This window comes from Giraffa tippelskirchi, chromosome 4 (genome assembly GCF_054371585.1).
Source record: "Giraffa tippelskirchi isolate mGirTip1 chromosome 4, T2T-mGirTip1v1.2.pri, whole genome shotgun sequence".
NCBI lineage: Eukaryota > Metazoa > Chordata > Mammalia > Artiodactyla > Giraffidae > Giraffa > Giraffa tippelskirchi.
The window spans coordinates 147,599,197-148,092,693 of NC_137278.1; the positions used below are offsets into that span (position 1 = coordinate 147,599,197).

At 40.8% G+C, this 493,497-nt stretch overlaps 1 protein-coding gene, 2 long non-coding RNA genes and 1 other non-coding gene across 5 annotated transcripts; 2 read left to right on the plus strand and 2 right to left on the minus strand.

The window, feature by feature from the left end:
• Positions 1 to 14,273: 14,273 nt before the first annotated feature.
• HMGA2 (high mobility group AT-hook 2) lies at positions 14,274 to 160,996 on the minus strand. 2 transcript variants are annotated; one of them, XM_081588838.1, is made up of 6 exons: positions 159,843 to 160,996; positions 157,160 to 157,246; positions 146,759 to 146,809; positions 95,746 to 95,889; positions 30,418 to 30,450; positions 14,573 to 17,203 (listed from the first exon to the last, which is right to left on the minus strand). In XM_081588838.1, exons 1-6 carry the CDS (start codon positions 159,951 to 159,953, stop codon positions 17,156 to 17,158), a joined length of 474 nt encoding a protein of 157 aa, XP_081444964.1. In that variant the 5' UTR covers positions 159,954 to 160,996; the 3' UTR covers positions 14,573 to 17,155. The 2 variants fall into 2 exon arrangements, with proteins under 2 accessions (XP_081444965.1, XP_081444964.1); XM_081588839.1 differs by lacking the exon at positions 95,746 to 95,889 and having other exon boundaries at positions 14,274 to 17,203; positions 159,843 to 160,425.
• LOC145545118 (uncharacterized) lies at positions 159,768 to 380,770 on the plus strand. The gene is made up of 8 exons (XR_014081875.1): positions 159,768 to 160,060; positions 163,856 to 163,937; positions 167,768 to 167,844; positions 300,702 to 300,881; positions 302,959 to 303,069; positions 313,008 to 313,115; positions 377,511 to 377,671; positions 380,087 to 380,770. It is a non-coding gene; the product is annotated as an uncharacterized LOC145545118 (long non-coding RNA).
• Positions 220,834 to 220,905, plus strand: TRNAK-UUU (transfer RNA lysine (anticodon UUU)). The gene has a single exon. It is a non-coding gene; the product is annotated as a tRNA-Lys (tRNA).
• On the minus strand, positions 351,659 to 368,606 carry LOC145545117 (uncharacterized). Its single transcript, XR_014081874.1, has 6 exons — positions 368,227 to 368,606; positions 364,154 to 364,310; positions 361,992 to 362,354; positions 354,734 to 355,022; positions 353,326 to 353,467; positions 351,659 to 351,942 (listed from the first exon to the last, which is right to left on the minus strand). It is a non-coding gene; the product is annotated as an uncharacterized LOC145545117 (long non-coding RNA).
• Positions 380,771 to 493,497: the final 112,727 nt, after the last annotated feature.

Genomic DNA, 493,497 nt, shown 5'->3' on the forward strand with positions numbered 1-493,497 from the left:
CCAATACTTTGGCCACCTCATGCGAAGAGTTGACTCATTGGAAAAGACCCTAATGCTGGGAAGGATTGGGGGCAGGAGGAGAAGGGGACGACAGAGGATGAGATGGTTGGATGGCATCACCGACTCGATGGACATGAGTTTGGGTCAAGTCCGGGAGTTGGTGATGGATAGGGAGGCTGGGCATGCTGCAGTTCATGGGGTTGCAAAGAGTCAGACACGACTGAGCGACTGAACTGAACTGAACTGATTGTCGTTGTCTAATTTAGTAATGATGTGGTTAAAATGTAATCTCTAAGATATCACATTTTTGAAAAATTCTGTGCCGTCTTTTGTGACTAGTGTGGGATTGATTTGGATAAGTGTTGTATGTGTGCTTGACTAGAATGTGTATCTTCAATTTGGGGAGTACAGTTGCACGTTGCTGTAATTAGCATGTTGAATCTGCCATGCGAGGCCTGTAACAAAGATACAATTTAAAAGGTTTTTGGTAGGAGTAACTTCTTCTGTCCCTGGAGATAAATTCTGGAAATGGTGGTGTCTTTTTTGTAAACTGTGAAGTAATAGACAGTCCTGTTCTTGCTCTGGTCCCCAGATAACTATCTCTGATCAGTGACCAGCAGGAGATATCAATTAGTGCTTCAGTCTGTATTTAGGTGAGATTGAGTCTCCCTCTCCATGTGGTTGGCTGTGGTCTGCCTCGGTGGAGAGAGCTGGCTTCTGGATCCTAGTCTCTTCTCTCTTCCCACATCAGCTTCTTCTTCACCTTCTGCTCCATCTGTGCCTCCGATCTTAGCTAATGGCACCAGCATCCACTGCCTTGGTCAGAACTGGCCATTATACCTGACTCCTCTTTCCGTTTCCACTCTTATTTCTAACAAACACCAAGAGTCATCAACTCTCCTTTCGGAGTATCTCTCAAATTGGTCAGATTCTTTCTGTCTCTGCTGCCGCTGACTTTGTTCAAGCCATGTTTATCACTCTATCATTGCAACCACCTGCAAGCAGATCTTTGTCTCCATTTTGCCCCCTACTCAGTTCCTTCTCGGAGAAGGCAATGGCACCCCACTCCAGTACTCTTGCCTGGAAAATCCCATGGATGGAGGAGCCTGGTATGCTATAGTCCATGGGATCGCTAAGAGTCGGACACGACTGAGCGACTTCACTTCCACTTTTCCCTTTCACGCACTGGAGAAGGAAATGGCAACCGACTCCAGTATTCTTGCCTGGAGAATCCCAGGGACGGTGGAGCCTGGTGGGCTGCCGTCTATGGGGTCGCACAGAGTTGGACACGACTGAAGCGACTTAGCAGCAGCAGCAGCAGTTCCTTCTGATCACATCATGCTCTACTCATTCACTGGTTCTCTATCGGTCATAGAATAAACTTCAGAATTCTTAGCTTGGCTTACATGGCTCTTCTGACTCTGTTTTAAAAAAAATTCTCTCCAGAGTCTTCTGTGACCATTTCCCTCTTCTGAAAATAAACCTACACTCTAGCCATTCTTGCAGGTCCTCAAATATGCCATGCTATTCACCTTGAAACATAACGTATAGGACTTTATGTCTTTGAGACTGATGATATTTCTTAAGTTTACGTATCTCAACTCTGAAAGAGTGGAATGATGGAAAAAAGATTAACACACACACAAATACATGTACATATATACACACATATGTACATACATTTGTGTATACACAGCCATATATAATGTATATTTGGGATAAATTTTTGGAAACTGTACATAAATATATGCATGTATATGATTACCGTCTATGGGGTCGCACAGAGTCGGACACGACTGAAGCGACTTAGCAGCAGCAGCAGCAATCAATAAATGCTTTTAAAAATAGTATATGGATATCCAATTATAGACAACAGGTTAGACAATACATTAATATTCTCTTCTTCCCTAGATTCCATCAGAATCATAGTAATGTAAAAGTTATACATCCATGAGGACAAAAAGGATGATTGGAGTCAATAAAAAATAAGGTTTCCACACATTTCTGGAATACAGATTTAGCAAATTTAGCAGAACAGAAGAAGCAGCCTCTCTCACTGCACACAGAGGGACATATAGAAAAGAAAAATCAGATTTGCTCGAGGAATCCTGGAAAGACTTAGGATTCTCGATTTCCCAGTAGAGCAGTGGGTGGTATTTAGGCTTAGGGCTGAAAACAGGGTGATTATATGGGTCAGTGGCTTGCCATCCACTTGTTTGGGCGTAAAAATGCCAGCAATTTGGTTTCTATATTGAGGCTGGAAGTCAGAGGTGACTTCCCAGCAGACCTCAGGAGTCTCAAAAAAAAGACCTCCATATATCTGTGGTATGAAGAGTTAAAAAGATAAAATCAAGGAAATCTCCCAGAAAACAAAACTTTTAAAAAATACATTTAAAATATCCAAACAGCGTAGAGAATTAAACCTGCAGGACTAGCATGTGATCAACAGGGCATCCAAAAATAAAGAACAGAGAAAACAAAGGTGAAGAACTTGTCAACAATATAAGAAAAAATTCCAAGCATTAGAGTCAAATAATCAACTTCTTGGGCTTCCCAGGTGGTGCTAGTGGTAAAGAATCTGCGCTCGAGAGGCAGGTTCGATCCCTGCATCAGGAAAAATTCCCTGGAGTAGGAAATGGCAACCTGCTCCAGTATTCCTGCCTGGAGAATCCCATGGACAGAGAAGCCTGGCGAGCTACAGTCCTTTGAGTCCCAAAATAGTTGGACACGACTGAGTGACTGAGAACACACGCCTGTGCACACGCAACTTTTCCGTGAGGCATTCCTGGACCAACTCTTTAAAACTGTAGCCCCTCCACTTAGCCCCACCTTACTTAACTATTCTCCTTTGAATTTTTAACCACCTGGCATACAATATATTTAATTGTTTGTTCAACGTCTCTTCTCTTAGAACGTAAGCTACCCACAGGGAAAACATTTTGTTCACAGTGGCATCCTTGGGGCGTGCCTACTCAGTGCTTGGTACAGTCAGTATTCAATAATTATTTCTTGAGTGAATGAATGAGAGGATAACTCAAGATTTAAATCCTCCTTGTGGAAAGAAGTTAGTTGGTTGATAACATCTCAAATTGGTTTCACAATGAAATTATAGGTAAGCCTATAATTTATAAATATGAGACAGCCATCTGAAGCAATAACTAAAAGAGTTAAAAGCACTCAACAGCATCTGAGGAAAGGATGGGAGAGGAAGAGGGAGAACAGGCAAATCGTTGTTGATCTTCGTTATAAGTTTTTGAAAATTATTTGCTTTTTTCACCATGTGTCTGTAGTGTTTGTTTTTTAAAAGAGTGCATATATCTTAGGAAACATTTTTTATTTATTTACCGTAAACATGTATCAACAATAATAATAACTAACATTTATTGAGCACTTATTATATGCTAGGCATTGTGCAGAGATTTATATGGATTATTGAAGAAGGCATTACACATATCTGTTGTCATTTCACGCAAATTGAAAACATCTGGATTTAACATAAAAATAGAAAAAAACCCTCAATCCCCAAATATAAATATTTAGTAACCTAATCTCAATCGAATAAATTCTGCTTCTCAATCTTCATAACAAAGATACGAATTTGATATGCCTCATGTCTTTAAAATGCAAGAAAAAAGCATCATGCAATAATTTTTAAAAGTTTTTATTTAGTAGGAAATCCTTGTAGAACTGCAAAAGCACTTGTCAACAGGAACCATAGAAATTGAAAGAAAAATTGTGCATAAGCTCTTTTAGAGACATCTGTCTGTGTCATCTGCTGGCTTTCCCTCCACTCTTCTTTCCATTCCACATTTCTCTTTCAGTCTGTTCGTCTGAAATGTAAGTGAGCTTTGTTTCAGGAAATTTATGAGATTTTCACAACATGAAATGGCTTCTGACGGAGTCATTTCTGGGCCTCAGCTCTGATCTGCTTCCTCCCGTCTGCACCCAGGTATTCTGCTATGATGCCATCCATCACTAGCTCAGGAACACATGGAGACATTACCTCTGCAAATCATTCTTCATCATTCCAGAGGTGAAATCGAAACCTTGGTAGTTGTTTAAAAAAGATTATTTTAGCACAGTGCTGTCGTTTGGATGTTTCTGGTGTTTAGATTGTGCTCTGGATCTTTTGAGGGCTTCCTTGATGGCTCCTGGATCTTGTGGGAGCAGTCCCCTCCCACCCTTTCCCTTTTTCACTCGGCTAAACTCCTTCCCACCTCTCAGGCTTCAGTTGAGTGGTGCCCCTGGAGAAGCCTGTCTCAACAATGCCCCCACCCAATGGGGATCCTATACCTCCTGTGGATTCTGGCGGATCCCTCTGACTTTGACTTCATCATTGTTGCTGTCATTTATTTTCAGTCTCCACTGCTGGCCCTCAGGGTCCCTAGACACAGAGACTGAACTCTTTGTCTTGCCAGCCTCACCATACGACGTAGTGCCCTGGTACATAGAAGGTGCTCAATAACCACTTGATGAATGAACGAATAAATGAAGGAATGAAAGGCACTGTCACTGTGCACAATTCCACTTTAGTTTGCACATACTGTTTATGTATGGAAAATAATAACCAAAACAACTACGCAGCTGTGCTTAACAATTACTGAGTCAAAGGCTAATGAGTTAAATAATCTTGGCCTAAATCCACAAGTTAAGGGAACAAGAGATAGCGAGAGGGCTGTGCATATTTCCTGTGTTCTGTAGGAAATGAATATTTCCTAAGCTCTTTTCCTCTAGCAAGTTCCGAAGTTGAGAATGCACTATATAATTTTATAGCCTCATGAAAGAAAAAAAGTAAAAAACTTTCCAAATGGTTTGTGCTACATGCTATAACCTAGCCTCTTATTTATGGCTTGACAAATAGGTGAGAGAAAGTTGTTCTTTTTTCCTGTTTCTTCAGAGGCTTTGAATAATAGTTAACAAGACCACATTGAAAATTGAACTTACCTTATCACTCATGAGACCTGGTTCTGAATTATTTGACGTGAAAATGTCTTCAATACAGTCCCCTCCCGCTCCTATTCTCTCAGCTGAGGCTTAAGATCCTCTAGAGGCATCATAGTTACGTCATGCCTTTTCTATGGCTCTCTCCTGGACCAGACCTAATATGTGTGGAATGCCCTTTCAAATGACAGGAAAAAGTTGAAAGTGAACTTTAAAGGTGGTTCTAAAATTTTAATCTAAGGCTATTTGAAAGATGATTGTTTAAGATCATCATCTGACTATTGAGAAATTAGACAAGATTTCATTTTTTAGTTTCAGTATGTGACAGGTAAAGAAATAACAAATCAAAGAGAAAAACAGAAGAACAAAAATTTTCTACTTTGATGGCTTCTGTGTTTTATCTGCGATGCTAGGTTTTCAGTTTATGTAACTCTGAGGGGAAATGATAAATTAAGATACTATTAATAATACTTATGGGAGAATTTTCATTGATTTATATGAGATTAGCCTCTGGCTCAGTTTCTCTTTTCACATAGCAATTGTTTCTTTTGTAAGAAAAGTACTTTTGTTAAACAGAGTATATCTTTGACTTGAATGGTGTTCCAGAGACATATTTAGTTACAGATCCAACCAGTCCATCCTAAAGGAGATCAGTCCTGGGTGTTCATTGGAAGGACTGATGTTGAAGCTGAAACTCCAATACTTTGGGCACCTCATGCCAAGAGTTGCCTCATTGGAAAAGGCCCTAATGCTGGGTAGGATTGGGGGCGGGAGGAGAAGGGGACGACAGAGGGTGAGATGGCTGGATGGCATCACCGACTAGATGGATGTGGGTTTGGGTAGACTCCGGGAGTTACTGATGGACAGAGAGGCCTGGCATGCTGCGGTTCATGGGGTCGCAAAGAGTCGGACACAACTGAGCGACTGAACTGAACTGAACTGAAACAGAGTTTGTTCCAAAGCTATTATCAGAATAATAGCCACATTATCTTTCACTTATCTCTGGGAGATAATAAGTGATGTTTCATTTACCTTCTTTACTCACTCTACTTTGTTTGAAATGAAGTGAAAGCTGCTCAATTGTGTCCGTCTCTTTGCGACCCCATGGACTATACAGTCCATGGAATTCTCCAGGCCAGGATACTGGAGTGGGTAGCCTACCCCTTCTCCAGCGGATCTTCCCAACCCAGGAATTGAACCAGGGTCTCCTGGATTGCAGGCAGATTCTTTACCAGCTGAGCTATCAGGGAAGCCCTTCTACTTTGTTTACTAGACCCTAATAGGAATTGTATATTATTATTATTTATGTTTAATTTTGAATGACTATATTTTTATATTATCTTAAATTTAAGGAAGGACATATCTCCCACGATGTTTAACTTAAAGTTAAATTTATATTTATATATATTATTTATGTATGTATGTTATACATACACACACACACACACACCTGCAGTGACTGTGAAATAAACAAGTTATCTCATGAAACTCCACCGCTATGAGGTTGCTATTTTTCTATTTATTGGCTTCAGACTCTAGTAGGTTCTATTATCAGTACAGGAAGTTCCTTGTTTCTCTAACCTGGAAGCATAATTGGAAGCCGTGCACACATGAACTGTGGGAGGACCAGGAAGAGTCTCTCCTGACCCAGTACTATTTTCTTTATGGGCTCTTTTTCCAAATTCTCAGCACTTGGAACTAATTCCTTTGTGTTTAGATTTTATGGATATCCTAGAATTTTAAACCTAGAAAGAATATTAAAGATCTAGTCCAGCCAGCTTCCTCAGTCTATAGATAAGGAAACTGAAATTCAGAATTTCGTCCAAGGTTTCACACTCTGAGGGTGGTAGAACCACAAGAATCAAGGCCTTCTGAAGGTCATGTCTGCTGACTTTCACTGTGTTCATTCATTTCTTCACTTTATACACACACACACATACACACACACACACATTATTGGAGTATAATTGCTTTACCATTTCTTTACTCTTTAATTTATATCATAGTCAGGATTCTCCTGGGTAAAAGTGAGAAAAAACCAAATCTGATATTCTTCAAGTAAAGAAGAAACTTGATTAGCCTTTAGGCACAATAGGCTCAAATAATGTCTTCCACACTTGAACTTCCTCCAGATCTGGCCCCTGGTGTCCTCTGCATGGGTTTCATCCTCAGACAAGCCCATCTCATGCTGTGGCAACATGCCTTCCTGCTCCCCACCCTGTCCTCAGAAGTTACAGGCATCCATCCTACCAGCTTTAATTCCACCAGAGAAAGAGACTCATTTTACTAGTTAGTCTCAGAAAAGTGCTGATGTGAAATCTCATGGGTTTGCCTTGGATCATGTGTCTGAACCAATCAGAGGGTCAACATATATCAACTGGCCTAGCCTAAGTCACATGCTCTCTTCTGCCACCAGGGCAATCTCAGAGGCTGAGAGTGAAGGAGAAGAATTTCCTCCCCCCCCAGTTTAAAAATAAATAAAAAATGGAGTACTGTTGTCAGAGGAAAGTAAAATTGAGACTGAGTAGTTTAAGCAACCCCTGTCTCCTTCAAGTTCATACTGTGTCTGTGACATGGTGTTTGGTGTTTGTCTGGGAAGGAGCCGTTGTTAATTCACTTGCTTACCAGTTGGTTTTTTCAAAATGAACACACTGGCCCAAAGTTGAGCTGACAGAAATGGAGTGGAGGAAAGACTGTATTGGATGTGTTGAGGGAGAGATGGGGAGACCACAGGGGAGGGATATGGGGTACAGAACCCTGGGCAGGGGAGGAAAAATGAGGTCTGAATGAAGGTCAGCAGGGGCCCAGAGGACAGGAGAGAGCCAGGAAAGGCTCTGAGGGAGGCTGTGGGTCTCTACTGGGTTGTCTGCTCAGAGTCAGCTCCACTCACTGAACAGATAGCCCAATGGAGACATCGCATGGTTGATTCATCATGCAAATCAATGGGAGGGGCTGCTGTGCCAGGTGCTAGGCATGCAAATATGATGAGAGAGATCTTCCCTCACCCTCCGCCTGGGGCAAGTTACACAAAGCTTACTGACAATTGCAGGAATTGCTACCAGGAAGAAGTCCCGGAGTGTTCCAAGAGAATATACAGAAGACCTGACTGAGTGGAGAATGTGGGAAGGGAGAAAGGCCCCTAGAGTAATATTACAACTGAGACTTGGGCTAAGTCACTTTGCTATACAGCAGAAACTACCATAACATTGTAAAGCAACTATACTCTAAAAAATAAAAATAAATCAATAAACTGAGACTTGAAGAACAAGGAAGAGGTTTGCCAGGGTGGAAGAGGGTCCAAGAAAAAAGAATTCCAGGCAGAGGGTACCAGAGCCTGTGAGAGGGGTCTCAAAGTGATAGAAAAGAGAATGGTGCATCCCAAGCCTCCTAGGAAGGCTGGTGGAGTGAGGGTAGGGGGCACCAGGTGGGGAATGCTGGTGAGAGCTCAGGCTGGAGAAGGAAGCAGGAGCCAGATCATGTCACTTGATTCTGGCCATTGGAGAGATTTTGAATTTTACCTGCAAGCATTAGATTTGTGATGAGATTTGTGTTTTTAGAAAGATCACACTTACTGAGGATGGAAAAAGAATTGAGGCAGGCAGTGAGACTACATAGCAAGAGCGTAAAGAGGGGTTCAGGTCTTGGACTGTAGAAGTGGTAACAGAGATGGAGAGAAAGCAGCCACATTTAAGATGTATCTGAGGGACTTGCTTGGTGGTCTAGTGGTAAGGGGCTTCCCTAGTGGCTCAGCGGTAAAGAATCTGCCTACAATGCTGGAGATGGGGGTTTGATCCCTGGGTCAGGAAGATCCCCTGGAGGAGGACATGGAAACCCACTCCAGTATTCTTGCCTGGAGAATCCCCATGGACAGAGGAGCCTGGTGGGCTGCAGTCCACAGGGTCACAAAGAGTCAGACATGACTGAAGTGACAATTCTGTGCTTTCACTGCGAAGGCCTGGGTTTAATCCCTGGTAGGAATTAAGATCCCTCAAGCCACAAGTCATCATCAAAAAACAAAAGTGGTATTTGAATTTCTTTGTACTAGTAAGGTTTCTTCAGCAGTAGTTGGACAGGCAGTGCAATATACCTGTGGATTTGAGAAAGTTTCACATTTTCATTAGCTGGTTGAATTGCAGGTTTTATTTTCTGTGACACTATTAAATTGGCTGGAGATCGGGCTGAATATAATTGTTTTATGGCCAAATGTATCCCATTGTAATAAATAATGACCATATATCAGCCTGCCGACTGCCTGATTTAAGAGTACAAGGCCGCAGGGAAACTCTTTGAGTCTACAGATTTGGTGACCAAAGATAAAAGAATGAGACTTTAAACTCTGGTGGCCCCACAGAATGTCCTGGGTCCCACAGCCAGCTTGCTTACTACAGTTTAGAAAATCCTTGAAATCTGTTAGAGTTCATATACATAGACTCCAGAACTATATTCTTGGATTGATGAATGGGATGAATAGCTGAGTTCAGATAATCTGCAATGCTCAGTCGTGTCCAATTCTTTGCAACCACATGGACTGTAGCCTGCCAAACTCTTCTGTACATGGGGATTCTCCAGGCAAGAATCCTGGAGTGGGTTGCCATGCCCTCCTTCAGAGGATCTTCCCAACCCAGGGATCGAACCCAGGTCTCCTGCATTGCAGGCAGATTCTTTACCAGCTGAGCCACAAGGTAGGTCAAATTATGCCGTGATCAGAAATAGCAATATCTCAGTGCCTTGAAACAAGTTTTCTTTCTTGTTCCTTCTGGCAAAACCCACCGCCTGGTTGGCAACTCTAAGGATATCTCTCTTCCATTCATGTTGATAATAAAGTATGTGACTTTAGAGACCTTTACTCACATTAACCTCACCTCACTTTCTGGTTTTTCAGAGAGCATTGCTGGCTGTACCATGGAAACAAGCAACTGCTGTTTTCCCCTCTCCTAGATCTGTTTTCCCTTCTGGAAGTGCATTTGGGCTTTTCTTTGGGCCATCACAAATTTCATGTTTCACATGGGGCTGGCTCTTCTTCCTACCACCTACAGTTCAGTTATCAGGGAAAATTGCAAATGGAAAATCTCCTTATTTCCTCTTTCTGTCTTCTAGTATTCCACTAAGCCATCAGTTATTCTCAACTGGTCCAAGGAGAATAGTATCTTCAGGCAAAGGGGATTCTAAGTGGAGACAGAGGTCTATGGAAGAGGACTGGGCAGGGGAACATAGTGAGGTGGCCTGAAGAATGCCGATGAGTAGGTGAGGGGTAAAGACCGGCTGCAGAAGTGCATTTAGTGTAGTCTCATTAAGCAGGCAATCTTAAAGGAAATCAACCCTGAAAATTCACTGGAAGGACTGATGCAGAAGCTGAAGCTCCAATACTTTGGCCACCTGATGGGAAGAGCCAGCTCACTGGAAAAGACCCTGATTTGGGGAAAGACTGAGGGCAAGAGGAGAAGGGTACAACAGAGGGTGAGATGGTTGGATGGCATCACCAACTCACTGGATGTGAGTTTGAGCAAGCTCTGGGAGACAGTGAAGGACAGGGAAGCCTGGCATGCTGCAGTCCATGGCGTTGCAGCGTCAGACATGACTGAGCAACTGAACAACAACAACAACAACATTACGTAGGGGGCTACAGCTGGAGGCTGGGATCTGGAGGAAGAACTGGAATTGGGTGCTAAGATCTTGGAGCAAGAAGACCCCCACAAAGGTCCCTCCTCCAACATTGTGATCCTTCCAACCAAGAACAATGTCAGGAGTCTGGAGCAGCCAGGCCTGAGGGCTGGACTGAATGGCAGAAAGTTGAGTAACCCCACAAGCCAATGAAGCTGCAGGGCATCAAGGACCCCTAAAGTGAAAGTGAAAGTCACTCAGTCGTGTCCAACTCTTTGTGACCCCGAGGACTATACAGTCCATGGAATTCTCTAGGCCAGAATAATGGAGTGGGTAGCCATTCCCTTCTCCAGGGCGTCTTCCCAACCCAGGAATCAAACCCAGGTCTCTCGCATTGCAGGCAGATTCTTTACCAGCTGAGCCACAAAAGAAGCCCTAAGACCATTGCTGTAATGCAGGCAATTTGCATCTTGTTGATTTTTCAGGGGATGATTCTTTTAAGTAACCAAATCCATTGAGATCAAATACAATGCAAATTGCAATGGGGAAAAAGGAGTCTGTACCTATATTAATGATTTCCATGCATGGAATATACAACCAAAATGGGGTTGAAGACTTTGACATATTTTGGACAATGTCTGTGGATATTCTCGTGTGCAAAGATCAAATAGCCCCCTTGTAAAGGTGGTGATGACCAGGGACACAGGATGACAAGATATACCGTTGTTTTCCTCTAAGTTCTGGAGGAAAACATGCTGGTTTTATGCCCACCCTGCAGCCAGAGGCTGGATAACAGAAATAAGAACCAATCCTGTATAGCATCTTCTATGTGCTGAGTGTTTTTCAGCATTTCACCTATATTGACTTATTTAATCCTTACAATGATGCCTTTTTGTTTTTTTTGACCATGCTGCACAGCTTGTGGGATCTCTGTTCCTCAACCAGGGACTGAACCCAGGCCATGGCAGTGAAAGCACCAAGTCCTAACCAGGGCATCAGGGAACTTCCCCAACAAATGTTTTTAGATATATGCTGTTACTATTTCTGTTTAAAAATGAAAAAAATTGATCCCAAAATAGTTATGTGACTTGTGAACTAGTGACAGAGATAGGATTCAAACCCAGGCAGTCTAGGTCTAGAGTCTGCACCTCTTGCATCATATGGGGCAACGGGATGTCTTGTCCTGTGTCCCTGGTCATCACCACCTTTGCAAGTGGGTTGAACTACCTGCATCTTTTGGAGTGAAAGTGTTAGTCGCTCAGTTATGTCTGACTCTTTGTGACCCCATGGATTCTAGCCCGCCAGGCTCCTTTGTCCATGGGATTCTCCAGGCAAGAATACTGGAGTGTGTTGCTATTCCCTTCTCCAGGGGATCTTCCTGACCCAAGGATCAAACCTGGGTCTCCTGCACTGCGGGCAGAATCCTTACAGTCTGAGCCACCAGGGAAGCCCTCTTTCGGAGTGATGCTGTCTAAATGGCAACTCCCTTCCCTAGATTCCTCTATGACGTAGCTGACATGGCCTGCAGACCAGCAAATGCCAGTCAGTGATGTGGCTTGGGAGGTCACTGGAGTTTCCGGGATTTGGAATATTCAGGGAGGCGTTGTGGCTGTGTGTCACAGGGCTCTTCTTTGCTCTCTCCGGATTCTCAGAAGCAGCAGACCACTTGGGCTAGATCTGCATCTACTATCTTTCCTCCCACAGAAAGTTTCTTTCTACGTATGTACCCACCTCTCCCTGCATCCAGGTTCTGACATAGAAGCATTTTCAAATGTCGTTACTCCTTGTTTCTCAGAATATATGCCTAATCTAGGGTTGGGGCAGCCACAATACGGGTGGAATCCAAAAGTGAGAAAATAGTTAATCAGATGAGAGAAGGAAAGATGGGACTAACAGATCACAAGGGGTTGGTTCAAGTACAGTGGGAGGATTAGGGTGCTGGGAGGCTTGCAGGAGTGAGGCAGGATGACTCCTGGATGAATGGGGTGGAGGAGGTTATTAAGGTTGTGACTCGGGCCTGGAGGCAGAGGACAAGAATCACCTATTGTAAACCGGGGATGCTGTTTACTGACATGGGGGTTTTCCATAGGCTCTACTGGGACTTGGTACGGGAGTAGGACAGAGGCATGGCTGCCTTAGCGTGGATGGAGTCCCGAATGTACAGAATGAAGGGCGTGGGGACAGGGGTTTTACCTCAGCCATTCCCCACCTCCTCGAGGAAGAGAGCAGAGAGCCAAGTATTATAGATGGTGAAACTACCTCTGTTATTGCCTTTTGACTGTGCTCATTGGCCATGTGTATTTCCTATTTCACAAGTAGTTTTGATTCTTTTCAATTTCTCTTCCCCTTTTAGACCACATCTCTTAGATCTGAGAGTAATTGCTCAAGGATGACCTTGCCTAACTTTAAGAATTACCCCTGTTCAAGAAAACAATTAATCTTACACAAATAAAACTTGATAAGGAGCACATTCATGCTGCCCTGGTCTCTCTTGGGCTTCCCTTTTCTGAAGCTTCATTCACTAACCTGTAGTTTCAGCTTGCATCACATCCCACTGACTAGATTGCTACTTATTCTGTAGTACTGTTTTTATTGCTTCCCAGGCAGCTCAGACTGTAAAGAATCTGTCTGCAATGCAGGAGACCCAGGTTCGATCCCTGAGTCAGGAAGATGCCCTGGAGAAGGGAATGGCAACCCACTCCAGTATCCTTGCCTGGAGAATTTCATGGGCAGAGGAGCCTGGTGAGCTACAGTCCATGGAGTCGAAAAGAGTCAGACACCACTGAGCGACTAAATTTTTCTTAAAAACAGAAAACCTAAACCACTTACCATCCCCAAATTCACCAGAGCGGAGCACACCCAGACCTGTTAGAACATTCCCCTCCCCCTGCTTACGAAATGCTACCCCAGCTGAGACTCACTGTCCCTGAAGGCCCGGGATCCGTCTCTAATAGTGACACTATAGCCCTTTTGTGGGAGGACCTGCGATTTGTCTCTAACATTGGCAGCAAGTTCAAGATGCCTCCAGCCATTTTCAGGGTAACTCAGTAAGGTTCTCTTTACACAGCTCTCCCTGAGTCTAGCTCCCTCATGAGAAGTTTTGACTCTTTGTAGGCAGGAATGGGGCTTCCCAGGTAGCTCAGTGGTAAAGAATTTGCCTGCCAGTGCAGGAAACGTGGGTTTGACTCCTGCGTTTGGAAGATCTCCTGGAGAAGGAAATACTGGAGTGGGTTGCCATGCCGTCTTCCAAGGGATTTTCCCAACCCAGGGATTGAATCCAGGTCTCTCGCATTGCAGGTGGATTCTGTACCATCTGAGCTACCAGGGAAGTCCATGAACACTGGAGTGGGTAGCTTATCCCTTCTCCAAGGGATCTTCCTGACCCAGGAATTGAAACTGGGTCTCTTGCATTGCAAGATTTTTTACCAGCTGAGTTACCAAGAAAGCCCCAAAACCAAAATCCAAGAATGCTCAAGTTCCTTATATGAAATCACTTTATGCAGTCAGCTGTAGGGAATCCATGGGTGGTTGAATCTGTGGATTGGGAACCCTCGGAGAGCTGACTGTGCTTGAAGACTTTACGTTGGTGTGTGCAGAGGTGTGGGTGCACAGTGTGTAGGAGGTACAACAAAATGACTTGTGAATGTCTCTCTCCTTCACCTGTTTTGACCAAACTTTATTACTCATTTAATGGAGTCATGACAAAGAGGAGGAATCAAAACACAGGGGGATCACAGAGGCTGTTATGTTTATTGTGCAGAACAGACAGTGATAATCCACTAGAGAAATATTTTCAACAAGCAAGCGATTCAAAGTACAATCATAGACAGCAACTCTACATGAAGAACAAAGTTAGAAGACACTCAAAGAAACAGGGAGAAAGTCAACTGCAGTTCAACGTCTTGATACTTTTCTCCTGCAAACATACCTAACTTCAGAAATGGTAGAAAAGTTAAATGTCCAGTCTTACTTAGCCCGAGACCAACAACAGCAAAGAACAGTCCTATAAAATTTATCTCCCACAAAAATAAACTATATATATAAAAATTTTATGATGTTCTTACTGTTCCATTGGCCACAAGCTTTTTTTCAGTATGAAAAATGAGGTATACTGGGGCTTAAGAGGTAGTAGTGTGTTTTGATTGTACAACGTATAGGAAATAAGAGAGTAACTTCATCAGAGATGGAAATTGCTGGGTGTTCTGAGTTTGGCCAACATGAGCAATTGCTTCAGTTGCTGGCCAGTGAGGTTTCAAAAGACCCAACCCAAGACAAGGAGTGGGTTATCCAATTTTATGAGCCACTGTTTATTTGCTTATTAAATGCATAGTTAACAGTACTGTTGGGTTTTAATTCTCTCCATAGCTCCTTTGGTGATTCACAACAGTAAGCCCGTCTCAGAGAGGTATGTGGCCTTTGAAACGACCTCCCTGAAGCGGCTAGAAGAGAGATGGTTTTGAGTTTCATTTGGCATCAGTGCTAAAGCCAGACTGACACAAGCCGTCATGAGAAGCTACCTCTTGGCCCAGTTGATAATACCATGTTAAAAAGTCAGCACACTCACTAGGAGAGAAAGGAATAAAAACTCTACATAAGAAGCGTTTAAAATAAATCTGGTTGAGACATATTACAAAAGTCACATTTGTGTAAAATACATGAAAATATCTGTCAAGCATTTTCTCATAGTCAACTAATCTTCAAAACATATTTTTGATTGCATCATGCAAAAGCTGAGCTTGTTGCATCTCACCTACAAAGCTTCAAGTTTCTTTGAAGGTTGGCTTTATTTATTTGCAAAAAGTATGTAAAAACGTGTTCCTTTCTATCAAAAAAGCCTTTTACAAAAATAGTTTTGATGAGGGTTAGCTGCAGTCTGAAATATTTCAAACATTGACAAAAATGAATGCTGCAAGTAACAAGTTCATTCCTTTTGAAGTCTGGAGGTAGGTCTTTGCAAGTCAATTAGTCCATTTCCTTAAACAATTCATGTGAGGTACAAACTTGGAAGGTAATATTTAAACATTACAGTCAAATTTTGTGTGATGTGTAGTGTGATGGAGGAAAATTATCCTTAAGAACCTAGGAGCGACTTGGTTAAAAACAAAAATTCAAGTTACTGTAGAAAATCTAGCAGAGAAGCTGAAACAAGTATTTGTAAAAATTTTAATAAAAAAAAATCCCATAGAAAAATACATAGCCATGCTGAAACACAGTAAGGAGACTGCTTCTTTAACTGTAAATAAGTGGACAAAAAAGAACTGTAGGTGATTTGTATCACCTACCCATTGCGTTTTCTTTTCTTGCATTGGTTGTGTATAGCAGCATGTAATAAGTACTAAACTGTAAATTAATTGTAACATTCAGAGGTAGTATTGAGCAGTGGGTTTGTATTGCATCTCTGGCTAAAAGTGCAGTTTGAATGAAGAGGTGGTGAGCTGAGGTCAAGCACCTCATCCAACCATCCTATGTCAAAATGTATTACTTGACGTAACACATAAGCTTCATTTGAGGTAAGTGGTATTTAGGTCTTTCACGGAAACTGATAAACAATGAAGAGAGAGAGAGAGAGAGGAGAGAGAGCGCCTGCTTTTTTTTTTCGTTCTTTAAATTGTAGTATAAACTATAGCAAAAGAAATTTGGATTTCGCTCCTCCCACCTCATAATCCAGGTTAAATGCATTATTCTGTTGTACCTTTTCATTAAATTACAAAGAGGATAATTTTACTTGTCTAGGTTCCTTAAAAATGCTTTGAGGCTGACAAGTGTGATTTATTGCTAAATGGCATTTGCTCTGTAGGAAGTAGATTCTACCCGGATGAGGGTTCCTGAAAATAAAAAAACAAGGGCTGTGAGTAAATTTATCACTCCTGCAGATATGCGGTGGTATCCATAAATAAAGGAGTTGGCAATCAGAGTTTGCGTACTTCCCTTTTTGAAAAGTGAACATCACCTTTTCTGGTTTGTTAAGGTGGATGAAAGGATACATCAGCATTTCGTCTCATTTAGAAATAAAAGTAAAAATTAAAAAAAAATCATCAAGTAAGTGTCTACAAGGTTATATGAAAAAGAGAAGTAGTATCTAGTCCTATCTTTGGTGTTCTACACAGAAGCTTCACTACTGAGCGGGCTGGGTGGCGTCTGAGGCGGCCAGCGTTTCCCACCACGCCTGGCCTGGAGGAATGCCCAGTGTCACGTGGGTGACAGGTTTCTGGTTTGGATGCAGTGCAGTGATTGACTAAACCCGATTCAGAGGTTTTTTTTCTCATCCACCCAACTCCTGCTTATCAGATCCACAAACTATTAGTAGGTTAAGGAAAAAGAAAACAGTAATTAAAAGTTGCATTGTTAAAACTGTGTCCCCTGTGTTTACAGCAGTTTTTCACTAAACCTGGGACTGTGAAGGGATTACAAAGAAGGTGATTAATATAGTCCTTTTAAGGTTACGTGACTTCTCCCACCCCCACCCCCGCCCCGCCCCCGCCCCACCCCCCGACCCCCAACCCCAGATGAAAGTGGAAAGACCATGGCGATAGAGAGTAAGTGGTCACTGCAGTGTCTTCTCCCTTCAAAAGATTCAACTGCTGCTGAGGTAGAAATTGAATGTTGGCGCCCCCTAATCCTCTTCCGCAGACTCTTGTGAGGATGTCTCTTCAGTCTCCTCCTGGAACACACAAAGGGCACAACCATTACATTGTGTGGCCCGCTCTGACGAATGGTTCAGAAGTGACCTGTTTCTACAGCACGTTATGCCGGCTTCCAAAGAGGACGCGGATGACTGGCAAGCCCCTTGTTCCCAGGGCTTCTTAAACCATAATTGAGGAATCAAGGTGTTGTTTTTTCCCAGAGCCGTCAGTAGCCACTGTTGACTTAAGGCTGGACATCATGGCGGCTGCTCAGCAGATTCAATTGTCTGCCATCCAGAGAATGTCAGGCCCGTGTGAGCTTACTCACCAACGAGAGGGAAAAAGACATGGATAAATTTTTTTCCTGATGGCTCACCAGTCATCGGTTTTAAAAACTAGCAAATCAAGTGAAGGGGATCCATTCCTAAGGCACAAAGGAAATGTGTCCTGCAGACATCGGTAATCATAGCTGATGCTCTTAGGGTGCTTACTTGATGCTTTTAGGGACTGGCTGGTATTATTCCCATTTTACAGGTGAGAAAATCAAGGCGCAAGAACTCATATACCCAAAGCTGCAGGGCCAGGACAGCCAGGCTTTGGGCAGAGTCAGATGGCTGTTGGCACTCATGTGTGACCAAGATGCCACCACCACAGTGAGGGAGGCAGTATGAAGGCAGAGCCTGAGAAAGGGCTGCAAGAGCTGAGGACTCACTTCCTTTCCAAATGGATTTCCTCCTTGTATCATCTATTAAAGCACATTTTAAGACAATGACCACAGTCTGCCATTAACAGCTCAATCTCAATACTAAATCCACACCAACCAAACATTTAATGGTGGGCTGACCAAACAGAAAAAATCTAATATATATGTTTTTGCAGGGCCTTCTCTTCATAAATCTAATTCCCCCTTCTCTTGCCCTTTTTTGATTCCTTATGGCTCTGGAATTTGTTGGAGTTTCTGCAAGCTGGCTTGAGCTGTAAAGTTCTCTTTCCTTTTGCTTATTTAACAAATGTGCAGTACCTTTCAGGACATGGGTGGTAAAGCGGAGACAATAAACATTTCTGATAGAAGCGTCCTTAGTGACAGGATGATTTTTATCAAATGCTGTACACTGTCTCATAAGACGGCATGTGAAAAAGATCTGGGAGGAGAGGTAAACATTTACTCCTGCAGCAAACTTTAAGAATGGCCAGCTTAAAACAGCTTATACCAGTCTTCATACTTTAATAGATTTGATTTTCCACATGGCTTCATTTTGTCTGGGTGGCTAACTGACACAATTTATACCTCTCTTCCTTTCCCAGGTCACTACAGTACACCATTCAGTAACGCATGCCTTAAAGCTTGTCTGCATTATATGACCAAACTTCCATTCATTAGTGTTTGAAACACTTCAGCTGTGAAGGGAACTCCTAAATGCTACCATGTGTGACGCTTTTGCGTAAAAGCAGCTAAAGGGAGGGGAAAAAAACCCCCACATGAACGGGCACTCACAGGCTCACATGAATGCACACGCACTCACACACTGTATCCTGAGCTTTAATAGGCCACTGCTTATTGCAAACCCTTTGCAAAACGTTTCAAACATTCTCTTCCCTCCACCCAAGACTGAGGGAGCTGTAAATCCTGGGAATAAACACGCATACAAATGAATGGATTACAGCTTAAAAAATATAACCACTGCAGCATCAAGTCATGAGATTTCACACCGGTTTTGTTTAGTCTGCTTTGAGTTATGTAGGAAACGTGGAACGTTTGCAGCCACTTCCCCTCTGCTCCCACCGCCCAAACTGGGCTTCACATATTTAAGCAGCAGGTTTATACCTCTTGATAGGCAACAGGCCAGGATCCTGAGATTCTCCATATATGAAGTCCCGGCCACAAAGGAGGATGGAAGAGGATCAAAGCCACGGATGGACGCAAGAGAGATGAGCTAATGTTCAGCCGTCCTTTGACCTTGTCTTTACACTTAATATTTAAATTCCAGAAAGTCACTTAAGTTGTTCGGCAGATACACTCTTCAACCATCCCCAAAGGACTCACTTCTCATTAGGACAGGAGGTATGGACTTAGGTGACTACCCTGAAACAGACTACGGTGTACAAGCTGGCAGATAGATTTGATTGCTTCTTGCCCTCGTTAACAAATTAATAAAAGGCTGTTAAGTTGGAAGGCCCCTGGGGCCCCAGATCAAGGTGTAATTATTCTATTCCTAACTGATCAATTTTTCTAGACTATTTGGAAAAAGGTCTTCCAAATCCAGAAGGAAATCGAATTTTCAGGCCATGAACTTAGAAAGATCTTGCAGTAGATGGAATGTGATCAGCTTTTCAAAACATTCCCAGAAACTTTGCTTCATTTGAGCTCTTGTAGCTCCTGATTTGGAAGTGGTTTATTTAAATCCCTTAGACATAATTCAGCAGAAAATGATGGTCCCTCATCCTCATATTGTTTCCTTTACTTAATGGTTCTTAACACAACATGGAGAGTGGTTTTATTTCCATGGACACTGAAATGCCTCTGCCAGTACTGGGTTTCTAACCAGGATGCCAGAGGATGGGAGCCTCACTTGGTCAAACTTTGTGAGGTCATGTAGCTCTCACATGCTCAGGATGAAAGTTCTCACAAATGTTTGGTTTGTGGAGAGTTCTCTCTTCTTGGCATAGCCCTGACTGGCCAACCTCTAAAGGATGACATGGCTGCGAAGTGGATCGTGTTGGAGGTGCATGTGAGAGGTGGCAGCTCTCACCTCTGCAAACCCCAGTTCTCACCCTTCCAATAACTTGGCCTTTTGCTGTGACAGAAAGTATGTGTATAATTAAGAGAAGAAAAATCTTCAGTTTTTTTTTTTTTGGTTCCACAGTTCATTGACTGAATTGGGGCAGGTGATTCAATAGCAGATGGCAAAGTGAGGCTGGGAGAGAAGAATTCTTGCTTTCCTTCTCAGGAACCATCTGGGTCGTGGATGCATGAAGATGGAGTCAGAAGACTTCCCTGGTGGCACAGTGGATAAGAATCCACCCGCCAATACAGGGTACATGGGTTCAATCCCTGGTCCAGGGAGATTACACATGCTTCTGAGCAACTAAATCACAACTACTGAGCCCAAGCTCTAGAGTCACAACTCCTGAGCCTGTGTGCCACAACTACTGAAGCCTGTGTGTCTTAGAGCCAGTGTTCTGCAACAAGAGAAGCCACCACAATGAGAAGCCCTCGCACTGCAACTAGAGGAGCCTATGCTTGCCACAACTAGAGAAAGCCTGAGCTAAGCAACGGACACCCAGTATAGCCAAAAAAAAAAAAAAAGGATGGAGTCAGAAAATCCATGTTCAGCTGCTGACCAGACTTCACACAGGGCCCTTCTGTGGTGCAAAGAGTGGACAGGAACCAGTGATGAAAGGAAGACGCATCTGGTCCTGACATCCCCCAGGAATCTTATTTTCATAGCAGAGTAGCTGGTAGGAATCCCTGAGATTCAATTCTTCTAAGTAACTTAAAAGACACTGCCATTTGCTGTAGACAATAGATTGCAACTTGAAGTATTTATTTAAATTGCTTCATGTTCGCTGCATATGGCCAAAGGATCTTTGAGCTTGGGTAGCCCCCCAATGGCAGCTCTGAGGCAATACAGAGGTTGAAAGACTCGCCAGGCACTCTCCACATCTCATTAGGGGCTGGTTGGCAAGGTGGGAAAGCCAGGCAGCCGCAGTCTGGTCAAGGAGGCTTACTGTTGGAATGGTGCTTCAGGAATGTAGGATAAAAGGACTTTTCAAAGTGAAAGTGCACAGTGACATTTTTATGAGCACCAGCCAGTAAGGCCTCTAAACACTGAACAGCCCTCAGCCATCCACTCAGTTACCTTACAAAGACCACTGAGGCTGCACCACACGGGGGTGAAACACGTGGATTTTTTTTGGCAGAAAACTGAAGAGAGGGAAAAGAAAGTAGGCAGAGTTGGAGAACTATATTTTTATTATGACTGCTGGAAAAATTGCACTCATTTTGCCTTAAGTTTTTCTTTTGTTCCCCCCAAAAGGAATTTAATAAGTGTAACTCTTTCATTGCTTTCATTACGGTTGGGGGAAAAAACCCACTAAAACCTAGAAACACAGTTCTCACCTCTCCCCATTCTTTTGATTTTGTTCAGCATGATGCATATGGCATATACCCTTGGATGCACTTTTGCTCACTGATTCAAAAGGGGGAAGAAGACATCCCAATATATATCCTGATCCCCTCATGCTGGATGGAATTTTTCAATGTCTTAGGTGTTTAACCATAGATCTTACCACCACAGGCACGGGTGAGGGTGTGTGCTGGAGGAAGGTTTAAGGCAAGAGCTGAAGCTCTGGGTTTAATTTTCAGATGCAGACTAAACAGAAAATCTGCAGTGGAAAGGAGGCCAGCAAATTTTCAATGGAACTGAGAAATGGAAATACTCTCCCTGCAAATTGTAGGGGTGCTGTCACCATCATGCCCCTCTTTGTGTGTAGTAAGGAGGGCTAGTCACAGAAGTCCATGTCGCCTTTAATAAACCCTTATTTTTTCCCCCTTGGTTGCAAAGAATTTTGCGACTCTCTTATTAGAAAGTGCTGCAGGCTACAAATACATCTGTAATTTAAGCTATCTTGCTTGTAAACCAAACACCTAGTCTTCTAGAAAGAGTAGTTATGGTTTAGTGACATTCTTTTTGTCATCTTAGTATGTTCAGTTCCTTAAGGACTTGGAATGACACACTCAAGAGTTTTTCATGTTCGTGAATATCTCAAGCCAGTCCCACTAGAACAAAAATAATGGGTTCCCCTCCTCTGCAGCAGAGACCAGAAACCAAGTTTTCAAGTTCCATCTGCAGCTAAGTGACCCACGAGACCACAAATTGGACACTTTCTATTTCTTGGTCAGATATTTTAATTTAAAATGGATTGGGGCTGTTTAACTCCATGGAAAGTAATTATTTCCTTCAACTAGGAAAACTTTATATCACATTTAAAAAAAAAACGTGTTCAATGGAACCTACATAAACCCTATGATCTGGCAAGTGCAAGGCATTCTGGTGGAAATGTTTTTCAAAAGGAGGCTTTAGAAGTTGGGATATTTATGGTACCTTATCTTTTTATTAATTTTAGTCTTATGTATGTAAAAATATACAAGCATCTACCTTGCATGTGTTACCATCAACTTAATAAAAGTCAGTTTTAAGATCTTACTGCATGTTCAGGCGCTCAGTCGTGTCTGCCTCTTTTCAACCACATGGACTGTAGCCCACCAGGCTCCTCTGTCCATGGGATTTCCCAGGCAAGAATACTGGAGTGGGTTGTCATTTCCTTCTCTAGGGAATCTTCCCAACTCAGGGATTGACCTGTCTCCTGCATTGCAGGCGGATTCTTTACCACTGAGCCACCGGGGGAGCCCATTTAAAGTCTTACTGAGGGATGTTTACGGTAAAGAAGGTTGATCCTGGATATCAATGACCATGGGCACCAGCCCTAGCATTAATGTGTGTATAACTTGTGCCTTGTTCTCACTGTGTTACACAATAATGATAATACCCACCAGCAGGGTGTGAGAAAAAAATGTGACAACGAAATGGGAAAACTTTGAAAAAAGAGTAAAAATCCTGTAAGACTACAGTGTGGAGCTATGATGAGTAATTATAGCTACTCATTTTGTGTTTATTTCTTTATCTGTGGTTCAATGATAGATGGCTGTGAAAGAAAGGGAAAAAAACCTGTTACTAAAGAATGCCTCCCAAAGAAAACAAAATATGACATCTTAGATTTGTAATACACTCCTGTTTGTCTTGTGCATGCCTCTGATCAGAGTTCCATCACTGAAAATACTGCAAAGAGAGGTAACATTCATCTCTGGGATACAACGAATTCTTTTCTGGTATGGAAGACTATTTAAAAGTATCTTCAGAAGGGAATCACATTTTTCAGATAGACAATTCACTTTATATATAAACTAAATGCAAATTTTTGGGGCTTCCCTTCTGGCTCAGCTGGTAAAGAATCTGCCTGCAATGGAGGAGACCCTGGTTCGAGTCCTGGGTCAGGAAGATCCCCTGGAGAAGGGAAAGCTACCCACTCCAGTATTCTGGCCTAGAGAATTCCATGGATTGTAGAGTCCATGGAATTCCAAGAGTCGGACACGACTGAGTGACTTTCACACTCATTAACTGCAGATTTCAGGATCTTGTAAGTCATGATTTCTGAGGATCACAAGCTTCATCAATTTTCCATGCATGCATCCCAAGTTGCTTCAGTTGTGCTCGGCTCTTTGAGCCCCTATGAACTGTAGCCCTCCAGGCTCCTGTGTCCGGCAGTTTCTAATTCTTATTGAAGGAATGTCATGTTTAAAAAATAGTTAAAGATGCAGCAGAAAGATTTTTATGTGAAGGAACCCCTCAGGAAAAGGAAATTCATTTCAACATTTCCAAAACTACTGAGGAATGTTCTTCTTTTTATAAAGTAGTTTTAAAATGGATAGATTAAAGGCTGCTTAATGGTTTTATTCTGGATGTGTTTATTGATGGCTCAGATTAGCAGAAGCATTTTCTCTTTGTTTTCTATGTATATAAAATTGTTCATAATTTGTATTTGTTGCCAGGAAACAGAACACTTCTGAGTTTTAATCATTATTGCACCTAACAGTTTTTTATTATCCTGAGACAAGGACTTTTGCAGATGATTATGAAAATATCAATAATAACAGTAAGTTAAATAATTTTTCAGTAGAAACATTTCCGTGTCCAGCAAACATTCCCTCAATGTTAAAAAAGTTTCTTGGACAAATCAACATATTTCTATTCAAACATTAAGGATTTTCATAGAAAGATAGTGTTTTAAAGCCAGTTACTATTTATTCATATTAATTTGGGTTTGGATAATAAGAAGAAATCTTACATATTGAATAAATAATAGCTTTTTATACAACTCACATCAAAATGCATAGGAAAAGCACTCTGCAATGTGCAAAGGAAAGCAGACAGACATGGCCATTTTATTTTTAGCCTAATCCACAAGCTTTACCACATAGTTAAAGGCAATCATATTAAAAAAAACCCAAAAACTCTTATAGGAAATCTGTCAAGTTCAGAAACACTCAATTTTGCCTTTTGGAGTTTTATGTTGTGCCCCAAACTGAGTAATGTTCTTTCACTTCCGTTAGACGTTTATGTCATCTCTGTAAGACATCCCATGCCAAGAAACAGCTGACTTCATCTTGCCAATATTCCTTTTTAAAACTAAGCTAATGACTTCATATGTTTACAGTTGATGATCATTTTGATATGCTTCCTCTGCCCTACTCATGTGTTGTATCTCCTTGAGCTACTTTATTATAAGAGTTAAATGCTGCTTTCTACTTGGATCTCTTCTTTTTCCTTGACCTTTGCAATGTCAGAGGTCAGAGGTTAAACCAAAAATGTATTTCCTATACACAAAACAGTCCCACTCAGGGTGGGCTTTGATATAATTCTTTATGTTTTGCCAGTTGGTACCAAACATTTACTGGCCCACAAACTGTTTTACCAGCTTGAAAGAGCATAAGTTGGAAAACAAATAAATCAGTACTCTTTATGACTTAAGCGGCATAAATCACTATTCTCCCTGAGTGAGTAGAGAGTGACTCTTTTTTGCAAGTCTGATTTATGATGAACTATTTACTGCACTGGCCAAGATACCATGTAAAAGATGAGTGTTAGAGAACTCTCCCTTTTTCCTCCTTCTTCCTTTGTATGTCTAGACTAAAAGCCCCCAGTAAAAATGCCTTCTTTGAGAACAAGATGCTGACTGCAATTCATCAACCTGCTTGTCCCAAAGTGAAATCTCTCATTTTGCTCCAAACAATGTTTAGGTTGTCTGAAATATAAACATCCTTAAAACTGCCCTTGAAGTCTCTGTAAAAGCATTCAACTTCTTTTTTTTTTTTTTTAAGGGGGGGAAAATCCCATGATAACCAGGCTTAGATTTCTTTGCCCCAACACACACCACCCACAAATGATGTTACTCGCAGGTAAAAGCTCTATTTCGAAACAGAAAGCTTTGTTTCTAGTCTCTTAGAAACTGAAAACTTTCCAGTTCTCTCACTGGAAAGCTGAAAAGGAGCAGGTTTCTACCTGTCTTAATTGCTAGAGGTGTAGCTTGCCAGGGCTCTACAACAATGAGGAAATTGGGTTGAAAGGAAGGAGAACTTAGGATTTTTTTTAAAGCTGTTTTTATGTTCTGAGTAGGGCTCACGTGAGAAAAGAAATATCTGAATTATATATAAGGACTCACTTCTAGTTTCAGTTTAAAATCTTAAAAGGCGGAAATCAAGAAACAATAAGATAGCTAATAAATCAACAAAATCGTTTTAGAACTCTGAGATGGAGTGAGATTTTTCTTACGAAAATAAACACTTGAGAAACAAAGCCCCTTCTATCAATAATAATAACCCTATATGTTATAAGGTTTTCTTTATAAAAAGAACAACAGCAGCAACAAAACCTACCGATTTCTTACTCAATTGAGAATGTAATCCATGTGGCTGAGAAATTAACTGCTTTTTTAGCAATCAATTGCTAAAAAACGAGGAAATTAGCTAATTTCTTACTTTATCATTTTAAATGAAAATATAGAATTCTCCAGTAAGCTTAGTTTTCACTGGTTTTGGAACTTACAAATTTAATGCTAAATACTAGCGATTATAAATATTAGATGTTAAATATTAAATGTTAAATATTAGAGATTTTCCTTAGATTTTTAAGGTTATTAACTTTCCCATCAGGGTTACGTGACACACACTTGAGGTGTGCAGCTGATGGCACCTGGTGGACTTCCCAAGCACAAACCCCTGCAGAATGGTTTTCCTTAAATTTTTATTCCTCTCTTGATGTATGTACTTATATACACATATGCACATCTAAATTCTGAGATTTATCCTAATTCTGAATTTGGCTCCTTAGAATGAATTATGACATTCTTTAATCCATTTTCAAGAAGTTACATCCCCAAAGTTCTGAATTTAAGAAGAAGCAACAGTTAGAATCGGACACGAACAACAGACTGGTTCAAAATTGGGAAGGAGTATGACAAGGCTGTATATTGTCAGCCTGTTTATTTAACTTGAAACAGAGTACGTCATGTGAAATGCCAGGCTGGATGAATAACAAGCTGGAATCAAGACTGCCAGGAGAAATATCAACAACCTCAGATATGCAGATAATACTACTCTAACAGTAGAAAGCAAAGAGGAACTAGAGAGCCTCTTGATGACAGTGAAAGAGGAGAGTGAAAGAGCTTAAAACTCAACATGAAAAAAACTAAGATCATGGCATCTGGTCCCATCACTTCATGGCAAATAGACAGGGAAAAAGTAGAAACAGTGACATTTGTTCCTTGGGCTCCAAACTCACTGCGGACGGTAACTGCAGCCAGGAAATTAAGACATTTGCTCTTTGGAAGAAAAGCTATGACAAACCTAGTCAGCATATTAAAAAACAGAGACATCACTTTTCCGCCAAAGGTCCATCTAGTCAAAGCCATGGCTTTTCCAGTAGTCATGCATGTATGTGAGAGTTGGACCATAAGGAAGGCTGAGCGCCGAAGAATTGATGCTTTTGAACTGTGGCTTGAGAAGACTCTTGAGAGTCCCTTAGACTGCAAGATCAAACCAGTCAATCCTAAAAGAAATCAACCCTGAATATATTCATTGGAAGGACTGATGCTGAAGCTGAAGCTCCAATACTTTGGCTACCTAATGTGAAGAGCTGACTCAGTGGAAAAGACCCTGATGTTGGGAAAAAGTGAGGACAGGAGGAGAAGGAGGTGACAGCGGATGAGATGGTTGGATGGCATCGCCAACTCAATGGACTTGAGTTTGAGCAAACTCGAGGAGATAGTAAAGGACAGGGAAGCCTGGCGTGCTGCAGTCCATGGGGTCGCAGAGACTTGGACATGACTTAGTGACTGAACAATGACAACAAGCATTTGATGGCATTAGGATACTTTAGAAGAGAGTCTTTGTAACTCCATACACAAGGAATTACATACAAGCCAAGTGCTTTAGTCCTAATGATAGTATGTAGAAATCACCATAAAATTTTCCCCTTGTTAAAAAAATTCTTTATTTTAAAAAGATGCAGTGAAAACACTTGAGGTAAAAAAAGATAGTAGTTTTGAACTAATTAGACCTTGGATATTTTTGAGAATACAAATCTCTAGAAATGAAAAGCCGACCATCCAAAAATAAGTCAGAATGTAATAATATTCCCTGGAATTTATACAACTCTTAAAATGTTCTTTGGAGTACATGAAGATGCACTGTTATTTTCCCAGTTCATAGATGGATATGTAGGGAATGGAGACATTAATTCATCCATTGACAGGATCAGAAAGCAAAACCTAGGCCTCCTTATACACTGCTGAGTTCTTTTCTTGGATGTAAAATATTTAATTGTGCTAAAACTTTTGCCACCTCAAAACAGGATCTGAATGTAACCCCTTGAAGTAGTGTTGATAGAAAGGATATGAGCCTGAGTTAATCCAGACTGCCACATGGGAAAGCCATCCAGGAGGGTATTTTGACGGAAACAGATGGAAAAGAAAGAGATTCTTTTGAATGTGGTGTAAAATTTACATTATCCTCCACAAACTTCCGTGTAGTCCCCATGTTTATATAACTCATCACTGTGTCCTTAAGACAATATAGATTAGGAAGCCCAATGTGCTCATGTTCTTTTTTCTGAGTCTAAACTCTCTTTTCAAGGGCAAATATGGAGCATGGTCTGTAAGACAGCAAGACTGATCAGTGAGGACCAACCCAATCCCTCTGTGATTTCTTTGATATTCCTGATTCTCCTGGGACAAAAATGTCTGCTGTCACTTACATCATTTCTTGGTGTATTACTGCCCAATCTGTAATCAGTTTCAGCCACGTGGATAGCCTCCACCAATGATTTACCTGTCTCTGCCTCTTTACTTTTGAATATGCCATTCATCTCATCGAAAACATCTTCTATTCTTTCCCTAAAGAATAATCTATGTCTTCATTTTCCCTTCTGCAACTAAACAATAACAAGATCAAAACTCTTCCGAGGATCATCCCCTTAGGCAACACAGGGCATCCCACTCATTCATCTGTGTCACGCCATGCCTCATATAGACTCGCATTGTGCACTTATTTGCTCAACAAATGTTCAAATGTCTTCTCAAGTGTGTTCACTGAGTATCTTCATCCATGGCTCTACATTAGACTCACTTGAGGAGTTCATAAAATATTAATGCGTGGGTTTCCAGGCCAAATAATCAGTATCACTGAAGGGTGGGGCCAGCGGTATGCAGGTAAAAGTTCAATAACTTGCTCTCCAGTAAAATAAAGTCCTGACTTGTTGTATATATCAATTTCCATGGTGTAACTACTCCTACCAAAATGGATTTCAAGTCACCTACTTGACATCACTAAATATAGAATTTGGAAGAGATACAATTGCCTCACAAGGGCTGGCTCCAGCATACACCACTGGGTAGGGTTCAGGATGTACACACATTTATAGTTGTCTGTCCTTCAGTGTCCGAGGAGGGCTGATTCCAGGATTTGCCTTAGATACTCAAGTCCTATAGGTGGTCCTCACTCCACATTCGTGATTTTACATCCACCAATTAAACCAACTATGGATCATGTGGTACTGTAGTAATTAGTGAAAAAAAAAAAAATCCCTGTTTAAGTTGACCATCACAATTCAAACTCATGTTGTTCAAGGGTCAACTGCATATATTAATATATACAACTGGATATACATAATTATATTAATAGTATCTGTAGGTGATTCCAATATGCAGCCAAGGCTAAGACCCTCTGAACTAGATTACTCATTTCTCATATGCAGCGACTGTGTTTTGTTTGCCTTATCTTGCCTACAACCCCAAGAATAGAGACTGAATCAAAGCTTTAACAGACCACCTAAGATTATTAACCTGTCATTCACAGCCCATGATATAACAGTGAACACAGCAATGTACTTTGACCCCAGTGCACAGAATTATAAATTCATTTTCTCTTGATTTCCCTACTAATGAAGGATGAGAGGATAATATATTTGGGATCTCCTCTTAAAAATGTCAAGTTTTTGTTATATTTTGCTCTGTTTAATATTGCTTAGAAACATCGTGTGCTTATTTTTAGTGTCCCCTACCACTCTTGGCTTTTAGGAAAGGGAACAGCTATGATTACGATTTTTTTTCCATGGAAACTCTGTTTTTATTTTAAAGCACATGTGTAATTATTCAGATACACTTTCCCTGTATGCTTATATTTGTTTAGAAGCTTCAATTCCCTTTTAAGCTGCATTTGCAAAGAACAGTAGATACAGGAGATTGTCTTTCCCATGCAAACCAACACTATCCCAAGAGAACAGGGTGAGAGCTACATTTTTAGAGAACTGAGAACTGGGAAAAGATCCTACAGATAAATTATATGAAAGATCTACAAAGAACTTGGTAACCTGTAACACTGCTTAATAACTTACTTCGGTAGGTTCTGCATGATACACCTAGGTCTCCTGTGCATCTCTTTCAACCCCAAAAGGGAGAACAGCAAGACATTTTTATATTTTAATTTATTATTCAAGACATACTTTCTCAATAAACATGATTCTTATGCTTCTAAGTACAGATTATAATTGGGATAAGGAACTCCAGGCATATGGAACAAGAGAAGTAAAGACGGTTCCTAATTTTGATGCTACCAAAGACTTCAGAGACTCATTTAGCTAAGATTGGAGAGTTCATCAATAGCAAAATTAGTATAACAATTTCTCAATTTCCAAGACTTCTTTGGGGGGAATAAGTCAATGAACAGATATGTTTCCAGTCATGGATCACGATATACTTTGCAGCTAATAAGTCCTGTATTGAGTCAATGGGATGTGGATAGTTAGATGGAAAGGACAAAATTTGATGTTTAAGTATGGGCGAAACACTTCAGAAGATTAAGTATTTCTTTTATACGAGGCACTAAAAGGGTTTATTTTTAAAAGTATTTTTATTTGCTTTGTATACTTTAGGTCTTGATGTCTTTCAGAATTTTTGAAAACCTCAGACTCTATATTCTTGACTATGTCTGAAGGATACAACCAGTTTTCAAGAACACTACAATGCTGACATAATAAAAACTAGGGAAAGACTAAATAAAGGTTATTTGGGGTCATATTTTTTTGGTCTTATTTTTTACATTAATTTGGAGAAAAAAATCACAATGACTGTCTCTTACCTGAGCAGGCTTCTTCTGAACAACTTGTTGAGGCTAAGAAAGAAAAGAAAAAAAAAAAAGAACTGTTATAATTTAAAAGGAAACACACACAGTGAGAATAATTAAGTATACATGTTTTAAATACTGACATTTGTTTGCAAAGATGAAAGTTTCTTCAAGGTTCAAATGGTTTCTTTCAGGCTACAGTATGTTTAAAACAATTCCCAACTAAGGTCTGTAATACATAGCAGTTACATCAAAATAAACTTGCTATTCTATTCACTTTGTTTTAGCTAGCATATCACAAAACTTAGGAAGTGAAAGGGCTTAATTTTTTTACAATTTTGTTTAAAAAAAACTCAGCTTTATTGAGATATAATTTATATACCATAAAACTCACCCATATGAAGTGTATACATCTAAGTTTTTTAGTATAGTCTGAAGGTAGTACAAGTATCACCACTATCCAACTTTAGAACATTTCACCTCTTGGGAAAGAAACCCATCCATTATCGCCCACTCCCATTCCCTCTTCCCCCTCTAGCCAACCTCCAGTCCCCAGTCCATTACTAATCTACTTTCTGTCTCTGCATTTGTGTTGTGTGTTCAGTCATATCTGACTCTTTGCAACCCTACAGACTGTAGCCCATCAGCCTCTTCTGTCCATGGGATTTCCCAGGCAAGAATACTGGAGTAGGTTGCCATTTCCTTCTCCAAGGCACCTTCCTGACCCAAGGAAGGAACCTGCATCTCTGCATTGGCAGGCGGATTCTTTATCATTAGGGCCACCTATAACTTTGCCTACTCTGGACATGTCATGTAAATATACAGTCTTTTGTATGTTTTGTAATCATACAATATATGGTCTTCTTTCACTTAAAATGTTTTCTAGGATTATTCATGCTATAGCATGTATCAGTAATTCATTCCTTTTTAATAATTTTATTTATTTACCTATCTTTTGGTGGTGTAGCTTGTGGGATCTTAGTTCCCTGGCCAGGGAGTGAACCTGTGCTTCCTGAACTAGAATCACGGAGTCTTAACCACTGGTCCACGAGGGAAGCCCCAGTAATTCATTTCTTTTTATTGACAAATAACATTCCCTTGTATGGATATATTTTGTTTACACATCCATCAGTTCATGGACATCTGGGTTGTTTCCAACTTTTGGCTATCATGAATGATGCTACTATGAACATTCACGTATGAGTTTTCGTGTGTACAAGTTTTTATTTTGCTTAAGTATACAGCTGGGAGTGGCATTTCTGGGTCATAGAGGTTAACTGTTAAACTTTTTAAACAGCTGTCAGATAGTTTTCCAAAGCAGCCTCATCATTTTATAGTCTCACCAGCAATGTAGGAAGATTCCAATTGCTCCCCATACATACCCACACTTGCTATTGTCTTTTTACATTCTGCTGGTGTGAAGGTGAATGTCATTGTGGTTCTGATTTGAATATTCCTAATGGCTGAAAATGTTGACCATCTTTAATGTACCTTTTGGCCATTTGTATATCTTCTTTAGAGAAATGTCTATTCAAATCTTTAAAAACTGTATTTGTCTATTCATTATTGAGTTATAAGAGTTCTTCATATGTTCTGGATACAAGTTCCTTATCAGAGTCTGATGTGCAATTTTTTTCCCATTCTGTGGGTTCATTTGCTTTCTTGACGGTACCATTTGCAGAATATTTTGTCATATCTGTATCTGCATATCTCTATCATCTCTATTTAATTCTGGATGTAGTGTAAAGTCCTCCCTTTTGAGTGAACTATCTGAGCAAACTGTTTTCTGTCCAGCCTAAGTTAGCTGTCCAATATTTAGCATATTAGAAAAACATTTAAGTTATTCTTTGTTGCTGTAAAAGGTGGATCTGAAGCCCATTTTTCTTGCGGGGTGCACCTTGGGGCATGCAGGATCTTAGTTCTCTGACCAGGGATTGAACCTGTGCCCCCTGCATTGAGAACATGGAGTCTTAACCACTGGAGCACCAGGGAAGTCCCATGAAGCCGCAAATTTTTAATGAATTACTTCCAGTACTTACTCTCATGTTTGAATATAAGCCTTATTTATTTACTCTATCTAGGCTTCCCAGGTGGTGCTAGTGGTAAAGAACCTGCCTGCCACTGTAGAAGACATAAGAGATGTGGGTTCCATCCCTGGATCAGGAAGATCCCCTGGAGGAGGGCATGGCAACCCACCCCAGTATTCTTGGTTGGAGAACCCCATGGACAGAGGAGACTGGCAGGCTTCAGTCCACAGGGTCTCAAAGAGTAGGACATGACTGAAGCGACTTAGCATGCACACACACACATCACTGAGATTTGCAAATACAACTGAACCATCACTCTGATGTGGGCAATGACATGCTTTTGTGGTACAAATGAAAGAAAGAAACTTGCTACAGTTCTCCCAGATAACAGAAGTTAAGGTAAATCCACTCTTATCGTGAAGGGGTAGAACTTCTATTCATTTTCCTTCCTTTCAGTGATGGTGTGATGTCTTACTGCTGCTGTAGTAGACATGTTTTATAAAAAAAAACACAACACACAACAGAGCTTTTATTTTTGTAGATGAACATGATAAAAACAAAAGAAAGGCAAAATACTTTTGTTTACTGGAAAAAAAAAAACCCAAAAGTTCTTCCCTCTGACTTAAAATCACACACAGTAGAGATGACATCATAAAAGCCCGGTTCTGAGATGATGTTTTCTCCAGGTGGAATCCAACCGAGAATGATTAGGACTTCTTTCCCTCTTAGGATTCAAGAATACTCTCTGAGCGCTCAGAGAGTATTCATTTCAAAAGAGTCATTTATAAGAACAGACCACTTTTCTTCCTCCCCTTTTTTTCCCCTGCTGATTACACCTGTACACATGTTTACTCCCAAATCGTTTCAAATCCCCACACATTCTTGCAGGCTGACTGGTTCCTCCTGCTCAGAAGTCCCCCTCCCTTTTTGGCTGAGGAGCCCGCATTCATGTGACTCCTGCACACTGTGGGGCTCAATGAAATCCTCTGAAAGGGCTGCCAGCTCGCCCAATTTTCCATGAATTAGGTCCTGACACTTCAATGAGGGGAAAGACAATGTCTGAAACCCTGCCAGCCCTGGCTCCCGGCCTAGTCCGTGTCACAGAACTTCTTCCAGCTGCCCTTCCACACAGCACTTCATACTTTTCAGACCACCAAACAAACAGACCCTTGAGGACTTTCAATGGTGGTTGGGGCTATGGCTGCCGGGATGTCTGCCCAGCCTCTGGCACCCAATGGCTCCAGACTGCACTGATGTTTTCCGTTGTTGTTATTTTGTTTTGTTTTTTATTTTTATGAATGGCTTTGGTAGAAAATGCAGACGGAAGCACAATACTACGGCCATTCATAAAAAGCGAGAGGAAACAAACTGCTGTCTAGAAATCTTCGGGGACACCGAACAAACTGCAAATCTCTTATCTTCCTTGGGGCACCTACTAGCTTAAATACCTAGAAACCAGTTGCCCCTTAGGGTTCTTGTCATTGAAACCACAGTCGACCACTATATTTCAACAAAAACTGACTAATATCAACTGTGCACATGGACCTGGAATGTGGTTGGCAGTATATTTCCCTGCACCTTAATAAGTGAGTAATATTTTGCACGTGCATTTCCTGTATAGAAGCTAAAATCCTGTTTTAAACATCAGCATCATTGTGACTGGAAGGACCCAGGACCTGTTATTTTCATTCGCTCAGAGGGAAACTAAGGCAGAGGGAATTTAATTAACTCCCCTGAGATCATGTTCTAAAGCTACAACAACCGGGGTTTCCTAATTCTCTTAATCCCCTGTATAATGCTCTGAGGAAACCTGTTCTCAACCTTTTCTTTTAAACAAGAAAAGTCAAATCTGATTCAACCCAGGAGGAGAAGCTATTATTTCATGACTTTGGTTCCCACTTCCAGATTCACTCTGCTCTTTGGGATCTCTCGGGATTCCACATGCCACCACAGCAGGGAAGGCTCCTGGTTTAGTCAGCAGGGCCAGCTCTGACTCTCCTAGGCTACTGATGGAGAGTGAACCCTGGGGGAAGACTCAGTCCCACAAGGTCCAGCTGCTCCCCCTCCCCACTTGGAGATTCTTCCATCATTACCTACTGCGGAGGGTCTGAGGACATCTCTCTTATAGGTGTGTGCTATTGAACAGATAGCAAAGCCCTCCAAGTTGCTGATTTAGATAGTTCTGATGGTTCCACTTCTAGTTTAAGTCTGTCCATGTGGGGAAGTTTACACAGTTTAGGCGCTCTGCAGACCTGGCAAGTCAACTGTGCCTTGCACTGAGATTCTGAGTTCCTTATAAGATGGTTACACCTTTCAAATAGTTTGTAATGAAACTCTCTCATGCCACAGTGGCATTTTAACTTCTGAAATACAATTGGTGGAAGAGAGCTTCCTCCCAGAACAAAAGAATATCAACAACAAAGGACTTTGAAGAAATGCTTTGAATTAAGTTAATGTTAAATAAAACTGTGAAGACAATTAAAAAACCCATCGACTGAATGAATCATAAAAAGATTAAGAAGGGCACTCTCTAACCACGGGGACGTCAATATGCAGTTTTCTGCAGGTTAAACCTTACATTCGACTAGCGCAGCCAAATTGAAAGTACAACCTTTAAGCAAATAAATTCTATTGTTAAAGTCTGTAAATAGCTTAGGAGACAGCATGCTGAACTAGATCGTGCAAAGAATGTGAAAAAGGAAAGAACCTATTTTTGGATTTCTGAGATCATACAGCAAACCAGTATTTCTCCAAATGAAAGGGAAAAAATGATTGAATTCTTAATGTCCACAGAGTATTTTGGCTTTTAAGATTTTGTAAAAAGACACTGGTATAGGAAATTTATTTCAACATAATTAAGGGGCTCTCCAGTCCTCCTGAGAATCCAGTCTATGGTTCCAGGGAGTCTAGGTATTTTAAAGCTGATGCCTAGGCTGCTAAGCCACCCCTTCTAGTAGGTATTGAAAGAAAATCCTTCATAATAAAGAACCTGAACATTAGTAGTTCATTTCAATACTAACCTAAACATTAAATGAAAAGAAGCTTGAATTGGGCTTAACATCTTGATAGTTTAAAAAATGAGGTACAATGTTTAGTAAAGTAAGGATGATTATTATGCAAAGGGTTTTAAGTTGACCTTTGGAAGAAAATAGTCCTTTACTGGATCTCCGTGCAGATGGGTCTTTGGTTTTATGTAAGTAGCAAACTTTTAATCTGATTATATTCTTTGTTTTATTGCCAGCTAGCAATAGATGGTTTTGCCCACTGGCTTTTAAAATCATAAGACCATTGTTCAGTTAAGAGGTACTTCTGTTCCCTAGTACATACTTTTTTTTCACGTTGACCCTTCTTTCATTCTCATAGCAGTACAGGGCAAGACAGATCCATCCCCTAGCTATTTACTAAAAAAGAATTTTAAAACCCTCAATTCTTTTGTGAGACATGAAAGGCCCCTAAAATATTAACTCTTCTCATTTCTAAATGAAAGTTACATTTTAGGGGCCTTTCACATCTCACAAAATAACAGCTCACAGGATAGGCTCAGTTATTTAAAATTTTTAATTAAATATGGTATCCCGCTAAAAAAGACATTTGTTTTTAAACTTCCCAAAGAGTCCTTTATGGCTTAATTGAAATAGAGGCGCTTATGATTATGTTTGTAACCACACAAGTGCAATCAGATTCACCTTCTGCCTGAGGTAACGTCTTATTGTCGTTTCATCCCTAAGAAGTCCAAGGACTGTAACCTCCACCCCAACTCCCCACCCCCTGCCCAGCTCCTCTGTCCATGGGATTTCCCGGGCAAAAATACTGGAGTGAGTTGCCATTTCCTTCTCCAGGGGGTCTTCACAACCCAAGAATCAAACCTGCGTCCTCTGCATTGGCAGGTGTATTCTTTACCAATGAGCTTCCAGGGAAGCCCATGGTGGCTTTCAGTTCAATTTAAAAATGAATGGTCAGGACTTCCCTAGTGGTCCAGTGGTTAAGACTCTGCACCTTCATTGTAGGGGGCGTGGGCTCAGTCTCTGGTTAGGGAACTATTATTCTGCATGGCACGGCCAAAAATAGATAAATAAAAGCAAATTTAAAAAGGAATAGTCAACTCTCAATGACATCACTATAGGGACGTTGAGTTCAGAGTATTCTCTAACATCAAGTGGTCAAAAAGTTATTTGATTTACCTAAGGAATCACCTTGGGCTTCCCTGGTGGCTCAGACGGTAAAGAATCTGCCTGTAATGCGCGAGACCTGGGTTCGATCCCTGGGTTGGGAAGATCCCCTGGAGGAGGACATGGCAACCCATTCTTATATTCTTGCCTGGAGAATCCCCATGGACAGAGGAGCCTGGTGAGCTACAGTCCATGGGGTTGCAAAGAGTCAGACACGGCAGAGAGATTAAGCACTCAAGGAATGTTTCTGTTAATTAGATAGGACGATGTGTCTGAAGTTTGAAGAATTTCAGATCAAATGTTGGTTCAACAATGTGAGGATGAAACTCAGCTGTAGCTATACAAATCCCTTGCCTAATGAATGTGTTAGTCGCTTAGTTGTGTCCAACCCTTTGCGACTCAATGGAGCCTACCAGGCTCCTCTGTTCATGGAATTCTCTAGGTAAGAATACTGGAGTGGGTTGCCATTCCCTTCTCCAGAGGATCTTCCCTACGCAGGAATCGAACCTTGGTCTACCTGCATTGCAGGTAGATTCTTTACCATCTGAACCACCAGGGAAGTTCTGCCTATTGCATATACCACTCTTATTGGGCTGAGAGTCTTTCTGTATTAACAGCTTCTTCAAGCTGAGAAGGATCCTGCCTCCTAGTGGTGCTGCTGCTGCTGCTAAGTCGCTTCAGTCGTGTCTGACTCTGTGCAACCCATAGTCGGCAGCCCACCAGGCTCCCCCGTCCCTGGGATTCTCCAGGCAACAACACTGGAGTGGGTTGCCATTTCCTTCTCCAGTGCATGAAAGTGAAAAGTGAAAGTGAAGTTGCTTAGTCGTGTCCGACTCTTCGCGACCCCATGGACTGCAGCCTACCAGGCTCCTCCGTCCATGGGATTTTCCAGGCAAGAGTACTGAAGTGGTGTGCCATTGCCTTCTCCGCTCCTAGTGGTGGGAGGCCTTCATAAAGGAGAAAATATCCACCATAATTAAATAGTTAACATCAATTTTTCTTCAGCTCAGAAGAAGCCTAGGTTGGATCACAACTTCTATGACTTGTCCCTCCCGTGTGCATTCAGATGTGACGGTGCAACGTATATACACATGTAGCCCCGAATGGTTACAATTTGACAGTAACATCTGGCCCTTAGGATGTAAAGGAGATTTTGTAGTTCTCTGTACAAAGTCTCCTAACAAGTGATAAATCTACGGGGAGTTTTGGCAAAATCTCTGGAATTTTTGCTTGGTATTGGGGGGAAGGGGAGGTGTTCTTTATTTTCCACTCTACTTGGCTTTACTCTTGGACTTAATGCAAAAGACAAAAGTAAGCATCATTTCAAAAGTATTTATTGGATTATTATAGCAAAGTGCCCTCACTGCAGCTGGCCTTGTTTAATCTGTTCAAGGATGAGAACAGTCACAATCTGCTCTAGTTAGTGTTTATTAACATCAGCCTGTGTGTGTATGGCAATGAGCCACTGAAGTTCTCATGAAAACAGATTTGGGAGCTAATACTGTGGAGTTTTTGGTACCTTTCTGACTTCTGGTACCTTTCTGGTACCCTCAGAATGGAGGAGAAAGATCAATGAGGAATTCTTTAAAAACCTCAGTGTCCTGATTAGTTGTAAAAGCCAACCTTTTACAATTTGACCTGATGAAGTTATTCACTGGCTTATCAAATTTGAGTTGATACATGATCAAGTATACATCAGATGGGGACTGGGTATACAAAATGAATAAGAAATGTTTCCTAGTCTCAAGAATCCTACAGTCTAACTGGGAGACACATGAGGAAATAGATATTAAGAGTATAATGTGCATTTTAGATTAATTTCTCCTATGTTCAATGCAATCAAACATAGAGAAGCATGTTCATCAAATTATAAAAAAGGATAATTATAAGAAAGAAGAGCTATTTTCCCTTCTAATGGGGAACATGAGAAAGCAGAGGTAAGTTCACTGAAGAAAAGAAAACACAAGAAATTTGAAGACTTGATGTAGAGTTAAAATATCATTTATCTCTATCACAAAAAACACAGATAGAAGTAAATTTTCTTTGCTTTCAGTTTGGAAAGTTAAAGATTAGAATTAAGTTTTAAAAAATCAGAAAACAAAACAAAAATGCAGCCATGGCGGGAGTGTTGTTAAAATTATGACTAATTTTTAAATGATACTTTGGTATGCTCCTGAGTTACAGCATTTAACAAGCATTGTTATCTTAGAGAAGATGGCTGCACTTTGGGGATATAAAGCATTCTGAAGTAGACAGTTACACACAGGTGGGGTAAAGGAATACATTGTCTCAAGAGTCAACTTTTCATTTCAGTTTTTACAATTCTCCAAGATTTGGGGGGAAGAATTCATCCTTACACAAAGGAGCTGAGTAAAAATTGCAAGGTTAGTGTTGCTTCACGGAAAAAGAATTACTCTTGTTTCAGACCTATTTCCTCATCACATAATATTTTTAGATAGAAACACTATGTATTTTTTAAAGATGCAAATTATTTATTTATTCTCTTTACATATTTCTTTTTTCTCTCTATAACCATTCACAAAGCTAGTACACTTTGCAAATGCACACATGGCTAACAGCACCAAAGGAAAATGAATAAATATGTGAAACATTATGCTGTTGGCTTTTGACAAATCAAACACATGTGCATAGATGCTATGGACTAAGTTCAAACTTTAGTTAATGTCAACTTTAGCCTGACAGTTCAAGACTAATGTTCAATAATGGATAACGTAGACATCTATGAGATAATGGAAATTAAAGTGTAAACTATAGGATTGTGTTGTGTGTTTGTGTTAGTTGCTCAGTCGTGTCTGACTCTTTGTGAGGAGATGATCAATAATTCATACTCCAAATCTGTTGGAGACATACTTGAAAGTCTACTTAAGACACAACGTCTTAACATTTGACAGATTATTCAGAGTGATTATATGAAATTGGATTTGGACTTGATGAACTAGAGACACAATTTTTCATATCACATGTAATACCTTTTCTTGTGTGTTTGTCCATGTGCATAGGATAGAAATCATGCGACTTTTAAGTAGTTCTAATTACTTTTATTTTAATGAGAGAGATTTAGAATCAATACTCAGAAACTTTCTTTGATACTGAGAACATCTGTTGGGGTTGTAGGATAAAACATTTAAAAATGGTTTACCACTACTATATATAAAATAGGTAACTAATAAGGACCTACTATGTAGCACAGGGAACTCTTCTCAATATTCTGTAATGACCTATATGGGAAAAGGATCTAAAAAACACTGGCTATATGTCTATGCATAACTGATTCACTTTGCTGTACAGCAAAAACTGACACAACATTGTAAATCAACCATACTCCAATAAAATTTTTTAAAAAATGGTTTTACAAAATGATTTGAGGAGCCAGCATTTCCCAGCAGCTATACTAGTTACACATGGAAACTGAATTTAAAAAGCTGAATCATGATTTTAGGCATTTCCTTTCCTTAAGGAAAGAGTCTGTAAATTTATTTGTAATCTCTCATGCTCTCAAGGACTACAAAGGGATAGTTTATGGGTTGAGAGCTCTACGATACTTAACTGAGTCATATCTCTCCTAGAACCCTAATTTAGCAGTATTTTCTTGGCATTAGCCTGGGGCTGACTTTAGCAGTTGAGTTGTTTTCCTTGGAGGAAGTTTAATATTCAATCCGAGAAATGTTAACTATTCCCGAACATTAGCTTAAATCCTTTCACGTTTTAAACCGTTGTAGAAGTGAGCTCTCTTTCTTTCACATTCTCACACTTCCAGAGTGTACCCAGCACACCCGTCTTTCCAGAGAATACCTTCTTCCTGGATCCTCCCTGGAGGTTTTCTCTGGATTCATGTCCCTTTTTTCAGGATCCGTAAATTAAAATGTCTCCTTTCCTTCTTCAGAAAAACCTCGCATTTCACTGGGCTTGTCTCCAAAGTCTCTATTTGAAACTTAAGGGAGTTTCAGGCAACCAACCTCCTAAACTACCTAACGCAGCTCAACTGCTATACAACAGATGAGCCTAGCATCGGTACACTGTCATCCTAAAAACTATGTATTTGTTTTGACTGTTCTAGAAATGTCTCTCCGAACTTTGTTTCATGATCATACCCACTGAGTCAAACTTTCTTTCATTACAATTCAGGGTAAGGTGATACGATGCTGCACTTTCTATTTCAATTGATCATCGAGATCATATATTGATCACAATAACAAAAATACTGCATTTTACAAAGTGATTTAATGTGTACTGTCTGATTTACTCCACAACAGCCATCTGCGGAAAAGTACTGCTGTTCAGATTTATACATGAGGAAGTAGAACCCTAGAGACACTCAGTGACTTACAAGGGATTACAAGGCCAGCACATAATGAAGCCACAACTGTAATGCAGGTCACGTGGTTCCAGATCTTTTGCTCTTTCTATCATCCCACGCTGCTGCAGCAATATGCTTATTCTGTGCTTCTTTTCTTATTAAAAATCAGTGCTATAAGCAACCATCTTCTATCATCCATAAAAAGAGCATATGTTTAAAAAGATCATAAGAACCTAGCTTTCTGGGGCTATGACTTCACTGAGAAGAAAAATGATCAAATAAGAGGAAAAACTGAATTTTAATGTAACAATATTAAAAGATCTTAGTTCAAAAGAACGCTTCTAATGTTCTTAAAGGAGAAGTCAGTATCAGAAAACTACTTTCAGTTCTGAAAAGTTTTGTCAAAAGTCTCAAGATGTTTTAGAAATATAAATAGCAGCTTGTTTCTCACTAGATTTCTATAAAAGTTGAAATCCTGCCCTGCTATTCATATGTATATATGTGTACATAAATATATATACCTAAACTCATGTATATATATATATATACTTTCCTTTATCCTTTTATTTCCTTTATTCTCTTTGAAAAGTTTATGGAAAAAAAATTCAGGCAAAACTGTGAAGGCTTCTGTGATAAGTGCTAATAAATTACTTTTGCTTTTTTTGCCCTTGTTTATCACATGCTCTATTATGTGATGGTGTTAAAAACGTAAGCTATAAATTCCATGGTGTCTATGATATAGGAAATAATAGACACAGTTCCTGTCTCTATGGTACTTAACAACTTCATGTATTATTATCCGTGAGCAAAATGTGAGGAAGAATAAAGATGCCTACTTCCCATCAGATGCCATACTGGTCCTTCCATCCAGCTCCTCATGTATATCATCAGACAGCTCTCCTCATCCCTTGTGGCTTTCTTTCTTTTTAATATTTATATTTATTTATTTTTAATTGGAGTATAATTGCTTTCAATATTGTGTTTCTGCCATACAGCAGCATGAATCAGCCATAGGTATATGTATGTCCCTTCTCTCTTGAACCTCCTCCCTGTGGCTTTCTGCTCAAGAAATCTCCCTTTAATCCCCTGTCCTGCATGGTCTCTGCATTCACTGGCGGGTGCTTTTGTGCATGCGTTCATTTCTTTGGAATGTGACCACCCATGACACGTATTTTTTACCCATGATATATGTAAATACACATTGCCATACAGAAGGAGTCATTTAAAACACTCCATTTAAAGCTGCATATAGATGAATAATATTTATATATATTTACATTAAAGCACAATTACTAGTCAAAGCTATGGTGACCATACATGCTCCAACCTCAGAGACGTGTATCCGCAAACGCTAAGCAGATCACACCACCAATGGAAAATTCCCAGGGAAATTGCCCACCCACCTGACTCAGCTCCTAGCATACTTCCTGTCTTCTGCATGGAGTCAACCTTCAAAAAAGGTTTTTGACTGATTTCTATGCCTTCTCATGGCCTGGGGGAGGTCCTCCTTCCTCTTCTAGCTTCTCTTCCTCAGGTGGTGGTGATAACCTTTCACAGATCTCATAAAAGAATGCTAGAGAAATGCAGATTCCTGACTCCACTCCTAGATTCAGGACGGATTTAGTAACCTGTTTCATAAATAAGCAACATGGTCCTCTGGCTGGTACTCTGAGAAATATCATCATGGAAAAAGAATGGTTAAACTACAATGCTTCCCTCCAACAAGGCTCCTACAAGGTAGTTGACATGAAAGAGGTTTTTTTTCATGGATCCAAGAAATAAGAGGAGAGGGACATGGATACGTTTTTAAAAACATGAAAAGACACATTAAATACGACTTTATACCCCTGTAGATCAGCGTATGTGGGGAAGGGTAACAGAAACTTCAACAATCTATAAAAATGTAGATAATGAATTCTGATGAACCTCGAGTATTCTGGCAAAGAAAATTCTTCTTGTATGCTTTTGAATACAATAGGGGATTTAACCTGCTGAATTAACTCAACTGTCTTTCTAAGGATTAAAAAAAAGTGTTTTTTGAGGAGCATCAGTTTTAAAGTCTTTATTAGATTTGTTACAATATTTCTTCTGCTTTTACACTTTGCTATTTTGGCCCTGAGGTCTGGGGGATTGTAGCTCCCCCACCAGGGATTGAACCCGTGTCCTTTGCATTGGAAGGTGAAGTCTTAACCGCTGGACCACCAGGGAAGTCCCAAGGATGTTATCATATGAACAGAAAGCCTGGAGATGATGCCGCTTCAGAACTGGTTAATTTAGCAGGTTAAATTCAGTCGGTAAAATCCTTGGGCCATCAGGTTCTTTCTAACCTTCTGCTCTGCCACCTTATGTTTGTTCTCAGTGTATCTCCCCCAGAGTTACAAGACCAGTATGACTGTTCCTGGTGGCACTTTCAGGAAAGTCGATGTCTCCAGGAGGAGAGACAGTCTCTTTCCTGTGGTCCCAAGCAGACTGTTCTTCTCTCCTCCTGCCAGAGGAATGGAATCGCCCACCAGCTCTGACAAATCAGACTTACCCCTGAGTAAGGAAAAGGGTCACTGTGAACAGAGGAAAGGAGGGAATGGATCTACAATAGCAATCAGATGGCTTTGAGTATTTTACTCTTCCCCATGCTTTTCTCTTTGTCTGAGCGCTGGCAAGAAGTGCCCTCTTGACTCCAAAATCAGCTGCACAAGATTTTTCTTTGCCCTGTTTGTCCTACTCTAGTACATAAAAAGCTTTTGTCTTTGTCAAGCCTTTTCACAGGAGACAGAAGAAGAACAGGCCTCTTTGTAGACTGTACACATTGCAGTTTTACGATTATTATAGAGACGGTCGTAGGTGGTTTTTGCTTTCCCAGCCTGTTTGGAATTTGCCTTTGGTGAATCCAGATCTGAGTTCATTTCATCGTGGACCAAAGGGTGTAAGCTGTTCCTGACGGCCAATTAATGAGTGTGCCGTGCTGCCTAAAAACCAGCTGCAACTCATTGGTCATGTCCAAAAGGGATTCCAGCGATGGGGAGGAAATAACACACAGGAGCTTCTGCCCATATTCTGGGAGCTGACTAAATGTTGACTGACTTTTAACGAGAGTCAACCAGAGTACTGCCTGGCTGAACTGAAGGAGAGCAGAACCCGGGCTGGGGTTCTTGTGGGTGTGCTGGGGGCCTTCGGCTGCATGCTTATAACTTACTCTTTGTTGCATGCTGCTCTTCCACCTCCTGTCACTTCAGCAGGGGAGTGCACCTACTCGGTGAAGGCGTTGTCTCTATAAATGAGACGCTCGTCTCTCTGTAGGACAGTGGGATTCAGGTCTTGGCTCTAGATAATACATATTTTGATATGTCTGGGCTTATTGCCAGATCCGTGTGTGTATCTCTGATCTTAGGAGGGACTGTTGGTGGTAGCAGTTTTTTTTTCTTTTTTAAATAAAGGAAGTATGTTTGTAAGGTGCTATCTTTGATTGTAGTTGCTGTTTTCAGGATGTGGAAGCTGCTTTGGAATACTCCAGAGGCAGCTCTTTGGCCTTGAGAAATTCTCCCCCAAGGAACTCTATATACTTTGTCAAGGTTTGGAGGTGACGTCTTGGTACCCTACAGAGTTTTAGTCCCTACACACACACACACACATACACACACACGCACGCATGCAAAGGAAGTTTAAGGCAGTGGTGGAGAAGAAACTTTAGCACCAGAAAGGCCTTTGAAATCAGGTCTAGACCAGTCATGCACAATCCCTGTGACTTGGTAGCAATTTAAACCTCAATTTCCTAATTTTGTCTAATGTGGATACCTCTACTGGGTTGTTGTGGTGATTAAAACTGATTAATGTCTCTAAAATGCATGGCACAACTGCTGGCTGTAAAAACTTCATAAACATTATTTAATAGCACTAGGCGGGTGGGGGTGGTGTAGTAGTAATAGTAACAGCAAAGGCAGCAGCAGTAGCAGCCCTCCTGGCTTGTGATTCGAATTGTTCAACATCAAAGAACTGGGTTTCACTCTGGTGAATGATTACCGGATTCTCTGCAATATAAATTTAAAACCCCTCATCTCTGATTTGCCAATGTGTCACTTTTGTGACCTTCAAGATTCCGGTTTCGGCGGCACAGGAGTATGCATGGCAACCAGAATAGGATTTTTTATGTGCTTTGTTCACCTAACTTGCACAGGACAATGGCAATTTCCTTTGTATTGTGTGATGCAGAGTTCATTGGCATACATTTTACAAAGATGTTATCTAGCCCGATTTCCTTCTTTCAGCTCTCTCCTGGCTATTTAAAGCACTTGATTTGTGGATAGAGATGTCTTCCCCCGACATTCTTATAAGGCCAAAAAAAAAAAAAAAGAATGGAACAAAAGATTTACAGAGAGAAGCAAAGAACACATGCAGTCACAATATTAACAAGCAACCATTACTTAATGGTAAAACAGCTTAATAATAGTGGCTTGCAAGTTACATCTGACCCCCAGATCCCATTTGTTGAATGGATCGAGCTATGTGGACATTAAAGCTACATGTGTTATGCATGTATGAGAATTCCCTGTAGCTTTTTTTCATAATATTACTGTAATACGATGCTGCATCAAGAATGCAGCGCCTAAAGCACTTAACTGCACCCCTGCAAGATATCACAGCTTAAAGTACTTCCCTTGTTCTCCTGTCTTCAAAACACCCTGGGCTGCTGGGAAAGAGAGCTAGGCTTTAAAATGTACTATTGTCAGGGATTTCTTTTGAGAGGAACCTATATTTTATTAAATTTAATTAATGACTACCAATGAAGCAGGGCAAAGGCTAATAGAGTTTCACCAAGAGAACGCACTGGTCATAGCAAACACCCTCTTCCAACAACACAAGAGAAGACTCTACAGATGGACATCACGAGATGGCCAACATCGAAATCATACTGATTATATTCTTTGCAGCCAAAGACGGAGAAGCTCTATACAGTTAGCAAAAACAAGACGGGGAGCTGACTGTGGCTCAGATCATGAACTCCTTATTGTCAAATTCAGACTTGAAGAAAGTGGGGAAAAACCACTAGACCATTCAGGTATGACCTAAATCAAATCCCTTATGATTATACAGTGGAAGTGAGAAATAGGTTTCTAAGGCACTAAATCTGATAGACAGAGTGCCTGAAGAATTACGGACAGAGGTTCGTGACATTGTACAGGAGACAGATATCAAGACCATCCCCAAGAAAAAGAAATGCAAAAAAGCAAACTGGCTGTCTGAGGAGGCCTTACAAATAGCTGTGAAAAGAAGAGAGGTGAAAACCAAAGGAAAAAAGGAAAGATATACCCGCTTGAATGCAGAGTTCCAAAGAATAGCAAGGAGAGATAAGAAAGCCTTCCTCAGTGATCAGTGCAAAGAAATAGACGAAAATAATAGAATGGGAAAGAGTAGAGAGCTCTTCCAGAAAATTAGAGATACCAAGGGAACATTTCATGCAAAGATGGGCTCAATAAAGGACAGAAATGATATGGACCTAACAGAAGCAGAAGATATTAAGAAGAGGTGGTAAGAATACACAGAAGAACCGTACAAAAAAGATCTTCACGATCCAGATAATCATGACGGTGTGATCACTCTCCTAGAGACAGACATCCTGGAATGTGAAGTCAAGTGGGCCTTAGGAAGCATCACTACAAACAAAGCTAGTGGAGGTGATGGAATTCCAGTTGAGTTATTTCAAATCCTATAAGATGATGCTGTGAAAGTGCTGCACTCAATATGCCAGCAAATGTGGAAAACTCAGCAGTGGCCACGGGACTAGAAAAGGTCAGCTTTCATTCCAATCCCAAAGAAAGGCAATCAATTCCAAAGAATGCTCAAACTACCGGACAATTGCACTCATCTCACACGCTAGTAAAGTAATGCTCAAAATTCTCCAAGCCAGGCTTCAGCAATACATGAACCGTGAACTTCCAGATGTTCAGCTGGTTTTAGAAAAGGTAGAAGAACCAGAGATCAAATTGCTAACATCTGTTGGATCATTGAAAAAGCAAGAGAGTTCCAGAAAAACATCTACTTCTGCTTTATTGACTATGCCAAAGCCTTTGACTGTGTGGATCACAACAAACTGTGTAAAATTCTGAAAGAGATGGGAATACCAGACCACCTGACCTGCCTCCTGAGAAATCTGTATGCAGGTCAGGAAGCAACAGTTAGAACTGGACATGGAAAAACAGACTGGTTCCAAATCGGGAAAGGAGTACATCAAGGCTGTATACTGTAACCCTGTTTATTTAATTTATATGCAGAGAATATCATGAGAAACGCTGGGCTGGAAGAAGCACAAGCTGGAATCAAGATTGCCAGGAGAAATATCAATAACCTCAGATATGCAGATGACACCACACTTATGGAAGAAAGTGAAGAAGAACTAAAGAGCCTCTTGATGAAAGTGAAAGAGGAGAGTGAAAAAGCTGGCTTAAAGCTCAACATTCAGAAAACTAAGATCATGGCATCTGATCCCATCACTTCATGGGAAATAGATGGGGAAACAGCGGAAACAGTGAGAGACTTTATTTTTGGGGGGTTCAAAATCACTGCAGATGGTAACTGTAGCCATGAAATGAAAAGACGTTTACTCCTTGGAAGGAAAGTTATGACCAACCTAGACAGCATATTAAAAAGCAGAGACATTATTTTGCCAACAAAGGTCCGTCTAGTCAAGGCTATAGTTTTTCCAGTAGTCGTGCATGGATGTGAGAGTTGGACTATAAAGAAAGCTGAGTGCCGAAGAATTGATGCTTTTGAACTGTGGTGTTGGAGAAGACTCTTGAGAGTCCCTTGGACTGCAAGGAGATCCAACCAGTCCATCCTAAAGGAGATCAGTCCTGGGTGTTCATTGGAAGGACTGATGTTGAAACTGAAACTCCAATACTTTGGCCACCTGATGTGAAGAGCTGACTCATTTGAAAAGACCCTGATGCTGGGAAAGATTGAGGGCAGGAGGAGAAGGGGACGACAGAGGATGAGATGGTTGGATGGCATCACCAACTCAATGGACATGAGTTTGGGTAAACTCTGGGAGTTGGTGATGGACAGGGAGGCCTGGTGTGCTGCAGTCCCTGGGATTGCAAAGAGTCGGACACGACTGAGCAACTGAACTCAACTGAACTGAACCAATTAGGCTGCAGGATTAAAAAAATAAAAGTATTTTCTTCAAAAATTACCTCCCTCCAATAATAACTTTCAGCAAGTTATAAAATTAGAATTTCAAAAAAGCAAACTTAATTCTCCTTTTTCAAAGTTATATGTTGCTTGCAACCTGCCTCTAGAATGCTTAGGCTGTTAAAGAGTCAGGAGATAGACTTCTGTTTAAGATACAACAGCATTTATTCACATTATGTCTGCATGAGTGTTGCAGTCAGAAAAAAAACCCAAATCAATCAGATGCCCTTAGGCTATAATGATCATGTATATCACATTGACATTATGCACTTATTTCTATCAAAGAGATTTCATTTATTCAACAAAATTTCAAGTAGCTTACTTTGAGCTAAGCTATTCCTGGGTCGGGAAAATCCCCTGGAGAAGGGATAGGCTACCCACTCCAGTATTCTTGGGCTTCCTTTGTGGCTCAGCTGGTAAAGAATCTGCCTATAATGTGGGAAACCTGGGTTCGATCCTTGGGTTGGGAAGATCCCCTGGAGAAGGGAAAGGCCAGCCACTCCAGTATTCTGGCCTGGAGAATTCCATGGAGTGTATAGTCCATGGGGATGCAAAGAGTCAGACACGACTGAGTGACTTTCACTTTCACTTTCTACTTTGGGCTAAGATGACTAACAGACTATTCTCAAACAACTGTTAAGCAAGCATCTAAAAGATGACATTCGACTACATGTTGACTCCTCAGCAACGCTTTTAATGGTTCTAATAATTGATAATATTCCCTGTATAAATATGATCTTAAAATCAAGCTAAGTTTCCAACCCACTGTTTGACATCAACAGAATGCAGAGCTGATGTGAAAGTGTGGCTATGTACACAATCTAATTTTCCTAACGTTTTTCCCCTCAAAGACTCAACAACTACAGTATCTTCAGGATGCTAAGCTGTGCATACTCTTGAGAGGTCCCTGCTACTAGCCAGCAGTCAAGCCTCTGCTTCTAGCTCTGGGGACAGGGGTAAATGAAAGTGGAATTCTACAGTACTACTTATGTTTAAAGGACAAACATTAAGGAAAGTTTAAAAAAGATGTCTAGCCCGGTATTGTGTCTGGTGAGGTGAGTATCATCTTCTGATAAAGGTGACAATAATAAAGGAACAAGCTTCTGTGGAGCTCTGCAAAGGTCTTTCCTATATATCACTATGTTTATGAGGACTGACCAGTGGACCTTGGGTCCCCAAGGTAACCCACGCAGCTAATAATGGATGAAACAGACACTGAAATCTATGCTATTCTATTCCAAAAGGCACACTTTGCCTCCAGGTTACATAGTATAGGAGTGTAATGATGACAAAGTATTTGGACAAATAGAATTCATTTCCCAAAATATCCTGGCCCCAATTCTCAAAGTGGTGAGGAATGTTCCTCTGTCACATCCCGAGAATAGACTTAGCCCACAGGGGACAGAGGCCCAGGGAATAAACAGGCATGTTGGTATCTGTGATGTGTGCTGAGGATGCCAAAACCCCAGATGTTTTGAAGGGCAGTGGCAAAGAAAAGTTCATTATTGACTGTAGCTGTTACAATAACTGTTTTTTAAGAAGTGAGGAAATCATTGGAGGAGATGGCTGCCTTAGGATTCTACAGACAATAGTCTTGTCATAGTGTCCAGAGTCCGGTAGATGCACAGATTTCTTCCGATTTCATCAGAAAGTGGTTGCTTTCATGTTTGGAGTACTTTGCAAACATGGAACAGGGCACCATCAGTCTGGTGGGGAACACAACCACTCCTACATACCAATCTTATGTACAATCATATAACCATCCCCAGTCTCAGCTAGTACTGTGCTTGGTCCTACACCCAAAACGACGTTTGTTGAACTGAATCTACCCTTCTAACTACCTACTGAGCTTGTTTATTCATCCTTTCTTTTTGTTCCTTCAACACACTGAGTGCCTTCTAGGACTAGAGTGGCACATAGTTTGTTTCATACTCAAGAAATGAGAAAGGAAGAAAGGATGAAAGAACATGATCTTTGCCACTTAACAAGTCTAGTGATGCCTATGACAATAACTTAATGTCATCAAAAAACACCTGGAATTTCATCCAGTGCATTTATATATGTAGCCAGAGACACACATACCATATCCAATAGCCAGATTTTCATATATGACATTATCAAAATTTCAAGTTAATAATTTAAAGGTGTTAATGTTCAACTATCTGGAGAATTAACACTTTCTGAGAGTCCAAAGATTAGCTGAACTTTTATAGTCTCTGGTTTTAACTGCAGCTCTCACTTCTTTCTTCTGGGAAAGAGTCAGGCAGTAACAATCAATGTGAACCTTCAATGAAATCTAAGTAAGTCTCTTGCTTCACACTTCTTAAGAAGAAAACGGAGATTTCTTGCAGTCAAAAACCTGGACCATGAAGCCAAACTGTGCCACAAACTGAAGGACAGAGGTAACTATTTAAACCAGCTAAATTTATTAGTTTAAGCTACTTAAAGAACTCCAATGTCTTGAACTTGATAAATATCCCAGTCCTCCATTGGTTGCAGTGATTTGGCCTCGAGTCACCAATAGGTCCACCCATTCAGAATTTTTAGGAGGAAAAGAATACAAATGCCTGATCAGCAATATATATGCTGAAACTATCGTGCATATTTGGACACACAAAGCTTTGTATATGTATCAGTCTGCCTACACACGTATGTGCACATACATACATATATCTATAAACTTTGTTAGCTCCTGGATTTCATTCTTGTTGTGCTTGATAAACAAAGAAGTTATAACCATATAAAGGATATTTATAGGAGTGAGAACCTCTTAAGTCTTTCAACATTGGATCGCTTTACGTGGTTGTAAGATGATGGTTTCAGGAGGGAGTAAAGAAGGAAATTCCAAAATGTGAATGGTATTTAAACCTCTTAAATTTTTTTCTTCAAAGGCAAAGAAAAAAAATAAAATTAAGTTTTCCTTATTCAACAAGATGGCACACAGAAGGGCTGCTGGGCAGCAAAATAACTAAAAGTAATATAAAGATCTAGTGACTTGAATCCCTTTCATGAAATATGTGAGTTAAAAAAATTCTAATAACCATAAAACAATTTTGTCTTTGATGCTGAACAAAACACAAGCTTGAAATTTAGTGCTGCTGAGCAAATGAATGAAAAATACAGATGTCTTGACCTTCAATTCAACTCAGATTCACCATCTGAACAGTTCCACGCCTAACTCTTTGTACAACTGACTAAATGTATCACAGCGTTAGTTAACAGCAAAGGTTTAAAGCAAAACTTAAAAGTACGTATTTTCCCTTCTTAAAAAAAAAATCTCAATGAGTTAGTAAATTCAGCTTTGCCATAGCCCTTCTCTTGTCCTCCATGAATTCAAACCTTAAAATAACCTATAAAAGCAAAACACATTACGTCTTTTGCTGGTGAAGTATTCCAGTCTAATGTTTTCAAATTAACTAAGAAACTGTTTTACTTAAAATGGAGGACTTCGATGCTATTTTAATTTTCCAAAGTCAGCACATAATACCAATTTCCCTGAAGGTCAAACACAATATATTAAGGAAATACCACCTGCTACTTAGAGCTTCCATAGGAAATTTGCATTTCCACATTGTAATGTATTATTTAGGGGAGGAAATGACAACCTACTTCATGGTCTCCCATGTGCTTCATGGTCTCCCAAAGCACAGTCTCCCATCCCTGCAAAGAGGCAGACAAAAAGAAAGAAGTCCAGTGTCCCTTTTCCCACTGACTCTTTATGGAAATTAAAAATTCAGTAGGCGAAAGCAAAAAGCATGTGTTGAAAGATGTCAGGCCCACCCAAACTCTCTCTTCTGTTTCTATTAAAGCCAGGCTTGCTTTGCCAGCCCACTTGAATAGGGCTAGTTCTGCAGAGGGGGAGGGGATGGGCCCTGGGCACATTTTTCAGTCTTCTGTAAACAATTCTTGAAGGAATAAGGTGGTGGTCATGGCTGTGCCCTTTAACTGGCCTCTGAGAGTGAGAGGGAGCACATGGAGAAGGTCTTTTCAAAGTGCAACAGACCTTTTCTACAGTGTTATTTACAAGCCAAACAAGGTTGAAGATAGATTACTTCCTCCTGTCCAGATCACAGAGAAAAAGCATTTTGCTTAGGTATATGATATACATTACAGAACAAAGACACTGCAGAAAGTATCTCCTCTTATTTTATTGGTCACACTGTGAGGCATATGGGATCCTAGTTCCCCAACCAGGAAATCAAACCTTTGTTCCCTGCACTGGAAGCACAGAGTCCTAACCACTGGACCGCCAGGGAAGTCTCAAAAGCATCTCCACTTATAAGCATTCAAATATATTGAGGTGTCCAATATATTTTACTCTGAAAGTACTTCATGACTTTTTAGCTTTTCTTGAGGGTATCATTTCTTTCCTCTTCCCTCTCATCCTTTTCTATCTTTTACAGCTTCCCTCTCTGTATGGTTCTTATCATCATTTACAAAATCCTGCTATTCCCTGCCGTATACCCCATACTTATGTGTATGGTAGTTAAAGAAACCTATATCTTGATGCATTAGACAAATTTGTTAAATGGATCAGTGATTGGATCTGGGCAAAGGCAAACAACTGGTTTGATCAATTGTTTTTTCCCATTGAGTTTACTATCCTCTTTAAAGTACAGAGTTATTTTCAGTTGAATTTAGTTAAAATTCAGTAAAGGTGTATTCTTTGAAGTTACTGATGTATGGTACTTGAAGAACTGATGTAAGGTTTACTGGGTTGTCTACCTGTGAAAATTAACTACTTAAATATGTACATCTTCAGAAAAAAATCAAGTTGGTAAGTTTTTTTTTTAACTTTTAAAACAAAGGTGAGCTTGTAGAGGTCTTTAAAATTAGCAAGAGCTTCCTTTGATCTTCAGAAATGAAATTATTTAAATTGTGTGGTCACAATGCATACAGCTCAAAAAATCACATGTGTTAAAGATACAATGCTGCAATACAAGAATGGAAAACAGAGGTAGTTTTGCTGTTGAGAGAAATGGTTCAACACACTGGCTGAAAGGATATCTAGTCTTTATCTAAGAAGTGGTTTTGAGAGCAGAGGAAGGCAGAATTCACTTACATGAACGTAGATACAATATCCAAACACCTATACAAAACCTTGGTCAATTCCTTGAATATTTTAGTTCAGAATCTGAGAGTCTGCTGTGCACAGACTGCGGTAAAATGGTGAAAAGGTTATATATAAAATGGAACTCTCAAAGGAAATAAAAAAAGAAAACTGGATTGTTTAGTTTGAAGGGGATGGGGATGCTGTCTTAGGGATGTGTACATAGCATAGGAACAAATAAGTCTCTCTCTTCCATAAGCGTAAACCAGGAAATACTGGCTTCTAACTCATTTCTAGCTTCTAACTGGCTATGAGTTCTTGGATCAGTCTCTTGAACGTCTTAGGTTTCCACTGTCTCCATCTTAAATGTCAAATGTCACTATTCTATAAAACAAAGAACTGTTATGTCTTTGCCTTCTTTGAAGCTGAAATAATGACCATCCACGTTGGTCTATAACCCTGCCACTTAAAAGTGAAGGAATGTCTTTTCCAGTGTGGTTAATACATCTGGCAGCAAAAAGGAACCCCCAACAGAGGTAGAATGAGAAGTCAAAAGGCAGACAGTTTCTGGTGAAGGAGCAATTCAACTTTTCAGAAAGTTGTGATTCCTTCCTAGAGCCTGGCATGATCGCAGATTGTAGCTCAGAGAATTACATTTCAGAAAATGCTCTTCGTTTTCCTACCACGAAGGGAAAACACTCAGTTCCTACAAGTAAAGCAATTAATAGGCACCTGTGACCATCCTGCTTGGAGAAAGAAAGAGGCCATTTTGTGCAAACCATGCAGGGCTGAAACTCAGGCTAGTTTGAAAATGGTGTTAAGTTGTGCTTTTAAAATGAGTGATAAAACTCCCATGTGTTGAAAGAAGGCCACAAAACACTGCAACTCTTCCCTTTACCCAAAAAGAAGAAGGAGAAGGAAAATTCAGGCCTTTGCCTAGAAGGATGCCATAGCACACTCTCCCCTCAGACACTTCAGCAGCAAGAAGAACCCTGTGTATTTCACAGTTAACCATGATCCACAGAGCCAGGAAGAAGATTAAATACAAGAACACTCTTTTCTTTTGTTGAATGAATACAGGGATGCTTCTAGAATTGGAGGTTGCATTTTTCTTGCCACACAGCTCCGTGGGAGCTGCGTGTGTGTTGGGAAACAGCTGAAGGGGAGCCTCTTGCTGAATGTTTCGTGGGACAAGGGGGGCATTTCAGAGCTTCCTGCTGCTGCTGGTGATCCTGCTAACCTTGCCTCCGTGATCTCAGCAGTTAATGAGACTGTAAACCGGCTTCTGAACTGATTGAACGCACGTTTAAAGGGCAAAAGAAAATGGTAGTTGTCTAATGATCGAAAAAAAAGAAGTGAAAGAACAAAGGATTTTAAAAGAAAATTGCTGAACATCAAAGTTGTTTTATTTTCATGTTTAAATCAACATACATGTTGATGCACACGGCTTTCAGGCTGAAACAGAACTTCACTGCACTGCTGTGCTCAGGGGGAAAATATTACTTTAAAAACTCAACTTTGTAAATCGGCCTTGAAATCCTCTGCTCCACCCCTCCTCCTCCCAGGAATTAATTCCACAGAGACAAAGTTAAACACATAATTTGTAAAACTATTGGGAAGTACACTTCTGGTTCCTCAGTAACCGAGAGTAGTTGCCAGATACAGATAAATCTTCACCCGGAGTAGAAGCCCCACACTGTTTAGAAAACAGTCCCTCGACTTTGCCACTGTTGAAACTGACTGAAGGCTCAAACCACCACGGGCAGCATGGTGCTTGTTCTCACACATGGCTTTTAGGGGTGGAGTTCACACTTTTTCAAAAATCAGTGGCGTCCCTAATACAGACAGTGATGTAGTGGAAATTTTGATTGTCTTGGGTCTGTGTCCCTGAGAGCAGACGCTTTCATTCATTTTGCTCTAAGCAGGTGTGTAATGTGAAGAGAGGAGGTGTTGATAAGAGAACCCTGGGAGTTGGTACTATATTATCCTCTGTAATTTCTTCCCAAAATAGACTTAATGGAAAGAGGATGCATAAAATACCCTCTCCTCAAAGGAAGCACTCCCCAATACAACAGAAGCAGTCATTCTAAAAACAGCTTTATGGCTCTTCAGTCAATAGCTCTATTTTCTCCCCTTTCACAACTTCCTTCCTTCTGCTATGTAAGGATGCATGTGTGGACATAACACATTCTCATCCCTGAACATGCCACCGAAAATGCCCCCATGATCCGCATCCTCCCACTCACTGAAAATTTAAATCATTATTTGAGGTGATTTAACCTGAGAACTTTCAAATGCTTTTGATTTAATTTCACTTTTTTGCTACAAATCTGATGGTGAAGAACCATTTATCAGCTTCGGGTGAAATTCAGTTCAAGGAGCAATTACTAAGCGCTCAACTATGAAGCCTTGTGTGGGACTCAAAGACAAATAAGGGCCCATGAAATAAGATGAGCTGCAAGCAGTGCACTTCCCTAAAGATAAAGATGGCCCGAGGAACAGAACAGAATTCTGGCATCCAGAGAGCTGATTATCCATCCTAATCACACCCCTAATTGCAAGTCGGATTACTTTCCAAGGTCTCTGAAATGAAATTTCCTTGCTCTACCTGCGATGTTTTCCTTAGCTATACTTCATAAGCTAGAGGACTATTTCTTCCTGCTCATTTGAGCCAATCAAATCCTCATTAGAATAGAAGCAGTCCAACAGCTGAGTTGCGTGTCAGATTTTTTCATATTTGGAAGATGTTCCCCCTTCAGTGAAAAAAGGTCTTAAGTGGTGGTAAGATTCTCAGGCTATCACTTGGGTAACAGAAGTCTACAACCTAACATGTAGCACATTTGTAATAGAAATGATAGAAAAATACTTTTGAGCTATTCATAATTAATTGAAAGAGTTAAGCAAAAGTTCCTAAGAAAGAATTTTGAAATTCGTCTCGGAACCTGACATTCGAGGAATACCAGATTTTAATAAAAGACGGTGGATGGAAACTTTTGAGGAGGGTCTGAATGGGAGCTTCTAGGCATTTTCAAGGGTTGGAGATTAATGGCATTCTTTCTTTATTCTATTAAATTTTACCTCAAAACATATGGTTGCTCTCTCTCTTCTTTGATACATGTATTGCCTGGGCCACGCTAGCAATATGGAAAATGGTAGAAGAGACGTGGTGAAAGTGGGAAGGCATGCTCTGCGAGAACTTGGAAGAGGTGGAAGAGAGAAGAAAAGGGAAAGTAAACTGATTACTTGTGTGCATGAAAATATATATATGAGGACGTTATCTTGAGATGTGAAGAACCTCTGAACCACACATTATTCTAGTGCACAGCAAAGTACTCTTCAGAAGACCTCACAGATATTGTTACTTCGAGTGACCTTCAAGGTGTGTGTGTGTGTGTGTGTGTGTGTGTGTGTGTGTGTGTGTGTTTTGGGAGGCTGAGCCAAGACACAGGACAACTGGCATCTGTAACCACAAGCCATTTACAAAATTTGAGCACCTGCCTTATATTCAATCTACAGCCCAGAAATTAACATGTTGGAGAAATTGGAGAGTATCTGCAGAGACAACAAAGACAACAATGAGATCAGAATCCGGTTAGATGAAGAAGTATGAAAATAATTTTATTTGATTTGAAGTGAAGGATCTAAAGCCTCGCTTCAGTAACATGCAGGAGAGTAGGAAGTAGGCAAAGCTTTCCATGCCCCAAATAAACCATGACAAAAGGAAGAGGAGAAATTTTAAATAACAGGAGGAGAAATTTTAGTTACTATCAAGTAGTACGTTCCCAGGCAGGCTGAGGTTTCCACTGGGGAAAGATTTCTTAGGGGTGTGAAAGTTTGGCATCTTTGATCAGACAGCCTCCAGAGCTCCCATTTGATGCCATAAAATGGCACTTCTACTTATTCTCAGTTCTCCCTGGCTCTGGGAACCTACGGAGCTTAAGATATTCACCAGGCAAGTCACACAGTCTTCAGTATCATAACATATTTTGTTTGCCTAGTTCAGGGCTAGGAGCTGGCACCAGGAGCCCACCATGGTACCAGCTTATTCTTTGAAAGCAAGGAACTGGGGGTGACCTGTCTAATACAGGGAAGCCCATTGTGGGTGAAGTTTTCCTTCATCAAAGAACCCTTCCTCCCACACACAGTCTTGGAACATCAATCTGTATAAATGATAAGGTCAGAGGTGCTCTGGTTGGGAAGAAAGCACCCAGAATCTTGTCCTCTTGTTCCCCAAAGAGCTTCCTATAAATAATGGCTGTAGGGAATTTTTCCTTCTCTTTTACTGGACCCAGATTTAAAATTAAGTCAGCCAGAGGAGCAAGCCACCCTTCTTCAGGGCACACCAGTTACTGAGGAGGAGCAGTTCCCCCTTGATCCATAACTATGGTCAGACCCTTCCCAAGCCCACGTGGTTAGCAAGAGGAGAACTGGATCTAAAATACACATTTTGCAAAATCTTTTACATTTTTCTTGTGTTTTTCCCTTTTCTCTATCATTTCCTACTATATTTTAGTAGACCTTTGATGTTTTTGAGGATTTGGCAAACCCCCAAATTCAGTCTCTAAATTTGGGAATCCAGGAAATATTGTGTTCAGGTTTGGAGATTGCTCCTAAATATGGATTCCTATTGAGAGGCAAGCCTTTCCTGTGGGAGAGGTGAACTCCCTTTCTAACTTTTACCCAGGAGTCATCCCTCACGTGATGGTTAGTTTCTCAAAGAAACTGAAACAATTGCTTAGTCTCCTAAAGAGAATGACTAGGCTTCCTCTGTGGCTCATATGGTAATGAATATGCTTACAATGCAGGAGACTTGGGTTCGATCCCTGAGTCAGGAAGATCCCTGGGAGAAGGGAATGGAAACCCACTTCAGTATTCTTGTCTGGAGAATTCCATGGACAGAGAAGCCTGGTGGGCTACAGTCCATGGAGTCACAAAGAGCCTAACACGACTGAACAACTAACTAACACTTTCTCTTTAAAAGAGAATGACTACGTAAACTCCAATTAGGAAATAACCAGGTCGCATTGCCATGGAGCTCTTGGCAATGTGTTGGCTCCCTTCATCCACAGACTGAGTGGTTTTCTCCCCAACACCAGCTTCCAGGAGCCAGAATTTAACTCTGTGCCTAAGAAAAATGGCAAACCACTCAGTATCATGGATCTCACAGACCACCTCTGGTCACAGAAAACTTGGGTTATCTGAGGTCCATCGTGTTCCTTTTACAGCTGATTGAAGTAAAACAAGGTCATGTTAAATAAGGCCATAAATAAACAGAGCAGATCTGAACACCACCCGGTGAAATTTTTTGGTCCTATTTTGTCGTTTATATACATATTCTACCACTTATTTGATTTTACGACATGTCTTTCACTGGTGTTGATGAAGTCTCAGACATTTTAATTCTCATCAATTTAATGGAAAGTAATAAAACATGTCACACCTTTCCACATTGGTCTCTGTCTTTCCAGGGTTGGGAAAACAGCTGATTCACATACATGTGGAAGAATTATTGCATTAGCTTTTGATATCATGTTTAGTTTCTGTTTTGTACATTTTATTTCACCTGCAAAGTTCTGCATTCAAGATGCCAGTCCTTATCAATGAAAGCACCTCCAGAGCTGTCAACTTCCTCTTTGCTTCTAAAGCTGGGAATTAACTGACTATAGGTGCCTGTCTCCCGCAGTCCAGCTCAAGGCTCCTCCACAGTCTTAAGAAAGTCTGACAAAAGTGGAAATAGAAAAGTTGATCAGCACATATTTGGCTTTCCAATATGTGGACCACTATCATCTCCTTATCTGATATCTAGCCCAATTTACCTGAACTTCCTTTGGGGCCAGGAGTCCATGGGCTACTACTGTACTTATTATGTACTGTCATACTGTCTTATGTGTCACTTAACAAGCATACCACAACCTCGAGCGTTTATATCTCTCTGACTAACGAAGACTGGCCATTGTTCTTCTCAGGGCGCCAGTCTATATTTTTATAGTGCTGTCTGTCTTCCATGTTTGGGATTTAGCAAGTCTGCGCTGCATACTGTTCCCACAGAGATGTGGGCTGTAAAATTCATGAGGTCTGATAAACGTTCTTATCTGATATTCATCCATTTTCTGTGGGAACGTTCTATCAGATGAACCAAGACTGTCTAGACCTCCTTTTTCTTTCTTATTCTGAGAGATTTACCAGAGCAGTACCCCTTCCCTCCTAAAAACACATTTTTTTAAGTGAAAGATTCTTTAAATTCTGAGGTATTCACAATTTTCAAAAGTTTCACACATGATTTCATACAATCCCATAATAACCCTTTTTTACAATCCCCTACCCCTACCTTGCATCTCTCCTCTCCCCTATCTTCACTGGGAACCACCAGTTTCTCCTCCATATCTTTGAGTTTGACTTTTTGTTTTATTCACTACCTTGTTGTATTTTTTAGATTCCACATATAAGTGATACTATACGTCTTTCTGATTTATTTCACTTAGCATAATACATACCCTCCATGTCCATCTATGTTGCTTCAAATGACAAAGTTTCTTTCTTTTTAATGGTTGAATAGTATTTCAGCGTGTGTGCGTGTGTGTGTGTGTGTGTCTCTCTCTCTATATATCACATCTTCTTTATCCATTCCTCTGTTGATGGACGCTTAGATTGCTTCCATATTTTGGCTATTCTAAGTGCTCCTATGAATACTGCGGTGCATGCATCTTTTCAAAGCAGTGTTTTCATTTTTTCCAGATATATACTCAGAAGTGGAATTGCTGGGTCATACAGTAGTTTTACACTTTTTTACATCTAGAGGCACTTTGTTACGGTTGACCCACTGGTATTTCTTGCTCCATAGTATCACTGACATCACCCCCAAAAGCAGGAATGGCTACCAGGAAACAGGTACCAACAACCCTTACAGATTTAATAAAAATGTAAAATCAGAGCATTTTCAACAGTCTCTTCTTTGCCCTTATAGGAGCACTGGTGATACAGCACTCTCAAGTTACATATGGATGCCATTCCCAAGACTATTTCTAGACTCTCCAGCCTTCTGATATTTATCAACACTTCCATCTTGATCTCCACCAAAAGGCAAATTTTATTTCTTTTTATTAAAGTTTGACAAAAATATATGCAGATATTTTTGAATGATAAGAAAACTACATTTTTTTATGCTTTCAAAGCCACTTTCTCATTCAGATCCTTGTTGCACACAAATTGGTAGAAAATTAAAAAGCTGATGTTTTCCAGGTGTTGGGATTCTTTAAAGGAGAGCTTGTGGACTAACTATGGAGGCATTTCCCAGGTTCAAAATTAATAAACCACCTCCACCAAATTTTCTCACCAGCCCGTGCTTATGTTTCCCACGTGTACACTCTACGTCAACATGCCTGAGCTCTCTTTGTAAGTCTCCCTATCACAGACTTACATGGACACTTCATTTTCCTCTAGAACAACACAGTCTTTAAAATTCATCTGCAAATACTTACAGGTATTCTTATGGAAACAGAACAAAAATTGGAATGAGGGAGGAGAGAGAACCATATTTCAAATCCTTTAGGCAGGTGTGTCCTCATTTTGCTAAGATTAAGAAGGAAGCTTGTATGGTGGGCTCGGAAGGTCATTTCACAAGCAATGTACATTCTTTTAGAGGAAGAAGTTGGGGTAAATGGTTTAGAAAATCCAAGTTAAAAAGTCAACTGTGAATGGAGAAGGGGGGTTTTAGTTTGATTTATCAGAATTGGAGGTTTCATATGTAAAATAGATAACAGACAAAGGCCTACTGTACAGCACAGAGAACTATACTCAATATTTCATCATAACCTACAAGGGAAAAGGGGCTTCCCAGGTGGCATTAGTGGTAAAGAACCTGCCCACCAATGCAAGAGACATAAGAGACGCGAGTTCGATCTCTGGGTTGGGAAGATCCCCTGAAGGAGGCTTGGCAACTCACTCCGGTATTCTTGCCTGGAGAATCCCATGGACAGAAGAACCTGACCAGCTATGGTTTATAGGGTCGCAAAGAGTCAGACATGACTGAAGTGACTTAGCACAAAGGAAAAGAATGTGAAAAAGAGAAAAAAATATATATATACACATATACAAAACTAAATCACTTTGCTGTACACCTGAAACTAACACAACATTGTAAATCAACTATACTTCAAAAAAAAGGTTTCCCTTGATTAAATTTCTCAATAATTACACACTTGTAGGAATGACTGAAAATGTGCCTCTCTTTCTTTCAATCTGGCATTAAGTGTGGAATAAATATTATACTGTATTAGGTACCAAAGAGATAGACAAAAGAAGTTTCTATCTCTGCCAAGAGGCTTAAATTTCCATCTGAGGGACAAGATGAATGTTTGGGAAACAGCTAGAGATACAAATTAAAGGCCAAATCCCTACATTTAAGTTGTTGACCTCTCCAACTTCACATTCCAGGAATCCCCTGGTCATCTTTGCTCACCACCCCTGTCTTCTCCTTTCCTCCTCGGAGATACCTCTCTTTTCTTTCTCAACTCCTCTCCTCCCTTCTGCCTGTCTATGTGTTACGCCTGTCAATGACTTTATAGGCACTGTTGAGTACTATGCTATTATCCTCTTTTATGGGAAAAAACCCATGATTACCTATATCTGTTTCTTTGACTGATTCATTTGTTCACTCACTTCCTTATTCACTTAAAATGATCAGACCCAGATTCTGCCCCAAGTTTGCCTCTTTCCATCAGTCTGAGCTTTTGTTCATCCCATTTATGAGCCATCAAACACCGAGGCACTTGACTGAGCTTCTTACCCGTGTCCCAGTTCTAGGGGTCCAGTCAACGAGTCAACTTCCAGAGGAGACTTCCCAACCTCCCCGTGGAGTCAGCAGCATAGGATCCAGGCCATGGGACTCCCAAACATCTCCGCTTGCTTCTTTCTTCTCTGACTCCCTCCTCCTCCCTCCACCCAGCATTACTTAGTGTCCCCAGAGCTCAGCCCCAGGGTTCCTGGCTCTTCTCTTTCTTCTGTGCTCACTCCCTTGAAGCACCCACATGGCTGCAATCAGAACCTATACTCAGAGGAGCCGAAGATCTCCATCTCTGGCCCTCACCTTTCACTTTCTCTTTAGTCCCTTATTTCCCAATGAATACAAAATACACAGACTAGACAGTTCATGGCTATCTAAAGCCAACACATCAAAACCAGACTGCATGATCTCTTTTCCCAAAGCCTGGCTGCTGGCCACCTTCCCACCAGCAAGAAAAGCACTGTGTCCCCAGCTCCTCAGATCTATCTTCCACCAGCCTGCTCTGCATTCATGGTCTCCTCTGCCCAGCTCTCTTCCCTCAAGTCTTCTACTGAGCCCTACTAACTCTTTTTCTGTAGTATTTCCTCAGATCCCATCCCTCACCACTATTTTCCCCACCAAAGAACTATTCTAGGCCTTAACTATCTCAGAGTAAAAATACATATGTATTAACACACTCAGAGAAATAATAAACAGGCAAACTTCTCAGGGTACCCTGCACAGCCTGAAACAGATCAGGAATGGTTTCCATCCCATGTTTTCTAGTGATTTACAGAGCATGAAAGAAATGCTTCCAGCTGAAGTTATATGAATATCTATTAGATTTTTCTATTTACTTAACTCAATGGTTGTTTTATTGTTATGTTCCCAGGCAGGCACTGGCCAAACAGGCATGTTAGAAATAAATGAAGAAAAATGAAGGCAAGGCAAATTTAATAATGGCATTCCCAAGCATATCCATCACAGGACTTATCTGCAGTACAGTACATCACGCTGTCAGGAAAGTGTGTCTCTGCTTTCTCATTTCTTAATTTGATTCCCCCCCCTCCTCCCTTTTTGCACTAAAGTTTTCTTCTACCTTCTTGAGATGAATTTAAGAAGAACCAATAGTTACTGCATATGAGAACAGGCTGGCTGAGACTTATAACTTCACCAGAACTGGTTTGAGTAAGCTTTGGAAAATTTAATTGTCCACTGCACCTCCTTATTATTCTATGCAGCACTTACACGAAGTTGAAAACCTGACAGAAAAGGATCTTCCCTGCTAAGGGAGAGAACAGAGGACCCCTCTCAGAACCTCTGAACTCCCATTTCCTGTGAAAGTTACCAGTGTGTGGATTATGAAGTCTCTTGGTGAGCCCTCCCCTTTGCCTTCCCATTAATTTGGCTTAGGCCATTTTAGATGCTCATTAGAGTCCTCTCCAGAAGAGCAATGGAGAAGAGGCAGAAACAACACTGTAAGGAATGGACTATATTGATTTTGCCAATTTGCTTTTAAAAAGAATCTGTGAATAGAGTGTTGAAAATATTAGGAACATCTATTCGGCTTAATCCCAAATTGCCTATAATTTAAACACAAAGAGTAACTCCACACAAAGTAAAGCCCGGGCAGGTATTCAAAAGTGCATGTAAAGAAGCAGCTAGAACCAGTAGAAGTAACTGGGGCAAATCTGAAGCAGGGAATGAAATGTTAGTATACACCGTATCGAGAATAATAGCTATAGGAAAAGGAGAAGGCCAATGGAATGAGAAAGGAAGGTTAATGTTGGATGACATCAAAGAAACAAAGCCAGTATGTCGTGAGCATCTGCCTTCTGACATTAAGCCACACCAGAGCCAGCACTCTGGTTTCTACACAAAGGTTAAATCTGTACTAGTGTGCCCAAAGTTCAGTCCGCCCTCCACCCCTCAGGCCATCCTTCCAGGCATGGCATTGTTGTGCCTGCTAAGAATGGATGCCTTTTTATAATTTGCACAAGGGTGCCACACGGAACAGCAGTGAAACTGCATCCTGGGATTCACGCAGCTCTCAGGTGGAAACCCAGGAATGAGTAACTCAGTTCTGAAATGATCTGAAGGACATCTGACAGGTCCTGTGTTGGAGAGAGCTGCTAAGAAGCCACACAGAGCTAACCTGGGAAACTCTTCAAGGTGAAATGAAGTCAAGAGCTATCCTAGACTCCTCCAACAGATTAAAGGCAGGAGGAGAAGGGGACATCAGAGGACAGGAAGGTTGGATGGCATCACCGACTCCATGGAGATAAGTTTGAGCAACCTCCGGGAGATGGCAAAGGACAGGGAAGCGTGGCGTGCTGCAGTCCCTGAGGTCACAAAGAGTCGGACATGACCGAGCAACAAAAATGCCAATTCAGTCGTTTTGAGGGTATTGTTTCCTTGAGATGTTCTCTTTTCAGAGCTGATTCTTGGATGTAATTGTCCATGTAGATACAGTATCAGAGGGCATATGGAAATGCCATGAATACCTCGCAGGAAATCTAGTGATGAAACAGTATGATGGGGGGAAAATCAATGTCGTAGGGGATGAGTAAGTAGAATTATTTCAAATTCTATTTAATTCCAGGCTCCAAACTAGTAGGAAATAAGTGTCCTGACATAGAGGAGAGTCACAGGGAGAGGGGACTCATATTTATCAGAGCACTGATTATACACTAGAAACATTATTTGCATCATCAATTCTGAAAGGCATTGTGTGACATAGGCCCGTTAACCCTCCTGATAAATGAGAAAACTGCAGTTCAGACAAGGTAGGTACTCCGAGTCACACGGCCCAGATTCAAACTCAGGTCTAACTACAAAACCCATATTCTTTCTCTTCTTTTTAAACATTTATTTGGCTGCATTGGGTCTTAGCTGTGGCACGTGGGCTTAGTTGCCCTGTGGCATGTAGGATCTGAGGTCCCTGACCAGGGATCGAGCCCACATCTCCTGCATTGGAAGGCAAGACTCTTAACCTCTGGACCACCAGGGAAGTCCCAAACCCCATATTCTTTCAATCACACCATGATACTTACTAAAAGGCTGAACAATATATCTGATGAGAAAAAGTGAAAGGAAGCTCTAGAACTCATGCTTGACAAAAAACACTGAAAAGTGAGATCACCTTACTGAAGTAACGTCTAGGAAGGGTGGACCTAAAGGATGGTAGTCAGCTCTTTTGAAACTTATTCTGAAGAAACAAGAATAGGAAATGGGCTTCCACTGCAACACGAAGGAAAGTTTCCTTCTCAGACGGTTGCATGTAATGGAGTTTAGTGGCTAAGGAACATTGTGGAATCTTCTTCCTGTGCAGAAGTCAAGATGACTGACTCCAGGGAGAAGATGAAAAGTGAGGTTTGCTTAAAATAAAGGAAACCACTGACGGAACTCACCAGGGAGAAGGAAGAGAAGAAAAGCTGCCACTGAATAGCACGCTACAAAACAGCACAAAATGGCAGAAGGAAGGGAGGAAGAAATGTTGGATGTGGAACAAACAGAAAACAAAACAATCATGCTGACAAATAGTGGAAACACTTTGGTTTCAATAAGGTCTTTGTGGAACCACGTCCTATAGCCTCCCCTTCTCTGAAAGTGTTTCAAGCAATATAGGTTTTAATCTGAATGGAAGAATTTAAGTGTGGTCCTGCCTCAAAGCAGAAATACATAAGTGCTAAATGACCACATTAGGGGCTTTGGCAATCCTCAAAGCAGCTTATTTTTTTTTTTTTAATCTTATATTTATATGGATCTAACGGTGGTGCTAGTGGTAAAGAACCCCCCTGCCAATGTAAGAGATGGAAAAGATGAGGGTTCGATCCCAGGGTCAGGAAGATCCCCTGGAGGAGGCAACCCACTCTAGTATTCTTGCCTGGAGAATCCTATGGACAGAAGAGCCTGGAGGGCTACAGTCCATAGGGTTGCACAGAGTTGGACACAACTAAAGCGACTTAGCACACACGTAGTAGTAATCTCATTCTAGAAAATAGAATGCTCCATTTACTTTTCAAATTCAAGTATATTAGGCTTTATCATTCTATGACAATGTTTATTTTTAGAGTTGTGAAAACTGTGGCCCAGAGAGTTAAGGGACTTATCTAGTTAATAACCAACAGAGCTAAGACTCGACTTTAAGTCTCTGAATGAATCCCCAATCCAGGATTCTTTCCAGAATCTTAACCTGCAGTTTCAACCACATTCTGAGGGCTGGCTGTCAACTATACCATCTCAGGTTGTTCCCTTAACTTTGATGTGAATCACTTGTAAACTCTAGAGATTGCTTGCAAGGGTGGCAGGAGAATTGCTGAAAAACACTGATCATTCAGATTAAGAGAACAATAAAAAGGATTCATGTGTCTAGGATACCCACGCCCTTCTACAGACTTGTTGAGGAAACCAGATTCCTCATGGTTCTAGAGAATGGGAAGCATTAAGCTTTTGTTCTTCTCTTTTTTTTCCTTTGGAAAGGAGAAAGGAATCCCACCATACACCGTGTGGTATGTGGGATCTCAGTTCCACAACCAAGGATCCAACCTGCGCCCCCATACTGGAGGCTCAGAGTCTTATCTACTGGACTGGCAGGGTAGTCCCTAAGCTTTTGTTCTCTATGTTGTTGGAAGTCCAATCTGAAGCCTGAACCCAGAGAACATTCTTTCCATTTGTTTATTCACCCATTTATCCAAAATTAAAACAGAGGAGGTCATCGTTTTTCTTTTATTGCAGCTCTGAAAAATTTTAAAGTAGGATGTTCTCTGGAGAAGTAAATGACAAAATATAAAAAATACGTCAAGTTCACTTTAACATTTAGAAAAGTTTTCATTGTTTACCAAAATAATATGGAGAAATTTTTAAAAAATTAAAAATATTTATTATTTGCTTTAAGAATCATTTTGGGAAATGTGCTAATAAGAATTGCAATTATTGATTGTTTTGAGATTATAAAGAGAACATAAACAGGAAAGCTAATGGGAAGAAAATACAGTTATAGATAATGAATTTGAAGAGAGCTATGGTTTCTAAGTCAGGAAGCATGGTCTAAAGCCATGATTTATACTAGATACTTCATATAATATAGTATCTATTACTGGAAATATATCCAGATCCACAGAGAGCAGAATTTGGCATAGAGATGCTACCATAATATAACCTCATTCCCGTTGGGACATGCTTGTAAAACAATTTCAAGCATGAAATCACTGATAAATAAAGAGCTCAAGGTGATCCCACATCTTGGATAATTAGCAAGACGGAGCCTTCTCCATGTATGGTGTTATTTCTATAAAGATGCTCTGGGTTTTAAGGAAGTTGGAGAAGCTACAGCATAAGGGGTCCACATACTACAAGTATGACAGAGACGGAAAGGGTCTCAAATGAAACTGTCCGATATCATGAAAATTCAAATGACCCAGTGCTCATCAGGAGGTTCAGTGTTAGGCATAAGCTGTGCTGGTGGAATTGACCATGCTACAGAGAAAGAGATAACTTAGAGCCTCTCACCCAGCCCTGCTTCCTGTGTCCTAATCTCACTGTCATCACACAGTTTTCCCTGGAGCTCTGCCAAGCAGTGTGCCAACAGAGAAGCAGCTTTGCAGAGCAGACGATGTGGACAGTAACTACTCAGTCACCTGCTTCCGGGAAAGGTTGAAAGCATATTAAGGTTTTTAGAAGCCGGATCCTCCCAACAACCAGCCCCATTATTAAGCTATCCTTTCATCTAAAACTGACTTTAGAGTCAAGTGATAGTGTGTCTGCTACACCAACCTTTGAATATCTGTTTTTCTAACAACAAAACCCAGCTCTTTCCCAGACCCAACATTTGAGCACAGAGGCATTTTCTAAACTTGCTCGTGCCTTAAGCTTGTTAATATAACTTATCATAGTATTCCAAGTGATCTGGAGTCTTCCAAGATCATAGAGTCTTATGTTGAAGTAAAGAGTTGAGTTTCTATTAGATATACATCAGCTTTTAGGACTAGACAATGTCTGTCATTCATGTCATTCCCTGGTGGCTCAGATGGTGAAGAATCTGCCTGCAATGTGGGAGACCTGGGTCTGATCCCTGGGTCGAGATGATCCCCTGGAGGAGGGCATGGCAACCCACTCCAGTACTCTTGCCTGGAGAATCCCATGGACAGAGGAGCCTGGCAGGCTACAGTCTATTGGGTCACAAAGAGTCGGACACAACTGAGCAACTAAGCACACAATATCTGTCATACTTCTGAAGCCTTGTTTCTTGATGTTATTATTTATAAGGTTATCATTCATAAGGATCCATGGTTGCGGAGTCTGGCGGGGGGATCGTAAGGAATAAACTGCAGTGGGGTTTGGGATCTACGAAAGATGGAAAATCAGATCTCTTAACTACCTAGCAATCAGTGGCTACTAATTGCTAGTTGTTAAGTCTATACAGTTCAAAACTTGAGTTGATTTTGCCCTCTGAATTCAGTCAATTCATGGGACAAAGGGCACTTAGTTTTTTTTGTTAAGGAAAGGGGAAGCATGTAAGAAAACCAAAAGAAATGGAGGTGCGCATTTCAGTTTAAGTTGGAAAGTGTTCCGAGAACTCATAAGGAGCTATTGTAAAAAGGGAAAAAGGAGGGAACTGTAAAAAAGTATCCCAGGATCCAGAACCCCAAGTTCCTATCTGAAGACATCCATGGAAAATCAGAGTCCGCAGAAGCGGGGCAGAGAGAGATGCATATAGCTACAAAGGAAAAACAACAGTATTTATGTAGAATTATCAATACAAGTGTTTATATCCATGCCTATCTTACTGAGTAATCAATAAAGTTGCAATGACAGTATCTATTTTATAGGAGTCAAGACTGAGTAAGATATCAAGATTGTTAAGTAAGATATAAAAGATTTAACACAGTACTTGAGTAAGTGGTAACTATTGTTCATAATTGTAATATCTGACATCTAGAAAGAATATGTGGATTACTGGACAAAAAAGAAAAAGATTGGAAGAAAGTAGCTCTTCCTAGTAATGGAGATCTGTTTAATGTGAATGGTAAGACAATGACTGAATTAAAAGATTACACAGAGCCCCCACCTCCCCCTGGGGGCAGGAAAGGAGCGGGGGGGGGGGGGGGGGTGTTTCCAGCTGTGGTATCCCACGGATAAGTGCTCAAGGCCAGACTGTGAGCTGAGTATGACTGAATGTAAGAACCATCTGGGGCACAAAGAAGGGAGGGGCTAGGAGCCAATCTTTAGAGCTTTGCTCTTAGTTCAGTTCAGTCCCTCAGTCGTGTCCGACTCTTTGCGACCCCATGAATTGCAGTACGCCAGGCCTCTCTGTCCATCGCCAACTCCCAGAGTCTACCCAAACCCATGTTCATTGAGTCGGTGATGCCATCCAACCATCTCATCCTCTGTCGTCCCCTTCTCCTCCTGCCCCCAATCCTACCCAGCATTAGGGTCTTTTCCAATGAGTCAACCCTTTGCATGAGGTGCCCAAAGAATTGGAGTTTCAGCTTCAACATCAGACCTTCCAATGAACACCCAGGATTGATCTCTTTTAGGATGGATTGATTGGATCTCCTTGCAGTCCAAGGGACTCTCAAGAGTCTTCTCCAACACCACAGCTCAAAAGCATCAATTTTGCGGCGCTCAGCTTTCTTCACCATCCAACTCTCACATCCATACATGACCACTGGAAAAACCATAGCCTTGACTAGATGGAACTTTGTTGGCAAAGTAATGTCTCTGCTTTTAAATATGCTATCTAGGTTGGCCATAACCTTCCTGCCAAGGAGTAAGCGTCTTTTAATTTCATGGCTGCAGTCACCATCAGCAGTGATTCTGGAGCCCAAAAAAATAAAGTCTGACACTGTTCCACTGTTTCCCCATCTATTTCCCATGGAGTGATGGGACCAGATGCCATGATCTTAGTTTTCTGAACGTTGAGCTTTAAGCCAACTTTTTCACTCTCCTCCTTCACCTTCATCAAGAGGCTCTTTAGTTCTTCTTCACTCTCTGCCATAAGGGTGATGTCATCCGCATATCTGAGGTTATTGATATTTCTCCCGGCAATCTTGATTCCAGCTTTGCTCTTAGCGTCTCTAATCTTCCCTTCCTCCTTCCTTCTCTGTTTCTCTCGCTCCTTTCTGCCTCTCTACATCTTCTCATCCTCTTTTGTAGTATTAACTTTACCCCATCTCTCCTTTTTTTGTTCTAGTGAAACATCCAAGACAATATGCATGCAGCAATCTCACATCCTGGGCTTCCCAGGTGGTGCTAGTGATAAAGAACCCACCTGCCAATGCAGGGGGCAGAAGAGACATGGGTTCGACCCCTGGGTTGGGAAGATCTCCTGAAGGAGGAAAATGGCAGTCCACTCCAGTGTTCTTGCCTGAAAAATCCCATGGACAGAGAAACCTGGTAAGCTACAGTCCACGCAGTCGCAAAGATGAGGACAGGACTGAAGTGACTTAGCAAGCATGGACACAATCTCACATATTAGGACCGAACGGTCCCAAAGGGGTGACCACAGGGCACCAGAGAGGCCAGTCAGGGAGTCACTGAAGATGTGAATGCAACAGGAAGGCCAGAGCTTACTCTACTGGCATATCTGGGTGGGTACGTGTTCCTGCCACATGGTGAGGTCTAACATCTTGGTCCTGTAAGCAGAGTATAAAATTATATGCAATAGATATATGAATATGGGGTTTATGTTTCCATAACCCTGCCCATAGATGTTCTACTCCTAAATTCTTGTCTATGTAGGCAAAATAGAGACATGACATCAGGCTTGAAGCATGGTGATTTGGTTAAATTAGGTCTAGGACTCCTAATTTTGTCATTATTCATTTTTTTGGTAGGGGAGGGGCTGTTTCTAAATCGATTTATTCAGATAATGGCATCTCTTCCCTATATCACCAAATCAGGTACAGCTTCAATGCCACTGCCTTTAGATAGTTTTCATTTTCAAGTTAACCTGAGAAAATAAAAGGATTTTTGAACTTGTTTTCCACATGAATGCAAAATTCAAGATATGCTTATAAAAAGATTAAACAGAAATTAGGGATGCTAAGTATTCTATATTACAGGAACAAACAAAAGTTTGTTTTTTTTTTTAAGGCAATCCATAGTTTAAATTTCCTGCCTGCTGGGCATGTTACACCTTACATCCTCTTAAATTCCACAGGTAATATAATTTATATTAAATGGGACAGGTCCCAGCAGAAATTTGTACAGGCGCCAGGCAAAACAATTACTTTGATGTGCTCTTTGGAAAGTACTGCAGCTCTTAGGTACAGGGTTTACATGCAAACAAATACTAGAAGACTTAGATGTACTCTCTGCTATTAAAATTATTAAACTGCTAACATGTAATTATTGACCACAATACACAAACAAAGCTAATCTATTCACATTTTTAAAAAAATTAATCAACAGTTAAAAGTAAGAAAAATTAAAGTCAGACAGTCTAATTGTTTGCTAAGCTACAGTTTCCTAGAAAAGCAAAGCAAAACAAATCCTCTGCCAGCGGATGTGTTCAGAACTAAACCTTTTTAAGATGACGGCAGGATATATGTTGTAAATGCAATTACAGTGGAATTCAGGTGGGGCCAAAGTACATCAAGATTACAGTTCTGTAACAAAAAGCCTTTTGCTGTAGTTTGATCACATGCAGGAAGTCCTCAACCTACACAACAGTTGAGTTCCAAAAGTCTGTTTGTAAATCGACTATCTGGAAAGCAGAATAAACTTCCTTACTGAAATCATGATGGGTAAAAACAGGAGTATTTATTAAGTTCCCATAAGATGCCAAGGGAATTCTAAAGATGAAAGTCTCTTCAAGGCAGAGATAGATGCATAATCAAACAGCTACAATGTAGTGACCCTGAGCTGTAGGAAATGCTGTGGATGAGCCAAGAGAGGACCATCTAATGCCACTTCCCAGAAACAATGGCGATCAGAGTCACTTCACAGTGAGAATGCAAAGAGGGAAAGAGTAAAGAGGACAATGGACAGGAAAGAAGAAGAGATGTGGAGTAGGGAAATATGTAGAGGCCAAGAGAATAAGACTTTAACAAGATGAGGAGAAGTATAGGAAAATATGAGCAAGAAGTTACACAGAATAGAACAGACTTAAGAACAATACTACAACGGTGTGTGAGATAAATCAAGTTGAGAGGATGAGTTCATGGCTCAGGCCAACAGTTTTCTGGTTCTGTTCTTGAGCGGGGAGAAGAAGGCCAGGTCATATATAGCTGTCACTGGTATGTAACGACTGTTTCAAAGTCAGGCATAGGCAAGTCAGAGTGCCTTTTATACTGGACCATAATTCATCATAAAAATCAGGTAAGATCTCACAAATGTATTTATAGCAAGTCTTAGGCAAATTCTTGGTCCACTTGATTGTCTTAACTGACCTTTCTCCTCCACAAGGAGAGAATGTAGTTTCTTCTAAATGCTTAATTTTAAGACTATATAGTTATCGCTATGGTCTGAATGTGTGCCCCCAAATACATATACTGAAATCCTAACCCTCAGAGTAGTGGTTTGAGGAGGGAGGCCTTTGTGGGGTGACTAGGTCATGAGCAGAGCTCTTAGGAATTAGTGCTTAGAGGCCCCAGGGACTTGCCTGGTGGTCCAGTGGTTAAGAATCCACCTTGTAATGCAGGGGATGTGGGTTCAATCCCTGGTTAAGGAACTAAGATCCGATAGGCTATGAAGCAACAAAGCCTGAGCACCGGAGCTGCAACTAGAGAGTTGGTGCACTGCAACGAAGATTCTGTGGGCCGCAACTAAGGTGTGACACAGTTAAATAAATTTAAAAAATAAATCAATAAAAAATAAAAGAGGGCCCAGATTTGGCTTGCCTCTTCCACCACGGGAACATACAGAGGGCTCTCACCCAACCATGCTGGCACCCTGATCTGAGACTTCCAACCTCCGGATCTGTGAGAAAGAAATGTCTGATGTTTATAATCGACCCAGTCTGTGGTATTGTGTCATATCAGTACAAACAAGATTAAGACAGACACAGTGTCCATTTAATTTAAAGGAGTAAAAACTGAGAAATTTAGTGTCAAGAGGCAGTCAAGCTACATTTGTGAAGACTGAGAAGCTGTGGTAGAAGCTGAAAGGGAATGCCAAAATGGAACGTAGGTCACAGCGGTAGTCCATACCACTCAGGCGCAGTAGGAGGGCTGGAAATGATGTCGGAAACCCAATGACATCATGGCTCTCCAGTGCAGCTGCCTAATCCCATGTCTACCACGTCCCAGAACCACTCAGCCACAACAGGATTGTTACCTAGAAACATCCCTACTGGAAAAATTAAGTGCTTGTCCAGTAATTTCCCGTTAATGACCAATTTCCCAAATGTTGGCTTGTGTATCTCCCAAGGGGTCACTCTATCTTTCAGCTCCCTATTCCCAAACTGCTGTCATTAACCAAGAACTCCCCAAAGGACAGGCCTTCCAGGTGCTTCCAAAGAGGGGCACAGACTCCTCTTTGAATCTCTCCATCATTTTCCCTCCTGCTCGTTAATCGTTGAATGATCTAATATTACACAAATGCTGAGAGGCCCAGAACACTCAGCACAAGACTCCATCAGAGGACTTCATTGAAGTGAACAGTTCACATGCTTGGTTTCCATCGTCTTCAGCCTCGGGGACCGCCAATTCACCACTGGAACAAGTTGCTTACGTGGCATGGGTGTGGCATGTTGTAGATGAGCAGCAATTTTGAATGAAACCCAGCTTAAAAAGGTACTGATCTTTAATGTTTGTAGCAATTATACCACTATATTTAATGGTGAGCCTCTAGAATGACTAGGGGTTCCTGGTGGCTCTCAGTGGTAAAGAATTCGCCAGCAATGCAGGAGACCCATGTTCAACCCTTGGGTCGGGAAGATCCCCTGGAGAAGGAAATGGCAACCCACTCCAGTATTCTTGCCTGGAAAATACCATGGACCGAGGAGTCTGATGAGCTACAGTCCATGGGGGCAAAAAGAGTTGGAGACGATTTAGCGACTGAGCACCAGCATGACTAGAATGACTACTAAGACTCTAACAGCAGCTCCTGTGCATCTAAAACCTACAGGCATGCTATTCTGCCCTCAAAGAACTTACAATCTAAAAAAAGAACAATAAAAGAAAACTCAAAACCCTTCCCCCATAGGACTTAGTGTTCAGCATCATTTATTCTTAACCTCTTTCATTTTGATCCTCCTCTTTAATGGCCTCCACCCCTCTGACCAGTACCACCGATTCTGATCAGCGCAAAAACAAAGATATCCCCGCCCCCAACATTCTGCGACAGTTTGAGTTCTAAATGTTGAGGGTGGGGAAGACTCCAGAATCTCCTTTTTGCTCCAGTAGGGGAAGCAAAAACCACATACCACTGAGGCTTCTGCTTAGCTTTTCCCTCCTAAAGCCATGGAGCCCACAGAGAAACACAAAGATGTACATAAACACTTATTAATGAATATTGCTGGGCTACTGGATCCACTTCTGTAGAAATCACCCTTCACGGGCTCTCGTGTAAAATGGCAACACATCTGTACACCTACAAGATGCTGTCGCACAGGCACTGACCCCCCCCCACCCCCCATGACCCCTCCCAGTCCCCCTCACCTCTCTCACAAGACTTCCAGAGAACCTCCCCCTCCGGCCATTGTTCCATGTGACCTCATGGCAACTTCCCGAAGTGAGTTTAGCTGCAGGCTGATGTCTAAAAGTTCAGGCACTATAAAAACTGGTTTATTGGATGCAAAAGAGAATTAGGACTTCAAAGACTCTTACTCTGTCAAATTAAATTAACATCTGGAACAGCAACTAAGCTATGATTGGTATTCATAGCATCAGCTCTTTAGTAAGGCTCTGGCTGGTTTTTAATGCAGCCTGTTCACTTGTTTTAAGTGAACTACTGCTGATCCACTCTGGTTACTCTGAAGAGTATTTAATGACGTGGGAAATGCTCACAGTATACTGTGAAGTGTAAAAAGCCGAACACAAATTATAGGTAAAGTATCATCCAAAATTTCTAAGTAAGATTGTCTTCATATTACATTTGATTTTTTAAAAACAATTCTTTCCTTTGTCTCTGAAAGAATTATACCAAAATATTAATGCTGACTCCCTCTGGAGAGTTAAGATTAAGGGGCAATTTTTATTTGATTTCTTGTACTTTTATGAATTATCCAAAATTTTTTTAAAAAATGCTACTTTAATTTAAACAGAAAAAAGAATATATGTGTTCAAAATACATTTTTAAAGAAAAGTATTTCTTATGTAAGAAGAAACATGCAAAAAATAGTGACACGTACAGAGACAAGCATTTACATGTACATTATTGCTTTGTGTGGCTATTTTCAGAGCAAGTGTAGTCAAGGACTCATCTGACTGTGATAACAGCAGCATCCAGGCGCAGCACAAGTTTTGATATGAAGTATTTTATTTACCTTTTTGTTAATTTTTCTTCTATTCCTCAACCTAGAAAAAAGTAATGATGAACAAGCAAAGTGATAGACGAGTGGTAAGATTTTTCTTTTTCTTTTCCGCTGAAAAAGGAATTGGTTTCAAAAGCTAGTGAAAGGACATGGAAGAAGCTTGATAAAAAACCTGATAAAGAATCAGTGGGCTGAAGCTGAAGAAACAGAAAATATCCAACCATTTTTGTCTTATAAAAACATCAGTTTCATCTGGTTTAACTGGAAATATCAACATCACTAATTCTACATAATAATAAATACTCTTTTAGTATTTATCCTTATTCCCTAGTCATAAAAACACACGTATGTATTTAAGAGATAAAGTCAATTTGTTAGAACCTCCCCAAATAATCAGAAAGCCAAACCTCTAAGAAAAAACAGAGGACATGTGCTGCAGAATCTGATATAAATGATTATCTGTTTAACTGCAAATTTTAATTTTTGCAAAAAATGCTGTCTCACTCCTCAGTTTGCCTCATCAAAAACTCACTAGGCTATAGAATTATACATACACTACATGCTTAAGAGTTTTAAAGTAAGTAGTCAAACTAGCAGGCAATGTAATCCCCCAAATATCCAAACAATTGTTTGAACTGATTAATAAACAATATCATTCAGAATCATCAGACCAACCAATGATTCTTGGGCATATAGGAATCATTCTCTGTGTACCTTGCTTTATTCATTTACAAAATAGCAAAACTACCTGGAAGACTGCAACAAAAAATACAGTTAAGGAACTATTGCTAAGGAACCGAGGGTCAGGAGTGGCTTGCAATGTCATCTTAATTTGGGATGCTTTCTACTGTGGAAAAAATAGGATATGCCATAATTATTTGAAAGAGATTACCTGATAATTGTACCATGCTTGATATCAGAAGCAGTTTTAAAGTGAATTGCTCTGCAGCTTGCAACTGTTAGATAAGTTTTTAATCTAGAAGCAGATATAGTGATTGCAAAGCTTTGATCACTCAGCCAAAGGACAGCAATGGGTGGAAGCAGTAAATCCAGATTCAAGTCCCAGACAGTGACCTTGGAAAAAAATCTCCCCAACCTCCCTAGCCCAGAGTTCCCTATAACATGAAACTAATGATTTATCTGTTGGATTAAGCGGTGCTTTGCAAATTACCCGACACATTCAAGATATTATAATTACTACTCATGATAATCACAATGGGATATGTTTGGTTTTGTTATTTACTCTTCCTGGCAGATCTAACACCACCTCCCTCAAATGAAACATATCCCCTTTTCTTGTACCAGGAAATCAAGCTGCTCTAGGCAGTTAACGCGAATGTCAATTTGTCAGCGTAAGTTTTGTCTCACTCCAGCTATAGAAATGAACGTTATCTGTTTTCTGCTAATTATGCACAGAAGTCTGCATTGCGCCAGTCTAGCAGGCAGAGGACGTGGCGGAACTTTGGGTTCAGACATTCTGTGATTTAATCCGTAGTCATTTTCAAGGTGGAGAAGCACTAGGCCCACCGATGCAGTGTTTGACAGGGCTGTCAGAAACATTTTGCTAACATTTGACCTATATAAATATTCACTGTGACACTTCGAACCTGTTCTATTCGCTCCTTTTTACAGGGACTGCTCCGACCCCCCCACCCCCAGCCCACGTCTCAGTCTGCTCCTGTGACCACAGTCTTTCCAACTTTCACCAGAAAGAATCCCTTCCCACCCACACAGATCACTTTTCTGTGTTCTTCAGTATTTCTCCAAAGTTTCCTAACAGATTGTAATTTATATCGCCTCCAACTGATGACTTAAACCAATTAATAATCATAATTTAAAAGACCAACAATCCTACATTCCTCCTCATTTCCTAGGGTACACTGACTACTTCTACATTCAACAGTTTCCCAGGCATTTCTTTAGTGAAGTGTTCCAAGTTTCAGCCTTTCTCATCTGCAAAGCCATGGTTCCAAACTGTGTGTTTTGTGGAAAAGATATAAATAAAAAAATCCAGATCAATATACAGGGAGATATAAAGCAAGTAAAGGGAGACAGTATTTCCAGTGACGTCGCATGTCCTGATGTTTATTTCTTTAAAAAATATATATGTATACATGTATATCTTGGATCAGTATTTATAAATAACATATTCTCTCTTGTTTTATATCACACCTCAGTGTGATACACAACCTGGTTTATCTGATCATTTTACTTTAAACAATTGAGATATAAAATATTGGGTTAATGCTTGGAAAGTAGCACATTGACGGAGAGTGAGGGAGGAGAAATTGCATCAGACCACACTGTGAGCAGAATAACTGTATCCTGTGGCATCAGTGGGGCAAAGACTTGGTTGTTATCAGAGATAAACAGCAAGATCAAAATATGGTTCCCCACTTTCCTCTCCACCAAAAAGTTATCTCCAGACTCTGTCTCCTGTTCCATGTTCTCATTCCTGGGCAGCTGTTTTCTCACGCTGTGCTATCTACGGTAGAAAATGAATCTGGTCATCCAGCAGTCACTTGGTTTTATCCTCTCACTTGTTGAAAAGCATTTCCCCAGGATCTGTGGGTGTTCAGTAATGATGTAAGAAAGAATATATTTTGTATTTGTTTTGTGTTATTTCTTAGGGCCTCAGGGTAAAAACCTTTTCAGAAAAGATAGAGAATTTCTCAATCAGGAAGACCCGAACTCAAACCTCATCTCCAACAAATTTTGTGTAAAATGTCTCATTTTGGTGTAAAATGTAGATATCAGAACCTAGATCACAGAATTTATTAAAATATTAGTTTTGAGGAATGTGCCTGCTACAGAATACTGCACAAAACTGATGGTCAATAGTGTTGACTTAGTGTTACCAGTTTATGGAAAACAAATTCAGATGAACATCGGCCTTCAGAAGTTCACATCAATTCTCCTTAAGACACTGAGACTGGTTTTTTAATTTTCCTATGTATTTGGAATGGAAGAAATATCTTTCAAGTGGGATGATCCGTATTGTGAACACACATTTGAGCTTGACCTAGAGAACAAGGACCAAGTTTCCGTGGACAAAGTCTGGCACCTAATTGGTTTTCAAAAAAGAAACTGAAATTTAAAAAAAGTTTATATACATCATCAATTTTTACTATTCTTGAAACACTATTCTATGGGCCTAACATAAAAGACTTAGTTTACTGAAATAGTTAAGTGCATTTCAGATATAAGTATTGATTACATTTTCAAAGATTAAATAGGTTCATGGTGATAGCTTTATTCCCCAAGGTGCGTGTGTGTGTGCGCGCGCGCGCGCGTGTGACTTTTCCTTCTGTTTGAAAGTTCCACAGGCATCCTCGAAATGACAAGGACCTAAAAATAGGACTCAAGAGAAATTTGTGGAGGATTTATGGATTCGGGTCATAAAGCTTCTATTGTCTTCCATTATCTAGTAAATGGTTAACACCAGGCCTTCCAGGTGAAAAAACTGTGTGCACATTTACATTTACACAAGTTGATTGTAAATTTTGTGATATGAAAAAATGTATTGCAAACAATCTCAAATAATGATAATGAGACATATAATACTCTATTTGTTAATTCTAAACACCTGTAACTGTGGGTTGACTTGCTATTTCTTACAAAATTCATAATCACTTTTTATAATTTTATCACCGAATATAGTGTCACAAAATCATGCTACAAAGGCATGCTTGATTCCTATTCAATTTAGCAAAGAAAGAGCCATGCTGTTAACAAATGCAGTTCCAACACAAATATAGGTTGATATTTTCATTTATATTAACAAGTAAGACCAAAGTGAAACAATGAAGTCAGAACTTCACTCAATCATCAATAATGTGAGTAATTTCTTTGCTGAATTAGATAATAGTTTCTGAAGAGTTGAAGAACATTTCCTCTTTTTTTTCTCTATTCACAATGAAGGCTACAGACACAGCATGATTAAATCTAATCTGAACTGTTAAAATGTTGTCAATAATCGTATCTGAAATCTAGACAATCATCAAAACAATATGTCAAGCTCTATTTGTAGCATTTTTCAGTTTCTGTAACATAAATGTTCCCACTATGGTCAGTTTCAAACTACCACACTGTGTCATCAATGAATGTAGGGTTGGAAGAGAAGCATGCATTACATACTATTTTCTCCTGATGAATACAATAAACATAAATAACCTCAAGTGCATAAATAATAGTAAAGTCCAGTAAAAACTTGGAAATAATGATCTTTGCGTATTAACTTTCTTTTTAATATATTTCATTATATGTGTACATACCTTAACTTTTTTATAACTGTTGTGTGTAACAACCATCCCACAAAATTCCTGAAAATTTAATAATCTGCTTCAACTGAGCACACCACAAAATCTCCCTTAATTGCTCTGGCTAGTGTGTGGATTTATCCAGCTTTATCTGTGAGCAGGTGGAATTTAGTGAGTCTTCAGAAACGACTGGAGCTTCTGATACAAAAATGGGGCGGATTTTGAAAGCCATAAAATTGTGACCGTGTTCTCTGTGACCTGCTCTGGGCACTTATTACAGTTCACAGAGTTGGTCAGTCTCCTCTGACACTGCTGGTCCTTGACTGGCAGCTGATGTGATTTCACTGTGGTAACGTTAATGCCATGCGTCTGATTCCTACCTGAACTGTGCACGAGATTCTTGTCTGATAAGTTCTGATCTCCAGTGCTTGGCTATGCTCTGAACAAGGAACAGATTCTATCCAGTTTGATAACACCCTGCGAAGGAATCTTGAGAAGAGTCGGAGCCTATCTTGGGCACAGAAATGAATCCCTGGAATCGTAGTGTGAGAAATGCTAAGCCATTTCACAACCGAAGGTCTAGTATTTTCACAGCGAAATCTCACTATATAAAATGTGAAATACAGTAAAGCTCTACTAAAGAAGGCAGAGACTGACATTTACTGTTCTTTCTATCATATTCAGAGGTAATAGTGAGTGAAATAACCCGAAGGGAATTCAATTCAAATCATTTTCATTGTCAACAGAGCAAGTATGACCTAATTTGCTACCAGGAATTAGTAAAATAATCTAAATTGCATATGTAACAAAATCTACAATGGTGAAATAATTATTTTGTAAGTTGGAGTTTTGGAAAACTCGAAATAGCCAGATGACTGAGACAAAGGTTTTCTCCTTTCCTTGGATAGTAATATTATTTATTTATCATTTTATTGAGGTCCCCACATAGCTGCCTCAATGTCTGACTTTGTGAGAAGCTGAAAAACCCAAGTATCAGGAAATGAGCTACTTTGATGGCAAAAATGTTGAAGGGAGATGTGATCATTCATGATGGATCTAGAAATGCCAGCTTTCCTAAGATTCAGTGGGGTGCTTATAAATTACAATGAAAACTATCCAGAGATTAAAAAGTCTCCAATTCTCATCATAAAAATAACACAATCTGGGAAATAATCACTTTCCTCCCCAGAATTACAGAATTCTAAAGGCTACAGACCGTGGTAAAATGTCTAGAATGTAGAGAATTTGCTATAGATAGTGAATTAGGCTTTTTCCTCAATAAGCATTCAAAACTTGGCCAGAACGCTTCCATTTAATTCCCCAGACCAGAATTCTTCTCATCCAGAGATAAAGTTGATTCAAGCCCTCACCCCCCTCTACTTAAACCTTTTGCAATTCAGAAAATATCTTGCGATTATCACATCATAAGGCAGATTTTCCCAAGTGTGTGTGTCTTGTGATGATAAGGAAGAAAGCCAATGAAATAATGGGGTGAATTCTGAAGCAGGGGAAAGAAGGATATGAGCCACTAGTGGGGGGAGGGGACAGTTAAATGTAGGTACTATAGAGAATAAATAAACATTGAAAAGGACTTGCTCCCCAACATGTCATAAACTAAAATCTATGAAACACAGATATTTGGAAACATTTGGATATTTGACCAAATTGTTAGATTTTCATCTGTTTGGAAGCATGAGTTATAAATGAATGGACAAGAGGGCAGACGGGGAAGAACATAGCCACTGCAGTTTGCCCGATGTAGTTGGAATCTGGCTCCATTACCCTCTAACACTGTTGCCACACTGAGCCTCAGGTTCCTCACCTGTAAAGTGGGACTAATCATAACACAAGCTTTGCAGAGTTTGCTCAGAGGATTAAGGATAATGTGAATCAAGTGCTTGACACAGTTGGTGCTCAAAATATAGCCACTATGGCTGGGACCTTAGTAGATATAAATGAAATTTACACCCTTAAAGTACGTTGACTATATTCAACAACCATATATGTAAAACCACAGAATATTAAATAAGATAAAAACTCATGAAGCTTCCTTTAAAAAAAAAGAAAAACTTTTTGGCTATACCATATGGCATGCCGGATCTTAGTTCCTCGACTGAACCTGCGCCCCGTGCAGTGGAAGTGTGGAGTCTTAGCCATTGGACTGCGAAAGAAGCCTCTCATGAAGCTTTCTTTATGGAAAAAAATAAAAATTCCTAGTTAGCCTTTTGGGAACTGGTGTGATGGGGCTCAGCAGGCAACACCAGCCATTGTAGGTTTCTGTTGAGACTTGGAAGCTCCACCTTGGAACAGTTGCAAAAGTCACTGAAAACAGATTTGAACACTGGTTTATGATTTCAATAGATTATATTGAACTGACTGTAACAAATGCATGCATGCTCAGTTGCGTCCAACTCTTTGCGACCCCATGGACTGTAGCCTACCAGGCTCCTCTGTCCATGGGATTCTCCAGGCAAGAATACTGGAGTGGGCTGCCATTTCCTCCTGCAGGGGCTCTTCCCAACCCAGGGATCAAACCTATGTCTCCTGGCCTGCACTGGCAGGCAGATCCTTTACCACTATGTCACTTAAGAAGCCCAAATAGCAGTAATTGAAAAAAAACCTGAAAGAAAATGAATAAAACACTGATCTCCCACAGATAATGATTCTCTATCCTGCTGTACAGGCTGGCAAACTTTTTCCCTACTTGAACTACAGCACCTGTATATTAAAAAACTTACTAAGGGAGGGATCTTTGGGGGCTATGAAACAGCATGACCATACCTTAGCTAGAAAGCAGCCTAATATGTTTGTTATCTAGTAGGAACTGAGGCTCATAATGGAACACTCACAGTTAACCAGGACACAGCAGAATTAAAGAAGACATAAATGGTTTGTGGAAACATGCAACTTGTCCTTTTCTATGGATGAATCATTTAACTTTCTTATTTCTTTAGAAGAAGCGGTAAGCATCGTTCCTTACCTACCAACCCTGGTCCTAACGTCCCTTTTTAATTTTATTTTTTAATTTATTTTTTATTTTTTTGGCCTTATCACATGGCATGGAGAATCTTAGTTCCCCGACCAGGACTGAACCCAGGCCCCCTGTAGGGGTAGAGCAGAGTCATAACTAGTGGACTACATCTTTCCTTCTGAATTTTAAAACACTGTTCAATGCACTTCCTCACTCTGTGCTCTCCCTCGCCATTCTTTTTTTGTCCTTTTTCCTGGGCCCCAGTATGAAACCAGAATATAAGACAATGTGTTGAAAATAAACAGGATATCTCTATTAGGATGCCTAAATTTCTACTTATTCCCGAGTTACATCACAAAGATTACCATTCAAAATAAGACAGTATTTTTTTCCCTGAAAGCTTATAAAATGATGTAGATAATATCACTGCACGTTCTCTAGCTCATGATGTCAGTCTCTTTTCATCAAAAACCAGTGTCGTGTCACCTAAAACAAATCTGATCCGTGCTTTTCACTTCTGTACTATTTCAAGAATCAGGTTTCCACGAACCAGTTCTACATTCCTCTTAGAAGCAAACAGGAAACTGCCCTAAAAAGCATGACACTGACAACAGGTTAGAGGTGTAACGTGTATCAGGCAGAGCAGCCACATGGAGTCAGATTCTCACTTTAAGTGTTGGTTCCCACAGCCTCATTCATCACAAATCCCAGGACTTAAATGCCAGCGTGTAAGAAAGATCTCTAAACCATATTCTTCATGCAGTGTTCCTCCAATGTTTAATCAATTAGGAAAACACAGACCTCCCCGCAGGCTGCGGGGCTACTGCAGATCAGTTTATAGAACTATCTTACATCCAACAAAGACCTGTAGCTGGCCATTGACTGGTGAGCAACAGCTAAGGTCAGAAGATCTTCTAGAAATGGCCCTGCTGCACACAGACAGAAATGTACATTCATAAAAAGAAAGGAAAGGAAAAGACTAAGAGGAAGGAGGAAAAAAAATGGAGAAAGAGGGAGAAAGCAGTACACCTCCGACAAGAGCGGCTTTGTGACCCCTCTGGTAATGTTACCCAGTTTTGTTTATCATGAAAAGATCCCATTAATGCCTCAGCCCCATCAAACAGCAGATCAAGTCCATGAATGGCACCTATCAGAGCCCAGGGTAAATCCAATGATTAGAGGGAATTCGCCAAAGGGCCTTTGTAGCTGAGAAAAATGCCTACTCCAGAGAGGAATGCAGAAAATTCCTGGGAGTACAGGCCTTCCTTTGTTGGCAGTCTGGCGGTATTCTGGAGCAAATAAAGGGACAAAAATGGGACCTTAGATGCAATGAACATTTGAAGAAAATGTTTTTCAAAGACCTCCTTGAAACATTCCTTCAAAAAAAAAAACACCCTCAAACTATCACTCTGATAAAGATGAACTACAGAACTTCTTCCCAAACCACCATTTTATAGGATTGCATAACCTTGGAGATTCTCAACAGGAATAGTGTTTTCGTTAGATCTCCTTTGTCCTGCTGAGTTTCCCGGTTAAACAGTAAGTCCAAGTTAAAACTTGACAGATAAGAAAACACACACATTCCCTCACTCCCCCTCAAATTGACTGACAGAATCCACTGAGATTTAGCATAACATAAAAGCATCGGGCAAGGAAAGAGGAGAACACAGAATACTGAATCAAGGGTATTAACCAAACTCAGACCGCAGCAAAACATACAGGATAATGCTGAGTTATCACAATTGTCAAAACATGCGGACAACCAACCAGAAAGAAAATCCACCAGGAAGGCTAAATAGGATGAAGAAGGGACACTAAGGCACGAGCACCCAGACATCAGTAATTCTCCTTTATTCTGTACACAGCAGCAAAATTTTACTGAAAACCCCCTAACAAACTAAAGGATGCAAAAATTACAACATTGTAAGCGTTGTTGCTACTCTTCAATAGCCTGGATCTACCAGAGCGGACAGAAGGAATGCAAAGCTGACAATTCTTTGAGCAAATTTTCCTGGAGAAAACAGAATCTTAGGGTTTTGTTCGGTGCAAAGAAGCTGGCCTAAGAGAAAGTGGACCTGAACCTTAGGTACACTTGAGGTAGGCATCAGGCAGGCATTTGGTGCAGCTGAATTTCTCATTTTTCTAAGAAGGTTTTTCCCCCGCTTCTTCAGGCCCAAACAATTTTAATGACTTTTCTGCACAATGTGCCCCTAAGTGTAATACTTTTCCTCATAAATCTTGTTATATTTTATGCTCCATTTTAACATTTTCTGGGTTGAGGGAGGAGCAAAGTAATAATCATGTAATTCTAGTTGAAGGTTTTCCTCCCTTTTCTCCTGGGCTGAGATCTAATAAAATATTAATTATTTGCATCTTTGGAGAGCCATTTACTAACATTTTTCAAAACTGTAGTAAGGTGGTTGCAAAGGTGGTATCTTTATTGCTTTGCAAATGTTATTCATTATTATTATTTGTTTTAAATGCCATTTTACTGGTACCAGTGGATTTGCATTATAAAGCTTGTATCAGGATGCTATTTGGGGTAGACACAACAAATCTGAGCCTTTGGATTGTGTTTTTCCATCCTCACTTCTGTTTGTCTATGTAACTATATAAAACACTTTCCCCAGACTTCCCCTCCAAATAATTGAGCACACATAATTGTAGGGTTATTGCATCACTGTTTATGACACACTCTGTGCTTTCTAAGAGTTACTGCAAAAAGTCTCTACCTTAGGGTGTACTCCCATAACGTTTATACATCTGTGCACCAAAGGGGAGAGGTCAATTTTACTTTTGCATCATTAAATATACAGTTTTGCAAGCACTAATGAATACAATAATTTCTCAATGTACATGATGGCTTGAAAAACAACTGGCATACTCTCCTGATGCATTTTGCAAATTTCCTCCCACGTCTGGACTGAAAACACTCTATTATTAGAGTTCTTATGAATAAAATGCTTCATCTCGCCAATGAAGAAAAAAAAAAAGATCCATTTGAAGAAATATCCAGAACAGATATAAATTTGAGCACAGAACCAGATAAACTCTAACGACCCTGATTCAGGATTCCCTATAAATGGAGTGTACCTCTTCACCACTGTAGAGTTCTCTGAAATCTTGCCAAATGCATAAATCCTGGAAACATCTTCTAAAAGATAAGAATGAGCTTGGAAAATAGATCATCAAAGAAGTATGCAGGGCCTATAAAATAAACCACACACATACACACACAATTTTCATTTACCAGATCCTCTTTCACAAATCTAGCAGATGGTGGAGTTTTAAAACTCAGTTTTTCAAAAGGCAATCTGGCTTTCTATTTAAACCATAATCTTCAGTATGTTTAAAAAAAATGCAGTGGATATAATACAAACACCAGGAGCACATAACTATGGTCACGTTAAGTTGGCCAAAGGTAAAGAAGCAAAATGAATAAGAATTGGAAGTTCAAAAAATATCACAATTGTTGGCTCTGTAACTTTATACTCTTCCATATCATTTCTTCATGGCATTACAATTTTTTTTTTTAAAGTGAATTAAAGGACTTCCCTGGTGGCTCAGTGGTACAGAATCCGCCTGCCAATGCAGGAGACACAGGTTTGATCCCTGATCCAGGAAGATTCCACTTGCCAGGAGCAACTAAGCCTGTCATGCACCACAACTACTGAGCCCACATGCCCTAGAGCCCATGTCCTACAACAAGAGAAGCCACTGCAGTGAGAAGCCCGAGCACTGCAACTAGAGCAACGAAGACTCAGCAGAGAAAAAAATAAAATTTTTATAAGTAAAATAAAAATATCTGTAGCAATTTTCAATTTCAGCTAGTGGTGTATTTAAGTACTCTGGGCAAAAACAATGATAACACAATGCTGAGGAAGGGCACTCTAGACTCTAAATGGAGGCAGACATCAATCAGTCTTGCTTTTTAGACTTCTTGCTTAGAAGACTCAAACCATTCTAACATCTTTCCGTATTGATCCCAGTCCCCCCTCTGAAATCCAGCCAGTTAAACTGTCTGCCACTTAGTTGCTTAACACTTGAAATCATAGCTCTGATTCAGTTCTTTGTCATCAGGGACTGTGGTTCAGCTGTAAACCATGAAGGTGCAGATAGAACAGAAGCGGGTTCTAACGAGCCGTCGCTCTGAGATCTACAATGTTCAAAGGACATTGAATATTGTAAGGACAAAGAGCTCAAAGAAGGAGGTAGTTGCAAAAACAAATTCTGTTCTGTATCTCTTTGTAAGTACTAAAATACAGAACCTAAGTGGACTCAACCCTTCTCTTTTTCTTTCACACTTAACACGTGCTCTCTGGAAGAAAACGACGTCACGTCGGAGATATTAAAAAATGATAACAGAAGAGGTATTTCTTCTTTGCAAAGGTACGTCTGGCCAGTCCTCAGACAATGTGAGGTTCTGAAGTGCCCTGTCCTGGCAGATCTCATTGTGAGAGTAAATGCCTGGGCTCTCAGGCTTAACCACACAGGGCAGGAAGAGACGGTGGACGGGGCTGTGAAGAGAATGCGGCCCTTAAAGGTCCTCCTGTACTAACAGCAATTAGAGAGTGAAGCTGTAATTTCAGCCCTCCTTCCTTCACATTGGACCTTGTCTCCCCGTCTCCAGGAAATGGGGGCCAAGTTAGTGGGGCATGACTATAATAGGGATCTGTGACTACAGCGGGGTAGCCATCAGTATAAATCTGTCATAGACACACTCGCAGAGGAAGAGGGACTTCCATACACTGCAGCCTTTACACTTTTTGATGCAGATACAGATTTATGGCACACGGGAAGCAGAAAGCCTTTGAGCCAAAGGGGCCCTGTGAATCAAGGCCATTTTGTAGGTTTCCGCCGCCCGAAAAAGCTACACATTTATAATTGTGCTTGGAGTCAGCCCCCCTCCAGCCCCAGGAGGCAGCAGCATTTGGTTGAAATAAAACGGAGGACTTTTCCCAACAGCTGGCCAGCTCCAGTTTTAAGTTTTAACAACAGGATGAATGAATTGAGGACGGCTGAAGGGATCAAAAAGCATTATGCCAGACCTTTTTTTTTTTTTAAAGACCCTTCCCCACCACCACCCCGCCCCATCCCCGCCCCGACTACGCTGTTCCCATGTATCAGATTCATTCAGAGACGATGAACTCTACTTTGAAGAGTTCCCTCCCATTGTTCAGCCGACACAGATGACTCTTTCACCAACATACTCAGAAATGATCCAGCGGAGACCGTGAGGAAATGTCTTAAAAAAAAAAGTTTCCGGCAAGAAAAAGAGAGGAAAAAAAAAAAAAACAGTCAGCTAGAAGTAAATTAAAAACCAGCCCGGAGTTGGTGTTAATTAATTAAAAACACAATTTCAAAGCATCCTTAATAGAAGACTTCCTCCCTGCAGCCAGTATCTGATTCAGGGAGTGACTCAAGTAATAAAATCACAGTTGGGACGACTCTCGTGGTACTGGCAGGCCAAGTTCAATATTTTCCCTATGAGGCATGCCTGTACTATAAAAAGAATGCGATGTTTGAAAATGAGTGTCTCTGCTCTCCGTACGCTGGCATTAAAATCCTCTCCTAGCCCTCTTGCCACACTTCGCGAGTACAGTATGAATCACAATCATGTGGCGAGCACCTCCTTGCCAAATTCTTTCCTGCTGCTACCACGGTGCGTTCCCTCTCAGGCTCCTGCCAGCAGCCCCTGTCTCCCAGCCAAGAGCATCAGGGCGAGAGCCGATGGAGAGCCAGGGCACTCTACTCCGCAACCAGGACACAAGGAGGCACATTCTTGTACAACTCAGGATTGCTGAATGGAACGAGTGGGCAGGAGGGTACAAAAGTCAGCAGAGGGACACAAAGCGAAGAAGCTGGAGAGCATGGATGCCTCAAGAGTACAGCCTCTGTGACAGGTGTGGGGCTGGGCACTTTAAATTCACACTGTCAAGGAATACTCCTGAGATACGATTGCACATTATCAGGGGTGAGGAAGCAAGAGACCCATGGGGATCAGAGAAGTGGCTTCCGGGGTTTCATAGCCAAGGAAGGCCAAGCTTAGGCTGGAGCCCAGCCTAGCGGTCCTGCCTCTGCCCTCTCTACTCTGATTCTGCAGCCCATATGTGGAGGAGCCAGAAACTACTCTTCTGCCGTCTTGAGCTTTTAAATGTTTAAGCCACTCTCTTAACTATACAGTCCCTAGTTTCTATAGTGTTAGTCGCTCAGTTGCGTCCAACTCTTTGCGACCCCATAGACTGTAATCTACCACTGTTCCCTAAATGAACACAGTGCCACTTTCAACCACATGTTTTATTAAAGTATGCATCAGCCAGATTAACATCCATCGAACCAACCTTCACAGCTATGGCCACAGAACCACCACCCCCTCAAGCCCAACAGTCATCTCCAAATTCTGCTCTAGGGTCACAGAGGGAACTGGGAGAGAGCAAGGAGAAAAACATTATTATAGCTCAACATCATGAATCACTACTGATGGAACCACCTAAAGTTTATCCCCTACTTACATCTGCATTTCTTTGTGTTCATTCATTGTTGTGGTTAACTACAGATTAATTGCCTTGCCAGTTTTCTGGCTAAATCTTCCATGAACCTAGCAAGGCTTGGCCTCTAAGAGGCAGAAACAGATTGTGAAACCAGGAAACTTCCTGCTGTAACAGTGCTTCTAAATGGGCTGTTAGGTATAAGGGTGAGCACCTCAGTGCTCTGTGATGGCCCAGATGGGTGGGATTGGGGGTGTGGGGGTTGAGCGGAAGGTCCAGGAGGGAGGGTATATATGTATATATGTAGCTGATTGGCTTCACTGTACAGCAGAAACTGACAACATTGAAAACTAACTATACTAAATGAAACAATACAGGGTTGGAAGAAGTTTCTATGCTTTGCATTAAAGACAACTTGTCCCAATGGCTGGGAAGAGGAAGACATGGAAGAGGCAGCAGAGGAAGGAGAGAAAGGCCCAATTCACATCCAAGAGTCTATAGGAGAAGCAGAAAGCGGTCCTTTCAATCTCATCCTAATCCAAGAAGGACAGCCCTCCCTGGAGTTATGGTCTACCCGAAAGCACAGTGGGAGTGGGCAACGTGGATGTTCGTAGCCCAACTAGCTAGCTAGTCTGAGTAGGTAGTATAATAAGGCTGTTAAAGAAAGATTTTCATCTTAAGAAATATAATATTTAGAATAATGCCAGGTGACAGTCTTACTCTTTGTGGCATTGGCCAAATTCCAGGAATCTATTAATGAAAGATTAAGTAGGAATTTAAAAGGACTCCAAACCAAGACCTATTAATCAGCCCATTCCTTATTTACTAATAATTAATTATGTATATATTATGTCTCAGGCATTGTGTTAAGGCCTGGACATACAAAGATAAAATAAACATGCTCTCTGTCCTACTGGAGTTGAACAGAGTGGGATAATACAATGTTTTAAGTGCTATACTTCAACAGTGGCCTGTACTTAGTAACTACTAACTTTGCAGCATAATAATTTCCAAGATTTGGCCAACTCTCACCTTGCTTAGTGTTTTTGCTGATAAAATCAACCTAGAGGAATTTGTATGATTTTGTGCTACTTAATTACTCTGTGAGTTGGTGATGTTGTTGTTGTATGGATCCATTTTTGTAGTAATTGTGGAAGAAATAAAATGAGTAAGAATTGGGGGGAGAGAGCCTGGATTTTCTTCAGTGGAGAAGACAGAAGAATTTTTCAGAGTAATAGAAGAAAATAGGTGGTCAAATAGGATAGCTCTGAAGCCATCCTGTTTTGCCTGGCTCTATCACTTATTCATCAATATTCAACTGTTGAATTCTCCAGTAGGTTACTTTACCAATCTGTGCCTTGATTTCTTCATCAGCAAAAAGGGGATGATAATAGTACCACTTCATTGAATTGTACTATTATCTGAATGGATGGTGGTTCATAGGGTAAAGTATCTGCTTGCAATGCAGGCGACACAGGTTTGATTCTAGGTCGGGAAGATCCTTTGGAAAAGGGAGTGGCTACCCACTCCAGTAGAATCCCATGAACAAAGGAGTCTGGCAGGCTATATATAGTCCATGGGGTTGCAAAGTCAGACACGACTGAGTGACTAAGCACACACACACAATCACCTACCTATGTACATATTTAAAGTCCTACTCTGATTCATTCACCATTCTGCAAAGCTGAAATATTCTGTCCTACACTTCTTTGGCTTCGTGTACTGGGTTTTCAGGTAGCATTCTTGGAATGGAAACTCTTTAAAGTACTCATCTCTTTTTATCTGTGTGTATTGATAGTTATTTACTACTCATGTTTTGGGCTGGCGAAAAGTTACAGCTTATTAAAAAACCCAAACAAACTTTTTGGCCAACCCAACAGGTATAGAACAGGTTGTCGGAACATCTCTAGCGCATCTAAGATTATTTTGTTGGGAAAGAGAAGGAACAAATGCCAGTTAACAAGGCAGCTTGTAGTGCACTGAGGATTGTTTGATCTGTTGAAAGAAAAGCCCTTTTTCCTTCTTGGAACTTGAGGGGGAAAAGAAAAAAACAATGGTGATACTGTATTAATTACAACAATAAATCTTACCAAAATCCAAATTAAAGAAGCCTTAAATTTCTAATTGAGATACTGGAGTTTATGTAACAAGAATAATAAAAAAAAAGTTTAGGAGATTAAAATGGGCACATTTAATATTTCTTTTAAGAAATGTTTAATACTTTGGCTATTTTGGTGTAGACTGGAGTAGGGTGCCAGTAGAATTCAGTAGTATAATAAAACAAGATATCAAGTGTGTAGTCCTTGCTAGTATGCACGTGGAGGGCAGCTCACCACTGGTAGAAAGAACACAGACTCTGAAGTCAGATAAGCTGGGCTGAGTGCATCTCTAAAGGAATGTTGGTCCATGGTTCCTTGAGTCATCTTTGCTAAAAATTGTGTGAGATAATTTGATCCAAATGTCTAGTGCTCTGAGACACTCTATATATACTGGTGAAAAAATCAATGAGTGAAAGATGTAAACAACATATTATTCAGTGTTTTCTTTTTATGAAAATAATCTGTGCCTCCCTAACTCATGCATGACATCTTATGCCCCTAAACCATTATGGAAAATGTTATTAATAACCTCAGAAAAAACAACTACTATTTCTAGTAGTCTTTGTGAAGGGGTGTATGTATGTGTCTGTGTAAGTGGGAGAGATCAAGAAGCAGCCATCCAAAAGTCAAAAAATGCCTTGTGGGGGTCAAATGCAAGGAAGGCACAATTAAAATAATAAATTAAAAAAAATTTTTTTTGAAGCTTATCTGTATCAGGTTGTATTGTGTATATATCTTACTAGAGAGGCCCCAGGGATTAAACTCCAGGAAATCTTCACTGTTCAATTATTTTAATTATAAAAGTTAAGATCTGCCTATGGTTCTTAAAAACTTTTAGAACTGCACAGAGTCCAAGTATAAAATATCTTTCTTAATATTCTTCCATAGGGTGATTCACTGGAACTCCACCTTTAAAAAGAAAAGTTAAGATTTTCATTGCTTTCATTGAGCTGGCCTTAGAAGATGTCATCAAACTTCCGTTTTTGGAACTCCCCACTAAAATAACACTGATTGCACAGGGACCATTTGTGTAATGAGCTCTTTATAGAAAAGGCATCACTTAAATCGCCAAATAAATAGCGTGAGGTAATTGGCCTTCTATAATTCTGGGCCATGAGAAACAGGCATTACTTTCTAAATGAGCTCAAAGTCATTAAAAATCACAAGAATTGCACAACCTGACCTATTGGTCAAGAGAGTCTTTGCTTACTTATTAAGGGGTACAGGAGGAAGGCAGTGCATGAAACAGGAAATGAGGAATTCAATGGACTGTGCCTTCAAAAAGCGAGAATGTGTTCCAGATAAGGCAGAGAGTGAAAGTGACCACTGCCAGTTGGCTCTTGGTTGGCAAACTGAGAAGCTCAGTCTGGAAATTTTACTAGAATTCAATGGTATGCCCTGGTTGGATATCTGCCTCCTTCCCCAAATACCTCTGTGTTGTCTTCTAGCCAATGCGCTTCTCAGCAATTCCCTGCAAGAATGATGACTCAAAAGAAACCCCCCATCAGGAGGAGGAAACAGGGACTAAGGATGCCAGAGAATCTTTAACCTTCAGTGAACCGTCAGCTTGAAAACAGTTTGAATTCCTTGCAGCATTGTAACTCATAAAAAACCGCACTCGTTCTAGTCAATGAATCATTTTTAAGAATGGTAACAACAGAGTAACAAAGATATTTACATAAGCCAAGTTTAAGTTGTCTGATCTTTTAACCCAGTAATTCGGTTTTTTTAAAAGACATTTTCATAGTATAGATATTTGATATCATCAGGTCAAATTTTAAGATAATTTTGAAAATGCGGCTCTCAATTTATAATCAATAGTTACAATACAAATCTTTACATATCATTGTTGTGATTATTATTTGAAGCAAGAAATTATTTGAGGTGGTGGCCTTGACATTATTTTTTAACAAGGAAATTGGGTTATTTAAAGTGTACTGTGTGTGTGTGCGTGCGTGCGTGCGTGCTCAGCCGTGTCTGACTCTTTGTGACTCCATGGACTGTAGCCCATCAGCCTCCTCTGTCCATGGGATCTTTCCAGGCAAGAATACTGGAGTGGGTTGCCATTTCCTCCTCCAGGAGACCTTTCCGACTAAGGGATTGAACCTGCGTCTCCTCCGTTGGCAGGAGGAGTCTTTACCACTGAGCCACCTGGGAAGCCCAGAGTGTACTGTAAGGTACATGAATGCTTCTGCTGCCTCAAAGAAAACTTTGTTCCAACATGTTATTTATTCCCAGGGACTGTACACATTCCAGATGACATCACCAGGGCTGCTAGTGCAGAAGAAAATAAGCAAATGAGACACACATTGGCTCATGTGGCAAATCACCGGGTTTGCAAAATGGAAAAGAACAAAAACGGGGAGGGAAAACATTTTGTTTTCAATCTACAAGGATATTAATAAAACTCAAACCCAGCATTCTGTGGCTACATTTCCCAGGAAGAGGAGTCTTTTCTGGCCAAAAGAACATAACAACAAACTTTTGTATCTGAGAAATATGTATCTCATGATGTCATTTAAAAACCCACTATTTACCATGACTAGGACCGAAAACATGTTTCTTTGAAACTTGGACACCAAGAAAAAAATTGAGGGCAAATTATACCTAAAATAATCTGCAGTTCAGAGTAAATCAATTCAATGAGTGTAATTTGATGCATTATATGTCACAGTTTAAAGTCAAAAGCTGCTCTAGATAAAATTCGAAGGATAAAATAAACAGTAAGTCACCACTTACTAAAGAGAGGATGAAGTAAATGAAATATGAAAGTTTCTTAAGAGCCCTTCTAAGTAAATGCAATTTATAGACATCAGTGAGAAATGAAAAAAGCAAACTTTATAACACTGAATACCAATTAAAAATAGAATAAGCTGAAGGCTCATTATGATTGAAAACTTAATGGATATAATTATTAGCAAATTTGTTGGGAAATCATCAATGATTAAAAGTATTAGTTAACACTGTGTGTCAGGAACAATCTGGAGCACTTTACAAAATTAACTCATTTAATGCTCTTAACAATCTATTATAATAATATGATGATCCCATTACAATTCCCATTTTGTGGCTGAAGTAATTAAGGCTCAGAGAGCTTAAGAAAATTGTCCAAGGCCACACAGGTAGTGATTATTAGCACATAGTAATCTCGATGAGGCTAACCAGCAAAATTTCAAAGATACCGATAAATATTGAGAACTTGGAGGCATAATTCCACTAGAACATAAAAATTTTTGATAGAGAAATTTCCCTTAGTAAAGTAATAATGCTGAGATATCCAGATGGCTTACCTTGGGGATATAAGTTATTATAATATGCATAAACACAGTCTTTCTTGAAATAAAGGCCAGCACAAATAAAGTGTACCATTTGCTTCTGACAACAAAAGGAGATACACCAGTGCATTGATACTTATCAGGATTAAACAATTAAACTTATCAGGATCAACTGGGCAGGCATAATTTCGTAAAAATGTTCCTTTTTCCTTAGAGTCACTGGGCTTGCACATATATCAAAATACCACATGACAGTTTTTCCCAGTTTTTAATCCCTTTCTGAATTCTGTAACTTGAAAGACACATATATACCAAAAAAGAAAAAAAAAAAAAAAGAAAGAAAGGCAACTGTTCCTTTGATTTTAATAGGGTAGAATTTATTTGGAAAGTAAGATTCCTTATTATAAACTGTACCTCTTTCTGGAAACATTTAGAATTTTGAAAGAAATAGCCTTGGCAAGAATGTAGTACAGTCCTAAATTTACAGGGGAAAAAAAAAACGGTGGGCCATAGAGATTCAGGTTAGAAGTAAGGTTACCATTAAGAGGAAAGCAGGGCATGCCACACTGGCTAAGCTAAGAGCACAGGAGCGTTTACTAGCTGCGTGATCATGGGTGAGTTCTTTAACTTCTTCAAGCCTCACTTTTCTCATCGCAAAACAGGGAAATATTTCCTGGGGCTGTTGTGGAAATGAAGTGTGATTACAAATACAGTGTGCTTTTGCACAATACCCGACACGCCAATGCGGACTCAGTACATGGTCACTGTTCTTATATTGTGATCCCTAACCGATTCCTAACCAGCTGGTATCAGAACTTGATGTAAAGCACTTTGGGAATTAAGTGTTGTTAGAAGTGAAGGGAAGCTGGTTCCTAATTCCTTCCTTACACCTGGGCCTAAGGGGGCAAAATCATCTATCATTAGTCTTTTCTGCAAAATGCAGTATTATTCACCACTTCCTCCCTTCTTTTACCCCTAGAGCAATTCCTCAGCTTTTAGGAAGCATTTTTCAGTCAGAATGTAACTTCGAAGCCGACTATTCTAAACTCTCAGTCAGGAAGGTTCAGAATTGGCTTTCACAAAGGGGATAAACCCTGCATTCAGGAAGTCTGCTGCTGCTGCTGCTGCTGCTAAGTCGTTTCAGTCATGTCCGACTCTGTGCAACCCCATAGACAGCAGCCCACCAGGCTCCCCTGTCCCTGGGATTCTCTAGGCAAGAACAATGGAGTGGGTTGCCATTTCCTTCTCCATTGCATGAAAGTGAAAAGTGAAAGTGAAGTCGCTCAGTCGTGTCCGAATCTTCGAGACCCCACCGACTGCAGCCTACCAGGCTTCTCCATCCATGGGATTTTCCAGGCAAGAGTACTGGAGTGGGGTGCCATCGCCTTCTCTGTTCAGGAAGTCTGACCGGCAACAATTCCAGGGCTCTCACATTACCCGCTTCCTCCTCGTTATTACAGTTGGGCTCTTCCTGGAAGGGGGAGTCTGCTGTTTGATTAAACATTCCAATCACATCAACACTGAGCAAAATCACAAAATCAGCCTGGTCTTAATCAAATGTGCTTACCTCTCCTCGGGAAAGGCCTTCAAATTATAAAACATTTCACAGGTCAGATATGTAGGAACAATTCCCTATCTCTCTTTCCTGCTTCAGTGGCATCTCAAGTCCCCAATCATAGGAGACCAGCCAACGTGTACTGAGCACTTCCTAATGGGCAGGCACGCCACCAAGTGCTTTTGCTTACACTTCCTCATTTAATTTTCAGAGCGACTCGTAGGGGGAGGGAGGGTCTAGTCTCATCCCCATTTTACAGATGAGATGACTGAGGTCAGGGAGACTAAGTAAGTTGTCCAGGGCTACACTGTCAACCCCAGAGCTACTAAAATCCAACAGCGGTGTGGATAGGTCCTCAGGAGACCTGGTTCAGCCACTGCCCAGATATTGCTACTTTCTCTCTTGGCCTCAGTTTCCCCTCTTGGAGACGATGTGGCCACTCTGAAAGTTCCCTTCTAGCCTGACATTCCACAGCCTGCTGCTGCTGCTGGCGGGCTTCTTTGTTTCCACGCTCAGCTGCTCTGGCCGGGGCCTCCCCCGGCTCTGCCCTGTTTTGTTTTTGCTGCTGGACCTACTACAGACGCACTCCTGGCAGCGCAGCCCGGAGCACAGCCGAGGAGGCTTCCTCTTTCGCTCAGTTCCTGGCCGCTTTAGTATGAACAGAAAAGGTGGGCAGGGGCCAACTGGCAGAAGCCACAGAAATAGCAGCACATGATTCTCCTACGAGCAGCAGAAAGGTCGGCACGCAGGACCCCGCCATCTGCTGAGCTCTCTCATTGACTAAGGTTGCTCTTGGCACGCAGAGCCACCTGGGGTTTCCACGCTCGTTTCCCTCCGGTCAGAGTAGACAGCTTTGTTGATAGACAACTTGGAGGGGATGCTGCGTGGTCCCGTGCTAGCAACCAGCCAGGGACAGGAGATGGACAGCTTTAACTGCAAAGCCACACAGGAACACCCCCCTGCCACACGCACACACATCTGAATCTCTCATTCTGCAGACTGCAACCTCCTGGGGAGGTCCTCCCTGGGTCCAGGCCACCTCTGAGCACATAGGAAAAGGTGTGCAGTTCAAGGATGTGTAAGCGGCAGTGACTCAGTCACCCCAGTACTGGTGGGAAAGGCGGGTTCCCCGGATTAGCAGGCTCCCTCCACCGGCACCGCGTCCTCATTAGCTATTGCCTGCAGGGATTGCATGCTGGGCTGTCTGCAGCACAGTTTCTCCTCTCCCCGTCATCCTCCCCCACTCTCTCCCTCTCTCTCTCTCTTTGAGTCTAGGACAATACTCAGGCCAGGACAGTTCCAGTCATAACTGGATCTTTCCATGACTTGGTAGCACACAGGAGGATTTGCTGGAGTGGTGTTTTGTTTTGTTTTGTTTCACTACTATTAAGCAAGATTGCTTCATAATCCTTTAAGTGTTTTGTAGCCAAGTTTTATTTACATATCCTGGCCAGCAAGCACGTGATTAACCCAAGGATGTCACGGAGGGAAGGCAAATGCTACATCTGAACAAAATCGGATGCCGTTTCGGTGAGGAGACAGACACAGCTGAGCTGTCCAAAGGAACAACCGTCTCTCGGGCCAACACTACACAAAACTCTCCGAGCCTGGAGACCCTCAGGGACCAGAAGGAGCTGCTGAGGTAGGGGCTCAGATGCACGTGATTCTGATTCCAATTCCTCTCTCTTTCTTTCACTCTCTCCACTCTGGGGGCACAGTGTTAGGAAAGCCGGATGCCCAAAGCATCTAATACATGTGAATGGTGGTAAGCTGTCTGTCCGTTTATCACAAGGATACTCTTATGACGTGGGGTCTTCCTACAATGTACACACCACCTAGAAAACAAGCTGCACTGGCGTTGACAGGAAGGAATTCTTTCAATCAATGTTTATGGAGTGGCTTGATGTGAAAGAATCATGCTAGGAACAATCAAAGAGCTTTTCATATCTTTTACCCCATGATAAAGATAATTAGAGCTGGTTATGACCATTCTTATTTCTCAAAAATATATCCAGTGATCAGTCTACCAGAAGGTTAAGTGGATGCTGATTTATCAGTGAAATTTTTTAACAAGTAAAAGAAACTTAAAAGAAACTTAAACCCTGGGACCTAGATTCCTTGGTCTCTTCACTAATGAGAAATCCTTAAACATTAAAATAAGCATTTCCCAGGAGGTATTAATGAGGTCTTGACTCTATATAGTCTGTGTGTGCGAGCATGCTCAGTCGCATTAGATTCTTTGTGACTTCCATGGACTGAAGCCCACCAGGCTCCACTGACCATGGGGTTTTCCAGGGACGAATCCTGGAGTGGGTTACATTTCCTACTCCAGAGGATCTTTCTGACCCAGGGATCAAATCCACATCTCCTGCGTCTCTTGCAGTGGCAGGAGGATTCTTTACCACTGAGCCATCTCAGAAACAGCAACCTCCTATTTCTAACTGTCATCCCTCCACACTGCCTAGATAATGCAACTTTAAAACAAGTAATTTATCATCTCTGATTATACATTTTATTATCTTTAATACAAAGGGACTGTGTTAAGGATTTTTAATTTCTCATCTAGCTTAAAAACCATGTATTTGTTTAATGAAAGACTATTAACACTGTTAACGGCTGTTTTTATTTTAACCTTTAAATACAAAGGCTGCATAGCACAAAAAAAGATCATGTTGCCATAACCTCCTAGAGAAATATTTTTGCAAAAATTTCCTTGCTCTTCTTGGAAGAAAAAAATATCACGCCATCAGGCTCTGTGAATGAGAAGATGCCAGTGATACAGGGCAGAAGATAGTGGTTTTATTTGTTTGCTCCTAACGGGCAGGGCTCTGAAGGCACTAGGTTCTTCCCCGTGGAAAATGTGTTTGCCTCTAATATTCTCTCTTGTGATCGGGAGTCCATGTCAAAGGTTTGTGAATGGATTTTAGAATGTGCAAGTGGCACCTCCCATCGTTAGCTGTCTACATTTTTTTATAACCACTTGCATACTTTTGGTCAACCACTGTAAAATAAACAGTCCTTCCCAAATGTTTTTGTTTTCTTTGACAGCACAGCAATAATTCACTTGGAATGCTGTAGAATAGAAGAGCACTTTAATGCTGTTCTAAGGCTGGCTTTTTATGATTTCTATTCATCAAGTTGTTTTTAAGTTAAAAGATGCCAGAATGAAAAGAGCCTAAAAGAGCATAGTCTGGAGATGTACTAGGCTTATCTCGTCTCTTCCTATCCCTTCAAAACATACATATGTACCATATACGTGATAATCACACATGCGCACATGCATAAATTGATGTGTATACACATATTCAAAACAGATATGAAAAACAATATTCATCGAAAGCGTTGGCTGTTTTTGCTTTTGCACTTGTACTTTTGTTTCATGCTTGAAAAGTATAATATCTCAGTGAAGGTTTGGATTTGTGTTCATGAAAATGAAGGTGGAAATTAATATTTACTCCTGCCTAGAAAATGTTTTAGGAAAAAATGTCCCTAACACACTCTTGGTTTATTTGGTTAAATACTTTTAATCTCTTTTCTCCAGACACGCACATACTAAAGAAAGAGTTTAGAAGAAATAAATAGTTTGGCCAAGAGAGCTTTCTTTTCTTTTTTGAGGGGCTGGGAGGATGATCATCTCAGATGTATGTAGCAGAATAAGATATATATCTGTGTGTCAAAATGGAAGGATGGGAGTTAACTTGAGAATGGTGCAGTTTCTGTGTACCACCATATGGATTAGCTTTATATGGGACAACTCTGGAGGTAACCAATCGGAGATTGGGCAGCGATCTATTTTCATCTTAACCATCTTCTTCTCTGAGAAACCTGTTCCTACTCTGCACACCACGGCTCTTCAACTGTGATCTATGACAAGCATGGGTAAGTCTTGTGTTGAGGTGAATTTCAGAGGCGGGGAGTTTATCAGCTGAGCCATCTTACCTGCATTCTTTGCAAATGATTTGAGCCCTGGAAGCCGGGCCTAGCTTTGGGCTTCTCCAGCAGAGAGCAGTGAAACACTGTCAATAAACTTAATTCTGGAAGCCAGAGTAGCTTCTGAGCTAAGAGAAAAGGCAGAAGCAGAACTGGCAGGCTCATCAGATTGTAAGGAATGGGAGGATCTGGGCTTGTAGATTTTCAAAGCTGGATGTGTGTTAGAGGTTTGATGCCGATGTGGACAGCATTGCATATATTTAGACATTTAAATATTAGTCAAAAAATAGCACTTCAGAGCAAGACAGATGACCCACACACAATGTGTATGCCTTCCAAAACTAGTCTCTCACTTTAATCATGCAATCACTGTATTATCATACATTTATTAGGTCACTTCCATTTGCATTCAGTATTATCACAATGTCAACCTTCAGTCTTATTCTCTGACCACCTACCTTGGCAGTTCTTCTAGCATTCCTTGTTCACACCACAGTAATTGCCTGGCAAATCAAGTGCCAGAAGGAGTTTGTACACACGCATTCTACAGGAAACGTGGTTGCAAGAGCCGTTTTAAGAAGCTGTGGCTCCAGTTCAACATGAGGTTCCTAGTGGGGATGTGTGAATGATGCTTCCAGGTGAAGGGATTTACGACAGGACCCATGAACTTGTTAACAGTACCACACAAAAATGCTCAACTCCCTGGACACCAGCCCTTGGCTGGGGTGCGAATTGGTTCTTCTCCTTTCAATCAACAAAAGCTGATGACAGAGAATATTAGTGAATGGACTGTGTTTGTGCTAAGCTGCTCTCAAAGAAAACCTCTGTTTTCACACAGGAAGTATGAGCACTAAGGATCCCACGAGGTGGTTTATATGATCTGACCTGTTACTTTTCTTGGATAAAAAGAAGTTTAATCCATTCTATGTTTTCTGAAGCAAAGTTATCAGAGAGATTATTCTGCAAAGATCTTAAAAAAATAAAAATAAAAACAGCAGGCAGATCATGCATTTGCTCTGTGGAAACAGGAGGTAATATCCTGTGTATACATCAGTGGCTCTATGAGTTGCTATTCTAAAACGTTCTACTCTCTTCAAGTGCTGGCCTCAGATGGCAGCCTGTGCAGGCTGCCAAAATACTAAGTGAGGCATGGGGCGCTACACATCAAAGGGGAGAGGTCGGCATGGCAGCACGCCTGAAAAACACGCTCTACAAAGGATGAACTTCGAAGAGACCGGCTCACATCAAAAGTCACCGCGTGTTTTACATTCCCCAGTGCCCAGGGTCATTTTACCTTCCACTGGCAGCTCTTCTTAGCCAGTCTAGCTCCCATTTCTGGAAGGAAAACTCTCTCTTCTTCTTTACTCCTCCTGAAGCCCCTCTCCCGTCCCATCCCAGCAAAAAAGAGACACCTCACAACCAGAAAACGACTTCCGGGGTGCACCCAGAGCTGCACACCTCAGGGTGAGGCTTCCTGGGGCAGGAGAAGGCGGCGAGGCAGCTCTGCTTGGGAAAGTGTGCAGCCTTGCTGCTCCACGTCAACGTTCCACCCCCTCGGCCTTTCCCAAGGTCTCAGTGAGAAAATTCTTTTTTTTTCTTTTTCTTTTTTTTTTGGTTCTTATCAGTTCAAACAAGAACAATGAATTCCTCAAGCCCACAAGAATGTGACAAGGTGTCAACAAAGCCGACCAGGAAGGTGATGTATGGCCCGTGAGCTGCAGCTCCCATAAATCACATCACAAACCAGAGCTACAAAGAACGAGCCTTGCAAGTGGAGTGCAAAGGGCCAGCTCCCTGCACCCTCCAACAGGCACCCCCACACCCCACCTCTCCCACTGGCCTCGCTGGAGCACACCTGTCACCCCTACACCAACAAACTGGCCTACTCAAGGGTTAAGTTCTTTTCCTTCTGTGGCCAACACGGCTCGTACATGGGGAGCACTGTATAATTTAATGTGCTTCAGAGACATGGGTTGATATGGCTTTGTTGAGGGCTGTCTGGAAAGTTCGACGTGAACCCCCAACTTCAAAGGTTTATAAATGACAAAAGTATTTGTTCTTCAGTTGAAATTTGATTTAGAAAGTTTGGCTTTGGTGGTGAAATGATTTTATGGTTTTCAAAAATCAAATGTCAGGAATGGTTTTGCCTGCTTTGTAAATGATACAAAGAGAAATTGAGAATTACCCAGATAGCATCCTTTTTTGGGTCCCTAGGATGTGGCTTTCTTGAAAGAAAAACTAGACGTATAATTGTATACAGATCAAAATTAGGAGAGGAATGGGACTATTTGACATTGCCTTCTGCAAAGTAACTTATTGGCAAATAAAGAATTATCAAAGAAGATATTTTCCATCACTTTTTAAACATATCTGATTTATATTTGACACCATGATTTGGGAGTGAGTATACTAATGGGCTTCCCTGGTGGCTCAGACTGTAAAGAATCTGCCTGTAATGCAGTGGGAGACCTGGGTTCAATCCCTGGATTGAGAAGATCTCCTGGAGGAGGGCATGGCGATCCACTCCATATTCTTGCCTAGAGAATCCCCATGGACAGAAGAGGCTGGTGGGCTACAGTCCATGGGTCGAAAAGAGTTGGACACGGCTAAGCAACTAAGCACAGCACGGCACATCTCCTGAAAATATTTAAATACAATATTTGATGAATTTTGAGGAAAATTCATAGAATTCATTCTATGAAAAACATTTTACAGAGTTTCTGTTTTATGGGGGGGGGGAAGTGTCTTAAATACATACTTAATCAACAGACCAGCTCAGCTAAGGTGAATTATTTATAAACATGTATTAAAATGATCTATAGTTGCTACATTCTTATACAGCAAGTAGTTTAGGGAAAAAAGAAAGAATTTCTAAAGGAACAGTGTTATTGAAAAACATGAAGAAATTATAAAAGAATAAACGGAGGCCAGGGGCAGCCTAGTTGAACCATAGTTCTATCGCTTCCGTCCAACCATTTTTTAAAAATCAAAGCGTTTAAAAATAGCTGGAGTGGTGATGAGCTCTTTCTCTGCTGACTAACCTTGCTCATTTCTTAAGACAGTGAAAATAATTCAAAAGAAAAGCAAATTTTAAAAAAGAAAGTCACTGCTATCACACTGGTAGTTCCACCTCAGAGAGAATGGACTTATAACTGAAATAAGCCTTGGTATTTTAAAAAAAAACAAAACGTACTGTGATTTAAATAAGGAATTCTCTGCAAGCCAGTGTGATGGTTGAAATAATAAACTGAGGTTGTTATAAATGACGTGGTCTTCGAGATTATGTCAATAGGTCAACTTGGAATAATACCATTTACTCATTTAAGAACATACAGCTACTCAATTACATAATGTCCATCTGGTATTACTGTCAATAAGACAACCAAAGAAGGCATGGGCTGAGCCACTCTCAATGTGTCTTCCAAGATGAGAATGGAGAAGTGAAAATTCAGTTTGGAGCTACTTTGGAATAATTACCTGCTGCATAAACCCTATTAGATATAAACATTCCTTTTTATTTTTACACATGTATAGTTTTGAAAAAGTGAAACTCACTATGGCAATAGCATCAAGCTCCATGGTACTTCTACAAGACTATTACTGGGGAAAATCCTCTTTCTGGTTGAATAAAGAGAGAAGAGAAGACAGGAGTACATGCAGACCTGTGAGATTCCAATTTGCTTGCACCGGAGAAACTTGAAGAAAGAGCTACACCTGCTTCAAAATGTGGTTATTTCCCTAAGATGGAGCTCCAAACCGGAAAAGGCGAAGAAGAGGGCCCTGGGGATGACCATTTGAAATCTCTAATATTTAAGCATACTTGTGAAAATATTAGGGGCTTCCCAGGTGGCGCTAGTAGTAATGAACCTGCCTGCCAATGCAGGAAATGTAAGAGACTGGGGTTCAATCCCTGGGTCGGGAAGATCCCCTGTTGGAGGAAATGGCAATCCACTCCAGTATTCTTGCCTGGAGAATCCCATGGACAGAGGAGCCTGACGGACTACAGTCTATGGTGTCGCAAAGAGTCGGAAATGACTGAAGGGACTTAGCATGCATGCACATGAAAATATTAACCTTTCTATACAGAAAAATATATGAATTAGAAAAATAGATGAATTAGAACATGATCATCCATTCTTTTTTTTTAAATATACTTTGCTAAGCCATAAGGAAGTTCCATGGGTAGATCTGGGCAGCCTGGTAGGTATCATGAATTGGCAAAGATCGAGTGTACACAGGTTACCTGTATTCCACTCCAATGAAGCTAGTGAGGCACCTGGAATCACCCTAAACCTCCTTCTGAAAAAGACTAAAACAACTTCTAGAAGGAACCACATCTTTAGTTGTTTTCCTTCCTATTGGAAACCTACACTTTGTTGTCTGAAACAATTTGTTTCCATTGAAAAGACAACAGTTAAAATTTCCTGAATATTTGCCTCATGTCGTTAAAGACTTTACACTTTCACCCAATGTGTCTCAGCAAGACTGACAAAGCCTTCAGTGAAGCAGCAGACTTTACAGAGCTTTAAATTATATACATTTTTATATATTTGTTACTTATATGCTTTATGTATACACTTATTATTCACATTATATATTTATTAATTTTGATTTCCAACTTGTAAAATAAAAATAAGCTTTATCTGAGATCTATGAAAAGTATTAAGGATAAATTCTTACTCTTATGTACAACTGCTGCTGCTGCTGCTGCTGCTGCTAAGTCGCTTCAGTCGTGTCCGACTCTGTGAACCCCATAGACGGCAGCCCACCAGGCTCCGCCGTCCCTGGGATTCTCCAGGCAAGAACACAGGAGTGGGTTGCCGTTTCCTTCTCCAGTGCATGAAAGGGAAAAGTGAAAGTGAAGTCGCTCAGTCGTGTCCGACTCTTAGGGACCCCATGGACTGCACCCTACCAGGCTTCACTGTCCATGGGATTTTCCAGGCAAGAGTACTGGAGTGGGGTGCCATTGCCTTCTCCAAAACTAGCTAGTGTCAAAAATAGACCAAGACCCGACTCCAGGTAAATGCAAAAAGTGAAGAAAGGACAATTGAAAAATTATTACAAATTTGCTCTGTCCCATTGTCACTTCATTCACTAAGCAAATACTTATTAAACACCCACTGTGTGCACAGAGCTATAGTAAGGTGTTATTGGTGTTTAGTCACTAAGTCGTGTGTGGCTCTTTCGAGACCCCATGGACTATAGCCCATCAGGCTCCTCTGTCCATGGAATTTCCCCAGGCAAGAATACTGGAGTGGGTTGCCATTTCCTTCTCCAGGATACAAAATGGAATCTCATTTATTATTTGCCATTAATTGGCTTACTTTAAACTGCCTTATATTATTACTTATCTTTTTATGTATATGATTTTTGAGTTCTATAAAGTAGGGACCATATGTTTAACCCCACAGGTTAACCCCATGAAGTCCTTTGTCTTTTTTTTTTGTTTCTGTTTTTGGCTGCCCTGCTCGGCATGTGGGATCTTAGTCCCCTGACCAGGGATTGAACCCGTACCCCCTATATTGAGAGCTCGGAATCTTAACCACTGGACCACTAGGGAAGCCCCTAAAGTCCCCTGTGTTTATTATTGGGCTTACAATGATAATTTCCTGAGGATGACTATAATAAAATATAACTTAGTAATGTTATAATGCTGATATTTAAATATATATGTACATATACATATATTTCATATTACACATACACACATACTTTATATGACTAATTAGACACTAACTTTCTACCAAGCTCTGTCTGTATCAGTATGAGAAATTAAACTTTAATGTATGTGACTCACTAATAATTACATTAGAAGTCTCTCCTCATCTCTTTCACTCTGGTCTGTTTAAATAAATACCAATCTTCCCACACCTGACTTCTAGAGTGACTGTATATAGCCACATACACTCAGCCTAGATTCAATACAAATTAAATATTAAGAGAAGGAAATAAACCTTTTCTGCTGATAACTGGCCTACTTGGATTTCATAGCACCATTCATTTCTAACATGCCTGGTAAATAACAGCATCCAGAGGACATGGTGTAGGTTCTGACATACAGGTTGGACACTTTCATTTCTTGGATGCTTTTTATGAGATAGATTGTGTGCTATGAACTGAAAATACAGTGTGGAAGGAGACATAGTCTTCTGTGTGAAAAAGTGTAAACAAACAATTATAGTACACTGTGAACTGTGTTCTCCTCAGGAAGTGTGCAAAACTCCTATGATGGCAAAGAAGAGGGGATAGTCATTTCGGGAGAGGGAGAACCATATTTGAACTGGGGTTTGGGAGATGTGTGAGATTTGTCCAGACGGAGACAAAGGTAAAGAATACAACAATCAGAGCGGAGGCGTGAAAGAACCAATAGAGGTTTCAGAAAGACTAGTCTTTCCGTACTAATGGGGCGAAGATTACAACCAGAAGATGATAAGAGGCACGATGAGAAACTAAGCCTAATGCCAGAAGCAACTTAAGAAATTTAAACTTTTGCCCTTGGGTGAATGGAAGCCATTGAAGGCATTTGGTCTTGGAGACAGAGCTTGCGGGAGTATTGAGGGTGGTGGAGACAGAGGACTAGAGTCAGCGGGAGAAACTAGCAGGAGACCAGTGCAAAGAGTTCAAGGGAGGGATGATGAGGGCCTGAACAAAGGAAGCAGCAGTGAGAATGGAGGAAAAGAAAACTCAAAACATATAGCATGGTAAATAAATGATAGGACTCTGTGAGTGTTGAAAATGCAGAAAGAAGGGAGTTCAGGGTGATCGGATGAGTGATGGCACACTCACGATAGCTATGGATACAGTCCTCGAAATGGAGGTAATAACCGAAACATAGATGTCAGGAGTCAACTCAGAACAGACACACCGATGAAACACAGTGGGTTTCACTTATCTCCCTGGAGACGAGAAATGTGGGAAGGGCAGGTAGAAAGAGAAGCGCCTAGCAGCTCCAAGGAGCTTTCAGAAAAAAAGAGAGCAAATGTCAGGACTAGATTTTGTTCTGGGAACCAAGGAGAGTGTGAATCAGGGAAGAATGGTCAAAGCCCAGATCATTCAAAAAAGACATCAGGATGAGGACCGAGATGCATCCCTGGGATTTGGCAGCCAGGAAGTTCCTGATGACCTGAAGTCGAGTGCTTTCCGTGGGATGAAAGGAATGGAAGCCAGATCACATTTGCCTCAGGGGTAAATGACAGACCTGACAAGGTGGGAATATTTTTCGCTTTGGGTCCTGTTGCCTCCTTGATATTTCAGAATGGCTTCAGCCTTAGGCCCTGAAAGCCCAGAAAGTGATGATGCTGAGAAGTGCAAACAAAACTGCAGAGCACAGATGGCATTAACACCCCTAACAGGAAGGTGAAATATATTGTTCATAATCCAAGGTTATTCCACTATCCCTGAGCCTTTTTGAGGAAAACTACCCGGGTAAGTCACTGGCAGAGACCACTGGAAGAGGTTTTCAAGAGATCCTAAAGGGCTTCCCCAGTGGTTCAGTGGTAAAGAATTTGCCTGCCCGTGCAGGAGACATGGGTTTGATCCCTGATCTGGGAAGATCCCCCATGCTGCGGAGCAACTAAGCCCGTGTGTCCCAACTATTGAGCCTGTGCTCTAGAGCCCGCAAGCCGCAACTACTAAGTCCATGTGCTGTAACTACTGCAGCCCGTGGGCCCTGGAGCCTGTGCTCTACAATGAAAGAGGCCACTGCAATGAGAAGCCAGCACACGGTTACTAGAGAGCAGCCCCGGCTTGCTGCAACTAGAGAAAACCTCGTGCAGCAACAAAGACCCAGTAGAGCCAAAAAATAAAAATTAAAAAGAAAGAGATCCTAAGAAGCTCATTTGACATTGTTCTGTGGAACTGACAGCCTGAGTGTGAACTAAAAATGGGATATGATTAGAAAAGGAATGCAGCTCTCTAACCTAAAGAGAAAACCATACTTTCAGGATCCCCATAGAAAAGGGATATACTAATGGATAAAACATATTCTACCTCATTATTCTTTAGCTTTGCAAATCTAGATATATATATAGAACATTCAGGATTCTCAAGAGAAGGAGGGGGAAAAAAAATCTAAAGGCAAAGGTAAAGGTTTCTTGCTTCTAATGAACTTAAACTCATTTTCCATTTGCACAGAAAAGGAAGAAAGCCATATAAATGGATTAAGAAGGCCAGAAAGACACAGTCCAGCCAGGGTTAGCAAACTTTTTCATGAAGGGCCAGAGAGTAAATATTTTAGACTTTGCAGGCCAGGTGGTCTCTGTGACAACTGTTGAACTCTGCCACTGCAGTGAGAAAGTAGTCAGAGACAGGACACAGGATGTGAACAAGTAAGAGGAACTGTATCCCAATAAAACTTGGTTTCTGTATAATGAAACTTGGTTTCTGTACCTTACTTGATTTTCACGTCTCAACATATTACCATTATTCCTTTTTTCAATTATTTAAAAATATATAAACTATTCTTTAAAAAAAATTAATTTGACTGCACTGGGTCTTAGGGCTTCTCAGGTGGCACTTGTGGTATAGAATCTGGCTGTCAGTGCAGGAGATGCAAGAGACATGGGTTCGATCCCTGGGTTGGGAAGCTCCCCTGGAGATGGAAATGACAACCTGCTCCAGTATTATTGCCTGGGAAATGCCATGGATAGAGGAGCCTGGTGGGCTACACTCCATGGGGTTGCAAAGAGTCAGATATGACTGAGAGACTGAGAAAACCGGTCTTAGTTGCTGTGTGTGGGGTCTAGTTCCCAGACTAGGGGTCGAACCTGGGCCCCCTGCACTGGGAGCTTGGAGTCTTAGCAACTGGACCACCAGGCGAGTCTTAAACCAGTCTTGGACTGCAGGTCACGCAAAAACAGGCGATGGGCTGGATTTGGACCGTGATTCACTGTTGACTCCAGTGCTAGAAAACCCTCATCCAGGTCAACCTCTTCCATCAGCCTAGATTTAGTGAATTCAAATTTATGTGTATGGAACCCACTGATCTGTAGATACCATGGAATTTATCTATTTGACAATTTACAGAAACTTGGTTTTCAGAAGTCCCAAAGTCTTTCTCACTGTGGCCCTGGGTTAAGCATTCACCTTGATGCTGAGTGCAAATTACAGTGAAGTTAGGGGCTCTGCATTCAATTCTTCATCTGTCCACCAAGTATTCACGAAGTAATAATGGTTTCTGCAGAGCTTGGGAGATATTAAACAAAGCAAAAACGCAGTCCAAATCCTCCAAAGCCTACATCTACTGGTGACAACAGACTCATGTATTGAAATAGTGATACAATAAATTCAATCAAGTTCACAGGAAGTAAAGGGAAGGGTCTCATTGCTAATATTTAGACCAGACTGGCTAGAAGGAGGTAAATCCTTTCAAGTTAATCAAAGCACGTGATTACCAGCTCCTGGCGTTAGAAAACTATAAGAATCATCTTATAAAATGCTGTGTGTGTGCTTAGTCGTTCAGTGGTGTCCAACTCTTTGCGACCCCATGGACTGCAGCCTGCCAGGCTCTTCTGTCCATGGGTATTCTCCAGGGAAGAATATTGGAGTGGGTTGCCATGCCCTCCTCCAAGGGATCTTCCCAACTCAGGGATCGAACCTAGGTCTCCCACATTGCAGGTAGATTCTTTATCATCTGATCCACCAGGGAAGCCCATATAAAATGTTAATCACCTGTATTTTAAATACCTCTTTTTAAAAATGATGTCTTAAAGGAAATGATTGTAGCAAATAATTTTAATGCATTGGTCATGAGACGATCTATGGTTATTGATATAGGCTTCTGACTGACTTTCTTTCTGAATCAAATCAGATGTATCAGTCATTCTCTTATGCTGAAGTCTTTAATAGCTTCCCATTTCCTATGATGCCTGATCTCCATGGGCATGCAGGGCATGGCCTTCATGACCTATATTATCACTTAGGCTTATTGTCTTCCTTCCCACACTATGGCCCTAATTTATACCATCCCATACAAACTATCTGCTCTCACTTGAACATGCCCTACACTTCCCTGCCCTCATTGATTTGTTCCTTCTTTTCACACAGCATGGAAGTCTCTCTCTAGGAACTTCATCTTCCAGCCATCCTATTAAAATCCCATATACTCTTTAGGGCTCAGCTTGAAGTGCCATTTATCTTCTTGATAAAACTTTCCTTATTTTACCTAGTTGGAATATAGGCCTCATTGATCTTTGTTTATGATTTACATCTTGGCAAAATTATTTACAAAATACCTACTTTATAAGGCTCTTAGAAAGCTATAATAGTAAAGCAAGATAATGTTTGCAATGCACTTAGCATAGCTCCTGGCTCATAACTGGAGTTCCAAATAGAAGTTTCAAGTGTATGCATATCTACCCTTAGATTTTAAGTTCTTAACGCTAAGGACCATATTTTATTTACTTACAAACCTATTAAGTGCTCAATAAATGTTTATTAAATCTAATTGGAATATGAGCACCACATTTTTGCAAAGCATAACCAATACGTTTAATATGAAAGCCAAGTACAAGAGAGACTGAAAATTATAAGATTTTCATATTTTCCTAATTGGGTTGGCCACATAGTGTTGAAAAATCATGGGTTTGTGAGTATGATAGATCTGGATTCTAGACTTATTTTGTTACTCCCTAACTTTTGCCAACATCCATTGGATCACAGAAAAAGCAAGAGAATTCCAGAAAAATATCTACTTCTGCTTTATTGATTATGCTAAAGCCTTTGACTATGTGGATCACACAAACTGTGGAAAATTCTTAAAGAGATGGGAATACAAGACAACCTTACCTGCCTCCTGAGAAACCTGTATGCAGGTCAAGAAGCAACGCTGAGAACCGGACATGGAACAACAGACTGGTTCCAAATCCGGAAAGGAGTACGTCAAGGCTATATATTGTCATCCTGTTTATTTAATTTATATGCAGAGTGTAGTGTTAGTCACTCAGTCTTGTTCAACTCTTTGCGACCCCAGGGACTGTAGCCCACCAGGATCCTCTGTCCATGGAATTCTCCAGGCAAGAATGCTGGAGTGGGTTGCCATTTCCTTCTCCATTATATGCAGAGTACATCATGTGAAATGTCAGGTTGGATGAAGCACAAGCTGGAATCAAGATTGCCAGGAGAAATATCAATAACCTCAGATATGCAGATGACACCACCCTTGTGGCAGAAAGTGAACAGGAACTAAAGAGCCTTTCGATGAAAGTGAAAGAGGAGAGTGAAAAAACTGGCTTAAAAACTCAACATTCAAAAAACCAAGATCATGACATCCCGTCCCATCACTTCATGGCAAATAGATGGGGAAACAGTGACAGACTTTATTTTCATGGGCTCCAAAATCACTGCAGATGGTGATTGTAGCCATGAAATTCAAAGACGCTTGCTTCTTAGAAGAAAAGCTATGACCAACCTAAAAAGTAAAATAAAGTGAAGTCGCTCAGTCGTGTCCAACTCTTTGCGACCCCATGGACTGTAGCCTACCAGGTTTCTCCGTCCATGGGATTTTCCAGGCAAGAGTACTGGAGTGGGTTGCCATTTTCTTCTCCAACCAGTATATTAAAAAGCAGAGACATTACTTTGCTGGCAAAGGTCTGTCTAGTCAAAGCTATGGTTTTTCTAGTAGTCATGTATGGATGGGAGAGTTGGATCTTAAAGCTGAGCATCGAAGAATTGATGCTTTTGAACTGTGGTGTTGGAGAAGACTCTTGAGAGTCCCTTGGACTGCAAGGAGATCCAACCAGTCCATCCTAAAGGAGATCAGTCCTGGGTGTTCACTGGAAGGACTGATGCTAAAGCTGAAACTCCAATACTTTGGCCACCTGACGCGAAGAGCTGACTCCTTAGAAAAGACCCTGATGCTGGGAAAGATCGAGGGCAGGAGGAGAAGGGGATGACAGAGGATGAGATGGCTGGATGGCATCACTGACTCAATGGACATGAGTTTTATTAGCAAGCTCCGGGAGTTGGTGAAGGCCAGGGAAGCCTGGCATGCTGCAGTCCATGGGGTCGCAAAGAGTTGGACACAACTGAGAGACAGAACTGAACTGTAATTTTCCGAAAATCAGTTTCATTTATAAAATTATGTCAATAAGGTACCCTTTGAAGGTTTATTCTGAGGCTTCTAGAATATAACCTGATATTTGGGAGTCATTTAATAAGTATAGATTATGAATATTAAGTGGGATTATGTTTAGATGCCCCATTTCCATTACTTACATTCAGAAAAGATGCTCAAATAGTATATATATACCAGAATGAAATGTGAACTGTATTTCTTGACCATTCTTGTTTTTAAATTGAAGTATAGTTGATTTACGAAGCTGTTAGTTTCTGGTATACAGCAGAATTAAATATATATATAAAATATTATATATATATATGCATATATAAAATAATGAATATATTCATATATATGAAAATTCATTTCCATATTCTTTTCCATTATGGTATATTATAGGATATTGAATACAGTTCCCTGTGCTATACTGTAGGGCCTTGTTGTTTATCTGTTTTATATATAGTAGCTTGTATCTGCTAATCCCAAACACCTAATTTATCCCACTCTGACCCCTTTCCCCTTTGGTAACCATAAGTATGTTGTTATGTCTGTGAGTCTGTTCCTATTTTGTAAACAAGTTCATTTGTATCATATTTTAGATTCCGCATATAAGTGATATCATATGGTATTTGTCTTTCCTTCTCTGACTTACTTCACTTCATATAATAATCTCTAGTGAAAGTTGCTGAGTCGTGTCTGACTCCTTGTGACCCCCATGGACTTGTAGCCTGCCAGGCTCCTTTGTCCATGGGATTATCCAGGCAAGAATACTGGCGCGGGTAGCCTTTCCCTTTTCCAGGGGACCTTCCCAACCCAAGGATCAAACCCAGGTCAACCACATTGTGGGCAGATTCTTTACCGTCTGAGCCACCAGGGAAGCCCATGATAATCTCTAGGTCCATCCATATTGCTACAAATGGCATCATTTCATTCTTTTTTATGGCTGAAAGGCTGAGTAACATCCCATTGTATATACACACCACATCTTCTTTATCCATTTGTCTGTAAATGAACATTTAGGTTGCTTCCATGTCTTGGATATTGTAAGTAGTGCTGCTATAAACACTGGGGTGCGTGTATCCTTTCAAAATAAGAGTTTGATTATTCTTTCTTAAATACAGAAATGGAACAGGAATCTCTAGCCCATTTTATAGGAAGGAATGGTGCAGTGAGGGTAGTTTACTATGATTGCCGAGGAGTTACCCCATTGACAGAAGGTAACTTCAACTTCTCCCCAGTTACGTCAGCCGATAGCGAGAGAGAAGCGTGGACTACAATGTCAGGTTAGACTTGAGGATCAATCAACTTATCAGATGAAACTTCAAAAGCTATGATAACTATCATCTGCTGGGTAGGGTCCCTGAAATACAACCGTTGGTGTTTCATTTTCTAGTCACTGCTGTCATCTTTCTCAGTTGCTCTGTGATCTACCATGTTCCTCCTCTGGTCTTGCTCTGATTTATGTATAGATCCATGATGACAGTAGCAGCAGTACCCTATTTCAATTGATAAATATATATATATAGCCAAACTAAACTGGCCTAGGGAACTCTACACAAAAACGAGTCAAAGTCTACTTGGTAGTGAATTGAGTTCAGCAGGATTGTTAGAAAACAGTTAACAGTTTTCTAGACTCATTTTAGTGAACCATTTCATCAGCTGAGTGTTTTGCAAAGGTTTCTGCCTCTTTGATTAAGGAAGTGTAGCAGCTTACTGGGCTTCCCTGGTGGTTCAGTGGTAAAGAATCCGCCTGCCAGTGCAGGAGATGAGGGTTCAATCCATGGGTGGGGAAAATCCCTTGAAGAAGGAAATGGCAACCCACTCCAGTATGCTTGCCTAGGAAATCCCATGGACAGAGGAGACAGGAGGACTACAGTCCATGGGGTCACAAAGAGTTGGACACAACTTAGCAACTAAACAACAACAACAATAAAGCAGCTTACTAATGTCAATCTCTTAAAATATATGGAACAGGAAATCAATGGTAATCTATTAGACCAACTTGTACACAATGTGTTGGTGGTTTGGGACAGCACTGGCACTTAAAATACGATAGTATCTGTAGTTTGAGTTTTGGCACAAATTCTTGATTTAATTTTTAATATCCAAATGCCATGATTCCATTATTTTATCAAGAATAACCAAAAAAGGGAGACTTCCCTGGCGGTCCAGTGGTTAAGACTCTGTGCTTCCAATGCAGGAGTGGGGAACTAAGATCCCACATGCCTCACGGTGCGGTCAAATTGAAAAAAAAAGAAGAACCAATAAAGTTTTAAAAAAAAGAATAACCAATAAAACCCACTAATCACCTAGCTGATAGCATTAAGACTAATATAGATTAATTAAAACTAATCTATGGGATGCTAACATTCCCATAGATTCTAATGAAGATTCAGGTAAAAGAGCTAGGTGAGAACATGTAAGACCAGTACTACCTGGGTTTTTTCCTGATGTATCACCATTCCATAAACTATCATTTAAGATGTACTGAATTAGATAAGAACCATGGAGAAAATAGTAAAAAAAAAAAAAAAATTCTTGCTTCGATTTTTCTCCATCTTCAAGGTAAAGGGTGCTTGGGGCCCAATGGATGCAACATTGCCTCAGTTCTCCCTTTTCTGTTTCACATTCCGACACAGCCAAGACTGGAACGTAATCGGACACCTCCCTGATGCTAGTGGACTGCTTCCAGGATGATAATTTTGTTTTCATTCTTCATGTGCTCTGTAAAACCACCTACTGCTAGAGAGGCTCTTTGACATGTTCTTCACTCTAAGAACAAATGAAAATGGCATTTTGAAAAAAAAAAAAAATGAAGCCAGAACAAAGAAGTCAGAAACATGATACTGAGAAGTCAGGCACTTATCTGCACTGCAAGTGACTCAAAGAACTTAGCAATTTAACTTAGCAATTTAACCACCAGTTTTCTCCTGAGACTTGACTGTCACAAGAGATCCTTACATTTCCGATGGCATTCAACAGAATTCTCTCCCCTTTCAGTGAGGCCAGCGGCAGAAGGTTACTGGATATTTGTTCTTTCTCAGACTCAGAGATTCCTTTGTGAGCAATGTTGGACGAAGAAAGAGCTCGAAAGGGAGTGGACATAGGAAGACAAAAGGGACAGGACTACAGGTGCCTGTGACATTTGTTTCCATTTTGTGCTGTGGCCGGTGGCAGAGCAGAAGGCCAGTCTTTCATGGATTTAGCAACATGGCGCCCAAGTCCCTCATTCCAGCTCTTGGTAACCATTGCTATAGAGTAACAAGGGACCTCAGGGTACATATAAGAAAGAGATACCACATTCTTAACCTCCAGGTGGTTCCAGTCTTCTTCAGGTGACAAGTTTTATGTATGTTAACTCCAATCTTTTCCTCACTTCCTCCAAAACTCCACCCAAAATTCTCCTGCAGGGAGCCTTACTGACCAATTGCTCACGCCTCAACTCTGTGTTCCCTACAAGACTCATATCCTCCCCTTTTACACAACTGAAACTTGGCAGAAGTGTTCTTTAGTCAATTCCTGTGTGCTCAGGCCAACTGATTTGTCAGTATCACGAGGATAGGGTTTTGGTCTTCTCTTTCCTTTGTGTCTGTTCACAGTAATTAGTTCTGTAGCTTAAGCATAATAAACACTCACTGGCCAGCCAATTCCAACTCCTCCTGCTCAGCTACCATTCCGAGTGTTCTGAGTCCTGGCTCTCCCCAGAAGAGATTAAGTTCCTAGAGGTTCCTCTTCCTGAGAAGATCTCAAGGTTTTCATGCTACCTTTGTTTCCCAAAGCATAGATGTTCTCAACAGAGGAACATGTTCTCAACTTACAAAATATACAACCAATGATGAAGTCCATAACATCACAAGATTTCAGAGGAAGAAATTGGAAAAGAATTCAGTGCCTGGGGGGCTAGACCTCTGTTCATCATCAAAACAGGACAAGTCACTTCTTCTACACAGTTCATGCCATCCACTACCTCAGGAGCACCAGCTAAGAACAACAGCAGGTCCTAATTCACAGTGTCCATATTTTGTTGTTGTTGTTATATGAGCTAGTAATTCAACCCACAACTAAGGAATCAGCTGCACCTCATTTTACCTCTTTCTTCACATATTCTGTTTCCTCCTCTACTGTGTGCTTCTGCAGTGTGTAGAAACCAGAAAACCAGAACTGAGTTCTCCTTTCCCATCCCTACACACATACTTTCTGTCTCTCTCATTTCTACAGGAAAAACAGCAGCAGAAAGAACAATCTGACTCAGATGGGTTTAAGGGGCACAAGGCCAAGCACTGCTGATACATGTGGTCTACATCTCAGCTAAGCGCCAGTGTGATTTTGCTTTCTGAGTTAGTACTGCTAAGAAGAAGAAGGACTATTTTTAATAATGACTGCTTTGATTGCTTTCTTAAATCTGTGCTGAAAAATCAAAGGTGGGCTAAGGTGGGAGAGGTAATCTTTACTATATTTTAAAGCTTACAAACAGTCACATAGGTATCACAAGAATAGACAGAGTGAATCCTGTCACCTTTTTTCTGCCTCTTACAATACCTCCAACAAATCCTTGGGTATTCTGACTATTGCATTCTTCATAATCCAAGGGATAAGAAAAATAAAGTTGAATGCTCAGGAAGCCCCTTCTAACCCCCCACCCCTCATCCCCATCTGCTGTTAATGCCACTCAGGCCAGCAGATCTACCAGCTGTGATTCTAGCTTCGTCTCACTCGGGGCTTTAAGGTCACATAGCACCTCCTCCATAATGCCCACCCAGATTGCCCCATCTAAAGCAGTCTCCCCCACTCCTCTATTACATGAACATGGTTCACCTCTACCCACGACTTTCATCACTGCAAGAAATGATCATCTTTATTCTTGAGTAACCAGGCCACTGTTCATAGTCCCTCTTTAGAATGTAAGATCCATGAGAGCAGGGGCCTTGAAGTGCTCACCAGTGTATCCTCAATATCTGGCACTGTGCCCAGGATTAGCACTGATGTGAGAAAGGTGAGCTGAATGAGCAAATAGCTCTCCTTAGGGATGATTCTTGGTTTCCATTCTTTCTTATACATTTACGAACTTTTTTTCTCTTCAACCTAGAGGCCTGCCCTCCTTGCACACAAATCAATTATAAGTAAATCTGATATGATTCCCTAGAATTCACACATTTGATGCTCCATCATTTTAACCATAATGACAGTTTGAGTATTATTGAAAAAGAGATGAGGACCCAGATGCTTAGTGTCTTCCCATCTTGGCAATGAGGAAATGGAAAAATGCCACTCTGGTGCATTCCACATTGTATTTCCATTCAAACAGGAAAACTTTAGCAAGGACTAACTTAGATTTAAATTTACTATAACTATTTTAAAACAGCAGCCATAATATTTTCAGTGCATTCACACTTCATTTATATAGAGTGCTTTCATTTCTACTTATAAATGTTTAGTATAAAATAAATTGACATGTACACACTGCTATATTTAAAATAAAATGCCTTTCCATGAAAAAAAAAGTTCTCCATCAGAAAATCAAGCAAAAATACACTAATGCGCAAAAAAAACTGAAGTGAATAAAATACATCCCACTATTTCTGATCCCAGTTAAATGACCTAAGAAATAAATGCCACTGACAATTTTATGCTGGTGCTCAAGTGGCCAGTGCACATGCAAACAAAAGCACATCTACTATGTGTGTTAAATGCAAACACCATAGAATCATTTGCAGGGTATCCTAGGGAAAAAAGAGGATATACAAACATTATAATATTAATGTCATTATTTTAAAGCATTTTTCTAGTATGCCAAATATTTCCCTGTACTTAAAAAAATGAACATTGCTATTAAGGTAACAAATCTAGTGATCTCTGCCAAGTGCAGGGTGAACATGAGCTACCTACAAAATATACAACCAATGATGAAGTCCATAACATCACAGAAGATTTCAGAGGCGCAAGAAAAAGCTATTATTTTCCTAATAATCATAATTCTGTTGCTAGCTATGGAATTTTTGACTTTGGAGCACTATTCAATTAAATTAACCCGTGAGTCAAAAATTATCATCTTGGCTGCTATGTGGTATTCTTCAAATCTAAAATCCCTTGCTTAAGTTTGCTTTTCTGAAAACCACTTACCTACCTCTCTGGGGTGTTACAGGAACCCAGAGTCAAAGTATGGCCAGCTAACAGCACAATGGGAATGGGCTCGACTTAGTTACCATGGATACCTCAGACATAAAGGATTCTTATTGGAGGTATTCATCAGCAAGTACTAGCACAAAATCCCACATGCTGCCTGGACCTAAATATGGTCATAAATGTTTACTGTGCATACATAAGACCCATGGAACTAAGACTGCAGAGCTGTGGTGGGGGAAACCGTGTTTCTTTCCTTCAGTGGATTTGAGTATCCCATTTTCCATCTGGAGAAGTGAGTTTTGTTTTGCAATTAGCTCTACAGAATAGAGCCTTTCTGTTGCATTACTGAAACTGTTCAGCCAGTCTTAGATGCAAAGTCTACTACATGTCAGAGAGACTGCAGTGGGCACGGATCCTGGCATCCTGACCCTTATGAACCTATTCATGTGAAAACCCTTCAGACCTTTTCTTGTGAATGAGTCCCAAATCACAACTCAGCTCCTCATCATCTGATCTGTGCAAAGGATATCTATCATCTTGGCGGGCCGTTTTTTTTTGTGTGTGTGTGTGTGTGTGTGTGTCTTTGAAATCTAATGATCCTGAAAGCTAAGGCTGTCAGTTTAATCAACAACACCCCAGGGACATTTCTCTCTTCTTTACATTCACATCTACCTCAGAAAGGAAGGTGCAATCAACTGCTGGGGCCAGGACTTGCACTTGTGCCCATTTTGCTCAACAGTATCAGTAAACCAACAAAACCGCTTCATTCTGCAAAGCTAATTGCACAAGAGAACTTTAACTTTTCCAGATGGAAAAACGGATGTCACAGATAGGAGTTAATGATCTGGCCCCCAAAAGGATTCTCCTTGGTCTCATTCCCTTGCTGTCTTTGAGCGCTGATAGCATCATCAGGATGCAGGGCTCACTGCTGTCTGTGGTGTGCTTATTCCAGTGAGCCTGTGGAGAACTTGAAGACCATGAACTGAGCTTGTGAGAGGAAGAGGCCAGGGAATCATACAGATGTCCTGTGCATGGTGTGACCACTGGGCCACAAACCATCCCTAGCAGCCTATTTCATCTCCTTTGTGTGTAATGCTCCCATATTCCCCTTCTTCTCCACTTTCTGCATCACCTTTTTTTTTCCATCACTTTTCTTTTTCCACGTTTTCTAGTGATCTTTAGCCACAGCCACGGCTTCACCTACTACCACAAATAGCCCTCGTATCTTTATCTGTGGCTCAGCTTCCTTTCTCAAACGTCATCCATACATAACAAGGATATGATTATTTCATCTCTACTTGGAACTTATCTAAACCCGTTCTTCTCCTTCCTGGGGCTTTTTTCTCTTAGCTATGGGCATATGGCCACCCTCCAAGAAGCACTGGATTCATGCTTCTCTAGTCCTTTACACTTACTACCTTCTAAATGTTTGAAGCACATGAGATTTCTAACAACCGGCTTCTGTTTTGTACAACCAGAAGATTAACTATTTGAAAACAGTATTTTAAATGCACTTTCAGGAATAGTTTTTCTTCACTTCTCGTATAACATAAAAATGTGAAAGTACTTCAAATACTTAAGGCTATTGGTAGTCATGGTGGTGCTGGGCTCTCCAGGTGGCTCAGTGGTAAAGAATTTGCCTGCCAATGCAAGAGACGCAAGTTCAATCCCTGAGTCAGGAAGATCACCTGGTGTAGGAAATGGCAACCTGCTCCAGTAATCTTGCCTGGAAAATTCCATGGATAGAGGAGCCTGGCAGGCTACAGACCATGGGGTTGCAAAGAGTCAGACATGACTGACTTGGATACCACGTGGTTGCGATACTGATTGTGGGAAGCAGGGAGAGAAGTGGGTAGAGAAAAAGCCATTTTCTATTGTTTGAAGTTGTACAGGGTGTGCATATGTGTTTTGGTAAGTTTCTTGTAAGAGTCTGAGAAAAAGTAAACATATCCAATGCTTATTCTTTTGTTACCACCCTGTAAAATCTAAAGTCTCATTGTGCAGTTAGGAACATGCCAATGCATAAATAGATTTTTAAAATGTTGATTAATTGAATTTTAAAGAATTGTCTATTCAGAAAATAGTTGCAATATTTCTTTACTAAATTTACTCTTAAGATTTTATCATTTTGTTTACCATGAACATATAAGGTGCTTAAATATACAGAACATCTAGACAGTCAAAAGGTACAAACTTCCAGTGATAAGTCATGAGCATGTACTTACAGCATAGCAATTATAGTTAATGATAGATGTTAACTAGATTTATTATGGTGATCCTTTTGCAATATACACCAACATTGAATCATTATGCTATACACTTGAAACTAATATAATGTTATATGTCAACTGTACCTTTAAAAATTACAATATAATTTTTAAAAAGAAAACTAGTTTATTTTCTAAATTCGGTGTACCATATATATATATAGAAAAAGGATTAAAAACAATAAGTATATTCACATATAAGTTTTACCACATGCAACTTTCTTTTTTCTGTCCCAATCAACAAGTGTTACTTCTTCAAATGATCTTTATAAAAGTCACTCAGAAACACATTTTTTCTGGTTTTTATTTGGAGGAAAATTCCCCCAAACAGACACAGCTCTTTCCAGAAGTGCAGAAGAGTATGCCACCATGTTATCAATCTTGTTTGGCAGTTTCATCTTAGACTGTGTCCCTGAACTAAACTTAGCAAGATTTTCTACATTTTGTTATCTTTGCAGGTATTTTTCTGACATCTGCTTTTAAGTCTACTCTATTTTTTAATCTCACTGAACGCAGTGGTAGAGCTAACGTCACTTGTGTTTATGTCTCTAAGTATTGGATCCAAGAGATTAACAGCAGCAGTAATTCCTTTGAGTACTATAATTAATGACATAAACTGTGGAAATACTTGGAAAAAAAAAAAGCTTCCAATTACACAGTTTTAAGAAATCATCTTTTGGGAATGACCTAAGTAGCCCAGCCATACGCATTTTAAATTTTATTCAACAAATATGTATTAAGCAACTACTGTATACCCCTGTCCTGGGTTTTAAAGAAAATGCAAAACACGTGGTACCTCTTCTCAAAGAGTTTATAAAACTGCTAAACAAAGATGGTAACTATTCAAAAAGTCTCAGTACAAAGGAAAATGGATCATGCTTTAAGCAAGGCACTAACAATGTATGTTCATATTCAGGGATGAGACAGCCCACTTCTGACCAGGAGAGTCAGGGGTTACTTCATAAAAGAGTGGTGTCTAGACTGGATGTGGAAGGCTGGAGAAGATTTTCAGCAGCTGGACATGGGAGAAAGAGATTCCAGTCAAAGTGAAGGTGAGAAAGTGTCTGCCTTGTTCGTGGAATAGGAAGCTTATTCACTTGGCTACACGTATGTGAGGAAAAAAACAGAGCTCAATAGTTCTATTTATGAGACTTGAAAAATTTATAATTGATTCAGAAGCTATTGGCAGTTTCCAAACAGAGGAATGACCTGATAGAGAAGTGACATGAAAGAAAAATCTGGAAGTAACCTAAGAGCACAAATGCAACAAGATTAGGAGAGGTACAAAGTGCATGCATATGTGCGTAAGTATAAAATTTAGGCAGACTGTAGGCAGGGGGATTATAGGATTTACCCTCCCAAGCTGGACACCTTGGAGACTGGCAGGGGTGCTACTGGTAGTTACACTGGAACAGGAGGCATAAACTGAAACTGTACTGAAAAAAAACCATGACATACAATCACCTTAATTCTGAGGCACTAGTGTGGTATTTTAAGAGGTAATGGTGTTATACCTTATAAACTACCTCATTTAAAACAGTTTGAAAATTTCCAACCCTTTTATAAATAAAATCACACTCTTTTGTAATACCTCCCATCTCAAAGCCACAAAGTCCTTCAGGAAAATCCACAAATGGCTTACTCAGAGTTAATGCTGGATCATGAGCTGTCTGTTCCCGATAACACAGAAAACTCTGGTTCTTTCTACTCTGTAAGCCCTTCAAGAAGATGAAGTGGACTGTTTTCTTTTTTAAACCAATTTTTGGCTGCACCACGAGGCATGTGGGATGTTAGTTCCTCAACCAGGTATTGAACCCACACCCCTTGTAGTAGAAGTGTAGTGTTTCAACCACTGTACAATAAAGAAAGTCCCTGGACTATGTTTTCTTGGTCTCTATACTTCCTCTAGGTCTATGCACAGAGGCTTCCATATAACAGCTACTCGATTTTGTCATATCAAACTAGGCAAGAGACCAAAGGCAGAATATGGCAAAGTTGAAGTTGAAGGGCATTAAGGTCTCCTCCAGGGGAAAAAGGCAGAATAGAATTGATATGCAGAGTACATCATGAGAAATGCTGGACTGGATGACGCACAAGCTGGAATCAAGATTGCTGGGAGAAATATCAATAACCTCAGATATGCAGATGACACCACACTTATGGCAGAAAGTGAAGAAGAACTAAAGAGCCTCTTGATGAAAGTGAAAGAATAGAGTGAAAATGTTGGCTTAAAACTCAACATTCAGAATACGAAGATCATGGCATCTGATCCCATCACTTCATGGCAAATAGATAGGGAAACAATGGAAACAGTGACAGATTTTATTTGGGGGGGCTCCAAAATCACTACAGATGGTAACTGCAGCCATGAAATTAAAAGATGCTTGCTCCTTGGAAGAAATGTTATGACCAACCTAGACAGCATATTAAAAAGCAGAGACATTACTTTGCAAACAAAGGTCCGTCTAGTCAAAGCTATGGTTTTTCCAGTAGTCACGTATGGATGTGAGAGTTGGGACTATAAAGAAAGCTGAGTGGTGACGAATTGATGCTTTTGAACTGTGGTGTTGGAGAAGACTCTTGAGAGTCCCTTGGACTGCAAGGAGACCCAACCAGTCCATCCTAAAGGAAATCAATCCTGAATATTCATTGGAAGGACTGATGCTGAAGCTGAAACTCCAATACTTTGGCCACCTGATGTGAAGAACCGACTCATTTGAAAAGACCCTGATGCTGGGAAAGATTGAAGGTGGGAGGAGAAGGGGATGACAGAGGATGAGATGGTTGGATGGCATCACCAACTCAATGGACGTGAGTTTGAGTAAGCTCCGGGAGTTGGTGAGGGACAGGGAAGCCTGGCGTGCTGCGGTCCCTGGAGTCGCAAAAAGTTGGACACGACTGAGCGACTGAACTAAACTGAACTGAAGGTAAAAAGGACAGATAATGGAGGCAAGGCAAAGATATAATGGATCCAAGATGACTGCACGGACCAATAAAGTAGTCACTAGCCATGTGAAAGTATCTAAACTTCAATTAGTTAAAATAAAACCAAATACTTAATTCTTCAAATGCACCAGCTACATTTCAATTGCTCAAGCAGCCACATGTGGCTAGTGACTTCCATATTGGATGGCATAAATACAGAACACTAACATGTCCATCAATGCAGAATGTTCTATTGGGCATTGCTGCTCCAGAAGAACTGGGAGAATCCTAGCACCTTCGACAAAAATGAAAGAAAGCAGAGGTATAGTCAGAGAGGCAAAGCGGCATCTAAGCTTTCTGCAGATGGCAAAAGTTGAGGAGATGGAGAGAGAAGCAGAATCGGGAGACGTAAAGACCTTTGACAAAGTACGCTCAAGAAAGTCTGAGCACAAATGAGTCTACCAACATGAACAATGACTTGTAGGCTGCAAGCAAATTTGAAGAAGTGGGACAGGAAATTGAGGGCCAAATAGGACAGGACTTCTTAGCTTGATTCCTATTGCTTTTAGTGCACATCTGTGTCCTGCAATATTTCAAAGTCCCCACTGAGCCTGGCCTACATCGGAGGTTTGATAAACACAGAGAGTCACTAATAGGTGAGACAGGTAAAAATGGCCCACAGGCTCACGCCTGCATGAGGCTGTCCACATTTCTCCACCAGGACAAGGATGGCAATATTCCAGGATTGTTCAGGTTTTCCCTTTTATAACTTTTAAGAACGTTTCTAGGTTGGCTCTGCTAATAATTAAGATGAAAAACAATGCCAGATGATTAAGATCAGAAGGAAAAATACAAAAAATGCTACTTTTTAAAAAGCAGCATTTTGACACTTTGGCTTCATTTTAAGAGTTTTTTGTGTGTTTTTTGTATTATAGGGTTTCCCATAGTTGCAATATTTAATATACATTTTTAAAAAACCCTGCAGTGCTATGCATTGTTGTCTCATGGATTCACTATGGGAAAGTATAAATATAAGGCTGTCTCTTATAAAAATGACAGCAAAAAAAAAAAAAATCAAAGCAGCACAGCAAATTATTACAGGGCTTAAAATTTTTTCTTTCAGGGTTTCATTCTAAAAGAAAAAGTATTATCACAAAAATGGAAAATGAACTCTTATTTTTTTTCCTTTCAGCCCATGTGTGAAACCTGAATATTATTTGAAGTTGATAACAGAAACTGATGTTTTCAAATATGTCAGTGAAACACAACACTTTGAAGCCTTGAACCAATGTAGAAATTAAGGAGTCAATTTTTTTTTTTTGAGCTGGAAAGGTAGAGAACTATAACTCCAGTTATAAAACATACGGAATACTAAAGGATGATTCAAACAGTCTGACTTACTATTGTATGTATACACAGTCATTTTCTCGAATTAGTACATACCATTGGAAACTGCATCAACCCATAAAAGTAACTCATACGCCTATTATGTTTTTCCATTTTAAGCTTGTAATAGCAGTAACGACCTCAGCAAAAGACATTTCCTCGGAATTAATGGCTGGCTGGGAGGCAGAGCCAAGGGCCACTGGTTCCTCCCAGCTGGTCATTAATCCTCAGGAAATGCCTGCACCTCCATCATTATTGCTAAAGCACCATTATAGAAAATTCTCACAGTTCTAATATATGGAAATTTGAGGCTATTTTGCAAGCCCATGGTATTCATGTTAGTTAATAGGCCACCACTGAGCACAGAGGACGTAATTATCAAAACGACAGAAGGGAAAATGTTGTTCTCTTAGGTCTGTAAGATTATAGGAAATGGGGACTAGCCTTATGGGAAGAAGTCGATTTGAAGCTAAAAGACATTAATTTAAAGAGAGATTTGGAATCACATATATAAAAGTTAATAAAAGACACGGCATACATTCCCATTAGTTGCTTTAAAAAAGACTTTTTGAAAAACGTACAAATTAAGGTTATATGGACATTTCCTCCCAGATCGATCAAATAATGCTAAAGAGAATGAGGTCAGGAAGAATGTTTATGAACACAAATGACTGTATTCAACAAGGGAAGTTCAGGAGAATGCACACAGTGGAGAGTGCTGACCACAGGTAGGATTTCTTTCTTTTTAATTTCTACTTAAAAATTGTACACACACCATGAAATACTTCGTAGCACACATTCTGTTCTAGACTTTATTACCACAAAATAATTTTTCAAAAATTTGTTTTTTGCTTTTATTTTTTTAAATCTTAGCTAGAGGCTTTAGCCGGAGAAGGCAATGGCACCCCACTCCAGTACTCTTGCCTGGAAAATCCCATGGACGGAGGAGCCTGGTAGGCTACAGTCCATGGGGTCGCTAAGAGTCGCTAAGAGTCAGATACGACTGAGCAACTTTACTTTCACTTTTCCCTTTAATGGACTGGAGAAGGAAATGGCAACCCACTCCAGTATTCTTGCCTGGAGAATCCCAGGGATGGCAGAGCCTGGTGGGCTGCCGTCTATGGGGTCACATAGAGTTGGACATGACTGAAGCAACTTAGCAGCAGTAGCAGCAGAGGCTTTAGCACATGCAAACAAGCATCTAACAACTGAAGATAAGACTAAAGTACTACACAAATACAGTGCTAATGTTCTGTGACACAGTTTTCAATTCTTTACAAAAACTTTTACTGGCTTCCAGGCTGAACTGAAAATTAGGTGTTTTCAAGTCTATTCATTCCCTCCTTTAAATAAACAGGACCCAACAAATGGTTTCAAAGTGGGGAATTAATCCAATAATCACACCCAAAACAGTCTATAAATCTTTTTAATGTGTTATTGTAACAAACTACAAATATTGGATATGATGCTTTACACTTAATGAAACTCACTACAGTTCTGTTGGTGTGTTACAAAGCCTGCCTGGTTCTAAATACGGTTTGGAATCTAAGTAGACCTATTATGGATTGAACTGTGATCCCCTTCAAAGATGCTGAAGTTCTAACCCTTTGTGCATCTATGAATGTGACCTTATTTGGAAACAGGATCTTTGTATATGTGATCAAGTTAAGCTGGGGTCATTAGGGTGGGCCATAATCAAAGATGGGGCTTCCCCAATGGCGCTAGTAGTAAAGAAACCACCTGCCAATGCAGGAGACCTACGAGACTCCAGTTCTACCCCTGGGTCGGAAGATTCCCTGGAGGAGGGTATGGCAACCCACTTCAGTATTCTTGCCTGGAGAATCCCATGGACAGAGGAGCCTGGCGGGCAAAGAGTTGAATACGGCTGAAGCAACTTAAACACAACACAATCAAAGATGACTGGTGTTCTTTTAAGAGAAGAGACATGGGAACACACAGGAAGACAACAGAAGGAGAGATGGAGTGGTGCAGCTAGAAGTCAAGAACATCAAGAGTTCCCAGTAGCACCAGAAGCCAAGGAAATGGTATGGAACACACTGTCTCCTAGAGCCTTCAGATAGAGCATGGCTCTACCGACACCTTGATTTTGGACTTTTGGTTTCTAGAATCATTAGAGCATAAATTTCTGTTGTGTTAAGGCACCGAGGTTCACGCTCCTTTGTCACGGCAGCCCTAGAAAACGAACACAGGACCTGAAGGAAGAGGTGGCGCCATAGGCCTGTCAACACTACAAATGGAAAACCAAGACAAGACTGGTGGGGTGACAGGAAGCTGCTCCCTGCGGTGAAAAAGCAATGGACTAGGAATCAGGAAACCTGGTTTTTGTCCCAGCTAACGAGGTTGTATGACCCTGAGCTGGACACTTAATTGTTCTCAGCTTTCATACTGTCACCTGCAGAACATGAGAGAATTCAATTATTTAATCTCTAAGTCTAGGGTTACTGACGGGCAGATAAAGCAGCACACAGACCGACATTTTCATACTTACAAAAATCACTCTTCTGGCATTGCTTTGACAAGGTCTCAGTGACAGACAACAGGACACAGAAAGGAGAACCGCTGGCTCTCATTTGCCACTTCCACGGTCACACCAGCGGTTTTGGCCACATTTATTTGGATCAAGTTAGGTCCAAAGAAGTTTGCTATGGAAGTAATGGTAGCCTGTCCTGATACTCTTTTATAACACTTTCTTTTTAATATGTAGTTTTTCTGTCTTTCCAAGATTTTCAAAATGTCTCCATCTGATTCAAAAGTAAGCCTGTGTTTAGACAAGATGATTGTTACCATCCAAAATAAAGGATGTCACTTGCAAACCATGATTTTTTAATTTTACTTTGCCAATAGGAAAAGTACTCATCCAGAGAGGAAAATAAGCACTTTATATGCTGTGACTTAGTTGGGATTTAGGATCCAATAGGACAGTGGCAATAAATACAGTACATGTGTTCTCTTAATGGTTGCCTGTGATCAGATTTACAGCTTTTTGCTCATTGGTTTTCATGTCCAAACATCACCATCATCACCATAAATTCTGGTCATCTAATCAAACACTCAGATTCCAGGAGTGACTAGTGGAACATAACAGACCTTCATCATTCAGAAATTTTCATATTTACAGTTGGAGCCATTTGCAAATCCAGTTTTTCTCAGATTGGAGTATAGGATACTTAGCTGGTGAGGCAGCCTGTCCATCTGCCTACTGATTGCATCTCAGTTTAGCTTTGCTCTGTGTGTGTGTGTGTGTGTGTGTGTGTGACAGGTGCAATCTGTTTTAAAATTAGGGAATGTAATGCTATTGTGGGGCTTCCTAGGTGGGCACAGTGGTAAAGAATCTGCCTGCAATGCAAAAGACCTGGGTTCGAGCCCTGGGTTAGGAAGATCCCCTGGAGAAGGAAATGGCTACCCATTCCAGTATTCTTGCTTGGAGAATTCCATGGACAGAGGAGCCTGGTGGGCTATAGTCCATGGGGTCACAAAGAGTTGGACATGACTGAGCACACACGCGTGCACACACACACACACCTTATTGTGGCATTCTCAAATGTATATGTTCCTAAAGGTCTCACGATAATGGGATTCTACTATAGTTCATTCTAGGGACTGGGCCAGATAGCCAAAGCGCAATTAACAGGACATTTCCCCCAGTGAATATCTGTCCTCACGGACATCTAAAATCTGTGTGAAGCAAGGTTCTGGGGGTGGGTGGGGGGAAGCATTTATCCACAACCTCAGGTCTCTGGAGACAGGTTTCAGTATATCCCACTAGGGCAAACAGGTACTCACATCAGCCTGTTGTTTGTGGCCTGGGGAAAAGCAGGTGTGTTACACTCCTAGGCCAACTCTCTGCTTCCTGGCCTCTGAAATTGGCAGAACTCTTAATACAGTACAAAAGCGTAAGTTACTCCAGGCAAGTAGTTAGCTGTGTGCCAAGCCCACCTATGATTCTGTCTGGGCCAGCCAGCCCTTTCTAATGAGGGAATGTGAAAGAGTAACTACACAGCCACAGACAGGAGCCACGGGCCAGATTTCCACTCTCCACCTCCCTACAGTCACACAGAGTTCCTGTGTGTTTAGAAGAGAAGACACATCTTCATGTCTGTCATCACCGGATGTGCTGAAAACTCTCAAGCAACTGACAGTCTTCAGAAAGAATACCTCTGGTGGTGGATACAGGAATCTACACAGGTAGTAAAACTGTACAGAGCTGAAAAAACACACATACACACACAAATGTGTTCACACAGAACTGGAGAAATCTGAATATGATGGGGGTGGGGGAATGTATATTGTACTATAGTTTCACAAAATGCCACCACTGAGGGGGAAATGCGATAACCTGAGAAAGGAATTTTTCTGTATAATTTCTTGTAACTGCATGTGAATCTGAAATTAAAGTTAAACTAAAAAGAAAAATAAAAATATATTTTCTAAAATTTAAGGTCAAGGAGGAAAAAAGAAAAGGGGTCTAATTTTTCTACCCAGAGAAAGAGCAAGAAAGAAATTTTTTATTTTAAAAATATATATAAAGGTGTAAAGCTGTCAAAAGCTTCCTTTCTAGTTTGATATTTCCCCTATTTAGAAATTTGGAAGCAATGTGGGGGGCCTTCCTTCTGACCTTTTTTTTGGGGGGAGCAGAGTGAGGTCAGAAAAATGCAGAACACCAAGTGTCTCAAAACATGTACCCCTATCAGCTATTTTTCATTCTGAATGCTTTCAAATGTCACAATATTATACATAGTTTATCAATTTTGCATTAAGCTAACACTCATTAATCCCATAAGAGGTCTTTTTATGATTCATGAGAAGCCGCGCTGTAAACCAGTGCAGCCGCCTTCTTAGACTTACATTCCCTCAAACTGCCTCGGCGTTCTCCATGGATTTTAACTGGGGAGTCAAATGCTATGGTGGTGTTCTCAAATTTGGATATTCCTATTTGAGATCCAGGGAGAGACAGGAAAAGTAGCTAAATTTATTGAGCGCTCACGATGTGCCAAGCACTGTGTATTGAGCTGCCGAGACCAGGAAGGGTGGGACCCGTGTGTGGTGAGGGTACAGGCTCATGCCCCAGACATGACATCACACCAGCACTCTGCCTACTCAGAATCACTGACTTTGGAGGCCAGAAACGATTACATGATTCAATGGCTAAGGTCACAGACAGCCATGGCAGAAAGGACTCCAGGAAGGCAGCATGTACAAATCCGAAAAGGACAGTTGGATCACTGTGGCTAGTTTTCTTAGACTCTCGAGTCATTTAAGTAATCAACAGGGATATTTAACCAAATTCCATTCTCTACTACTCAAACTTAAGCACATTCAGTTCCATAATTAAACCTGACACCAAACTGAATTGAGGTAACAAAACAAAAAGATGAACCCAAATATGGGGAAAAGCTTTTGATTCTACAAACTCTTAACTGTATATTCAATAGATTTAAAAAAATGAAACCAACAAAACATGTAAATATTTACTTAAATGTGGCTACGTCCTCTACTGCCCAGGTTCCCTCCAACCTCCAAGATCACTGAGATTCTGAGCAGTCCCAGAAGTCCTAAAGTTCTCTTCTTACTCAGATGTGTTTGACCACACCATTCTTCTGTTCGGAACTTCGCAGTGGCTATCTTAAGTCTCAGAATCCTCTCCATCACTGTCCATTGCTGCAGAGATCTCTGCTGCTCATTTCCCCCCTCCTGGGTCATGTCATCTCTTTATTACACCTGGCCCTGTCTTTATGCACCTAATTCTGCTTGTTGATTCAGCCTCTCTGTACACAAACTCAAGCCCTGTAATGTTGGAACTGTTTTAATATGTGTCTGTCGTACATCTTTGTCAGTTGTCAGTTTTAGCCTTCCAACCATAAGAGCTGATGAAAGTGAAAACAGAAAAAGAGTAAATGCCCTGTAATTGCTATGCAGGATAAGGGTGAGGCTGAGTTCAGAGACCTGTGTTTTAAAAGTTACATAAATAACAAGACCAATTTCTTTCACCCTATTGTAAAGTATTAAATTTTACTTGCTGATTACACTTACTGCTATCATTTTATGATTGTGTGGTGCTTGGTGACTTATAAATGACTTCTTTTATCCTCACTCCAATCCAGTGAGGAAGGCACAGATGATAGAATTATCATCCCCATCTTACATATGAGCAAACAGACTCAAGGATGTTAAGTGACTTGTCCAAGGTCATACAGCTAGAAATTCATTAAGCTGGAAAAGAAGTCAGAGAGGCTGTTCATTGCAAATCTAGTGTTCCACTACCATACCATCTGAAGTCTTGTTTAGAACCATGGTTGTGTGTGTGCATGCTTAGTCATGTCTGCCCCATGTCTGTCTCTTTATGACCCCATGGTCTACAGCCTGCCAGGCTCCTCTGACCATGGAATTTTTCAGGCAAGAAATACTGGAGGGGGTTGCCATTACCTCCTCCAGAGCATCTTCCCAACCAGGGATCAAAGCCCCCACTCCTGTGTCTCTTGCTTTGGCAGGCAGATTCTTTACCACCAAGCCACCTGGGAAACACAGAACCATGATCAGTGGGTTGGAAAAAGGAACACTGTCAGAAAGAGCTGGGGATGTTATTACACAAAAAGAAAAAGCTGACAATAAAATTTCACAGATTTTAACAATAACAATACAAGATACCACATTTTGAGGCTTTACCAGGAATGGGACATGTTAGCTAAAACTGCAAGGGAAGAATGATCAGCCTCACTTTACAAAAGAAGAAATTCAGGATCAGAGAGGTAACAACGGCCTAAGGTTAGTAAGAGATAAGGCCCAGACTCAAACCCAAATCTGTTAGGACCCAACATGTGCACACTTTCTACTACTCCAAGTAGGAAGGTTTATTTTGAAAAAGGACATACCAGATGTTCTCTATCACCATTAGGAACAAGACAAGAGGAAATGAACTGAAAACCGTATAAGGAGAAATTTAGGTTGAACGTCTTAAGACCTTCCTGTCACAGGCGGAGTAATTATACTTGCACGCCATTACCAAGGGTACTCAAGCAATCTCCTTTCTAGATGGTTTTTTCACATACGTAAGTTCTCCCAAAGAGACCTTCATGATTGTAAGGAAATCAGTCTAAACATTTTCTCAAAAAATTCATGAGAGGATAAAACCACAAAATAGGACACCTAAATTTTCATGCAGATTCAAAAAGCCGTGCTTGCCTTATGGATATAAAATGTCAGCTTCTCACATGGGGGTCTAAAATCTTATCATAACATATTACTTAAAACAATAGCAAATAATAGTACTGAATACACACCATATTTTAATAATCTCAGGCAGAAAATTCTCTATTCATTAAAAAAAAAAAAATTGTCAGTCACAAGGGAATTCTTCATACAGTGACCATGTATGGCCAAGTTCTCTCACACTATACAATCTATATATTAATAGGATGTATGCAATTAATAGGAAACCATGTGTTGCCAATGAGTATGATATGAATGAGTTCCCTGTGAATACTAAGGAATCCTTGAGAGGTTTTGAAAATGCAAGTAAGGTAATAGAGAAATTTTGTTCCTATAATTTCTAAAAAGGGTCCCAATTGATCTCCACTGAGATTAGGGATTTAACAGCAAAGCAGACTGGTTATGCATTAGACAAAGTTGCTGTTTTTCTGCTTATAATATTATAGAGTTCAAACAATTCTGTGTAGCTCATCAGCTGCCTAAATACCATGCAAACAACACACAAAATCCTAAGCCTGGCTGATTCATTGGTCAATTTTAATGCCTACAAAAGAAGTAGATTACCACTGGAGGAAGAGCATAACCAAATAAAAATACAGGCTTAATAAACCATTGTTTTGGTTTGATAGCCTGGAAATGAGCACTCTAAATGACAAATCCAAATGGAAAGTCAGTAAACTCTATACCACTTCTCTGAAAAGAATTATAGGGAAGTGAATTAGGGTTGGGAATGAGTTCATTTTCATCCAATCCATATGGGAAATACATGGTCCAAAGATAAGAAAGGAGATGGAAGGATGTAAAAATCAAACATAACCTACTCCTAGAAGAGAAATGGAAAATTGAGTAAGAACGCAGGAGAATGAAATGTTGTGGGATTTCATAAGTGGTATGAAAAGTTCAGTGGTATGAAAAGCACTACTCACCGAATGCCAGTCTCTCAAGAGAATGGGGGGTCCACAGAGATGGTCATTTGTACTTGCAGTTCCACCCCAGATCTATCAACTGAGAGTGAGCCAAGTCTGCAAATGCTTCATCAAAATACATTAGGGAATTTGTGTGTGTGTGCTCAGCCATGTCTGATTCTTTGCAACCCTGTGGACTGTAGCCCGCCAGGCTCCTCTTTCCATGGGATTTCCTAGGCAAGATAGTAGAGTGGGTTATCATTTCCTACTCCAGGGGATCTTCCTGACCCAGGGATCAAACCTGAGTTTCTTCTGCCTGCATTGGCAGGTGGCTTCTTTACCACTATACCACCTGGGAAGTCCATTAGGGAATTTAAAGACCATTAAAGTTGGGCTATCTGAGAGGACAATGGCAGGAAAGAAAGTATATTTTCTTACTGACATTCTGTAATGAAGAAATTAGATTCTGGGATCAACTTCACTGGGGGATATACGTCTTCTCTGATATCAGAATCATTTGAAACAGGGAATGATAAAAGACTGCAAAACAAATGGTATTTGATATAGAATAGTATCAGCTATAATCTTTACAATTCCCTGCCCCTCCATACCGCCCTGGGTGTTGGTGCTTCCTGCAATAGGGTGCTCCCTCAAGACTGAAAATATTTGGATTGTCTAGAAACTTGGCCGACCTGCACTTCCTTTATTGGTAATGTTAATGCTTAAACTTCTAAGTTATGTGACATTGCTACCTATGTTATTCCGACTGTGAAGTCTTTATCCCTACAGTGATGTAAACCTAGGGTGTTAGATTTCCCCCCAATGAATCCCTAGCTATAAACCCCACTGCTTTATGTGTCACTTTAAGTGCTTCAAAATAGCCTTAAAAGAAGTCAAAGAAACAAATAGTTATTAACTGATTCGCCTCATCTTTATTTGCAGGTTAGTACTAAAAATCAGGAGAGAAGGAAATGGGAGACAGACAATGAAAATGAGTTCATGTAGAAAAAAAATCAGAAACTATCTTTGAAAATTATCTTGTGACGCTTTGCCAATAAAGCTCTTTTCTGTTTTTCTGATGATCCAAAGCTGTGACAAAAAATTCTTTTAAGGTACAGTGCCAGAGTCTATTTTGGAAAGCAGAATGCTATTTCCAGGGGTGAGCAAATGGAAACATTAATATAGAGCAAGGCGTTCAAAGTCTGCATTGGGCCTGGCTGATAGTGGCTCACAGCGTACTTCTTAAGTGGAAAGGCATAGGCTGGAATTCAAAATCATTATAAACACTGCTTTGATGCCTACAGGTTGTACTTTTAACCCTTGTGTGGGCTCTCCAAAAATACAAATCCTCTGATTAGAGAAGGAACTCAATTCAAATCCACATTTATTACTGGAAACAAAAACTGAAAGGCAATGCTTTATGCACACTAATTAAATACTATCATTCTGTTCACCAGACATTTATTAACTCTTGCTATGGACCTGAAACTAAGTAACATCTATGTTTATGATCCATTGAGTGCTTGTCTCTTGATGAATAAAAATTTTTGAAGGCTTCTCATTTAATTCTTACAAAACAATCCTAAGGGATGAGAACTATTATTAACCTCTGTTTTGCACACAGGGAGACTGGGCTGGTGACAATGAGCAACTTGCCTTGATAAGCTGATAAAGGGAACCAGGCAGTCTGAGCTCTTAATCACTTTGCTGAATTCCTTCCTATGTCCTAGGTGCTGAGGGTAAAAAGATAACTACAATGTGCTCTCTACCCTCCCAGAGCTAATTTTTAAACACAAATGGTAGCACGATTCTGAAACATTAAAATAGATGATCAAGTTGTTTTACCACCTAGCGATCTTTAAATTATTTGATAAATATAAATTAAATTCTTTTTGCAAGAACAAAGAGAGAAAACAAGATGAATATATGCTAGAATGGTGGCTCAAGAGGATTACTCTGGTCTTTCTGTTTCCCTTTATCCTTTTCTTTTTGGAGCCTGTATCTGACTATTTAATACCTATCTTTTTTATTGTTGTTGTTTAGTTGCTAAGTTGTGTCCGACTTTTTTGCGACCCCATGGACTGAAGCCTGCCAGGCTGCTCTGTCCATGGGATTTCCCAGGCAAGAATGCTGGAGTGGGTTATCATTTCCTTTTCCAGGGAATCTTCCCGACCCACAGACTGAACCCAAGTGTCCTTGCAATAGCACGCGAATTCTTTAGCACTGAGCCACCAGGGAAGCCCATCTATTGTTTTAAGCCTAACTTAACTAAATATAGGCTTCTCAGCTATTAACTTCTCAGCTAATGCCGCTCCAGTATTCTTTCCTGGAAAATCCCATGGACAGAGGAGCCTGGCGACTATAGTCCAAGGGTTCACAAAGAGTCAGACACGACTGAGTACACATGTAACTAAATATAATTGAACTATTTTAATAAATCATATATCTGATATTAGCCTGGATATTTGCTGTGGTGATAATGAGAGAATATAACTCTAAGCCCACCAGTACAACTAATTCACAAATTATATACATATGGTTAAGTTCAAAGCAACATAATCACTTCTATGGAAGGTCTCTTTGATTCTAAAGAGCTCAAAATATTTGAAATCTGGGCTTTAATTTACCACATGACATCTGAAGCACAGAGTAGTGATCTAACGAGCTGGCATCAGGTTTCCTATTTGGTTGTGAGCACCCCAAAGGCAGCCTCCACCTATTTTGTTGATCTCTACATTCCTAGGACCTAGCACAACCCTTGATCCATAATATTGCCAGAAGACTTTGTTAGACAAACGGAAAGTCATAAAATCAAAAGGTCTCAGAACTGAAGCCCTAGGGTTTAAATGGTCTAGCCAAGAAAGACACAAGCTAACAAACAAGTGAACCAAAGTGCTTAAGTTTCTTCTCTATCCACACTGTCTGTCTTACATGCTGAGCTTTCTGCACAATATTATGTTCAAAGAGACACTCGAAGTGCATTTTTTGGCTTAATACAGTGAAACCACAGCACAATGTGATGACATGGCTTCCCTTGGTCATAGAGATAGGGTGAGCTCTATGATCTTTTAACATCCCAACAGGGTGCCTTCTGCTTCATAAGGCAATCTCTATTTGTCAGAATTTAAACAACTGTCATTCCCCAACCTGCCTCTAATCCAACAGTGCACTTCCCAGGTGGTGCTAGTGGTGAAGAACCTGCCTGCCAATGTAAGAGATACAAGAGATGCAGGTTCGATTCCTGAGTTGGGAAGATCCCCTGGAGAAGGAAATGGCAATCCACTCCAGTATTCTTGCCTGAAAAACCCCATGGAGAGAGGAGCCTGGCAGGATACAGTTCATAAGGTCGCAAAATGCAAGAGTAGACAGTCCAATTCCTCTGTATTTGAACAGGGACAAAGCCTTGCTAAACCAAACCTGATCTGCAGCCACTGATCAATACTAAGGAAAAACAAAAAAGAGACTTCACTTCCAACAGCATTCTGAAAAAGATATTTTACTTCTAAAATTATAAGAATGAAAATTTATTATAAAGTTTTATAAATGTATTATAAGAATGAATAATGAATAAAAAAAAATTTCAAAGTTATGGCTGCACTGAATTTACCTCTGTGGACAGGGTTTGGGGGTGGCTTGGATGTATCAAATTGACAGGTAATCTGAAAACCATATGTCTGTCATTACTCCCAGCCTCCTTCCCACCAAGCCTTTTACCAGAGTTGAACTCTGTTCCCAGGCCTTCCCCTCATCTGGTGGAGGCGCTAATGAGCAGTGAAATGGCCAAAGGGCAGGCAGCAGAGGGGAGCAGGAAAAACATCACAAAAAAGGAACAGGAGGCTGAACCTTCTACAAAATCAACAATCAGTCCCTGGATAATAGTGTTGGAGGTAGCAATAAAGGTTTTTATATTTTGCAACTCAAAATGCTTGACAGTCATTAATTATGGATAGACCATTCCTATCAGGTACTTAGATGGGAGAAAAAGTGTTGAGTACATTTAGCAACCTGCCCAAAGGTACATAGCTCATCAAAACCGTCTTTACCTATGTTCAGAAAAGAAACAGTAGATTTGATTAAATCCCACTAGATTGAAATTTTGCCAAAAATAGTGAAATATTTGTGTCAAATATGGAAGAGTTTAGAATCAAGAACTCCTTGGTTAAAAAAACCCTTAAAAACAGATTCCACTCTTTAAAAGAGAACAAAAACGTTCTCTTGACATATGGAGTAATATTTTTACCTATCTTACCTTGTTGAAAAAATATATATGGCATATTAGTGTCATTTATACACGACAGGAGGGTTTCCAGTGTTTTAGAAATATTTACTGCCATTCATAAAAACTCAGATTTGGGGAAACATAAGTAAATATGGTATGGTAGTATGGATAAAGTCTTTAATACATTTAATACATTTACTGTCATATAAAATGGTCACTGAATTTCATAGCACCTGCCATTTAATTAGAGTGAAACTGAGATTACTACCTTGGCCACGATTTTACTGATCTGATTATTTGGGTAGAGAAATGAGACATTTATTCTAACTGCCTCCTGTCTATAATCTGCCACTCAGCCACAACTGGATAACATATTCTTCCTGGATCATAGTTTAATAAAACCACATGGCCACTGTGGTAGAATCATTTGAGCAGTAGACCCGAAGGTCAATGTCTGAATAATCCTGAATGGTCAGCATCTGGTAGAAGCCGGTCATGCCAAACTGAACTGGATGACCAAGTAGAGCTGGTTATCAATCTCTTTGTTAAAAATATCATTAACTGAAAAATTAAGAATAGGACTTCAATACTGAAACAAGCAAAAAAGAGACTGGATCAGAATACTAATGATCAAATCCAATTCTTCCATTCTGAGCATGATTTATTTATTAGTGTTTTCATTATTTAATCTTGTAATTTAAAATAAGCATTTTAGGGAATTTTGCAATAAGTTGTTTAAAAAGAAAGTTAACTTAAATCACTTTCCCCCACAGAGTGCTGTTATGGTTTGCCAAAAAAAAAAGAAAATTCCATTTTTATTACAAAAGATTTCAAAGAAAGTAGTTTCAGAAAATATAGTTTACCAATACTGAACACATTATAAGCATCAGAAAATCTGTATTATAATTACTGAGCATATGTCAAAAATTCATGTGTTTTAGAGGAAGCATCTCTAGGTTTTTAAAGCATGTTGTTTTCACATGTTCAAATGAAAAATGGTTTTATCTTCGTGTACTCCATTAATAGATGGTTTTTGATGTTCTATCAAAGTCATTTCTTTCCCTCAGTAAAATGTTACAATTATCTGCAATATGCATTATTGGATATTTCTTTCTAACCATAGAAGAAATATTTTCAGTTTAAACAAGCATGTATTAAATTACAAGTGGCTAAAAGTTAAAAAAAAGTAACAAACATCTGGAGGGAAAAAATAATGGAAATGAAAACCCAATGTTTTCAACAGTAGAATTCCAGGTTCTTCAATACATCAATGCTTGGAATCTTTAGAAGAAATTCAAAGAGTTTCAATCAGTCTAGTTGTAATAGGTTTTATTCTGATTTAGTTCCTCCCACTTGATTTTAAAATCATAATTTAAGTTTCTAGATTTCTACAAACTCAGAAAAACAAAAAGTTCTTGCTGCCTATCTAGAATGCTTGACTAACAAATGAAATTACATCACTTTCTCGTGATCACAAGTTCTTTTATAAAAGAAAGACAACTGTCTCTCAAAAGAGATGGAATGGAAATGCATACTTTTAAATCAACATACTGCACACACCCCATTACCAAAAGAAGAGAATCAGCAATCTGAGCAAACAGCTGGCGTTTGTTAGTAACTTTTTAGTGACCAACTGAAGTTAAGCTTCAGCATCTGGTACTTGGGTCAATTTCTAGGTCAATTTCAGTATCTCCAGAATGATTTTTTTTCCCTTTACAAACCATTAATTCATATTGGGGAGTATTTCCCTCCCGTTGTTAATTTCCTTTCTCATAAAGATACTCTGAAAACAAAACACCTAAAAACATCCCTGGTTCCCACTGATTTATTCTCTATTATTTGGTCCTCACTTCTTTTCCTCCAGAAGCACTAGCTGCTTCACAAAACAACATCTGGATGGAGCATTTCATACACAAGGTTAACATCTTTATTACTGCCATGTATTCTTGAGTCTTAGCTTCACTCTCCAAAACTTTTGCCAAATATTTTCCATCACTAAATCAGTTGTGTGATGGGCTCCTTTCTAAGGCCAAAATGGAGAAATACAAATAAATATGAAATGCCTAGTTTCAACTGGCAAAAGGATTGACCAACAGATATCTAAATAGGTTCTAAGAAGCCAGAACAGCTCTGCATGTTCAAATTTATGAACAACATATGAGATCAAACCTCTAGATCAGCAGGCTTATAAGCTGCAATTTAAATTATTTTCCTTAGCTATAAATAGATGTAAAATGTAACTTAGTATTATTTATAAGCTATTCTTAAACTTGATGATATTCAGCAGATATATTAAAGACCTAATGATACCACCAAGGGTACTTGGTGAGTTTGATACATAATTGTCACCTCACTCCATGTGTAATTATAGGCAGCTATAAGTAATTAGGGTTTAGGCTGTCTGTAATATCTACATGAAAGTGTAGAGTGGAATTAATAACAATGTCAAACATTTATTGAGTACTTACTATATGCCAGAACTTCTATTAAGCCCTTTGCATCAATACCCTATTTAATCCTCACACAACTCTACAAGAAATGTACCACTCTTGCGATCTTTTTAAAGAGGAGGAAACTGGACCTTTAAAACTGAAAAGAAAACTACCACATGACCCAGCAATCCCACTCCTGGGTATTTATCAAAAAAATAAAAAATAAATGAAAACACTAATTCAAAAAGATACATGTAACCCAATGTTCACGGCAGCATTATTTACAATAGTCAAGATATGGAAGCAACCTAAGTGCCCATCAACAGACAAATGGATTAAGAAGATGTGATATATATAAAATGATGGAATATTACTCAGCCATAAAAAAGAAAGAAAATTTTGCAGGTTATTGCATTAAGTGGAATAGGGAAAGAGACAAAAGACAAACACTGTATGATATCACTTACATGTGTAATCTAAAAAATAAAACTAGTGAATACAACAAAAAAGAAATAAGACTAATACACATAGAGAATAGGGGTTCCTAGTGGGGAGAGGGTATGGGGGAGGGGCAAGAGAAGGGTAGGAGATTAAGAGGTACAAAATACTATGAATAAAACAACCTACAAAGATAGACAGTACAACATAGGGAATACAGCCAATATTTTATGATAACTATAAGTGAAACATAACCTTTAAAAATTGTGAATCAGCATGTTATATACTTGAAACAATTAAAATAATTACCTAAAATTAAATACTCTTTTAAATTAGAAGATTAGTTAATTAAATATTTAAAATAATCTTTAAAGTGTTTTTTAAAAGGTCATGTAATTTGCTCAAAATTCCAGTGAGTCAAGTGATGGACCAGAATTTGAACCCAAGCCACCTGAATCCCAGAGAAGGAAATGGCAACCCACTCCAGTACTCTTGCCTAGAGAATCCTGTGGACAGAGGAGCCTGGTGGGCTGCTGTCCATGGGGTTGCATAGAGTCGGACACGACTGAAGTGACTTAGCATGCATGCATGCGTTGGAGAAGGCAATGGCAACCCACTCCAGTATTCTTGCCTGGAGAATCCCAGGGATGGAGGAGCCTGGTGGGCTGCCGTCTATGGGGGTCGCACAGAGTCGGACATGACTGAAGCGACTTAGCAGCAGCAGCAGCAGCACCTGAATCCAAATCCTGAGCTCCTGACTCAAGAGAGCAGTAGAAAAGTCAGGTCCCACTTTTCTCTCTTTCCTTTACCTCTCACTTCCTCCATACCCTAAAGATGTGAAAATCCAAAGCAGCTCATCAGAATAATGGATCTGAAATCTGATTCAAACTCAGAAAAAAAAGAAGGCAAAGGGGAATAAGGTAAACAGAATAAGTGAGCTTAAACAAAGTCTAGCTAGTTGTCACTGGATTAGTCAACATTCCATCCCCTGAAGAGGCAAGACTGGCACAAATTCCGCTTCTACAGCTACATACTTTGGTTAATCAAGTCTGGAGTAACCTACCAAGTACTGATTCCAATCACATTGGATGAGAGGGTTACACTGTAGATACCTTCTTCCAGGCCTGTTACAGGACACTATAAAATGTACAAGACTTCTTTTTAAAAGCTAAAGAACTTTCAAAACAAAACAAATGAGAAGAATAAAAGTGGAGCAATTTGGCTTTTAGGTCCTGTACCTAGTAAATCCTGTCAGTTCAAAAACATAGCTCTAATACAGGGAAATCAGTGAATGACACTGTTGGAAAAAATTGAGCTTACTATAAAGTACAAGGCTTATTTCCTATGGAAAATGCAATAATTTATTTCTTTAGTACAAGCTCTCCAGTGAAGAATGCCCTTGAACTGAATGCCTTGCTGTGACCGGCCGTGCACACTCTACCCAACAGAATATATATGAGCAAAGAGGAAACACGCTGTCGAGAAAAAAAAATACACAATTTCCTTCTATTTCCTTTTCTAAGTAGAACAACTCTTCTTTGGGGAACAAATCAGGGTCTTGTAACAATTCACTACACAATATTTTCCATTCTCACAGCCAGTAAAAATCAGAAACCAGGAAGGGTCAATGAGGATGACCCAGTTATTCCCAGAAAGGCAAGGGCTTTTGTGGTGGGCGCTTCACATGGGCTCCTTATCCAGCCTGAATATCAGGTGCCTGGAATCCAGATCTCCCTCAAATAAGCAAGAATCCATTGAGAAAATAAAAACATATAGGTCCTTTAATTATTACATATTTTATTCCAGCTTGGCCGAAACACTGGCTGTGTGAGAATGAGTAGTGGGAAATAAAGGGAGGTGGGTATAAACTGTGGGGACTTCAAAGAGCTAGCGAAGGTTGTAATCAGTTCACTGGCCAGCTGTGGATCCAGAAGGAGTTTCCATGATGATCAGTGATGTGAGTATACCCTATGCAGGTTAACTGGAAAACACAGGAGAGCCGAAGGTAGAAAAGGTGAAAGGTAGGAAGGCTTTTCACTTTCCTGCATTGGAGAAGGAAATGGCAACCCACTCCAGTGTTCTTGCCTGGAGAACCCCAGGGACGGGGGAGCCTGGTGGGCTGCCGTCTATGGGGTCGCGCAGAGTCGGACACGACTGAAGCGACTTAGCAGCAGCAGCAGGAAGGCCAGTTAAGAGGCAAGATATGGAACTTAAGAGTCCATCGACAGATGAGTGCCTGAAGGAGATGTGGCAGACACAGACAATGGAATATTATTCAGCCAGAGAGAGAAAGAAGTCCTGCTATCTGTATGGATGGACCTTGAAGACATTATGCTAAGTGAAGAAAGTCTGATATTGTTTGTGTGGAATCCAAAAATGCTAAATTTATAAAAGGCAGTAGAATAGTGGTTGCCAGAGGCTGGGAGAAGGTACAGGGGTAATGAGGAAATATTGGTCAAAGGGTGCAAACATCCAGTAATAAGTTCTGGAGATCCAGTGTTGTGATTGGAGTTCATAGTACAGTAATATGGGCTTCCCTGGTGGCTCAATGAGAAAGAACTCACCTGCTAATGCAGGAGATGCTGGTTTGATCCCTGGGTTGGGAAGATACCCTGGAGAAGGAAATGGCAACCCACTCCAGTATTCTTGCCTGGAGAATCCCCATGGACAGAGGATAAGACTGAGCAACTAAACAACAACAACAACAATGACAATCTAGTATTATATACTTGAAAGTTGCTAACAGAAAAGATCTTAGATAGTCTCACCACAAAAAAAGAAATGGTAATTATGTAAGATGATGGAGGTGTTAACTAATGCCACTGGGGTAATTAGTTTGCAAAAGATAAGTCAAATTAACATGTTGTATTCCTTAAACTTACGAAAGGTCAAATGTCAATTGTTGTTGCTGTTCAGTTGCTTAGTCCTGTCTGACTCTTTGCGACCCCATAAACTACAGCGAGCCAGGCTTGCTTCCCTGTCCTGTACTATCTCCTGGAGTCTGCTCAAACTCTGGTCCATTGAGTCAGTGATGCCATCCAAACATCTCATAATCCTCTGTGGTCCCCTTTTCCTCCTGCCTTCAATCTCTCCCAGCATTAGGGTCTTTTCTAATGAGTTACCTCTTCGCATCAGGTGGCCAAAGTATTGGAGCTTCAGCTTCAGCACCAGTCCTTTCAATAAATATTCAGGGTTGATTTCATTTAGGATTGACTGGTTTGATCTTCTTGCTGTCCAAGGGATTCTCAAGTGTCTTTTCCAGCATCATAGTTTGAAAGCATCAATTATATCTAAATAAAGCTGGGTTGGGGCTTTATTTAGATAGAAGCTGTGTGCTGGCTAAACCTCGTTGTATTTGCTTACAATGCATTTCATTTCATTCTAGCAACATTAATCTCATTATTTCAAACCACTTATCTATTTCCTATTTTGTTGCCTATAAGAAAGTTTACACAGGTTTTCCTTATTGATGAGTTCAATCAGATATATTCCATTGATGCCCTTTTAGTTCCGATGCTTAGAAAATGGCAAACCTATATTCTCCATGCTATAGCCAAGGCATCTTTTTGAAACTCAATCTGGTCATTTCACCTCCATGAGCAAAATCATTCAAGCAAATAAATAAAATGTATATGATTTTTTAAACTCTTCCTTAATTTAGTGAGCAAAGTTTCCATCCACCTGTCCAGTCTCATCTCCCACCTGCACCCTTTGATCCCTCTGACCCAGTCACACTGGTTTTTCACCCCTATTCAATGTATTCCGTCCAGCCACAGGGCGTTTGCAAGTACTACTTCCTCTGTCTAAGGTATATTTCAGCTGGTTAGTCACTACATATCCCCAAGACCACAGCCAAGGATCACCTCAGAAAAGTGACTCCTGGTCTCCCTGACAGCGATCACATCATGACTGCACCCCCTGAGAGCACCCTTATTGCTCCTTCCCAGCACTGAGCACAGATGGCAAAGTTACAATTGTTTGCATAACTCTTCAACTAATCACAGCTTCCTCCATCAGGGACAGAGTCTGTTGTTGTTACCATTGCATCCCCTGGAAGAAAGTCAATGAATATTTGTTGAATGGAAGAAAAAATAAAAAATAAAATGGCAGATCTATATTTGATATGTATGCCAACACCAGCTTACTCAATAGTGTGCTCACTAGTATAATGGAATAGCACTTTTTGACATCTAAGTCAAAAAAGGCTTGGGACTTCCTGGGTGGTCCAGTGGTTAAGACTTTGCCTTCCAATGCAGGGGGTGTGGGTTTGATCCCTAGATGGGGAGCTAAGATCCCACATGCCTTGTGGCCAAAAAACCAAAACTTAAAACAGAAGCAATATTGTTACAAATTCAGTAAGACTCTAAAAATGGTCCACATCAAAAAAAAAAAAAATCTTAAAAGGAAAAAAAGGCCTTGCTTGCAGCTTTCTCCTCACTGGGGAGAACATGCTCTCTGGAAGGCCAGAGTGCATGTTAGAAGATTGACTACCTACCCTGAGACCACCAAGGCGGAAAGGCTATGTGTGTGGATGCTCCAGAGGACACTCTCAGATGCATCCAGACCTTAAGCCAATTCTGCAAAAGCACCAGCCCTGTGAGTGAAGATACTTCCAGATTCTACCCAAACCATGAAAGGTACCCCCTACACACACATCTGGATTCTCTTGAGTTCTCCCAGCTGAAGCCCCAGACATCCTGAATCAGAAACAAGTCTTTCTGTTTCTGTTGTGCCCTATCCATATTCCTGACACAAAGAATCCATGAGGTTTTTTTTTTCTTTCTACATTATTAAGTTTTGGGGTGGTTGATGAAACAGTAATAGGTAACTGGAACCATATGTCTAACAAGAGAGGTAATAAACCCACTGGTTATGGAGCCCACACCTGGAATATGATACTAAGTTTTGGGTGACATATTACACAAGACAAAGAAAACAAGCATACTCAGAAGAGAATAAGAAGAATGTTTCTTTATAGGGAAGAGCTAAAAGGCTTGGATATATTCAAACTAGAAAAGAGAACAAAGAGTATATATGTTAATTGCCTTCAACTATCTGAAGAGCTATCACAAGTAAAAGTAACAACAATTACTCTGTATATTCCCAGGAGAGAGGCCTAGGAACAGTGAATGGAAGTTACAGGGAGTCAGTTGGAAGTATTTTCTAATGTCCAGAGCTTTCCAGGAAAGAAGAGGCAGCCTTAAGAGGACAGGAGTTTCCTAACATGAAAAGTAATTGAGCTGAGTCTAGATGATCACCACCTGGTGGGTTGGTTTGCAGAGAATTCATTTCTGGACCAGAGGGTTTTGAATGAAATGCTCCTACTTTAAGTTTATCCTGCAACACTGAGATGTTTTTAATCTAAAGATCATCCCCATTTCCTTGTGCTAAGAAATCTAATCCTAATACATGTTGAGCAGAGGGGAAAAAATACAAGAAGATGAATAAACTGAACGAAAGGCAATACCAAAGTATAAATAGAAAGGGATGCAGAATTCTTGATGGGAGAGGAACGGCAAACGAACAGGAAAACGCAATCCAGCAGGGCAGCAAAGTAACTTTGGGAAAAAATGAAGCAGGAAGATGGAACCACAGAAAAGAGAAAGGGAAGGCTAAAGGTCCCATCATAAAGGATCCTGGGTAGGGAAGATGCCTTCATCTTTCTTGAGAAATGGTTTTATTCGTTTTGAGACTTGTCTCCTCTGTCACTGGGAAAGACAGACCAGAAGAGCAAGGTAATGTAGCAGTATAAACAACAAGCTTCAAGCGGTAAAATTAGCAAAGCCACCCCATGTGGCTTAGCTAGTAAAGAATCTGCCGGCTAATGCAGGAAGCACGATTTCAATCCCTGGGTCAGGAAGAGAGTTGTCATTTAGATGACATCACTCCAAACGAGGGCTTCCCTGGTGGCTCAACAGTAAAGAACAGGCCTGTAATGCAGGAGACCTGGGTTCGATCTAAAATCCCATGAACAGAGGAGCCTGGTGAGTTACAGTCCATGGAGTTGCAAAGAGTTGAGCACAACTTAGCGACTGAGTATGCACTTTCAGCCATCAGTGAATTTCTGACCTCAAAAAGATACAGGATCTGTGTGCCTGTGCAGTCAAGTAAGCTTGAATGGAAGCCACTGTCAGTAGGTAAAAATGACCACTAAGGGAAGCAAGAAAAACTGGAGATTAAAACCTGGTTTCCTAACAAAGTCAATGTGAAAAGGAAAACACAAACCACCTAGAAAATGAGATATGTCCAAAGCCAAGTCATCCAGGAAATAGTAACAATAAGAAATGAAAAGAAAGAGGTAAAAAGTTATCTCATACACACATTTCATCTGAATTTTATCACCATTTGTAATCAACTTCCAACATTTCATAATACCTTTTAACCTTAGGTACTCAACCCAGGGAACAAGTCATCTCATTGTTACGCATTTGAAGGAAGAGTGGAGACTCTTTTCATGTTGATAAGAGGTAGAAAAAGGAGACACTCCCAGGAAAGAAAAGTGTTTTGAGTAAACTCCTGGAGCCTGAGGCTAAGGAATGGTGGTAATTTGTTGCTTGCCTTAACCCTTTCAAAGATTCATCAAACCAGAATTCAGAAATTAATGTAATTGATAAAATGAAATTTACTGTTCAATGCAGGGAGCTCAAATCTGGTGCTCTGTGATAACCTAGAGGGGTGGGATGGGGTGGGAGGTGGGAGGGAGCTTCAGGAGGGAGGGAACATATATATAGATAAGGTTGATTCATGTTATGGTAGGAATCAACACAATATTATAAAGCAATTATCCTCCAATTGAAAATAAATAAACAACAACAACAAAAAGAACCCAGAAATTTTTCATTACAAAAAAAGAACACAAATTTTATCTTATTACTCACCCATTTCCTAGGTCTGCCTCTTGGCCGTTTTTCTCCAGTGGCTTCTGCTTTCTGCAAAATGAAAAAGGAAGTCACATCGTTTCCTACCTGACATTTCTTGTAAGTGCTGCACCCATTCCATGTAAGAATGTTCTGGTTTGCAGATGAGGTATTGACATTGATTTAACAATCTCAGTCTTCTTGAAGGCTCATCTCCGTTTTTCATTCCATGATGCAAAGAGAGATCTAGGCAACCCTCACCCTAAGAGACTCTCCTGGAATGATCTCTGAAATGCATGAAAATGCTTTTAAAAAGCCATTTTGCAGTAGTTCCCCGGTCATCTAGTGGTTGGGGTTCCAGGCTTTCACTGCCTGGGTCTGGGTTCAATCCCTGCTTAAGACAGTACAAGAGATCAAGAGAACAAGAGAACAAGGATTGAACAAGGTAGAGATCCCATAAGCTGCACGGTGCAGCCAAAAAAAAAAAGCCATTTTATCCTTATTTCTGTCTGTAATAAAAAAAGGAATCCCCACATATCCATAATTATGTAAAGTAAGATTTAAAAAAAATGTTTCTTAAATGATTTTCTTTCCATAGCAAAGCTAAAATTATGAAAATTAGCACTATATATTACTGTACAATTTACAAAGTACTTCTACATTACAAAGTACATTGTTAATCAAAAGCAAATCTAAATGTGAGTGAAAATATATAGGCTTCTAAATCAAAGAAACAAATATTAGCACACCTCTACATAGTTCATTTCCTATTCTTTGCCTCAAACAATCACCTGTCTATCACTTCACCCAAAGCATAAAAAGCAAAATAAGCTAGCAGAAATCATCAATGTTTATCTCTGAGATAGAAACTAGGGATGCTAAAAATAATAATTAATAAGATGTGTATATTATTAACAATTTCATACTCAACACAGACGTGACATGAATATATTTCTAACCACCTTGAGAGTTTGTTTCATTGCTTTGCTTCACAGAAGATTTTTCTGGTATCACATCTATTTCTTCCCTTTTGAGTAAGATTTTAATACCATAAAGTAATTTCTCTGTTTATCACCCCTACTGTAATCCTGAAGTTCACCAACACACACCCATCATATACTCCTTCTATAAAAATACATTTATATTTTCATTTCCAGAGTAAAAAAAAACTTAGTACATACTCTTCTGTGTATGAGAATCTTCTCAAGGCTCTATAAACACAAAAATACAGGTCACCTGAGCCAGGATAACTTGTTTTACATTTTACTTCTGTTACCTGCGTTAGCAGACAGTAAGTATTTAGTACAATGATACTACAATTTCCTATTGTATAGTATCTGTCTACACTGTCAGATTGACTCTTTCTCTCTTCAATCTGCCTGGTAAAAACAAATGGAGGTAGATGATAGATACAAAGATACACAGGTACATAGGCAAAGTAAGACTTTTACATCACAAGAATTTTCACCAAATCTTCTTGACCTGGCATTAATCTAACAGGTTCCGTGAATTAACCGACACTTCATATGATTATAATGTTAGTGCATATTTATCAAGTATTCAAAGTACCCTAGGCACTAGGCCAAGTCATTCGCATGTGTTACTTTAATCTTTACAACAGCTGTATAGGCAGCTATTGTTATTTCTTATTTTGCAATGAGCAATTAAGTCTTCAATAGACAAGGTGAATAACCCAGTACACACACAGAGCAGACTTGAACCCAGTTCTGCTGGACTCTGAAGTCCAGACTCTTACTCTCCTAACAATGCTACCTTCCTTTAGTATTTATATATTTGCTACTGTAAAAAGACATCTTAGTTAACTGAAATTGTCACTGATTCAGCTCCAGCTAAGCCTCAGATTTGGGCACTCTGAATCATAGTAGTAGGGGTTACTACTTTGAATGGTTCCACAAAGGAATCATTTCTTGTCAGGGACTGGTAGCCTTGTCTTACCTTCAGTCAGAAGGGCATGCGTTAAGTGAAAACTAGAAGCGTCCAGCAAACCACACCTTCTTTCTGAGTGTTGTCTCCGAGAGAGGGAGGAACACAGACTCCGCTCTGGAAAGCTAAGGCTCAAATCTCTGCTCTGCCATGTTGGCTTTATGACTTTGGGCAGGTCCCTGAAAACCTTAATTTGGGTTCAGGTGTGAAATGGAGATAATGCCTCCAGTGAGAAGTGACTTTGCCGCCATAAAGGAGGTGCTCAATAAACGTTCTTTCACTCCTAATGCGATGGAACTCTTAAAGGGCAAGCTTCCCTTCAAGTTAGTCCAATCTCATAGAAGGTTCAGTCAATGCAAATATTCCATTACATCCATCTGTCACCTTAAGAATGAGGCTTTTAAGAAACCCTCTGGTTGGTACATTGTGAGTTATAGGAGTACAAAATTCCCTAATACAGAAGCAGTGTCTGATTTAATCTTTAGGGGCGACTGTAAGATTGCACAGTTTACTCAGTAGTAAATTATACAAACATGGAAGATAGAAATCCTTTTTAATGGGCCTGCGGATGGTAGGTGGGGTTGAGAGCAGGAGTCTGCTGAGATCTTAAAGGCTAATGGCGCTTCTATGCTAGGCTTTTCTATACGGTGGTTATGCTCCCAGATCCATGATGTGATCTGGGTGTATCTAAAATCTGTTGAAGAGGGTTGTTTTCTAAAAGGGTTTCACTACATTTCAGAGTTAGAGAAAGCAAATCTCTCATAGAGTGAGAAAGCCCAGCAAAGGAGACTTTACACCAAGCTTCCCATTTACAAAAAGTCTCTTCAAAAATAAAATTTGCACCATTAACTGAAGGGCAAAGTATTCTGATTATCACTTGGACTTGTTAAAAGTGAACTTGCTCCTTGGTCTTGGGGCCAGTATTACGTGTAAGCTGAAACCCTCTTCTGAGACGACATCTAGAAGAAGCACATTAGCTGTGCTGTGGCGGCGATCTGGGAGGTTTTCATTGTTCCTTAAAACCCACATTATTTAATCATTCTGATCAAACTTCACAAAGCCTGTAAAACCAGTTAGGATTTTCATTTGTAAACCAGCATAGATCCAGGAATTTTACATATTGGAAAACACTGGCTCTAACTTTTTTTTTTCCTGTGTTTAATGCTCTTCAGGATATTATTTTTCAATAGAAAACAAACAAAACATTTCGGAGGCCTGTTTTGTTTTTAATACATCAACATATGCAATACTGTGGAAGTGTATATTTTGGTTTTCCTTTGCCAGACTGGAATTTGGTTCCACGCTACAAACCCATGTATAATTCAGACAATAACTTACTCTAAATACTTAACTGCTTATCTCAGAGTGGGTGAGAGGGTGGGAATTCTGCATTTGTAAGAACTGAATTTCAGACTATTATCAGCACCATTACACTAATATTTGCAACTGTCATATTTTAGAAACGTTATTCCCTCCTGACTTGTCTTCATTCATATTTTTGCTTTTTCAAAAAAGTTCAGAACTGTAGATTCATGAGGGTTGGGAAGAACGTTAAGTAGCAAATGTAATTATTTCTGCCCCTAAGAAGTTCTGGTACTCCAGGTTCTTCAATGTATTAGCACTAAAAAATTAATTAAGAAAGGAAACTCATCTAGCAAATAGAACTCTTGAACTTGTAAAGAGTGCTTAGCATTAGTGTCTGGTGCATAAGATGTGCTCACTACATATTTATTGCATGAAGGAAGGATGGAAAGTAACTCTGGTATTTATATCACCTGTGTGTCTTGTTTCCCTCTTGCCATCAGAATTCTACCACTTGGTAGGGCTTTAGAAGACATTTCATCCACCCCCTTCATTTAACAGATAAAAAAAAAACTTCTGGATGTGCCATGATCTTCAAAGGCACAGCCTTCTGGTTTACTTGGGGGCCAGAAATTTGTGAGGATGGGTTGCAGTGGGCCCATACTTCCAATCCCTTTATAAGCTTGTACAGAACTGCCCAGCAAAGGTTTCTCAAAACCTAACTTCCAACCTATGTTTCTGGTTACTGGAGAAAACATAATCTACCTTGTAGCAAATATTTTACAAGATATTTAACAGCACATAATATGGAATGATCATAAGTTTTAGAATTAGATTTGAACTCAAATCCAGATGCTCCCATTTACGATAGCTGAACATTATTAGACATGTCAGTTTACATCTCTGAATCAGTTTTCTCGTTTGTGAAATGAAGACCACAATGCCTACATCAGAAGATTAACAGAGCTAAGGTATATGTAAGGTAAGGCCGATAAAAGTTAAAGCACTAGGTAGAAAAGTGTTAGTTGCTCAGTCGTGTCCAACTCTGCGATCCTGTGGACTGTAGCCGCCAGGCTCCTCTATCCATGGGATTCTCCAGGCAAGAATACTCGAGTGGGTAAACCAATGTAATTTCTTAATTCCCTCCATATTTTAAAATGTTACTCTTAAAAAGAATACCTCCCTGGGACTTCCCTGGGGGTCCAGTTTTAAGACTCCATGCTCCAACTGCAGGGGGCACAGGTTTGACTTTTGGTGAGGAACTAAGATCAAGATCTCACACACCCAAATGAAAGGCCAAAAAGTAGAAAAACAACAAAAAACCACCCTCCCAATTCTGTAAGTTTCCAAAGTAATGAGTGATTTTCCGAGCATTGTCTTACTCATGTAGGGCAGCTATTACTAACCCCCTAACTGGGCGATTAAGCAATCTATCCATGTGTTTAAGTGGTGGAATTGAGACCCCATCTGATTTCAAGGCAATAAAAGGTCTGTTCTTTTGGGAGACAGTCCCATATAAAGTAGCCTTGGGGAAATGTAGGGCTTTCCTGGTGGCTCAGATGGTAAAGAATCTGTCTGCAATGCAGGAGGACCCAGATTCGATCCCCAGGGGAAATCAAATAAAACAAAAATGAAAACAAACTTCCAGAGTGGGAATCAAATGAGTAGTTAAGACTAAAATATTTCTGAGTTTCCTATAAAGACATAGGCAAAAACTGAGACTGGGAACCAAGCGCATTATCTACTTCTGACTTCTGGGTCAGATTTAGATAGCTATTAATCTTTTTGTTATTCTAAATGTTCACAGCATACTGTGATAATGCATGGAAGTCAGAATGCCCCTACTCCAAATCAGTCAGCGAGTCTATACACAAACACACAAAAGATCTAGAGAAACTATCAGCTTAGTGGTACCCTGCTTTGTTTTCATGTATTTTTACATATATATGTATATATGACTAAGACCGACAGACTTAAGAGCAAATGGAACCACCTAAAAAAGTATAGAAAGTCACATTTATTTCTTTTAGTAGTTCTTTCTTTTTTTTTTTTTTTGTTTTTATTTCTTTTAGTAGTTCTTTCAAAAATACAGTGTAAATCAATGTGCTGTGGTAATCAAAATCCACTGGACTAACTGTCACACTAAATGATAAGTAATTCTCACTCAACCTTTATGCTAATCTAGTTCGATGAGTTTCCAAACTGTACGTGCAACCATTTTTAGTCTTAAAAAAAATTATAATCTTTCCATCAGTACATATTTTCGAAGAGGAAATAAAAGTGAATTCTATCATCCATTGTAGTTCATGCTCATTTTCCCCAAGGAAGTCCTTGTTGTCAACTCCCATGTCATTATTTACACATGCCTGTCTTCACTTATACAAATACAAAATTAAAGCCAAGGCCAAAATGACAGGAAAAGCTATTTTCAAAGTTTAGGATTCTCCTCTTTAAATGGTTCTTTCTTCCTCTTTTGTAATCAGAGAAATCAATAGCAACGATATGAGAGTTCACAGGGGTGACCTTCCAAGCAAACTGTTCCTTACGTTATCCTGGAGAAAAAAAATGGCTGTGACTGCTCCTTGCTGAATCAATTAGAAGACGCCATTCAGCAATGTTCAGTAGATTTAAGCAATATAGAATAATAAAGCAGCAGCCTAAAATGGAATCTGTTCTCCATTTACCTTTTTCTCCTGGTTGGCAGAACAAAAACTCAGAGCTGAACATTTCAGAATTAAGGATAGTAAAATTCATTGTTCCACCCTTGTGCCAAGCTATATGGCTCCCAAGTGAGTTCTGGAAACTGCAGAAAGTCAGGTAACAAGATAAGATAGGTCTCAATGATTTAACTAACATAAAATGCTCTTCAGCACCCATCTAGTCTTTAAAAAGAACTGAAAAGGAAACAGAATACCAATCTGGAGTGTTCTCTTGAGCAAAATGATCTGTTGAGACCTTGAGATAAAAATGAGCCAGAGTTGGAGGTCAGTCAAAGTAATGAGAGGCTTTCGATGAACAAGTTCAGAATGATAACTGCCAAAGAAAGAGATTTCTGGGTCCCCTAAAGTAAAGTGACTTCAGAAAACAACTCAAATGCATTTGAATTGTCCATATTTGGATCATAATCTACGATGATTCAAAGGCATTGTGAAAGAGAATTTACTGATACATTAAGGCTCCGTCGTCCTCTCTGGCAAAGTGAAGTGAAAAAAAGGAGTCAACTGTTTTACCTAAACAGTCTAAAATACTAAGATATTGGAGACAACAACTGGGCTTTACGTAATTCCACCTGACTGGACTCATCTATATCCTTGAGCCCTGAGTCGCAGTGGAAATTGCTTGCCTATAAAAACACAGAGGAATTCAAATTAAATCATATTAGTAACATGGAAGCTATAGGCTGGAATTCTATGACAACTTCCAATACCGTCTTTCCCTGACTTAACCTATAATGATGCTTTTGGTTCCTGTCTTCAGTTGGACCTACTATATCCTGCAAAAAAATCATTCCCTCACTCAGCATCTATGCTTGAACATTTGTCTGAAATGATGAGGAAACCCCATTCTTTCCTCCTAAAATATCTGTGCATAGTGTTATTAATCATTTGTGAAAAATCAACCACTTTTCGAGGAAGGAACATGATTAGAAAAGGAACAATTTTTTTATTTCTTTACAGTATCCAATTCATATCAGGTTTTCTTTGTATAGGCAAATGGAAAATATAAACCAAGTGTTTGTCTGAATACATTATTTGAAGTACCCTTAACCTAGACTCTATTTTCATTTTGTGCTTTTTCTCTTCACTACACCTAAAGTCAAAGGAGGTTCAGGAATGTCTATGATATGAAGGAAGGCTATCTCACACCTGAGATCTATTTTATGTGCAGTTCTTTCAATTAAGTTTAATTCAATCTCAGAAATTTTTTTTTTTTCCTGTAAGTACCTGAAAGACAATTGGCTTGAGACTTACAGATGACTTTGACTTCTAAGAAACCCCTCCAGTGTTCTTTTATGATTAAAAAGCCACAACAAAAACCCTAAACTAAAGGATATTATATCTTTCTACTTTCCAAACATGAGAAATATGAAAATGCAAAGTATTTTCATCTAGCACAAACAGGAGAGGAAAACAAAATAAAACAAAAAGGAAATTAAGAGGCAACTGGTGACAGGTATATCTCAAACTAACACATAAATAAAAGGGTCAAGACACACACACATGCATACTCACACGAATAAATTATTTATTCAGGAAAACATTAACTTCTGATCTTTTATTAAGATAACAATATGACTCTGGTTCAGGGATGAATTTTGAGCACTCAGACTGGTGCTCTTGGGAATAACTAGAATTTCTACATAAATCCATGAGAACTTGTCATGATGGACTAGAAGCAAAGTCAAGAATAGTTACATTCTCTTCCAAAAGTTCGAAGCATAACAAATTGTGTTTTCATAAATGTTTGTTTTTTGTATTACACAAATCAATTTTATATTGAATATGGCCTGAAATTAAAGTGATAGCTAATTTAGTAGTCCTCCACTTGGTCTTGCAACTTTCCGCATGCATTGTCAAGTTTCACATTGCTAATTTTCCAACAAGCAGTTTTGTTTTCAAATGCCCCAAGGCCAGTTACTGAGTCCAAACACAAACTTTGTAAGTAAAGAAATTTCGAGCAGCAAGAAAATTTAAACATACAGCATCATCAGGATCCCAGTGTACATTGCATCTTCTCTAATTTTAGAGCTCTGTTCTCTTATATACTTACCAGTCTTTGTTATATATTTTCCATTATGATGAGCCTTGGTTTGCAGAATTCCCAATATATTAATGACAGAAGACTTCTCACCCCTACCCTGGTCAGTCTAGCAGGGTATGTTTATCTTACATGATATGAACAATGTAACTTTTTCCAAAAAAATTTGCTTTTCAAAGTCCTAACAAAAATACATTTTGTTAGAATGCAATATATGTTTGACAAAAAATGTTTGATAATCATATTTATATAAGGTAAAAGCAAACTCAATAAATACTGATCTGAAACCGAAAATACCTTAAGTTTACTCATGCCATGAATAATTCATCAATGTCATTCATTATTTTATGAAGTATTATCTTTTCCAAATGAAGCGTAATTTATAAAACTGAAGAACTATAACAGTCATGTTCTGAGCAAAAATATTTATCCAGTTTTATTAGAAAGGGAACTTTTATAACAGAAGCGTGTGAAATAATTTTGTCTGGAAGAATGAAAGATTTCAGAGAAACCTTTCCTTGGGAAAAAGAAAGCCTACTTCTGGTTTGGAAGTTGTAATGTTATGTGCATACACATGAAGAATTATCAGAAAGATGAGTAGCCTAAGGGTCATTTATAAACACCTATCACCAAAGTAACTAAAAATAAGTTACACCTTACTTGGGAAGAGACCAACTTTCTGTTATTTTGCTTTAGGTGGTAAATTAGGCACAAGTCTCAGTTTTCCTTTTGTCAATATAAGATTTTGTTAGTCAGTGGCAAACTTTTCAAAATGAAGAAAAGGTGATAGAAGCATATTTTTACTCATTCAGAAAATGTAATACAGTAAAATCTGAGAGGTAATTTTCCCTTTTTTGTATTAAATTTTAAATAATTTATTTATGATGAGATTTTCAGATTTTTTTTCCTGGCAAATGTTATAATGATGCATTTTTCAGGGCAATTACATCATAGTTTAAATGTCTGTCAGCTAGCTACCAAGATATTCCTTTGCCATTCCATTAGAGTCAAACTAAGATAAAATTAACTTCCGCAACAACAACAACAAAACTTCTTTGGTAAATTAGCCCTTTTTATTTAATTTAATAAAGCAGGTAAAAAAACCCAAAGTATTCATGTTAGTAATACAAGATTACATACTGTCATTTTTAAATGACAATTTAAACTACTTCAAAGTGTATTGATTAAATATCATTAAATCTTCACTCTGAGAAGCAATTATATTTAAGTATATTAGAAATCTGCTCTTTCAACTCTGTTCAAGACTTAAAACAGACAAGAACTCACAGTTGCTCCCTAAATAACTTTATATGTATCCCTGGTTGCTATGGTAGTTTACAACACTGAAAACTATCAAATATAATATGGTTAGTGCTCACAGTCATAGAGAAAACCACACAAAACATTAATTCCCCAAAGATGAGCATATAGTTATTCTTAACAAATACTGTACATGGTATACTCAAATCTACTATAAAGATACATCAAAATTGACTTCTGAATTTTGAACCTTTGTTTTTAACAAGTATACAAACCTACAAATAAAATACAGAAACGTTTTTCTGATTTATTTGTAAAGCTTAAAAATTTTGATTTTTGTCTTCACCTTCCCTTCTCTGTGTATGCACTGATCCTGAGATATTTCTTCTTTGTGAGTTCAAATACCATCAAACATGAAGTTTTTAAACTGCAATTTAAAATTTATAAAGAAAAACAATGGAAGTTACACTTGGTTGGGTTCTGTTCTGCCCCAAAATGTACATTAAATGAGTCAAACGTTTTAAAAATTTCTCATTGTCCTATTCAGAACATTTCTGTATCACCTGAGATGGAAAGGCTTTTGAGAGACGATGATATATTATATTGCAGGTTGATGGCAAACAAGCAAAATATTTTATCAGCACATTTAAAGCTGTAAAATTTGTGAATTTCCCCCCCCAAATTCTATAATTGAATTTACTTCTAATTATCATCTATTTGGCAAAGTCCTTAAGAGTGGGATTTGGTTTTCCAGTAATCACGTAAATAAGCACAAAGTAAATTAATCTTTATTATTTAAGCAAATTGCAAAAACTTCACCGCCAAACAAATCAATACTTTTTTTTTTTAACTGTTTCACAGCTGGTGCAAATCTTTTTTTTTTTTTTTTGGTGCAAATCTTATTTATTCCCCTACTTCCCCCTCCCATCTCCGTTTTAAGTTTCTTATTATTTGGTGATTGTTTAAAAACAACCCCAAGCAGCTTCATGAACTTTTTATGCTAAGTATATGCTTGGAAATCTCACCAATAGTAAATGTGGGAAATGAGTCTTGGGTTACCCACTTGGGAGAAATCCTTAGGTGTGGATCTAGAACGGGAAAATTACAGGGAGGTTCCTGTGGGTGTTGAGAAAGTTGGGAGGACTTAAGAAATCTCACCTTTTGAGCTGCTTTGGAGGGACTCTTGTTTTTGCTGCCTTTGGGTCTTCCCCTTGGTCTCTTAGGAGAGGGCTCACCGGTTGGCTCCTAGTTTCGAGGGAAAAAAAAATGCTGTTGTGGCAAGAATGTCTGAAAGAAATTGACCCCGACTCTATATTTTCTGCCTGTGCTGCTCAACAGAACTGTTGGAACACATTCAGTTCAAGCACAAATGGATGATGCTGGTACAGAGTTTACAGAAAGGGGAAATAACTATACTTTTAATCCAGGGATTAAAAGAGGAAATTCTATTTTGCATATGAAAACTAGATTCTATTTCAACCAGAGAAAGGTAACAAAGGCTGACAAGGTTGCATGTTCCAGAAAGAAAGTTATACATCCTTAAAGTGCAAAATATGCAAGGTTGTGTATTTGGCAACTCAGAGAAATAATAAGCATTTTATACAAATACTACTCTCCATTGTACTACCATTTTAAACAACAGAAATATGAAGCTAACATCATAAATATTTCAACAATCTCCCATACTGAAAAGGTGGCTTTTGATCATTCTGTATATCTGCATTGTAAGTCAATTATGACTCAGTCAACACATTGAGTGAAATATTGGAGCAATTATCCAACTTATTCAACTTAAAATAACTCCATTCCTCCTAAAATTTCCAAATAATTAGGGTAACTCCGTTGTGGAAGGCTTTGCTTGAATTATCTAGATAATTGCTTCAGTTCTTCACTTCCCTTTGGAGATGCAGGCATGGTTTCCAGTCTACATTTAAATATCTTTTGGTAAAAATAAGCATTGTTTTCAAAATTTTCTTTTGGGAAAACCCTTATGGGGGTGGACCGAAGGAAACTAAAAGGGGTGGGGGGGGGTGGTAGTGAGGAGGAATGCAAGTGTCTGGGAAGAAGAAATTGAAGCTATCAATAGGTTTAGCAAAACTTTTAATGGCTTCTATGCCAAGTAGTAAATACTCAAGTGGTTAAGAGAATGCGATGATTAATATTCCAGATCCTAAATATTTATCCAGTGAATCATCAATTTACATTTCATTCAGATTCGGTGATTAAATGAGACTAATTAGCTTAAAATGCATTAAAGTCTTCAAAGAAAATTCGCATCCTATTTAGACAATCTGGGAAAGGGTTCCTGCAAGCTTCTGTGGGACCACTAGCGCCAGTGGGCACATCCGGAGAAACATCGGAGACACATTTTTCTTTCTTTGTGAACTCCGCCTTAATTCAAAGGTAAAACCTTCAATCACCTCCAGACCCCGCTGCAATTTTATTTGGATTATTTTTCGGAGGTGGGGGGCAATTAGCAGAGTTTGAGAAAGCTGGGTGGCGGGTGGGAAACAAGGGCGGGGGGAAGGGCAGTGACTTCCTGGGAGGTGTAAAACAGGATCCTAACGCGGTGTAAAGTGTCGCTCGGGCAGAGCGGGAAAACTCTGGGGCCTCTAGATTGGCTTGTTTCCTTTGATGATTTCAAAAAGGTACAACAGCTTTTCTAAAACGCACTGGCAAGCAAACATTATTCGGTTTCCCTACCTTGCTCTAGGTAACTATGGGACTCTAGGATTATTTTCTACTCGGCCTATTTGCCCTGAAAGAAGCGCTTTAAAGCTAAAGAACGTAGAAGTAGTTTTAAAGCCCGCGGAAGCGGAGTTTAAATGTTCTCAATAGACAAGTCCCGCTCGAGCCCTACCCGCGAAGGCTTGGAAATTGCCGCGAACAAAACCCCTCCGCCCTGGGCTCTGCGCGCAGCTCTGCAAGCGCCGGCTGCACGCTTAATTGGTTGCATCCGCAGACAAAACCCTCCACTCGGCGGGGTCCCGGGCGCCCCTCGATCGTCCTCTCCCAGCCCCCAGCCACTCGTTCTGGAGGGGCACATTTAATGTCTGCAGCGCTGAGGCGCGGGATCCGGAGGCAAAAGGGGGACTGGGCGCCTGGCGAGGAAGTGACCCTAGCTACCGTGCACCCTCTTGGATACTACTTTCCACTGCGCCCTTAGCCAAACTAGTTAATCCCGTCCCGTGGGGACGCAGGATCTCCTGCAGCCCCTTTCCTGGGACACCTCAGTAGCGGCGGCTGCAGGTCGGACGCCGCGCCGTATTTAAAGAGCCCTAACAGAACCGGGCGGGCCCACGAGTTCTTTGTCGGGAGGGCGCGAGTCTCAGGCCACCGAGAACTTGGGGAGGGCGCCAAGGGGGCGGCTGCGGCGCGCCAGTTCCCGGCCAGCGAGCAGCCCGGGTTGGCGGGAGAAAGCCTCCGGCCCCCAAGACTTCAGCCCCTCCAACCCTGACCCGCCAGAGGACCCCTGTCTCCCGGGCCATTGTAAAGCGACTAGGAAAGTGCTTGGCGAGTCCCGGTTTGTCGGACCCGGCCGTTTCCCGTCACCAGGAGACACCGCGCCACTCGGGCCGGGCACAATAGCGAAAGTCCGAGGACGCTTCGCCCGACCCCACCTCCTGCCCGCACCCGGCCGCCCGCCGTGGCTCCCACCTCCCGGCCGGGAGGGGAGCGGGGCTCAGCCGCGCACTCGCGCCGCGGATTCTGCAGCCCGCCCCCGCGGCGGCGTGCGGCGGCCGCGGCGCCTGGACTCCCGCGCTAGGGTTGCCGCGCGTCGCGGGGCCCTCGCGGAGGTAGCGGAGGTGGGCTGCTGCCCCCACCCCGCCCGCGTACTGACTTGCTGCTGCTTCCTGGGTCGGCCGCGTCCTCTCTTCTGAGGCGCCGGGGCGGCAGGTTGTCCCTGGGCTGAAGTGGACGGCTGCCCGGCGCCTTCACCGCGTGCGCTCATCCTGCCTCCCGCCGCCGCTACCGCTGCCGCCGCCGCTCCTACCGCCGCTGCAGCCGCTTCGCCTCTGCCGCCCCGAATCAGCCCGGCACCTTTCGGGAGATTGCGAGGTAGGGCTGGAGAATGAGGCGGGGTGGGCGAGAGCTGGCGTGCGGCGAGGGCTGCTGCTGCTTAGGCTGCCGCCGCTGCCACCATCAACACCGGACGTACAGCGGCTGCCAAAAAGAGAGAAGAGGGGAGGAGGAGGAGGAGAGAAGGAGGCGCTGCTGGTGGCGGCGGCAGCGGTGGGTGGGTGCCGGAGGTGGAGGTGGCGGTGGAGGTGGAGGTAGTGAGAGGAGGAGGAAAGCGAAGGAGAAGGAAAAGAGGAATTGAAGTTGGGAGGCTCCCCTCTCAGTTTGGGATCAGAAGTTGCGGTCACCGGGAGCACTTCGGAAGCGGCTTGGAAAGGGAAGAGACTTGGAGTGAATTGTGTCCCTTGAAATGTTAGGCGGGGAAAGAATTCCTCCTCCTCTTCCCCCCCGCTCCGCGCTCGCAGAGCAAGAAAGAGAAAGAGAGAGAAAACAAATAGCGCCTTGGGCAGTCGGAAAGCGAAGGGAGGATGGGGAGATTCTGCGGGGATCCGGTTGGGCACTGGGTGCAGGCAGGGGACGGAGCGGTGGGTGGCACCGTTCCTTCCCGGGTGGCGGGAGCGGGCGGCAGCGGCACCGGAGAGTCGGAGGGGGACGGGCTGATTGCTCCTGCGTCCTGCACCAAACGCGCGCTGCCCAGGCTGGAAGTTTTCTGAGTTTGTACCCCAGGATTCGAGCGGGTTGAGTGTGTGTGTGCTTGGGGAGGGGGCGGCGAGATGGGGGGAGTGCCCACCTCTAATCGTGGGCGGATAAAGGGGAGGGGGCTGCGCTGGAGGAAAAGTATGAGGAGGAGGGAGGCCAGGCAGACCGCCGAGCCAAGGCGCCTGGCCGCGGGCCAGAGGCAGTGTTCGAAATACAACTGCCTCCGCGGCGGCGGCGCCCGGGTGCCACCCGGAGCCCCGCTCACGTGCTCCCGCCTCACGGCGGGGTTAAAGGGACAGGCCGGGAATCCCGGGCCGGCTCTCCCCCGGCCTAGCCCCGCCCGCCGCCCGAGGTCGCTCCTGGGCGGCTGTCCTAGAAAGGCGCGGGAATGTGGCTGCCCCGGAGCCGCGTTTAGGGGCTTGGCCTTTACCTGCACCTCCACGATGCGGAGCCAACACTCTGCAGGAAGCGTCTGGCTGCACGCGCGGCAGAGTTCTAGTTTCCTGGGAGTGGGGATCAAATGAAGGGGAGTAGGAACAGGCCCCCGCAGCCCTGCTCTGCGTCGGAATGCCCTCCTCGCAGATTGCACGACCCATCGAGAATGCGCGCGCGCGCGTACACACACACAGAGACTTGCTCGCAGATCCACACACGTGCACTTAGATACACGTGCACACTCCCACAGACACATGCAGGCATAAACACATGTAAACAAACACGCGCGCACTTATATGCACACACGCAGGCAGAAACACATGCACATTCGCACACATGCACACTTGCAAACAATGTGCACACAGGCACACGAGCGCACCAGCCTCCACTGAGTGTTTTTCTCCGGGAAGGGCTAGAGGCGGGCGAAATCTCCCTTCGACTGGCTCTATGTATCCGGCTTCCAGTGCTTGCAGGGTAGAGGAGTTGCCTAACGAGGGGACCTCATGCTTCCTAACTCCACAACTGCGCCAACTGTCCAACTCTCTCTTCAGTTTACCTCGATTTAACCTTCTCCCTAGGAACTCCCTTTCTGCCAAGTCCTAATTTTATAGCCTGGGCTGTTTCTGAGTTATGTGAACACCATAATGACCCCAGTCCGTTTTGAAAAAGGTGGAGTACATTTAAAAATGTACCTCTTTTCATCCTTGAATAACAAAAAACTCTGAAAAAATTAGGTTCAGATTTTCACACATCACACCCAAAATTATTTTGGGCCAATTCCAAAATAAAAACTTTTACCCGAGGAAGATTTTTTTCTTTCCCCAAAATACAGACCACCGTGGAATTAAAAAACGCCTACTTTACAGCCCTATGTAGGGAGTTAGGCACCGCCAGGTTCCTCTGTGCCTGTGGAGGAGGCGCGTGTAAATGTCTGCTTCTGGCGCGGCGGCGCTGATTGGTCCGCGTTGCCATTTTAAATCCATTTCCAGCTGCCCTTTGCAGAGCTGGGACACTTAGCTGCATATTGAGTGCCCTGAAGAAACCCAGGGTTTCTCCTGAGTCTGGGAACGCTTAACTGTGATGCCCCCATCCCTCCGGATGGAGCCCGGCAGCTGACTGGGGAGGGAGGGGTCTAACAGGAACCTAAGATTTTCTGCCAGGGCTTGGCTGAAAGATGGTATCTTTATCAAAGAGATTGAAATTTCATGTCCTAACGATTGCAGTGACATTTCCTAACTGCCAAGTTTGCACGTATTTTAATGTGATCACATTCACACAGTGGTGTGCAGTTTACATACACATACAAAATGGGCTTCTGGGGTTTTTTTGCTTGGACTAGAGATAAAATTCTGAGGATCAATGTAGGAGAAATCACCGAAGATTTCAGCCAGCCAGTTATAAAGTTGGGTACATCATATCCTTGGATTAAAAAATAATAAACAGAACGGGCAAGGAAGGGATTCCAGAATTTTATTTTTGCATTAATCCTTGACTCTAAGAACAGCACAGAAAAAGAAATGGGGGTGAGAACCACTTATTTTTGGACCATTGTCACTTTGCTATCAGACTCTTTGACCCCATTTGAATTTATAATCAGAAGGATAGGACACAAATATTGCATGTAGCAGTTTTATATATTTTCATTCCTGGAAGCTATACTTACCTTTTTTCCAGTTTCTATATGTTTTCTGTCCTCATTTCTCAACTGAGAGGATTTTAGGATAAATCGGAGATTTTAGGATAAAATCTCTGAGAGTTCTTCCAACTCTAATAGACTTTTTAAATGCATCATATCTTGTTCTCTAATTGTGTCTTGTCTGTAAATTGGAAGTAAATTTCATGGGGAAGGTAGTATTTCTAACACCTGTTTTTTGCACCACTTGTATGTAGGTAGTATTTAGTTCATAATAGACTTTTGTTCATAATAGACATACTAATTTAGTATTTTACAAATGTGCCACAGGATGAGAAAAGCATTACATATATTAAAATATCTTCAAAATTATTCAGAATAATCAAAATTATTCTGATTAAAAGAAAATGCATCTATGATGAAGGTATTGAAGTTCTCACATTGTACTTTATCAAATATTTATCCTTTAACATATCCATAAGTTAAAGAATGATTAAAGGATTTTCTCAGATTATAACTGATTGAATTAATCCTGTATGTATTTTATACATAATTAACCAGAGATTTGTTAAAAAAGATACTTTGGAAATAAATCTATATAGGGTCACAGAAAAAATTGTAATTAATATTTATTGAATATGATGTATAGCATATATTCACACACATACATACATATATATATACACACATATACATATGTTCAGTATATAGAAGATCAGTATAGCACAGGGCAAACACATATTTCTGAAAAATACTTCCAGTGTTTTAACATGAACTTATTTGCACTGCTCAAACTCACAGTTCTAGTGATCATACCTTTTAAAAGATGTTTAGTATTTAATGAAATGTGAGAATGATAATTTCTGAGAGTTTTCCTACAGTATCACCAAGAAAGAATATACACTACTAAGTTAGCATTTTGATGGGAGTGGGTGAGGTGGTGGTTTGGATAGGCTTTCAAGTCCTGTAGACAGAGGATCACCAAACAAAATTAATTTGTTCCCTTGTTCACTTAACAAATGTATGTTGAATTGGTTTGGCAGTAATCTCACCTCTCATTCTCTCAGGACCCAGGAATTTAATTCATTCATAACTGGAGAGACGCTGTGAAAACAGCTAGGTGCTCATTTAAAATCTATTTACCTGCTGGTAAGTCTCTCATTTACTCTTATAAATACTTATTCTTTTCTGTCCAATACATAGGTCCTTCAACAAGCATTTATTGAATACCTAAAAGTGTGAGGATTCTCAAAGCATTCTTTAGTCAAAAGTCACAGAAGTGGAACAGAGGTGGCATAGTTTCATTTCCATGGCTCATCTGTTAACATTATAGCGTCAGCTCCAGTCTTGGTCTTGGTATACTATCCAGCAGCTCTTAAGTCAGATATAGGAATGGTTACCACCCTGGGGTGGGCTTTCCCAGTGCCTTAGTCATAAAGAATCTGTCTGCAACGCTGGAGGTGCAGGAGATGCGGCTTCAATCCCTAGGTCGGGAAAATCCACCAGAGGAGGAAATGGCAACCCACTCCAGGATTCTTGCTGGGAAAATAGCATGGATAGAGGAGCCTGGTGGGCTACAGTCCATAGGGTCACAAAGAGTTGGACCCTGGTATATGTGCTGTGTATAACTGATGTATAATTTGATGGCTTTTACTCCCAATATTAGATTTTGTTAGATGGTACGGTTGACCAGTGGGAATTTGCTGTATGATGCAGGGAGCTCAAACCTGGTGCTCAGTGACAGCTTAGATAGAAGGGTGGGATACATTGTAAGATGGGAGGGAGGTTAAAGAGGGAGAGGATATATGTATTCCTATGGCTGATTCATGTTGATAGATGACAGAAACTAACAACATTGTAAAACAATTGTCCTGCAATTAAAAAAAAAAAGATAAATTATCCTAACTAGCATGACCTTATCATATGTGTACTTTTAAAGCAGAGCATGTTCTCTAGCTAATTTTAGGGAAGGAAGTTAGAGATTTAGAGCTCAAGAATGATTTGACTGTCCATTACCTGTTCAGATATGGAGAGGACACATCACAAGGCAAGCAGGGGACCTCTAAGAGCTGAGGGCAGCTTCAAGCTAACAGCCAGCCAAGAAACGGGGACCTCCTTTGTAAAACCACTAGGAGCTGAATTCTGCCAGCAAGAATGAGCTTGGAAGTGAATCTTCTCCAGAGCCTTCAGTGAGAACTAAGGGGACACCCTGATTCCATCCTTGTGATACCCACTACCCAGCAGATAACCCAGCTCTACCTGCTTTCTGACCTACAAAACTATGAGCTAATAAGTGGGTATTTTAATGATCTGTAAAGTCATTAAGTTCTTGGTGAATTATTGTGCAGCAACAGAAAACCAATATAGGAGGGATCAGGTCAGGTAAACTTCCCTTTCCTTCCTCCATCCCATGGATTGCTTCAAAAAACACACAATTACACACAATTACTCATACAGTTTCTTCATTTATTTAGTTCTTTCATATCTTTTGTAAGAGTTTTGTAACTTTTTTCATGTAGATCTTATACATATTTTGTTAGATTTATACAAAAATATTTCGTTTTGCTGGAGGCTTGCTAATATGAATGGTAAAATGGCTTTCATTTCAAATTCCACTTGTTCACTGCTGGTATGTAAGAAAGAGATTGGCTTTTGTATAACAACCTTGTTTCTACAACCTTGCTATAGTCACTTACTAGTTCCTGGAAATTTTTTTGTTGATTGTTTTGGATTTTCTTCATAATCACATTATCTGTGAAAAAAAACTGTTCCTAATCTGTATGCTTTTAATTTATTTTTTTGTTGTTGTTTTATTGCTTTAGCAATCCACCAGCTACATTTTAGGTTTTCTTACCCCAGTACTAGTTCTCCAGAAGTTTCTGCTCTGGGAAGTTATTATTCTCTATATTCACCCATCCCTCCAATTTTTGAGGTGGTGATTTGCCATGTGATCTTATGCATCTAAGAAGAATTTTTTTCTTTAGTTTGTTCAGCTTTTTACTGGTTAGGATGGAATAGTAACTTATAAGCTCCTTACATGCCAGATCAGAAATTGATACTTCCTAAAACTTGCTTTTAAATACTCAGAATAGAGAAAGTAATAATCTCACTATGTTTTGCCCTTGTCAGTATACATCAGGAAAATTGTATTTAGTTCTAGACATTGTGTTTTAAGTGAGATTTTGACAAATAACTTACGACCCTAGTTGGTTTTCCCAATAAGTCATACAAAGACCATTTGAAGGAAATGAGGTTTTTAACCTGAAGAAAGACTTGTGGCAATATGATCACCATCATAAAGTACTGTGAGAAAGTAACTTGAGATATATTCCTTACTGCTTCAAGTGGAAGAAAGATGGGTCATCAGATTTCCTCCAAATATGATATAGAACTTTCTAAACTTAGAGTTGTTTGAAAACACATTTTATAATCTTATTGCATAGTCAGTGAATTTCCAGATATGGAGATATTTAGGCAAGAGACTTAGCAACTAAGCAGAGACACTGTAAGGGTGTTTGGTGTAGGAGGTGAGATTAGAGAAATTGTTTTCACTCCTGAAGATCAGAACCCTTCTTCAAGTGAAAGCCTACTGAAGGCTTTTCAGTATATCCCCATTCCTGGCAAGACTGATAGCACTCCCCAGGACACAGCTTTAAAATACTGGCTTAGGGAGGTGGGAGGGGGGTTCAGGATGGGGAACACATATAAACCCGTGGCTGATTCATGTCAATGTATGGCAAAAACCACTACAATATTGTAAAATAATTAGCCCCCAACTAAAATAAATGAATTTATTAAAATAAATAAATAAATAAATAAAAGGAAAAAACCCCAAAATACTGGCTTAGAAGATAACTGTCACTTCTATTCCAACTCATAATGTTAAAAAACCTGTTACAAATGAATATTTGCCGATGTAGGATTTGTGTCTTTGATACCTAAGAAAAAGTATTGGGAGAAAACAAGACTTACCATCAGAAAACTTTTAAATAAAAACAAAGTCCCCTATTATATATGTATCATAGATGAGTTGCATATTTTCATATGCATTTATCATAGATGTATATTATCATAGATGAATTTGTATATTTAAATATAACAACTATGTTATCACCAAAGGGAAATTTTAGTCTATGCCATCACCTTCATAAATTTTTATAAAGTGTACCATTATAATAATTTAGTAACTGGTGTCTATTATAACAGTAATCAGTAGTAATAAATGGTAACAAAAGTGAGTGATAGAACACCCATTTGGCACCAAGCTTTGTTTCAGGTGCTTTGGGGAGGAAGGTAGAGTTCAAGGAGGAATATTAAAGAAAGAGAGAAAAACAAAAATAAATCAGACATAGGTGTACATTCAAACTTCAAAGAATTTACAAACTGGCCAGAGTTGCATGTACATAAGTCACTATAATTTAGAGCAGAATAAAGATACTAACTCTCAAGTATGTGCTGAGTAAGTTCCAGGGAAGAAGAGATTTCCATGGTGTGGGAATTAAGAGAGGCTACTTGGAAGCAGTGGTGTTTGAGATGGCCTGGAAGGACAGCTAGACACGGAAGTGGGAGGAAAGGGATTTCAAGCAAAGGGAAGATTATGGGAAATGTAACTGAAATGCAATCCTGAAGCACCAAGAGAGGTTTTACTGCGTTAGTCAGGGGCCAGCTGGAAACAATTCATTGCAGATGGTTTTTTTGAAGGCACTGGACTGCAGGGGCCACATATAGAGACTGGACAGAGTTATAATAGCAAACAAGGAATATTGAGGCCTCCAGACACCAGCAATGTTTGGGAGCCATTATCACCCGAGGAAGTAGCATTAAGGACCCTACAAAGAGTTGGAGCCCTGGGAGAGGGCTGTCCCATGGGAGCTGAGGTTGGGAGGCTTGTGACCACTGCCAGAGGAGAGGCACCAAAGCAGAGAGTGGACGTGAAGAAATACCCTGACTTCTTTTTCCTTCTGCTCTGCTTATGCCAGTGCCTCCGTGGCCAAACTCAACAAAAAGCCAACAAGCAAGGGACCCTGGATGACAAGCCACCAACATCAGCCTCCAGGTAGGTGGGACACAAACAGGGCTGAGAAGGACAAAGAATGGAAACTGGGTGAGTAGGTGGTTGAGAGAGCAAAGAATAACTGTGAGATGAAAGGTTAGAAGTTTAGAGAGCATTTAGGAAATCTTAATTACCACATTGGCTCGGATGGTAAAAGCATCCCCCTACAATGCGGGAGAGCCGGGTTTGATCCCTGGGTCGGGAAGATCCCCCGGAGAAGGAAATGGCAACCCACTCCAGTACTCTTGCCTGGAAAATCCCATGGATGGATGGAGGAGCCTGGTAGACTACAGTCCATGGGGTCACAAAGAGTTGGACACAACTGAGAGACTTCACTTTCACTTTCAATTACCACATTAAAAAATTTCTAAATTATTTGGTAGTCCATGTGGAGACACTGATGCCTGATTATCAGAGGGTAACATAATATTCCAGAAGTGGGCAGGCCAGGTGAGGCTGAACTTCGTGATGGTGTCAGTGTTCCATGTTCCCCCTTCCATTCTGCACCCCGAGTCTTAGCAGGTGGCTTTCATCTATGGTCATCTCATGGTTAAAATATAGCCGTTTCACTTCTAGTCTCACATCCATGTCCTAGGTAACAGCAATGAGAAGAAAATGACAATGAAACCAAAGTTTCCCAGAAATTCACAGTAGACTTTTATCCCACGGTGAACCTCAACTACAAAATGAGAGGGGCTGGGGAAAAAGCACATTGCTACTCTGAATCAAATCAGGTTTTTTTTGTTTTTTGTTTTTCTAAGAAAGAAGAAGAAATATTGGGTGGAAGCTAGCAGCATTTGATACAAAAGAGAAGAACGCATGATGGGAGTTGGGTGCTCTAATTCATAATTATTTGAGCTTCTGGTAACTCCTATTTGGGTGGTGTTGTCTAGATGGAGAGGTTGGAAGGAGGAGTTATTTGGTTAACAAAAAGGGTTTCAGCGATTTGAGACATAGTTAAATTTAATGACAGCAACATGTTACACGTAATAGCTAACCCATGTTAGAAAACAAGAAAGAGGATAGAACTGGAGATAGAGACTTGAGTGGTAGAGTAGACTGGATTATTGTTCCCAGCTTTTTACTTCTATACTTAGTAAACTTATACACTTGTACCCTTTGCCATTGCAAGCCAAGTTTACTCACCAGCTCCACTAAAGTTGGGTTTGGAGACATGGATTTTTTTGATAATGGTTTGAGAGAACCATTGAGAACTTGTGCCTGTTTTAGGTCACAGGGTATTTCTGTTTGCTGTTTGAGAGTCTGAGCTCCCTTATGAGAAGAGAACTCTCTGGTTCTAGGATAAGGACTCATGAAATGGATCGGAACCAATGCCCAGCCAAGCCCAACAGAGCCACAGTCAATGCACACACGTTAAAGGGAGAAATAGATGCTTGTAGTTAAAGCCACGGAAGTTTGAGGTTGTTTTTATTATGTGATGCTATTGTAGTAGAAGCCTAATTAATACATGTAGTCATTCTCAAATACACAAGAACATAATGGGAACTGCTTCTTCTTTCCTAAGACCATGATCAAAAAGACAGACAAAACGAGTTTTGGCAAGGATATAGGCACTCATACATTGCTGGTGGGGATGTAAATAGGTAGAACCTCATTGGAGAAGTCTGGCAATTCCTCAAAATGTTAAAAAGTAGAATTATCATATGATCTAGTAATTCCACTCCTAGATATATTACCAAAAACTTATGTGCAAATGTGGAGAGCAACATTATTCACAAACCAAAAAGCAGAAACAGCACAAATGTCCCATCAGCTGATGAATGGATACATAAAATGTGGTCTATCCATCTAAAGGAATATTACTCAGCAATGAAAATGAGTGACATACTGACATGTGCAATGGTGTCCTTGAAAAAATTATGTTCACTGAAAGAAGCTGGAGCCAGAAGGTCACATGTTGTATAAGTTCATTTATATTAAACTTCCAGAATAGGTAAATCTATTGAGACAGAAAATAGATGTGTGAGTTGTAGAGGATGGGGAGGAGCATGAGGAATGACTGCTAATGGGTAAGGGCCGTCTTTTGGGAGTGATAAAAATACTCTAAAATCAATTGTAGTGATGGTTTTGCAACTCTCTGAACATACTAAATAGCAGCGACTTGGGTACTGTTAATGGATGAATTGCGTGATATGGTTTAAGACAAAGAACAAAGAGCAGAGCCACAAACCTGCCAATAAGACACATGCTGAGCTGAAAGCCACAAACCAGTGACACTCTCTCACCTGATCTGACTGTAACAGTGGTATCTGTGGTTGAGAAGGCTGGTCTGGGACTAGTAGGTTCAATCTTTGCCAGACAAACAGATACTCCATCTGGGGCACTAACTTGCTAATGGAGGAAAAAGTCAGATATTCATGGTTTCATTAGCACCATGATGTTCTCACCCAGCTGGTTTCAAGCTCTATAAAAAATGTTTTCTGTAATAATGTGCATAAGCTATAATTGGATAAAATCTGAGTGTAGAACATTCAAACAACTCAGGAAGATTTGGAAGAAAATGTGAAAGTGTGACAGTCCTTCTTTACCAGCCTACCAACCTTACATATTCTCTGGAGGTAATCTCTAGAAACAATTGATATACTATAACTTTCTAGTCCCTTGTTCTAAGCATTTATTAAATATATAGATAAGTATGTACTTCCCTAGTGACTTAGTGGTAACAAATCTGCCTGCCAGCGCAGGAGACACAGATTTGATCCCTGGGTTGGAAGATCTCCTGGAAAAGGAAATGGCAGGCCATTCCAGTGTTCTTGCCTGGATAATCCCATGGACAGAGCAGCCTGGGGGGCTACAGTCCATGGGGTCACAAAGAGTCAGACTTGTTTTAACGATTAAACAAAAACAACAGTAGGTTTTTGCATAAATTGGACCGTACTAAGCACATTTTACTGAAATTTTCTTTTAAAAAACTTAAATGTGTCCTGAAGATCTTTCCATGCATTTTGATCAGCTGTATAGTATTTTTCTATAGTATGACTATACCATAGCTTGATTATCTATTCCCCTATTGGAAACTGTTAGATTGTTCCCAATGTACTGCTATTACAAAGTAATGATAACAGAGTTCTTGATACATAAATCTTGATCATGAGTTTGATTTTTTTTCTGCAGTGTAATTTTTTAAAGTTACATTTCTGAGTTGAAGAGAATGCACATTTTAAATTTCAAGTCACTTTGAAAAAAATTAACAGAAACTTTTTTTTTCCAAATAAGCCTTTACATGGAAGCTCAGTATGTAGAAAGTTAGGAGAGAGAATGGGTTGATCTTGGGCAGGAAAGCAGCACTCTGAAGCTTTCACCCCTCAGCCTCACTCTCAGTCTCTGGCTTTCTCTGCACCAAGGCACCTTTATGGAACCCTAGGGTTCCACAGACAACAGATTGGAAACCATTACTTTGGTCAACTGAGTTGACATATAATATTTCAGAATGTAAGGGTGGATTTCAAATGTGATTCTTTTTATAACGAGTTAATTCCAAATCGAAAGAGTGTTAGCTACCTATAAGAGTAGTGTATGATTTTATGTCAACCAACTGGACCGTTGTCAACCAGGATGACTTTTAAAAGCAGTGGAGTTTCAGAGTTTCTAGAGAGGAGAGACTTGGGGGAGATATGCTGGTTGGTAAAAGTGACTGGATCCTGCTGCTGAATTCACTTTGCAAGCTGCTTCCCTAAGGTGGCTTTGGGGAGCTGAGGGTGTTGTTCAGTAACTCAGTCGTGTCCAACTCCATGACCCCATGGAAGGCAGCACACCAGGCTCCCCTGTCCTTCACCATCTCCCAGAGCTTGCTCAAACCCATGTTCAATTGAGTGAGTTGATGCCATCCAACCATCCCGTCCTCTGTCGTCCCCTTCTCTTCCTGCCTTCAATCTGTCCCAGCATCAGGACCTTTTCTAATGAGTCTGCTCTTTGCATCAGGTAGCCAAAGTATTGGAGCTTCAGCTTCAACATCAGTCCTAATGAATATTAAGGATTGATTTCCTTTAGGATTGACTGGTTTGATCTCCTTGAAGTCCAATGGACTCTCAAGAGTTGTCTCCAACACCGAAGTTCAAAAGCATCAATTCTTCAGTGTATAGCCTTCTTTATGGTCCAACTCTCACATCCATACATGACTACTGGAAAAACCATGGCTTTGACTATATGGACCTTTGGGGAATTGAGGGTGAGTGGTAGAATAAAGTTACTCCCTTCAAGCTACCACTTGGCTTGACCATATCATTAAATGTTTCATAAATCAAAATGAGATGTCAGGAAGATGGGATGATTCAGATGCTAGATTTTATACATTTTTATTACCTATGGTTTTGTGTTAAATCCCAGGCTTAGAAATATGAGCTTTGAGAATGCTTATATTACCATCAGCTAAAGGAATACATCTGGATAGCAATAAGTCTTTTGCAGTCCGACACAAAACACGAGGTGATGTTACCTAATTCTAATGAAATCTTTAGAAAATGAAATTCAAGAGCATACAATACTTTCATAGCAACTTCCTTTCAAATACACCAGCATCATTTAGCTTGGAAATCATCAGGAAGATCTACAACTTACAGTCTTCAACTCCATTTTATAGGGAAGAAAAGGAGAGCTAGTTAAAGCTGCCTGGTTGAGGCACTTCTCTCTGAAGCTGAAGTCTGGCCGGTATTTGAGAAAGCAAAATAAAATAAAACCCGCAAATTCAAAAGCATCTTATTCCCAATCCTTGTCACAACCTCGCTGAGAGCAGAGGCTGTGTCTTTTTACATTGTGTGGCCCTTGCACAAGGTTCAATAAATCTTTGATAAATGAATGAAAAAAATGCTTGATCACCACCAAATCTGAAAGGAGAAAGTACATAATTAAAACGTTCTGACCTCCCAAAAGCTGTTCTTAATAAAGGCACAGCTCTTTTAAGAAGTAAACCAGTTCTTTAACATTAAAAAAAAAACACAAAAACCCTTATAAAATTCTCAAATACTACAGAAAGATATAAAATTCCACTCTCCAGAGGTAATGTCTGTTAATAGTGTCTGGATAGTTCTTAAATGTTTTATGTATTTGTGAGTATGTGTCGAGAACACCTCTTGCCCTTCTTGGCCACACAAGGTGAGCATCCTCTCCGGGTGCTTTGGGAATCCCCACTTAATACTTAATGACACACAGCTTGCCTCTCAATATAGAAGCTAAAAATGCCAGATTTTTTTTTTTTTTCTGGCATCTCTTACAGCAGAGATATAAACACACATTCTAACCTCCATCACCTAGCCCCCTGTGGGCTATGCTGTCCTTAGTCGCTCAGTCGTGTCCTCGAACCCCTGGACTGTAACCTGCCGGGTTTCTCTGTCCATGGATTCTCCAGGCAAGAATATTGAAGTGGGTTGCCATGCTCTCCTCCAGGGGATCTTCCCAACCCAGGGAGCGAACCCAGGTGTCCCGCGTTGCAGGAGGATTCTTTGCCGTCTGAGTCACCAGGAAAGCCCAGTTTCTAGACTTTAGAAATTAAGGACTCAAAGAGCAAGAACCACAAGGAAGCCCCGCTGATGAGGACAGGGGTGGTGGCCACAGTCAGCAGTGGGAAGTGGCACTGGGTTCATGGCAGGACAGCAGCCCCACTCAGGATTTCCCAGGGCAGCTGTGCAGTATGGTCACTGTGTTTAACTGGACCCTGTAGGTCACAGCTGGTCCTGCCAAACGAGTACGTCATGTTTGTGCCTTGCCCAGATCTCACCAGATCCCCTTTTACTGTTTTGTGTGCTTCTCTTTCCCAGCATCTTAAGGTGCTTTCATTCTGAAAGCAGCACCTACATTCCCCGTGGCTCCTAGATTAGCTTTGCCAGAAGGCACAGAAAGCTAGAAGTTCTCCGAAGTTGCCTTCCTGGGTAACAGCTCTTATCCAGTGACTTGGAGGTGCAGAGCTGGAAAGGCCAGACCCTAGACCTTGGGTTGGGGCCATACTGAGGTATAACTTCTGCTACAGTGTTTCTCTGTGGGATCAGGCTGTAGCTACCCTGGGGACCATCACTGGAGACTGCACCTTTGCTGGGCTTTCTCCTGTTCCCTGTCCTGCTTCCCCCACTGCCTAACAGGCATCTCCCAGCATCATTTAATAAGTCAGTTCAGTTCAGTTCAGTCGCTCAGTCGTGTCCGACTCCTTGCGACCCCATGAACCACAGCATGCCAGGCCTCCCTGTCTATCACCAACTCCCGGAGTTTATCCAAACTCATGTCCATTGAGTTGGTGATGCCATCTAACCATCTCATCCTCTGTCTTCCCCTTCTCCTCCTGCCTTCAATCTTTCCCAACATTAGGGTCTTTTCAAATGAGTCAGCTCTTCGCATCAGGTGGCCAACATATTGGAGTTTCAGCTTCAACATCAGTCCTTCCAATGAACACCCAGGACTGATCTCCTTTAGGATGAACTGGTTGGATCTCCTTGTTGTCCAAGGGACTCTCAGGAGTCTTCTCCAACACCACAGTTCAAAAACACCAATTCTTCTGTGCTCAGCTTTGTTTATAGTCCAACTCTCACATCCATACATGACTACTGGAAAAACCATAGACTTGACTAGACGGACCTTTGTTAACAAAGTAATGTCAATAAGTCACTAGTGTACAAATCTTTCAGGGTCCTCTTTTTAGCAGTCTGACACAAGATAGCCAACTTCCTGGAGATTCTGAACCAGTTGAAACCTTTTGAAAATATTTTTCCTTTCCACCTAAATTAGCTTGGGATGGCTTCTCTTGGCTGCAATTCAGTACAGATAGATACAGGCACGTGTATATGTACATATGTTAAAATACATGTAAAGTGTTAGTCACTCAGTGACTAACTGAGTGGACTATAGCTCACCAGGCTCCTCTGTCCATGGAATCCTCCAGGCAAGAATACTGGAGTGGGTCACCATGCCCTCTTCCAGGGGATCTTCCCAACCCAGGGATTGAACCCAGGTCTCCTGCATTGCAGGCAGATTCTTTACCCTCTGAGCCACCAGGGAAGCTTTTAACAAAAATTGAGTCATAAAAATATTTTACATTCTGAGTCTTTGCTTTTTGTAATAGCTACTTATTTATTTTTATGTCCATTTTTACCATCTCTGCAGTCTACCTTTATAAAGATTTCATTCTTGCCCCCTTTCTAATGGTTCCTTGAATTTCTCATCAATCTAGTTTGGGTGGAATTGCACCCCCCACCCAAGTTTCAGCGTTAATCTATACTTGGCTTAAAACAGTCAGCAAATTCCTCAGAACTGAGTTTGGTTCATGGGATAATCACAAGACAAAACCTGGCAAATCAGGACAACAAATTCTGGAACTTTTGTCTGAGACTTTTGTTCCAACTGTATTTCCCCCACCCTGAATTGAGCAAGAAATAAGTACCTCAACTCACAGCTATAGGCAGCCTTTTGAGGATTAGAAAGGGGCAGCCTGCTAGGACCTGAGGTCAATATAATGGCAATAGAGTGAAGAAATGGAGAGAGGAACACATTTTTTGAGTCTTGGATAATGTTTTGCCTGAATGACTGTTCATTTGTACAACCAAATATATTTCCTGTTTTGTTTGAGATGGTTTAGATCAGGCTTTCTGTGCTTTTCACCTTGTAGGTCTGTCATGAGCTTAAATGATTTAATACAGTGGTCCCTAACATTTTTGCCACCAGGGACTGGTTTCATGGAAGACAGTTTTTCCACAGACAAGGTGTGGGGTGGGGATGGTTTCAGGATGATTCAAGGGTATAGTATTTATTATGCCTCCACAGATCTGACAGGAGGTGGAGCTCAGGCAATAATGCAAGTGATGGGGAGCGGCTGTAAATGCAGGTGAAACTTGGCTCATTCGCCTACCACTGACCTTCTACTGTGCAGCCCGATTCCTAACAGGCCACAGACCAGTGCTGGTCCATCACCTGGGGGCTGGGGACCCCTGGTTTAGTATAGGTAAAATGCTTAATATCGTGCCTGTACATGGCACCCACTAGATTATGGTTGCAGAATTATTAGGCATAGTCCATCATGCATGATTCAGAAATCTTCAGTTTATCTTGTTTGTCTCTGATGCTCACTGCAGCTTTTATTCCATTCCCCATTTCTGTGTGACTCTAAATGCTCTTTAGTAGTCCCACTACTTCCTTACCTCCACTTTCTTCCCATTTTCCTGTCCTCCCCCTCATCATTTTGTCTTTCTCATCTTCTCTCCCTTCTGGGGATGCAGAGTTTAGAATCAGAGAGAGAAACTCTGGAAGGTGATGAGAATGCTTTCTGTGCTTGTTTAAGCTGGATCTCTTTGTCTTGTACTCAAGTTAATTTATCTCTCTTCCCTCTTGGTACCTAGAGTCATGATAGTCCAAAGCCTTTGTTTTTAATAAACAAAGAAGCATCAAGTTAACTTCATGTTTTACCACACTATCTGGGAAAGCATGCAAGGGCTCCCATACTCCCTGAAAAGACATCTAGTATAAAGGCAGATCACTTTTCCTTTTGTTAAAAAAATTTTTTTTAACTTGAATTATTATTATTATTATTTTACTTTTTGGCCATGCTGCATGGCATGTGGGATCTTAGTTCCTCGGCCAGGGACCAAACCCGCACCCCCTGCAGTGAAAGCCCAGAGTCACAACCACTGGACCGCCAGGGAAGTCCTGTTCACTCGTTCTCTTAATCCAGTTATTTACCAAGGACTCTATATTACACTATTTTACACTTTATTCTGTATTTTCCTTTTCAGATCAATCTTCCCATTAAGTATTTATAATGTGTAAGTCTTCCTCTTTGTTCAGATTGAACAGCCATGTAGTACAAGGAAAAAAAAATCAGTGAGGTGTTTGGATGGCTTCACAGTATAGACAACTGAATTTTTAGTGGCTTGGCATCAGAAGTTTAGGATAGAATTTCTTTTGTGGCGAAGTCTTAGCCTTAAAATGTACATTTCTCCAAGAAAGACAAAAAAAATGACATTAATACTGATATGGCAAAACATCCTTTTATGAATACAGTACAGTCATGACTATGAATTTGATTTCTCTTGGAACATGTAATGTACACAGACATTTTAAGTGGGAACATTCCAGTTTAAATTTTAATGCAGGATAAAGATATAGAATGATTCACAGGACAAGTATTTTTCTCATGAAGAACTAACTACTTATGATTCAAATTTATTTTTCCCTGTTTGTTTTTCCAGATCATTATTTCAATTATTTAATGTTTGGCTTCTTATTTTTAATCTACTCGTCATTTATCTGCTCATCTATGCAGTCAAAAATTAACTGGAGTGTCTGCTATGTACAAAGCAGTGTGCTAGGGGATGATCAGGGGATGAGAAGGGAACAAAAGTGAGTAAGTCCCCTCCACTCAAGGGCTTACAGTTGATTAGGAGCAGATCCAGCATACAAATAATTGTAAAAAATAATAGAAAGAGACTAAACATGGGGCAGGGAGAGAGAAGATGCACAAGCCAAATAAGGAATGGTTCATCAAAGAGGAACGTAAAGAAGCATGGTGCCTATGTTTGATCTGCATTATTCATCTAGAAGGCTCTACGAAAAGGAGCGGTGGCAGGTGAGGGCAGAGACCTAGACTAGGCCACACCTAAGCATTTAATGGTTGACAAAAGCCTAAGTTTATGTATGGAGACTCAAAGGATCCAGTCTTGGGGGTGTTTTAATTTGGCTGGGGGTTTCATCTTGCAGATCTGTTCATAATGGAACACAAATGCTTACAAATCAGAGGCACTATAATTGATGATGTGTCAGATATTTAATTTTTCTTAGATAACCTACAGTTTCACCAATGTTGGTGCACCACTACCTGAAATTTTTGCTTACATAAACATTGGGGCTGACAGAGAACCAGGAGAGCAAGCCTGAAACCCAAGTTAATAGCCACAAATTTAGCCCCTCTGTGGAACCAGGGATTCTAAACATTTCTCTGAAAATGCTTCGGATAGCTCTCTCTACAAGGTACAGGGTTTTCACCGCCCCTGGGACACTGTGGATGGAGATGACAAATTGGATCCACCATTCTTTTAATCCTATCAAGTTGCACGGTATGTTTATAAATAGTGTTTTTGTTATGACCCTGATTGAGGGAGATTTAGTGCTGTAACTGGCCTATTTCTGACTCGCTATTGTCTAAGATCTTGCATTCTTTAAAAAGTTGAAACAGAAAACTGGAGTAAATTACACGTATCTGCTGCCTAAAGGATTTATATTTTCCTTTTGTTTGTTCTTAAATACCACCACTGGACTCATCTGCTGACTGTTCAATTGCAGGACACAGTGGCATAAAGCCAGATATCCTGTCCTGTGGTTTCCCCTCCCCCACTCATGAGATTAAGAGGGAAGGGGGCGGTGTGGAGGGAAAGGAGGAAAAAGGCTGAGGAAGTTCTTCTCTTTTATTAAAGACCTCATCCAAAAATAAAAGAAAAATATGTTAGTGTAAATACCACTACAAAGACAATTTCAGATTAGCCAGAAGCTTTCAGTGTAGTCGCTGGCACTAGTTCACTTCTATACAATGAGAAATATAGACTGTGTGAATTTCAGCAGCACGTTGAAGCGCTTTGTGATGGCACTAAATCTCAGCCTAATGTGCTGATGGAAGGGACCCACCTGCCTTTCTACCCAGGACTGAGTCTGAGTTAAAGCCTGGGATGACTTTCTGCTGCTTTTAAGAGGCTGGGCTCCTGGCCTCCCTCGCCAATGCTGTCTTAGGGACTTTTGTATCTTGCATTGGCCAACTGTACCAATTCATTCTGCAGTCAACTAAGAAGACAGTAGAGGTTTGGTTTAACAACATATTCGGAGCAATGTGATTTAAAAAAAAAAAAGTTTCTTTTTTTTTTGTTTGCACTGGGTCTTTGTATCTGCACCCAGGCTTTCCTCTAGTTGCTGTGAGTGGAGGTTACCCTTCATTTCGTTGCATGTGCTTCTCACTGCTGTGGCTTCTCTTGTTGTGGACTGAGCACAGATCAAGGCACACAGTCTTCAGTAGTCACCACTTGCAGGCTTAGTTGCTCTGTTGCATGTGGGATCTCAGTTCACCAACCAGGAATCAAACCCATGTCCTCTGCATTGGAAGGTGGATTCTTAACCATTGGACTTCCAGGGAAGTCTCTGGAACATATCTTTTTGGGGACATTCAACCTGCTACACACTGGTATGTGCGTGCTAGGTCACTTCAGTTGTGTCTGACTCTTTGCAACCCTGTGACTGTAGCCCACCAAACTCCTCTGTCCAAAGGATTCTCCAGGCAAGAATACTGGAGTGGGATGCCATGCCTTTCTCCAGGGGATCTTCCCGATCCAGGGATTGAACCAGCATCTCCTGTACCTCCTGCATTACAGGCAGAGTCTTTACCACTGAGCCACTGTAGAAGCCCCCACTACACACTGGTTCAGTTCAGTTCAGTTCGGTCACTCAGTTGTGTCTGACTCTTTGCAACCCCATGGATTGCAGCACGCGAGGACTCCCTGTCCATCACCAACTCCTGGAGTTTACTCAAACTCTTCTCCATTGAGTCGGTGATGCCATCCAAGCATCTCATCCTCTGTCGTCGCCTTCCCCTCCTGCCTTCAATCTTTCCCAGCATCAGGGTCTTTTCCAGTGAGTCAGTTCTTTGCATCGGGTGGCCAAAGTATTGGAATTTCAGCCTCAGCATCAGTCCTTCGAATGGAAATTGAGGAAATCATAAAGGACTGATTTCCACTAGGATGGACTGGCTGTATCTCTTTGCTGTCCAAGGGACTCTCAAAGAGTCTTGTCCATCACCACAGTTCAAAAGCATCAATTCTTCCGCATTCAGCTTTCTTTATAGTCCAACTCTCACATCCATACGTGACTACCGGAAAAACCACAGCTTTGACTAGATGGACCTTTGTTGGCAAAGTAATGTCTCTGCTTTTTAATATGCTGTCTAGGTTGGTCATAACTTCTTCCAAGGAGCAAGCGTCTTTTAATTTCATGGCTGCAGTCACCATCTGCAGTGATTTTGGAGCCCCCAAAAATAAAGTCTGTCACTGTTTCCATTGCTTCCCCATCTATTTGCCATGAAGTGATGGGACCAGATGCCATGACCTTAGTTTTCTGAATGTTGAGTTTTAAGCCAACTTTTTCACTCTCCTCTTTCACTTTCATCAAGAGGCTCTTTAGTTCTTCTTCGCTTTCTGCCATAAGGGTGGTGTCGTTTGCATATCTGAGGTTATTGATATTTCTCCCAGCAATCTTGATTCCAGCTTGTGCTTCATCCACCCCAGCATTTCTCATGATGTACTCTGCATATAAGTTAAATAAGCAGGATGACAATATACAGCCTTGACGGACTCCTTTCCCAATTTGGAACTAGTCTGTTGTTCCATGTCCAGTTCTAACTGTTGCTTCCTGACCTGCGTACAGATTTCTCAGGAGGCAGGTCAGGTGGCCTGGTATTCCCATCTCTTTAAGAACACACTGGTACCTTAAAACAAAAATATCAAAGATTAAAATCTATAAAGACACCACAAACCAAAGCAACATTGAAGTCAGCAGAAAAGGATCTTTGAGCTTCAGGATTAATCTGAGACTTGTTACTGAACAAAAGAGAAATTTTTTTGTCTAGGAGGATTTCCACTGAGTTTTGTAAAGGGTGTTCTCCCTAAACACTGATGTCAAGTTTACAATCATTTCAGAAACCAAATAAAAGAAAGCAAGTTTGCTGTGTTGCTTCCAAAAGTTTTAATAAAAAAATAAAATTAAAAATGACAGCAAGGAGAGAAACCATGTGGGTGGCTTCACTAAAGATTATATTGGGGTTAAGAACCATGTTCTATTAGCTGAGGCTTGATCTCTCAGGAGACACCACTCAGAGGAAAGTCAAGAATATTAGTGATTAAATCAATTTAGCTGTTTTAATACACAAAAGTCAGATGGTCAATTTGAAAAAAAAGAAAAACCCTGTCAACTTTATTGTTTTAATCCTAAAATAAATTCACATGGTAGGTTTTATTCAATCCTTTGCTAGACCAGAACTTTTTCATGCTTCTAATATTATGATCATGCAATCCCTCTGCCTTAGAGTAGGAAAAAAAAAAATAAGCCGGTAGCACTAATAGATTAAACGTTTCTGTGGACAGACCAGCCAGCACCCTCTTCTGACTGTGGATAACTCTGTCTTTGCATACTCCTCTGTTGTGTTGACATTTCTATTCACTCACCCAGTGAAACACATGTGCTGCTTTCCAGTGAAAACTCACACCTACCTCCCAGTATTTTTGTCGACATCTCAACTGTTGACTTTGCATGCAAAGAAGTCCTTTGAAAAGCAAATACTTAAGGAATTAGATTGAGTGAATGCCTCAGCCTGAAACCTGGGGACTTTGGGCAACTAACTCAAGTTCCTGGGACATGCAGTATTGCTAGAACCTTAACTTGGAATTTAATTCTTAGAGTCCATGTTCAAATATGACAACAATGCCTGCTACTGGGGAAGTGGTTTTCCCACTCTCTATCATTTGGGACAGCCCATGCCTCTGTGTCCCTCCAACAAAGTGGTTCTCTCCATTTAGTTCTAGGGGCATTTCTACCTGCAGTTATTACCCAGAAAATGGTTAAATTGATGCTGTAATGTTAGTTCTTTTTTAAATTGCCATGTGGTTGCTTTATAATGTTATGTTAATTTCTGGTATACAGCAAAGTGACCCAGTTATATATATACATATATGTATATATGGGGCTTCCATGGCAGCTCAGATGGTAAATATCTGCCTGCAATGCAGGAGACCCGGGTTTGATCCCTGGGTCGGGAAGATCCCCTGTAGAAGGAAATGGCAACCCACTCCAGTATTCTTGCCTGGACAATCCCATGAATAGAGGAGCCTTGCAGGTTACAGTCCATGGGTCGCAAAGAGTCAGACACGACTAAGCAACCAAGCACACACACACAGACACACACATATGAACTCTTTTTTCATATTCTTTTTTCATTATAGGCTATTACAAGTTACTGAATATAATTCCCTGTGCTTTACTGTAGGTCCTTGTTTATTCCTCCTCCACTTTCCCTTTGGTAACCATGTTTGTTTTCTAATCTGTAAGTCTGTTTCTGTTTTGTAAATAAGTTCATTTGTATCACATTTGAGACTCCACATATAAGTGACATCATATTTGTCTTTTGGATTTGGTTCACTTGGTATGATAATCTCTTGGTCTATCCGTGTTGCTGCAAGTGGCAATGTTTCATTCTTTTTTATGCCTGAGTAGTATTGCATTGTATATACATACCACATCTTTATCCATTTCTCTGTTGAGGGACGTTTTGATTGTTTCCATGTCTTGGCTATTGTAAATGGTGCTGCTGTGAATATTGGGGTACATGTATCTTTTCAGATTATAGTTTTCTCTGGATATATGCCCAGGAATGGAATTTTTAATGTTAATTCTTATGTAAAGGTGAGGCAGATTATTAGATTTTTGGACTGGAAAACTTGCCAGTAGTTTGACAAGAACATATAGTAGTTTGGCATTATCTTGATATGACTTCAACAAGAAATACTTGTCCATTGTAACTGCTGGCTATGTAGGCATTTGGGGTTACATATACGCACCATCAGAAACAAAGAATGGGACCCTCTTTTACAGTTGTGTGACTCTTGAGTATATCTATGGGGTAGGCATTAACACCTGTAAAAATATGTATGAAATATAAACCTTAATTGAAATATGCTCATCGTGCTTAATTGAAACAGATTCCCAGGAAAGCAGAAGAGGTTTTGCCTATGTAAAAATCTGCAGAATAGGAACCAAAGGTAACACAATATTCTTCTATTAGTAGAGGTTTTTATTTAATAAAACTGTAAGACAAATATCTCATGTGCTTGGCTCATTAGCAGTACTTATTTTTTATCAGAATTAATATTCTTCCATATTTTCTTTGGAAAAAGCAATATTGATGTTTATATAAAATGCAAGCAAATGATGCAATGTTTCACATTTTCCAGTTTTTCACTGTGATATATTTATTCTCTAAAATTTTATGTTAGTGCAACAAAAAAAAAGTGCTTCCACAGTTCATTTCAAGATAATATATTGCTCCATTATAGCAAATGTGGTACAGCTTGGGCTTAGGAACTGGAAGCTAAAGCAATCTTGGTACATGTGTTTATTATATCTTGAACAAGGCTCTTTTGGTAGGTCTTGGACCACTGATAAGTTATTAAAAGACATAATTTCCATGCAAGTGACAAAAACGTTTAAAATATGTGGATGTAAATTTCAGTGCCCTAACTACTAAAATATCTTTGAAGAGAACATCCTTCTCAGCAAAGAGAAAATTATAAATCAAAAAAACACCAAACATAATTCTAAAAAGTTCAATGATTGTTAGAAGAAAAAGGAATATTGATTTTGACTTTTGTGTTTTAATGATTCTGGGAATGATAGAGCTCACTTCACATAATCACATATTTCTAACCTCTACCTGTTTGACACTAGAGTATGTGAATGTATGCTTTTATATATAATTATCTATGTAATATTTCATAAATATTAAACAAATTTTAAAAGATAAGCCTAGTTGGGAAACTCTTAATAAATCAACTTCTTGGAAATTTTTGAAAGGAAAAATGGAGCATGAGCATAAAACTGTAAGTAGCTGGATTGAAACAGACAACACTAGTCTGTAATATATCCTTAAATTTTATTGACTTCTTGGTGTATGCCAAGTATACATACATAAGCTCATTAATCCTCATGAAAATCCTTTGAAATAGTTATCTTCTAGATTTCAAACAAACAAGCCTGAGACTCAGGGAAGTTAGATTACCCAATATCACATCTTTAGTAAATGGAAGAATCTGCACTCTTATTCATAGCCATCTACAGATGATTCAAGTTATTCACTATGTATTTCCTAAGGAAATCACTTGCATTCTTAAATAATATGTACTCTATTTTTTATATTTCATTGAACAAAATGACTTTCTCTCCAGTTTGAATGGAAAGTGAGAATATTTGTTTCTTAAAATATCTGAACAATGTACACTGAAGCCAGGTACTAAATAGCAAAGATGACATGACATACTTTCTTAGCAATAAGATCTTTCTGAGAGATCATAAATATTTAAGCATAAACATACCATAGAGTGGCAACCATGACAATTCTTGATTTAATATGGAATTTTCCAAACCTTGAGATTGCAAACTACGCAATCTGAATTTCTCATTAATTGGCAAATATCCACTTTGCTTTGGAATGTGCAGATCTTTAAGTTAGATCTTAACTTTCAAGATATTCGACCTCTAAGACCTTGAGAAAGAAACAGATAAAAGAAAATAGCCCACAATCGTAGGTTTTTCTGTGTTCTGACTTAATGCAATTTGAATATCTCAGTCCACCACTCCTTCTCATTTTTTGTAATCACTATAACTCAATGGACATAAATTTGAGCAAACTCTGGGAGACTGGAGGACAGGGAAGCCTGCCATGCTGCAGTCCACGGGATCGCAAAGAGTCGGGCACAGCTTTAGTGACTGGACCACAGCAAAATAACTTACTATTTTCTTTTATCAATTAATCATAGTTTTACTTCAACTATGCATGCTTCCCTTCTTCTCAGAAAGAGAAGTCCTGAGTCTTAGCTGGACACGTATCTTTCTAGAATAAGAGCTACATTTCTTAGCTTCCCTTGCAATCAGGTGAGACCATGTGAATTCTAGCCTGTGTGTTTTAAGTAGGAGAAAGGAGACAGTGCGTGCACCTTCCTCATTCTTTCTTGTGTAGACTGAAATGGAGATACGATGTCTGAAGCTTCAGCCACCATCTTTGAACATGGACTGATCTTGGAATGGAAGCTTCACATAACCAGGCAACCACCTGGAAGGAGGTTGTCCCTGTCACTGGGGAATGCCATTCCAACCAAGATCAGTTGTCTTGAGACTTTTTAACCACAGAGAAATATTTCTAGCTTGTTTAATCCACTTTTGGAGGGTAATTTGCTGCTAAACCAATTTATCTAAAACAACATACTATTCAAAGTCCCATTTGATATTTACTGCTTATAAAATGCCACAACAATGTCAGCTTAGCTTAGTTTTGGAGTTCTGATAGCAGGCACCAACAAACAGCTCAGGTGATCAGGACATTGCTGAGTTCTGATTATTTGCAAATTTGCTGGCTGGTTAACACCTCTTATATTTTACATATTACAAAGTGAGTTGTTTGGTTTTTTTTTAACTTCGTTCTGAATAATAGCTGACAATGTCCAGTTCAACAGAATTTGCAGGTGACATGCTTTTTGAAATAACTGCATGTGTGAGCTTACCTTACAAAGTTTTCTGAAACGCTATTTGGGAATTAATTCACATGTAAAGGTCTGGTGTTCTGCACTCCCTGATTAGGTAGGTGGGGTGGAGATGTTTCACTGGTGAAGCAGAAGACCCAAAGGAGACCTTGACATCTGAGTTCCTAGGCAGCTGCTGAGCTCCCCTGTAAAAAAACTCCTCTCACTCAATAGAGGCAAATCACCAAAGGCAGAGGGAAATACTACAGAAATAGCTTTGCCAGCCTTGTCACAGGCATTAATGGCATTTGAACAGGACTTCCCTGTTGCTCAAACTGTAAAGAATTTTCCTGTGACACAGGAGACCAGGGTTCGATCCCTGGATCGGGAAGATCTTCTGGAGAAGGGAATGGCGGGCCATTCCAGTATTCTTGCCTGGAGAATCCCATGGACACTGGAGAATTCCATGGACAGAGAAGCCTGGCGGGCTACAGTCTGTAGAGTCACAAAGGATCAGACACGACTGAGCGACTAACACACACACAGGCTGTGATGCGTTATCTTGGCTCCATGACTTGTTATATAGATAAAACACTGTGAATGAAATTTCAGTCAAATGTTTAGTCAACTTCCAACTGTAGCTCTTTAAAACCGGTCCTGCTTTTACTCCAGATTTGATATAGCAAATAACTTATCAAACTTTGTAAAATTCTCAGTGAATTTTGTCCCTAATTTTTCATGTGTTATATTAATACCAAAAAGAATAATTGAGTGCTACCTAATTTTACAGAAAATCTTAAGTATTTAAAAGTTTGAGTTTTGAGGTATTTATACTTAAAAGCCTTTGAAAAAAGTGGTTGAATAACTATTTCCTTCTTGGATGGAGAAACAAATTTTCCTTTAACTTAAAAAAAAAAAAAATCACATTTGGGAGGCAGCCACCAGGGACAGTTTCACTTGGAAAGAGACTTTTTGAGAAAGTTCCAAGTGACTGAGAAAAGAGAATTATAATGGAATTTGCTCCACAACTTTTATTCTGACAGAGGGGCTATTCATCCTATGGAATTCTTTTAAAATCACTGACCTGAACAATATGCTTCTGAGAATGTTTTCCTGCTTAGCTTATAAAGATATTATTATGTATCTATGATATAATCACTAGAAAATGCTCCCTCTGGGACATTTGTTGTTTCTCTAGTTATCACAGTTGATTGTAGAATTGATATACCTGACATGCTTAAGGGTATAACAGGAAAGCAGATACAATCTTTAATGCCAACTGCACCTTCTGTCTTTATATTGGAGTCTGTGATTATAGGTAACGACTGAATTAAAAGACACCCTATAAACAGATTCTTTTCAAATTTAAGGGACAAAAATTATCGTAACAAAGTTAAAATAATAGTTCCTATAGTTATTTGCGATTTTGATGTTAAGATAAACCTATTTTTAACTATAAGCTGTGATGCAGTCTACTTCTCTGAGCCTGTTTTTTCCTGTAAAACAAAACTAGAAATATCTCTCATTTCTTAGGACTGTATTGAGGATAAAGACATGATATATGTAAACGGTCTAACACAGTGCTTAAATCACTGCTATCTGGTTTTTATTTTTATTTTTTTTTATTTTTATTTATTTATTTTTTTTATAAATTTATTTATTTTAGTTGGGGGCTAATTACTTTACAATATTGTAATAGTTTTTGCCATACATTGACATGAATCAGCCATGGGTTTACATGTGTTCCTCTTCCTGGACCCCCCACCCACCTCCCTCCCCATCCCATCCCTCTGGGTCATCCCGTTGCCCCGGCCCTGAGCCCTTGTCTCATGCATCGAACATGGAATGGTGTTCTGTTTCACATATGATAATATACATGTTTCAATGCTATTCTCCCAGAACGTCCCACCCTCACCTTCTCCCTCAGAGTCCATAAAATTGTTCTATGCATCTGTGTCTCTTATTCTGTCTCGCATATAGGGTTATCGTTACCATCTTTCAAATTCCATATATATGCATTAGTATACTGTATTGTTGTTTTTCCTTCTGGCTTACTTCACTCTGTATAATGGGCTCCAGTTTCATCCATCTCAGTAGAACCGATTCAAATGTATTTTTTTTAATGGCTGAGTAATATTCCATTGTGTATATGTACCACAGCTTCCTTATCCATTCGTCTGCTGATGGACATCTAGGTTGCTTCCATGTCCTGGCTATTGTAAACAGTGCTGCGATGAACATTGGGGTACACGCGTCTCTTTCAATTCTGGTTTCCTCGGTGTATATGCCCAGCAGTGGGATTGCTGGGTCATATGGCAGTTCTATTCCCAGTTTTTTAAGGAATCTCCACACTGTTCTCCATAGTGGCTGTACTAGTTTGCATTCCCACCAACAGTGTAAGAGGGTTCCCTTTTCTCCACACCCTCTCCAGCATTTATTGCTTGTAGACTTTTGGATAGCAGCCATTCTGACTGGTGTGAAATGATACCTCATTGTTGTTTTGATTTGCATTTCTCTAATAATGAGTGATGTTGAGCATCTTTTCATGTGTTTGTTAGCCATCTGTATTTCTTCTTTGGAGAAATGTCTGTTTAGTTCTTTGGCCCATTTTTTGATTGGGTCGTTTATTTTTCTGGAATTCAGCTGCAGAAGTTGCTTGTATATTTTTGAGATTAATTGTTTGTCTGTTGTTTCGTTTGCTATTATTTTCTCCCATTCTGAAGGCTGTCTTTGGTTTTTAAAATATTTATTTATTTGGCTGTGCCAGGTCTTAGCTGTGCCATATGGAGTTTTTTGTTTTTGTTTTTTCCTTTTAGTTGAGGCATGTGGGATCTAGTTCCCTGATCAGGGATTGAACTCAGGCCCCTGCATTGGGAGCTTGAAGTCTTAGCCACTGGACAAACAGGGAAGTCCCTCATTGCTATTTATTAATAGCGTCATTCTGTGCTACACAGTAATGTTCTTATTTATACCATATATAAAATATATATATAGTAGTGTGTATATGCCAATCTCAGTCTCCCAGTTTATTTTTTTAATTGAAGCATTTGATTCTTACATTGACTCCACTATTATTCCATTTTTCCTTATTCCTCAATAATCATACTAATATGAACAGTAAGAGTCAAAACTTATAGCAACATGTGACTTGTGCAAGGACTGTTCTAAATGCTTTACGTTTATTAACTCATTTGCTTTGTGTAGATTAACTAATATAATTCTCACCGTAATTCTATAGGATCAGTGCTGCTATTTCCCCCACTTTGCAGATGATAAAATCACATGTATTATAACTTGCCCAACATCTCACAGGCTTTCCAGGTGGCACAGCGGTGAAGAATCCACCTTCCGTTGCGAGAGATGCAAGAGACGTGGATTCCATCCCTGGGTTGGGAAAATCCTTTGGAATGGCAACCCATTCCAGTATTCAGCCTGGAAAATTCCATGGATGAGTAGCCTGGTGGGCTATAGTCCATGGGATCCAAAGAGTCAGATACAAGTAAGCAACTGAGCAAACAGTTGATTTACACTGTTTCGTGTGTACAGCAAACTGATTCGCATATGTACTTACAATCCTTTTTCAGATTCTTTTCCATTATAGGTTATTCTTGTTGTTGTTCAGTCACTGAGTTGTGTCCAAATCTATGTGACCTCATGGACTGCAGCATGCCAGGCTTCCCTGTCTTTCTCTATCTTCTGGAGTTTGCTCAAATTCATGTCCATTGAGTCAGTGATGCTAAAAGATAGTATAGTTCCCGGTGCTACACAGTAGGTTTCTGTTGTTTATCTGTTTTATATATGTGCATGTGTGCTAAGTTGCTTCAGTTGTGTCCAACTCTTTGCGACCTTATGGATGTAGGCTGCCAGGCTCCTCTGTCCATGGGGATTTTCCAGGCGAGAATCCTGGAGTGGGTTGCCATGCCCTCCTCCAGAGGACCTTCCCGACCCATGGATCGAACCCGCGTCTCTTATGTCTCCTGCATTGGCAGGTGATTCTTTAATAGTAGCGCCATCTGAGAAGCTATTTTATGTGTAGTGTATATCTGTTGCTGCTACTGCTGCTGCTGCTAAGTCGCTTCAGTCGTGTCCGACTCTGTGCGACCCCATAGATGGCAGCCCACCAGGCTCTCCTGTCCCTGGGATTCTCCAGGCAAGAACACTGGAGTGGGTTGCCATTTCCTTCTCCAATGCATGAAAGTGAAAAGTGTATATCTATTAATCCCCAGTTCCCAGTTTATCTCTCCCCACCAAGAATCCATACAATTCTAAAGCCCATGGCCATAGATAATAGAGATACATATTATATTATATTGATTGTCATTAGTTTCACTGTGGAACTGAAGAAGAGTAGCTCAATATAGTTAACCAACTATGAAGAAATTGTACCCTTTAACTGTCATTTGCACGAGTGCTAAGTCACTTCAGTCGTGTCCAACTCTTTGCGATTCTATGGGCCGTAGTCCACCAGGCTCCTCTGTCCATGGTATTTTCCAGACAGGAATGCTGGTGTGGGTTGCCATTTCCTTCTCCAGGGAATCTTCTTAACCTGGGGATTGAACCCACTTCTCTTCTGTCTCTTGCACTGTCAGGAGGGTTCTTTTCCACCAGCGCCACCTTTAGGTCCTCTCAATTATTCAAACTATTTGGGAAGATCAGAGATTAAGTTAATATAAAACAGAAGATCAGAGATTAGGTAGTAAAACTAAAAATTCTTTACATTTAGCTTTGGAATGTGTTTGGTTATTACATTTGAAAACTAATGCGTCTGGTGGTCTAGATATTCACTTCAAAGAAAACGATGAAGATGAATTGAGATGTGGTTCAGGCAGAGAAAGATGCTTGGTCTCCCTACTCAGCCTCGCTATCCAGCTGTTCCCTTATGTCTGCTTTCCCTTAACGGGTGACAACCTGTGCTCTTTCAAAACTTTCTTATAAAGTAAGGAGGTGGCTAAGTATTTGAGCTTCAAAGGGCTTCTCTTCATGCAAAGTAAGTAGAGGAAATTGAAATGTCTAAAAAGCTATAATTAAGCAAATGCCACACTGACTTCATTGCACTTGAAAGCAAGTTTATTATAGACAACCTAAAACTTTGATAAACCACTCAAGGACAATACTGATTAACCTCAGGGTCCTTTGAGTATTTATGAGAGATAGATCTGAATATACTGAAGCGAAACCTGCACTGTTAATTTTATTATTTATTTAGAGATATTAATTCTTTTTTATGTGAACATCTAAAAAGCTGATATAGTAACGACATTAAACCGGAAAGATTTTTTTGTTGTTTTTGAGAAGGAATTACTCCTAGGATGACTCAGTGGTAAAGAATCCACCTGCCAATGCAGGAGACACGGGTTCAATCCCTGGGTCTGGAAGATCCCCTGGAGAAGGAAATGGCAAGACATTCCAGTATTCTTGCCTGGAGAATCCCATGGATAGGAGCCTGGCAGGCTACAGTTCATGGGGTCGCAAAGAGTTGGACATGACTTCGTGACTAAACAACAGCAACAACACTTCTAGGAAATGCTTGGGTTCTTTTCTTTAGATAAAATAGGTAATACTTAATTTGAATCTCATAGAAAATAATTTAAGTAAGGCACATTAAAATAATTTAAGTAAGGCACATTAAAACTTCAATGCACACTTCAATAATAAAACTTGCAATGTTTTTTTAAAGCAACACATGAATTTATGGTTAATGAAAGTAGACTATTCTTATAAGTAAAAGGTGGCATTTTAGCAAAGATGTGAAGACTGACCTTTAAAAAACCCAGAGAGAATATCATGACAGTATGAATTTTTAAAAGTTTATTTATTCATTTTTGGCTGTGTTGGGTCTTTGTTGCTGTGCACAGGCTTTCTCTAGTTGTGGCGAGTGGGGACTACTCTGTAGTTGTCGTGTGTGGGCTTCTCATTGTGTTGGTGCGTCTTGTTGTGGAGCATGGACTCTAGGGTGCATGGGCTTCAGCCATTGTGGCATGTGGGCTCTAGAGCTCAGGCTCAGTAGTTGTGGTGCACAGGCTTAGTTGCCCTGCAGCATGTGGCATCTTCCCAAACTAGAGATTGAACCCTTGTCCTCTGCGTTGGCAGGTGGATTCTTAACCACTGGACAACCAGGGAAGTCCTGATAGTGGATTTTTAAAAAGTTATCAATTGTAGGATAATTTATAAAGGGAAAGAAAGTTTATTTCTAAAAGATTGAAAACGAGCTTCAGAGAAACTTGATAGTATATAATTGTAAAGCAGTTTTTAACATTCTAATAAGAGTATGGGCTGCAGTGTTGATGAGTAGTGCATGGAACAGAGTCCAGGGTCAAACACTGGATTGTATACAGTTAAACAAGTTTTATTATCCTTTAGTTATCTATTGCTACATAACAAACTTCCCCCAGATTTAGCAGCTTTACTGGGTGGTTCTGGCTCAGAGTATCTCACAGATTGTAGTCCAGATGCAGCCCAGGGCTGCAGTCATCTGAAGGCCTGACTGGGGCTGGAAAAGTCACTTCAGTAAGGCTCACTCATGTGGCTGTTGAAGGGAGGCATTCCTTCCTTGCTGCAGGGGCTTTTCTTTGACACACAGCAACTGGCTTCTCCCAGAGTAACTGATCCAAGAGAGAAAACAAGGAGGAGGTGGCAAAACCTTTTATGACATCGTTTTAGGCCTAGGTTGCTTCTGCTGTAATCTGTTCATTAGAATTTGGTCACTCAGTTCAACCTTCATGCAGCAGGAAGGGAACTAAACCCTAATTCTTAAAAGGAAAAGTATCAAAGAACTTGTGCCTATCTATTAAACTATACATCTCTATAGAACTTTTCAGAGTCTTTAATACTCTGATGTAAATCCAATTGTGTATGTACCATTTCCCAAGCTTATTTGGTCTGGGATTCTTTTTTTGTGAATTATTTTGCAGGACTGGTGTTTTATTAAAGACACTTTGGGAAACACTGCTTTAACATTGCCATTGCAAGGGAGAATGTATATATTTCTTTAAGGTTGCAAGGTATGGTATTGTTAGCTTTTCATAACGGCAATTCATTATCATCCTTGTACTAGATACAGATTTCTATGTGTTACAGTAATAGCTGTAGTCAGCAAGTGTTTATTGCTATCTTCTGCATGTGCCAGGCACTATCTAATAGTTGGCTATTAAAGGGCGAATAAATGGTACTGAGCCCTGATGAGCCAATAAATGAAGCACAATCTAGAATAGTTACAATGAGGTAATAGCAGAGACATAAAGAATAAATTATATGCCTTGCAAAGTCCTATGTGCTTTGGGCATATACCTCATTCAACTCCACAATATATCAGGTGCATGAGTACATGCTGTCACTTCAGTCGTGTGCAACTCTTTGCGACCCTATGGGCTGTAGCCCGCCAGGCTTCTCTGTCCATGAGATTCTCCAGGCAAGAATACTGGAGCGGATTGCCGCACCTGCCTCCAGCGGATCTTCAAGACCCAGGGATTCAACTCGAGTCTCTTATGTCTCCTGCACTGGCAGATAGGTTCTTTACCACTAGAGCCACCTGGAAAGCCCAACCCTATCAGGTAGAGCTCTCTTTTACAGATGAGAAAACTGAGACAGGGAGAGGTTAAATAACTTACTCAAGGTTACTTAGCTATTAAATGTCAGAGCTAGCATTTAGGTCGAGGGGGAATTTGGCTCTCAAGTTTAGCTCTTTGCATTATGAATATGGCCTGCTAAGTACTATACTACTGCACACTTGTAGAAGAGAAAAGAAGATAGCAAATAGCTCTAGTGTAGGGGACTAGAGGAAAGTGTCACCATGGAGGTAACGTTTGAACTAGGTTTTAAAGAGGAAACAGATGGAGAAAGAAGAAAGACCGTTTCAGCCTTAGTACCCAGTGTCCCCAAAGGCATAGAGTTCTGACACTGAATTGTGGGTTTAGAGAATGCTGGTGTGAATTGAGAGCACATGGATGATAGAGGATTCTGTTAGATGAAGCTGTGAAGTGAATGGCAATTACCTGGAAAGTAAAATTCAGAGCCACAGTGTTATTTGGCTCCTCTCTGCAGATGTTGAAAATGAATAGCACCTTTGCAAAGAGCGATCCACTGAGCCAGGAATGTCTGTCTAAGATAGACTCAAATATGAGGTGTGGTGGGCACTTGGATGCACCACCCAGAACCCCTTTCAGAGATGAAGGACTTAGCTTTCCCAGATACTGGGAGTTCTTCCAGCAGAGAGCCCTCCATGGTCAGCCCTCTGTGGGGATTGCATGGGCTGAAGACAGCTGCCTCACCCAAGGTCATGACCCTTTTTGGAGATGCCTGCATGCAATGACTGCTCAGTGTTGGGTATAAAGACTGGCCTTTTCCCCAACTCAAGACAACATAGAAAAGGCATCCTAGCCTTAGAGAGCCCTATAGAGTTGGTTGCAGACTTGGTTGAAACTGCAACACAGTTTGACTTATGTCTCTGCTCAGTCCTGCTTTCATCTCTCCTTTTCTGTGGGAAGTGATCCCATGAGGCTCCATAATACTGTAAAACTCTCCAGCTCTAATCTCCACCTCAGAGTCTGCCTCCTGGGGAACCCCACTAGGAGTACCAGGAATGGTTGAGAAAGCAGATGCTGGGATGGAATTTTGGAACTCTTGGCTGGCAATTTGAATTCCATGACTGGGGTTGCCCAGGTAACCGCTGGTACAAGGCAGCAGTGCAATTGTTAACACCTTCGCCACTGGTGAACTGGGTTGATATGCTGGTGACCCGTGGGACAAAAATCACTAATTGGTGTAGTGTTGTAGGAATTTGAGAAATGTGTGAGAAAGGTTAACTATGAGGACAGTGGAATTGGTTGGCTATACCCAAACTCAGTGGGCACTCTCAAAAATACAATTAGGACAAAAAAAACCAAGCTTTTAAATTTAAAAGCTAAGACTGAAAGCCAGAGACCGCCTCCTTGGCTGCATAAAGAGGCTCTCATCTTTTGGAGGGAGAGCTGAGAAAGCTGAGGACCAGAGGACTTAATCATGACAGTAGCAGAGCTCAAAAGGAGGTTACGCTCCCAAACAAGACAGATCTGTTATGCCAAGGTCAGAGTCCTGGATGGAGGAGGAAGGAGGGGAGTGACCTTGGCACATGGACAGGACATCTGGATTGATGTTCATGAGAATCATGAATTCCCAGATTCCCCCTGAACCCACTGAGCCTGCCTGCACAAGGGCCCACCCTTCTTATTTAAGAGTAGCCCTTCCCCTGGCTTGCTAACGAGGTCAGTAGCTAGAATTCAGTCCCAGCGTAGCCCAGCCAAGGACATATCAGACCTGATGAGGGAGAGAAGGAACTAGATCTCCGAGGGCAGGTGGATGGGCAGGGGCTGAAGCAGGTGGGTGTGTCTAGATGCTGTGAGCGCTTGATGAAGGGTAGTGGAAAGTTGAATGAGAGAGTGTTTATCCAGTATCTAGGATGCAGGCCCCTGTACAAACGCAGTACCAAGATGTCTCCTGGAAAAGGCAGTGCATCACAGTAAGTGAGGTAGTTGTGCCAGAATTGTTGTGATGGGAGGAGAAATTCTTTCTTCTGCAGTGGGTGTGTGGTATAAGACCAGGAAGCCACCAGAAGCCTTTGTTCTACAGGAACAAGGGAGGAGCATCATTTGCCAAGCAACAGGGATATGATGGTGAGAGGGGCCATTCACTGGCCCCGCTAAGAAGTTCAGTGGTGCTTGTCCCCTGAACGCCTGGTGGGATGGCAGGAGAGGCCATTTCTGGTAGCAGTGGGGGTGATAGAACCCCCAAATAAACACAGTTACCGTAATGAGAGGCAAAGTCATAAAGGCAGAGAGAGTGGTCTATTCTCAGTGTATTATGGACACTATTAGAATACAGTATCTCTAAGGGCAAAATAGATGGGCAGCCAAGGAAGCTGCTACTCGGACTTCCCTGGTGGTCCAGTGGTTAAGAATCCACCTGCCAATGCAAGGGACACGAGTTAGATCCCTGGTCCAGGAAGATCCCACATGCCGAGGAGCAATTAAGCCTGTGAGCCCTCCAGCCTTAACTACTGAGCCTGTGTTCCACTCAAGAGAAGCCACTGCAATGAGAAGCCTGTGTACCGCAACTAGAGAGGAGCCCCCTCTCGCTGCAACTAAAGGAAGCCTGTTCACAGCAATGAAGACTCAGAGCAGTCAAAAATAAATTAATAAGTTAATTACTTTAAAAAATTTTTTTAAAAAGGAGGGTACTACTCAATCCATAAAGTCAAAAACACTCAAGCGGGGATGATCAGGAAGCTCAGGGCAGTCATCCCAATAAAAGGTTTCTGAACCTGAGCCAGTTTTTGAACCTGGAACCCAGTGGTTAAAGAGGCTGAGTCCCCAGGAAGAAGAACCCTACAATACTATAGGAAATGAACACAGTAACGATTCCCCCATCCTTCCCTAAAGAAATCTGTGACCAATTACTAGGGAAAAGGGACATTGTTTCCCTGGGACCAAAGTGTTACCTTAGCTTCCTGTTAGCATGTGGTCACAGAGGAGCCAGGTAATAGATGAAGTCCTGGCCACTCAGCGGTGAGCCCACCAGGACTGTGGACCCCTTCAGTGGTCATTTCCTGGTCCCCAAATATAGCTGACCTGCCTCTTGAGAAATCTGTATGCAGGTCAGGAAGCAACAGTTAGAACTGGACATGGAACAACAGACTGGTTCCAAATAGGAAAAGGAGTATATCAAGGCTGTATATTGTCACCCTACTTATTTAACTTATATGCAGAGTACATCATGAGAAACACTGGGCTGGAGGAAGCACAAGCTGGAATCAAGATTGCCGGGAGAAATATCAATAACCTCAGATATGCAGATGACACCACCCTTATGGCAGAAAGTGAAGAAGAACTAAAGAGCCTCTTGATGAAAGTGAAAGAGGAGAGTGAAAGAGTTGGCTTAAAGCTCAACATTCAGAAAACGAAGATCATGGCATCTAGTCCCATCACTTCATGGCAAGTAGATGGGGAAACAGTGGCTGACTTTATTTTTCTGGGCTCCAAAATCATTGCAGATGGTGATTGCAGCCATGAAATTAAAAGACGCTTACTCCTTGGAAGGAAAGTTATGACCAACCTAGACAGCATATTAAAAAACAGAGACATTACTTTGCCAACAAAGGTTCATCTAGTCAAAGCTGTGATTTTTCCAGTAGTCACGTATGGATGTGAGAGTTGGACTATAAAGAAAGCTGAGCGCAGAAGAATTAATGCTTTTGAACTGTGGTGTTGGAGCAGACTCTTGAGAGTCCCTTGGACTACAAGGAGATCCAACCAGTCCATCCTAAAGGAGATCAGTCCTGGGTGTTCACTGGAAGGTCTGATGTTGAAGCTGAAACTCCAATACTTTGGCCACCTGATGCGAAGAGCTGACTCGTTGGAAAAGACCCTGATTCTGAGAAAGATTGAGGGCAGGAGAAGAAGGGGACAACAGAGGATGAGATGGTTGGATGGCATCACCGACTCAATGGACATGGGTTTGGGTAAACTCTGGGAGTTGGTGATGGACAGGGAGGCCTGGCGTGCTGCGGTTCATGGGGTCACAAAGAGTCAGACATGACTGAGCGACTGAACTGAACTGAACTGAACTGAAATATGGCTGAACTAGATAACTTGATAGCTGATTGATTTCTGCGTTGGCTGGTGTGGTCAGAGCTATCAAAGTCCAGGGAAAGGCCAAGTAGAAGTCTCTGAAAATGCCCCTCTCCCCAGCCAAAACAGTAAATCAAAAGCAATATTCCATCCTGGAGAAATGACAGGAAGTAGGGAGGGCAAGAATGTTTGAATTCACTGTATGTTTCCTACTGAGATCAATACACTTCCCAGCTATCTCACTTCAAGAATTGGATAGCAAGTCTAATTCATCTCCAAAGCCTTGAAATTGAAAACAGTTATTTCTGGTGATGATTTCATTTTAGCCATTATAACCCAATTCCATTATGACTAAATGATTTGGAAAATCTACAAAAACTTTTAAAATGGAATCTTGCCTCTATATGCTGTCTCTGTAGGTACCCTTAAAAAGCACATTCAGTTAAATTGTTCTAAAATTGTTTGCTGGGAAACAAAAGCTTTTTTAAAAAAATATTTATTTGGCTGCACCAATTCTTAATTGAGACATGTGGGATTTTTGATCTTTGTTACTGTATACGGGTTCTTTAGTTGGGGCATGCAAACTCTTTAGTTGCGGCATGTGGGATCTAGTTCCCTGACCAAGGATCAAACCCCTGCATTGGGAGCACAGGGTCTTAGCCACTGGACCACGAGGGAGGTCCCTAAAGCTTTTCATTAAAAAAAAAAAGAAAACTGTTTTCATTGTATCTTTATGTGTGTTTATTCATTTTTTGACCCATAATGACCTCAGTTCCTAAAATATGAAACCTAAAGTTGACTTTCCAGAAAATAGTAAAATACGTATTTTCGATCTTTGTTCTTTTCTTTCTCCTCTTCACTTCTTCAGCCTTTTCCTTTTCTCAAAATAATTTGCCTTCACTAACTTTATGTGATTGTTTTAAATATCTCAGAGAATTCAAAACCTGAGACCACAGTATAATATTCAGCATTTGATATATCTCTTTCAAAGAAAATTTACTTTTTGTCATTGTTATTATTTAAAAAGAGTTTTAAATGGGCACAATTTAAGGAAAAGATGACTTTCTGGGACATTTCAGTCACCACTGGATACAGATTTTTGATATTTCAGTGAAGTAGCCTCCAGAGATCTTTTCTACAAGAGTAAACTTGGTTCCTTAGAGTTTTTGCTTCAAATACCAAGATAGCAATACTGCATTTAAAAAGATTCTCAGAAATTACAGATTGTATCTTTCTTCTATCCCTATGTGCTTCCTACAACATATACAGTGTTTGGTAGAAGGTGATGAAAGGCACACGGCTCTGACAGCTAATAAATAGGTCTGCTTTCTGCAATATTTTCATAAATGTTCTCCAGTTCTCTAAATTCATCTTATCAGGGTAGACCATGCCCTGTTTGACCTGCTCTCCATTCCAGGTGCCTCCTCACAGGTTAGGGATATAATTAGGAGGACTCAAGAGCAGTTATTTAGAATTATTTATGTGTCAATTATTTTTGCCTACAAAAAACAAAACCATGACATTTACATTTGACACTTTTGTTACTCTTGTGGTGCTATGTATTAATTTGAATGAAAAAGATTAATATGTGTGAAGTATAGTTCTAGGCACTAGTAAGCACTCTGCTAGAATCTGAATAACACCAAATTATTATTTTCAAAAAAATATTTTGATCACATACCATGGATCATAGAGCATCCCTTTTTTATCTGGTCAACTGGTCAACAGTGCTTTCAATTTTTAAAAAACTGGTTGGTACTATTGAAAAAATTCAGGGCATTGCAGTCAGGGGGCATTGAGTGTCTGGGCTGTTGGATCCACTTTCTCCTAAGGCTCAGTCACCGCGTTTCCCCCTGCCGTGGAGTCGCCAGTTCCCAACACTTCTCCCTACTCCTTACTGCCCTTGCCCTTGAAGCAGAGTGTCAGTTGCTATTTTCTGCAGCATTTGTCCTGTTGTCCTTTCTTACAGCTGCTTGCTTTTCTTTCTCTTAATGTTCCTAGTCCCTGTGGGCATTTCAGTTTGCATGCCCATCAGTTTGCAAATTGAAAGGGATCTTACAGTGTTGTTATTATCACTTTTTCTCCTTCCACTTTTGTCTTCTGTCACTATTCAATTGTTACTACCAACCTGCTTCCTTCTTTAGACAACAGGGCCTGAATGAAAGCTTTCACCTGGGAACACACCTCTCCTGGGAAGATCCTGTGTGTGGCCTCTGCCCAAGTAACCTCACAGAAGTTTCTGGATTTAGTCATTGTTGCAAATATAATTCCTGCTAGTGAGTGGAACAGACGTAAGACTGTTTCATGGAACCTGGGAGCTTTTATGTTTGCTCCCAGCCCACCCCCCCCCCCCCGAATAACTCTTTTATCCTAAAATGACATTTACATTCACGAGGTTGAGTAAATAAACGTTGAAATTCCTTTTAGCAAGAATTTTCTGGCTGTGTAGTCTGTACATTCCCCAAAAAATTGTAATTTAGGCAATTCAGAAGGAATTAGTTATTTAGTGTTCTGTAATTGAAAATAATTTTTATTTTCACTTTTTAACTCTTTGTAGTGTTTAGAAAATTTATGGAAAATTATATGTACTCAAATTTTTATAATGTGGTTTATCTTTTCCTATTATCCTTTTGGGATTATGATTTACCAGTTAGAATTGAGGATGACAAACACCCATTTTTGTGAAGTACTTCAGTATTTAATTTCAAAAGTTACTCAATTTTTTTTGTGTGTGTTCTGTTCTCAAAAAGTCTCCATACCAAAAAATGTGACTTAACTTGTCATTGTCTTAAGTAGCAATTGTTTATAGTATCACATTAACATATTAAAAAAATCTTCAAAAAAAAATCCAGCTGTAATTGGTTGACAGACTGATGTCACATCTATAGGTTATAAGGAAAAACTAAACTGCTAGCTTTGTTCTTCCACTTCTCTTACCTATTTGGGGAGGACCTCTTCTAAGGCAGTGCCACGTTGGCTCCCTTTTACATGGTCCACATCTGAGCTCCAGGAAACACTCACTATTTCCCACCATCACTTGAAGTTTGTCCCATTGCAGCCCTCCTTATTCTGTCACCAGACACAGCAGTGTGTCCACCACCATAGCCTTACCATTCTTCAGTTCAGTTCATTCACTCTGTTGTGTCCAACTCTTTGCAACCCCATGGACTGCAGCACACCGGGCTTCCCTGTCCATCACCAACTCCCTGAGCTTACTCAAACTCATGTCCATCGAGTTGGTGATGTCATCCAACCATCTCATCCTCTGTCATCCCATTCTCCTCTCACCTTCAATGTTTCCCAGCATCAGGGTCTTTTCCAATGAGTCAGTTCTTCTCATCAGGTGGCCAGAGTATTGGAGCTTCAGCGTCAGCATCAGTCCTTCCAATGAATATTCAGGACTGATCTCCTTTAGGATGGACTGGTTGGATCTCCTTGCAATCCAAGGGACTCTCAAGAGTCTTCTCCAACACCACAGTTCAAAAGCATCAATTCTTCGGCACTCAGCTTTCTTTATAGTCCAACTCTCACATCCATACATGACTACTAGAAAAACCATCGCTTTGACTAGACAGACCTTTGTTTGCAAAGTAATGTCTCTGCTTTTTAATATGCTGTCTAGGTTGATCACAGCTTGCCTGCTGCAGGGTCAGGGGCACTGAGTGCAGCAATGCGCGCACAGGACCTTTTGAAGGAGGTCGCCATTATCTTCCTTACCTCCACCATAGTTTGGCCTCAGGTCAAACAACAGGGAGGGAACACAGCCCCACCCATCAACAGAAAATTGGATTAAAGATTTGCTGAGCATGGCCCTGCAGCATCAGAACAAGACCCAGTTTCCCCCTCAGTCAATCTCTCCCATCAGAAAGCTTCCATAAGCCTCTTATCCTTATCCATCAGAGGGCAGACAGAATGAAAGCCATAATCACAGAAAACTGATCAAACTGATCACATGGGTCACAACCTTGTCTAACTCAATGAAACTATGAGCCATGTAGTGTAGGGCCACCCAAGACCACGGGTCATAGTGGAGAGTTCTGACAAAACATGGTCCACTGGAGAAGGGAATGGCCAACCACTTCAGTATTCTTGCCTTGAGAACCTCATGAACAGTATGAAAAGGCAAAAAGATAGGACACTGAAAGATGAATTCCCCAGGTCAGTAGGTGCCCAATGTGCTACTGGAGATCAGTGGAGAAATAACTCCAGAAAGAATGCAGAGACGGAGCCAAAGCAAAAACAACACCCAGTAGTGGATGTGACTGGTGATGAAAGTAAAGTCCGATGCTGTAAAGAACAATATTGCATAGGAACCTGGAATGTTAGGTCCGTGAATCAAGGTAAATCGGAAGTGGTCAAACAGGAGATGACAAGAGTGAACATTGACATTTTAGGAATCAGTGAACTGAAATAGGCTGGAATGGGTGAATTTAACTCAGATGACCATTACCATTCTTAGTGGGGGTAACTAGTAAGATAGCAGGTGCAGTCCTAGTTAAGGCAGCTCATTTCTATATAAAAGGACTACTTTTTAAGTGCTAACACTTTCTAGGATCAGTAGATTCAGCATGTTCAGACAAAGTGTGTCTTTCTCGCCAGTGCTTTTAGCTCTTGGGAGATCAAATTGGTTCCTCTTCACAGGTATCCACCCTTAATACATTTTCAAGTAAAAGTCTGAGATTAGAGAAAGAAGCTCCTGCAGCTGCACATTCCTTGGCAGCCCACATCATAAATGCTTTTGCAAAAATGCCTCACCCAATTTTTTAAACTGTTCTGGGCTGCATTTAATAGATGATGAAAATAATGACTTTTAAATATGCCACTGCACAATTAGGCCACTAAAACAACTGAGATACTTTGGGAACCTTGAGCCTAGGAAAGAAGACAAAAATACCTGCAGGGAAAAAAAAGCAAAGTATCTACAGGGAAAAGGTGGAACTTGGAGGTCAAAATTTGCATCAACACAGTCAAATTGAGTAAATGTGAATGACACTGTAAAGAAGCAACCTCTCATTTCTCATTCAGTAGTATACATCTGAGCATTAAATAATCTTTCCATTTTTTTCTGTTTGAGCAGACTCAGGGAAGAGCTAATGACACCACTGTTTCTCAGAAGTATGGAGAGGATGAAGGATGCTCATTCTCTAATAGCGGAGTCTATTTTAGAAAGAATATGTTGACATGATTGTTGTTGAAAATATGAGAGACTTTAAAGAAAATAATGGGAAAGCCAAACTATAAGACACCCAGAACAGAGAGTTTCTGAATGGAGGTCTCCCCCTCTCTCCCTCTCTCTTGCTCTTGTTTTTTGTTTTTGTTTTTTTTGGCTATGCCCCATGTCTTCCTTGTGGCTCACACGGTAAAGAATCTGCCCACAATTCAGGAGACCCGGGTTCAATCCCTGTGTCAGGAAGATCCCCTGGAGAAGGGAATGGCAACCTACTCCAGTATTCTTGCCTGGAGAATTCCATGGACAGAGGAGCCTGGTGGGCTACAATCCACAGGGTTACCAAAAGTTGGACACAACTGAGTGGTTTTGACTCACCCCTGTGGCTTGCGGGATCTTAGTTCCCCCACCAGGGATGGAACCTGTGCTCCCTGTAGTGAAAGTGCGGAGTCTTAACCACTGGACCACCAGGGAAGTCCTAGATCTCTCCTTTATGAGCTCAAATTCCCTCCTGGTGACGTTGCCTTGGACTCCCACACATCAATATCTGAACCTGGAGATACCTTTCCCACCTGCCCTATGAGATATGTTTCCTAGCATGTACCACTGTGAGCCTATTGCTTCTAGCCAGCATCCTTTCTGACTGGTTGTTAAACATTTCAAATATCACTTAAGATAGCCCTCTATATCCCACCAAGAACATTAAAGTCCACCTTTTTAGATAAGCTTCACAGCCACTCTATCAAGGAAAAAAGACAAGTATGATTGGGCTCCTCTTTAAAAAATGAAATGACCTAGCTATCTGGTGCTAAGTGCTAAGTTGCTTCAGTCATGTCCAACTCTTTGTGACCCCATGGGCTATAACCCACCAGGTTCCTCTGTCCTTGGGATTTTCCAGGCAAGAATACTGGAAATGGCAAGTGGGTTGCCATTTCCTTCTACAGGGGATCTTCCCAACCCAGGGATCGAATCTGCATCTCTCTGTTTTTTTTTTTCTTAATAAGTGTGCTTATTATTTATTATTAAATCATATCTAGTTGAATACAAATATAAGTCACAGAGAATTTGAGCCATGGGGAGCTCTTACATGATAATAGGAAGGAAAGAGTAGATACATCAAAATAAAATATGAGAGATACAGAAAAAAAATTTAGGGAATTTTGAGGAAAGAGTTTTACTCTTATGACCTTCTGATTTGTAATGCAATGAATTTTTACCATATTATGGTCAATAAACATTTTTTGGCATCTAGGGTGTAGGAGGTGTCCCTTGGGCTGAGTTTTAAAAGGATAAGAGAATTGATGCAGGGAAGCTGAGAGGCAGGGAGGAGACCCCAAGCAGAAAGAATAGTCTCTGCTACCAGTCTGCATCTCTTATGTCTCCTGCGTTGGCAGGTGGGTTCTTTACCACTACCACTAATGCCATCTGGGAAGCTCCTAGCTCTCTGGGCTAGTAGGCAAAGAAGGTGCGGGTAGAATCTAAAACTTCTATCTCCTGACTGGGTCCGGCCGAGCCTAGTAGAAAGAGTATGTATTCATTTTCTGTTGCTGTGTAACAAATGCCCATGAACTGGGGTTAACTTGGTTTCTGTCGGTCAGACGTGCTGATGTGGAGGGTCTTGCTTCCCTGCTTAGTGTCTCTGTCTCACAGGTGGAAGTCAAGGTGTTGTCAGCGCTGCAGTTCTCATCTGGATCCTCTTCCAAGCTTGTTCAGATTGTTGGCAAAACTCAGTAACGTAGGTTGTAGGACTGAAATTCCTTTTCTTGGTAGATGTTAGCAAGGAGAAGGGAGCCAGCTAAAAATGCTCCTGAAGATTGACGTCAGGTCCTAACCTACTGCCCCCTCGTGACATGGCTGCCTACTTCTTCAGTCAGCAGGAGAATCTTCCTGACTTCTGCCAAGATGGAGTCTTAAAGGCTATAATGTAATCACAGCATTGACTTTCCCCTCTGACTCACAGTCCCACCCAGACTCTAGAGGAGGGCATTATATGAAATATGGATGACAGAGAAGTGAAATTTGGGGTCTTCTTAGAAATCTGCCTAACACAAGGCATGAGTCTCTGACACACAAAGAGGACATTTACTGTCAGCTCTGTGCTAACCAACTTTGTGACGGAAGTTCTCAGAGTCTCTTGTTCCTCAAAATTAGGGCAATGCTAACTCATCGACTGGGCTTTCTTGGTGGCTCAGTGATAAAGAATCTGTCTGCCAAGCAGGAGATGTGGAAGATCCCCTGGAGAAGGAAATAGCAACCTGCTCCAGTATTCTTGCCTGGAGAATCCCATGGACAGAGGAGCCTGGCAGGCTATAGTCCAGGACACGACTTCACAACTAAATGACAGTGACAACCACTCTTACATTGTTGAGAGAAGTTAAAATGCTAATGTCTAGACGGTGTTTGACATGAAGCTCATTCAGTGAAAGCTGTCTGCCGCTCCTGCTGCCTCTGGCCAGTGCATGCACAGCACATGCAGGTACGCCATGTCAACGCTGTATTTCTCAGGTTATAATAGGTAAAAAGCAGTGTATGGCAGACTACAGTATTCAAGCTGGTGCACTGACAATGGAACACGGAAAGGAAAAAAAAAAGAGGACTAGCTCATCTTTTATTATTTTATTTTTGAGGCTTCCTGTGTTATCTCATTAACCACAAGAACCCTGCACAGTAGATATCACCATCCCCATTGAACAGGCAAGGAAACTAAAGCCCAAAATGTTTTCCTGTGTGCCCCAATGACACAGTGAATAAGTGGCAGAGTTCATGACTGGAGGTCTCAGCCTGTAACAGGGTATCCCACCAAAGGGCCACTGAGAAACCATGCTTGTGTGTGTGTGTGTGTGTGTGTGTGTGTGTGTGTGTGTGTCTGATTCATCAGGAAGGAATGCAAAGAATTTCCCCTCCCCTCAGGGAGAAGGCTGGGCCCCTTTACCCTCAACAGAGAGTACACAGATTTTCAAATGTTGCAAAGGGCCATCAATTCCTATTGTGAGAGGAAAGGAGCTGAAAGAATATTTTGTAAATAAGGACTCAAGAGAGAGGGTCTGGAACTGGTGATTACAATGTTTTCCTACTGTTTGGTGCTATTTTTAACGTTCAAAATAATCCATTTGTTTTGGTTGTTGTTGCAGTGTCATTATTTCTATTTCTTAAAAAAGCCTCAAAATATGAAACAAGATCAATTACATAATTATTAACTCTCATTTAAAAAGGAAAAAAAATAAAAAAGAAACAACTTTCTATCCAGAGGATTATATACTGAACTAAAATTTCTAATTAAAAAAAAAAAGGTACACTCATTTAGATTATGCCAAAGCTCTCAAAAAGGAGCAGAAACTCGATCACTGACCAGGCACAGTTTATGCTGCAAAATAGTTCTTGCTTCAGTTTAAAGGTTTTCTGAAAACGCAGGGTGGTGGTGTGGTAAGAATAGAACAGTACTGAGGTGGATGCTGGTAACACTTTTAATAACATAGCGATTTACACTTGGTAAAATGAAAGAAGAGGAAGATGAACTAGAAAAGTTTTCTTTGAAATAATAATTACATCTCCCTAGCAATAAAAAGTTTCTCCAAAAAGAAAAAGCAAAATTGTTCAAAAAGATCTCAGAGTTCTGGAATAGAGATGGAAGTCTTTGAAGCTGAGGCATCAGAGAAGAATATTGGGAGATAGATTATTACCATCTCTTCATCATTTCACCAACTGGTATAAAGTCAGAAAGAACATTTGAACAGCTGGCTCATTTAACTTTCTTTAAAGATGATTTAGTTTTAAAGAATAATGAGTATATTGGATCTAAAAAGATTTTCATAGGTTGAAACGAGCACTTTTTAGTAAGATAAGGTTTAGGGTCCTCTGCTTGGGTCCAAATATCTAACTGTAGGTATGAGACAGAGAACAGACACATGAGTTAGCAGTAACATGCAGAGACTATGTGTTGCCTACCCATTTCTATTGTCTCCTCTTCCTTAATAATAAAACTTTAATTTTATTTGGAGCAGCACAGTACCTACCTCACCCTTATTTTCCAGCCTGCCCCCTAAAAAAAGTTTTGTCCAATGAGATATAAATGGGAATCTTTGCAAATGATTTTTAAGATAGCTATTTAAAGGTATTGATTCATGTAGGAGGGATATCTTTTTTGCCTCTTGCTCTTCCCTTTCCTCCTGCCTAGAATATAGATATAATGGCTGGAGCTCTAGCAGCCACATTGTGTCATTGATGATGGACACAAGTAAGGGTTTCAGAGAAAAACAACAAGGTAGCACTGGGTTCCTGATGGAATTTTGGAACCTTTATGTAAGCTCTGAAGTGTATGACCTCTCAACTCCCTTTATGTGAAAGAATAAACCCTTAATTAGTTATCGTGCCACTTGGATATCTGCTACTAGCAGAGAATCTCAATTCCTGATACTGGTCAGTAGTTCAACGTGATTATGAAAATGATCCTGATGATCTGAGACTGCATTAGCAATTTGTGCCTGGGTAAGACTATGTTCATTGAAGAAGAACATGAACTTGAGCAAACTTCGGGAGGAGGTAAGGGACAGGGAGACCTGGTGTGCTGCAGTCAGTCCATGGGGTACCAAAGAGTTAGACGTGACTGGGTGACTGAAAAACAACAAGACTACAAAAGCAAGACAACAACAGAACAAGAATTGATGCCTCAGTTTCCTTCTACCACAAGCCCACCAAACGAGGCAAATATTATTTTCCTTAAGGCCCCTGGGGGGATATGATGCTGGCCTGATCTAGAAGTGAGGAAATCAAAGAGTATGGTTGGATAATAAAGGCAGACTCTGCCAGCTTTGTACTTCATGAGTAACAGGAAACAATGGGGTGGTATGCTAAATACAGCTGGTTGTCCCCAATATCCATTACCCCCTTTCCTAAAGCAGGAGTACCTCCAAGGTTTAGCAGGGCATATGGCTCCCTAGAAAACATTGCATTTCCGAGTCTCTCTTCCTTAGATGTGCAGGCATGCAACTAAATTTGAATCAACGAAATATAATCACAATTGGCAATTTCTGGATGTCCTTGCTAATGAACAGCACACAGGCACACTCAAGTCTTTCTGCCCCCTCCTCTGTCCTGTTGCTTAGAACTTGGATGCTAACACTCAGACCTTGAGATGTAAGCCATGTACAAAAAGAACAAGATGGAAGTCTGTGGTGGTGTACAGGGCCATACTAGTCATAGCTCACCTCCCTGAAATTTTAGACAGAAAACCATACATCTTGTCTAAACCATTATTAGTTAGGTTCTTAGTCACTTGTACCATAGCCTTACAGTAAAAAGGCTTGAGGAATCCATAATTATGTTAGGGGGTTGAAGGAGCTGAGTCTACTTAGCCTAAAGGAGAGATCACTCAGAAGGAGAAGGTGGCTATTTTTAAAAACCTACAACTTCTTGCAGAAGACACTTAAACCTTATTCGGTGTGGTTTTAAGGAAGACAACTCTAGAAAGACAAATATGGATAAAATATAGGACAAATTGAGGTTTCCCTAATGGCTCAGTGGGTAAAGAATATGCCTGCTAATGCAGAAGGCACGAGTTCGATCCTTGGGTTGGGAAGATCCTCTGAAGGAGGAAATGGCAGCCCACTCCAATATTCTTGCCTCGAGAATCCATGGGCAGAGGAGCCTAGTGGGTCTGGAGTCCAAAGACAGAGGAGTCCAGAGCATCTGACCTGGATCTTGTCATGGGCTCTATTATCTGGTTCATTTAATCAAACATTCCTTGGACTATAACCTCAGTGAGGGCAGGGACAGCATCCCCCATCCCCACTCAGACTGACCACAGCGCCCCCCACCCCATCCTCTTGCAGGTGCTGGATAAAGGTTTGCTATGTGAGTCAGAAGACAAAGCAAACCTGGACGGTGGAGTGAGAGGCCTCTGCAGGACCAAAGGGGTGAGATTTGAGGACAAGCCCTCTCCCAGTAGCCAGCAGACTTACACTGCTTTTTAAATTCAATCCTTTTTCTTGCTTGGTAAAGTTAAAGCAAAATCTACTTTAAAAAGGGAATGCTGGCAAGAGTGGCCATTATCACATAACAGAAGAATGTATGGGACAGTAATGATTCTAGGGAAGAGACAGGGAAATTCTCCACTAGGTCTCTCCAATGTGTGTGTACATATGTGGAAATATCTAAGGAGAAATACACCAGGAAATACGGTATAAGACCTTCACCACTACCACTTTCAGATATGTAGACATTTACCATAGTTCTCTTATTCCCTTCAGCCACATTTCAAGCCATGCCATCTTGATCCCATTCAGAAAATTTAAACTTTGCAAGTAAAACTGTATCAGATGTTTTGCTTACAATTTTCTCTGTAGTCCTTTTATCCCCAAAGCTAATTCAGGTGTGCCATGCTTTAAGAAATTCAAGTACAGTATACTAGAACCCCAACTTGACAACATATAAATTAGGGGTTGAGAATTTGCATTACAAAAAGAGTCTAAATGTATCTTCTTAGGAGAATAACACATATATTAAAACTAAAGCCACATCATTATAATAAAACTAAATTCTCCCTGAGATTATAATGCAAACCAAAGGAAAACTGTTATTTTAAGGACACGAATCCAATTGGCAAAGCCTTGTGATTAGGGCATTCATCGTAATAGAATTGATTAGATATCTTTGGAGTCCAGCAGACAACAAAGGTCTATGACACACAGAACTGTTGTACAAAGAGAGTTCTCCCTATGTTGAATTGGGGGAATTATTACTTAAAATCAAATGGACTTGCAGAAAATGATCACAATAATGACACTGTATTTTCCCTGATGCATTTTATATAGGAGCCCTTTGAATCAAATGTTTGGTCCTGGATCATTCCTTCATTGAATGTTGTCTGTTGTTTAGTCGCTCAGTCATATCTGACTCTTTGCAACCCCATGAACTGTGCCAGGCTCCTCCATTCATGAGATTTTCAAGGCAAGAATACTGGAGTGCATTGCCATTTCCTTCTCCAGGAGATCTTCCCGACCTAGGGAATGAACCCATGTCTCCTACAAGTCTCCTGCCTTGCAAGCAGATTCTTTACCACTGAGCCACCATTACTTAAAGACCACTGCTCCCTGCCCTAGGCTAGCTGCTGTTCCTTTAAAGAATAAGTCATAGAGGAACCTGCAAGTTGTCCATTCACAGACAAGTATTCATAATGGTTTAGCTTTCCAGAGAGAAGTTATGCCATAAGCTACCTCTTGTACTTTGAGAACAGAGTGAATTGATGTATGGTCCACTAGTTCCCACCAGGTTATATCAAGGTCAGCAGATGGGGCTTGGAATAACAACCATAGCCCCTAAGGGCTTCCACTGTCTTCTACAGCAGCCATATTGACTGTTGGCTTTGAGACAGTTTTGGTCTTTGGATTATGTGGGCTTCCCTTGTGGCTCAGCTGGTGAAGAATCCACCCACAATGTGGGAGACCTGAGTTTGATCCCTGGTTTGGGAAGATCCCCTGGAGAAGGGAAGTGGGAACCCACTCCAGTGTTCTTGCCTGGGAAATCCCATAGACTGGGATTGCGAAGAGTTAGACACAACTGAGCAACTTTCACTCACTAGTTTCAGTAGTGCTCTGTGAAGGGAAAACAAGGAGTAGCTTTTTTTGTTTTTAAACTTAGGATGTATGATTTCTTTAGAAAGGAGAAGAAAGACTTATCCAAAAGCTAGATGGACCAAAAGACTACCATAAAGCTCTCTGAGAGAAACTTCCCTTGCATTAGATTAGAGATAGGAAATGACAACCATTATTTCTCTTTTGTAGTTGAAGTATAGTTTTTTATATTGTAGTATAATATTTTATTAGTTTCAGGTGTACAAAGAAACCATTACTTCTTAATTACCCCCCATGTGTTTGGTATATGGTCCTGAGAAAACTTACAAAATGTATTCCATAAGGCAGCTATGCTGGGGCTTCCAAGTGGTGCTGGTGGTAAAGAACCCACCTGCCAATGCAGGAAACGTAAGAGACAAGGGTTTGATCCCTGGGTCAGGAAGATCCCCTGGAGGAGGGCATGGTAACCCATTCTAGTATTCTTGCCTGGAGAATCCCATGGACAGTGGAGGCTGGCGTGCTACAGTCCATGGAGTTGCAAAGAGTCAGACATGACTGAAGTGACTTAGCGCGCGTGCACACAAGGTAGCCATGCTATGACTGACACTCCGGTCATACAGACAAAGAAACCAGATCTTAGGTTAAACTAAAGAGTTGAGATCTCAGAGCAAGAAAATGGCAGAACCAGATTGAGAACTCTGGTGTTTCCCCGAAGCTGAAAGTAAATTTCTGTTTCCAAAACTATAGAGCAAGCCTGATTTTCCTCTGTGATTCTGGAAGTCAGAGCTGGCTGGAGGGACTCCATATGTGTTTTCATATGTTCCTAATCCAGAGAGTATTTCTCCAGAGTCAGATCTTCAGATGGAGACCCAATTGATGCAAAGAGTATATAGATGAATGGATAAAGCTGGAAGAGATTAAACCTCTGTCCAAGGAAGAGTGGGAAAGAGAGTTAGAGCATCTGACATCCTAACCAGACGCCACTTTTGGGTGAGATTCCTGTAGGGAGCAGGAGCTAGACGTGTGGGGGTGATGTTGTCTATTGATGAGGCGGGGTGAGAAGGGGGCACACTGACCTTGCCCTTGGTGGAGTGTGGGAGAGAAGGAGTGAGCTAAGCAAGCTCCTTGAACAGGAGAAAGAGGACCTTGGTTTCCTTGATGAGTTTGGAAAGAGAAGCTGAGCATGCCTTGGCCAGCCCTTCCTCTTCGTTTTGTTTTTGGGAGCCACCTATCTATGAGAATACAGCTTTACTTTTTCATGTTATAGTTTTACAAGAGCAGGACCCCTCTTGAGGGGGGAGTTAGGGTTGCCAGATGCAAACTGTGACTGGGTTGGCAAATCTGTCTCATTCTGCAAGCTGACTTGCTGATAGAGGAAACATTCACCAACACCAGCTTTATCTGTAAAAGTACATTTTGTATTCTTTTCTACCTTGCTCTTTTGACTTGTTTCTGACTTGGTCCAGAATTCAAGTGAGAGAAAGAAAGCAGGTATATTGTTCCTTAGACCCCCTCAAATTTCAACCAGGTGAATATGAAGAGGAAGAGGGGGCCCAGGAGATGTAATAGCTTAGGGACCACAAGCAGGAAGAATTTGGAGCTGTGATGCTAGCAAGAGAAATATCAGTAGGAGGAGCAGAGAGCTACGCAGACTATGCTATTGTCAGAAACTCTTCTGTTTTGGAGTGATGAATTCTGTCTGAGGATCTCCCTTACATCAGACAAGCAGCAGTGAGGCTCAGCGTTTTGCTCAGGCATAAGGGAGGCAGGGGACTTTCAGACTGGCCCAGTTTTGGTCCAGGGTCCCCCTGAGATTGCAGCACTAACTGCTGACCAAATATTTGGAGCTGCCTCTGTGTGCGATACAAGGTGACATAAGGGAAAGTGCAGGAATTCAAGATCTGGTTCTCTCTTCGTTGGGACCAGGAAAGAAAAAGCAATTTCTGCTTCAGGTTTAGGGTAAATGTTTTCTCCATAGCCATCCTCAAGTATATACACACACATACATACACATACTGCTTTTTTCTAATTATATAAATAGCATATGTTTATTGTAAAAAGATGGTAAACTGAAAGAAGAAAATAAAAAATTCTTAGAAATCAGACTTGTGGTTACCAAGTGGGTGGGAGAAGAATGCACTGGGAATTTGGGGTTGGTAGATGCAAACTGTTACATATAGAATGAGTAAACAACAAGGTCCTACTGTATAGCACAGGGAACTATATCCAATCTCCAATTTTCCATTATAGGATAAACCATAATGGAAAAGAATATTAAAAAAGAATGTATATATGTGTATAATTGAGTCACTTTGTACAGCAGAGATTGGCACAACTTTGTAAATGAACTATGTTTCAATAAAAAAAATTATAAAACTCCTAAAAATTCGAAATCACACTTGGCTGCAACAATTAGAAGTCCAGAGAATGCAGTTTTGAGATAGAACCCCAGCTACCTGATTCCTTTAGGAATCAGACTCTTTCTGCCTTTCCGTTTCACCATGCTTATCGTAAAAGTGTTTGCCGCATATCTGGTACCTCATGGCTACAAGATGGCTGCTGTGGCTCTAAGTCTCATATCCTTCTGAGGCAAAGAGAAGGGGAAGCAAGAAAGGTCACTACCTGTATAAGAAAAGTAACAGCTTTTATAGAAATTCTTACTTCGGTTCTCATTGGCCAATACATTTCATGCAGTAGTCTCCTAACTGCAGGGAAATTCAAGCCAGTGAGTATTTTAGGCTGGTCCCAAGGTTTCCCCAAATGAACTACTATATGACCCAGCCATCCAGCTACTAGGCATATACCCTGAGAAAATCCTAATTCAAAAAGACACATGTACCACAATATTTATTGCAGCACTATTACGATAGCCAGGACATGGAAGCAACCTAGATGTCCTTTGACAGATGAATGGATAAAGAAGTTGTAGTACATATCTATAATGGACTATTTCTCAGCCATAAAAAGGAATGAAATTGGGTCATTTGTAATGATGTGGATTACCTAGAGTCTGTCATATATATATATGGAATCTAGAAGAATGGTACAGATTGTACCTATTTGTGGGGCAGCAATAGGGATGCAGATGTAGAGAATGGATTTGTGGACACAGAGCGGGGAAGGAGGGGGTGGAATGAATTGAGAGAGTAGCGTTGACATATGTACACTACCATGTGTAAAATAAATAGCTAGTGGGAAGCTGCTATATAACACAGGGAACTCAGCTTGGTGCTCTGTGATGACCTAGAGGGGTTGGATGGGGGGACGGTGGGAGGGTGGCTAAGAGAGAGGGGATATATGTATATTGATAGCTGATTCTGAGACAACCTAACAGAACATTGTAAAGCAATTATACTCCAATTAAAAAGTAATTTATTAATTAATTTAAAAAATCAAGATTTTGTTGGTAAGGAAGAGGGAGCTCTAACTGCTGCATGGGCAAGCTAGTGCTTTCTTGACTTCTGGCTCACCCCATGTTCTGCCTCCTGTGCCTTTCCTGAATCATCCATCCATTCTCTTGGTACCTCCTGTGCTGTTCTATCACCCAGGTTGGAGCACCAAGCCTTCCTTGAATTTTACATCTGACTGGCAAAATGAGACTCTTCCTCTGTCCTAGTTATGCATTGGGTTGAGACTATTACACCTTTTTAAAGCATGTGTATAAACTCCCCATACCATTTCATGGCCTGTTCTTTTCTCTTGATGATATATGTATTGTCAGTCATCTGACAGTAGTCAAAGTGAGAACGCAATAGATCAGATGGAGATAAATATTAAGGAGAAAAATATAGCTGAATGAAGGAGATAGGGAGTGTCAAGAAGGAAAGAGTCCTATGTTATACATAAAATAGGCAGGTAAGGTTACATTGATAAGCGGAGCTTGAAATAAGAGAGAGAGCAAGTTGTGGGCATTTCTTGGAATTTTCTAGGCAGAAGGAACAGCACATGCAAAGGCTCTGATGTGCGAACGTATGTGATAAGTTTGAGGAACAGTATCAGGGCCTTGGTAATTAGATCAGAGTTAGCAAGATAAGAGTATTCAGAGATGAGGCAAAGATAGCCCTGGAAATTCTGATATAGTCAGAAGAGCATTTTTTTAAGTTAGTTGCATAGATTAATCATTTTGTTAGACATTTGAGTTCTTTACAATTTTTTGTATTTATAATTAACAAGATTTTTTAGTAATATGTTACTAGATAATTATATTTTTAAAAAATACTTATTTATTTATTTGGCTGTGCTGGGTCCTAGCTGCAACATACAAACTCTCAGTTGCTGCATGTGGGATCCAGCTCCCTGACCAGAGATGGAACCTAGGCCCTCCACATCACGACTGTGCAGTCCCAGCCACTGGACCACCAGAGAAATCCCTACAATTAACTATTTTTTTTAAAGGTTCTGGGCCACTGGAGAGAATTCATTGATGCCTACATTAAAATAATAATCACCTTGTTTTTTGAGAGAGAGTTTAGAGTATAGCTCACCTTCTTCTAAAATAATGAACAAGAAGGAAAAACAGTGCCAAAATCTGACTTCATTTACAAGCAAACAAACATAAAAATGTCTCTAATTATCTTCATGTAGTGGGCTGTAAGAAAACAGTGAGGAATAGGGGGAGAAAAAAGGAAAGAGCAAAAAGGAAGAAACATAGAAAGGGAAAAGAGTAAAGCTTATTGAAGGAGAAAGGGGGAGCTGCTAGTTCTGTCTCTTGCTATGTCACAAAGCATCCTTAGTGGGTGATATGAAATAACAACCCTTCTCTTAAGCTCATGGTTCTGTGGGTCAGGAGCTTGGGCTGCCATATAACATGGCAGCCTTAGAGCAATTCAACTTGTCAAGGCTGTCAAGAAGCCAGGATGGAAACCTTCTTAAGGGCTAGGCTTGGAACTGGTATATATAGTGTTCTGCCAGACTCTGTTGGTCAGGGCAGTTATAGGCCAGCCAGACCCAAAAGGAGGGGAAATAAACCCCAACATCCAGTGAGAGGGATGTCAAAGAATTTGAAGTCACTTTTTAATTTACCACAGTATTCAAAGATGAGATAGCCAGATTCCTACCTTTGGCCCATGGCTGTGGTTACATAGCCACATGACCAATCCCATCAGTATCAGGGTCATTCTGGTTTCCAGTCCTGGTTAGGACCCCAGCTACATCTCATATATGATTTATCCTTTTCTAGATCTTGAAAAGCCACCCTTAGTAGATAATAAACTGCAGATTTCCTCTATAATCTTTAGAAAAATACCATTTTTGTTTTTTGCTCTTTCTTGGTGACATGCTCCTTTTTTTTCCTTTTAGTGATCAAGTAAGCTCGTATGTGTGGCCTTGTAAATGGTAACTTGTCCAAGGTAGCAATTTATGCCAGGGGAGTCTAAGACAATGTTGCTTGTATTTATTTTACTACCTGTGTACCTCCTGAGGGAGGGCGGTATGATAAAATATTACTGTGAAGCTGCTCTGTTTGGGGGTACTTATTTGCAAGGCTACATTAGCTAATTCCCTCCAGACTTCAGTATTCATGTCATCTGGACTCCCTGATTTGTGTACGTTCAGATTTTTCAAGTATTCCTTTACCTGCGTTGACAGAGCATATATTTGACAGAATAATATTAAAAAATATAAGATGGCAAGCAGATGGTCAGAGTCTTGACTGAAAAGAGATCTTACTGAAAATGGTTTGTGAATGCAGACCGTGCTTTTGTTTACGCAAATGTCCTTTTAAATATTTGGTTTGATCACCAATGGAGGTCTTGAAAGAGCCAATGCCTGCAGAAATATGTTAGCTGATATCCTCTACCTGAAGTAATGGCTCCCTTAAAAAAAGAAAAAAAGAAAGGATAGAGAAGTTTTCTGTAACTCCTTGCTGCCAGATGTCTGCATTGCTACCTAAATCACGGAGGTGAAAAAACCTCTTCCTGATCCCCTCTGCTCGATGCAGCTCCTTTTTCAGTGAAGAAAGGCATAAATTCCATCCAGTGAAAGCAAGAGGAGGCAAAATAAAAAAGAAATGGAAAGACAAAGACCCATACCAAGAAGAATTTCCAGGGATCTCAAGTTTAGTTTCTTTGTATGGGAAGACAGGTTGGTGAGAAATCCGGATTCTTCACTGATATCTGAAATAAGAAGGCTAACACTTTTATATGTAAAGAACAGAGAGCTGTATTTAAAATCCTAGACACCTCACACGTGATGCAACGGGAAACTTGGTAATGTAATATTTGAGGTTTTTTCTGCAGACCTTTATTCCCATGGATGCCAGTATCTGAATAACAGAGAAAAGAATGTAAATTAGTCTTTCAACAATGGCACCTAGTACCTTTCATTATTCAAGCAGTCAATTCTGGTACCTTTTCGCCATCAGTCTCTGGCTGTCACCACTGGAAACATCAGTGGAGTGGTTTGTCTAATGGTCAGACCCCATGTCCTGTTTTATAGTCCTTGGGTCCCCATTTCAGTTGCTAAGGTGTATGGACAACATGAAGTCCACAAAGCAAGCCTGAAAATTGCTTACATCTGTTACCAACTGTTTGTTGCCGAGTGTTTTAGGAAGGTTGAATATTTGGGGGAGGATGAATCTTGTATCTTTAATACACATAACCTTCTTTGCCTCATACTAGGACTCACACCTATGTATGTAAGCACCCACCAAAGTCTAATGGCCCTGTACCATTTTGTTTCCTCAGGCATATTTCCTCTATTCCTGACAGCCTTAAGCATTGTTACTCTTTTTTCTACAAATAGTCTTCTTCTCTATCCCTTCCTATTATGTATATCCAAGTTTTCCTCTCTTTCACTTCCTAGCCCATACCTCCACTGGAAGTTGTGACAAAGCCATTTTTATGATTAAAATGGAATCTTATTTCTAATGCTATCACATTGAAATGTTCAATAACTAAAACGATTTTGCATATTCTCAGAAAGACACTTGATGAGAATTTTTCCTTTACCTGGAGTGCAGCGATTTATTTTTCTAAACCTATATGGCTGGAAAATATGGCAGAAGCTTCCTCCACCTGCTTCTAGTTGAGACTGTTTTTGGCAAGCCAAAGTGGGTCTCTCTTGGGAGAGAAAAGATGGTTTTATACAAGTAGACCAGTGTGCAGAAAATCAATCAAATAGTAAGTCATTGACTACCAATTCATCAAAGAACTAGGATGCCAAAAGACCATTTTTCAATGTTATTGATTCATCAACAACTTGTTGCTTTAGAGTTATTAGCATAATCGCTTGAAAAAATTCCAAACTTAACTCTTGGGCATCTTCACACTGGGGTCTTCCCACTTGCCTTATATCAGTGCATACACCTGCTATCACATCCACCCAAGGGTCCCTCCCCATCCATGTATAAAAACATTCCCAGTGAATTGCTTGTCATTCAACTCCTTCCTCTCCCAGTCAAGAAAGAAAATCTGTAAGTTATGATGAGTAGGAAAAGCAATACAATGGGTTGAAAATATATTGGAAGATTAAAAACTCACCATACAATTTTGAGGTATCATTGATATTGCTGACAGCATCTTGCCTGATACCAGAATTTTTAAAGACCCAAGAAATTGTCTCTTCCTAAAGTAAGCTGTATATTGAGCAGCCTGACTGAAACACCCACCTCTGTTACTTTATTACTTGTTAAAAAATTATGAATCATTAAGTGGACAGATTGATCACTGGACCAATTGATTTTTTGACAAATTGTTATTATGTGAAAGAAATGTTAATGATTCATGTAGAATATTATAGAAATTCTCTCTTAAACAACTCTAGAAGCTATAAATTTTCTCTCCAGAATTTTTTTTGGCTTTTGAGCCTAAGTTTGTGCAATTTTTTTGATTCTCAGTAGATATGCCAATGAGCTGATTGAAACAGTGAAGACATTCATCAATAAATACTTTTTAAGTACCTAACATAGAATATTTTATCAGACACTTACAGGTGAAGAAAAGAGAGGAAATACTAAAGAAATAGGTGATGAAAATGCTGTTCCTTACTGACTCAGAAGACAAAAGATTCATATATTGGCTGACTTGAGAACAATTACAAAATATCCTATCAACGAGTTCACAATGGCACTGTACAAGAGTAATGTGAAGACAGCTCTGACCTGCTGCTGGGTCATGCCCACAATCCCCAATGTCCACACATGAAAAGAAATCGTCTCTCCTCTGGCAGGATATCTTTTTTCCACCCAAGATAGGACCTCTTTCCAATTTTCAAATCCTAAGATATTTTTTCCCCATGCAAATCATTCGAAACTCAACAGGTATTTTCACATTGTCTGCTGTTTTACTCACATAAATCTGTCTTGATTTTAAATTCAATGGAAAGAAATTGACTTCAGTCTTTATATTTCCTAGTATAGACTCTTGAAAATAGACCAAGATAAAATTTTTTTAAGATAGTTTTGCATAATGACTTGAAGCTACACATCAGGGATCAGATGTCTGTAAACATCTACTTTTGACATCCTTCTTATAGGCATAGAAAGTTTGGCGCAGCTTAAAAGACCAGGTGACTAACTAGTGACTCAAATGATGATCTACAGAGAATACAGGAGCCTTAAAAAAACTGTAATTTCAAAAGATGGGTTTTCTGATGAAAATGCACCCAAAGTTCCCAGGGATGCAAAAAGACATCTAGTTGGCATTAGGTCCCAAGGATTTGGGCCTCTGACATTATATATAATTTTTCAGACATGCATCTTAATTATTTGGCACTATCTTAAAAAATAACCAAAACATTATAACAGGTCCTAAGGCATGAGAAGAGAGTCCAAGGATTGAGCAGTGCTGTCTCCCAGGGCAGAGGCCACATTTCCTCTATTGTTTCATTTAGCAGTATATATAAGTTTCCTGGTCAATAAATAAGCTAATAAAACATCCCCATAATTACAAGCTTCCATGACTGGAGGGAGTTTTCATCGAAGACACAAATAACATTTTACAAATACCGACAAGCAAAATGGTACAATTATGTAGATGGCTTTCTCCCAGATACTTGTTGATGTCAGTGTAATCAGACATGGCTCACTTCAGCCTTAACTATCTTTAGAGACTCTTCAAGGTTTAACTAATGTGCTGGATACATAGTTTGCTGGAGCATCAGCATGGTAAGAATTAGCAAAACTGAAATGGCTGTTTTTAACATACTTATTGTCCTCCAAGTCTACATATGCTATCTTGGTCCTACTTTATATACTTTATGAGAAAATATTTTATAGATACACATGTATATATGGCTGAGTTTTTAAAGCCTCAAAGTGCAGGTTTGGAAGAGCCTTTAAAGATGCTCTAGTCCAGCCATCCAAGTCCAAATTCCTCCACATTCTAGTCTAGACACTAAGATTCCTTGCTGGACTGCAACATCCATACATTTTTTTGTTCTGCCTAAAGCAGGGGTAGGCAAATTGTTTCTGTAAAGGGCCAGAAAGTAAATATTTTCGGTTTTGTGGGCCACGCAGTCTCTGCTGCAACCACTTCCCTCTGCCTTTGTAGTGCAAAAACAGCCACAGACAATATGTAAGCGAGTGAGCGTGGCTGTATTCCATTAAAACTTTATTTACAGAAACAGGCAGTGGGTCAGATTTGGTCAGGCCCTGGTCTAAATAATTTGCTGTGAAGCATGGAGCATGGCGATGGATGAAAAAAAAAAAAAGCCTAAATAACATGAATAAAATACTCATGATGAATACTAAAAAAAGCTCTCCCTGAATTCTCAGTCCAGATGACTCAAGACTTTTAAAAGAAATTGGTCTTACTAAATACTTCTGTTGGGCCCTCTTGAATAAGGATCACCTCCTTCTACCCCTCCCATCTTGCCAGCTCCGAGTTCAGGTAGATGAGAGAAGCCAGCAGACGTTCACGCAGTCACCTTCATATAGCCTGGATATTCTTAAGAGTAACATTATTTAAAAACAACATTAGATATACTCTGGTTGTTAATCCAAGGATGTTATCACTCTGTGGGGTGCACCCACATGCAGATGAAAGGGTTGATTCAGGAACACTGGATCAGGAAGTGAGCACAGCTCAACTCCCAATGGAAGATTGTGCAGGGAAGCTTATTTAAAATGAAAGCCTGCATGGCCTGGTATGAAGCCTGTCTTTTGAGTCAGAACCATCTGGATTTGAATTGTTTCTGCAACTTAGTAATTCTGGACCTTAAGACATTACCACTGGACATACTTCTTAATTTCTAAGCCCCCAGTGCCTCATCTATAAAATGGGGTTAATAGTATTTATTTTTCACAAGGGTTCCATCAAGTAAGGTCTGTGACATTCCTAGCACATTGCTTGACTCACAAGAAGAACTTATATTTTATACTGAGAGAATAAAGAATGAGTTGTTATAAAATATTGCCAACTGATCACCATTTTGAAAGTATCTACCACTGGCGGGACAAAAGCCTCAATTTTAAGGAAATGTTTTGCTTTCATATTTTTCAGGGGCAAATGTCAACTGCTCCCACCATACTAAGTGAAAATTATGATCAAGAACTGATAGAAAGGCATTCAACTTTGCTCGGAAGTTACCGGTTTCTCCCAGTTGTATTTTCCCTGTCACTCTTTGGTTATTCAGACAAGTTTGGGGCCAGATTTAATCACTGAGGTTTCTCCTTAGGTGTGAATGTAGGGACTCAAGAAATAGATTCCAGAATACAGTCTAGCTCTGTGCTAACCAGGTCCTCAAATGATTAGCAAGGAGAGAAAATCCAACTTGTTTCCCTTTGAAGGCGGCCCGAAGACCACCCAGGAGCTTGCAATGCTCAAGAAAGTGGCAGCATGTTTACATAGGAATGTGAGCTGTATAGAACATGGAACACCTGTGCTCTGTGGTCTTCACAGACCCAATTAGCTTCTGGAAAGAATTCAGGGTAGAAATCCTTAATGGGATGCCTCAGAAAGTGCCTCAATTCTGAGCACTGAAATAATTTCTTCAGCTCTGGGAGCTGCATGTATAACATATTCACTAATAACTGTTTAGTTACCCAAGTGAGTGCCATAAAAGAATCCTTGACATGCAGAGAAGAGACTCGACTTATTCATAATGAGAACTTATAGTGTTGGTACAGGAAACTGACTTGGGGCTTAATATGAGAAAATCCAGAATCCAGAACCATTCATAAAAGTAATGGGTTGTCCTGTAGGGTAGCAAATCTCTGTGGTTAGAAGTGATGGTCTATTAGAGGTGTTGTGGAAAGTATTTCTGTAATGAAAGGAAGGAAGATTTGACTGAATTGTTTTATTCTTACATCTTTATTTAACTAGCATTTTTGAGCACCTAATATGAACTAGCAGTTTATAAGTTCTGGCACACTGATAAAAGACTAAGAATGCAAAGATAGATATGAGAGCATTTTGCCATTGAAAGACTTAAAAGATGAGAGGGGCGTGGGGAAAAAAGGGAATTCCCTGCTGGTCCAGTGGTTAGGACTTGGTGTTTTTACTGCCGTGGCCTGGGTTCAATCCCTAGTCAGGGAGCTAAGATCCTGCAAGCCAGCAATGTGGCAAAAAAAAAAAAAAAAATGAGAGGGAAGATGGACAAGTTCCCAATGATTGCAATAGAGCAAGGTGCTCTAGTAGAGAAATGTGCAAAAGTGGAGCACCTAACTTAGCAGTAATGATGCCGAGTTTCTAGAGTAGGGGACACTGGGTCTTAAAGGGTTAATTATATATGTTAGTCAGATGGAGGAAGGAAGTAAGAAGCGATTCCAGGCAGGAGGAACAGTATAAACAAAGGCATGCAGTCATAGAAACACAATAATTCTTCAACCATTCTAGAGGATTGTCCCTAGTGTGGGTCCCAGGTCTCTGTCATCAACCCTATCCCATTTAGTATTGTAATAAATGCATATGAAGGATCCCCTAATCAAATTTATGAATAATGTGAAGCTGAGATAATATATAATACACTTGAATAGCAAAATTAACACCCCCAAAATGACCCAGTAAGGACTTAATAAATAATTGTGAAACAGTAATTCTTGATGGTGTGGTTATGTGGCTGCAGAACTATAGTATGTGGGAGATGAAGATAAATACACCAGACATAGGGACTTTACTGGTGGCCCAGTGGTTAAGACTTGGTACTCCCAATGCAGGGGGCCTGGGTTCCATCCTTGGTCAGGGAACTAGATCCCACATGCTGCAACTAAGAGTTTGCATGCCACGACTAAAGATCTCGCATGCAACAATAAAGATCAAAGATACAGCATGCTGCTACTAAGACCTAGCAAAGCCAAATACACAAATAAATAAATATTAAAACACACAGAAAGAAAGAGGTAAATAAGGCAAGCTAATATCTGTTGATCTTGGTGATGACTTTGTGGGTATCTGTTTTATTTTCTACATCTTTCAATATTTCATTATTTTAAAAAACACAGGACTCTGGTAACTACAATTCAACAATTGGACATAATTGCCAAAAACTCAGATGCAATTTTCAGCTAGAGTAACAAAAGTCTATATTGAGAACAGTAATGTGTGTCTGTCTCTTCTGTCCTATGCTGACCTGATTACACGTGGACAACCTGATCAATACTAGGGGCTTATACTTAAAAGAACACATGTTCAGATCTGTTCAGAGGAGAAATACGAAAGAATGAGGGGCTCAAAACCATGTTCTATGAGAAACATTTAAAAGAAGATGGTGTTTCATGTGGAGCAATTTAAAGAGTTCTAATAACTGTCTTCAAGGCTTTCATTAAACAGATATTAAACTTGGTTTATGGGCTTCCCTTGTGGCTCAGCGGGTAAAGAATCCACCTCCAATGTGGGAGAATTGGGTTCGATCCCTGGGTTGGGAAGATCCCCTGGAGAAGGGAAAGGCTACCCACTCCAGTATTCTGGCCTGGAGAAGTCCATGGACTGTATAGTCCATGGGGTCGCAAAGAGTTGGACCTGACTGCGTGACTTTCACTTCACTTCAGTTCATGCAGCTTTAAAAGGCTACAGTAATATGTCATGTATGTGTTTGTGTTGTGCTTAGTCACTCAGTCGTGTCTGACTCTTTTTGACCCCATGGACCGTGGCCCACCAGGCTCTTCTGTCCATGGGATTCTCCAGGCAAGAAGACTGGAGGGGGTTGCCATGCCCTCCTCCAGGGGATCTTCCCTACCCAGGGATCAAACCCAGGTCTCCCTGCATTGTAGGTGGATTCTTTACCATCTAAGCCACCAGGGAAGCCCTGTGTATATGTGTTTAAAGGATGCAAATTCAATTATATGGCTCTGCAAAAATAATCATATTTTAAAGGGAATAACACAGTCTAAATAGTGTGGCAGGCTCCTCCAGCTATCCACTCAGTGAGTATATGTGTGCCCCAAATGTGCAGGAGACAAAAGTTGTGAATCCCCCATCTCAGGACCATTTTGCCTCTCAGAGCATGAACATCTCCCCGGAATGTACCTCTAGCCTTGAAAGGCATTGATACATTTTTCAAAAATCCATATATGTCCTATATGCAGATCAACTATATACTTTCCTTGGGTCTCAATGAAAGAAACAGTGATCAGGACTTCCCTCGTGGTTCAGTGGCTAAGACTCTGTGCTCCTAATGCAGGGAGCCCAGGTTCAATTCTTGGTCAGGGAGGTAGATCCCACAAGCCTCAACTAAAAGATCCCAAGCGCCACAACTAAGACCCGGCACAGCAAATAAATATATAAAAAGAAAAAACCAGGGATCAGTTCCAACACTGGAGGGAATTGTGGCTGAGGACCTAGACTGATAACTATTGGGGTACTTTCCAGAGGAACGTTCAAGACCAAGTTAAGCTATATGCAATTGTGACCAAGTTGAGTTAGCCTCGAGTAATCTTGAGATTTTGAAATTCTGTGACACAAAGATCAGATTCATCCCAAGTACATGCTTAATTCATGTTGCCTTCTGCTAGCCTGTCCATCCTTTCTTCAGATTCCTCTTTTTCTGATTTTTTGAAACCAACCATCTCTTTCAAGAAGCATTTCTCAGTTCATCTCTGCTGTAGTACAATGGATGATGAATCCTAGGTGCCCAAGAATGGTCATCATTACTGCATTTTTAGTGATGGCTGCATTGGCTCTTAAACTTCTTTTTCTTAAACCGTGGTGACTCATTTTGCATAGAGCTTTCACTTTTTACTGGGGTTAAATATTGGGAACTTAAGATCCTGGCTTACGTGACTTCGTTATATATGGATGTTTATATGTGTGATATTTATAGGGCCAACAACAAACTCCCAGTAGGAGGGGAAAGTTCAGAGTTGGAGTTACCTATTGGTTCATAAGAAAAATGCCAAACTTGGTGGCTTAAAACAAGTCTTTTTTATTTGCTTGTGCTAAGTCACGTCAGTTGTGTCCAGCTCTTTTTGACCCTATGGACTGTAGCCCTCCAGGTTCCTCTGCTCATGGGATTCTCCAGGCAGGAATACTAGAGTGGATTGCCATGCCCTCCTCCAGGGGATCTTCCTGACTCAGGGTTCGAACCCATATCTCTTAGGTCTCCTGCATTGGTAGGCAGGTTCTTCACCACTAGTGCCACCTGGGAAGCCCCTTTATCTGCTCACAAACCTGCAATGTGAGCAGGACTCTGCAAGGACAGCTCCACGAAGTGTGAGCTGGGGTGGCTCAAATTCTGGGGATGGCTTCTGGGGGCTGGAGTCATCTGAAGGCTTGTTCACACACAGACCGATAACTGATGTCAACTGACAGGTGGGACCCCAACTGGGTTGTCAGCCAGAACACATACATGTGGCCTCTCTCTGCTGCTGCCTGGCTTCTTCACAGCATTGTGGCAGGTTTCCAAGAGCAAGTACATCAAGAGAACTAGATAGAAACTGGATCCACTTTTATGGCATAGCCTTTAGAAGTCACATAGTGTCACCTCTGCCATAGTCACAGGCCTCTCCTATTTGAGAGGAGTGGACACAAACTCTACCCCTCTGTCCAAGAAGTGTCCAGCTCAGGTTGTAAGAAGCCCACGTGTAATGGGAGATCTTACTGCCACCATCTTGGGAAGTACAGACTGCCAGGAAGTAGATAAGTCATTTGGAAACAAGAAGACCTGAAACCTGCTCGGTTTGATTTTCTGCATCCTCTAGTATGTTAGGAAAAATTGCATATGTTTCATCTTTGCTTCTTTACTTTGACATTACCTTTGAATGCAGGGTTTCAAAAATCTATAGCTTTTTTTAAGATGACATGGCTACTTTATTAAGCAGATGCAAAGAAAGTCAAGTTAGGTGTCTGAATTTGAGTAAAGCTATGTACAGCCATCAATTTGATGAACAGGTCAAGGTGACTATATTAAATGACATCATCACTGTCAATAGTAGTCTTTTTCATTTTTTGAAGAATAACTTTTTTTGGTTTGTTTTTTAGCTGTCCTGGGTCTTCATTGCTGTACTTGGGCTCTCTAGTTGTGGTGTGGACTTAGTTTCCCCGAGACATGTGGGATCTTAGTTTCCCAACTAGGGATTGAACCTGCATTCCCTGCTTTGGAAGGTGGGTCTTAGCCCATGGACCACCAGGGAAGTCCCTGAACACTAGTCTTGGAGAAGACCTCTTCTCTCCCATGTGTGGAGATTGTTGGGCATAGTCTGGTGGTTTGTATTCATCCTTAGCAGAGCAAGCAGGCCACAATCTCTTGTGTCAGTTAGCACAGGGGATGCCAGAAAAGAAAATTCTAACTAGTTTTTTTCTACTTCTTCTGGTCCCCTAAACCTCCTTTCTACCATTAGGAGCAGAATTTCTAGTCATTGCATTGCTTTCAGTGCCACGCCCTAAACTACCCAGCCAACAAAATATGAAAAGCAAACCAAACCAAAAACTTACCATCTGATTAAAGCATCTAAACACTGTTTTGAATGGCATCACAGCTTTGAACAACGACTGGGCTCCTTGCAATGTGTGCATATGTGTATGCTGTCTCTGCTCTGCTCTGTTCAGTCATGTCTGACTCTTTGTGACCCCATGGACTGTAGCCCACCGGGCTCCTTTGTCCATGGGATTTTCCAGGCAAGAATACTGAAGTGGGTTGCCATTTCCTCCTCCAGGGGATCTTCCTGATCCAGGGGTTGAACCCACATCTCCTGCGTTTCCTGCATTGCAGGCAGGATTCTTTACCTCTGAACCATCAGGGGAGCCCACATATGTATATGTATGAATATAAATGGACAATAGCTACAAAGCTTTGAAAGAATCTATCAGGGACTAAATGCCTTTTTTTTTTTAATTTTACATTTCGAGGCTTTTAGATAAATGACCATATGTTGAGTGGGGTAAGGAAAGGAGAAAGCAGAGAAGGGGAGAACAAGGGGACATGGAAGCGGGGCACTGCTCTAGGTTTTTTGACACTGAACTCTCCCTACGTGGACATACTGCTGCTGTTCATTTCTGGTGTTTCTCTGAGTAAAAGTCACAAATGTGTGATTATCATGCTGCTGCTAAGTCGTGTCAGTTGTGTCCGACTCTGTGCGACCCCATAGATGGCAGCCCACCAGGCTCCTCCATCCCTGGGATTCTCCAGGCAAGAACACCGGAGTGGGTTGCCATTTCCTCCTGCAGTGCATGAAAGTGAAAAGTGAAAGTGAAGTCGCTCAGTCGTGTCCGACTCTTCGCGACCCCATGGGCTGCAGCCTACCAGGCTCCTCGTCCATGGGGTTTCCCAGGCAAGAGTACTGGAGTGGGGTGCCATTGATTATCATGATGTGAGTGCAATTCTGCAGCACAAAAGTCAACAAAACACGTATAATATGTTCATTCAACTTTCTCTCTGAAAACTATACTGGATTCTTAAAAACTATAGTGACCAAGAGTAATTTTTTTTTTTTTTGGAAGCAAGAAGCACATAACTCTGCTTCTTCAAAAACTGTGGAGAAATAAGCCAATAAAACTATGATAGTTGGAGCAGAATCTCTAAAATAAAAGTTGTGCTAGTAGACTGTTCTAGAACTTTTTCTCTTTCTCCCCTCCTTTCTTCAAGAGAACGTAACACTTCTTGAGGTCCCTGCGTCCCTAGGCCGTTCTTTCAGGCCTCGATGCAGAGGGGCATGCTCTTCTGAGTTCCTGTAAGGGCAGATTCTAGGTAGTGAGTTCAGTGGGGATGACAATGGAACAGAGGAGGCCAGCTCATCTCATCAGTACCTGAGTTCAGCAAACCCCTTGGTTAAATCACCCAAGTTGAAAGATACTGATTTAAAATTATACCATAATATGTATCATTCCAAACTGCTAAGAGGGCCTGTCTTACTTTCAGGGTTCAAAGGTTCAAGGGAGGTTTGTGTATGATAAGAGAGTGTTAAGTTTCCTCTCAGAAATGTTTGAGAAGTTAGATTTTTTTTTCAGGCTGAGACTGAGAATCAGGAATATGCATACATTTGGTATGAAAAGGGAAGGAGTTTCCCCTCAGGGTAGGGTCGTGGCTTCAGAATCCCAGTGGTCAGCTGGAGTCAGACCAAACACACACCTTGGGAAATAGAGACATTAATCTGTCTGGCTTGCGGGTGTGAGATGATTCTTTGGAGGCCAAGGGACAATGAGGTAACCAGGAACGAGGAGGAATAAAGGGGGGTTTGTGAACAGAGGGAGAATCGATAAAACGAGTAAGAATTATAGGTTTCTGCCTATGGAGAATACACAAGGGGTTCTGCTGAGATGGACTCAGGCACAGAAGAACCTGAAAAATCAGGTGACATCTAGGGCTAGATAGGGAAGTCTGTCCTTACTTTTGGTATAGTGTAAAGATTTATTTTATAAGGTGCTAGGTCTGATACTGGGAAGAATTCTCTACGAGACATTCCAATGTGGGCTGCATCTGTCTGGGGAGATTTGCTAGCAGAACCAGCAAGTATCCCCCCAAATAAATATAACCCAGGGTGGTCTCTGGGTACCCGCCCCCTACTCCCTCCTAAGAGTTGGGGGCTCCTGATGCCTGGCAGGCCTCCCAGCTAAGAGTCATGTGTCCCTGCCACCCTGGCAAATTTACAAGTGAGCTGTGGCAAATTTACAAATTTACAAGAGTGCTGCAGAGTCGGGAAAACACGGGCCTAGTGGGATGACTGAAAGTTCTCCTGTTTCTTCACCACAGAGAGCATGTCCTTTCTCTTTAAGAGTGTTCACTTATTTTTCAGTTCTTCTCAGCCGCTTGAAACAGCCCCCCTCTCCCCGACTCTGATTAAAACTGGCCAGTTTTAGCAAAAACTCAGTTTTCAAAATAAAATTGTGGTACACATTCAGAAAATGAGACTTCTTCAACAGTTGTTTCTCATTAAAATTCTTACCTCTAGGATTCAAAACATGATTTCACAGACTACCCTCCCCCCCGCAACTTCCCCCACCCCCACCAAGGATCCAGAGTCTCAAAATCCACTGGAGGCTTGGATGCCTGACATCATTTTACGTAAAGACAAATACCCTAAATACCCTGTGTTTTCCACGAGCACTGGAAGTGAGAATTGCGCCTGTGTAAGAAGGTGGAGATGGGGCTCCTCAATAGAGAAAAGGTTTACGTGTAGTAGGAGAGAAGAAGGGCCATTGCTTTGGTTCATCTCTGGGAATCTGACTGTTAATCAGAGTCAACCAATTATCAATATAAAAAAGCATGAAGAGTTCAGAAAGAAACAAAACTTTCCATATCTAGGTCACAGAGACTGTGACATTGCTCCCCCCTCTCCAAAATAAGCAGTTTAGATGTCCAGGAGCACCAAGTTTTGCCGCAAAGTAGAAGTTCCATGTCTTCCAACTTTCAAAGGCAAGCACGATGTTGATGTCTCAGATGTTAGTTGGATGGACTGGTGAAGGTTGTTTTGTTTCTCAGTAACAGTGGCCCAAAATGTCCTTCTCACTGATGCTGGGTTCTGTGGCATTGGTGACTGCAGGAATCCTAACAGAATACCTGGAACGGCACTGTTGTAAGAGGCTTCTGTGTGGACACTATAGAGGATGTAACACTGCCAAGTCTCCTAAGTGCTAAGAGAAAGTAGGGGAAGGAAGAGATTTGGGAAATGGTACAGTGCCAAGACTTGTTCTTTTCAGTGGTGCTCTCCGGAGGGTATGATCTCAAAGGCTTTGGGGACCAGCTGGTCCCAGAGGATGCCTCAGGAATAGAGGAGAACTCACGTTTGCCAAGACAGTAACAAACTTCACTTTCAGAAAATTTCAGTTTACAATCCAAGATAAGAATATGTTCAGCTCTTTTTTAAAATTGAAGTATAGTTGATTCACAGTGTTTCAGGTGGACAGCAAAGTGATTCAGTTGGAAGGACTGATGCTGAAGCTGAAGCTCCAATATTTTGGCCACCTGATACAAAGGGCCGAGTCATTGGAAAAGACCCTGATGCTAGGAAAGATTGAAGGCAAAAGGAGAAGGAGGTGGCAGAGGATGAGACGATTAGATAGCATCACTGACTCAAGGGACATGAATGTTTGCAAACTCCGGAAGATAGTGGAAGACACAGGAGCCAGGTTTGCTGCAGTCCATGGGGTTGTGAAGAGTCGGAAACGACTTAGTGAGCAAACAACAACCACCATGTTTTCTAGACCTATGTATCTATTTGTTTTGTAAATACGTTCATTTCTGTCATCTTTTTGGAATCTACATATAAGTGATAGCATATATTTGTCTTTCTCTGTTCAACTCTTGATAACTGGAATTTCTCTTATAGTGTGTTTCACCAGAATCTTGCTAGTTTTTTTCTAGATCATGTGGATGCTTTTTGGACAGAATTATTCAATCTGTGTAGCTTCAGGAAGCTACGTAAAGCAAGGTAAGGAAAGTAGTCCTGACTAAAGTCATTGCATCTATTGCAAGAGCATGTGTTTGGTTGCTGTCTCTCTCCTGCATCTTAAAGAATTTCACATTGCCACATGGTTCTGGTGGAAGAGGCTTGAGAGTCAATGGTAATAGGTTTCCCTTAGACAGGACTAGTTTTTTTATCTGCAAAATGCACCTTGTCTATCTTCAAAGTCTTGTAGAAATTAATGGTTTGATTTTTGTATATTTATTCCTTTTGTCTCTAGACATTTCCACAAATAAGTTGAATTTATGATTCAGTATAAAACTAACCACTTACTTACTTGGGGCCTAAACATAAAATCAGTTCTCAAAGCCTTGGAATGACTTAAATGCTCATTCAGCTAACAGGATAAGAGTTAAACCTTTAGCTGCTGCTGCTGCTAAGTTGCTTCAGTCGTGTCCGATTCTGTGCAACCCCATGGACTGCAGCCTACCAGGCTCCTCTGTCCATGGGATTTTCCAGGCAAGAGTACTGGAGTGGGTTGCCATTGCCTTCTCCTAAACCTTTAGATCCATGGTTTTATATTCACTCCAGACTCAATGGAGTCCCAGAACCTCACATTTTAATTCACCTTTCATCTTAAGTCAATTGTGGCGCTTACAGAAACTACCACAAATTCTGATATCATCCAATGGGTAATTGCTATATGGAATGAAATATAATAGATAAAGTCTCTTATGGCTAGATGGATATCAGTTGGCTAGACATATGGCAGCTCAAAGTACAAGCTAATCCTTCTATATTGTGGTGGGAATCTGCGAAGTAAGCCCTCTCTCTTGGGCTTTGGATGGTGGATGTCATGAGCTAGGGCTCTTTGCTAAAAACACACATTAATAACCTTAAGGCAGCTTCTTTGGAAACAGTACTACCAACAACATGGAACTTGAAAATGAGTAGAAGTTTCCACTTGGACTCTCACGTGCAGTTTCAGATTAGAAAGTATTCGTTCAAAGGGGATATTTGTCATCTTCCACAAATGAGTATGAAGTGAAAATGGCCAGTTTTCTCTGTATTGGTCATACCTCTGTGGGGAACAAGCAACTTTTTATAGTAATTGGTCAATCTGACTGTAGTAATTGATGAATTTTTGCTTTAAAGTTTTTATTTGTGAAGGCCATAAGACTTCACTTTCTTGCTTAGAGTTGACTTGGTAGGCAATAAATCTAGGTTTATATAGGTGTTCTTCAAGTGATGTTTAAAAATTATATGACTTGACTCAAGCCAAGTTTAAGGTCTCCTGTCTTTAAAGATTTTCCTTCAATCCTTGTGACATCCCTATTGTATAGTTTTATTATCCATTTACAGGTGAAGAAATAGAAAAATCCACAAGGTTAAATAACTTGCTTTGGTAGCTGGTTTATTAGTGTCAAAGAAAGGATTTGAACCCAGGCAGCCTGACTTTAGAGCCTCAACATGTCATCCCTTCCCTATACTACCTATGGCTTCAGGTGGCACAGTGGTAAAGAACCCACCTGCCAGTGCAGGAGACACAAGAGACATGGGTTTGATCCCTGGGTCATAAAGATCCCCCAGAGTAGGAAATGGCAAAATCCACTCCAGTATTCTTGCCTAGAAAATCCCATGGACTGAAGAGCCTGGTGGGCTACAGTCCATGGGGCAGCAAAGAGTCGGACGTGACCAAGTGTGCATATACTACCTGTAGCCCTGTACAGACAATCAACAAAGGTATGAAAAAATATAAAGCATGATCCTCCATACACGTTCACTCCCTCCACCCACTTCCATCTAGGTCAGATTCCTGAGGGCAGCTCACCCAGTCCTCCACCTGTACTCAAGCGCTGGTCCTGTATGCTGAGTTCCATCTTTATCCAAATCTGACTGCATTCTTCAAGCACCATTTAATCTCTCCTCCCACCTGTCCCTTCCCAGCTTCCACAGCCACGCTAGATCACTCCTGTCTCTTCTTTGACCTTATTACAGCTAATCAAACGCTGTCAGCGACACTGTTAGCCCCTTGAGGGTAGGTTTCATGCATGTTACTTCCTTAATATTTTCTAGATTAGGTAGTGCAGCCCAGCTGCTTCAACAAGGCACCTTCAAGTCCGCTTCTAGCCTCCAGCAGTTTCTTCTGTTTGGCTGCCGCACTGTTATTCTTTCCTTTCTCTCCCCTCAATATTATAAAAGTAATATTCATATACTCATTGCGTCTCTCCATTGTTTCTAGTGAGAGGTCAGCCTTCTTTTCTGTCATCATTCCTCTGAATATGATTTGTTCTCTTTATTTCTCTGGCTGTTTTTCCCTTTGTTTTTGGTTTTCAGCAGTTTGACTAAGATGTGCTGGAATGTGGTTTTCCTTGTATTTATCTTATTTGGGGTTTGCAGAGCTTCTTGGATTTGGAGGTCAATTTTTTGTTTGTTTATATGGCTTTTTAAAACCAAATTTGGGAAATACTTCCTCAAATATTTTTTTTCTGCTCCATTCTTTCTCTCCTTTTTCTGAGACTCAACAAATACATTAGACTGCTTGATATTTTGCTACCACTTAAAAGTGTTTTCCTCTTTGTTCTACGGATTAAATAATTTCTATTGATCTGTACTTAGGTTTACTGGCCTTTTTTCTGCAGACCCCAATGTGCTGTTAGGCCCATTCAATGAGTACTTCATAATAGATATTGTATTAATACTTTTCAGTTCTAGAATTTCCGTTTATTTCTTCTTTTTGTTATCAACTCTCTACTAATAATTCTGATCTATTTGCTTTTTTAGACCTATCATTTCCTAAGCTCTTGGACATATTTATTATCACTGCTTTAAAGTCCTTGTCACCTAATTCCATTGTCTGAGGAATTTCAGTATCAATTTCTATTGATTGCTTGTTTACTTTGACTATAAGTCACATTTTCCAACTTCTTTGCACACTTTGAATGCCCAGTAAATGTTCAGTATAAGCTGGACAGTTTAGATTATCAGAGGAGCCTGGCGGGCAACAATCCATGGGACTGCAAAGAGTCAGACATGACTGAGCGTGCGTGTGCACGCACGCACAAACACACACACACCACACAACTAAAGTGAAGAGAAATCCATGAAAGGGAGAACATTGCCATCATCACAGAAAGTTCTATTCAACAATGCTGGTTAACAGTTTTACAAGTCTTCGATGAGGAATCAGGGAAATGTAAATTCAAATGACATTCTATATCATATGTATGAGATTGGGGGAAGAAATGGAAAGATTGATAATACTAAGTGTTGTTAGGGATGTCAGAAAGTGGGGGTCTGACACACTGTTAACAAGCCAGCAAGTGGTTATGAGAACTTTGAAGAAAAATTTGGCACTATCTAGTAAAGATGAAGCTATGTAACCCTACAACCCAGCAATTTAATTTTTAGGGATAGAAGTGAGAGAAGCATTCTCATGAGCAAACAAGGAGACCACCCAGTATGAAGACTTCACTGTAACTGTATTATTGTATAAGAATAACTGTATTATTCTTTCTAATAGCAAAAAAAAAGGGAAAAAAGGGTCCTAAATATCCATTTTATGAGAATGAATAAGTAAATTCTAGAATATTCATTTAGTGGAAAACTATGCAATAGTTAAAGATCTATGTGTCTCAAAATGAATATATCTCAAAAACTTATTGTTGATTGAACAATTATGTCTATGTTGCAAACAATATAGTGGAGGGTATACTGTGTTTATTAATTCCCTGGCATACCCTGCACATTGCCTCTATACAGCCACCATGTTTTCTTGGTTCAGTTCAGTACAGTCGCTCAGTCGTGTATAACTCTTTGCGACCCCATGAATCGCAGCACGCCAGGCCTCCCTGTCCATCACCAACTCCCAGAGTTTACCCAAACTCATGTCCATCAAGTCGGTGATGCCATCCAACCATCTCATCCTCTGTCGTCCCCTTCTTCTCCTACCCCCAATCCTTCCCAGCATCAGGGTCTTTTCCAACGAGTCAACTCTTCGCACGAGGTGGCCAAAGTATTGGAGTTTCAGCTTCAACATCAGTCCTTCCAATGAACACCCAGGACTGATCTCCTTTAGGATGGACTGGTTGGATCTCCTTGCAGTCCAAGGGACTCTCAAGAGTCTTCTCCAACACCACAGTTCAAAAGCATCAATTCTTCGACGCTTAGCTTTCTTCACCGTCCAACTCTCACATCCATACATGACTACTGGAAAAACCATAGCCTTGACTAGGCGGACCTTTGCTGGCAAAGTAATGTCTCTGCTTTTTAATATGCAATCTAGGTTGGTCATAACTTTCCTTCCAAGGAGTAAGTGTCTTTTAATTTCATGGCTGCAATCACCATCAGCAGTGATTTTGGAGCCCCCAAAAATAAAGTCTGACACTGTTTCCACTGTTTCCCCATCCATTTCCCATGAAGTGATGGGACCAGATGCCATGATCTTAGTTTTCTGAATGTTGAGTTTTAAGCCAACTTTTTCACTCTCCTCTTTCACTTTCATCAAGAGGCTTTTTAGTTCCTCTTCACTTTCTGCCATAAGGGTGATGTCATCTGCATATCTGAGGTTATTTATATTTCTCTCCTCAATCTTGATTCCAGCTTGTGCTTCTTCCAGGCCAGTGTTTCTCATGATGTACTCTGCATATAACTTAAACAAGCAGGGTGACAATATACAGCCTTGATGTACTCCTTTTCCTATTTTTCTAAAAAGCTATTAATAATCTTGTTATGTAAACCCTTGACTTTTTTTTTTAATAGCATAAAAACTCTCTCACTGGAAAAAAAAATAAGTTGCCATTTTCCAGATTTGAACAGTCTCTCTCCAGCTAAGTCTTGTGTTCTCAACTCAGCATTTATGTAGAGCTTGAAGGTGGGTCGGAAAAAATAACACAACACAAAGTTGGAGAACGTTACATATTAAGGAAGGTTGGCACTGTTAGCCTGGAAAACAATATGAACTTGAGGTGTTTAATGATGGTTTGAGCGCTTCTGTGATCTCATTTAGATGTGCAGGATCTGTTTAGTTTAGCTCTGAAGATGCAAATCTAACCTGTTTTTTTCAATGGATCTGAAATTATTCTGGGATTCCCTCCCCCACCCTCCCTTTCATTCTTGTCTTCTTTCTCTTCTTGGAAAGCTGTATATAACATTTTAAGTGTATCTGATAAAGTGTTAGGTAAGCCTCAGTTAAAAAGATGGTTCCTTCAACATGACTGAAGAAACAGCTACTATTTATTTACTAGGCCCTGTAGTAGGGTCTGAAGTGATCCAATTGAGTGACACACCTTACCCTCAAAAATCTCATAGTCTAGTTGAATACAGATCAATATAAACTAGTCACTGTACCCCTGCAAGATCAATGTCAAAATAAGACTTCAGGGTCTTCTGTGCAAAACGGCCTTTACAGATTAAAGGAGAAGAATGGCTGTAAAGGGAATCACTGGGTCGCGGCGACCACCCAGGTGCTGCCAGAGTTGGAAGCAGCCCTCCTCCCCCCATCCCCTGCCATCAATGTGGCTCAGAACGAAACGGCTTTTCGCGATTGCAGGGAGCAAAGGAAAAGGCGGCCAAATCGTCCAGGCAAAAGCAGTTCAGATCAGAGGATTAGAGCCTATCATTGAGGGGTGACCGAGCTGGAGAGAGGAAAGAAGGAAGGAAATGGGCTTAAGCTCCGAGGGAGACTCTCTCAAGAGACAGGGTCAGGCACCAAGCATCCGCCTTTGTCGGAAAGTTCCCACCCGCGGAGGAAGCAGGCTCCCGCGGCGGGGCTCTAGCTGCTGCGGCCTGGCTGAGCCCCTGCGCCCGGGCCGCCCGCGATCTGCGTCGCTCAGAGAAGGACCTCCAGCGGCCAGGTCGCCTTTGAAGCCTCGGTGGCTGACGGGACGGGAGATGGATGACAGGGGGGGACAGGCACGGGGGGAAGGCCTCTGCTCGATTCCCACGATCGATCGGCCAGTGTGTGGGGCAGATGCCTGGTGCGGGTTGGTTCCAGTGTGGGACGCGGAGTGAGTGCGCACACGTGTGCGGGCGGGACCTACCCGGGGAGAGGAGCCGGCCGGGTGCACGTGAGAGAGGAGGCCGGGGTGAGAGTGTGAGGAGTAGGAGGCCTGGTGAATGCGGGCCTGGGGCTCCGGGTCGTCAACCAGGACCGTGGGCGGGGCCGAAGCCCGACTGGGAGGCAGCGCAGGACTGAGCAGAGGGCCCCTCGGCTGGGTGGCAGACGCCTTCCCTGCCCCTGCCCTCGCCCCGGCGGCCAGGGGCAGGTCGGTGGAAGGAGACTCGGGCAGGAATGAGGTTCCGTTTAACCTAGGAGCGCTGGGAGAGCTATTAACTTGTCACTGGCATCCGCTCTTTCTTACAAGAAAAAACTCGGCGAGCCAAGGGACCCCTAGGAGGGACGCTGGGGGCGTGGCCGATCCCCCCTCTGCCCCGCCGCGCTCCGCTCCGAGGAGTTAAGTTTCCTAGCGCTGCTGGCCCCACCCTCGACCCCACCCCTCCGGCCGGCCCCGCCTACCCAGACTGCTCGGCGTCGGCCCGCGAGCCAATGGGAAGCTCTCGACCTCCAGCCCCGGCTGCAAATCACCGCAGGAAGTGTTAGGCGCGCCGCAGCCCCAGACTAAATCGATTACTTTTCTCCGCTCCATGGTCCGGCTAGGAACCCGAGAAAAACCCGGGTGGATTTTGGTCGGTCTGCCTTCGGGCCAGGAGGAAACTAGGGCTGATGGCCCCGGGGGCCCGAGAGACTTGTTTCTTACCTCTTCCTCCTGCCTTGCCGACAGGGATAATGACACGCCCAGTTCGAGGCTGAAAAGAGGCTCATTAACTAGAATACACAATAAAAGCTCTCCTGGAGAGGAAGGCAGTCTTCTCCCCCGACTTCAGATTATTTCCGATGGGGGTCAGCGGATAAATCTACAGGTCACATCTGTTCAAAGGGTCCTATTAAAATATTTGTTGAACTAGAGTGAGAGTTACATCAGAGAGGGTGTGTGTGTGTGTGTGTGTGTGTGCGTGCAAATGTACTGTTGGAAGGGGCACCCCACCCACCCGCCAAAATGAACACAATGGGAGGATGTGAAGAGGTCTTAAATAACAACCAGTTCAAATCCCCACTCTCCGCCATTCTTATATTTGAATACTGTAGTCTCAACGTGCAAGGTAAAACTTTGGGTTGCAAGGGCGTTTGGAATTCCTAAGATTTAGTGGTTTAGGAAAGCTTTTGAGATGGAAATACTGCACAGAAAAAATTTGACCAGCGAAACCAAAAAGATGGAACGTGGGAACGAGAGAGGGAGGGAGAATACAAAATAGATAATAGAAGACACTTAAAAAATAGCATCTGTATTCTTCAATTTCAATAGATATTCCTAGAGATCTCTGCTTTCTATGGCCAGTTCAGAGCTGAAATCGTTGTCCTTAGAAAGCTGTAGGTAAAGGTAGTGGTCTTTGCATTTACATTATATATCTATGTGCTTTTTTGTTTGTTTTCCCTGGTAAAATATAAACTCCCCCAAAGGTGGTTGGTAATTTTGTTTGTTTGCCCAGTGCCTCCGTGTGTGGACATAGTAGGCACTCGGTGAATGTTTTTCCAATAACAATTCTAGCTTGTCTCTCTGACTTCTTTCTTTGATTCATCCTCTTGAGCTGCCATCAGAGTGGTCTGCAAATCCAAATCTGCTTCTGTCCTTTCAGGGGCACCCTCCATCTATCTACACCATGAGATCCAATCTCCTTAGCATGAATTGCATAACTGTCACACAAGGCCACCCAGCTGTCAAGTGGCAGAGCTGCAATTCAAATCTAGGACTTCCTTGGTGGTCCAGTGGTTAAGACTCTGGACTCCCAATGCAGGGGAAGCAAATTTCATCCCTTGGGGAAGTAAGATCCCACATGCCATGGGTCAGGGAACAAAAACAACAGCAACAAGTCAAATCTGGCTGTGACTGACTTCAAGCATCCAAACTCTTCAAAGCTATATTTTCCTGCTTCTTTATTCCAGAAACACAAGGGACTCTGGGCTTACAACACAATGGGCTATTTCACACCTCTGTGCTTTGGAATATGCTATTCCATCTACCAACCATATTCTTCCATTTCTTCCTTATTCACCTTGTAAGCTCCTACTCATCTTTTAAGACCAAGGCCAAATGTCACTACCTCTGAAACTTCACTGATCAGTCAATCTGAATGAATCATTCCATTAGCTGTCCAACCAAAATACTTTACACTGTCTCTGTTTTTGCATTATGGCTCCATGTTGCAATTATTTATGTACTTGTTTTTCATCCACACAGTAGGTATTCAATCAATGACTATTGAATATTTTAGATACTTAAGAGTCCAGTTTTGATTTACACTATACTTGAGATGGATGAATATCACATTAGAAATTACAGTTTCTTTAGCAGCCTAATCTTCAGCTTCATTGCTCCCAAGTCTCTTTAGAGCCATAACTTAATTGTCTAGTTAGAGAATTTGGAAAGTGTAGCATTTAGGAATTATCTTCAGCTGCTAATGTCAGAGACTAGAAATAGCATTAGCCAAATCATGACAGAATTTTTTTCTCTTGCTAAAGCAGTCAAAGGCTAGTGTGGTAGCTTCACAGCCATCAGTGATTCCTTTTACATTTTTGTTCTAATTTTGTTCCAATGTATTATAGATTCTTGATGCCTCTTGGGCTAGGTTCTTCATGCTTCTCCTGCCAAAGCTCAGCTGATTAATAGTGATTGTAATTGAGTTAGAACATTTTGCTATATGTAGTGTTTATTTAAAAAGTTGCTTTAGATACTTTGCTACTCTTCTTATTGGGAAGTGAGGTGCTTGTCACTTAATGCAAATCTGGGTGACCTTGTTTTGGCCAATAGAGTATGGCAGAAGTTATGCTCTGTAACTTCCAAAGCTAGATCATAGAAGGCCATGGAGTGTCCCTCTGGCTCTCCCAGATTTGCTGTAGGTGAAGCCAGTTACTATGTAAGAAGTCTGAGTATCTGAGAGTGTTGTGCTGGAGAAGCCATATGTAATTACTCGATTGGTATCCCCAGTCGAGCTTTTAGTCAGGAGCTAACATCATCTGCCCACCCATGTTGGATGTTCCAGCGGACATGTCAGTGCAAGAACAGGAGAAACCCCAGAGCCAACTGAGCCATCCCCAAATTCCTGATCCACAAAATTGTGAGCAAAATAAAATGGCAGTTCTAAGCTATTGTGTTTGGGGGTTATTTGTTCACAGTGACAACAGATAGCTGAAACAGGATCAGACTGTTCTGACTGATGTGTGCTAGTCTTTACCAGATTATTTCGGACAACCCCTCTGGTAGGATCCTGTTTACACTTATAATGATCCATCAGCAACTCTCTGTATCTCACCAGTTATAAATACAACTGCATTTTTGCATAATTCCCCCCAAACTTTTTCCAGTTTTCTATATTTCTGAAGCTCTCAGGCTGACAATTTACCTAAGGAGCCAGTAGGTTACAAATGCAACTACTCTTCCTTAATGTTCAATGATACACTGCCTAACTCTTTGGTGAGAAAGTTGCCTAGATTCTTAGAACAATGTAAGATGGTTTGCAGGTTTCACTGACTCTTCATTTTGTGGATAAGAACTGGTTATCAATCAAAAGGCATGATTTCAACATAGATTGTTCACAGTCTTGTTTAAAAGTTCTTAAGAAACATGATACTACATGACATAAATCAGTCACAAAAGTACAGATACTATATGATCCACTTATATAAGGACCTAGAACAGTCAAATTCAGAATCAGAAAGTAAAATGGTGATTACCAGGGACTGGGGAAGAGAGGAATGGGAAGTCAGTGTTTAATGAAACAGAATTTCAGGTGGAGAAGACGAAAAACTTCTTACAGTGGATAGTGGTAACAGCTGCACGACACTGAACTGGAAACTTAAAAATGGTTAAATGATAAATTTGATATTATATATATTTTACCACGATTTAAAAAAATTCAGAAAAACTCTCCATTTCTTCACCCCCTATAAAACCTAAGACAAGGAAGAACAGTCTCCTGACAGATCAGAGAACAATCTTTTTTGAGGGTATGAAACAGGGTGATCTCCCTTGTTTAAAACTTTCCCTGTCATAGTAAGTTGGAAGAGGAACATTTTCCTCAGGTTTGATGACATTGTTTTATTATCATGAACCAAAAATGGCCTCAAAAAAAAAAAAGTGGCTGTTGTATATAACACTCGTTGAAAATAATGGCCTAACCAACTATAATAAAATTAAAATCCTGGTTTGTGGGAGCTATTCTCAACTCATTCAATTTCATTTTGCAATGAACTCATACTCGAGTCCCATCAGAAAGCCTTGTCATTCACTCATAGGTACTGATGTTTTCCTCCAGTCACTGTGGGTGATTAGGAAACACCAGCTTTGACATTTTTTCCATGCCAAAACAGTATGGAGCTCCACGGACTCAATTAAACATTTGTTCAAGTGCTGGAGCACTGGAGCACATTCAAAGCAACTTCCTAAGGAAAATGTTGGCTCACCCTTGAGATGCCCCTGCAGTCTACCTCTGAGGAAACCTGGGGTGGTCTTCGTGTGAACACACTGATTTGCTTCTGTAGCTTTAGTAGAAGGATGACAAATGTAGCATTTGTTCAATTGTTTTCCAAAGCCTGTGAATCTGTACTCTGTGATCCGGAAGTATTAATAATACCAACACTCTGGGCTTTGACCAAAGAGAAGAATCCAAATTTTAAGTTATTTGGCTCAGCTGAGAGAACTGATACATGGGGAAGGCTGCCCAGTGGATATGTTATTTAGTGTTTTAAAGTGAACCCCCAATACTGAATTCTTAATATACTAGCTTAGTCTGCAAAGACTCCACTTCATTCAAGTCTTGATTTTTGTGGAAGATTATTACAAGCAAAAGGGCTTGTGATATCCTCTTTTCTTTTCTATAAAAGTGCTGTTAGGCCACTGCCTGTTACATCCCTTGGTGCCTTTTATGATACTCTGCAGAGTAAATTTCTTTTAAAATTTAGTTTCATTTGAAAATAGGCATTCTTTTCACTTTTAAGCAAGATCACTATCCAGGTTTTTCTCTCTTTACCTTGGCTGCTAAGAAGCTCAACCAAATCTGAAACCTGATTACTAAAATCAAGGCAACCCTATGTTCACTCTGAGGGTTGCCTTATTTCAAGTTTCCAGTTTTTTCTTTCTGGTTTTCTATTTTGATTTTACCAATTTATTTGAAACGTGGGGTTTTGAGTTGTAGACCACCCAGATTCTTTTTGGAAAGAAAGAATAAGTAAAACATACTTAGCTCATAAATTTTTAACCCCCTTGATTGTGTCACCTCAGCTCAGCCTCAATTTATAGGAATTGACCCTCAAAATGAATGCTTAAGAAACACAGAAAGGGACGAAGGTGATGGCTTAAAATTGATAGAAGGAAACACACTGAAGGTTCTAGAAGCAGCAATCCTGTATCCATTATCAGAGACGTTCTTACAGGGAAATGACATTTAGTGAATTCCTTCATTTTCTTGGCGCCCAAGACAGAGATGAAGTTTGGCCGGACTCAGTTTAATAAAAGACCATCTTTTAGCTGGAAGTAATCCTGCCTCCACTGAACTCCCTAGTACTTAATTAGAGCCAATCTTAGAGATCTTTACACTTTCTACCCCTTGTTACCATCTAAACTTTCTTCCTGTCACTAGACTGAATGATCTGTGAGAATAGGAGCCCACATTTATTCCTATTTTATCCTTTTCCCAATTCTTTCTTAACTCTTCCTACCGGAAGAGGTTTGTCCAGCTGTTCATTGAGTGGAATTATGTCCTTTCAAAGGTTGCTCTGCCTGTGTTATTCACTTCTGGCTGCACAGGTTTGCCCCTTTCTCTGTAGTGTTGAACACTGGATCTTTGCCCAGACAGGATACCAAGATCTAAGAAGCATGTGACATTCCTGGCATTGCTTTGCTCTCCAGTGATGGTCAGTCATAAGGTTTCTGATAAGTAAGTGGAAATGAGTCTCAGTAGGTCTTTTCTGTTCCTTCCCCAAATTATCCTGATCATTAATTTCATTTTCCAAAATTATTAAGCTTATTTGTCTCCTATGACGTCAACTGACAGACTTTGGAATACTTTCCTAGAAGAAGATGCTGCTGAAAAACGTGAATTTGTATGAGTGTGTATTTGTGAGTTTCTTACCAAAGATGATTTTGAAAAAAAAAAAAAAGTACTAAATAGAAATCTGCTATAAAGAGATGTTAGCCAACTTCTAGTCCGAAGGTGGGTGGGATGGATGGGGAAAGAAAAAGAAAATCTAGTGGCTGAATTCTTGCCAGGGAAAGAGGGCAGAGGGATGAATTAATAAAGGAAAATCTGACAAGCCAACGTGGGGAAAGCACATATGCATAATGTTATGTTTGTGGGTGGGTGGAGGCTGTGGTTCATTACTGTTCCTTAGGTGTCCTGAATGACCCATGGCTTGGCTTTTGTACTTAAAATAGCTTTGGGGTGGCATTCCCCTCGCGCCCCCCCCCCCGCCCTCGCGCAGAGTCGCGGTTTGCAGCGGCTACCCGCCGCCCCCTCCCCACCCCTCCGGGTAGCGGGCCAGGCTGCTGCGCTGCCGGGAAAGCCGAGCCCGCGCTCCCCGGGGCCACCCGGCCGCCCCCCGCGCGCTCGCTGCCGCCAGGGTTCGGGACGCGCCGCCCGCGCCCCTCCGCCTGCGTGGTCTCGGCCACTGCCGGCCTCGGGGTGCCTCTGGCCCACAGACCCGCCGGGAGCCTCGCTGCCTGGGGCGCGGAAGTTGCGCTGGGGAGCGATCAGGTTTCCAAACCGAGGGCGGCGCGGGAAACCCGCAGACACCTCCTCTGGCCGCAGGGGGACTAGGGTCGAGCACAGGGGCGGCTGCTCCCCAGAGATGCGCTCTGGGCGCCCACCTAGGGGTCTCTGCGGTGGCGGCGGCTCCCGGGTCTGCGGCGAGCAAGTAAGTGCCCACGACCGAGGCGTAAAGAGGGGTGTTCCATTTCTGCCTCCTCGGTGGCATCCTGGTCCCCGTGTTCCGCTCAGCCACGTCCTGGTGCGGGGCGCTTTGACTTTCAGCAATTAGGGGCAAGTTTAGAGCCAGCACAAGGGTTTAAAATTATTGTTATTTTTTTTAAATTTTTAAAGCGTTTCCAAGAAGGAGGGGCTGGAGTGAAAGTGGAGGGTAGGAGGGGAGAAGTGTTAAAATCTCTACCAAACCACGAAAAGTCTAAATGGTTACGAGTTTGTGACAGTTTATTGGCTTTCTCCAAATATCCTCAGATTAGCCTGACAGCTCCTTCCTTAAAAATATTGAGTAAAAGCCCCCGAGTCGGGAGCTGTTAAACGGTGTCACTGAATCCAATCTCAGAGCGATTACGGAGTTAATTCACATAATAAGCAAATCATAGGGGTGACAGATTATTATATGAACACGGACAAATTGTTATATAAAATATTTTGATACTGATTGTTTTATTAGTAATGTTAAGCCTCTTCATGGCTGTTTCTGTTTCTCGGGACTGACATGTTAAACAATACTCCCTGCTAAATAAATAAACCAAATGGTGTGAACTAATTGTTTCTGTCATTTAACTGTACACTTTCATTAACATTATTAACACAATTATTGATAATTCTACTGGATACTTAATCCGTATAAGATTTTTCAGTAGGAAATATTATCCATGGAGAAAAAAAAAAAATGCTCACTTGAAGGGGACTTGAATAACCTCCAGGTGTGAAAAGTGATCATTTTGATGTTTAAAGATACAGTAAGGTTTTTTGTATCCTTAGACTAATCTGATTTTCAAGTGCACATGCTTCAGGTACTAAAGCAATTTCAATTATTAATGACAACAACAGAAAAGTACAAGGGGAATAATCGTAAGTCAAAAGCTAGAAAAATATGTTTTGCCTAGCAGAGAAAAGGGAAGTATAATTTATATTTCATTTTATCAAAGAAAACTCTGTGCAGTTTACTTACTGCTGTATAATCATGATTTCTAGTTTTAGTAGAGCCATGCATATAAAATCAAAATGATTGATAGGCATTTTGCTGATAAAAAGAAACATAGCAATTCAATCTTACATTTCAAGTAAAACTTCACTGACAAGGAACATTTTAGCCCATGAAAGGTCTTTAAGAACTTCAGTGGGGTGTTATATATCATAGAATTAAGTGAAAAGTCAAATTTTAAGTTCAGTTGGGGTTATCACGTTCTCTCAGAAACCGGAATCTTACCTGCGAAATGAAGTGAACTTAGGGGAGAGCTGAAAAATTGGGAAAGAGGAAGAAGGAAACTAAAGAAATTTTAGTTTGTGAATAACATAAATACATTGGTAAATCATATACAGCTTTTTCTTGTAATGAATGAATGAGTACCATAGTAAAATGTGTTAAAATTTCCTGCAACACAAAGAAAGTGTTCAAGCAACACCATCTATATAGAATTAGAAATTCAAGTTACATCAATTGGAAATGTTAAAGGAGTTAAGTTTATAACCGTGGTAGAGGAAGATTTAAGGTGACTAATAATCATATTCCATTATTTGTGCTATCCTAAGGGCCCTGGAGTTGGGACATACAAAAAGATTTAGCAAGAAGACATGAGACTTCAGTGGTAACAGGAGAAATGGGCATTGATATTTGAATACTTTCCCGACCATATATTATTGAATAGTGACAAGTCACTAAGCAATGCATTCCTACAAGACTATGGCTCAGCTACCCATTTAATGTACATTAATGTTCAGAATCTTCTAGACTAGCTGGCAAGGAAAGCTGAACTCAAGAGGAACTTCTGGTTGTTCATTATGAAGAAATAAAACATGTGCAAAACATAGAAATAAAGTTTCTACATAGAAATAAAACATAGAAATAAAACATGTGCAAAACTATTCCATTAAGATAATAGTTTCGATGATAGGTTCCTTTGATACTTTTTTCTCTCTGTATTCCTACAATTTATGTGAATTTTTATCAGAATGAAAGTCACTCAGTCATGTCCAACTCTTTTCGACCCCATGGACTATATAGCCCTCCAGGCTTCTCTGTCCATGGAATTCTCCAGGAAGGAATACTGGAGTGGGTTGCTTGCCATTCCCTTCTCCAGGGAATCTTCCTGACCCAGAGATCAAACCCTGGTCTCCTGCATTGCAGGCAGATTCTTTACCATCTGAGTCACCAGGGAAGCCCTTATGATAACATTAATAATTCTTATCTCACACGTTGTCTTGATGATCAAATATAAAGATAAAGCAAAAATTTTTTGTAAAATTCATGTGATTATTATTCAAAGAAATGCCCTACATGTTTATATTATGGGTGATGACTTTCTATATCCTTTTTTTTTTAAACTTAATACTTTTTTCTTATTGCTGTATTTGGTTGCCTTTTCCCAATGTGGTTAAAAGAGCAAGAGCCCAGTTACCTTTCATTGTTAGGTGTTTTAGCTCTGATTATAATTTTTCTTTTGAGGACTTAAATGAGTACACTAGTGGAGACCTACCTTTATTTAGCATGACTTAAGGAACAAATTCAATATTATCAGTGAATATCAGAATTTCCTGGATTTTCCCTGTGGCTCAGCGGTAAAGAATCTGCCTGCAATGCAGGAGACACCAGAGACGCAGGTTTGATCCCTGGGTCGAGAAGATCCCCTAAAGGACAAAATGGCAACCCACTCCAGTATACTTGCCTGGAAAATCTGGTGGACAGAGATGTCTAGCGGGCTATAGCCTGTGGGGTTGCAAAGAGTTGGACGCAACTGAGCATGGAAGCACACGTTAGAATTTCCTATGATTCTAGTTTATGGCTGTCATCTTCACTCCCTAGCCTCCAGGGAGATTGCAGAGAGCTGATGGCTTCTGTCACTTGTGAACCACTCTGGCTCACACTCCTTCAGGTTCAAAAGAGCAGTTAAATGACTGGTCTCCTAGAGATCTCAGAGCCTAAACTTTAGGATGAGCTTGGGATTTACATCCATCTCTTTGATGTGCTCTTAATTCTTTTGGAATAACGGGTGTCAATTGTGTCTGCCCTGAGCAACTTGGTAGGATATGGTCATCCTACCAAACTTAGACCAGGCTGTCTGGAATCACCCTGGTAGCATCAGAAAGCCTCCCATAACCAAGGGGTATATCCAGACTCCTTGCCCCGCCCATCCTGACTCAGAGCTGAAAAAGAGGCCTTAGGATGCTTTGGGGGATCAAGAGTAGCCCTGGAATCCAGGCTGCTAGTCTTAAGAAGAAGAGAAATGTCTTCCCTGGGAACTCCCCTTTCATCAAATGTCACGAAGGCTCCTGAGCTTTAAGTCCGCTACTGGCCCCTGGCCACGGCCCCCTCCCAAGCACAGCTCCTCCTGTCCCTGGTGGTGAAATGCAACTTCTCTCTCCATTTGCTGATCACCTCCTCCTTTCCCAGCCTTGTCTGAAAAGCACAAATGTTTTACAGGCCTAAAATAATTAACCTTCTCAGATTCTTTCTCTTTTTCTAGGCCTTTGTAGTTGTGGAATTGCCTTAATCTTTTGTTTCCACTCTCTCCTATCTGTTGACATTTTCTTCTCTTGACTTTCCTCTTTCCGTATTATTCTATCTGGACGCCATGACAGGAAGCCTGACTAGAGGAAGGCCAAAATTAACATATGAGGACCAGATTGAATGACTAAGAGACAAGGAGATGTTTGAAAACCTTGATCAAGTTTAGAAGTTTTTTTAGGAAAAGGTGTTTGAGATAAAAAAGCAAGAAGAGGAAGAACACTGGAATCTCAGTGTTGCTCTTGGAAATGTAAGGATTTGGGGTGTGTGTGTGTGTGTCATCAAAGACTTTATCTTTCCTGAATTCTGACACCAGCCAAGACACTGTAAAGAAGCAACATCGTTCCCAGCTGTTTTTTAAAATATATTTATTTGGCTGCATGGGTTCTTAGTTGTGGCATCAGATCTTCACTGTGTCTTGTGGGATCTTCCAGTCTCCAGAAGACATGTACTTCAGTAGTTGCAGTACCTGGACTCTCTCTAGTTGTGGTGCTCTGCCTTAGTTGCACTGCTGCATGTGGGATCTTAGTTCCCAACCAGGGATCAAACCTGTGTCCCCCACATGGCAAGGTGGATTCTTAACCACTTGACCGCCAAGCAAGTCCCCCGGCACTTATTTCTGATCATTCAGTTTCAGCAGCAGAGGCAAGAATAAAATACAAAGTCTTTTGAGAACAGCGCTTTGTAATTTTATTTCAGGACCAGGTAACAAGAGGGAGAATGTTCAGTGGTCTCTCACATTTAATCTTTATGAAGTTTGTTGCAGAAGTGTTTTCTTACATCTATTTTAACCTTTCCATGTGTGTATATTTTCAATTTCCTGCTTCACTGCTTCACTATGTCTTATAAGGTAAGCGCATTATTGCTTCTTTCTTTGTAAACTATGAACTTCCTCTCCATTTCTGCAGATGAAAAAACTGAACTGTCTTTATTTGTAATCCATTTCTGAATTCTCACTAAAGAATGAACCCCTGGACATTATCACAATACCAACTCCTTGCAAATTACTTCTCCCCTTTTGACTAAAAAAATAATGAAAGGAGTCTTAGGAAAATAAGGTTAGCTTTTCTAGAAGAATAGTAGGAACATTTCTTATAATACAATGAGAAGGCAGGAAAGGTCACACTGCAGTGAACATCACTCCATACACAAAACATTTGCCATTTTTGTCAAGCTTTTCTACAAATTTGGCTTAGTTGGGGGCACACGCTTGCACTTTTCAAGGTGGAAGGGAGCAACCATAAAAAATTCTATAGTTTCAGCTTTCGTTTTTAAGATGATTAGAGTTTGAAATAATGAGTTCCAAAATCAAGGGTGCAAATTCTTAGAAAACCAAACTAAAAATAATGGAAACAAAGAAGAGGTTCATCAAACACTACAGCGAGTCACTTCTCCAGCTTTGCAATTTCATCCCCCTGGAACTTTAAGTGTTTTACATAGTTTTGTATCCATTAAAAGTAAAATCTTTCATCTGAGAAAGAATTGTATCATTTTAAGAAATGTACAAGAAAACAGCTAACTATCTTGCTGAACCAGTGTGAATGTTCAAAGTTTGATCTGGTCTCTTACAAAAAATCCTTTACGTTTTTAGAACTCTGCATCTATGAAAGCTTTTCCAGGAGAGAAGTTTATATTGTAAAATATTTCATAAAAACATACAAAACACAATTCTGACCTTTGAAATTACCGTGGAAAAGAAACCCAAAATATTGACATAAGCTGAGAAACGTACCTGGGAATTTAAAAACATTTTCCTACTTTGCTTATCAACTCCACTTAGATTAACAATGAATGAAATACACTCTGCCTTTTTCCTCAATTAACTTTCCATTCATTCACATACCCAGTGGGCCTGGGCCCTGGAATTACATCTTTCATTCTTAACTCTGCTTTACCAGTTAAAGTTTTCAGTTAATCAAAGAAACAAAGTGTTAAGTAGCTCCAAGGAACTAAAGCTATTCTCTTAGGATAGAGATTATCTCTCATTACTTTCAGTCCTGCAAATGCTTGGTGCTCTCCAAGAAGTGAAGATTCCCAAATTTAATTTATCCTTAACTGACAGTTAACAAATCCTGTAAAAAGTTAACTGGAGAGAAAGAGTGAGAGCATATCAAGAGCATCAGATTTGGAAGGAGTTAGCGAGCTTTCTGGAGAAGGAAATGGCAACCCACTCCAGTATTCTTGCCTGGAGAATCCCAGGGACGGCGGAGCCTGGTGGGCTGCCGTCTATGGGGTCGCACAGAGTCGGACACGACTGAAGCGACTTAGCAGCAGCAGTAGCAGCGAGCTCTTCGGGCTTCTCAGGTGGTGCTAGGGGTAAAGAACTTGCTTGTCAATGCAAGAGACATGAGATGTGGGTTCGATCACTGGGTTGGGAAGATCCCCTGGAGGAGGACATGGCAACTCACTCCAGTGTTCTTCCCTGGAGAATCCCAAGGACAGAGGAGCCTGTCCATAGGGTTGCACAGAGTCAAACACGACTGAAACAACTTAGCACGCACGCAGAGAGCTTTGCATCCCTATCTATTTCTTCTGTTTATAAGGAAGGAACAGTTGTTAATGAAGATCAGACCCAGTTAGAAACCAAAATCTCCGTTTGTAGGGTCAAACAACTCATGGGCCTTTTAAATATTTAAAAAACAAAACAAGTTGCACAATCAATGTTATGCTTTAAATAACCTACTTAAATAATCTGAGTTGTTTCAGATTTCATTCCATGAAGTAAAATGAAATCCAGAGACATACGCTTTCATCAAACAACTTGCTATGTTTGTAACATATATATACACTAAAAAACAATAAGCACATACACAGATGTCTGACTTTTCAGTGTTTTAAGATTACATGCACCTGAGTCATTAAATTAGAGGAAGTGCTACAGGTCTGTTTTAATAGAACATGAAATAAAATCTTTATATACTTCAAGGGGTTGAGATTACTAGTATAAAAATTGATAAATAAAAGCTTAAATCTCCTCAGATCACACTATGTCATCCTTCTAAAGGCTCTATGTGTTTTCCTTGGAGAGTTAGCAGAATGGACCATAAGCCTCTCCAGGAACTATGGGCGTCCCGGTATAATAAAGACAGAATGTCCTGAGTGGGAACCATGCGTGGCTATTGTAACCACACCATTTATCACAATAATGAAACTGTCAAAAGCAGTGGTCAGGACGACGCATTACATGGCTGAATCATAAAGCATGGTTACCACCAATACCCAAAGATCTCAATACCTTGGCCACCTCGCAGATTGGCTTGACATCTGTTCTCTGTGATAGATCCTCTGCACTCCATCAACTGTGTTTACAATATTGCTGTGCTCCCTTGGTATAGATGTCAGGTCAATATGCTTGCAATTTGAGGCAGTCTTTTTTAACTCATGTAGTTGACATCTTTGCTCAGTTTAGATTTGTGGGCTGGACCACAGGACCTTCCAGATGACTGAGCAGCCAGCCTGTTGCTGACCATAGATGGATTTTAATTTTGGATTTCAGATGCAGCTAGCAGAATATAGAGGACAAGAGCCCCAGACGTGCCTCCTTACTCCATAATCCCTGCTGCCGTCCTTTCCTTTTGTCCCTCAAAATTATTCTGCATCCAGGTCTAGCTTAGCTGTCTCAGAGCTGTTATGGCAGAAAGTGAAGAGGAACTAAAAAGCCTCTTGATGAAAGTAAAAGAGGAGAGTGAAAAAGTTGGCTTAAAGCTCAACATTCAGAAAACTAAGATCATGGCATCTGGTCCCATCACTTCATGGGAAATGGATGGGGAAACAGTGGAAACAGTGTCAGACTTTATTTTTGGGGGGCTCCAAAATCACTGCAGATGGTGATTGCAGCCATGAAATTAAAAGACGCTTACTCCTTGGAAGGAAAGTTTATGACCAACCTAGATAGCATATTAAAAAGCAGAGACATTACTTTGCCAACAAAGGTCCGTCTAGTCAAGGCTATGGTTTTTCCAGTAGTCATGTATGGATGTGAGAGTTGGACTGTGAAGAAAGCTGAGCGTCAAAGAATTGATACTTTTGAACTGTGGTGTTGGAGAAGACTCTTGAGAGTCCCTTGGACTGCAAGGAGATCCAACCAGTCCATCCTAAAGGAGATGAGTCCTGAATATTCATTGGAAGGACTGATATTGAAGCTGAAACTCCAATACTTTGTGAAGAACTGACTCATTGGAAAAGACCCTGATGCTGGGAAGGATTGGGGGTAGGAGGAGAAGGGAATGACAGAGGATGAGATGGCTGGATGGCATCACCAACTCAATGGACATGAGTTTGGGTAAACTCCGGGAGTTGGTGATGGACGGGGAGGCCTGATGTGCTACGATTCATGGGGTCGCAAAGAGTTGGACATGACTGAGTGACTGAACTGAACTGATGGTGTCTTTTAAACTTCCTCCTTTAGCTTGTGTTTATGGCCGCCATTTTTTTTTCCCCAAGGACTGACATGGGACAGCTTCCTACACTGAAAGAAAGTTTAATGTGCAGATAGCTTTTGGTGAGTTAGCATTTGATTTTAATTTATACTATAGTGTAAATGACCTGCACAGAATCCTTTCAGAGCCTGAAAAAGAGAAACAACGTAATATTTATACATAGTATCTGTGCAGGCATTTTAAGGAGAATTTTATAAGTCCTTCATTTTTAAGATCATCCCCATTAAACCATACCTATCCTCATTTTACAGTTGAAGATTGTGGAGTTTAGGGGAGATGAGTAAATTACCTAAGTTTGCCATAGGACAGAGCCAGGCTTCACCCACTTTCATCTGATACAAAATTTTGTTGTAAGCATTCAACTCTGCTACCTGAGGGAAGTCAGCAGCTTGGCATAGACCTTTGTTCTCAGCCTCACTCCAGATTGACCCACAAGCTTAAAGCCATTCTGCTAATCCTTTATTTAATCAATATCTCTTTTGTTGTTTCCCTAAACACCACCACTTCCCTTCTCACCCTCTGTAAGAACCATCTACAAGCTCCATTTAAAAGAAATCAACCCTGAATTTTCATTGGAAGGACTAATGCTGAAGCTGCAGCTCCAATACCTTGGCCATCTGATGCAAAGAGCCAACTCATTGGAAAAGATCCTGACAGTGGGGAAATTGAGGGAAGGAGGAGAAGGGGGAGATAGAGGACTAGATGGTTGGATGGCATCACCAGTCAATGGACATGAGAAGAGCAAACTCTGGGAGATGGTGAAGGACAGGAAAGACTGATGTGCTGCAGTCCATGGGGTTGCAAAGAGTCAGACACGACCTAGCGACTGAACAACAACAACCCTGGACTTTATTACAGAAGAAGATTCAGTCACTTATATAATTGAAGTATAGTTGATTTACATTGTTTTAAGTGTACAGAAAGTGATTCAGTTATACATATACATATCTATATACTTTTTCAGATTCTTTTCCATTATACGTTGGGCTTCCCTGGTGGCTCAGAGGGTAAAGAATCCACCTGCAATGTGGAGACCTGGGTTTGATCCCTGGGTTGGGAAGATTCTCCTGGAGAAAGGAACAAATACTCTAGTATTCTGGCTTGGACAGAGGAGCCCGGCAGGCTACAGTCCATGGGGTCACAAAGAGTCAGACATGACTGAGTGACCTTCATTTCATTTCCATTATACGTTATTACAATATATTGAATATAGTTCCCTATTCTATATAGTAGGTCCTTGTTGGTTATCTATTTTATATAGTGTGTATCTGTTAACCCTAAATTCCTAATATATCCCTCCTCTCCTCTTTCCCCTTTAGTAACCATAAGTTTAGTTTCTATATCTGTGAGTCTATTTTTGTTTTGTAAATAAGTTCATTTGTATCACTTTTTTTAGATTACACATATAAATGATATCATATGGTATTTGTCTTTGTCTGACCTACTTCACTTAGTATAATAATCTCTAAGTCTATCTGTGTTGTTGCACATGCTATTATTTCATTCTTCTGTTTTCTATGTAATATTCTATTGTGTATGTATATCACATCTTCATCCATTCATCTGTCCATGTCTTGGCTATTGTAAATAGTGCTGCTTTGTAGTTCAGGCTTCTTAACATAGGATCTAAGAGGAGAAAAAAAAAAAAAAACTTCTGAGATGGCAGGGACATTAGAATAGGCAAAAGCCTTGAAATTGTATATTTTCATATATATGAACAAGTGCACTTTTTTCAGGAAGAAGAGGTCTCTTGGTTTTCATCAGTTTCTTAAGTTATATATGTATTTCATGTGACCATGAAATATTAAAACTATGGCTTGATTCAATTTCCAGGGTTATAGAGGTGAAAGAAAATGAATTTGCCTAGAAAGTGGAATCTGAGTGACATCAGAGTAGTGCAAGAACAATTTAATTTGAACTTCACAAACCTGCCTGAAATTTTCTGCATGCTCTTTTGTAAAAGTTTTACCCAATGTCCACTTTTTACCGAACTCAGGTCCAACTGCTCACCACTCAAAAATCAGTCCTTGAGAGAAGTAAATGTTGCTAGATAGGAAAGTTGCTTTTAATCAGAATGCCAGCCATCTGGGGAGATGGTGGACTCAGTGTCACCCAAAGATCACCTCCGATGATTCTTGGCCATGAACGTTTTTAAAGGGAAAAATGGAAGTAATCTCAGTTAATCATTGAGATGGGGGTCAGAGTCATCACCATCCCTACTGAGTATAGGCTTGTCGACTTCTTGTGATTTTCCTTTATTTTTATTTATTTTAAAATATTTATTTATTCGCTGACTTGGATGCAGTCTCAAAAACGACAGACTGATATCTGTTCATTTCCAAGGAAAACCATTCAATATCACAGTAATCCAAGTTTATGCCCTGACCAGTAATGCTGAAGAAGCTGAAGTTGAACGGTTCTATGAAGACCTACAAGACCTTTTAGAACTAACACCAAAAAAGATGTCCTTTTCATTATAGGGGACTGGAATGCAAAAGTAGGAAGTCAAGAAGCACCTGGAGTAACAGGCAAATTTGGCCTTGGAGTACAGAATGAAGCAGGGCAAAGGCTAATAGAGTTCTGCCAAGAGAACACACTGGTCATAGCAAACACCCTCTTTCAATAACACAAGGGAAGACTCTACACCTGTTCCTCACCAGATGGTCAACACCGAAGTCAGATTGGTTATATTCTTTGCAGCTAAAGATGGAGAAGCTCTATACAGTCAGCAAAAACAAGACCGGAAGCTGACTATGGCTCAGATCAGTGGGGAAAAACCACTAGACCATTCAGGTATGACCTAAATCAAATCCCTTATGATTATACAGTGGAAATGAGAAATAGATTTAAGGGACTAGATCTGATAGAGTGCCTGATGAACTATGGACGGAGGGAGGTTCATGACATTGTACAGGAGGCAGGTATCAAGACCATCCTCAAGAAAAAGAAATGCACAAAAGCAAAATGGCTGTCTGAGGAGGCCTTACAAATAGCTGGGAAAAGAAGAGAAATGAAAAGCCAAGGAGAAAAGGAAAGATATACCCATTTGAATTCAGATTTCCAAAGAATAGCAAAGAGAGATAAGAAAGCCTTCCTCAGTGATCAATGCAAAGAAATAGAGGAAAACAAAAGAATGGGAAAGACTAGAGATCTCTTCAAGAAAATGAGAGATACCAAGGGAACATTTCATGCAAAGATGGGCTCGATAAAGGACAGAAATGGTATGGACCTAACAGAAGCAGAAGATATTAAGAAGAGGTGGCAAGAATACACAGAAGAACTGTACAAAAAAGATCTTCAGGACCCAGATAATCATGATGGTGTGATCAACTCACCTAGAGCCAGACATCCTGGAATGTGAAGTCAAGTGGGCCTTAGGAAGCATCACTATGAACAAAGCTAGTGGAGGTGATGGAATTCCAGTTGAACTATTTCAAATCCTAAAGGATGATGCTGTGAAAGTGCTGCACTCAATATGCCAGCAAATTTGGAAAACTTAGCAGTGGCCACAGAACTGGAAAAGGTCAGTTTTCATTCCAATCCCAAAGAAAGGCAATGCCAAAGAATGCTCAAACTACCGCACAGTTGCACTCATCTCACAAGCTAATAAAGCAATGCTCAAAATTCTCCAAGCCAGGCTTCAGCAATACGTGAACCATGAACTTCCAGATGTTCAAGCTGGTTTTAGAATAGGCAGAGGAACCAGAGATCAAATTGCCAACATCTGCTGGATCATCGAAAAAGCAAGAGAGTTCCCCAAAAATGTCTATTTCTGCTTTATTGACTATACCAAAGCCTTTGACCGTGTGGGTCACAATAAACTGTGGAAAATTCTTCAAGAGATGGGAATACTGGACCACCTGACCTGCCTCTTGAGAAACCTGTATACAGGTCAGGAAGCAATAGTTAGAACTGGACATGGAACAATAGACTGCTTCCAAATCGGGAAAGGAGTACATCAAGGCTGTATATTGTCACCCTGCTTATTTAACTTACATGCAGAGTACATCATGAGAAACGCTGGTCTGGAAGAAGCACAAGCTGGAATCAAGATTGCTGGGAGAAATGTCAATAACCTCAGATATGCAGATGACAGCACCCTTATGGCAGAAAGTGAAGAAGAACTAAAGAGCCTCTTGACGAAAGTGAAAGTGGAGAGTGAAAAAGTTGGCTTAAAACTCAACAGTCAGAGAACTAAGATTGTGGTATCTGGTCCCATCACTTCATTGCAAATAGATGGGGAAACAGTGGAAACAGTGAGGGACTTTATTTTGGCGGGCTACAAAATCACTACAGAGGGTGATTGCAGCCATGAAATTAAAAGATGCTTACTCCTTGGAAGGAAAGTTATGACCAACCTAGACAGCATATGAAAAAGCAGAGACATTACCTTGCTGACAAAGGTCTGTGTAGTCAAGGCTATGTTTTTTTCAGTAGTCATGTATGGATGTGAGAGTTGGACTAATGAGGTGGATGAAACTGGAGCCTATTATACAGAGTTAAGTAAGCCAGAAAGAAAAACACCAATACAGTATACTAACACATATATATGGTGTTTAGTTAATCGGTAAAGATAACCCTGTATGTGAGACATCAAAAGAGACACAGATAAATAGAACAGAACAGGATTATGGACTCTATGGGAGAGGGCGAGGGTGGGAGGATGTGGGAGAATGGCATTGAAGCATGTAAATTATCATATGTGAAACAAATCGCCAGTCCAGGTTCGATGCATGATACAGGGTGCTCGGGGCTGGTGCACTGGGATGACCCAGGGGGATAGGAAGGGGAGGGAGGAGGGAGGGTGGTTCTGGAAGGGGAAAACATGTACACCCATGGTGGATTCATGTCAACGTATGGCAAAACAAATACAATATTGTAAAGTTAAAAAATAGATAAATAAACTAATTTAAAAAAAAAAGAAAGCTGAGTGCCAAAGAATTGATGCTTTTTGAACTGAGGTGTTGGAGAAGACTCTGGAGAGTCCCTTGGACTGCAAGGAGATCCAACCAGTCCCTCCTAAAGGAGATCAGTCCTGAATATTCATTGGAAGGACTGATGCTGAAGCTGAAATTCCAATACTTTGGCCACCTGATGTGAAGAGCTGACTCATTGGAAAAGAGCCTGATGCTGGGAAAGATTGAGGGCAGGAGGAGAAGGGGATGGCAGAGGATGAGATGGTTGGATGGCATCACCAACTCAATGGACATGAATTTGGGTAAACTCTGGGAGTTGGTGATGGACAGGGAGGCCTGGCGTGCTGCAGTTCATGGGGCGCAGAGTCAGACACGACTGAGCCACTGAACTGAACTGAGCTGTGCCGGTTTTAGTTGCAGGATTCGGGATCTTTTCAGTTGTGGCCCGTGGGTTTTTGTTTTTTTTTTCTTCTTTAGTTGCAGCATTTGAATTCTTAGCTGAGGCATGTGTGATCTAGTCCCCTGATCAGGGATTGACTCTGGGCCCCTGCATTGTAAACATGGAGTGTTAGCCACTGGACCACTAGGAAAGTCCCTGATTTCGTTTTCGATGCTATCTTGTTCACGCAGTTTGTTCCTGAGATTACTGAAGGGGAAGCAAGGGAAGAGATCTGATTGTCTGTTAATTTACTTATTTTTCATTTCTAATTCTTTGGTCTAGGAAAGATCCAATAGGTTAGGTGAGGTATTGTGTGATCAAAAGACTTGAAAGATTTGCTGGGGTTGGAAATGAGTAGAGCAAGGGGCTGCCTGGCTTAATGTTAATGACAGACCAGTGCCTCCTGCAGACAGCTCTTTCCTGCCAGAATTGGTTTACATATGTAGTTCTACACATCTTACATATGATCAGCAACATGTCAGGTACAATGTGACTGGGCACAGGTATATGAAGTATGGTGACTCTGGAGCTCATAGTAGACATTCTTGATGCACCGCATACCCCAGCTGGTTCTTGGTGGAAAGGGTTCTTGGTTTCAGACTTGACTCCCTCAGTGACTCTGCCCCTGAGCTTTGGTATGCTCATTAAGAAGTTGAAGAAAGTGGGAAAGATGGTGACAACAGTGGTAGGGCATGTCTGGTAATTACAAACAATCTCCTTGGGTTCCTGGAGATTGTTCAGTAGTCTCATATTTTATAGTGTGGTTCACTTGGTCATGCAACGTGAAATTACATACTGCTGTCTGATAAGATGACTCCTTTCTTATTATAATTAAAGTGTTAAGAGAGATGAACATTCAGTTCAGTTCAGTCACTTAGTCGTGTCTGACTCTTTGTGACCCCATGCACTGCAGCACGCCAGGCTTCCCTGTCCATCACCAATTCCTGGAGTTTAGTCAAACTCATGTCTGTTGAGTCGGTGATGCCATCTAACCATCTCATCCTCTGTCGTCCCCTTTTCTTCCCTCCTTCAATCTTTCCCAAGCATCAGGGTCTTTTCCAATGAGTCAGTTCTTCGCATCAGGTGGCCAAAGTATTAGAGTTTCAGCTTCAACATTAGTCCTTCCAATGAATATTCGGGACTGATTTCTTTTAGGATGGACTGGTTGGTTCTCCTTGGATCTCCCTGGTAGTAAAGAACCCACCTGCTAGGGCAGGAGACATAAGAGACTCGAGTTCAATCCCTGGGTTGGGAAGGTTCCCTGGAGAAGGGCATGGCAACCCATTCCAGTATTCTTGCCTGGAGAATCCCATGGACAGAGGAACCTAGCAGGCTACAGTCCATAGGATCACAAAGAGTTGGACACAACTCAAACCACTTAGCACACACATAGCCATGGATGAATTAAAAAAAAAATCAAGGGGAAAAGTGTACTTTTCAAAAGAGAAAATACTCAAATGCAAGGAAAAGAAGGCTAATGACCAACGATGAAAACCCTAGTTCTAAATACTATTTAAGTATTAATACTTAGAAAAGGTTGTAATCACCCAATGACTGTATTTTGTCATCAATGGAATCTTTAAAGAAAATAATTTCCTTCTGAAAAATCATGATTGTTGACCTGGAGTGGCAGGGAGATGGAGGGAAGGAAGTCAGAAGTGGTAGCATTGTTCTTTCTCCTGAAAGTAAAAGAACAGGTCCAGGGTGGTTTAACACATGTAACTCAAGCCTCTAGGAGCTACACTGAAGATGTCAAGGAGCACTGTGATATCTTACTGCAGTGTCTGTGGGAGGCAACTGGACTGGATCCAGGCAGACAGTTCCAAGGAGATGAAGGAGAGTCAAACTGGGAGGGACCGGGATGTACCATTAAAAGTCCTAAAAAAAAAAGAAAAGCCCTAAAAAGTAAAGAAAAAAAGGACACCAGGAGGCCATGTGTAGGGCATCTTTTCTGCCTCTACTGGGCCCAGGCAATGCAGAGAAGGAAATTGGACTCAGAGGTGGATACACAAACAACCTGGAAAGTATCTTCAGGATTAAGTTAAATGAAGACATTCAGCACATGGGAGAGATTAAATGGTTCTTTTAGTCACCTTGGCTAAGGTGCCAAGACAACATGGAACTGTAATATTAGTCCTTAGTTGTATATGGCTTGCATTACCAAATTCTCTAGACACACAAAAGTCATGCAAACTCATTGCAAAATGCATTTTCCAGTGTGTACAAAACCATACAGAATTATTATGTAAACTCTGGATATAAACTATAACATAAAATTCTACGTGACTCTTTCCTGATTCCATTACTTTTCCCAGAGGCAACCAAACACACACACACCCCTTTTTTTTTTCATATATATGTGTGTGTGTTCTGTGATTTTTTAAAAGAAATTTTAAAAATTTATTTATTTGTTTCGTTTTTGGGGCTGTGCTGGGTCTTTGTTGCTGCAACGCAGGCTTTCTTTAGTTGTTGAGGGGGTGGGGGTTACTCTCTGTTTTGCTGAGTACAGGGTCTAGGGCATGCAGGCTCAGTACTTGTGACACACGAGTTTAATTGCCTGTGGAATCATCCCTGGACCAGGGATCAAACCTGTGTCCCACATTGGCAGGCAGATTCTTAACTGCTGTACCACCAGGAGAGTCTCATGTTCTGTGATTTACTGAACAGTTTATCACAGTCTTCTCACCATTTAAACTCATATAATTTTGCCTCATCCTATTAATGGTTGCAGATTATTTTGAAATATCAAACACTGTAGTTTATTTGGCCATAACTCCTCTCCAGTCCCATCTTTAGCAGAAATGTCTCAGATATCATTCATTTGTTAGATTCTGAACATCCACAATCAGTATGGCCTTATGTCAAACATGCAGTTAGTACAAAGATGTAAAATCCATGCTTTTTATACTCAAGGCTTAAAATCAAGTGGAGAAGATAAGAACCTAGTTATATTAATCTAGTTGTAAAATACAAGACAGTTTAAAGGCACATTAAATCCTTTCTGCTCTAAGCAAAGTGTTAGTAGGAAGGGAGTCATGTAAACAAATAAATAACCCATTTGCACCACTGGATTAATGCTGCACAGAGAGTATAAACAAAGAGCCCTGGGAGTTCAGAGGAGGGCAAGATGGTTTCCAGCAGGGCTTTCCTGCTTCCATCCCCTCCACGCAGCCCCACCAGATCAATCTTCCTGCAGCAACGCTTTGATCATGCCACTGCTGTCCTCAGAAACCTCCTGTGACCCTCCATTACCTGGCCTCTTTCCCCATCTGCTGCAGAAATTACTGTGGAGGTCATTGTGATAGGGTTGAAAGCGCTCCAGAGTTGTTCCAAGACCTGGGTGTGAAACCTACTTCTGTCACTTCTCAGCTAGGTGACTTTGAGTAACCCACATAGCTACCTATGTAGCTTCCCCATATTCAGCTTCTTTGTTAGTCAGCTGTTGATATTGCCCATCTAATGGGTTTGATATAAGAATTAAATGAGATAATCTGGGTGAAAGTTCTTTGTTAACTATCAAGTGTTTTGTGAGTCCAAGATATATATGTCTATGTGATATATAGATTTACAAAAGCTCTGGACAATCACATATTTATAAATATGGCTAGGACTTCTGTGTGCTATAGGGGCTTCCCTGGTGGCTCAGATGGTAAAGAATCTGCCTGCAATGCAGGAGACTTGGATTCATTCCCTGGATTGGAAAAATCCCTTGGAGACGGGAAAGGCTATCCACTCCAGTATTGTTGCCTGGAGAATTCCATAGACACAAGAGCCTAGCAGTCTACAGTCTATAGGGTTGCAAAGAGTTGGACATGAATGAGTGACTAACACTCTATGCTATCTATGCCTGTAAGGAAACTTTGATGTTTGTTTTTGACTCTGAAGGGTTGATGGCATTTTGTGAAGAAAGTGGAGGAATGGCATGAAAGTACATAAGGAGGTTGGAAGGCACATAGTGTGTTTGGGGAACAGAAAATCACCCGACTGGCTCAACTGTGAGGTTTACCCAGTGGGAAACAGGAGCTCACATTGGAGAGAGCTGGGATCAGTTCTTGTGGAGGCTTCCAGTGGCTGGGCCATGAAAGGTGGCTGAGCAGAGGAGTGCTGTGGTCAGAGGTTGTTAAATGCTCAGTGTTCTGGGGAATGGGTTAACAGGAGGGTGGTTAGAGGGAAAGAGAATTCTCCAAAGGCTATGGATAGGCCAGGTAGCAAAAGATAAGCAACTGAGCCGAGATTCTGGCAGAGGAAACAGAGAACAGAAGTACGTTAGTAAAATTGTGAAATCATCGGCTGGATCCTTCTCTGTCATAGATGGTACTCTGGGAGGGGAGGAAGAAAAACAGATGAAGGAAGTTTTAAGCTGGATGGTGATCTGGGGTTGGAAAATGGATTCACTGAACACCAGAGAAAATGGGGGTTGAGGGGAAGTACATTTGTTTGCCTGGGATATGGTGGCAGTGGAAAAGGAAAAAATGTAGCCGGAAGTGATGATTGAATTAGCCAGGGAGGCAGCAGCCTAGAGGGTGGGGGGTGCTTCCCAATTTCTCCCAAACCTCACTGATGCAGAAGCCAGAATGAAGCATACATTTCCATTCACTGTGAACACAAGGTGTACCCAGAAAATTAATAGTGAAAACTAGACTTGGGGAGACTCTTAAATCTTAAAGGAACAAATAGTTTTCTAGAACCCACTTATTAGAAACAGTTGACTTGCTGATGGTAATTTATTCTCAACTGTCTCTTCTATTCATGAAAGAGTTTCCTTCAAAGGATTTGACTTAGAAACTTTATTAGTGATGTTTCAATGTCCATATATCCTTAAAAGGAATCCAGATGCATTTCTTTACAAATAGTCTTCGATTCAGACATTTTACCAGTTTCAAACCCACCTGATTTCTAATATGTTTAAATAAATAAGGCTATGCTGCAAAGCTAAACTGTTTCCTGCGGATTTGAGAAATAACTAGGAAATCAATTGTAAACCATTGTTTTCTGGGAAAACCCAGTGCTCTGTAGCAAGATTCCCCTAAAGCACTATAAGTGAGAAAAATTCTTCATTTGCATTATTCACCAAAGGAAATAAGAATTTCTCCCCATTGTCAAAACGAACAGAAATTTCTCTCTTTTATATGGTTTTACTTAATTTCATTGTATGATCTACTGTTATCTGTGCTGAAGGCAGCAACAAAGTACAGTTCACCATAAAAATAAGAATCATTGAAGTATATATAAGGAATTGTCATGCAAATAGATTTTCACATTGGGACAATAAGTAGCACAAGGAAAATCAATGGTATAAAAGCCAGACTTTAAAAAATATACAACTTCGTATTGTCTCATTAGTTACAAAGGTCTACACTGTATTTTAAAGGACTGACTAGAATTTTTTGGTGACCTTTATACTTGTAGTTGTATAATGGACCTTCTTGAAAAGTTACCCACGGGGAATTCCTTGGTGGTCCAGCGGTTAGGACTCTGCACTTTCACTGCCAAGGGCTCATGTTCTATCCGTGGTCGGGAAACGGAGATCCCACAAATTTTAGAGTGCCTCCCTCAAAAGTTACAAACATAATTAGAAATAATCGTTTTAGATCTTAAAACATGATGTAGTTGAAGGTGATTATTAAATTCAAAAGTAGCAAACATGTCTGTTGGCGGAAATAAAGGCAAAGACTTCAGAAACAATCCTTCAGTATATGTAATGGAGTGTCAAGAAATTGACAAGCTTTTTGACCAGTTCATTTCTAGCAGTCACTGAGACTAATATGTAGTGTCTTTTTTTTTTTTTTTTTAAGAAAAAGTATTCACAGTAGAAGTCTAGTGAAGGTGGCTGAGGATATAGACGTATTGGAATGAATGTGTGGCCAGTAATAATAGCCACAGAGGTCTCTGTCTTTGCTCCATACGGTCTGAAGTGAGTCTGATGGGATTTCAGATCATGGCCCAAGATAGCCCAGGATTGTGCAAAGCTCCTGAATGAAAACTCCAAACTGAATCAAAACCTCAAATTCAGGTCAAGTTGGCTGAGAGGTTTGCTGAGGCTTGTGAGACTCTGAGTGAACCTGCCTACAGTCCTAAACTAGATAGGGGCACATTTCAAGTGAACCTGAGATGAATTATGGATTCAGGTGGAAATCAAGCGAAACTCAGTTTCAGCTGTGCTTCAGTGTAAACTTAATTTAGGGTGAGAATCCATATAAGCTAAAATATGTGCTCTTTCCCAACGTCTTGTGAACCTCACACAACGGAAAACGTGAAACCTCCTACCGCTCAAGTTAATGACATTTTTGTAACAGGCATGCTTTTGTCTTGTACGAAAGTATAACACAGCCATGTTACTTCCAATGGGTTGGAGGCTTTGGGATTCCTAAAACAAAGGATGAAGGTATTAATGTTCTGGACAAACTTCAAATGGATATCTGGCAGAGTACCTCAACTCATCCTGAAATAATACTTTATATTGGCTTTTTGAACAAACAAAAAGTACGCTGGATAGACAGTCTTCATAATCCTCTGCCTGGCAGGATACATAATCTCCCATTTCATGGATAGAGAAATCAAGAGAGCCAAAATTCCACCGAATTTAAGTCCCACGTCATTTGAACACAAACAATGAAGAAACGCTATTTTATTCCTTGTCCTTTTCCATACCTGTCCTGTCCACACTACCTCTTTAAAAGATGAAGATATTATGATTTTGTGACCTCTAATATGTTTTGCCTATTAAGTCACTTCAGTTGTGTCTGACTCTTTGCGATTCTATGGACTGTAGCCTGCCAGGCTCCTCTGTCCATGGGATTCTTCAGGCAAGAATATTGGGGTGGATTGCCATTACATCCTCCAGGAATCTTCCCGAACTAAGGATCGAACCTGTGTCTCTTATATCTCCTGCATTGGCGGGTGGGTACTTTACCACTAGCACCATAACATTTTGAGTCTCTTCCAAAGAAGGAGGGACTGAATTGGGAGAGGTAACTGGGGAACTGGCTGTTGGAAACAGAATTTCCCCTGAGGAGGCAAGAGAAGTCTGCCCTGCCACAGAAGGAAAGGCAGGCAGAGAAGGGAACAGCACCCTGGGGCAGGGAACTTCATTATTGTGAAGTTCAAAAGCTTCATTAATAGCTCCCAGTGTATAGGCTCAGAATGGCTTACTGAACATCAGCTACTGTGTGTGTCCGTGTGTGAGCATGCATGCCCTTATGCACAGGAAAGTTAAAAAGAGGAAAGCAAGCACATTTGCTGTGACAGAGATTGGGAGAGAATATACTACAGCAGTTACAGTAATTGGAGCCTCAGGATAATTCAGGAGTCACCTGAGATGTTGGTGTGGATGAAGAGCAAGTGACAAGAAGCTGGCGTTCCAATAAAGATACAAGTGCTGGTCCTTCCGATCAACCAGAGCTCTTTCAGTTCAGTTCAGTTCAGTCGTTCAGTCGTGTCTGACTCTTTGCGACCCCATGGACTGCAGCACGCCAAGCCTCCCTGTCCATCACCAACTCTCGAAGGTTACTCAAACTCACGTCCGTTGAGTCAGTGATGCCATCCAACCATCTCATCCTCTGTCGTCCCCTTCATCTCCCACCCTCAATCTTTCCCAGCATCAGACTCTTTTCCAGTGAGGCCATTCTTCGCATGAGGTGCAGCATCAGTCCTTCCAATGAATATTCAGGACTGATTTCCTTTAGGATGGACTGGTTGGATCTCCTTGCAGTCCAAGGGACTCTCAGAGTCTTTCCCAACACCACAGTTCAAAAAAAAAACCAAACAAACTAAAGAGCTATTTAGTTTGTTGCTACTAGAGTTCATATCCTTTGCCTTTTTACCCTCCTTGAGCTAAGTGGCCTGACTAACGTGTATGCATGTGTGTTTCTGCTCAGTTGTGTCAGACCCTTTTTGACCCCATGGACTGTAGGCTACTAGGCTCCTCTGTTCGTGGGATTTTCCAAGCAAGAATACTGGAGTGGGTTGTCATTTCCTCTCCAGAGGATCTTCCCGAACCAGGGATTGAACCCACATCTCCTGTGTTTGTAGACAGATTCTTTACCACTGAGTCACTCGGCAAGCCCATGCCTGGCCAACACCATAGCACAATTACAGTATGTACCCATCTCCCCCACCTATCCCACTAGTGTGTCCTTCATTAAAACAGACTTTGTGAGAATTCAAACAAGGGCAGAGCTGGAAATTAGCTTGTAGCATTCAAGAATTAGTGTATAGGGACTTCCCTGCTGGTCCAGGGGTTGAGACTTTGAGCTCCCAATGCAGGCAGTCTGGGTTCGATCCCTGGTCAGGGAACTAAAATCCCAGGTCCCACAACTAGAAGATCTCACATGCTGTAACGAAGATCCTGCTTTCCACAAATAGGACCTGGCACAGCCAAATGAAGAAACAAATGTTTTGTTAAAAATAATGTTTCTTTAAAAAAAAGAATTAGTGTCTAATAAGACTATAGGAAAAATATATAAATGTGAGGGGGGTTTTAAGTATTCCAGAGATACAAAGAACTGACAGTTCTATTAAATTCTTTCCTATCTGTTTGTCTGAAGAGTCTTTTTTTATGATTAATCACAAAATGGAAAGCTGGGCTGAAAATTACCCGTCAGCAATAATATAACATGAAAGGATTATGAAAAAGCTAATATGAGATATGAAAATATCATTTGATGTTTTAGGCAAATAAGTTCTTTGAACCAAAGGACAGGATGAAGAAAATGTCTCCTGCTTGTTTTTCTAGATGACCAAAAACATCTTTAGAGGTTCTAAACGTGAAATTTTGTTCAATGCAAAATTGAAAATATTTTGGTTGCAATTTTACATTTTCAATTCTAATTGAAGAGAGCTATGCGGGGTCTTTTTTTTTTAAGTATTTATTTATTTGGCTGCACCAGGTATTCGTGGAGTCGTACAGCATCTTCGTTGTATCATGTGAGATCTTTCATTGCTGCACATGAGCTTCCTAGCTGTGGCATGTGAGCTTAGTCGTCGTGGCATGAAAACTTAGTTGCTCTGCGGCACGTGGGATCTTAGTGCGCCAATCAGGAATCGAACATTGCATTGCATTGCCTGGTGAATTCTTAACCAGTGGACCACCAGGGAAGTCCCTATGCAAAGTCGTAATACAAAGTGATGTGGAGGTAAACAAATAACCAGTGGCTATAGTTAATACCAGTTGGCACTAGTGGTAAAGAATCTGCCTGCCAGTGCAGGAGACACAGGAGATGTGGATTTGATCCCTGGGTAGGGAAGATCCCCTGGAGAAGGAAATGGTAATCCACTTCAGTATTCTTGCCTGGAAAATCCCACAGACAGAGGATTTTGAGGAGGAGGAGCCTGACAGGCTATAGTCCATGAGGCCGCACAGTCAGACACGACTGAGTGCACGCATGCAACCTTACTCTACATTATAGTTAATACCCTTTTGGACATCTGTTTGGACTACTTTTTTGCATTCTCCATTTTTTTTTAGCCAAAAACTTAATGAATTCACACAAAAAAATTGTCTACATTTTATTTACACAAAATCGTAAAGATATGCTCTACACATAAATAGGCTAACGTTTTTGTTCCTGACATGGGGCATATTAAGTTTTTATTTCTGCTTGTTTGTATTTTGTATTATCAGCTTTGGTCAGATTCTCATTCTTAAACTTGGAAATTTTACATAATAAAATTAAACAACAGTTGACCAAATAGTATGTCATGGCATGAACTTTTGAACCAAAACTTATTTTGATGTATGGGGTAGACCAGGTTAATATACTTTCAACATACTGTGGTTTATTCCTAAAAGAACCGAGAGTCTTTTTTGAATGGACTTCTCTGGTGGCTCAGATGGTAAAGAATCTGCCTGCAATATGGGAGACCTGAGTTCAATCCCTGGGTCAGGAAGATCCTCTGGAGAGGGAATGGCTATCCACTCCAGTATTCTTGCCTGGAGAATTCCATGGACAGAGGAGCCTGGTGAGCCACAGTCCTTGGATTGCAGAGTCAGACAAGACTGAAGCAACTGAGCACACGCATGCATGCACACAAGTCTATCCAATTGGAGGAGTATTTTTTTTCTAACCATAAAACACTTTTCCTACTACCATCTATTGACTTTTCGTTTTAATTCCAGACTTCTGTGTGAATAATCAGCTAAACAATGCCTCCAGTCTAACCTTAATGAAATCAACATACAAATTGGCCTCACTTCAACTTAAAGGTAAAAGTTGTTCCCCATATATCTATTTTCAGTTAAGTGGCTCAGATTCCCTTCAAGTCTTTGAGCGTGAGAGGGAGGAGACAAACAAAGAAACTTGATTCTTACTAAGGTGGATCTATTTCTATAAATTAATTATTATAAATTAGAAATGTTGGAAATAAAATGAAACCTACATGCTGATTTAAACCTAGGCTCTTTGTACATACTCCTGAGAGACCTTTAAACAGTTCCCTTAAAAACATTGGTGTCAGCCTATAGTCACTGAGTCCTTTATGGGACACCAAACCTCAGACCTTGAATAAATAATGATCAGAAGAGAGCTCTCCAACCCTAACCTCTAACCCTATACCCCTTCCCCCACTATCCCCTCTATGCGGTGAAAATTGAATACAAAGTTATATCACCAACTTAAGAGGAACTCCTCCCCTTCTCATTCTACTTACTTACTTACGTTTTAACATTTCTGACATCTTACAGTCAATGGTCTCTTATAATCAATGTTGGCCAGTTAGAGGTCCTGATATAATTGTCATTGCTTTTGTACCCATAACTTTGAATTTGGTTGTCATTTTGGAAGGATAACTGGATAACTGCAACTCTTCAATATTTGAGTCAACAAACCATTAAAAGATAATTTGAGGAAGAAATAAGAATTCTGGCCATTGTCTGAAAGCCTTCTTTTGATCTGGTGAGATCAATCAATGACCAGCATTTGTAGAAATGGGCGTCTATGACTTGAAGGAAAATCCCAAAGAGAATAGTGGAGCATGCTTGTGCAGCAAACATAACATTTTGATAGTACACACAGCAAAGCTGTATGTGGAGAAAATTTCTAAATCAAAAAACGATGAAGAGTGAATACTGTATGAAGTGGCATTAGGAATACCATACTCGAGTCATTTTGCTCATTTTTTCCTTTGTATATGTGTGTGAGTGCAACATACATGAAAGAAAACTCTGCCTAAATAAGCTTAAATTAACTCTTGCAATAAAAATAAAATACAAATTTTAAGTTACAGCTCTCCCCAACTTCCTGCCATTTTAATTGGCAGTACTTTTCTTTCTTAATTATACCTGCAAAGTCAGTTAGTCTCATAATCAATGTTATCTTGGACTTGATGAAATGCATAGTTCTGTTCTTTGCGGGGGGAAAAGAAAAGAGGGAGAGAGTGAATAAAGAGAGCAAGCTCAGAAGAGGAGATATTTCTCTGTGACTTGGCTGATTTTTCCATCTCTTCCTGTTATGTAAAAGTCTAAAGCTGAAATAAGCCGATGGTTCAGTCTGAAGATAGCAGACTAGAATTTTACATGGGATTACAAGTGTACCAAACATCTTCAAAATAAGAAAATATAAGCAAGAGGCAAACCAATGCTATTTGTTTTATGACCTTTCTGTTGACCATCAACACTTGATGTTCCTGCAACTTTTTTCTTGGCAATTTGCAATTATACTCTGATGGACCTTTGATCATGTGAGGCTGTTAGTTTGTTTTTACTTCCACTTCCCATTTTTACGAAAATTGAAGCCAACTAGTGCCTCCTGTAAGAACGGAGTCAAGCTACTGGCTGTTGAGAAATAACTGTAGTCCTCTGCTTCTGCCACTAGACAGTGTACTCTCTCTATATTCAAGGCACTGACAATGCTGTATTTCCTTAACTCTGAGAAACTGGTTATCTAGTGGAAGAGGTATTCCTATAAATAACTAACCACTAAATGTGGATGGACTAGCCAATATTTACTACTGATCCTATCTGGGATGTACTCACTGTTGTAAGTGTTTGTCTCCTCTGGATTTATTCCAAGAGTAAGACAGAGAAGACTCCCAGGAGGAATATTACATTTTTATGGCTCACTACTTTTTCTTGGGAAACAAATGATCTAAATTGCAGATGAATTCATTGACTCTCCAAAGCATAGGCACTAGCTCCTCTGCTCACACACAGGAATCCAAAAAACAGAACTCTTTCTTGTCTGCTGGAAGGTTGAAACAATAGAAAGAGATATGGAATTCCTTAAAGTTATTATTATTATTTGGCTGCACCGCGTGGGATGCGGGATTGAACCAATGTCCCCTGCATTGGAAGTGCAGAATCTTAATCTTCCCCTACCAGGGAAGTCCATCCTTATAGCTATTTCTGAAGCAAACAATTGACGGATATTCATAGTAGAAGTACTGAGGTATGATAGAAAGAACAAGGCTTTGATGTCAGATCTGGGTTAGCACCAAAATTGTGTAATCTTGGGCTGATTACCAAACTCCTCTGAGCCCAGATTTTATAATCTGCAGCATGGGAAGGTTATAGGAGATAAATTAATCACCGACTTTTAGTAGAAGCTCAATAAATGCTCATTTCTGTGAAAGAGAGTGACTGTTATCCTTACTTTATAAATCACCTCTTAGAATGTGTGTTGTAAATAATGCTGCAGTGGACATTTTGGGGCACAAATCTTTGTGTAATTCTTCCATTTTTTTTCTTAAAATATGTTCCTATCAGTGAAATCATGAGATCAAGGGTATAAACATTTTTAAAAGAAATTTTAACACCCACAAAAGCCTTTCCATAAAAGTTACATCTTTTACTGAGTAACAGAATACCTCATGGGCATTACATTTAATTTTTCTTGTTTAGTGGTATCTTTTATTTTATTTTATCTTTGCATTGATTAGCCTTTCTTGATTACTTATGCAATTGAGCTTTATTATTTATTTATTATTTGTATTAATCACACTTTTTTTTATGAACTACTGATTTGTGATGATTCGTTTTTCACTTGTTTTCATGCATACTAGAGTTTGATTCTGAATCAACTATGTCTTTCATAGCTATAGCTTTCCAGTCTTGTGTCAATGTCACATTATTTTAATTAGCATAGCTTTACTCCAAGTTGGGCTTCCCTGGTGGCTCAGACGGTAAAAGCATCTGCCTGCAATGCGGGAGAGCCAGGTTCGATCCCTGGGTCAGGAAGATCCCCTGGAGAAGGAAATGGCAACCCACTCCAGTACTCTTGCCTGGAAAATTCCATGGACTGAGGAGCCTGGTTGGCTACAGTCCATGGGGTCACAAAGAGTCGGACACAACTGAGCGACTTCACTTACTCCAAGTTTGAATATGTTTTGAAAAGCCTTAAGACCACTGAGCTCAAAAAAAGGCATCATGGGTTGCTGAGGGAAAAGCAAAAAAAGAAAAAAGAATTACTGAGACCTAGACAGAGATAAATGTTGGGAAGCCTCAACAAACTTCCTCAACAAACTTTCTCATAAGCCTTGGAATGAGATTTGAGAAGCCCCTTAAAATCAATATAGAGATTAAAAAGATGTATAGGGAGGTAGTTTTATCTCTGTACCCTGATCAATCTCAATGACCAGATGATAGGTGATGAGTGGATCCCATTGCCTATGCATTCAGTTTTCCAAAGCGATATTTTGTTTTTGTTGTTCAGTCACTCAGTTGTGACCGACTCTTTGGGACCCCATGGACTGCAACATGCCAGGCTTCCATGTCCTTCACCATCTCCCGGAGCTTGCTCAAACTCATGTCCATTGAGGCAGTGATGCCATCCAACCATTTTGTCCTCTGTCATCCCCTCTCCTCCTGCCTTCAATCTTTCCCAGCATCAGGGTCTTTTCTAATGAGTCAGCTCTTCTCATCAGGTGGCCAAAGTATTGGAGCTTCAGCTTCAGCATCAGTCCTTCTAATGACTATTCAAGATTGATTTCTTTTAGGATTGACTGGTCTGATGTCCTTACAGTCCAAGGGACTCTCAAGAGTCTTCTCTAGCACCACAGTTCAAAAGCATCAATTCTTCGGCATTCAGCCTTCTTTATGGTCCAGCTCTCACATCCATACATGACTACTGGAAAAGCCATACCTTTGATTATATGGAACTTTGTCAGCAAAGTAAAAAGCGAAGTTTTATTCACCTGCAAATCACATCACATCACTTTTTTGTTTGGAAATTACCGATCACCTTCCATCATGTAAGAGTAGATACTACGTGCTGCTTATAAAGCACCGAATGATCTATCTATCCAGCCCTATCTCCCTTGAAGACCTCCCCCTTCTAATGACAGAAGATCTGAATTATTTGGGTAACCATCCCCCTTCCTCCTGTTCTCCTGATTTTTTTTCCTCTGACAAATCCCCATAGTCCTTTATGTTTCAGTTCAAATAGAATCTCCTTAATCAAGTCCTCTTGGCCTCTTTCGGCTGCTCTTTTTTAAGCTTTCTTCATCGTTCCATCGGAGAAGGCAATGGCACCCCACTCCAGTACTCTTGCCTGGAAAATCCCATGGACGGAGGAGCCTGGTGGGCTACAGTACATGGGGTCGCTAAGAGTCGGACACGACTGAGCGACTTCACTTTCACTTTTCCCTTTCATGCACTGGAGAAGGAAATGGCAACCCACTCCAGTATTCTTGTCTGGAGAATCCCAGGGACGGCAGAGCCTGGTGGCCTGCCGTCTATGAGGTCGCACAGAGTCGGACACGACTGAAGTGACTTAGCAGCAGCAGCAGCAGCAGCATCCTTCCATCACAGCTACAACTTTATTTTAAGGATATGTGTTCTTTGGGGGTGATAACCATGTTGTTTCATCTTTGAATCCTTGTTATCTAGCTTGATTCCTGGCACAGAATGAGTGACTTAATAAAAAGTTCTCAAATAAATAATGAGACAAAATTGGATCTTGGAAAGCCATGGAAGAGACACAGACACTTTTTTTCCCCTCCTGGGAAATACTCCAGAGTTAGAAACAAAATGTGTCTCAGCAAAAAATTTTTTTCAATATTAGTCTTTCGAGTTTTTTGTTTATCTGATATTGCCAGAAGGGTATACTCGAAGATTTTTCTCCCTCCGCCTTAGTGAGGGATGTGTAATGATTGTAAGGTTCTGTTTGTAGAAAGGAAGCACGTGGCTGGAGTAAACGTGGCTAATCCAGAGAAGAGGAACGAACATCTCTGGAAAAGCCCAGCAATCATCCAAATAGGAGAACTCTCACAAATCCACCCACTCATCAAAAACGCAAGTAGGACAAAAGCTATCAGCACCTTCTAACCACAAAACTAAATTATAAACTTCCGGCTGCCAAGCTTCCCTTCAGATCTTGCTCTTATTTCCGGCTTTTCCAGAATTTTCTGGCTTTTCCACACATGTCAATTTTGGTGCTAAACAATGAGGCACAGCTTAAGGCAGGAGCTAGACCAAAACCTCCACTGGCCTCAAAGTCCAGTGCTTCTGGGGACAGTCCTTGGGAAGTGGGCTAGACAGGAAGCAGAGCTACCCCTCACTTTCACAAGTTGTAATAGCCTTGCAGATCGTGTCTGTGGTCAATGACTGGCCAGAACTGGCCAGCCTCCAGCCGGCTTGTTTAGACTACTTGATGAGTTGACACAAGCAACGACTCTTTCCAGTGCTATTAGTGTCTGAACATTAACAAGCAACAGTGTTCAGTGAGACTATTAAAGAGAAAAGGCATTTTAATCTTTGTTTTGGAAGTGAGCCCTCCCAACAAACCCGTGGTGAGGAAATCCTTGTGAGCCCATGGCTGGATGGCAGCGGCAGTTGACAGGGGACAGGCTGAGTCATTGCTGCCCAAGGATTCTCTTCTCAGGGACTGGGAAGAAGGGAGGGGGCAGCCCCAGCCCACCACCTGGAGAGAAAGAAAATGCTAAATACACCGTATAATGAATTTTCAGCACTCTGTCAGCAATACTATACATTTAAATTCCAAGCCGATGTCTCACAAAGGAGTCCCTTACCTTTTCTAACTGCAAAATAAACAAACCTCCAGGAGAGAGGGTTTCTCACCTTACAAAGGCACCCTTGCGATTTAGAGACTGCTAGGATGGTATTTAGAAATATGGTTCTGGAAACTGGTGTGGCTCCCAGGTATGTCACTCTATGAATGACCATCTCAACTAAAGGTGTAGAGAGGGTGGCAAGAATGGGACACATGAGGCTGTATCTGTCTCTAAGAATGGGCATTCCGAGCCAAAACAAAGGCAGGTGGTTCACCCAGGAAGGAGAAATGTGTGCTGATCTTTGCTTTTTTTTCTCTTGTCCTTTTGTCAGCAAACCTAAACACAGAGAATCATAAAACTTAGAGTTTGAAGGGAACTTAGAGGTCTTCTGATCTAAGATCAGTCTGTTTTGCATATTGTTAAGCTGGAGAGTTCAGCTAATGAGGGCTCTAACCATGGTTTTCATCATAGAGTAATAACCATTTAATTTCCTCCCTGGGGACTTACAAAACTAAAAAGAGAAAAGTGGAATCTTTCTTCATCCATGAGTATAAATCCAGAATGATTGGTAGGATCTATGAAACTTCTACTGAGTTTATAGAGTGCGCATCAGTGTTTATTTTTAATCATTCTTATGCAGAATTTTCCAAACAGCAAAAAATTATTGACTGTTCCACAAAATCTGTTTTCTTCCAACCATTCGGTTAACTGAGTCCATTGATTTCGTTTATATAACGGGCTGAAATGAAAAACAAAGAGTTTTAACCTCAGATTCTCTTTCACTTTTAATAAAAGAGTTTGAAAATGAGAGAGAGTGAGAAATATATAAAACCATCATATAATATTCAAGCTGAAGAAGACAAAAAACTGGACCTATCCATCCTTTCATCCAGGATTTCCCAGGTGGTTCTAGTGGTAAAGAATCCACCTGCCAATGCAGGAGACACAAGAGACATGAGTTTATTCCCTGGGTCGAGAAGATCCCCTGAAGAAGGAAATGACAACCCACTCCAGTATTCTTACCTGGGAAATCTCATGGACAGATGATTCTGGCAGGCTATAGTCCATGGGGACACAACTAAGTGTGTGCACTCACACACACACTCTTTCATCCTTCTCCTCCATAACTGAGGAAAGTATAAACACTGGACTGTGAGAGCCCACTCAAATAGTAATCTTGGAGAACAGAAAAAGGCAAGAATGGTTACAGCCTCAGTTACATTAGCACACCTGCAAGCCTGTTGCAATTATTTCTCTGACGATGTTAGAAATGATGAAATAAATGTCTGGTGCCCATGTTCAATATGAGGTGTAGATGCTGATGATGACCTAAAGTTGTCAGAGAAATAACTTCAGCTGCCTTTTGCCTCATTTACCTGTTTCTTTCATGCATACTACGTATTTTAGAAAAATAAAATTTGTCTTATTGCAAATTTGGAAGTAGAACTTTTAACCACCAGCCTCCTATTCAATTATATGTTTTTAACTGTAGTCAGCTGGATAATGTTGTTATAGTTGTTCACTTGCTAAGTCGTATCTGACTCTTTACGACTCCATGGACTGCAACATGCCAGGCTTCCCCGTCCTTCACCATCTCCTGGAGTTTACTCAGATTCATGTCCATTGTGTCAGTGATGAGAGCTAACCATCCAGGTCCCGATTCCTAGAAATTATGAGAGGTACTTTGTATGATAAAAGTGACTTTGCAGATCTAAGTTCAGGTTCTTGAGATGGGGTGCTTTTATCCTGGATCATCTTGGTGGGTTCTAAGTGCAATTGCAGGTATACTTCTAAGGTGGAGACTTGGTGATATTCATAGAGACAGGAGGAAAAGATAATGTGATCACTGACACCAAAGTCTACACTGTTGAATTAGAAGATGGAGGAATGGGTCATGAGACAAGGAAAGCAAAGGGCACAATTCTAGAAACTAGAAAAAGCAAGCAAACAGCAGTCCTGCTGACACGGTTTCTGCTCAGTAAAGCCATGTTGGACTTCTCAGCCTCCAGAACTGAAAGAGAATAAATTTCTCTTGTTGTAGGTCACTGAGTTTGTTGCAATTTGTTACAGCAGCCACAGGAAACTCATACAATCAACTTTTCTTTAAAGGGCTTTGTAAATCACTCACAAAATCAACATTTTTTCCCCCTTAGAATTATAGCTGATACATATGGGAAACCTGGCTGTCTAAGAAGTTACATAATGCATGCACCACGTTAAATGGAAACACTACCCCTTTTAAATCAGTCATCTTTGGAATGACACTTTAGCTTTTTGGCTTGCAATGTATAGTTTGTATAACTCAAATATTATGTATTTCTAAAATTAGTATATTTTGACATAATTTTTATTTAACCCTTCATTTCTAGTACTCAATATTTAAGTATTCCAACTTGGGCATTTTGTTCTTTTTAAAACAAACTGTCCTTTCCAAAATCGGTTATTTTTCCCCCTTCTGAGAAATTAAATGAATTAATAATGGCTGTCTATGTTGAAGTGTTTGTCCTTTAAGCAATTTTTAAAAATTTCTGAGATGATCACATTCTAAACATCTGAAATGGCATAGGACCATTAAAGATATGACTAGTAAGGGAGTGACTCTGGAGGGAAGAATTGTAGAGAGTTGACACCAATGATCTACATATTGGATTGGCCAAAACAAATGTTCATTTGGATTTTTCTGTAAGATGTTATGGAAAAATCTGAACGACCTTCTTGGCCAACCCGATACTTCGTTACCAAGCCTGTTTTTGCATACGAATCCTCTCCCTCCTGGCACACTAGTATTTAGCTACAACACCTTTGTGAAAATACTTTCACTACTTGTCAGACTTTTATTTTATGTGATCTCAATTTATCCAATACATGTTAATTAATACCTGGCAATATGCTAGATGGGGCTTCCCCGGTGGCTCAGTGGTAGAGAATCTGCCTGCCAATGCAGAAGATGCAGGTTCGATCCCTGGGTTGGGAAGATCCCCTGAAGAAGGAAATGGCAACCCACTCCAGTATTCTTGCTTGGGAGATCCCATGAACCCATGGACAGAGGAACCTGGTGAGCTACAGTCCATGGCGTCACAAAAGAGTTGGACATGACTTAGTCATGTCCAGCAACAACAATTACAAATGTGGTGGGTAACAGGGAGATAGTGTTAAAAGAAGACTGAAGTCTTTGCCCTTGTGGAGCTTATATTCTCATCTAGAATCAAATTTAAAGTCTTTATCACCAATCTTTAGCAAATATCCAATGTTGTGAATTTCTCTTTTCTTTCTATCCAAAAACATACCAGCTTCTAAATAAATCAGTAGAAGAAGTCATGCTGTCTACTTACAAATGGTTACAGAATTTATGAAGCTTAGAATCTCATGTAGAGAGCATACTCTTTTCATTCCTTATTGGATTTACGATTATTCTCTTAGCTTCTCTACCCCATAGCCACCCAGCTACCAATAGATCTTTACAATTATCGACCAAATAATCCTTCAGCTGAGTGCACTTTGCAACCCAAGGAGGAGTCAGAAAAAAAAAAAAAGAAAAGAGGGGGAAAAAAGAAAGAAAACATTTGGGGGAAAAAAACCAAAAACCCAAGGAGTCAATCTTGGGGGTATGAGTGAATGTGCTGGCCAGGAGTTCGTGAGGACAAGCCTAAGAGATTTAAAGGCAAAGAAGACCAGAAATGAGAGATCTTCTCTCCTATGATCTGCTACAGAATGTTGTCATCAGTCAGTGGTAACAAGAGACATTAACCAGATACCTACTTTGCAGGAGGCACTGTGCTCTGCACTGAAATTGAGATGAAGATCCCCCATATTCAGGGAGCTCACAGACCATGAATTTAATCAGTACCTGCACGATAGTATTGTTTCTCTTAATTACCATAACTCAAGAGGATAATAAATGAGAAGATCACACAAATGTGTCTCTTTATGCTTGGTGGATTGCAATAAGGCCCAAATTAGTCAGGTCCAAATGTCAGCTGGTTATTAATCCTAGTTTTATATGATTTGTTGTTTTTTGTCTTGGTGAAAAGTACTGCTCAGAACCAACCATCATCTACGTTTTTCTGCAGTGTTCATTGTGTAGTTTTTATAAGTGAACATGAAATGTTGATGGTGGACAGAGAAACATGGGTTTTAGGAGTTGAAGTATCTTTGTTACATTCCCAGTCCTGTTACTTGCTAACTGTGTGATTTCATATAGACTTCTTAATTTCTCACTATCTTCATCTGTAAAGCTGGAGAAAATATCCATTCATAATGGTTTTTAAAAAAGAATCGAATGAGATAACGCATAAGGAATATATCAAACAAAAGCCAGGCACCATTGCCCTAGGTGGAGAGACAGGACATAAGAGTGTCATGTTGGAATTGGGTCACCACCATGAACAGAGATTTTTTAGAGAGTACTGACATTCAGCTGATGGGCACTGGCTCTGTTAGAGTTGTTGTTTATATCTGAGGTCCATTTTGATTGGTGGTGTTTTCATTAGCCTGAGGAGATCAGTCCTGGGTGTTCATTGGAAGGACTGATGTTGAAGCTGAAACTCCAATACTTTGGCCACCTCATGCGAAGAGCTGACTCGTTGGAAAAGACCCTGATTCTGGGAAAGATTGAGGGCAGGAGGAGAAGGGGACGACAGAGGATGAGATGGTTGGATGGCATCACCGACTCGATGGACATGAGTTTGTGTAAACTCCAGGAGTTGGTGATGGACAGGGAGGCCTGGTGTGCTGTGGTTCATGGGGTCGCAAAGAGTCGGACACGACTGAGTGACTGTACTGAACTGACTTATAAAATATTCTAAAATTCACTCTTGCCTTGCAGGAAGCTCTTTCTAGGGTAAAACTACTTGTTGATCTGCTGGCTCTAGAGCAGTTGAAACAACCTTATAGAAGTCAATGCTCCCTTCTTATAATAATGCCTTTTATTATTTTAAGTAAAATTTGTAAACAATACAACCTACCTACAATGCAACATGTATTATATAAAGGAGAGCTAAGACAAAGTAATTGATGAGAAAAATCGTATGTGTCTCAATATGTAAATACATGGTCATTAATACACTAAAAAATATAGTAAAGTGGCTATATGCTTGCACTTCTTTATAGTGAATAAGGCTGGCATTAAGAAATCATTCTGGGGTTATTCCTTGGCAGTCCAGTGGTTAGGACTTGGTACTTTCACTGCTGGGGTTTGGATTCAATCCCTAGTTAGGAAACTAGGATTCACAAACTGTGTGGTGTGGTTAAAAAAAAAAAGTCATTCTGCACAGGAATTACAGAAAAATTAAGGAGTAAAAGTACAAATGGATACCTGAATAAAAACTAGTATTAGGGTAAGTAATAACAATATATATATTTGCAAATAATAATAAAAAGAAAGTTAATCTGAAGTAAGGGGAAATGTCAAGAAGAAACACAGGGTCTAAGTGCAGAAAATGAAGTCCAATACTTTTTCAAAATGAGCTGGGTTCTGTTTGTAAGTATAATATCTAAATGATTTCAAATTTATGACATGGATTAGGATAAAAACAAAATATTAAAGAAAATTCTATCTCCTATCTTGCCAGACATGTATTTAGTCTCTAGGATTTTGAAAGTCCTTTGAGGTTGTAACTTTTGATGGATAATGAGGAGTAAAAGATTTGGGAAAGGGAACTAGTAGTTCAAGAGGTTGTTGAGAAGTTGTGTGGTGGTACACACTTGGGGACAAGTCAGAGTCAGACTGAAAAACAGCAACCCCCTCAAAATTAGCTAGTAAATACTTTCAAAACATATTTTTCACAACAGATTTCTTATATTGCCTTCAAATTTTTGAATGTGAAATATTTCAATCCAACCTTTTTTTTAATGGGCCTCAATCTGATCTCTGTGTTTTGTGTGTCTCTGTTCATATAATATTTGAATGTTAAATTCATTAAAATACATCTCAGATACCTTTTATTATGATTTTTGGTGACATCTATAGATGTAGCCTGAAACAAGTTTATGGTGCAGACTGTTGAAGACCTTGAACAGCATGGCAGCTGGTGACACTCCTCTTAAAATGGCGAATAGCTCTTACTAACCTTTTAAACCAAAGAAAAGAACGTTCTTCCTTTGATTTACATGATCTGTTGCTCTCCTGGAAAGTCAGTGTCTATTAAAGCTGTTCAAAAATTCTGTATGTAAAGTAGCATTAGGTTTCAGTCTCAGATAATTGTAAAGAAATTTCTCATTGATATGACTATTTGCTGGGATATTTAAAAGTTGTACAAAGCTCAACGTCTTAATTGAACAGACTGTCTCCTGCCCTGGGAGACCTCTAGCATGCCTGCTCTGTCAACTGCTGGAAGTATACCCCAATCATTCTGAAAACAAAAAATACCCCCACAGATTTCCAAAATGCCCTCTAGGGGGTGGTACCACCTCTGTTGAGAATCAATAATCCAGATCTGTGAACTTGCAACTATTAGGATGGCCATTCTCATCTAGCCTGGGAATACATCCTTTCTCCTTTGTTTCTGTGTCGCATGATACAGGCAATTCTATGTGGGATTTCCAGTTTTAATGAGAAAAGAATTATAGGATAATTATAATATTTCTGAAGGTAACGCCTGGCTATAAGTCTTAATTTGGTTGGACCCTGATTTTAGTCTATCTGCTTAACACGCAAGATGTGATCTAGTGAGGGAGATGCTTCATAAGTTACAGATCTGAACGTGGGCCATACTAGAGATTGCTGACAGCTGTAGATCTCTTGAGCCCAGGATTTGCCTTTTTTGTCTCTTCAACAACTAGGACAAAGCCTGGCCCATAGCAGCTGCCAGTGTTTGTTTCTGTTGGGTCAGTGTTGAACGTGGTATGCTGGCACACCTGTTACAATGCAAGGAAAAGGAAGGAGGGACAGTGTCAGAGCTTGGCATCATACTCATCCATTAGGGAGGATGGTCTTTTGTGGAACTGGTACCTGAGGGACACATCACGCAAGTCTTAATCCTGGAGCTTGTGAGCCCAGGGGATGTGTAAGCTGGGTGGGAAGGGAGAGGAGCTATATGGGGTTCTAAAGGCTGGAGTAAAGGGCAGAGTAACCAAGTGTCTTGGGACAACACCTCGGCAAGCAGGAGCCAGGTTGTGCACCACTGGTTCACAACCCCATGGCTGGGCTGAACTCCTGGGGTGAGGCTCTCGGTCCTCCTGAGAGGACCTTCGGGCACACACAGCACAGGGGCTCTGGCATCAGCTTAGACGTTAGGATTGTGTCCCGGGTCTCAGGGAGATCGGAGGAAGTAAGCAAGGCAACGGGCTGGACATTTCGGATCAGAGTCAAAGGAAGAGTCCCAGTGCAATGGCCTGAAGGGGAGTGTGCAGGCTAGGGATGGGGGACGCTTGGACAACCAGGGACGTGGTCTCAGGTCTCCGGTATGGCTGATAGAGAATGGGAGTTTGGGAGCCATGTGGTGGGACGGAGTCTGCCATGGGGCCCTGTGGATGGGAGCGTGGCATGTTGAGATACTTCCCAATGAAAGAGAACCTGAGTGTTTTCTGGAAAGTAGGGTCAGTCTGGTCTTGGCTTTGAAGGACTGGATGAGGCAGAAGGAAGGGAAACTAGCTGAGTGGGTGGTAGAAGTGAGGTGAGGTAGGCAGCATCATTTTTCAAGTATAAATTTGAATTAGGTGATGTATTTTGACCTATAATATACTGTGAGGTTCTTGAATTATGGTTAGTTTTAACTGTATAAGTAAATCACAGGGACTTACTAAGAAAGGCTTAATTCTTAGTTGCCCCAACCAGAGGGCAAGCAGACCAAAATTTCCAGGTTAATTTTCAGTAACTAAAATGCTGGGGAAAGGTCTAAAGTCTTCCAGATGGAATGTAACTTGAAGTGGGAAGCAGGAAGAAGGGAGAAGTGTGTGCCATTTCTCACCTTGACTTTACATCTGTTATTACTTTCTTATTTCCCTGAAATACTAGGCTTGTCTCCACAAAAAACAATCCCTTCTTCATACACACTAGCTCCTCCTGCCTCCCCTCCCATAACAAAAAGAAGGCAGTAATACAAATGTGAGGCTTTTTTGTTTCTAAACCTATCAATAGGATTGATTTTACTTGAGCATCAGTTAACTTATATTTCAATATTGTCTTATCCTCAACAAAGTAGTGACTGCTTATGTAGACACAAAGATCATACCACTGTTTAATGAAAGGGGTGTAATGACAGCATATTGTACTATTTTTGAACCAAACATTTTGTACAGATGAAAAACAAAGAATCAAAGAGAATTGTTTAAAATAATAGAAAGCAAATTAAGTAGAAGAAATTGAAGCCATTATATCGGCCTCAAGGTCTAGTAAGCTGTATTGATTCAAGAAGAATATCTTATCACTTTTGTTGGTCCATTCATGCATTATGTTTAGAAGCAGAGAATTTAAATTCTGGGATGTTTACAAAGCAAAGAGGAGGTTTCTCACAGTCATCCTTCATGGTCATCAAGTAGCTGTGGACAGACATCTATGAGAAGACGCTAATAAAATATTTAGCATATTTATTTAGAACCTAATAAAATAGCTGCTAAAGGCCAGATCTGTTCACCTGGATGATAACTAGTGAAACATTGTTCCCACACTGTCAGTATCAGTTCTTGCTGTTTCCCAAGACCCTTTTTTCACATCAGTTTAAAGTTAGGTTAACCTACAGGAGCAAGTAAGCCTTCCGCACTTAATAAGAACCATGGTTGGAAATACAGTGAAAAGATCCTAACCATGTTGGATAAATTAAGTCTATCATTGCTATTTTGCAAATAGACTGCATTCTCTTCTTCTTACCTAGAACACCCTCTCCACACCCTCCAATGATCTAAATGCCATGCCTCAAGACTTAGTGAAAGTCATTCATCATCCTGGACCCTGACCTTCACTGAAGCCCCCTGCAGTCCTGAGAGTCTCAACTGTATATTTCAAGCTGCCTTTCTCTGGGTTTTTCTTTTTTTCTTTCTTTTTATTTCTTCTTCTTCTTTTTTTAATGCATGCTATTGCTTTCAGTGTTAATCTTGCCTCCTCCACCAGAGTGCTTCACTTATCCCCTTAAGGCAAGTTTCCCATAGTAAGCATCTTTTGCCTTCTGGTACAGAAATGAGTTACTATTTTTGGCAAAATGAGTTTAAGATTTACAAAGCACTTCCCTGTATATTCTCCTTTAATCCTCATGATAGTTCAGTGAGATGATACTATCATTATCCTCATTTTATACATGAGGAAACAGACTCACACAGGTCAAATTATTTACCTGGGATCACACCCTCAGGGAATGATGGGGCTAGAGTTGAGCTCAGTATTCTGGATTCTAAACCCTTGGCAATTTCCACTCTGTAGTTTACCTCTTCTCTTATATAATAAATTTGTTATATAAGGGTGAGGGCATGTTTGTGATTGTTGTGGTTTACAAGATGGAATTTAGTTTGAGAAAATTCAAATATTTTAAAGGTTCATGCTTATAAAAACTTTAAATGCGTCAGTATTGTGTTAAAATATTGGTGTGAATTTCATTTCCACAATTGCCGGGAACCATGTAGTTTTATACTTATATGTAGGTACATACTGTATATGTTCAGTTGTTTTTCCTTTTTTTTATTAAGTAAATAATTTAATTTTGAAATTAAAGATTTCATGCAGTTGATCACCTTCACTCATTTAACCCATTTCCAAATCTCCTTATACTTGGTAATCTCCAATCTGTTCTCTGTATCTATTAGTTTGTTTTATTTTTTGTTTGTTTTGTTTTTTAGATTCCACATATCAGTGAGATCATTCATATCAGTTCAGTTCAGTTGCTCAGTGTGACCCCATGAACTGCAGCACTGATATTATTTCTCTATCTCCACTTGACTCAGTGGAAACAGGGACAGATTTTATTTTTTGGGCTCCAAAATCACTGCAGATGGTGACTGCAGCCATGAAATTAAAAGATGCTTGCTCCTTGAAAGAAAAACTATGACCAACCTAGACAGCATATTAAAAAGCAGAGACATCACTTTGCCAACAAAGGTCCATCTAGTCAAAGCTATGGTTTTTCCAGTAGTCATGTATGGCTATGAGAGTTGGACTACAAAGAAAGCTGAGTGCCAAAGAATTAGTGCTTTTGAACTGTGGTGTTGGAGAAGACTCTTGAGAGTCCCTTGGATGGCAAGGAGATCCAACCAGTCCATCCTAAAGGAAATCAGTCCTGAATATTCATTGGAAGGTCTGATGTTGAAGCTGAAACTCCAATACTTTGGCCACCTGATGTGAAGAACTGACTCATTTGAAAAGACCCTGATGCTGGGAAAGATTGAAGGCAGGAGGAGAAGGGAACAACAGAGGATGAGATGGCTGGATGGCATCACCGACTCAATGGACATGAGTTTGAGTAGCTTCTGGGAGTTGGTGATGGACAGGGAGGCCTGGTGTGCTACAGTCTATGGGGTCGCAGAGTCAGACATGACTGAGCGACTGAACTGAACTTAACTGAACCGCTTGACACAGTTTACTTAATGTAATACCTTCAAGGTTCATCCATATTGTCACAAATGGCAGGACTTTGTTCTTTTTCATGACTGAGTAGCATTCCATTGGATATCTTTATCCATTCCCCCATTGATGAGACACACACTGTTTCCATATCTTGGCTATTATAGATAAGCCACAATAAACATAGAGGTGCATGTGTCTTTTCAAATTACTGTTTTTGTGTTCTTCAGATGTGCTTGTGGTCAGTCATGTCCAAATTTTTGTGACCCCATGGACTGTAGCCTACCATGGTCCGCTGTCCATGAAATTGTCCAGGCAAGAATACTGGTGTGCCATTTTCTTCTCCAGGGTTTCTTCCCAACCCAGGGACTGAACCCAAATGTTTTGTGTCTCATGCATTGGCAGGCAAATTCTTTACCACCAGAAGTCTAATGCCTATGTCATATGGTAGTTCTATTCTTAACTTTTTTGAGGAATCATCATACTGTTTTTCCATAGTGACTGAACCAATTTATAGTCCCACCAACTGTGTACAAGGGTTCTTTTTTTCTCCACATTCTTGCTAATATTTATTATTCCTTGTTTTTTCGATAATAGCCATTCTAACAAGTATAAGGGGATATCTCTTTTGATTTGCATTTTTGTAATAATTAGTGATGTTGAGCATCTTTTCATGTGCCCATTGGCTATGCATATGTCTTCTTTGGAAAAATATTGGTTTAGATCCTCTGTCCATTTTTTAAAAGTTTTTTTTTCAATAAGCTTTTAAAAAATATTTATTTATTCTTTGGCTGGTTTGGGTCCTCATCGCTGTGTGTGGGTTTTCTCTAGTTGTAGCAAGAGGGAGCTACTCTCCATTTGCAGGGCACAGGTTTCTCATTGTGGTGGCTTCTCTTGTTGCTGAACATGAACTCTAGGGGGCATGGACTTCAGTAGTTACAGCACATGTGCTCAGTAGTTGTAGCTCCTGGGCTCTGGAGCGTAGGCTCAATGGTTGTGGCACACAGGCTTAGTTGCTCCATGGCATGTGGGATCTTCCTGGACCAGGTATTCGACCCATGTCTCCTGCATTGGCAGATGGATTCTTTATCACTGAGCCACCAGGGAAGCCCCATATTTAGTTCTTTATTCAACCTTAAATTTCTTTTTTAAATATGGTGTGAGGGAGGGATTCAATTTATTTTTCCATTTGGAAGACTAGTTGTCCCACACTATTTGATGAGTAATCCATCATTTTCATTGACCTTCAGTACCATTTCTACACTCATTAAGTTTCCATGTAGGTTTTTGAGTCTGGACTTCTTATTTGGATCCATTAGTTTGTCTATCCTTGTACTAATAACTTTATAGCTCCTTAATATTTTAGGGAAAATTCCTTACTCTTCAAAACCATTGTGATTCTTCTTGGCTCTTTGTTCTTCTAGGCTCTTAACCAGTTTGATGTTTCGCAAAAAATCCTTTTGGATGTTGATTATAATTGCATTGAATTTATATGCATCCTATACCCATGTTAGAGAAAACTCAAAAACAGAAACAACAAAATCTCAAATACTATAACCCTAATACCATCATTCATGGATACATACATATTCATACATGTGCTTATTGTGTATTTCCCACTAGAAAGTTTCCTTCCTGAGAACAGGAAGGATGTGTAGCTTGTATCACTACAATACCTGGTACCTGGAAAAGTCCCACCACATACTGGATACTCGATATTTTAAAAAATAAATAAGTAAACATAGGTACATTTTCTTATCATCTTTTTTTCATCACTGCATTTTTAAGTAGGTTTTTTTTTTTTTTTTTTATAAATTTATTTATTTTGGTTGGGGGCTAATTACTTTACAATATTGTAATAGTTTTTGCCACACATTGACATGAATCAGCCATGGGTCTACATGTGTTCCCCCTCCCGGACCCCCCACCCACCTCCCTCCCCATCCCATCCCTCTGGGCCATCCCATTGCCCCGGCCTTAAGTAGTTTTAAAACCTTTAACGGAGGGGCTGGATTTTTTTTTTTCCATGTAGATTTGTGAAGAATAAGACATTATTCTAAGAAGACATTTCCCATAATGTGTTGCACAGACATTAGACTCACAGGATGCTTTGGGAAAAGAGATCTCAGTGGGCAAACATGTTTAAGAAATGCCCCATGCAATACTTGTCTCTTAGAGTCACCATGTATATTAGAGTATTAATTGTTCTAAGAACTTTTATTGTCATAGAGCTAGCTTAATTTTTTTTCAGAAATGATCTGCTCCCCCAACCCTTTTTAAAAATACCAAACCCCTTGTGATACCAAACACAGATGCTATTCTACGAAACAAATCTACTATATCTGGGAACATGTAGAATTGGAAAATATTAGAAAATGTAAAATGACTTAAATATCTTTTCCTATATAACTGAACACCTACTGTAGTAATGTTACATGCCATAGAAAAGATTAGTTAATGGGACTGACACATTCCTTGAGAAATCTTCAAATTTAATAACTTTTTCCCTGCTAGTATTTGATAAAGTGGAAATGATGAGTTTCTCTAAACTTCCAAATTTTTGCTAGTTCATAGAAGTAAAATGTAGTCAGAGAAATACATTTACAAATAGCAATTTCATTAATTTTGCTCCTGAAAGAGAATAAACTTGTAAAAGCAGTCTTGTATTTGCATGTCTGTGCAATTATACTCCTGCTGGTGTGGCAGCCAAGCAACCTCTGTGCTATAGATAGTCCTTTTTTGTTACTCTGATTCTTTGGTTTCCAGAGGAAGAAAGTTATTTAAATAATTGAATATTATATACTGTGACCACCATAATTTCCAGATTTTAGTGACAGGTGGTATTTCCTATCCTGGACCAAACACTAAATTTATAAAATTTCTTCTAATTTTATAATCATTCTGCAATCGATTTTACATTGAATAACTATAGTTTGCCAGGACTTCCTTGAGAATCAATGTGGGCATTGTTCTTACATCAAGATAGTAGACATAAACTAGGACTGTCCCCAGCAAGTCAGGCACACAGTTATTCTAATTACATAAGACTCATTTCAGATGACTCCTTTGGTGCATGATAACTGATTGTAACTATCCTATTTCTGAGGGCTTTAAAACATATATCTTTTATTATAATTGATGGAGTCATTTAAAAAATTGCCCATAATTTTATGATTTCATCACAAAATCAAGAATGTGAGGGAGTTGTACGTGATAAATATCAGTCGTACCAGGCATTAGAAAATGTAGGATCTCTTTTTATAAAGCATCATAACAGGGAACTCTAAGACCCAGAATAAAGACAAAGCAAGTGTGTTTCTTTTTGTTTGCAGATCTTTTAAAATAAAATGTATATATCATAGCTTTGAAAAATGCCCTGGATATGTCAGTTACCCTGGAGATGACTGCATTGGAATTGGTAACTCATCTTCGACTTCTGGTTTGGGGAGGAGGGGCTGGCCCTTTCCAAGGGGAGACCTTAAAGATAAAGCAGTGGTGGCATTTTCACATTTTTTCAAATGATAAAGTAAGATTTCTTATGCTACTTAGAATTATTACTTTATCTTTTGGGGACCTCTTTTCAACATCTCCTTAGAAGATAGTAACAAAAATAATTCCCCTGATTGTGTTTTATGAGTAGAATTATCTTCTTGCTGTAAATGATCGATCCAGTTGGTCTGTAACGATAGCCTGGGAGTGCTTAAACTGAAGTCTTATGTATACATAATACAATTATAAGCATAGCCAGATACAGATATAGATACACATGTTATAGATACACAGATATCCATCCTACTTCTGAGGAGTTTCCCAGGAGGACAGTTTGCTTCTTTCAAAAGTAAGTTAATCAGGTGTGAGGCCTTAGTACTAACATAACCATGTCATATGTCTAGCAGCACATTGATAAATGATAGATAGGCAGGTAGATAGATAGACGTAGGTATGGGTATAACCAGAGTATATAGCATATTTCAAATGTAAATATAGATGTCAATGATGCAAATATATGTGGAATTAGAGAAGTATCATTGAAAGTGTTAGTCGCTTAGTTGTGTCTGACTCTTTGTGACCCCATGGACTGTAGCCTGCCAGGCTCCTCTGTCCATGGGATTCTCCAGGCAAGAATACTTGGAGTGGGTAGCCATTCCCTTCTCCAGGGGATCTTCCCAACTTGGGAATCAAACCCCAGTCTCCTGCATTGCAGGCAGATTCTTTACCGTCTGAGCCACTAGGGAAGCTCAAGACAGAAACGCAAATATTAATTATATAGCTAATTCTTCCCTATTTTAATGAAGGCACCTTAATAGCAGCAAACTCTTACTTCCATTTTGGTTTATTTTTCCAAAATGTATTTTGAATGTTAAATAAATGAAACCCAAGGAATGACTAAGATTTACATTAAGATTATAGACTTCCTCCCTCACATGCTAATTGAGTTGTAAGTATAGAGAATAACTGATTTAGACGACTACTCAAAGCCTTGTTCCCTGCTGGCTCCTCAGCCTGGAGTGTTCTTTCCAGAGATTTCCAAGGCACAGTGTTAATTTCGTTTACTCAGAGAGACTTTCATGAGCATTCTGACCACCAGAGTGAACCACCCCCCAACTCTCTCTAATACCCTGCTTGGTTTTATTCTCTTACATTTGTCATTCCTGACTCCTCCTTCCTTTTTTCCTTGCTTCCTTGCTTCCCTCTTCCTTCTTTTTCAATTGTCTCTGCCTCTAAGGGCTGGAACTTCATTTACATCGTTGAGTTTTCAGTGACTGGAATATTGCCTGTCACAAAATAGATGTTCAGAATGTCTTTGTTACATGGGTAAATGGATGAATGAATTAAAATTGACCCAAATTAACTCATCATAAAATGAGAATTTTGTGATCCTCCATAAAGAAGAGAAAATTGTATTTTTTTTTTTTAACTTTAACTAGCAGGCACTGTGCTAGGAATTGCTAGGAATATCATTCAACAAAATTACATTGTGTGAAATGAAACTGTTCTCATGTTTCTTTGAAAGTGTAAGTGTTGATCGCTCCGTAGAATCCGATTCTTTGTGACCCCATGGACTGTAGCCTGCCAGGCTCCTCTGTCCATGGGAATCTCCAAGCAAGAAGACGGGAGTGGGTAGCCATTCCCTTCTCGAGGGGATCTTTCCCACCCAAACACAGTTCTCCTGCAATGCAGGCAGATTCTTGACTGTCTGAGCCATGTGGTGCCCAAACAATGATTTAAAGAAAAGAGAGTGAAAAGAAAGGTTAGCTACTATATGGTAAAACATAGACAAAACATTCGTTTGGACTTTTTTCCTTATCAAAAAGGTTCGCCGTTTTCTGTACAAATCCAATGAATGAATGCTGGTCAAAGGTGACTTTCTCACTTTTCAGTGATGAGATCACTGACTGCAGTGGCGGTCACTGGCTCTGTCTCCTCAGCCTTTAGTTTAACTAACTTGGCACAGTTGAAAAATATTAAGTATTTCATCCTTATATTTTTGCTGTTTCTTGAATGGCCATGACCTTTTGTTATGGTCAGTTGCTCATTTTCTTTCTGCCCATCCCCCAAAGAGAAAGCTTTCGTAGAGGCCTTACACAGAACAGCTGCTTGGAACATGCATAGGCCAGTTTACATTAGGCTGTTTTTTCTTGAGAAAGTCATAGTTTAAACAAATGGTTGTGTCTATTTTAATCATTTTTGCCCTCTTTTGAAGTGTTTTTTCAAACAGAAGTTTTTTTTTTAGAATAGAGTTTTGCATTATAAATTAGTCTGCTCTGTCATGTCCCTTTTAAACACAGCTGTTACTACAATGTAAACAGAGTTTTAAAAATGTAGATAAACAGTTACAAGAGGAAGAGTTTCAAGTGTTTTTAACACATGGTCAGTTTTTGCTTACTCAAATTCTGTGGTTTGAAAGTTGAATTCAAAATACACTTTTGATTTCACAGATGTCAGGCTATTCAATACAGCTGTTCTTGGATGCCCTAAAAGACATCTTAATTTCACAGTCATTGCAGTTTTGACAATATCATATTTTTGAAGTCGTATTGGTAGTAAACCTAAGATGAATATGGAAATTTTAGGTACACGGCATAATATCCTTTTGAGGCATAAAAGTGAAATGGAAAAAATATATAATGGCCCAAAGCTAAAATGCGAAATCACTTTGTGTGGCCAAACCAACAATGTGAAATACATAGTAAATTTTGGTGTCTTGGAAGGAATACCAAAATTTAGCATTAATTTTGGTAGTCTTAATAGGAGAGTTCTAATTCTTCAGTGGGCTTCCCTGATGGCTCAGTGGTAAAGACTCTGTCTGCCAGTGCAGGAGAGATGGGTTTGATCCCTGGGTCCAGAAGATCCCCTGGAGAAGGAAATGGCAACCCACTCCAGTATTCTTGCCTGGGAAATCGCAGGGACAGAGGAGCCTGGCAGGTTACAATCCATGGGTTCGCAAAGGAGTTGGAAATGACTTAACTACTAAACAACAACAATAATTCTTCAGTAGAGTGATCTTATACATGTAGTCTAAGACTTGTGCCTAAACCTATATCTTGAAATGTGAAAAATTAGGCATTATTTGAACATAAAGCTGATCTAAGTTTATGGTTTAACAAATTAAAAAAAAAAATGGACCTGGATACACCATGAACAAAACTAGTGGAGGTGATGGAATTCCAGTTGAACTATTTCAAATCCTAAAAGATGATGCTGTGAAAGTGCTGCACTCAATATGTCAGAAAATTTGGAAAACTCAGCAGTGGCCACAGGACTGGAAAATGTCAGTTTTCATTCCAATCCCAAAGAAAGGCAATGCCAAAGAATGCTCAAACTACCGCACAATTGCACTCATCTCACACGCTAGTAAAGTAATGCTCAAAATTCTCCAAGCCAGGCTTCAGCAACATGTGAACCATGAACTTCCAGATGTTCAAGCTGGTTTTAGAAGAGGCAGAGGAACCAGAGATCAAATTGCCAACATCCGCTGGATCATCAAAAAAGCAAGAGAGTTCCAGAAAAACGTCTATTTCTGCTTTATTGACTATACCAAAGCCTTTGACCGTGTGGGTCACAATAAACTGTGGAAAATTCTTCAAGAGATGGGAATACTGGACCACCTGACTTGCCTCTTGAGAAACCTGTATACAGGTCAGGAAGCAACAGTTAGAACTGGACGTGGAACAACAGACTGGTCCCAAATAGGAAAAGGAGTACATCAAGGCTGTATATTGTCACCCTGCTTATTTAACTTATATGCAGAGTACATCATGAGAAACGCTGGGCTGGAGGAAGTACAAGCTGGAATCAAGATTGCCGGGAGAAATATCAATAACCTCAGATATGCAGATGACACCACCCTTATGGCAGAAAGTGAAGAAGAACTAAAGAGCCTCTTGATGAAAGTGAAAGTGGAGAGTGAAAAAGTTGGCTTAAAGCTCAATGTTCAGAAAACTAAGATCATGGCATCTGGTCCCATCACTTCATGGCAAATAGATGGGGAAACAGTGGAAACAATGAGGGACTTTATTTTTGGGGGCTCCAAAATCACTGCAGATGGTGATTGCAGCCATGAAATTAAAAGACCCTTACTCCTTGGAAGGAAAGTTATGACCAACCTAGACAGCATATTAAAAAGCAGAGACATTACTTTGCTGACACAGGTCTGTGTAGTCAAGGCTATGGTTTTTTCAGTAGTCATGTATGGATGTTGGACTATAAAGAGATGGACTATAAAGAAAGCTGAGCGCCAAAGAATTAATGCTTTTGAACTGAGGTGTTGGAGAAGACTCTTGAGAGTCCCTTGGACTGCAAGGAGATCCAACCAGTCCATCCTAAAGGAGATCAGTCCTGGGTGTTCATTGGAAGGTCTGATGTTGAAACTCCAATACTTTGGCCACCTGATGCGAAGAACTGACTCATTGGAAAAGACTCTGATGCTGGATAAGATTGAGGCCAGGAGGAGAAGGGGATGACAGAGGATGAGATGGTTGGATGGCATCACCGACTCGATGGACATGAGTTTGGATAAACTCCGGGAGTTGGTGATGGACAGGGAGGCCTGGCGTGCTGCTGTTCATGGGGTCGCAAAGAGTCGGACACAGCTGAGTGACTGAACTGAACTGAACTGAACACTATGAATCTCAAATTTCCTGAACACCAAACCAAGTCTTGCAGGTACACAAGAAACACAGCATTTGAAACTGAGAGAATATTAGAACTAGAATATTTCAATGATTTTTGGTGGCCTGATGACAATATATTTGAAATCAAATGCTTCCATGAAATATCTGGAAATCTATTATCAAAATACTCTAATGGGTGTTTAAGGATATCACTGTATAAATTAGTATCCACTTCACTGTTAATAATGAATGATTCATTATTGTTAATAACAATGACTCATTGTTTATCTGTAATATCGTGACTTACATAACATGAGTGATACATTTTGGAACCACAAAATTTTAGATGAGTATTTGGAAAATGAAAACATGAAAAATTGGAAAATGTTCTCCCAGGCAATGTCACAAAGAGTAAAAATGAAAGTAAAATTATGTCCTAGCTAAGAAGTAGTCTAGTTAGAAAATGACATTGATTTGAATGTCCAAGAAAAACATACACAATTTCTACCCCTATTGTTCCCAAACCACCATGTCTGAGTTATGTATCATAGGGAGGAAGCCATGTTACTAAACCTAATTACTCTGTGTTTGGCTTGGAAAAACAGTTAACTAATTATTTAGCTATATCACACAACCCAACATGACCTCATTTTCAATAAAAACATCTGATTTGATCCAAAGCCTTCTGCAGTACTCCATAATTAGACACCTTATCCATCAAGCTGCAAGGAAACCTTGGTAAAGAGTAAAACAAGAATTTTCATGTGTTAAGTTATACAGTAGAGGGAGTCCCGTGAATATAATACAAACATACTGATATTGCCAAAGAAAAGTCAATTAAAAATTATATACACTCTTAAGAGTTACAAAGCTCAAAACGTGCTGTGTAATACAGGTCAAATAGCCCTTGAGTAAAGGTATTCATGAAAATTAGACTTCATTTATTAGAGTTTTCATCTCTAAGAGCTTCTAAGACTTTTCCTAAGTGAATTTTGGAACTGATCTAAAAAGTATAAACAACATTTTTTCTTCATCAGAATGTTCAGAATGCATTTGCATGTATGAACATGCATATTGTGTATTTATAAGTAGTGCCATGTTTGGAATCTTATATTTTCCCCTAAAATTTGATCACATACCTGATCCTTTAATGTTTTTACCTCCAAAGTACATAAATCTTGTTCAAGGTAAATTGAATTGACTTCCTTAAATAAGAGAGAATCTGGATCTCTTCCAAAAAGTCACCTCTTATTTTTATTCGCTGTGATGGCTGTCCCTTATACCTCTCTAAGTCATGTAAGTGAAAGCTAAGACCAAGATATTTTGCCAAATTTTTTCCCTTTACTTCTTTTTCTTGTTCAGCCTCACACTGTACAATTGACATGGAGAATCTTGCCAAATGCAAGTAACAGTAACTCTATAGACTACAGTGATTATGGCCCCCAAAGAGCTTTGAATAGTGCTTGGAAATTTAAGGTCAAGGAAAACTGTTAATATCTTCATAGGCTCTTCATTTACTTATTTATATTTTAAAAAACACATTTCTCTGGAGGTTATTTTGCCTATTACTATAGACCATTGATATAATTACTATAAAATGTAGTCAACTGCTATTTTTTAAACTTAATACAAAAGGACCCACTCCGACATATAAGCCATTTCTTTACTAGTTAAGAAAGAATTAGTGAGATGTTGAAAAATTTAGGCAAGGAGTTAAATTGCTGCTGAAAATGTAGACTCTCCTGGGTGGACAGTTACTGTTTTACTGGAGAAGCTATCTTACTGGTAGACTTTCCTGTTTCTTTTAAATATTCTTAATATGACTTGGAAGGAACTGTCTTGAGGTCAGACATCGAGATGTAAAGTGATGAAGAGATGCTTGAGTTAACTATTATGAAACTTTCACTCTTCATTATTTTAGCATAACTCAGTCTTATGCCAATTTAATAATTTCTATGAGATATGAAGGGCTTGTATGGAATGATGAAAAAAATGGTTTCATTTACTGTTTTAATTATAGTTTCTTTTTTGACTTTTTCATTTATTTGGACTTTATTCCAACAACAACAAAAAAAGGTGTGTACAAATAGAGAGGAGTAATTTGTAAGTACAGTGCTAGTCATTGTCATTTTTGTAAAGAAAGCCCAGCTAACTTGAAGGAATGTAATTCGGTAAATATTTATGCCTTATCACCTCCCTGCATTTCTGACCAGTTTCCTCTTGCCCTGGTCCCTTTTCTAAATGCCCCAGGGTCTCCCTTTTCACTTTTTCCAGTAGCTTTGTCCAGGATTACCTAGTGACCTTCCTAGTCTTCCTCTAATTCCTTTTTGTTGCTCAATCAGTTTATTTCCTGAAGATTGATCAGATGGTCCTTTCTACTTGAGGGAAAATGTTAGGTTCCCACTGGAGGCTTTCTGGCACTGAATAAATTCCATGACAGTGGTGGTCTCCTGGTCAAAGGATGAAATAATCACACTCTCAACAAATAAAACACAAATGTCCCTTGGGTACAACCTCAGCTCAGTAAGTTTTCCCGCCCCATGCACCATACCATTTCCACTGGGCAACAAAGTATTTAAAATTATAAATATGTTTTATTAAAGTTTTTTAACCATCAGTTATGGTTTTATTTTGGAGAAAGAAATGGCAACCCACTCCAGTATTCTTGCCTGGGAAATCCCATGGACAGAGGAACCTGGCAGGATATAGTCCATGGGGTCATGAAGAATTGGACACAATTTAGCAAATAAAAACAACAACAAACGGTTTTATTTTTTATTTATTTAAATTTTTTTGATGATTTTCTTTTGATGTGGACCATTTTTAAAGTTTTTATTGAATTTGTTACAATGTTACTTTAAAAAATGTTTTGCTTTTTTGGCCTTGAAGCATGTGGGATCTTAGCTTCCAGACAGGGGATCGAACCTGCATCCCCTGGAAGTCTTAACCACTGGACCACCAGGGAAGTCCCGGTTATAATTTTAAATGACAGAGAAAAATCAAATTCAATCTTGCATAAGCAATAAGAGAAATGTATTGGTTTATTGGTTCAGGTAACTGAAAAGCCTGGGAGTAGATCTGGCTTCAAGTGTGATCTGATTTAGTGACTGAAAGGATGTCATTGGGATCTTTGAGTCTTGGTTTTGCCTTTTCTCTGTTAGCTTCGGGCTCCAGAGACACATATTCGCTGATACAAGTTGAGAGGAAAACTCAGTTCTTCCTGGTGAGTCCCACCGAAATCCCCAAATTCATTTTTATTAGATCAATTTGCAGCAAATGCACGTTTGTAAACCCACAGCTGTAGTTAGGGGGAAGCAGTTTCCATTGATTAAACAATGCCTGAGTCACAAGTTCCAATCCTGGGGTTGGGAATAGAGATCATCTAATCACATCATCTCAAAGTAGAAGAGAGCTGGTTCCCCGAAGAAAGTTATGGTACCGTTTCCAAGAAAGGGAGGTGAACACTGGGCAATGTTATCTTCTCATATTCCAGGCCCAAATAGTTCAGGGCTGGGTCCATGGTAGGTGAGGAGAGTGAAGGGAGGTACTTTTCCTAGATGCAAAATTTAAAACTCGGTGTGATAGACTAAAAACTAGCCTCTCCCCTGCCCTCAACATGGAAAAATGGAAGAACAGACTGGTTCCAAATCAGGAAAGGTGTACATCAAGGCTGTATACTGTCACCCTGCTCACTTAACTTATGTGCAGAGTACATCATGTGAAATGCCAGGCTGGATGAAGCGCAAGCCGGCATCAAGATTGTGGGGAGAAGTATCAATAACCTCAGATACACAGATAACACCACGCTTATGGCAGAAAGTGAAGAAGAACTAAAGAGCCTCTTGATGAAAGTGAAAGAGGAGAGTGAAAAAGTTGGCTTAAAGCTTAACATTCAGAAGACTAAAATCGTGGCATCTGGTCCCATCACTTCATGGAAAATAGATGGAGAAACAGTGGAAACAGTGGCACACTTTATTTTTCTGGGCTCCAAAATCATTGCAGATGGTGACTGCAGTCATGAAATTAAAAGATGGTTGTTCCTTGGAAGAAATACTATGACCAACCTAGACAGCATGTTAAAAAGCAGAGACATTACTTTGCCAACAAAGGTCCATCTAGTCAAAGCTATGGTTTTTCCAGTGGTCATGTATGGATGTGAGAGTTGGACTATAAAGAAAGCCGGGCACCAAAGAATTGATGCTTTTGAACTGTGGTGTTGGAGAAGACTCTTGAGAGTCCCTTGGATGGCAAGGAGATCCAACCAGTCCATCCTAAAGGAAATCAGTCCTGAATATTCATTGGAAGGACTGATATTGAAGCTGAAACTCCAATACTTTGGCCACCTGATGTGAAGAACTGACTCATTGGAAAAGACCCTGATGCTGGGAAAGATTGAAGGCAGGAGGAGAAGGGGATGACAGAGGATGAGATGGTTGAATAGCATCACCAACTGGATGAACGCAAGTTTGAGCAAGCTCCGGGAGTTGGTGATGGACAGGGAGGCCTGGCCTGCTTCAGTCCATGGGGTCACAAAGAGTTGGACATAAATGAGCGACTGAACTGACCCGCCCCCATCCAAATCTTAATCTCTGGAACCTGTGACTGACAACTTTGCAGATATTAAGTTAAGATTCATGAGATGGAGAAATTATCCGGGGTTATCTGTGTGAGCCCTAAATGCAATCACAGATGTCCTTGCAAGAGAGAGGCAGAGGCAGATTTTACACAGAAAGAAGAAGAAAAGGTAGTGTGACTACAAAGTAGAGATAGAAGTGTCTGACTGTAGCCCACCATGCTCCTCTGTCCATGGAATACTCCAGGCAAGAATACTGGAGTAGGTTGCCATTTCCTTCTCCAGGGGATCTTCCTGATCCAGGAATTGAACTTTGGTCTCCTGCATTGCAGGCAGATTATTTACTGTCTGAGAGATCAGGAAAGCCCAGAGATGGAAGTGATGCAGCTGCACACCAAGGAGTGCTGGCAGCTATCAGAAGGTAGAAGAGGCAAGGAATGAATTCTCCCATAGAGCCTGTAGAGGGAGTGTGGTCCTGCCGACATCTCAGTTTCAGACTTCTGGCCTCCAGAACTGTGAGAGAATACATTTTTGTTGTTTTAAGCCACTAAGTTTATAGTAATTTCTTACAGCAGCCACAGGAAATTAATGTACTCTGTAATCAAGATCAATATTCTAATGCAATATTTATTTTTAAACATCAAAATTAATGCAAACCATCCATGGTAAACAAAATATCAAAACTTTAAACAAAGATGGGCTGTCTTGGAGTAGCTCTTACTTCTTTTGCTCCCTTACTTCCTACAGCCAATCATTTGATTGCTCCTGCGGTCTGTGCCACTATAATTTCTCTTGACTTGCTCTTTTACTCATTTTTCAATGGGGGCCAGTTTTCAAATGCCCATGATTTCTCACTATTGTGGTTTCAATAAGCAGTTATCTACTTTGCCTGTCTCTGCTTTCTTCTCCTTTCTAATCCATCCTCATTACAGATAGATTTTTCCTAAAACATATATTGGGTCATGTCCTTCTACTTTTCAGAAATCTTTAATGGGTCCTCAAAGGCCTTGGAAACCAGCTTTCCAGTCTCATTTAACACTTTTCCATTTCATGTAGCCTTAAGTGATTCAAATACACCCTGCTCTTTTCTAGCCAGCTATCTTTCTCATGCAGTTTCCTTTTATTTCTATTTATGTTTTATAGAGACCATGGTGTAAGCCTTAAAATTAAGCCCCTATATTATGTGCTGTCTTGACATTTGATCAAATTGGAAGGACTTCAAATGGTCCAACTGCAAATTCCCCTTTCCACCCTGCTTCTGCAGATAAGGTCTCTGAGACAAACACCCCTTCCTATCAAGGGGATCACAGACAGCTCCTGACTATCCCTGAGTAGCAGTTTTCATATCCCTAAAAGCCTGCAGGATTATTCAAACAAGCCAGTCATATTCTCCCGTGGAATAGGAGGTACTTCACCCTATTGATGGGGCCTCCCTGGTGGCTCATACAGTAAGGAATCTGCCTGCAATGCAGGAGACCCAGGTTCGATCCCTGGATCTGAAGATCCTCTGGAGGAAGGCATGGCAACCCACTCCAGTATTCTTGCCTGGAGAATCCCCATGGACAGAGGAGCCTGGTGGGCTATACAGTCCATGGGGTTGCAAAGAGTCGGACGTGACTGGGTGACCAACACTTCACTTCACCCTATTGATACTACAAAACCTGCTTCTCACAGGTTCTGCTTTTCTCCATTTCTAAATGTAACCTTAGCCTGCAATGTCCCCCTCCCCCAGGCGGTGTGTAGCTGTGACTAATGACCACGTCATCTGTCCGGTGTTGGGTGTGGTGTGTTCAGCCATCCCCATAACCCTAGTGTAGGAATCCCTCCCTCACCAGTAAGTTCAGTTCCATCACTCTGTTGTGTCTGACTGTTTGTGACCCCATGGACTGCAGCACCAGTGGAGTGAACTGGAGATTAAAACCAAGATTCCCGTCCAGACCCCAATATATCACTTACTATATTTATGACTTAAGGAAAATAAGGACAGGAGCATCATTTTAAAATTTAACAAATTAGGAGCTTTATCACCTCATTTGAAAGTTAACAAAAACAAAAAAAATGCTGCCAGGGAGCAGCTTCAAGGTTCAAAGTACTGGACTCTATGGGGGTGCCATTCTGTAGCAGTCAAATGTTCATGATCTGGAGTCAATTTTCCTGGGCGAAAATTGTGGCTCCATCACTTACTAGCTGTGCAATCCTGGTCGGGTTTCTTAGTCTTCCTAAGCTCTGGTTTCCTCAAGAATCCAGATAGTGATAATATCTACTTCTAGCGCTGTTGTATTGACCACATAAAGGAGATAATCTGTAGAAAAGCCCTGACACAGTCTCTAGCACGAAAGTGCTTAGTAAATATTAGTTTTTATTATTAATCATATTATAGCATGAGCCAAGGCAAATAGACCTACGTTTGGCTCTGCTACTGAGATTATATTTGATTTCAAACAATGAAGGCTCAAGAGGCTCCTGAAGTCCTTAATCCTATAGTTTCATGTCTGCCATTTCATATATATTGTCTTAATTGGAACAAAAATGATATTTCTAAGAATTCTATCATAGAGACTGCAGGGTTCAGGCTGCTCTGGGTGGAATGCCACCCTGTTGGTTGAGCCCTCACCTTTCACACTTTTTGATTCTATTGGAAGTGACAATCCTCAAGTTAATCCTCAGGATTACCCAGGTGATCATTCTCACCCCTTTATTGAGGCTTCCTGCTTGACACCTTGCAACTGTATTCGGATGAGTGATGTGCGGGGATGAGGGGTGGGGGACAGTTTACATTCACACAGCAGCATCTGTCTTTCTACCATACAATTTTCTCCCATAATGGGAGCAGAATAGAAACATCTTTATATACTAGTCAGATTTTTGTGTGTTGTATTTTGCCAAGTGCCAGACACTCTAGGTAAATGAGATTATACTCCATGTTTTGCAAAGTCATTTCGAATTAAACAACTTTGATTCTGAGTTTTCAGACTGCATCCCAGAACACTGTCTGGTTAAACATGTTTTTGTTTCCTTTTAGTCTCTGAGTGTCATTCCATAAATATTGATTTTTTTAAACTAATCTTTCTACAGGATTCCATTACTGTCCCCAGTTGCACTAGAGTTTACAGCAGCCTTGGAGTCCATCTCACCTTATAGCAGGGTAAATAAAACTTCTCAAAAGACAAGTGGAAAGGTGGTTGATATCGTCCATTCATCACAGAGGAGGAATGATTGCCTGAGAGCTTCCACCTCCCAGATTTAGTCTCAGATCCTAGTGTGGCTAGGGACCTGTTTAGTTTTAGATATTTTGCACTTTTAATTTCCACTTTGGCAAACCCTCTATGGCACCTCTTCTGCCTTCCTCTCTTTTTCTTTCCTCCATAAAAAAAAAAAAATCCTAAAGAAACAGACTTTGTATGGTGAGTGACCCAAGCATTATGTAGATGGTTGTTAGTTGTGGAGAAAGGGGCAGAAAGGGAAGAAAAGTGGTATCTGGAAAAAGAAAAATATAATGGGGGCAAATTCTCTTCAGTGTAACCTTTTTAATTGTAATATTTTTAAATTTTTTTAATTAAAAACTTTTAAAATTAAGTTTCAAACTATAGTTGAATATATATGAATCAAAGTATAGTTGATTTACAATGTTGTGTTAGTTTTTAGTGTACAATAAAGAGATTCGGTTATATACACATATATGCTTTTTCATATTTTTCCATTATGTTTTATTACTGTATATTGAATGTTGTTTCCTGTGCTATACAGTAGGACCTTATTTATCTATTTTATATGTAGTGGTTAGTGTCTGCTAATCCCAAACTCTTAATTTATCCTTGCCCACCCCCTTTTTCCTTGGTAACTATAAGTTTGTTTACTACATCTGTGAGTTTGTTTCTGTTTTGGAAATAAATTCATTTATAGCATATTTTAGATTTTACCTATTAGTGATATCATATGATATTTGTCTTTCTCTATCTGATGACTTCACTTAGTATTACAATCTTTAGGTCCATCCATGTTGCTGCAAATGACATTATTTTATTCTTTCTATAGCTGAGTATATATCCCATAATATATATAGGAGTTTTATGATGTCATGTCTTATATTTAAGTCTTTAAGCCATTTTTAGTTTATTTTGTGTATGATGTGAAGGTGTTCTAACTTCATTGATTTACATGATGCTGTCCAACTTTCCTAACACAACTTGCTGAAGAGACTGTTTTTTCTCCATTGTATATTCTTGCCTCCTTTGTTAAAGATTAATTGACTGTAGGTGTGTGGATTTATTTCTGGGCTCTCTATTTTGTTCCATTGATCCATATGCCTATTTCTGTGCTCATACCATGCTGTGTTGATTACTGTAGCTTTGTAGTAGTGTCTGTAGTCTGGAAGGGTTATGCCTCCAGCTTTATTCTTTTTCCTCAGGATTGCTTTGGCAGTTCTGGGTCTTTTATGGTTCCAGACAAATTTTAGGACTATTTGTTCTAGTTCTGTGGAAAATATCATGGGTAATTAGATAGGGGGAGAAGGCAATGGCACCCCACTCCAGTATTCTTGCCTGGAAAATCCCATGAACGGAGGAGCCTGGCGGGCTGCAGTCCATGGGGTCACTGAGTCGGACACGACTGAGCGACTCCGCTTTCGCTTTTCACTTTCATGCCCTGGAGAAGGAAATGGCAACCCACTCCAGTACTCTTGCCTGGAGAATCCCAGGGACGGGGGAGCCTGGTGGGCTGCCGTCTATGGGGTCGCACAGAGTCGGACACGACTGACGCGACTTAGCAGCAGCAGCAGCAGCAATTAGATAGGGATCACATTAAATCTGTAGACTGCTTTGAATATGTGGCCATTTAAACAATATTAATTCTTCCAATCCAAGAACATGGGATATATTTCCATTTCTTTGAATCATCTTCAGTTTCCGTTATCAAAGTTTTATAGTTCTCAGGTGTAAATCTTTCACCTCCTTTGCTAGATTTATTCCTATGTATTTCATTTTGGGGGATGTGATTTTAAGATTTTTTTTTAACTCTTCAGTGTAATCTTAATCCCTAGCTGCTACTGCTGCTAAGTCACTTTAGTCGTGTCCGACTCTGTGTGACCCCATAGATGGCAGCCCACAAGGCTCCTCCATCCCTGGGATTCTCCAGGCAAGAATACTGGAGTGGGTTGCCATTTCCTTCTGCAATGCATGCATGCATGGTAAATCACTTCAGTCGTGTCCAATTCTGTGTGACCCCATAGACGGCAGCCCACCAGGCTCCTCTGCTCACAGGATTCTCTAGGCAAGAATACATCCTTGGCTAGGGATCAATATATATTTGGTAAGTTAATTCTTGTATTTATTGCAGTCTCTTTAATGTAGCTGTGGGGCATTGTTAACAAGCAAAAAAAATGTGGAAAATGTACATACCTTCTTCTCAACAGCTGAAAATATGTATGAGAAAATATATGAGAGTTTATTTCTCAAGCCTATTTCATTTGTAGAGAGAGAGAACACAAAATTCCATACTCTTAGCAACCTGACCCCTGGGCAAACAGGAACAAACACAAGATGATGTGTAATGAGTGAAGGTTACATCGCCGGCTGGCAGTGTTCACACCACATAAGGCCCTACTGTCTGCCTTCTGGGATTTTGTGAGAAAATTCTCATGCAGGGAAATTTGTACAACCCACTAGCAAGACAGCCATCACCAAATAACTTCAAGAAACATAGAATATTAACCTGAGGACTGTTCTTGTCATGAGGCCAATGTTTTGGTGTCAACAGCTCCTACCAGCTGTGCATGATGATGTACTGTGGACAGCTGTTGTTTTTGCCTGCCCGGCATCTAGCTGCTTTTTTTTCCGGTATAAGCACCTCCATTTCCACTTGGGAAATCACCCAGTGACCGTCACATGCAGGATTGGCAGGACCAGTACTTGATTTGCCAAGGAGTGGGAACAAGGGCCAAACTACGACTCTCCTATTTTTCCTCCTGGGAATGTGATTATTGGATGGAGTGACACAATAAAGTGAAAGGATCTGAGTGCATTTATCCAGGGAAGCAAAAAGTACAGTGTATATCCAGCAGTGGGAGATTCATTTTGCTCATATTAAGAGTTTGACATCCCTATTAGATATCTGACGGAGCTGTCACGCAGGAAGTTGACTATAAGTATCTGGAGCTCAAGGGAGGTTGGAGATAAATATTTGAAAATCAGCCACAGAAAGATGACATTCAAAGCTACATTTCCTTTGAGATGAAGCATAAACAGAGAAGGCTGAAGACCAAAATTTGAGATGCTTCAACATTAGAGGTAAAGTAACAAATGGTGGCGCTAGTGGTAAAGAACCCGCCTGTCAACGTGGGAGACACAAAAGATGGGGGTTCGATCCCTGGGTTGGGAAATCCCCTGACGTAGGAAATGGCAACCCACTCCAGTGTTCTTGCCTGGAAAAATCCATGGACAGAGGTGCCTGGCAGTCTTCAGTCCATGGGGCTGCAAAGAGCCAGACATGACTGAACACAAGCATAACAGATGAGATTCTAGCTAAGGAGCCTGAAAAGAAGTAACCAGTTGGGAGTGGCAGGGAGAAAATTCAGGAGAGTGCGGTATGATAGAAGCTGGAAGTGGAGATTATTTCGTGAGGGAGAGAGAATGGTCAATTGTGTTCAGTGCTTCTGAATGTCTTAGGAGCATGGACTTAGCAATATGGAAGCCATTGGTGATGACAACCAGGGCAGTTTTAGTAGAGTGGTGGAAATGGAAGCTAGATTGGAATGCATTGAAGACTGAATGAATGGGAAGTGACTCGCGCTGAGAGTATGTATAGAGATCTTTTGAGAAAGTCTCCTCTGAAAGGAAACAGAGAAAAGGGGCAACAGTTGAATAGTTGAATGAAAGGTTGTCAAAGGATGATGCTAACATGGCCCTATAAAAACAATTCAGTAAAGAGAAAGAGATCGCTAATACACAAAAGCTGAAATAGCTGGTCAAGAAATGTCCCTAGGAAAGGGAGAGGAAATGGCGGTGGTGGTTTAGTTGCCAAGTTATGTCCAGACTCTTGCAACTCCATGGATTGTAGCCAGCCAGGCTTCCCTGCCCATGGGATTTCCCAGGAAAGAGTACTAGAGTAGGCTGCCATTTCCTTCTCCAGAGGAAATGTATTAGAGTAAAAATGAAAGGACTTTTTACCTTTTTTTAGGTGTAAAGATGATTTTTCTATGAAAGCAGGGAAAATGCTTAAAGGAGTGGATAAATGTATAAATACCTAGTTGACCAATCAGAATGCTAGGGAGTTGCTTTTAAGGCAACAGGAGAAAGTATTAAGTGTTAATTGGGAGACTTCCTCGGTAGTCCAATGGTTAAGACTCCTGTGCTCCCAACACAGGGAGCACAGGTTCCATCCCTATTGGGGGAACTGAGATCCTACATGCTGCATGGTCAAAAGAAATGTTTACTCAAAGAACAAGAAAGGAAGTTACAGAGCAGATAATTTAGAACTATTGGGCAGTGATTTGGGAATTTGGGATGTGGGGTCATGATTTCTAAATAAATTCTGTTGGCCGGATCTCATCTGGCAATGTTGTTCATTTACAGAGGTAGAAGAGAATTAGGTCTGAGATTAGGATAAGTAAGGTTGTATTGAGGTTTTTTGGTTTGTTTGTTTTTTCTGTGTTTTCTTTTGCTTTGCTTTATTTTAACCAGAAGAGTAGGATGAAGAAAAGAGAACAAAGGGAGTTGAGGGTGTTTTCAGTGATACACAGTGAAATCTAAATTGAATTTTAAAAAAGAGGTGAAGATATGACAGATCATGAATAGTGTGACAGTTGTAGGATAAAAGAACAGTAAAAAGAAGGTGGGGTCACCAAAGTAGAAAATTGTTGCAGTGGAAGGCATCAGAGTCAGTGAGTAGGAGATAGGGATTCAGTGTTTAAAATCAAGATTTTGGAAGAGGCATGATGGATTTGTAATGGAGTTGGGGGTGGATTGCACAAGCAGTAAGAAAAAATGCTGCAGGGAGAAAGGGAGGCAGACCCTATCCTTTGTTCCTTGTAGACCTTTTGCTGATTGATTTTTTTTTTTTTTTTGGTCAAATTCACCTGGTGAGATTTAGGCCTACTTTCTAAAACCTACATTGATCACTCCAAGTTCCAAATGTATCATGGTTTTGAGAGTGTCAGATTAAGCTGAGGCTGGATGTGTTCTGATGGAGATGTATTTTGCTGCCAATAATAAAAGATTCAGCCAACGCTGGCTTAAACAACTAGATGATTATTTTTCTAATATCCTAAGGAGTTTGGAGAGATGTGACTACTGGCCTCGGTTTAGTGCCTCTAAAATGTAAAGGCCAAAGTTTGTGATCTTTTGGCCTTTTCCTCTTGGTTACAAGGTGGCTGCTGCATCTTCATATATAACAACTTTCAGGTCAGTTCTCTACGGAGACCAGGTGAAACCATTTCAGATTCCAGGAAGAGGATGGAAGAACTGGACCGTCACTAGGGTATATAAATTATTATTGTTGTTGTTATTAGGAACTGTTATATGGGTGCAAATGAGCTTAAAACTAAAAATATTTTCAATGTCTCATCAGATGTGTTCCTTCCCCCATTCCTACCCATCTCTCCAAAAAATGTGTTTATAGACATGCACACTAGATTTATCAGAAATCTATAATTTGGTTATCTTTGGGCAAAGAAACTGCTCTACACATATTGTTGAGATTCTAGATACAAATGGAAAACTACAGACAGTCAAAGAAATATGGGTTTCACCTACAAGGCTTTTCCGGCCATTTCTACAACCCCACTTTAGGCAACCTCTTCCCACCACCCATAAATCCTAAGGAATATCAAGTTTCTTATTGGAAGCAGATGGGATGCCTTCAGGAGTTGCCACCTCTATGTCAGTGACTTAAACTTTAAGTGCTGGGGCATCTGTGGAATTCTGAACTATATGAATGGAAATGGCTAATGAATGGAAAGTAATTAAAATTCTATCTTTAAAAATAGTCACCACCCAACCTGAGAGGGGTTATTTAGCCATTTTCAATTCTGCTAATCTTGCTTATCTAAATAAAAATCATAGCTAGATATTCTGTATTTTGTTTGATCTTTGGCTTTTATTGTTTTAGACATATATGATTTTAGTAAGTTATTTAGAAATATTTGACTTCTTAATTCTTTCCTGCTTTATAACTTCATGAAATCCATTACGAGAATTTCTTACTGTTGAATTTAACCTATAGATTAGTAAATTTGTGCCTTCAGTTGAAAGGATGGCATTCGTGGACCCACATATCTTCTGTTAGTAATTGCTACATAGGAAATCTACTCTGTGCAGAATTTTAAAAGAAAAGCATAGATGACCCTGAAAATCAAATCCCTAGGAAAGGTCACAATAGCAAGAGTCCCTGCCAGCACAGAGTTTTAAAACACTGTTAATTTCTAGTTTCATTGAAGTGAACTTCTGTGCTTTACCCCCCATTGTGTTTGATGCTTTTCTGATCTGGCCATCTTGTTTTGTTACTCTAAAAAGTGCTCTTAATGTCAGCTGCCTTCTTAACTATATCTCTACTTTCTATTTTAGAAAAAGAGCCATAAAAACAATGGACAAGTTAAATATATACTTACTTTTGACCTTAATGTTGACCAGTGAGGATTCTATTGGTAATTATTTTCTTGTTTCTAAAGGGGAAGGGAGGCCTCTCTTGATTTATAGTTCACTTAACTTAGTAACACTGCCGTCACAAAGTACTGCAGGCCAGCTCGCCATCAGTATGGTCATTGTCATAAATAATGACAAAAGCTTCTGAAATTGCTGAAATATATGCCCATAATTTCACTTTGATCTCTTTTTCCTTAAGACATGAATGACAACATCTATGTTAGGCACCATCACTCAAAAGGAATATAAAAGACTTTGAGGAGTTTATAATGGAATGACCCACCCTGTGGGCAGGATTTATAAGCTATGCTAATATGGAAATTCTCCATGAGTATCCAGACTCATATTCCCATTCACTGGTGTGTGTCCAGTCTTATGGTGTTGGAATGCACTTAAATTTCCCCTCATCCCAAGGTGCAGTGGACAATTTCCACACTGGTTGTGATGCTGTTGACTTTGCCCTTTCTCATAGTAACCTTTATTTTTAACTATGAAGACTGTTTGTGGAGCTCAGGTCTTTGATGAGAGAGGGGGAAGGTTGAGCTTTTGGGGTATAACAGAGATATGGGTGATAGTTCAGAAATCAAGAAACTGGATGTTAATACACAACTAAGTAAAATTTACTGAGCACCTAGTTTAAGCTAGGCGCTATTCTAAACATCACACAAGGTAAACTCTTCCTGCATTCTTATGGCTCATCATCTCTGGTAGACTTTCCCAAGGCTTCAAAGAATTAAGAAGGTGCAGGAAGGAAGAGAAAAGATTAGTACCTAATGAAAGAAAGGATTTTTGATGTTGCCTGTCTTATCCTTTGACTAAAGGAATTGCAAAGGTTACCACATGAATAGATCAACAGCAAAACCACACTTTTAAACTACTAATTGCTCTACACAGGATGCAGGTGTTTCTAACAAAGTCTTTAGACTACTAGAAACAGTTATCACCCTAGAAGACTAATAGGTCCAGCTTTGTTGACAAACCGTTAGAACTATTACCAGGTGTTTAGTGCTGTCTTTGAGTTGAGCAGCTCAAACCCTAGCAGACTCAGGAAAGTGTTAATAGCTCCCTTCCCACGCTTGGTTGGCATGCCAGATTGGGAGGTGAAAGACTCTGAGCCTTTCCATTCATATTAATTCAATTCAGTAATGTTCAATTCATTTAAAATGAATTAAGATATGACTCTGCCTTATGTGTTTGGAAACTACTTCATATCCAGTCTATCCACTAAATCCAGGTCTAGTTGACTTCCTACTGGGTTTTTCCACATGACTATCTCACAGGCACATAAAACTCAGCATTTTCAAAGTCTGTTCCCCCAGTGCGCTCCTTGATCTGTGTTCCCTGGCTCAGGGAGTAGAGCATTGTCATCTCAAATCACCAAACCTGGAAGATGGGCATCTCCCTTTCCTTCAACCTCTCATCCAATCAGTATATTCACTCACTCTCAACATGTTCAAAGAGGTAGTATTCCAGCCACTGGAACCCAGCAGTGTGTAAAACAGGTACAATTCCCTGCCCTCAAAGAACTTAAATTCTAGTGGGTAGGGCAGAGGTCGGGGGGAACTTCCCTGGCGGTCCAGTGGCTAAGATTCCATGCTTCCAATGTAGGGGGCCTCTGGTCAGGGAACTGGAGGGGACTAGATCCCACATACCACAACTAAGACCTGGCACAGCCAAGTAAATAAATAAATATAAAATAAAATAAACTGGGGGCAGACTAAATAAAATAAATCTAAGAAAGTAGTAAGATTGATAAAGTCAGATGAATGGGGACTATTAAAGTCAGGTGAATGGGGAGTGTTGGCTTTAAATTTTTTTAAAAAAATGTGATCAGATGACTTTGAGAAAAGATGTGAGGAGCAAAACAAAGTGAGTATCTGGGATAGGGGCATTACAAAGAGAGGGAATGGTGGGGCCAAAGACCTCGAGCCAGGAGCATCCTTGTTGGAGGAATAGTCAGGAGGCCAGATGACTGGGTCTGTGGTTAGAGGGAGATGAGGCCACAGAAGAACTGGGGACTCAGTCATGCAGGGCCTTGTAGGTCATGGTAAGGACTTTGTCTTTTACTCTTGAGTGGTGCAAGAAGTCATCAGTGTGGTTTCAATCGAGTAGAAGAGTAGACCATGATCTGATACATATTTTTAATGACTCCATGGTAGCTAATTATAATACGTTGAATGAAAAAGAATCTGTGAGTCTACTGTGAAAGTCAAAAGAAGAGAGAGGAGAAGTACAAGGAGGAGGGCCAGAAGGAGAAAGAGGAGGAAGGGAATGACAAGAAGAGGAGTCAGAGATGAAGAAAAAGGGAAAATAGGGAAAGAAATTTTTTACTAAAATGTCTGCTAAAAAAGAGAGCGGGAGTATTTTGAAATCACTGCTTTCCAACTTCCAGTGTAATAAATAATGTAGGAACAGTTATTAATAAATCCTAAAACCAGTGGGTAAAATGCTGTTGTGGATAAGATATTTGGAAGGTGCCAAAATATTGCCCTACAATTTTTTACTAATTACATAGAAGAAAATTTACCTTCACCATGGAAAGTTCTGGCAGGTCACCACATTAACCAGGTGATCAAGCAGCATCACTAAATAATATTTGGACAACTTGACATTACCTACCTCTTGATATGATGCAATATGAAATATATGACATCATCTGTGAGGAAACTCACAAATTTAGAATGTGTGAGACCCTATATGGAAAAGTGAATGCCATTTTAAAAAGCAAGGGGATGGATCTATAGTAAAAGACATTAAAAAGATATAACAAATGAATTCGTGAATATGATGGGATCCTGGATCAGAAGAAAAAAACTATAAAAGACTTTTTATACTTGATTGTTTAAAAATTTTTCCTGTATGCTTGACAAGTTTCAAATAAAAAGTTTGCAGGATAGTTTTATTCTTCTGGCTGCTATGTAGGGAACAGAGTGCAGGGGGCAGGGGAAGAAGCAGGGACACAGGTTAGGAAGTTATTTTAAGATCCAGGAGGAAAATGGTGATGCCTTAGATCAGGATGGTAGCAGTGGAGGAGCTCAAAAGTGGTCAGATTCTTCATAAATTTTGAAGTTAAAGCCACATGGATGTGCTGATGGACTAAATGTGAAGTAAATACAAATAGCCAAGAATTAGTAACATCAAAGTTTCAGATCCGTGAAACCAACAATGAAATTGCTATTCCCCAGAATGGAGAAGACTGCAGGTAAAAGAGGTCTCAAGGGAGGGCTCACATTCAGATTGGAGCTCCTTAAGTTTGCTATCTGCACTAAACATCCAAGTGAAGATGTTCATTGAATATTCAGGTCTGGAGTTCAGAGAAGTGTGAGTTTGCATTATGAATTTGGGTATCATCACAGGTTGGTTGAGACTGACATGGGTGTGAATGTATCTAGAAAAAAAAGAAGAGGACCAAGGATTGTGCCCTTAGAGTGGGGCAGGAAATTGGGCCCCAACAACAAGAGTCTGATCATCAGGACCCTAAGCCACAGCCCAGAGTCCATCCCCAGGCCCTGTCTCTTCTATTTCCTTTTTTAAAAAGTTTTTATTTATTTGTTTGTTTGGGTGCTTCAGGTCTTACTTGCATCATGTGAGATCTTTTGTTGGGGGCACTTCAGTAGTTGCAGGACATGGGCTTTGTCATCTGCTGCTTGTAGTATCTTGGTTCCCTGACTAGGGATCGAACCTGCCTCCCCTACAAGGCAAATTCTTAACCGCTAGACTTCTCACCAGGGAAGTCCCTCTTCTATTTCTTTTATTTACTCTCTGTTCCCACTGACCTTACTTTCATTCTGGCCCTTTTCCCTTTGGATTATCAAGATAAGGCTCCTAAGGAATCTGCCTTACCTGCAACCTTCCTTTGCCCTCATCTAATCTCTCCTAAGCACCTCTGCATGTGGTCTCCTGTCACGCCTCTGCTGAAACCTTTCAGGGCTCCTCCTGGGTACCATAGAAAGTCATCATGGAGCTCTTTAAGATCCAGCTCCTGGCTTCTCTCTCTGACTGCATACCTTACACGTTCCCTGGTACTGCTCACAGTCTGCATTTTCTCAAGCTTAACTGACCTTTTCATAGCCATCTTCTCCCCTGATGTCTTGCCTCTAGACATGCCTTTTTGTAGGTCTGTCATTTACCCATTTGGTGTACTCTGTGACCTTGCCTGTCATGGCATGTGCCATATTTAATTGTATGTTTCCCCCCTCATCTCTAAGCTTCTTGAGGTCAGCGGCCTCACCTTAATTCCTCTCTCTGTCTCAATAAGTGGGACACACTTATTTATCCAATAAATATTCATTGAATGAATAAATAAATAAAGATTTGCCTTTAGGAATACTGAAGTTGAGGATGGTGGCATGACCTTAATCTGGGGGAAAAAACCCTCAGATGTTACTGTATCCTGACTGCTATAGTTTGAATATTTGTGTCTTCCAAATTTATATGTTGAAATCTAATCCCAGGAATTGGATGGTATTTGAAGGTGGGGCCCTCAGGAGGTGATTAGGAGCCCTCACAAATAGTATGAGTGTCCTTATAAAAGAGCCCCAAGAGAGCTCTCTCACACTGCCACGTGGTGTTATAGGAAGAAGGTGGCTGTTTATCAACCAAGAAGCAGATTCTCACCAGCCATTGAATCTGCTGGTGCCTTCATCTTGGACTTGCCAGCCTCCAGAACTCTGAGAAATGAATTTCTGTTTATAAGCTACCCAGTCTATGGTATTTTGTTATAGCAACCTCAATGGACTAAGACATCTACTTAGACAAAAAAGTGGGCATTGTAGGTCTTTTGAAAATAAGAATCACAAACAAGTCTAGGCCAGTTTAATTGTAATCCTGCCAAAGGCTGGAAAGAAGTGATCTCAGTTAAGTCCATTTCAAAGCACTGATTGCATATTTCTAGTGTTTCTCCCTCCATATTAAAACTCTGAGCATCTGGGTGCCACATTACTGAATTTGAAAAGCTACACTATGGTGATCCATAGCAAAAGATTCTATGAGTCAGGTGATGATCTATCCATCAGTCATAGGAAACATGAGGCACTGAAAATTTAGTATGAAACCCCAAACCCACAAAAACTAGCCACAGTTTCCTATCACAGGGGATGTGACTCATATCTCAGCAGGGGTACACATACCTTATTACAGTCACAAAAGAAAATGTTTCTCAAACAAACTTTTTCCCCCAACATCATTTGCACAGAGCAGTAATTTGGTGAAAATCTTTTGAAACTTACAAAGTAATTTATTTCTTTGTGGTTGGTGCATATTGCTATGCTTGGTTCTTACCACAATGACTCTTAATTTAGGGAACAAGATGATGGGCAATTAATCCTTTAACCATATTCAGCTGAACCCAGAGTCAAATTGAGGATGGATGGAAAGAAAAAGCCCTTGGCTGACCTAACCTCTGGACCTCCCAGAAAGTGCTCCCACACTCTAGGGATGCTCCCAACTACACCCATGGCCAGGAGTTCCGAAACTGGCCATCTCAGTCCTGAGTTCTCTCCTATAAATACACTGCTTTTCTTGGTTGTGGATAAGGAAGAGATGCAAAGGAGGGAGGTGTTGCTGAGAGAGAGATCACAAAACTTCATGTTTATTATTGATCTGAATTTATAGCAAAGAGCTTTTTCTTAATACATCTTTAAAGCTGCAGTACAGAGTTGATGATTTTGTTTCAAAATAAAAAATGAGAGGAATAAATGTGTGGGTGGCATGGAGACCTCACTCATTTGTTCAGCATTAATTCATTACACGTCTATTATATGTCAGAGATTTAATAACAAAAGAACTAAAACATGAGCCATACCCTAGACAGAGCCAGAATCCAGTGCATGAAATAGCAATGCAAACAAGGAATTACAGCAACATCATAGAATATTCATAAAAGGTCCCTAAGGGAGGATAAAAGGTAAAAGTATCTAATTCTGTCTGGAGGTCAGGAAGCACTAATCTGAAGGTGATGTTTGTAAGTGGGGTCTTACAGGAGAAGTCTTGAGTCCTAGAATATGAAACAGAGAAAGGAATTCCAGGTAGAGGGAACAATGCATGCAAAAGCTGACAGTGAAACAGCATCATTCGACTTCCACATGATGAACTGAGGGGTCACTGCATGTTCAGTTCTCACTGCTGAGTACTGAGGATGTTTTGAGGCTAAAATTATTTTTTAAAAAATAAGCCTTTAAATGAAAATGGTAACAACATTAATGCATTTTTGTCAAAAATGCATTTTCTGCAGTAATTTTCCTTAATTAGTTAAACCATCTCCAGTTACTTTTTTTCCATTTAAAATTTTATTTAAATTTTTATGGAGATTAATTCTTTGGACCAATATTTACAAAATGTGATTTATCAGTCAGCTGTTTGATCATAGTAATTCTATGGATTCCAGTTTTTACTGTGGAGGGGGTGGGAATTACTTCAATAAATACAACATCCCTGGGACAAATTTTGTAACTCTAGATTTTACTAAGTATCTTTCTACTTGTTGATTTTAATTTGTGTTAATTATTTCTATTAATAGTATTATTTAGAAATTGAACAAAATACATATCCAGACATATCTGGTTAATCAACCAGAAAAGTGGAGAGAAATTCCTTTGAATAGTCTGGAATTACTCTACTATGCAACCTCCTGAACACTCCTGGAAGCTGCCATATTGATTATTAGCACCAGTGAAGTAAAAGTGTTAGCTGCTCAGTCATGTCTAACTCTTTGCAACCCCATGGACTATAGCCTGCCAAGCTCCTCTGTCCATGGGATTCTCCAGGCAAGAATGTTGGAATAGATAGACATTTCCTTCTCTAGGGTATCTTCCCAACCCAGGGATCAAACCCAGGTCCCCTGCATTGCAGGCAGATTCTTTACTGACTGAGCTATGAGGGAAGTCTGCCTCTAGAATATAATCACCCAATTAAACAGTGTAGACTGCTGGCAAAAGGATCCTTTAAGACCAATCAGTCACCCTTCAATCTTAAACAAGGCACCCCATTCTTCCTCACATCTCTGGATTTGATTGGTAAACTCCAGGTGCCATTTTAATCAGCACTCTCCTGGGTTAAACCTTTCTGTGTCAAACATAACCCTTCTTCCTTATCATCTTCTCTGTTCAACCTGTTTCAGTTCATTTATTTCCCAGGGAACCTTTACAGCTGTACTATTTTTAAAATAGAATTGATACCCTTCAGAAGTTACATAGAATTAGTGGTCTTTAAAAACTGAGATGGGTCTTTTTGGCTTTCATCATTTCAAGGATTATCACCTTCATATACAATTAAATTTTCATAGACAGGAACTCCTAACATTTAGCACTTTGATGAGTTATTGGTCATCATCCTGTTGTTGTTCAGTCACTAAGCCATGTCCGACTCTTTGTGACGCCATGGACTGCAGCATGCCAGGCTCCTCTGTCCTTCACTATCTCCCAGAGTTTGCTCAAATTCAAGTCCATTGAGACGGTGATGCTCTCTAACCATCTCAACATCGTTGGTCATTAAGAAAGGCTTTCAATGAGGTGAAGCATCCTTTCATGTGAATCTACAGCCCATAAAGTGGTGGTTTTATATGTCAAGATTTTACACTATGGTAGGATAATATATGTATATTAGCTTTTGCTAGATCACTTCAGTTCGGTCGCTCAGTCGTGTCTGACTCTTTGCGACCCCATGAACCGCAGCACGCCAGGCCTCCCTGTCCATCACCAACTCCCGGAGCTTACCCAAACTCATGTCCATCGCGGAGAAGGCAATGGCACCCCACTCCAGTACTCTTGCCTGGAAAACCCCATGGACGGAGGAGCCTGGTAGGCTGCAGTCCATGGGGTTGCTAAGGGTTGGACATGACTGAGCAACTTCACTTTCATGCATTGGAGAAGGAAATGGCAACCCAGTCCAGTGTTCTTGCCTGGAGAATCCCACGGACGGGGGAGCCTGGTGGGCTGCCTTCTATGGTGTCACACAGAGTCGAACACAACTGAAGCGACTTAGCAGCGGCAGCAGCAGCAGCATGTCCATCAAGTCGGTGATGCCATCCAGCCACCCCATCCTCTGTCATCCTCTTCTCCTCCTGCCCCCAATCCTTCCCAGTATCAGGGTCTTTTCCAATGAGTCAACTCTTCACATGAGGTGGCCAAAGTATTGGAGTTTCAGCTTCAACATCAGTCCTTCCAATGAACACCTAGGGCTGATCTTCTTTAGGATGGACTGGTTGGATCTCCTTGCAGTCCTAATCAGGTCTAAAGTTAGAAGTCCAATTAGTTATATTTTCACTTAGAATTCTTGGCATCAGGACATTCTCATACCTCCGGGTTGGTGTCATAAGAAGAGAAAAACACCTTCAGAATTCATTAGATTTTTTTGTCCTAATTGCATTTAAAGACACATTTCGGGCATCTCTTGTTCTCTCAGACCTTGCACACCCCATACCAGGTACCAACTGTTTTAAGACTGATAGGTCCTGATGCAGAAAGGGCTCCGCACTTACAGTTAATTAGTCTAACGCATATACTTCATATAGCTTCCTTTTCTTAATAGTCTCCATTTAAACAAAAAAATAAAACTTTCATCTTCAAAGTGTTGTTAGACTTTATCTAAATGGTCTTGAAACCCTTAGGAAGAAAAAGAGAGAAAAGAAACGAGTTGATAATTTTCCAAATCAAGCAGCATGGCTGTATCTGCATTTTAAAGGCATTTCCTAACTAAAGAGCGAGAGGATATGTTGGTATCTGTATGTTAATTAAAAATTTGAACATTGACATCTTTCAAAATATCCTATCTTAACAGGTTGTGTTGGCACGAGAAATTTCAATGTTGTGTGTACCCTTTCTGCTACAGAGGGACGTTTTCACTGATCATTCTCCTGGGAGCAAAGATGGAAGAGTTTTTGCAAAGGTGACCTTGGTATTATATAGACATTTACATACACACATACACACAGTTTTGTGTGTGTGTGTAGGGGGGTAGTGAGAAATGGAGGATGGTTCTTATTTCTTCTCCTTTTGTGTTGTACTGGCACATCCAGTAACCCAACTGTCTACAAGTCATCTTTTATCCGCATGGCTCTGAAAAGGCAACAAGAGTATTTGCAGTTTACGCACATAGGAGTTGGAAAGGAGCAGCACACAGTTGACACAGCATTAGAAGTTGTAGCACTTGATCCGCTATTGCAGCGTAGGGTATGAGAATCCTGAGCGTAGGGTATAGCATTCTGATAAGAGCTCAAGCTCATTGACTGCAACAAAGGTTCAATGAGTCAATGGCTCTAGAAAAACAGGAAATACATCAACCTAAAATCAGGTTAGTCAAGTTGTCTGCATGCACACAGGCTCTCCACAGTTAACAGCAGTGACTTCTGAACAGGAATATGTTTCAAAAGAGAGAAGGAGCGAGCTCTGATTTATTTCAGGCTGAAACAAAGGTCAGTTTTTTAAAAATAAATGAACTTCTAGAATAACTTTAGATTTACAGAAAAAATTTGAAGGTAGTTTAGAGACTTCCCATGTTCTTCATGCCTGGTTTCTCCTATTCTTAACATTTTTACTTTAATAATGGTGCATTTCTCCTGATCAGTTAACCAATATCCATGCATTATGTTGTTTGCTTAACAAGCTTTCAGAAGAAGAATCACACTTCCTCTAATTCATATGATGGGAAAGGAGGGGAGCTCCCTCCCCCACCAAGGGAGGGTAGGATGCATGATCAAGCTGGTCAGTCGGGCTATTCTATTCCCCTGGCCAAGAAGATGGTCCTTGGGAGGAGGCACTCCAGGGACCCTCACAAGGAAGGTAGGGACTTGAAATGAAATGACCTATCAATTCTTTGAAAAGAGACTAGCAGTAATAAAAATACCAATTTACCTCTCTGTTGATAAGCAATATGAATCAATCCATTGGAAAATACTTGTGAGATAAGCTTTGATATTTCTGCTTTCATCATTTTGAGATTTATCAGAATAATTTTCCATTCAATTGGGTTTTTTGTTTTTTCCTGCTTGAGAGATCAAGTCAAAGCAAATGACTCCAATGACTTTGAATAATTCCAGAGATGGTTCAAAAGCAGGGACTCTCAAACGTTAAGCCTGGATCAGAATTGCTGGGAGAGTTTGTTAAAACACAGACTGCTGGGCCCCTCCTCCAGGGTTTCCAAGTCAGTAGGTCTAGGGTGGAGTCTGAGAATCTTCATTTTTAATAGGTTCCCAGGGACCCCACTTTGAGCACCACTGCCCTAGAACATTCACAGGACTTTTTACATGTATATTATTTAGACTCGCACATCATTATGACAGAAAGTCAAAGTGTTAATCGCTTAGTCACGTCCAACTCTTTGCGACCCCATGAAGTGTAGCTCTCCTGGCTCCTCTGTCCATGGGCAAGAATACTGGAGTGGGGAGCCATTCCCTTTTCCAGGGGATCTTCCCAACTCAGGAATCGAACCTGGGTCTCCTGCATTGCAGCAGATTCTTTACCATCTGAGCCACCAGGGAAGCCCTATAACAGAAGAGGAATCTTATTATATTCATTATTACAAAGAAAGAATCTTATTTCTTTTTATAGCATAGTATAAAAGTTAAACTAGATATCATTTTGGAACTGGGATTTTTGAGAGAGATTTTCAATTTGAACTTATCAAAGCACATACCTGCAGATCCCTCCACGGGCACAGAAATCATCCAAGGACCTTACTAAAACAGAAATGCTCCATCTGGGTTTCTGGGACAGGGCCTGAGAATTTGCGTTTCTGGCAGGCTGCCTGTAACAAAGCCAGCCCACAAAAACAAGGCTAGCCCATATAAATTCTTGGGAAACAAAAGGTTTTCTGCATCTCTAGTCCCTGCCTGTTGGTGAAAAGATGACTTCCTCAGAGTGAATTAATGGACGACTTGGAAGTGGCCCATTGCTTTCTTGCGCTCTCCTCTCCTTGAGAGCTGGCCTCAGGAAACTCGTCTCAGCCTTTCTTTTTGGCAATTTACTTCAGGTTCCTCAACTTTTAGTTTAGGTAGAATCTTACTGTGACGATTATAATTTAGGTTGAAATTCTAACTTTCCAAACACTTGGTGATTAAAGAAACTGGAGGCTGGGGATAATGCATCCAAGTTCTCTGGTGACTCTTTGCCTTTTACACATGTCCGAATGGCCTTATTTTTTAATTAGGTTAGTTTAAGTTGTACATAAAGCCATCTTTGCCCTCCTAGAGGCCATACCCCCTACAGCTCTGGCGGCTGCTTCTTTCTCTCCTGTTTCCACTCTGTTCTTTTAATTTTACCCTTGTATTTCAAGAACTTCTGGTTTTGGTTACTGTCTCCAATGGGTAAAGTAGCTAGATTTCTTTAAGCAGTTGTGTTTATACAGTTTGGGAGTAGACTTGACTTTTCAATCAAATCCTTACTTCCTCACTCGGTGACACACTATGTGGTTCCTGTGTGCTGTGTGCGCAGTCGCTTCAGTCATGTCTGACTCTTTGCAACCCTATGGACTGTAGCCCGCCAGGCTCCTGTGTCCATGGGATTCCCCAGGCAAGAATACTGGAGTTGATTGCCATTTCCTCCTACAGGGGATCTTCCCGACCCAGGGATTGAACCCTCATCTCTTAGGTCTCCTGCATTGACAGGTGGGTTCTTTACCACTAGCACCCACCTGGGAAGCCCATAATTGCTCCTTAGTGCTGCCATATCAAAGCTGTACTCCTCTGCCAGCATTTAAAAGCAATGATTTCTGGTGTGGGTGGCTCAGCAGAGAATCCACCTGCCAAATGCAGGAGACAAGGGTTCAATCCCTGGGTCAGGAAGATCCCCTATAGGAGGAAATGGCAATCAACTCCAGTATTCTTGCCTGGGGAATCCCATAGACAGAGGAGACTGGTGGGCTGCAGTCCATGGGGTCGCAAAAGAGTGTCAGACATTCCTTAGCAGCTAAACAGTTTCTAATGACCTGACATCTACCAGGCGATGGATTTTTACAAGCATCTTTTCTTTCTTTTTTAGAGATTTTTTGATGTGTACCATTTTTTAAGTCTTTATTGAATTTGTTACAATATTGTTTCTGTTTTATGTTTTGGTTTTTTGGTCCCGAGGCATGTGAGATCTTAGCTCCCCGACCAGGGATTGAACCCACATCCCTTGCACTGGATGGGTGAAGTCTCAACCAGTGGATTGCCAGGGAAGTCCCCAAGTATCTTTTCTAATTGAGACCAGCACCTACAATATCAAGCTAGTAATAATACAGCCAGTGTCCAGCCTAGGTCAGTGTTCTTCTTGAGCTAAAAGCTGAATGATTTAAGAGAAAAGCTCAATGGGAGTTCTGTATTACAGAGCCATAGCTGGCCATCCTTTCTTGAAATTTTTTTGATTATTTTATAATAATAAGAAACAGGCCAAATTCTTTAATCAGTCTCCTTGAGTGGGTGAAAATGTTCCAGTTTAACATAACAAGGCTGCATCTCTTATAATAAATGAGTGGGAGTTACATAAAAGCAAATGAAACTCTAGTACATCCGATCTTGTGATTGTTAACATCTATGGATATTCAGTTCAGTGCTGAATTCAGTTTGATGTTGAATCACTGCAGGAAATCCAAAGCATTCTCATTACACATGGGTGAGTGTGTTTCCTTAAGGAGGTACAGTACTTGACATCTCCGAGATGAGTGTGAATCACCACTCCGTCTGGCTGCTATACAAGTACGCATTGTTTTATTGAATAAGAGGGTAAAAAGTCACATAAAACACTGCATACTACAAATGACTGGGGAATAATTTGACCTGACTTGGTGCAACTTAATTTACACTTTAGACTTCTGGAAAGAAAAAAAGATCAACTCTTCCATAAATACAGCTTAGTCTGGGCACATAAACCATAAATGGCTTTGATTATTATTTTTTAGTTAAATTCCTCTTGCCCTCTTTTTTTTGGATTATAATATTTTAAAGATATAACTACTTGAAGCCAGGGAAAAAATGAAACAGAATGAAAATAGGGTAAGATGGGCTTGCAGGAGGCAAAAAAGAATATAAATTTTTTCTCAGATTTCTGAAACAAAATCATGTATTCCCAACTCTACCAAATATAGCATACTTCCTTCTTGCTGGGCTGAAATTTTTTCCCCCGAACTTATGATTTTTAGCCATATTTAAGGCTTGGCATATTGTCTCCAGAAAGAAACTATATAGTGAATTTGTATTTCAAGCTCAGACAAAACCCAGGGGATATTGCTTTAAATAGAATGTTCTTGCTGATTTTGTAAATTATGTTTTTTTCTATAGTCTGTCACTATCTCTGGAATTTTGTACACAGGAGGATGTTTGAATAAATATCATATGCAGAGATCCTGATTTGAGCTTTTGTATTAGTAAAGGGAAAAATTAGACTATATCTAGAACATTGGTGGTGGTGATGGTTTAGTCGGTAAGTTGTGCCCAACTTTTGCAACCCCATGGATTGTAACCCACCAAGTTCTGCTGTCCATGGAATTTCCCAGGCAAGCATACTGAAGTGGATTGCCATTTCCTTCTCCAGGGGATCTTCTCAACCCAGGGATAGAACCCTGGTCTCCTTCAGTGCAGGCAGATTCTTTACCTACTGAACCTACTGGGAAAGCCCAGTAGCTAGAACATTATCTTGACATTTCCAAACATCGCATGCCTTTGTCTTGAAATATCCTGCCAAGCGATGCTCAGATGTCTTCTGAGGGGAGGTCTGAGTTACTTGGAACATTTACAAGTGAATAATGGGTATGGATATACACAGATCCAGTTTGAATTGGTTTCTACTCAGAATTAAGGAAAAGAGAGAGACAGGCACAAAATTATGTTCTGGAGCTGTTCTTCATTCCTCACCCCCTGGGGCTATAGAAAGCCTTGCTGTCACCCAGGGTTCACTATCTAGCAGAGTTGACGGTATGAATTTCAGTCCTCTTTTTGTTTTCAGTAGTTCAGTGCATATTTTTTATTTCTACACATCACTTCATTGTAACCTCTTAGCTGTCTTTCTGGAAGATAATTTAATAACAGACTGGGGCTTTGCTATGGTTTCAGGTAGTGCTAATTTTTCTGAGATATCCTTTGGGTTGTAGATTATTCCAGCTCACATGGCCCCATCAGGTGGGGCTGCTTGGGCCACACGGAGGGTAGAGCAGCCTTTGGTCTTGAATCCAGGACTGTGTCACCTCAGAGCTATTTCCCATCATCTCCTCCCATGACCTCCAGGTGGTAAAAATCCGTCTTCCTCCCCTTCCCTGACTCTAAAATGTCTTCCTAGTCTAGCTGAAATCTCTCCCTCTTCAAACTCTCTCCTCTTACATGGCTTGAGGCTTAGAAATAAAACCTGAGAAGTCCTGTTTTGGATCTCTCATAGGCAAGGAAGCCCAGTTCAGAGTCTTCTACTAGCTTGATTGCAAGAAGAGAAAATGAATAATATCTCAAAATTAAACGGCCACACATGGTGTCTTGTTTCTGGACTCTTCAGTTCCTGGATCCGGACCATAATATCCGATTTTCACAACACAACTTGGATATGAAAGGCTCCTGGGAGGCCAAGTTTCCACCATTTGGTTAAGAAAGATGGACGTCATGTACATGGACTTGGAGCCAAAGATAAGAGTTTGAATCCTGCCTCTTACTGTTACTCAACTGTCATGGCAGAGAACCTTCTTAACACTTTCCCTCCTCATTCCTCTTCCCTCATCAGACCTCCATTGTCTTTCACCTGGACCACCATAAAAGTCTCCCAACTAATCCCTTGTCTCCAATATTACCCTCTCCAGTCTATCATCTTTCTTAATCTTATACACAAATATGGTCATCTCAGGTCCTTGATCAAAAACTCTCCAGTGACTCCCTGTTGACCAGAGGGTGAAGTTCAGAATTCATAGCAATTTGTGATTGGTTTTTTCATGCTACTAAGTGGCAGGTACTCCCAGTTGTCTTCCAAATTCCATTCTCTCTTCTTCCCTATATTAACATCATCACAAATTTATAACTAAACACACCGGTCAGAAAAGAATCTATTAGTCTTTAGTGGTAGATGTGGCCATGTGACTAGTTCTAATGAATGAATTATGAGCAGAAGTGTCCCGTGGCAGCTTCTAAGAATCTCCCTTAAAAGAAAGCTAGCTTATGCCTTTGTTCCTTTTTTTCCTTTTCCTTCTTTCTGCTGCTCATAACGTGGATGGGATGGGTCAACCAGGGGTAGCCATTTTGGACCACATGGAGATCGTGCGTGGTGGAAAAAGATCAAATGAATCTGATTTCCTGAAGACTTCTTTTCACCAACCCATCATATACCCAGAACCTTCTTGCTCCTCACTGGTCACATGTTCCTGAGGAAAACACTCTTCAGTCTCATTTACCTCCCTCCTGTACTCACAACCACGCTCACCTATTTGCGGTTCTGGCGTTCATCTTACAGTTGCTTGCTTCTGTACCTTGCCACTTGCTTCTTCTCTGCTCTATGCTTTATCGTTTCTGGCGAATTTCTTCTTATGAAGACCCACTTCAAGAATCTTCTCCTTTGAAAAGCTTGTTCATTCACAGCTGGACAAGTTTGGTAATTCATTTTTTGCCATCTTTGTATTTACATAACATAGTACTTATCACATCCCACTGTCGATGTTTTATTTGCCTACTTGTTTTACATAATAGACAGTGAACTTCATAAAGTTTTTTCGTATTTGTATTTCCAGTGCCTAGTATACACATTTGGGCCCCAAATTAAAATTACTGAATGGATGAACAGTTGAATGAAATTTGCTGAACTCAGTCATCTGTCAAATGACAATACTATTAATTCCCATCCTATAGAATTTTTTTTTTTGAAAATTACATGAGGTGAGAAATGAGAAGTTTCTTCACAAATGATAACATGTTATCCAAAAACGTATAATAAAGATATGGTGCGTTTATGTAAATTTCAACTATGTGTTCAATCATCTTGCACAAATATAGTGTGTGTAGAATCCAGGACTATTGACCTGCATTAAACCTACAGGAAATGGAAGCAAAGGATCAGTCAGAAAGAGGGCACACTTCTGATATTAGCAATGTAAAAATTAGTAGTTTCTTTCTGGATAAAACTTTCTTTTTCCAGAAGGGGAAAGGTAATATTTTAAGAAACTCGCTTGATTGAGTTAATGCATATAAGTCATTAGAAATTAAAAAAAAAAAAAAAGACTTGGATAGTTCTACACTATACATGAGTGATAACTATAGATAAATCATACTTGTATAACAGTCCTTAGTTAGGTGGAAATAGTAGTACTTAAAAAACTTTCTTGGGTTCAATTTTAAAGCTTTTGATTCATAAATTCCAAGCTAAGTACTAGAGCTGTCAGGCCCTCCAAATGAATCACTGCTTAACCAAGAGTTCTTATGATCAATGTAATACCTATAGCTTGATAGTTAAGTTTATTTAAGCCCACCTGTCCTACAAATACTTAACTGTAAGTAAGCCACAGCTCCATGCAAAATAGTTTCACTTAAAAAAAGTAAGACATATCAAGCAGCTTCCACTTCCTGAGATCACCTCTGGAACATAGACTAGGCCTATAAGCCAAGGGCTCAGCTGCTCTAAGAGAACATAGGACAGTCAGAGTTGGAGCCTGAGATAAGATGCACTCTTGTTTCTGCCTTATTAATGGAAGCAGCTAGGAAAGTCTAGACATCTTTGGAAGAAAATGGATCCTATGGGGTAATGGACCTGCACAGCTCATGCTCACTTCTCTCCTGGGACTTGTATTCTAAGCTCAACAGCTTCATGAACTAATTAACCAGAGCCACTCTGTGATGTGGATTCTGCTCTGGTTCTTCAACCATCTGCTGTCACTGGATTATTGCTTTAGTCCCTAAGACTTCCCAGAACCAAGATCTCATGTCTGCGATTCTAAAAGCCTCTTTTTTTACAGCCCTCAATTTGCTCTCATGACTTCAGTGGAATCCAGTCTTATTTTTGCCTGTAGGTTCCTGTCTGTGGGGGTGAGGGGCATTGAGGGGGGGTCATAGATTTAATGTCACCTCTTATATTATGAATCAGTGACATAGGCTTTTAAAGCCAAAAGTATTTGTAGTATCTTTTTAAAATATAGAAGGTTTAACTACCTTCACTTTCCTATTTAAACTGATTTCAGAAGGAAACACAGGGTTCAAAGCAAGGTTCAGGCTCTTCTCTGTATATTTGCAAATGCACAAAGCTGGGTCTGTTATGTCCTGTCTGAAAGGCTATCTATTTGTACAGCTTTATGCATCTCTTCAAAGAACACCCATGTAGTTACAGCTCATATTTCTGCTTTAAATATTCGATCTTTTGGCTTTAAACACCCATAAGGGTTATTTGTCAAAACGGATCTCAAACCTCGCCCCACAGCTCTGCAACAGATCTTTAAAGTAATGCTGTAGGGGTGGGAAGGAAAGGGTGGGGGAGACGGGAAAAGTCAGCCATTCAGCAAGCATTTATTGAGTGCCAAGTACGTGCAGAGCATATGGTATCTAGTAATAGGTGCTGTGAGGGGGATAAAAAAGAAATGGAATACGCGCTCTTGCCCTCAAGATGAAGGAGACAGAAACATAAGTACTGTCAGTTTAGTCCTAGATCTAGACATTTTAACCTTGTTTTCCAAAGATGTTTGAATGAAGAGCAGCCACCAGCAACTTGGGGCATGTAAGAGCCCTTTAGTTGCAGAAATGTGTACGTGTATGTGTGTGTGTGCATGGGTACATAGGCATGACTGGGGAAGAGAAAGAGAGAAAGAGGAAGGAGGGAAAGGGTATATAGGTACAGTGATGGGACTGAGGGTGAAGAAGGAGTCATGCCTTGTATAGAAGGTCCCTTCCTGTGTTTTCTCAATCAACTTCTGACCCAAGATGGCTTCTGTTAGTTTTCTGAGACCCCAGCAACAAGCTCCCATGTTCCCTTTTTACAGCAATGCATGTGTTCCCACCATCTCCCTGATCCTTGGGACCCAGGCTTTCTGTTTTTCTGGATTTGTTTTGGTCGTATCTCAAGATCAACTTCCCTTGCTCCTCCTGTCCATTCTCTTCTACCATCAACCTCTATGGTTCTAAACTGTTGGAGACCAGACTCCCAGAAGAACACCTGTGTGACCCAGGAGGCCTGTCTCCAGGTTCTCAACCACAGGTGGACTCCTCCTGCCCACAGGAGACCCTGCCCCTCTGGTCCTCCTTCTGGGAGTGGAGACATGGAAACCACTACAAGGTACTACTGAGCCCTTCGAAAAGTGTGCAGAGTAGTGAAGAGTCAGGTGGGGCTTGAACTGGAATCCTACTTGCACTGTTAACTACCTTATAAAACCATATTGAGCTTCAGTTTCTCCATCTGTCAAATGGAAATTTTCTCATGTTATTATGATAGACAAATGAATGAATGCATATAAACTGCTTACTTAGCATATAGTAAGCACTCAATGAAAATTTGGCTAGTATGATAACATTAACATAGTTTTCATTATATTTATGCATTTGCCTTGAGGGTTTGAGGCCTTAGAAAACATTTTTTTTTAATCCTACAGAGTATATGACTAAGAGGAAAACAGGAAATGTGACTTACTCTATCCATTAAACAAGGAATTTTTTTTAAAGTACTGACTTCATTGCCAAGTACTGTATCAGATCCCTCCCTTCCTTCATTCTTCTACATTTAGTGTGTGTCTTTGAGGTGCTAGGCATTGCATTAGATTCTAGGAAAATAGCAAGAGATGGACAGATAGGTTTCCTTCCATCAGAGAACTTATGATTCATGGGGGAAAGACATATATTACACAGTACACCAAGGTGTAAAACCAGGTGTAAGTTCTAGGCTCTACTGTAGTGCTCATGGCATATGGGGGGTCTTATATAATCTACAAGATCAACAAGACCATCATAAATTTCCATTTTTGAGACCAGTTCTCAAAAAAGTTGCAAAGAGTCGGACACGATAGAATGACTAAACAAAAACAACTCCAAAGAGTAAGTGACTTGATTTCCAATAGATCAGTGATATTTTCATTATGTTTCCCTAGACAAGCTAGGCATTTTCTAATGAGATATCAATCAAATCCATGAATTTCCAACTTCATATTTTAAGTGACATAAAGTCTCTTCATTGGAATATTTGAACATAATGGCTATTGAAAAAGGAACATATAAAGAATCAAGGGGCTTCCCTGGTGGCTCAGAGGTAAAGAATCCACATAGCTGAGTCAGTAAAGAATCTCTCTGTGATGCAGGAGACCCGAGTTCAATTCCTGGGTCAGGAAGATCCCCTGGAAAAGGAAATGGCAACCCACTCCAGTGTTCTTGCCTGGAGAGTCCCATGACAGAGGAGCCTGGCAGGCTACAGTCCATGGACTTCCAAGTGTCAGACACGACTTAGTGACTAAACTACCACAACCAGTTCAGGAGACATGGGTTCAATCCCTGGGTCAGGAATATCCCCTAGAGAAGGAAATAACTCATTCAGTATTCTTGCTTGGGAGATCCCATGGACAGGGGAGACTGGTAGGCTACAGTCTATGGGGTTGCAAAAGAGTTGGACACAACTGAGTGACTAAACAAACAAACAAACAAATAAGCAAAGAATCAAGATTTAAAATAAGGACTTCATAGGTACAACCTGGTGTGTGCTTTACTAATAATGTGATGTGTTTTTTCTTAATAGTTTTATTCTGAACTTAATACCCCAGTCCAGACTTAACTAGAATATTTCTTTGTGCATCAGCTCCCATTGATTAATGCAAAAGTCAGATTATGAATATGGTTCTAAAACTTCTCAAATCATATCTGTAATTTTCTTCTGCAGCGGATACTTCCATGCCATTATAGTGAGACCTTAGAAAACATTTGTTTTCTAAGAGATGGGGAACTTATGTCTACTGATGACCCATTGTGTGAGTGTCAAATGTAATCTCATGTGATTCTCACAGGAACCTTGTAAAAGAGGTCTTATTTCCATCTCTTTTTACATATTAGGAAATTGAGGCTCAGAGCGGTTAAGAAATTTGTCCAAATTTGCACACAGGGCTTTGTTCAAAGCCAAGACTACTTGATTCCCAGGGATGCTCTCAATTCAGCCATGTGTCAGCTGACCATTCGCAGAAAATCACACAATAGAGCTTATTTCCACTGTGCACAGTATGTTTCAATTTATATAACCACTGTAAGCCTGAACAATCACATCATAATCACAGTTTAATTTATAAAAATCCAGTTGTAGTTTTTGTATCACAAATTGTGTACAGTTTATTCTGGGCTCTAGGAACTCTCCTCACTTTTTTTGCCCTAAATCTGTATTTCTTTGAAATTCTTTTCATACATTATAGTTTAAATTTACAGGATGCTTAAGCCCTTTCAAGATGCTACAAATAGGAAAAAGGTCCTACATGTATCATTCTTTCTGAGATTATAATTTGAATTTTCCATAATCATGAAAAGGTCTCTTTTCAGCATAGCAAACTTAGAATATTTGTCTTCACTTGGTGTGCCTAAAATGAAACCAAACGTCTTCCGTCAGGACTGGATTAATCTTCCCGGAGGCGTTTGCTTTGGCAGGCACCTGGGGTCAAGTCTTTGGAGTCATCTCCAACTCCTCACACCTCCTCATTCTTACACATCAAGATATTATTTGTAATAAGAACAGCTTCCAAGGACTTCCCTGGTGGTTCAGCGATTAAGACTTCATGCTCCCAATGCCAGGGGGCCTGGGTTCCATCCCTGGAGACCCGGGTTCCATCCCAGTTTCCACCCCTGCCCCAGGTCCCACCCCTAGACCTGGCATGCCTCTACTAAGAACCTGCACATGGCAACAAAGATCCCACGTGTCACAACAAAGACCTGGAGCAGCCAAATAAATTTTAAAAAAAAAAGCAGCTTCCACATCAAATGGCAATATCCATTCACTCTCTCCTTTGACTCAGTCTTCATAGCAGCAACAAATACCATTGTATTTTGTTATCAACTGTAGTTGTTACCAATTCCATTTGACTGATAAGGAACCTAAGCTTCAGAGGAGTCAGAAGCTGATAATGAGTGAAGATTTGAACTCAGGTCTTTATGGATCAAAAATAGTGTCTGTGCTTCCTTTGTCATTGATCTTGTACTCAGCTATTTCCTTTCATTTCCCTTGAATGCACCCAAGTCAGACTTGCATTTCTTTATGTTCAAATTAATACTACAGTTTCCTAATCATTCCCTTTCCTCAGTTTCAGTCTGAATTCTATGCCCCAAACCAGATATATCTCTTCAACCCCTTACTTTTTCCATCGTCTAATGCAGTAGTTCTGAAGCTACTAAAATTCAAATAATAATGGTGTTTGACTCATTTGTAGAAAAGGAAATCTTTATTTCTTAAATAAGTATCTAAAATTTAATATTTTAAATATCTCTCTCTGAAGTTTTTTTCTTAAACTTTTTTTTTTTTTTGGCCATACCACACGGCATTTGAGATCTTAGTTCCCCAACCAGGAATCAAACCCATGCCCCATGCAGAGTCTTAACCACTGGACCACCAGGGGAGATCCTTCTTTTTTTAAAACTTTTGTCCTGATCAATGGCTAATACATAGTTATTTCATGCGTGTGTTAAACCACTTTAGTCATGTCTAACTCTTTGTGACCCTGTGGACCGTAGCTTACCAGGCTCCTCTGTCTATGGAATTCTCCAGGCAAGAATACTGGAGTGTGTTGCCATGACCTCCTTCAGGGGATCTTCCCAATCCAGGGATCAAATCCACGTCTCTTACATCTCCTGCATTGGCAGGCAGGTTCTTTACCACTAGCACCACCTGGGAAGCCCAGTTAGTTCATATTGCCTAAAAATACCATGGTTTCTAGTTGTGGTTGTTTAGCTGTGTTGGTGGTTTCTAGGGACCCTGTCATTTGTCAGTTTGAGATCCACAGCTTTAGATAGTAAGTGCCAAATTGATGGGCAAGACTCTCTAAACTCTGTCCCCAGGTCACATTTCCTCTACTCTTTAATCCAGCATTCTTCCGTTCTATGTAGAGGTTTGAGCCTATTCAGTCAGGGCCCCCAGCCCATTGCTCAGAAAATGGTCTCTGCTGCAGGGCATTCCTGTGCTTTGCTTCTGCAGGGGCCCTTGCTCCCAACATCTTCCTTTCCTCTCCTTTTTAATCATGTTTTAAAAGGTAACAGTTCATATCTCATGAATGCTCCTGATGCTCCAGACCCTACCCAAGGACATTACATATATTAACTCATTTAAGCATCTCAGTACCCTGTATGGTGGGAATGGCAAGATCTCTTTCTGGGCTTAAGTTTCTGAATTTGTAAAAGAAAGATTAAAATAATACTTCCTCAGGATTGTTGTGAAGGTTCAGTGAGTTAACACATGAATTGCCTAAGATGTGGCAAGCACTTACTAAATATTAGCCATTATTTTATTATGCACCTTCCAGTGGTGGAAATTAAAGCTTATGTTGAGTAACAACTTGCTAGTCACCAGTAAAGCCAAAATTTAGACTGTCTAAATTTTGTCCATGTCTAAATTGGCCATGTCTCTGGAGTCTGAACTCTGCAACACTGGGTTTCCCTATCTCCCTTGCTCTTTTTCCAACTTACTTGAATATCCACAACCCCCTCACCAACTCTTCTGGAAGTCATGGTCACTCTTTTATGTTCCTAATATCTCCTTTGAAGACATCAGAATATGGAGCATAGTGCTCACTCACATAAGACCTATATAAAATTCTTTCCACCTTGGTTTCCATCGTATTAACAGTTAGAGATAGACCTGTGCAAATGACATAATTTTCCATTTCTTACTTGTGCTGCAGCCCTCAAGACCTCTCTCAGGCTCAGTGACTCTAGGAAAACTCAGGGGACTCAGCTTAAAAGTCATAGTCATAACTAAGATTTATAATAGCAAAACTGTACAAAGCAAAATCAGCAAAGGGAAAACATATACAGGACAAATTCTGGAGGAAATCAGGCACAAACTTCAGAGAGTCCTCACTCAGGGGAGGCACACAGGATGTGCTGCATGCCTCTGGCAATGAGTTTTGGTATTGTTTTGCTATATAGTAGGTTCTCACTGGCTATCTATTTTATACGTGGCAGTGTATATATGTCAATTCCAATCTCCCCATTCATTCCCCCTTGGGAACCATAAGTTTGTTCTCTATATCTGTGACTCTGTTTCTGCTTTGCAAATAAGTTCACCGGTACCATTTTTCTAGTTTCCACATGCAAGTGACATTATACGATATTTGTTTTTCTCTTTCTGACTTGCTTCGCTAGGTATGACAATCTCCAGGTCCATCCATGACTCTGCAAATGGCACTATTTCCTTCCTTTTTATGGCTGAGTAATATTCTATTGTGTATATGTACCACATCTCTATCTATTCCTCTGTTGATGGACATTTAGGTTGCTTCCATGTCCTGGCTATTGTAAACAGTCCTGTAATGGGCATCAGGGTGCATGCATCCTTTTGAATTCTGGTTTTCTCCTAATATATGCCTATGAGTGGCATCGCTGAGTCATATGTTAGCTCTATTTTTAGTTTTTTAAAAAAACTTCCATACTGTTCTTCATAGTGACTTTTATTAATTTATGTTCCCAGCAATAGTATAGGAGGGTTCCCTTTTCTCCACACCCCCTCCAGCATTTATTGTTTATAGATTTTTTTGATGATGGCCATTTTGATTGGTGTGAGTTGATACCTCACTATAGTTTTGATTTGCATTTCTCTAATTATGAATAATGTTGAGCATCTCCTCATATGTTTCTTGGCCATCTGTATGTCTTCTCTGGAGAAATGTCTATTTAGGTCTTCCCTGGCAATGAGTTTTGGAAACCCATGAGACTTGTTGTCTATTAGGGTTGCTCTTTAGAGACTCAGTGCCCAGGGCTTTTACTAGTGGCTGATCACATTCTCTGCTGAGCACATAATAAAATATCAGACTGTGAGTACCTTTCCTTATTCTTCATGGGAATAATGAAAGCAGCTATTCAGCATGAACTGCATTGCTCATATAGTTTAGATACACAGGGCACTCTTATCAGTTCTGGAACCCTCCTGTGATGATTGACTTGATGTCAACTTGGAGGGTGCTTTAGAATTAGGTTAACATTTTAATGTGTGAATTCTGAGTGAGCAGATTTTCTTCCATAATATGGGTGGGCCTCATCCAATCAGTTGAAGGCCTACATAGGACAGAAAGATTAGTCTCCCCAGCAGAAGGGAATCTTCAAGCAGACTGCCTTTGGATTTCAGATCATCTCTCCTGGATCACCAGCCTGCTGTCACACATTGCAGACAGTAGACTTGCTAGTCTCCATGAGCCCCTGTCCTTGTAATAAATCTCTTTCTCTCTATTATAGACACATATTTTTTGGTTGTGTTTCTCTGGAGAAACCTGACGAATCCAAGTTCCCAGATGCCAGCTAATGGTCACCCTTGCAAGCAGGACTCCTAAGGACAGCAGTCTCAGGGTAGCTCTGTTCTTCACATTACTAGCGTTTGTAGCAGCAGAAGCCACAGGTGGTAATATCATGGAGCAGCAGAGCTTATGAAAAATAAGAAACTATAACGTAGAAAGAAGAGCGTGGAGAGGAGTTGGCTGGTGGCGGCAGAGAAGTGGAAGCAGCAGACAGAGTGCTGGGGTGGAGGTTTCATGTAACAGTGGAACATTCAAATAGGAAACAGGAGGTGTCTGTAGCTGGGGGAGCCAAAGGAGCAGGTAAAAGATACTTCTTTATCCCGCAAGACCTGACTACATAATTGTGGTTTGTGGTGGGTTAAAGACAGCCAGAGTTTCTCTGCCACTCCTTATGTGAAGATGAAGAATCTGTTTCTTCTCAAGTCTGTGCTGGAATATGATATGCTTTAACCAGTGGAACACCACAGAGTTGGCACTGTGACTATTCTAGAGATGAGCCTTACAAAGGCCTGGAAGCTTCTGCTTTTGTGCTTTCGGGGGCCATGGGTCACCATGCCATGAAATTCATCTATTCTGCTTGGAGAAACTTGGGGAGGAGAGAGAGAGAGAAATGCCCAGCCAGCTCCCAACTGTTCCAGCTATCCCAGCTGAGGTTCAGGCATGTAAATAATGCCATCCTGGATGCTCCGGCTCAGTTTGAGACTCCAGATGATCACACCTGCATATGTGACCCCACGTCAGACCAGCAGAAGAGTCACCCTGCTGAGCCCCACTCAAATGACAGAGTCATGAGCAAGTAAAGTGTTGTGACCCTAAACCACAAACTGTTAGGATGTCTTATTTCATAGCACTAGATAAGTGATGTGGTGAAGCAGCTGAGATGCTGTAAGCACAGTGGCTTCATTGTAAGGCTAGGCACCAGAGGAGAAAGCAAGAGATGTCTGTGGCTGGGCAACAGGGTGATTCCGTGAGACTTGACACAGGCACTCTTTTCCAGTTTCCACTGTTTCACAACACGGACATGCGTCATTTCGCAAAGGAAACAGTCTGTACTCTTCTGAATTAAGCTTTACCCGAGAATCTTTTCCAGACCTTCCCAACCCTCAAACCGAAGTTTGTGAACAGTTGATTGAGATCCCATGCACCATGAGTCATGTTTGTCTTCAGAATGCCTATTGCCTTAGTGGAGATCTTAGATCATCAAAAGTCCCATGCCCTGGAGCTCATTTCTTCAGTCGGGAAGCCAACGTACAATGTATAACTTCATCTCCGGCAAAGATTCTCAACATGTGCCTGAGCCTGTATATGCAGGATGCCAAATCAGTGAATCCAAAAATGTAATAGTTACCCCCTCAAAAAAAAACCAGTCTGACTGATTTTATTGACAGGTTTAATGGGTCATTTACTTGTGGCAGAAACTGGGCCTATGACCAATTGTTGCAAATATTTTCATCTCTCTTTTATAGGTGAGGATACCAAGAGGGAGAGACACAGAGAGATCCCATGAATTACCAGAGCTACTCAACAAGTCAAAATTGAAGGCAAGGACATTATCCAGGGCTCCCAGATCTCTCTTCAGGGTTTTCTCCACTATTGGCAGTGTTAGTTTTCATTGATGTGTTTGTATATTTCTCTGCTGGAGAGGGCATAGGTGCAGCCCAGCATTTTTTTTTTTATTACCTTAAGCAAAACATATTTCCTTTTTGTGATATCACTGTTTCACCCTGGACACTTGATTACTTTCTTATGGGCAGTCTCAGCTATCTTTTGGAGAAAAAAAAAAGATTCAGTAAGAAATAACCTCCCCAAGGGCCTTGTGTTGAGAAAGAATGCATAACCCTAGCCAACAGGGTGAGTGTGGAGAGGCTCTCCCTGCTGATAATCTTGGGAGAAAGTATTGCCTGACTTAGAAATATGACATTTTTCTAGGCCACCTCATTTCATCTGATAAAAAATGATCACTTTCCAATATGTTCTTATTAAAGAAAACGAATGAAAACATAGCCAGGAGGTGACCTGGAATGGTAAATCAGAGTGAGTAAAATCTACATGTCCATATCCAGTCAGTAGATACTCTGTTTTGTTTACATCATATGGAGAATTCATTCACACATCCATCCATCCGTCCATCCATCCATCCATTCATTCATCCATCCATCCATTCAGCAAATGTTGATTGAACACCGACCACAGCAAAGCCCTATGGAGACATATTGGGTACAGACCATACCTCCTGATCCTGCATTTTACAGCCTCATAAAGGAGATAAGAGAAGACGTGAACACAAAGAACTATGATCAAGGTAATAAATGAGTAAGTACCATAGGAGAGAAAAATAAGGTGAGATGAAAGTTCAGAAAAAGGAGACATCACTTCTGGCCAAAGGAAACATAGAGTAGAATGATTTCTTAAAAATATAATCTATCACCCTCCAACTCCTGGTTTAAAAGCCTCACACAGTTATTAGCTATATGACCTTGGGCAAACCATAAATTTTCTGTGTCTTAGTTTGCTTATCTTTTAAAAGGAAGGGTTGGACTAAATGATCTTGAGGGTCCTTTCCGCTCTAAAGTCCTAGGATACATAATTTTTCATGAGAAGGCCCAGCTTAATATGTGACAATCTATTCTTTATACAACCAGAGTAACTCTTTAAACCTCAATAAGATCATGTTACCCATCGCTTAAAACCCTTTCGTGGCTGCATTTCAAAGAAAACCCAAGCTCCTTTTGTTGGTGTGCAAGGTCCCACAGCATCTGGCCCTGCTCTTTTTCTAACCCCATTTCCCAGACCACCTCCTCTTGGTCCTTAATGCACCAACCAAGGCCTTCACACACACTGTTCCCTCTGTCAAGAATGCCTGTCCTTGCCATTTAGTCACTAAGTCATGTCCAACTCTTGTGACCCCCTGGACTGTAGCCCACCAGGCTCCTCTGTCCATGGGATTTCCCAGGCAAGAATACTGGAGTGGGTTGTCATTTCCTTCTCCAGGGGATCCTCCCAACCCAGGGATTAAACCCATGTCTCCTGCATTGGCAGGTAGAGTCTTTACCACTAAGCACCAGGGAAGCCCTAGGAATGCCTTTCCTCTCCTGTTAAAAAAAATGTATATGTGGGTGTGTCTACAATTTTTATGAAAAAAAAGAAATATATAAATTTAAAATAGTCAAATATTATAAGGTTATAACCCAAACCCAGAGAGTTAAGAGGCTGGAAAGGGTAGAAATCATGTTCCAATATGTAGATTTGTGCTTAAAACCTTGTTTCCACGCATCTTCACCCGACTTCCTCTTGGCCTGGCATCCTGGGTATGAAGGCATTCAGATTTTCTATAGAATAAAAATCCTCTGGCATCCTCCAGGATGAGGGAAGGACAACTGCCCTGGATAAGTGGAACAGAGGAGAGAATCTGGGGGTCTGTGTGTGCTTTATTCTCAGTTTCAAACCGTTCTTCTGATTTCTCACCAATACTTTCACCCCTTTATGCCACATATCATGTGCCTCCAATTCCCGAGACTTTTCTGGGGAGTTCATTTCTGTGACTAGGCTCTTTTAATAACAGTGTCCCCTCTGTAAGAACCTGGTATTTTGCGTTCTTAGTTTTGCTAACTTTCCCTTCGACTTTTCAGCTTCTGAAACTGTGATCATTCTTTGCAACCACGATGATATCTCTCTTCACCCATTCTCCTTATCTTTCTGAGTTTCTATCTCATTAATTCTTTTAATACTCAATTTGAATAGGAATTGTGGAAGGGGTCCAGATGAAAGAATGTTTTATACCTTCCATGTTTAACTAGAGTGCCTCTTCCATTATCGCAGCTTTAGAATTTATATCGTCTAGATATCAGGTTCAAAGTCAGAATGAACTTCCCTGACCACATGTCTAGGGAGTTCCTCTTGGGTTTGTCTATTAGAGCACTGTGTTTGCCTCTTTTGTAACATTGAGCACAACTTACAGCTGAATCCTTATTTATTGACTTACCTATGTTTATGACTTTGTTTAAGGTCTGTTGCTCTCGCTAGAGTGCAAACTCAGGAAAGACAGGAACCATGGCTATTTTCTTAAATCAATTTATACTGAGTGCTCAGCACAGTGCCTCACCATAGCCAATGCTCAAGAATTCTTATCCGTGATGGGACTTCCCAGGAGTCCAGTGGCTAAGACTCTGCGCTCCTAACACAGGGCACCTGGGTTCGATCCTTGAGCAGGGAGCTAGATCTCGAATTCCACAACTGAGAGTTTATATGCCACATCTGTAGAGCTGGTGTGCTACAAGTAAAGATCCTGAGTGCTTCAGCTAAGACCTGGAACAGCCAAATAAATAAATATTTTTTAAAAAAGAATTCTTACCAATGCATGTTGACAGACATAAAGACCAAATCTTAGACTCCACTGACAACACCACCAACACAAGGACAATCTGAAAAAAAAGAAGGACAAAGATATAGCACGTTGCTCAAGAGGATGAACTCTGGAGCCAGACTTTCTGTGTTCCAGTCCTAGAATGACAACTTACGTAGCTGGGCAGATCAACTACGTTAGAAAGGAGATAATAATAGTACACTTACTTCATGAGATGCTTATAAAGATGAAAGTGAGTCAGCATCGTTAGAACTCTTAGAACAATGGCCAGCACATAGTCAGTGCTTTATCAGTGTTGGCTGTTATGTATCCGAGTATTCAGCCTGGGAAGACCTTGGCTGGGTGAGGATCACACTCTGAAGTTTTGCTTCGAAAATGTAAGTCTAAACTTCCGTGGAGTATAAACACATTGACCTTGTAGGTCCAGAATGTTTAGAATCCAATTTCAGATCCTGGGTTCCACCTCTTGGGTTTTCAAGATGTGCCATTTATTCCAGTAATTTATAAAGCAGGTCCCCTTGGGGGAGCCCTGAACAATATTCCTCCTTGGGGATAACTTATGGTGGGGAGGATGGGGTGATGGATTAAAGGAAGGAGGTAACTGGATAAGCTTAAAAGAATAGGAGGCCTGGAAGAATGGGGTATAAGAGTGGAGAAAAGTCTTGGGGCACTAGGAAGGCTTTGGCTGAAATGCCAGCTCTATTTTACCAGCTGTGTGACCTTGAACAACTTGCTAGACCTCTTGGTGCCTCAGTTTCCTTGGTATGACAGATATGAGATGCTCCTGCTCATGCTTAGTCACTCAGTCATGTCCAATTCTTTGCGACCTCCTCTGTCCATGGAATTTTCCAGGCAAGAACACTGGAGTGGGTAGCCATTCCCTTCTCCAGGGGATCTTCCCAACCCAGGGATCAAACCCAGATCTTGTGCACTGCAGGCAGATTCTTTATCATCTGAGCCACCAGGGAAGCCCCAGTACATATAAAACTTAGATGAGTACCTGACAGAGAGAAAAATACTCCAGTATTTAAATTATTTTCACTATGATTAGAATTAGTCAGGAGACCTGGGTTTTAATCTCATCTCTGAATCTGACTGGCCTGTGGCCTTCAGTTCAGTTCAGTTCAGCCACTCAGTTGTGTCTGACTCTTTGCGACCCCAAGGACTGCAGCATGTCAGGCCTCCCTGTCCATCACCAACTCCCGGAGTCCACCCAAACCCATGTCCATTGAATCGGTGATGCCATCCAACCATCTCATCTTCTGTCATCCCCTTCTCCTCCCATCTTCAATCTTTCCCAGCGTTAGGGTCTTTTCCAATGAGTCACTTCTTCGCATCAGGTGGCCGAAGTATTGGAGCTTCAGCTTCACCATCAGTGAATATTTAGGACTGATTTCCTTTAGGATGGACTGGTTGGATCTCCTTGCAGTCCAAGGGACTCTCAAGAGTCTTCTCCCAACACCACAGTTCAAAAGCATCAATTCTTTGGTGCTCAGGTTTCTTTGTAGTCCAACTCTCACATCCATACATGACTGCTGGAAAAACCACAGCTTTGACTAGATGGACCTTTGTCAGCACAGTAGTGTCTCTGCTTTTTAATATGCTATCTAGGTTGGTCATAACTTTTCTTTCAAGGAACAAGTGTCTTTTAATTTCATGGCAGCAGTCACCATCTGCAGTGATTTTGGAGCCCCCCAAAATAAAGTCTGTCACTGTTTCCCCATCTATTTGCCATGAAGTGATGGGACCAGATGCCGTGATCGTCATTTTCTGAATATTCAGTTTTAAGTCAACTTTTTCACTCTCCTCTTTTACTTTCATCAAGAGATTCTTTAGTTCTTCTTCGCTTTCTGCCATAAGTGTGGTATCATCTGCATATCTGAGGTTATTGATATTTCTCCCGTCAATCTTGATTCCAGCTTGTGCTTGTGGCTTCAGGGGATTCATTTTCTTTTTCTCTGTCCAAGGGGCTCATCTCTGAAACCAAGTCACCCTATTTCTTTGCAGTTTATGAGTCTGAATGCTGCCAGTGGCTACTTCTGAAGACTTCTTCCACTACCCCCTACCCATACACACACATACATACACATGCTCACAAATTCCTGAGATCCTGGGCCTTTTCCAGCTCTTGCCAGGATAGTATTTACAAATCCTGGTCTGCAGCTGCACAAAATTAACCTACATTAGAGCATGAAGAGTCAGGGGAAGCCAGGCTCCAAGAGGATTCTCTTGGGCCCCATTTCCTGGTATTCACACCCTTCTCACAGTGAAGAGAATTGACCAATGTAACCAGTAGGGTTTTTTGTTTTTTGTTTTTTTTTTTTTTTAAATTGGAGTATAGTTGCTTTTTAGTGTTATGTTAGTTTCTGCAGTACAATGAAGTGAATCAGCTATATGTCTACATATATCCCCTCCTTCTTAGACCTCCCTCCCACCCCACCCCCCAATTCCATCCATCTAGGTCACCAGAAAGCATCAAGCTGAGCTCCCTGTGCTATACAGCAGGTTGTCACTAGCTGTCTGTTACAGATGAATGGATAAAGAAGATGTGATACATGTGTACAATGGAATATTATTCAGCCGTGAAGAGGATCTAAATTGGGTCATTTATAGAGACATGGATGGACCTAGAGTCTGTCATTCATAGTGAAATAAGTCAGAAAGAGAACAAATATTGTATATTAACATATGTGTGTGGAATTTAGAAAAAAATGGTACAGATGAACCTATTTGCAGGGCAGGAATAGAGATGCAGATGTAGAGAACAGATGTGTAGACACGGGATGAGTTGGGAGATTAAGATTGATGTATGTTTCACTGCCAATAAGATTTTTAGAAATGTCAGAGAGTGACACCAAGATTAGTTCATGAAAGATATTGAAGCTTTCCCGTTCGTTCCTGGCTCTTTCATTCTGGAGGAAGCCAGCTATCATGTCAGAAGGACACTCAAGAAGCCCTGTGGAGAGATGCATGTGCTCAGAACTGATGCCTCATCTCAACAACCAGCACTAAATTGCCAGGCATGATCCTCCAGCCTCAATGAAACCTGCATGTGACCCGTCCCAGCCAACGTCATGACTACAACTTCATGGGAGCCACCAAGCCAGAACCTCTCAGCTAAACACTCCCCAAACCCAAACCTCAGAAACTGTGTGTGGTTATTCATGCTTCTTCTTGTCTCAAGTCTCTGTGTTTTGGATAATTTGTTATGCAGATAACCAATACAGGGCTCCCTAGAAACATGTTATGGTTGTGTATCGTTGAGTTAGCTTACAAGTGCAGACCCTCCATCTAATCTTCACACGGGCTAAAACCCTATGAACCTTCCTAAAGCCTCACTTATTCCTCTTCCTCTCTAGGTAGCAGACTTGCTTGGTAGGTCTTAACACTTTGGATTATAGTTCCTTTTTTTCTAAGTTTTCTTGTTCTTTGTTTGTTTTGCATATGGAGGCATTGTTCAGAGGTTTCTTGTCTGGCAAATTTCAAAGTCCTTCATTTGCAGTTATATTTCAAGGCCCTGAGAGGGCCCTGTGCAATGTAGCCACACAGTCATATGGATGATAAAATTTGTGAAGGAACAGTCTGTGAGCCCATTATCTTTCTATTTCACCTTCCTCTCTGTCATGCCTCTCCTTGGGTTCTGTGACATTCGAGTGGCCATGGGCATTTTTGGCATTCAGCTGAGGGAAAGTTGAGTTTAATTTGGATGTGGTGGGATATGTTTTGTGGTTTACAGGCACTTCTGCACGGAGTTAAGCAATTTCTTGCTTTCTCAGTGTTGGAATGGCTTCCAGCAATACTTCCAGTATTTCCTGGAAATATTGCTGTGCTAACACAAAGGGGCATGACCAGAAGCCCTATCACAGTGATGTGCCCTGCACCATGTCCTGTGTATTGAAGAGGAGAAATAAGACTGGAAATATACAGAGCCAGAAGTTAGCCTGTGAAAACTTCTTCCCATCTTCAGTTGTTTAAGATAGTAAGCCAGAGATTGACTAGGTCAATGTCTAATCAAAAATACCAAAATTTAAACAATGATTTGACAGACTAATGACTGAATAATTTTTCTATTCACTCTGTAAAGAATTATGCTACAAAGTCATTTTCATAGGAAGAAATGAATAACCTAAAATAAAATATGGCTAAAAAGTAATAATTAAGAAAACCCATATAGATGTGTATCCAAGAGTACAATTCTTATATTTTTCTGGGTTTCGCAAAGTCTGAGGTATTTGCTTTTAAAAATGTGTAATGCATTATGGAAAAGGGAATGGCAGCCCACTCCAGTATTCTTGCCTGGAGAATCCATGGACAGAGGAGCCTGGCAGGCTACAGTCCCAGGGGTTGCAAAGAGTCGGACACAATAGAGGGACTGACATAATGCATTATGATTTCTCTTTCTAAATAAGTACTCACTTTCAAACCTAAGTTGCTATTTACAACTTTCTGTTCTTCTAAGGAGACTCCTAGAAATTGAATGTTACTTCAGGCTCCACAAAACCTGGCCCTCATCCTGATCCTTCCCACCTAGCTCCAGACTCTTGTAGAAAGAGCTACTTTATTTCTGCAGCCCTGTCTCCCACTTGGCTCTGAGTTGAGTTGCTCTCCATTCTGCTTACCTGTTCTCAGTAACTCTCATGAGGATCTTCTTCCTTTTGGTTCAGATCCCTTCATTTTCTGAGTGCCTTCTCATATCTCCACTGGCAAGTCTTGATTTCTCTCTCCTTGAAACCCAGTTTCCTCTAGAAGCCCCTGTGTACTTTTTTTTTGACAGGAGTTCATGGCAGCCTCAACTACCCTACTGACAAAGAACACTCTCCCAGGTCTCTGTTATTTCCACCTGCCTCATGGCCACCATTACCCTCACCATTAGCTCCATGAGGTCAGGTAACGCGTTGGAATCACTCAATGTGTGATGAGTGCAAAAACAGGCACCGTAAAGGTTTGTAGAAGAAACAAACAGGCACATAAATTATATTGCATCTCTATTGGCATAAACATGAGTCTTCATTTAGGTAATCAGTCTTCAAAAATTTTTAGTGCCAAGTAGGCAAATTGCCCTAAAATCAATTAGCTTGTGGGGAAAGAGTATGTTTTTGCCACAGGGATATACTCTTTGTTTTCCATTGTTGAGCCTTTATTCCTGAGTTTTCTTTTCCTTCCTCTTTCCTACCCTTTTCCCCTCACCTGTTACTTTCATCTAACACGTGTATGCGCGCACACACACACACACACACAAATACTTATATACACTGGAGAAATTGATTGTGAATTACCTAAGGCTTGTAGTTAGAGTTATTTTATTTAACACTTAAATTTGTTGCCCAATTTGCTGTGAAATCTGGAGAGGGCGAGAACAAGGGAAATCCTGTGGTCAGGAATCAGCCATGCCTTGTTCCAGCTGACAGTTTGCAGAAGATGAGGGACAAGGATCTTAAAAGGGGCCTCAGGAGAGAAAACACAGGTCTAGGACTAAATCTCCTTTAGCTTTTCAGGGTTGACAGGAAGGATGCCTTATTTTCCCAGCAATAATAGATTTCCTTCATTGAGATAAGTGACCTGTAGCTTTATTTCCTTGCAAAGTAGATTATAACCCTCTAAAATGAAACACCTCACCCTATGATATTTTCATGGAATGAAGTGGACAGCTGTTGCATTAACTTGTCCAGCATCCATTACCTGTGATTCTGATAACAGTCCACTGGGTTTAGGATGGTGGGGGCTCACTCCATGCCAGGATTCAGGAATAAGAATGTATCAGACATTCTTATCCCAGAAATTAAAATTTGAATAAACTGTCAGAAAATGAAAATTGTAGCCATTCTTTTATCTCAGCCTCAGAGGCCTGAAGAAAAAAGTGTCCTTGTATTCCTGGCCCCAGATCCTCGAAGCTGTTCAAGTAACACCTAGTTCTTTTTTAAAAAATTGAAGTATAGTTGATTTACAATGTTTCAGGTATACCGCAAAGTGATTCAGTTATATACTTATAATCTTTTTCTGATTCTTTTCCGATTTAGGTTATTACCTAACCTATTCTATAGGCTTACCTATAGAATTACCTATGCTATATTAAGATATAGACTATAGTTCCCTGTGTTATATAGTAGGTCCTTGTTTTTTTAATCTATTTTATATATAATAGTGTGTATCTATTAATACCAAACTCCTAATTTGTCCCTCCCCCCCTTTCCCCTTTGGTAACCATGTTTGTTTTCTATGTCTGTAAGTCTATCTCTGTTTTGTGCATAAGATCTAGTTCTTTTATTTTCAGGGCTTCCCTGGTGGCTCAGATGGTAAAAAATCTGCCTGCAATGCAGGAGACTCAGGTTCAATCCCTGGGTGGGGAAGACCCCCTGGAGAAGGGAATGGCTACCCACTCCAGTATCCTTGTCTGAAGAATTCCATGGAGAGAGGACCCTGGGGGCCACAGTCCATGGAGTCACAAAAAGTCAGACACGACTAAGTGACTAACACTTCTTTTATTTTCACTTCTGGGCTCATTCTGTAACCTTTCAATTTTCCTTTTTTTCTTAAGTGTTCCAGTGTGGGTTTCAGTAGCCTGCAGTCGAACCTAGCAGATACAGATAACTGAAGTGGACCTAAGATGTCAAGAAGAACCAAATTTGGGGCCAGACCATTATAATTGTACCATTGGAAAACACTTATTTTTCTGACCTCCATTTCTTTTCCATTTTCACTTTGATGTGAGGCCACAGATTTCCATCCGCACACCATCACCTCCACAACACTCAGTGCTATGATGCCTCCTCCCGTTTCTTCCTAACAGCACCTAGTCCCTAAAATGGCACTGACACCAGCTGTCATTTATTTGATCAATATAGAGCATCTACTGTATGTCAGACACTTTTCCGGGTGCTTGTGATACAACAACAAAATCTCTGTTGCAATGAGAAAACAGACATCAGGTAAACGGATAAATTAACAATATAATTGAACAGAGTGATAAATATTATAAAGGGTGACAAAAGAGAATGGCTGGGTGGTCTGGGAGTGAGTGCTTGAGTGCTTAGTTGCTCAGTCATGTCTGACTCTTTGCGACCCCATGGATTGTAGCCCACCAGGCTCCTCTGTCCATAGGATTTTCCTGGCAAGAATACTGGTGTGGGTTGCTGTGCCCTCCTCCAGGGGATCTTTCTGATCCAGGGATCGAACCTGTGTCTCCTGCGTCTCCTGCATTGCAAGAGGATTTTTTACTACTGATCCCCCAGGGAAGCCCTTCCCCAAAGAACAGTCATTACAGCAGAGCTGGGAGTCATTTGTGGGAACTAGACACTTAAAAATATGGATGCAGGGAGCGCAGTTATAAGGGCAATGAACAGTCAGTACAGGGACAAACCTGGTGTATTTTTGTGGTATGTGTGAGAAAGAGAAGTATGAGAAGTCAGGAATGTATGTATGTATGTATGATCTGGGGCCAGATCATCTTGGGTTTTGTAGACTCTGGTAAGTTTTTATTTTATTCTCGTTGCAATGTAAACATTAGAGATGACATGATTTTTTAAAGATTTTTAAAAATTTTTAAACATGATTTTTATAAATTTCTGATTTTTAAAAGACAACTGCATTACGGATAATCAATCATAGAGCAGAGAATCCAGCTGGGAGGCCATCACAGTAATCAGTCCAAGAAATAATAAGGCTTGGGCAAGAGTGGATACAGAGAGGTGGAAGAGGATATTTTGGAAGTGGAGGGGCAGGTGCTGGAAAAAGATGCCATTTGCTGAGATGACAACAGAGGAGGTAGCAGTGTGATGGAGAAGTGAACTCAAGAGCTGTTTCAGCCGTGTTAAATGTAAGTTTGCCCATCTGACAGCCAACTGGAACTGTCTAGGGTCCAATGGAAGAGTCAGGGGTGATATAAAGCTGGGAGTTGTTAGGATAGGAGTGGTACTGAAGGCTGTGAGACTAGGTGAAATATCTAAGGGGACTACCACAAGAGAAGAGAAGAAGGTCATGGACCAAACCTTGGAGCTGTTGACTACTGCAACATTGAGCCATCATTATTCTTTTAATTAATAATCTTAATCAATATCTTCAATCTTTCCCAATGTCAGGGTCTTTTCAAATGAGTCAGTTCTTCACATCAGGTGGCCAAAGTATTGGAGCTTCAGCTTCAGCATCGGTCTTTCCAATGAATATTCAGGACTGATTTTCTTTAGGATGGACTGGTTGGATCTCCTTGCAGTCCAAGGACTCTCAAGAGTCTTCTTCAACACCACAGTTCAAAAGCATCAATTCTTCGACGCTCAGCTTCTTTTATAGTCCAACTCTCACATCCACACATGACTACTGGAAAAACCATAGCTTTGACTAGATGGACTTTTGTTGGCAAAATAATGTCTCTGCTTTTTCATATGCTGTCTAGGTTGGTCATAACTTTTCTTTCAAGGAGCAAGCATCTTTTAATTTCATGGATGCATTCACCATCTGCAGTGATTTTGGAGCCCCCAAAATAAAGTCTGTCATTGTTTCCATTGTTTCCCCAACTATTTGCCATGAAGTGATGAGACCAGATATCATGATCTTCATTTTCTGAATGTTGAGCTTTAAGCCAACTTTTTCACTCTCCACTTTCACTTTCATCAAGAGGTTCTTTAGTTCTTCTTCACTTTCTGCCGTAAGGGTGGTGTCATCTGCATATCTGAGGTTATTGAAATTTCTCCTGGCAGTCTTGATTCCAGCTTGTGCTTTATCCAGCCCAGTGTTTCTCATGATGTACTCTGCATATAAGTGAAATAAGCAGGGTGACAATATACAGTCTTGACGTACTCCTTTCCTGATTTGGAACCAGTCTGTTGTTCCATGTCCAGTTCTAACTGTTGCTTCCTGACCTGCATACAGATTTCTCAGGAGGCAGGTCAAGTGATCTGGTATTTCCACCTCTTTAAGAATTTTCCACAGTTTGTTGTGACCCACACAGTCAAAGATTTTGGCATAGTCAATAAAGCAGAAGTAGATGTTTTTCTGGAACTCTCTTGCTTTTTCAATGATCCAACGGATGTTGGCAATTTGATCTCTGGTTCCTCTGCCTTTTCTAAATCCAACTTGAACATCTGAAAGTTCATGGTTCACATACTGTTGAACCCTGGCTTGGAGAATTTGGAAAGATTGAAGGGGAGAGGAAAAGGGGACGACAGAGGATGAGATGGTTGGATGGCATCACCAACTCAATGGACGTGAGTTTGAGTAAACTCTGGGAGTTGGTGATGGCCAGGGAGGTCTGGCATGCTTCAGTCCGTGGGGTCTCAAAGAGTCGGACACGACTGAGTGAATGAACTGAACTGAACTGAATCAGTGTCTTAATCCGCATCTTTGACCTTGATGAGTTTATAGTCGAAGATAGTATTTCTAAAGCATTTTTTTAAATGGCAGGATATTCCTCAAAAGAAATCATGTAGCTCAATCTAAATCTAAAATTGGAAGTGCTCTGGTTGTTGCTGGTTGGGAGTTGGGGCTAGCCCAAAGCCCTGCACGCTCAGTGTTCCCTCAGACACCCTTTCACAACCCCACACTTACATCCAAAATGATCTCTGAGGACTCACTGTGGAACTCGATGGATACATGGAGAACAGAGCAAAAAATCTCTGATCTAAGTCTCTGATCAAAGGTCACCTGTTTGATAAGAGAATATAGAAAAATTATGGACTGTCCGCATGCCTACCCTTAGTCGTCCTCTGATACGTTCAGCCTATTCTTTATTTTTTTCATTTTATTGTTTTTAAAGATTTTTTTATATGGAACATTTTTAAAGTCTTTATTGAATTTGCTTCTGTTTTGTTTATGTTTTGGATTTTTGGCTGTGAGGCATGTAGAATCTTATCTCCTTCATCAGCCATTGAACCTGCATCCCCTGCATTAGAAGGGGAAGTCTTAACCACTGGACACTCAGGGAAGTCCCCTACTCTTTATATAACTCACATGTAAAATACTAACTGGGGATTTCCCTGGCAGTGCAGTAGTTAAGACTCTCAGTTCTCAATGCAGGGAGCACAAGTTCGGTCCCTAGTCAGGGAAGTAAGATCCTGCATGCTGTACGGCACAGCCAAAGCAAGAAAATGCTAACATATTATATGCTTTACTTATTTTTATTGTATTTTGAATTGTTTCTCTTTGCTAGGAAATAAGCTCCACAAAACAGTCATTTTTTTTTCCTGTATACTGATGTTTCCTACACACTTATAAGTAGTGACTGGCACATGGTAGCACTCAGTCAATGATCCTGGAATGAATGAACTAATGTTACAAAAGACGCAATCCCTTAGTGAGCACAGTATTTTTTTAATCTTTCAAATATTTAATGAATATCCAGATAATCTACTCTGTGCCCAATAATACAGGAAAAGGAAAGGCATTTAGAAAATTAAATTTCAAATAAGGATTTGTCTTATTCTAGGTATCTTAGAGAACTCAGTGGTGTAATTTCTGACTCTAGACAAAAGTAATGTTTCCTTTCTATTTTAAGTGGTAGATTGGAATGCTGGTCTTAGTTTTCCACTCTTACCCTAGAAAAGCATTCTGATTCCCTATCACTTGCCATATAACTTTGCAGTGCCTCTTTGTAGAGCAGGTGGGACATTCATCTCTGACTTGGGCTTTGCCATGTTACTTGCTTTGGCTGATGGAAAGTGACCAGATTTGTTTTGGGAGGAGGCTTTCATGATAGGGCTTGTCCTGGGCTTTTGCCATCTGCCAGGAAATGAGCAAGGCCCAGTCACCCATTGGTCCCAGAATAAGAGGCCAGGAGAGCAAACCTGAATCCAGCCCAAAGTCTGACACTGAGCCACCTGCCAATCCACAGACCCATGAGCAAAAAGTTAATATTTGTTGCTTTTATAAACCACTGAAATTTGGGGGTTGTTTATTCCCCAGAATTAGCACTTAGAAATCTGACTAATATAGTCACAAGTAAATATAATGAACTTAATAACAGTGGCTCTCCTTGATGCAATTTAAAATGGAAAAAAAATCCACCTTCCATTACAACTGGAATTAGAAGGCATTTCCTGGATTTTCTTATAACACTAATAAAGCAAAATCAAGGCCTATTTCCTAAGGGAAATGTGATTTAAGGTGTGATTCTAATGAAGGTAGAATGATTTGGCAGGAAAAAAGCTGAAAGTTGAGTCCTAGCAAATTATGCCATTCCCCTGTGTGAGACACAAGAAGTCTAGTAATTCCTGAATGGTTCTGCATCTAGAAAATGAGGGCAGCCAAGGAGATGGTTGCTAAGGTAACATTCTCTCTGACATCCGATTCCCCATCCTTATATAGAAGCAGAAGAAATGTTATTACGTGGTAATAGAAGTAAAGTACTCTATTGATGGATGGAAACAATTAAGAATTTTTAAAAAAATTCCATGCGACTGATTTATTTTATTGGGTTGGCCAAAAAGTCATTCAAGTTTTTTTATTTGTCTTACAGAAAAACACAAATAAACTTTGGGGCCAACCCAATACTATTGTAAATAGAACTTTAAAGCAAATGGAAAGAAAAAAGTGAAAGTGAAGTCACTCAGTAGTGTCCAACTCTTTGCAACCCCATGGACATAGTCCATGGAATTCTCCAACCCAGAATACTGGAATGGGTACTCTTTCCCTTCTCCAGGGGATCTTCCCAACCCAGGGATCAAACCCAGGTCTGCCACATTGCAGGTGCATTCTTTACCAGCTGAACCAAAAGGGAAGCCCAAGAATACTAGAGTGGGTAGCCTATCCCTTCTCTAGGGGATCATCCCGATCCAGGAATTGAACCAGGGTCTCCTGCATTGCAGGCGGATTCTTTACCAACTGAACTATCAGGGAAGAGGACAACCTCAAATCGAATCACATTGAAAGGATACAACTGCAGTCAGTAAGAAAGGTTGTTCTACAGAAAGGCTCATGGACATTTTTCTTTGATAAGAAAATAAGTAGGAAAGCACATTCAGTTTTCTCGTAACTGTTTCGTCGAACTGATGTACTAGCTTGGCAAAGCCTCACTCCAGGTTGTTGTCCAATGTCTGGGGCAGGGGCAGAGTGGTCAAAATGGCATCCTCGGAAAGGCAAACTTTATGGGAGGAATTCCTTTTTGGCTGTCTCCCTGCCCCTCCTCAACTCTTCTTTAAGAAAGATTATCTGTCTCAGTAAAAAGTCTTGTCTTTTCCTGATCACTTTTTGCAGTCTGTCTGTACCCAGTAATCTGCTATGGCAATCTGCTTTGTTCCATCAGGAGCTCTGTCATCTCTCAAGGCAGAGAGAATCATCAATGGCATCTCACTTCAACAAATTAGCCACAGTGTTTACACTGCAAGTCCTGAGGTTTGAGCTTTCTTGAGTCTCAAGAAATTCCCAGGATTTTAATGTTTTTCCAGGGGGGAGGGTTTGGAGCCAATGCATTTTATCTCTTTTGCTTAGCTATTATTCCATTATTCTTTGTGATCCTACTGAAGGCTTTAGGCTGAGATCTTGGGAATATTCACATACACACACACACACACACATTCATTAAGTGATGCAAATAAAGAAGCCAGTACAGTGCAAGGGAAAGAAACCGACATGAGAGATAGGAAGCCCAGAGTCTTACATTCTAGTTCTCACTCAGGTTAAATACTCATTGTGTGACTTTAGAATCATTTGTCCCTAATATTGTCTTTCTTCTACTGTCAAGTGGAGACTGATGGGGTTGGGCTAGATTATTCCAGCTCTAACATTCTATAACTTTAGACTTCTAACTAGTAGCTTGATAGGGATGACCTTTCTTAAGGCCAAACCACAGGAAACAATCATGAGTCAGTTCAATGATCAGCTTTCGTCTCAAGCAGGAGGTGTTCTCATGATAGGGATATACTGAAAAGACAGCCCTGAGGGACCACACATCCTTGCCTCAATGCCTATATAGAGTTACTAACAGCTACAAAGCAGAGGTGTAACAAGGCTGTTGCAGTTGATGCTACCACTCTATTTTATTGTACTGGTCTTTGTGTGAACCCAGAGTTCTCAGCCTTGGAAGAACTCATGTTATAGGGCCAAGGCTAAGGGAACAACTTAGAAAAACATCCCAGTCAAAGGTGACCTAACTAACTTCCAGAGGTTCCTTTTAAGGCCCAGGGTCAATGTATGGAAGAATGGGCTTATTAATCAAAAATGCTGATCTGCTCAATGTCTAATTATACCTGTCACTTGTGTAGCCCGTATCCCAGCCTGACGTGGTTTCCTTCTCTGAAGTCACATAGCTGTATTTGCAGACCAATTTTTAGTTGCTCTGTGTATTTTCTGTGTGACGTGTCTCTTCTACATGACAGTTCAAAATTGTCCAGAGAAACCAAAACCTCCCTATAGAGCAACCCAGCAACCCGGACCACACAAACCCTCTCTCTCCTACTCTGACTCCCCAGCCCCCAGCCTCCCGTTGAATTCCCAGCCATCTCTCAAGGCCAAGCTCAAATCCTTCCTCCTCCAAGAAGTCTTTCTTGATCCCCTCCCCACCAAACTTAATCCCTCCCTTCCTTCTACCCCCTAAGCACTTTGTGCTCTTATTATTCTAGCACTTACTTACCTGAGTCTGTCTTATATTAATGTTATTTTATACATATGTCTTTCCCATGTCACTTTGAGCTTCTAGAGTGCAGAAATAAGGGTTTTTTTTTTTCTTTTCATTATTTGCAGTATACAGTAAAATGCTTTGCACACAGTGGGCACTTTAAATTGTTCCATGGAGTGCAAGGGTAGAAAATGAGAGAAGTACAAGGTATTTCTTACCCATTATTTTATTTTCAATAGCAAAATGCTTTCTATGTAGTGAACTCTTAAAATTGTTGGGTCACTTATAAATTCATTAAGCTACACAAAAATGCTAAGGTAGAAAACCAATTAGCTTCGTAATTTGTTCGTATTGCATATTAAAATAAATTCAGCCTATGTAATCAATGTCAAGAATGAAATTTGCCAGTAATATTCATTTAGAAGTAAATGCTCCTTTCATTCACCCAATGAATTTATTTATAACGAGTCTCTACACACTTTAATTTGGAAGGAATGCATACTTTTAATGAAACACTCAGAGTATTTAATTAATCATTTACAACAAGCCATAAAAGACATGAAAAACCATCTTTCCACTTATATGACTGTTTCCTAGTATAACAAACTTTTCCACTCCTACTCAAGGCAAGTACAGTCATTTCTGTTACAGCATTTTACATTTGTCAATTTTGCCATCTCCTCATTCTTTTTTTCTTTTTTGCGCTCAATCAATTAAACTAAATCAAAGGCTATTAAAGTGATCTTGGTCTATCTCAGCCTCTTTCTGCCCCTCCCTCCACTTCACCTAATGTCATAACATCTTTCACATACACTTCTTAAAATTCTCAAAAGTATTCTCTGAAGTTTGAGCTTTATAGACTTATAACAAAAATGCAGTATCTTGCCTAATTGTCATTTTTTGCACACCTCTTTTCCATACAGGGTTCTGTGCAGTTCACTAAAATCCAACTGTCTTTGTATAACTTGTGTTCCTTGGGCAAAGTTAAGCAAGCCATGTGCTCATTGTCTGTGACAACTGTGCTTTATCCCTCCCCACAATAATGCTATTATAAAATGGTGAAGTTTGATGTAACCTAATGCTGAATCTGCTAGTATAGAACAGTTCCATTGGAGGGGCTTCCATGTTGTTTCATACAAAAGACAGAGAAATATACTTCAAATTTTTCACAATGACCATTCATTCAAACAAACATTTGTTCCTTGGTTACTGAGCATCTGTTATGAGATAGGTGCTGTTCTAAAAGGGTTTTAGCCTTGTCAGGGAGATAGATTAGCATTAAACTTTTCAATGCAGTGCAGTCAGTGCTACAATAAAGTACATGCTAGAGTCTCCCACAGGGTAACAGACAAAAGTTAAGATAATCGATAGGATATGACCGAGAAACTATACTTGGGTTTTATGGAAAATCAATACAAAGATAAACTGGACCTTGAAAAGTGTAGACATGCTATATTTAAAATAGATAACCGACGAGGACCTACGGTATAGCACAGGGAACTCTGCTCAATGTTATGTGGCAGTCTGGATGGGAGGGGAGTTTGGGGGAGAATGGATACATGTCTATGTTTGACTGGGTCTCTTTGCTGTGCACTCGAAACTATCACAGCATTGTTTATCAACTATACTCCAATATAAAACAAAAAGTTAAAAAAAAAAGTATAGAGTACAATATGAGAGTTAGGGCTTGTGCTTACACAGCAATGATATGGTAAGGAACCTATTAGTATTAGAGGAAAGATACAGTCATGCTTTGTTAGGTTCTTCCCTGGTGGTTCAGACGGTAAAGAATCGCCTGCAATGCAGGAGACCCAATGTGGCCCCAGTCCCTGGTTTCTCCCCTCTGACCTTCTCATCTGCTACAAATTGTGACAAAACTTTCATCAGAGATCATTCCATTTTAATCCTCCGTAAGAGCCAGGGAATAAACGGGGAATGGCACCCCCTAAATGATTTGCTCCTTTTCTCATTTTCTTCCATAAACATACATCTCACATTGTTCATCATAATTAAGCAGCAAATGCACCAAGCAGGAACTCTGTTTCACAAAAGAATCTCTATGTTCTTGGCTTTCACACTTTGAAACAAGAAAAGAGAATTTTAGCACAATAGTACAGAGTCTGGACTTTAGCTGCTGTGCCAATGATGGTGGCCACTAGCCACGTGTGGCTATTTAAATGTCAACAAGTTTAAAATGAAATAAAATTAAAAATTCAGTTTCCTAATCACCCTAGCCACATTTCAAGTGTTCAGTAGCCACATGGAGCCAGGGACTATCCTGCTGGGCAGTGCCAATATACAATACTTCTGGCATCACAGAAAGTTCTATTGGACAGTATTGCTTTAGAACCTTATGACTTGGTGACCTTGGGCAAAGTCCTCTATGCCTCAGTTTCCTCATTGGTGAATGGGATAATAAATAGTGCCTATTTCACAAAGATTAAATGAATTAATATTTGTAAAGAACTTAGAATGGTTCATGGCACATGTCAAGCCCTGTCTAAGTGTATGTTAAACCAATAAAAACACACTTCATTTACACATCTGAAATATGGCGGCCACATCCAAATAACATCCAATGTGAATAAAAGCTGGTGGGTGAGGAATCAATTCCTATTGTTTCCCACCAGCTGAGGTTCTCTTCCCACCTCTTCCCTTGGCCTCTACTCATGTTTGTTTTGTTCAGCTGGGAAGACCACCAAGCAGGAGTTCTTTTCTATTGCACAGTGAGTGCTTCATAAATATTTATACTAGAAATAATAATGATGTATATGGAAAAGAATCGTTCCATCATCTTGGAATCGTAGCCACTGCCAAAAAGTAGATGACTTCAAGCCCCCTCGGCTGTGCTCCATAGCAGATTAGGAGAGGAAGTGAAAAACTCAACTTGTTTGGGGATTTATGATGAGAAATAGTTCTGTTAACCAAAGTCTCTTGGATCCAACCCAGGCTGGTAATCCCACTTGGATATATATTTGGGTGTTTTATCATAAATACAAAAAAAGTGCCTGAGACACTCAAAGTGTGTGTTGTTGAATGAAATTCTTCCTGACTCCCCACTTCATGGGGATGATGGACAGATTGTGAAGAGAGAAACTGATGTCATCAGGGTATGTACCCAAACTGCAGACATCAATTTCTCCTGGCCTGGGAAATTTTTGTTCCTGTGCTTAACATGGTATATGACAATGACTTGCATGGGCCTCATTATAAAAAATTTGCCTTTTCTCCTGCCATCTTTGTACCAGCTTTGCCCTCTGTCCCACCTCTTAACTATCCAAATTCTCTTCATCCTCTAGGTCCCTATAAAATATCCTCCCTTTAGGTGGCCTTCTCTGATCACTCCAGCTGGGCATGCTCATGTCCTCTTCTGAAATCTTTGTGTCATTAACAAATTGCTGCCATATGTGACATCTATGTGCTTACATGTTTATTTCCCCTGTTGATCTAATGTCTTTGCATCCTCTGCATTGAGCACTGTATTTTCAACATAGCAACTGTTGCTTAGTGTCTCAGGCTGCTAGCTGCCTTCTCCAACATCCTGTTCCCCCTTTTATGTAGAAAAAGAGCCCTGATTTTTAGCCAGGCTTCTCTCTCTATTTTTTAAAAAATTCAGTATAAATGAAATAGCTAAAAATTTGCCGGACTCCCTGATGGATTAGTGTGGCCATTTGTCTAAGTGTGTGACCAATGAGATTGAAACAGAAGTATAATATAAAACATCCATAAGTCTCCTTGAAAGGGAGGAAGCATGTCTTCTACTCTGCGTTCTCATTCTCTGCCTCTTGGAAGGCAGATGTAATGGCCGGAGCTTTGGCAACCATCTCAGGCCATGGGATAATAAACTGCTGGTGTGAGAGCCTCAGCAAAGCCAGAAGCCTTGGTCTACAAAGTCTTTATGGTGTCACCACTCCAGCCCAGGACTGCCAACATCTATTATTATCTTACATGAGAGAGAAATATTCTTTTATCTTTTCTAAGATTTTCTTGTTGTTTTCTGTCAGGTATAATCCTAAAACTTACAGTCATTGTTGATCGCATGCTTCATTCATTTATAAATGGTTATTATATAATTATACTCACTTCCTACTATATAATGATTTTGGTATTTAAATTTATTTTCAATTTTAGATTTTCTTTTTTAAAAATTATGTTGGTTCACAGCAAAATTGAGCAGCAGGTACAGAGTTCCCACATAACCCCTATCCCATGCTCAAGCTCCCTGACCATTAACATACTACACTCTGTTTTGTTACAATCCTTGAAACAACACTGACACATCATTAGCAACAAAAATTTGCATTTTATTATGGATGACTCTTTAGTTATGCATTAGTTACATTGTACAGCTTTTGACAAATCTATAATGATATATATTCATCCTTACAGTATCATACAAAATAGTTTCACTACCTTAAAAATCCCCTGTGCTCCACCTAGTAATCTCTCCTTCCCTCCTCTGAAGCCCCTGGCAGCCACTGATCTTTTTATTCCCTCCATAATACTGTCTTTTCCAGAATGTCTTATAGTCATAATCACACAATACACAGCCTTTTCAGATTAGCTTCTTTCACTCAATATTATGCCCTTAAGGTTTCTCCATGTATTCTCATGGCTTGATAGCTCATTTCTTTTTAGCATTGAATAATATCCCATTGTACGTGTAATCAGAGAAGGAAATGGCAACGCACTCCATTATTCTTGCCTGGAAAATTTTATGGACAGAAGAGCCTGGGGGCTACAGCCCATGGGGTCTCAAACAGTCGGACACAACTGAGTGAATGAGCACATATGGGTAATACCACAGTTTATCCATTCACCTACACTGAGGGACATCTTGATTGGTTACAAGTTTTGACAATTATGGATAAAGCTGCTATGAACATCCATGAACAGGTTTTTGTGTGCATGTAAGTTTTCAACTCCTTTAAATAAATACCAGGGAGCAGAATGCCTGGATGATATGGTAAGGATATGTTTAATTTTGTAAGAAACCATCAAACTGTCTTCCAAAGTGGTGGCACCATTTTGTATTTCCACCAGAAGTGAATGGGAGTTCCTGGTATTTTGTTGTTTTGATTTGCCATTCCCTAATAACAATTGGTATTGAGCATATTTTTATAATTATTTTAAATAATGATTTCTTCCTACAACATTGTGAGGAAAGGTTACATTGATACCACCTGCACTTAGTAGCAGAGGAGATAGACCCAGCAAACTTCCTGATTGTCAGTATAATCTTTATAGGTAAGGAATGAGAAATCGTGGTGAGAGTTCTGAGCAGTCCAGCTAATGGAGGCTTCATTGTTGAATCTCTGAGTGTTGCATCCTCTGTTTAATGGGAGCCACGAAGATTTCTCCACACTTTGAGCAGTGGCTATGTTTGGCCATGCCTGCGTAATACAGAAGAAAGGAGATGCTTGGCAAACCAGCACCTGAAAAGAAAGAGCAGTCATTGACTAGCACACACTTGGCTGCCAAGAGCATGTCATGCCAGACAAAACCATGCTTGCTTCTTTTCAGGCAAACCCCTCTTTCTTTCCTCTGAGAAACAAAAGCAAAAAAATGAGCCTTCAGACAAAACAAAACAAAAGCAACCAACAAAACCAAAAACACATAGCATAAATCATATCAAATCCCTCACACATGAAGCACCTTTTATAGGACCCAACAGACTCACAGCATTTGCAAACAATACTTTTCTGGCAGGCTTTGATTTTCTCTTACACATTTCAGGTGGAATGCTAAATTTCTGAATCCCACGAAAACCGAATTTGATATGCATTACTTTCATACTGAAATTTGAATGCCTTGGTTACTAATCAGCTCTGTCTGAACTTTGAGCTCAGGATGGTGTTAGTATTAATCAAGAATCCAATAGATGCAGTAGAGAAAAGTGTTTATCTTCAAGTTAATTAAATTACAGAATATAGACGTAGCATAATTCCCTGCTCATCTATAATGAAAATCAAACTCCTCAAGAATAGAAATAAGGACAGGAACTTTTGAAACACAAATTTTTGGATGAATATGTTCCCTAGAGCAGAATTTCTTCCAGGGCATTGGGTTATACTGTTTTGTAACAATAGTTTAGATTTTTAATTTACAGTATGCAGAGTGGAAGATATTCCAGTCTGGCAAGTTACTTAGTTACTAGGACTAGAGGATATAAAAGTTGGGCCGTGATGGTGGTGAGGAGCGGGGAGACTGGGATTCCATTGGAGATTAACTAAATTTCTGCTTATTCAATAGAGCATGTCCTAACATTCCATATATACGTTTTTGGCACCGTTCTGAGTCAATCAGCCAGCTTTCTTTTTATTGCTTTACCATATTGAAGAAGTAAGTAACTTCAGAACTGACAAAATAAAAAAGTAGAAGTTCTTTGAAAAAGTGAAAAACAAAGCAAAGGTAAAATTAAGGAAAATGAGAAAAGAGATAAAGAAACATTGTGTGAAATAGGAAGTAAATCCTCCTTTCCTTTCTCATATTGAATTGTAACATCAGTAATTCTTGCTTCCTCTGTAATGATCAGAGTGTTCATGGCTTTAGGCTCTGCCAAGATTAGCCAGTGAATTCTCAGATCACAGCTGGCAAGTCCTGGTCTTCTACTTTTTCCAGGAGGAATTTGCCAAACTACATCTATGAATACCAGAGATTCAAGATGACCAGAGGCTATAGACCACATTTTTTTTTCAGGGTTCTGTGCTTTATTGGAACATAAGGCCACCTTTTCACTGGATGTATTTAATTAGAAGACTTTGGATTTTAATAGAATATCCATCTGAAAATGACTTCCACAAAAATTGGAGAGGTACCTGACACAGGATTGTAACAGTGACTCAGTGATCCAGTCACATCAAGATGTTTCTTTCTGTCCTTTCATCTGGTCCATCCCACTGAGGTATCTTTGATTCTCAGGCTTGTCATTTCAGGATCACAAAACAGCAACATCGTATTCTTTCTCAATTACATCAAAGAGAAAAAGAAGTGGCAGGGGAAAAAAAGCAAAAAACAAACAAACAAAACTCTCCTCCCATTTCTCTCTCCTTTTATCAAAAAGGAAAAACATTTCCTAGAATCCTCCAAGCCAGAAATGGCCAGAACTGAGTCATGCAGCCATCCTTAGGTACATGGTATAGCTGGAGCATTTTATGCCCATCTGGAACTTGATGTTTTTATCAAGGGAAATAGACTCTGCTAAGGAAGAAGGCATGAGTGGAGTTGTGTAGACCAGGGGTCCCCAACCACCACCCCACCCCGCCTTGGCCTGTTAGGAACTGGGTCACACAGCAGGAGGTGAACATCAGGCAAGGGAGTGAAGCCTCATCTGTATTTACAGCCACTCCCCATCACTCGAATTACCCCTTGAGCTCAGGAAAACAAGCTCAGGGCCCCCACTGATTCTGCATTGTGGTGAGCTATAAAATTATTTCATTATATATCATAGTTTAACAATAGTAGAAATAAAGTACACAATAAATGTGATGCTCTTGAACTATGCCCAAACCATCCTCTCCCTCCTCAGTCCATGGAAGAATTGTCTTCTACGAAAACAGTCCCTGGTGCCAGAAAGGTTGGAGACTGCTGGTAGAGACAACAGGGTCTGCCATTGCCATAAGTTTAGAAAGACTGCTGGGTATCCAGAGGAAATATCCCTCCTGACACAAAAGATAGAGTTCTTACTGGGATACAGGACTGTCACACAACCACATAGTTCAGACTTGGGGGAAAATTCAACAAGGTTCTGCAGTGAAAATCTATCACCCTTCATCTGATTCATTCTATATTGTAGTTTTAATCAAGAAAACCATAACACTGAGGAATTGACTGATTATAAGCCGAAAGACTAACTTTTGTACCATGTGACTAGTATGCTATTCCTCTGTTTCTTAATTCTTCTGGTCCCAGATGGGATTCACTCTATAAAAGTTAGCTTTCACTGATTCCCTGGGGCCCAAATGTTTTTCCTTGGACATTGGAGTTGAATATTTTCATGAAATTTCCCATAGAGAGATGATGGGTGAAAACCCGCCCGGCCCAATAAAATCTGCCATCTCCTCCTCCAGGACCTTTAATCATGACCAAGCTCCAAATACTGCAGCTCAAAAACACATTTTATTTTCCTGCTTAAGATGAAAGGTCTATTTTTGAAATAGCCATTACTTCAAGATTGGGTTCATCCCTGCTCAAGAGTCTCAACTAATTAAGATGATCTCAACTTACCTTTCAGAAACTCTGCTATCCTTTTTATTTGCTTGAACAATGTGTTGGTTGGGAATTTTAAATTCTCCACATGCTAGGAGTGCAAATATTCTTAGCTCTCATAAAATAATCTTCTTTTAATAAAAGAACAGAGAGATCACCCACAAAACAAAATACTTAGTCTGGGTTCAACTTGAAGAATCGAAAATATTTATATTATCTTGATTTTCAATAGGAGTTGCCCTGTGGGATCAAATCGCTGTTTGTCAGGGCTAACATTCCCATTCCTGTTTAGCCAGAATCAGATGTACTAGAGAAAAGGAAAAGGAAAATAAAGAGGGAAAGTCAAGATTATTGCACCTGGCCCATTGCGTAATATTCCCACCCTGGACTGCGAGGTGGGAATTCCTTCTTGCCCCTCCCTCCACATGTGATCAATTTACATCCTGGAACAGGAGACTTCATTTCCTTGTTATCTTTTTTGTTCTCACTCACAGACTTTTAAATGCTAGTCACCCTCATAAAATTATCTAATCCTTCCTCACATCCTACTCTCCCCTCCCTCAGCAGCCCCCAGTGGTACTGACTGTCATAGGTTGACTATGCTGGTGGGGTTGAATAGAAGTTGGTTGATTTGCATCTCTTTCTACTGTATTTTTGTATTTTTCTTTTTAAAATTTTCCTTTAAAATTTTTATTTTTATTTTATTTTTTAGCTAAAGTGGTGCTTCATTGCTGTGTGGGCTTCTCTCTAGTTGTGGCAAGTGGGGGCTACTCTATCGTTGTGGTTCTCAGGTTTCTCATCATGGTGGCTTCCCTTCTTGCAGCACCCAGGCTGCAGGGCGCTCCAGCTTCAGTAGTTGTGGCGCGTGGGCTCAGTAGTTGTGGTTCCCGGGCTCTAGAGCACAATAATTGTAGCTTATTATTAAGCCACAGGCTTAGCTGCTCTGTGGCATGTGGGATCTTCCTAGATCAGGGATCGAACCGGTGTCTCCTGCATTGGCAAGCAGATTCTTTACCACTGAGCCGCCAGGAAAGCCCTATTTGTATTTTCTATCTTCCAGTTTCAATGAATGTGCCCTGTTCTTATTGGAAATAAACCAAAAAAAAAAAAAAAAAAGCCTTTAAAAAATCCTCTCGGAGTTACCTTTGATCTTGGTTAAATGGGCTTATTGAAGAATTTTGCTGTCCCCGACACTAAGAAATAAACTCTGAGAGAAAGTGAACAGATGAAAGTGGAAGCAGGTGCAATGGAGAAATGGGGGATGTTTTGGCACTCTCTACTCCTGGTGATTTCACCGTGAGAGCTCCATAGCCATATGTAAGGGGATACATGGCATACAACCTCCGTATGAGCTTCTGAATTATAAGGTAAAGCCTCTGAGAGCTTGTCAGCAAATAGAACACTCTTGGTCACATTTATTTGACCCAGTGTTTCCCAAACTCATTTGTCCTTGCAACTCTATTTTTTGGGACACGTACTAATTTCTTCTAGAACTAAACAATTTAAGCAAAGTATCTTCTTTTGTATAAGTAATTAAATCATTAGTCACTGTTATGAACTCCAGCCATGTTTACCCCCAGAGGCAAAGAGCCGTATGCAGTAGAGGAAAGGGCACAATATTTGAAGTCAGGAAAATCTTGGTTTTTGCTTATGTCAAAGGAGGAAATTCAACCTCTTAAATCATGATACAAGGATAATTATATTACCACTCACCAAGATTTCTAAGAGAACTGAAGAAGCAGTCTTGTGGAAAAGTAAAGCTTTAGACAAATTTTTTTAAAAATAGCCAACTGTTTGACACCTAGAATATATTATCTTAAATTATTTACTATTTATATATGATTTTCTATTGTAAGTTGGGCTAGGGTTATTGCAGAAACAAATGATCTTCAAAACTCATTGCTATTATATAATTAAGAATCTTATCTTTCTCCCCAACACTGTTCATTTCAGGTGTTTCTGTTCAGGTAGTTCTCTTGGGTAGTTTGCCTCTAAGCAGAAACTCAGGGACCCGGGTCCTTTCCATCTTGTGGCTCCATTATGTTGTAGTGGAGGCCTGGTTTATCCAGCCTTCAAGGTCACCCTGGCACTATCCAGCCAGCAGACAGCAAGGGAAGTAAGATTTCATGAAGAAATACACAAAATTATTTAGGGCCTGCAAGTATGTATACCACTTCTCTTCTCATTCTATTGGTCAGAACTACTCATGTCATCCCCTCCCAATGCAATGGGCTTTGGGAACATTATATATCTGTGCTTTGGGAGGAAATGAGGTACCTGCATAAATATATAACGTTGTTTCCAGACATAGGCCTGATTCCCAACTGGTCTATAAGCCCCTCCATTCCTCACACTTGGACCCCAGCTCCCAATAAATGTTAGTGCTAATAATGAAGCAATTTAAACATTTGTTTTTCTCCTTGAATTATTTACAGTGACCTCAATTAGTTGGCACTTGGAACAAAGAGCTTCCACTGTGTACAATTACTGTGCACAATCACTGCGCACAATTACAGGGAAGATACTCTGGTGAAAATGCAGTCTGATGAGGGAGAGAGAACCCACATAAATATATCCAAGCACCAAATATATCCAAGACTCTGCCAAATACTTCAACCAAATGCAGCTGTGCAGAGGACACATAAATCTGTGGAGAGTGAGAAGGGTGGTCAAGGAAGGGGATGAACTGGATGTCTGAATGAATTAGAACCAGGAGGAGATCATTGGAGAGGGCTAAAATGTATACAGTATTTTTCAATAGCATATAATTTTTCTAATTTAAAAGGTACAAAATTTAGAAAACACAGAAAAGTTACAAAATGTTAAAAAAAAATATCCCCCATAATCCCAATACCCACCCACACTTCATTATCTCTGTGGAGATGATTATAGTTTACTTTTCCATAGTTTTCCAATCTTTTTTCTAAGTATATCCAATCTTTTTTCTAAGTATATATTCCCCTCCAATACCATATTCCACAGGTTTTAAGGTTAATTTTTTTTTTAAACTCACCATTATAGTCTGAATAGATCCCAGTATTCAGAACATGACTTACAACTATTGGTATATTCAGCTAGTGCTAGTGTTAAGCCGCTTTAGTTGTGTCTGACTCTTTGCAACACTATGGACTGTAGCCAGCTAGGGTTCTCTGTCCATGGGATTCTCCAGGCAAGAATACTGGAGTGGGTTGCCATACTTTCCTCCAGAGGATCTTCCCGACCCAGAGATCGAGCCTGCATCTTACATCTCCTGTATTGACAGGTGGGTTCTTTACCTCTAGCACCACGTATTCAACTACGATTGGGCAAAAATTGTTTTTAATTTTTCACTCTTGTAAAAAGGCTGGGCCGAATGTCTCTTTGTATCCATCTTTGTATATATCTCCAATTATTTTGCCCTCCAAAAGAATTGTCATAAATGGGAGCTAGCATTCATTGAATTTTATGATGTTTACGCAGAATTAATTTCTTTATAGGTAATATCTCATTCAACTCTCAGAACAACTGTTATGCCAGTACAAGAAGCATCCTATTCATTTTACAGGTGAGAAAACAGTGAAAGGCTCAATCACCTGCTCCAGGCTTCCCGGGTGGCTCAGCGGTAAAGAATCTGCCTGCCAATGCAGGTTGGGAAGATCCCCTGGAGGAGGAAATGGCAACTGACTCCAGTATTCTTGCCTAGGAAATCCCACGGACAGAGGAGCCTGGCAGGCTACAGTCCATGGAGTTGCAAAGAGTCACACAACTTAGCGACTAAACCACCACCACCATAATCACTTGCCCACATGGCACAGCTCGTACACAGCAGAACTGGGATTTGAACTTGCCCTGGCTCATTCTGAGCCCAAGCTCCATGCACTCTGAGCATACTCTGCCCCAGGAGTCCACTTAAATTCTCACTAGTAGATTAACCTCCATGGAAATTTGACAGTGTAATGAATATGGCTTGAGAAGAGGCATGTATAATCAGGAGGAATGGTTTATGTGATGGCTTAGAGAAGAGAGAGAGGGTAAAGTTTTATGAGGGATAATAACTTTTGCCAGGTTGAAGTAAAAAAAATATGAGCTAGTATGTCCAGGGAGGTAAATTCATTCCAAGGAAGGTCTCCAAGCCAAAGTTCAGAAGTGTTGAAAAATTATTTAAAGAGACAATGGGAGTGTCTGTCTGGTATATACAAAGGGGAGTGATGTCAAAGCAATACTTGATAAAGATGTCCTTGGTTTTACTCTTTGATTTAGGAAACTGACTTTTGACTTGTGGAATGAGATAAAACCCAAGATTCAGAAGTCCTTTTGGAGACCTTTTGTCATAATTTTTTTTTTTTCAAGTCTGACATGTTCCCTGTGGGAATGCAACTTTCTTCACAGTAGCTATAGAATTTTAACGGAGCCTAAAAGCCTGACCTTGGATGCCTCTTCCATCTCCAGCCTTTACACACAGCCACTTTACTGAGTCATTCCAAAATGCAGATGGAATCAGGGCGGGAGCGAATGCCACAAAGAAATGAGAACGTTGACCAGAGGGGCAGAGGATAGCATGGTGGTCATGAGTGTAACCTCCACATTCTGACTACCTGGATTCAAACACCAGCCGCCAACTTACTAACGATTTGACTGCGGGCTATTTACTTATCTTCTCTGTTTGTTTCTTTAACTCTAAAATGGGGTGATAATAACGCCTACTCTTTAGGGCCATTGTGAAGATTACATGAGTAAAAACAAATCATAAATGTTAGCTATGATTAGCTCCACAAGGTAAAGGGCATAATACTTTCTGCAGTTGGTTCTTGGTCCCCAGTTCTTGGAGCACTCAGATCCTCAGTAGAGGTGGACGGATTCTAACTGGGAGGCCAGTTCTTCCTAAGTTAGGTAATTCTTGCCCTTGAAGAACGAACATCTGTTTGCCAAATATCCTCAGCACCAAGGTGTATAATCACAAACAGACTACCCCTAACATGGTCCTTTTCCCTTCTGAACTTCTGGACAGTTGCACGGAGGCCCAGGGCCAGCACTACCATTTTAAGAACAACACAGAAAGCTCTCAGACCAACGTTCGCTTCCCTCCCCTCTCCTGTGGGTACCTTACTTCCCGACAGGACATCTCTCATCTCTCCGCATTCACTGCTTAGGTACGTACCCTCTGTGCACATCATTTTAACCTCTCTTCTCCTCTCCTTTTTTCCCATTTCTTGTCCTGTTACCTTTGTGATGGTGGAAGTTGAATGGGGGCCAGAGACCTTTCTGTTCCCCTCTCTTTTTCCCCCACCCCAAAAGTTTACTTTCATTTTTATCTTATATCTCTATTTTTAAACTTTTATTTACCTTTTTGGCCACATTCTGCAGCATGTAAGACCTTAGTTATCCTGACCAGGGATTGAACCTGTGCCTCCTGCATTGGAAGGTGGAGTCTTAACAACTGGACCACCAGGGAAGTCCCTTCCCCTTTTGTCATACACGAATGGATGGCGTTAGGCAACTGGAAGTCTAGCATCATCAGCCTTTAGAGTTTTGAAGGTATCCCAAAGGCTTCTACAGGAATGTCTCAAAAGTCTCCATCTATTATCTCAAAAATCTAGAACTGAAGCGAATCTTCCTAGATGTCAGCATTTAAACTAAGGTGTAAATCAATCAATTACCTTTATGCCAATTAATTGAGAATATTCTATTTTAAATGATCATTTAAAAATCTCCAACAGTCTGCTACACTATGAGTTAAAAAACATTCAGAGGGTAGTCTGGGAACTAACTCCTATGGGTGACATTGTTTCTATGGGAAAATGCACTCTGAATTCCAGACAACCCATTTACCCACTAAGTTTTGGGATATGACCCTTGAGTAAGTTGGAGACTGACTAAAAATACCAAATATTTTTATGTATTTTTTATCAATGCATTAAAAACACATTCTTTGGCTTTATCTTAATAGATTGAAGTGTATTCTAGACTCTTCCACAAGAGTTGCTTTCTTGACCTCTAAAGCACAGTGAAGAGGGCTCGTAGATTTTCTGCAAAGAGCTTGGCTATTTTAATTAGCCTAATGTCTGTAAGATCAATTATTTTGAGACAGTAGACAAACAAAATCATTCATATCGTTGGCAGATTTGCACAAATGATTTCACAAGGGTAAATCACTTTCAGGTTACAAAGGACAGATTCACTCAGTCTACGTGAGAACGTTTGGAAAATATTTTTCAATTCCTTTTTTTCAAAAGCACATGCTATGTGTGGAATTAACTGGAATCTGTTTCTTTATTTCTTTAGGACTCACACAATCATGATGGTTCCTACTCGCAGGGTAATGTGACATTTCTACGCTATCAAGCCTCCTGTCTTTTTGAGCATTTTCTAAAGGAGACAACATTTTTCCTTTGCCTTTGGAAGTTGGGTCCCCTGTGAGGTTTCACATGGTAGAATGAGTTGAGGAAATACATGTATGGAAGATGGTCTGTTTCACACTCATTTTAACTGAAACAAAAACCACAGCCCATGGAGCAGAAAGGGCCCAGAACTATCAGAAGACCTGAGATTTGGCCCTGACTCCTGAGTTGAACGGCTCTGAGCAAGTCCCTCACCTCAGAGCCTCATTATCTTGACCTGCACGGTGAGGGGTTTACATCTAGGACTTGAGGTTCCTCTCTAGCCCTGTGTTCTATTTCCATGGTGGGTAATGATGTAAGGATGCAGGGCACAAATTCTTCCAGAAGCTTGTCTCTCCATTCACATCACTTCAGTGGGGGAACAGAGAGGATACACTGATATTACAATAACTTTTTTCAGTTTACATTAACTGTATTTTTTTTTTTAATTTATATATTTGACTGTGCTGGGTCTTAGTTTTGACATGTAGGATTGAAGCGGGGACCCCTGCATTGGGAGCTCAGAGTCTTAGCCACCAGACCACCAGGGAAGTCCCCATTTACAGTGACTTTAAAATATATTTCAACAAATAGCAAGATAAGTGTCTGTGAATAACAATCAATCGTCTCCAAAATTTTATTTCTTTCTTTCCTTGTTTTTCTGCCCTGCCCTCTCCCCCTTTCCCTTCCTCCCACTCCCTCCCTCCCTCCTCCTCTTTCTTTTTCTTCCTCTCTCTCCCTCCCTTTCTTTCTTTCTCTTTGCCTTTAAGAGGCAGACACAACAGCCTTGGCTTGGAAACACAGGTCTGCAGGTCAGGATCTAACAAAGGGAAATCCCCATGTGCTGGAACCTTGCAACTCCAGAAACGGGCCGTTTATGAAAGTGAAGTACTGCTGGGGTGAGCCAAGAAGCCACTTACGATTCCAGCCAGTTGTCCTCAGTCCAGACCATTCAGAGGGAAGGGCTGTGCGGATCTCCTGCCAGCAGCTGTCCAAGTCCAGGAGGAGTGGCCTTTGCTCGGGAAAGCCACTGCGCCAGGGGAGACGATTGCTGGGCCGGGCATACTTTCTCTTCCATGTGGGCAAGGCTGCCTTTTCCTTAACTTGAAATATTCTTTCCCTGGATTCTGAAGGTCGGACTATTTGAAGATGGCTTTCATATATTTAGTTTAATGCTTGCTAACTTTTGACACTCATAATGAATGGGAAGGAGGGAGGGTGGAGGATTGGGCGGGGTGGGGCGTGGGGGGTGGGGCGTGGGGGGAATACAAGATAAGGGCAGGCTGATGTGGGAAGGAAAAGGGTGGAGATAAAGGAATAGATAAATAAAAAACCTAATGAAAGAACAAGCAAAAAGCAGCAGGCAAATATGCAAACAAAAGGAGATATTTTTTGAGTGCCTATGATCTGCCAGGTGTTGAGTTGGATACCAGGGTACTAGCAATGAACAACGTAGCCAGGTCTCCCCCCCTACACCCCACCCCCCCACCCCAACCACCACCACCATTAAAGGCAATTTATAGTCCAAAGAGGGAAGATATTAAACAAATAATTAATACTCTAATAGTTACAGTTGTAAAGAAGGTAAAGGACCTCTCTCTAATCCAGGAGGTAAGAGGGGTGGTGTTGAACAAATTTGGATATTTTCATACCATCTTCCACAAATAGAAATCTAGAAGTAAATTATATTACAAGATGGCATATGTTTTTTTCTAAACGAAACTCAAGCATATGTCCTGCCCGGCCCTACTCTACACCCCTGGATATTATGGGGTTCTTACTCCAGTCTGCCAGCTTCTTCCTTCCCCTCCCAGGCTTACTGTGGGGCGCCACCTAGAGTTTGAATGAGGTATTCCTATAGCTATAGAGTACTGATTCAGTCGCTAAGTCATGTCGGACTCTGCGATGCCATAATCTATAGCAGGCCAGGCTTCTCTGTACTCCACCATCTCCTGGAGTTTGCTTAAACTGATGTCCATTGAGTCAATGATATTATCTAGCCATCTCATCCTCTGCCACCCCTTTCTCCTTTTGCCTTCAATCTTTCCCAGTATCAGAGGACAGTGATGTTTAAAAACATAGGATATTTGCTGTTTTTTTGAAAACTTAGAATGAATAAATAATCAATTAAAAAATTAAAGAATGAGCAAAGCAGCAGGAAAATACCCAAACAAGACAAAAACTTTCATTCACTGTCTTTGGCATCCAGACTGAATTAAAAGGACTTCCAAGTTTTCTAGGAAGAATGGCTTTCTCTAGGCGCTTTCCAAGATTTGTTTTGCAAAGCTGCCAGGGGGAATTATAGACAATGAATTGTAAGTAACAAGTCTCATGGTGACATCCAAAGTGTTTTAAATCCAAACCTCAGAGTTAAAAGGCTCCAAGAAGATGCCTGCAGTTTAATCTACTTTGTTCTTATTAATAACTACCTGATAATGTACCGACCAGTCTGTATTATCGAAATACCTGTGGCATTAAGGCAGAACCAACTGTTGAGATTTATGGGGTGAGTTAATATTATAGCCATTAAGGAAAAGAAAAAACTGCATGAAGTTTGTCATTTTTAAATCACCTTAAGGCAAGATATCCAGTTCTGTTACCTCATTCCAGTTAGCCTGATAGGAACAACCAAATGCATATCGAAAATGTTATCTCATATATAAAGATGGAACTTATCTTTCTCCCTTGAACTAGGCATATACTCTCTCTCTTAAAAAGTTGACCCAAATGAAAAACAAAAAACAAAACAAATCCAGATAAGGACAATTCACTTTCATGCATCCATTCACTCATTTAAACATTTATTGTGTTCCTATAGTGGTGATACAGAGATGCAGGAAGATTCTGTCCCAAGGTACTTATGATCCACAGTAAGTCCCCTACGTATGAACTAGTTCTGTTCCGAGAGCTCATTCGTAAGTCCGATTTGTTCATAAACCCAACAAAGTTAGCCTAGGTACCCAACTAACATAATCGCCTATAGGGTACTATACTGTAATAGAGTTATAATATTTTTCACACAAATACGAAACAAACAAACACAAAAAATAAAGAAAACATTTTTAATCTTACAGTACAGTACCTTGAGAAGTAGAGTAGAACAGTACAATAGCTGACGTTTAGGGGTACGTTTGCATCTTTGAAAGTTCACAACTTAAAGGTTTGTAGGTAACTTCAGGGTACTGTAGTTGAAGTAGGTTGACAGCAGATGCCAAGAAGGTAGCTGTGACGAGAGTGAGCTATATCCAAATAGAAATAAGGAGAAGCACAGGGTATTGAGTGCACTACTAAGGGGCTCCTACCAGTTTGGAGAGTGCTGTCTTTAAATACCAACTTCTTGGAAGGCTGAACGCAAACTTCTTTATGAATTCAGAAAGGTGAAAGTGTCATATTTACTGAAAACATTTCCATATGAAGAGCTTCCCTGATAGCTCAGTTAGTAAAGAATCCACCTGCAGTGCAGGAGACCCCAGTTTGATTCCTGGGTCAGGAAGATCTGCTGCAGAAGGGATAGGCTACCCACTCCAGTATTCTTGGGCTTACCTTGTGGCTCAACTGGTAAAGAATCCACCTGCAATGCAGGAGACCTAGGTTTGATCCCTGGGTCGGGAAGATTCCCTGAAGAAGGGAAAGGCTACCCACTCCAGTATTCTGGCCTGGAGAAGTCCAGGGGGTCACAAAGAGTCGGACACTACTAAGCGACTTTCACTTTTCCATATGAGAGTTATTGGGTCAAAAGAGAAAAACATAATGAAAATAAATATTAATAATACACCAAAGGACCATTTTGAAATTCATTTTGACCTTGTCCACTCCTAATAGATTTATCACTTTCCAAAATGTGTAGCACATAATAGGCATTCAATAAACTTTGCTGAAAGCTGGATCAGTGTTTAACAGAATCCCTGTTATACAGAGGCAAAAAACATTGGTAAGTGTATATTTCAGTCACCCACAGTTTAAGGCAAACTGGTTTATTGGCATGCTTTCTTAAAAGCCTTCATTGGCTTTCTGTTTTCTGCTTCACTGAATTTCAATGTGTCTACCTATTTTTTTTTCTACTTCACATAATTTCAGTGCTTCTACCTATTTTAATTTGCCTATCTCAACCCAATTCCTCCTGATTCTACAAATTTGTTTCCTCCCCCTGCTCTTTAACATGAACTGCCCTTGCCAGTCAGGTTGGTTTGCTTACAGTTCCAATACCACCAACTGCATTCCCACAAGCAAAAATTCTCACTGTTCTTCAAGAACAATTTTGAAATCACTGCACCTTCCCTGACCAATCCAGTTCCTATCTCTCTCTCTCTCCCTCCCTCCCTCTTTCAACTTCAAGCTCATATAAACTCTACAATCTATATCACACCAATGGCTCTTTTATAACCCCCTGACATCTTTCACTTTTATGGAAGTTAGTCTTACCTTCTGAACTAGACTCTAGATTAATGGTTATGTTTCATGCCTCATTATTTATCTCCATAAAATACCCGCTTGGCTGGGACAGAGATTCTGAATAATACAGAGGTGGAAGATAACAGTGTAAGGAAAACTGGGTCCAAATCATGGAAAACCTTGAAAGCCATATTGAAAGACTGACTTTAGCCTTTAGGCAGCGGTCAGAGCATGTTCCACCATGTCCATCAGAGGAAAGGCAAGCATACTCTTCTCCATAGATCACCATTACTAGCCAAGTGCTTACCAATCATTCATTACAAAGAGAAGCCCTGGAGAAGGAAAAACTTAAGGGATACTGTCTCTGATTCTTAACATCTTGATTTGCATTTTCCACAGTTTTCTAAAAGCTATTATGTGTTTTAGGTGAGAAGTTAATTAAATATCCTGCACTTGATTCTGCCTCTCTCTTTTATTGGAATAGATTGAATCTGGTGGTCTCCATGAGATTTCTAAGCAGCCCTGTTCCACCCAGTTGAAATAGGTGATGATATTACTCTTGACTAATTTGGAAAAGCAGTCATCCAGAAGCATTTGAAAGAAACTCACAAAAGAATAAAAAAATCAAATATTACACATGTAGAATCTTTTGTTTAATGAGCTCTTCTCCTGACTGGCAAAAATTTTAAGAAGTTAGTTAAAATTAAATTTAGAAACTCTGAAAATAAAGATCTTTGTAAAACTCCTCTTCTATATGAAACAATGCTATAAACCAAGAGTTGTGCCTTTGGACTCAGAGAACTTAAACGAGCAAAAACTAAAGGGATGTATTTAGTCATAATTTGGTTTTTTTTTCAGTCAAACATTTAGGCTGAAAGAACAATGTTTCATTTTTCTGCTGAAATGTAGTATTTCTTTGCCTGGATTAGCTTAATAACTATGTCAGGAGGGAGTCAATCTACACTATTCATAGATTTTGTAATTACAGATTTGCCAACTTGCTACAATTTATTTGTAACCCTAAAATCAATATTCAGAGCATTTGGCAGTCATTCACCATCGTAGACAGAATGGCAAAAAGTTTGATTTTTTCAATACACATATTCCCAGCTGAGGTTAAACAGGATGATACCCTAAACCTTCTGCTTTGGCTCCATACTGTGGGAGTCAGTGGTATAGTTACTGCCATGTGTTTGCGTGATTGTGCCTTTTGTTGGAAAGTTTGCTTTTTAAAATGCCCCTCCCCCAAATGTAATGCTATCTATTGTTCCTAAGTGCTGGAAAGCCATGAAGTGTCTTATGGGGAAAACATGTATGTTAGATCAGTTTCACTCAGGAATAAGTCATAGTGCTTTTGGCCAGGAGTTCAATGTTAATGGATTCGTAGCATATACTAAATAAGGTATCTTTAAACAGAAGCACATAGAAACAAGAATATGTATAGATCAGTTGACAAAAGTGGTGTGATCAGAGACTCACACAAACCTGACCCTTAATTTCCTCTGGAAGCAGTGTTTCAGGATTTGCTCATTTGGTGTTTGTGGTGACTTTATAGCATATGCGTACATAGTGCGTGTTAAGTTGCTCAGTGGTGTCCAACTCTTTGCAAGGCTATGGACTGTAGCCTGCCAGGTTCCTCTGCATGGAATTTTTCAGGCAAGAATATCGGAGGGAGTTGCCATGCCCTCCTTCAAGGGATCTTCCCGACCTAGGGATCAAACTCACGTCACTTTATGTCTCCTGCACTGACAGGTGGGTTCTTTATTACTAGCGCCACCTAGGAAGCCCTTATAGCATGTAACTGTAGTGAATAATTGTAGGCTTAACTGCACATGGATTAAGAAGCTCCATAAATCTTGAACCCCCACAATCAGGACTAAGTTCTTGACAAACTGTTAGTCCACGCAAAAGATAATATAGCATCTGCTTTGATGTCAGATGGATTTAGGGTTGAGACTCTGTCTACCTGTTAACTGGGTGACTTGATGCCAATTGCTTTGCCTTTTTAAGGCTACATTTCAAGGTTGTTAAGAGAATCCAGTGGGGCGGTGTGCACAGAGCCCAGCACAGTTAGCACAAGGTAAGCCCCTCATACGCTGTTACTATCGATTGTCCCAGTTTTTCTCTCAATAATTCAATCACCATTTTAATGGCTCATGAAATGATAAGGATGAGAATGACTTTCTGTGGACAGTATTCTTCACTCTGCAGAGGAGCTCATAAAATTCTACTTACATAGACTTGCGTGTTAAGAGACAGATGAGTGCATTAGTCTCTCAGTTGTGCCCGACTCTGCGACCCCATGGACTGTAGCTCACCAGGCTCCTCTGTCCATGGGATTCTCCAGGCAAGAATACTGGAGCAGATTGCCATTGCCTTCTCCAAGGGATCTTCCTGACCCAGGGATCGAACCTGGGTCTCCTGCATTGCGGGCAGATTCTTTACCATTTGATCTACAGGGAAGTCCCTAGATAACTCATGAGAACCTACTATATGCTCTGTGGTGATCTAAGGGAAGGAAATCCAAAAAAGAGGGGATATATGTATATGTATAGCATATTCACTTTGCTCTACAGTAGAAACTAACACAACATTATGAAGCAAGTATACTCCAATAAAAATTAATAAAGAAGATTAATAGGGAATAAAAGTACATTGCTTAGAAATAATAGATCTAATGTGAACAGAAGTCTCTACAACAAAAAATACACAGTTTTTTTGTGGAGAGGGAAAGGCTTGAAATAGATCAGAAAACATTTTCACCTTAATTGTTCTTTTCATATACTTCAAATTTGTACTTAATGCCTTTTTCCTCCTGAATATCAGAAGGAATAACTGGATATTCTGGGAGAAGTTTATATTTTTCCAAATCAATTTCTGGAAAAAATGTGTCACTTTCAAATTCTTGCGTGATCCTTGTCACAAATAGTCTAAGATGGCCTGGCTTGTTTATGGATTCCTTGCAAACAGAACTGCCTCCCACTATCCAAACCATGTCTACTTTATTATAGAAGACTGGAAAACTAACTTCCAAATGATCTGCATATGGTTTTGACCTATTCCCAGGCAATCTTCTGTCCAAAATGTGGCCTTATAGTTACCATGCTCCAGGCACTGTCCTCAACCCTACCTACCTTCAGCTCATTTAAGCATGTTGCTTTTTGTTGCTAAGTTGTGTCCGACTCTTTTGTGACCTCATGCACCATAGCCTGCCAGGCTCCTCTGACAAACAACAGCGAAGCTGTCCCACAGTCAACATCCAGTCTGCAAGCTAAGAATCCTGAAAATTATTCAATCTGTCCTTCAGTTCAAATTTAAACATTCTGTCTCAAATCCATCCAGGGTTCACAGCATTGGAGACTTAGGAGGGACTCCTCAGGATTATTCAGCTTGCCCCTTTGCTTTCTCCTTAGGTGGAGAACATTAGTCTTGGCCTCCAGGGAAACACCACCTGGCTGTGCCTTCGAGTATTAGAAAGGGCTCCTGAGACCTGGTCTCTCAGATGGTTGCTCGTATGACCAAGGATAGTCATACCCAGATAGCTCCAAATTCACTCCTGGGTGGAGAGGTAGAAATGGACTTCAGGTTTTGCTGAGAAACAGGAGGAGGGGCACAAATCCTTTCTGACACCTTTTGCACTGAGAAAATTAGCTTCCAATTAGCATTTCTCCTTTACCTCCTCATTCTAAAAGGATAGATGGATCCTTCTCAGCCTTGAGTTATGTTTCCAAAGTGCCTCCTCTCTCATCTTACCTTCAGGGGGGAGTTGCCAGGAAAGGAAAGGAAAACCTATTCCACCTTACTTGCTTTTTAGAAAGTTGCCATGTCTTCAGTTTTTAAAATCTTGCTTTCTTCTAGCTCTCCTGGTACAATGAAGTCTTGCCTCTTATTTGAAGGGAAAAAAAGGGAAATTGAGCAGATCCTGAAAATAAGGAGAAATCGCACTTACAATCCCAGAATCCCTACTGGTTGGACACTGCTGGGGATGTTAATTATGAGGGCTTATTTTCCAAAAACATTAGAGCACATCTAGAAATTAAATAAGAATAATAGGAGGTTTTAAAGCAATTGATATTTTCCAAAGAATTCTTCTAGACAATAAGATGCTGCCCACGAGGCACACATAAACTTTGATTCTTCTCTACCTAAACAGGCTTTAAAAATGGTATCAAAATTCACCTCAAATAGTTTGATTTTCGTTAACTCCTCTCTCTTGAGGGGCTTCACATGTAGAACTGAGATCTGCCTTTTTTGTTTCATTTGATTTGTTTGTGTCCAAACTGAATGAATGAGTAGCTATTTCTAAGTGGTCTTTTTGACCCTGCATAATTCGGACAGCACGAGTTAACTCCAAGCCCTAAGGATGGAGACTCTTTGCTGTGGGAGGTGAGGATCAGATGAACACATCTCTCCTGAGAAATACTCTAATTAGGTGACTCTCATCAAAGAGCCAAGGTCAAAATTAACTTTGGATTAGCCTCCTGCACGACAAAAGGGAAGCATTCATTCAGAGACGATCTTTGTTAGCAAGACGGTTGTTAGACCACGCAAAGGAAGAGAAAGGAAGTGACTTCAACCTTCTCCTTATCTGTGAAACGCAGTGATTACTCCCTGTGCAGCCAGCTTGTCAGGAATCATGGAGCTGGGCCAGTTGGAGGCAAGTGTGGGGAAAGAGCCAAGTCTGGTCTTTGCAACCCTCTCCCCTCCCCTCCTCTTCCTAGCTGTCTCTCCATCCTCCTCCCCTTCAGGTACCCTGGAAATCGCAAATTGCCAAATTCTCTGGGTCCCCCAACTCACTTTGAGTAGTCTCACTTGAGTGTTATGAGTTGAATGTTGTTGTTTAGTTGATAAGTCGTGTCCGGTTCCTTATGACCCCATGAACTGTAGCCCACCAGGCTCCTCTGTCCATGGGATTTCCCAGGCAAGAATACTGGAGTGGGTGCCCTTTGCTTCTCCAGGGGATCTTCCTGACCCAGGTGTCAAACCACGTCTCCTGCATTGGTAGGTGGATTCTTCACTACTGAACCACCAGGGAAGCCCTATGAGTTGAATTCATATGATGAAATCCTAACACCTAGTACCTCAGAATGTGAACTTATTTTGGAGATAGGGTCTTTAGGGTGAGCCCAAATCCAATATGACTAGTGTCCTTATAAAAAGGGGACATTTGAAAACAGATCTGTATAGAGTGAGAACATCATGTAAACAAGAAGACAGTTGTCAACAAGCCAAGCAGATCTCAGCTTCACAGCGCTCAGAAGGAATCAACCCTGCTGACACCTTGATTCAGCCTTAAGCCTCTGGAACTGTAAGACAGTAAATCTCTGTCATTTAAGCCACTCAATTTGTGGTACTTTGTTATGGCAGCCTTGGCAATCCAAGATATTGGATCACACTGTTCCTCTTGCTGTATGTTTGGTTCCCAAAGTGTAAGCCTCCAACCTGAATGAGCCTTGCAGCTCTTGCTAGAGACTGTAAGATTTATATAGTCATTTTTTTTTCTTAATTTAAAGCCAAGTAAAGACACTGTGTGAATAACACATGTAGATTGCCCAGTGACTGTCCTTTGCATTCCTTTCTGGATTTAACTCTCATCACTTTCTCTCGCTCCTCACTCTATTCTAGCTGCACTGATTCACTCATTTCCTACAGGGAAACCTGTTCTCTCACCTCAGAACCTTTGCACATGCTGTTCTCTTTTCCTTAAAATACCCCACGTTTGCAAAAATCTGGACACATGCCACTAATACATTAGTCTTGGCTGAGTTGCCGCATCTTTGGGGAAGTCTTCCAAAATTGGGTTGGATGCCTTCTTATGTGACCCCCATAGCACCTGTGCTCATGTCTCTTCTGTCAGTAAACCGGGTCTCTGGTCATCACCTCTTGACTTGGTCACCTAGCCCACGAGACTATGGGAGAGGCTGCTTCACGGTCAATTTCATATTCACAGCAGCAAATGCGGCAGGTATCACAAAACTCACTTTTACATACTATAATAATATGTCAAAACGTTTTGTGAATTTTTTAATCAGTAGATAAGAAGATTCTACATTGGGAGACTTCACTTATTTCTACATTGCAAAGTGGTCCTCATCTTCAAAAGTTTGGAAACTTTTGCTCTAATCCAGACATCCCACAACAGTGGCCCCAGGGCCTAATCCAGCCAGCAGATAGGATGGTTTGGCCAGCCCAGTGTTCCAAATGTGGACACTCTTCCTTGGGGCTGGGCTCTCTGCGGTCACCCCAAACAACCTGTTTCCACTGTCTGGCATTCACTGCTTTCCTCATTACAGTAAGTGCCCTACGTAAGGACCTTCAAGTGGCAAGCTTTCAAAGATGGAATATGCTCTCCATCAACATCAGGTGTGAGTGACATTGCAGCTTCCCCTCCATCTCCTATTGCTGATGATCCTTCAGCTCTGTCATTTCCCACCTTCTCTCCATCCTGTAGTCAGTAACTCTTCTTGCCTGTTCACTCAATGCCAATCCCTGTATGCCAGCTGTTGTACTGTCCTACTGTACTTTTCAAGGTGCTGCTGTACTATAAGATTAAAAATGCTTTCTTTATTTTTTGTGTTTGTTTGCATGTATTATTTGTGTGAAAAATGTTATAAACCTGTTGCAATACAGTACTGTGTATTATAATACAGTACTGTGTAACCTATTACTGTTACAGTACAGTAACACCGATTGTATTAGTTGGTTACCTAGGCTAACTTTATTGGACTTATGGACAAACTGGACTTAATGAAAACACTATCGGAACAGAACTCCTTCATATGTAGGGTACTTACTGTTGGGCTTCCCAGGTGGCCCAGTGGTAAAGAATGCACTAGCCAATGCAGGAGACGCAAGAGATGCCGGTTTGATCCATGGGTTGGGAAGATCCCCTGGGGGAGGAAATGACAACCCACTCCAGTATTCTTGCCAGGAAAATCCCAAGGACAGAGGAGCCTGGCGGACTGTAGTCCATGGGGTCACAAAGAGTCGGACACAACTGAGCGCGCACACACCGTACTGTTACTAATCTTCCTCCTGAGGCACTGGTTCCTAGAAAACATTCCCCCCATATTCTTCATCAAAATTTACTTTTCTGATATCCCCCTGCCTCCAACGTATTAATGTAAGTAAAAACAGAGATCTAATAGGTTGTCTTCCTCTGGGAAAACCTGTTTATCCAGAAATGGTGAAGGGGATTATTGGGGGCATATGTGTGTACAGAGGTTTCTTCTTTTTTTTTCTGTAATCCTGCGAAGCAAAACACTCAAAGGAAGGTTGACAACTTTTCGCCTAGAGTTTCACCTTGTCTTGTAGAAAGTATACAGGGCCTGGAAACAAATTAATTTTGATCAACCTTTGTCTCTCTTTCTGGTCCCTGCCAAAGACACTAACAAGCAGAGAAACGGCCAAATCAGGGGAAAGTTTGGAGGTGGATGGAGTGGAAAGGGCCCCATAATCCTCAATCAGAATTGTGGCTCTCTAGGCAATGGAATATTAAATCACTGAAAGTGTAGTATAAAATGTTGTTTTATGAATTCTCTTATGTCTTTAAACAACTTCAGACAGGGGAAAAGGTAGTTTCATCTTAGAATATATCTCGATTGCTCTAGGCTCATGCTATGGTAAGTTTTGAATCAAGGAGAACTGCTTAGTGTATTTGTTTTGGAGTCTCAAAAAAAAAAGGAAGAAAGAAAGAAGTGTGCTACGTAGCTCAGACTGACAATCAGAACATGATAATACTGAGCCCTTCCAAGTGGAGGTAAAATCCCCACAAAAAAGACTCTGTCTGCTTGTGGCCCAGTTCTTTCTGGAGTTCCCACCCCCTACCCCACCCCAACTCCTTTTTATATAAACTTCAAGAGGGACATCTTTGGCATCCTGGGAAAGCCCTGTCCATCTGCCCAATACAGCTTCTCTTCTGATCTTTCTTGTGATACTGTTTTCAAGGCTGACGCATTTCTCTTCATAGTTACCCTTTCTTTCCTCCCCTTTTGCCAGTTTTTAGTCCAATATGCCAATTGTCCTGCACTTCCATGACTTCAGACCTTAAACATTTTCACCAACAGTGGAGAATTCTGCAGAGCACTTTCTGAAAAACTCGGTCTTTAATCTCCCCCCTCCCCCCAGCCAGCTCACAGGAGCAGTGATTTCCTCAAAGAATTTCAACAAATTAGTTCTCCACGACTTCCCTTCCTGAAATGATGTTAGCTGTCTTTAATCAAGCTTGCTATTCCAACTGTTCTTGATTTGATACCTTCAAGTCGTTACAGAGTCCTTCTCTCGAACTGAAGCTAAACTGACTGGCTTATCTTCTGATTTCCAGTATAGCCACAAACACTGATAATATTTCAGAGAGGGGGTGTGGGTGATGAAGAGGAAAAGGATTCATTACATCTTTCAACTTATTCTACTCTTTTCATAGACACTTTTCTTTTAGTAAGTCCAAAAATAAGTGTTTAAAATCAGAATCCCAGAGAGAGGCATCTCAAAATCAGTCTTGGTGCTTTAAAAATATTAGTACTCCTTTTACACATTTGAACAAATGTTTAAAGTAAGACCACCTTCATTATCTGGTGCCAATGGCATGAATTTCCTACACTAATCATGGCTGGTATTTACTTGGTGTTTGTAGTGCCAAATCTCAACTTCTGAAGTCAAGAGGTTAAGTTATAAATACCTGCTATTAGATAGCTGTAAAATATTTGCCTGAAGGCTTTGATAGTTTAAAGCTTTCCATTATACGTATATACAGATATGTATATTCTTGTAGCTATGTATATTTTAAGATACATATGTATCTCCACAACACCTCATGTGTGGTCACGATATCCATCACATAAACTTCTGCATTTTCCAAACCCTGGGATACAGTTTCAAACCATATATAAACTGACTTTATACTGCCCATATGCACTGCATTGGGCCCTACCACACGGATGGCATCATTATTTCCACACAGTCTGATTCACAGTCCAAACCCAGGAGAGGGTCTCAAGGAAAAGACGTTTTAGGACCAGGTTTCCAACTTGAAACTCTCTATGGGAATTTCCAGAATAACTCTGATACATCAAGGAGGGAGAAAAAAGTGAAGAAGGACTGAAAACCAGAACCAAAACCAAACAAAAGGAGAAGCATTAAAAAGTTATGTGATGAAGTGGGATGCTATAAAGTTTTTATTATGACTTGTTTGGAAAGAGCTTGCTTAACAAATGCAGTCATCCTCTATTCAAATGCAAAGCAATAAAACATTTTATAGTCCACTATCACATGCCATAATGTGTAGGGAATAGTTAAGCCCAATCAGATCTTAGAAAAGAACGCTGTGTTTGCTCTTCTAAGAAAGCTTGCCCTTTAAAAGAGGGGGTGGGGGGAAGTGAGGGAAGAAAGGGTTACGAGATGGAGAATTGTCTGGAAATTATATCAACTGAGGAATGGGTGCAGAAAGAGGAGCTATCTTTTTACCTGGAAGAGAGAAAATTAGTGGGGGAAATGAGAGTTGTCTACACATATTGTAAGGGCAATTTTGCAGACGCGTTATTAATTTTAGAGTTATGGAGTTTAGTTATAAAGGACAGAACTAGATCCAATTGATAAATATTGGTGTGAAGGGAGGGGGATACATTTGACTCAATAAATAATCTTCTGACATGATAGCTTTTCACAAAGGGATGATCTGCCTTGGGAATTATTGTGTTCCCCGTGTATAGAAGATTAAGCAGAGGCTCAGTTAGCATCCAATAGGGATGTTATACAGGTTCCTGCAGAAGATGGACTCTGGATGAGTTCACCTATGTGGTACCTCCCCAATCTAGATGTCTGTGATTCTAAGATTTGCATAAAATTCCAAATTGGTGGCTGGACATGCTCCTCCATAGATCAGAGTATGCATCGGAATAGGATTTTTATGAGAAAAAATTTTAGAGTATAAATATGTTCTCATTGGTTAGTGTTGCCTATGAAAAAAGGGGTTTCTTTTTTAAAGTGAGAAATGTCAGCAATAAAGTCTTTTCTGATCTCAGATTTGGAGCATGGAGTTTTTCTGTTGTTCATTCATAACCCTTTTGTCAAATGTTTTCAAACTGGGAAGCACGATATGTTGAAAGGCTGTGGGGAAATTCCAAAAGGTTTAAAGAAATCAGAGCTGTCAAATTCTGAACAGAAATTTGATGTAAAGTATATCAGTTGATTCTTTTCCTTCCACATTATCACCGTTATTCCTGTTTTGTTTTGTTTTTTTTTCCAAATCACACATCTGCCAAAAGCCCCCTTTCCTTTGGACTCACCCTCCTTCATTTTCACCTCCTGTGTCCTCTTACATTCTGTTCTTGCCTCTCATAGCATATTTTCTTTCTGAGGTAAAACAAAGGAAACCTATTCCTTTAGCTCTCTCCTTAATAGGAGAGACCAAATGGGCTCTCAGAAGGGGTAGGGAATGAGAAAGTTGGAGAATTGCTGAGCTAGTCTCATTGTCTCACTCCTTGTTTATCCTCAAACTTGCCAAAAATTGCCCAGAAACAGACTTCCTACTCCATCATTTAAAATGACTCTCTCTCTCTTCTACTTTCTTGCCAAACTTACTTCATGATACAAGAGACGGAGATGGAAGAGTGCAAGGTAATAAGCTCAGGATGAATTTTATCCTTATTAAGTACCTTTCATTCCTCAGAATCCCCGAAGGCCTGACAATCTATATTTCATGCCCTTCAACCTCACCGCAGAAAGTTGGAGTCTGCTGCAAAGGGCATGCACAATAAAAGCCGAGGTAAACCCTCTTCAAGTCCGATCATCACTTCCATTATGCGTTAGCATTTCTGTGACACCCTGTATTGGTCAATGTTATATTACTCAGTCTAGACAGGAGGGAAAGGGGTCTTCCTGTAAATGGTATTTCCACACATTTTCCTTCTCTTTACTTGCGTTCCTTCTCAGGTTCCCTCTTTGGGTGCTATATTTTCCCTCTCACAGAGAAGTCTTCTATTTAAATCCTTCAGAATTCATCTCAGGAAGTTTATGGGGGAAGCATTTACCTCACAAACCAAGAGGCACAGAGTGAACATTTTCTTTTTAAGTTTTTATTAAATAGAAACGTGTTATGGAATAAAATATTAAATGTGAATAGCATGTGACCCTACCTTAAAGGAAGAGATAGCTCATTCACCAAGCAGAGGAAAGACAGTCTTAACCACACCAGTCTACCATTACTTGTGAAAACATTAAAATAGCTGATCCATAAAGTGTGTGCTTAGTAGGTATCACCTGTTTTACATTTACTATCTCATTTATTTCCCACAACAACCTTATGAGGTGACACTGTATTATTTTCATCATGAAAGAGAAAAATGAAGCTTGGAGAAATTAATCGAGAGGTGTGCAAGGTCACGCCAATTCTTTAAGGAATGTGAATCCATGGATTTCTAACTTCAAAATCTCTCCTCTGAACCACCATTTTCCATTCTGCCTCAGGCATTACTTCCAGGAGGAACAGGAAGATAGAGGCCATTTTCATTTTGACTGGATCTTCCTGGCTGCCTCCATCTTGACTTAGCGTCAATGCAGTCTTTCTTTCATTGTGACTTTGGGGTGAACCCTGAGCACTGGGAGTTCTCCATTAGTGGGGAACTCCTGGTGGGTGGAATCTTCATTCAGATTTTCTTCCATTTTCTCTGTTCTTTCCCGTGCATTCCTCTCTCAAGAGTCTATGCTTGAACTTAGGGGGTGGGGGTGGGGTGGGCAGAGTGCAGTGCAAGCCTTTGCTTCTCACTGAAAGGGCAGCTGTCCACTGAGTTCACACAGTAACTTGAGTAGGTGTGTTACTTAATACGCCACGAGAAAATGCCCACCCCGAGAGTCTAAAATTGTGGATTTAATAGGCCTCCTGCTGCTGCTCGGCTGCCTTCCAAAGGCCCGCTGAATTGCTTCCTCTGCAAGCAAGACCTTCTGCCAGAGACACTGGGGGAATCGCAGTTGTTGATCTGTGGCAAGAGGTGACAGGTGGTCGCTCTGCAATTGTGGGATGTTAAAACTGATATTAAAATTTTTTTCCAAAGGTTGAATGGAGACTGGGTAAAGAAAAAAAGGCTGTTTGATACTGCGCCCCCTTGTTTCTCTGCCTCTGGAGAAGGTGTGCTGGCTCCCAACCAGCTTTCCACACTCAGAGACTTAAATCCTCTAAAGACTCCTTCTGGGAAGGCCTTGGCACGAGGACATGGTGGGTACGCCCGAGCTGGGCCTTCACAGAGGTTCATTTCACCAAGACCCCTCACCCAACCATACTTCCTCACCAGTGTCGAGGAGGGGGCTCTGGGTGGTTAGAGCATAACTACTACTTTCATAGAAGCTGTTGTCCGCCACCCTCCCCCACTTTTTCCCTTAAGAATAGTGAGCAACTACTACAGATGGTCTAAGACAGCAGTCTCTAACCTTTTTGGCACCAGGGACCAGTTTTGTGGAAGACAGTTTTTCCATGGGGAAAGGTTTCAGGAGGATTCAAGTACATTAGATTTATTGTATTTATGCATTATATTTATTATTGCAAAATAAAAAAAAAGTCGGAATAGAAACAAATATTTCTATTTTGTGACAACCTCAGGATATTCCAACCTTGACTTTAGGGTTAGGGTTCATGCTCCTATGAGAATCTAATGCCACCACTGATCTGACAGTAGACAAAGCTCAGGCAGTAATACTAGTGATGGGGAGCAGCTGTAAATACAGATGAAGCTTTACTAGTTCACTAACTGGCCACTCACCTCCTGCTGTATGGCCCAGTTCCTAACAGGCCATGAACTCGTAGCAGTCTGTGACCCTAGGAGTTAGGGAACCCTGGTGTAAGACATAACAATTCCAGAGGTGATAGGCCGTCTTCTCTTGACCTATGGAATATCCAACTTCATGGAAGGACTAGGAGCTTTTTACAGCTCACCAAAGGAGTTTGTCACCCTCTTAGAACAGTGGAAGGCAGGAAGTTCCTCAGCCCATCAGAAGTGCTCAGTTCATGAGCTTGAGGAAACCAAATGGCCTTTGGATAAAAATCACCTCCTCCTGGAGACAGTAGATGGGTCATTTCTGAAATATTGTTTTTTCGGGGAAAAAAAAAAAGCAAGAGATGTTTTGATAGTTCAAATAAAATATATCACATGCTTTATATCAGTGGTTCTCCTTTATTTGGGTTTCTATTGTTTAAACTGTCATGGAAATAGCTATACTGTATTGCTTTCTCCTTTCCTTTTTTGAAACTCTGAATATAGTGGAAACTGTCAGACTTTATTATTTTGGGCTCCAAAATCACTGCAGATGGTGATTGCAGCCATGAAATTAAAAGACGCTTACTCCTTGGAAGGAAAGTTATGACCAACCTAGATAGCATATTAAAAAGCAGAGACATTACTTTGCCAGCAAAGGTCCGTCTAGTCAAGGCTATGGTTTTTCCAGTAGTCATGTATGGATATGAGAGTTGGACTGTGAAGAAAGCTGAGTGCCGAAGAATTTATGCTTTTGAACTGTGGTGTTAGAGAAGACTCTTGAGAGTCCCTTGGACTGCAAGGAGATCCAACCAGTCCATCCTAAAGGAGATCAGTCCTAGGTATTCATTGGAAGGACTGATGCAGAAGCTTAAACTCCAATACCTTGGCCACCTCATGCGAAGGGTTGACACATTGGAAAAGACCCTGATGCTGGGAAGGATTGGGGGCAGGAGGAGAAGGGGACGACAGAGGATGAGATGGCTGGATGGCATCACTGACTCGATGGACATGGGTTTGAGTGGACTCCGGGAGTTGGTGATGGACAGGGAGGCCTGGCATGCTGCAGTTCATGGGGTCGCAAAGAGTCGGACACGACTGAGCGACTGAACTGAACTGAACTGAATGTTCAAAGAATTTTTTTCTTTGACAGGGAGGCCTGGTGTGCTGCAGTCCATGGGGTCGCAAAGAGTCGGACATGCCTTATCGAGTGAACAACAATGTTCAAAGAAACAACTTCAGTTTCTGAATTAAATATATCATTTGCAATCATTTTTAAGGCAGTAAGAATTTAAATATATAGCACAAACATTTATTTGTAACTGCGTATGCTAAGTTGCTTCAGTTGTGTCCAACTCTGTGCGACCCAATGGATTGTAGCCCCCTAGGCTCCTCTGTCCATGGAGACTCTCCAGGCAAGGATACTGGAATGGGCAGCCATGCCCTCCTCCAGGGGATCTTTCTGACTCAGGGATCGAACCTGTGTCTCTTATGTCATCTGCATTAGCATGTGGGTTCTTTACCTGCCTGGGAAGCCCAATTTATAAGTGTAATTATTATCATTTCTAAATCAATAGAGGTGTTGTTGTTCAGTCACTAAGTTTTGACTAACTTTTTGCAATCCCATGGACTACAACACACCAGGCTTTCCTGTCCTTCACTATCTCCTGGAGTTTATAAATTCTAATAAGCAGCTAAATCTATAAGATTCTACAGTTTGAAGTGGTCTTCATGTGTGATGAATACTTTCTTTTTTTTTTTTACTGAAACAGCAAATTTTAGAGTTGAAATTCGAAGGCATTTATCTATGTATGTACTCTCAAAGATCAGAAGTCAGACCCCTTCCTCAGGTGTATTCCTGACTTACTGTTGTTATGTTTCAGGATGTTCCTGAGAGATTGCAACTGTTCCTGAGACCAAGAACTCATTTCGACGATTCTTTCTCTAAGAGTTTCTTAGGGAAGGAAGCCAGGCTCAGCCTTCTGAATTTGGAGTTGGCAGCTGTTAGCACTGCTCTGTCACAGTGAACGTTTGTCATTCTTTTTGGTTGCCCAGCAAGTATTTAAACTCCTTACCCATCCTGGCAAACTTCCCCACCTTAAGATTCTTGGTGGGAGGCCATGTTATGAAGCAGCAAAGAAACTGAGAATGCTGTCTATTCATTGTTCCCCAAATTTCTCTATAGTGAGGGCCCAAACGTGTGACACGGGCTTCTGCAATCAGACACATCCATCACAGATTGAGAATCTGGAATTCGTGATGCAACGAGCTTGGATGGTGAGGAAGACCCTGGCAGTGGCAGTAGCTGCAGGGTAACCAAGGCGCTGGGCCAGCAGCGGGTGGGAGTGCCAGAGGCAGCATCCAGTTCTCAGAGGTGGCAGCCTAAGTCGTGCCAGCTGCAGAGTCTAGGGGTCGCACATCACTGCACCATCCTGCCTGGAGCAGTCCCACTGTTTGATTCTGGGAACTGTTTATGGCTGTGGAGTTGAGAATCATGTACTCTAAGTTACCTGGCAAAGCCAGGAGCCAGTCTAAAGCCTTTTAATAAATTCTTCTCCTAGAATGGCTTTCTGTTGGCTGCTTACAACTAAAACTCCTATCTTAAAATAATAGAAATAAATTTTGACTAGATAAAAGTTTTGATTTCTTAAAATAACAGAAAGATCATCTTAAAGTATAAAGCTGTACACTGGTATAGTTCAGAGCCCACCAAACCCTATAAGGTGTGCTTATGAATATATTTACACATACTTACCTATTCATGCAAAGATATCTATACGGAGACATAAGCATATGTGTGTATGCATGTGTGTGTGCGTGCGTATGTATGTGTGTGTATCCAAGTCACACAATTCAGTATGTCATATCTACATGTGGAAACCAATGGCATCCAATGCCAAACTTTAAATTCCCTTCTGAAGTGTAAGACCACCCTCCTGCTCCCTGGCCGATCGCTTTCTATTCATTCCCTCTCTTTATTGAAAGAATCTATTTTATTTTATCAAGCAGAACAGCGTTCTCCTCCTTTTCCAACCAATTTCAGCTGCATTAATCACTGACACAAAATGAACTAAGACCAGCATGGGATACTCAGCCAACACCAGTCTCAGGGTGGCATTCATTTTAAGGCAGAAACACTGAGCATTAAAGTGAAATGTGAAGTTGTTAACAGGGGAGTGTGTACCATGTACCCTCGGGAATGTTTGCTGTACTTGTTAAGGACATCTAGGGCTCCGAAATCCTGGTTCACAAAGCACTAACATTTTCTCTTTTTGCAACAAGAAATCAAATAATGCAGAAGAAACTGAAGCAAATTTCCCTGGAATCTCCACTAAACTAGCATTTTCCAAAGCTCCTAGCTAAAACATAGCAATGTTTTCAAAGCTTGTTCCCCTCTGTAGGTTATATCACTGAATCCTTGCCACGACTGTGGGGACTAAACCAAGGTGAGTATATCTCTGTCTTACAAGAAACCAAAGGCCAGGTCACCCAGATTGCTAATGGCTGAGCCAGTACTAAATCATGATCTTCTGGCTTCTAGTTCATAGCTCTCTACCGTGACATTTCTTAATAGCTCAGGGTTGGCTTTCTGGTTTCCTACTTTTGGATGGAGATACACATATACGCACACACATACACATGCGTGCATGTGTATACATATATATATTCGTATATATATATGTATATACATATATTTATTGTATGTGTTTTTACATATTCATTAAAATATTAAAATTTAAAAAATATATAAAATACTGCATAACAAAATTACTTCCAGTCAAAGGAATACATCAGGAAATTGCTTACATGTTCCTCGTCCAAAAATAGTAAGAGACTAGCCTTCAGATGAGCCAACCATGAGCTGGTGGTCTCATCTTTGACATCTGTTTTCCTTCGTAATGACTGCTCTTGTTCCTCTTCCCCAAGATAACTCCTATCCACCCTCCATTGTCCAGCATAAAGATCTCTTCTTCTGGGATGCCTCCTCTGAACCCCTCGATTAGGTCAAGATCCTTTTATTATACATGCTCCTAGTTTTGTATTCCTTTTTCTCATTGTCATTCATTGCATATGAATTAGTGTGTCTATTTCTTTAATACCTGTTTTTGTGTACCATTCTATCCCCAGAACCTAGCCCACTACCTGGCACAGTGTGAACACTTAATCATCTTTCCAGAAGGATGACATGAGCACATAGGGAGAGGTGTGAGTCAACAGTGGGTGGGTTTTCTTATTGTGGACAGCATGGTAGATAAGATGGGGTCTGCGGTCATCATACTTTTGCTTGAAGCCTGGCTCTGCGACCTCCCAGCTGTGTGACTGAGCAAGTTGCTTGGACTCTGCCCTTGAGTGGCTTCATCAACATGTTGTTGATCATACAGTTGCCTATCTCATACAGCTGCTTAAGCATTAATTGAGTTTATACCGGGAAAGTACTCAAGACACTTCCTGGTATGTGATAAATGCTTAATAAATATTGGTAGTGCTTCTTTTTTTTTAATTTATTTTTTGTCTGCTTCATTGCTGAGCACAGGATTTCTCCAGGTGCAGTGAATGGGCTTCTCATTGTGGTGGTTTATCTTGTTATGGTTCCTGGGCTGTAGAGCGTGGACTCAGTGGTTGTGGCACATGGGCTTAGTTGCAGCATGTGGAGTCTTCCCGGATCAGGGGTCCAACCCGTGTTGCCTGCATTGACAGGCAGACTTTTATCCATTAGACCACCAGGGAAGTTTAGCAGTGCTTATTTTTTATAAGGTGGAAAGAATGAGCGTGAATAAAAACAGGTTTCTACATATACATTACCATATGTAAAATAGATAGCCAATGGGGATTTGCTGTGTGATGCAGGGAACTCAAACCAGGGCTCTGTAACAACCTAGAAGAGTGACATGGGGAGGCAGGTGGGAGGGAGGGTCAAGAAAGAGGGGATGTAGGTGTACCTATGCTGATTCATGTTGATGTTTGCCAGAAACCAGCACAATGTTGTAGAACAATTATCCTTCCATTTAAAATAAATACATTTTTAAAAATAATAAATAAATTTAATTATTAAAAGAGAGAGAGGGAAAAACTAGGTTTCTAGGTTCAATGATGGGAAATTAAAGAAGATCCAGTATGAAGACTTCTAATTTCTGGGCAAGTGAGAAGAGGAGAGGCGGTAGCGGTATGAGTGCCAGAGATCAGAGGAAAGTGCCCCAAACTAACCCACTGCCCGGAAATCCTGCCTGCATACGTTCTGTCATGGGGACTGCCTTTCCCCTCTCTCCCAGGGATTCTATGTGGACAGGCAAAGCCAGCTTGCCTCCCCCCACGGCAAGCAATCAGAGTCATTTTACTAATTCTACTTCAGCAATGGAAAGGCCTGACACATCAAGGACCCCTGAGCAACCACTCAGTCAGTAATACCAAAGCCAGAGAGTTGCATGTGAATGTGGAATGCACCAGATATACAATTAGGAAATAGCTTTTGCCTTCTGCAAGAATCTGGCCTCTTTGCAGTTAGTCCTTAGTTTCTTGAAGTTCTGAGATTTTATTGTATCCTTAGGGTGATCAACTCTATTTCCTTAATGTGTGCAATTGCAGACATCCGTTCGTTGGGGCAGACGAGCTAACCTGTCACTGGGTGATGGATGTTTTCCTATTGCTCTGCTGAAGAGCATTAAGTTAAGCCTTCACTCCAGCTCCACAGATAGCTGAGACAACAGATGGTCTTTTTTTCTTTTTTTTTTTTTTTGCAATTCTAAAGAACTGCTGCCATAGGAGGTTCAGAAGAGCAGCTTCTATATGCTGATGGCTTAAAATATACTTGGTAAATAAAGAACTATTATTGTTATACATGCCAAAGAATATAGTGGCCGATGAAGGTGGGGTTGGAAGAAAGGGAAAACTTGGTCTAGTTGTCTTCCTGACCTTGCAGGATGCAGTAAATTTAGGCTATGGGGAAGATGGAGGAAATCAGAGGAGTTTTGAAGAAGTCAAGTTCTATCTATAATACTTGCAGATGTTGAATATATTTTCTGAGGACACAAATGTCCTCTTAAGTACAACTAGAAGACAGACAACACAAATCCAATGTCCAGAATGATTGGTATGCTTCAGTGGATATTTTAATATTCCACTCATTAAAAATACTTATAATCAAACCCTGGACCTATGCATTTTTTAAATAACAGTTTGGAGACATATGAACAAGCTTGATATCATTTATCCTGGTTTCTGGAATTTCTGTGACCAGGGGAGGACTTTAAATTATCATGAAACAAAAATTGCTTCCCCTTCAATATATGTCTACTGCTTTTCTGACCATTTCTGGGATTCCAACATTTATCACAGTAACAAGTGTTCAGCTTCACATAAGATGAGATTCTTTGATGAACTCAGGAGATTATTCTGGCTTCCCTGGTGGCTCAGATGGTAAAGAATCTGCCTGCAATGCAGGAGACCCAGGTTCGATCCCTGGGTCGGGAAGATCCCCTGGAGAATGGAATGGCAACACACTTCAGTATTCTTGCCTGGAGAATCCCCATGGACAAAGGAGCCTGGCCTGCTACTTTCTTTGATGAACTCATGGGATTATTAGCAGTGAATCTACTACCTGAAAATCATCTTTGTTCAGAGCTGTCAACCCCACAAAAGAAAATCAAAAGTCTGATTGGAAGGATGCAATTTATATTGCATGTTAAAAGCTTACTGCCATCTGAACACTGCAATTTAGGGGCTTCTTGGATGGAATGTCACAGGAACATCTCATTTGGCCTGAAGCAAAATGCACCCACTAATTGAATGGGATTTGATATTTGTAATGGTCTCACAAAAAACAGTGAGACTACATGGTTACATGTATTAGACATTAAAGAGTCTGCTTCTAACAGAAATGGTCTCTATCACATGCAGTAGAGCATCTGCTAATTCTAAGGGCAAGAAATGCAAACTCTATAATATCTGCATATCGTCCAGGCACACCACCCCTACTCAGGTGGCAGAGGATTATTCTACAGTCTGCTCACAGATCAAGGATGCAAAGTGTAAATGCTTTCAGCAGATGCTTGGAATCTTTAAGGCATATGTTGTTCATGCTTCTTTAAAAGAAATTGCCAAAACTGCTGTACTAGTTCAAATCATCTGGCATTTGGGAACCTCAGTTACTTTTTTCATGTGAAAGTAAAACCAAGAGCTCGATCATAAAAAGACAGTCCAGGGCAGTGTGGTTGGCAGTTTATGCAATAGAACTTTAATTTCCTTAACATGAATGCAAGGTGAGGATAATGATTTGTGGGTGATACAGAGGAACAAAAGCTCAACGGCAAACTAACACATCATAGTGATTTTCAGTGAAGAATTTAGCCTTCAGAGTGCAACACCCTCACAGCAGCAATGCTGCTGGAAAGATAAAGTAAATGCGCTCTTTGACTTTATGCCTAGAATGTGCTAGGCACTGTGATTGGCACTGGGGATACATAAAACCTCATAGAGCCAGAACCCCCCGCCCCAGACCCCACCAAATTATTCCCATTATTATAGCCTGGATGTAGTAAATTGCAATATATACCCCTAGTGTAATCCCCAAAGAATTGGAGTTTCATAAGAGGAAACCATGGTCATTTCATCTAGATTTTGTTATTATATTCATTCAACTGAAATCTAGAGATGGACCTTTTGCTCTAACTAGGGAAACAGAAAGATTCGAATATCTGATTTAATGAGATGTATCAGTTCAAGTTTTTTGGTTGTAATGAACAGAAAGAGATTCTGAGTAGAGAAGTGAATTTAATGGAAAGGTTTGGGGATGCTCAGTGGACTAAAGAAACTTGTAAACCAGGACTTAAAAAGGACATGAAACAGGACCGTTTCATCAGGAAAAAATGGAGCACCTGGGCAGGACACTTTCCTGGATGAATTTTTTTGTCTAACACTTTTAATACTTCCTGGTAAAGCTGAGTATGGAGCACATTTTTAACTTTGAAATTTTTAATGATTCATCAATACCATTTTTTTTCTTTAATAGGTTATGTATGTGATGTTGCACCTACCTAAAATATCTTTGCCTATGTTTTATACTTTTATAGTTTTAGGCTTACATTTAAATCTATGATCTATAAGTTAATTAATTTGAGAATCATGTTTTCATATGGTTCTAGGTATGGATCCAAGTTTTTTTTTTCCAGTATCATTTGCTGAAGAGACAAGTTTTCCTCCACTGAATTGCCTTCACACTTACATTGGATATTACTTGTCCACATGTGTTTTGTCCATATATCCATCAGTTGTTATATATTTGGATCTATTTCTGCATTCTCTGATCTGTTTCATTGACCTATTTGTCTATATGTACAAAAATGCCACAGTGTCTTCATTACTTTACAATAAGTCTATATAAAGTCTTTACAGTAAGTCTTTATAACAAGGTAATATAAACCCTCTGACATTCTTTTTCAAAGATGTTTTGAGCTTTCAATGTTTTTTGAAATCCTGTATGAATTTTAGCATTGGTTTTCTAGTTTCTATCAATAGAAAAAAAGCTTGCTAAGATTTTTGTTGGTATTGCATTGAATCTGCAGATAAATCTAGGGAGAATCATCATCTTAATAATATTGAACCTTTAAGGCCCATGAATAAGATATATCTCTCCAATTATTTAGGTCAAAGTTCATTTCCCTCAGAAATATTTTGTAGGTTTTAGTGTACAAGCCTTGCCAGTTTTTTGTCAGATTTATCCCTAAGCATTTTACATATTTAATGCTATTCCACATAGTATTTTTAAATTTCTATTTCCAGTTGCTGATAGAGAAATATAGAAATACAACTGATTTTGATATTGATCTTTTATCCTTCAAACTTACTAAATTTGAAGTTCCGAGTGTTTTTGCATATTTTATCAGATTTTCTACATAGATGATCATGCATTTTGAAATAGAAATAATTTTACTTTTTCCTTTCCAAAATAGATGCATTTTTTTTGTTGCCTTAATGCTCTGCCTAAACCTCTAGTACAGTTTTGAATAGGAATGTGAGAAGACACATCTTTTTATTCTTCTGAACTTAGGGAGAAAACATTTACTCTTTCATCATTCAGTGTTATATACTGGCTGTAGGTTTTTCTTAGATGTCATTTATCAGAGTGAGCAGAAATTCTCTCTATTCCTAGTTTGCTGAAAGTTTTCATCAGGAATGGATGCTGGATTTTCTCAAATGTTATCTCTGCATATATTCAGATGATATGTTTTTTTTTTTCAGTGTGTTAATATGATGAATTATACCAATTGATTTTTTAGTAGTAAGCCAGACTTGCATTCTTGAAATGAATCTCACTTGATCATAATGTACCATGCCTTTCATGTATGCTTAGATTTGATTTTCTAAAATTTTGTTTCAAATTTTTGTACGTATGTTCATATGGGAACCTGTAGTTTTCTTATTTCATTAATATCTTTGTTTGGTTTTGGTATTAAGGTAATAGTGGGTTCACAGAATAAGATGGGAAGTTATTTCCACCTCTTCAATTTTCAGGAAGAGTTTGTGTAGAATTAGCATCATTTATTCCCTAATCGGAGAAGGCAATGGCAACCCACTCCAGTACTCTTGCCTGGAAAATCCCATGGACAGAGGAGCCTGGTAGGCTGCAGTCCATGGGGTCGCTAAGAGTCGGACATGACTGAGCGATTTCACTTTCACTTTTCCCTTTCGTGCACTGGAGAAGGAAATGGCAACCCACTCCAGTGTTCTTGCCTGGAGAATCCCAGGGACGGTGGAGCCTGGTGGGCTGCCGTCTATGGGGTCGCACAGAATCGGACACGACTGAAGCGACTTAGCAGCAGCAGCATTCCCTAAATATTTGGTGGAGTTAGTGATGCCATTTAAATCTGGAATGTTCTTTACAAGAAGGCTTTTAACTACAAATTCAACTTTTTAAATATACATAATGCTAAGCAAGCTGTATATTTCTTCCTTTGTGAACTTTGATAATTTGTATCGTTTAAGGAATTTATCCATTTCATCTATGTTGTTGATGTTATTGGTGTAGAGTTGTTGGAAAAATTCCCATATCATCCATATTTGTACTATGCTTCCACTTCTCCCTTTGTAGCCTTTGTGATATTGTTTTTATTCATTTTACTTATACATATCCCATAAACCCCATAGCATATTACTGTAATTTTTGTTTAAATAATAAAATATTTTTAAGGAATTTAATAATAAAAAATAAATCATATATTTTTTCATAGTTTCCATGTATGGTTCTCTTTATTCTTTTTAGTAAATACAAATTTTCATCTGGTAACATTTTCCTTCTGCTTGAAGACCTTCCTTTAACATTTCTTATACTGAGGAGCTGCTGGTGATAAATTCCTTCAGCTTTTGTGTGATTGAAAAAGTCTTTTTTCTTCCTCCCCCATCATCCTTCCCTCTTGGCAGTCATAAGTCTGTTCTCTGTATTTGTGAGTCTGTTTTTGTTTCATAGATATGTTCATTTGTGTCATATTTTAGACTCCACATATAAGTGATATCATATGGTATTTGTCTTTCTCTTTCTGACTTACTTTGCTTGGTATGATAATCTCTAGGTCCACCCATGTTGCTGCAAATAGCATTATTTCATTCTTTGTAAAGGCTGAGTAGTATTCCATTATGTATATATACCACATTGTCTTTATCCATGCATCTGTTGATGGACATCTAGGTTGTTTCCATGTCTTGGCCATTGTAAGTAGTGCTGCTATGAACATAGGGGTGTGTGTATCTTTTCAAATTATATTTTTTGTCTGGATATATGCCAAGGAGTGGGATTCCTAGGTCATATGACAACTTTATCTTTTGTTTTTTGAGGAACCTCCAAACTATTTTCCATAGTGATTGCACCAATATACATTCTCACCAATAGTGCAAGAGGGTTCCCTCTAAAACAGGCTTTATTTCACTGGGTATAGACTTCTAGGATGACAGTTATTTCTCCTTCAGTATTTTGAAGACGTTTCTGTATTGTCATCTTGCTTGTAATGTGTCAGATAATTTGCTATCTTTCTTATTTTTGTTCTTCTGTGTGTAACGTGTAGTTTTTCTGGAGCTGTTTTTAAGATTTTTCTACTTATCATTGCTTTTGAGAAATTTGATTACCATGTGTCTTGGTATAGTTTTCTTTTTTAATTTATTTTTAATTGGAGGATAATTGCTTTACAATATTGTTATCAATGCAATTGGTAACAAATTACAATACAACAATACAATACAATACAACAACAAATTACAATACAAACCAATTACAATATTGGTTTCTGCCATACATCAACATGAATCAGCCATAGGTATACATATGTCCCCTCCTTCTTGAACCTCCCACCCCATCCCACCCCTCTACGTTGTCACAGAGCACCAGATTTGAGCTCCCTGCATCAATACAGCAAATTCCCACTGGCTGTCTATTTACGTATGGTGATGTATATGTTTCAGTGCCGCTCTCTCAATCCATCTCACCCTTTCCTTTCCCCAGGAAATGGTGAAGGACAGGGAAGCCTGGTGTGCTGCAGTACATGGGGTCACAAAGAGTTGGACACCACTGAGTGACTGAACAACAACGTCTTCCCCCATTGTGTGTTTGCTTTATGTTTCTTGTGCTTGAAGTTCATTGGGATTCTCAGATATGTAGTTTTCAGGTGTCATCAAATTTCGAATTTTCCAGTCATTTCTTCAACTATATTTTTTCTCTCACCAACCTCTCATTGGGGGACTCAGTTTACAGTATATTAGGATGTTAAAAGTTGTCTCAAAGCTACTGAAGCTCATCATTTTTATTTTGCATTTCATCTCATATTGCTTCTATTGCTATGTTTACAAATTCACTAATTTTTTCATCTGTAATGTCTAATCTACTATTAGTTCCATCCAGTGAATTTTTTTTTTATCTCAGACATCATAGCTTTTAGCTTGAGTTATTTGATTTTTTGTATTTGTTTTTCATATGTTCTATATCTCTATTTGCGGGCTTTCAGAATATAGTTATAATAATTCTTTTCATGCCTGTTTCTGCTAATTCTAATATCTGTTTCAGTTCTATGTAGGTTTTCATTGATCGATTATTCTCCTTATTATAGGTCACATTTTTCTTCTTCTTAGGATAGTCTGTTATGCTTTTATTGGATGCCAGACATTGTGAATTTTACCTTGCTGGCTCCTGAATATTTCTGTATACCTATAAATATTCTTAAGCTTTGTTCTGGTATGCAGTTGAGTTTCTTGGAAAAATGTTGATCCTATTGGACCTTGCTTTTTAAGACTTGTTAGCCTAGACTAGCGCTGCATTTAAGCTTGGTAATGTGTCCCTTAGTACTGAGGAAAGACTCTTCTAAATACTCGATACCCAATACCTCATGAATTATGACAGTTTACAGTCTGGCTGGTAGGAACAGACACTCTTGCTGGCCCTTTGTGAGTGCTGAATGCTGTGCTGTGCTCTGCTCAGTTGCTCAGTCATGTCAGACTCTTTGTGACCCCATGAACTGTAGCCCACCAGGCTCTATCCATGGGATTCTCCTGGCAGGATTACTGGAGTGGGCTGCCAGGTCCTCCTCCAGGGGATCTTCCCAACCCAAGAATCAAACCCAAATCTCCTGCACTGCAGGCAGATTCTTTACTGTCTGAGCCACAGGGAAGCCCAAGAATACTGGAGTAGGTAGCCTGTCCCTTCTTCAGGGGATCTTCCCAAGCCAGGAATCAAACCAGAGTCTCCTGCATTGCAGGTGGATTCTTTATTGGCTGAGCTACCAGAGAAGCCAGAGTGTTGAATATTTTTTTGTTAATGTTTTCTCCAATCTTGGACAGTTTTCTCATATACATAAGCTGATCGGTCTCTGCTAAATGGTCAAAAGGAACCCTCTGCACATCTTCAGAGTTCTTCTGTATGCATCTTTCTCCTCTGACCCAGGTACTTTGTCCTACAAATTCAAGCTGCCTTGGCAGTCATTTAAGGCAAGAAGGTAAATTTGATCCCTGTTATTCACAAATAGAAGTCACAAATAGAAGTCAATGATTTAGTTTTAAATTACTTCAAACATACAGAAAAATTTCAATACATGTATAGAGAACTCCCACATTCTCTTTACTCAGAGTTCCAAATTATTAATATTGTATCACCTTTATTCCACCTCTCTCTTTACATATATATATATATAATTTTATCATTATTCTTTTTTAAACCATTTAAGCAGTAACTGCAGACCTGATGATTCATCACTTTCTCTTCCCCCAGTTTCCATCTTTCCAAAACAAACACAGTCTTCTACACAACCAAAGTACAACCAAGCTCAGAAAGCAATATCAATACAACACTATCAATACAAAACAATCAGTACTACCATCCAGTTCTTAAGTTTTTCCAGCTGTGCCAGTAACAACTCTTTTTTTTATGGTCCGGTAGCCAAACCAAGATCATTTAATTGTCATAGATTTCCAATATCACTCAATCTGGAATAGTTTTGTTTTTTTTATTCTTTCCATCTTTTCAGTCTGTATGTATTTCTCTACCTAAGTTTATCCACCTCCAGAATCAAGTCTTGTTTTCTTTGCAGGAAAATAATATGATATTATGTTTTCTTGAGACTTCTCAGTTCAGTTCAGTTGCTCAGTCGTGTCGACTCTTTGCCACCCCATGGACTGCAACACACCAGGCTTCCCTGTCCATCACCAGCTCCTGGAGCTTGCTCAAACTCATGTCCATCGAGTTGGTAATGCCATCCAACCATCCCATTCTCTGTCATCCCCTTCTCCTCCTTCCTTCAATCTTTCCAAGCATCTTCTCAGGAAACATAAAATTCACCATTTTCCCACTTGTAAGTGATCAGCATTTTGTGGGAAAATATTTTGAGACTGCACTAATATTTAATTCTTAATTGAAATTTCACCCACCAGCCTTGACCCCTATGGGTGACTCATGCTGAATCCATAGAACCTGGTCTTAACATGTAATTCATTTGGTTTTCCAAAGGCATCAGCTATCCTGACAGAAGATCAGATATTCCAGCAGTAACAGTTCTAATCTCTGTTGAAAACCAATATCAAAAGGAAAACCATACCTACCTTAGAGAAGGTAGTTCTATTCATTGAACAATCTACCCATCCAACTACCAATCAATATATCACCCATTCATTGTATTGAATGGGTACTGATAGTACTTTTACATGGTGCCAGGCTGTGGATATAAACAAAAACAAAAAGCCCAAAACCATAAGACATAGTGCTTATTATCTAATAAACTGCTGGTTTTCATAGGAAAATAACGTCAACAAATAATTACAATTCAGTGTGATTATAATACAAAATAATACTTAGTATTATTCCCTTGTGGCTCAGTGATAAAGAATCTGCCTGCCAATGCAGGAGATGTGGGTTCAATGTCTCGGTTGGGAAGATTCCCTGGAGGAGGAAATGACAACCCACTCCAGTATTCTTGCCAGAAAAATCCCACGGACGGAGGATCCTGGTGGGTTACAGTCCATAGGGTCGCAAAAGAGTCAGAGATGACTGAGCAGCCGAGTACACACGCAGGTATAAAATACGTGGACTACCAAAGGAACATAAACTGTATTCGCATATAAGAGGTTTCCTAGAGAGGTCATATTGGTCCTTTAAGGTGAATAGGAGCTTGGGAGATATTTGACAAGAACGGGAGTAAGTAGAATGTTCCAGTTAGAAGAAACAGCATGTGACAATGTAGGGTATAAAAGCACGAAGTCTAGGGGAGGGGAGGGTCTGGGAGGGAAGGGGGGTTGGTGGCGGGGCAGGAAAAATTGAGGTGGGGCCAGCCTGGAACAGAGCCACATTTTTTCGGTCGTGCTAAGGAGTCTGGATTTTATTCACTAGGGGTTCCCACTGTGAGCGCAAATTCTTGGACCCCACCCTCAAGTTATTTAAATTAGAATCTCTGAGGAAAATCCAGGAATCTGTATTTTAACAAGCACCTTGAGTTTGAAGATCATTGCTATAAGTCAGAAGAAGCTACTGAATGCTTTAAAATAGAGTGAAATAATCAGATTTGTGTTCAGAAAGATCACTCTGGGACTCATGGATGATGTCTTGAAAAGGGGTGCCGGCTGAAAGGGTAATCCAGACACTAAAATGCTCCAACGTGAACTGTTAGATTATAGTAGCCAACAAGACTTGTCAAAGTGTCTCATTCTTGAACACATTTATCACTCCATGTTCGGTTGCAGGAGTTGTGGGGGATATGATTGCTTGGCACTTGACATCTATTCTATTCACCTTTCACTGTAGTGGCTTTCAAACTTTTTTTTTAACTCAACCCCCAGTGAGAAAATATTTTACTTTGCAGTCCATACATATGTGTGTGTGTGGCACAAAACAGAAATTACCCTAGTTTGATGCCCTCTGAAAATGTTATTCTGCTCTATTTTATTTTTTTCAGTGCTTTCATGATTCACTAATGATGAGTCCTGATCCCTAAAGTGAAAGCCATTGCTGTATAACAATGCTGAAAAGCAAAAGACTACATTTTCCCACCCACTTCAGCTAAAGTTCCAGGTATTTTCGGCTCTGCAAACCCAATGTCCTCATGTTGCTTTTGCTATTTCTGCTGCCAAGCATGCCGTGGAAGTGTTTGGTCTTTCTTGGCAATGCCAACAGAGGTTTAGTCACTAGCACAGGTCCCTTTCATAGGTATTATTAAGGAACAAAAAAAGGGTTATCAATTTTTGCTGGTGAAGTTTGTATCAGGCATAGAATGGTTCTGGAATCTGCAGCATTCATGACTATAAGCATAAGTAAGTAAGTGTCAGTCATTCAGTCATGTCAGACTCTTTGCGACCCCACGGACTGTAGCCCACCAGGCTGCTCTGCCCATGGGATTCTGCAGGCAAGAATACTGGAGTGGGTATTCCTTTCCTTCTCTAGGGATCAAACTTGAGTCTCCTACTTGCAGGCAGATTCTTTACCATCTAAGCCACGAGGGAACCCCTTTATAAACATGGAACCTTCTTAATCAGGACAACTTCTGATTGCAGTGGCTTCAGGGTCAAGGCAGTGACGACATAGGGCTGGAGGCTGAGAAGTTCTGAGTGGTAGGAGCTGCTTGGGTGCCCAGTACTGTGGTGTGGCTGGGGAGAGGGGAGGGAAGTTTCTAAAAGGCCCCCCTAGAGACTGTTTTGTCTGCCCGTCAAGTGATCTACATGCCGCATAAAATCTGCAGTAAATCTCTACCTAGATAGGATTCTATTTTCTGCAACAGAACTCTGGACACAGTGTCGCTGAGGTACTAGTGAAGTTCTAAGTCATGGAGACTTAGGACTTGCCTAAACCTTCACCTGTCAAACTTAATCTGGGTCCAGTCACAAAAATGAATGAAGGACAACTACATCTAGCAGCATGGGCCAATCAGAAACATAAAGTTGAATAAAAATAGCAAAACACATAAGCCTATAGTTCTGTTTATACAAAATTTAGAAAATAGGCAACTTAAACCACAGTGCTTAGAGATCTGTATTTAAGCAATAGATCTATAGAAAAAGAGGTGTTTACCAAAAAAATCAGATGGGTAGGTAATCAGTAAGGGTCATGGAGAGACTTCTGAGGTGCTGGCTATGTCCTGTTTTTTACCTAAATGGTGATTTTGCCTGTGTTTGACTTAGGAGTCATTCGGTATGAAATTATATTTGACATTCTCTCACACAAATAAAAATTGCAACAATAGCAAAGATTTTAATTGTAATTCATGCAATTTATGGTCATCCAGTCCATTCATACAGTTTATGATGATCCAGTCCATCTACTCATCTGATGCTTGAATGTCCCCACAGCCTTTTCTATCCTCTGATTGACCCCTTTTGAAGAACTAGAGTCACGTAGTTGTCACTCATGAGAGAGGTAACACACTCAGGCAAATAACAGGTGAACCTCTTAGCTTTATCGTCAAGTTCTTGTGACTGTCCACTATTGTCCCTCAATTCCCACCTGCCAAGTCATTGAAGACCATATTTAAAGACTGCAAGAGGATCCTCAAAACTAACATTGAATCTTAACACCCTCAGGATGCAACTTCCCTCTCTCTGACCCTTGGGTAACATAGCTTGTTTTATTGTAAGAACCAAGACAGCAATGATCAATACCATAGCAGAAAAAGAGATACATTACATATGGGTTACCTTGAAGTATGAGTTGCTTTCTTTCTCAAATGGGCTGTTAAGTTTGGGGAAGGAGGATTGGGATAGCAGAAATGACAGGTAAGACTGGAAAGAAAACTCCCCTGTAGCCTTATTTTATGTTTTCTGACTTTACAAGATGAACTGGTGAGTTGAGTAGGTACAAGACAAGGGTCTTAGATTGAAATGACCATCCAGTGAAGGAAAAGTCACAATATGAAGGTTTCTGCTTCTCTAGTCTTCAAAGAGAGATACGGTATATCTGGGATGGGGGGTGGGGGACTAATGTTGTCAGGATTAAATGTTAATACCTGAAATCTTTTTCATCAAAAGATACCATGTTGACTTCAAAGAATACACATGGCTTACAAGTTGAACTTTCTGTTTTTTAAAGAAACATGGCCTCTGCAGAAAACTTTTCCAAAAGTTTTTCACTTCTTCCTGGTGCTTCATAACACTTTAAAGATTTTTCAGCTAATATGAGATTTCCAAACAAATGGGCATGATACATAAGGATAATATGTCTTTTTGTTTGTCCAGTAAATATTTATTGAATTAGTCACAATGAACAAATGAAAAGAAATTATAAAAGAATAAATCACTATTGCAAATTAGGTAGCTCTTTTTGTTACAAAATTACCCATTTTCATGAGGCTGACTTCTGAGAATTACAGGTAATGATTCTATTATGACAAAAATGTAGAGCTGCCTTTCTACTCTGTGCAGGCAAAGGAAAGTTGAAAAGTAAAGCCATTATCTGGATAACTCAAACAAAAAACTAACTATTGAGGGAAAGGAGGCCCTTTTTTTCCTGGCCCAAATTCATTTGAGCCATCCAATAACATGACCCACTAGAGTGGAATTTGGCATTCAAGAGGCTTGTCTTGGCTCATGTCCAGCAGGGTTTAGTTACTGAATTCTTTAAAGGACATTGTTCAGACATGGTCTCCCGTGTAACTGGGTTCTAAGGCATGAGCTGCAAGAACCTTGACCCTATCACATGACTCCAGAGTATTCATCCATTGGATCAAATTATGCAGAAAAGCACTCTCATTCCAGTTCACCTTTCCGGGTTAGACAGAAGCAAAGTGGATTGCCCAAGATTTGCTCCACAATAGTTACATGCGAATACTTGACAGCTCTGCCTGAAAAGTGTGTTGATAAATACGATCCCCGTTCCTAGAAGGTGTCAATAGAAGCAAATGGGCCAAAGGTGGCGGTTACTTGGCAATTCCCCACTCCCTACCCCTGTCTGCCACATTCTCAGTTCTTCAGAATGCACCTTTGATTACTGAAAGAATTGTGTTGATTTCATGAATGGTAGAAATCACAACAGTTGAGCTGCCTGCCCTTCCAACCTCCTTTCATGACTCTAATGTGCTCCCTAAACATTTAGTTAACAGGAAAAAAAGAAAATATGAGGATGTCTCACAGAGAGTGACTATGTTGCAGAAACAGCAACTGTGACCTTTTGCTTGCTTTCCTTTGCTGGCCATGCCTCAGCAAGGCTTTTTTGTAAGATGACCTGGGGTTGGGCATTCTGCCCATGCGCACACCTGGCAGCTCGAATCCTCCTATCCTTGGGAACTTGGATACATGCTGAGTTCCCATTTTCTTTGACTGCCAAACAGACAAGGACCAGCTGGTTGATGCTGACACGGCTCCCATGACTGGCGGGAACACTACTTAAGTGTTCGGTGTTTGCTCACTATTTATCAATGGGGATATATTTCTCTGAGAAAAGCATATCCTTTGTCTTCTGATGGAAAGTGTGTCCTTCCAATGGGGAATGATCTAGAAAGCCAACAAATTGATCATTCATTTCCCATGTGTGAGTCCCATGTGTAAGTTTTCTTTTTAAAGGTTTGAATCCAAATATAAGAAATGAATTGTGACTCTAGAATTACCAGATACTTAACTTCTTTCCCATAGCAATATGATTTTTAATAGCTGAATATGCCATCTCTCCTTGAGCAGGTTGCTTTATCACCAGTTTAAAGTATAGATTATTGTTATAAATACTATTATTTGAAGATAATATCACCCTGGAAATAATTTGTAACATCCTCAGTCTCAAGGTATCAAATAATGGAATGCTGGGTTTCGTATGTTCTTGTAGGCAAAGTGCTTTCCTATGTGGCTACATGGGCCTAGCTTGAGCCTGCAGGCTCTGGGAGACAGAAAAGTGGAAAATCAGACACTAGTAAAGTATAGAGAAGGGTCTTCTGATTTTCTAACATTATGTGGGATAACATAAAAATGTGATAATGGGATTTTTTTATACCTCTATCTAAAATTAAAAACTCCCGAGCTCTCCTTCTGCTCCTCCTCTTCTTTTTCTTCTTCTCTGCCTCCTTCTCTTCTCTTTTCTTATTCTTTTTGGTTTTGTTAGATTGAATGTCAGGAGCTCTTTGAATTATTCATGTTACTCAGTTAATGCTGGATTCATATTCATCCAGAGAAGCTTATTTTTGCTTAAGTTTTCCAACCATGAAACTAACAGAGCATAATGGAAATGTAACTGATACCTAGCTATTGTCCTGGAAATAGATCCCATTACAATTATATGTAAGAGATATTTAAAAATAACTGTAAAACAGGAGGACTATTTATGCTCTTCTGAAGATGAATAGACTTATTTATAGGTGGAGAAACATTCCATAAGATAAGCTAAAATTAATCATATTGCTGAAGTTTTCAAAGAGGTCAGAGTCCAAATTAAATATAGAAGGGCAAACTGGTTTCTTCCTCTTGTGTATTTTAATGAAGACTAGAGAGGCTGGAGAAATATTTATATTCTTTTATTCATATTTTCAGGATTGCCTCATGTCTCGATTTTTTTTTTTCCAGATCTTTTATTTAAGTGACGGTACTTCAAAGTGAATATGGGTATTCTCAACTCCTCATATCTTAAAAAAGAAAAAAAAGGAAGAATTAATGGGACTGGAAATTTTAAAACAACAGATGTACTAAAAGTGTGATTAGTGCCTGAGTTAGACATACGGGGGAGTGCCACCACTTTATGTAGCTTTGGCTGAGCGCTGATTGTATCGTAGAGGAACTGGAGCCCCAGAGTCACGCTGAGACCATCTCTAGGAAATGACTGCTGATTTCCCTTGGAGTGCAAGAGATAAGGAGCTGTTTCTCTCTAAACATAGCTCTCTGACTGCTTCGTGGTTAACTAGATGCACTACTAAGAATTGTGGGTAATTCATTGAAGGATGAATATAAACGTGCTGTGTGGTGAGGGAGGAAATCTTGCTCCCAAACCCTGGCTGCATTACTCTGAAGGAATAGAGAAGTAGAGAGGGACCAGCTCTCTACATCCTCCACTAAGGGGCTGACACACGTGAGCTGAACTCCAGAATCCAAGGTCAGAAAGAGATTCCCAATAGTACCACTTGGGCTAAAGTGACATTTCTTCCATCTGGCCCCAGTTTTTTTTTTTTTTTCCCTCCACAGAGCTACATACTTCAGTCATGACGCCTTAAGCAAGAAAACAACTTCTTCAGACAGTGGCTGAGATAAGAAAGACAAGGCAAAGCTTAGTCCCGAGTACAATGGTGTGCATGTTGATATCACTGAGTTATGAACTATTTCCTTTTAATCCAGTTTCAAAAGATAACTTCCTCCATATGCAATTAATTCCACATATAACTACAAGGAACTGCATATTTTCGAACAGTTGTGTCATCATTATGAATGTTTAAACAATCTCTGTGGTCTCTTTCCCACAAACTGATTTAACATGTATATAAAGAGGCTTTTGGAATGAGCACTTTACATTTGCTTCTCTAACTTCAGCGTCTGTTTTTAGTAAATATTGAAGATGAAACTTCCCCCATTCATGCCTGGAGCACTGGCCAATTGCAACTCAGGAATGCAGTTCTTGGGCTTTTCATGAATAAAATTCTCTGGTTGTGAACCTAGTCTTTCTCAGGCCGTGTCAACAGGACCAAAACTGAATGGATGTGGAATAAAGCACTCATGGCAGTTGGCTGAGCTGGCCACAGATTATCCTAATTAATATCAAGAGAGTATGAGCCACACAGACCTGTTCAACTCCTGACTCTGTGCTATAGATGGGGGACTATGTATCTCATTGTGTCCATAGTGGTCCCAGTTCACTCTTAGTGCTCCAGCGTAACTATAAATGGTAGCCCTTTCAAAAATGTCCCAGTTCGGGACATTCCTAGTGGTCCAGTGGTTGGGAATCCGCCTGCCAGTGTAGGGAAGATGGGTTTGATCCCTGGTCTGGGAAGATCCCAGATGCCACAGGGCAACTAAACCCTGCATGGGCCACAACTACAGAAGTCTGAACACCCTAGAGCCTGTACTCTGAGAGAGAAGCCCCCGCAATGAGAAGCCTGCACAGCGCAACTAGAGGGTAACCCCTTCTCATCGCAACTAGAGAAAGTCTGCACACAGCAACAAAGACATAAAAAAATGTCCAAGTTTAAGCTAGAATGTATATGATCACCCTACTATTGGCAACACCCACTTTAGGTCTCTGCGTTCTTGCTTTTCATGAGTGCAGCAATACATGGTGGGGTTTCCCAGGCGCTGGTGGTAAAGAATCTCCCTGCCAGTGAGGAGATACAAGAGACGTGGGTTCTATCCCTGGGTCAGGAAGATCCCTCAGAGTAGGAAATGGCAACCCCCTCCAGTATTCTTGCTTGGGAAATTCCATAAACAGAGGAACCTGGTGGCCTGCAATCCATGGAGCCACAAAGAGTTGGACACGACTGAGTGACTAAGCACAGTATGTGTTGGGTCCTAGAGACCCATTTTATTGGCCAAAATCATCAAAACTGATCATGAAAATTACTTAGAGTTAATTAAAACACAACTATACATGTAACAATAATTTATTGACAGATTAAGGCGTCATTTTTCTCCCCACATATTTGTTTTGTCTTTTCTCATTTCAAGTAGGAACCAGTCCCTCATGTGCTTCCTTGCCTCAGGGATTTTTACAGGATGGAAGACAGAAGCCCCTGAAAAGTCTTCGGTTCTTCCTGTTTTTTTGTAAATGCCATTGAGAAAGTAACACATCCTCCAGACTCTTAGGAAGAGGAATGAAGCACTGAAGGGCAGAGAGTCAGAGACAGAAGTTCTTCTTAAGGTGGTAGAGGGAAACAGGATGGCAGGCTGTGCTGAGAAGGTGAGCAGAGGAGGTGGTGACTTAAACCCACAGCGGGATCAGCTATGTAATCAGCTATCAAAATGAAACATGGCGGTCCTTGTCCAAATTTCAAGATGGCAACCACAGAGCATTAAAACAAATTCAGAGCTCTTCTGAGTTCAGGGCCCTGTGAAATGACACAGTCACATGGCCACCATGCAGCTAGCCCTGCCCAGAGGAGATGACTTCTTGATGGGCCTAGACGGAGGTACCTGCTGCAAAGCCCCCTACTCACAAATGCCACCACCAAAACCCAGGGCCCCAGGGTGAGCATCACAGAGTGATGCCAGTGATACCTTAAAAGACAGGAGATCAGAGGCTTCCTCAATTGTCTTCACTGCAAGTAAACCCTCTGGTTTCTGGTGTGACTCTTGGAAGGAGATGGGGTTCCTGACAAGGATGAGATACATTCTTGCCGTCTTAGAGGAAGCATGGCAGTTGAGAGTCAGAAAACTAACCTGATTTAAAGAAATAAAGAAATTGATATGTTTTGCACATGTCAGTTTGTGTACTAAAATTTATTTTACATACGCTTTTACAAATATTTAAGTTTATAAAACCAAATGTTTAATATAAGATCCACATTGTAAATATTCTTTTGAAAGTTTTTTCTGCATGGACTAGAATGACTGGGCTTCTTAAAATATAAGTCCATAAAGTGGAGGAAGATGCCTACTTTCTTGGTGAACCTCCCTGAAATACCCACAGGCTTCTTTCACCACAGCAAGGACCTTTGATCTTCATTTAAAATTCAGATTGTTTGTCTCAATCATTTTCCTTATCCATTTCATGTGCAAAAATGCTCTGAGTGTCACTGAAGGGTAGTTTCTATGGAATGAGAAGTTCCTGGTTTGGGTTCACGGATAGTATATATGCACATCTTATTTATGGCAGTAAATTTTTTTTTTCTAAAAAGTTGTGATTCTCTGTAATAGTGTGTGATATTTGAGCAAATTATTTAATCTGCTCTCCTTATCTGTAAAATGAAAATCATACTCACCTCTTGGGATGCTGTCAGGACTCAAGTCAGATGACAGAGCCAGCACCCAGCACATATGAAATGTTAAATGGTTGCTGAATCTTGGACATGACTCTGCCATGTTAATCACACAATAGTGATCCAGTTTCTAGTTTATGGGTTACCTCAAGCTTTTTGTTGTTGTTGTTGTTTTCCTGGTTGTAAATGACAGAACTTCTATCCACCAAGAAGTTCTGGGAATTTTTGTGTTTTAACATTAAGATAATTGTCTTCTCCCCCAAAATACAAGTTAGCACCATTCTCCTCAGATGCCCGTGGACCACAGAATAGATTATTTCATGCCTCTACCAGCTCCTTCTGGGCTTGGGCAGATATTGAATCATTGAGGATTAGAATCCGAAAGGATTAGAGATCATAGCCTTCAGTAGTGACTTACAAACTCCTGGGGGCACCCGAGGGGCTCTCAAGTACATGTGGTCCCCGACACCTCCTCTCTACTTGCCAGAGGAAACTCCAAATGTATCTGTTTTATATATTGTCCATCTAAGTAAGAGTTTATTTAACAAAAGGGCACAGCTAAAAAATAAAATAAAATAAAAAGACCATTTGAAAATAGCAGATCTGGTCCAACCCCTGCAGTCTAGAGCTGATGGAATTTAGAACTAGAAGATTGTTTTAACCAATATCACCCAGCCAGTTTGTGGTAGAGCCAGGAGTACACCAGGGTCAGCTCCCAAGCCCATGCAGTTTTCATTCCAGCAGGCTGCCTCTTGAGGAAAGATGGAGCTGACACCACAGATGTTGTAGGGTCAAGATTTACATCTTACAAATCAGATATACCAAAACAGTAGCTTATTTGTTTTCTATAACTGATTTAATCTTACTCCGAAGCTCTCAGTTCTACAGACAGCAGAAATGAACTTGCTGAACAGCCTCTTCCAGGGTGAAAAACAGAAGCGGTGCTGAATTCACGCAGTTCAACCATTGACATTCCCTATCAGAGCCAATTCTCTACCTTCTAAGCTTCTCTCTCCTTCGTTCTCAAGATGGCATCTGGATGAAGAAGTTTATGGGCCCTCATGGAGCCGAAGCAGGGATGTGTAACTCACAGGTTGTCTTTCTCTGTAGGCTCCTGATATTCTACAGCTGAGGTATAAAGTCCTCTCCGTGTCTGGGCATCAGCCTCTTTGGGCATGTAACCTTCCTACATGTGCTGTGTAAGTGTTTGCAGCTGGTGTAATTTGCGGTCTGCTCTCTCTGCATGGGCAATCTATGGTGATAGCTCCCAGGAAGCTAGGCCATCTCTCCCTGGGAAAATTCTAACCAGGGTACCAGTGCCATGGGAAGGCCATCTTCCGAGAGGAACTGATTGCTGTTCACAGAAACTCTTCTTTATCAGACACCTAAACAACTGAAAATTAACTAGAGTTTTGAATACCTTCTTCTCTTTTTTGTTGAAGTAAAAATTTTAAAGCAAACACAAAATTACTTTTAAACCTTGGTCTTCTTCTTAAAGACAGCAGGGTAAAAACACATTAGCCATTCCTCTTCCTAAAAATCCAATGAAAACAATAAATGGAACAAAAATAGAAGGAAAAAAATCTCCCTATCATGAATGAAGCAAGGAAACAGCTACAATCCCAAACCACAAACTATGAAGAACACCTGCCAAATATTATGGGCATGGATGGAGCTGAAGGAGGCCCTTAATGCTGACAAATGCCTCCTTGGATCTCAGACAGGATCTATATTTCTCTAAAATTAAGTGAGGCAGCCCTAAAAAGTCAAACCAATGATCCTTTGCTGAGAGAGAGGAAGTTAAAGATATGAGTGAGAGGAGAAATGGGGATTGCCCTGAAGAGATACTGAGTTTTCGAGGCTACAAATTTTTCGCTTCTTTGCACTCTTCTGAATTTGGGGGCAAATTTTTATAAGCAGTTCTGACCAAAACAATAGCCATTCTAACAGTAAGTAAGAGCTAAAAAGAAAACAACAAAAAACCAATGCAACTGGTTATTGAGTTTGTGTGAAAGAGTTCATGGATAATTTACAGCTACCTCAGAATTCTTCGGGTATAGTCTTTATTATACTATTTTAATAGGTTATTGAGTGTAAAAAGATAAATCAGACCCAGAGTCTGGAAGAAGAGGGGAAAACAGAGTAAAGGCCAAATTGTTCTGCATTCAAATATGGGCATAATTAGTAGGGTCTGTTTGAGCCGATTACTCCTGAGAAGTAAGCAGGAAGAGATGGAGTGAGGGACCCAAGAAACAATGGGAAGGGAGGAGGGAAGTTAGTATTAGAACCTGAATTAGCCGAAATGACCAAGTCTCTCTAGCCTGAGAATGCTGAGGTTTTTAAGTTATTTACATTACTTTGAAAAAGACTTGGCTTCCCTCTGCCTTCTGCTACACCCACAAAGGTCTTGGTTTTTATTTACTTACTAGATTGAGTCGGTTGATTGGTTGAGTAGATATTAAGGGAACCAAAGGAATGAGACAGCTCTTCCATGTTGGAGATGATCAGCAGAAGCAGAAGCTGTCAATCAGAGCTCATTAGGGAAACCACAAGTCCCTCCTACCTCCACCCTCATCACATTCACTGCCTAGTTCAACTCCTTCCCCACAGCTTCAAAGGGGATTGAGCCACTTTCATATGTACCTCAAATGTCCTCTAAATTAACCATGCCGTAAGATTTGGGTTAGAAAGGAAAAGGATGGGGCCACTTTGGTAGAGTCCAAGTAGGAGGACATGATAAGAAAGCAGCAAAGAGGGGCAAACAGAACAGAGAGGTCAACATGGTTTCTGTTCACAGGTGACTATTCCACATCTTGAATGGCCACTTGTATCCTATCTACATGTGTGCATGCTCAGGCACTTCAGTTGTGTACGACTCTTTGAGACCTTGCGGACTATAGCTTGCGAGGCTCCTCTGTCCATGGGATTCTTCAGACAAGAAAACTGGAGTGGGTTGCCATGTCCTCCACCAGGAGATCTTTCCAACCTGGGGATTGAACCCACATCTCCTGCATTGGCAGGCAATTCTTTTACCCACTGAGCCACCTGGGAATCCTCATCTTATCTACAACCCACCCTAGTTCTCTCTAGATCACTTCTCTTCTCATCAACCACACATTAAGCAAATCCAACAGATGGGAAAGAGGATAACACAATAATTCTCACCATTAATATATCTGGAGCCCCTTCAAGAACTCAGTCCTTGTTAAGATAACTGAACAATATTTTAAGTCCAGAACACATTCCTTCTCATTCTAGGGTCTTTCTTCCTCTGATGAATCTTCTATTTAAAATAGTAAGGGCTTCTAATAATACTTTTTAAAAAACTGTTACTTACTGAAAGCTGAAGTCTCAAAGACAAGTCATCTCCCAACACACTTGCTTTTACAATGGTGGAGAAGAGACAGGATAACCAAGACTTATGAAACTTTTGGTTTAAAAAATAGAAAAATAAGAATTACTCAGTGGTCATTGCGTGCATGCTCACTCGCTTCAGTCATGTTTGACTCTTTGCAACCCTATCGACTGTTGCCTGCCAGGTCCTCTGTCTATGGGATTATCCAGGCATGAATACCAGAGTGGGTTGTCATGCCTCTCCAGGGGATCTTCCTGACCTAGGGATCAAAGCCACATCTCCAGCGTCCTCTGCATCACAGGTGGATTCTTTACCACTGAGCCACCAGGGAAGACCTCAGTGGTCATTAAGCAATAGCAAACACCAGATCCTGCTGAATAGAGAGAGCAATGGCTCCCAGTCCAGGCACTTACTTGGTTGGTGCTTCTAGAATCTGCCCTCTAGGGTAATCTTTTTGCAAATTATCCTACAGGAATTCATCCTGGGTAAATAATAAAGGGCTTCCCTGGTGGATAAGTGGTAAAGAATTCATCTGCCAATGCAGGAGACGCAGGTTCGAACCCTGGGTTGGGAAGATCCCCTGAAGAAGGAAATGGCAACGCACTATAGTATTCTTGCCTGGGAAATCCCATGGACAGAGGAACCTGGCAGGCTACAGTCCATGGAGTTGCAAAGAGTCAGACACAACTCGGCAACTGAACAGCAACAACAACAAGTAATAAAGAACACAGCTTTCACGGGGGATGTATATATTTCATAGACTTCTTCCTGTTGGTGTGGTCCTAGAGGCCTGGGATTTGTTTTCAAGATAAAATCATAGGTGTTTGCCAGGCAGTCTTGAGCATCTTTGACAATGTGGTTTCCTAAATACCTCAGTTGGCTTCTTTTCTCCTTGTTTCTCGTCAGTGGCAAGTACGTGTAGACAATGGCCAAAGATCCTGTGTGAACAGTCTTTAAACTCGAAGATTTCTTCCTTTTCCTTCTGATATTAGTCATCTGTCCTTTCCTAGTCCTTCAATGCTCACTTCTTCAAAACAATTTGAAATCATAGCTTCCTATGGTGAGACGTCCCCTGAACTGGAAGTTTTCCAATGAGTCTGAACAAGGTTTTTTACAGAAAGCTGTTAAATAATGGGAGAAAAAGCATGGGGTCTTACTAAGGTGACTACTTTGGAGTCATGGTTTCTAGTTGCTTCTTTGGAGCATGAAGAAGCAGTTCTCTTTGTCACCTTTGAAAGCTCCACATCACAAGGCTGTGGTCACAGTCTGACGTCCCCTGCGGTATCAGCTAATCTTAGTCCTTGATGCATAACAAAGACACATTGCTTCCTCTGCCCAACTGCACCCCCCCACCCCTAAGCCCAATTCCACAATTTAGAGTCTGATAGATCCTGCTTTCATGGACCAATTTTTAAAAAGTAGTTTCCTTCTTTCTTGTCTCTTCTTTTTTTCTTTCTTTTTTTTTAAGTTGCAAACTATAGAATCCATTCACACTGGTTTAAGCAGCATTTATTAAGAGTTATTAGTAGCTCGGTGACTCATTGGGAGATCTAGAGGAAAAGAAGCACGAGGCTAGGCTCCTCAGAACACAGAAGTGACCTAATGAGGATGCTCCTGCCACCACTGCTCTTTGTTGCCACTTTTACCTGCAACATGGATGTGCAGTGCTCAGAATCGACTGTTTCCTTCAGTGGCTGACATCTAAACCAGAGTTTAATGCGGGTGCTCTTGATTGGTGAATCTCAGGTTGCATGCTTTCTCCCTAGCTGTGAGAGATGCTGGGAATTTCTTTCCTGGGAAAGTAAGACTAACAATGAGGGAAACTATGAACACCATAGAGCAAGGGTTTAACAGAATGACAGGTACCTACAAAAGAAGACTTTTTCCTTTCCTTTTCTTTTTTTTTTCTGGCTATGCTGGGTCTTCATTGCTGCACTCTGGCTTTCTCTAGTTGCAGCGAGTGGTGGCTACTCTTTGTTGCAGTGCATGGGCTTCTCATTGTGGTGGCTTCTCTTGTTGTGGTGCACAGGCCCTAGAGCACTCAGGCTTCAGCAGTTGTAGTGCTCAGGCTTAGTTGCCCTGTGGTATGTGGGATCTTCCCAGAACAGGCATCGAACCACTGTCCCCTACACTGGCCCACAGATTCTTAACCAGTGGACACCAGAGAAGCCCCAAGAAGACTTTTCCTAATGAGCAATTTGCTCCTAACAGTCCCTGAAAGAGTCAAGCTTTAGAGACACTACATCCTATAGAAAGTGATGGTGGAACTGGAGGCTGCAACAGGGTTTGGTTGAAGACCTGTGGAGGGTAGACCTCTGGGTTTCCTCATCCATGCCTATGCAGCCAGGCACTTATACTTCCACCTGCCCCTCCCTCCGCTCTGCTTAGAGGACTAGAAGTTTCTTCTCTGTTGAAGCTTCAGACTCAGTATTCCAGGCCTCAGGGAGGGTAGGGACAAGGTTCTAGCCTAAAAAAAGAAATTAAATTCTGCTTGCTTTCTAAGTGTGGAAATAACCTGCTTTCAAAACCCCAAGTGATGCTTTCAATGATCTCTAACTATACCCCAGTAGCAGGCATTCTGGGAAATTTCACTCAGTCCCAAGTATCTTTGTTGGGTCAGGAAAGGAAAATGGGTTGTGCTGACCATCTATTTCCGTGCTCAGAACATGTTGGGAAGGTGGTCTCATCCTCTTCTCTTCTCCCCAGAATCTTTTTGTTGTTGTTGCTAGTCCTGCTGTTTCGTTCCTCAGCATCCTATGAGGCTCTCAAGAATGTCCTGGACAAATTGAGGAATAGGGTGAGTCTTAATCATCTCTAGTTTAAGAAATGAGAGAGATGGTGTCTGAGTTATATTTGGTTTTGTTTCCACCACAGGTGACCTGGACATCATAAAAGACACAGCTAGATGATCAAGCACAATATCTAATAGATAAAACAAGCATATTTTTATTCCTAACTAAAATTTTGACTTTTATGGTAGAGAAAAGATGGCTTTCCCAAGTTCAAGTGCCTGGGAAGCTGACGCCACATGCCATCTGCTGGTGTTACGCTGCATCGCTCCACAGTGACTCCAGAGGCCAAGAAAGAACAAAGGGAACCCCAGTCTCCTCTAGAGAGAGGGGCTCCCATGGGTCCCCTGCTACAGGCTTTAGACATGAACAAGTCCAGACCACGACCTTAAGAAGAATGAGGAAAATAAGGACTATTCTACTTTGGCACGTATCTCAAAATTATCATCATTCACGTAAAGTTCATAACCACAAAGACATTCCTACTTATTTTCTCAGGTGTTGTGAAGCTTTGACATGGGATGAAAATATCACTCCTAGAGGCATAAACTAGACTGATTCAGAATGCCCTAATTTTCTCAACAACCCTCCTCTCAAAGATTATGGCATCTTCTTAAGGAATTGAGTCTCAGTCTCTGCACCAGCCCCAAGTGTGGCAAGATTTCGTCCCACTCGACGATCTTCCCTGGGCTCCCATCTCTGTTCACTGCCAAGGCTGGGGAAAGGCAGGATTCAACAGCTGCCAGACAGCAGATAACGCAACTCACACCTTTTTCCATAGAAAATATCACTAAATAGTCTGAACTAACAGATGCCAATTTTACTTTTTCCCTTGTTCCTTGTATTAATCAAAGTTAGATTATTTGCACAACACAGGTCTGGCCGTCTCCATGGTGTGCCTGGTATGGAGGCCCCCAGAAATGACCTTGAGTGGTGACAGAAGATTTACTTTCAGGGTTTACTCCTCACCTTTTATAAACCAAAACACGCACGAACAAGTTTCCCTCACAGGGAACGCATTCATATTTGAGGCAACGATTTAGTCAAATGAGTGGCAGGCAAATAACACAGTTATCCTTACATATTAAAATTATACTTAAGTGCAACCACTGTTTGCAAGTTGTAGCACCAAGTACTATTTTCATAAAGCCTATGATTCCAGAAGCCAGGTCCATCAGCCTAGAAATGGAGGAAGTTTCTGAGTCTTACTCATCCAGGGCACTTTGACAGCACATGTGCACTGGCTGGTATAAAACTAAAATATCCAGTGGATTCTTTCCCTGACGTTTTGCACAATGAATACAGGGAGCTATTGATCGATGACACAATTGACTTGGCACAGGCCTTGACTGTTCCCTGGAAAGACAGGCAGGTCTAGATAATACTACCAGAAGGCTTGGGAGTTGGTGGAGAGGGCAGTGGAATGCAGGTGGTAGTATATGGGTCGTTTCCAATCCTCTGCAAGTCACTGATGGAACTTTCCACTGGCCATCATCTTTGTTCCACCCTGAATATATGGCCACCCTAATGGCCAAGAAGCAGATCCCAAATTCTTAGGTCAGGTTTTACATTTACATTTCAGCCTCCAGGTACAGGGAGAAATTGATAGGTGGGGTGGAGAGGTCTTGGAATGAGTCTGGATATCCTGAAAGCTGAGTTCCAGACCCAGGGTTGCCAACAATTAGCTGAGACCTTTGAAAGTCAATTTACCTTCCCAAGCTTCCATTTTCTCATCTTCCAATCCCTACTCTTACTTTCTTCTCATTTCTCCCTGCCTACCCCTTTCCTCTTTACGAACTGGGTAAGAGAATGGGGAGCAGCAGCAGTTTTGTGAGCTCCCTCCTTGAGGGAGGGAGCCCTTAGCTCATGTTCCATGGAGCAACTTTGAAATACACATGCCTGGCCCTCCCCATCCCTAAGTTCTGGCCAGCCCATCATTTGTCCCCTCCTTCCTCACAGTTTTCCTTTCTGCCTCCCTTGTTTTCTTTCCTCTCCCTCTCTGTCTATATCAGCAACCTTCTTTTCCTAGTAGCTAACCAATCTTCCAATTCTGTTTCACTTCATTGGCCTAAGAGGCTATGCTCCCCTGGCAATGTGTTATTTCTTTTAAAAAATATTGTGTGTATGGGTAGCTGAACTTACTGCAGAAATTTTATAAGGTGTAGAAAAGCACATGATCTTGTCATAATGATGACGAGGAGAAGGAAGACAGCTAAGTTTATGAGCACTTGCTCTTCGCCAGGCAAAATTATGTATTCATTCATTCATTTAGCACTTCATGAACCCTACAAGATGGGTACTATTATTATCTGCATTTTGCAGAAAAGGAAACAGTGGCACAGAGAAGTTAAGTGACATAAAAGAGAAAGCTAAGGGACTTCCCTTGTGGTCCAGTGATTAAGAATCTGCCCTGCAGTGCAGGGGACAAGGGTTCAATCCTTGGTCTGGGAACTAAGATCCTACATGCCGTGGAACAACTAAGCCTGAGCACTGCAACTATGGAGCCCACGCACCACAAGGGAAGTTCCCACAACCAAATAAATAAATGTTTTAAAAAGAGAGGGGGAGAAAGCTAAAAATTACCGGTAAGGTCATGCTGAGAATAACTATGTATAACCAACATGGGATCCTAATTTCTGAATGAACAGAAGGCCACTCGCCTCATGCATGCATTTATTCTTTCAAACACCATTTTGCCCCAACTGCTCTGGGGCCAGTGGTGGATTGAAGGATTTTTTCTGGTATCTGCTTTTGAGGTATGGCCTTTTGTCAAGGAATGCAGGGGGAACTTCCGGCCAGTGAAAGAAGTAGGCTGAAATCCACCACCCATCCTACATTCTTATTCCCAGACCCAGCCATACCAGAGACAAAAATCCAAACAAGAACCTAAGGTTTTGTCAAGAGCTAGCTTTGGAAGTGAGAGTATTAAAAATAAAGCCCCCAAAGCAGCCACTACTTCTGCTTGGAAGGAGTCATTTCAATGATTGACATATGTCCTAGAGGAACAAGTGTCATCTTACTAATGGGCTCTCATTAGTAGTGGCAGCAACTATAAAACACACACACACCATGCACGTTTAATGACATGGGAAAGTGCTCATGATGTATTAGAGGCGAAAAGAAAACCACAAAACAGAACGTGTGTGTGGTGTGATGGCAAACATTGTTCCAAAAAAAAAAAAAAGGGCCCATATGCATTGAAAAAGTACAGGAAATTTTTTTTGGAAAACAAACAACTTAGTAATCCTGCCTGAAGAAAGTTTATAGGAGATTTTCTTTTCTTTCAGTTTCCCAAATTTTCACAAAGAGCATGTATAGAAAAGAAAGTCGATAATATTTTTTTAAAGCTGTACAAGTTGATTAACAGCTGAAAGTCGACAAATTATATTCAGGTGTAACTCAGAGTTTAAAAAGAACTCTTTAAACTCTGAATTGTCTTTTAAAAGGGAAGAAAAATAATATTTACTTGCTAAGCATTTTGTCCTACATTGCTTGGTGCAAGCTTCATAAGGGTTTGTAAAGTCAGTAGTCTATTGTTTCAAGAACACTAAGTAAAGTGACCAAGGTCACATGACTTTTATGGGGTAGAATGTCTAACTTGAGCTTACTCCAAACTTGCACTGTTCTCCAGGACAATGGAGTTCCACCATCTCATTTTCTAACACAAGCATAATAATGTACATTCATCTGTAGCTCTTTGAACCAATGGTGGAGAGTCAGAATAGGAAGGGAGGCAGGAGGTACATCTCAGAATATGCTGAAGGCTCCTAGGTGATTGGGATCTATTCTTACTCCACCCTTGGTACTCCAAGAGTGCAGTATTATGGGGTGGTGGGGGGGCACTGAGTCAGCAGCTTGATTACAGTATGTGAGAAGGCCCATTATAGCTGCAGAATACCTCTCCAGAGACATCCTTTGGCTTAAGATTCTTTGTGCCTTTAACTAAAATGCAAATGTCTCTGAGTACAAAATCACCTTACACCGTATCAATCCTGAGGATAAGTGGTTGTCCACTTCACTCCCAAGTGGACAGGAAGATGATTCTGAACACCCAGAGAAAGATACACAGAAGACAGGAAGGGCATAGAAAAACCACTAGAATCTCCATGCCCTTCTTCATGGTCCTGCCTGCCAATGGCTGGCCTTGATTATAATATTTAGGTTTCTGTGTTTATAGCCTGTCAAGGGAAAGCAGAATATCACATTCTATCAAGTCACTTGAAAAGAACCACTGATTTACAACTCCAAGGCTCTAACAGAGTGTTTGATTTAAAGGAGTGTATCTATGTAACTGTAATAAACACACCACACTCCAGAAAGTCTGCAGTTAGCTTTTCTCTGAGTAAATGGCAAAGAAGAACCAGAATTTGTTTATATTTCTTCCCTTTTCTACGGGTTATCAGGGCCTTTTTCATCACCTTAGAGGAAAAACAAATGATCAAAAGATGGATGACCCCTCATCCCTTCCATATCTCTTTCTTGGTATGTCAAAAAGCTTTCTAGCAAGTCACTGGCAAGCTAATTATTTTCCTCTAATCAATCAGCTATTTTAATGATGTGTGACACTCCTGATCTATCAGTACCATTAAGATAACGTCTGCTGTGTTGGTCTGCAGCTAGGTTACAGATGCTTCACTAGCCAGCGTGGACCCTCCAAAAATCCAAACTCACGATGTTCTGGGTATACACTCCAGGGTCTCAAGGAGAACGAAAATCAGACCTGGACTCAATGTCTAGGTGGAACTGATTTGAAGAATTACTGAAATGCATCGCTGCCCCCAAAGCCTACCACAGAACTTGAAATTTCCACTCGTTCCTCTTGAGTTTTTTCATGGTTTTCAGAAGTCATTGTTAAAATTTAAAAAACAAACTTCCTTGACCACAGCTAGGTGTTATCATCAGAAATCTTTTGTCAGGACAACTGCCTTTAGCAGAGAGCAAAGATGCAAACAGAAAGCTCTAGAATAGAGTCTAGTATCCCAGCTCCACCGTTGAAGGGAGATAAGAACAGACTGGGAGAACAGGAGGGTCCTTCGGAAGTGAGTGGGAGAGAGAGCATTAGAGGAAGCCGCGAAACCCTGACCTGAGTACAGGAGAACAAACAGTTTGGCTGCTCAGGAGGCCTCCAGCCGGCCCTCCAGCCCCTCAGGTACTAAGCAGGGGCGGCCCCTCATTCTCAAGGACCCGTGTTCACAGCTGTGGGCCGAGCATAGGTCTCCCCGTGGCCGGCAGGGAAAGCGGGCAGGGGAGGAAGGAGGCTGGCTGAGGCCTTCCCGACAGCCTCACCCCGGGTGGCCTCTCCTGCTTCTCACTTTCTCTGCGGCTTCCGAGGCACCTCCAGCAATCTCAAGGAATCAAACGGGGCAGTCGCTGGTCTCGGTCTCCCCAGCTGACAGTGGCCGCAGCCAGATGTTGCACCGGAAGCCTTCACACCCCTCTCCCATTAGGCAGTAATGGCGCCCGGCCTGCAGGGGGAGGGGCGCCGGGCAGCCGGGCCCCAGCTGGCAAGCAGCTTTTGTTCTGGATGACTTCAGCTTGAAAATCTGCCTTAAGAATGTTCTCCTCTCAAAGGAAGGGGAAACCCTAGCGAGGCATGGACACAGGCTGCTTTCACCTCTAAATGGGGCCGGTTGGGGGGTAGGGAGTGGGGGAGGGGTACCCCAGCCTCTCTGTTCATAGACAGCCTTTTGTTCAGCAGGAGAAACGGACCTCGGACACCAGCACCACCAGCTCTGCTGCTTGGCAGGAGCCACCAGGACTGGCCGGCTTTCCCCGCACCCCTTCTCTTTCTATGGAGTGTATAAAAATCTGTAGGTTCCTCACAAGTGTGTATCATGTGACTATGGCATTCCAGATGCTGGTGCTGGAGATGCAAAGAGGAATAAACCCTGCTTGCTGTCCTCAGAGAGTACACTCCGGGGGAGAGGGGTCCAGAAATATAAACCTGCAATCACAGTATGGTGTCATAAACACAAATAGAGATCTATATGGGTAGCGATGAGACACAAGAGAGAAGAGAGATAGCATCACAGAAGAAAGGGTGGTGTTGGGTCTTGAAGCAGAATAAGTAGGAACTTAGAGATCCAGTGAGGGTGAAAGGCCGTCCTGACAGAAGAACCTGAGTGTGCAAAGGTCCTTGGGCCCAGGGAAATTGTGGCCTATATCATTGCCTGTGTGCTCAGTAAGAATTACGAGGAAAAGAAATTTAAACACTAATTTATCCCTTTGATAGATATTTGTTAGTTGCCATCACATGTTTCCGTATGAGTGGTAAAGAGCCTGCCCACCAACGCAGGAGAGGAAAGAGAAGCAGGTTTGATCCCTGGATGGGGAAGCTCCCCTGGAGAAGGAAATGGCAACCTGTTTCAGTATTCTTGCCTGGAAAATTCCATGGACAGAGGAGCCTGGTGGGCTGCAGTCCATGGGGTCACAAAGAGTCAGACATGACTTAGAGACTGAGCACACACACATAGTATGTTTCAAGCAGTAGCATATGGTGAGTAAACATAAGTGGATTTGGTTCTCCTGGATTTTAAGGTTTAGTCATGCAAATAGACAACAAGCAAAAGAGCAAGCACATAAATTACAAACAAGAACAGCAGCTTTGAAGAAAGTAACTAGAGTTCTACAGGAGAGAAAAAGAAAGCAGGAGTAGGTTTGCTTTAAGTGGGATGCTAGGGAGGACTCTTGGAGTTGGGGGGAGAATCATCCAGAGAAGAAAGAGCCTATGCAAAGGTCCTGTGGCAGAAAGAAGCTTGAGAATATGGGAAAGTCAACAAAGCCAGTGTGAATGAAAGGCAGGGACAGAAGGAAAGGGTGGGAGACAACTTTGATGAGATCTGAGGGCCCAGATCATGAAGGGTCTTTTGGGTCAAAACAAAGGGTTTGTGGTTTCTTCCAAGTGCAAGGAGAAGGCACAGAATAACGTTAAACAGGAGAGAGACATAATCTGAATTTAGCTGGTAAAAAAAACAACAGAACAAAATCAAGAATGACAATTAGGAGGTCAATAAGGAAATCTTTGCCCATGGTCCAGTTAGTGTCTGGGAGAAATGGATGAACTTATGATATTAATTTGTCATTTTGGTTCTCTTTCCTGTCTCACAATACTTCCTCTCTTTTGAATGGTAAGCACCTCTGAGAATAGTCGTATATTCCATTTGCCTTTATCATTCCATGTAATGAGTGTTTGACACATGTCCTTGATCTAGCAAAGAAAGAAGACTCCGGTCCAGTGGCCTTTCATACTAGGAGACTCTGGGAGCTTCTCTGGCCTCCTTTGTCCATTTTCCATGTCCAGTCCTGTCCAGAATACCTACCTCGGGCTGATTTTAGAGAACTGGGCCTGGAGAAGAGAAGCTGAGGCCAGTCTCCCTCCTCCCAAACACAAAGTCTTCACTAAATCCTGTTCTTCCATAGTGTTTTCTTGCTTCCTGGGGTCTGGGGAGAAGATGCTGTCACGGCCAGCCTGTAGCAGGTATTTCTGCAGGTGACACCCTTGGCATCTTTCTGGCCTATGTTACATTCCTTTGTCTCCATCTGTGACTTTGAGGTCTGTCAGATTATCCCACTACTGTGGCTCCAGGAGTGGAAGAACATGTGCACAGGAGAAGATAAAAATATTCAGGTTGGCTTATAGTTTAGAACCTGCCTCCTTCCAAAAATTCTTGAGAGAAGCCTAAGTCATACTCCGGATCCTTATTTAGTTTTTAAAAAGTCTCCACACAGCCTCCCCTTTTTAGAAATATGAAGATTTATGTCATAGTCTCTTTTACCAAACTTCATCAGGCCTTGACTATGCTTTGCAGTAACTGGAAGACAATTGAGCCCTGTGTGTAGGGGTGTGTGGGGGGGGGGGTGTGTGTGCAATCTCCAATATGAGACAGTAGAATTTATAATGCACTTCCCCATGTATTTCTCAGTTAGTACTTACTGCAATCCCGTTATACAGTCTCAGAGAGCTCAAGCTATTTGGTGAAGGGCATTCAACTCATAAATTCCAAGAAAGTAGAATCTGCGTCTGCACTGTTCTCCTTTAAATCTCCAGAACCTAGCACAGTGCCTGACACGGGGTAGATTTTTAATAAGTATTTGTTGAATTAATGATACCTTGACAAAGTTGAGATTAAAATTTGAAATTCCAGTGTCTCTATTCACTATGAATTGATTTCCTCTGATAACATATTGGCTTGATCTACAGAAATCTAAACATCAAAAGCACTTACTCAACTCTGTCTTGCAGCTTAGAAGCATATTTGTGTAACACATATCAAAGTCCTGCCACATGTGAGTGAGTCTACCCATTTAGCATATTGTGGGCTGAATGAGGCCATACAGCAAGAAATTCTCAGATTAGGGTTTCTCACTGTGTATTGGAGAAGAAAATGGCAACCCACTCCAGTATTCTTGCCTGGAGAATCCCATGGATAGGGGAGCCTGGTGGGCTGCTGTCTTTGGGGTCTCACAGAGTTGGACACGACTGAAGTGACTTAGCAGCAGCAGCAGCAGCAACTGTGTATTGACTCTATGACCCTTCAAGACTATTTGGTGGGCTTTTTATGCCAAAATGGAGGTTTAATGTATAGTAAGTGTCTCTGATTGGGCTTCCATGTGATGCTCGTAGTAATCTGCCTGCCACTGCAGGAAACATAAGAGACGTGGGTTTGATGCCTGGGTCGGGAAGATCCCCTGGAGGAGGGAATGGCAATCCACTCCACTATTCTTGTCTGGAGAATCCCATGGACAGAGAAGACTACAGTCCATAGGGTTGCAAAGAGTTGGACACGACTGAAGTGATTTTGCACACCAGCACAAGCGTCTCTGATGAGGGCTTCCCAGGTGGTACTAGTGGTAAAGAACCCACCTGCCAATGCAGGAGATGTAAGAGACATGAGTTCCAACAAGGGTTGGAAAGATCCCTGGAGAAGGGCATGGCAACTGTCTCCAGTATTCTTGCCTGGAGAATCCCATGGATAGAGGAGCCTGGTGGTCTACAGTCCATAGGGTCTCAAAGAGTCAGACACGACTGAAAGCGACTGAATGTGTGCGCGCACGTGCACACACACACACACACACACACACGTGTCTCTGACAAGCTCTATGCCCCCACAGTCTACATGGCTTCCAAGCAAGTAAGGAAAGACAGAAGGTCACAAGAAGTTGTGCTCCTCATTGCAGGAGAACAGCAAGAGCTTACTAGAATTTCTAACTGGCTTGGAATGTTAACAGGAAAACTTGGTCAAATAATTCTTTCAGATCCTTCTACTCAAGAAATCTCTGAGCAGCCTGCTGGTTAGTTGACTAGTTTTTCATTTATTTCTGAAGGATGAGAGAAGGTTGATTGTACAACTTTGCTGATGTGTGGCCGGGAGCTGTCGGACACATTGCATCCAAGTCTTGGCCATCGGTATACATATGATCTACTTCATGATTGAGTTGTCCTCAGAGAATTCTGAGTCCCAAGCCATCTTTTTGCTCCTTTCCCCCACTAATATTCTTGGTAAATACAAATAGAGTGGTTTTATAAACACTCTTTTAATAAACCAGAGAAATGAAGCCAAGACTAGCATCCACAATCCTGCTTTCGGGAACAGGCCCCCTTCCCTCAGATCATTATTCCTTGTGAAAATACCACAATCAGTTCAACAGACTTGCTGGTGTGGTCGAATAAAATGGTAAAATACAAAATAAAAAACCTTTTGTATGCAGGAATGAATGAAGTAAAATAATTCTTCTGCCAGCTCAAATATATCTAAACATCTCTAGAGTTCCATGACCTTCAAAATAAAGATGAATTTGTAAAGATCAGCAGTGACAGCCTCGGGAAGTAGAGAAGGATAGCAGAGCCCAGCCAAGCTTTTAATGAAGAAAAAAGAATTCAACCATTGAGAACTCAGGGGCCCCAAATCTTGTATATAGCAATTGAATATAATGTAAGTTTCCCATATCCTCTGGCTACCACTGTGCCCTCACTTTAGAAAGACCAAGTTTCTTCATCAGAATGAAAATCATATGCTATGTAAATTATGAAATAAAATATATAAAATTAATTTAAACTATGAAATAAAATATATAAAACAAATATATACACATGTAATGAAAAAGATATTTAACAAGATAATATACAATAAAAATGTTAATGTATACGTATAATATACATATACATATAATATATGTATAATAGTTAAGCAAGAACTATTTTTTGAAAGCAAGAAATAATGATAGTGAATGTACATTTAACCCTTACCATGTGCCAGGCACTCCTCTCAAGATTTCATATATATTAACTCATTTGATGTTCACAAAAGCTCTGTGAGAATACAATTATAATCTGCATTTTATAGTTGAGGAAACAAAGGCACAAAGAATTAAGTAACTTGCCCTGCAGCTAGTAAGTGGCAGAGCTATTTTAATTTCAAGTTGTCAGGATCTAGACTACTCAAAAAAAAGAGCTCAAAGTAGAAGTTGAAGACAGAATTTCCCATGGGGATCAGTTCAGTTCAGTCGCTCAGTTATGTCCAACTCTTTGCAACCCCATGAACTACAGCACACCAGGCTTCCCTGTCCATCAACAACTCCCAGAGCCTACTCAAACTCATGTCCATTGCGTCGGTGATGCCATCCAACTGTCTCATCCTCTGTCATCCCCTTCTCCTCCCATATTCAATCTTTCCCAGCATGAAGGTCTTTTCCAATTAGTCAGTTCTTCACATCAGGTGGCCCAAGTATTGGAGTTTCAGCTTCAGCATCAGTCCTTCCTATGAATATTCAGGACTGATTTCCTTTAGGATTGACTGATTGGATCTCCTGGCAGTCCAAGGGACTCTCAAGAGTCTGCTCCAACACCACAGTTCAAAAGCATCAATTCTGTGGCACTGAGCTTTCTTTATAGTCCAACTCTCACATCCATACATGACCACTGGAAAAACCATAGCTTTGACTAGACACACCTTTGTTGGTAAAGTAATGGGCATGTTGAGGCTGAAATATGCCAGGGCTTGGGGTAGTATCGGTTCTACAGGACAAGTGTTGAAATCACCCACCCCTCCCATTGTCCTATAAAGCTGAATCCAAAATCATGCCTAGAGTCAGAGACTGAAACATTTTGTCTTGATGTAGCACTAGGAAAACTCTGTTCATTGGTTAGAGATATGGCACTAAAATGGGGAGGGGCTTCCCATGTAGTGCTAGAGGTAAAGACCCCCCTGCCAATGCAGGAGACATGAGAGACTTGGATTCGATGCCTGGGTTGGGAAGATCCCCTAGAGGAGGGCATGGCAACCCACTCCAGTATTCTTGCCTGGAGAATCCCCAAGGATAAAGGAACCTGGTGGGCTACAGTCCATAGGGTTGTATAGAGTCAGACACGACTGAAATGACTTAGCATGCATGCACACACTAAAGAGGGGAAAAGTCACTTGAAAGAAACAGACCCAGGACCACTCTGTCCAGGAGAGACTTCTGAATTCACACTACTCGCATAAAATGGGAATGGGAAATTAACATAAAAACTGGTCTGCAAGCAAACTTTCAGTTCAGTTCAGTCGCTCAGTTGTGCCCAACTCTTTGCGACCCCGTGAACCGCAGCACGCCAGGCCTCCCTGTCCATCACTAACTCCCAGGGTCCACTCAAACCCATGTCCATCGAGTCGGTGATGCCATCCAACCATCTCATCCTCTGTCGTCCCCTTCTCCTCCTGCCCTCTATCTTTCCCAGCATCAGGGTCTTTTCCAATGAGTCAGCTCGTCGCATCAGGTGGCCAAAGTATTGGAGCTTCAGCTTCAACATCAGTCCTACCAATGAACACTCAGGACTGATCTCCTTCGCTTTGGGCCTCCCCAAAGAGATGCCTCACATAAGAGACAACTCTCCCTAAACATAAGCTTAGAAGCACATGGGAAACAAACTCCCATGAAAGACAGCAAGCAGATCTATAAGAAAAGTGACAACTGAGCAAAATCTGAAAGAGGTTTTCAACTAGAATTTTTTCAAAATATTCAAGAGAACAGGAAAGAAACATGCAAAAAAATATTTTGGATAAAATAATGGGAGAGTTCCTAAAAAGAGGCAAATTTGTATTTTAGTTATGAAATACAAAGTCCTTTAAAAGCCTTAATACATGAGTAAAACAGCAAAGTAGGGCTGAGAAGAAAATTAATAAGTTACAGATAGATGTGAGGACATCACTCAGAACACAGTTCAAAGAGATAAAGAGATGGAGCTCATAAAAGAAAAGATAAAAGATATGGAGATAGAATGAGAAGCCCTAAATGTGGAAGAGAGGTATTAGAGGAAACGATGGCAAAATGTTTTTGTACATAAAGAAAATTATGAATCCTTATGTTGAAAAATAATATGGAGTCCAAATATTATAATTAAACAAAAACTCATACTTATATGCATATTACTGAAATAACTTTATATAAAAATAAAGTCTCCCTAGAGAAAAGGCATATTACCTTAAAAGAAATGATAATCAGTTTAACAGCTGATTTATCATCATCAATAACGGATTCCAGAAGACAATGGATTAATATCTTCTGTGTACTGATGGGACACAATTATTAATTTAGCTTTTTACAACCTGTTAAGATATCACTCTTTAATGATAGCAAAATAAACATCTTTTCAGACTTCCAAAAACTAAGAGTTTACTGCTAACACATCACTGAAAGAATTGCCAAAGGATATACTTCAGTAGGAAAAAAAAAATTTGAGTAAGATGCAAGAAGATTGGTAAACAAAGAAATGAGCAAAACATATCACAAAATTTAAGTAAGTATTTTCAGTGAGAATATGTTGCTCTGGATCACTTTGGAGTTGGGGAGTTTTGAGGTCTAATTCAGGAGAAAAATAAACACTGATAAACTCTACACTTTGAAAATTATGTCATAAATGTAACTGTATAAAGTATGCTAATTGAACAAGATGGTATTTTCTAGTCAGTTTAGTAATTATTAAATCCCTTGAGATGTTTTTTAAAAATACAGATTCTCAAGCTCCCTTCACAATTCTAGCAGTGTTTCTGGAGGGAACCTTTGCTTCTGCATTTTTTCAAAGCTCCCTAGCTAATTTTGCTGGAAAATCATAGTTGTTACTAGCTCAGTAGGACACATCCTCTAGGTTCTTGCTCCTTAGATCTCCAAGATGGAGAGACAAGCTATGAGCCAAAACTCATTGGAAAAACCAAAGTACCATAAGAAGAAACCCCTGAAAACTGTCCTGGGATTATAATGGGAAAAGTCTCTTTATTCTCCCTGGCATGTAATGTTTTTCCAGGTGATTGGTTTAAGGAGGTAATTTAGTAGATCCTGGTAATTGGAAACAAATTATTTTGAAGTGATGATTTAAATTGTACATTGGCAGGAATTGGCTATTTAGGCATAATGAGTTTAATTGAGTGTCAGGAAGTGTTTTTTACAATGATGTAATAACTGTCCGCATTCTGTTTGCAAAGCAGGGAGCTTTAACTGTTTGAGTTGATTGAACAGTGCCACTTGTGAGAAAGTGCCTTTTAAAAGTGTGTAAACATTATTAGCACCTTCTTTAGCCTGGTAAATTCTGGCTGTGACTGAAACAGGATCTCACCAAAATCCTTGATTTGAGGTCTCATGATCTGTTTCTGGGTGCTTCCAGATGATGCAGTGGTAAGAATTTGCCTGCCAATGCGGGAGAAGCAGGAGACGTGGGTTCGAGCCCTGGGTCAGGAAGATACCCTAGAAGAGAAAATGACGACCAACTCCAGAATTCTTTCCTGGAAAACTCTATGGACAGAGGAGCCTGGCGGGCTACAGACCATGGGGTCACAAAGAGGTGAACACAACTGAGCACACACTACACAGGCATAATCTGTTTCTGAAGAATATTCATCAGTGGGGCTCAGTTCCACAAACTCAGCAATATGTATAAAAAGCCAAAGTCTAAGGAAATAAAAATTCACTTCTTTTTCTAACATTTGCTATACTGAATTTGGGGGGTTAAAAAAAGGTGTGTTGTGCATTATATCAAAGCCCTCCCCCTTTGTTTGAAGTCTGTAGAGTATGAGAACAGTTGGAATTTAGAAATCATGACCTTCACCAATAAAGTTTAGCACACCTGAGATTGAGTAGAATTCTCCCTCAGTTTTTCCCATTGACAGCAGCCCTAAAAAGCATGATTCTGCATCTCAGTCACGTGGATTGCTGTCACTCCTCTGAGCCACTTTCCTCTGTTAGCCTATGAATGTCTCAAGAGCAAAGTCTGGTTAATCAGGCAATCTCCAGGTCTAGCCATGTGCCTGGCACAAATAGGTACCCAGTATATTTTTGTTTTTGATTGACTGAATGAATGAATAAAGGAAGTCCCTGAGGTCGGGGCACTTATCATCTCAGAAAAATATTTCCTCCCCTTTTCAGTGGCCCTCTGCCCCAGGTAAACTGGGCTAGCTGAGGACTTGGTTCACATAGGTCTGTACTTTCCAATATGGTAGCCACATGTGGCTATTTACATTTACATTGATTCAAATTAGATTAGATTGCAGTTCCTCAGTCACACTAGCCACAGATTAAGTGCTCAATAGCTTTATATGGCTAAAGGCTACCATCTTGGACAGCACAGCTATAGTGCTATCTGTCACTGTAGAAAGTCAAGTTGGACAGAGTTAGTATAGATAGACCCTTAGCTGGGGCCTCTGGAGCTCTATACCATCTCACATTTAACCAGTTAACAGTGTGACTGGGAAAACCACTCAGGTTCACCTGAGCTTCCTACTCTCTTTGCTTGAAGCATTCTTCCCTTATGGGGTAGTCTAGTTAATTACTTCTCATCTTCCAGGTCTAATAGACTCAGCTAGGTCAAGGCTTCTTATGGTACTTGTGCAATTTCTCGTCAAGGTTAACATCATATTGCGTGCGTGTGTGTGTGTGTGTGTGTGTGTATAAAATAGTGAAAAAATAGTGAAAGTATTAGTCATTCAGTCATGTCTAACTCTTTTGACCCCACTGACTGTGGCCCACCAGGCTCCTCTGTCCATGGATTTCTCCAGGCAAGAATACTAGAATGGGTGGCCATTCTCTTTTCCAGGGGATCTTTCTGACCCAAGGATCAAACCCAAATCTCCCACATTACAGGCAGATTCTTTACTGTCTGAGCCACCAGAGAAGCCCTGTGCGTGTGTGTGTGTGTGTGTGTGTGTGTGTGTGTGTGTGTGTATAAAGCACAGAATGAAATATATATATTTAATTCTTTTTATCATTTTTAAAATCGAAAACACTTATACATTTTTGTGATTTCCCACATCAATTAATTAACTCCTCTCACAACAAACTGTTAGCTCTAGGAGGACAGGAACAAGTCTGAATTTGTTCAGCATTGCACCCTCCGTGCCTAGCAAAGTGAGTGACACATAGTAAGCATGTGATGTTCTTTAAACAAATCAATGAATGAACCATCAGTTTCACCACTGCAAGTGGTAGGTGCTCTGTTGGCCTGATACTCAGGTAAGAAGCACAGATATGGCCATGTCTATTTTTCACAGCCATCATCTCTTTGGTGGTAAAGGATATCCATTCTGGTTCATTGTTGGCTGGGCTAAATATTTTCATCATCACCTCTGGCGTTTCACCAGCACAATTTAGACTTTTGAGGTGAATATACTGTGCCAATTGAACATCCACGAGCATTTCATTGAGGATTGAGGCAGGCACTATCAACCTTTCTATAGAACAGCTACTCATCCAGTCTCTCCATCAAGTGAAAAAATCTGACATCGAACCCCTGTACTGTTTTCTGGACAGTAACTCTTCTCTAGGAAAACTGCCACCTCTAGGGTTTAATATCCAGACCAACTCTCAGGATTATAGATAGGAAGTTAGAAAACACACAGGTCAATGCTCCAAAATTTTAGCCACATTTTCCCTAAGTGCTTCAAAGGTTTGCAACCGTCTGGGCAATCCTGGGCACCACCCCAGAACTCTTTCATCCACTGAACTGTTTCAGTGAAAACTTGAGGAAGTGGGGGCAGTTCCAGCTGAGTCTCCCCTGAAGTGGTTCAGGTCGGCACAGACCACAGCCATCCAGTACAGGCAGACCAAAACAGCAACAAAAGGAGCCGCCCACTTGGGCTCCTGTGAGCCTTCACGTCTGAGTTCATGTGGCTTTCACTCAGAAACGGAAGTGGAAAACCAAATAAAGTCAACTCCATGGAGGTCCTGGGGACTTAACACTGAGCAGCCACACAAATACCAGAGTGATGCATCATGATTCATGTTCTTACAATAAATGCCTAAGAAAGTCATCAGGATTTGGCACTTACTATAAAGCACTGGCAAGACAGCTCAAAGTTTTCTGCCTGTTGTAAAGTGTAGCCTGGGACATTTTCTCCCATTGAGCAATATGCATTAGCAATGTTATCTCTAGTAGCACAGGAGTTACTCATAAAGCTTTATTAAGTGATGTCAAGACTTTTTTTGTTCATGTTCTTTTCTGTTCTGGGAGAGGCTTTATAAAAGACACTAAGTTGTTGTTTTTCCCAATGAATCCATACCAGCCCAATATTTGAAGATGAAACACATACCTAGAGGATTAACAATCAGGAATCATTGACTTAATACTGTTAATACTTATAGAATAGACTCTGCAGAAGAAACAAGTTAAAGCAAAGAGCATTCCTATAGAGTAAATTCCTATATTGCCATTTAGGAAATCATGAAAAGAAATGAAGAAAGGAAAAAGACCAGGTGGTTCTCTAGGCCCTCACAAGTCTGGGAAAGGGTGTGATGCTTCACCAGGAAAGGGGCTTTTCCATTCAGAAAAACAAAATTAACAGCACTGCATCTCCATGGTGGCTCAGGCAGCTAGTGGCCCAGCCAACACATCCACTTGGGTCAGCAATAAGGTGGGCACATCACTGCTGGCAAATCAATTGTGTGATGATCTGTGTGGCTCATTAAGGCAGCTGAAATAGATAAGGGAAGGTGCAGGCCATTTGTCTAGTACACCAAATGGATACCTCAGTGGCGTGACGGTGGACAGAAGAGTAGGAAGGGACCTTGGGAAGAATTAGTCTCCTCTGCCCTCCTGTTTGATATGAGAGGAACCCAGACAACGTCTCCAATAGTTTTCTATACCAACAGTCTCAAGCAACATGAGCCAGAGAGGAGATCAAGGGGACATGGGACACACTGGCAGGGCAACAGCTGCACACAGCTGTGAAAGGCCTTCCAGCATCTCTCCTTAGGCCCCTCTACTTCCTTGTGGTCTCTCTTGCCTCTAGGTCCTTGCACAAGTGGTTCCTTTTGCTTGGGACCCTCTCCCTCCCCACCTCTCATCAACCTGCCTAACTAACTCCTCCTTATCCTTGCAAGCACTTCCATCTGCCAAGAAGCCCTCCCTGACTTGGCAAGTTTAGGTTAGCTGCTCCTCCTCTGGCTTGTCCCGCTAGGGTGACTGACCTCCACAGTTTTCCTGGGATGTGTGACTTTTAGTGCTGAAGTCAAGACATTCACTCTGTCTCCCATGCTCCCTGTGCTTACCTTCCCCACAGTGGGGGGTATTCTACTATAACTGTTTGCTTACTTGCAGCGCTAGATGCTGTTAGTTCCCTGAAGGCAGGTGTAGGGCCGTTCATCTCTGTCATCCTGCAGCATACCCAGCACAGGTCTGGAACATAGCAAATATTAAAAATCGTAATTGGAATAGGTGCGTGCATGTGTGCTAAGTCACTTCAGTCGTGTCCAACTCTTTGCTATCTCATGGACTGTAGCCACCAGGCTCCTCTGTCCATGGGATTCTCCAGGCAAGAATACTGGAGTCAGTTGCCCTTCCCTTCTCCAGGGGATCTTCCCAACCCAGGAATAGAACCTGCATCTCTTACCTCTCCTGCCTTGCAGGTGGGTTGTTTACCACTGAGCCACTGGGGAAGCCCGAATGGAATAGGTACGTAGTGCTGAATGAATGAATGTAAAATCAACATTCTTTTTCATCTGTTTCCTGCAGCCTTCTTAGCCCTTCCTTGAACCCATGTGTGGATCCTGAGATTTGCTCTGCTGCCTCCACTGCCAGCACCCAGAGCAGCTAACGTATGTCTGGCGGAGGCTCCTGCATACAGATCAGGACACCCTTCCTTCCTGCTCTGGTCACCATTTACCTTTAGTTACTGGCATAAAGGGGCTTCCGAGGTGGCTCAGTGATAAAGAATCTGCCTATCAATGCAAGAGACCCAAGAGACTTGGGTTTGATCCTTAAGTTCAGAAGATCCCGTGGAGTAGGAAATGGCAACTTGCTCCAGTGTTCTTGTCTGGAAATTCCCATGGACAGAGGAGCCTGGCAGGCCCCAGTCCACAGGGTCACAAAGGGTCAGACATGACTGAGTGACTGAGCACGCATGAACTGACATGACATGAAGAGCCTAAGGCCTAGGAAATATATTTTTGTTATTGTTCATTGCATTGAGAGTTTACGTGTCAAGCACTATGCTTTGCTCTTTCATTCATTTTCAGAATTAATATTCAAAATAGCCCTCAAGGTTTTAGCCCTACAAGCCCTACAATTGCCACCATTTCCCAAATGAGGGCCTTGAAGTTCAGAGGAGTTAAGTAACTTGCTCCAAATGCCACAGTTGGTTACAGGTGACTTGAGGCTAGAACCCAAGTCAGGAGTTTTTGTTTTTAACCACTGCCTTATAGTGCCAGAAGCTGTCTGCGGTATTGGAGGGAGGCAAGCTGGGGGACATTGCCATCAAGTTCATAGCACAGCAAACTATAGCCAGGAACACATGGGGCTTTTTTTTTGTCCCTTACCCACAACCCCTCCTGAGCCTGGACCCTTCTGGGGTAAAGGAAGCTTATGTCACTGAATTTCAGGGAAGACTGACCCAGTGGTTTTATTAAAGAGCTGAAAATATCTGATAAAGATGCTTGCAAACCCTTTGTGTGATAAATGAAAAGCCAAGTTCAAGAGGGGCAGAACTATTGTGCAAGGTAACACAGCCAGGCAGTGGCACACCAGACCCGAAACCTTAATCTCTGACTTCCTGCCCGTGTCGGTTCCCCACTTTCTTCCCCCCCATTCTATGACTTTTAAAACACACAAGTCTCTCTTCACCACATTCCTTGGATTTTAAAGCCACCGCTCCTGCTGTCGTCCCTGCCCAATCCTAATACATTTTTCTTCCTTTTTTAACATTTGAGGAAGAAAGTGTTATGGTTAACAGCATTTGAATTCCACAATGTCACTGTAACATGTAATAAATACTTTTTATTATTTATTACCAAAATGCTTCAGGGCCATGGAAGACTGAAAGCTCTTCTATTCCTTCTGACGCAGCTCCAACAAGTTTGCTTCAGTCACTGGCTGGGGTGGGGGTGACATGGCTAGACTTGGTGATTTAATTTTCTCAATGCCACAGGCTGTATCTGTACAATTATGCTAGAACTGTAGGTGACTGGAAGATTTATTTTAGCTCAATCTTTGCAGCCCTGAGAATGGCGGGTTCTTAGAAACATCTATGCAGCCACCCAGGACCACCTGAATGAACTAATGAGGAAACTATTCCAAGAGGCTGGGTCACCCCAGAGTCCACAGGAATCAGAGTTCTGTCCCAGGGTAAGGGCAGCAGAAAACACTGTATATTCAAAGCCAGTCAGGCAAACTAACTTTGGGGATATTTTAGGTACTTTAAAAAAACAGGCACAGAGTTTTTTTTTTTAAAAAAAGACCAGAGACTGTAAGCCCTTCACACACCACCCCCACCGTCTTCCATACCTGCAACCCAGGAATTTTGCTTGCACTAAAAAGACATCTTCCAAGAGGACCTATGAACTTGAAACAAATGCTGTTTAATTTGCTCTTCATTAGGGGTGTATCTGGATTGATTTATTGTGCCCTTCTGACCCTACATCTTTGGAACAGCATTCCTTCACGATTAAACAGGGAAAGGATTCAGGCAGGACTTTCAGGGATCAGTGTAGAAGGCTACGAGGATACTTCAAATAACTCCGTATCAGGTAACCCAAAGGAAACACTCTCGACCCAAGTCAGCATTGAATGCACGTGAGCCAGACAAGAGTTTGCAAGTTTTTGGCCCAGGCTTCCCGAGCCTTTCCTAAGGGATGTGGCCAGCACAGACCACTATTATCCAGATTATGGGCTTTTGAGTACTTCCACATTCAGGATATTCTGAGATTGCCTAACCACATACAATTGATCACAGAAATTGCAATCCCTTTTGATCCCAAGGAAGTCAGCTCTTCCTGGTAACTACTCAGCAGCAGAAAAAAAAAAAAAAAGAAGGAAAGAAGAAAGATAAAAAAAAAGAGAGAGAAGGAAAAAGAAAAAGTAAAGGGGAGGGGATGAAGGAGAGAGGGAGTCGTGCACCAGGAGAATAGATTTCTCCTGGCAGCTCAATAGCCCAGTGGTAATCAGAAAATGAGAAAAACCTTGTAAAGTGCTAAGAAGAGTGCGGCGACAGCAATTGCCCTTTAGAAATGAGATCAACAGTCTATCTTGTGGGTGGCACAAGTATAATTACAGCAATTAAGAGGAAAGACTACAGTCCTTTTTTGCTCTTAATGTGTAAACAAACGATTTAGGAACTTGTAAGCCAGAGAGAATTGGTACATAGCTTAATTTTATCTACTACTGTGGCTCTCCTGGCTTTAATTGGCTTCCAGGAAAATTTCAAGGGCTGAGGCCTTTGTGGTTGTGGTTTTAGTTAAATGCACACATTTACCTGGAGCTGGGGTGGAGGAAGGAGGAGAGGAGGGCTTTCACTGGCTATGCAACTCCCTACTGGCCCGTGAACCCCCAGACTATCCATGCAGAGTGTCCGGGATGTGTGAAGCGCTAGAGGGAAAAAGATCCAGGCTGAGGGCATCCTGTGTTCTGGACTTCTTGGGAGGCCCTGAATACTGTGTGCTCCCTTCTGGAGCAGCCACAATGGCATCTGTTGGGTTGTCTAGCAAGCATCCTAATTCTGTTTTGTGTTCCTGTTGAAGCCCAAGGGCCATAGAAGAAATAAAGAGTCTGGAACAGTGGGTTGGGCTGGGAAGTGGCTCATTTTCTGTGGTTTGGGGGCGACCAGGAAGCCTCAGAACCAGCCTCTTCAAGAAGGGGCCGACCTAACCATTTTGCAAGTAGCTGGCTTCCCTAAGGATTGCTTAGGATGGATTAATGCAGATAAATAAATGAATCTCTGGCTATTGACCATGGAACTCAGCTACAAGGAATCACTGCTGTGAAAAGCAACTTGATTACAAATCAAGTCCTGACAATTCTCTGGAGGATGACTGCCTACCTCTCCCTAAAGAATTTGGTGTATGCTCTACAGTCTAACTGTAAGCCAGACCATCCTAAACATAGCCTCCAAATATAGTGACAATCTAGCCAGCTATTTTCTCATGATGCAATAATGGGCCAGCAGGCAGAAAATTAATTTTATTGATAGAGATTTATTTCTTCGATTTAAGAATTGCTCTTTTGAAATAGAAATGGTTTTTCTCCAAAATTTAGTAGACATGCAAAATGTATACTTGAGAAGAGGATCTCTTCTCAACCTGATACAAGAAATGTATTGGGAGAGTGGAGCCCTCCTGCGAGCTCTTGTGGGCTATTTGGCTCAAGAACCAGGAAGCTGCCTGTCTCTCATTATCTCATACATGTGGGTCAGAGCTCTCTTGTTGTTCTGGGCTGCCTTCCATGATAGGCAACAGGAAGCTCTCACCCCTCCTTCATAACCTCACAAAGCCCACCTGAAATTCCTCTTGATGATTTGAAAGGAGCTAGAGTCAGCTAGGGCTTCCCTGGTGACTCAGCGGTAAAGAATCTGCCTGCAGTGCAGGAGACCCAGGTTCAATCCCTGGGTCAGGAAGATCCCCTAGAGGAGGGTATGGCAACCCACTCCAGTACTCTTGCCTAGAGAATCCTAAGGACAGAGGAGTCTGGTGGGCTGCAGCCCATAAAGTTGCCCAGAGTTGAACATGACCAAAGCAACTAAGCAGCAGCAGGCTCAACCAGGAGAGCTGGTGGAAGCTGGAAGACAGCTTTCTGGATTGAGTTTAAGACCAAGTCAGCAGAGCCCACCAGAAGGTACAGCAGAGTGGGTGTCACCATTTTGTCTCCACCATGGGGCCATTTTTTGCTGCTTCTGAAAGCCTAGGCCCAGGGTGAGGACAAACAGCTCAGAGGAAAAAGAAACCAGAGGCCCTGTAGGAACCAGGCGTCACCCATAACAAGAGAGTTACGTCTATGTGGTGGCTTTTCCCTCCATTGCGTTCATGCGTGCTCAGCTGCTTCTCTGACCGATCAGTTCATTATCACAGTTGTTGTCACTCTCTGCCAGCAATGGCTCTGTGTGGTGGTGGATGTGGCGGGAGATGTTGGAGGATATGGGCTTTGCATGCCCCTAACTGCCCCATCCTAAGCCCCTCCACTATTCCTTCTTTCTTTCCTGGCTGGTATTACCCTTAGACTCGTGCCATTTAAGCCTTCGTGGCTTCATATTCTTTGTCGCATTTGTTCAGCATCGTTCAGCTGAGAAGTCGTAACGTCTTTGAATGCTCAGTGTCCTTTCTCCATTGAAGCTTCCTAATTCTATGACCATGGAACTGTCCTTAACATCTCTCCACCTTTGTAAGTGGTGCTAATTTATACCATGAGGATACTAACAACCCTCGCTGGGTTATTGAGAGTTAAACTGAGGGTGTTAAATGAAATAATGTACATAAAACACAAGTCAATACAAGTGTAACACAAGTAAGCATTCACTGCATGGTGGCTACTAGAATTCATGTTAATTCATACTCTACTTTCTGTCTGTTTCTTCTGAAAATAATACATTTGTGGGAAGATTCTGGAATTATGATTGTCCTAAAAAGAGGCCATCCTTTTCCTTAAAAGTTATTGAGCAGACCTGCCTTGATTTTTGTCAGGCACTTCCTCCAAGAGTCCTTCACGTTTCTAACTGATTGAAGGCATTCACCTTACACAAACTGTAACAAAGAAACAGAGCAGGCAGCGGGGAGGATATTTGTGAAAGGTCTCCACCAAGTGTTAGAAAGAAAGAGAGGTGGAAATAATAGAAGAAAGTGGGGTCGCTCAGTCGTGTTCGATTCTTTGTGACACCATGAACTATTGCCTACCAGGCTCCTCCATCCATGGGATTTTCCAGGTAATTTGCCATTTCCTTCTCCAGGGTATCTTCCCAACCCAGGGATCAAACCCGGGTATCCCGCATTGTAGGCAGACGCTTTACCATCTGAGCCACCAGGGAAGTGACAATAGAAGAAAAGCAGAAGAAAATTGCAGATGCGGCTTAGAAGACATGTGGAACTAAAGGGACTTTGAGTGGAGAGCCTATATAGGGGTTGGGGATCTCAGAAACCATCTACACAACTTTTCTGTAGGATTGACCAGGGTCCATGCCCAAGGTGTGCTCCCTGCCCAGGAGTGGAGAGCCCGTTGGGAGGACTCTTGTCTTCAAATTTTACTCTGAGGTCTGGTGCAGAGCCAAGTTCCATGACCTCTGGAGCACACAATAAGCTTTTGGCTTTAGGTTGATCTGCACTTCATCCAGCAGAGGAGTACTTAATACAAAGTGATGGGACAAAGCTATTTGGTGTCAGGCTTTTGCCAGATCTTTCCATTTTGAAGCATTTGAGCCAGGGTTTGAGCCAGGGCCAGAAGGAAATATAGTTGTTGGGTGGGGATCATGCGATGAGGGAGTGGGAACTGGGGCTGCAATTCTTAGTTCTACCACCAACTCTTTGTGGGAGAGTGAAACTCAGTCTCTATTTCTGATGGCAAAGCTAGAGAGAAAAATCTTTAGCAGCCATTAAAAGCCTGACTATTCCAAATGGTTTACGATGATTTTTCTGGGAAAATAATGTACAATCGAAATGACATGAGAGAATCAATGGGAAAATGCATAAGTACACAAGATTTCTACATCCCCAACACTGTATAATGTTACATCACATCACAGAGAAGAAAATAGAAAGAATAATGTGTCTCTGGAGAGTTTAACCACATCTCAAGCCTTTTTGTCCCATGAATACAAATGTTTATATTGTATAGTCAAAGTGCCATATTAGGAGATTGCTTTTCTGCAAGGTTTTCTCAACTGGGTAATTGGAAAATTGGTCCAAAATGATAAGAAAAAAATTATTTCCATGGTTCTCTGAAGTTTTCTTATGCCTCTGGGTTCCCATCTCCTTAATGTTCAAGCTGGATGGGGTATCTGAATAATGCTTACCCTTTATGGGAACACAGTGGCAGGAGTAGCCATGGGACTAGCAATATCTGTGGCAGGTCTGGGCATCACAGCTTCCAACCTGTCCGATGGAATGATCAAGCCACGTAGTTGGGGGACACACAGGGAAAAGAGGCCTGTTGACACTGGCTTAAACAAGTCATCCATCCATGAATTGGCCAGTAACTTAGGTCCCACTCAGGGACAAGCTCTGCACAACATGCAGAATTTTCCAATGAACATCTCAATGACCAGAAATTAAAGAGGGTGTTCAGAGTCAGTTAAGGAAAACCCTCCTCTGGGTTTGAACCATCTCCACTGTACATCAGCTGCATTGTCTCTGACAAGTTACTAGGCCTCATTTTCCCTGTATGTAAATTAGAGACTACCGTACCTATCTCATCAAGTTATTCTAAAGATTAAATGAGTTGATAAATATTAGTATAATGCAACCCCACTACTGGGCATATACCCTCAGGAAACCATAATTGAAAAAGACACATGTACTCCATTGTTCACTGTAGCACTATTTACAATTGCTAGGGCATGAAAGCAATCTACTAAAAGATGTCTATTGACAGAAAAACGGCTAAAGAAGTTGTGGTACATATATACAATGGAATATTGCTCAGCTATAAAAAGGAATGCATTTGAGTCACTTCTAATGAGGTAAATGAACCTAGAGTCTATTATACAGAGTGAAGTAAGTCAGAAAGAAGAAGACAAATATCATGTATGAATGCATATACATGGAATCTAGAAAAGTGGTGCTGATGAGCCTATTTGCAGGGCAGCAGAGGAAACAGACATAAAGAACAGACTTTTGGTCACAGTAGGGGAGGGGGAGGGGGAGGGGGAGAAGACTTGACAGGGTAATATTGAAACGTATACATTACCATATATAAAATAGATAGCCAGTGGGAATTTGCTGTATGATGCAGGGACCCCAAAGCTGGTGTTCTGTGATAATCTAGAGAAGTGAGATGGGGAGGGAAATGGGAGGGAGGTCTAAGAAGGAGGGGACATGTATATGCCTATGGCTAATTCATGTTGATGTATAGCAGAAACCATCACTGTGCTGTAAAGTAATTATCTTCCAATTAAAAATAAAATAAAATAAGTAGTAATTTTGTATGGTGAGAGATGATTACTGGACTTGTGGTGGTGACCATTTCATATGTATTTGATTATTGAATCACTATATTGTACAACTGAACCTAATGTAATATTGGACATCAGCTATACTTCAATGAAGTACTTAATTTAAGAAAGGAAAAAATATTTATATAAAGCACTGATAACAGTGACTATCCCTTGTAATAGTGACTTGCCCATAATAAGCACTCCATAAATGTTAGGTATTGTTACTATTATTATTTTTACAATTAATATTAGTATTATTCTTATAAGAGAATACTGGCTTGTTTTCTAAAATGTCTAAAGCTTTATGTTTAAGAACCTTAAATAGGGTTCATTTCAGTTCAGTTCAGTCGCTCAGTCGTGTCCGACTCTTTGCGACCCCATGAATTGCAGCACACCAGGCCTCCCTGTCCATCACTAACTCCCAGAGTTTACCCAAACCCGTGTCCATTGAGTCGGTGATGCCATCCAACCATCTCATCCTCTGTCGTTCCCTTCTCCCCCTGCCCCCAATCCTTCCCAGCATCAGAGTCTTTTCCAATGAGTCAACTCTTCGCATGAGGTGGCCAAAGTATTGGAGTTTCAGCTTCAACATCAGTCCTTCCAATGAACACCTAGGACTCATCTCCTTTAGGATGGACTGGTTGGATCTCCTTGCAGTCCAAGGGACTCTCAAGAGTCTTCTCCAACACCACAGTTCAAAAGCATCAATTCTTCTGCGCTCAGCTTTCTTCACCGTCCAACTGTCACATCCATACATGACCACTGGAAAAACCATAGCCTTGACTAGACAGACCTTTGTTGCAAACTAATGTCTCTGCTTTTAAATATGCTGTCTAGGTTGGTCATAACCTTCCTTCCAAGGAGTAAGCGTCTTTTAATTTCATGGCTGCAATCACCATCAGCAGTGATTTTGGAGCCCCCCAAAACAAAGTCTGACACTGTTTCCACTGTTTCCCCATCTATTTCCCATGGAGTGATGGGACCAGATGCCATGATCTTAGTTTTCTGAATGTTGAGCTTTAAGCCAACTTTTTCACTCTCCTCTTTCACTTTCATCAAGAGGCTCTTTAGCTCTTCTTCACTTTCTGCCACAGGGTGGTGTCATCTGCATACTGAGGTTATTGATATTTCTCTCGGCAATCTTGATTCCAGCTTGTGCTTCCTCCAGCCCAGCGTTTCTCATGATGTACTCTGCATATAAGTGAAATAAGCAGGGTGACAATATACAACCTTGACGTACTCCTTTTCCTATTTGGAACCAGTCTGGTGTTCCATGTCCAGTTCTAACTGTTTCTTCCTGACCTGTATACAGGTTTCTCAAGAGACATGTCAGATGGTCTGGTATTCCCATCTCTTTCAGAATTTTCCACCATTTATTGTGGTTAAATTGGGTAGTCTACTGCAAAACTGAAATAGGTGAAGGGGTCTCTGGGTCCCCTTCCTTGGGGCCAAGTTCTGTTAACCATCAGAGACTCTTGACAAGACTCTCAAGTATCTTTAAGCCTCTCATGGCCCAGAGTGCTCCCTTCACCCTAATTTCACACTCTATCACCAACAACTACCACACACAAACACACACATGCACTTATTGACATAACCCCCAAGGCCTTGGGTCTTTATCTGACCTGACCAACTTTTGAATTCAAAGAATTAGGGCACTGTTCTTCATGGGACAGCCCTCATTCCTATGACTAAAGGCTGTTGCATGTACAAACATCTCCCACCTTTCCGACCTCAAGGGGACAGAAGGGATGGACTGGCCTCCAGACTGTCTCACGGCTTAGGCTACAGCTGCTTTTCCTGGGACCTGCCACGTTTTCCTCTGCTAACAGAGAACGCACATGGGGGGTCAGGCCATAGTCCTCAGCATCACAAAATCCCTGCTTCATCTCATCTTTCTGGTTCATTCCCCAGGACACGGTTTGCTCCTTCATACTCATGAGACTTTGCACACAATGCTTCTTACACCCAGAACTGCTCTTCTCAGCTTCCTCTTCCTGCCAAACTCTACTCAAAAATCACCTCGTTTGCTGTACTTCCCTAGACTTCCTTGGATAGAGATAGACACTTGCTTCAGTTGTGTCTGCCTCTTTGCACCTCCATGGACTGTAGCCCCCCAGGCTCCTCTGTTCAGGGGATTTTTCCAGGCAAGAATACTGGAGAGGGTTGCCTTGCCCTTCTCCAGGGGATCTCCTGACCCAGGGATGGAACCCACGTCTCTTACATCTCCTGCATTGACAGGCAAATCCTTTACCACTAGGGCCATCTGGGAAGCCCTTTGCTCCCATAGCACTTGTTGTTCATCCCTGTGTTTGTTTTCCCAACCAGATCACTTCTCCATGCTGTTTTCAAAACCCTACATAACTACCAAAAACATAGTAGATCCTTTCCAGGGGTTAGTCCCTTTTTTGTTTTATTTTAAAACAGTTGTTTGGAATTCAGAATTCAGATCTTCATTTTTGGCAGGATTCTAATGTCTTCTAACAAGTCTCTCAGCTTCTAGTCCATTCTTGCCACCCAACTGTGTTATTTCAGTGTTTAAAAACCATCAGTGGCCCCACTTTGTCTACAGACTGAAGTCTGAACTCCACAGTTTTGGTGTTCAGAGCTTCACCCTATCTTTCTAGCCTCCCTCCCACCATTCCCCATGCGGCATCCTAAGCTTAAGCCATCTGGAATACTCGCCAGTTCTTTCCCCTCTGTGGATTCACTTGTGCCTACTGACTACAATTCCCTGGTCTCTTTCCTCTACTGGGCCAGTTCCTATGCAGCCTTCAAAGCCCTAGTAAAATTTAATCTCCTGTAAGAAATTTTCTCTTGCCCTCTCTCAGCACCACCAGCTGCTTCCTTCTCTCGGGTTTTATGACCCTTTCTGCACACCTCAATGATATGCGTTGTGTCCGCTATTTATGTGCCCCAGCTTCTTCAGGCTGGAGACCTTGAGGTCTCATTTTAATCCCTTTTCTTTGCGTTTTCAATTCTTGAGAAGCTCCTGGTCTCTCTAAATGGTGCCCACTGGAGCTGTGTGGTGCCCAGCCTGTGTGATCATTTGCAGCTCCTGGTAATAGGGGCCTTCCTGGCACCTCCACAGGCATCACACAGGATGCACCTCTGCTTTGTGTAAGAGAGCTCATCTGTGAAGACCACAAGAGCATAATGACATTCTGACATTCCAACTCTCACTTTCAAGTGACATGACATTTTAGTGACTACAGGCTGGAAATTAACTCAGCCAAATTAAACTTCTTCTACTTTCCCTTATTACATATTTCATTTAAAAAGTCTTTTACTTACTCGCCACCTTACCCACCTCCAAATGACTTTGTCCTACACTTTTGGTGGAGTAGGGGAAGAATTTTTCCTTTATAAAAACGTATGTGCATTGATGACTCATTCACGGGCTAGTGAGTTCTGTCAGATCAGGTGAATCTATTGGGTCTTTTGAGTTTATTAATTCAGAAAACCCAAATCCATCTGGTCAGGCACTATGCTGGGGGCTGGAGCCAGAGATGCAGACATCTTCCATTTCCTTGAAGATCCTCACTGCTGTGGGTTTCCTTCTGGCTGCTGTAGATCCTCTCATCCCTATAGGACAGCTGTGATGTTTAAGGTATAGTAAGTATCTCTGATAAGGGCTTCCCAGATGGATCTAGTGTTAAATGTAAGAGACATGGGGGTTCGATTCCTGGTCAGGAAGATCTCCTGGAGAAGGGCATGGCAACCCACTCCAGTATTCTTGCCTGGGAAATCCCATAGTCAACGGGGTCGCAAACAGTCAGACATGACTGAAGCTATTGAGCACGGCTCAGCAATCTCTGTCTTTTCCACTAGACTATAATCTTCTTGAGGGCAGGAAACATATCTATTTTGTCCAGGATTATCTCTCTAGCACCTGGTACAATACCTGGTATAAGGCAGATGTCTAAATGAATATTTGGTGAACACATACACGAAACAAGTAAACAGCAATGGTTTTTTTTTTAAGTATTTCACATGTGTCCAGCATTGTGTTAGCCACAAGCAATTGGTAAGTTTCTCAGGTCACTGAAGCAAAAAAAAAAAAATCTTTCCCTGAAACGAATTTCTCTTTTAAAACCAGCAGCCGAGCCCCTGCTGCCTGTCAAACATGGCTGCATAAGCCAGATTGACTAAAACCAGATGTCTTGCAGGGCCCTGTTTCACACCGTTTCCAATAGGATATGAATCAGACAAGATACCATCAACCAAGCATTCAGTCAGGAAACAGGACCCTGGTAAACCTTTCAGAGTGACCTGCCTTACACTGCCAGGATCCAGCCCTACTGACAGCATCTATTTTAACGCTGAGGAATGGAACACACTAAAGCTCACAGAATGTGTGCCGGAGCCAGGCGGCAGGCAGCCACGGGAAGTGCGCTAAGTGTGGAAATTCCCTTCAAGCTTTTCAAGCAGCTCAAAACCATGAGCTAAGAAGGGACTTCAAAACGCCAAAGAAAAATTCCACTTTCCTTTTACTCGGCTCTGGGTCTTTCCATTCCAAACACAGCCCCACTGGTTGGAGCCACTTCATGAATGTGGGATTGTTAGGGTCGGTCCAGAGCCTCGCCACTATTTTTCTTAGGTTAAAACACACACACACAATTTGGCATACATGTTCTCTTTCATTTGCCCTGAAGAAATCAATATTCCAGTCTGGGGTTACCAGCTATGGTTCACATACACCCTTAGGCAGAGCTGCTTTATTTTATAGTTGCTGACATTCTTCTTTGGAGCCCGAAACCTTCTCTCTGGTCCAAGTTTGAAGATGGGCTTATTATGTCTGATGCGTTGATGAGGTTCTTCTTTATCTACAGGGCTTCCCCAGTGACTTAAATGGTAAAGAATCCTCCTGCAATGCAGGAGACCCAGGTTCAATGCCTGGGTCAGAAAGATTCCCTGGAAAAGGGAATGGTAACCCAGTCTAGTGTTCTTGCCTGGAGAATTCCATGGACAGAGGAGCTTGGTGGGCTACAGCCCATGGGGTCACAAAGAGTAGAACACAACTGAACAACTAATACAAACTTTCTTTATCTGCAGTTAACAAGGACATATCATAGGAACCAAGCTTCCACCTCCACTCACTTTTTCCTGTCTGTCTTGAAACAAGTTCTAAATAGGCAGAGTGTTATCTGTTTGTTTTATAAATTCAAGGAAATTGAATTTTTATTTGTTACTGGCTCCATGGTTAGCTATTGGCTCAAGGGGAAGTTACTTCCCAAAGACTCAATTTCTTTATCTGGGAAATGGAAACAGTATCTCTATGTACTTCATAGAACTGTAATAAGATTAAAAAACCAAAAAGAGTGGATATATGTATACATATAGCTGATTCACTTTGCTGTACAGCAGAAACTAACAACATTTATAGCAACTATCTCTGATAAAAATTTATTTTAAAAAAAGAAGCTGCAAATAAGGTATTAACTCACTGCCTGCATGTAGTACGATAGATTAAAAATGGTTTCAATTGTTTTTTTTTTTTGCTATTCTTTGCATTGAGAGGTGGAATGTAATTCCTCTCTTTTTGGATATGGGCTGGTGTTAGGAACTTGCTTGATGTGATGGAATTGATATTCTAAAACTTGCAAGGTTGAATCATAAGAAACCTTCCAACTTCTGTCTAGCCTCTTGGAAAACTCATTCTGGGGGAAGCCAGCTCTCATGGAAGAGATCCAACTACCCTAAGACCACCATGCTGTAAGAAAACCCAAGCTAACCTCATGAAGTGGCTATGGAGAGAGTAAGATGCCTAGCCAGTCCCAACTCTTTTCGCTAGTCTGGCCCTAGCACCTGTCATGTGAGTGAAAAATATTTCAGGTCCAGAAGATATAACTTGGAGAAAAACCAAGGAACTCAGGCAACTTTCAGAACAAATTTCCAGACGCATGGCCCTAGGCAAGCCAACAATTCTCTAGCCATTTGAGCCACCTAGCTGAGGCCCCAGTCAACATGGAACAGAAACAAAAGCTGTGGAGCTGCCTTCATAGAGCCCTGTCCAAATTCCTGATTTGTAAAATTGTAAGGTTTCATAACACCAAGTTTTGGGGTGATTGATTATGCAACAATAGAAAATCAAGAATTGTCCCTGAATTGCTCCATTAAATTCTGAATTTTGCAGGACGCATGCTTCTTGAAGGTATATGGTGCTAGAAGGATTACAAAAAACAGGAGAGGATACACCCTAGAGAGACAGTCCCAAATGCCCTGCAAGTACTTGGCATTTCACAAGTACTCAAGCAATATTCCCTTCCTGAATGAATGGCAGACATCATATGTATATTTAGAATGTCTACTTCACACCTAGATTATTTTTTCTAACAGATTTTGTTATGGAACAGAGTACAAAAGTCTTTAAAATTAGTAAAATAATACAGGAGACTTTCCTCCCAAATTAAATATTGGGTTGACTGTTCAAATACTGAAGCCATTCCTATAGTTAAGAACTCCCTCTCCTTTGCTTTTGGGAGTAGCTAATTAAGTTAGTCAATGAATGAAAGTGAAAGTGTTAGTCACACAGTCCTGTCTGACTCTTTGCAAGCCCATGGACTGTAGCCCGCCAGGCTCCTCTGTCCATGGAGTTCTCCAGGTAAGAATACAGGAGTGGTTTTGCTTCTCCAGGGGATCTTCCCGACCCAGGGACTGAACCTGGGTCTCCTGCAGTGCAAGCAGTTTCTTTACCATCTGAGCCACCAGGGAAGCTCAGTTAATGAATATGTGAGTTTTTACTTTGTACCAGGCATGACTGTAGATGCTGGAAATATAGTAGTGAACAAACAAAAATTACTACCTGTCTCTTGGAGCTAATCGTCTAGTTGAAAGAAACAATGAATGAAAAAGTCACGTGTGTGCTTCTGAGGGTTAGGGAGAAAAACAGTTCAAGCAAGGAGGATAAGAAGTGCTAAGAAGAGCTAAGAACTGCTCTTATTAAAAGGATGGAGAGTGAAAACCTCACAGATGGAAGATGACATTTCAGCAGAGACTAAAGGCAGTGAGGGATTGAGTCATGTGGCTACTCCAAGAGGAGGGTACCAGGCAGAGGGAACAGCATGTGTAAAGGCTTGTTTAAAAAATGATCAGATGAGCCGTGAGCCCAAAGTGCTGAGCATCTCAGGGAGAGGGCTGGGGATGAAGTCAGAGAGGTGACTGGGAATTGCCGCAGACCCTGAAGCACTTTATGGATCATTTTAAAGACTTGGGGTTTTATTCTGAAATAGGGGGAACCATTAGAAGGTACTGGACAGAGAAACAATGGTTTTTGAATTTTCATTTTAAGGGAATCCCAATGGCTGCTGGGTGGAGAACAAGCTAGTGGGAAGTGGGCAAAAACAGAAGCAGAAAGTTCAGTTGGGAAACTCTTGCTATGATCTTGGTGAGAGTTGATGGTGACTTGGTGGTGAGAAAGTTGAGGAGCAGAAGTCTGGACCATAAGAGCCCCCACTCCGACTCAGGTGAACTAAAACCAAGGGGAGCATCTCTGTCTCTGAAACACTTACCTCCTTGGAGTCTTAAAGATGGAGAAGAAGCAACGCTGCAGACACTTCCGCTTCCTTTGAGAGCTGTGCAAAACTATATAACACTTTCATACATCTCCCATCTTTGAAGCAGATACTGGTGTGATTGAGTTTTTTCTTTAACAACCCCTCAAGAACTTTTCACATGCCAGTAAAAATAGTCCTATTCAAAGTCATCCTAGGAGGCTACACGATTTCCAGTTACGTCTCTATTGCTAACAACATGTTGGACATGCATGCTATTTTGAAATCCCCTTCTGGACTGATATATGAACCTCAAAAGAAGTCAGCCTCATTACTATATAAGTGATACTTTTTTAAAACTTAAAATAGAATTCCATAGTTTCATCCCTTATCTCCCTTTTGAGACTTAGCTCCTTTTTTTTTTTTGGTTTGCATCTCTTGCAAAAGCTTTTTCCACCACTTCAGTACATCCATATTTTTTTTAAGTTTTGACAAATTAAGTTAATTGTCTCCCTATAACCTAGTGTAGTACCTGGTATAAAACCAGCATCTAAATGAATACTTGGTGAATGAATAAATGAGATAGCAAATGGATTTTTTTTTTTTTTAGCATTTCATGTGTGTGCAGCAGTGTGCTAGTTTTTAAAAATTAAGTTGGATCACATGGACAAATTCTGGGGAAGGTGGCTGGCTAGAAGATGAGGAGAGAAGAAAGTAGAAAGGGTGGTACTAATGGGTGAAAAAGTAGGGGACTTGAATTTTCTGTCCTCTTAGGTCTGGGGTGTGAAGCAAGGGAATTACCACCTAGACAGCCAAGGTTCTGGCAAAATATAGCCCCATCTTATAGTAAAAACAAATTCTTATACTTCCTCCCAATGTCCCAATGATTGAGTTTTAGCTATAGAACGAGAATAAAGAAAGAATAGGAAAATGGTCATTTCCGGCAAGTAGTACAGATGGACAAGCTATACAAGGGCCTCAGCTTCACCACTTGATAGAGGTTACTTACCAAAGGGACTAACTGGGGGTGGGCTGCCTGAAAGAATGTCAGTATCAATGACAGCAGGGCAGTAAGTCAAGGCTGCTGGCCCAGGGCTGGTGTAATAGGGATATGGGACATTCTGTTACTCTACTGCTGCATGACAAAGAATCCCAAAATGCATGGGTTTAAAACAATAACACATGTTTCTCATGGTTTTGTGAGGCTGCTAGCTACAGTTGGGTGGTTCTCACTTGGAGTATCTCATGCTGGATGAGACTTCTTTAAAATCTCAATGGACTGGACATCTGAGAAAGTCCACTCACATGGCTGGAATTGATGCAGGCCGCTGGCTGGAAGCTCAGTTGGGGACTGTCCACTGGAGTACTTAACCTCTACATGGCTTATACTTCTCATCAAGTGGTGGCTGAGTTCCTAGAAGAGACATCCTAAGGAGAGATAATCCAAGATGCAGAAGGTAGAAGCTGCCAGTTCTCTCAAAGGCTAGGTACAGAATTAGTGCAATGTCACCTTTGCTGTGTTCTGTTGGTCCAAGCAACCACAAGTCAGCCAAGATTTTAGCAGATGGAGGACAGACATTGCTTCTTTTTTAAAATTGCTTTAATTAATTGATTTATTTTGGCTGCACTGGGTCTTCGGTGTTGCACACAGGCTTTCTCTAGTTGTGGCAAGTGGAGGCTACTCTCTAGTTAGTGCATGGGCTTCTCATTGGTGGCTTCTCTTGTAGAGCACAGGTTCTAGGTGCACGAGCTTCAGTAGTTGGAAGCATGCGGCCTCAGTAGTTGTGGCACACAGGCTTAGTTGCCACATGGCATGTAGAATCTTTCTAGACCAGGGATTGAATCTGTATTCCTTGCACTGACAGGCAGATCTTAACCACTGGACCACCAGGGAAGTCCGTAACTTCACTTCTTAGTGGCGGAGTTGAAACAGCATAAAAGGAGAGAAGGAACTGATGGCATGGGTCTTGAATAAGCTACACATGGAGTATCTCCACAGAGTATCTTCTAGATTCAGTGAGACCCACTGGGCTACCATTGAATGGATTAGAATTGGTTGCCAGACAACTCAAGAGTTAAGGAGAAAAAGATGGAAGAATAATTAAAATAAGCCTATTTGTAAAAACTCATCTCTACTCTCCCGTCCCTCCACCCCAATGTTTCTCTTCACTTGCTAAATGTACACCTGGAGGCAGAATGCGGTGGTTCAGAATTCCAGCAAACTGGCTGGTGGAGCTGAGCTATGGAGAACAGGCTTATGTCATTGTCTTATCATTAAACTATTCCCCCAGGCTGGTACAGCCTGGAAAATTACCTGTTACACATAAGTAAAAATTCAGACTCAAACAATCAGGGTTTACCCATCATCAGGGCAATTCAAAAGAACATGCTGTAGGTTTGAAGACAATTTCCAGAGAGATGTACATTCTCAGAATGCTTTCAGTAATGGCAAAATCACTTGAATAAGCGGCTGACCTCCTCCCCAGGGGACCGTGCTCATTAAGATGTATGCGTCCAGGACTGTTAAAATTCCAACTCATTACCTAATAGTTGCACCTTATGCACTTGGATACCTCTGAAAATGCTTCCAGCTTTTCCATTTCAGTCATAATAACCAACTGACAGTCTCTTATACCTTTGAGAAGCTTTAAGAGAATCTTGCTGTGGCAAAGTTTAAAATGAAAAGGAGAAAACTCAACAAGGAAGAAATCTGGATAATCCTCTCTATTCATTTTCTTTGAATTAATCTAAGATGCATGATGAATGAATTCTTTCCAGCTTTGAGGTCAGTGCTCATGTTTTCATTATTCTTTTCTCTCATTGACTTCTACGTTCACCAGGGAAAACAATAATCCAACCTCAGGAACAGTTCCAGAGCCCCAGCCAACGGTGCCTTGGAGGCAGCATCAACCAACATTCATTGATTGCTAATGCTATCCCTTGAGGATCAAACTCAAGCATCCTTTTCACTGAGTGAACCCCGTGGACTGTAGCCTGCCAGGCTCCTCTGTCCATGGAATTCTCTAGGTCAGAATACTGGAGTGGGTAACCATTTCCTTCTCCAGGAGACCTTCCTAACCCAGGGATCAAACCCAGGTCTCCTGCATTTCAGGTGGATTCTTTACCACCTGAACCACCAGGGAAGCCCCCTTTTCATTGAAATCTTCCCCTAATCCTTCTTTTCCTATGGTAGAGTCAAATCTTTTGCACCAGCATGCTCCCTTTACTCTTCCATTAGAGTTTTTGACTCTTTCTTTCCCCTATATTTAACTCTTTGCTTTTTCTCTTTCTCTCTTACTAAATTTTGAGCATCTTGATATTAGGGACCACACTGCATTCATTTCCAAATAGGAAAAGGAGTACGTCAAGGCTGTATATTGTCACCCTGGTTATTTAACTTATATGCAGAGTATAACATGAGAAATGGTGGGCTGGATGAAGCACAAGCTAGAATCAAGATTGCTGGGAGAAATATCAATAACTTCAGATATGCAGATGACACCACCCTTATGGCAGAAAGTGAAGAAGAACTAAAGAGCCTCTTGATGAAAGTGAAAGAGGAGAGTGAAAAAGTTGGCTTAAAGCTCAACATTCAGAAAACTAAGATCATGGTATCTGATCCCATCACTTTGTGGCAAATAGATGGGGAAACAGTGGAAACAGTGTCAGACTTTATTTTGGGGGGGCTCCAAAATCACTGCAGATGGTGATTGCAGCCATGAAATTAAAAGACGCTTACTCCTTGGAAGGAGGGTTATGACCAACCTAGACAGCGTATTAAAAAGCAGAGACATTACTTTGCCAACAAAAGTCCATTTAGTCAAGGCTATGGTTTTTCCAGTAGTGAAAAGCCATATGGATGTGAGAGTTGGACGGTGAAGAAAGCTGAGCGCTGAAGAATTGATGCTTTTGAACTGTGATGTTGGAGAAGACTCTTGAGTGTCCCTTGGACTGCAAGGAGATCCAACCAGTCCATCCTAAAGGAGATCAGTCCTGAATATTCATTGGAAGGACTGATGTTGAAGCTGAAACTCCAATACTTTGGCTACTTGATGCAAACAGCTGACTCATTTGAAAAGAGCCTGATGCTGGGAAAGATTGAAAGTGGGAGGAGAAGGGGATGACAGAGGATGAGATGGTTGGCTAGTATCACCGACTCAGTGGACATGAGTTTGGGTAAACTCCGGGGGTTGGTGATGGACAGGGAGGACTGGCATGCTGCAGTCCATGGGGTCTCAAAGAGTCAGACACGACTGAGGCACTGAACTGAACTGCACTGCATTCATCTTTGGGTACCCAGAAACCAGCGCAGTGCCTGACATCTGGGGAAGCACTCAGTCAATGTTTGCTGAGTAAATAAATGTGGTGGGTGGTTCTACAGTAAATTTGCCAACAAGGTGCATAGAGAAGCACCTTAAATGGAAAGGTGAGTTTAATTATAACTGGGCTAAAACAGACTTGATTTAGAGGAGGTTGCACTCAAGAAGATAAGATTTGTATGCAAATAATTATCATCCTAAGCAGGGCAAGATATGGTATAGAGAAAGCATGCTGGCTTGTGAGATTTGAATTCCAGGGCCAGCTCAGGGTCTGAGCAACAGGTAGCACCTTCTGTTTTCCATTCAATTATTTATTGGTCACCTTCTATAAGCATGTATACCCATCCCTTCCCTCACTAAAGAACTTGAATTTGTTTATGAAAACACTTCCACTAAATGAAAAACTGTTAAGTGACAAAATAGTTCCATTAATATTAAAGGGAGGGACACCCCTGATGATCTAGTGGCTAAGATTCCTCATTCCCAAAGCAGGGGGCTCAGGTTCAATTCCTGATCAGGCAACTAGATCCCACATGCTGCAATAAGGATAGAAAATCCCACATATGGCAACTAAGACCTGGCATAGCCAAATAAATACATAAATAAAAATAATTTTAAAAAATATATTAAAGGGAAAAATTATTATGTCTTTCACTTCTATCAGATATACCAAAAATTTTGCCCAGATATAAACACTTGCAACTGAACAATGAAAAGACGTGTTTATAAGTAATATAAGAAATAAAGGACATTTGATTTGAGGTGCTCATAAGTTATCCAAGTGGGGAAGTCAAGTAAAATGTTGGATAGGTTTATACAGAGCACAGAGGGCATAATACAGAAACCTGGGAGGCATCTTCATGTACACAAGCTAAGATACATTTTGGCTGTGTGGTTTGGAAAGAGGAAGAGCCCATAACTCGCTGGGCATATTATGGAGAATTCATGGATAAAACAGGGGCATTGGGGCTGCCATCTCAAAGGGAATTCCACCAGTGGGGATACTGGAGGAAGCTCAGAGTTACAGTTTGAGGAATCTCTTGGGAGTCCACAGCATTGATATATTGAGGGATGAGGATAGAGGGGACAGTGATACTGACAGCTGAACTGGGAAGGAAAGTGCATCTTCTACACATCTTGTACAGGGAGCTGAAAATAACATGGTAAACTGGACTGGGAGGAAGACAAAGGAGTCGAAGGAAATTGAAGCTTTCACCCACAAGTGAAAAAGGGTGTGGGCTTCTGTTGGTTTGTGGAGGGGAGGGCAGAAGAGATGGGGAAAGGTGATGAGTATAAAGGGGCTTTCCTGGTGCCTCAGAGGTAAAGAATTCGCCTGCAATTCAGGAGACACAGGAGACACGGGTTCGATTCCTGGGTTGGGAAGATCCCCTAGAGGAGGAAATGGCAACCCACTCCAGTATTCTTGCCTGGAGAATCCCAAGGACAGAGAAGAAGCCTGGCGGGCTACAGTCCATGGGGTTGCAAAGAGTTGGACATGACTGAAACGACTGAGCATGCAGGCACACATGTAAGCATGGTGAGTATAGAATGCCAGCAAGATACCCAGAGAGAAATGCCCATTTCTGCTCCTCTAGAAAGAAAACTGGAAATTCAGATTAAAGCTTTTGTTACGTAAGGATATTCCTAATGGTAATTGGAAAAGACATGGTTAGGAGAAGAGAGAGAAGAAAAAGCACAGGACTTCCCCAAGCTAGTGCTGAGGGCCAGGGCAGTCACTCAGATCCACAGAGCACAATGCACACCTCACGGTGGACCCCTGTGGCTCTCCATTCTCAGGACCTTGTTCTCCTCGTGCCTATAAGGCACTCAGTAAACTAAAGAGTTCCCCTGAAAGGTGACTGCTGTCACCCAGAGTCCTCTCTCCTTAGCTGTGGCTTCTGCTGTTGTCTCTCTGAAGACCCCAGGGCCGCCCTCTGCCCTTTCAACATCACTGCTTCTCACAGTGGGTGTAGATTCTCTCTGAGCTGCTTCCCTCACCATGGATGAGGGTGGGGACACTTGTTCTATAAATTAGATCCCAATTCTCTCCCGTCTTTCATCTTGGCTATTTGTACTACTCCTGCAAGTACTGGCCATATAGGAGTGGGGTAGGGGAGGCTCCATAAATTATGATGGAAGAGAGAGAGGTGTAAGGTCATATGAGGTGCACTGGCCACATTGGTGTCACCTCAGGGACACTGCAAAGAGCCACGTGCAGTAAGTGTGTATGTTGTGGGGAAAGATTTATGCTTAGTAACCTCACACATTCTTTTAAAAAACAAGTTTTATTTAGTTATATATTTTAAAATTTTTGGCTGCTTGTGGCATGTGGGATCTTTGTTCCCCAACCAGGGATTGAACTTCCACTGCCCTGCCTTGCTTGGAAGGTAGAGTCTTCACCACTGGACCACTGGGGAAGTCCACCCCACACATTTCTGTGTTTACATTAAAATGAAAAAGAAAATGTTTTAGCAGGAAACGTGCCTGTTCAGTATGTCAAAAAACACCAGAGTGAATAAACCAATTCCAAGAAATGTTTCACTTAAGGGAGATGGTTTGGGCAGTAAAATACCGTGGGCCCTGCCTTGGGCATTGGTTCGCTCCCAGCAGACATGGTTTGCTGTAATGTAGTATCTGTCGTGGTCTGACTGGATTTGTCACCAGGAAAGTGACTGCATCGTCACATCACACCTTGCAAGTTAAAATTACTCATGCTTCTTGCTTCTGAACCAGGGCCAGTGAAGCCTTCCTTTCCAGCAATGTCAGGATGTGAGTTTGAGGTATCATTCAGGCTTTTCTCACAAATTCCCATTTCAGGTTTCTCAAGGGGTAAAACAAAGGCTTCATGTAAGTTGCTGTTTAGGTCATAGTCCTTAAACACATCCCTCTTCTTGCCTCATTTTTCTTCCCTTTTGGACTGCAGTGCGACTGGTCTACCCTAATCCTTATCAGATGGCCTATCTTCATTTTCAGTTCCTGAAAAATAACTTGCCTCGTTCTCCAATAGCATTTGTGCCTTAAAATCAAAGGTGCAAAAGTGTATCTTTCCCAACCTTTGCCTGAGGCTCCTGGGACCTACGTTCTTTGGACAATTCTTCCTCATCTTACATGACCATCTCGCATTGTGGTGAGCCCAGCTTTCTGCTTTTCCTCAGGCCTCACCTCCCCTGCTCTCTCTCCCACAGTCAGAGATTGATTCCCAGTTCTCTGGGAAAGAAAAACACCATCATTCCCTGCTCACCACTCTGTGCTAAGGCTGAGAGCAGAGTGGGCCTTGATCGTTTCCCCAAGGAAGGAGCGAAGGAGTCACAATATTATGCGCAGGCTGCCGCATGGAGTACCACAGGTTGGCAGCCTTTACCAAGAGCAAGTTATTGTCTCACAGTTCTTGAGGCTAGGCATCCAAGATCAAGGCATGGGCGGGGCTGTTTCCTTATGAGGGTCTCAATGGAAGGCTCTGTTCCAGACCTCTCTCCTTAGTGTAAAGATTGTCATCTTCCCCCAGGACTCTTCACATTGTCTCTTCTCTTCCCATGTCTTTATATCTAATTTCCTCTTTTTATAAGGACATCAGTCATACTAGATTGGGTCCCACCCAGATGACCTCCCTTTCACTTGATTTCCCCTGTAAAGACCCTCACTCCAAATAAAATCACAATTTGAGGTACTAAGGTTTAGGACTTCAATGGATGAAGTTGGGGTGTTGAGGGAACACCATTCTGTCCATAGCAGATCCCCATTTGACCATGGAGGCTGGATCTGGGGTCAGGCTGAGCCCGAGTAAGAATTGACACCACCTCCAGGGTGAGCAACTTGAGTGTGGGTCTCTGCTCCCTGGTGGTCTCTCAGACTAGGCTCAAAGTAGGCTCACCGGTCTGACAGTTGCCTTCCAGGATGGACAAGCTCAGGTCATAGTGTCTCTTTCAACTTGGCAAGGTGGAATATTTCTCAACTCTGTGGAGAATTACTGCTACTTTACAGCCACTGTAAGAGGCAGTGAGAGAGGAGGGAGAAAACTCATAGAAGTATGTGATGCTCTGCCTCTTATGGGCTCCTGTTCTTCCTTCTCATTTACTCCTCGGGTCACACCACAGGTAAGGGTGAGAGCATGGAGTGTGTGTCTTTCACCTGAGTTTAAATATCCTTTAATGAAGACTTCCTCGTCGATCCCCATGCACTCCCACAACCTCGGCAAAATAGAGTACTTCCTGTCATGGATACGTGCATTTCTTTATTTGAATATTCACCATATTACTATGATTATTTGTGTATGTGTCTTGCAGCACACACTGTCAGCCCATTCATGACTCTATTACAAAAATTCCATAGACTGGATGGCTACAGAGATTTATTTCTCACAGTTCCGGAAAATTGGCAAATTCAAGATCAAAGTGCCAAGAGAGTCCATGTCTGGTGAGGACCTACTTCCTGGTTTGTAGATGGCCTTCTTGTCACTGCGTTCTCACTTACAAAAGAAGCAAGGAGCTCCCTGGGATCTCCCTCTTTAAAAAAAAAATTTTTTTTTTTTTTTTTACTTTTTTCTTTGGCTTTGTTGGGTCTTAGTTGCAGCACATGGGAATCTTTGCTGTGTCATGTGGGTTATTTTGATGCAGCCCCTGCAGGCTCAGTAGTTGTGGCACACAGACCCAGTTGCCCCGAGGCATGTGGGATCTTAGTTCCCCTGCCAGGGATAGAACCTGTGTCCCCTGCACTGCAAGGTAGATTCTTAACCACTGGACCACGAGGCAAGTCGTCCCACGAGGTGGAGCCCTTTAACTGAGGGAGATACAAGCATTCAGTTTACAGCACTCTTTGTCTATTTATTCAATGTTTTTAAGGTTAAGTGACAAAGTGAAAGAGTGAATAAATGTCCATAATCAGAGAAGTTGGCTTACTAGCAACTTCTGTACTAGTACTGTGATGTAGAACTTTAGACATGTACCACATTACTGCAGTTACTGGAGGAAGTGTCTGTGGGAGAAAACAGGTTCAAGTGCGGGCAGAAAAGGCAGACGGAACCTTCAGACCTAATGCGGGTCTGACCCCTGTGAGGGAGACCAGATGGGAGCGTCTCAGGAAATAGCCCCATTCCCAGGAAGACTGAGCCAGACTCAACTCCTGGGGCATCCTTGAGCTAAAGTTGCTGTTCAAGGAGTCCCAGGTCTCTCAAGAAGAGACTGTACCAGCATCTCTGCTAGGCTCCAACAACAGCTTGGAGGACCTGGGGGAAGTGTAGCCTTGGGACCAGCCTGGCGCCACCAAAGATTAGAGCCCTGCAGCTGGGACCGTCCACTGTATATCCTTTTAACTTGCTGCATATGATATTTTAATATATTGAAAAATCTTTTCTGACTGGAGAGAGACTGCTCCTCCAAGGGCTAGGCAAGTCTAAGAGATAGTAAAGAATTAGGCCCTGACCTAGACAGTTCTTTCCATCCTGTCTTCGGCCGTTTGACCAGAAACCAGCTGTTCCCTGGGACACTTCGTGGCCTGCAATAACTCCCTTTCTAGGACCTGCTGTGTTCTCTTGTGCCTCTTCTGAGTCCTACTGGGAACTGCACCTGACTACCCATTACACGAGAGAACACAGGACAGTCCATAGCTGTTGCAGAAGGTCTGAGAGGCACTGCTTCGTGGCGGCCATAATACTGAATAGTCATAATTAGCACGTATCGGCGTGTGCTGTGCGCTCAGTCGAGTCCAACTCTTTGCGACCCCGTGGGATTCTCCAGGCCAGAATACTGAGGCAGGTGGCCATTTCCTTCTCCAGTCAATCTTGCCCACCCAGGAATCAAGTCTATTGTGTCTCCTGCATTGGCAGGCAGGTTCTTTACCACTCCACCACGTCTCGGCATTGTGTTGTGTTTTCTGTGCTCTATCCCATTACTGCTGACAACAAGGCTGTGAGGTAACCTCAGTGCACAGAGGAGGAGGTAGGGGCCTTAGAGTTTACATCTTCCCTCCACGCTTACTCCACTGAGCTGGCCAGAACCCAGTTGGTATCCATGAGTCACTCAACTCCGATGCCAGGAACAAATACCCTGCATCGAGTTTCAGCGTCCCCCACAGCAGCAGCCCAGGCTCTGGACACACAGGATCCTTCAGCTGCTCAGCTTAGACCTGAGGGTGAGCACACATACCCTTCCGTGTCTGTGCACAGTTGCTCTTTCCTCGGAACGAGCCTTCTGAAGTCTACCGACAGAGTGTGTGCTGCTGCCTGGGCTAACAGGATTTAGCTTTATGTGACAGGAAGACTAATATCGGCCCCGAGCCATGTGCTGCTGGCGACCGAGTGTGGATGCTCTTTGTTAAGCTCCCGGGGTCTGGAAGGAAGCAGCTATGCTCTTGTTTAATTCCATATGAGCAGCTTTTTTATTTTTACAAATAGTCCTCTTGCTGTTAGGGAGTGAGTGAGCGACATAAATCATCATCATGTCTCTGGCAGCCAGGATTTCTTGGGCATGGTCCTCATTAAAGTCTTTAGTTGCAGGGTTCCTGGAGACCTTCCTTTGATACCTAAAAACATCAAACTGAAAAGGCCATGGTGAGGAGGAGGAGGAGGAAAAGGGGGTGGGGGAGGACAGGGTGAAGCTCATGAGGACCCCAGAATTGCAGTGGGGAAATGGCACAAACAGACTGGAGTGATTCTTATTCACGGCTACAAAAAAAAAAAAAAAAAAAAAAGAGGCAGGAGCACGAGCAGCAAAAGCAATAAAACTTCCCTGCTGAACAGAATCCAATGTGCCCATACAAAGAAGGGAGACAGCTACACAGGCAGGAAGGGTGGCTTCTCCGAGGCGATTCATGAAAAAAAATTAAAAAGGAAAGTTCTCTGAGCCTTTTCCTCCCCAGACCTCAGCCCAGCGGGCTGTGGCAATCAATGAACTAGCCTTTTCCTAAGGCCTTGTCTCCCTGCTGGGCGGGAATCCAATCCCCGGGCAAAGGTCACTGGGAATACCATCATGCTGTTGGCAGTGGCTGTTCATTCACAAAATGAGCTCCTTTGTGATAAAAGGAGGGAGAGCAGACCCGGGGTTTGTGTGCATTCCAAGCTGGTGGAGGAGAGCTGCCAACACGCTAGGTCAGTGGGAACCCAGCAGCACATGCATCTCAGTTTACACGATTGATGTAGCCCTGCAGAACCATGCACATGGAATTCCTATAAATCAAGTCGCATTTTAAATGCACTCGGGGAGCTGGCTGTTTAAAGGGACCCTGCAGTGCATCTCTGGGAAAAGTGAAAAATCACTGCTGAATGGATCGATCTTGCCATGAGGTAACAAATATTTATTGAGTGCTTATCGTGTGCCAGGCCTAGCTCTAGGTGCCATGAGCATTTCTTTCAATGGTGGTGGGTGGGGGTGTGAGTTGGGGGTCCCTGAAAGGGTGGTTGTTGGTTTTGGTTAAACCAGCATGAGCTGAGTACAGAAGAAGGAGAGGTTGCAGCTGGAGCCACATCCTGTCCCTGCCAGAAGGCATCCACCAGGCAGTCTCCCTTTGAGCGACTGGGCAATATTTCTGATTCATGAAGACAAGCTGATCTCATTGTCTGTTTAAGGCCCAAAGCAAGAGGCTATGGCCAGAGGCTCAATGAAAAGATCAGGGCTTCCTATTAGAAAATATAATCAGAAAATATAACAGAATGAAGTTTTCAAATCAATATCTACCCATGTTTGAGGCAGTCGTCTGTCTCTATGGTTCTTTAAAGGAAATTCAATGTCAAGCTTATTCATCCTAAGATCTTGTATATACCAAGTTTGATGTTACATATATTTACATACAACCCGAGTCAAATCTTATCTCCAAGGCATACAAGTAAGTTCTAGACTCTAACATTTGGGAAATACAATGCCCTTGCAAATAGAACCTAAAATAATTGAGGCTGGGGTGGGGGAGGGGGAACATTTGCAGGAATGCAGATTCCACCTGGAGGTTAAAAGAGCATAAATTCAGGTGTTAGACAGCCTGCACTAGAATCCCAGTTCTATCACGTTGTTATATGACCTTGGGAAAGTAATTTATCCACTCTATGTTTTGGTTTGCTTCTCTGTGAAATGAGGATAAAAAATAGAGTCTACTTCACAGGATATCTGTGAGGATGAAAGGAAAAGTGACTTTACTGACTTTTATGGTGGCACAGCAGATGAAAATGTACCTGCCACTGCAGAAGACACGGGTTCAATCCCTGGTTCGGGAAGATCCCTCAGGCCACAGACCAACTAAGCCCATGTGCCACAACTGCTGAGCCTGTGTGCTGCAAATACTGAAGCCTGCACACCTAGAACTTGTGCTCTGCAACGAGAAGCCACCACAATGAGAAAACTAAGCATCACAACGAAGAGTAGCCCCAACTCACCACAACTAGAGAAAGCCTGCACAAAGCAACAAAGACCCAAAGTAGTCAAAAATAAATAAATTAAATAGATAAACAAAAGTGATATGCAAAAGTGAGAAACATTTAAAGAAAAGGGACTTTACATGTACAGGCTTAGAAGAATACCTAATATATAATACATGCTCAGTAAAGTTCGGAGAAGGCAATGGCACCCCACTCCAGTACCCTTGCCCGGAAAATCCCATGGACAGAGGAGCCTGGTAGGCTGCAGGCCATGGGGTCGCAAAGAGTCGGACATGACTGAACGACTTCACTTTGACTTTTCACTTTCATGCATTGGAGAAGGAAATGGCAACCCACTCCAGTGTTCTTGCCTGGAGAATCCCAGGGACGGGGGAGCCTGATGGGCTACCGTCTATGGGGTCACACAGAGTCGGACACGACTGAAGCAACTTAGCGGCGGCAGCAGCAGCAATAAAGTTAGTTATTGTGATGTTGGAGTTCATTTAAAAAACAAATCCTGAACATATATTGCATGGTTTAAGAGATCCAACTTCTTGGCAGTAGCTGATTTTCAGTGGATGCAGCATCATTAAGAAAGGACAATACATGCTCTAAAGTCTTACCACTATTAGAAGCACATTGTTTGCCTCCAAAGGGAAAGGAACACTGAGCAAGCCATGTATGACCTTTGCAGACATTATTTTGAGAAGCATCCTTGGCATTGGAATGGAAAGGGATCTTTGGGTCTAATCTCTTAATCTCTAAAGAGGAAAAGCAAAAAAACCTCAGATGCAGCAAGAGGATATACATCTTCTTGGTTTAAAAAAAAAGAGAAAAATTTGACTCTCTGACCTTCCCATCTAGGATGCATGCTTCCCAGTGGCAGTTTGAAACTTCTTAGAGAGCTTCCCAGGTGTAATCTATCAGCCCCCAGACTCACAGAGGGCAGATAGAGACCAAAGAAAGGGGCAGACCACTCCAGGTTTCTATGTGACAAGTTTAACAAGAAAAGGAACTTAGGAGACTTGTCTCACATGGCTGCAAAATGAATAGATCTCTGCATCTGCCTACCAAAATCTTAAAGGTTTATATAGAGGCCTTAACTGGGCTCAGTCACGTAGAACATCCAGATGGTCTCAAAGCCACATTTCTATGTCAAGGCTGTGTCCTTGCGGCAGCTTCTGGGAATAGGGAAGGTAAGAAGTACACATATTCCAAGGACAGAGGAGGGATTGGGGAACCACCAATTACCCACATCCAGCTTGTGGGTCAACCAGTGGTCATGTCTTCCTGATGACCTCCACCAATGCCCCGTAAGAAAGGAATATTATCACCTTTCTTGTGGTAAGTAGCATGGGGGAGGTGGGAGGAGAATCATAGTATACCTTGTCCAGATAGAAAGAAAGGCAGATAAGTAACAATGAGGTTTAGTGAGAGGGTTCTTGTCTTTATGGGTAAAAGTTTGTTCCAAAGTTCTAAGGAGGGACAATGCGTGCTCTAAAGTCCTACCACTATTAGAAGCACATTATTTGCTTCTAAGGAGACAGTTGACGGTAACCATGTCCTCATCTGACAAAAGCTGCGAAGAATACAGTGAGAAGTGTGGGTGCTGCTGACATGGTGCTGGCCTTTCCCACGCCTGGAGGAAACTTGTCACTGGACAGACCTAACTAACACTCTTGGCGGTTATACCATACTGGGGGATGGTAATTAGCATGGATGAGAGATCCACTGTGGGACACGCCTGCAATGGCACACCAGCTCTGATCGTGTGGACCATTACCGAGGTGGGATTGTTACAACTCAACTTGAGCCTCTTACCATGAGCAGGGAAGATTTAGGGGCAATAAACCCGCACTGGCCAAGTGGTTGTGGATTTATCACGAGCAGAAAGAATTCTTTTTACCTATAGCAACTCTGTAGGCCGCACATGCTCCCCAGATGCCGTCTCTTTAAATGTTCTTTATTAAAACGGAATGTACTGAGATAATGTCTCTTGGAACCTCTCAGGCAGAGCACAGATCCCAGGGAGTTCCCAGAGACCTCCCTTTCCATCTGGGCAGGATCCATGCTGCCTCAAGGAATCTCCCTCTCCGGTCTTCTAAAATATGTCTTCCCCAGCTCTGAAGCAGAGACTTGACCTCATTCATAACCAATGGCAAAGTCATCTCTGTCCCAGGGCTCCCCCAGCATTTCTTCCAATCACGCTCCCTCTTAATGTCCTCCCCCTCCAATGGCCTAGGAGCCACTGGCCTAGGAGCTACACGTAGCCACATTTGAAAGTTAAAGCCACAGTATTCAAGGTACAATAATCAAAAAAGCCGTCTCAAGTGAAAATAGAAAAAAATAAATAAATAAGGCTTGGGCTACCAGAGTAAGATAAAATCAGGGTCCAGATGACAACATCAAGATTTGGATAGACAAAAGCACAGTGTAATTCAAAACTATAAGGGATAAAACTTCAAAGGCAGTTGAAAATGCCACAGAAGGCAAGCAGGAAAGCAGGGAGCCTCCCCTTATGGGGACCACTAGGAGGTGGCCAGCATAGCAGTGGAGACAGAGAGCGGGTAAACCATGTTGATTTCCCTCCCCCTGCAGAATGATCCATGTGGGGAAGCTTGAAAGGTGGAAAAGTACAGCCACATATCTGAAAGATGCACTGGGTCAAGGAGGTAGTTTGGCAGTGAAATGTGGCTTTGAAATTCTTTGGGTTGATATACAAAGAATGAAAGTCAAAGGCCAAGCTGTGGGGTGGGTGTCAGTCCTGACCTTCTTGTTAGCTAGAAGCAGGAGGGCAAAACTTCCCGAGGTGCCCAGAGGGACCCTAGCATTCTGCAGAAGCATGGACATCCGTGCATTGAATTCAAGGCTCCAAATTTCCAGAAAACCAGTCTGAGTCCTGCACTAGAAGGCACATGGTTGTTCTCTGGATTCTTGCCTTTATTTTCACTCTGCCTGCAGGAAAAGCAATGAGCCCACTGGCCTGGTGACAAGGGACTCAGTGCCTCTTCTCTCTGTGTGGAGAAGAAATCCTAAGAAGGAGTTAGGATATCAAATGGGGTGGACTTGATGCAGGGAAGAAATATAAATGAGGTCTGGAAGTACCACTGGACTGCAAACTTTTGAAAAATAAGAGTGATGTCATTCTCATTTTTTATGCCCTTGCTGGGCTTGGCTTAGAGTTCATATTCTGTGGGGAGCTATTGAATTGAATGGGTCTTAGAGACAGTCCCTCTAAGGTTGGAATTTATCTTTGCACTTACTCATGGTTTAGGCAAGCTTGTTCATATCTCTGAGCCTCAACTTTCTCATCTTCAAAGTAACAACAATGATCACTGCACAGAGTTGCAATGAGGATGATACAGAAAGAGTTTTCTCTGTAGTTTGGCACACAGAAAACTAAGCAAAAGTTAGCCTTCATTATTGTCATCCTCTCCTAGTTCTCAGCTCAAGTCTGTCATGGATATAGTTGTAGGTAGTGACTGACATTTCTGTCCACCTGTCCCGTATGTAATAACAGCAGTGACTATCAAGCCCCACTCCATCTCCCCAGCTGAGTTCTAGAAAGGATTTCATCCTCTCCCAGGCTGTTAATGTCTGAAACTTCCATGTCTTTTCCCTGTTGGGGTCTTGCCTTCTCTCTCCACTGTGTAGAGCTGCCTAGGAGTCTTGCTTCTTCAGCCCACAACCACTAGGGGGCAGAACTGGCTGCAAAGGGGAAGGGAGAGAGGAAAAGTGCTGGGAACCATCAATCCCAGCCCAAGTCTCTCTTCCACACTTTCCATGTCGAAGAGCTTCCAGAGTCTCCCAGGCCTGCGTGCTGGTTTCTCTCCTTCATGCCCACATGCCCATCCACTCCTATGAGGAAAAGCCCAGAAGTCAAGCCCGTCTGGGTTTTCCCCTCCCCAGCCCCGCACACCACTGCATGCCTTCACACCTCTAGAACCCACTGTGATTCCCCAGGTAGCTTTCCTCCTTCCTGAGGGAGTTTGGGTGAAAAAGAGAAGGGAGTGGGCTTGAGGAAGAAGGCTTCTTAAACCTTGTCTGCTTCCTGTTTTTGTTACAAAGGGTACAGGCTTAGTCTCTTCCGTTGTATCTGACTCTTTGAGACCCCCTGGACTGTAGCCCACCAGGCTCTTCTGTCCATGGGATTCTCCAGGCAAGAATACTGGCATGGGTAGCCATTCTTTTCTCCAGAGGACCTTCCTGACTCGGGGATAGAACCTGCGTCTCTTACAAACCATTACAAGAGCTCATCAGTGAGTAGAGTTGGCCTTGTCAGCAAGGAGAGAGTGAGAGAAAGCAGGACACCAGCTTCTGTTTATCTTTGAGACAGAGTTGGTTAAGCGACGCCAGGGATATCCTACCATAGCAGCAGCTGGGGACAAAACAAAGAGGAGCAGGGGGTTCGTTCCTCGTGATCTTGTTCTTGTTGTTGCTCAGTCACTCAGTCATGTCCAACTCTTTGTGACCCCGTGGACTGCAGCACACCAGGCTTCCCTGTCCTTCACCATCAGAGTTTGCTCAAACTCATGTCCATTGAGTCGATGATGCCATCCAACCATCTCATCCTCTGTCACAACATTGAGGAGAAGGGAAAGCAGAAGACAAGGACTGAGCAGGACGTTCACTTCGGCAGAATTCTCCTCACCTCTCCCCACCCACTGCCATCTTTGCCCCATTGGAGTTCCACCGACTGAAGCCCTTAGATTCACCACTTGTGGCCTCTGAGCTGACAGTCCCCAGTCTCACCATCCAGTGAGATGCATCAAGAAAGGAGAGAGAAAGGCTGCCCATCTCATTGCCTGGTCAAGGTTGGGAGGTTGTAAGGGTAAAACATACGTTTCTCTCACCCAAGTTGAACTCAGGAACATATTTGCCAAAGAGTTATCGGGGGTCACAGTAATTGAGCTCAATGATTAGGATCCCAAGAGCCTAGAAACCTGAGCATGCTTCAAACAGCATGTACTCTTAAGAACAAAGAAAGCCCAGAAATCTGTGCGATATCATATTTTCTGTTATAGTAACAATCACATGGAAAAGAAGACCTATCTACCAAATCTGGGGTAAGGCTAGAATGAACAATGTCTTTCATAAGAACAGACACAAAAATAAGCTCAAAATGGACTAAAGACCTAAATGTGAGACTGGACACTTTCATCCCCTCATGTATGCAAAGTTATAACCAATCTTTCATTTACTCTGCACCAAGTACTCTGAGTTCTTTGTAAAACACTGTTGTGCTGAAAGGACTGAACAATGTAACCTGGGCCATCATCTGCTTCTGGATAAGACTTTTCTCAAGTCTTTTCAGCAATAGGTTTATTTAAATCTTGCTTTAAATAGAAACATTCAATTGTGCTCAAGACTGTTGAAGCCGCAATGAAGTATTTTAGAGTAGGGAAATGGATTCAAATCTGAGCTATGCCATGTACCAGCTCTGTGATTCTGGGCAATTTAGTCACCCACTCTGTTGCCTCAGTTTCCTCAGCTGTAAAATAAGGCTCTGGTGAGGATTGAGTTATTGTATGTCAAGTTCTTAGAATAATGTCTGGTTTAGTCATGATTAATGCTACTATTTTAAACTGTGTGTGTGTGTTAGTCACTCAGTCCTTGTCTGACTCTTTGCAACCCCATGGACTGTAGCCCACCAGGCTCCTCTGTCCTTGGAATTCCCCAGGCATAAATACTGGAGTGAGTTGCTATTCTCTTTTCCAGGGGCTATAATACTCTACCCTGAAGGAAATGTAGTAGTCTCAATGTTTCCAGAAAGCAGTATGGCAATGTTTATTAAGAACCTTAAAGCTTACCATTTGTTACAATGATTCTAATTTCTAGAAATCCACTCTAAAAAAACAGCTGGAGATGCAGGCACACACAAAGATACAATGATAGCCATTGCAGTGTGAATTACCATACATAGCCAGATACCGGGAGTTGCTGTATACCAAGTCCAACACCAGGGAACCTGCTAAATAGATGGAAGTATATCAACTGGATAGGTTATTTGCATAGTTACTAAATCTCATGTTTTCAAAGAATACTTATTTAATTTCATGGGAAATAATGATTAGAAAAAGGAAAGAGCAAAATAAAAGATTACATAACCTACAATGACAGACCTTGGTTATAGTTACCAGGCAAGGGCTAATGGCTGTATGTTTGTCTTTTTGGACAGAGCTGAACTAATGGTCAGTGGAGAATTCTTCACAATATGTACATTCAGTCTAACAGAGTAGACAGAGGACTGGCAGATGACTACAAGGATCATACTAACATGCTCATGAGCCCTTAGCTAAGTCCACGCTCTTAGGTAACAAGTAAAAGGTGTAGAGAGATCATATGATGTCCTCAAAGTAACTCTGAGACTCTCCTGGCTCATGGGAAAACATGATATGATCAACTAGAAGTCTGTCATTGACTCAGGAGGGTGTGCTGGCAGTGTGTGCAATACGTACAATATTTGCCATCCCTGATACTGGTGATAAGGTGGCCAAGGAATCAAAGAATGATAATTTTATCCAATAAAAATGTCAAAGAAGTTTCCAGATTCTTAATGAAATTGGCCTAGAATCTTTAACTTGAAAATATATACCATGTCACACCAAAACATGGGCAGCAACCAGAAAGGCTTGATTGAAAGAAAAACTGAAGAGCCAAGCAGGTTAGACTGGAGATAGGAAGTGGAGGACTAGACCACATAATTCACTCCATTTGTTGGGAGGTTGTGAAAAGCCAGGGCCTGCGGTGATGTTGGTCAGGGCTCGGGAGGGTGCTGATACCAGGAGTCAAAGCAAGGATTATCAAGCATTCTTCAGCACTGGGAGCATTTAATCTTCCCAACTCCCTTATATGGTAGAAACTATGTTTCCTATTTTACCAATGAGGAAAGTGAGGCTAAAAGATTTCTAAGGTCACCCAGTTAGAAATTGCAGAGCTCTCTTTAGTCACAGGTCTGTTAGATGCCAAGAACTAGGAGGTTTATCCAAGCCCCTACCCCAGCTCTCTCTGACAGGAAGGTGAAACCTGCTGCCTTGTGGATTATGGGAGGATCTTTCCATGGAATAAAAATCAAGAAAAAAGATCAAAGTTCCAAAGATTCCCAGCTTGACTATTTCTCCAATTTGCTCTCACACTGTATTTCTTTTCTTTTTTTTTTTGGCTGTGCTGGGTCTTTGTTGCTGTGCACAGGCTTTCTCTAGGTGTGATGAGCAGGGGCTACTCTGCTGCGGTGCATGGGCTTCTCTTGTTGAGGAGCATGGGCTCTAAGTGTGCAGGCTTCGGTGGTCGCAGCTCTATAGCATGGGCTCAGTAGTCATGGCACACAATCATAGTTGCCCCTCGGCATGTGGTATCTTCCCAGACCAGGGACTGAATGCTTGTCCCCTGCATTGGCAGGTGGATTCTTAACCACTGGACCACCAAGGAAGTCCCTCACACTGTATTTCATTATCAATTATCTAATTTGGCTGAATCAATTAAATAATAAATTTCAAATAGCCACACACTGATCTAAACAATATTTAACCTTCAAAACCACCTGAGTAGGTATAACCATCCTGTCAATTTTGCAAATGAGGAAAACACATACAATAGTCTTTTGCAAAAGGCACTGGGATGCAATGATGGTGAAGAACTTCCTGGAAGGGTTTATCCTCTGGGGTGGGAGGTGAAGTGTGTACTGAGAACATCAGAGAAGGGGGAGGGGGGAACCTTACGTGCTTGCAGATGCTAAACAAGCCGAGGATAGACCCGAGACCTGACCCAGCCCAAGGCTCTTCTCACCATGGACTCAGCAGCAGGGTCGCCAAAGGCCAAATCCAATTCAGTAAACACAGACTTCTGGTAAGCAAGCGCTTGCTTTCCTTCAGTGTCAGCTGGAGGTTGCATTTGCCTTGAGTACTAAAACGTTCTGCAGAGCAGCCAAGTGCAGAAATCTGTGTCTGAGATTTTCTACTTTTACAAGAAGAATGACCATGTGGGGCGCTCAGCCAAGGTCAACCTAGAATTGGAAGGCTGAGCCCAGGCTCAGCAGAGCCTGAGCCAAGGTGGAAAGCTCCAGGCGCTGGGAGGGCAGGGACGGGGCGGCTAGAGTAAAGGGCCAAGTGTGGGAATGTTTATTGAAAAGAACGTGCTGGGGAGAACCCAGCCCTCACACCTCGGGGACTGGGGAGCTGGCCGTCTGGAGTGGAGAGCCCTGCCAGATAAGTTCAGCCATTTCCACTTCATAAAGTTCGTGGTACAAAAATGAATGGCAAACCCAGCCACGAATGTGATTTCTGAAAAGAGATTATTGAAAAGATTGTTTCACTTTTTCAGATTTCTCTTCTGGTGGTCAGGAGCAAGGAAGCAGGGAGAAAATTTCCAGGACACTTGCAGACATCCCTGTCCCATTCCAGAAACCACGATGTCCTCACTGCAGGACAAGAAGGCACCACATCTTCCAAGGTTTCTCAAGAAAAGGAGAGGGCTAAAACCTGAGCCAAAATGAGCCCACAAGTCTGGATCTGGTTGCCAGGAGACAGTGGGAAAATGGCAAGGGTGATCCTGAAATTATATGACCCCAGTTTGCCCTCTGGGTGATGGAACTTCAGGGCTTACATTAGACAGGCAGCTCAAGGAAGAGATACAATGATTACGTATCTAATTTGCTGTCACTATCCTCATGACATCACATATGTCACTGTGGCTTTCTCAGATTACTCTCGACTCTGAATACCCAAATCTGTTTTCCCTGATGAGTTGGTTTGAATTTTTTTCTTGGCACTGGTTTCATTTTCTTACTTCCTGTCAGCCTCACTTCTTAGATCTTTGCTGGTGTTTTTGGTGTCTCCGAAACTCCCAAATGTACAGGAACTTTTTCTAGACTGCAGTCTTCTGGTCTTTCTCTCTCCTGATCACTCAGATGATATATCAAATCGTCTGGCATTGCTGCTTCTGGATATATATAGCTCAGCTTTTCCCCCCTTGATCTTTTTCACTGTGTTCAGGGCTAGGGTAAAGTGAAATCATCACAATTGCTCTTTCAAGCTTAAGGAATTTGATAAATGAAGTCGTGTGGGGTCCTGGCAGGCAATGTGCTTAAGCAAAGTACAATGACCATCTGTGGACCAGTCTCCTTATCCCTTTATTATGGCACATACTCAAGTTCAAATTGCTTTGTTAAACTTCTTTGTGTGTGTCTCTCTTTTTGTGTTTCAGCTTTATACAATTATTCCCAAATCTTGCAAACTGACAGTGAGGGAGAGTAATTTGAAAGGACTGCTCAATTTCAGTCTTTTGAAGATTTGCAACATAGCTGCATTTTTCTAATTTCCTGGCATCTACTCTATTCTCTTGGACTTTTCAAAAACAATTGTAAGAGAATGAATAAAGATAATAATGGTTTCCACCAATACTCTTGAACCTTCCTTTGGATTTTCTATTTTTGGACACTTTAGATTTTAAAAATTCATACAACATCTAGCAATGTTTCCAAAAGAAAGACACACAAAGACCTAATGAAGAGCAAGTAACAGGTATAGATGCATATATTGTTTCTAAATATAGAGGCTAATGACTGGAGGAAAAAAAGAAAGTAAATTAATTATCCTTATGTTTATAATTACAGAATTGATTTGGGCCACAACATTAGGTTGGGAAACAAAATAAAGTCAAATATTAAAGTTTTTGTTTCAAAGAAAATGTCCTGTCTTATTATCTAGAGAGTACTGTTTTCCCCCCATCCCTGGGCCCCTTTCCCCTCTTGTGATAAATAAAAAAACTGAGGATCAGTTCTGATCTTAATTGCTCCAGTGAAGTCTGTTTCAATCAGCAGAGGCGATACAGGTTCTAGAGCTACAGAAGGTATCCTACTGGTCACCAGCCGAGTTTGCTGCAGTGAGTGACTAAGACATGCATTGTCATCTCTGTGGACCTGTAGCTGAGGTGTGCTCCTTTGACGTGGCAGTTCAGCTACTACCCACAAAAGCTTTGTGGGCTCAAGTGCTGTTTTTATAAAGTGAAACATTTTTCCCTTTGCTAGGGAAAGCCAGAACTGCTTTTTGTTTTCGCTGGAATTTCTCTGAATTAACAAGTTAATTTGTGGACAATTAACATCTTTTCAATATTGGATCTTCCCATGGAAGAATATGATATTATCTCAATTTATTTAAGGTTTCTAGTATATCCTTTTGTAAAGTAGTATAATTTTCTTCACACAGGTCTTATGCATTTATTGTTAGATTTGTTCTTATGTAATTTGTTTTTGTTGCTTTTGTGAATATGGTCTTTCTTTCCTTTATATTCTGTAAGTGAACATCACTATACATCAGATCTTTTATACCTGACTACCTTGCTGAGCTATTTTTTTTTCAGTTCTAGTGGTTTCTCACTTGAACTTCTCAGATATTCTATATAGATAGTGTTCTCTTTATTTCCATCTTTCTACATTTTTTTTTTCTTATCTTATTGCAATATCTGGGACCTTCACCACTGTGTGGCATCTTGCAGTGATAGCTGACATCATTGCCTTATTTCTGCATCTAGGGGTCTACTTTTTAGCATTTCACCAGCAACCATATTATTTGCTGTAGTTTTATGGTAGAAATTTTCTATGGGGTTTTTAAAAGAGAGATTTTCTATCCTAAGTTTGCTAGGATTTCTTACCAGGAAATATGTTGAGATTTATTAAATGCAAAATCTCATGAAATACAGGGTTTTCATGAAAAATTGTTGATAATTCAGAATAAACCTTACCTTACTACAGTTTTTCATGTTTTTACAACCTTTCCAAATTGATCAGTAATAGTAGCAAAATATCTATAAATTAATGTCCTTCTTGGGAAAAGTAGACCTTTTAAATCCTATTTTAGAGTTGTTAGCAGGGCATAATGAATAATATGAGTCACTATCTTATATGATGTCCATGATAACAGAGTCATATTTTTAAGATAGTTTAAATTGTGAATACTAAAATCCAAATTATAGGTGTCATTTCATGTTCTGATGAAAACAATCTCAAATGCTATGTTTAAAAATCTAATCAGTTGCTTCATTCTGAGTCTTAAAATTCTTTCTTCTTTCAAAATATATCTTGTCTCCTCAAACTCTTAACTCCCCAATTCCAAAAAAGGACCAGCTAGAAAGAAAATTTCAGTTTTGCTTTATACCTAAAAATCATACTTCACTTAAAATAAACAATTGGTAAAAATCCAGACCCAATGGGGATGGAACACTCAACAGTTTTGCCTTTCATGTGAAGAGGGAAATAGGCTGTTACAGAATGGGGACCAATATTAGCCAATGTCTGGAAATGTCAAAACGATTAACATGAAATACTAAACTCATGTGAAATCAGTGCTCTAATGGTGTAACTCCTGAATGTTCTCTGTACCATATTGCACACCAGGATTAAGAAAACAGTCCTCGAGTGTTTCACAATAGTGCCCTCTTCACAGCTGACCCCGTGTGCTTTCCAAAGTCCTTAATTCTGCCACTTTCAGCATCCCTGTCTCTGAGGATTTATGATGTGTTGCCAATATTATTACTTTCCCTGCTTCCACCCCTTCCACCCCAAATATTTCAGTCATTGTAAGTAACACATTTCCACATAAGGGCGCTGAAAAGTCAAGAAGCAGAATTTCTCAGCAAGAAGAGCTGTAGGTAAAGGGGCTCCCCCTTTGCATTCTAAGCTGGCATGCAGAAGGCTCTGTACACATTGAGAAAGATGAAAGAGGGAACAAGGATATCCCAAGGAAAGATAAGGATGCTTAAGAGATGAAACTGGCCTTCATTTACCAATATGGTGAACACCAGGCCAGCTCTGGGAGCAACAGACCTCCCCTAGCTTTGCAGGGCCTACTTGATTCCCTTAGCAAGAACTGAATGTCTGTACCTCTAGGCCTGTGGGATACTCAGCAGCATGAAAGCTTTATTCACAGACATCATCACTGTGAAGGCTTTACCCTGGAGAATCAGCCAGTCCTTCTAGTCTCCCATCACTTTTGTAAGAAGTAAATGGTTGACATTATGACATGGCTTTTCATGACAAATTCCTCTGAGTCTCCTAGAATCGAATTACTATTATCATATTATCACTTATTTTCTCTCTGAATACACGTGCACATACACACACACACACACACACACACACACACACACACACACACCCCTCAGGCTCTTTTGTACCCTCTCCATATTAAACAAATTCTTGTTGGCTGACTGACTTGTGACTCCCTTGTTGATAATGCAAAGCAAAAGTAGATCAAATAATGGCTGCTGACTCTACTCTCACCTGTTAGATAATTTCAGCCAGAAACCATTCTAGTCCCTGCATCAAACTGTGGCCTTTGTAGTGGATGCTCTGTTGCCATACCCAGACTATCACTGTTGTTCAGTTACAAAGTCATGTCCAACTCTTTGCAACCCCATAAACTGCAGCACACAAAGCTTCCCTGTTCTTCACTATCTCCCAGAGTTTGCTCAAACTCACGTCCATTGAGTCAGTGATGCCATCCAACCATCTCATCCTCTGTCGCCTCCTTCTCCTCCTGCCCTCAATCTTTTCCAGCATCAGAGTCTTTTCCAACAAGTCGGCTCTTTGCATCAGGTGGCCAAAGTGTTGGAGCTTCAGCATCAGTCTTTCCAATGAATATTCAGGGTTGATTTCCTTTAGGATTGATTAGATTTGATCTCCTTGCTGTCCAAGAGACTCTCAGACTATCATCTATCTCCTTTAAGACCAAGCCTCTCAACCTCTCTGCTGCTACTCACAGCTGAGTGTCTCTCCAGGACCTGCATTCAACTAAAGGGAGCTGCCTCACTCAAGGTTACAATGCCTCTCTGAGGCCAGCACGTATCCAATGCCTGGTCAATGAGGTGGATACAAAGGTCGGGCTCCCTCGCCTCCATGGGAACAAGTCTGAGGGGCCAGCCCAGCTCCAGGGCTCCCATGAGGGCTCCTGAGGTCTCTGCTGCAAGATGCATTGCAACTCAGCTTTTCCCTTTGCCTCATTCTCTTTCTCTTACTTCCTCCCAGATATTGGTCCTACAAATAAATCTCCCCACTGTTCACCTGTACATAAATCTCCATTTCAGCATCTGTGTTCCAAGAAACTAAAGGGCTTACCCTTCCTCCATCTGTTGTTTGATTTCTAATTTTCCATCTGCTTTATGCTTCTTTCTATAAGCAGATATCTCTGTGGTACGTGTATATATTGTGTGTTTGCGTTGTAAGGGCACATATATCCTTTTAACATTTAGTATGTATCTAGTTGAATCAGGGGGTTTCCCAGGTGGTGCTAGCAGTAAAGAACCCGCCTGCCAATGCAGGAGACATAAGAGAGGCAGGTTCAATCCCTGGGTCAGGAAGATCCCTTGAAGGAGGGCATGGCAACCTACTCCAGTATTCTTGCCTGGAGAATCCCATGAACAGAGAAGCCTGGCAGACTAGTCCATAGGGTTGCAAAGAGTTGGGCATGAGTGAAGCGACTTAGCAGCAGCAGTCAAATCAGGACCCAGTTCCAATGACAAAAATCTGATCTGACATGGCTTAAGCAAAAGAGGTTTTTTTGGCTTAAACTGAATGGGAAAGTTCCAGAAGTCACCTGGATCTAGGAACAGCTCGATCAGGGGTTTCAAATGATGTTACCAGGACTCACTGTATTTCTCTCACTGTGTCTTTTAGCCTTGTCACTGCCCTGTTGGCCTCTCTCTGAAAGTCACTATTGGTTAACTCTTATCACAAGGATGCTGCTGCACAGGCAACTACAAAATATCAGAGGCATTCAGCAACGAGTGTTTCCGTCTCACACATCCACAGGTCAGCTGATGTCACCTGGGCTTAGACACCCCCCTCACATGTCAGTTGAGTTCGATTCTAGAGGCTCTGTTTCACATGGAGTCCGGTTAAGCTTGGGTCCTCCATGCAGGCTGGGGATGTATATTGAGGCTGGGTTGAGGGGGCAGCACCTACTTGGAAGATTCTTCTCGTGGCCACAATAGATGCACCAAGAGCCAGCACAACCTCACAAGCCCATTTCAAGCCTCTGCTTGTGTTACCTCTGCTAACATCTCATTGGCCAAAGCAAGTCACATGGCTGAACCCAAATTCAAGGGCTGGCCACCCACCATAAGGCAAGTCACCTGGACAACCCGAACATTACTGCTCTGAAGGAGTATACTCCTCTCATCGAAGTGGGAGGGGGGAGCATTAGTACAAGTTTGTGTGCTCAATGTGCAGTGAGGCCAAGCAAATCAGAATGTCAGTGTCTGGAGCAGGAAAAGGTTTATTACAGGGGCATGCAAGGAGCCGGGTGGCTCATGCTCTAAAAGACCCAGAGCTCTCTGAAGGGCTTTGGCAAAGCATTTTTAAATGCCAGGTGAGGGAGGCGGGGTCCCAGTGTATGTAATCAGCTCCTGCACAATTCTCTGGCTGATGGTAAGGGAACAGGGTGTTGTCAATAGGGGTTAACATTATTAGTCCTTAGGCTCCAGTGAATGTGGGGGCTGTGTGCTTATGGTCATCAAGTAGTTAACATCTTTCCATTTGGTGGGGGTTTTTCACATCTGTAAAACCACTCAGGAAATGTGCATCAGATACTGTTATCTAGGTACTTCAGAGAGGATGTGGGGAAAGGCCTGTCCTGGGAAGGCCCGATAGGGTCCTGCTTGGTTACAGGAGGAGTGTAAATGTTTGAATAATAATCAAGCAGAGTCTCCTTCTGCCGTCACACTCCCAACATAAATGCAATCTTTTCAGTATCATTCTTAAGTTCAGGTCCAAGGAGAAGAATGCCTTCCTCAAGTGCAGCAAAAGTCTCCCCTTCTCATTGGCCCAGCTGCATCCTCACCCATCCCAGTTACTATGACAAACAGGATTACTTGCTTTGACTCGAGTTAGGAAGTGAATCACCTTGTTCAACTTGCACGGGTTAAATTCTACAGCAAGAAACAAAGACACTATTATAAGAATGGGCATCAAAGGATCCTGGTCTGCAAGAAACTACATGCCCACTCTGGGGACCCTACTCCTCCCACCCCTCCCCACACCCCAATTCTTTCTTCTCCTGCTCTTACTCTCAGTGCCGGGGCTTTTTTTCGTGAGCTTGCATCCAGGACACTTCTTTTTCTCTCTTGGGTTTGCTTTGGCCTCTGGAGTGCTGGACTCAGTCTCCATCAAGCTTGCCTTCCTGGCTGCCCTCTATAAACACATTCAAAATTGCCCTTCCTCCTAGGCTTTCTCCCCCAGAGGATCAGTCTCAGAACACCTACTTCTCTACAGGTGCCTGCTCTTGCTGCTGCCCCCCGGACCCCAGGATCAAAGACCTCATTGGCATCACCCTCCTCTCCCCAGGTCATCTTGACACCCCCTACCTTCCCCCCTCAGCCAGGGGATGCAACCTGCCGAGCCACAAGCTGGCCACCCTGACAGCCAAGTCACTGGACCTGATGGATCTCATGTGGCTGCTCTGGGGCCTCTCTCAGGTCTGTTCTACAGGGAAGAGATTTATTTCCCTGAAGTTTCAGGGCAGGAAAAGCCTCTCTTCCTGGAGGCATGCCAAGAAGGAGGCAATCCACCCAGGAAACAAACAAGACCCTTTTCTCTCTAGTCTTTCCTTCTTCCCCACGTCAAAACCTCCCTGCTTCCCCTGAGTGAAAGGAGAGCTGTCAGGATCAAAGCCCCGGTCTTTGTGATGAACTGCTGCTGGCAGGACCCCGCACAGGAAGGACTGTCAGCGCTTTTAACTCCTTCTTACCCACTGTGCGCTGGCTGCATTCACAAGACTTCTGGAGTCACGTTTCAGTCAATGAAACATCTTTTATGAGCAGAGAGCCATGCCAACTGGAAAGTTTGAAAGAATAATTAAGGACTCAAAAGGCAACAAAATCTGCCTTGGAGTATTTCTTGATCTCTTCAATTGCTTTAAAATAGATGATCTAACGTATTTACCCCAGGAGAGTATAAAGACTAAGAACATGGGTTTTGGAGGCAGGCTGGTTGTGTTCTTTCTCTCTTCCATCTCTCTCTAGCTGGAAGACCCTGAATAAGCTATTGAGCCTTTCTGTAACTCAGTTTCCTTATCTGTAAAATAGAGATAAGAATTACACAGATCTCATGATGTGGTTGGAAGGGATAAATAAGACAATGCCTATGATTCACTTAATCTAGTGTCTAACATATAGTACAGGCATCAGGTGGCACAGTGGTAAAGAATTTGCCTACCAATGCAGGAGATGCAAGAGACATGGGTTCGATTCCTAGGTCAGATGGATCCCCTGGAGTAGTAAATGGCAACCCACTCCAGTATTCCTGCCTGGAAAATTCCATGGACAGAGGAGCCTGGTGGGCTACAGTCCATAGGGTTGCAAAGAGTCGGACACGACTAAGCATGCACACATGCACAGGCATCGTTAACTTTCACTGTGGTTATCACTATTACTATTTTTATTATTCCAAAGGCAGAAAAGAGGCCGTACTCACAGTTGCTGAGAGTTAAGTGTCTTAAGTTACAAGACATGCTCTGCATAATTAAAAATCACACAGCCTCAGAGGCTCTGGATTTTCAGGTTCTATTAAATAAGCATGTCACAGAATCTTTGCCACACCTCCTAAGACAACAAAATGTGATCATTTTCCAAAGGAAAAGAAGCTACAGACTACAATTATTGAGCAATCTTATGGGCAGAACTGGGAGAAGATTGCATCATAGGGACTTCCCTAGTGGTCCAGTTGCTGAGACTTCACCTTCCAAAGCAAGGGGTGCAGGTTCAATTCCTGATCAGGGAGCTCATATCCCACATATTTTGTGGCCAGAAAACCAAAACATAAAACAGGAACAACATTGTAACAAATTCAATAAAGACTTTAAAAAACAGTCCACATCATGGACCAGCCCCAGACCTTTTATTTTCTAAATACCTTCTAATACAATAGTGAACAATAGAGATTTGCAAACCCATGAAGGAAATCTTAGCTATATGTCTAACTCTATGTCTGTGGTAAGTGCTCAAAAATGTAACTAAAACACCCTGGAGAATTTTGTAACTCAGTGCTTGCTAGACTGGGCTTCCCCAGTGGCTCAGTGATGAAGAATCCTGCATGGACCAAAGACCTTGGCAGTCTACAGTTCATAGAGTCACAAAGAGTCAGACAGGACTGAAGCAACTTAGTACGCACGTACTTGCTAGACTCCATACTTCCTTATGGATACTTTAAAGTCTTCATTATGGAACCTGTCTTAGGTTACTTCTAATGCATGGTGGAGTTAAGTTGTTGAGAAAGCATCCAGTGCCTTTGAGATTCTAAATTATTCCAATGAATTATAAATAAGAATGGGTCTGACAGATCTAATGCAGCTGCCCTGGGGACTTTGGTAGTTTGGTCCTGGTGATTTCCAAGACATTTCACTTTTGGTCATAAAAATTTTTATTATACTCAACTGGGGTTCTATCCGTGAAAACTTCCTGATACCTACCACCATCAACCAGCCTGAATCTGGAGCCGCTGTAAATCCTAACACCCCAACCAAGGATGGCCACAGTGCCTAAGGAAACCACAGTGAAGCCTGAGTCACTTGTGGTTTATTTTCCTAGAGACATATCAAGGAGAAACAGGGTGACTTCAAGAAATAAACTGTTAAATGTATAGAGTGAAAAAAAAAAAATTAGTTTTAATTATAGTCTAGACTGCCTATCTTGGCAACCATCTCGCCCAATACAGAGTAATTTGTTGTAAAGTAGGGTCAGGAAGATGGCAACAAATGAGAAGTAGCCTGTCTTACTGTTGTGTAGGAAACCTACTTCCTCTCCACTTGCTGAGTAAAGCCAGGTAGACAGAAAATTTAAATACTGAGATAAGACTCTTATCTAAAAATCCAGTAGAAAGGGCAATAATAGTACTTCCATATTCTTTGTCCCTATGATGTTTCTATGAAAGAGAGAACTTTGATCATTACTGGACTTAAAATGCTATCAACTGGAATAATCATCTTTGTTGGTTGTGAGGAAACACCAGATAACTACACTCTAAGAGTTTCCAATTCTTTTTGATGCAAATGAGTTTTAAAATGTTAGAGAATAAAAACAGTTGGCCTATTTAAAGAATTTTGGCGGAAAGTCAGATTCAAAAGAATTTGTGATCTTTTAGGTTTGAGCCAAATTGGCATTGAGAAGAGGGACATGAGGAAAGTGAATGATACCGATGGTTACCAAGAAAAGTTTTTCCTCGCTAAAATGAAGGAGGAAGATGAGGTGGGGGAGGGATGGGGAGGAGAGAGGGAAATGGAGTACAAGAAGAAAAAGAGAAGAGCGAAGGGGTAGAGGAGGAGATAAGTAGCTTTCTTTCCTGTCTGACTTCTCACTGGGCATAACTTCCTAAGGAACATTCATGTTACCACATGACTTTCTTTTTTCTTGTGGCTGAGTTATGTATCTATATCTATTGATCTATACCTATCTCCTTCTATATATCAGAGAACGTCCAAGAGATTGAAGTGCAAAGTCATTTGTGACTTGTGAGGCATTTTCTAAATCCCAAAGCAGGACCATCTCACCTGTGTATAAGAAAGGTTCAGTTCAAAAATATACATGGACCCCAATGTTCATGTCAGCACTCTTCACAATAGCCAAGACATGGAAGCAACCTAAATGTCCATTGACAGATGAATGGATAAAAAAATATATATACATATGTGTATATATATATATATATACATATGTGTATATATATATATATTTTGTGGCTGAGTAATATTTCATTATATATGTAATGGAATATATATATCAGATCAGATCAGATCAGTCACTCAATCATGTCCCGCTCTTTGTGACCCCATGGACTGCAGCATGCCAGCCTTCTCTGTCCAATATATATATAGAAAATGGAATATTACTTTATAAAATATTGCATACATTACTCCATTATATATGTAATGGGATATATATAATGGAACATATGTATAATGGAGTATTACTGTAATTATATATATAATGGAATATTACTCAGTCATAAAAAATGAAATAATGCCATTTGCAGCAACATGGATACACCTAGAGATTATCATATTAAGTGAAGTAAACCAGAGACAGATATCATATCATTTATATATGGAATCTAAAAAAATGATACAAATGAACTTTTATACAAAACAGAAACAGACCCAAATAGAAAACAAACTTACAGTTACCAAAATGGAAAGAGGGGGAGGGATACATTAGGAATTTAGGATCGACATGTATGAACTACTATATATAAAATAGATAACCAACCAGGACCTACTTGTGTGGCACAGAGAACTGTACTCAATATATAGTAATAATCTATAACAGAAAAGAATCTGAAAAAGAATCACTTTGCTGTACACCTGACACTAACACAATTGTAAATCAACTACATTTCAGTAAAAGTTAAATTAAAGTTTAAAAAAAGGCTTAGTTGTGGTTTATCCTCAAGACAAAACAGAAGAAATTTGGGTTAGATTATAAAACTGTAAAGAATAGTACCAAAGCAACATGCTGTGTCTATTCTTCTGCAATTCTTTAACCTTTGTTCTTCCTTGAGTATTTTTTTTCCTTCACGTTTCCTGAGGTGAATGTGCATGGGTACTAAGTCATGTCAGTTGTATCTGACTCTTTGACACCCTATGGACTGTAGCCCACCAGTCTCCTCCGTCCATGGGGATTCTCCAGGCAGAATACTGGAGTGGGTTGCCATTTGCTCCTCCAGGGGATCTTCCTGACCCACAGATAGAACCAGCATCTGTTATGTCTCCTGCATTGTCAGGTGGGCTCATCACTACCAGCACCACCTGGGAAGCCCCTCCTACCATGAAGAGCTAATATATGAAACAGTGGCCACTAGTGTGAAACCTTGGGCCAGTCATTTCCCCCTTTGTCATGTATAAACAGAGGCAAATGGGTTATGTCTCCCTTAACATGATGGAGTTCTCAAGTTGCTATCTTCTTGCTTAAGGAGAAGGAGGCTTTAGTGTAGGGGAAAGAGCAAAGACTCTGAAATCAGTGAGACCTGGTGAGCTCTGGGACTTGGCACAAGGTACATAGTCTCTCTGGACCTCAGTTTCTTCACCTGTGAAATGAAGACAATTATGTTGGCCTTCTAGGATAGTGTTCAGGGTAAAATGAATGAATGCATATTAAGTTCCCAGCAGAATGCCTTATGTACCAGAAATGTATATTGCATAGAGCTAAACTCACATTTAATGAAAGCAAAAGGGAACATCTGCATATGTGTCCATGCACATATGTGTAAATGTATGTGCCTGCATGTGCATGCTTACTGGAAAAATCTAGGGTCTACAGCAGGGGACTTGGGGTGGGAAAGATGAGGAGTGAGTTGGAACACAGGGAGCCAGAAAATAAATTGCTGATTTCTGAACTGCATTTGGTAATTGGAGAAAATTAATTTCTCTAGATTTAAAAAATAAAGGAGGACATCTATTTTGGAAGCTATACGTTTTACTGAAGTGTAACATACACATAAAAAAGCTAATGATTCATGCCTATGTGCATGCTCAGTCGCTCAGCTGTGTCTGACTTTCTGGGATCCCATGGACTGTAGCCCACCAGGTTCTTCTGCTCATGGGATTATCCCGGCAATAATACTGGAGTGGGTTGCTGGTATTTCCTCTCCAGGGGATCTTCCTGACCAGGGATCAAACCCATGTCTCCTGAATTGCAGACAGATTCTTTACCACTGAGCCACTGGGAAAATGATGCATAAATCCTTGGTTCAAAGAATTTTCACAGACTGGGCATAACTATGCAGCAAGCAACCAAGAAACAGCATTATTAGCACCCACACAAGCTTCCTTGTGGTGGTTTAGTCGTTAAGTCACGTCCAACTCTTTGTGACCCCGTGGATTGTCTCCCGGCAGGCTCCTCTGTCCATAGGATTTTCCAGGCAAGAATACTGGAGTGGGCTGCCATTTCCTTCTCCAGGGGATCTTCCCAACCCAGGGATGGAACCTGGGTCTCCTGCACTATAGACAGATTCTTTACCAACTGAGCCCAAGCTCACTTGTGACCCCCTCCTATCTGCTCACTAACCATCACCACACCCCCCACCAATGGGAACCTCTTGTGTGATTCCTAGTACAAAGATTACTTGGCCTGTTTTTGAACTTTATTTAAATGAAATTGTGTAGTATGAACTCTTTTGTGTCTGGCTTGTTTCTCTGAATACTGTATTTGGAAGGTTCATCTCTGCTGCTGTTATGATTTGTTCATTCTCAGTACTGTCTGATATTTCAGTGTATGGATATTCTTCAGTTTCTCTACTCATTCCATTCTTGCTGGTAGGAACATGCCAGTCTTTTGGTGAACACCTCTGCTGGGGGTATAACTAAGAGTACAATAGCTGGGCCATAAGGTGTGCGTCTGTTAAGCACTTGTGTGTGCATGCTCAGTCCCTCAGCTGTGTCTGACTCTTTGCCACCCCATGGACTGTATGTAGCCCACCAGGCTCCTCTTTCCATGGAATTTTCCAGGCAAGAATACTGGAGTGGGTTGCCATGTCCTCCTCTAGGGGATCTTCTTGACCCAGGGATCGAACCCGCATCTCTTATGTCTCCTGCACTGGCAAGGTGAATTCTTTACTACTGAGCCACCTGGGAAGCCCTCAGGTCTTGTAGATACTGCCAATTTCCTAAGGTGGCTGTAACAATTCACTCTTCCACTCGCAGCATAGGAAAGTTCCAGCATCTAATTTTAAGATACCAAAACTGAAAAAGACCCTACCTTGGCTTCTTGTGGTATTGGGTTTGGTGAGGAATTACAAACAACTTCTCTTCCCATTTTCCACTTTGCTCGCTGTGCAATGTGACAACACACAAAGACCTTCACTATAGATCTTCCCATACCCTCTAGTGTACGCTTTGCCTTTGAGTGTTTCTGATGTGTCCCTCTCCACTTTCCTAAAACTGAAAGCTCTTTTTGGCAATTGATGCAAGCTGATGCTCCACACTAACAATCAGGTTTAAAACACCTTATACAGGGGATTCCCTCATAGCTCAATAGGTAAAGAATCTGAGGCCAAGCAGGAGTCCCGGGTTTGATCCCTGGGTTGGGAAGATCCCCTGGAGAAGGAAATGGCAACCCACTCCGGTATTTTCCCTAGGAAATCCCATGCACAGAGAAGCCTGGTGGGCTACAGTCCTTGAGGTCACAAAATTCGGACACGACTTAGCAACTCAACCACCACCACCATATACACACAAGGTGAAAATGACCTTGCACAAAGGAACTAGTTAATAAATATTTGTGGAATAAAGGCATTTAAAGGACAATTTCACACCAAGTACAATGTACTTTACTAATGGAGAGTGAATTTTTGGTTCAGAGTCTCCCCTCCCTCAGCCACGATTTCTGTTTATATAGAGAATCATGGGCTTTACTATTACTGTAGTCTCCACAGAGCTCAAGCATGACCCCAAATCTACTCCTTGTTGGCAGTGTAGGAAGTACTGAAACAACCATCCATCCCTCTCCCATCAGATTCTAGCTCCTGGAGAAATAGTGACGCCAAAGCGTGAAGCTGACACTGTCTAATTGTCTCTGAGCAGGGAAGTCTGAATGGTCCCATTTGAATCTTTCACTTTCATGTGGCAATGGGAAAAGCAGGCCATTTGCACATGACAGATAGAGTGCAAGACTGGCTGTAAATGTTGTTTATATTGCCTGGGGCAGATCAAATGACTTGAAGGATTAACATATCAGAATAAAAAGACTCAGATGCATGAGGAAAAGCCAGAAAACCCCACTCCTCGCAACACTGAGTCATTTTTCGACAGATTCAATTTGGCAAAAAAAAATTATGTTGGTATATAGTCCCTGCTCTGTTATAGAAGACTTTGTTTGGAAGCAAAACTTCAAAAGGCAACTGTGGCACAAAACCATTAAAGCCCAGCTCTGGTTCTCTTCCTCAGTCCCCCCTTTCAGAGATCTCCAAGCCAGAGAGACTTTGCAGACAGAGTTGTGCCCAGAAGTAGGTCCTCTCACAGCCTGTTTCTTTTCTTTTTATGTTCTCAAGGAGGTAGGCACCCAGAGCTAGTATCAAGTCCTTCTAATTATTAGTACCACATGCAGTGATGAATTCGTTGCTGAGTAATTTATACATTCCTGCCATTTACACATCCTCAGATAACTACTGGGAGAATGCAAGGATCACCTGGATGGATCATTTCTGGAAAATCAGCTTTATTTTATATACTCCACTTGTCTGCCATACCCAAGCAGTCAGTCCCAAGTCTAGTATTTATGTTCTCTTTCACATCCCCGTGTCATATTACAAGTAGCACTAAATTCCTATTGCTGCCTTTCAGGGTGGGAGTTATAGTATTTTTCCAGCACTGTTTATTTTAAATTTCAAGTTATTATTGTTATTTCTTCTTGGTGGTTAAAAGTCCAGTTGGAAAGATTTTCCACGAGCCTGAGAATTCCTGAGAAACCCTGACAATATTCAGTATTCATGATTACCTAGACAGACATATTTTATGAAAATTGCATTGCCTTTGAATGCCTTCCTGTGAATGAGCTCAAATGTTGGGATTCTGTTAGATTGGATTTCAGAACATATTTAACATATTTCCATCTGGTAACCTTGGGATGTCTCTCAATAAAAGTGATTATGGAAGGATTGTTATTTGGTATAAAAACATTTGCTCAGGATGGACTAGGCTTCCTGAAAATATGGTACATCTTGATGGCTGACCAATTTTTGTTGCTCTGAATTAGGTGGTTTTTTTCACCACCACTTTGAAATACTTCACTGTAAAACTCTTCCTATCCTACCTCAAATAAAGCTGGCAATTTTCCCTCAGAATTTTAGGAACTCAAATTAAGTCACATCTACAAAAATATTTTTTTAGTGGGAAGCCCAAGTTTCCCATACTCATATAAATATAATGATTCTTGTATAGTTTCTTATTTCTTAGGCTGGTGATCCAAGGAGCCAAAACTGGGAATACTTCTCAAAATTTAATTTTTTAATGATGGACTTCATCTTAAAAGGATATTAAGATTTTTTTCTTTCAAGTGCCCGTGAAATTTCTTCAATAATTTTTGACAGTTACAGCAAAAAAGCGCTTAGGAATAGGCAAAGAAACAACACTAAGGATTCGATCTTTTGTGCAAGGGTAAAAGCATTAACATGAAGAAGTAAAGTCAAATTCAAGGGCCAGACAAGGATAAATGGCACAAAATCCTGGAGAGATAAGAACTTATAGAAGGCATCAATATTCATTCAAGGCAAATGTGAAAGTCTTGACCCACACGTATCTCTTTAGAGATAAAAAAAGAAAAAGTCATGAAGACAGTAATTGTAGAATAATTCCATGAAGGACTGATGTTTGTTCTGGCTTCCTTTCTGAAGCTCTGTCTCCATGGGTCATTTAGAGGTGTCCAGTGTTGACTGCTGATCCAAAAGTCTAAAATTTAATCTATGAAATCCAAAGCATCTCCTCTTATTTGACCAGCTACCTACCTCTCACTGGAAAGGATCCCAAAGTTGAAGATACTCTTTCAAAATATGAACTGTGTGGAAGTTACAATAATTATTTTAAGCTATGCAAGCAATCAGTTTTAAAGGGTTTTTAAGTTAAAGCAGAGTTTTGAAAATGGCAGAGTAATGCATGTTCCACCTCTTGTTCATCTTAAAAATTGCTCTAAAAGGAAAAGAAAAACAAAACACAGGAAAACAGAGACTCCATATTCGATCAAACTAAAGACATATGCAACCATAAACCACAATATATGAAGACTGAAAGTGGATGGAGAAAATTTAAATGACATGGTGAGTGGAAGAAAGTCAAACTTAAGGATCCTCAGAAAGAGATATTGATTAAAGTTGTCCTAAAAGAAAAGACACAGGAATTCAAAGTTCCAGGTACACCAGATGGGATTATTCTTACTCACAGAGGTGAATGGGGTGACAGGGAAATTGGTTAAGAGACTAAGCAGGAAGAGATTTCTGCTTCTAGCAGTATGGCAGACTTGATTATACTATACAGTTCCCTCCTGCCAAAATGCAATTAGAGCCTGGATAAACTACAACAAAGATCATTTTAACGCATTTTGGGATTACTAAAAAGTAAGACAAATCCCCAGCTTCCTTCCCTGTACCTTCCTCTGAGAGAGAATTATAAAGGCTAGCTGAAATATGAGTACAGTACCACAAAAGTAAACTTCAATAAGTTTATTCCTGAGTTGTCTGTCTGGGATCATGGGAGCAAAAGTGTCAACACCTGAATTGGGGTTGGGAGACTCATCATGGCCCCATGTGAAGATGGGAAAGATGAACATAGGTCTCTCAATTGATCCAGGACTGGGAAAGTACACACATGGCTCCAACTTAGTTTGTGTAAAATCTCTCTGGAAGAAAGCATGCTGTAACTCCCGAAGAATAAATTCTGTAAAAGGTATGAGTGCACAATTCAAAATTAACCAAACAAGAATGGAAAGAAGCCACTTGTAAGAGATGACTACAGGACTTCCCTAGTGGTCCAATGATAGAGAGTCCGCCTGCCAATGAAGGGGACACAGTTTCAACCCCTAGTTCAGGAAAATTCCACATGCTGAGGGGCAACTAAGCCCATGCACTGCAACTACTGAAGCCCCCATGCCGTAGAGCAGTGCTGTACACGAGAAGCCACTGCAGTGAGAAGCCCTTGCACCGCAACTGGAGAGTAGCCCCTACTCACCGAAACTAAAGAAAGACCAAGCCCAGCAGTAAAGATCCAGCACAGCCAAATAAATAAACAAATAATTTAAAAAAAAGAGTGGCTGAAGCAAACTCAGATTTAGACCCTAAGAATCTCGGATTTCAGAATAATGAGTTATAGAATATGAAGTAACCAAATAGATAAAATGTGAAAGATTTTGAAATTTCTTTTCTGACTCTTTCGAAAAAAGCTAAGGACAAGAGACTACCAAATATTACTAACCATGTTTGAAGAGTGAACAAAAGAACTCTTGGAATTGAAATATAGAATCATTGATATTTTAAATTAAGTGAATGAGTTTACCAACAAACGAGACTCAACTAAGCAAAGAATTAGAGAATGGAAAGATAAAGCTGAATCTATTACCCATAATGCAGCACAGAGGCAAAGAATTAGAAAACATAAAAAGATAATTAAGAAATATGGAGAGTCAGAAAGACTTATATATGTATAATTGTAAACCAAGGTTAAAAAGGAATAGAGAAAATGGAAGAGAGGGAACATCCAAACAGATAAAGGATGAGAATGTTCCCGAACTGATGGAAGAGAGCAACCCAAAAATGTAAGAAAAATAGTGTATAAGTAGGATTTGAAAAAAGTGTGCTGCTGCTGCTGCTGCTTAGTCGCTTCAGTCGTGTCCGACTCTGTGCGACCCCATAGACGGCAGCCCACCAGGCTCCGCTGTCCCTGGGATTCTCCAGGCAAGAATACGGGAGTGGGTTGCCATTTCCTTCTCCAGTGCATGAAAGGGAAAAGCGAAAGTGAAGTCACTCAGTCGTGTCTGACTCTTAGTGACCCCATGGACTGTAGCCTACCAGGCTCCTCTGTCCATGGGATTTTCCAGGCAAGAGTACTGGAGTGGGGTGCCATTGCAAAGTGTAGTGGGGAAGAATTCTGAGGAAAAAAGAGACAATATTATAAGCACCCACAGTACTTAGAGATTATCACATTAAGTGAAGTCAGAAAGGGAAAGACAAATACCATAGGATATCACTTATATGTAGAATCTGAAATATGACACAAATGAACATAACTACAAAACAAAAACAGACTCACAGACATAAAAACAGACTTGTGGTTGCCAAGGGGAAGGTTGGGTGGGGGAGGGATGGATTGGGAGTTTGGGGTTAGCTGATGCAAACTATTATATATAGAACAGATAAACAACAAGGTCCTACTATATTATCACACAAGGAACTATATTCAATATCCTGTGATAAGCCAAATGGAAAAGAATATTAAAAAGGATACATATATACGTGTATAATGGAATCACTTTGCTCTACAACAGAAACTAACACAACATTGTAAATCAACTACAATTTAAAAAAAGTTGGTGGGGGAAGTACTCATAGAGAAGAGAGAGGCCATTTATAAAAGATTATGAATTAGGACAGCTAGTAACTCTTACCCTTAAAGCCCCGCACAGTGGTATAGATTCAATTGTCCTGTTTCTTTGTATCTCACTGTGTCACGTGAATTCAATTAGGTGAGGCTTAGTAGGAAAGCTGATCATGGTTAAGGTCCAGGTTGTACTCTCTACTATATACTTACTAGAAATAAAGCTGACCATTTGATAGTACAAAAATAATAAGAATAATAATTAGAACAGCTTTAAAAGGGAAAATAATATGTCCAAAGTGCTGAGAGAAAATAACTACTAAATTAAAATTGTGTATACCAGACTTCCTGGTGGTGCAGTGGATAAGAATCCACTTACCAATGCAGGAGACACGGGTTCAACCCTTGGTTGGGGAAGATCCCACATGCTGAGGAGCAACTAAGCCTATGCACCACAACTGCTGAGCACATGCACCTCAACTGCTGACGCTTGTGCACCCTAGAGCACATGCTCCACAATAAGAGAAGCAACTGCAGTGAGAAGCCCGCCCCAGTGCAGCAATGAAGACTCAGCACAGCCAAAAAGAAATAAATAAACAAATAAAATAATTTTTTAAAAAACTATGTATCAAGAGAAACAACTTTGAGAATGAGAATAATAGTGGGTTTTTTTTTTTTTTTCAGATAAACAACAACAAAAAAGAGACAGGATTTATCTTCAAAAGACACTGACCAGAGAATCTTTTAAAAGATGAGCTTCAGGAATAAGAAAAAATTGGCTTGGAAGAAGGGTTGAGGAAATAAGAGAGAACTGTGAACAAATAAATTTGTAAACATGTAGGCAAGTCATCATTACCTCTAAGTACAATCAGTAAGTCAGCATAAATAATAATACTGTGAGATGAACAAAGTGACAAAACTAAAATTATGTATCAAGGGTATCTAAGTTGGGAAGTGAACAATTAATGTCAAAGTAGACTAAAGTTGTTGAGTTATTAAAAAACTAAAAAACTTAGATACTGTTAAGTTACCCATGCATGGTAAATTTCAGCGGTATTTTTTTACAAAGAGTTTATGACTTCCAAACTAATAGAAAAAGCAAGTGAAAAAAACAAACAAAAATCAATTTAAAGAGAAAAATAAAATCATAGAATAAGCAGGGAAAATAGGAAGCACAAGATGGCATAAATAAATCCAATCATAGCAATAATTTCAATCTTTGTGTGTGTGTGTGTGTGTGTATATATACACACGTAAACTTACCAGTTAAAAGAGATTATAAGGTTGTATTTTAAAAAAGAAAATTCCACTATATATTGTTTAAAAGAGAACCACTGAAACATAAAGTAACAAGATAAATGCAAAAATGCACATTGAAAATATATATGCTAAACAACAAAAGTTGGAGATGCTATATTTTTTACCAAGCAAAATATATACTCATCAAAACCATTGTTTGCGATAAAGAAGATCACTACATACTGATAATATTTAATTCACTTGGCAGAAACAATTACTCCAAACTTGCATCACCAAAAATTACCGAAATATACAACATTCAAAAAGATTGAAGTACAGGGATATTGTCAAATCTGCAGTTGCATTGGAGATTTCAAAGTGTCTTTGTCCATTATTGTAGGTCAAGCAGACAAAAAACGTAGTGAAAATATAGAAGAATTGAATGATGCAATTAATAACTCTCATACAACAGAACTAGCAGTTAGAAAGCACATGCTTTTCTCCGGCACACAGGAAACATTTATAAAATTGGTCACATTCAAGGCTATAAGACACACCTCAGCAAATTTTAAGGACTAGTTATCACACAGGCTTTGTTTTCTTACCACAATAAAGTTAAAATTAAATATAAATGAGAAATAAATAATTCATAAATCAAAGAGGCAAACATAATAGAAATTTTTAAAATAGAAGTGAATGATAATAAACTTATTACACACAAAAAATTGTAGGATTCAGGAAAAATACTATTTTGAGGGAAAATTGTAATAGAAAAGAAGAAAAGAAATTAGTAAGTTAAGCATCCAATTTAAGAAGTTAGGGAAAAACACCCATGGAAAGCAGAATGAAAGATAATAGAAAATAAAGAGCAGGAATGTCGTAAACAGAAAAAAAAGATACAATACAGAAGATCGCCAAAACCAAAACTTAGTTGTTTCAAAAAATAAAATAGACAAATCTTTAGTATTTTAGTCAAGGAAAAAAGAAGCCACAGTTAAAATACAATAGGAGTGAAAAGGAATACTTAAATACAGACAAGGCAGACACTAAAAAGAATTAGTGAACATTATGAACAACTTGATATCTATAAATTTAAACACATAGTTATAATGAACAGATTCTCAGAAAAATTAAGCTTAATAAAAATGAAATCAGGAGGTAGAAAATCTGAAGGGTTCTATAACCACTGAAGAAATAAAATCAGTAGTTAAAACAATTCTACAAAGAAAACATTAGGCCCAAATGTTATTACAGGTGAACTCTACCAAACTATCACAGAACAAATCATTGCAATCTATTACAAACTCTTCTGGAAAAATTAAAAAGAATGGGAAATACCCTGACAAACTGTATAAGATCTATATACTGTAATGCCCAAAGCAGCTAAGGACAGAATAAACAGGAAAAACTACAGGATACTTTCACTCATAAACCCAGAGGTCAAAAACCTTACCCAAAATACTGAGGAGCCAATTTTGCCAAACTGAGTTTATCTTAGAAAAAAAGAATGGTTTAACATTGGAAATCCTATACATGTAAATTGCCAAAAGAGTATATTGAAAACTAAAAATGATACTATAATTTTAATAGATGCAGAAAAAGGATCGAATAAATTTCAGCACCAATTCATGATAAAAACTGGTACCAAACAGAATAGAAAAGAATATGCTTAACTTGATAATCACTAAAACCTACAACAGCAGCACTCTTAGAGGTGAAAAGTAGGAATAATTTACTTTTAAATCAGGATCAAGATGAAAATTTCTCTAACACTATGAAGTTCAGTTATGTACTTGGCATTCTTACCAATACAGTAAAGCAGGAAAAGAAAAAACAGTGGTGACATGGAAGAGAGATGGGCTAAGACCATGCTCACACCTGAACAATATCTCCTTTCAGCTTCAGAATACAATAGCACACTAAGAAACTATAAGGAACTGAAAATAACTACCTGCATGTGCAGTTGGGGCAAATTATGAATACAAGATACAAAAAGGCCAAAACCCAACCGCCACTTCTCAGGAGCAAGGAGCAGGATACTGGGCATGATCCCTGCACACAGCTCCACCAAGGAGGGGTGATTGCAGACCACCTAAGCTACCCCTCCTCTAGCCCAACCCACCAGGTGCCCCCACCTTCACCCCATTTAAGGGAGCAACTTGCTCCCCTCATGGAGCGAGCAAGTGAGCTGTTACTTGTTTTCGATCCCTCGTGCCTTGCCTGAATTTCTCATCTGGCCTCTTATCAATTTCTACTAATTGAAGAGTCCAAGAACCAGGGTCTATAACAGAAGAAAGGACTGATAAATCTGACTACATTAAAATTGATAATAACTGTCCACCAGAGAAAAATTATAAAATTCACCATGAAGAAGGTGGAAAGATCAGCAACAAACTAGGGGGAAGATGCCACACGTATAAGAAAGAGATTAATATTCAAAATGCAGAAAAATACAAATAAATTTTTTAAAAAAATAGCCAAGGGAAAAATGACCAAACCTCATAGCTAAGTGTTTCTCCTGGCAGAGGAACCCATGGCCGTCACATAAGAAATGAGTCTCTGCATCATCATTAATGAGGAAGCTTCAATTTAACCTGTGATGATTTACACACACTAGATTGGCAAAAAGGAAGAAGTTCAATCACACAAAGCATTGACAAGAGGACAGGGGTTTCTATATATTGCTGGTGGAAGTGTACATTGGTATAACTAGTTTGGAAAATTATTTTGCCATCTTCTTATAAAATTGAAAGTGCACATACACTATGACTCAGAAATTTCATTCCTAGGGATATGCCCTAGAGAAATTCTGCACTTTGTGGTAGACAAAATAATGGTCCCTTCCCGAAGATGTCAACCTCCTAATTTCCAGGACCTGCGAATATACTATCTTACATGACAAACAGGACTTGGCAGATGTGATTAGGGTTTAGGATCTTGAGATGGAAAGATTATCTTGGATTATCTGGATGAGCCCAGTATAATGACACTGGGTTCCTTAGGAGCTGAGAGCCTTTCCCAGAAACTGTGGTCAAAGAAATGGCAGGATAAGAAATACTTACGGAGTGGAGACATAAAAATATTTTGAAATTAGCATTGATTTTTCTTAGAGAAATGAGAAGATATTGCTTTTTTAAAACAACAAGAAAAGGATGCTATTTTTTAAAAAAGCAACCAGAGAATAAGAGCTCTTGGAAATGAAATATATGAAAGGTAAAAATTTCAGTAAAGTGATTATAAAGAAATGTAAGAAAATTTTCTAGAAAGGAGAACAGAAGTGATGGAAAAGAGAAGAAAAATAAATCAATCTAACAAGTGCAACCTTTAAGAGAAATTACAGAAAGGAAAGAAAAAAAATGAACACACAGACACAACAAAGGATACAAGCAAAGGAATGATGAGAAAATCTCTTAGAGTGCAAGGGAACACAATTCTAGACTGAAAAGACCCCCTCAAGTTCCCAGAAAGATGAATGGGAGAAGACTCTCTCTGGGGCACATCATCTTTTTCAAACTCTAGAGGCAAAGCTCATATCCAAAAGATTAGAATCTCCATGGGATATCTCAACAGAAACCTTGAAACACAGAAGTCAATAGAGCAACATCTCCAAATATGAAGAGAAAGTGACTTTCATCCTGAAAGTCTAGACTCTGCCGAAATACAAATAAAGTGTGAGAGCAGAAGAGAGCTATTTTCAAAACATACCATGTCTCAAAAGTTTAATGTTTTCATAGGAATACAGAGAAGATCTGCTCTACTGAAACAAGGACACAAATGAAGGGATTCAATGACAAAGGATGCGACACAAGGAAAGGATGATGGGAGTCCTCAGGATGATGACAAAGTAAAGATCCAGGGCATCAGCAGTGCTGAAGATTGAGGGAACAAGCAGTCCAAAATGGAACAGGGAATTCTAGAGGGGCATGTGCGTGCACTTTGTGTATGGGTGTTTGTGTGTGTGGTGGACTCCAGTATTGATATTTCTAGGAGTGAAATGTAATATATATTATCTGACATTCTTGGGAAAGAGAAACATTATTTTGAAAGTTATTTTACAAAGCAGTTGGAAGACATAGGAAGGCTTAACTAGAGTCTAAGTGAAAAAAGGAAATAAATGAACATGTGACTACATGAGGCAATGGTTAACTCCAAGGAAAACCAAGTCATACAGAAAAAGAAATACGATAATAATATACTACTTGGCTTAACACTAAATAAGTCTTTTCATTGTTATAATAAAGAAGACCCTAAATGGGCTATCACCAAAAATCATGATAAAACTATGTTGGATGGATGAGGAGAGAGAAAAGAGGGAAGTAAGAGAGTTAATAAATCAATAGATGCCTAGAATTAATGGCAGCATGGAATATTCCTGAAGGAGGGCATAACAACCCACTCCAGTATTCTCGCTTGGAGAATCCCATAGACAGAGGAGCCTGACAGGCTACAGTTCAGAGTTGGATACGACTGAAGAGACTTAGCACACACACTCACAACATGGAATATTATTTCAAAACAGGAATACAATGTCAGGAGAAACAGCAAGCAGAATTAAAACTGACTGTGTCTGGGGAATACGATCCAATGGGAGGAAGGGTCACAGGCTCTTTTTGCTATGTCTTTGGCACTGTTTCACTTTTTGAATTTGTGCATATATTTCTTTAATTTGAAAAATATTTTTTTAAAAATACATTATATAGAAGCTAAGTCACAATACAGTACAGACATACCTTGGAGATATTGTGGGTTTGGTTCTAGACTAACAATAAAATGTATATGACAATAAAGTGAATCTTAAGAATTTTTGGTTTCCTGGTGCATATAAAACCTGTGTTTATACTATACTGTAGTCTATTAAATGTGCAATAGCATTATGTCCAGAAAAAGTAAATACCTTAAATAGGGTATTTAAAAATACCTTATTGCTAAAAAATGCTAACCAGCATCTGAGCCTTCAGTGAGTTATAGTCTTTCTGCTGGGAGAGGGCTTGAAATACTGTGAGAATGACCAAAATGTGACATAGACACACAAAGTGAACAAATACTGTAGAAAAATGCCACTGATAGATTTTCTGTACACAAGATTGCCATAAACCTTCAATTTGTGGGGAAAAAAATGCAATATCTGCTAAGCATGATAAAGCAAAGTCAGATAAAATGAGGTATGCCTGTAATTAAGGTTCAGGGGTATTAAGCAACTTTCTGAAAATGATGACCAGAAAACAGGATGGCCAGAACATACTGTGTCTTCTATTGGTTCTGACTGACTCCATTAGTGGCTGGAATTTTTCGTGTTTTCTTATATCCATTTCTTTTGGTAAGGCCTGCTCACACTGGTTCTAGCTGTGGTCATGTAACTTGCTTTTGCCAAAGGAATAGTAACAAATGACACAAGCAGAAGTTTGAAAAAGCACCTGCACATTTCTGCTTTTTCTCTTAAACCCCTGTCACCACCAGGAGAACGTGCCCAGGCCAACAAATTGGAGGGACATGAGAGATGCATGCAGGAGAGCCAAGCTGTCCCATGAAGGGCCATGCTAGAGCAGCCAATCTTTAGCCAGCTCTCTAGTTGACCATGAATATGTGGCATAAGACTCAGAAAAGATACTAAGTCTTAAGTTAAACAACGAGAAGGCAAGTGCTAACCAGACTACTCCAACTACTGAAAGTGAAACTTTCAGGGGCTTCCCAGATGGTGCTAGTGGTAAAGAACCCATCTGCTAAGGCAGGAGTCATAGAGACATGGGTTCAGAACCTGGAGGAGGGCATGGCAACCCACTGCAGTATCCTTGCCTGAAGAATCCCACAGACAGAGGAACCTGGTGGGCTACAGTCCACAGGGTTGCAAAGAGTTGGGCACGATTGAAGTGACTTAGCAGGCACACACATGTGTACTCAATAAATATCTGTTTTACTTTTTTTCCTTTCTTCTCTACACTTACAACAGACTGTAAAAGAGCTTTTAATACTTTTACCAAATTTTTTGAGAGTCGTGGAACAGTTGGAATTTTCCAATTAGTTATTAGGATCAATTTGCATGGTTTCCACTTGTTCCGTGATTTCTGTGGCCTCACATTATCTTGGAAAATAAGGACAACCTGTCTGATGGAGGGACTGATGCTGGTGTCCTCACTAGGTTCACAGGATCAATGGTCAAGTGTTACACACAATGTCAGGGGAAAGTAGGGGTCTCCACCTCTAGAGTTCCTAGAGGCACACTCATGTGCTACTAGAAAATTTGTGGATAATACATAGGTAAAGAAATGAACCCTTGGAGTACTGAGAAGTGCCTTCAGATAATTTCCACAACTAAAGGGCAGACTGAAGATAATAAAAATGTAACTCCAAATGCACCACAAGTAATGACAGAGACACCAATTCTGATTGGAGCTCTGTGTCAGCCACATTCTGAGGTATAAGCAAAGATGAGATCTATCAAGAAGTCAGCAAAAAATGAGAGGTGATGAGGCTGAGTATATGAAATACCAGTTTACACCCACTGTGGTTAATAGCGAACTTGCTTTAGGTAGATATGGTGTCTTGAGTTACTAGCAGCTGATAATATGAGACCATCACAGTGAGCTCAACATTAAGTTACCAAATGCTCAGAACAGGAAGGCGAACTTTGTGATTTTTTTTCAGTGATGTTTAGCAGTACATAATACTCAATACACTATCAATCCTCCATAAATGTAATGATTTGTGTTATTAAACTATGAAAGGCCACACACCAATTGTTTTTCCTGCCTTGATGAAAGTACCCAAAGTAATATGAAAAGAAGATGGTAACAAACTAAAATATATTTACAGAAAGAAAAATGTCATTGGAAAATGCAGAGAAAATATGTTGAAGATGTGAAGAAACAAAAGTCGTTAGACAAACTACCTAGTTTTTGTAGTTTACTTTGTAGTAAAAATAGAGTACTTTTACTGTGGTAAAAGTCTCTGTGGTGTCTCAGCTTATGGTATTTGCTAGATTTTGTTTCAATAATGAAGATCTACTGTCTTGGGAGTCCATAAAGGAAAGATGGAAATAACTGATTTAATAAACATAATGTTACGGCAGACTCTGTGAGTGTTACCATCACTGCCATAGCTGCTTTGAGTAGAGTACAGAGTACCGGGGGGGAAAGAATGGGCTCCACTAGGGACTTCGCTGGTGGCCCAGTGGTTAAGCCTCTGTGTGCGCCCAATGCTGGCGGGGGGCCGGATTTGACCCCTGGTCAGGGAGCTAGAAATCACATGTTGCAACTAAAGATCCTGCCCTCAGCTACAAAGGCTTGGTGCAGCCAAATAAATTAATTAAAAAAAGAAAAAACAATGGATTCCATGAGAAGATTCCAGAAAGAGTACTGCATCTGAATGTCTTTCCTTCACTATTTATGTACCAATAAACCTTCTTACAAGGGATCGAAGCCAGAAGTGCTACAGTATGTCACTGGTGTGGTTAATTTTGTAAAAATAAATCCTGGAAGTATGGGCAGTCTTTAAAATGACTTGCAGTGAGATAGGCAATAGCTCTGAAAATATTTTATACTTGTTGGCCATTCCATGGAAGGGCTATCCATCTTAAAATGAGTTTTGTTTTTTTAAGTTCCAAATTTTCCAACATTTTTTGTAATGACAAGTGCCTGTTAGTCGTATGATCTTTGAAAAATGTACTTAATCCATTCCTTTCAGGTAAAAATGACACCTCAACAATGAATAACTGCTTTTTAAAAGAAATTCAGGTTCTGGAGGGAGCATTATAAAAATGGGTATTTGGAACTATCTCCATTTCTGAGTGATTTTTATTGCCAAAAAGGATGTATGTGTTTTATCTTAAGAATCTTTTACATCTGAATGCTTTTAAAACTTAGGATCAGAATTTTAAAACCTGCTTTCAACTTGTACAATGGATTTTCAAATTTGCTAAATATTTTTTAAAATACATGAATAATTTGCAAGAACACCTTATTGACATCTGGGAGTATGCAGATCCACTAACCAAAAGTCCACAGACATCTTTGTACTCAAGTGGTTAGGATTTAAAAAATAAGTGTCATGACCCATAAGTGAGCCCACAATGTAGCTTTCTTTTGGGATGTTATGGAATGTAGTTTTCAGTTATATCAACCACTTAAGCAAGTATTAAAATAAATTGAATTTAGATCCAGACCCTCAAACATTGTTTCAAAAACTGCTAAATCCACATTTTAAAAAATAATGATGGATTCAAATCATGCTGCTATCCCTAAAAATTTTACCTAAAATCTTAATATTTTAGTAAAGGCAAAAATATTTTTGGTATCCTCAAAATAACATTTAAATTACTTTTAAACTTGAGTTTAAATTTTTTAAACTCATCTGTTAAAGTTTTCTATCTTTGTATGTATTTTAGAATGTGTGTACTATATTACTATAGTGATGGGTGTACATAATTTAAAAGTAAATGTAGGGACTTCCCTGGTGGTCTAGTGGTTAAGACTCTGTGCTCCCCATGCAGGGGGTCCAGGTTTGATCCCTGATCAGGGAACTAGATCCCACATGGTACAGCTAAGAGTTTGCATGCCACAACTAAGACCCATTGCAGCCAAATAAATAAATAATTGTTTTAAGTAAATGTATAAACTAGGTGTGAAAGCTCAAGGATTTTATTTGTAGAACTGCAGGATCAAAAAGTCTCTGTTTAAGAGGATGAATTCTGCAGTCAAATTGGGCTTCCCAGGTGGCCATAGTGGTAAAGAAACCGCTTGCCAATGCAGGAGATGTAAGAGACTCGGGTTCGATCTCTGGGCCAGGAAGATCCTCTGGAGGAGTGTGTGGCAACCCACTCCAGTATTCTTGCCTGGAAAATCCCATGGGCAGAGGAGCCTGGTGGCCTACAGTCCATGGGGCACAAAGAGTTGGACATGACGGAAGCGACTTGGCACACATGCATGGCCTTGTCTTTGCCCTGATGCCCTGATGCTTCCTAGATATATAATCACGGTGAAGTTATTTAACCTCCATTGCCTCAGTTTCCTCATTTGTAAAATAAAGATAAAAATATTACCTACTTCAAGGCTCATAAATCAGACGCCTACAGGAGATAGGCACTGTGCTGTGCTCAGTCGCTCAGTCATACCTGATTCTTTGCGACCCCAAGACTCTAGCCCACCAAGCTCCTCTGTCCATGGGATTTCCCAGGCAAGAATGCTGGAGTGGGTTGCCACTCTCTTCTCCAGACAGGAGATAGGTAAGTGAAGACAAAACGTCATGTTGTCTGCATAGTCTATATTTTATTTTCCTATTTTGAAGGAGACAAGGGTTCAAAACACATTTTTCTATTATAAGAAACAATAAAACAGCATACACAGGACAATAAATGGGAGCTCGCAGGAAGTGGCAAGGTTTGAGGCAAACTGAAAATGTCATCCTTACTTCAAGTACTCGGCTGAGACTCAGCACTATCTGACAACAACTACCCAGAATTGCCATTTTGTCCCTCTATTCAAAAGCACAGTAAGCGCTGGGTTTTTATGTGAGATCTCCTGATTTTTAAATATTGGTAAAGATACGTTTTTGTTTTTTTAAAGGTGTCAGCAAAGAAAACACACCTTCAGCCTCTCATCTGTGTCTTCTCTCTTTCTCAGAAGATCAGATGAGATAGTGAATTTTAACACTAAGTCAACCTCTAATAAATTCGGGGTGGGGGGCGGGGTAGGCAGTAGCTGTTATCTGTCAGATTTAGCTCCTAGAAGGATCATGATGAAAGAGGTTTGGTTGGGGACATGAATATTGCCCAGAAGATAGACCTAGGCGGTGTGTTAGAAGAAAAGATGGGGAAAGGCAAAGAAATCAAAGAGAAGAATGGAAAAGAAACTTAGCCATCTGTTTCACTTAGAGTGAGTCTTTTTTTTTTTTTTTTTAGTTTATTTATCTATTTTTTATCTTTACAATATTGTATTTGTTTTGCCATACATTGACATGAATCCACCATGGGTGTACATGTTTTCCCCTTCCAGAACCTCCCTCCCACCTCCCTCCCCATCCCATCCCTATGGGTCATCCCGGTGCACCAGCCCCAAGCACCCTGTATCATGCATCGGACTCTATCTTTTGTTCCAGGCATCGGAACTACTAAAATGATTTATCCAAAGCATCTGTCCTCAAGTGGAGCTACAAGTCTGGTGAGGGGACAATTATTCAATGTGATGAACTCGAGAATCAAGACACAGACAAATGATAATGGGAATCCATTTGGGCTAATGGAGGAGAGGAAGTTGGGAATGTACTTCATAAAAGAGATGCTATGCCTGGATTTGAAGGATGATTCAAGTCTACCACTCAGAAAAGGCAGGAAGGATATTTCAGGCAGGAAATGAGTGCCACGCAAAAGTGGCAAGAAGTCGACAGTAGCTGTGGGTAGGAGTGAGGGAGGGGAGGTGAGAGAGGAGACGGAAGGGGCAGGTTGTAGCCAGATTGTGAAGGGCTTCTTTAGGTGTTACTACAGTGTGTTTGCACTACATTCTAGAGTGGATGCAGCCAGATGACCAGATTTATACTTTCAAAAGATCACTGGCTGCATTGTGGCATCTGGAAGGAAGGGAAGGAGCCTGGAGACAGGAAGCCACTTTGACAACTGCTGCAGTGGTCCAGATGAGCTCGTGATGGTCTGCCCTCAAGCATGGGAGTAGAACATAGGTAGAAGCAGATACAAAGACTTCATGGAGGCCGCTTCCTCTTCACACGCACTGGGCATGGAAACAGTATAAATGACAACCGAGATCTCTTTTAAGAACTCCTCCGTTTTAAAAAATATTATTTTTATTTATTTATATATGTGGCTATGCTGGGTCTTAATTGCAGCATGTGGGATCTTTAGTGGCAGCATATGAACTCTTAATTATGGTATGTTGGATCTAGTTCACTGATCAGGGATGGAACCATGGCCCCCTATGTTGGGAGCTCAGAGTGTTAGCCACCGGACTGTTCTCTTCCTCCTCTTCCTTATGGTTTTCTCTCTCTGTATATAAATATATATGTATACATTTGATACATGATATATATATATACACATATACATTTCATGGTTGGGTGACTTCACCAACTCAAAGGACATGAGTTTGAGCAAGCTCCAGGAGATGGTGAAGGACAGGGAAGCCTGACGTGTTGCAGTCCATGGGGTCACAAAGAGTCGGACATGTCTAAGCAACTGGACAACAATACATATACATAACAAATATATCATATACATCATATATCACATATCATGTATCATATGTGTTATATACCATATATGAGCATTTGGATATATGAGTTTTTACTGATGATAAATGTTTTTAAAAGAAGAGGAGAGGTAAATGAAAAAGAATCATATCATGAAATGATCTTGGAAAACCACTACTTATCAATGGAAACAGAAGCTTGTATGAAAAAGTCAGAGCTCCATTAAGTCCCTTACTAACTGTCTCATGTCCTCTTGTTTCTCTGGCTGACCTTGTTTTCTTCTCATCTATGTGAAATGCCACATATTTTTCAAAACTCAGCTTACGTTTCATGTCTAAATGGAGTCTTCCTTGACTGCAGCCGACTCTGTTACATCCCTTTCAATGGCACAATTCATTCTTCTCCCAGCGGAGTTCTCACAATGTTTAATTCACACTTTCACAAAACCTTATGCAACATTCCAGGATGATGTGTAATTAGCTGCATGTCTGTTTTTCCAACTAACTGCAAGCATCACATCTTACTCAGTTTTAGGTTTCCTGTGCCTGGCACAGGGCTTGGTACCCCAGCAAGTGCTCAATCAAAATGTGTTGAGTGGATGAATCCTGTACAAGGGGGACAAGCAGGAAACAGTAAAACAGTAAAGTTTTTTGTGATGATGTTACTTGGTAAGAGAGTTTGTGAAAGTACCTAGTGGGGAAAAGATATTTGCAAAATTTTGACATGACCAGCAATACATATTAGGATTCTGGGATTTGATACTAAGAAAAAAAGTCAGTGGGAGACTTGAAGAAATCTATAAATTTTTTCCTTAAAATCTCCTT

Bases quoted from the DNA above. Each gene is read 5' to 3' on its own strand.
- HMGA2 (XM_081588838.1), bottom strand. From the start codon at position 159,953: ATGAGCGCACGCGGTGAAGGCGCCGGGCAGCCGTCCACTTCAGCCCAG. The intron at 95,890-146,758 runs GTGAGTAATAAG...TCCCCCTTCCAG, and splicing joins GAGGCAGACCTAGGAAATGG to GAAGAGCCCAACTGTAATAA. The intron at 30,451-95,745 runs GTAGGCTGCAGT...TTTCTTTCTTAG, and splicing joins CCCATGGATGGAGAAGCCTG to CCTCAACAAGTTGTTCAGAA.